Source organism: Mastigoproctus giganteus, chromosome 8 (assembly GCF_048544385.1).
Source record: "Mastigoproctus giganteus isolate SK-2022 chromosome 8, ASM4854438v1, whole genome shotgun sequence".
In the NCBI taxonomy this organism is placed as follows: domain Eukaryota; kingdom Metazoa; phylum Arthropoda; class Arachnida; order Uropygi; family Thelyphonidae; genus Mastigoproctus; species Mastigoproctus giganteus.
Genome location: NC_143582.1, coordinates 165,400,489 through 165,859,416, shown reverse-complemented (window position 1 = coordinate 165,859,416; position 458,928 = coordinate 165,400,489). Strand labels below are relative to the sequence as shown.

The 458,928-nt window shown below is 37.9% G+C and overlaps 2 protein-coding genes across 4 annotated transcripts; one reads left to right on the top strand and one right to left on the bottom strand.

Moving 5' to 3' along the window:
• The first annotated feature begins 30,087 nt into the window (after nucleotides 1–30,087).
• On the top strand, nucleotides 30,088–281,431 carry mesh (sushi domain containing 2 mesh). Its single transcript, XM_090380389.1, has 20 exons — nucleotides 30,088–30,099; nucleotides 30,640–30,799; nucleotides 54,660–54,844; nucleotides 59,671–59,796; nucleotides 61,299–61,464; nucleotides 74,083–74,358; nucleotides 75,778–75,925; nucleotides 79,649–79,855; nucleotides 87,437–87,715; nucleotides 101,255–101,387; nucleotides 120,020–120,170; nucleotides 143,161–143,316; nucleotides 149,371–149,547; nucleotides 166,244–166,380; nucleotides 174,250–174,376; nucleotides 181,363–181,523; nucleotides 199,940–200,063; nucleotides 226,604–226,780; nucleotides 253,710–253,839; nucleotides 281,280–281,431. The coding sequence occupies exons 1-20, from the start codon at nucleotides 30,088–30,090 to the stop codon at nucleotides 281,365–281,367; spliced, it is 3,120 nt and encodes a 1,039-aa protein (XP_090236515.1). The 3' UTR covers nucleotides 281,368–281,431.
• Nucleotides 281,432–344,072: 62,641 nt separating this feature from the next.
• LOC150081980 (GTP-binding protein 8-like) lies at nucleotides 344,073–455,984 on the bottom strand. Of its 3 annotated transcripts, none has more exons than XM_090379877.1 (7): nucleotides 455,675–455,984; nucleotides 421,836–422,165; nucleotides 387,390–387,485; nucleotides 377,042–377,172; nucleotides 370,151–370,250; nucleotides 355,194–355,315; nucleotides 344,073–344,169 (listed from the first exon to the last, which is right to left on the bottom strand). In XM_090379877.1, the coding sequence occupies exons 2-7, from the start codon at nucleotides 422,028–422,030 to the stop codon at nucleotides 344,085–344,087; spliced, it is 729 nt and encodes a 242-aa protein (XP_090236003.1). In that variant the 5' UTR covers nucleotides 422,031–422,165; nucleotides 455,675–455,984; the 3' UTR covers nucleotides 344,073–344,084. The 3 variants fall into 3 exon arrangements, with proteins under 3 accessions (XP_090236003.1, XP_090236004.1, XP_090236002.1); XM_090379878.1 differs by having other exon boundaries at nucleotides 455,795–455,835; XM_090379876.1 differs by lacking the exon at nucleotides 455,675–455,984 and adding an exon at nucleotides 444,002–444,073.
• Nucleotides 455,985–458,928: the final 2,944 nt, after the last annotated feature.

Here is a 458,928-nt window from a genome sequence, read left to right as displayed (position 1 = left end):
TGTAAAAGACTTCAGACCAATCGCTGTCGGATGCTCTTTGCAAAAAATCTTTGAAAAAACAATCCTGCACACCATTATGGAGCACTACTTTAAGCACGGGCTAGAATACCTGCACTCAGTACTTCCACAGAGATCAACGATCACCAACCTCATGGGGACACTGCTAAGGATCCAGCAAGCAGCAGTTGGACGTAGTCTTTTTAGATGTGGCAACCGCGTATGATAACATATCCATCCCAGCTCTCATTACAGGAAATGCCCTCCATTTATTAAAGAGCACTCTTCGGCGCAGACAAATTACGGTGACAAACGAAAACATGTGCGCAACGTATGAGGTTGATAAAGGTGTCCCGCAAGGCGGAGTCTTGTCTGCCACAATTTTTGCCATAGCCCTCGAACCCTTCTTAGCCCAGAACAAGAAGCACTTCATCACATACGCTGATGATATAAAATTTTTTATTGCCTCAGAAGATCAGAAATCAGGTGACTACCACAACCAAGTGGCTAATACTAAAATAAAAGAACTTCAAGAGTATCTAGATTGTATCGGGCTGCAGTTGAATGAAAAAAGACGGCACAAATGACTTTCACAAATAAAATAAAGCCAAACAAAATGGAAATATTTGTGAACGGCATCCTCGTCCAAAAGGCGCAGTCACACGTTGACCTTGGTCTCAAGTGGGACGAAGGCCTGACCTTCCGCCCGCACTTCACATACATCCGTAACAAAACATACGCGGCGCTTTGGGCAACCAGGCAGGAGCTCACCAGTATTATTATTATTATTTTTATTTTTTTTTATGAAAACCCCAAACACGAAAGGTATCAAAACCTATAGTACTTAGTACCGTGACATCTACCACCTAGACGGTTAGAGATCCCGGTCTGATGAAGCAATACATCAACAGATTGTTACTCCTATTCCTAACGCGGCACAAATCTGGTCTTCAGCTCCCGAAAGCAGTATCAAAGAATTCCTAGGACTCGAATACTGGCTCTTGAGATGGCTGAACAGAATTTCAGCTAAGCCTTTTACCATCTCAAGAGATGTAAAAAGTAAAGTGTAGCCATTATCAACCCACTGCAGGATGGAAGCCTCCTCAGCAATTCATGCTGAGGGAAATGGACCATAATCTGCCAAGCTGATCCAGTGCGGGTTGGCAGATCGACCGTATTCAGCAGTCAGGGGCTTGAACCCCGGTCTACTCAAAGAGCGTGTGATACTGCACTCCCGGTGGCGCCTCCGTAGCCAGGTGGGAAGGAGCAGCAGTGCGTAGCACACGCTTCTTGATTAGACCGGGGTTCGAGCCCGTCACCACCAAATACGGAGGATGCGGTCAGGGAATGACCACCGCATATTCCGGAGCAATATGGCCTTAGTTGCTAATGCTCCTAAAAACCAAACAACAACAAACAACAGCACTCCCGCTCCTGCCCACTCGGCTACGGAGGCCGTCAAGAGCTATACTATACTCCAATTTAGAGGTCACACCCTGGAGACAAATAGTCACGCCAAGAAACATAATGACCCTCGCTCAGCTTTTAACGGGACGACTGGATGCACCGAAAGCCCGAGAGTGGATAATAATACCCGGCGAAAAACCAAGACGAGTTGCAGATAAAGAACCGCAACTCAAAGCGGCATTTACGCAGTTGGATAGCCTCGGAAGATTCTTTCCAGCTATTCAACAACCTTAATATCAATCCTGGAAAGCTCTGAAATTGCAAATCCTACAGAAAGGAAGTTCTCAGAAACTCTTACTTGAAAATACAGATGTAAGGATACAGTTTCAGCACCTTGTTCGGCCAGGCACGAGCCACTGGGCTTTAGGAAACCCGACCTCATCAAGAAATAAGTGTCAGAATTGTTCTACCCACCCCACCCAACTGTAATCTCCACAGAAGAAGACGACTGCTGGAAAACTGAACTTTCAAATTTTTATTTTACTGTATCGCGGTCATTCCTGTTGTCATGTTGTTTCATATGCTGTACGCTGTTCGGCTGTAAATATTACTTATGTTTATGTAAATATGGTGAAACTCCCACTTGTGTGTGTTTAAGCAGAAGGTATGCTTCAATAGTCACGGTATTATGTTTTTACCAGTTTACAGTAGTAAAGCCTTTGCGAGTAATTAATAACTCAAATATTTTATATTCCAGATAAAATGTACTTATAAATCAGATATCATGTATTTCATGTTTTTTATATTGTTATTTTGTTATTTGATTTTTTTTTTTTAGGAGCATTAGCAACTAAGGCCATATTGCTCCGGGAGATGCGGTGGTCATTCCCTGACCTTTCCGCATCCTCCGTATTTGGTGGTGACGGACTCGAACCCCGGTCTAATCAAGAAGCGTGTGCTACGCACTGCTGCTCCTTCCCACCTGGCTACGGAGGCGCATGTTTTTTATAATTGAATGACATTTTGTAACATAGTTGTATATGTATGACCACCCCCTAGCCAGTGGCTGTAACCGGGTGTTCTCCTAAGAGAAATAAACTGATGATAATAATAATAATAATAAATAATGAGATATACTTAATGATGCCAATTTATAACTACTTAAGCAATTGGCTATGTACTGAAATGGTGCAGTTGCACTAACTTGTACATTAGTTAACTCTTTCCATTCTGTTCTTACGTTTGATATGAACGTTAACGCAATAATCGTCATCTATTCTCCGAGGCAAATAATCGATCATCGAATTAACATTTACAGGAACATTTATAATTTGGCACAAAATTTCGTATTGGCCGAAACCATGTCTTAGACCTAATTTGCATGAATGGTATACGAGGAGAAATGAGCCCCTCTGTCACTAAATCCAATCGAGCAGATGAGGTAGAATAGCTGGATAAACGAAACCGTTGCTGTTCGAAAATGTTGGAATGGAATCATCTGTGAGAAATGATCGACAAGTATTACAGTCTTCACAGTCGTTACGTCTGCATTTGGAAATTCTAAAAGTAACTGGCTCCAAATGTATTTTTCAGAGTTAAAAAAACTCTGAAAAAAACTGTCCCAAATTCCAGACATCAATGCCCACTGCAACCCAAACTCTACACACAAATAGCCTCAACCTGGACAAACACCAAGCTGCCATCGTCAGGTTCGTAACTGAAGCGGCAAACAACTCCATCAGGTACAGGAAACCAGCCCCATGGGTCCGTCCCCTTGTGGTGCCTGGAGCTGCAACAGCTCCGAAGAGAGGTTCAAAGCATATGGAAAACTTTTCAACGAGCACGACCCTCCTGGCCGGTTCCTGAGGTCTACCATATACCATACTTTTATTAATACTTTTTAATAAAAAGCATCAAAAAGTTAAATGCAACCCTACGAAAAGACAAACTGTTTTATGATTGTCAGCACACAGGAACTGCTAAAAACTGGACCCTGAACTATGGATTTTCATTATTCATTATGTATGTACTTGTCTTAGGTGGCACCCAGACTAACGTCCATCTCCACCTGTATATTCTGTGTTTAAGTAGAACTTCCACAAATGGGCCTGCAGTGTAAAGTGTGTGTTAAAGTGTGTGTAATACGCTATACAGGGTGTTTCAAAAATGATGGTCAATAATTTAAAGGTAAAAATTACAAACTAAAATAAGCAAAAATAGTCCCAGTGAACATCAGGCCGCAAATGAATCGTTTTGGAGATAATGCACATTTTTTGTTAAGATCGGCCACTGACTATGGGAGCACTCTGGGAGGACAGTCTGTATTGCTGAGACCTTGTACACGCTGGATATGGTAGTGGTATAGTAATTGTCGATGTAAAATTCGCCACACACTGCTATGATTCAGTACACGCTCTTGCAGAGCAACCCTTCTTGTCGAAATTCCTGGATTTTATTCTATTCTTTCTAACATCCCGTCGATGACGCGAGGAACTTTAATGGGCTTTTTTTACACCGTGGCTGAGTTAGTTGGTCTCAGGTGTAGATAGCAAGGTTTTTTCCACAAGAAACTGGGGGTTTTCGTCCAGTAAGCAGACAAATCGACCATAGAACACAAACACACGCAATTAACAGATATAAGACACAGCACGGAAGATGAATTTAATTATTCGGGTGGCCTAAATAAAATAGTTTGGGTTTTTTTTTTTTTTTTATTCTTTCTAACAGTCTGCCCCTTTATGAAGACCTGGCCTTGTGACTCAACTACAGTACTCACCTAGGACCCAGGAATACTTAATCCTGAAAATGAAGACAACTACAAAGCGTTCGCGCTTTTTGCCCAGGATCTCTCCACTCGAAGAAGGACCTACCCGCAACCATAATACTGCCAACAACCATCGGACCAACAGCCTCTCTCGTGCCTACACCTGAGAATACTACTGCCACTCTCCAACTGACAGAGACTCCGATGAATACAACTAGTGCGCTCTGGTAAACCTGGATGAGATCACACTCCAAGTAGGACTAAAAATTTCGGACGGTACAAACCCCCATGTCATGTAGGACAATAACCGGATAGTTCCTGAACTGGAGCGGTTTGTCCAGAGTGACTGACAGCCTATACCCCAAAAGGAAGCAAATAAAACCGGACAAAACTAAGGACATGAACTAGGACCCGAACGACAACTAATAAACTGATCCAACATAAATCAGACAACCAAACCACGAAAGGAATCGTGGGCCTGAAACAGGCCGCCACATACTCTAGACTAACCACTACTGTCAACGACCCGACAAATGAGTGGAAACTACCACCAAGACAACACGCTACATACAAATGGCCGGTTTTGGCGTAAGCTTCAACACAAGAAGTATAATAGCGGCTAAGGGGGGAAACCCTGGGGTTCGCCACAACACATGAATATCCCTGAATAACCCCCTGTCTAAACCCCCACCGAGCATCGCGTTTTTTTAGGCTCTAGCCACTGAAATCTCAGGAAACTAGGTGGCAGGGGCTGCCAAAGTAAACACTTCAAACTAGTGAGTACCTGGTCTGTCTCCACGGGGCAAATTGTTGAGCCTCAGCAGGGGGTCCCGCGGCTAAATGGCCAGATGATACACAACAGTACACATTTACAAAATCCACACACTTTTTAAATCTCTGGCATTCCCAGTGAAATGGTGCACCAACAATGAAAACAACGTGGAGATGAGGGAAATCCCTGGTGCCACTAGACATCAATACACTTTACACTTATAGCAATACATAATTATGTATTACTATAGTTGAGCAAGAGCTGATTATAATCAGCTCTTTCGCGTAGAGAAATAGTGTCACTAAGCGCATACACACTAAGTAAGTTTCAGCATATATCTTTATATGAAGCCTCTTAATAGTCATAAGACGCTAAAATTCAGTTGGAAAAGTGATATGACATCAGAAACAAATTAATACTTCATATGAATTTGACTATTTATAAAATTAAGAACATGCGGATCTAGAAAACATTGTTTTAAGTGAATATTTTATATATTCAAAAAAAGAGGAAAAAATAAAAAAAAAAAAACGCGTTTTTGAATTCTACTCGAGCAAGACAAAATGAATCATGTTTATAATGTCAATGTCGTTCGCTATTCACGTCATCAAATTACAACACTGAAACCCAGAGTACAATAGATTTCCTGCCAACTTTTCAAAGTGTCTCATAAAATCAATAAGAAGAAGAAACACACTTTGTAAAAGTGTATGACACAGTAAATAAAAGGTTGGTTGCGCATAGTTCTTATAAATGGTAATGTGACTATTTCTAAATCTGCTCTCAGTGACTTATCATCCCATTTCTTTTTTTCTTTATAACGAGATGGAAAAATTCGTAGTAAGGCGAACAAAGATCTCCAAGTAGGTGCTTCAAAAATATAGACAATAAAGTCCACTGAATGGCGTTATCACCCACTTCATGAATACCAGTGCACGTTTGTAATCAGTACATGAAGAAGTGCTACTGTTATCTTTTTTTTTTTTCGTTTTTTTTCTCATGTCGGAAATTGCTTATGACGAAAGAATTTCTCCTTTACAGAAAAAGATTACAAGCGCCTATTTTCTTTTTACGTCAGATTTTAAGTAAAAAGAAAATCTGAGAGTTTAGTAACCACTTCATAGAAAAGCGTGTTTCATTACAACGCCTGGTACCCAGCTCACGGCCAACGTTACTCTTTTCTGAACCCTTTACTATGAATTTTAAATAAAATGTGTATCATTAAAATAATTTTGAAATATAACTAACATAGCTGAAATCACCAACACACACATAATACACACAAACCTACGTCACACACATATCTGGCCCATTTGTAGTGATACTGTTCTTCACAGAGATACGAGGCGGAGTTGAACAAATGTTCTAGGTGCCGCCCTTACATATAGACATGTTCATGTCCATAGCTGAAATCACTGATCAAGTATCGGGGGCAGTCTATTAAGTATAATTCCGCAACTAAGTATTAAGTATTAAGTTTTCTGCCCCATGTAAGGTACATAAAAGAAAGATGTAAATCAAATCCATTCTAGCAAGATTACGATTAGTAACCAGAAAGGAGTGGGATCTGAGAGGTCACTCTCTCAGACTAATTACAATTGTGTCATTTTGTCTATTATTACCTATGGTGCCGGTGCATGGGGCTATAGAGCTACTAAGTTTGCTGTGATTAAACAGTTGTTACAGGCCCAGCATGGTGCCCTCCTGATGATGTCTAGAACATGTAGGACTACATCTACTGTGGCTTTACAGGTTCTGTTCGGAAAACTACCAGTACATTATGAGATCCAATATAGATACATGAATTATCATTTGAAGAAAGCACACCCTGTTTCCTTGGAAGATGTGCAGCTTGATTTGAGTGCTCCTTTGGCTTCTGAAAGGAAAAGACTGCATTCCATCTACATTGAAAAGTGGCAAAGAGATTGGAATACCTCAGATCTTGGTAGTGTAACGAGAGAATTTTTACCATTAGTTAGAGAGTTTAAGAAAAAAGAATTTTTAAGGTTTTCTCCAGGATTGCACGGCACATTCCTGCTGTCGGGTCATGGCAGAATTAACAATAAACTGTTTAAACTAGGACTGTCTCCTACTACACTTTGTGTGGGCTGAAGAGAACGTGATCATATCTTATTTGATTGCCACTACTATTTGAACTATAGATAATAACTTCAATAATAACTTGTAGGACACTTCACTAGTAAAAATAAACCTTTACTTATTCGATCTCAGGTTGTATTTAATGCTCTTAATGCATTTGGTACACGTGTTTTCAAAAGGAGAGATGAACTTCGACGATCAGTTAACTCAAGATAGCTGTTCTTGTGACTCTTTGTACTTCAGGTGTGGTGTATAGAAAAGTGATTTCTAACTAAGAGTGCTCAGTGATTACAGTACTTGTATTAGATGATAACAATATTATTGTTATAAATTAGAACTACTGTATTTCTACTACCTCTGAAGATTCTTCTTTTTGATCCTTGGAAATGCTACTCCAGTAGATTATCCTTTGGACTTGTATTGTTTGGTGAACTGTTGAAACCAACTTGGACTTGCTACTGATTGTACATATATTTGTTAATGATGAATCTTTCCCTATTAATGTAGTTTAATGGGGTAAAAATTGGTCCATGATATTTGGACTCTTTCCTCAAAGAAGACAGGAATGTCCTTGAGGAGCTTCCTCTGTTTGCTGATCCTGATGCTAGGATGGGACTTTTCGTAAAATGCCAGGCTCCAGTCACACAACTTAACAGCAGAATAGAGCACAAATTTACACACAAAACACTACAAGCACGTTACCGGTTATGGCGCAAGCCTCACCCCGAGATGTATAAAAGCGGCTAAATGGGGAAACCCTGGGGTCTGCAACAATTACACTTAAATACTTATATAGCTGAAATCACGTATTATGACCTGCACTTTAAAACTATTACTTTTGAATTAATACGCCAAAAGCATGCGTAGACAGTGATTAAAATCTAAACTCTTCGACATGACGTGAAAAAACCTGAATTCGAATTCTGTCAAGAGTGGAAATATTGAGGTTTTTTTCTTTTTTTCCCTTCCATGGCAATGTTTGGGTAGTTGGTCTTGGCGAGGGCTGCACCCTTTTCGCGGATTTTTCATCCAGCAAAACAGGAAAACCGTCCATTCTACGGTTGGTGTACCTGCTCTGCTGAAATGAAAATTTCCAATTGAAGTGCATAAGGTACGAGATCTACTTTAGGTATGTAAGGCACTCAAGGACTTGAGTAAAATGAACGAGGAAGGTTTATTCTCCCTTATAGGTGAAATACGAACCAGGGGACACAAATATAAAATTTCAGGGAATAATAGAAGACTGAATCTCATAAAGTTCAACAGTGGGCAGCTGGTTGTCGAACACTAAATTTCCTCGCAGAATGGTAGAGGCAGTAAATCTGGCTGAATTCACAGTAGAATTGGATGATCCCCGTGTGGGATGGGAGTAATATGAGTATTCTGTTTTATTTTAATAATACTAATTATTCTCTTTATTGATTTATTTTTTTAGCTGATGCAAACAAGTTCGCTTCTTTGCGTCGTTTGCCTTATTATTAACTCTTGTATTAGAATACACACAATGTATAGTCATAATACATTGACACCTCCGGGCCTGAAATTTTTTTTTTCGCCAAAAAAAGCTATCAAACCAAGCTGTCGTGAACATTTCGAAGTCAACTGCCTCGTCTCGCTATATAGAGATGTACAAATCATAGACATGTACAAATTATATACAAATATATGAAGATGTACAAATTATATACAAATATATAATGATGTACAAATTATATACTGATATGTTATCACAGTTAAAGTGCCGAGCAATTCGGTGTCTCATATTGTGTAAACAAACAAACCGCGGAGTTCATTTATCCTACACAGGCAAATTTGTGAGCATTTGTTTTATCCCGAAAAGATAGAAAAGTTTTTCCTTAATGAAAATTATTCAACACAGAACATGGCATTGCTGTTCATGTTCGAGCTATCAAAACTAGATTTCCATCATACTCTTTTCCCCCCATTATATCATGCCCTATATTTTCATTTTTTTTTTTATTTACACATATGTAAATATATACAAATATATACATGCAACTGTTCAAATGTAGCGGCGGCGCCTGAAACAGAGTTCAACTCCGCCAGTTAACATCGTAATGTTTACAGAATGATGTAGTTTGGCCAAATGTAGATCACAATGTGATTTGTGTGTGCCATCTGCGCGGTTAGCACAGTCCTCCCACACCGGGTGGAAAAGACCCGGATTCGAATTCCGTCGATGACGCGAGGAACTTTAATGGGCTTTTTTCACTCCGTAGCTGAGTTAATCGGTCTCAGGCAAGGATAGCAAGGTTTTCTTCCCCAGAAACTGGGGATTTTTGTCCAGTTAAACAGACAAATCGATCATAGAACACACGCAATTAACAAACATAAGATACACAGCACGACAGATGAACTTAATTATTCGGGTGGCCTAAAAATAATAGGGTTTTTTTTTTTTTTTTTAATGTGCCATGTTAACCGAGCACCAGCAAAGCAGTACCCATCCTCAGCATGAAGAGGTGAGCCTGTATTGACTTAATTGCCCAAAATGGAGCAGATCTCGCACCCACCGAAGGCAGCGCTAAATCGGTGGGTGCCAATAGATTTCTCTAGTTGCCCATACTAGAGAAAAAAATGAAAAGAAAGGAAGAAATAAGTCATTGAAGGCTTCGTGAATTTCAGTATTACTATGGATAATCCTGAAAGGCGAGCAGAATGCAAGAAGAAAGCATCCATTCACAATGATTAGTCGTTGGAACTCGTCGCGGAAGTTGTCAGTAACTGCCTACTTCTGTTGCAAACGTCAACAGAAAACTATTGAAAATGGAGCAATCAAAACTTTTACATTGTCAGGCGAAAATGTTTCCTATTGGAAACATTTTCCAATAGGAAATTTCTAAAGTCACAATAATAAGGGCAGTGGAAGACAACGTGTGCCTAGTCTTCTCGCTGCTGACAAAGGCAAGTGTCATTATTTTCTAAACCGAACTGAACAAATTTCGATTTGATGGAACCGTGCCCAGTGATTGGAAATGACGTGTAGATATTAGGAGAGAACCAAGATGAAATTTGCCGATCACAAGTAAACAGTGCATTATCGATGAACTTGTATGTGATTCTGCCCTTGACTGACGCGGTCCAACAATCTTGCCCGATGTTATGTTCCGACCAGATACGCTTCCTTTCCTGCTTAAAATCATTTGAAGTTTGCAGTAATATCAGCAAATTCCATCAGCAGTGCGTGCTTGAGATGAAAACAGAACGATCTAAATATAAGATGAAGATCTAACGGCAATCTGCCACCTATTACTTGTAGGGCATCCGTAGGAACTGTCCTACAGATACGTACCATACAAAGCAGCATTGGGCGCTGAAGAGAGTACAGTTTAAATCAAACTTCGCAGCTTTGTAGTAGAGCAAGAGCGTTTTCCTGCCAAGACACCAGTCAGATTCAGAGATTCTCACTCTGGCCATAGTAAATTTCTATACGTTCTCAAGAAGATTGTTGATGTGTAAGGTGAAGCTAGTCGGCCATCTATAATGACAGCAAGATATTTCAAATTGCGGACGTAGGGTATTTTATTTGCCATCAATCTTAATATTAGGAGGGTGATTCGGATGAAACTGATGGTTAAGTGACATCATCTTCATTTTCGCCTGAGATATTGTTAGCTTGTTTTGTTTAGTCCAAGCAATTAGGTCCAGAAAGACTGACGATCCCCTGGTTTCAAGCTTGAGTTCTTGAACATCCACACAATAAGAACCAAGTCGTCTGTGGGCGCCTCCGTAGCCAGGTGGGAAGGAGCAGCGGTGCATAGCACACGCTTCTTGATTAGACCGGGGTTCGAGCCCGTCACCACCAAATACGGAGAATGCGGAAAGGTCAGGGAATGACCACCGCATATCCCGGAGCAATATGGCCTTAGTTGCTAATGCTCCAAAAAACCAAACAACAACAACAACAACAACAAGTCGTCTGTATAGGCAATTGGGTGAGTGAACTCAAATTTCCTGATAAGCCATGTATTTAAAGCAATGTTCCAAAACAAAGGTGCCAGGACAGCTTCTTGAGGGCATCGACGCGAGAGAGAGAGACCCACTAACTGTCTGATTTTTAGATGATACTTGGATAAACCTGTTTCTAAAGTAATTCTGGATGACCTGATAAAACTGCAAAGAACACTTAACACCACGCAGAGCTTCGAATACGGTTTCCCACCAGATGGAATCGAAAGTACATTCGAAATCAATGAAGATGGCTAAATGGTAATTCGAGCCCAAGTTCTTAACATGTTTCTTTGGTTTAATAAAGCGTCCTCAAACATTTTCCCTTGATAAACCCGAATTGGTGAGTCGAAAATGGGAAGACACCAATTAGCAAACATTTCGCGGGACAAACATTTAGAAGACACCATTTAGCAAGCATTTGTTAAACAAAATTAACAGAACGTTAGGGAACATTGTTGTAATAAAGAAGTTCACCAAACTTCCTTTATTACATTTTCGACCAAATTCAGCCCAGGACACTTAGATAAGCTGAGTTTTTTTTTTTTTTTTTTTTTCAGTGTTGCTTGCAACTCAGGTAATGTAAAAAGGTCTGTTTCCAGGCTGGTAGAATATCCAGAATTAATTTTGTGAACAGATGACTGAAAGTGGTTATCAGAGGAACAGTCATCGACAGGAAAGAAGCCGTCAAGAATACATTAACAGTGTCAGTCGAAGTCAAAGTGTCCGAGTTATCACATATTACAGATAGATCGCGGTTGTAACTAGTTTATCTCTAGATATTTTATATGGAAGACCCCATGGCTTTTGTGCCAACAAAAGCGTGCCACGTTAGAACATTTTGCTTATTGATTTCTTTATTATACTCCTGTTTCAGTGCATGATAATCCCTCTTTAGTCTGGCAACAATGGTCTCCAGCCAGTACCAATATCATGCCATATAGCCAAGAATCAATTAGTTCTGAATACCAGATCATTGCTTCCTGGTGCACTTGTAAATTTTACTGAACGTCCTCCTAAACAACCCCCCCCCCTCCAAAAAAAAAAAAAAAAACCAACAGAAACCAATGTAGTATGGTTTTATCAACAACCAAAACTGAAGTCCTTCAGTTTTCATTTTCGTAATTGTAGAAGTACTACAATACGATCTAAGTCAGAAGGCCAAGTAGCGATACTGTAAAGTACTGACAAGAATTTACACAAATTTAAGCCCGCAATCGATGCAAATAATTTTGTAGATGTATATCGTTATATATATATATAACGATATACATCTACTGCGAGAGAGAGAGAGAGAGAGAGAGAGAGAGAGAGAGAGAGAGAGAGAGAGAGAGAGAGAGAGAGAGACTGTATCGCCGAATTATCCATACATGCCCTCGCGGTTGGCACAGTTGATATAATCACTGTCCTCATAACGACGTACGTTTCAATGCCGACGTACGTCGGTATATAGTGTGTTCGTGTCTAACGGCACCAGGGGTTTCCCCCATCTCCGCGTTGCTTTCATTGTAGGTGTAACAGTTCACTGTAAAGGCCAGAGATTTAAAAGTGTATGGATATTGTATGAGTGTAGTGTTGTGTATCGTTGTTCTTCAGGCCATTTAGCCGCTAGACCCCTGCTGGGGGCCCAACGTTGTCCACACTATGCCTCGTGAAGGCAGACCGGGTACACTAGTATTGAAATATTTACTCTGGCAGGTCCTGCCACCTAATTTCCTGAGATTTCAGTAGCTAGGACCTTAAAAAAAAAAAAAAAAAAAAATATATATATATATATATATATATATATATATACAAATATATATAAAATAAAATTAAATTTTTGCTCAGTGCGGGTTAAGAAAATTGTGTAGAAAGGCCAAATGAGTTTACTGTGAACGCCATTAAATTTAGTCATTATTAAATTTTAAGTTATGTGGGGTATACACTTGCGTATTAGGTAGAGTGGGGGAGACAGAAGGGTGGGAGGAAAAGACAGAAATATGGGGACGATAGAGAAGGCGACCCCAGATAATCAGTGGGGCAGGCCCATGCCCCAACAGGCAAAGAGGGGAGTGGCAAGGAGGTGAGGGGATGGAAGATACCATCCCTTCCCCCTGCCGGGGGAGAGAGGAAAAGATAGGACCATGCAAGGGAGCATGGTTTGAGAGCCAAGATGGCGAGCAGCAAGCTGCAGTTGGTCTTCAGTGGCATTGGTGTTCCCATTTGGGATATCACTCATGGGACCAGGTCCCGTCCAGTTTAGTCAAGTCAGTTCTTGTCCTTTATTAAGTTGGTTCAGTTGTTATTCCTGGTTGTCATGTATAGGGTTCAGTTGTGCTCCATTGCAGCGAGCACAAGTCTTCTTGCGAAGAGCTCTTGGGCGTAGCAGGAGAAAGCCAGGTACTCTTGTTTTGTATCCAGTATGTTGTGGTCCCGTCCTCTAGGACAATATAGGATCTTTGTTATTAAGATGTTGCGGAGGTCGTCATAAACCTGGCAATCATACATTAGATGTTGCCAGCTCTCCAGACCACCACAAACACAGGTAGGGTCCTCTTCAATTCCCAAAAGGAAAAGTTTGGCATTGATGGCACCATGTCCGGTAAGAAAGTATGCCGCATGGAGTCCAGGTGAGAACCATGTTGGGAACTTAGGGTAGACCCTGCCGACGTCAGGTATAAACTTCCTGGTTATCTCCCCTGTATGGGAGTTTGTCCATCTCTCTTGCCACACCTGCAGCAGGTGAGCGTAGAGCCTCTTCTTTTCAGCGGTGCGGTTATTTTCTGGGTCAGTTGTATGTCCGAGACAGGTCCTTGAGGTGCCCTTTGCCAGATGGTAAAGTAAACCTTTGCCCACAATCTCCAGGTCAAGGGGGAGAACTCCGGTCAGGACCTGTAAAGCGTGGGTGCTTACCGTGCTGCAGGCACGAGAAGTAAAGAGTAGAATCGATCTTTGGGTTGAGTTGATGATACGTCGGTTGACTGCGGTAGTAGCCTTGTGATACCATACGCCAGAGGCATATGTGATGATAGGTATGAATATGGCTTTGTAGAAGATATGTAGCGTCCGCCGGCCAAGGCCCCAGTCCCTTCGAGCCACTCTAGCAACGAGGGCAGCATATTTCCTAACCTTGGTTCGGATGTTTTGTAGGTGGTCTTTGAAGGATAGGTTGTGGTCAAGAATGACCCCTAGATACTTGAGTTGTTTGGAGAATTTTATTGTCGTCTGGTTTATCTTAATTTGAGGAGGCCGTCGTAGGTCCAAGTCCCCTTTCAGAAAGGCTGAGTTGGTTTTTTCTGGTACGTCGGTATTGAAACATACGTCGCAGTGTGTGTTGTGACGCGCAGTGTATGACGTAACGCGCAGTGTAACGCGCGCAGTGTGTGTTGTGGTACGCTGAATTTCAATACCGACGTACGTCGGTATTGAAATTCACCGTACCACAACACACACTGCGCTTTCTGTTGCACGGCCGTCTTACTGACTCTGACTGACGCGGTGCGCGTCGAAGTCAATCTGCGCACACTGAGATGTCAAATAAAACTTAGTGAGTTACCACACTGTTTTCTGCTACGGTCACAGCAATCGATCAAATATTTCTGAAGATAATTCAAAGGGAAATCACGGACACCTTTTTCGATGACCCTGTATATCGATAATCGCACATTAAAATATACTGAAAATGTATTTCCACATTGGAGGCTGCTACACATTATTAAAGTTATTTTGACGCCAAGGCATTCATTAGTACAGTATAAAGAATTTCGGGAAAGAATATATCCTCATTTGGGGCGTAGCGCCAGGAGATGTTTTGTCATCTCTTCACCGCGGCCCTGGAATCTTTTCTAGTACACAGAACATAATTTTATTTCTTTCACTGACCACATAAAAATGTTCTCTAATGAAAGGGCTTTCGTGCCTGATGTTTGGGCGCCTCCGTAGCCAGGTGGGAAGGAGCAGCAGTGCGTAGCACACGCTTCTTGATTAGACCGGGGTTCGAGCCCGTCACCACCAAATACGGAGGATGTGGAAAAAGTCAAGGGAATGACCACTGCATATTCCCGGAGCAATATGGCCTTAGTTGCTAATGCTCCTAAAAACCAAATAACAAACATAACATAACCTGATGTTAATATACATGCAACGCCCAACTTTGATCTACAATCGTACTTATCTGAAATAAGTTTAGAGATAAATGCTGACAAGTCAGTACACACCCGACCATTACTAATAAGAAGAGAAAGAATCAAATAAATTTACTTATTAATGGATCACAGATTAAGAAAGCCAAATCTTACACTGAGCTGAAAACTTAACATTTAATGAGATGATTAAGGCTGAATATTTTCAGATAATTGTTCAAAATTTTTGACGCAAATTCTCAATACAGAATGAAGATGCTCGTCTGTTATTCTGTTTCTTTTTAAATATTTATTTGATTTCATGCATGAAAAAACTTTCTCGCAAACATACGTCGATCCGAACAAAGTAGCCATTTTAATAGCATTTTATTTTATTAGGGGAAAAATCTTCAGATGGGAGAGCCTTGTAGAATTAGCATTAGCATTAGCATTAGTAGAGGCATTTGATGCAAGAAAGCAAGCTTATGCAGCATCAGCCAAAAAAAAAAAAAAAAAAAAACCACTTCCACTTCACCCCTCTGTTCGTTCAAAATATCTGTCCAGCTGAGCCTTAAACTTATTTAGGCTATCAACCTCCACCACAAGGGATGGAAGTCTGTTCCACCAACCAACCACCCGCTGGCTAAAGGCAAATTTCCGCACGTCTATCCTACATCTGTCTTTCCTCAATTTGAATTTATGCCCTCTCAGGTGATTATTCTGAGCTAGAGGAAGAATCCCATCAGCATTGAGCATGCTTAAACCATTCAAGGCTTTATACACCTCTATCAGATCACCTCGCTGGTGCCTAGTCTCCAGACACTGTAATTTGCAAAACTTAAGCCTTTCTTCGTAAGAGCACCCCTTTGTTCCATTCACTAATCTTGTTGCCCTTCTCTGTACTCGTTCCAGCAGCTCTACATCCTTCTTGAAATGAGGCCTCCAGACCTGTATACAGTACTCTAGGTGTGGCCTGACCATCGCCTTATACAATGGAATAATCACCTCCTTATCCCTGCTGGAAAAATTCCTGTATATCATTGACAATACTCCATGAGCTACTCTTGCAGCCCGTCTGCACTGCTCAGAGAACTTCATATCTGCCTGCACAACCACCCCCAAGTCCCTTTCATTCTCTACCACTGTCAGTGTTGTACCATAGAGTTGATACGTTGCTCTGGGGTTGCTGTTTCCCATGTGTAGTACTTTACATTTGTCAATGTTAAACTTCATTTGCCACCTCTCAGCCCATCTGCTCAACCTTTCCAGATCCTGTTGCAGAAGCATAGTGTCAGTAGTGTCCTTGACAACCCTGCCAACCTTTGTATCGTCTGCAAACTTGGACATTAATCCCGATATACCATCATCAATATCATTTATAAATACAGAAAACAATAATGGACCCAACACTGAGCCCTGAGGGACTCCACTAATAACATCAGTCCACGATGAGCAGTGTCCATTGATTACCACTCTCTGTCTTCTCCCCCTCAACCACCCCTTTATCCATAGCAGCAATTTGCCTCCAATGTCACACTGCTTCAATTTGTGTAGCAGTCTTGCATGTGCACCAGTATCAAAAGCCTTTCTAAGATCCAAGTATATAATATCAAAGTTATTCCCTGCATCCAGTTCTTTTGTGACTGCATCATAGTATCCAATCAAGTTGGTCAGGCAAAACTTCCCCTTAACAAAACCATGCTGTGTCTGAGCTATAACTGAAGTCTTGTCTAAATGATCCTGCAGTGCGTCTTTAACCAGTGCCTCCATTAATTTTCCTGGAACAGAAGTTAAGCTCACAGGTCTATAATTACTTGTGTCAGCCTTTGATCCTCCTTTGTGAATTGGGGTCACATTTGCACATTTCCAGTCTATGGGTACCTCCCCTGAGTCCAAGGGGAGGTACCCATAATTAAAGCACTGTAGTTTATTTCGCAGTCAATATACAGGTACCCCTCGTATAACAGGGTAGTCAGGTTCCAATAAAATCTCGTGATCACAAGGACGTAATGACAAAAAGGATGATTTCGTTCCCAACGCTAAATATAACAATGTTAACAAAACTAACAAAAATATGCCATTCTAGATTTCGTGTATTTTCTGCTCTCTTTAAAAAATCATTAATCTGGATTGTTTTTGCTTTTGCTTGATAGATCTTTGTAAATTTCATTGTATGGAACTAACAATTTTTGAAGCTCCCTTTTGAACTTTGTGTACCTTTCAGTCGAAGAATCTGCATTCAAAAAATAAGATTCCAATTGCTCGGCTAACTTTCTGCCTTCCCGTAAACTGTTTAGTGGAAAATTTGGTATTTGGTATGTCGAGGGGTGTAACGGGTCCTGGGATTTCTCCCATCTCCGCGTATGTTCTCTGTATCGGACAAGCCAGAGATTTAAAAGTGTTTGGGAATGTAGTGTGTTGTGCCCATTGTTCATCCGGCCTGTTAACCGCCGGGCCCCTAGTGGGGCCCGACGGTACCAATACCAGCCACGGGTAGGCCGGCCGGGTATTACTAGTGATTGAATCAGTACTCTGACAGGTCCTGCCACCTACTTTCGTGGGATTTCAGTGGCTAGGACCAAAATAAATAAAATAAAAATTAGAAAAATAAATAGTCGCGAGGATGTTTTATTGCGAATTTGGGGTTTTGCTTTAGGAGCACTGTTTGGGGTTTTACGCGGAAGGGTTTGATAAAGCCTAAGTGGGTCGGGCAAGAATTTTGGTGTGGCTTAAAATTTTTGATGTAGGGCTATTCGCTGTGTGAGATGACAGATTTAGGTGGGGAGGCAGAAGGCTGGGAGGAAATAGGAAGCAGAGGTTCGATAGGGAAGGTGACCCCCCCACCCGTTTTTGAGTGGGGCATGCCCATGCCCCACTCAAAAACTCTCTCTCTCCTCCCCCGCCGAGGATTAGGGTTTTAAAGGGATCTCGCAGGTGCGAGATTTGATAGCCAGATGGCACTCTAGTTCTGATGTCATTCCAGGTTTTCTCATTTTCAGGAACTACATCGTTGTGGCGCGTTTGTATCAAGTCCGCGGTGGTCGGTCCGCAGGATTCTTGCTTTGGTCTCTCCCAAGGGGGAGAGACCAGAGTAGCCCTGCATAAGTCTCTTGAGGCTCAAACGTCGTGTCTATTTCCTCATGCTGAGATTTTATTCTTTTGCTCTTACTTTGACTGTTTTGTGTCTCTCGTTTATTTTTAGCTTGTCCATGACATTTGGTTTGTGATATATCTATTGGGTGTTATTGTTCTCTCCAGGATCAGGTTGCATTGCTATAATTGTTTTCCTTCTGGTGAATAATTGTATTGTGAAGTTAATTAGTGCTGTGTACTCTTCCTGAGTGTCCAATAGTCGGGACTCTTGGTGGATTGGGTTATACTGAATTCTTACAATAAGACTTGCTCTTATATCTTCATAGTTGTCGCAGTCATGCATGACGTGATTCCAAGTCTCTGGTTCTCCACATGGACAATTCCTGTCTTCTATTATGCCCATTGTGTTTAGTTTATCTTTGAACGGGCCGTGGCCTGTTAATGAGTAGATGGTGTTGAGGCCCGGGTAGATCCATGCTGATGCTTTTGGGTACATTTTTGTTACTAGGGGAAGAAATTTGTGTGTTATTGCTCCTTTGGTGGTGTCATTCTTTCTGTCATTTTGTCAAAAAAGGTCCTCTTGTTTAGTCCCCAGTCCTTTCGCGTTATTCTTAGTAGGAGTCCTGTGTATTTGCGTATTTTCTTCCTGAGGTAATTCAGATGAGGTTTAAATAAGAAATTGCTATCTATAATTATCCCTAGGTACTTTATCTGGTTAGTTAGTCTGACAGTGGTACCTACTATTTTGATTTGTGGCGGCCTGTTTAATTTAAGCTTTCCTCTAAGAAGGACGGAGCTGTTCTTTTCCGGTGCTATTTTTAGATTGTAGGTTTTCATCTTCAAAATTTTCATCTACGCTATCATCCTCTGAATTTATTTGATTTGCCCCTCCAATACCATTTTCATCAAATTCGCTTCGCCAGCCTCTTTTTCTACCAGTAATTCTTGAACGTCTTCAGTAATCATACCTTTTTTTTTTTTTTTTTTTTTTTTTTTTTAAGGAGCATCGGCGACTAAGTCCATGTTGCTCTGTGTACATTGTATATAAATTGTGTGTGTTCCGGGGTCGATTTTCTATTTTGCTGGACGAAAAACCCGAGTTTCCGGGAGAAGAAACCATGCTAACCTCGCCTGAGACCGAGTAACTCAGCCACGTTGTGAAAAAGACCCATAAAAATTCCTCCATCATCGACGGGATTCGAACTTAGGTCGTTTCCACCCGGTGTGGGGAGGATGGCGATTCTACCAACTGTGCTACCGACGAGGGCTTCCGTAGTCATATCATCAAAATCTTCCCTTCCTACCGACTTAGCAATTTCTACTATTGCACTGATTCCGTTTTCTGCCATTTCGATCATATTTCCTGAATGAACTGAATCTGGCCATACATTTTTCCAACACGGATTTAATGTTTTGACGGTTTTACTTCTTTTAGCGATAAAGCTGTGATTCCGATACAGTACACAATTGAAAAATGTTTCCATGCTTTCATCACTTCAATTTTTCATCAGTCAATTCGGAGTAAATTTTTTTTCCAAAATCTATTGTAACGATTTTCTGATGTAATGACTTTCAAAGGTGAATATGGTGTCTTGATCTAATGGCTCAATTAAAGAAGTTGTACTAGGTGGTAGGAACATTACTTAAACGTTTGGATGACTTAAATCTTTTGGATATATATATATATATATATATATATATATATATATATATATATATATATTTGCATAACGATTAGCGAGCCAAAAGCGGGGATTCACACAAAAAAAATGGAAATGTCTAAAAATTACAGCCAACATAATAGCAGAGTTTTCCCCGCACAAAAGCTTAAAAATACCATATTATGCGAGGTTTGCCCAATTCTCTAACCGTGTTGTGGAGGATTTCCGTACTTCATCAATCGTGTTAGAGCGAAACCGTGTTATTGAAGTACCGTGTTATACGAGGGTTGCCTGTGCTTGTTTTGGAACCATGGCCTGAAGATCAATTATTTCAAGTTGCAAGCTGGGATTGTATTTTTCATGGAAATAAATGGGTTCTCAAACAAGCTGATGTCTTTTTAATAGGATCTTATATCAGCAAATCGACTTTTAGCATTAGCATTAGTAGAGGCATTTGATGCAAGAAAGCAAGCTTATGCAGCATCAGCCGAAAAAAAAAAAAAAAAAAAAAAAAAACCCACTTCCACTTCACCCCTCTGTTCGTTCAAAATACCTGTCCAGCTGAGCCTTAAACTTATTTAGGCTATCAACCTCCACGACAAGGAATGGAAGTCTGTTCCACCAACCAAACACCCGCTGGCTAAAGGCAAATTTCCGCGCGTCTATCCTACATCTGTCTTTCCTCAATTTGAATTTATGTCCTCTCAGGTGATTATTCTGAGCAAGAGGAAGAATCCCATCAGCATTGAGCACGCTCAAACCATTCAAGGCTTTATACACCTCTATCAGATCACCTCGCTGGTGCCTAGTCTCCACACACTGTAATTTGCAAAACTTAAGCCTTTCTTCGTAAGTGCACCCCTTTGTTCCATTCACTAAGTTCCGGTCAACCCTTCCCTATCTCTTCCATCATGCAATATGATTGATGACTTTTGAGGTTATGATGAACGTCGTGGCATGATCCAATATTCCTTACATTTCGAGGGTACAGCTCTAAAACGGTGTTCGCAGGCCGGCCGATATTTAGTACACCGGACCGAACCTATTGGTAACTCTCTAGGAGGCTTCCGGATCAGCTAGTGTATAATCTTGCTACCTCTACTCTGCCAGATAGTGACTGGAGGGAGTCCGAGTAGTGCGTATGCGGGGAGCATTGTCGAGGCCACGTTATGTCAAGGATCTGGGTATATTCTTACCACGTGTACGCCCTATCCAAAAGTTTCATTACTTCATACAGCATGTCCCACCCACTTTTTCTTACTATTGAATACACCAAGAATTGTCAAAATAATAGAGCAAGCTTATCTGCGAAAAAATCTAAACCTCCCAAGCACTTCCTAATTCATTTCACAAATATACGTGGTCTCAATTCTAATCTCAACGATGTCCATTTCCACTTGCAGTCTGCCAAACCCCATGTACTTTTTCTGACAGAATCTCAGTTATCGGTTTATTCAACTACTGCTCATCTCAGATGCCCAAATTATTCGCTGTATGATGCCTTTCGCCTCAAAGGTGTTACTTGTGCATATGTCCGTTCTGATATTCCCTGTCAGAGACTTGGAAATTTGGAATCTCCTCTCTTTGATCTTCTCTGGCTTAAAATCTCTCTATCTCATTGTCAAATTCATCTGTTGCCTCTACCGTTCTCCCAACTCCACTAATCACTTGGAGCTCTTTGACTTCCTCTCTTTGCAACTCGACTTTCTCCAGTCCAACTTTCCTAACAGTGAGGTAATTTTGCTTGGTGATTTTAATGTTCACAACTCCAACTGGCTTCTGTTTTCTAGTCACACCGACCCAGCAGGTCGAGATGTTGAGGCTTTTGCAATTACTAATGACCTAGCACAGATTGTTCATTTACCTACAAGAATTCCGGACAATCCTAATCATACAGCCAATACGCTTGATCTTTTTCTCACAAACAACTTTGAGACTCGTCAAAAATATTGTAATAACGAGAGACAACGATTCTTTGGAAATGTATTTCTCCTTTAGCTCGGTACAACATTCAAAGTGAACTAAATTGTCTTGCTCAATTTGGGATTAAAATTATAACTTATTCTGAAATGATTCGATGTCACCAAATAAATCCGACTAATTTTCCTTTCCCTTGTAGTTTTAAATTAAGAGCATTTAAATGACTAAAAATGTCTATATGAATTTCAAGATCAAGCAGCCACTCCATATTTGATAGTTGTTTTATTGGTTTCCCTTTTTCTGTTATAAAAATATCAATTTCACGACGTAGTTTAAAGAACCAATGTAATACTTTGCCACGAATAAGGCACCTCACTGCACAATATAAAATTACATCTTCGAATTCAGCTTCAATTTCTGAAAGAAACTGTAAAACATTCGGTGATTAAGGCCATAAGATCTTATAAAATTTACAGTTGAAATAACACATTCGTAACGTGTTGGAGGTACAATACTTTCCCACAAAGAACTTCTTGATGCACAATGCAGTGAATTCCAATCGGAGTTTCAGCTCCGATATCTATCATTGTCTTGGTTATTCTACCCATAAGCCCAATGTTTTTACCAATCATATTTTTTGCACCGCCAGTTGTGACTCCTACCGGGTTTTTAATATTTAATCCTAACTTTTCAATAGATGCAAAAATTTTAAAAAAGATAAAAGATTCTCGCCTACAGTTGTACCGTACATACTCTGTAGGTCAGCTAAACCTTCAATTGGTACAAAATTATCATTAATTCCAGATATGAAGATAAGGAGTTGGGCTGTGTAATTTGCACCTGTACTGTCATCCAGTGCCACACCATTTCATTTGTTTTATGTTTTCCAAAAGTTATTCGAACAAATTCTTTCCAATATCTTCTACTCTTCGCATAATTGTTTGTCGAGGCAAATGTCTTGTATTATTGTTCATTTCTCCGTACACATTTTTCCCCAACTTTTAACAAATTCACCATCACTGAACGGTTTACTTTCAAAAGCGATCAAATGTGCAACTTGATAATTGGCACTTACAGCAGATAAATTTCTTGACTGATACGTTTTCAGTGCGTTTTGTTGTTTTCTTAATTCGTTTTGTAACTCTGAACACTTTGCTCTTCGCAACACTCCTTTATGTTGATAATAAGATTTATGCTTGGAATCATAGTGTCGTTTTAAAGTATATTCTTTGAAAACTCACACAGTCTCCTTAGGTACCAAACACTGCTTTTTCGTGGTAATCAATGAAGAAATAGTCTTCAGTCCACCTTCGATCAAAAACACGATACTTCAAATCGATTTACCTCTCTTGGAACATTTTTAAGGATGATTTTTTTTAATTCAATACAAATTAATAATAATTGAATACAATGAAAAAGTTATATCAAAATAGTAGAATTTCACGATATGAAAAGATTGATACGCACGTAACTGTATTTAGCGTACATATGACAGCACTGAACCACATGCACACGTTTGATACAGTAGAGCTCCACCAAACTATTAGTTTTAGGCCACCCGAATAATTAAATTCATCTTCCGTACATTGTGTATTCTGTCTGTATTTTGCGTGTGTTCTCTGGTCGATTTGCCTATTTTGCTGGACGAAAAACCCCAGTTACTGGGGAAAAAACCTTGTTATCTACGCCTGAGTCCGACTAACTCAGATACCGAGTGAAAGTCGAGCTCGACGCTTGCATGGTTGTACACGCAGTGAGGTGACTCTCTAAAATGTTGTTTTAGTTCACTTTCCGCGCGGGCTGTATAAAAATTAACCGAGAGCCGAAGGTTGGACACCACTGCTCTACTGTGTAAGGAATCAAGGTACTGCTAGTTGATACTTGCAGATGTGAGTGGTTGTGCTTGGGGGGACATCTGTAATGATCTGTAGGGACTGCTAACTTGAAGCGCTTCAAGTACATTTCCAAGTTGGCTAGCTTATGACTGGTGAAAATACTGATCTGGATGAGGTAGGCCCAATGTAAGCACTCTGTTGTCGTCGTGGCAACTATTATCTTCTTTGTTCATAAAAGTTGTTGTTTGTTTGTTATTTGTTTTTTAGGAACATTAGCAATTAAGGCCATATTGCTCTGAGGATATGCTGTGGTCATTCCATGACCTTTCCGCATCCTCCGTATTTGGTGGGCATGGGCTCGAACCCCTGTCTAATCAAGAAGCGTGTGCTACGCACTGCTGCTCCTGCCCACCTGGCTAGAGGCGCCTGTTCATAAAAGAGGGCAAAGACTGTTGTGAACGAAATTTCAAATAATACCCCCACCCTGTGGAACATCAGCAGCAATTCTACAGGTCTTGGTGGTCTGACTCTAAGAAATCTTGATGGTTTTTTAAGTAAGGTGGTCAGGAACCAAAGAATGTTTCCTCGATGCAAAAGTAGGAAGGTGGATCCACATCCATGGTATGGACAAGGCGTACTGATGCTGGTAGTGGTGTTCTGGTGTGGGGAACTTTTTTGTTCCGATATCATACATCTTCTGAAAGGGTAATTTTCAAAAATTATTTTTGAAAATATCCTTTGTGTGTGTGTGCAAGGATGTTTGACGGCGGAAACCTGTCGCACTCTCATTGGCAACCATGTAAACAAATCGATATTCACTCTGTTCCATGACGATGAGGCAGTGTTCCAATATGATAATGTACCGTGTCAGACCAGATGTGTGCATGTGGTTTACAGAAAGTTTGACCACTGGTCTCTCAATTCCCCTGACACTAATCTCATCGAATATATGTCAGAGAAGGTCAATCGGGCTGTTAGACGCGCGAGCGTGTGTGTGTGTTAAACACTAAAGCAGGTAAGGCCATGAGGCGGCAGTATATTGTGTCTGAAACTGCGTGTATTCTTCGATTGGTTTGATGTTTCCTGGACGACAAACCCTCGTTGGAACTATGAAAAGCCCATAAAAATTCTTCATGTCTTTAATGGGATTCGAACTCAGACCTTTGAAGGATAGCGATTAGGACTACTGTGCCACCTGAGGAAAGCATTAGACGTGTAGATCTACCAAACTCAAATGTGGGACGCTATACAGATGCTATCTTAGATGCTGTCAAGCACTCTGTAACTATGGCCCATTATCACCGCCAGTTTCAGTACCACCACAAATAACAAAAGTGTGTGTCCATTTGGCATCACTTCCCCTATGCTGTGTTTGTTTGTTTCTAATAAGAGTCTAAAATTCATATCTTTCGCGGATGCCTATTGAGTGATTTTATTCTTTAATCTGAAAAGTTGTCTAAACAAAAGTAAATTAAACTTAATTAACTTTTTTTTTTTTTCTGAGAGCAACTCTTAAGTTATTCAGGAAAAGTAACTTCCATTTATTTATTCAATTTTTTTAAAAATCTTACACTGTCCAAGACAATTTAGAGAAAACATCTTTTGATGCACTACCGAAAATAACTGCTCATTGTACACAATTTACTTGAAATGGGGAATGACATGCATTTTAAAAAATAGCAATAGCTGCTAGAAAAAAATTCCTTGTATCTATCCACTGATCATTCATTTTCAAGAATAAATAAATACATAAAGTTGAATATTCTAAAAAAAAAATCCAATGATTTGAAAGAGCACTGTAGCCTAACTACATTGTCCTACTGTACTTAAAAAACTGAAAGCGCAAAGGCAGGTGTGTTTCAGCCGAAGGGTCGAGATCAAACTTACTCGGACCTGGGTACGATGAAAAAATTAGTTTCTGTCAGTGCACTGTTTATTTGTAGAATTTTCCAAATTTTGAAGCTCGAATTATGCTTCCCCTATGCTGGTAACAAATGACAAAAAAACTAGCGCTTTACATAAGCAGTACTGTATTTGTAAATTATGTCTTCATTATAGCAAAAGTCCAATTCAGAAAAATTAAATATAAATACTGTATTTTAATGTAGGAATGAATGAAATCACAAGAAAGAGTTCCATGAAAATGAATAACATGAAGGCACAGGACTTGTTGTTGGACGGTTTTATTTGTGTTTATAAATATTTTTGATTTTTTTTTAAATTTCCATATTTATAACTAGTGACTTTAAAGGCTATTTTTAGCATTGCAAAAATATTTCTTTTATAATTATTGGATTCCACATTTCCAGAAGCTATGCTTATTTGAATTTTTAAAAAAATAGCTATGTAGGTTTCATAGCCATTTTTTAAGCAGACACATACCTAGTATTGTATATTCTGCTTTATTAATTTATTTTGCCTGAAAATGAATAAATAAAAAATAGACACATTCAAAGAAGTTTTTCAAGCAGCTTTATTTATTAATTGTTATTTATTTGAAATGCATGAAATTCCCCATTTTAAATAAATTATGTACAATGTACAATTAATGTTCAATAGCACTAGTTTCATAAGCCTTTTACCCTAAAGTTCCTTGAGTGACGTAAGATTTAAAAAAAAAATTATCATAATGACAAAAAAATAAAATAATTTCTCTCTCTCTCTAATCGATATTATACTAATACTGTACTTTGAAACTATTACAGAATCTCCTCTACCTCGCCCACCACCTCTTTCGCAAATTAGAAGCAATTTACAACCCAGAGAGCCAATAGACATTGACATGCATGAATTTCGAACCGAAAGGCTGTACCCATTTGATATATGGGACTGGAGAGATATAAAGCAAGCAAACTCTCTTATTGAAATTGGGCTCACGTACAGGCTTCCATTTTTTGGTTTCGCCTACTCCTACGTCTGGGTAAGTAGAACATTTTAGTGAATAAGAAAAACTTTCAGCAGATCAAAGCGCTTCTCATGACAGAGTATGAAATCCTTAAAAGAAAACATTTCTACTCAGAAGACAAATCTAATAGTTAGCATAATAAGTTTATTAATTTCTGAAAGGGAAAAGTACAATACTTTGAGCTAAGCATCATTTCAGTTCGTCAGCCTTTAAAATGAAACATAAATAAATTAAATAAACTAAAAGGGCATAAAACAAAATATTGGAGAATCAAAATCTGAAATCATAAAATTTAAGGGAAACTCATGATTTTAAGCATAGATGCTTTCTTCATATTTAGATAAAAGTGATGCTATTTAAACAGCATCACTGATATCTTTGTGCAGATTTTGGTTAAGAAATATATTGGAAACAAATTATATGACAATTTAATATAATAACAATTAAATTTTCTCTGCAATATACAAGTTTCAACCCAGAGAGCCAATAGATATTGACATACATGAATTTCGAACTCAAAGGTTGTACCCATTGCAGAGGAAAGTTGTGGGTACTCTGGGGAAATACGCGAAAAACAGTGTTTATCCCATTAAAAAACAAAATATTAACTGCAAGTCTAAAAAAATAAAACAAAAATTAAAAAAAAAAGGTTGAATTCTAGGAATAACTTTTAGGAAAAAAAAAATCAACAAAAATAGCTTCTGTTAATTTTCCTGTATTGTGCCTATACACTGTTACCAAAAGTATTGGTATATAACAAATATTCACAAATTACGCAAATTTTTGGGGTTGCAAATATTATGAGGGACACAGTCGTGTAATAGCACAGAGGAGCAGGTGTTATTTTTATGATCGACAGCGCTATTCAGAATGGAACTCAAAATTTAAACGTCAAGAAATGATGAAATGTCATGTGCAGGACGTTATGTACGATGGATTTGGACACTTTCCAATATTCTGAAGACTACAACATCGTACTCAAGTGGAGAGGAGTTGGCCATTTCAAAGTTGAAAATTAATATGGGTGACCAGGCATGTTAAATACAAGAGATCTCTGAAGAGCTGTTCATACTGTGTTATAAAAAAAAAAAAAAAGAGGAAATCGAATGCATCGTTATGTATCTTTAACGGTGTGCATAGGCGCCAACAGACCTTCAGAAGTTGAGTTGATCGCTTTCTTATAACACTGACAATCCAAGCCAGAAAATCGGCAGACCTTATCAAAGGTTACCTGGCCGTGCTTCATTCGAAGCCAAGTCATTTTAATAAAGTTACTCAGATGCTACTTCGATGCTTCGGAGCGAAACCCAAAAGTTTCATCTTTGAGTAATCATTACTCTTTGGCTTCCATCCTCACCTCCTGCATCTAACCCATCCACAGTAATTACTCTTATCAGAATTATATTCAGCACTATATCCACAATACCAATTTTTTCCTTCCTTCATCGCAAGCTGCACGAGTTACACGTTTTCTATGTCTTCTGTTAATTTTTTAGAGCAGTGTATAGTATTGGCAATTTGCTACGGTGCTTAGAAGAGAACCTACATAACTTTCATTTCCTCGTATTCAATGCCGAAGAATCACTTGGAGTCACTTCGAAATTCTTTCTAAAAGAGACTGCATCAGCAGATTGAGTAGTACCTACTATACTGCTCGATAAATTAACAGAAGTAGAAAAATGTGATGTAACTCGAGCAGCTTGTGATGAAGTGGAAAAAATTTCGTATGGTGATGTCAACAACGTAGAACAACGATCAAATGAGAAGATAAAAAATTTGGTATGGTGATGTCACATAGAACAACAATCAAATGAGAAGACAGCGAAAAACTTCGGAAGGTATAAGGGACATTCATAAGGGTTGTGTAAGAATTACCAAAACGTTCACATTACAGAAGTCGATACAAGATGCTCAAAAAGATGGTCACATGACATCAGTCCTGCGTATGATCCCCTCCAATGGCTAAACTGCCCTGACAGCGGTGAACCATGCTCGATATACTGTAAGGGTCTCTATAAGATTCTATGGCAACAAATCCCATTCTTACCCAGAGCAGACATTAGATTAGCAAGTGACCGAGGAGTTGACTGTTGACATGCAATGTGGCGCCCAAGAGCGTCCCACATATATCCATTCAGATTTAAATTGTTGTTATTGGGTTTTTAGGAGCATCGGCGACTAATGCCATGTTGCTCCGTGTATATTATCTGTAAATCGAGGTGTGCTCTGATGTCGATTTTCTGTTTGCTGGACGAAAAAATCGAATTTCCGTGAGAAAAAAAGCCATGCTATCCTCTCCCGAGTCAGACTAATTCACCCACATTTAAGACCCATAAAAATTCGTACCATCATCGACGGGATTCGAACTCAGATCTTTTCCACCCGGTGTGGGGAGGACGGTGATCCTTCATCTGTACTACCCACGAGGGCTCGGATTTATGTCTGCTGATCGTGCTGGCCACGGCAATTGTTGGATCCCTTCCATTTAAACATATTCCTCCACCACTTGAGCTCTATTGTGCAGTGGCATAGTCGTGCATGAAAAGAAAACATAGGTCAACCGTACCCCTAAAAAGTTGCACATAGGGTTCGTGGATCTGCTCTCGGTATGGCTGCGCAGTTACAGCAGCCCTATCAAAAACATGAAAAGGGGTGCGGCCGTTGATCATTATTCCGCTCCACATTAGAAACCGCTTCCACCGTAAGTGTCCCTTTCTCTGATGTTGGAGAGATGGTATTGCATTCCTCGATGTCTTCAGATGAAATAACTAGAATCTGTTTGCAGGCTAAAGCGAGATTCATCAGAAAACAGAACTGTACCTCTTTTGTCAGGGCTCCAAGTCACATGTTCATGGCACCAGTTTCGACGGGTTCTGCGGTGTTTTGGGGTTAATAGGATACAAATCACTGGCTTCCTTGCGTAGAGTCCACTTGAACTGAGCCTTCTTAACACGGTCCGGTTCGAAATTTTTTCACCTGTGGTCGCAGAATCCTCAAGAGACAGTTGATGACAGGACATCGTAGGATTCCAGCTTGCTGTTAGAACCAGATAGCGATCTGTTCTGGTTAACGTAGCCCTGGGCGACCTTAGCCAGCTCTTCTTGTAATTGTTCCTGTCTCCTGAATTTAATCTGCTTCTGTAGTGCCGAGACGAGACTGCGTGGCATATTAAGCCAACGTGTCACCTCCGCCTGCGACAGCCCGGCTTCAAGTCGTCCAACGGCCCGCCATTTCAAAGAATCATCTAAACCACAAGGACTTGCCATTCTGAGTACTGGAGATGTGATTATCCCACTGAGCCAACCAAAAAACGGGAATGCAGTGATGTGGTCGCAACCCGTATTTTAGCCATACTAAGGTGGCTAAAATATGGGTTGCGACCACAAAATACTAAAATAATAGCCATACCAAGATGGCTATTATTTCAAATATTCGCTGTCGGCGATACCGTTTACCATAAAATATTCATGAAAACCATTTTTTTTTTTTTTTTTTTTTTTTTTTTGTTAATTTTATTGAGCAGTGTATTAAGTACAGCGTTCGAAGTGCGATGGTGCGGGTATGCTATTAATGGTAAGCGTTGAACCACTGGCCATACTCGTTTCGGTAGTACAATGCCCCCCCCCCCTACTAAAAAGGCATGATGCTCTGGTTTGAAGGGAACAACGTACTACTCCTGGAATGACCAACTCTGAGCGCCAATCTTAACCAACTCCTGAGATTGGTGGGATAAATTGGAAGGGCGTATGCGAAATGAAATTCAAGCTACATTTAGATTTTCTGTGTGAGGAATGGAGAAACCTGAAACACTTAATCTTCCAAATATTGGTGGAAAGTTTTCCGCGCCTATGTTCAAAATTAAAAGTGGCCTATAGCATATCAAGGTTGTTTTAGTCAGTTATGTACGTCTATTAGTGTTTCAGTATTTTTGATAACAAATATACCGGTTTTTTATTTTATTTGTACAGAAAAAAAAATAATAAATGCTTTACTGTTGACACTTCAAAAAACAGTAACATAAAACGAACGTTTGCTTCTTTAATACTACTGTAGCTTAGTTGAGAAGACAGATCACATAAAATGTATTACATATTTCGGAATTTTTAATTCCAGGTCCAAAGGGATGGTTACATTCTTTTCAATAAAGGGAAAATAGACTATCAGTATCCACTTCATTTTCCATCGAAATCACTTGATGTCCACAGAGGTGAAGAAGATCCCTCCTTTATTGCACCATGGTTTAGTCAGCAAAATATTGCTTCCGAAATTTTTGGTAAGTGAATTAAATGAAATCTTCATTGTAGAAAAACATAAGTACAACAACCCTTCTCAGCAATACACCGGAGATTTTACATGATTTGAAAACAATATCTACTAATATGCACAACAGACAAGAATTAAACAAGACATATAAAACTTGAAATTAACTAATAATTTTAAATGATACATGTGAATTAAAAAATAGTGCTTATAAGAAGATGAAAGAATAAAGAATTAAAGCATTACAAGAGATGTTTCTCGCTCTTACAGGGACGCTTCGTCTCAGTATGTAGTTATATATGATTCCTCAGAGTTCGAAGGCTCGTAACTTACAGTTTTTAAAGGAATTTTGGATCAAATCTGCCTTTGTTCACTTAGAAGTTTATAAAACATTTCATGTGAATGATGAATCACAATACTGCAATAGAATTGCGATTGGACGAGACTCACTAGAAACAGATTCTGATCCTCAAGAGGGGTGTGATCGCTGTGATCATCAATTATATTAGTTAAAAGAGGAAAGGTGTGATCGGGACTTCCCATGATTTATTCGAAGTTTTTCAGCCGCATATCGTTCAAATAGGTCCGACAGATCACACACTTGTACAGACATAATGTTCTGAAGCAATTTTATAACTAGAGTATTTTAAATACTAGAGAATTTTAAAAAGCAAGAAAAACAACAAGGAGTTAGCTGGCGATTTATCAGGTTGCTGTCACTGGGAATTGGGAATATCTAGAAAATATTTAGTCTAATCGATTTCGAAGCTTTGTAGCATATTTATAAAAGTTGAAATAGTTTCGAAACTCTGCTGACTGATACTAGGCTGCAAAACCACTCTGGATGAACTCCTTACAGAGGATGGACCACTCTGGATGACCTCTTTCCAGAGTATAGCAAGTCATTTTGAAATAACACTTGTAAATTTTAATTTTTCTTCTCTCTATTTCTTAAACGCAGGTCGAAATATACAACTTTGCTGGACTATTTATTGATTGCGCACAGGTTATCAAATTTATCCGTTGCTTAAATTGCAACGCATACGGATTATAATTGTATACCACTGCTCTACACAACACACGAAAGAGCTTAATGACTTCAGAATTACGAGAATCTGAAAATATCCGTACAGGCGTACACGAATAAATCCGGCTCAATATAAAAGTTAAATTAGAAATTACTTTGCGAATAAGCATAGACAAGACATAGACTTACACAGGATGTGCATACAAATTATCCTTCCATTCATATTGCAATAAAAAAAAGAAATAAACAGACATGAGGTGCTACTCAAAAGTTATGAGAACGGTCACTCAAAAAATTGTCCTGAGCAAGCATAGCGGAAGTTCAGCGAAACTTCTTTAGGCGAATATTTATCACTTGACCGAGAATCCCGTATTGACCGTATGAATGCCGCAGACGACGAATTTTCATGAATGGGAGCCTCGCAGATATGAGACGTTCCGTTAGCAAATCTAGTTTTGGCAGTGCTGTGGCATCCGATGATATTTAAAACCATTTGACTTCGACAGAGCCGGAAATCACTTTGTTCTTGAGAGAGCCACGACAGCTGTTACACGCCGACATTTGACTTACATCCTCATTTGGAAATGCTGTTTGAAGAAGAGCATGTTCTCGAGCTGCTACAATCTTCACATCGTTCTTGAACCAAAGCCGATCACACACGGAACAGACTGAACCGAAATCATTATCCAGAAATGTATGTTTAAACGAGCTCTATACGCCTTACAACGCTGACTATTAGTCTTCGGCATGATGAATTATAATTTTTTTTTTTTTCTCCATCGAAATCTTGTATGAAATACGGTAAAGAATGACGAAAGAAATATTTGGGCTTTAAAATTTTTAAAATCGGACTAGAAGCTGCTGAGATACAGCGATTTAAAACGTAAACACGACAAGCATGCGAGTTACACAGTGGCCGCGCTGTAGGGGTACTGATTGCGTCATGCGTCGCACCTCGCAATTGTACCACTCCATACCAGGCACGGCGCCGCGTCGCTCGTGCCTGGTACAAAGAGGTACAATGGTGAAGAGCGATGAATTATTTCGTGGCGATCTTTGTCAATCCACGGAGGCAAGTTACTCCCAAGTGAAGACTGCCTGGGTTGCGTCTAAAGAACTTTCACTTGAAAAATCTTCCAATAATAATACGAACTTTTCCAGATAGGTAGTGACATAGTATAACTTTTGTGGTAGTTTTCACACCGTCCTATATTGTGCTAGTAACGCACGTAAAGTTGTTCAGCGACTTTCTTGAAATAAGAAATTTACAGGAACAAGGAATTTGCATAATTTTGCCAAAAACTTGTAAAAGTTCCACAAACACGACTTATTACGAACAGCCTTTAGAGAAGATGCTTCATAAAAAAATAAAATAATAAAAAAAAACATATCTATCTAACAGGCTCTGGCCAAAAATCAAATAACTGTGTTCCCTCCCTTTTAACTACCCCAACCTGACTTGCGACTACCTTCTATTTCCAAAGATAAAATTAATGCTGAAATAAATCTTTAAAGATATCTTGGAGATTTAGGAAAATTCAAAGGATGTATTTTACAGTACTGCGAGAAAAAAGGAATTTCAGACATGCTTCCAACGATAGCATAAAGTCTGGGATGGGTATAAATCTGAAGGGGAATATGTTAAACTGGATATGATTAAAATGAGCTAAGTCAAAAAAGAATCTTTATTTTTAAATACATTCTTGTAACTTTTGGGTAGCACCTCATACAATGATGCTCTTGTTGCATATGAAACAACACTAATTCATAGCTTTGGCATTTCATCTGTTTCCTACAATCGCATGCATATCGTTTATTGAAATTTTATATACTCACATATTAAATGTATTCGAACACCATAAAATCGAATAACAAAAGTCTACTTTTAATAAACAAACTGATTAAATTTATAACCTACCTTTGGTAGCAACGACAGCAGAAATCCATCATGAAACACTTTCGACCAATATCTCGTAGCAGGAATTTATGTTCATTCCTCCTTCAATCGGTCCGAGTCTGATCCACGAGAAACAACTCTACATAACGAATCCACTATTCCTGAACTTCATTATGGACACAATATACTACGGTAGATGAGGAACACGACTGGTCGCTTCACTGTTCCATAATCAAGGGCTGCTCTGCATGCAGCCCCCAACGGACAGGCTTGTGGACATCCGGAGTTCATATATAACATTTTTCAAAGCCGTCGCTCGGTTCGCTTTTTTCAGGAAACAGCAATTCCTAACTTTCATTTTTTTTTTTTTTTTTTTTACTGCCTATATACCCATTTCTGTAAGCCTACACTGTACTCATTCTTTCCACGTTTTCGATAAGCAGCTACAGTTTAATCTGCGAGCTTCAAACGTATGGCTGTTGCCGCAGAAAATCCAAACTGGCGACATGGTATCCGACGATTAAGTCTATTTTTAACTCAGCAAGAGCCTTACTATTACTAATTTCTATACACTTTTAAACCTGTTCCTGCTTTGTTTACACCTCGTTTATGCTGCTCAATACGCTTTGGGGGAGGGGGTGACTTTTTTTTTTTTTTTGTTAGGGTGTGGTGGTAATGTAATGTATTTACATTACCACCACAAGCTGCCTTATTCTCTATAAGCAAACTATAAATTCTCTATACTCAAACTATAAGCTGCCTTATTCTCTTGAACATGCAAACAAGCACTCGAAATAAAAATTTAAGGTAAACATTTGGTCAAGACTTCAGAGAAAATATCAACTAATATAAAAATTATAGCTCTAGTTCTGAAACATTCGTATCATAGCTAAACTCAAGGATAAATATAAGAGATCAGCTACTCGCCTTCACTAAAATTTTTTGTCTTCTTTTTCAAAAACGGAAATGGGCTCACATATGAAAAAAAAAAAAGTTCCTGCCTGAAACGAAAAAAAATCGTCATAAGCAGTTTAATTAGTAAAGTTTTAATTTGGCTTAATTATGAAAGTTAAAAAACTGGTGTACAAAATAATTTGTTAGAAAATGGCAAAATAAATTATGTATAGTAATCAAAGGAACATTTATAATTGAAATAAGAGATTAAATACTGCATTCCACGTAAATTTTAAAGGCAAAGGGAAAAAAATGGACTTCATTGGAAACAAGCTGAAAAGAAAACTTTACAGAAAACAGTCCAATAACCCAGAGCCAATTTTTTTAGAGCCAATTTTGACAAAAATCTATTTCGATATCGTTTTCAAGTCAAAACACGGAGGCGACAGCCCGTTATCAGCGTCTATGTAGTATCGCGGAACTGGCAAAAGATAAAATTAAATGCAGCGTTCTTGTTCAGTGAGTAAACAAGCAGTTATTTTATTCTGAACTGGTCTCTTATTTTTATTTTTTTATTTTTTTGTAATAGTTCAGATTCCAGAGTACAACGTTCCTGTTCGTTTGTGTAATCGCTAAATTATTTTATGTGCAGTCACTTACAGTAATCCTTTTACAGTAGCCATACATTACCACGCAACAGTTTAAAAAGAATCAGTGCAGGGTAATTTTAGTGCTGAAAGCGAAACACAACTGTTGCAGTTTACGACTGAATGTACAGATTATAAATCTAAACAGCGGCATTGAGGCGGTAGAGGTGGATAGGTAAGTCAGCTACCCTGGTCCTGAACATTGAAATGAGGTTCAGACCACGGCCATGCGTTAACAGAAAAGAGAGATTGGAGAAGAAAGACAAGCTCAGTGAGACACTTTTTCGTAGAGCCCATGCTGGATTTTGACCCTCCTGAAACCAAATAATTCGGGATAGAGACAACAATGCCCAAGCTGACTATTAATGTAGTGACCATGAATCTGCTACAACTAGATGACACTGGAAAAGGTTTTTAGTGAATTTTCTCTAATTATGCTAATGACGTGGTGGAACATCTGAAATTATTTTTATATATAACCTCAAGAAATTAAAGAGAAGTTAAAGATGACAGATCTCTCTCTCTCTCTCTACTCAGGTTGAAGATTTTTAATATTTTCCATTTCGATTTATCTGCACACCATTACCGCTAAATGAATAACTCAAGTATTACTTTTGTTAGTTTTTAGTAGATGAAAAAAAAACCCTAGTTTCAAGGAAGAAAAACCACGCAATGAACTCTAGAGAATAACCGACTCGGCCAAAGTGTGCAAAAATGTCCATAAAAATTTCTCTCATCTTGACGGGATTCGAACAAAGGTTTCTTACACACGGTTTTCAAGGACTTTGATCTCAAGGCCCCATTATGACGGCAAATGTATGGTGAAAAGTCGATGAAAGTAGCCACGTATACCGTATACGAGAAATTCGTAACGGACAGGAACAAAACCACAGTGACGTTTATTTTTTCCCCACCATGAAGGGCAGAAGTACTTGAAGAATAAATCTTTTTCGCATTATAAGACACCAGCACACGGCTCAGTTTTGTTTAAACACAGAATGAAGGCTGACAGAACCACAAAACATAACTAATAGTTTTAAAAACGCATATCAAGACACTAATTAATAAGGAAATTGAACTGAATAAGAGATAAACACCATCTGTACACATACTCCTTTTTACAAAATTAAAGGCGCATGAATATCAACTCAGATATTGTAACCAAGGTAAAATTAATGCTGAAAATGCAGAATGTTATCTGAGTTGATAATAAATAATATTATCTGAGTTGAAAAATAAATAAAATGTCTCAGCCCATTCCTTGTGGGATACTTCAAGAAACACCTGGAAATACATTGGAAGGCATCACGTTAAGAATCATTAGTAGGGAGCACTGGTTATCAAATTAAGTTTTGTGCGATTTTAATAACAGAAAGATGACTATGTGATATTTATTGTTTCTTTTTTAATGAAAGGGGGGCATACGAGTATAACGTATAAAAAGAAATCTGATGAGGATTTTTGAGATACATGCGATTAGAATGTTATTATCATGTAGTAACATTGAAAATCTTTTCAACAGAAATATGATGGACCTACAGTATCTGACCGTTGATTTCGATAGTGCAGCCGTTTTTATCTAGCATCCTCAATTCATAAGGTATTGCGAATTCGTTTTATTTAGTTTTCACATACTTAGATTTTTGGTCTCTGTTCATATTATTGGACTGCTGATTGAGAAGTTCTGGAGTCAGCAGTTTTCTAAATCTTGCTGCAAGTGGGCAGGTTCCGACAGTTTCAATACTATTCTGCTTTCATCTACTTTACCTGAATGTCAGATGGATATATGTATAATGAAAATCTACCAGACAAGTTAATCAAGCGGAGTTATTAGTATGTGTGATCAAGTCGTTACTTAAATGTAAACTTGCGTTCCTTTTTATAGTTTTTGCTGTAAATTGCAGTTGAACGTGCTTTTAAAATGTCACATCAGTGTGTTAATTCACCAGGTAGCTTTTGGTATCTGTGCAGCTATTACAAATTTAAAACTCACAGATAGTCTATAACGCCCCTATTAAAGAAAACATACGAACTTTATTTTCGCTGCAAATCAGGTGATCAGGACAAAAAGTTGGCCTCTCACATATACTGCACTGAACGTTCTTCGCCTCTAGAAGCTGGTTAAGAAATAGACGTAAATAATTACTACCATTCGGTGTTCGCGCGGTGGGGAAGGAGCTAACTAATCATGTTACAACTATGATTTTTGCATATCGAAAATTAAGGAAGACGGAAAAGGAAGCCAGGAAAAAAATTATTATCCGAATTTCACATTAACTATTAGACCACTTAGTAAGAGTGACGAACTACCTATTCCTATTCTTCCAGAAACCTAATCATTAGAAAAGAAAAACATTGATGATCCATGGAAATTTCTGATTCGGAGCTCACATGTATCATTGATGATTCGTGTGAGCTCAGAATCAGAAATACAACACCAAATCAGCCTCATCTTATACATTAATGAGCCAAAACATTATGACCACCTACTAATAGCGTGTTGGGCCGCATTTCGCCGTAATAACTGCTTACACCCAGTGTGGCAGTGACTCCAACGAACCGCGGAAGGTGTCCTCAGGTATCCTGCTCAGCTGGACAGAAGGACGCCCCCGAGTTCTGCAATGGAACGAGGCAGTGGCATGGACTGGCGAATGCTATGTTCCACTGCATCCTACAAATGTTCGATGGGATTCATGATGTAGGGGGAATTTAGTGGCAAGAAGAACACGAAATGCTTGGACATGATTCTCGAACCATTCCTACACAATGTGGGCCTTGTGACACGAGGCGTTGTCTTGTTGAAAGGGTCCAGTGCCATCTGGGCAAACGGTCACCATGCAGGGCCAAACTCTAGATTCTAGACTAAGTTTGGCCCTGCATGGTGACCTAGTTCACAATGTTCTAGACTCTAAAACGTTGTGAAGTTGGGATCTCTGGCGGTGAGGGTGCATTTAATGTTAATGGGGACGATGGGACCCAGTGATGTGTGTGGGGACCTGAGTTGTCTTATGTACAGCGGCATCTAAACATTAGTTCAACTCCGCCATGGTACACTGTAATGAATACACAGCTCTGTAAAATGGCCAGACATGATATATGCCTGTCCTGCTTTTTTTTTTTTTTTTTTTCCCTGCTAGCTCCCTGGTATGGGCAACCCGGAGAGCGGGATTGCTGGCACTCACTGGTATTGCACTACCTCCAGTGGGTGCGGGTTTTCATGCGCGAATTGCGCTACAGTAAAATCAGACTAAGGTAATTTAACATACTTTTTCAGGACTGCTTTGTAAAGACTACATATTCCCAAGTTCTCAAGGTAGATTTGAGCTTATGCCTGGGAGCTACCCTGATTAAAGAACACACTTACACACACACACACATACGACAGTTTAATGTTATGTCAGCGCATATAATTATATGTAAATATATCTTGTATATAAATCATGTATATACTTTTATGTACATAATCTTGAGACTATATTGTGTGTAATTAATAAATGATAATAAATAATGTCCTGCCTACGAGCCCCAGGGGCTTTTCTGGGGTATATTGTGAGTGTAAGTTTGCTTTGCAGTGATCGCTACTTAGCAGGTATTATTGATAGTTCAATTTTTACTTTATCTTATTACTTGAGTTGCCTGGATTGGCTGCCCTACTTCCACGTAGTCTGGGGTGGGCGAGTGGGGCGAATCCCTGCTCGGCTAAACGGGCGTTAATTGTAGTGGTGATTTTGGGAAATTTCGTTAAAAGCATTTCCGTGCCCTCGGGTAACTGCCCCTGGGAACGTCATCTGTTAAACTTGGTTGGTTTAGCTGTTTTAAAATTCCATTTGAGTTAAACTTTGGATTAACGGCTGCTTGCTCTTCGAATATTGTAAATATTTGTATATAGTTACTCTTGCCATTGTTGGCACTTGTTTTTTAATTGTATATATAGTGGTTTTATTTATACAATATCTTCCAGTTCATCCAGTGAACTAGATCCAATGGGAGATGAGGTGGTAATGGCAGCCTCAGAGTTGATTGAAGAAGAGAGTGAAGAAATTAACCAAGATGTCTTCACACAAGTGCAGGAGATGACAGAGATTGAGGTCTTCTCGGGGCGTACACTGACCAGAACTCCAGTGAAGGGCCGATCATTGTCACTCCCTGGATTTTTAGAAATGACTCAAGATCTTAGTGCTTCACAAATTGCTCAAGCACAGAATTCAAGAAAAAAGAACAGGTCTAAAGGTGGAGAATCTGACATAAGTGTATCCAAGAAATCACAGTCTAGGAAAAAGCAAAAAAAGATGATAGTGCAAGTATAAGATCTGATTATGAAGGATTCCAAGATGTCCAAAATATAAGAAATAGACTAAAATCTTTTTTGTGGGATAAGTTAAGCAAAGTACCATCGGCATCAATACGTATTATATTAGACATGTGGGATCAGTTGGAAATGAAGGCACACAATGTCTATATAGAAAATATCTTATTAAAAGAAAAATTAAAGAAAAAGGAAAAAAGGATACGTATGTTAATGTGGTAAAAAAGCACATAGAAGAACAAGACAAACCACCTAAAGTTGTGATACTGAAGGCAACAACTGAAAAATTTAAAACAAGTGAAGAAGTAAAAGAAGGAATTCTAAAGGAAATTAGACCTATGTTGAAAGATGTTAAAGTTGAAAATATAAGACCAATAAGAGATCGAGGAGTCATTCTGGAGGCAGCGACTGAAAATGATATTGCAAAGATCAAGGGATGTTCTGGGCTGGATGTGTTAGGCCTTAAATGCACAGTTTCAAAGTCCATCTTGCCTAAAGTAGTTGTTTTCGATGTATAGAAAAGAATAAAGAAGGAAGAGTTACCTAAAAAATAACTGTGGGTTAAAACTTTAAAGATATGGGGATGAATGAGAATAAATGTTTAGAAGGAATAGAAGTTTTATCTGTAAATAAAACTAGAGGATTGGACACAGAGAACTGGATACTCCAATTTAGCACAAGTGAATGGAAAAGGGTAAAAATTAGAAATAGGCTTTTAATTGGTTGGTCTGCTTGCAGATATAAAGAAATATTCCCTACAACACAATGCTATAAATGTCTTATGTATGGCCATGTAGTAGCAAAATATTGTAAGAAAGAGACGCATTGTGGACACTTTGGAGAGGTAGGACACAACTTCAAAAATTGTATGAATAAAAATAAGCAGCATGTTTGTTGCAGTTGTGAGAAGAATCGAGTGGAGGCGGGCCATGTTCTTGTGAGTAGGAATTGTCCTGAATATAAAAAAGCATTGGAAATATACAAGAAAAAAATAAATTATGCGTGAAGGCATTAAAGTGCTACAACTAAATGCCCAAAGAGCAAAAAGTGTAGCTTCTCAAGTGAATTTTCTAATGGAAAAAGACGATGTTGCGGTAGCACTCCTACAGGAGCCTTATGCAGTCCAGGAACAAGTAAGATGTTATCCACAAAGATATAGAGTGTTGTCCGAGGAGGATTCGCCGAGTGCAGCCATTATAATTCGGGCACAAGACATAGTAGTAACAAAGATTTTACCGCTATGCAACAAGAATGCTGTGAGCTAGTGGGTGCATTTGGTAGGATCTACCTTGTGACATTGTATTGTCAGCACTCTGGTAACATAGAACATGAAATAAATTACTTGGAAAAAGTAAAAAGACTGCTGGGATCTGAGGGAGTTGTCATTGCACTCGATTCTAACGCTAATTCTCCACTCTGGGGTGGAATGAATTCTGATGAGAGGCTTTTTACTTGAGGAATTTATTGTAACTTCTAGATTGGAGATATTGAATATTACAGGACATCCTCCAACCTATGATACGGTGCATGGCCAATCCTATATTGATTTAACTCTCGCAACTGGGACTGCAAGAAATAAGATTGAAAATTGGAGGGTTGTGGAGGACTACACCACAAGTGACCATAATGCAATTCTATTTACAATAAGATGTAAAGACCAAATTAGGAATTGGTATAATTTGGATCGATTCTCTGTTAAAACTACTGCATGGCAAAAGATTTGAAGAAAAGTATGTACAATTAGTTAATAGTATTGAGTGGTTAGAATTAAATATGGATGACCATGTTAAAATGTTAACTGAAGTGATAATACATTCATGTAATGTAAGCATGAAAACGATGTATATAGCAAGAAGACCAGTCTTTTGGTGGTCCACAAGGTTGACTAATCTAAGGAAAGAAGTTAATAAACTAAGAAGACAATGTCAGAGGCATCGAAGACTGAGTAACATGGATATGGTGACAAACTATGTGCAAGTGTATCAAAGAAAAAGGCGGGAATATGTTAAAGCCATAAATGAGTCCAAGAATAACCATTGGAAACTGTATGTCGAGGAGCAAGGAGCCAGAGATCCATGGGGAACTATTTATAAAGTATTAATCACCAAGAAAAATTTAGCGAATATAACTACTACCGTTGGAACTGAGGGCAATCAAACCTTAAATTGGAAAGATACGGTGAACAGGATACTTGATGATCTTTTCCCGGGATTAGATGGAGAAGAAGAAGAAACGCCAATGCAACAACACATTAAATTGGACATAGTTTTAGGGTCAGGCGCCACCTGTGATTTCTCACATCTGCGCCATATGTACGCTGTGAAGAAATACAGAACTACTGTAAATGCCAGAAAAGTGTTGTGTTGTATATGACATATTGCGTTGGGTTCTGTTGGGTGTCCTGGCATTTGGCCGCAGGGCCCCTGGTGGGACCTCATGTTGCCCGCACACACCACTAGGAGGTAGCCAGGCTGCCCTTTATTCTCTGGCTGGTCTCCGCCAAGGTCGCCTGAGCGTCCTGGATGAAGACCAAGTTAAAAAAAAAAAAAAAAAGAGGAAGAGAAGGCCTGGGGAACAAGAGGAAGGAGGTCTTAATGTGAGGAACAGACAGAGAAGGCAGTCCACCCGAGTAAGGAGAAATAGGGGATGGAGAGAGGAATCAAAAGTCACAGGGGCAGGCGCCACTGTGTGAGTGTCAAAGGCCAAGCACTCTCTGGGAAATTGGACATAGAGTGCATAGTGTTAGGGTCAGGCGCTAACTGTGATTTCTCACATCTGCGCCATATGTACCGTGTGAAGAAATACAGAACGACTGTAAATGCCAGAAAAGTGTTGTCTGTTGTATATGACATATTCCGTTAGGTTCTGTTGGGTGTCCTGACATTTGGCCTCAGGGCCCCTGGTTGGACCTCACGTTGCCCCACACACAGCTAGGAGGTAGCCAGGCTGCCCTTTATTCTCTAGCCGGTCTCCATCAGGGTCGCCTGAGCGTCCTGGACGAAGACCAAGTTAAAAAAAAAAAAAAAGAGGAACAGAAGAGAAGGCCTGGGGGGGGTCTAAATGTGAGGAACACGCTAAAGTGGACAGATAGAGAAGGCAGTCCACCCGAGTAAGGAGAAATAGGGGATGGGGAGAGGGATCAAAAGTCACAGGGGCAGGCGCCACTGTGCGAGTGCCAAAGGCCAAGCACTCTCTGCGAGTCAGCTTTTCAAGGAGTGCCAACCATGATGATGCCAGCATAGTATTTTAATCTTCAGTCTTACTCTTTTATCAGTTGAGAAAATGCTATCCGACCCCAGTTTGTGTTTGCACTTGAGGGTCGTTGTTCTGAGCAACTCTAAGTTCAGCAAACTTTGCCCGTCTGATGGTAAAGACAGCTTGTGCGTAACTCGTTAAAGCTTTGTATGTTGTTTCATTCTGAAGCAGGTATGTTTCATGGTTACGAGGGTTCCCCTGGATTTCAGTAAAAAATTTGAGCCTACAATCATCGTAAGCAGGGCACTTATACATGAGATGCCCCCATGTGTCCTCTTTGTCACAGTGGCAGAATGGATTGCTTTCAATTCTCATTGCTGTCAATTTCTGTTGAAAGGGCCCATGTCCTGTGATCAGGAATGTAACTTGCAGACCAGGTGAAAACCAGGAAGGAGACTTTGGGAAAGTCATGTCAATGGATGGAAGGAATCTTTAATCGATGGGGAGAAATTGGATAAAAAAATTAAATTACTATATTAGGATTACCCGTAAATGATTACATTAATCCGTATTCGTGTCTGTAAATTGCGTGTGTTCTCTGGTCGATTTGCCTGTTTTGCTGGGCGAAAATACCCCAGTTTCTGAGGGAAAAAACCTTGCTATCTACGCCTGAGAGCAACTAACTCAGTCACGGGGTGAAAAAAGGGGGAAATTGGACATTTTTTTAATTATTTTTTTAGGGTTGCCCGTAATTAAATACATTAACCCGTATTTGTGTCTGTACATTGCGTATGTTCTATGGTTGATTTTCCTGTTTTTCGTGTATGTTGTTTCATTCTGAAGCAGGTATGTTTCAGGGGAAATTGGACAATATGCAATATGCAATATTCGTCTCAAAATGAGGAAAGTGATTTTACGTTAGAAGTGAGTCGTGCTGTGGACCAGGCAAGGGATGGTACGTCGCCGGGCTTAGACAAAATAGAGGTATCTGTGATAAAGAAAGCGTTTTCGCTGACTCCGCAGATATTCTTAGACCTGTATAATAAATGCTTTAGAGCGTATGCTTTTCCTAGGAGTTGGAAGGAGGCATAAGTGCAGCTATTTATAAAAGGAAAGGATAGACTTTTAAATGAAACTGGTGCATATCGACCAATTGCCCTCCTTTCAGTAATGGGAAAAACTTATGAAAGGCTATGTATAAGCCAGTTAATGATATTATATGAAAATAAGTCTATGTCCTCAGAAAACCAAATTGGTTTTAAAAAGGGGCGAGGTACTGAGGATGCTGTATACAGACTTACCAGAGCTGTTCAGGAGAGTGATGCTAGGTATGTCTAGTCTAGCTGTATTTGTCGATTTTCACGGTGCTTTTGACCGATTCTGGTGGGAGAGCATCCTATCTAGAGTAAGACAAACAGAATGTGCAATAAAGTTATACAGTGTTGTGCAGGATTATTTTAATGATAGATCTCTATACTTGTTAAAACAAGATACGAACAAATAGCAAGGAAGATTTATAGGGGATGTCCGCAAGGCTCGGTGATGGGCCCCTTTGTCTGGAACATACTGCTAGATACCTTCTTCCAAAAAAGAATTGATGGGATTGAATGTATAGCATATGCGGATGACTTGGCAATCCTAGTTCATGGAGGATCTCGATTGCAATTAGAAGCTAGGGCTGGAGTAGCTCTAAGAGAATTAGAACAATGGAGTGATCTTAATAAGTTGAAAATCTCTTTTGGTAAGACAGTACAAATGCTATTAAAAGGTAAGCTTAGCATGAACCGACCTCCCACTTTGCGGCTGGAAGGGGTTACAGTTAGATATGTAAAAGTGACCAGGTACTTGGGCTTGAAATTGGAAGAAAGGTTATTCTTTACTGAACACGCAAAATATTTGAAGAATAAAATAAGGCTCTTATACGCCAAGCTCCGAAGGGTTATACGGACCGATTGGGAGATTAAAGGCAGAGCACTGAACCTATTACATCAATGTCTATTTGTACCAATCGTGACTTCGGGGGCTTGGTACATAGAGTCGAAACAGTGATGGTTCAGACGTACCTAGTTCAGGTTCAAAGATTTGCACTACTTGGAGTCACTAGAGCTTGTCGTACTGTTTCCTCGGAGGCATTGCAGGTGGTTGCAGGGAGGATGCCAGCTTACTATGAAGTTTTATTTAAAGGCCTAATTTTCTTTACAAAGAACGATGTGAAGAAAACTATAATAGATATAACGTCTTGTCCCGATCTGGAGTACACATGGATATGTGTACTCCAGATCGGATGTTAAAGGGGAGAAAAAACGAATAACAACCGAGATACAAGTCCAGTGGCAGGAGTTATGGAGTGAAACGAACAAAGGCCGGAAAATGTTTTTATTCCTCCCAAATGTGGGAATTATTAATAGTAGACAGAGGCCTTGGCTACAATTTAGGTTAGAGACCACTTTTATTTTAACCGGCCTTTGATTAAATCAAAAATTGTTTGAGCTTGGATTGCGGGAGAATGGTCTATGCATATGCAGTGAAAGTGAGACATCCAAACATATTATGTTAGATTGTGACCATTATGTGTATATAAGAGCAAGGCTAGAAAGACAAGTTCAGGTCTTGGATGAAGATTGCCTGGGTGTCCTGTTCACTAGTAGGGAAACACTATTATATTTTAATGAATTTGTAAAAAATGTTTTTAATAGGAGGAAAAGATTGCTGCAGGATATTAGAAGCTCGCCTCCACGAGGCAGGGATGGAAACTGCCCTGATTAAAAATATGTGGATAAATCAAGGTATATTGTTTCTCACAGCAGGCTAAGTAGCTCGAAAAAATTGTTAAAATAATAGTTATTACTAATTTATTATTATAAAATTTTATATTAACTTAAGTTCTGTTGCCGTAGAAAAAAGATCTCAGCCACGGATGTGCTATGGCACAGGAAGTGGTGGGTTATGGCACCTTAAATGGAATGTCCTGCCTACGATGACCCACAACTAAGACTACTCACGGAAATACAAGGATCTCCACAGAACCAGGAACACATCCTACTAGCTGATGAATCCACATATGCTACTTTTGCACGATTTTCCCAGGCTGTACTCACAGTCAGACGGACCACACGCCCCAATACTAGAATTGGAAGGGCACCACGCTAACCCCCTAGTGTGGTAGAAATATGCTAACCCCCTGAAGGGGATAGGGTCATGCTAGCACTTCACGTGCAGGATCTGCAGGGTTACTGTCAGCAATGCGAACCCCTGGCCAGGATAGGATGTTGGTACCTCATGCAGGGAGCATGATCACTGTTGACACTCAATTGAGTTTGGGATCTTCATACTGGGCACGTGACTATTAGCGCTCGCACAGGCACACCTGCTTCTGTGACTTTCTCTCCCCTTTTCCAACCCCCACTTTGCCTTTACTGCTTAGTGGACCATCTTTCCTGTTGGTCCATCCTGTTGTATGGTGGCAGCAGGGGGAGTCGCAGGGACACCTGACCCTGTGACATTTCCTCCCTCCCACCATCCCTGCAGACCTCACTTTATCTGCATGCTGTCTTCCTTTTCCTGGCCTTCAGTAGGCTCCCGGATCAGGGGGTGATTCCTACTTCTCCCTTCCCACCTCTTCTCTCCGTTGGAAGATGCCTTCTTCCCTCATCCTCCTTCTATTGCCTACTTTGATTCCACCAATTGTACTATCTTCTCCACTCTTTTTCCTTTTTTCCCCCTCTCTTTTTTATTTATTTATTTATTGATTTTATAATTTATTTTATTTTATTTTTATATCTTGGTCTCTGTCCAGAAAGCTCAGGCAACCCTGGCACCAGAGTATGATGGGTAGCCTGGCTCACCTCCTAGTTGTGGGCAACGTAGGGTCGATCGCACTAGGGGCCCTACGGCCAAGCAGCCAGAGACACAACACAACAGAACAAAACACAGTATTGTATAAACTAGACACTCCACTTTTTTCTGGCTTTTGCAGTAGTTATGCAATCCAACACAGAGTACATATGGTACATATGATAGGAAACCACCAGTGGCGCTTGACCCTAAATACCAATCCATTATACTAGGCCATTATGTCTGCGTCTTGTGTCTTGTTCTGTTGTATCTGGCCACTTAGCTAATAGGGAGCAGCGATCACTAGGATGGCTGCTCCGTAGTAGCCGTCCACGCCACGAGGAGGCGGGCCACAACAATACACGTACTATCAAACGAAAGTGAGAAGGTAATAATCCCGTATCCACTGGAGAAAAAATCAATTCCAGTGGATGCCAGCAAATCCCGTACCACGGGAGCCCAAGCCGGCAAATAAATACAGTAAAATAACAATAATAATAAATAAAATAAAAAAGGTAAAAAAAATAAATAAATAAAATAAATATATACAGTATATACAAAATATATATATAATAAAAATTTAAAAAAGCAATGAACGTAAGAAAAAAAAATCATTGTCAACCAAAAAAAATAAATAAATAGATTGTAAAAAAGGAAAAAAAAATGCCACCAGGAATAATGAATTCAACAGTCGCCATGCAGCTTAGCGATGAGGTGGCAATCAGCAGTAGTCGAGTTGTTAGAGAAATCAGTAGGTAAAGTCTGGTAGCCCTTGTTACATAATAAAATTTCAAGTAGACTTGGCCAGAGCGACACATGGCAAAACGTAACTCAGTGAAATTGATGCCAAAATCGCATGAAGAGAGGAAAAACATATACAATCAATGATGGTAGGTGAAAGCACAATTCAGTTATAAGCCGGTTAGTTGGCGCCGTCTGGTAAAGATTTATTTTGCAAATTCTTGGAAGATTTCAACAGTTTCCTCATTTGCAATTAAATCGTGTTCATTTCCAGGAGCAAAGTGATGAGATGTAGTTGAGATCTGTCACCGAACTGGGCAGGAATAAATTACGTGGTGCCAGTCTTCGATGCCACAGCATAGGCTAGAATCTGTAGAGGTGAGATTAAACTGTAAGCGCTTCGCATTCAATGATCCATGACCTGTGTGATGACTATGATGTGTAGAGACTGGGGAAGAACCATTTCTGTACAATGATGGAAGAGGTAAATGAAATGACATGTAGACAGTAGACATGTATAGTATCTTATGTAGGACGGCACTTGAACGAAAGTTCAACTCCGCTTTTGTACACTGTGATGGTTACAGAGCACTGTAACAGGCCAGAAATGTGTGTAATATTATGTTCGTGCAGTGTGTGTGTGTGTTGTATGTCAAGTATAAACGACTTGGTTACAATACCTTTAGTATACAAAGAGCGATGTCTATGAAAACACCCCCCCAAACAATGATACCACCGCCCCCGGCTTGTTTTCGTCCAACCCTGCAATCTTGTTGCAGTGATTCACCTGCTCGCCGTCGAATGCACACCCATCCATCAGCATGATGGCGCTGGAACCTTGATTCATCAGACTAGGCGACTCTTTTCCACTCGTCCAATGTCCACGAACGGTGCTCACCGCAGGCGGAGGATCGATGACGGTCGGTCAACATGGGCACATCAACAAGTTGCCTACTCCGCAGGCCTATCCACAAGGGCATCCGCTGGATGGTGTGCTCAGAAACGTTTCTTTGTGCGCTATGGTTGTAATCTGCGGCTAACTGAGGGATCGAGACATCGGTTGTCCAGAATACCACGTACCAACCGCTGTTCACCTCGACTGTTAACCAGTGGTGGTCTCCCCCTCCCGGCACGATGGGTGATCGTGTTTCCCTCTTCAGATCATTTCTGCTACCGTGACTCTCAAACATCTGACAATGCTTGCGGTTGCTGAGATTCTGGCCCCCGCCTTCCTAGTGCAGCAAATCATTCCCCGTTCCAACTCCGTTCTCTTTCCCCATTGCACAAGCTTCGTGCTGACAGCTACCACACGTGCCATCACTATGTACGCTTCACTGAAATGCGTCCATTCGAGAAGACAGTGGTGGTCATAATATTTCGGCACATGAGTGTATCCCAAAGTGAATTAAACTATCTTATGTGTAATTTAAATGTAAGGCACAGACAGAGTTTGAAATCTAAGATGAAGGAATTACTGCAAAAAAGGTATCTGTATATCGCAAACGACAAAGACAACGTTCTTCATATTTTCCTACGAAATGCACTTTGCTAGTGCAATTACGTTAATGCCCTTCAATAAGAATATAAACCAAAAAAAAAAAAAATGGAGGCTTTTATCAGCTCTTCGAAATTAAGTCTAAAAGCTATGCTGCCACATAAACGAATCCTATGAGAACGTGGAACTTCTCTAAAAGGGATCCTTTTAGGTCTACAATCTAACTATACAAAAGATTGCTTTATGTGTGTGAATGGAACAAAACAAAATTATCATATTAGAGTTACATGAGAAAAATCTCATCTACCCATGTGTATTATGTCTATAAATTTCGTGTTCTCTGGTCGGTTTGCCTGTTGTACTGGACGAAAAACCCGAACATCCCGGAGAAAAAATTCCTCGCGTCGTTGACAGGATTCGAATCCAGACCTTTTCCACGCGGTGTGTGCGGAGGACAGTGTTATAATCACTGTGCTACTCGACTGTAGAGAGAAAACTAATCATTGCGGAACAAGATTTGAGTCCCTTGAATGAACCTTATACCCAGAAAGAAAAATTTCACTCATATAAGCCACTATTTGATCGAGCAAACATTTTTACCACCGCTTCACACGAAGTTAGTTCCAATAAAGAATTTTGTAAAAACTATGGACAAGAATGGAGATGGCTTTCAATGTTTAAAGCTGTTTTCTCGCATTACCGATACCAAAATAAAAATAGGCACATTCCTCGATCCGCCGTGGAAAGCACTTTACGGTATTTAAGAATAGTTCAATCGTAGGATGCTGTATCATGAGTTTGGCACTGCGTGCAAAAACCATACGTTTAAACCGCAAAAATCAAAGAACTGACGTAATGATAAGATGAAAGAATGAGGGCTATGTAGGAGTTTGCAAAGAGCCAAGTAGGGAAAAAAAAAAAACTCACTACGTGAGATCCCTGAAGCGACGAAAGAAAACCGAACAATACCCATGGAAAACGTTACGCTGCAGATATCCACTATACTCAGCAGCGGTTCCCAACCAGTTTTGACTCGCGAACCACTTTCAACAATATTATCGCGAACCACTTTCAACAATATTATCGCGAACCACTTTCAACAATATACACTTAAGTTAGTTATAAACCAGTTACTGGGGTCCATAGTTTTTAAACTATGGAGTACTGGGGTCCATAGTTATTAAACTATGGACCCCAGTACTCCAGGCCCATTCGTTACTACTTTCAACAGTATTATCGCGAACCACTTTCAACAATATTATCGCGAACCACTAAGCCTATATTCTCTGAAATCGTATAATATTTCTGAATTTTTATTATAAACTACGCTTTTTCATAAGCGATATTGCTTAATAATATAAAATTATTATTAAATGTCTATATATAACAATGGTCGTTGAGAAAGAAAAAAAAAATAGTATGGAAAACATATTTATTTAAAACGATATACTGTAAAATAGTAAACTAATTCTAAGGAATTGTGGGAGATGTCATTTCTTTCGTTGGAAATTCTTTACTTTATATTAAATTTTATTTTACTTTATTCTATCTTTGTTTATAATGCTCGATATGTAAGGGCGCGTGACCCAAACCACAACTAAGTATAGGGAGCAATATGGCCTTAGTTGCTAATGCTCCTAAAAACCATATAACAACAACTAAATATAAATTTTGAACCGAACCGCATACTTCCCTGGCAATTACTGCCGTGAAGGGAATTTGTCACTCATCAATGTAACACTTAGAGGGGGCGGCTTAGAGGGAAACAGGCATTCTGTGTGTTATCAGACATTCAGTCTAAAACACTGATGGATTCAATATCTTTCTATCTCAGAAGTTTAGGAGCAGTCCGGTTGGCCTGCCTCCCTAAAATCCACTCATGCACACCTTCTCGATGGTAAGCCCTGTTATGTCACTTAGGTGGCAACGAACGTGTAGAGTGGTTCCCTTCAAGACGCCTGGTCAGCGTGAAGAGGAAAAGACCATACCCTCCAGCACATGACAGTACAACGAAACAAATGGCCCTCAGTCGCCAGCGGCTTTCACTCCCCCTCTTACGGCAGCGAGAGAATCACAGTGGAAGCAGAGGGTGCTAAGAATTTCTGGGTACGACCAGGCTGCCATGCACCGAAACTGAACTTGGCCTGTTACAACGTAAGATCGCTCATCGGTGAAGACAGGATATTAGAGCTGGAAAAGGAATTAGAAAATGTGAATTGGAATATCGTCGGTTTGGCTGAAACAAGAAGAAGAAATGAATCACTTATAAGTTTATCAAGTGGAAATATGCTGAACACCAATGGAAACAGTGAAAGGAGCGAAGGTGGAGTTGGCTTTCTAGTCCATAAAGATATAAAAAACAACATTTTGGAATTTGGATGCCATTTTTTTCAAGAAAAGTGTGAACAGAAAGTGGACATGGAAGAGCCCAAATGGATTAACAACAAATGAAATCGACTTCATCTTCACTAACAGAAGATATTTCGTGAATGATGTTAGTGTCCTGAACAAGGTAAATGTTGGAAGTGATCACAGAATGGTAAGATGCACACTTGATATAGATGTAAGAAAAGAAAGGAAAAAACTGACTCGAATAAATAATACAAACGTTTTTAAGATAACAGAAGATGAGAAAAAGCAGTATGTACTGAAACTTAATAACAAGTTTGAGCTTCTGCAGACGGTTCAGGACCAAGATGTTGATAAGGAATATTACAACTTTCTGAAAGTGATAAAGCCCAAGAAACCTATAGGTAAAAAGAAATCCAAAGAAGAAAAATTATTCAAGAAACACTTCGGTCATGATGAACCGAAGACGGCAAATGAAGAGCAAGATAAACACTGACAAGGACAAATTTGAGTATACTGAGTTATGCAAAGCCATTAGAAAGAGAATCAGAGAGGACATAAGAAGATTTAACACAAGAAAAGTAGAACAGAGCATTAGGGGAAAACAAAGGACTTGAATCAGCAGCCATGAGCTGTAATACAGAAAGACAAATGATACTGAAACTGAAGAATAGCGATGGTGTACTTATAAATAGCAGAGAAAGCATAATTCAAATGGCAGAAGACTATTACAGAGAATTATACAAGGAGCGAGGGAATGATGCCAGCAGTGGGGAAGATGGATCGCAAATTAGTAACACATACGACATACCCGATATCCTTCCTGAGGGGGTAGAACATGCGTTGAAGAAAATGAAGAATCAGAAAGCCCCGGAGGAAGATGAATTTACTGTAGAGTTGTTAAAATTGGGAGGAAGAAACATGGCACAAAAACTGTCACAACTCTTCACAAAATGCATTAGAAAAGGTGTGATGCCCAAGGAGTGGAATAATGCAACCATAGTTTTGCTGCATAAGAAAGGAGATAAATAGAAATTGGAAATTATAGACCAATTGGCTTGTTATCCCACATCTACAAGTTGTTCACAAGGGTCATTACTAACAGATTAGAAAGAATACTTGATGAGAATCAATCGAAAGAGCAAGCTGGCTTTAGGACATGAATCTCAACTATGGATCATCTTCACGTAATGTCACAGCTAATGGAGAAAGCAAATGAATATAAAACACCATTATGCCTGGCATTTGTGGATTATGAAAAGGCATTTGACTCCATACAGCATAAGGCAATGTTTCGGGCACTGGAAAGACAAAGCATAGGTATCCCATATATTATGATTTTGAAGAAAATATATGAAAACGCTACCTCTTTTATTAGACTAGACAAAGACAAAAGCAAATTTAAAATTGAGAAAGGAGTTCGACGAGGAGACAAAATATCTCCAAAGTTGTTTACTGCTACCCTTGAGGAAGCTTTCACAAGATTAGACTGGTCGCAGAAAGGAGTCAAAGTGAATGGAGAGTACCTAAACCATTTACGATTTGCAGATGACATTGTGGTCATAAGCCATGATCCCAAAGAATTTGAGGAAAATCTTAATCATTTATGCACTGTTAGTAAGGATTTTGGACTAAAGATGAATATGGCTAAAACAAAAGTAATGATGAACAAGTATACCATAGAAAGGGATATAATGATTGAAGCAGCAGTAATTAAAAACGTGGAGTCATATACTTATCTAGGACAGGTCATTAGCTGTAATAATGATAAATGGCTGGAAGTCAAGATAAGAATAACTTTTGGATGGATAGCATTCAGGAAATATAGTCACATACTGAGGAGCAATATCCCAATTTGTCTGAAACGTAAAATAATGAACCAATATATCCAACCAACCATGACTTATGGAAGTGAAACTTGAGCACCAAAAGAATGGAAGAGAAGCTGAGAACGACAGAGCGAAGAATGGAACGAATTATATTGGGAATCAGACTGTTAGTTAAGAAGAGAAACACATGGATTAGGCAGAAAACTCAAGTAAAGGACATTCTTATCAAAACTAAAGAACTAAAATGGTCTTGGGCAGGACACATAGCTCAAAGACATGATGACAGATGGGCTCGATGACAGATGGACTTCTAGCTCTTCTTGGATGCCAAGAAGAGCTAGAAGCAAACCTGGAAAACAACGACGGAGATGGACAGATGAAATACATGAGTTTGTGGGTAGTAAATGGATGGCCATTGCACAAAACAGAAGGAACTGGAAAGTTGCTGGAGAAGCCTTCATCCTGTAGTGGATTGATAGCGGCTGATGATGATGAATGTAACAGTTTATTTATTTAGGTAGGATAAATAAAGATAAACTATTTTGTAGTTTACAAAAATATACCTATGTAAATCTAAGCAGAATCCATTACAGAATTTTTAGTGCGAAACCCCTGGAACGCTGTTGCGAACCCATGGGAATTCTCGAACCACCGGTTAGGAACCGCTGCACTAGACTAGAGCATCCAGACTAGAGCATAAATAGGTTACCATCGTCCATAGGGAGCTGTACTTCATGGATTTTATGATAGAGCTGCTGCTCACGAGCCCTACATCACACCAACGAATACCAGATGCCGTTTACAGTGGTGCGTAATCATCATTCTTTGACTATAGAATTGAAGAAACAGATAGTTATGAAGCGACGAATCAGGTCATATAGCGAAAATAAGACGGTCGAGTGTAGGGGTGCGAAGAATGCAGAGACAACTATTGTGAATTATATATACGAGTATGTATAAACATTACAATAAATAACATAAAACCGTTTATGACAATTTTTTCATTATAAACCATTTTAATAATCCTAAAAATCGTGGAAAGCTAAAAAAAAATTTGGCCAGCGTGTACCTCCCAGGCATTTTATTTGGCCCGCCATTTAAAAAGGTTGGCCACCCTTGCTTTATGCCATGCAGCAAGTTATATAAAAACCTGGTTTGAACTCTCCCGTTCAACACACAGTCCAGACTTCCACTTCGATCGAATACATCCCTTATTTTTTTTTTATAGCTGGCAACTGCACTGATAGAGGAATGGACAGAAAGTCCTCTGCCCTCCACAAAAACGTAATCAAAAGTGACCCACGACAAATCGATTGTGATATGAAGCGATGGCGTCTGCATAGTTTTAGTATGGGAGGGGGGTGTACCTAAACTGCCGAACTCAACTTTCTATGTCTCACAGTGACCCTGTATATCACAGAAAACAATCACTCTACAAGAGAAAATCACAGTAAGTTAGCATTTGTCCGATTTTACGAATATTAGCCGGTCTTGGCTACACAAGTTGCCTGTTCAACACGTCTAGAAAATAATCACTGTGCGATTTTTCATAATTTTCATCGCAGCTATTCAATATACAGTATCAATTTAATTATATATCGTAGAAATATGTAGCAATGCACAAATAAATTAATGCATTTCTGTAATATTTTATGGCAGATTCTGGAGTGTATGTTCGTGAGGTAGATCTTCAAAATAGAGAAGATCCAGTGCTTGTTGACAGGATTATCTTGGACTTTCAAGAAGGAATGATTGGTGCAAGTGATTTCAAACCTACTTATGCACTCATTGTCACATGGAAAAACGTCACAATGGCAGGCATGAGAAGAGACAAACAGCTGTTGGTAAGTCTACATAATAAAATAACCGAAATAAGTTTTTAAATACGTATAAAATACTTTGACACAGACTAGCTGTTGACATGCTAAGTTTACCCCTATCAGCTTCTATCATAGACAGTTCGATAGAATTAGCCTTGTGTGATACTCTACGTTGCCTTCCATCATGACTATTATAACAAATTTTGCTTTTAATTCTTTAAGCACACACACACACATGGTGTTTCATAATATTTGGGCCTTACTTTCAGCGTCAATTCAGGATGCGAAAACAATAAAAAATTAAATTCCAGTAAGAGGTCTTTATTTCTCGCTTGCAACAATGAGTCAATTTCTCATTTACTCATCTTCGATGACACTCAGATTTCTAGACACAGTCACATATCTCTATTGAGATTACCCTTTCTTCTTCTTCTTCTTCTCCTCTCTCTCTCTCTCTCTCTCTCTCTCTCTCTCTCTCTCTCTCTCTCTCTCTCTCTCTCTCTCTCTCTCTCTCTCTCTCTCTATGCATATCACAAATATTGCTTCCTCTGCATCAAAAAAACTTGGTTTTCTTTTTCGCGTCCGGCGTTACTTTCCTTCTAAGCAAATACTCGCTCTGTACAAATCTTAAATACGCCCAGACATGAAATATTGTTCCCAGATCTGTGGTGGTGCCCCAAGACCCTTCTCGGGCTTCTAGAATCCATTCAGATGACCTATCTCTCACAAAATATCCACAACTACTTACAGGGGCACTGTTCTTCTGAATTGGCTTCTATAATCCTCCCCCCTCTCTCTCTCTCTCTCTCTCTCTCTCTCTCTCTCTCTCTCTCTCTCTCTCTCTCTCTCTCTCTCTGTCTCTTCCAAACCATTCTGAAAGCGTGTCGCAACCGGTCAGCATCCATTCACTGTTCAGCTCGAAATTCACAGATATGGCCATGTGTTTTTGTAATGGGCGGCTCCTAGAACGTCAGTTCAACTCCGCCTCGTATCTCTCTGTGACGAACAGTATCACAGTATAAGGGCCAGGTGTGTGTGTGTGTGTGTGTGTGTGTGTGTGTGTGTGTGTGTGTGTGTGTGTGTGTGTGTGTGTGTGTGTGTGTTCTGGCCACTTGGCTACCCAGAAGCATCAGTCACCTGGAGAGATGATTCTGGGTACTCGTCCACACCACGGGATGATGGGCCAGTCTCGAATTGAGACGGTCGTACCGTCTGAATTCGAGGCTCTGACTCACCTGAACCAACTTTTCTTCTTCCTCGTTTACCCCTCTACTTCTACTTTTTTTTTCTCTCGTGCATAGCACAGTTGGCATAAACGCCGTCCTCCCCATGGGTGGAAAAGATTTAAGTTCGAGTCCCGTTGATGATATGGGGAAGTTTTACGACAAACTCATCCAAGTTCAACTTGGATGAGTTTGTCGATCTCAGTTGAGGGTAGCGTGTATTTAATCCCAAAAACTTGTTTTACGTACAGCAAACAGGCAAATCAACCACAGACTGTATTGCGCCATATATATATTATGGTGCAATACGGTCTAAGTCGCTAATGTGCCCAAAAAATACACTACAACAAAAACTTCTGTTTTCTGAAACAGCCTTCCTTCATATGTATTTTACATAAATTGTACTCTACAGAAATTCATGGGTCTAATGACAACAACCATCTTCTGTAGTCTCAGCTTTCAACAGTACTGAGTGATATAGGTTCTAATACCTTTCGTGTGGTTTTCATTTAAAATAAATCGATTCAGGACCTAAACACAATAAAAAAAAGTTCATATAAATGTGTATAGGATTATGGATGGTTCCAGAACTATGACTGTGGAAATTTCAGTGGCAAAAGTAATAAATAAATAAATAAGAAGAAGCAAACATGTAACTACACTGCTCGCCAAAATTAACAAAACATGTAGAAAACGCGGTGTAACTCGTGCAACGCGATGAAGCGAAAGAAAATTTGGTATGATGGTGCCCCATAGAATAATGATGGAATGAGGAGACAGCGGGAAACTTCGGACACGTATAAAGCACATTTATAGGGGTTGTACAAGAATTATCAAAAAGTCGATAAACATACTCGAAAATATGCTCTCATGTCATCAGTACGGCGTATGATGCCCTCCAACGGCTAAACAAGCCTGGCAGCAGCGATCCATGTTCAATATAAGTCTATAAGGTGTCTATAAGAGTCTGTGGCAACAAATCTCGACGTTAACTCACCAAGTGACTGAGAAGTTGGCTGTTGGTGTGCAGTGCGACGCCCAAGGACGTCCCACACATGTTCGATCGGATTTAAGACTGGTGATTGTACTAGCCACGCAGTCGTTGATATTCCTCAACTTTCAAGATTTCAAGAGCTCTATGAGTAGTGGCGTTGTTGTGCATGAAAAGAAAATCTAGGCCAACCGCACCACTAAAAAGTCGTACATAAGGTTCAAGGATATGTCCTTGGTACCTCTTTGCAGTTACTGTGCCTCGATCAAAAACATGAAGAGGCGTACGACCGTTGATCATTATTCCGTCCCACACGAGAACACCGCCTCCACCGTAACGTCCCTTTCTCTGATGTTGGAGGGATGGTACCGCATTCGTAGTTGTGTCCAGACGAAATAACGTTTAGTAGTCTGTTTGTAGGCTAAAACGGGACTCATCAGAGAACATAACCGTACCTTTGTCATGGCTCCAAGTTACATGTTCATGGCACCAGTTCTGGCGATAGGATGCCAAACAAGTGCTCCATGTTAGGGATTTGACAGTAACACAATGGTATGTATATAATAATAATAATAATAATAAATCCCTCTTTATTAGGGTCACCCAGAAAGTTACTTCATCTACCCATGTGTACTGTGTCCGTAAATTGCGTGTTCTCTCTGGTCGATTTGCCTGCTTTGCTGAACGAAAAACCCCTGGTTCCGGGGGAAAACACGCCTGAGACCGAATAACTCAGCCATAGAGTAAAAAAACCCATAAAAGTTCCGCGCATCGTCGACGGGATTCGAACCCCGTCCTTTTCCACCCGATGCAGGAAAGATAGTGACGATACCACTGTGCTACCGTGCATACGACGGTATGTATGTATGTGAACGTGTGTATATGTATACGACGACACCTAGAACGTCTGTTCAACTCCGCCTCGTGTCTCTGTGAAGAGCAGAATCAACTGTAAATGGGCTAGAAATGTGTTGTTGGTGTAGTTTTGTGTGCATTCTGTGTGTGTTCTGTTGTTATGTTCTGGCCGCTTCGCTACCTATAAGGATCAGTCACCTGGACAGATGATTCTGGGTGCTCGTGGACACCACGGGAAGGTGGGCCAGTTCAAGTAGAGCACGTAATGTCTCAAAAAAGACTCTGACCAACCTAGTGATGCCAAAAGGTAGGCCAGGGTCCTCTGGGGCCCATTCCACAGCAAAAGAAAGGATAGAGAGAAGGAAAAAAAAAACCCGTGGTGCTGGTTGAAAGAAAATAAAATATAATAAAAAAGAAAAAACATTAATGCAAAAAAAAGACACATTGGTGATGGGATAAAAAAATAATAATAATAAATAAATAAATTAATTAATTAATTAATAATAATAAATAAATATTAATAATAAAAAATAATAAAAAAACAAATAATAAAAAAAGAAGCTGGTGCTGGTAAAAAAAGAATAAAGAAAAAAAAGAGAGGAGAGACTGGTGCTGGTAAAAAAAAAAAAAACAAAAAAAAACGGTGCTGGTTGACAAAAAGAAGAAAAGTAGCCTTCAATAAGTACTCTTGTATCCAGGATAATTCAGATGTGGAACTGGTGACCTTTAGGATAAGTGCAATGGCAATTCTTGCGTACATGAACCACAGAAGAAAATATATCGAATTTTGACACAATTATGCTTAATTCATGAGCAGCCCAGCACCGCACAGAAATTTCTGAGCGTTCCCTGAAAGTACGTTTTGTCATCCAGGATAGCGGTATGTATACACTTCTGTATACTTTGTTTACGTATATGCCTTAAAAATTTAGGCATCTAAAGCCCCACAAACATATCAAACCTGTGTACTCCGCCGAGTAATGACTCTTACGCTGTATTATGCACAAATATTGGCATCCTCCCCATGAAAGAACAACTAGGATGGCAACCTCATCAAACTTTGCCCGACTGCCGTCCCTAGTAATGTAAAGGTGCCTCGTCCTAACCGCTAAAATGGCCGTCAGAATACAGAATAATTTCGGAGCCGAACATCTTTGAGCTGTGGAAAATCCGTCAATCTGAACGGACATCGGTTCCCACGTTAACGGCCCGCTCCAACAGAATTTCCCTCTCTGATAGCTCTCTCTCCAAACAGATATTACGACAATTTCCACACGTTTGTGAAAGACTAAATATGAACGAATTGGAGACCTGCCACCAATTCGTTCTTAATCTTTGATACGATACTCAAGCTGTACTATGCACTGTAAAGCACATTTTCAATAATCAAACATGAGACATCTGCTCTTATTACTTGTCCCTGTAATAATCCAAGCAACTAAAAGAAATATAAGCAATGTAAATAGTGTATAAAATACATATAACGTATAGTGTATGTATGCATATATTTATATAATATCTGAAATTTATCTTGTATCTATATTTCTTCGGGAGCAAACCGAAATTCTAAATGCTGTATCCTCCAAAAACGTTTTCAATTCCCAACCATATGCAGCATGGCTGGCATCGTTGCTGTCAATCACAGAAAGAACGATGAAAATTGTGCATCATTTTTTTGTGTAAAATAAAGATTATATAGGTGGCGCATTAATAATATATATTATTTAATTTTATATGCTCTGATTCTCTCTTTACAAGATTTATTTTCTTTCTTATTGCAGACTAATACTTATCAGCTGGTCCTGGCCACAAATGAAATCCGAACTTATGTCATGTTCAATTATGACCAAATACAGTGGATCACTCACGAAGACACCCAATCAGGAAAAACTGGAAAACCTGTCTTTGTAAGTAATTAATTACACAGGTAGGTGAAAGAACAGGGTGAATACATGTCCCGGTTTCAAATGTTTTGTTCCAGTGTCCCGAAAATCTCTTTTCGGGACGTATACTGTCCTGGTTTTTTGAAATTTTAAACGTAATGCTTTTCCTAGAAGTTTTTATCATCTGCATTTGTACAAATTCATTTTCATCCACCACATACCACTTTATAAAAAGCATTCGCATTTCTAGTGTTTGTAAACTTACGAGCGTTAGTTCATCAAGAGATGATTCTAAGAAAATAAAATTAAAGCAGGGCATACATTTATACACCGTTCTCTCATATGATTTTTTCAGAAATCTATTCTTGAAATAATTAAATAAATAAAATTTTCTGTTTATACTCCGGGACGACCAAACGGTCAGAGGAGCTCACAAGATAGATAGAATACAAGAAACAGCGCCGTATTTAGCAATCACGGTTCTTAACTGGCTTGGGTTTGCCATTCCGGCACACAATTAAAATACTGAAAGAATATTTTCGGAAATTCATGAATCATTATTCAAAATTATTACAATTGGCCACATCCCAGCTCGGCCCGAAGTCTCAAACTATATTAAAAAAAAAAAAAAAAAAAAAAAACACAATCTATAATTCATTTAAAATATTTTGTAACTTATTTTCTATTAACGGTCACACTAAAAATATTTATGTTCTTGGAAAATTTATTTTCCTAGAAATAATTTTAACACCTTACATTAACTGAAGCATGCGACATCGTTAGTGCAATTGTGTCATTGTCATTGCAGCATAGTTGAATTTTTAAGACAAAAATTTGTACATTAGGCATTATCATAACTTCTCATATTTTGTGAAATCCTTCACAAAGAGTTGCCTTCCTCTTAAACTTCGAATAACACTTCCTCATTACAGAAGTCTGCTGTTACTTATTTTCAAGGCGCAGTATGACCCACGTAGTCCATGCCCCACTAAACCCCAATACAAACCAAACCAAACTTATTTTCAGCTGAATACCACCACCCATATATTAAAGCATGTGTTTAAAATGCTAACTCGTCTTGTCAATGTCCATTGGATTGGTTAGATGGACGAAACCGTCTGGATATAAAAACCATTAATGATATTATGTAATGTAAATTTAATAAAAATTAAACGTGTAAAGATTTTTTTTATTTATCAAAATACTTTTAGTGCATAAGAGAAATTCAATAAAATATGATTTAGTAAAGCATTTTGCTCCTGATTTATTTTATTATAATATTGCTTAATTATTCCTCGAATACATCAATGTAATTATTTTACGATATATTAAACTATATATTGTCTTTTATAAATATATCACATTCACAAAAGAGATTACATACATATAATGAAATTGAATATCAACTATTTAGTTATTTCAATAATTCTGTTAATAAAAGGAAATTTCTATTATAATTGGTTTATATGAAAGAAATTACAGTGGAAATTCTTTTGTAATTTAATTATTTTCTCATTTTTAATTAGGTTGGTTTCAATGCTGGAAACAGAACAAGGGCATGGGAGTTTAGACCATACTCCCAAAACGCACGACTGACTCTTCTCACTGATGGAGGTTATGGTAATGGCATAAATGGAAGATACTTCTTTCAAATAGATGAAGAAATCTGGCCAGGTTGCTGCATTAGAAGAGGTACAACTGTCTTATTTTGGTTTCGAAACTTTAATATTCCTAATCCAATTTACAGGTTTTTCATACAGACAGTTTGCACTTTACGTAACACTGGGTCCTACTTGCATTCATTCACAATATTCTTTATATCAAGCGGCATACATGGAGGTGAAGGCGATTTATGAGAAAAAACTTCTGAACTCATTAAATGTTAACTGTCTTGAAATCATTCGAGAAGTACTACGGAAACTTTAATAAAGGGATTGAGGGACAGATATCCTTACCACTGCATTTAACTTAAACTATCCTTAAACTAATCATTGCATTCCAATCCTCACACCTTTTGAATTCGGACAAGGCATCATTCAAACACATAAAAAGCTTCCTCTCCCCTTTTCAACCGTATTGCGCCCTGTATAATTAGACATGTATATATGTACAGTTTCTTATGTAGAGTGGCCCATAACTTTAGTTCAATTCCGCCGTGGAACACTGTAATGATACGAATCTGTAAAGATCCGAAAGGTGTGTAATGTTGTGTTTGGGCAGTGTAAGTATTTGTTTAGTTGTTTCTGGTCACTTAGTTACCTGGAAAGCCTGCCCAGCATCCGTCTACAACGAGGAAAGGCGGGCCACAAGTTATGTACCGACCGAAGCCCACCTTTACAATCTCGTGCCGATCATTCAAATCGTCACGAGATTGTAGGATCATTCAAAAAAAAAAAAAAAAAAAAAAAACGTAATCCGGAAGCCGGCACACTCACTCACGCAACTCAACTATCCTCTAGCACATACCTGAAAAGATTTACGAAAATAAAATGAAATCATGTATGAAAAGTAACAGCAGTGGAATCTTTCCTAAATAGAAAAATCTTTAATTAGGAACTGTTAGGCCCTCCTGGGTAGCACAGTCGATATAATTGCTGTCTTCCCCACACCGGGTGGAAAAGTCCTGAGTTCGAATTTCGTCGATGAGGTACAGAATTTTTATGGACCTTATTTTATAACGCGGCTGAGTTAGTCGTCCCAGGCGAAGGTAGCAGTTCTTTTCTTCTGGAAACTCCAGTTTTTCATCCAGCAAGCAGAAAATCAACCACAGAACACGCAATTTACAATGCTAAAATGCTGTTTCAAAAGTGATGGTCAATAATTTAAAGGTACAGACTACAATATGCAAAAAAAGCCTAGTAAACATGGGTCCTTAAGTGAATCGTTTTCGAGATATTGTACATTTCTAGTTGGAATCCACCACTAACAAAGTGAACTGTACAGAGTTTTGATCCACCACTGACTTGTTTGTTTAAGTTAGGTTATGCTCATTCTCTCCCTTTCCCCCTCTCTCAATGCTCTGAGACGTAGCAGGCATACTAGTACTTGTCAAAGGATAGTCAACATGAAAAGAGGTTACAGCAACGAAGAGTACTTAAATCCTATGGATTTTTGTATCTGGGGTCATGTAAAAAGCTTGGTGTACACTTCTGACATTAACATAGTCGAGGAATTGCAGCGTCGGGTTGGACCCTTTCAGCAAATCAGAAAAAACCCAGGAATGCCAGAGAGGATTCGCAACTCAATGCAGAGAAGACTACAAAGCTGCGTACGGATCCAAGAACAGCATTTTGAACACCTTTTGTAACATCATGTAACATCTGTAAAATCCTGTGGTGCTGAAACCAAAAATTAAAAATGTATTATCTTATGTTTAATAAAACCACCCTTAGCAAAGGATTCACAGCATTTTGCTAAACTAGTGCTCCCATAGTCAGTGGCGGATCTTAACAGAAAATGTTCATTATCTCGAAAACTGTTCATTTTCGGCCCGACGTTCACTGGGCCTTTTTTGATTATTTTAGTTTGTACTTTTCACCTTTAAATTATTGACCATCATTTTTGAAACGCCCTGTAGTATACGGCGCGATATTGTTTGTGACTAATGAGCCTAAACACCCTACAATTTGTACCGTGCAGGAATGGCGAACCCATGGCACGGTACAAATTTTTTTGGGCACGTAGAATTCAGAGCGTCCCAAAAAAATTTCAAACTTCATGCAGTGATTTGTTTGAAGTCGGGGTGGTGAGACGTACTGACGAAATTGTGAAACGAAATTAAGAAGAAAATTTGTATATTTCGCATATTGATTCAGAACAAAACTTATTGGTAAAGTCATGTGAGATATATTATCCACATTCAGTATTTAGTGTAGCCACCTTCATTGTCAATTACGGTTTGTATGTGGCGTGGAGATTGGAGATTATTCTTCATTAATTCCCATGAATATTTAATTGCTATTTGCCCTTTACAGATTGTTTAGAATGTCAGTTCAACCAGAGCCGACCGGGCTAGCCGGGTGGGTAAAGTGCCTGCCTGGCAACCCAAAGGTCGCGGGTTCGAATCCCGCTTCGGGCTTGGATCAAAGTACTGCAAAAACCTTGGGAGGTGCATTATGGCCACAGAAGCCGATGCGCCAACAACTATCAAAAAAAAAAAAAAAGTTCAACCAGAAAAAAAAAAAAAAAAGTTCAAATGAAGAGGGGAGTAGCATAGAATTTCAAGAACCTTGGAGTGAAAGATTTGATATGATTAAGAACGATAATAAAGCATTATGTATTTTGTGTTCTGAAACGAGAGGGTAGTTTTTTTAAAAGATTTAACCAATTTTGGCACGTATCCTTAAAAACGTTTGCCACCCCTACCCTACAACAAACAAACAAACAACTTAACATTTATTGGTATTTAAAGGGTAAAAATGTTTATTTCCATTTTTTTTATTTTAATTATTTTTTTAAAATTTACAACTAATTTCATGTATTTTGGTTTCAATCACATTTCAGTTTTTAGGCTTGATGACAAAATTCAACATGGAATCCAGAAACACCACCAATTATTAAATAGTACATATAATAAGTGTTATATTTCAGGCGCGTTCGATTTTTTAGCTTAAAATAATTGATTTTTTTTCTCTTTATGTGATTAATAAAAGTAAAAAGTAAATATAGTTATCTTTTTATTAATTACTAAAATTAAAACTTTATTTAATAAAAATCTTTTATCTTATTAATACCTAATAAAAATAAAACACTTATTAAAAATTTATAGTTTTTGTTTTCTAAACTTAGCGGTTCAGTTCAGTTATAATAGTATAATCTGAGTTCGAATTATATATATATATATATATATATATATATATAAAGAGGAAAAGGAAAGGAGGATAGAGGGGCATTCACCATGCCCCCCTCTATCTGCTTTGATTTATGTGGGTTGATTGACAGGGTGAAAGAGGAGAAAGAAAATTAGCCAGCTTTTGGTTGGATGTTGATCAGAACTTGAAGAGTGTCATCATGTGGGCGGATTAAAGTGATTTGGCATCTTAGGAATAACGTCCCATTAATCACAAACTGTCTGTTTGTGATAAATGGGACGAGGACACTCATAAAAACAACCGGCGAGGGGACGCTCCTTTGCGCGACACCTTCGTAAATGCCCCTAACTTTGGTGAAATTTTGTTTTCGGAGTAACAACTCAATTCTTGAGAATTGCTGGTGTAACCAGAGAAAATCGCCGCGAATTTCGAAGTAAAATTCCTCCGCACTTGGATGGCATAGTGAATCGACAGAGGTTGGTCCTGCTGAATCTGTGTTGACAGTACTGAAGTACTTTCTCCAATAACATCAGCAGGCACGAGCCATGGGAGGTGGTCTAAAGTCTGTGGGATAATATGCTATTTGGTTCTTTGGAAGTGAATGAATCAAGTATTGTGACCAGGTGGGTGGAAAGCAGTCGTCATCAATCATGAGATTGCAATTGTGAAGGAAAGGGTCGGGACTTATGAAGGGACTCAAAGCCTTCAACAGAAATTTCGAAACCCCATCCTCCCCAGTAGTGTTTTTTTTTTTTTTTCAGGGAGAGCGTTCATAGCCTTAATTGGCTGATCTTTGGTTATCTTGATTGTGGTGAGAGTTTGACTGCAGTAGAGATGTTGAAGCGCCAGAAGAATATCTGGAGTGCAGATGTGATCTAACCATGCATCCAGGTCCAGATGGTTCTTTAAATTGGAAGCTTGCGAGTGATTGAAATGCCTTCCCTTTTCAAGAGTTGCCTGAGTACTCTTAATAACCGATGATTCAACGGGATTGAACACTGCTCTGGCTAGTGAGAAAGCTAATCTATCTGTGACTTCCCAGAGGCCTTCCATATCCGGAAGAGGTTTGCTTCACGGAGAACACTTCACCTAGAGTTGGCGATGACCAGTTCTTCGAGAGTGTGGTGGGTTTCACGATTTTAGGCACAGTGAAATCGGCGACTGAGACCAGCCAATGGGTGAGAAGGTTAATTTTCAATGGAAAGTAACAGAAGCACAAAGATTTCCAGGTAATGGCTAACACAGCCTAACCTGTCCACATGCATTGCGGAGTATACGCATTTGGAGTTGGTCTTCTTGGTGCTTTCAAGAACTGCTAATGGAGGGTGATGTTGAATAAAACTGGCTCGTGGTTCTCAGGCAAATAGTTGCACTATCCTGTTATAAATCACACGAAGTTGACACAGACCAAGTTGATTCCTCTTGATGCCCTATCGTTAATGACCCACATATTCACACAGTGGTAGAAGGTGGTGAGGAAATTGGCCAGATTCTGTAGAAGAGGGTTAAAATCCCTGTAGACAATTCTGACTAAGGAGTGATGTAGTTGGTTGAAGGACCAGTTAGAAATGGCAGTCTTGGTTTGGGCTGGTAGGGAAGTAGACAGATGCAACGTCAAGATGCTGGGAGACGATATTCAAGGTGACCAATCCGCCTCGCAATTGATCAGTTACAATTTTGAGGATGAATTTTTCACAGTAAATACAACTGTTGAAGAGGATTGCTACTCCTCCACCACGCTGCCGCTCCCGGGAAGCAGAGTGCTGTTGTTGTAGTAGGGTTTTAGGAGCATCAGCAACTAAGGCTATACTGCTCCGTATATACTGTCTCTAAATTGTGTGTGTTCTGTGGTCGATTGTCAGTTTCCTGGACAAAAAACCTGAGTTTCCGAGAGAGAAAAAACCATGATACACTCGTCTGAGACCGGCTAACTCAGCACGTTGTGAAAAGGGCCCATAAAAAGTCCTCGCGTTATCGACCCGAACTCAGGTCTTTTATTCCATCCAGTGTGGAGAGGAGGGCGATCCTACCAACTGTGCTACTCACGAGAGCGGGGAAGCGAGAAGAGCTGGTACTCCGGAGCAGATGCACACTCTGCAATGTGTCCTGATTAGGGTTGAGCCAAGTTTCAGCAATGCCAATCGGGTAAAATTATTCCGAGAGAAAGCTGCTCCAGCGTATCGAGTTTATCGCGTAAGGACCGGACTTCTGCAAATCAGACTTGAGAACAGTGTATCTTGACAACCGGGAAAACCACGATATATGTGAACGCGCCTAACAATCACTTGATACACAATACCTCTAATTAAAGCACGATATTTGCAGCAACTTCATTTACGTTAGAAAAAATCTTAAATTAATTGAATAAGATTAAGGGTAGATCCAAGGGAAGTAACGGGGTAAGTACTCCTCCCCCGCAAGATTATTCCAAAAGCATGTTCCGCGTTTTCTGAAAACAAAACAAATTTCAACGTTTTCATCCCTCCCTCTCAAAAAAAAAAAAAAAAAAAAAAATCATTTTACCTTGGCTGTTACTCTCTAAAAATAAAAAATAAAATAAAAAATTAAAAAACACAAATGAACGTACAAAGGCTGGATCACTTTGAATTAAGTAATTTTTAAAAGGTTCAGTTACATAAACATTAAGTCATCTTTTCTCTTACTGGTGTGATCCTTACACGAAAAATTTTATTAGATGAACAAATAAAAAGTGACAAAGATGACAAACTTTAAATAGTACTTTTTGTTAATTAAATCTTAATCAGACCTCCTGGGTCACTAATTATTGACCCAGATTCTCACATTGGAATAAGAAAAACGGTCATTATATCGAAAGGATGTAAAATAAGCAAAAGAACAAAAAAAAAAAAAAAAAAAAAGGTTTAAACATTTAATGTAATTCTGCTAATACATTATAATATAATCTAATTCCGAATAGCTACAGTATTAAAGAAGAAAATGAAGATTGTACATTTTGCATTGATTTCACGGTGTAATAAGATTAATTTGTAAATTATGTATATATATACAGTAATTACTCTGTACGGTAGTACATATGCACAGTATCTAAGCATATACAGGGTGATTCACTACCAGTGCGACAAACTTTCAGGAGGTGTAGGGGGCACAAAGACGAATCGGAATCACACAGCATTGCAGGATCCGAAATGCCTTCGTCATGCGATAAAGGACGTTGAACGGGAGGTCGCGTGAACAGCGATCCCGCTGGAAGTCAGCATTTGCGAACCGGTTCCCGAGTCAGTAGGATGGACGAGTCAAACGTTGAACTGGCCGATATGCACCTCGCGTATGGAGCTGCGGACCGTAACGGGCGCGCCGCTCTGCGCTTGTACCAGGAACGTTTCCCGCACAGGCGTGCTCCTCATCATACGATTTTCGCACGTGTGCACAGAAGGTTACGTGAGACTGATTGTTTCACGAGAGGTACCATGAATCGAGAGCGAACGACGAGGACGCCAGACAATGAGGTCCTACGTCTTGCAAAAGGCAATCGGAGTACGAGTACTCGAGCGATAGGCCAACGATTGGGTATTTCCCAATCCACTGTATGGAGGATATTGTCAACAAACCAAATGAGTTCATACCATCTGCAATGTGTCCAATCATTGGAGCCTGCGGATTATCCACTCCGGAGGACTTTTGCTACTTGGTTTCTTCAACAGAGTGCGGCAGACATCGCATTTGCTGCGTCCGTATTGTTCACGGATGAGGCAAGTTTCACAAGAGAGGGAACCTTCAATCAACATAACGCCCATTTGTGGGCTTTGGAGAACCCCCATGGTACGCGAACACGTGCAACTCAACGCTGTTTCTCTGTCAATGTTTGGGCCGGCATTGTTGGAGACCACCTCATCGGACCGTACCTTCTGCCCCGTCATCTGGACGGTAGGGCATACTTGATCTTTCTACAGCAAGTCCTGCCCGAACTTATTGAAGAAGCACATGTTCCTCAGTCGTTGCGCTGCTCAATGTGGTTCCAGCATGATGGGGGCTCCCCCACATTACACCAATGACGTCCGCCAACACCTAAACGTTACATTTGGACAGCATTGGATAGGTCGTGGTGGTCCGGTTCATTGGCCTGCTAGATCGCCGGACCTATGATGCCTCGACTTCTTCTGCTGGGGTAAAATGAAGACATTGGTGTACGAGACCCCCGTTGATTCAGTTGAAGACCTCGTCGCTCGCATCTCTGTAGCTGCCGGGGAGATTCGAGACACGCCAGGAATCTTCCAGAACGTTAGGGATTCCATGCGGCGGCGCTATGAAGCCTGTGACTGCTTCTGGTCGAACTTTCGAACACCTTCTGTAGCATGGCTTTTTGCCAATGTAAAACTTGTCATTAAAATGATTTCTGTTACACTAACGAGTTGCTGTTGCTGTTCTTTTTCTTTGCTTCTTTGTTCACGCGACCTCCCGCATGACGAAGGCATTTCGGACCCTGCAATGATATGTGATTCCGATTCGTCTTTGTGCCCCCTATACCTCCTGCAAGTTTGTAGCACTGGTAGTGAATCACCCTGTATATATAAGTATATTGGGGAAGAAATGGAGAAAATCTGACAAAACCGGAAGTAGTAGCGATGGAAAAAATCATAGGTACCTGAAAAATAACAGTAGTACTTAATGCTATAGATCCGATGATTTTAACTTCTTCATCAAAGGTCAGCAGCAAAAACAAAGGAAATATATCAAGAATTAAGACCTCTGTTTCTGATATGAAATATACATTGCATATGGTTAAAGTAATCAAACCAAGTTTAAAAAGCTATTGGGTAGTTTGAACCAAACTCTGTTTTTTATACTATACTGACTGCTCAACCTTGTCTTGTGACTATGGATTAAATCCTTTCTTTATTTCTTTTCTTTCCCTGACATATTCCCATAATACTCCGCTTGTACTCTTATTATTATCTAACGTTAAGTCGGCTTTGCTAATTATTTTCATATTTTTTGCATTTTATCATTATTATTATTTTTATGCAGTTAGTATTGTATTTATTATGTTTTTTGCTTCATATTTCTTTTTTTTTTTTTTTTTGTTTACTTGCTTTTTATGGATTGTCAACATTCTAGAAACATACTAGATGGGCAGAGTAGTATAAATTTGACCACGGGGGCTTATGCTCTGTGTAGCTCCTCGATACATTCCTTAAATTCAGAATATCCACCATTTTAACACACACCACACAGAGCAAACCAGTATCTAATGCTTCCAGCCTAAATAATGTTGAGGTTACAGCCTCCTATTCCAATCACCAACAAACTTAGTCTTAAAGGTCCCTACATGAATCCTCAGCATGGTACTAATAATACTGATGAACCTATATTCTGCAAAAGCAGCAATGTGGTTTACCTCATTACATGCCTTACCTGCAACATGAAATGTGGGCCAAATTAGCATAAATTGCACCTTAGACTAAACCACCATAGGTCTGATATTAAAAACTACAGTAGCCGTAATAACATTAATAACTCTGACCAGGAAATTGAATAGAGTAAAAGCATTTCCAGTCACATTGCTTTACCAACATCTACATCTCTATCCTAGCTCATGTACCTAACCTCTGATCTAGAAATAGAGAGGAAAAATTTTTCATGCTTAAATTAAAAACCCTTAAAAACCTTTAATTTAAAAAATTAAATTAAAAACCCACTTATTGTGGATTCAACAATAAGTTTAATCACAAAATCATCACTAACAATATATCAGATGTGCAGTGGCGTAGCTACTATGTAGGCAGGCAAGGCGCCTCTGGGATATCCTAGGATCAGGTAGGATATTATGGATATCCTACCTGACAGCAGAATTATTAATAACAATTTACCTGTAATAGAAATACTGAAAAATATCAATATTTCTCACATTCAAACTTTTGACTTTAATAGTCTTTTTACAAGTATAGATGTAACCAACTTGAAATCAGCTTTGAATAAAATATACAATGCCTATAAGCACATTATAAATTGCAAAACCTGGATATTGGAACAATCTAACCAACCTCTGTATTTCCAATAACTACATCTTTGATGGCAATACAGTCTACCTACAAACCAAAGGTACGCCTATGGGAAGCCTTGCTAGCTGTGTCATAGCTAACCTCTATTTGTACTGGTTAGAAACCACCCTACCCGCAGATATATGTATGTACAGATACATAGACGACTTGTTGGTTATAAACTACCTCACCTTTATACAGGACTTTGCTAGTATTTATCCACCAGAACTCACTCTGGAAAGAACAAATAACAATAACCTTTCTGCTAATTACTTAGCCTTGGACATTGACATAAATAACTCACATACTACTATTAACATATATAACAAACGTGATGCCTTTAATTTTAATGTGGTCAGCTTCACCCACTGGCACTCCAACATAGCAAAAATGGTGCATTCAAATAGCATCCTCTCTCGATGTAGCAGGATAGCCACTATATGTAACAGCAATAGCCTGATCTTACACAATTTCAAAATTCTCTATAATAAACTTTTGGGCAACAATTTCCCTCCGGCCTTCCTTTACTATCACTTTAAGAAACCACTCCATATCATAAAATATAAAAAGATGCGTGACCACCAAACTGATATTAGCAACATTATAGTTGGTTGATATCCTATTACATTCAGGCTTGTACATATTGTACAGACAATACCTGTTAGCCTCTTTGGTGTCTCGCGATCTGGAAAACCTGTGTCCACCGATTGGCTATCCAAGAGGATATTAAGTTTTACAGTCATTTAAGTTTGTTGCATTTATTTCTATTTTAATTTTTATTTGTATATTTTGTACATATTATAAATATAAAATATAATATAATATAATAACATTACTGACTTAAACACATGAAACCAGACCTATGTCCAGGGTCCTACTATAGAAACGGGTTCACAACCCCAGACTACCCGAGTACGCCTATATTCCCCTTCTTCCAATTACTTTTTACTGTTCTTACCCTCTTAAGTTTTTATTTCTCGTGCGCAATCAGGTTGCCCGAAGGCAATATCGAGATGCTATCTTTCTGCTATCACTCACTTTTTTCGTCTCCAACAAAGTCTAGCGTCTTTTTACGCTACTTTGTCAGTTTAATATTTCTTCACTATCCCGGGTTTGCATTGTTTCATTGGTTTAATTGTCGATCTTCCCATCACACTTGGTAACTTTAACCAATTTGCTAATTTTTCTATACATCGACACAGCTCAACTTGGACAGTTATTCCCATCCGTCCATGTCCCCGACACCTGCTCGGCACCACAGTAAATTGTCTTTCTTTGTTTTGGTCCTTCATTCTAAATTCCTCTTGCTTAGTTTGCAATATTTTCTTTTTTCCTTTTTGTTTTTCGGTCCCTGTTGGCCGAGTACGAAATATACATCAACTTCTTACTTATCGCTACATTTCATTTGGCTTCCGCACACTTTTTCAACTTGGTTTCATTATTTTAACCACGTGCTACGTATATTTCATATCAGACACAGAGGCCTTACTTCTTTCTATATTTCCTTTGTTTTTGGCTGCTGATCCTTGACGAAGAAGTTAAAATCATCGGATCTATAGCATTAAGTACTACTATTAATATATTACTTTTATTTTTCAGGTACCTATGATTTTTTTCATTGTTACTACTTCCGGTTTTGTCAGATTTTCTCCATTTTTTCCCTAATCTATTTATCTACATTCCATTATGGTCGTAGTGTATTTCTAGTAGTGCCCCTAGTCCATTAACCATCCTAATATATCGCTAAATATCATTCTTTATTTTGCTGTAAACATTTGCTACAACCTCTTATTATTAACACATAGTGTGTGTGTGTATATATATACTGGCCTTAATATATACACACGATATATTAAGGCCAAATCAGTCAAAATGCGTTGTTTAAGTGTTAGAGCATGTTTTAAAAGAGAAATATGACTGTGCATGATGGTGATTAATCCACTTTTGCAGTCAGGCTGCACTTCAACGTACAAGTTCTAATTCTTGATGAGCGTCTTTCAATGAAACTTCTTGCTCAAGCACATTAGGTTCCCTGACTTCATCATTACAAATTTCAGGTTCTATTACGTCTGCAATGAACTATTAATCTTCATCCGTGCATATACCAAAATATATAATTTAAAATATATAAGAGATTACCTCATAGCTTCATAGGATGTATTCTACACTATACTTTCCAAATAATATCAATTAAAAATAGTTAAAAAAAAAACAATTTAAAATTAAATGTGTTCCTTACTCTTCGCTCATGGATGAACGGACACCTTCCCGGGATCGAAGCCGAAGGCCCAACCCGACCCCAGACATATCAAACCCCCCACGAAACTCAGAGTGACTGAAGACATGACATTATGTCAGATATGCTATAATGTAATATATCTTTGTTATATATTAAGAAATATCTAATGTACACATTGACTTCGGCGTCGTCTTCAGAACACCTGCTTCTCCTCTAGGTAAGGCGAAGGCGCCCATAATCAAACATTGCTTTGCGATTAATAGAGGAAGAAACATACGAAGATTCATTCCTTGCATCATTCAAGGAGACAAATCGAGCATGTTTGAAGAAGTTGACGACCACTTTATAGTTAGCCTCATCTCATGCTGAAACTCGTAAATATGTTGCCTACAGAACGATCGTATTTTTCTTTTGAGGAACAGCACAAATTTGTTTAATCGCATTCTTGGATAGTTTTCCTCAATGTATTGAATTATAGTTTGATCAAGTGACTGAAGAATTGATATCATATTAGCTGGCAAGTACTCAACCGTGAATGCACTGATGCCATTCACTTGTCAATATGGCAACACATTTTAATTCAACTATGAATTCTATTTACGGACCAGAATAGAGGTTCGTCATTAATCGAAGACTACTGCCCTTGCTTATTGTCAAAGATTATAGTGGTAATGTTATGGTGTGTGGTGAGCATTTTGCACTACAGTTTAGGATCCTTTGCGTGAAGTTGATGAACGCTTTAACTGATATTCCTATAAGAAGTAACAATGCGTCCGACAGAAATATCATATGTTTTAAACTGTCCCAGGAGCGCAGTAGTTTTTTTTTTTTTTTTATGATGATATTCTTACTCACCCTTCCAACAAAACGATATACTCTGTCGTGCAAAGCAAATAGTTAAGCGATAGTTCGACAGGCAAAGCAATCATACCATGTTCAGTCGAGATCTGCGCTAAGGGCTGATCTCGATCACACGGGCATTTCTAATGTTTACACTACAATTAGCAACAATTCAGTGATTGGTAATAAATGGGATTTTAGTGGCATTGGACTAATCTCAATTGGAGTTAGTTAGCAGTGGGCAGAGAGTACGTCTCAATAATTCAAGGTTACAGAGTGAAAAGTAAATTAATCTAGATGATGTTGAATACAAAAAATCACTTAATAGTCAATGTTTTCAAACTTGAATATTTTTAAAATTTTATATATTATAATATATCATTTTTTTTTAATTCGACAGAACTGGATCCAAACTGGCCCGACCGACCACGTCTCACTTTTTTCCCACGGTATAGCAACATGCTAGGAGGTACGCTGGTCAACATTACTGGTCCCTGTATCGACAATCCTAAAAGTAATATCCGTTGCCGATTTGACACTCAAGAGACAGAAGGCTTTCGTCGGGATATTAATCATATAACATGCATTACTCCAGCAGTTATGTATCATGGTTACGTAGATATGTCTGTGGAAGTGGATGATGGAGGATTTCTGTTTTTAGGAAGATTTTACATTCGTAAGTACTGCTTTCACCATAAAAATCCAAATTTCAAAAAAACAAAACCTGTATTTCGATATTGTGTGTGTGTGTGCGTGTGTGTGTGTGTGTGGTACTTAATACCGTGCATGGATTGAGAAGATGAAAGAATATACTTGCTGATATTAGCCTTCAATTAATGTAGACGGTTATTTTCAAGAAATACGTATAAAGGGAGGTTGTTTCAGGAAACGGGAGCTGAAGGAATGAATGAGGATGACGAAGAGTTTTGAAAAGGCTGCATGCCTTTTCTGTAGAAAAGGCATGCAGCAGAAACAGAATGTCTACGAGACAGAGAGCAGAGAGAATCTGTTAGAGATGGGTCATTAATTAACCTAACTGCCCTCCTCTGAATGGAATCTAGAAGAGAGAGAGAGGTTTGGGGTACCACCCCAGATATGGGAACAATATTCCAATGGTAGGGACTATCTCTTTCTAAAAATTATATAGTTTTTAGATGCAGAGGAAGCAAACAACATTTTCAACGCTATAAAATCTCCTATCAAAAAGTTCAGTATAAGACGCCTTGATATGGGGAGAACAGTGTAACTTTGTCACACTGTTTGTTCTGTGTGTGTGTGTGTGCGCCAAAACAACTAAGGCTATGAAGCATCAGCATGCGTTTATGCCTAATCGGTTTTCCGGCTTCGCAGAAAATAAAACTGTGAGGAAATAAAATCTAAAGAAAAAGACCGTGCAATCCTAGTCCGAGACAGACTAACTCAACCACGATGTGAAGGAAACCAATAAAAGTTCCTGAAGTCAACACGGGATTGGAAGAAAAGTTTTCCGTGATGGACTAGCCTGCTCAGATATCAGCACAACAGAACCATTGTGGGAAAAATTCAAGAACGTGCAAGCTCGCCTGGGATGTGAAGATAACTTTCCCAACTGAAAACTGTGCCAGAGGAATGGAGAAATATATCCGTCAATATATTTCAAAAACAGGAAGCAAATTCCGTGTTATAATCCAAAGAAAATCCCGATCCGTAACAAAACCTCATAACTAAACCACCGTATTTTTTTAAGTATATCAATACTTTTACTATGCGAAATGGCAAATCTTAGTTCCGCTGTTCAAATCAGTGAATCATGGAGTGTTTTCCTCTATAAAGGAATATATGTTTGCGTCCGCTATAAAATGCGATATAATACTAATGAAGTAAAATTTCTTAAAGTTTATTTAATTAACAGGTATCTCAATGGACAATTTAATTAACAGTTTCTCGATTAATCTGCCGTATTTGAATATGAACAAGCTTCATCGTCAATTTCAATTGGTTTTCCAAAGCTCAGTAGCCTAATCCGTTCCTGAATACAACACAGTAAAATAATTAAATTTAATATAATTAATTAAAAACTTGTTCAAAACTTCACCTTTAATGTATATACTTTCAGAACCTCCTGAGTTTGCTCGAGAAGACATAACAGTCTTAAAAGGAAATGATCGATTAGAAAGGCCAAAAAATCTAACTATTACATGGAAAAAGAATGCACTCTTTTGGGACAGCAGGGCAACTGTTTCAGTCCATCTATGGGGCTATAGGTAAGTAGTAGGTTTTCACATCAGTACAGAAAGAATAAAAATCTAATAGTTTTCTCCTGAGGTCAGTCTTCAATACGAGACTATATAAGAAAATAAGGAGGAAGTATAGGCAGATTTATACAGCAAATAGAACAATAAACCTAACAGACGATACCGTCATATAGCAAACAGAACGACGAGCCTAAAACAAATTCAGTGAAGTTTCTTCAAGTAACATAAATACAATCTTTATTGTGAGGTGCACAGGTACCATGACTTTACAAAACCCTTCACGGTGTAAGAACAAAATTCTTACACTTATCCTAGCGAAGGTTATGTTATAAATATTATAAATATTATAACATAACAAGAAAAAAATGTATATATTAAATAATATTATGTACATAGGATGATTTCAGCTTAGATTGCGATCGCTCTGTACCATACAGTCAAGTAGGGGAGGATTAACGTAACAACGGGGGGTAGCAGGACGGTACACAAGACAATGGGAGCACTGGAACACTAGTACAAAGGGAGCACCGTAAGGCCAGTTCATGGTCGCATAAACAGAAAGTGAGCAGCTCTTTGGAAGGAAAGAACAAGGGAACCGACTCCCCCTTGTGGAGAGGAAGATTTTGAGAACTAAGAGGGTGAAGGAGACCCTGGATGTGGCATACACCTGTGGTAATGGCTAGCCGCTAGATGAAACAGACCGACTCCTTGAGCACTTATTAATTTCAAGGAGCGGTAGAGAAAAAACAGAGTGGACTAATAGCGGTAAGTGAATCGGGAATGATCACAAGGAAATATCTAGAAATTTCTAGACGCCCAGTAGTTCATCGAAGTTGATGGAAATTTTGTAAACAGGAAGTTACCCCAGGAGAGGGAAGGGCCAAGAAAAACGGAAGAAGTGGGAGAGAGCGAATGAGAATAATGAGATGATGGAGAACGAACGACGATTGGATCAAAATAGAATGAGCGCCTGAAACAAAGAAGAGATGCAAGACAGGAAAGAGGAGGAAGAGGTTTTTTGTGGGAGAGTTGGGAGTTTTGGCAGTGTGGAAGTTTAGAGAGTTCCCGTGGAGATGCCTGAGTGATGTGCGGCTGGAAGGAAATCCTGAGAAGTGCCGGGAGAATCGCCAGGAGGTAGCGGACAGAGTAATGAGTTGTGGGAGTTGCTGTTTAAGAGTTGTTGGAATAGGAAGGAGATAACCGTTGAAAGATGGAAACACCTATGCTGGAGCTGAGAAAAAAGGATCGAAAGCCTCGGTATAGCAAGATAAGGAAGAGCTACATAGCCAGGCTTCTTAATAAAGTAGTAAGAAGAGTCCTGATAATTCTATTATGCTTCCCAGTTTCGTCGAACTGATCAGACGCCCAAAAAAAGCAGGCCGGAGCAACTTATTTAATAGCCGTATGTAAAGAAGAGCGAGTTCCTGAACGTAGGAGAATCCCTGTAGATGAACAGCAGTACTTTGCCGATGAAAAATTCCAGTTGGAGCCTGATGATGCCCTATGCTGTTGATGATGAGTCGCCCCTGAACTGAGAAAAGGTTGTGTAAAGAGTGATTCCCTAAGTTAATATGTAAGTACGAGATAATAATTTTAAGCTAGATTTGAAGAGCAGGACTTTAGAAAAATGTTTATTTAGTTGATAGTAGATTTGAAGAGAAGGACTTTAGAAAAATGTTTATTTAGTTAATAGTATATTTGAAGAGAAGGACTTTAGAAAAATGTTTATTTAGTTGATAGTAGATTTGGTATTGATTAGTATAAAAGGAAGAAAAGGGTTCATAGATGTATGTACTTCATCTCAAGGGTAAGTTAAAGCAAGGAAGATTTAGATACATGTACTTGAGACTGGTATGTTCTAAGTTAAGAAGTAAAGGTGTTCTATGTACTTGAAACGTTACAAGATATTAAGATTGAATTATTTTGGAAGGGATAAATTAATGAAAGATTATAGCGGGGATTTATAAATCTAGGACAATATCCATAGAGGTGTTAAGCCCACTGAGGTAATTCCAGTTGGGAAGTTTAACTGTTAGAAAGAAAAAATAATGTTATGAGATGTAACCTAAACGAGAAGGAGAAAAAGCAGAAAGACACGAAGAGACATATTATATCATTTGCTACTAATTTTACATCTTAACACACACATATAATGCCAGTTATTAACATTATACCAATTGATGTTGTATGATACAATTCTTTAATGTATATACTGTGAAATAAACAAATTGGTATATGTTTATCATGTGTAGTATTGAGTCATTCTGAATACTCAGCCAGTCCAGAGGAGACATACACGAAATATTATTCCCCCAGAATCTGTGATCTTCTGTGCAGTATACAAGTCAGGTGTTAACGTGGAGGGGAGGTAAATTAAGGGGGAAATTTAATTGAGAAATACAAAGTTAAAAGAGGTGGGTCTGGAAGGTAACGTGATTTAATAATAAATAAATAAATAATAAAAAAATAAAAAAAATAAAAATAACTATAAGGTACTAACATCTTTTACCACCCCCCCACAACGGTATCATGCCAGGGGTTACATACAATGTGTTGGGAGAAACACGTTCACTTGTTCACAACTGGGAGATAATTAATAACTTGATATGCAGGATGTAGAACAGGTCTAAATTACACGTTTATATAAAAGTGATTGAATTTTTTAAATTAAACTTAAATTTTGAATATGAAAGCAATGCATATGCATGAAATGAATTGGAGCGTTCTTTTTGAACTTCACAAGTAATAGACTTGGGCTTTATTCCTTATGCTAGGCTACCATAGGTAAAAAGGCTTTGACCGAGTTTAATACTCGGGCAACGGCAAAACAATGTTGATTGATATGCCGAGCAATATTCAAAAATATATCAGCTAACAGAAGTTGCTGCCTCTCCATCCGATACTTGATTAGCCTACTGATATATATTCCTATTGTATATTGCGTAAGTGTCCACATTATACAGAAATCGTCAATAATCTTAATATGGTCGGTAGAAGTGGAGAAGGCATTTTAAGTTGGTAGACTGGCAATTACTTTTTCAAAACCACCACTTTGCTTATTGGAGGCTTGAAGTGATGAAACCCATGTTTAGTCTGTAGAGCAAAGTTTTCGGCATCCCCTTGCCCCATACTTCTCCTTCAACCCATGCACGGTATTAAGTACTATAGGTTTTGATACCTTTCGTGTTTGGGGTTTTCATAAAAAAAAAAAAAAAAAAATGCCTGGACTCTAGGAAGAGAGCACCGACTATTTTACATAGTCCGGGTTAGCAGGGATGTCATGGGCGAAGATAAATAAATCAGAACTTCACATAGAAAATCATGAAGATAGGCAATTAAGTTATGATATATACTAAGCAGGGCCTCCGTAGCCGAGTGGTCAGGAGCAGGATAATACACGCTCTTTGTAGTAGACCGGGGTTCAAGCCCCTGAGTGCTAAATACGGTCGATCTGCCAACCCGCACTGGGCCAGCGTGGCAGATTATGGTCCATTTCCCTCAGCATGAATTGTTGAGGAGGCTTCCAGCCTGCAGTGGGTTGATAATGGCTGCAGTTTACTCCTTTTTTTTTTTTTTTTTTGTATATATATACTAGCAGTATAAAGACTTCAGCCTGTGCACTATGGTAAAGTCATAAAAGTGGTACTTAAAATAAAATAAATGCTAATTGCTATTACGTGCATACAATGATACAATGTCTAATTCAAGAATATATGTTTTTTTTTTCTGTAGGGAGACAAGTGAAACATATCCAAAATTGACGTATATCGATACGCTATCAGAAAGTGACACTATTCCTCTTTCAAGAGGAAATTACACCATATTTACAGAAAATTTCAAGGACAACTGGAATAAAGATCTGTGGGATATAACATTTGGGTTTATTAGTGTGATTCTAACTAGACCTACGCTTCTGCATAGCAAACTTGAAACCTCACCGTAAGTGATATAATACCTCTTCCTAACATTTTAATAAAATGGATAATTATTATTATCATTACTAAAGTTACAAATTCAGAAAGCAGTTTCTTATATGGAATTTAATAATATTAACATGATTTTCTTGTAGTTACTTCCTATATAGGTCCGACAGTCGAATGATTTAAAAGAAAGAAAGCAGCAGATATACGTTTAGGCGGACAGTGGTTCAAGCTTGCGTGACTAAAGTATTCATTACAAATTGCAAACTACTCTCATCTAGCAGTCGCGTGGGAGCCACTTTTTTCCTTTTTTTTTTTTTTTTTTAATCTATACACCTAAGTTTTGCTATGCAAGACGACATAAAGCCCTTCTGGAATCTGGTGAAACAAGCTAAGAAACGGCGAACTGACTACTGAAGTTCTTAGCTAATTTGGGACACCATAACGCAGCCCTCGGGAAAAGGCGGTTCGGTTTCCGGAATTTTGGAGTCTTTAGCTACTGGCGCCTGCCAATCTCACAATGCCGGTTGTGACTGCAAGGTAGTAAAGAGGAGTATTGAAAGTTACAGAGGTGATGGTAATTACGCTCTTAACAAACTTAAAAATGCCTAATACATTGAGCCAATACAAGACTTCAATTATATTCTTGAAAAAAAAAAAATGTATCTCTCATATTATTATTAATTTATTCAATCTTTCTATTGAAACTGGTGCCTATATGGAACATTTTAAGAAGGCAAAAGTTATATCTGTTCATAAATAAATAAGTACAAAGTAGAGAATTACGCAGATCCGTTAGCCTTCAGAAATCTCTTGCAAAAATATTGGATACCATCTTTCAGAAACATTTATCTGACTACTTTATTCTTATTACTTTAACCACTCAACATCACCAGAATTTGTTCCAATGTCGATAATGGATATCAGGTGGACGTTATTTACACACATGTAACTTACATGCCATTGACAGCATTTTACACGAGCTGCTCGAAGATAAATTGAAGCGCACTGTAGTATTTGATCAATAAGATCTCGTGCTCGGCAATAGAAAATCCTATTAATTTTTACTAGGGAAAATACAGAAGAAAATACAGAAGATTTCGACACTGTGTGTCTCTTCCTCAGCTATGAATACATAAATACAGTACGTTACGACATCGATATAATATCTGTAAGATGTAAAATCTTACAAGTATAATATTTTATAGAAAAGTGAGATTAATTTAAAGTAAAACTTATAATATAGCAATATGGGGGAGCGAAACCTTACAAGTCAAGAATATTACTGAGGTCACTCGCAAGGGATTAAATTAGACAACGTTATAGAAGGGGAGCGGTAGCTGAAAGGCTATTAGCAATCTGGGTACACTTCGACTCCCAGCACACAGAAACAAACCAAAACAATGGAAACGAGTAGCAACTGCTGTTGGTAATAGGTGTTAACTCTGGAAAACAATGGTGCAGTGGACCATGTACTGTCGGGACATTTCTTTGATCGGTGACATCTGGAGAAGAGACAGGAAGTAAATACGGGACAAATGCTGGAATTAGAGTTAAGACTGGCGTCTGGCTGTCGGTGACAGCAAGTTTTGTAGATCTTGTGAAATAAGTCTGCTAAAGTATAACTATAAGCGGCTGACTTCAAAGGTACAGACAGCCTGAGAAATTTTACAAATTTCTTAAAATAAGAAGTTAGATCGAGCAATAAGGAGACAGCTTGGGAAAAGATAACACGGGCAAATTGAACAGAGTGAAAGTTGATAAAATGAGAAAGATTGGTTAAGACTCAGAACAAGGGTTGACACATAGGGGCGGTACTTAATTCAGATGAAAAAAGAAAGTGAACAGGGGGAGAGAGACACAGAACCCTGAGTTGAGTTTAAGTGGGTGTTTATGGAAATGAGTTAGGGGAAACACAGTTGAGGTTTTTTTGTCGTGCAAAAAAATGTGAGTTAACACAGAACCCTGAGTGGAGTTTTATGTGGGCGTTTATGGAAATGAGTTAAGGGGAGACAAAGTTTAGATTCTTGTCGGCGTTTGGGAAAATGAGTTAGGACAGACAGTTGAGTTTTTTCGTCGGTGTAAGCAAAAATGAGTTAGTAACATGGACAGTTGAGTGTTTGGTCGGGGTAGAAAATATGAGTTGGTAACAGTTGAGTTTTTTGTTGTGTTAGAAATTATGGAGTGTAAGGAGAATAAGCCTGTCCGTCAATGGAAGGCAAGAGCATTGGCCATTTTGCAATTAGTCTAATCCATTATCGGAAGAAAGGCAAGGGTAGTGACCCGTACACAAACGAGCGCTGTGAAATATTTCTTAATTTAATAAGAAGTTTTTAAAAGGTGGAGTGTAGAAGCGAGGGTGGCACCCTATGAGCTATCTCCTTGTGGATGAGCTGTAAAACGTGGAGTAGAGAAGGAGTTAGTGTGAGATGCCCTGTGTGTTTTCTTTTTGTGAATAAGTTTTAATAAGGTGGAGAGAGAGAAGGAGCGAAATCCGCAAAATTAGTAGCTCGATGAGAAGGAAGGAAGCAGCGAATGGAAGGTAGCCCGAATAAGACGGAGAAAGGACGCCAGACCCATGCAGCCATAATTTTTCAGAACTCTTGGCTGCATGGGTCTGGCGTCCTGAATCTGCTTCACCTGAATCTGGCGTAGCAGATTCAGGTGAAGCAGATGAAGGAGATCCTCAGAGAGCCAAAAATGGAAGTTTGAAACCTCCCCGGAAAGGAAAGATAGAAGTAGGTGAGCAATATAGTAAGTACTGTGAGTTAACAAGGACTGTTAGTGAAACAGTATAGTAATAAAAAAGGGGGTAGCACTAGAAAGTAAAATGATAGATAAATTATCTCTGAAGTAAATCATATATACTAACAGAGTTTAATTAATTAAAAAAGGTTATTGTAAAATGCAAGGGAAACGAAGGATGAGTAATAGATTAAACTGTTGTTCAAATAATTGTAATGTGTTAGAAGAGTAGTCAAGTTTATAAAGAGAAACTTTGAATATGTTTTAATGATAGATAATTGAGTTATATGAGAAACTCTGAATATAGTGTTTGTATTGATGAAGAATTGTTGGTTTATCTGAAAGACTAATAACAAATAGAGACTTTAGGAAAGTTAAGATTGGTCTTCAGTATATTGTAAGAGAATGGTGAGAACACAGAGTATAATGATGAAAGTAGCATATTGATTGTTAATATATGAAACAGAATTGTATCCAGGGGTAAGTGAAATAGATATGGTGAATGTGTATAAGTGTTAGGAGTTAGTTAAGGCAAGAAGAATGAATCAAGTGTTTTCATATAATGGTCAACTCAGATTAGCTAGTGAAGGGAAACAGGAATAAGAATAATATATGCAAGGTAGCTTTGATTTAACTTTGTATGTCATATTACATGTTTTTTTTAATTCAATTGTATATTATGTTGTATATACAGGGTGTTTCAGTTAAACGTTTCAGAACTTCTAAGAGGGGTAGGGTACATCCTGACAACTCGAAATCATATAGCAATGTGGGGTCGGAAATGCTTTCCTGAAGCGGTGTTGTACACAGAAGCACCATAAAGAAAAGAGACCGTAAGTGAGAAATCGTTTTAATAATACATGAAAAGAAGCAAAAGGTACATGGATTAAAGTAAGTGTTCGAAGTTTCTTCCACGGGCTACAATGCACGCCTCACATCTCCGACGCATGGACATCCGAACATTCTGGAATACTCCAGGCGAATTTCGAATCTCTTCGGCAGCTACTGCGATTCTTGCAACCAGCTCCTCAGCATTGTCAACAGGGGTGTTATAAACTAGCGATTTCATATGACCCCAGAAATAAAAATCAAGACATGATAGGTCGGGTGACCGAGCAGGCCAACGCACGGGACCACCACGTCCGATCCACTGTTGACCAAATGTGACATCCAGGTAGTTACGAACATCTCCGCTATAATGGGCAGGGGCTCCATCGTGTTGGAACCACATTGTCTGTTGCGTCGATGCAGAAATCTGTTCATCTCTCAAAAGTTGTGGCAATACTTGCTGCAGAAAGATCAAGTAGATAGGTCCGGTTAGACGACACGGTAACAGGTAAGGTCCGATGAGGTGATCTCCAATAATACCGGCCCATACATTGACCGAAAATCGAATCTGTGCTGCACGACGTCGTATTGCATGCGGGTTCTCGACCACCCAGATATGGTCGTTATGCGTGTTGAAAATTCCTTCCCTTGTGAAGGATGCCTCATCGGAAAACAACACTTCAACAGGAAAAAGGGGATTTGTAGCACATTTTCCAAGGTACCACTGTGCGAAAGCAATACGAGGTTGAAGAAACTTCGAACACTTACTTTAATCCATGTACCTTTTGCTTCTTTTCATGTATTATTAAAACGATTTCTCACTTACGGTCTCTTTTCTTTATGGTGCTTCTGTGTACAACACCGCTTCAGGAAAGCATTTCCGACCCCACATTGCTATATGATTTCGAGTTGTCAGGATGTACCCTACCCCTCTTAGAAGTTCTGAAACGTTTAACTGAAACACCCTGTATATATGTAAATAAACTTTGTTGTTTATTAATTTGTGAGTTTGTTATTCCTGAACACTCAGCCTTTCCAAAGGGAATTATACATAATTGAGAAGTTCCCTTGAATCTGGAATTCTCCTGTGAAGCAAAGTCAGATGTGTATGTAGGGGCCTAAGAAATAGAGGTCTATATAGTTATAAGGGAACAGAACAAATAAGGAATATTTAATAAAGAATTATTATTATTAATATTCAAAATAAAATTAAAGAAGAGTAAAAAGGGGTCTATACAGTATATAAAGAAACACCAACCTTATCCCCCCCCCCACAATCGGTGTAGATATATCGTAGACAACTCTTAAAGAAAAACTACGATCGTAGTGTGAAAGGCATCATTTCATCTGTATCTCATATTGTGCTCATCCTTCACAACGAGTTATCAAGTATTGCACTACCCCGAATAAGTAACGCTTCGCTAATAGAGAAGACTATTTTCACTTATTCTCGGTGGGCACCAACACCCCAGACAGCACCGTTTTAAAGCTAGTTGGCTTTTCATCGGTGGGAGCCTTTCACACTACTTTAAGGGTTATCTATGGTGTATCTACACCGATATTATATAGATATAGAATCTTAAAATGTTATGCCTTGTTGCATTTAGTTTATTTAAATAAATAAGTTGCATAGGAAATCAAGAATGGTACCGCGTAGTCGCGTTAGATAAACATAACGCGTGACCACGCTTAAAGAGAAGCTTGTTTTACCACAGTTTTTTTTTTTTTTTGGTAGTTATTGGCGCATCGGCTTCTGTGGCCATAGTGCACCTCCCAAGGTTTTTTTGCAGTACTTTGATCCAAGCCCGAGGCGGGATTCGAACCTGCGACCTTTGGGTTGGCAGGCAGGCACTTTACCCACCCGGCTAGCCCGGTCGGCCATTTTCCCACATGTAAAACAAGCTTCTGTTGCGTATTTTTGTATTTGTTACGTATTAGACGTAACTCGCATCCCTCTTCTCCCATTGGCTGAATAAATATAATTAGGAGGAAAATTATTTTAATGTATAGAAAGATACTTCTTATTGCTGATTTTATTAATGTTAATATTTCATACTTCTTGTTGCTATCTTAAGTGAATTTTCTTAAAAAAAAAAAAAAAAAAAAAGAGTAGGCAAAAAATCTGGAATGAGACTATGGCTTCTTTTAAATGTTTCAACTAAACCAATCCTTTACGTATAATTAACCCAGATCAGCTAGTGTATAATCTTGCTACCTCTACTCTGCCAGATAGTGACTAGAGGGAGTTCGAGTAGTGTGCATGTGTGTGTGAGGGGGGGTATTATTGGGGCCACTTTATGTCAAGGATCTGGGTATATTCTTACCATGTGTAAGCCATATCCAAAAATTTCATTACTTCATACAGCATGTCCTCCCACTTTTTCTTACTGTTGAATACACCATGAATTGTCAAACTAATAGAGTAAGTTTATCTGCGAAAAGATCTGCTCTCGGCCTGAGAGCAGATGCAAACCTCGGCCTGAAACCATGGAAAACCATCATCAAGGAGAGGAACCTGCACACATTGGCTCAACTCCTTTGTGGCCGAATGGATTCACCCGACATCTGGGAAGTGACGACAATCTCTCGGATTATCCAAGATAAACCCGGTGCAGTGTAACACCTTGTCCACGATCTTCACTACAAAACCTGCGATATCTAGGATCAGTGTTTCCGGCTAATACGGTCGGACCGTATAACTCCCTCGGAATCGATACCTCAGCTTTCTGCAGCTCGAAGCGATAAGACAGGACACCCTGAAAGAACTGTACAAAGTAGAACTATTGGCCGTAGAACTATTTAAGTGTTTTTACTGTTGTAAAAAACACTTAAATTTCTTTCAGTTAATCACAAAAAAGGAAAAAAATGCAATTAATGATACAATACACTATACAGGGAGAGAGAGAGAGGAGAAAGAAAAGAAACTAAAAAAAAAAAAAAAAAAAAGAATACACCCGAAAAGAGTAATAAATATTACACAGTTGAGATTAAACTGTACGGCTAAGTTTAGAGAAAATGAAACTACAGTATAGTATTTTCTTGTTTTAACTCCAGTTAATCGCAAAAAAAAAAATAATAATAATAATAATAATTAGTTTTAAGAACAAATCAGATTAATTTTAAGAACATTTTCGGCATATTTCGATGATCCCTGGAAAGCCTTTAAGGTCAATCATAGCCTCCCCGGGCCAGCCCCCCCCCCCCCCGCACTCCCCGAGCACAGAAATCTATTCATATAAATGAAAGTATTTTCGCGAATTACTCTAGAATGAAAAGTCAGATCAAGGCAAAATTTCTGTTCGGTCCAAAGAAAAATTTCAAGTTCAGTTAAGATCTCACAGACCTCCTTCCCTCTCCCCTACCAAAAAAATCAGCATAAATGAAATTATTTTTGCATTAATCGACAAGGAAAACGCGGACGTCTACCAATTTTCAACATATATTCTGTTGGCCCCCTGGGATGGTTCTAAATTCAATTTCGATTTCATCACGTTCTCTCTCCAGTTTCCATACAAAAATTTTAGTACAGTGCAGTACTGTATAAATTTGCAACGGGGACTCTATTGCATTTTAAAATTTCAATGCTTACTCCGAAAATTAGGATTCTTTGTAACAAATTTTCATGTCGATGGGTTGACTTTTGTTACAAATCATGAATTTTTATTATTTGCTAACGCGACTGAAATGTAATGCACCGTGTACATAAACTACCTTGTTATTTAATAATTGTTGTATATTAATTATCATTTAATTATTAATTGTTTTAATTATCATGTATGAATTAATATTATTTATTTATTAACTATTATTAATTAATAATTATTGAACAATAATAAAATTAATAATTATTAATTAACAAACCATTAATAATTATTCATTAAAATGAATCTTCAGATTTAATAATTCATTCTCAGTAAAGTATTCAAAAAGCGGTAACATACCTAAAGTATTCTTATTTTTATAATACTGTATTATACAATTTAATTAGGATGTATTTTGATAATTGATTATGTGTAATTTCTTCCAGAATATTATGGAGTCGACCAATGCCTTTGGCTTGGTACTTCTGGCCACAGTGGGAACGCAAATACAAAGACTGGAAAACACGTTTCTGCCAGGACTGGTATACCAAAGAAAAATATGCTGATAGGTTCGCCATTACACTCTTCCGTTGTCCCTGCACGCTCAAACAAGCTGAAATTGATAGGGGTCGCTTCTCGCCAGATCAACAGTGTAACGTAATCGATAAGAAGTGTGAAACGTTTCATAAGGCGGCTCAACATTGTGTCCGTATTGGTCGTCCGGCGTAAGCTACTAATTTCTTAATTAAAGGAAATTGAAATTTATAATTTTATGTAAATATATAATGCATAGATTCACACGACGATCTCCACTCTACTCTTATTTATATAAGCGCGTTCGACCGCGAGTTGTGATCCTGAAATTGAGGCGTCGTAGCGATTTACGACTAGTAGAAACATGTTCGTGACTCATTAAGATACACTTATCTACAATCAGTCGGAATTAGCGAACGTTGAGTAGAAAGTATTTTACGTGTTTCATGGCATTTTAAATCGTTGAAGACGGTCGTACTCGCCCAATACGATCTTCGCTTTGGCTGCCCTTCAACTTCAAAAACCAATGTTTAAATCATTAGGATTATCAGCCATATGGCGCAAGGGAGCCCGAGGATTTTGCTGAACCAGGCAAAAAAATTCTGAGTTACCCTGAGAGAGAGAGAGAGAGAGAGAGAGAGAGAGAGAGAGAGAGAGAGAGAGAGAGAGAGAGAGAAGGAAATCACCAAGAAAGAGAGAGGTATGATAATATCCAGCTCAGGACCCTGGGTGTGCCAAGCCCATACTCACCAGATGTGTTCGCAAGTGTTCTGTGATGTGATCAGAAGTAACTGGCGTTTAATTATCCACAAGATTGCTGGAGAAAGTGCTATTACTTATGAGAAATGTCAATAAATTTTTAAGCAAGATTTGGGAGTGCGACGCCAGTGCCGTACCTAGACTTCTGTCGACCAGGGCAAAATATTCATCTGGAGCCCCAACCCCCACATTGCAAAAATTAAAGGTGGAATTCGTAAAATTGATAAAAGAAAAAAAGGAACACCCAAAAATGATTCAAATCATAATTATTTATTTAAACTTTAACGATTAGCACCTTATTTATATAAACTTAAAAGGTTTCACATCATTACCTTACATCTTAACGATATTTACTTGATATCTATAACGCCTGATGTTTTTATATTAGCATTAGCATTAGTAGAGGCATTTGATGCAAGAAAGCAAGCTTATGCAGCATCAGCCAAAAAATAATAAATAAAATAAATAAAAAATAGCCACTTCCACTTCACCCCTCTATTCGTTCGAAATACCTGTCCAGCTGAGCCTTAAACTTATTTAGGCTATCAACTTCCACGACAAGGGATGGAAGTCTGTTCCACCAACCAACCACCCGCTGGTTAAAGGCAAATTTCCGCACGTCTATCCTACATCTGTATTTCCTCAATTTGAATTTATGCCCTCTCAGGTGATTATTCTGAGCAAGAGGAAGAATCCCATCAGCATTGAGCATGCTCAAACCATTCAAGGCTTTATACACCTCTATCAGATCACCTCGCGGGTGCCTAGTCTCCAGACACTGTAATTTGCAAAACTTAAGCCTTTCTTCGTAAGAAAGGCACCCTTTGTTCCATTCACTAATCTTGTTGCCCTTCTCTGTACTCGTTCCAGCAGCTCTACATCCTTCTTGAAAATATCTTTTAGTATATCTTATTCTATTGACATAATGGCCGATCCATTAATGCTTTCTTGGCCAACTGTTGCTTGTGATTATGTTTTAATCATTTTGAGTCTTGAAAACTCCTCTCTGCAGACGCAACCGTAATAGACAATGTTAATAATATCTGAAAAGATATGATGTTGGGATATAATTGAACTAATAAAATAATAAACAATTCAACTAAAAAATAAATGCCAATAATTCTAAACAACCAGACTTTTTTTCCATTTTAAAACATGTTGCAAACATTGGATTTCTTGACGAAACTCTTTGGCATCGATACCGTTGCTGCCGTCTTCGCCAGTGAGAATTCCTTCAAGGTGTTGACATTTCGTTTCTATTGCACTTTCAAATAAATTCATGAAGTTTTCTGAGTTTAGAATAAGATGAAAACCCGAGGATATTTCATTCACCTGATCAAATCTTTCTTGTAAGCTAAGGATAACTACCTCGATCATTATATTAAAAAAAAATTCCGTTTCAAACATTTTGGTTTGATCAAGTTTCATAGGTAATGGTAAACTCGGGTTTTTTCCTAGAAACTCGCACTTCTGGTAACACTGACAGTTTTAAAAGCAAAACAGAGCAAAACAGTTTTAAATGTGAATTTGCGTTATTGTGGGTTTTTGTTGAATTAAAACTAGGTTTAAATAATAAAAATATGGAAAATTGATTTCTTTTTAATACCTGATTATGTTGTTGTTATTTGGTTTTTAGGAGCATTAGCAACTAAGGCCATATTGCTCCGGGTATATGCGGTGGTCATTCCCTGACCTTTCCGCATCCTCCGTATTTGGTGGCTCACGGGCTCGAACCCCGGTCTAATCAAGAAGCGTGTGCTACGCACTGCTGCTCCTGCCCACCTGGCTACGGAGGCGTCACCTGATTATAAAATAAATAAATTTACTGCAATATAAATAAGGCAATATTGAACTGTTTTAAAAAGGGAAGTGGGAGAAGACAGAGAATGGTAATCAATGGACACTGCTCTTCGTGCAATAATGTTATTAGTGGAGTCCCCAAGGGTTCAATGTTGGGTCCATTGTTGTTTTCTGCATTCATTAATGATACTGATGATGGTATATCAGGCTTAATGTCCAAGTTTGCTGACTATACGAAGGTCGGCAGGGTTGTTAATAACACTAATGACAGTACGCTGCTACAACAGGGTCTAGAAAAGTTGAGCAGATGGGCTGAGAGGTGGCAACTGAAGTTTAACATTGAAAAATGTAAGGTAATGCATATGGGAAGCAGTAACCCCATAGTAACGTATCAACTGTGTGGTACTACACTGACAGTGGTGGAGAGTGAAAAGGACCTCAGGGTGGTTGTGCAGGCAGATATGAGGTATTCTGAGCAGTGCAGACGGTCTGCAAGAGTAGCTCATGGTGTCTTGTCAATGATATACAGGAATTTTTCTAGCAGGAATAAGGAGGTGATTATCCCATTGTATAGAATGATGTAGAGCTGTTGGAACGAGTACAGAGAGGGGCAACAAGATTAGTGAATGGAACAAAAGGTTGCTCTTACGAAGAAAGGCTTCGGTTTTGCAAATTAGTGTCTGGAGACTAGGCACCTGCGAGGTGATCTGATCGAGGTGTATAAAGCCTTGAATGGTTTGAGCATGATCAATGCTGATGGGATTTTTCCTCTTGCTCAGAATAATCGCCTGAGAGGGCATAAATTCAAATTGAGGAAAGACAGTTGGAGGATAGATGTATGGAAGTTTGCCTTTAGCCAGCAGGTGGTTGCTGGAACAAACTTCCATCTGTCGCTATAGAAGTTGATAGCTTAAACAGATTCAAGGCAGAACTAGACAAGCATTTGGAGCGAGTGGATGAGTGAAATGAGAAGGGTGTGTGTGTGTGTGTGTGTGTGTGTGTGTGTTTTTTTTTTTTTTTGGCTGACGCTATATAAGCTTGCTTTCTTGCATCATGTGCCCTTGCTAATCCTAATTGGAGTATTATATTAAGAAACTACTATTTTTTTATATTTAAAAAAATTAAAATATTATCGGAATTCGGGCCCCCTACATTCCCTGGCGACCGCCCGGTCCGCTCGTACCTAGGTACAGCACTATGCGATGCGTGTCAGCCAAGTTTGTGCCTCTCATCCTGACTGATCTGATTACAGACAGCGGCGAATTCTCGCATGTCAGGATCATTGTCAATATCCAATATTAACCCTCACTTTTGTTTCTCCCGTCATTGCTGGTAACAAAGTATGGATGTATGGCTATGATGACCCGGAATAAAAGCCCCGTCTGCTACTGAACGTTACTTTGTTTTTTTTCTGTCATTACAGATGACAAATTGTGGATGTTTGGCTATGAGATGAAAATAAAGGCCCAATCCTACTCAATGAAAGACTCCGTCTTCCCCCAGAGCCCAAATAAAGCAAAGACAATCCCGATCAAATGTGAAGGTCATGCTTGAAGATCAATGCCAACTCACAAAGCATTTATCATTATAAATTTGCTCTGCATAGTAAAACAGTGAACTAGGATTATTATAAAACAGTCCTACGGAAATTGCTCGACGCTGTTCGGAGAAAACGATCGGAAAGTTGGCTTTCGGAGACTCTGGGTTTGCATCATGACAAAGCCCCTGCCCATTTGGCATTTCCCCACCTTGTAAAGTTCTCATTGGTTCTCCACATTCCACGCTGAATGGATTTACAGGTTGTAGATTTGCAATGTCAGGAAATTATTCAGAAAACGACATAGTAACTTTAGCAATTCCGAAAGAAGCCAATCAGAATGCTTCTAGACGTTGCAGAAGCATTAGAATAGGTGTATTGTGTAAAGGAGACACGTTGAAGGAATCCATCAAAATGGCAAGTAACTTTCATCATTTCGCAAATATCAGTTTAGTTTCAAACTTCTTGATTATAGTTCATATAGAAATTCTCTTATGAATTATATTTTGTAATGTGCTCTTCTTGTTGTCTCTTTGCAAATACTGTACCTTCAGCCAGACATGATACAGCCAAAGGGGGTGACTTTGTATTCGTTTACAATGAATACACTCAAGGGTTTCACAAATATACGTGGTCTCAATTCTAATCTCAACGATGTCCATTTCCACTTGCAGTCTGCCAAACCTCATGTACTTTTTCTGACAGAATCTCAATTATCGGTTGATTCATCTATTGCACATAGCTGATTGAGCAGCTATCACTGAAAAACGTACTACACAAAACCAATACCCAAAACCAGCAGACCTAAAACCTGGAAAGACTACAGCCCTATCTCCATAGGATGCAACCTATTAAATTTTTTTGAGAAATCCATAATCAAACAAATAAATAATCAATGTTTTGGCCATCGTCCATCCTATCACTCAGTCATTGAAAACAGGTCTACAATTACTAACCTCCTAGAGACAAGTTGCAGGATCTAAACCGCCCTGAACAGTAAAAGCCAGATGGATATCCGATTCCTGGACATCAAAGCCGCTTATGACAGGATAGCGATCTAACCCCCCTCCACTTCCTGGAATCTCACTATTGCAGTACAGGAAACTTACTCACACTATTGCGAGATTTACTTGCAGAGAGGATCATAATAGTAAAGAATGAAGATTTTAGCATCAATTACACAGTAAATAGAGGAGTTCCCCAAGGAGGGGTGCTCTCTGCGAAACTATTGGCCACAGTCCTCGGTCCTTTCCTCCCAACCTGCAATAACGTCATAACCTATGTGGACGACCTGAAAATATTCTTCTCATCCAGCAGTAATGACAGTGAGCATAACGTTGCTCTACAAGCTACACAGCAGTTAACTAATCTGGCCAACTTCCTTGCCTCGATTGGGCTTGAAATTCACCCTCTCCAAACTGCCCAGATGTCCTTCTCCAGAAAGCATATAATACATAGCATGACTATACTCTTAAATGGCCAACCCATCCAAAAATTCGATCATCACAAGGATCTGGGAATTACCTCGGGCAACAAGTTATCCTTCACTGAGCATTTCACTACCACCGGAAAGTAAACACTAACCGCCATCTGGCGCTCAAGACAAGAATTAGTTGGGGTTCGAAATGCTCAACTGGTGAAGAAATACATTGTTAGGTGCATTGGCCCGGTAGCCTTATACACTTCGATCACCTGGTCCTCAGCTCCTGAAACGTAAATTAAAACTTTGAATATTGGCTACTCGGGTGTCTAAACAAGATCTTCCAATTCCCCTTCACTGTCTCCAGAGGCATTTTGTATGCAAATATGAAGTGGACACCGTGGATGTTTATTGTTATTTGGACAAATATTCATATACTGGCCAAACTAATGACAGGAAGATATAATGCGCCAGTACTTACAGGCATCATCTCACACCCACGAAGTCAGAGGCAATCGTGCAGCCTGAAAATTAAGCCACTTCGCTCTAATCTAAACTCCTTTTCAAGGAGTTTGGATTAGAGCGAAGTATTTAGTGGGAACATCTGCCCAGGATGTTCCCACTAAATACCACAGAAACCCTAAACCGGTTTCAGGTTAACTGTGAAAAACTGTGCTCCAATAAGGCCTACAGAAAGACTATCTGCCAACAAACAACTGAGTTGCAACACTACTAGCTGGAACCCATAGTCTTTTAGTTCTCTGATTTATGCTGTCATCACGACATTCGAGTACGAAGTTAATAAATTTTAGTGTTGTGAATGCTCCTCTACGAAGACATCCAGAAATGAAGAACAAAATTTTTATATTAATACACATTTCCTTTATTACTAAACTGTAAACATTTTTGTAAATTTATCCTCTGCATTGTAAATATACCCCTCTGGCTTGCACAACGTACAAGGGGCGATTGTATCTTACAATCAACTGAAAAAAAATAATAATAAATAAATATTAAGAATAGGAGATCTGTGAATTTACTCAACAAGTATAGGGCAATGTAGAGAAAAAGTTAAGAGTTAAGAATAAATTTGAAAGTTTCTGCAGTTCTGCCCAGCCACGATAGGAAGGAGCAGACGATGAGAGAGAGAGCCTTGTTAATCGATTAAACTTTGGAGAAACAGTGCAAGGCTCGTAGAGTACAAGTTTTCTGGGTGTGGTCTGTGCTTTTCAACAGGAAAGACTGTTTTTACAACTGTCTTTCCTGTTTACAAGGATGGAATACACTTAAATAGAAGAGATGCAAGAATTTCTGCTGATGTCATCGAGGCAGCGTGAGGTGGGTCAAAAAGTGCTAACCTGAGTGGATACACAGACTAATAGTTTAACAGCAGAGGTGATAGTGATTCTTTCACTGTTTCTATTGGGACGAAGAGCAACCCGAAAAGCGAGGTATCAGAGATTAAAGTCCTGCTAGGGGTCATCATGGGACAAGCAAATACATAGATTGTGTTATAGTTACCAAAAACAAAAGCAGTTGCATGTACACTACTGCTAAGGCCGACCGGGCTAGCCGGGTGGGTAAAGTGCCTGCCTGGCAACCCAAAGGTCGCGGGTTCGAATCCCGCCTCGGGCTTGGATCAAAGTACTGCAAAAACCTTGAGAGGTGCATTATGGCCACAGAAGCCGATGCGCCAACAACTACCAAAAAAAAACTACTTCTAAGATGCTATACTGCTATAGTAAACAAATCTGATGAATGTAAAATACTGGTAAATCAATGCGAACATGGTAGGAATATAATCAACATGGCGCCATTCAGATATAAGCGACGTGGAATATTTAATTTGGTGAGTACAATGTCTATAGGAAGGAGAGACAAAGAGAACGGAAGGGAAAGGAGCTATGCTCTTCAATAACCAGCACATAAAATCTAAGGCGATGCACCCAAATGAAATGTGTGGCCATGCAATGCTGTATCAGTCAAATGTGATATACGTTTTCTGTTTATACTGCGGGACAACCGCACGGTCAGAGGAGTTCACAAGATAGGGAGTATACAAAAATCAGCACCGATTTAGCAGCCACGGGCTTGAACCGCGGTCAGTCAAAGTAGGTGTATAAAACTGGAAAAACTAAAAGGAGAATAATAATCTGCTGTAGGCCAAATGACTGTGACGAGTACATATAACGTGTTTTATTGGGACTGGCCCACCTTCCCGTGGTGTGGACGAGTACCCAGAATCATCTGTCCAGGTGACTGATGCTTCTGAGTAGCCAAGCGGCCAGAACAGAACAACAGAACACACACACACACAAACCGACGTCACACACATCTGGCCCATTTGTAGTGATACTGTTCTTCACAGAGATACGAGGCGGAGTTGAACAAACGTTCTAGGTGCCGCCCTTACATATACACATGTCCACATATAATGAATAACTAAAACGGCAATTAGAGTGGGCCAGTAGATCGTTCTCTTCCTCTACTTCCTAGTCTTTCCATTCCTCTATTTTCTAGATCCTTCCTTTCCATCATTTCCACTCCCCCCCTTATCCATCTATTACCTTTCGGTACTTACAATGTTAATCTCCTCCCCTCATCCATACTTCGTGTTTGCACACGTGTTGAACACATCATTCTAACACATAAGCCACTGTTAGCCACAATCTAATTTAACTGATAAAGGCCGCATGCAGTAGTCGAAAGTTCCTATGCATGTGTTTTAGCTTATAATACTTTATAATTATAAAATTATAAATAATTATAAAAGTAGAATTTTTATTGTATAGTTACAATAGTATATCCAATGTACAAATACAATATCCCATCACGGCTATGGTTCTACAAATATAATGTTCTACATGTTTTATGATGAATACCTAATAATTACATAAATGAATATGTGTTTTAGCTTTATTATAATAAACCTCTAATGCTTTTATTCTGTATATTTTAATTGATTTTATGAGCATTAACTATAGTTATTTTACGGTATAGTTTAGGGCTAAAGCCTCAGGTTACGTAAATAGCTTAACTAATGTACAAGTTAGTGCATTTGCATCATTTCTATACATAGCCAACTACATAAGTAGCTATAAATTGGCATCATTAAGTATTATCACATATTGTGAATACCTTCACAACGAGTTGCCATGAATTGCACTACCTAGAATAAGTAACGCTTCACCATAGGAGAAGACTATTGTTACTTATTCTCAGCGGATACCATCACCCATACGGCACCGTTTCGGAGCTTATTGACTCAGTGGGTGGGCAAGAACACTGGTGTTGCAATGATGACAACCCAGTTGCGAAGTATAAATCCACAATATGAGAGATGCCTGATGGTGTGGAGTAATTAAGATTACGGTATACGAGATATACTTAATGATGCCAATTTATAACTACTTATGTAGTTGGCTATGTACAGAAATGATGCAAATGCATTAACTTGTACTATAGTTATTTTGTAAACTTTTATTTTATACTAAAATTTCTTTTGAATTGGCCGGTTTTTGAAAGAAGTCATATATAATTCCCAATTTCAGGGGATTCTTCAATTACGCCAGGACTTGAAGTTAGTGTCCCTGAGCATAAGATATGTGTTATCTACATGACGATAAATCTTTGTAAGGGCCTTGATATGGTCGTCTCCCCCTCTGATCTGAACAGGTGCCTCGACTTAGAAAAGTGCTACACAATCCTTTATGTCGAAGGTTACACTGGGGTTTTGTGAGACTCCATAAACCGTATAAACAAAGGGTCGGCTCAACTTCATACTCATTTTAACTCGGTAAAAGCTAATGAAGACGCATGACCGATGGATTTAAAGAATGATTATGCAGAAGATAGGCAATACTCATGAGAGCAATTGAAAATTCAATATTACATCCAAGATAAAAATAATAAATAAATAATATTATTATTTTAAAGGCCCTGGGGCTTTTTTCGCTGGCCGATTTTCCTGTCGTGCAGACTGAAAAAAAACCAAAAAAAAAAAAAAAACTGAATAACTCACGACGAAAATCCTACTCCCTCACTAAATTCGTCCATCTACCCTGAACAGGACTTCAGAAATTCTCCAGTCATTCACGAATCGATGCAATCCTCTCCAAAATGAGTGGTAGACGCGGTATATCGTCTCGATTTAGTTGCCGTGGAATTTACCTACACAAATATGTATTTGTGTAGGGCGACACCTGGAACGTTAGTTCATCTCCGCCTCGTTTCCCTTTTAAGCTACACGACTCTGTAGAAATGGCCAGAAATGAACTGGCTTGGCTGTTTGGCTACCCGGAATCAGCAGGTCGGAAACGCGGCGCCGCCGACCACGGACTTAACCATTCGAAAATTTAAGTAGAAAATATTAATTGTCAAAATTTCGTCCGACGCACCGTTTCCTCAGAAACCCGTTTAAAGTTGATATGATGCGTTAACGCTGAACGGAGAGAAGGCTAAAGTAATACCATATTCTTTTTGCTCTACTTAAGTACAATATTTGTAAAGTTTTTAATCGGTTTTCTTTGCACTGTATTTGTTGTTAAATGTTTTCTACTGACGTTATTTATAATTCCTCAGTACAATGATTTTTTATTCAGATTTTTTATTCAGAAGCACAAATTACATATGTATATTTTGTACGTATTGTAGGTACGAATATATTTATTAAGACAAATAGCCGAATGATCATCCCAAAGGGTGAAGTAGCACGTGCTCTGAGTGGACTGTAGTTCAAGCCTGGGTGAATACGATCAACGACTGCATTCGTGATTTATTGTAAACTCCTCTGACCTAATGGCATGCTGGTATAAACAAGAACATTGATTTATATTAAACGCATTTCTAAGGAAATAGTCTCACCAGATATTTTGACAAACAATATTTTCCACTTAAAATCTCCCAAAGACTCGCGTGGTTCAGTCCAGAAGGCTCCAAAGTGGGGTGCGCGCACCCCTAGGGTTGCTCGAGATAATCCACAATAAATCAATATTTATTAATTATGAAAACTTTCGTTTTTCGAAACGTAATTGAAAATAAAAATTATAAATGTTTTTTTTAATACTGCAATATGCGGCTTTGTTTGATCATGCCATCATGATCAAACAAACATGCATTCACAGACATGCATTTTGTACTTGAACTTCAATTTAATTTTGTTTTGTATTTTTTTATTTGTGATCTTTTAAAATTATATGTGATTTTAGATATAATGTCTTCCATGTAAATGATTTATAAAAAATATATATTAAAGTTATATATTTAATTTTTTTGTTCCGGGGTGCGCGCTACTCCTTTTAAGTACAAAAAGGGTGCACGACCAAAAAGGTTTGGAGACCACTGGTTAATCTCTTTATTACACTATCATACTCTCGCATGAGTGTATCTCCAACATCGGAACTAGACGAGTCTTTGTTTTCTTCTAAAAGAACAGTTCGTTTATTTTCAGTTTCTTCATTCAACGCTAAGACTCTTTCGGAATGTTTTGCAAATAATCTCTGATAAATCTCTTCAGCATGCTTTTTCAAAACTTGCTTACTTGGAACATCAAAAGTTCTTGAACCTGAATCTTCTTTCCTAAACTTTTTGGGGTTGTGTAGATAGCTCAGCAAAGCCACAGTTGAGCAATTTCGTCTTGCATTGTAACACTGCAAAAGGCTTTGGTGAAACTTTAAAGCAAATGGGTTTTCTGCTGTATCAAGCTTAGCAAGCAGAAATTTTATTGAAGACTCTGCTTTAAGTAAGTCTGTATCTTCTGAGATTATAGCCTTCAGGATAGTTTCAACTGGTCGCAAAGTTTCACATAGCAATTCAAGTGTTTTCCAGTCATCGTCAGACACAGCTTCAGTTGACAGTACTGCACATAGAGCATTTGGAATGCAATTTTTCAATTTCAAAAATCTCTCAATCATATAGAATGTGCTATCCCATCTAGTCTCGCAATCTAATATAAGTTTATATTCTTTCCCATTAAATTTTGCTTTAACAAAATTTTGTAATATGTCATTTTTGGTAGGCGATTTTCCAAAAAGCTTGCAAATTTTTCTGACTTTGTTAATAGTTTGTGCAATATTAGCCACTGGATTGAAGAAACAAATGAGCTCATCGGTAAAGTCGGTTTGATAAAGCATGCCTTGCTGTCTTTCTTCACTCATCACTACTTTCTTCATTATTTTCATTTTCTTCATTGTCTTTGGGAGACTCAGAGACTGTGGCACCATAATTGATTGCTTTTTCATAAAGTATATCTATAACTGACAGATGTATACAATGGGCTATACATTGTTGATGATTAGGCGTAATTTTCTTGACAAACTTAATCATCATTGCTGCTCCATCGGTGGTGAAGGCAACAATATCCTCATCCAAGTTCAAACCAAATTCCTTCAAGTGTCCATTCACAATTTGCTCAGTTCTTCTGCTATCAAGTGAACCATTAATCTCAATAAGACCTAACGACCAATGATTGTCTTTTGAATGCACATTTATATTCATATACCTTTTATTTTGTATAGACGTATCTTCGTCTAGAGTCAATGAATACCGTGCACCCAAACCAATGAATTTTTGAAATGCTGAATGAGTTCTTCTTTCTTAGTTTTATAATAATTCAGAACCATATTTTTAATTCCATTCACTGAGGCTGGTGGTAATTTGTCGTATTTATTTCTCTGAAGGTGAAGGCTTGATTGTATAAACTCACTCTTGGCAACTGAATTAAAAGAAAACCCATCTAAAGAAGCTAATTTTGAAATCTCTTCTTCCATAGATTTTTTAACGATAAAGTTTTCTAATGTTCTTACCATTTTTACGGGAGGTTCACTGTTATCTTGTTTAATGTCAATGTGATGCATTTTCTTTAAATGCAACATCAAAGATGATGTAGATCCTCCAGACGACTTCATTATCTTCTGACATTTTGAACATTGTGCTTCATCTTTGCTTTTTCGAGCAAAATAATTCCATATATTTGATTTCATCTTAGACATATTAAGAGTAATAAATATTAATTAGTAGGAATTTATATCACCGACAAATTTAAATAAAAATATTGAAGATAACAAAGGCACAATACTATGAGTCACTCCCGCAAGCACTGAATGAAGAGTCTAAACGAGGCAAGTTTCAAAATTTTCACGAAAGAAATTTTTTATTTATTTACTTGCAATTTTTTCCCCAATTAAATCTATTGTATTTTAAAAATTACATAAAAGCTAAATTTGGTGAAGCTGCTTTTTGAAGAACATTTGATCGCAAATTTAATAGGAATAAAGAAGCAAAAAACTTTCTACGCTTGTAATTTGATGCAATATTCAACGAATCTGTTTCTAGTGGGTAACCATCAATAAGGCGCGTTTCATAACTTGCCTGGCGAACAAGATAGATGGAACGGAGAAATGTTGAGCATTTTCTTTTACGCTATCGCTCCGACTCGCTCAGTGGTAAATGAGTACACCTGCATCGTGTACTCATTTACCCCTCCTAGATTTGGGCCACCCCTCCTAGATTTGGGCCACTTGCCTATGAGATTCGTACCTAAACATAAAATAAAATAAAAAAACATGTTTAAAACGTAAAGCAGTTGAACGATCCAGACAAACGAACAAACAAAAGAAAATGTGCCTAACAAAAAATTATATTCGAGGGCTAACTAAAAAAAATATTAGAATCCGGTTTTAGAAGCTCGGTTTCGGTTTTAACAACTCAATATGAAAACCGGATTTAACCGGTTTATAAAACCGGTTTGCAAGCCCTAGTTCACACATCAATGGGCATCACTTTGAACATTAGCATCTGTCACTGGTACCGTTTGCGGTATGGATAAACCTGTTGCATTGCTGTCCACTCCATCAAATTTTCCTGGTAGCAGTTAACGGAACTTTTTTTTTGTGTTATCTGTCCAGCCAATTACAACTCTGTGCGATTAGCCGTTTTCTGTCTACAGGTTTGCAAAGTTATCTAGTTTAATTCTAACCGTCCTGTATATTCTCAGTCAAGAAATCGAACTATTATAATATATATACAGTATATATATACAAAATTTGTATATATATTTTATAGAGATATATGAGAATTGCAGATATAAATACAATGAAGAGCATTTATTTTTTTAATCTGTTAAAAAAATTTTGATAAATATTTATTTTGTGAAATTGCTTTTTAATGCACTGTGTTCATTATGTTTCTCCCATATTTTATTTTTTCCCCTCATAGCATCGGAGGTGCAGGCCAGCTATGCTGCTACGATGATTATGGAGAATTAATGAGAACAGGTGATACCATGTTCTCCGGACGACCATCCCGTGCTTTTAAATACGGAAAACACCCTTTCAAACAACGAACAATGGTAAGAGTTCACTTACTTTTAAACAAAAAGATTTTACTGGTAAATATTTAATTCATTCACATATTTAATCAAAAGTCATAAGAGTAAGTAGATACTACTTCTAATATGTAAAAAATACTGTTATACAAAAATCTACAATCTAAATATCAATGACACAACGAATAGTAATCCAATAGTCTCATTGGAACGAGCATAAGTCAAACAGTGGATAGGTATATAAGTTTATCATCCAGTTTGCAATGTAAAAAACATATATATATATTACAAACGAATGCACTATTTAATTACAAATGAAAGCGAAAATTTAATTAAAACTGCTACAATTATTCTGGAGGCTTCTGCCTTGCTAATAGACATGCATTCATTCTTTTTAATGTTTGATGCAACTTTATAAAAAATATTCATCAATAGCGCAAATGTGGTTCTCAATGTTTTATTTCAATTCACACAGAATATGTGCGGTGTTTGCATAAGCTTTATTCTTGAGTGCACTTCATTGATAAAAACCAGAAGGCGATAAAATAAATACAAGTTCTTTTCAGAAACGATCAAAGCTGTACTGCTCCTTAAATACCACTACTGTCACTATGAAACTGCATTTTGCTACTTGCCTTGGAATATCTCACTTTATATCCGATGACATGAAGTATTTGTTGTTTGATTTGTTTTTTGTATGGCCCAAGACGCTTCAGCGACTTGGACCATACTGCGCCGTACATATTAAGTCTGTAAACTGCTTTTATTCTGTGGTCGATTTGCCCTTTTCTGGACGAAAAACCCGAGTTTACGGGAGGGAAAAACCATGCAAACCTCGCTTGAGACCAACTAACTCAGCCACATTGTGAAACAAGGCTCATAAAAATCCCTCGAGTCTTTCCCACCCGGTGTGGGGAGGACGGCTATTCATGACAATTTTTCAAACGTCATTTTTGAAGCAGAGTTTCACCTCGTGTTAACTGATTAAACGCATAAATATATTTAATTAAATAGACGCATTAAACGCATAAAGTTGTTTAATTAAACAGAGAACTCGACACCACATAAGTCATACGAAGCGATGGTAAAAAGAAAAGTCAAATGACATGTAGAATTTCTTCAAATATTATGAATAAAATAACTATCTTGCTTATAACGTAATCCCAACGGAGAAAAAAAAAAAAAACTGAAAACAAAAGAACTGTAATCCATACAATGGAATTCAGTACGATTCTTGTAGCATAAGTAATAATGAATAAATTTAAATTGACGTCGCTCATCATAATCCGAAAGGTATTCTTAAGATGGTTTGTTTGTTTGGTTTGGATTTTATTGGGTCATTAGCAACTAAGGCTATAATGCGCCAAGACCAGGTAATTTCTAAAAATTCTTCTTAAGATGGAGACCAGATAATATCACAGTACAGTAATCAATGATACGCGCAGGTGAGACAGTATTTTTTTTTTTTTTTTTTTTTTTTGACCAGTGCCTTTTTTTTTTTTTTTTTGAAAAAGGCCCGATTTTGAATCACATCAAGGTGAAAACACAGGGCGTGAAAAAACCGTAGCCGGATTACTGTCTCGAGCAAAGATTACATGGTTTTTTGCTCGGAACTCAGGTTTTTCATTCAAAAAAAAAGGCAACCCGATTGTATAATATATAATACACATAGTTTATAGGCAATACGCCAATGCCTTAACAGCCTTAGTTGATTTTGCACAAAAATAACACCAAAACAGTACTGAGATTTGCATATCTATTTAATCATCAACTAGCATAATCAATATCTAATGTGCAATGTAATCTGCACATCAGGGTATCTACAAACAAAATGTTTTTCATTAATATTTTATTTTGAACGGTGTCGCTTAAGGCGAATATTTGATATAATCGGCATCTTGGCATGCAAATTCCAAGTATCCAATAGAAATTGTTCTGCCAATCCGCACTGGACCAGCGTGGCATTATGGTCCATTTCCCTCAGCATGAATTGTTGAGGAGGCTTCCATCCTGTAGTGGGTTGATAATGGCTGCACTTTACTTTTTTTTTTACCTTACAGAGAGGCACATTATGCAAATTATCATGCCTATAAAATCACAGGTTGCGACCACATTCACTTCACTCTGGTATTTTGGCTTGTTCAGTGGGATAGCCACATCTCCAGTACTTAGGATGGCAAGTCATCGTCATTTAGATGATTCTTTGAGATGGCAGGCCTTTAGACGACTTGAAGCCGGGCAGTCGCAGGAGGAGGTGGCACATTGACTTATTGTGTCACGTAGTGTCGTCTCGGCACTGTGGAAGCAGTTTCAGGAACCATTACAAGAAGAGTTGGCCAAGATCGCCCGAGAGCCACGTCTATCAGAACAGACTGTTATCTGGCTCTAACAGCAAGAAAGAACCCTACGATGTCCTGTCATCAATTGTCTCTTCAAGTTGCTGTGCCCACCACAAGGGAAAACATTTCCAACCGGACTGTTAAGAAGACTCAATTAACGTAGACTACTCAAGGAAGCCAGTGGTTTGTATCCTATTAACCCGAAACCACCGCACAGCTCGTCGAAACTGGTGCCATGAACATATGACTTGGGACCCTGACATATGGAGTACAGTTCTGGTCTCTGTTGAGTCCCGTTTTGCCTACAAACAGATTCTACACGTTATTTGATCTAGAGACAACGAGGAATGCGGAACAATCCCACCAACATCACAGAAAGGGATCTGACAGTGAAGGCGGTGTTCTCGTGTAGGGCGGAGTAATGATAAACGGCCGCAATCCTTCATGTTTTTGAAAAGGGTACCGTAACTGCGCAGAGGTATCGAGAACACTATGCGCGACTTTTTAGGAGTTCAGTTGGCCCAGATTTTCTTTTAATGCACGACAATGCCACTGCACAAAGAGCTCAAGTGGTGGAGGAATAGCTTGAAACTGAAGATATCCAACGCCCATTGGGCGTCGCATTGCACGGTCACTTGGTGAGCTAAGGTCTACGCTGGTGGTGCTCAAGCATGTTTAATCGTTGGAGGGAATCATACGCCGTACTGATGTCATGTTGCCATATTTTCGAGCATCTTGTATTTACTTCTGTAATATGACGTTTTTGTTAATTCATATACAACCCTCTATAAATATCCCTTATACCTCTCCGAAATTTCTTGCTGCCTCCTCATTTTATCGTTATTCTATGGTACACCACCATACGAAATTTCGTCACGCTTCATCATAAGCTGCACGAGTTACACCACGTTTTCTCCGTGTTCTGTTAATATTGTCGAGCAGTGTATTTATGCAGTGCAGATTACATTGCACATATCTATTTAATGGTTAATTACCATAATCGATACCTCATGTGCAATGTAATCAAATAATATTAAAGACTGCAGATAACGTTTAGGATGAAATCTATACCATCCTACCAAAAGTCTTGGGGCATTTGTAGTTAAGAAAAACAAGCAATTATTCAAAGAAATGAACAGCTGTAAGATGTAAAATCTTACAAGTATAATATTTTATAGAAAAGTAAGATTAATTTAAAGTAAAACTTATAATATAGCAATATGGGGGAGCGAAACCTTACAAGTCAAGAATATTACTAAGATCACTCGCAAGGGATTAAATTAGACAACGTCTATACAAGAGGAGCGGTAAGCTGAAAGGCTATTAGCAACCTGGGTACACTTCGACTCCCAGCACACAGGCAAACCAAAACAATAGAAACGAGTAGCAACTGCTGTTAGTAATAGGTGTTAACTCTGGAAAACAATGGTGCGGTGGACCATGGTACTGTTGGGACATTTCTTTGATCGGTGACACCTGGAGAAGAGACAGGAAGTAAATACAGGAGAAATGCTGGAATTAGAGTTAAGACTGGCGTCTGGCTGTCGGTGATGGCACGTTTTGTAGATCGTGTGAAATTAGTCTGCTAGAGTATAACTATAAGCGGCTAACTTCAAAAGGTACAGACAGCCTGAGAAATTTTACAAATTTCCTAATATAAGAAGTTAAATCGAGCAATAAGGAATGAGCTTAAGAAAATAAAACGAGCAAATAAGAACAGAGTGAAAGTTGATAAAATGAGAAAGATTGGTTAAGACTCAGAACAAGGGTGAGCCTGACACATAGGGGCGGTACGTAATTCAAATGAAAAAGGTGGGTGAAAGGGGAGAGATGATGACAAAGTTGGGATTCTTGTCGGTGTTTGTGAAATGGGATAGTCAAGAACACAGTTGAGTTTTGTCGGTGTTTGTCGAAATGGGTTAAAAAAGTGACTGAGTAGGAAACACACAGAACCCCGAGTTGAGTTTATGTGGGTGTTTATGGAAATGAGTTAGGGAGAGACAAAGTGGAGATTCTTGTCGGCGTTTGGAAAAATGAGTTAGGACAGACAGTTGAGTTTTTTGTCATGTTAGAAATTATGGAGACACAGAACCCCGAGTTGAGTTTATGTGGGTGTTTATGGAAATGAGTTAGGGGAGACACAGTTGAGGTTTTTTGTTGTGCTAGAAGATGTGAGTTAACACAGAACCCTGAGTTGAGTTTTATGTGGGTGTTTATGGAAATGAGTTAGGGGGAGACAAAGTTGAGATTCTTGTCGGCGTTTGGAAAAATGAGTTAGGACAGACAGTTGAGTTTTTTCGTCGGTGTAAGTAAAAATGAGTTAGTAACATGGACAGTTGAGTGTTTGGTCGTGGTGGAAAATATGAGTTGGTAACAGTTGAGTTTTTTGTCGTGTTAGAAATTATGGAGTGTAAGGAGAATAAGCCTGTCCGTCATTGGAAGGCAAGAGCAGTGGCCGTATGCTATAGTCTAATCCACATCGGAAGAAAGGCAAGGGTAGTGACCCGAATGCAACGAGCGCTGTGAAATATTTCTTAATTTAATAAGAAGTTCTGAATAGGTGGAGTCGAGTAGCGAGGGTGGCACCCTATGAGCTATCTCCTTGTGGATGAGCTGTAAAAAGTTTAGTAGAGAAGGAGTTAGTGTGAGATGCCCTGTGAATTTTCTTTTTGTGAATAAGTTTAATAAGGTGGAGCGAGAAGGAGCGAAAATGCGGAATTAGTAGCTTGGTGAGAAGGAAGGAAGCAGCGAATGGAAGGTAGACCGAATAAGGTGGAGAAAGGACGCCAGTCCCATGCAGCCAAGAGTTCCTGAAAATTATCTGTAGCAGATTCAGGTGAAGCAGATGAAGGAGATCCTCAGAGGGCCAAAAATGGAAGGTTGAAACCTCCCCGGAAAGGAAAGAAAAAAAGATAAAAGTAGGCGAGAATATAGTAAGTACTGTAAGTTAACAAGGACTGTTAGTGAAACAGTATAGTGATTAATTAAAAAAAAAGGGGTAGCACTAGAAGTAAAATGATAGATAAATTATCTCTGAAGTAAATTATATATACTAACAGAGTTATTATGTTAAAAAAGGTTATTGTAAAATGCAAGGGAAACGAAGGATGAGTAATAGATTAAATTGTTGTTCAAATGATTATAATGTGTTAGAAGGGTAGTAAGGTTTATATGAGAAATTTTGATTATGTTTTAAGGATAGATAATTGAATTATATAAAAAACTTTGAATGTTCTAAGGATAGATAATTGAATATAGTGTTTGTATTGATGAAGAATTGTTGGTTCATCTGAAAGACTAATAACAAATAGAGACTTTAGGAAAGTTAAGATTGGTCTTCAGTGTATTGTAACAGAATGGTGAGAACACAGAGTATAATGATGAAAGTAGCATATTGATTGTTAATATAAGTGTTAGTCAGTTAGTTAGGGCAAGAAGAATGAATCAGTGTTTTCATATAATGGTCAACTCAGATCAGTTAGTGAAGGGAAACAGGAATAAGAATAATTTATGCGAGTTATCCTTGATTTAACTTTGTATGCATATTACATGTTTTTTATTCAATTGTATATTATGTTGTATATATATATAATGTATAAGGCGGGAAACCCCCTTTTTACTCAACGGCCTCCACCGAAGTACAACACTAAGTAAGTAGTAGTAGCATTACAATATTGAATACTTACTCGTTGGGCTTTGTGTACCCTATCACAGTTTGCTGAAGAGATCGATAAAAAATAAACTAGTAATATTTAAATAAATAAAAATCAAGTATTAATTTAAAAAAATTAATATAAAATAATATTAAGAAAATGAACCTGAATATATAAACTAAAATAGCAAAACTGGTATAAGTACAGACAGAAACGAGTAAGTATGAAGCATTACATCGAAAAGGGCTGTCAATCCACTCAAAGCCCCCGATGAAGTACGGGGATTGACGGCCACGTGATGTAATCGCAATACGTTATATCATTTTATATATTTGTACAGTCTTTAAGATGTAGTATTATTATTTAAATTTATACAGAATTTAGGATTTATCTTGCTACAGATAAAAATGTTTTCATTAGCAAAATGCTATGAAAAATCATTATCGTTTAGCGTTATACTTAAAATGTATAGGCCACATGAAATGAAGATAACCTAATCTAGGCTAACTTGATTACAAAATTGAACAATACTTATATTTAAATACCATTAATCGATAACAATCTACAATTAAACGTGTGTGTGTATATATATATATATATATATGAATATGAGTTAAGTTAATAATGGTAAGAGTTTTTTAAAAAGGTAAAATATGATATACTAGCTTATCAGGTAAACCATAAACCATGGCGGGTACCCAACGTGACCTTTTTCCAGGTCACGTTGGGTACCCGCCATGGTTTATGGTTTACCTGATAAGCTAGTATATCATACTTTACCTTTTTAAAAAACTCTTATCTTACCTTTTTCCAGGTCACGTTGGGTACCCGCCATGGTTTATGGTTTACCTGATAAGCTAGTATATCATACTTTACCTTTTTAAAAAACTCTTATCTTACCTTTTTCCAGGTCACGTTGGGTACCCGCCATGGTTTATGGTTTACCTGATAAGCTAGTATATCATATTTTACCTTTTTAAAAAACTCTTACCATTATTAACTTAACTCATATTCATATTTATACAGACCGATGTAATGTTTAATCGTCCTAGATGGCACTAATTGGTTATGTGACTACTTAGTAGTTATTATAATATTTATATTTATTATAACATTTAATATTTGCTTTGTCATACTTGGAAATATATATATGTAAACAAACTCTGTTGTTTATTAATTTGTGAGTTTGTTATTCCTGAACACTCAGCCTTTCCGAAGGGAATTATACATAAATGAGAAGTTCCCTTGAATCTGGAATTCTCCTGTGAAGCAAAGTCAGATGTGTACGTGGGGGGTATAAGGAATAGAGGTCTATATAGTTATAAGAGAACAGAACACAAATAAGGAATATTTAATAAAGAATTATTATTATCAATATTCAAAAATAAAATTAAGCCAAATTCTTTTTTTTATCATCCCCCCCCCCCCACACACACAGTATATAGTTATTGAGATCTTTGGTCGCAATAACTGTTCCAATGCGTCACAGAAAAATAAAGCATTCGTTAGCACCACTAACAAAAATGGCCGTCTTGCCTTAGTTCTGCAGCCCAATACACCCCAGAGCTGGTCAAATGAGTTAATCAACTTCTCTGTGCGATATCACTGCAATGTTCTGATCTCTCTCTCACTGTATGGTCGTAGCGTTTAAACAGAAAATTTATTTTAAACCTGCAAAAAGGATTCGGCAACATTTATCACAATACGAGCTATTTTAAAAATAAACAAGGACTCAAATCGACCTATTATATATATTTTTTTAAAAGAGTATCTTAAATAAAATATTCTGATTGTACAATTATTATAGTTCTTTATTATAAAAACTCTTTAAGTAAACTCAGTCAAATAATAACTGAGCTGAAGCATTTTCTGGCAGCTAGTGTAGAGCATATAGTCGAAGACTGTTCAGTGGTCGAATCACTACTGGTTCAAAATAGATAAATAAATAAATTCCGATTCAACTTATGTAGTAACTTTGTCAACGATGAGATTTTTTGGAAGTCTTTTTTTTTATTATTTTTTTTATTTCATAATAAATGTGATATATTAAATTTTATTTATTTTTTAAAAACGTTTATGTAAAAATTAGAAATTAATACGGTGTTTGATATAATATTGTTTTATTACAGTGATAATTTGCATTAATTATTTAAAACTATGCTAATTAAAATGTTTATTTAAAGTTTAGCCAAAATTTGTGGGTTTCAAGGCAACTCCGCACTTCGTTCCCCAGATGCATTTGCAAGACCGTTTCCTAGAACACTGCTTTAGCTCCTTCTCAAAACATTCTAGGAACACTGCTGCTGCTGCTGCTGCGAACAATGTGCAACCAGATATGAAGTTTTCTGAGCAGTGCAGAAGGTCTGCAAGAGTCGCTCTTGGTGTCTTGTCATTGATATACAGGAATTTTGCTAGCAGGGATAAGGAGGTGATTGACCCGTTGTATAAGGTAATGGTCAGGCCACACCTTGAGTTCTGTATACAGATCTGGAGGCCTCATTTTAAGAAGGATGTAGAGCTGCTGGAGTGAGTGCAGAGAAGAGCAACAAGATTAGTGAATGGAACAAAGGTTTGCTCTTATGAAGAAAGGCTTAATTCTGCAAATTGCTGTGTCTAGACTAGGCACCTGCGAGATGATCTGATTGAGGTGTATAAAGCCTTGAATGGTTTGAGCATGCTCAATGCTGATGGGATTGCTCAGAATAATCGATTGGGAGGATATAAATTCAAATTGAGGGAACACAGTTGTAGGATAGATGTGCGGAAGTTTGCCTTTAGCCAGCGTGTGGTTGATTGCTGGAACAAACTTCCATCTGTCGTTGTAGAAGTTCATAGCTTAAACAGATTCAAGACAAACTAGACAAACGTTTGGAGCGAGTGGATGGGTGAAATTAGACGATTTGTTTTTCTTTTCTTTTTTTTTTTTTTTTTGTTGACTGATTGATGCTATATAAACTTGCTTTCTTGCATCATGTGCCTATGCTAATTATAATTTAATTTAACGTCATAAAACACAATATTTCTTCCAAGTTAATCAGGCTAAGGGTGGGCTATCTCTTGATTCATATATCCACCAGTGGTAGCAGATACATAGTGGACAAAGTACAGCAATCAGTTTTAGCATTAGTAGTGGCAAATGATGCAAGAAAGCAAGCTTATACAGCATCAGCCAAAAGAAACGCTCTCTCTCTCTCTCTCTCTCTCTCTCTCTCTCTCTCTCTCTCTCTCTCTCTCTCTCTCTCTCTCTCTCATTTCACCTATTCATTCCCTCCAATAGTTTGTCTACTTCTTTTTTGAATTTATTTAAACTATCAAATTCCACAACAACAGATAAAAGTTTGTTCCAACGATCAACCACCTGTTGGCTACAGGCAAACTTCCGCACATCTATTCTGCAACCGTCTTTCCTCAATTTGATTTTTTGCCCCCTCAAGAGCGTAATCTGGGCAAGAGGAAGAATTCCATAAAAACTGATCATGCTCAACCCATTCAAGACCTTATACACCTCAATCAGATCACCTCGCAGGTGCCTAGTCTCCAAACGCTGCAATCTGCAGAACCGGAGCCTTTCTTGGTAAGAGCACCCCCCCCCCCCCTTTGCTCCACTCACCGATCTCGTTGATCTTCTCTGTACTCATTCCAGCAGCTCTACATCCTTCCTAAAATGAGGCCTCCAGACCTGTACGCAGTTGCTCAAAGTGTAGTCTGCCCATGTAGAGATAATCACCTCCTTATCCCTACTAGTAAAATTCCTGTATATCATCGACAAACCCCCATGAGCTGTCTTGGCAGCCTACCTGCACTACTCAGAGAACTTCATATCTGACTGCACACTTACCCCCAGGTCTTTTCCATTTTCCTGAGTGTACGTTATTCTGTGGTTACTGCTACCCACATGCAGTACAGTTTCTGGCGATAAAACGCCAGAAATAGATGGAAATGGAAAATTCAGTTTTATTCTTAATTCTTTTCCACTTTGTGGGGAGGACGGCGATTCTATTATTATAATCATTATTCCAGTAAAATGTTAGGCCAAATACCAATAACCAAAGTATAAAATCTACATACTTTTATTTTATTTTTAATTTTTTTTTATTTCAGCTATGAACAGTTCCTAGTCAGAGGATTAAAAACCGCATATTTGAAACTACTCGTACCTATTCCAAAGTCAATTGTAAAGGCTGTTGGCGAGTCTCAGAATCATTCTCGCAGTATAATATGTTAACTTTGTTACAAAAACAAGATAAATTTAAATTTTAAAGTTACTGGGAAGCGTTTATTAATTTAAGTTTTTTAAAAAACGTTATACAGTTTACCCCTATATAATATTATATTGATATAATTTTTATCACCAAATATAAAATCTGTAAATGGCCAAATGCCATCCGTATAAAGTGCCATCTCAGATGCTTTTCAAGTTGGCCCCACAACCCTGTGTTTTGATATATCCTTTTTTTTTTTTTTTTTTTTTTTTACAAAATTCGTGATTTGTTTGCTTTTACACGTTATTATTATATTTTAATGTAACACAGTAACGATTTCTTTATCTGAATTTTTAATTTTTTTCTTTACGAAGCATGCCACCCGTTGAAACTATTACAAAACCACCTTGAAAAATACTGTGCATAAAAAATAATTGTGTGTGTGTGTGTGTGTGTATGTGTGTGTGTGTGTGTGCGCGCGCGCGCGCGAATTTTTTAAAATAAAATTTAAATAAAAATCCATTGGATAACTAGCTTATAATTCCGCAAATGGCATCACTTTACAACAAACACAAACTTGGAACAAGTTTGATTATGATGATTATTAGCTATATGGTGCAAGGAAGCCCGAGGCTTATGCTGCACCAGCCAAAAAAAAAAAAAAATTCCCGAATTACCCTGAGAGAGAGAGAGAGAGAGAGAGAGAGAGAGAGAGAGAGAGAGAGCTCATATATGTCAACTAGTATATATGTCATAAGTGCTTACCCAATGTCAGCTAATTGTAAATAATCCTTACCACACACAAATGTGCATAAAAAAATCAAATTGTGTGCGCGGGCGCGCGCGTGAATTTTTTAAATAAAAATTCACTGGATAACCAGCCTACAATTTCACAAAGAGCATTACACTTTACAACAAACACATAAACTTGGAACAAGTTCTAAAAGAAAAAAAAAACTAAACATAAATCGAATTTTGTACAAAAGATATTAGCAGCATACTCACTAGAACAGCATATATGACATCAGGTACTTACCCAATGTCAGCTAATAAGAAAAAATCCACACGCCAATGAAAATCAATAAAAATATCTTTTACGCTTAACTTCGTCTTGGTCTTCCATACACTTCATATACTTTTCCATAACTTCATTGTACATATTAATGCATAATTCCCGAACTCGACTAAAGTTAATAGAAAATGAAGAAAAGCAGACGACTCTTCATCAACTCTGTCAGCACCAGTTCCGAAGAAACTCAAACACACAATCCGTTTATTACAACGCCACCTGAATAAATATATTACTGAATTAATTTTTAGTATTTACAAAAATTAGGAACTATTCACAAAATACAGTGTGAATCTTATTACACTGTATATATATATATAATCCAGTTGATATTATTTCAGTTCATTTTCGAACGAACTGCGAATTAATAGTTCTGTTTAGATGTTAAATTTATTAGATCCTAAAATAATCTGAATCCATTTTTACCATACAATATGTTTTTTTTTTTTTAATAATTAAATACGTTATGTAAAATATCAGTAATATAAAAAAATACATTAATTTACATTTAACAGCGATTTCACTGATTAAAAAAAAACCTATTGTATGGTAAAAATGGATTCAGATTATTAGGATCTAATAAATTTAACATCTAAATAGGACTATTAATCCGTAGTTCGTTCAAAAATCAACTGAAATAATTTTTGCGCTCTTAAAATTTTGTGGAGGATTTTGTAAGAAATGTAAGGAAAAAATTCGCTATTTAAAATAGTATTATTAAATAGTATTAAAATAGTAATCCATCATAATTCTTCACTGTTTTAAGGAATGCAGATACGGTTCATGTAAATAATTATAGCAATTTGATTTTTAATATCCAAAAGTATTATCTCTTAAAGTAATCACATTTTTAATGTATACTTTATAAAGACGCCCCTAATGTCTGGACAAAATAGTGGATGTACCGAATATTTTTGCATAATATTTCGCTTATTATAAGGAGAAAAGCGCACGTGGCATGACTACATAGGACAGACGAGTTTACAACTAATCAATTTGATAAGAACATGATCGTTAACTAAATTTAGTCGCAGTAACATAGGCAATAGCGCTGCATTCCTATGTGCCACCAGTAAGCAAATTAAAAATTTGCCGCCTTAAATGTTGAATACTATAAGCGTTAACCAATCAGAAAACAATATAAAAAGAAATTTCGGGGCCCACTTGAACTGCCGCTCGTAAACGACGCTTACTTCGCCAACCCACTTGCGGCGGCTCTGAGCATGGATCTGAACCATAGGTTACGTACTGCTACTTCACGCCCGTATTGATTATTTAGGTTTCGTCAGACCGCAGTAATAGCAGACAACTCTCACACTAAGAGGAGAGGTAAACATCGCTAGATTACCTAATTAGAAATAAATGAAGAAAAAGAATAGATGAATGAATAAAATGTAAACTGTAAGGAAAAAATTTAATAACTAAATAATGTAATGTAAATATTTTAATAAAATATAAACACTTCGGTCTGAGCTTAATATTCATATACGGTCAATATATGTTTACCCCAGGGGCTCACATCTGGTGAGTATGAGCTTGGCAAACCCAGGGTCCTGAGCTGGATATCATAATTTTTCTCTTTCTTGCTTTCTTGGTGATTCCCCATCTACTTTTCTTTCTCTCTCTCTCTCAGGGTAACGCCGGATTTTTTTTTTTTTTTTTTTTTTTTGGCTGGTGTAGCATAAGCCACAGACTTCCTTGCACCATGTGGATAATAATAATTTATTTTCACTCACAGTGCGCCAATTTTATTCGTATGTTGCGGGTGAATAGATGATTCTTGTTTCGTTGTGGTATATCTTTCTTTTCGGTAGTATTTTAACTGCAGCCAATCAAATAGGTAACAGGTTGAGGGGCTAACAAAATCGAGCAGTTTTTTGAGGAGTTTAGATTCATGAGTAACATTCCCTCATATTTTTATTATTTTCTCGATGTAAAACCCCTGGCTATTAGCTGTGAAGGGTCGTATTATTGCAGTGCAATAAAAGATTTATTAATTTTACTTTTATATAAGGGATCTAAAGGTTGTGAGGATGGAAGCATAAAATAATCTGCCGCGCTGAGCCCTGATCTTGGCAAGGCTTGAGATGTTTACAGTAAATCCATTTCTACTTTTTAACTTCCTAATTTTTTTAATTAGCTTAATTATTTCTGCTATTTTATTCAAATGTTTTACTCCCAGGTCCAACTGTTTCTTTATTTTAAATTGTTTTTATGATTTTCCAGTATTTTTAGCCCTGGAAGTAAGATTTATCATCACATACAACCCTAGGGCTCACATCTGGTGAGTATGGGCTTGGCACACCTAGGGTCCTCAGCTGGATATCATCATTCTTCTCTTTACTTCGAGTAATTACAGACCAGTTAGTTTAACTTCTGTTCCGGGTAAAATAATGGAGTCGCTGGTTAAGGATGCATTGCAGGATCATCTAGACAAGACTGCTGCAATAATTCAGACACAGCATGGGTTTGTTAAGGGAAAGTCTTGTCTGACCAATTTGATAGGATATTATGATGTGGTTACAAAGGAACTGGATGCAAAAAATAATTTTGATATCATATATTTGGATTTCAGGAAAGCTTTTGACACTGTTGCGCATGGAAGACTATTGTACAAATTGGAGCAGAATGGTATTAAGGGTAAGTTGCTACAATGGATAAAAGGATGGTTAAGTACTAGAAGACAGAGGGTGGTAATCAATGGGTGCTGCTCTTCTTGGACTAATGTTATTAGTGGAGTCCCACAGGGTTCGGTGTTAGGTCCACTGTTGTTTTCTATATTTATCAATGATATTGATGAAGGTATATCAGGCTTAATGTCGAAGTTTGCAGATGATACAAAGGTTGGCAGGGTTGTTAATGACAGTAATGGCAGTGTGCTACTGCAACAGGATCTAGATAATTTGGGCAGATGGGCTAAGAAGTGGCAACTGAAGTTTAACCTTGACAAATGCAAAGTACTACATATGGGTAGAAGTAACCCCAGAGAAACGTACCAACTGTGTGGTACTACACTTAAGGTGGTAGAAAATGAAAAAGACCTGGGAGTAATTGTGCAGGCAGATATGAAGTTTTCTGGGGAATGCAGACAGGCTGCCAGGGCAGGTCATGGGGTTTTGTCAATGATATATAGGAATTTTGCTAGCAGGGAAAAGGAGGTGATTATCCCTCTGTATAAGGCAATGGTCAGGCCACGGCTTGAGTACTGCGTACAGGTCTGGAGGCCTCATTTTAGGAAGGATGTAGATTTACTTGAGCGTGTACAGAGAAGGGCAACAAGATTGGTGAGGGGAATGAAGGGATCCTCTTACCAAGAGAGGCTTAAGTTCTGCAAATTGCAGTGGCTGGAGACTAGGCACCTGCGCCGTGATCTGATTGAGGTATATAAGGCCTTGAATGGGTTGAGCACGCTGAATTCTGGTGGGATCCTTCCACTTGTTCAGATTACGAATCTAAGGGGTCATAAATTCAAATTAAGAAAAGACAGATGTAGAATAGATGTGCGGAAATTTTCCTTTAGCCAGCGGGTGGTTAATTGCTGGAACAAACTTCCATCTGTCGTTGTGGAAGTTGATAGGTTGAATAAATTTAAGGAGGAACTGGACAGGCATTTGGAGGGAATGGTGTGATTTTTTTTTTTTTTTTTGGCTGATGCTGCATAAGCTCATACATTTGCTTTCTTGCATCACGTGCCACTACTACTACTACTGATGATTCCCTTCTACTTCTCTCTCTCTCTTGGGGTAATTCAGAATTTTTTTTTTGGCTGGTGCAGCAAAAGCTTCAGGCTTCCTTGCACCATATGGCTAATAATAATAATAATATTTTCATTCTGCCCATGGTGCTGTCATGAATTTAATGTTTATCTAGCTTTCGTGTGTGTTTGATTGAATTTTTTTTTTTTATATATATATTTTTTAAAATTCATGCAAAGCAGTGTAAACTTCAGTCACTCTGTATGAGATTATTTGCAAATACAATTGATCCAATTAAATATTGCAATTTACAAAAACATTTTTGTTGCCACATATCAAGTAATTATATTAAACTCTTAAACTTCTAATACTGGAAATCATGAGAACAGCATTACATTATTAAATTTCCAAAAAAAAAAAAAAAAAAAAGATCCAAAATGTTAAAATTATCAAGTACATTCATTTGTTCAGTTGCTTTAATATTTTGTACCTTCTTGAACTTGTATTTTTTTCCATTTTATTGGTTGTGTCCTTGTTTTTTTTGTTATCATTCATTTTTAATATTTATTTATAATAATAAAAAATTGCGTGCATAAAAAAAATTCAAATACTGACTAAACTAACTGTTCATAAAACTGAAGGCACCTCCGTAGCCAGGTAGGCAAGAGCAGCAGTGCGTAGCATACACTTCTTGATTAGACCGGGGTTTGAGCTCGTAACCACCAAATACAGAGGATGCGGAAAGGTCAGGGAATGACCACCGCATATCCCCGGAGCAACATGGCCTTAGTTGCTAATGCTCCTAAAAACCAAATAACAAAAACATAAAACTGAAATGCATCCATCCCTTCACTTTGCAGCTGTGCTCCGAAAGTGTATTACTGATTCATTTATTGTGTGTTATGCATGGAGATTAGAATATTGGTTCTGTGGTATATATCTATATACAAGTGTATGTCTGCAGACCACTCACATTTTCAGTTGTGCTACATGACCATAGTCTCATACTGTAGTAGTAGTAGAGGCATGTGATGCAAGAAAGCAAGGTTATGTAGCATCGGTCAAAAAAAAACATTTCACACATTCATTCCCCCCCCCTAAAAATTTTGTCCACTTCCTCCTTGAATTTATTTGAGCTATCAACTTCCACAACAGATGGAAGTTTGTTCCAGCAATCAAATATCCGCTAGCTAAAGACAAATTTCGGCACATCTATTTTGCAACTGTCTTTCCTCAATTTGAATTTATGTCCCTCAGGTTCATAATCTGAGCAAGAGGAAGAATCTCATCAGAATTGAGCCTGCTCAACCCATTCAAGGCCTTATACACCTCAATCAGATCACCTCACAGGTGCCTAGTCTCCAAATGCTGCAATTTGCTGCAGAACTTCAGCCTTTATTGGTAAGAGGATGCCTTTGTTCCCCTCACCAATTTTGTAGCCCTCCCCTATACTCACTCAAGCAACTCTACATCCTTCCTAAAATGAGGCCTCCACACCTGTGTGTAGTACTCAAGTCATGGCCTGACCATTGCCTTATAAAAAAGGATAATCATCTCCTTTTCCCTAGCAAAATTCCTGTATATCATGACCTGCTCTGGCAGCCTGTCTGCACTGCTCAGAAAACTTCATATCTGAATACACAATTACTCCCAGGTCTTTTAATTTTATTATTATTATTATTAGCCATATGGTGCAAGGAAGCCCGAGGCTTATGCTGTACCAGCCAAAAAAAAAAATTTCACAAGTTACCCTGAGAGAGAGAGAGAGAAGTAGAAAGGAATCACTAAGAAAGAGAAGAATGATGATTTTTCTACCACCCTAAGTGTAGTAACACACAGTTGGTACGTTTCTCTGGTGTTACTTCTACCCATACGGAGTACTTTGCGTTTCCGAGTAGTTTTGAGCCAGTAACAAAAAATTTAAATGAATATAATATTTTTAAGTAATATTAGAAATATGTGTACAAAATACCTTTGAAACTCTTTAAAAATAATAATATTAATTTGTGAAATTAATTAAAACTGAAATTATTTTCTTACACTTTTTTTGAGGGGAGAGGGGGAGTCTTAGCCAGCATGATTAGATGTTTAGTGCTGAGATCCAGCAGAAAACAAACCTTGAAAAACAGAACCAGGATCCAAATAGAAAAGCCACGGCAAAGTAATATTTTGCACTTTGATTTGTTACATAGATATTCAATATTAACTTTACTGTGTTTGTCCATGTTTTTGAAAATTTGGTCTCAATTTTCAAGTATGCATCCAAGACAATTTCTAAATTTATACGAAATGAAAGGGTCTGGTCATAACCAAGTAGTCAGATGGAAGTATAGACTAAAGCAGGTTTGAATTATTGTGATACCTCAAATTATAGTAATATTCTTTCAGTCTATCATATGCATTCCTTTGGTGTTATGTAACTGTCTTGGACTGCAAATGCTAAATACAAATGTTTTTTTTTTTTAATTTGGAAAGGATTTCTGGCTTACTTTTTATCACTGCTTTCTAAAATCCCTTTCAAAATTAAAAACATGGTGCAATATAAAATACTAACATTTACCAAATTATTATTGTAATCTAGTCTATAAAAAAATTGTTTTATTCTGTAGTATGCTGAAGTTAAATCAATGTCACTTATTTTTAATTCTTCGTTAGAGTATTAGTATTGACAAATGATGTAAGGAAACAAACTTATACAGCATCTGCTAAAAAAAAATATATATATATATATATTTTTTTTTTTTTTTTTCATAAATTGAAGCCCATGTCAGAGTATGAAAAGAAGAGATTACATTATGTGAGCACACAAAAGGTAGATTGGACCACTGAGAAATTCCTCAGTAAGCTTTCACGAAGATAGGTGTTCACAAAGTTAAAAAATTTCTTTATAGAATTTGTCAATAGCTCCTAAGTCAGTTAAAATACAGTCACATTTTTCATTACGTTGGCAGAAAATCTTTAGTAATTTAAAAAAAAAAAAAACTTTATAGAATATGAAAATATGGAAAGGAAATATGAGTGATATCTAGCCATTTTGCTGCTGATTATGTCTTGAAAATAAATAAAATCAAAAAAGTCTTCTCAGTTTTAGATATTACTTTTATACTTTTCATTCTTAAATTTACTTATATAAATATGTCTGAGGCAATAGTAGCCCTTCAGTCCTACTCTCAGGTACTTGGTAATTGAAACAAATGAAATCCATCCAAGTAGTGAATTTCTAGAAGAGTACAGCACTAGAGGTTTTTGACTGTTCACACTTCCTAAGGCCTGACCAAAGAATCTACAGATTTATCCACAAGAATGAGGCACTGAATGTCCCTCAGTTATTAAATTTTTTGTCAGTTTGTATGACTTCAGCTCAGATAGTATAACCTAAATTATAATTAACATCTAATGATTAACATTTATTTAAAACAGTTGTTTTAATGTGCTAAATATATTATTACAAGTCATTGCATGCATTCTGAAAATTGGTTGATAAGGTAAGATAATCTTTCATCAGTAGTGTAGTCAAGCTAGACAAACCCATGGCTCTTTTAATTAAGTAACTACAGGGACACACTGCTAACTTTTTACCCCCTTTTCTGGGAGAGGAGGGGATGAATGGCAGTGGTGACATAAGTAATCAGATTCATTTCTGCATTTTCTTGTTGAATGTCTTAAGTATAATTCATATACTTTCTTTTTTCTTTTAGATTCCTACTTTATCTCACTGGCTCCATGATGTTATGCCTTTTTTTTACTGCTGCCGTTGGAATCCTTTTAATGATGACTCTGAGAACTGTGCTCTCTTCAAGTATTGGAGAACTTCTCAGGACTGCTCACTGTATCAACCACCTGGTGTTGGTGAGTATATAAGAACAAATAATGACTGAAACCCTGAGCTTAGTAATTGTCTGTAAATGAAGTATTAAAAAAAAATGTAGGTAATAATGTAAGTTAGCTTCACAAATGGCATTATCAAACTTAATTGGTTATAATCTTGCCAGTGCTAACCAGAGTTTTGTTTGTCCTGAGTTAGATGTTGTCTAAAGTGTTGTTGATGTTCAAAGGTACCTTATAAGTATCACTCTGTCACATCTGCTCCTCTAGCAGTTATCTGGCTTGTTTATCCTTACCATGGCTATGGTTGCAACCTCTCTCTTAATTAATCCACTGTTGATATGTCCCTTAAGATTTCCAGTTATACTGATACTTATATAAGAAGAGGTTGTCACGATGACTAAGAAATTTGGATTCACAACTAGCATTTTGCAGGTCAGCATTGAAGCTGTTAGGTTGAACTGGCAGTTCTTTGTTTTATGATTGTTGCTGTCCTTTGTGTTATGATTGCTGCTGATACCATTTTATCTTGCAATGATTGGCACAACTTTTGGCAGTGGTATTGACACAGGTTCTTAGTATGGATACTAAACTATCAACAGCATCATTTCATGGAATGAATTTTATTGGTTTGAAGGAACATGAAGAGTAATAGCCAAATCAGTCGTACCCACCTTTTGTTAAGAGAGCACAAAAATGAAAGTTATCTGGAGTGCATTTTATAATTAGTTTCTAATTTAACATTGTTACAGCAAATTTTATTCTTTTTGTTTAATTCGGGAAAAAATAAATAAATTTTCACAGGTTGAATAAGAAACTAATTATAAAATGCTCTCCAGGTAACTTTCATTTTTGTTACTTCAGAATGCTTGTAATAGTTAATATATATCATTATATATCATTTATTGGATGGAATTAAATGATTACTTGCCAGTGAAACTGAATGGAGGTAGCAAGCTGCTTTTAACTTTCTACCTGTATATAATTAATTATATACAGGTAGAAAGTTAATTTCATAGTTTCAGCTAGAGTTCACAGAATTTAATTATGAACAGACTAAACAATATATAGTGTTATTAAATTTTACAGATATCAGCTGCTTTGGGAAGCTGGAATTATATGAATTGAACCTTCTATTAAACTAACAAGCACCGCTATTTTCACCTTATCACATGATTTCAGCTCACTGAACCCCCTCACCACACACACATACATAGTTATTTGGTGCAAGGGTTTAGAATTCTGTTACACCAGCCAAAAATATATATATATTCTACTACCTATATTTTTATCTTTCCATGGATTACTGATGCAGTTACCCTTTGAATCTTCCAAAGTTGTCAGCCCCAACAGAGAATTTATTTCAATGATTAACAGCTGACTGGTTAAAGGAAAATTTCTTAGTTTTAATTTATGCTTTTCTGACTCTATCATCATTTAACACTGTGCAAATTTCACCTCCATTTATTTTTTTTTATCATTCCTCCCTTCCCCCCTCTCTCTTATGAACCTCAATCAGATCACTTCTATGATACTTAGTTAGTAATCTCTGTAGCCCACATTTTTTATTCAATAGACTAGTCTTTACTAGTATTGGCAGCCTTTTGTCAATTTCACTCTGTGTGAGGGCATGCGTGTATGTGTGTGTGTGTGTGTGTGTGCACCGTTCAAAGAAAGTCAGTTTTTTTTGTTTTTTTTATGTGGTCTCTATACCCAAATGCAGTATTTAAAATTCCATTCCACAATTCCCTTTTACAATGAAATTATAACTTCCTTATCTCTTCAAGTAGTTGTAAAATAAGACACAAATCATCAACAAGGCACCATAGACCATCCATGTGACTAGCATGAGCTATGCAAAGCACGTTGTGCCTATCAGTATTCTAATCCTGCATCCTTTTATTGCCTTACCATTTTAAATTCAATCATTCTAATTGTATAAGTTATGTTGCAGTTGTTATTTCCCAGTACAGATTGTTCCTCTAATGCAAGGTCTAATGCATTTTGCAGCATTAAAATTTAATTTTTATCCCACTTATTTGATTATCTCTGGTGTGTTCTAGGATTCTCTAAAGTAGTGTGCAATTTGTGATATTTTTACAGGGAGAAGGAAGAATATGATCAAGCATCCCTGCTGTGATGTCTCATTCTAAAACATAAGTACAGTTGAGTTTTAGCAGTGGGAGAAAAATAATCCCAGCTATCCTCCTGTAAAATCAATCAGTCGGCTGAAGAATGAAAAGAGGAAAATGAAGTTTATAACCAAAACGAGATTATCAATCATGCATTTATTTATTTATTTATTATTATTTTTTTTTTTATGCGAACCCCAAACACGAGAGGTATTAGAACCTATAGTACTTAGTACCTTGCTTGGGTTGGAGGTTGAGAAGATGAAAGAAGATATTTGTTGACATTGAACTTGAACTTCTGTAGATTGTAATTTTCAGGAAATACCTATGAAGGAAGGTTGTTCCAGAAAACGGCAGTTGAATGAATAAATGAGGAAGATGAAAATTTGGTTCTGTGGGTTTGAAGTTGGACAGTAAATGGATGTTGGCTGGTGGTGGCACGTGTTCGGACTGTTTTGAAAGAGAGAGTGGGAATTATAGAAGCCAATTCACAAGAACAGTGCCCATGGAAGTATCTGTAGAAGAGGCATGCAGCAGAAACAGTGCATCTATGAGAAAGTGAGTGGAGAGACTCTGTTAGAGATGAATCATTAATTAACCTAACTGCCCTCTTCTGAATGGAATCAAGAAACCTGAAAGAGGTTTTGGGGGCACCACCCCAGATGTGGGAACAATATTCCATGGCAGGGCGGATTTGTGATTTATACAGAGTGAGCAGCTGTTTGGAAGAAAAGTAACGCCGAGAGCGAAATAGAAAACCAAGTTTTTTAGATGCAGAGGAAGCAATATTTGTAATGTGCTTGTGCCAAGAGAGATTAGAAGTCAGGGTAATCCCCAAAGGGATATATCAGAAATAGAAAGGGTGCAAGAATATTTGCTGATGCTATCGAGGCAGTGTTAGGTGGGTCGGAAAACTGCTAGCTTGGGGGGAGACAAAGACCAATAGATTGACAGTAGCCACTGGCAGAGGTGAAAGAGATTCTTGCACTGCTTCTATTAGAATGAGCAGAAGCCTGAAAAACAAGATGCTTGATATTTCAGAGACTGCTGGGAGTCATTGCGGTACAAGTAAACACATGGGTTGTGTTAGGGTAGCTAAGAATAGAAACAGGTGCAGGTATACTTGCGTGTACACCAATGCTAGGAGTTTAGTAAACAAATTTGATGAATTTGAGGTATTGCTTAAAACATCAAAGGCAGATATTGTTGGGATATCAGAGACGTGGTGTCACACAGATATAAGGGATGCAGAACTAGAATTTGGGGAGTACAACGTCTACAGAAAGGATAGACAGGATAGGAAGGGGGAGGGGTTATGCTATTAGTTAAGAAACATATAAAAACCAAGGAAGTGAAGCCAGTCGACATCGCTGGACAGTGCAGTGTTGAGTCAGTTTGGTGTGACATAAGCATTGGGAGATCAAAATTGAGAGTAGGAGTGTGCTATAGGCCTAATGACTCTGATGAGTATAATAAGAAACTGTACAGGGAAATAGAGTGGGCCAGTAAATCAGAGAGTCTTATAATGGGAGATTTTAATTTCCCAGATATTGACTGGAATTTGGGGGCTGGTCACTCACACACTAGCAGGGCTTTTGTGGATTTATTGGATGATTGTTTTCTACATCAGCATGTTCGGGAGGCAACAAGAGGGAGTAATACTCTTGATTTGATTATCAGCAGTGATTCTTCATGCATTAAGAATCTGCAGATAAATAAACCACTAGGTGGCAGTGATCACAGTGTGCTGAAGTGGGATTTATTCAAAGAGGTATTAGCATTAGCATTAGTAGAGGCATTTGATGCAAGAAAGCAAGCTTATGCAGCATCAGCCAAAAAAAAAAAAAAAAACCCACTTCACCCCCCTATTCGTTCAAAATACCTGTCCAGCTGAGCCTTAAACTTATTTAGGCTATCAACCTCCACTACAAGGGATGGAAGTCTGTTCCACCAACCAACCACCCGCTGGCTAAAGGCAAATTTCCGCACATCTATCCTACATCTGTCTTTCCTCGATTTGAATTTATGCCCTCTCAGGTGATTATTCTGAGCTAGAGTAAGAATCCCATCAGCATTGAGCATGCTCAAACCATTCAAGGCTTTATACACCTTTATCAGATCACCTCGCTGGTGCCTAGTCTCCAGACACTGTAATTTGCAAAACTTAAGCCTTTCTTCGTAAGAGCACCCCTTTGTTCCATTCACTAATCTTGTTGCCCTTCTCTGTACTCGTTCCAGCAGCTCTACATCCTTCTTGAAATGAGGCCTCCAGACCTGTATACAGTACTCTAGGTGTGGCCTGACCATTGCCTTATACAAGGGAATAATCACCTCCTTATCCCTGCTGGAAAAATTCCTGTATATCATTGACAATACTCCACGATCTACTCTTGCAGCCCATCTGCACTGCTCAGAGAACTTCATATCTGCCTGCACAACCACCCCCAAGGCCCTTTCATTCTCTACCACTGTCAGTGTAGTACCACAGAGTTGATACGTTGCTCTGGGGTTGCTGTTTCCCATGTGTAGTACTTTACATTTGTCAATGTTAAACTTCATTTGCCACCTCTCAGCCCATCTGCTCAACCTTTCCAGATCCTGTTGCAGCAGCATAGTGTCAGTAGTGTCCTTGACAACCCTGCCAACCTTTGTATCGTCTGCAAACTTAGACATTAAGCTTGATATACCATCATCAATATCATTTATAAATACAGAAAACAATAATGGACCCAACACTGAGCCCTGAGGGACTCCACTAACTAATGTTATTAGTGGAGTCCCTCAGGGCTCAGTGTTGGGTCCATTATTGTTTTCTCACGATGAGCAGTGTCCATTGATTACCACTCTCTGTCTTCTCCCCCTCAACCGCCCCTTTATCCATAGCAGCAATTTGCCTCCAATGCCACACTGTTCCAATAGGTAACCAATAGGTACAAATGGTAGGTAACTACCATTAGGGGTAAAGGGAAGGGTTATTGCTTCCGTAAAGGCGACTACGATGGACTGAGACAGTATTTAAATTCTATACAGTGGGACCAATTGATGATGTTACCAACAGCAAATTCAAAATGGGAAGCATTCAAAGAACTTATCTTGGAAGCTACTAGGCTTTACATACCAACTAAGAAATATTGTTCAAGGTTTAGGCCAAAATGGATGTCAGATGAACTAATGAGGCATATGGCAGAGAAGAAAAATGCATGTGATACTTAAAAATTAACACATGACACTGAAGCCTATGATAGATACAAGTTGATATGCAACCAAGTTACAAAGGAGGTTATTCAGGCGAAGGCAGATTACGAGAAATCCTTGGCAAGGGATGCAAAGAAAAACAGCAAAGAGTTCTTTACTTATGTAAACTCTAGAAGGAAGGGGATGAATCAGATTGGTCCACTTGATATTGATGGGTCAACTGTTGATGATCCTGCTCAGGTAGCTAACAAACTAAATGAATATTTTGCATCGACATTCACACATGAGGAGTTATTCGGCGAGGGGAATGCCAGAGGTGTATTCAACTCTAGTAGTAAGCTACAGAATCTTGAAATAACTGGGAGTACTGTATCAAGAACCCCCCCCCCCTTTACAATTGGTTCACTGTACTATCAAATCACGTTACGACGAATTCAACATAGTCAAGTACCGTTCACTATACGATGTGCAGTAAATGCCAGTCATTGTGATCACGTTTGTGAATTAAATTTTAATTCTATTAAAATTTCTAATTAGCAAAAATAGGAGGAATATTATCCAAAGCCTATAAAAGCAAAGATATATTAAGCACAAATTTACCCTTTATTACCTTACCAATTAAAAAATTAAATGATACCTGAAAATCGGAAGAATATACATGATAATCGGAATAATTAATACGTACTGTAATATGTACATACGAACTAGTTGACATTTCTGTTCACTGACATTTGTGGGTGGGGGTTAAAATTTAAAACAGTAAAAAGATAAGCAATCAGTAACACACAAATTGCAAGTAACATGATACGTGCAAGTGAGAACAGAGTAACGAGTTACAAAGCTTTAAAAATAGGAATGAAGAGATCTGAAAATTAATTTTTTTATATGATTGAAGATTTCATGGAAGTGTAAACACATTTCCCCATAATAACACACAGAATTCCAGCTGTCAGTATTATCGCACATTCAGTAAGATCGAGTTTACTGTCCGTTTCTGATAGATTTCACTAACAGGAAAGCCCAGTAAACAGGTGACTGCTAATTGTTTTTATTGTTTTATGGTTGTGACCTCCAGAATTTCAACCAACCAATGTGGTACCGTCGGAGACAATCGTAGGGTAATCTCCAGTGCTGCAGTCTCCTGCCCCGATTAAATGGCATGCTGTCCCAATTAAGCGAAGTAAACCCTGGCTATTTTCTCGATTGGTTTCTGTTTTTTAAGATTTGCCCCAAATAAACGGCTGCCCCGATTAACTGGTGGCCCAAATAACCGGAATCCACTGTACTTGGATATCAGGAAGGCTTTTGATACTGTTGCACCTAAAAGACTGCTGTATAAACTGGAGCAATGTGGCATTAAGGGCAAATTACTGCTATGAATAAAGAGATGTTTAAGTGGAAGAGGACAGAGAGCAGTTATCAGTGGGCAGTACTCTTCGTGGACTAATGTTATTAGTGGAGTTCCTCATGGTTCAGTGCTGGGCCCATTGTTGTTTTCAATATTTATTAATGATATTGATGAAGGTATGTTAAGTTTAATGTCAAATTTTGCCGATGACACAACAGTAATGACAGTATTCTACTGCAACAAAATTTAAAAAAACTAGATCAATGGGCTGAGAAATGACAGTTGAAGTTTAAAATTGACAAATGCAAGGTACAGATAACCTGTGCCTCCGTAGCCAGGTGGGAAGGAGCAGCAGTGCGTAGCACACGCTTCTTGATTAGACCGGGGTTCGAGCCCATCACCACCAAATACAGAGGATGCAGAAAGGTCAGGGAATGACTACCGCATATCCCGGAGCAATATGGCCTTAGTTGCTAATGCTCCTAAAAACCAAACAACAACAAACAAACATATAACCTACAATAAGTAATCTGAGAGTAACTTATCAACTGTGTGGAACTAAACTCAAGGTATTAGTAAATGAAAAAGATCTGCAGGTAATTGTGCAGTAAGATATGAAATTCTCTGAGCAGTAAATGCTCATGAAGTTTGGTCAGCTCATGAAGGACAGCTCATGAAGTTTGGTCAATGATATACAGAAACTTTTCTAGTAGGGATAAGGAAGTGATTATTCCTTTATACAAGGCCATGGTTAGGCTGCATCTAGAGTACTGTATACAGATCTGGAGGCCTCACTTTAGGAAAGATGCAGATCTGCTGGGATGGGTGCAGAGAAGGGCATCCAGTTTGGTGAAGAGAACAAAAGGATGCTCTTATCTAGGATATCTTCAATTCTGCAAATTGCGGTATCTGGAAACTGCACTTACTGGGTGATCTGATTGAGGTGTAAGCTGAATATGAATGGTATTCTTCCTCTTGCTGAGATTACACATATGAAGGGGCATAAATTCAAGCTGAGGAAGGATGGTTGCATGCTAGATTCCAAAGCGCAGCACAGTCTACTTACTGGAGAATTACCACCCCATAATGCCTTCTGAACTCGCTGGCAAGAATTCTGGACACCATCATTCACAACTGATTAATGGAATATATTCAGCACTTCATCTGTGACAGCCAACATGGCTTTACTAGTGACTGCTGAACTACCACTAATCTTCTCACTGTCTGGCAGCAGGTTCTAGATGCCATCGATCTGGGTGGTCAAATTGATATGATCTACACTGACTTAACTATGGCTTTTGACAGTGTCCCTCACTATCATCTTGCTACAAAAAGTTGGTATGGAATACTAGACCCTCTAGTCTCATGATTAATTAGTTATATATTGTATCAAAAACATAAGGTTATCATTGGACAGGAAATCGCACGAGAATTTTTTTTCCATAAAATGGAGTACCACAAGGATCATCTCTTGGGCCTCATTTATTCACCATCTTTGTCAGTGATCTACCACATTTTGTAGAGGGAGGTAGTATTAAGATTTTGATGTTTGCCAACATGTTCAAGAGGCAACCAGAGGGAGTAATACTCTTGATCTGATCATCAGCAGTGATTATTCATTCATTAAGAATGTAATTTTTTCTACTTATTTGATCATCCCTGGTGGTCCCAGGATTCTCTAAAGCAGTGTGCAATTTGTGATATTTTCACAGGGAGGAAAAGGAGGGATATGACTGTGCGAGTCATACACTCACACAGTATATTCCATCATAAGACATTCTGATTTATGGCCAACTCTATTGGTCTGCATTTTTTCATTATATTCCTCACAGTCATTTGATCTAAAACTTACAAAACTCATATTTCATTTCCTGCACTTATACATCACACCTAACTGATTCAGTGTTATCCTGGCAGCTCATGGTAACTGGGGGCACTGCCCTAGATTTTATGTGCTTTTTAGCATGTCTCCCCCTCCTATTCTTTCTCTACACACTGTACTCTCCATATTAAACTTCTGCACCCCTATGTCTAAGTGATAATGTGTTACTTATATCCTTTTAATGTTTGAATTTGATGATTTAACCAATACTTCTTGTTCCATGAGGACTCCCCTGTAAGCTTTGTAATCTCCTAAACCTTGCTTTTAGGATTCTGAATATTCCAATAGCAGAAGTGCATGAATCAATTTCATCTTTGCTTGTAGCTTAAATGTATGTGTATCCTCCAAACTATCAGTTTTCTGAACCACCTAAACCTGCCTCGATAACAACAGCAAATATTCTTGCACCACCTTCTATTTAAGTGTATCCCTTCCCTGTAAAAAAAAAGTATCACCTCTTAACAAGAATAGATCATATTGAGAAAAATTCTATCCCTTGAGCCTTGCACAATCTCCCCAGGTTGAACTGACTGCAAGACAGTTCATCACATACTCCCACCTACCACGACTGGAAAAAATTCAAGACACTCTGCAAGTGGCCAGCTTATATAACATTGGACTTGAAAATTTAACTCCATGGAAGCTACCATGGAAAAACCATTGGGAATTACAGACAGATGACAGAAAACAAAGTTTTGCAAAAGAAGCACTAATCCATTGCAACATAAACATTTTGCTAAACCTAAGATTGGTGCTTCAATTACTTGCTACACGTCCTGTTTGAATTCTACTGCAGAATGTTCATTTTCAACTCTCAGAGATTAATAACTTATTTATTGAATACTATAGTAAGGAGAGACTTAATGGTCCTTCCTTATTGTGGTCTGGTTTTAGCAAATATAAAGACAAGATGATTAATGCTGAAAATGTTATAAACAAGCTTTGAAGAATGAAGCCAAGAAAAGTAGAAAGAAGGAGTGGTGGTGGTGGTGGCGGCGGCGGCAAATGATGCAAGAAAGGAAACTTATATAGCATCAGCAAAAAAAAACACGCATACACTTCACCCGTCCTTACCCTCCAAGAATTTGTCTAATTCTTTGAATTTATTCAAACCATCCTCTTCCACAACAACAAAATCTTTAACCCAATTCCAATAATCAATCACTTGCTGGCTGAAGACAGACTTTCACACATCTATTTATTTATTATTAACATAAAATATACAGTTAAAGTGTGTAACAGAGCAGAAAATACACAGGAAGATACAAAGGTTGTACATTAACATATAAATAAATAGCAGAATAACAAACAAAGAAGTACAATAACAGTTAATTTCCAATGGGATAAGTCGAATTCAAGGAAATAAAAATAAAGTGTACATGGCATTCTTAGTTCAGTATCTTGAAGAATCAATCACAGAGAGCAGGCAATAGAAGGAGACATTATCGCACACACACACACACATAATGGATGAGGGCATCTTTAATCTTTAGCTCATCCATCAACCAGCCAATCTGCTCCAGATAGTTCTGTGCAACTTTCCTATCCACAGCCAAATCCAGATTATAATTGTTCATGAGTGACATAGTTCTTTTAAAGGAGTTCTTGGATGTCTCTAACCTAGATTTACTCATGTGGAAAGTAGTCTTCTGTCTAATAGCCACCACTGGAAGTGCAGATAAACGTGACATTGAAGATCTGGCAGGTAGGTAGAACCAGAGAAGGTGCACTACAACTGTTTTAGATTCAGTACAGTTTGCTGAGTTTCCAGAGATTGATGTAGGAACAGAGATTCAGGTAGAAAATTCAGTAGTAAAACATAGGATTGTGTCTGGCAAGATAATGGATGCAATTCAGTTGCAGTGATTCTATTTGCTGTATCAAATATGTGTAATGGGTTCCATATAGGAGCAGAGAACTCCAGTAAAGGGAGTACCATTGTTTTGAATAGGAGCGCAGAGAACTGGGCATCATTAAATGTGTGTCTGCCATTTGATGAAGCTAATTTGTCTTTTCACTTAGTTTAATATATTCCTAATATGTTTAGCAAACCGACAGCTGGCAGTAAACGTAACTCACAGATCTTTAACTTCAGAAACTCTGGTAATTGGAATATCCTTGATGTAGTAATGGTTAACTAGAATCTTAGTTTTCCTCAAACCTGCAAAAGAAATTGAGCTGCATTTTCTAGGATTAACCTCCAGACTACTTAAAGAAACCCAATTGGCAAAAGAGTTGAGAGCAGCTTGTAGGTTATCTGTAAGTTTCACATCATCGGCAAACATTAAAATCTTAATACCACCTCCCTCTACAAAATGTGGTAGATCACTGACAAAGATGGTGAATAAACGAGGCCCAAGAGATGATCCTTGTGGTACTCCATTCACTAAATCCACAGAAGTCTTACTAGTGTGCGAGTGACCAATCCACAAGTTCCAGTCAATATCTAGAAAATTAAAATCCCCCATTATAAGACATTCTGATTTACTGGCCCACTCTGTTTCTCTGCACAATTGCTCATTATACTCATCAGATTCATTAGGCCTATAACACACACCTACTCTCATTTTTCCTTTCCCAGTGCTTATGTCACACCAAACATTGCATTGTCACCAACATTAATTGGATGCACTTCCATAAATTTTATGTTTCTTAACTAACAGCATAACCCCCTCCTCCCTTCCTGTCCTGTCTATCCTTTCTGCACAAATTGTGCTCCCCAAATTCCAATTCTGCACTACTTATGTCTGTGTGACACCACATCTCTGATATCCCAACAATATTTGCCTTTGATGCCTTGACTAGCACTTCAAGCTCATCAAATTTATTAACTATACTCCTAGCATTGGTGTACATGCAAGTATACATGCATCTGTTTCTACTCTTAGTTACCCTAACACAGCCCATCCATTTATTTGTTCCACTATGACTCCCAGCAGTCCTGGAAATCTCCATTGCCTTAATTTCCAGGCTGCTGCTCATTCTAATAGAAGCAGTGCAAGAATCACTTTTGCCTCTGCCTGCGGCCACTGTTAACCTTTTAGTCTGTGTATCCCCCCCCAAACTAGCAGTTTTCCAACACACCTAACACTGCCTCGATAGCATCAGCAAATATTCTTGCACCCTTTCTATTTAAGTGTACCCCATCCCTGTAGAAGCAGTCTCTCCTGTCAGCAAGCACGGACCAGGCTGAAAAAAAATTCTACCCCTTGAGTCTTGCACAATCTCTCCAGGGCTGAATTGATCGACAAGGCTCTCATTATATACTCCTTCCTACCATGTCTGGGCAGAATTGCAGACACTTTCACATTCACCCCTAACTCGTGACTTTTCTTTCAACATTGACCTGTACTTGTTGAGGAAATCTGCAGATCTCTTACTCTTCATGTCATTAGTTCCAACATGTACAACAATATCACCTTTTGTGCCCTTAAAAGATGATATCTGATCTATAACATCATCAACTTTTGCCCCTGGCAGACATATCTTGGTCCTATTTCACCTATCCTTCTTGCATAGTATATTCCCCATCTCCCTGACAATAGAGTCACTAACAATAACTAGTTCCTTTGGGACCAGTGCATTCTGTCTTGGAGATTGCCTCTATGTTGCCTGATGCACAGGTGTGAGCTCTGCCATTGAGCAGCTGAGAGCTGGATGGGCTGAGTTGGGGCCTAATTTCTTGACACTCTAGACACCTAGCACATACAAAGGCATCCTCCTTGGCTAGAGGCTATATAGCTCCTCTTATGATTTAGGGGAATATTGGTGAATACCAGGGAATTTTGGAGTCTAGAGAATAGATAGGTTAGTAACACTGAAACAAGAACCGATATGCCATTTTTTTTTTGTATTTTTGTATTTCTGTGTATCATTTACCTTGGAAGTGATGTTATGAGAGATGTTCATTTCTTTTTTCTTCTTTTTTTCAGGTGTATGGACAAAAATTACATAAAAAGCCAGGATGCCATGTAAATGTGTTAGCATTGTTGACAATTTTTATGTTGTGTGATGTGACATTTTCCACTCAGAAACTCCAATTGATTCCACTTGTGAAGACAGTCTACTACCATTATTTTGACTCTAAGGTAGGGGATGAAGACAAACCCTGGGCACCTCATATTTGCTGCAACACATGTGCTGTAAATCTCTGTGGATGGTTGAATAACAAAGGATGTTCAATGCCTTTTGCCATCCCAGTGATTTGGAGGGAGTCTTCAAATCATGTAAATGACTTATTTCTGCATGGTGCTTTCTCTTCAGCATGGCATGCCAAAAAAAGGAAGTGGACTGTGGAATACCCCAACATCCTGTCAACTATCCAACCAGTGGCACATAGGGATGGTCTGCCTGTACTTCACCCTCCAGAAGAGTACACTTTGGAGTGTGATGAAGATGGGGACAGTGTGAGGAATGATGGTCAACCTGGGCCTTCAACATCACAGGATTCTGATTTTGTGCCAGAACCTGAGTTGCCGAGTGAGTCGCACAGAATCACTCAAGGTGAACTAAATGATCTAATTCAGGACCTAGATCTATCAAAAGATAAAGCAGAGCTTCTGAGATCAAGGCTCCAACAGTGGAATCTTCTGCAACCAAATGTTAAGCTGTCCATGTACAGGAGCAGGCAGATTGCTTTGACTCCATACTTTAAAAGTGAAAACAACCTTGTTGCCTGCTGTGATGTCAATGGTTTGATGACAGCTTTGAATGTGGAGCACAACCCACAGGACTGGAGGCTATTCATAGACTCACCAAAGTTAAGTTTAAAAGCTGTTTTGTTCCACAATGGCAATGCTCTTCCTTCAATTCCTCTAGGCCATGCTGTCCACATGAGATGGGAGAAATCCCAGGTGCCATCTGACACGAACATGTCCACATGAAGGACAGCATGGCCTAGAGGAATTGAAGGAAGTTAAATAAAAAACCCTTAGATTGTATTATAAGGCTGTATTCCTCCAATTGTTTCATATGCTACTGATATTTGGTATAGGATGGCAAATATTGTTAGATTAAAAAATAAATTAAATTCCATACAGAGGGTGATGTTATTAGCAATTAATCAAGTATGTAGGACAGTTTTAACGAATGCTCTTCAGGTGATAGCTGGGATGTTACCCCTGGATTTGCATGTGATATATAGAGGAGTGGTGTATCATTTAAAGAAGGGTAGGGAAGTTAGCTTTATGGGAATAACTTCTAATACATCTGTTAATATGAAAATTGAGACAAAAAGAATTTTAAATGAATTATATAATATATGGCAATGTAGGTGGAACGACAGTACGACTGGTCTAGTCACCAAATACTTTTGCCAGATGTTCACTATTTGTCATTAAACAAAAAATTAGATTGGTTTTTCCTAGCTGTTGATGGCTTCTTTTATATTTACAGTGCATGGATCATTAAATGCAAAACTGTTTCAGTTTGGTATAGCGACAGATAATTTTTGTATTTGTGGGATTGAAGAAGATTGGAAACATGTATTATTAGATTGTAATCTGTATACTGAAGAAAGGTCTCCGTTGTTTCAAACAGTTTTAATAAGTAATGTTAATGAATTACACTCGTTTGTCTCAGATAGAGATAGATTTAATGTTTTTCAACATTTTTGTCTTAGTGTCTTTAGAGAAAGAAGACAATTGCTGCAAGCCACTCTAATATCTCTCCTTTTTTTTTTTTTTACTCGTACCCATATTTTGGGTTTTTAATTTTTTTTTCTTCTCACCCATAGTATTTTTTTTTTAACCCATAATTTGCAGTTTTATTTTAATTTTAGTTATTTCTAATATTATCATTTTATTTTATTTTTTTATATATATTTTTAATTAATTAATTTATTTATTATTTTATTTATATATATATATATATATATTTTTTTTTTTTTTTTTTGCTGGTGTTCAGACAGAATTGGGCACCCTGAGTACGGAATTTGCTGGCATCCACTGGTATGGCACACCCACTGGTGGTTGCAGAGCTTTGTGCTATAGCACAGACTATTGGAACAGGCCCAGCTCCACATGCCACTGAACAGGCACCGGGAATCGGCTGTCCAGGAGACAGCTGCTCCCCGATGGCAAAATGGCCTGACACGGATAACACATACTACAGTATTGTAGTATGTGTTAATACTGTCAGGCCCATTGTACAGAGATTCTTCCTTCGTAGAGACATTAGGTGGAGATAGGCACGTGCCTAGGGGGCCACCATAAACAGGGAACATACACATACATACATACATACATGTCCACATAAAGGAGACGTGAGAATATGAAATTAATTCTGGAAGCAATGAAGTACAAAGACCACCAATGACAGATCTGTGGAGTCCTGAAGATGATTGCAATACTGCTGGGTATGCAGTTGGGATACATGAAGTACTGCTGTTTCCTGTGTGAGTGGGATAGTCGAGCTAGGTCCTCACACTACAAGAGAAAAGTCTGGCCTATAAGGGAAAATCTGTGCCCTGGAGAAAAAAATGTCCAGCACAATCCTCTGGCTGATCGAAGCAAAATTCTTCTGCCCTCTTTACACATCAAACTGGGACTCATGAAGAACTTTGTTAAGAGGATGAACCAGGATGGAGAAGCTTTCAAGTACCTGAGAGGACAATTTCCACTGTTGAGTGATGCTAAGGTTAAGGAAGGAATCTTTCTTGGTCCACAAATTTGTGAACTTTTAAAGAATGAAAACTTTGAGCAAGTCCTCCAGGATAATGAGAACGCAGCTTGGGAAGCCTTTAAAAGTGTTGTGCATGACTTCCTGGGAAACCGAAGAGCTGGAAACTATGTTGAGACTGTGAACAACCTTCTAGAAAGGTATCATCAATTAAGCTGCAACATGTCACTGAAAATCCACTTTCTCGACTCTCATCTGGACTTCTCCCTGACAACTGTAGTGCAGTGAGTGACGAGCATGATGAACGATTCCACTAAGACATTTCAGCAATGGAAAGAAGATATCAGGGTAGGCGGAATGCTTCTATGCTTGCCGACGATTGTTGAACAGTAACAAGAGATGCCCTGGAAGTGGAATACGAGCGACAAGCAAAAAGAAGGCGTTGTTGAATAGGCCACATTTTGAAAAAGTACTTTCGGTTCCCGTGCAGTTTTCTTGTGTTCTTGTTTTTTTTTACATTTTAATTAAAAACAACTGTGATTATGTTGTATCAAGGAAATGTAAATATGAGATTGTTTTAATATTACTTTTCACTCCGACTACTACTGAAATTATTATATTCATAGACAATAGCGAAAGTACTATATCTCAAAAACTAGAGCTAATAAAAAATTTCTGTAGTCATATTAGTTTTTCTTGACCCAAAATTAGTAAAGTTTGCCTATTTTAAGAAAGGAAACAAATTCAAAGAATTTTTTTGTTGAACAGTGTATTAGAACAGACATCAACAATACTGAGTGGGTGACTTGTGCTGTTATCAAGAATAAGTAAGATGTTGAATGGAATTCTTTCTGCCTTGCAGTACACTTCCCGTTCTGGTCGTAATGGAGATCCAAGATAACTTTTTAAAATAATAGTAATCATACACCTTTAGGGTTTGAGTACCAGTACACAGGCATGTTTGACATGTCATAACCTTTAAGAGCACATGGGTTTTGAGAGTGGTAAATGCACACAGGTTTCAGTTTATTAACCTCCATATTGGCACCAAACAGAAGTGTTAGCTGATCTTTTTCTGCCTCAAAGCCAGGTGCAGTCTTTTCAGCAATGGAAATATAAGTGCCATCAGACATTTTTTTTCCAGTATAAACCTGTTTCGTCAAGGCTGAATATCTGTTTGGATATGTACTCTCCCTCCTCTCTGATCACCTTCAGTTTCACAGGGAACACATCTGCAGCATTTTTATTGGCTGATGCAGCTTCTCCACACATTTTCACATTATGAAAACAATACCATTGACGAAAATTCCTGAACTGTCCTGAACTTGCCAAAACGGGCTTAGCATCCCCATCTTCACATTCTTTTAAATCATCACAAAGGCTACAAGCTTTTTCTTGCACTAGCCTAATGTTAGCATGTTTTTTATTTTAGTCACTCATCCATGTAGAAAGCATTTTTTCCATGCGTTCCATCAAACTTGACTGAGCATACAAGGACTTTTTTGCATTTAAGGGCACACCACTCTTAACTCATTCTTGAACTTTATCAGCACTGTTGCAAATAGTACGTAATGTACTCTCAACTTGGACTTAGCACATGTTTAATGCAGGCCTTGCTCTCACCTCGTTCGCAGCGCTTAAACACTTGTTTCATTTCAAGTGAAATCGATTTTCTTGAGCACTTACCATCACTTCCACTAGAACTACGAGGATGCTGACTAGCCATAAGGGTAATAATAAAAACAAAATAAGTAAAAATAAAATTATGCACTTCCAATAGATGACCAATCGACAATCTTCAGCAAAACAAAATGAGAAAATCGTGGGCTACTATGCTGGCCTCTCGTAATGTTTTCCATAAATATGGTTGCCACATGTTATTTTAAATTTGCATAATTTAAACATCCATAAAGTAAGAAGTCACTGTATATATATATATATATATATATATATATATATATATATATATATATATATATGTTTTCCCTCCAGTCTTCAGTCTCCCTCCCTCTCTCACTAAATCGACCGAGTACACCCTTAACAATGCTGCCAAATTCTAATCAACGTCTAAATTCTGCTGGTTTCCTGTAAATCTCTAAGACAACTAACACTATTAGCTTTTATCTAGCATATAGCCTCACATGTATAAATTTAATAACATCAAAATTTTGCCCGACCTATTTGGCCTTTAACACATCTCTTTAGCATTCAATCCCAACCAGCGATTTCCTAACAGCAATCCCATTAAGCATTAATGTCAAACGCATTTTTTTTTTTTTTTTTAATAGGTCCTAGCCACTGAAATCCCAGGAAACTAGGTGGTAGGATCTGCCAGAGCAATTTGTTGTGATACTGGATACACCCGGCTATCCTCCACGTGGCACGGTATGGGCAACATTGGGCCCCACTAGGGGCCTGGCGGCCAATAAGCCGGATAAACAATGGGCACAACATATCACACTGCACAGACACGGCCCACACACTTTCAAGTCTCTGGCTTGACAGTGTACTCTCCTCGATACAGCGAAACACACGCGGAGATGGGAGAAATCCCAGGTGCCGTCTGACACGAACATACCTAATACCTTGTGTATATATATATATATATATATACTGATGAGCCAAAACATTATGACCACCTACCTAATATGATGTTGGTCCTCGACGTGCAGCAAAAACAGCTCGTACCTGATGAGGCATGGATGCTACAAGATTTCTAAATGTGTCTTGTGGTATCTGGTACCAGCATGTAACCAGCAGATCCTTCAACTCCTGTAAGGTCCATGGATGAGACGCTGTGGATCGGAGTTGCTGTTCCAACACAAACCACAGATGCTCAATGGGGTTGATGTCTGGGAAATTTGGAGGCCAGGGCAATACCTGGAAGTCTTCCTCATGATCCACAAACCAGTCTCGAACAATCCAGGTAGTGTGGCATGGCGCATTATCCTGCTGAAAGATGGCACCACCAGAGGGGAGGACTGTTGCCATGAAAGGGTATACCTGGTCAGCAATGATGTTTAGGTAGGTGGTAGACATCAGAATACCTGGCACATGGATGACTGGACCCAGGGTATCCCAGCAGAACATCACCCAAAGCATGACACTGCCGCCACCTGCTTGTTTTCATTGTTGTTATTTGGTTTTTAGGAGCATTAGCAACTAAGGCCATATTGCTCTGGGGGTTATGCAGTCGTCATTTCCTGACCTCTCCGCATCCTCCGTATTTGGTGGTCATGGGCTCAAACCCCGGTCTGATCAAGAAGCGTGTGCTATGCACTGCTGCTCCTGGCTACAGAGGCGCCACTTGTTTTCGTCCCAAGGTGCATCCAGGTGCCATCACTTCCCCAAGTAAACGACGCACACGTACCCGGCAGTCCACATGGTGCAACAAGAAACGTGATTCATCAGACCAGACGACCTTCTTCCAATCACTCAAGGTCCAGTTTCAATGCTCGCATGCCCATTATAGGTACTGTTGCCAGTGACAGTACCTACAATGGGCACTTGGAGCGGCCTGCAGCTAAGCAGCCCCATTTTCAGCAGGGTTCGATGTACTGTGTTGTGACGCATTACTCCTGTCATCAGCATTCCAATTACCGGCAAGTCGCACCACATTCGCTCTTCTGTTGCCATGTACCATCCAGGAGAGCCTTCGCTAACCTCGAGCATCAATGAGCCATGGTCGTCCAACACCTCGCCGGCAGTTTGTGGGTTTCCCCTCCTCGGACTACTTCCAGTAGGTACTAACCATGGCTGACCGTGAAACACCCCACCAGCCATACTGTTTCAGATATGCTCTGATCCAGTCATCTGGCCATTACAATTTGGTCTTTGTCAGACTCACTTAAGTCTGCTGCCTTTCCCATCTGAAGAACAAGAGTAACACTGATTAACGGAGCTCAGTATCAGGTGTTTTGTATACCGTGTCCCGACTACATAAGTAACATAAGTAAATTTAAATGAATTTAACTATATGTATTAAAAAAAAAAAAAAAAAAAAAAAAATGATACGCTGTAATTTGCAAGCCGGTGGGTACAAGTTTTCTACGCCGTAAGACGTTTTTTGCCTTTATTCTGGGTGGCTGGCCCCAGTTGTAATGTCTTTAAACTGTCCTACTTTATTTTTATTTCTCCGAAATTATTAGGGCAATCCGAGGACGTAGGAGAAACTATTTCTTATCTATACTACTATTTTTCGCCTTTGTGGAGTTCAGGTTCTATTATTCCTACTCCTTTAGTTTTTCTTCTTACTATCTGCATGTTTCTCTATGCGTTAATTTAATTATTTATTTTTACCGTATCCATCACATAGGGGGCACCACATATTATTTTGACGACTATTACATTATGTCCTAGATACGGTCAATATGTAGTATGTATTATATATTTTATCTTATTTTAATCATTAAATTACGTTCTCTGTCAGGTCAACGATGATTAATATATGCTTACTTTTATATTTTACTTATATTTCTTACCTTTGATTCTAATATTTCTAAATTTTCTTAACTTTTATTATCATCTTTCGATTTATTTATATTCGATTTACATTCGGCCTATACTGGTTTATATTTGGTTTAGATTTAAATTACTTAGCATATATTGATCATCACAGAAACAGAGAACCTCTTGTCATTTTTTGCCTTCATTCTGGGTGGTTGGCCCCAGTTGAAGTCATCTAGATTGTCGGTAAAAAGCGATAATATATATATATATTTTTTTTTTTTTTTTTTTGCATTTTCTTAGGTCCCTGATGGTATCATTATTGGATTGATTTGCTTATTCTAATGGTTCTTTATATTACCCTTAATATATATATATATATATCCAGCTTTCTTCCAATATTCATTTGTTCTTCTCTTTTGAAGTTTCTGGATAATTGAATTATTTTAAAGTTGAAGGTTGGATTTTCTCATGCAAATTTCCTTCTGTTTGCAGATTTTCTTTAAGCATATACAATGTGCGGAACAACAAGCTTCGTTTGTATTCTCTCCTTTTTGATATTTTCATAGCTTTCAGTGCAGTGCTTATTTCTCTTCTCTTAAACCATTTGGATCAGATTTTTGTAATTCAGGGTTCTATATTTAAGTTTGTGTTGTTAATCTTATTTGACAGGAGGTGTGTGCTTTCTTGAACAACATGGATGCTAAGCTTTATTCTCTGTCATTTGTTATTCCTCAAGAAAGCTTATGTCAACATTTTGCATGTTTGTGGAGTTTAGTGAGCTAATCTAGTGTCAGATTAATTACTTCTTTCATATTTAAATGTGTTTGCTTAAGCATTGTTATTGTTATTATTGTTATCATTTGGTTTTTAGGAGCATTAGCAACTAAGGCCATATTGCTCCGGGGATATGCGGTGGTCATACCTTTCTGACCTTTCTGCATCCTCCGTATTTGGTGACTCACGGGCTCGAACCCCAGTCTAATCAAGAAGCATGTGCTACGCACTGCTGCTCCTGCCCACCTGGCTACGTAGGTGCCTGCTTAAACATTAAGCCACTTAAAACTAAATATCTTGTCACTTGCTGTTCCGAGATTTGTTTCAGATTTATGCAAGGCTCCTCTGTCTTCTTCATTATTGGTTTAGTTTCTGGAAATTTATTTTGATACTGAACTGACTTTGAGGGTTAAATTTCTTCAAGCTTACCTGGGACTTTAAAGCTGATATGGCCATGGTCTCAGAGTTTAAAGTTATTCATAAATACTTTTGCTTGTTTTGAATTTCCATTCTTACATATGGAGCAATTGTTTGGTTATCCACCACTCCTTCAAATAGAAGATCCCATTAAATGCTGAATACTGGGTAATACATTGGTTGGCAATCAAGTTCAAGTGGTGCTGATCATCATCAAGAACTGACTTGATGAAGGACTTCTGCCTTTCAGCAGTACAGCATGTGTGAGGTTTACTTCATTTGAAGTGCCTAATGAATTTGATGTATGGGACTAAAGATAGTCTTGACTTGTGTTGCTTCTTGGTCTGATGCATCCTGAGCTCGTGCTTTAATACACTTGCTCATTGTGCCATCCTGAGTTTGTCTTGTAATATACTGTCTCATTGTGCCATTCTGCTGTGCCCTCATCTTTGAGCAGTAGTTGCAGCTCATTAAAACGTGGGACAAAGGGACTATCAGAGATCGGCTCCTCATGCCATGTTGGGTGCTGCTGTCATCAGTGTGTTGTGCACAGCAATCTTGCAGCCCAGTGTTCTCTGCTCCTTGCTCATGTCAGGTGCTCTCACCACTTATGCTCCATTGAATGCTGATATCTTCAACTTGCATTATCAGTTGGTGTAGCTGCACTGATACTTGGGGTTCTAGCTCAGTGATAGAAGATTGCTCTGGTTCAACGTCAAGATTAGAGCAATTCCTGGTGCTCTGATCATGTTCCTAACCATGTAATACACTATGGACTTGACTCATAATCTCAACTTTGGTCTGTGCTTTGGATTTAACTGACGTTCTCAACTGTGGACTATAATTATGGACTTGATTTACAATCTGAACTGTGGACAATATCATGGACCTGACTTTTTCTTTTTTTTTTTTTTTTTTTGCTGTAGCCATGGGAGACGGGCTGGGATTCCTCTGTCAGTACTGAAATGCTTAGAATAATAGTAGTAGACAGTCTGCCTCTACAGAGCAGGAGTGAAAACCAGTGGGGTATATATGCTTGCCACAATGGGCTAAGCGGCCAATCATTTAACAAAGACAACACAACCCAACACCACACTACACAGGCACATTCACTGCTTTGCTGGGTACAATACCTTCACATATACATGGTGGGATTGCCATAGTCTGGCTCTGGGCAGCCTTCCCACAAGAAATAATAAAAAAAAAAAAAAAAAAAAAAAGTGTACTGCATTGACCGTGTTTAACTCATTAATTCTCTACACTAATTTATAGAATTCTGACTTTCTGTTATGCCCTTATTTATAGCAACTTTAACTTTGCCTTTTTTTATTGATCATAAACCTTTTGAAATTACTTGTACCAGGTGTATTTATGCATTTTTTATTTGGTAATATATATATATATATATATATATTAGTGTGTAAACAAATAAATACATCAGCTTGTAAAATTGCTAATTCCATGTGGATCCCCATAAGGCCTTGTAAGCCCCCACTTCTGCTTTTAAAGCTAATGTGTGTCACAATAGAAGCAATGCAAAAAATCAGTTTTCCCTGTTTATGGGCTGTCATTAAACTATTAATTTGTGTAAACTCCAAACTAACAGTTTTCTAAACTACATGATGCTACCTTCATGGAATTAGCAAATATTTCTGCACCCTTCTATTCAAGTATATCCCATCTCTAAAAAAATAGGCCCTTCCATTAGCAAATAGTGGCCATGCTGAGAAAAATTTTGTCCCACAACTTTTCACAAAATCTCCAGTGCCAAATTGATTGACAAGGCTGTCATTATAAACTCCCTCCTGTTATACCTTGGCAAACTTGCAGACCCTTTCAAATTCAGCCCTAACTCATGTCCTTTTCTCAGCATCACTCACACTTGTTAAGTAAAGCCTTAGATTGTCTGTGCTTGACATCATTAGTACCAAGTTTGCTTAAATTAAGCAAAAGTTCACATTTGCTCAGTTTGAATTTGTAAATATAAAATTTTGAATTGAGTTGAATTTGGAAATAGAATTGAGGTGTCGAAATTGTAGTTCATAAGACTGATGTTTGTTAATGCGATGTTGCAAAATTAAGAGATTATTATATTAATTTCTAAATCAGAAATTAATTTCACTTTCATTTGCACATGCAAATATTCTAATATTTAACTATAAAATAAGTTATTTATGAAAGTTAATGTTTTTAATATAGCGTCTGTGTTTGGTGATCCACATTTATTAACCTTTGATGGAGTTAATTATACCTTTAATGGGAAAGGGGAATTTGCCCTTGTTCATGTAAATGATCCAGTCCATAAGTTTGCTGTACATTCCAGATTTCAAGAGATGCCAAGAAAATCAATGCTAGGTGAGTTTTATGATGTAAGAGGTGTCACTTTTAATCATTACTATTATTATTTCTGTAAATAGGGGGAACTGCTGGTTGAAAAGCAGCAGTTGCTCCTATTTGCAGTTAGCTGTCAATCATGATTATAAACATTCTATGAGAGACATCACTCAATTTAATTACACTGGCCAAACTTTATTACCGCTACTAATATATCAGCTGTTTGCAGTCAATTTTTATATAAATAAAATATAAATGCTCAAGGCATAATATATTATGAGTTTAAAATACACTATAAAATACAAGAATCAAATTGATGTCTTTACACTACGTATGTAGTTTTTCATTATGAGTTCACTATGGTGTATTTACACCAATATTTTATAGTAAATTGTTATGCATAAATTTCAAAAATAATTCTTAAAATTTCACATAATGTCACAATTTCTATACAAACAAGTTTTTATGTTTACCCATGATATGAAACATATCTTCTTACAATTTAGAGAAGTAGATATGACCCTTTCAGTGTCATATCTACTTCCAAGTAATACAGCATTTATTTTCATATTTATTTTAATAATGCATTTATTTATTTGCATTTGCTCATAGATGGCAATAATGTTGCAGATGGTTAACATGTTCACATTGTCTGTCTGCCTCCCATTTCTCTGTCTGTCTCTCATTCCCAATTTATCTATTTGGCATATCTATTGCATATTGTTTGTTTCTTCTGTGTCTTGCTTAGCATTGTATTTTTAAAATGTTTAAGCAGAAACAAAATAAGCATGTGAATCAACCCCCAAAAATTTTTGCTATGTGTGTGGACAGTTTACTACAAACACTCAGAGAAAGAAAATCTGTAGTATTACTAAACATGCTTACCCTTTGTAATTTGGTTGCAAGATTGGTAATCAGGACAAGACTTGGGTTCCACAAATCTGAAGATGTGGCTAACTAAGAAAATTAAAAGTATGCCTTTTGCTTTTCCTATGGTGTGACAAGAACCATGAGCCACATTGACAATTGCTATTTCTACATAACAGAAATATCATGTATGTGCAGAAAGAGCAAGCACAGCATCAAATATCCTAACATATCATCTGCACTAAGGCCTGCCAATACCTTATTACCTTCTCTTATTACCTTTCTAACCTACTGTAGAAAATAGCAATCCAGCAAATGTAGAAAAATTCTGCTACTATGTGAGTGACCAACCTACAAGTTCGTGTAGTCAATATCAGGAAATTTGGAATCCCTCATTATAAGACATTCCGATTTGCTAGCCTACTCTATTTGTATGCATAGTTGTTTGTTATATGCATCAAATTCTATAACATACTCCTGTTCCCATTTTTGTTTACCCTGTGCTATATATATTCCTTGTGATATAATGTCACACCAAAGTGATTTAACATTGCACTGTACAGCCACATCATTTGGGTACTCTGTTTTAGATTCTATGTGCTATTTATTAAAGAGTATAACTTCTCCCCCCTCCCCTCCTGCCTTGTTTGGCCCATCTATATCCATCATAGTCATCATACTCAGATTCTGCATCCCACATATCTGAGTGACACAATGTTTCTGATATCCCTAAAATATCCATTATGATAATGTAACCATTCTCTAAATGGGCCTGCAAGGCTGGAACAATTCATATTGAACAATTAGACTTTACACCAGCCGGTATTCAAATAAACAAATTCCAATCCTGCAACTAAAACACTTTATTTACAATAAAATGATATTGAATGAAATAAAATAAAATATATAGTAGTCTAAAACTGATGTGATTTAATTTACAATAAAATACAAAAATATAAAATATGATGATAAAAGCGATAAAAACAATTAATAAAATACCGTAACAACTGTAGCTTTCGGAGATAGCGATCTCCTTTCTCAACAGCATATTTCTGCTGTGTGGCACATCCTTAAATAGCAGATCCACGGCACTCGTCACATGGTTCCTCGGGAGTAAGGCCGGAATTTCCCATTTATGCACCGGAACTGGAAATGGCTCGGGACCATGCTAGCTGAAACCATTCATCTCGCCAAAGAACCACGGTTTCCAAGAGGGGATGTAATTGACCCTTGTCTCTATTAATGGAATTGCTAGCTGCCCCAATACGTAAACTTTCAAGCCATTTACGGTCCCAGAACCCCTGTGCATGATCCGTGATGACAGCATCCTCCGGGGAGATTTGATGTTGCTTCTCCCAAAAATGTTCTGCCACAGCAGACTTCCCATAATTTGCGGACTTTATTGCATTCATATGCTCCCCCAGACGGTCTTTCAGTCGTCGCCCCGTCTCACCTACATAACACACCCCACAATCCGGGCATTTAATCTCGTATACCACCCCACTGTTGGCTTCTTTTGTTATGGGGTCTTTGACACGAGTATGCAGTGCTCACAGGGGCAAACGGCTCAGTACGGGTGGACTCCGCTCCTCTAATAATTCTGCCCAACACCCTCTGGGGGTAGCCGCATTCTTGAGGTCTGCAGTGACACGAATAATTTCTTTATCTCTGTCCTCGGAAGTGCTACAGTGGGACCACACCCTATCTACTAAAGCCTTGACAACACTACCCTTGTGTTGGCTGGCTTGTGCCGAGGTATAATGAGTATATTGACCTCGGCACATGGGCTTTCTGAACGCCTTGGTCTTGAGCCTACAACCATCCCTAATAACCAACACGTCAAGGAATGGTAGGGTTCCCTCTGCTTCCACCTCCGAAGTAAATTTAATAAAAGGGGAGAAGCTATTAAGTACATCAAGTATCTGATCCTCCCTCCCCTTTTGTATAATTGCGAATGTGTCATCAACAAATCTTTTCCATTTATGCATGAGAAATTCCAAACCCTCAAAAATTCTAACTTCCAACTCTTCCATAGCTAAGTTAGCCACTAAGTTAGCCATAGTGGCTAACTTAGCTACCCGTACTGAGCCGTTCGCCCCTGTGAGCACTGCATACATTCCCTACTATCCGGGCCTTTCAGACCACATTGCACGAGTAATTCAGAGGTGCCAGATACACTGTGTGCAACTCCCGGAACGGAGGTTGTACACAGTGATATCTCATGTCAAAGACCCCATAACAAAAGAAGCCAACAGTGGGGTGGTGTATACGAGATTAAATGCCCGGATTGTGGGGTGTGTTATGTAGGTGAGACGGGGCGACGACTGAAAGACCATCTGGGGGAGCATATGAATGCAATAAAGTCCGCAAATTATGGGAAGTCTGCTGTGGCAGAACATTTTTGGGAGAAGCAACATCAAATCTCCCCGGAGGATGCTGTCATCACGGATCATGCACAGGGGTTCTGGGACCGTAAATGGCTTGAGAGTTTACGTATTGGGGCCTAGCAATTCCATTAATAGAGACAAGGGTCAATTACATTCCCTCTTGGAAACCGTGGTTCTTTGGCGAGATGAACTGTTTCTCGCTAGCATGATCCCGAGCCATTTCCGGTTCCGGTGCATAAATGGGAAATTCCGGCCTTACTCCCGAGGAACCATGTGATGAGTGCCATGGATCTGCTATTTAAGGATGTGCCACACAGCAGAAATATGCTGTTGAGAAAGGAGATCGCTATCTCCGAAAGCTACAGTTGTTACGGTATTTTATTAATTGTTTTTATCGCTTTTATCATCATATTTTATGTATTTTATATTTTTGTATTTTATTGAAAATTAAATCACATCAGTTTTAGACTACTATATATTTTATTTTATTGTAAATAAAGTGTTTTAGTTGCAGCATTGGAATTTGTTTATTTGAATACCGGCTGGTGTAAAGTCTAATTGTTCAATGTAACCATTACTTGAAATTCAGTAAATTTGTTTACTATACACCTAGAATTGGGGTACAAGCAAGTATCCCAATTCTAGGAGTATAAGAAGTACTCTCTTCTGTCGTGTCTGAGCAGAATTGTTTATATTTATTTACCTTTAATTTATCACAGATGGTTTGGGGTGGAATTTCTACTCCTCTCTTCCCCTAGAAATATACCATATAGAAAAAAAAAATTCCAGTCCTGCTGCACTCTTTAGTACCTTTCAAGGAAACTCCAAATTATGGGTCCCTGAAATGAATTCTGATTTAAGTTTGGCAACCTGTGGACGGATCTCTCTAAATGGATCTGCCCTCCACCTCAAAAATTGATGTAAATTTTGGTCAAAAGGCTTAACTATGCATGTTTACAGCTGTCATTTGATTGAGTTTATTTAAAGCAAAATAAAAAAAAAAACATGGGACAGTTGCAGGCCATCAGAAGACACTGATTTATTTGATTATTAAATAAATTTTCTGTTTGTATTCTGGGAAAGCAACAGAGTCAGAGAAAAGAGAGAGATACAAAATAGGACGAATACAAAAATATCAATGTATTTAACAGTCATATGGACTAGAACCACAGTCAATTCATATGCATATATATATATAACAAAACCATTGATGTAGTAAGAGCAAAATTTGAATACAAGAATTCACTAGCAAATAGAGCTAAAATTGAAGAAAATGGAGCTCCAGTATATGAACACAAAAGAGAAGAGAGTGAAGCAGATAGGCCCTTTACTCGATCAAATTTGAAGAATCATATAAAACCCAGCACAAATGGCAGTTTGAACTTTGCAATGATATTTACAGTTGAAAGAACACTTAAGCCACACAAGAACAGAGAAAAGGAGTCAGCTGCTGTAAATGAAGCAATATAATAATCTAAAAGAAGAGTATTAGAAAAGATACTGAGACAGATTGAAGCTAATGTTCAAGGAGTTCATAATATGCATCTTATCATGCTAAAAAGGATGTGTGCTAATGTGAGTGTTAATGCACCCACATTAGCATGTTGAGGATGTTAAGATCATTTTTAGACTTCAGGATGACCTCCCTCAATTGGAAAAGAACTAATATCCCCCCACTTCCTGCAAAAAGGAGATACAAAAGGCATGACGGGTAACTATAGTCCAGTGAGTTTGACATCAGTGGAAGATAAGAACATGGAATCTGTCATTAAGGATATGATTCAGGACTCTCAATAAGAATAATATCCTTAATGGTTCAGTTTAGGTTTGTGAAGGGGAGACCTTTCTCAACTAATTTACTGTGAAGTGCAAACAGATGGTTAGGCAGGCATAGTGTCCTGTCTATGATTTATAGGACCTTTGCTAGTAGGTTGAAGGATGTCATTGTCTCTCAGTATAAGACAATGGTGAGATTGCATTTAGAATATTATCATGTTCCAGTCTGGAGGCCACACCTGAAGAAAGACATACAGCTTCTAGAGAGGGTTTAGAAAAGGGCAGCTAGATTGGTGAGAGGTGCTAATCAATTTCCATGGTTTAGAAGGTGCAGACTTCAAAGCTTGGCAGTGAGGCTTCTTGATCTAATTGCTAAGCTCCTGAAAGGGATTTGTAAAATGGACAAAAGTGGTTTATTTTAAATGTTATGGGTCACAAATATGAAATCTTAGAGAGTAACAGAAGGATGGATCCCATAAAGTTTTCCTTCAGTCAGTGTGTTGTAGATCATTAGAATATGTAAAAAAACTGCTGATGTAAGCCAAGTGAAAGCTGAATATAAGAAATCACTAGTAAAGAGCACAAATAATGGAAACTAGGAGATGTTGTATGTGAGCAAAAAAACAGAAGGGAGTGAATGAGATAGGCTCCTTACTTTGAAAAATTTGAAGAATTATAGAAAACGCAGCAAAAATGGCAAACAAATTTTCAATTACCTACCAGGAGGTTGAGGTGGAGAGTTTCGTCAAATTCAAAGTAGAATTAGATAGTCACTGTTATGGGAAGGTATGTTTGATTGTTTTTTTTTTTTTTTTTTTTTGCCAGAGGCAGAAAAAATCTTGCGGAATTTAGCCCACAACATCACTCATGTTTTAACTACTTTTAGTCAGTTTAGTAAATGTAGTGAAAATTAAGCAGCATCCATTTTTGCCAGTTAATAAGTTGTTGTGTGTCAAATACACTTCTAGTTTTTAGTTATTTAACCTGAAGTGAATAAATAAATATATTACTAACTAAATGACTGATAACATTTCTGTCTTTTCAGTGGCACCTGTGAATGCTACTCAGCTGATAGCAATTGCAGTAAAGGACAATCAGTCTGCAATTGTAGAGTTCAGAATTCGGCCTCATGCAGCAAGATGGCGATACCATATGTATGTCATTGTTGACAAAGAGTATGTTTTTTTTTGGGATGACACCCTACGCATACAGAACTTCAAAGGTTTGTATTTTTATAAACTTATAAATCAGTTCAGTAACTTCCCAGTTTAAAAACTTTGTCCAAAATATCATAACTATTTTGGACACCACAAATTCGATTTTTGAATTCAAAGGTTCAATCTTAAAAAACTTTTGCTCAACTTCAGCAACTGCACAGTACATTCCCTTTTGAAAGTAAGTAAGTGAGTGAGAATGAAATGCTTTAATGCATATGTATTTAACTTGATAGAGAAATTTACAATACAATGCAGTAGAGTATTTGTTTTGTAAAATTAGCATTGATTACTACAATATTTTCATTTTCTTTTTGATCTGGCATCAAGCTCGCATAAAATTTTTTGAGATGAGAGCATAAAAATTAATGATGTCCCAAATAATAATAATAATAATAACAATAATAATTAAAGTGCTTATTTGTTATTATTTAACAATGTATGTATAATTATTTTAATAAGAGGCCAGGGCCCCCTCTTTGTTACATCAGTCTGCTGTCTCTAGCATAGAAAAAGGTTTTTCGTGATATCTTGCAATACAATACAATATGTCATTGTTATAACTGAGAACTCTCTGAAATTAAATTAATTTAAAATTAATAGATAAACACAGCATAAACTCATAAATTTGACAACCTTGTGTCCTGAACAGTGCCAGATTTCAGGAATGAAACTTTATAGACACTTATAGTGTCATATCTAACATAGCACAACATAATACACAGTCTGCCAATTAAATAACAGGACTGATTTTTTCCTGTCTGCACCATGAACGCTACATTAAAAATATAGTGCATCATTCAAACCACTAGAGTATTCTCTTTCAATAGAGCACATGCACACGAGCATCACTTTAGTAGTTCTCAAATCATGGCAGTTGTAATTGAGCTGTATCAAAAATTTGAGGATGGAGCAACATTCAACAATTAAATTTTATTTTAAGTTGGGTAAAAGTGTAATGGAGGCATTCAAAGACCTGAAAAGGTAGTTATGAAAATGAGTTTCTATCCCATACTTGTGTGTTCAAGTGGTTTGTGCACTTTCATGATGAGTGTGAGTCAATTGAGGATGACAACAGACCAGAAGGGTCAAGTTTCCATTCAAACTGAAGAAAACATCAAGAGAGTCTGCAACCTTGTGACTAAAGAATCACAACTGTATGATCACTCACATATGAACATTAATAAAGAAACTGGTCGCAAAATTTTAAAAAATGATTTAGGGAAAAAAAGATTTCTTCACAATTTGTGCTATACAGCTTAGATCCAGAGCAATAGCAAAAAAAGAATTGACTGTTGTCATGATTTCTTGAACCTGATGAAGATGACCCTGACATTTTGAAGCAAATCATGATGGATGATGAGAGGTGTTGCTTCCGATACCACTGGAGACAAAAAAGACAAAGCATGGAGTGGCGATCACTGAGCTCACCCAGGCAAAAGAAGATTCGACTTCGACTCGCGAAATGTCACATAAAGATGATAATGATCATTTTCTTTGCCATCAGAGAAATCAATTACAAAGAATTTGTCCCTCAGGGCACTACAGTCAACAGTTATTTGGATGTCATGCAATATCTTTATGAGGCATGCATCAAGATGCAACATATTAGCATTAGTAGAGGCATTTAATGCAAGAAAGCAAGCTTATGCAGCATCAGCCAAAAAAATAAATAAATAAAAAATAATCACTTCCACTTCGCCCCTCTGTTCGTTCGAAATACCTGTCCAGCTGAGACTTAAACTTATTTAGGCTATCAACTTCCACGACAAGGGATGGAAGTCTGTTCCACCAGCCAACCACCTGCTGACTAAAGGCAAATTTCCACACATCTATCCTACATCTGTCTTTCCTCAATTTGAACTTATGCCCTATCAGGTGATTATTCTGAGCAAGAGGAAGAATCCCATCAGCATTGAGCATGCTCAAACCATTCAAGGCTTTATACACCTTTATCAGATCACCTCGCTGGTGCCTAGTCTCCAGACACTGTAATTTGCAAAACTTAAGCCTTTCTTCATAAGAGCACCCCTTTGTTCCATTCACTAATCTTGTTGCCCTTCTCTGTACTCGTTCCAGCAGCTCTACATCCTGCTTGAAATGAGGCCTCCAGCCTGTATACAGTACTCTAGGTGTGGCCTGACCATTGCCTTATACAAGGGAATAATCACCTCCTTATCCCTGCTAGAAAAATTCCTATATATCATTGACAATACACCATGAGCTACTCTTGCAGCCCGTCTGCACTGCTCAGAGAACTTCATATCTCCCTGCACAACCACCCCCAGGTCCCTTTCATTCTCTACCACTGTCAGTGTAGTACCACAGAGTTGATACGTTGCTCTGGGGTTGCTGTTTCCCATATGTATTACTTTACATTTGTCAATGTTAAACTTCATTTGCCACCTCTATGCCCATCTGCTCAACCTTTCCAGATCCTGTTGCAGCAGCATAGTGTCAGTGGTGTCCTTGACAACCCTGCCAACCTTCGTATCGTCTGCAAACTAGGACATTAAGCTTGATATACCATCATCAATGTCATTAATAAATACAGAAAACAATAATGGACCCAATACTGAGCCCTGAGGGACTCCACTAGTAACATTAGTCCACGATGAGCAGTGTCCATTGATTACCACTCTCTGTCTTCTCCCCCTCAACCACCCCTTTATCCATAGCAACTATTTGCCTCCAATGCCACACTGCTCCAATTTGTGCAGCAGTCTTCCATGTACAACAGTCTCAAAAGCCTTTCTAAGGTCCAAGTATATAATATCAAAGTTATTCCCTGCATCCAGTTCTTTTGTGACTGCATCATAGTATCCAATCAAACTGGTCAGGCAAGACTTACCCTTAACAAAACCATGCTATGTCCGAGCTATAACTGAAGTCTTGTCTAGATGATCCTGCAATGCTTCTTTAACCAGTGCCTCCATTAATTTTCGGGAACAGAAGTTAAACTCACAGGTCTATAATTCCTTGTGTCAGCCTTTGATCCTCCTTTGTGAATTGGGGTCACATTTGCACATCTCCAGTCCATGGGTACCTCCCCTGAGTCCAAGGAAGCTCTCATAATTATGGCTAAGGGTTTGCTTACTTCCTTTGCTGCCTCCTTTAATATAACTGGATAGATCCCATCCACCCCATGTGCCTTTCTTGTGTTTATCTTCAACAATTTCTCCTTCACTTTACTCTCAGTTATTACAAGATTCTCTAGCTTACTGCTAGAGTTGAATACACCTCTGGCATTCCCCTCGCTGAATAACTCCTCATGTGTGAATGTCAATGCAAAATATTCATTTAGTTTGTTAGCTACCTGAGCAGGATCATCAACAGTTGACCCATCGATATCAAGTGGACCAATCTGATTCATCCCCTTCCTTCTAGAGGGGCGCCTCCGTAGCCAGGTGGGAAGGAGCAGCAGTGCATAGCACACGCTTCTTGATTAGACCGGGGTTCGAGCCCGTCACCACCAAATACGGAGAATGCGGAAAGGTCAGGGAATGACCACCGCATTCCAGTGACCAGCCCTCAAATTTTAATATCTGGGAAATTAAAATCCCCCATTATAAGACTCTCTGATTTACTGGCCCACTCTATTTTCCTGTACAGTTCCTTATTATACTCATCAGAGTCATTAGGCCTATAGCACACTCCTACTCTCAATTTTGATCTCTCAATGCTTATGTCACACCAAACTGACTCGACACTGCACTGTCCAGCGATGTCGACTGGCTTCACTTCCTTGGATTTTATGTATTTCTTAACTAATAGCATAACCCCTCCTCCCTTCCTACCCTGTCTATCCTTTCTGTAGATGTTGTACTCCACAAATTCCAGTTCTGCATTCCTTATATCTGTGTGACACCACATCTCTGAAATCCCAACAATATCTGCCTTTGATGTTTTGAGCAATACCTCAAATTCATCAAATTTATTTACTAAACTCCTAGCACTGGTGTACACGCAAGTATACATGCACCTGTTCTTTTTCTTAGCTACCCTAACACAACCCATGTGTTTACTTGTACCCCAATGATTCCCAGCAGTCTCTGAAATATCCTGAATCTTATTTTCCAGGCTGCTGCTCATTCCAATAGAAGCAGTGCAAGAATCACTTTCACCTCTGCCAATGGCTACTGTTAATCTATTAGTCCTTGTATCCCCCCAATCTAGCAGTTTTCTGACCCACCTAACACTGCCTCGATAGCATCAGCAAACATTCTTGCACCCTATCTATTTAAATGTATCCCATTCCTGTAGAAGCAGTCTCTCCTGTTAACAAGTAGAGATCAGGCTGAAAAAAATTCTACCCCTTGAGCCTTGCACAATCTTTCCAGGGCCGAATTGATCGACAAGGCTCTCATCATATACTCCCTCCTATCGTGTCTGCGCAGAATTGCAGACACTTTCAAATTCAACCCTAATTCACGGCTTTTTTTCAACAGTGACCTGTACTTGTTAAGTAATTCCGCCGGTCTCCTACTCTTAATATCATTAGTGCCAACGTGTACAACTATATCACCTTTCGTGCCCTTGAAAGATGATATCCGCTCTACAATGTCATCAACCTTTGCCCCTGGCAGACATACCCTGGTCCTGTTCCACCTATCCTTTTTACAAAGCATGTTTCCCGTTTCCCTGACAATAGAGTCATCAACAACTACTAGTTCCTTTGGGACCATCGCATTCTGCCTTGGGGACTGTCGCTGTGTTGTGCGATGACCAAGTGCAAGCTCTGGCATTGGTGTGGGCAGCTGAGAGCTTGATGGGCCCCTCACTTTTAATCCTTCGAGGGCATCCACCCTGTCCTTCAAGCTCTCATATAGGCCCATAACAATACCTATTAAAATGCACTACTTGCTTGATGTTTGTGGAGCCACAAACATCAAGCAAGTAGTGCATTTTAATAGGCTGTGATTCAGAAGGCAACTGCCTCCTTCAGTTCTCCCCTGAGCACCCCGCACTCCGATTAGCTTGAGCCTTTTGCTTTGCTGCTCTGGTCAGAGTCATGATTTCGATTTAATTTCAATAAAATTTCAATTTCAGTACAAAATTAAAACCCTAAACTTATATCTCAACACAGTTATAACGCTATATTTATGTTTCAGTATCAAGTGTTATCTACGAAATCCCTTTATATAACTTCTGTATCAAGTTAAGTATTAATTATTTATTTGTTACTAATTATTTATGTTACATCACTCAAGTCGTTATATGTATAGTTAAAAGTACAATTTAATTGACAATGAAGTTCAAGATTAATTATCTGATTAATTGACAATATTATGTACTATACTATACTATATTAAGCTTATGCTATCTATTTCAAGATATTTTGTATCGCGTAACAATGGCGGCTATTTAAGAAAGGTAAACACGTGGATTTGATACCCTTTCCGATACTAAGTAATACCTACAAAATCTCTATCTAAGTATCGTAAATAAGAATATAAAAATACTCTAGAAAATAAGTTAATATGCCAATTCAAACTAATAAAACAGAAAATAAATCAGAAAAAACTTCTCTGTTCCAGGAGCGGCAAAAATGTACGTCCGCACAGGATACTCTCGTTCTCGATATGGGTAGCAGTAACCCCAGAGTAACATATCAACTGTGTTACTACACTCAGGGTGGTAGAGAATGAAAAAGACCTGGGGTTATTGTGCAGTCAGCTGTGAAGTTTTCTGAGCACTGGAGACAGTCTGCAAGCATAGCTAATGGTGTCTTGTCAATGATATACAGGATTATTTCTTGCAGGGATAAGGAGGTGATTATCCCCATGTATAAGGCAATGGTCAGGCCACACCTTGAGTACTGTGTACAGGTCTGGAGACTTCATTTTAGGAAGGATGTAGAGCTGCTGGAACAAGTAAGGGGAAGGGCAATGAGTTTGATGAATGGAACAAAGGGTTGCTCTTATGAAGAAAGGCTTAAGTTCAGTCTGAAGACTAGACACCTGTGAGGTGATCTGATTGAGCTGTATAAGGCCTTGAATGGTTTGATCAAGCTCATGGCTGATGGGATTTCTTCTTTTTGCCCAGATTAATTGCTTGATGAGACATAAATTCAAATTGAGGAATGGCAGTTATAGTAGTAGTAGTAGTAGTAGTGGCATATGATGCAAGAAAGCAAATGTATGAGCTTATGCAGCATCAGCCAAAAAAAAAAAAAAAAAAAAAAAAAAAAAATCACACCATTCCTACCTGTCCAGTTCCTCCTTAAATTTATTTAACCTTTCAACTTCCACAACGACAGATGGAAGCTTGTTCCAGCAATTAACCACCCGCTGGCTAAAGGCAAATTTCCGCACATCTATTCTACATCTGTCTTTTCTTAATTTGAATTTATGCCCCCTTAGGTTCGTAATCTGAACAAGTGGAAGGATCCCATCAGAATTCAGCGTGCTCAACCCATTCAAAGCCTTATATACCTCAATCAGATCACCGCGCAGGTGCCTAGTCTCCAGCCACTGCAATTTGCAGAACTTAAGCCTCTCTTGGTAAGGGGATCCCTTCATTCCCCTCACCAATCTTGTTGCCCTTCTCTGTACACGCTCAAGTAAATCTACATCCTTCCTAAAATGAGGCCTCCAGACCTGCACGCAGTAATCAAGGCGTGGCCTGACCATTGCCTTGTACAGAGGGATAATCACCTCCTTTTCCCTGCTAGCAAAATTCCTATATATCATTGACAAAACCCTATGACCTGCCCTGGCTGCCTGTCTACATTCCTCAGAGAACTTCATATCTGACTGCACAATTACTCCCAGGTCTTTTTCATTTTCTACCACCTTAAGTGTAGTACCACACAGTTGGTACGTTTCTCTGGGGTTACTTCTACCCATATGCAGTACTTTGCATTTGTCAAGGTAAAACTTCAGTTGCCACTTCTTAGCCCATCTGCCCAAATTATCTAGATCCTGTTGCAGTAGCACACTGCCATTACTGTCATTAACAACCCTGACAACCTTTGTATCATCTGCAAACTTCGACATTAAGCCTGATATACCTTCATCAATATCATTGATAAATATACAAAACCATAGTGGACCTAACACCGAACCCTGTGGGACTCCACTAATAACATTAGTCCAAGAAGAACAGCACCCATTGATTACCACCCTCTGTCTTCTAGTACTTAACCATCCTTTTATCCATTGTAGCAACTTACCCTTAATACCATTCTGCTCCAATTTGTACAATAGTCTTCCATGCGCAACAGTGTCAAAAGCTTTCCTGAAATCCAAATATATGATATCAAAATTATTTTTTGCATCCAGTTCCTTTGTGACCACATCATAATATCCTATTAAATTTGTCAGACAAGACTTTCCCTTAACAAACCCATGCTGTGTCTTAATTATTGCTGCAGTATTGTCTGGATGATCCTGCAATGCTTCTTTAACCAGCGACTCCATTATTTTACCCGGAACAGAAGTTAAACTAACTGGTCTGTAATTACTCGTGTCACCCTTTGATCCCCCTTTGTGAATTGGGGATACATTTGCACATCTCCAGTCCGTGGGAACCTCCCCTGAGTCCAAGGATGCTCTTATAATTATGGCTAAGGGTTTGCTTAGTTGCTTTGCAACCTCCTTTAATATAACTGGATAGATCCCATCCACCCCAGGTGCTTTTCTTACGTTTAACTTCAACAATTTCTCTTCCACTTTGCTCTCAGTTATTACAAGATCATTAAGCACCCTGCTACAATTTCATAACCTTCTGCCATTTTCAAACCTTAATAATTCCTCACGTGTGAATGTAGATGCAAAATACTCATTCAGTTTGTTTGCTATCTGAGCAGGATCATCTACAGTCGAACCATCGATGTCAAGTGGACCAATCAGATTCATCCTCTTCCTTTTAGAGTTTATATAAGTAAAGAAATCCTTGCTGTTTTTCTTAGCATCTTTTGCCAAGGTATTTCCATCCATGCTTGCTGCACCGCTGTCCATAATTCTGTCACATTCCTGGGTGGAGTATCCTAAGCTCATATGAACCTTTTCACAGCATCTCAAAGATGCTCCACAGGGGTTCATGTCTGGTGAACAGGGAGGCCATTCCTGGTGGTAAAATCTGTGGAATGCTCTTCAAACCATGTTCTAGTTGCCACCGCTCTGTGAGGTAGTGCATTGTCCTGCTGGAAGAGTCCACTGCCCTGTGGGTTCATGGTGACCATGAAGGAATGCAGATAGTCTGCAAGGATGGACACATAACCTAGATCATTCGGAGATTCTAGACATACCAGAAGTCCCATGTGCCAGTTGAACGTGTCCCAGACCATTACCAACCGTCCACCTGCCTGAACAGTTCCTTGTTGACATGATGGGTACAAAGCTTTGTGTGGTTTCTGCCAGATACACACCCTCCCATCTGCTCAAAATAACTGGAAATAGGACTCGTCAGACCAGGAGACCTCATCTCCAATCATCCAAGGTCCAGTGCTGCCGGCGTTCTTTCACCCAGTTGAGTCGTTGTGTCATGGTGTTAGCAATGGGGCTCTGGTGGGTTAGCTGCTCCCATAACCTATTATGGCTAATGATCATCTGATGGTCTTGGTGGAGATGTTTCTGGCACCTCCCTCGTTGAAGTCGTTGGTGATTTTTGCCACTGTCTCTCTACAGTTTGCTGAAACAATGCGAGACAAATGTCAACTGCCACTTTCATGCATCACCTTTCTCTGTCCACGATGAGATGTTATTCCAGGAATGGCGTATTCCCGATACACTCTTGATACTGTTGAACGGGGATAGTGCAATTTCTGTACCACCTCCACAATAGAGTGACCCATTTATCAGGAACCCACTATCGTCTGTCTTTCAAAGTCGGTTACTGCACGACGTTTATCCATACTAACATCAAATTGCCATCTATGTGGATGCAGTATACCTGTCTACCTGCCAAGCAGTGGGTTCATTCACTAACAAAAATGAACATTGTCCAGGAACCAGATATTCCATGAATTCTGTCCTTTCAGTGCATAAACTTAAGAATTGCATCAATTGACAGATTACTGTTACACATATCCATACCTATGCATTTAGATAATGAATGCAGTAGCCTTTTTCAATAATTGTAATGGCTGATAATCTTTATGATTTTGTCTTGATGTGAATTATAAGATTGAAGTTTCAATCTGCTTTAGTATTCTGAGTTGCTTCATATCAGTCTCACATGAAGTTTTCTGAGCAATGCAGACAGGCTGCCAGGGCAGGTCATGGGGTTTTGTCAATGATTTATAGGAATTTTGCTAGCAGGGAAAAGGAGGTGATTGTCCCTCTGTATAAGGCAGGGTCAGGCCACGCCTTGAGTACTGCATACAGGTCTGGAGGCCTCATTTTAGGTTTGGATGTAGATTTGCTTGAGCATGCACAGAGAAGGACAACAAGATTGGTGAGGGGAATGAAGGGATCCTCTTACCAAGAGAGGCTTAAGTTCTGCAAATTGCAGTGGCTTGAGACTAGGCACCCCTAGCGCGGTCATCTGATTAAGGTGTATAAGGCCTTGAATGGGTTGAGCATGCTGAATTCTGATGGTATCCTTCCACTTGTTCAGATTATGAACCTAAGGGGCCATAAATTCAAATTAAGAAAGGACAGGTATAGAATAGATGTGCAGAAATTTGCCTTTAGCCAGCGGGTGGTTAATTGCTGGAACAAACTTCCATCTGTCGTTGTGGAAGTTGATAGGTTGAATAAATTTAACGAGAAACTGGACAGGCATTTGGAGGGAATGGTGTGATTTATTTTTTTATTTATTTTTTTTTTTGGCTGATGCTGCATAAGCTCATACACTTGCTTTCTTACATCACATGCCACTATACTACATCATAAACAGTGAGGGTAGCACTTAGCTCAGCTGAGTGTCTTGCTTTTGCAAATATGAAATTGCACTCTACTCCATCCAAATTGAACAATAAAACTGTGATTCAATATCATCAATGCCTTGGGAGGGGTTACAGGAATAGCCTATCTAGTAGCAGGTAAAAATTAATAGGTCACACCATATCAATAAAACAGTGCTTTATTTGTCATAATCTAGTATTGTGACAAATTAATTTTTGTGAATAAAAAACATTTACCTGCAAGAAACACATTATGCCACACCACACAAACATATTGTACTTATGCTTAAGGTGAAAGATTCCTTTAGGTCTGTTAATTCCTGTTCTTGCAAATTTTTGGTGCTTCAACTTCTCAGTACTAGTTCATATGTTCTCCAGATTCTATAATTTGTTTTGTGTTTTCACTCTATGTTTGTGTATTGATTTTCATTGCTGTGTGGGCTGAAAACAGAATAACACACAGGAAATACCCTATTCCCTGTGACCTACTCTGCTCTACTCTCTACAGTCCAATTGTAGAGAACTTTAAGAATTTTTGCAATTTCTGTAGGGAGTTCAATTGGACCTTTCCAAATCAGTGGAAAGTGGTGAAATCCACTTTCTTACAGAGGATAGTCTGTTATCCTATGTCTTTCAAGACAGAGGATAATGCCTTAGCATTAGCATTAGCAGAGGCATATGATGCAAGAAAGCAAGCTTATTCAGCATCAGCCAAAAAAAAAAAAAAAAAAACCCACTCCCATTTCACCCCTCCGTTCGTTCGAAATACCTGTCCAGTTGAGCTTTAAATTTGTTTAGGCTATCAACTTCAACAACAAGTGATGGAAGTCGGTTCCACCAACCAACCACCCGCTGGCCAAAGGCAAATTTCCGCACATCTATCCGACATCCGTCCTTCCTCAATTTGAATTTATGCCCTCTGAGGTGATTATTCTGAGAAAGATGAAGAATCCCATTGGCATTGAGCATGCTCAAACCATTCAAAGCCTTATACACCTCTATCAGATCACCTCGCCGGTGCCTAGTCTCCAGACTCTGTAATTTGCAAAACTTAAGCCTTTCTTCGTAAGAGCAACCCTTTGTTCCATTTACTAATCTTGTTGCCCTTCTCTGTACCCGTTCCAGCAGCTCTACATCCTTCTTGAAATGAGGCCTCCAGACCTGTATACAGTACTCAAGATGTGGCCTTACCATTGCCTTATACAAGGGAATAATCACCTCCTTATCCCTGCTAGAAAAATTCCTGTATATCATTGACAAGACACCATGAGCTACTCTTGCAGCTCGTCTGCACTGCTCAGAGACCTTCATATCTGCCTGCACAATTACCCCCAGGTCCTTTTCATTCTCCACCACTGTCAGTGTAGTACCGCAGAGTTGATACGTTGCTCTGGGGTTACTGTTTCCCATATGCAGCACTTTACATTTGTCGATGTTAAACCTCATTTGCCACCTCTCAGCCCATCTGTTCAACCTTTCCAGATCCTGTTGCAGCAGCATAGCGTCAGTATTGTCCTTAACGACCCTGCCAACCTTTGTATCATCTGCAAACTTGGACATTAAACTTGATATCCCATCATCAATATCATTCATAAACACCGAAAACAACAACGGACCCAACACTGAACCTTGAGGAACTCCACTAATAACATTAGTCCACGTTGAGCAGTGTCCATTGATTACCACTCTCTGTCTTCTGACACTCAACCATCCCCTTATCCATAGCAGCAATTTGCCTCCAATGCCACACTGCTCCAATTTGTGCAGCAGTCTTCCATGTGCAACAGTATCAAAAGCCTTTCTAAGATCCAAATATATAATATCAAAGTTATTCCCTGCATCCAGTTCTTTTGTGACTACATCATAGTATCCAATCAAATTGGTCAGGCAAGACCTGCCCTTAACAAAACCATGCTGCGTCTGAGCTATAACTGAATTCTTGTCTAGATGATCCTGCAGTGCTTCTTTAACCAGTGCCTCCATTAATTTACCTGGAACAGAAGTTAAACTAACAGGTCTATAATTACATTTGTCAGCCTTTGAACCTCCTTTGTGAATTGGGGTCACATTTGCACATCTCCAGTCCATAGGTACCTCCCCTGAGTCCAAGGAAGCTCTCATAATTATGGCTAAGGGTTTGCTTACTTCCTTTGCTGCCTCCTTTAATATAACTGGATAGATCCCATCCACCCCAGGTGCCTTTTTTATGTTTATCCTCAACAATCTCTCCTCCACTTTCCTCTCAGTTATTACAAAATCATCCAGCTCACTGCCAATGTTTACTTTACCTACATCATTCTCCTTCCTGAATAACTCCTCATGCGTGAATGTAGATGCAAAATACTCGTTTAGATTGTTAGCCACCTGAGCAGGATCCTCAACTGTTGAACCATCAATATCCAGTGGACCAATCTGATTCATCCCTTTCCTTTTCGAGTTCAAGTATGTAAAGAACTCTTTTCTGTTTTTCTTGGCATCCTTGGCATCCTTTGCCAAGGATTTTTCATAGTCTGCCTTTGCCTGCCTAATCTCCTTTGTGACTTGGTTACAGACCAACTTATATCTATCATAGGCTTCCATGTCACCCATTAATTTGTATGTATCCCATGCATTTTTCTTCTCTGCCACATGTCTCATTAGTTCATCTGACAACCATTTAGGCCTAAACCTTGAACAATATTTCTTAGTTGGTATGTAAAGCCTGGTAGCCTCCAAGATTAGTTCCTTGAATGCTTCCCATTTTGAGTTTGCTGTTGGTAACATCATCAGTTGGTCCCACTGTATAGAATTTAAATACTGTCTCAGACCATCATAGTCGCCTTTACGAAAACAAAAACCCTTCCCTTTACCTCTGATGGTAGTTACCTCCTTGAGTAAATCCCACTTCAACACACTGTGATCACTGCCACCTAGTGGTTCATTTATCTGCAGGTTCTTAATGCATGAAGAATCACTACTGATAATCAGATCAAGAGTATTGCTCCCTCTTGTTGCCTCACGAACATGCTGATGTAGAAAACAATCATCCAATAAATCCACAAAAGCCTTGCTAGTGTGCGAGTGACCAACCCACAAATTCCAGTCAATATCCGGAAAATTAAAGTCCCCCATTATAAGACTCTCTGATTTACTGGCCCACTCTATTTCCCTGTACAATATCTTATTATACTCATCAGAGTCATTAGGCCTATAGCACACTCCTACTCTCAATTTTGATTTCCCTATGCTTATGTCACACCAAACTGACTCGACGCTGCCCTGTCCATCGATGTCGACTGGCTTCACTTCCTTGGACTTTATGTGTTTCTTAATTAATAGCATAACCCCTCCTCCCCTCCTGTCCTGTCTATCCTTTCTATACACATTGTATTCCCCAAATTCCAGTTCCGCATTACTTATATCTGTGTGACACCACGTCTCTGATATCCCAACAATATCTGCCTTTGATGTTTTGAGCAATACCTCAAATTCATCAAATTTATTTACCAAACTCCTAGCATTGGTGTACACGCAGGTATACATGCACCTGTTTCTATTCTTAGCTACCCTAACACAACCCATGTGTTTACTTGTACCGCAATGACTACCAGCAGTCTCTGAAATATCCTGCATCTTGTTTTTCAGACTTCTGCTCATTTCAATAGAAACAGTGCAAGAATCACTTCCACCTCTGCCACTGGCTACTGTTAATCTATTAGTCCTTGTATCCCCCCCAACTAGCAGTTTTCCGACCCACCTAACACTGCCTCGACAGCATCAGCAAAAATTCTTGCACCCTTTCTATTTAAGTGTATCCCATCCCTGTAGAAGCAATCTCTCCTGTTAACAAGTACAGTCCAGGCTGAAAAAAATTCTACCCCTTGAGCCTTGCACAATCCCTCCAGGGCCGAATTGATCGACAAGGCTCTCATCATATACTCCCTCCTATCGTGTCTGGGCAGAATTGCAGACACTTTCAAGTTCAACCCTAATTCACGGCTTTTTTTCAACAGTGACCTGTACTTGCTAAGTAATTCCGCCGGTCTCCTACTCTTAATATCATTAGTGCCAACGTGTACAACTATAAGTTATAAAGCCTTTTAAGTTATAATTTAAGATTTAATCTATAAGTACTCAAGACAAAAGTATGACTCCAAATTCTGGTTTCTCTGCTATTTAAAAAATGATATCAATCCATTCTTCTCTCTCTCTCTCAGAAGTTTTCATCACCTAGATTAGATGTTGGATGATACAATGAATTGAATTTATTTATTTTTTTTTGTGTGTGTGAATGAAAAACATTTACCTGCAAGATATTGGGAAACATTTATTAAAATATAGTACTGTTGGAGGTAATCATAGAAATCTCATGTGTTACTGTAAATGCAAAATACCCATTCAGTTTGTCTGCAGCAACCTTGGCAAGAGCATCAACAGTTAATCCATTCATATCAGTGACCAATGTGATTCAGCCCCTTCCTTGTAGTGTTTGCATTAAGTCAAGAAGTCTTGCTGCTTTTCTTTGCCAAAGATTTCTGCCCTAGCTTGCTTAACCTCCTTTATGATTTGATTGCAGACTAGTTTATATCTACTGTGGGCATCTGTATCACCTGATAATTTATGTACATCCATGCATTTTTCTTCACTGTCACAAATCTCATCAGTTCATTTGACATCCATTTAGATCATATACCTTGAACTGTATCTCTTAGTTGGTATAAAAATCATAGTAGCTGCTACAATAATATCTCTCTGAATCCTTCCCTTTTAGAATTTACCGCTGGTAACTCAGTTGGTCCCACTCCATAGAATTTAAAAACTGTCTGAGATGGCTGTAGTCACCTTTATGACAGCAAAAGCTCTTTCCTTGCCTCTGGCAGTAGTTACATATTTAAAGTAAATTCCACATTAATACATTGTGATCACTGCCTCCTAGTAGGTTACTTATTATGCAGATTCTTAATGCACGAAGAGACACTGCTGATAACCACATCAAGTGGCTTTCTCTTGTTTTCGCTCTAATATACTGTGAAAGAAACTAAGATTAGGCTAGCTTGAATCTATATTGGAAACTAGTTAACTGACTGCTAATTTTTTTGTTGAGAGTTTTTGCAGAAATCTTTTCTAAGAATATAGCTAAGTGATAGATGTTACATGCAGAACCCTTCAGGATATATTTTGGTCTTTCATACCCAAGATGTGCATAATACTTTTTATTTATTTATTTTTTATTTATTTTTTTTTTTGTACCTGTATCTCTAAATCCAAAAACAGAACATTTTTTTATTGAATGAATTGGCATTTAATCACTTATTTGATTGTTGGTTTTCTTAATCACAGGACATTAACCTAGAGCATTATTAAGATACCTGTATACATTAAGATTATTACAGAGTCAAACTCTAAATTTGTGTATAAAGAAGTGAGAAACCCCAAATACAGTTACAGATTAAAAGACATAATTATATGCCAATTGCATTCGGGTTTGTAAACGAGATGAGATTTTTTTTGAATTGGAATAACTTTAAACTTCAACTGTCCCTTGACATAAATAGATAACAACTGTAACTAATAGTCCTTCATACAATTCCTGGCCTGCAGAAAGAGGTTTTCATTGGAAGGACAGTCTTTGTACATAGTCTCATTAATCATGGAAGATCATGAGAACTTATTACCCATACGATACTGTGGGAAAAACTTTTGTCTTGTCAAAGAAAATTTAAGTTTGTGGGCCAGAAATAGTTAAAAAGAACAAAATTATATAACAGTTTTTTATTCATAAAAACTTTTACTTTGGACTATTCTCAAAAATTGCAAATTTATTGGTATAACATATGTAGTTTTCTCATTATTAAAAAAGTCAACATTTCTCTTTTGTTTCCAGCAAATTTTTTTTCCTATATAACTTCTGTCTCTATTTATTTCCCATATCTATGGATATCACAGCAATTATGATCACTATCCTTCTGTACTGTGTAAAAACGATCTAGACTTAAATCCCATGAAGACAGGAGAAATTGTTATTATTATTATTTTTTTTTTGTGCACCATTGTTGAGTTTGTCTCTAGTGAGAGTTGCACAGTTTGTTCTAAAAACACTGGTTTTTAACTAGCAGATTGACTATAGAATACATGTAATATACAAGCACAATACACTGATGCCTCATAACCTTGTTGCCTTAGCAAACACAAAATAATAAAGAACAACAAAAGAGTATAAGTGGATCAAGCAGTGACCACTATCTTACTAATTTACTCCTCTCCCCATTGCATATCTGTGGACTATTGGGAGTGCATTATAAGTTCTAAACCTATTAGAAAATGTACACTGCTGGCCACCATCAGTTCATAGTCAAGCTTCAAACTTACTAAACTAATTTTCCTTTCTCTTGGTTTGTTCCCCTTTCTTGCTTTATTCTATATTGAAAGTAAGAGGAGTATGCATTTCTTCATATGTATTTCCTGAAAATTTTAATAATGGTTATAACCTTAAGTGGCAATTAAAATAATTAAATTTCTACGCATAGTAAAGCAACTGTAATTTTATAGCATGTGCCTCTTTATTTTTTTTTCCAAACCATATATTGAGACTTACAAAAAATATGTTATCAAAATTAAGATATTTCTTAACTTAACAAATGAACAAGAAGCCAACAGCCATTTTTCTTTTGGGGATCTTTTTAAACTTTAATTTTAAATTCATTTTTATCATTTTATTTTCACTTTCAGTCACATTTACAAGCCCCAACACACAGGAGGGAAAAAAAGAAAGAAAACAAATTCCTTTTTGCTTTTTTTCAAAAGTTGAAAAGTTTATTAATGAAAGCCAGTATAACTAAATATTGATATTTCATATTTATCTTTTTTATTTCCAGGAGTCACATTGTATCAGCCTTCAGGAACATGGAATGTGTCTCATGTGGTAGCCATGTTTGATTCTGGAGCTGGGGTAGAAGTCATAGCAGCAGGTGACCATATGTCGGCTCATGTTTACCTTCCACTCACATTTATGGTAAGTTGCCAGTGTAATTTTTTTTTATAAAATTAGAAGAGTTCAATCAAAAGAGTAAAATATATAAGAGATAATTCAGATGAAACATAATCAGTTGGAATATGAGTAAAGGCACCTCCGTAGCCAGGTAGGAAGGAGCAGCAGTGCATAGCACATGCTTCTTGATTAGACCGGGGTTCGACTCTGTCACCACCAAATACAGAGGATGCGGAAAGGAGGAATGACCACCGCATATTCTCAGAGCAATATGGCCTTAGTTGCTAATGCTCCTAAAAACCAAATAACTAACTAACCAACTAATATGTGTAAAACAAACAGCTGCTTTTATACAACAGAAAATAGTATCCTTTAGGACTACTGTATAAGTAGAGGTGTCAGATACCCAACAGTGAGACAGAAATAATTTACATGCATTGGACATTTCCAAATGCACCAGAAACATTTGGAAATGACCAAATGTTTCCAGGTGATATGATTTTTGGCTTCAGAGGGTGAACATTCAGAGAACATTTGTTGCTGGTTGGTTGGTTTGTAGGATTTTATAAAGTTTTAGATGCATCAGCAACTTTGGCCATATTGCCTTGTATATAATGTCTGTAAACTGCATCTGTTCAGTGGGCAATTTGCTGTTTGTTGGATGAAAAAACAGGATTTCCTGATGTTTTTTTTTTGAAAGAAAAAACTGTGCTACTTCACCCAAGACTGACTACCTCAGCCATGTTTCAAAAAAAAAAAATACCTTTAAAAATTCCTTGCATAATTGACAGGATTTGAATTCAGGTCTTTTCCACCTGGTGTGGGGAGGATAGCAATTCTACTAACTGTGCTATCCATGCACAACAACATTATGCATGGGTTTCTACATGGAACATCTGGTGTGTACTATCATGAGGAAAGTGAATATTTCCTGGATCAAAAGTCATGAATTTTGGTGACGCCACAGTGACCCAAAGACCAAACACACAAATCAGCAGTAGAACCATTTCAACCCCACTCCCCTCCTAAAAAAAATTACCTCTATAATTCCTTTTTAACCAACATATAACACTGCTGATTACTTGATTTCCTGATGTCATCACAGTTAGTACCTGTCAATACAGCAAAATAACTGAGTAGCTATGGTGGACAATAGCCTCAAATTCATTAAATAAATTTGATGAATTTGAGGTATTGCTCAAAACATCAAAGGCAGATATTATTCGGATATCAGAGACATGGTGTCACACACAGATATAAGGAATGAAGAACTGGAATTTGGGGAGTACAATGTGTACAGGAAGGATAGACAGGATAGGAAGGGAGAAGGGGGTTATGCTATTAGTTAAGAAACATAAAATCCAAGGAAGTGAAGCCAGTCAACATCGCTGGACAGTGCAGTGTCGAGTCAGTTTGGTGTGACATAAACATTGGGAGATCAAAATTGAGAGTAGGAGTATGTTATAGGCCTAATGACTCTGATGAGTATAATAAGAAATAGAGTGGGAAATATTATGTACAGGAAAATAGTGGGCCAGTAAATCAAAGAATTTTATAATGGGGGATTTTAATTTCCCAGATATTGACTGGAATTTCTGGGTTGGTCACTCACACACTAGCAAGGCTTTTGTGGATTTATTGGATGATTGTTTACTACATCAGCATGTTTGGAAGGCAGCTAGAGGGAGTAATACTCTTGATCTGATTATTGGTAGTGATTCCTCGTGCATTAAGAATCTGCAGACAAAGGAACCACTAGGTGGTAGTGATCACAGTGTGCTGAAAAGGGATTTACTCAAAGAGGTAACTACCATCAGGGGTAAGGGAAGGGGGTTTTTGCTTTCATAAAGGTGACTACAGTGGTCTGAGACAGTATTTAAATTCTATATGGGGGGGGGACTAACTGATGATGTTACCAACAGCAAATTCAAAATAGGAAGCATTTAAAGAAGTAATCTTGGAAGCTACTAGGCTTTACATACCAACTAAAAAATATTGTTCAAGGTTTAGGCTTAAATGGATGTCAGATGAACTAATGAGACATATGGCAGATATGAAAAATGCATGGGATACATATAGATTAATGGGTGACATGGAAGCCTAAGAAAGATATAAGCTGATCTGTAACCAAGTCACTAAGGAGATTAGGCATGCAAAGGCAGATTATGAGAAATCTTTGGCAAAAGATGCAAAGAAAAACAGCAAAGAGTTCTTTACCTATGTAAACTCTAGAAGGAAAGGGACGAATCAGATTGGTCCACTAGATATTGATGGTTCAACTGTTGATGATCCTGCTCAGGTGGCTAACAAACTAAATGAGTATACTGCATCTACATTCACACATGAGGAGAAATTCCGGGAGGGGAATGCCAGAGGTGAATTAAACTCTGGCAGTGAGATAGATGATTTTGTAATAACTGAGAGAAAAGTGGAGGAGAAATTGTTGAAGATAAACATAAAAAAGGCACCCGGAATTAGAATTAGCATTAGTAGAGGCATATGATGCAAGAAAGCAAGCTTATTCAGCATCAGCCAAAAAAAAAAAAAAAAAAAACCACTCCCATTTCACCCCTACGTTCGTTCGAAATACCTGTCCAGTTGAGCTTTAAATTTGTTTAGGCTATCAACTTCAACAACAAGTGATGGAAGTCGGTTCCACCAACCAACCACCCGCTGGCCAAAGGCAAATTTCCGCACATCTACCCGACATCCGTCCTTCCTCAATTTGAATTTATGCCCTCTGAGGTGATTATTCTGAGCAACATGAAGAATCCCATTGGCATTGAGCATGCTCAAACCATTCAAAGCCTTATACACCTCTATCAGATCACCTCGCCGGTGCCTAGTCTCCAGACTCTGTAATTTGCAAAACTTAAGCCTTTCTTCGTAAGAGCAACCCTTTGTTCCATTCACTAATCTTGTTGCCCTTCTCTGTACCCGTTCCAGCAGCTCTACATCCTTCTTGAAATGAGGCCTCTAGACCTGTATACAGTACTCAAGATGTGGCCTAACCATTGCCTTATACACGGGAATAATCACCTCCTTATCCCTGCTAGAAAAATTCCTGTATATCATTGACAAGACACCATGAGCTACTCTTGCAGCTCGTCTGCACTGCTCAGAGAACTTCATATCTGCCTGCACAATAACCCCCAGGTCCTTTTCATTCTCCACCACTGTCAGTGTAGTACCGCAGAGTTGATACGTTGCTCTGGGGTTACTGTTTCCCATATGTAGTGCTTTACATTTGTCAATGTTAAACTTCATTTGCCACCTCTCAGCCCATCTGTTCAACCTTTCCAGATCCTGTTGCAGCAGCATAGCGTCAGTAGTGTCCTTAACAACCCTGCCAACCTTTGTATCATCTGCAAACTTGGACATTAAACTTGATATCCCATCATCAATATCATTCATAAACACCGAAAACAACAACGGACCCAACACTGAACCCTGAGGAACTCCACTAATAACATTAGTCCACGTTGAGCAGTGTCCATTGATTACCACTCTCTGCTTCTGCCACTCAACCATCCCCTTATCCATAGCAGCAATTTGCCTCCAATGCCACACTACTCCAATTTGTGCAGCAGTCTTCCATGTGCAACAGTATCAAAAGCCTTTCTAAGATCCAAATATATAATATCAAAGTTATTCCCTGCATCCAGTTCTTTTGTGACTACATCATAGTATCCAATCAAATTGGTCAGGCAAGACCTGCCCTTAACAAAACCATGCTGCGTCTGAGCTATAACTGAATTCTTGTCTAGATGATCCTGCAGTGCTTCTTTAACCAGTGCCTCCATTAATTTACCTGGAACAGAAGTTAAACTAACAGGTCTATAATTACTTGTGTCAGCCTTTGATCCTCCTTTGTGAATTGGGGTCACATTTGCACATCTCCAGTCTATGGGTACCTCCCCTGAGTCCAAAGAAGCTCTCATAATTATGGCTAGGGGTTTGCTTACTTCCTTTGCTGCCTCCTTTAATATAACTGGATAGATCCCATCCACCCCAGGTGCCTTTTTTATGTTTATCCTCAACAATCTCTCCTCCACTTTCCTCTCAGTTATTACAAAATCATCCAGCTCACTGCCAATGTTTACTTTACCTACATCATTCTCCTTCCTGAATAACTCCTCATGTGTGAATGTAGATGCAAAATACTCGTTTAGATTGTTAGCCACCTGAGCAGGATCCTCAACTGTTGAACCATCAATATCCAGTGGACCAATCTGATTCATCCCTTTCCTTCTTGAGTTTAAATATGTAAAGAACTCTTTTCTGTTTTTCTTTGCATCCTTTGCCAAGGATTTTTCGTAGTCTGCCTTTGCCTGCCTAATCTCCTTTGTGACTTGGTTACAGACCAACTTATATCTATCATAGGCTTCCATGTCACCCATTAATTTGTATGTATCCCATGCATATTTCTTCTCTGCCACATGTTTCATTAGTTCATCTGATGAGATGAACTAATGAGACATGTGGCAGAATGAGACATGTGTGAGAATGGATGGGATCTATCCAGTTATATTAAAGGAGGCAGGAAAGAAAGTAAGCAAACCATTAGCCATAATTATGAGAGCTTCTTTGGAGTCAGGGGAGCTACCCATGGACTGGAGATGTTCAAATGTGACCCCAATTCACAAAGGAGGATCAAAGAGCGACACAATAATTATAGACCTGTTAGTTTAACTTCTGTTCCAGGAAAATTAATGGAGGCACTGGTTAAAGAAGCACTGCAGGATCATCTAGACAAGACTTCAGTTATAGCTCGGACACAACATGGTTTTGTTAAGGCAAAGTCTTGCCTGACCAATTTGATTGGATACTATGACGTGGTCACAAAGGAACTGGATGCATGGAATAACTTTGATATCATATATTTGGATCTTAGAAAGGCTTTTGATACTGTTGCACATGGAAGACTGCTGAACAAATTGGAGCAGTGTGGCATTGGAGGCAAATTGCTGCTATGGATAAAGGAATGGTTAAATGGGAGAAGAGAGAGAGTGGTAATCAATGGACACTGCTCATCGTGGTCTAATGTTATTAGTGTAGTTCCTCAGGGTTCAGTGTTGGGTCCATTGTTGTTTTCTGTATTTATAAATGATATTGATGATGGTGTATCAAGCTAAATGTCAAAGTTTGCAGATGATATGAAGGTTGGCAGGGTTGTTAAGGACACTAATGACAGTACGCTGCTGCAACAGGATCTAGAAAAGTTGAGCAGATGGGCTGATAGGTGGCAAATGAAGTTTAACATTGACAAATGTAAAGTACTACATATGGGAAGCAATAACCCCAGAGTAATGTGTCAACTCTGTGGTACTACACTGACAGTGGTAGAGAACGAAAAGGACCTGGGGTAATTGTGCAGGCAGATATGAAGTTTTCTGAGCAGTGCAGATGGTCTGCAAGAGTATCTCATGGTGTATTGTCAATGATATACAGGAATTTTTCTAGCAGGGATAAGGAGGTAATTATCCCCTTGTATAAAGCAATGGTCAGGCCACACCTTGAGTACTGTATACAGGTCTGGAGGCCTCATTTTAAGAAGGATGTAGAGCTGTTGGAACGAGTGCAGAGAAGGGCAACGAGATTAGTGAATGGAACAATGAGTTGCTCTTATGAAGAAAGGCTTAAGTTTTGCAAATTACAGTGTCTGGAGACTAGGCACCTGCGAGGTGACCTGATTGAGTCGATCTGATATAAAGCCTTGAATGGTTTGAGCATGGTCAATGCTGATGGGATTCCTCGTCTTGCTCAGAATAATCACCTGAGAGGGCATAAATTCAAATTGAGGAAAGACAGATGTAGGATAGATGTGCAGAAGTTTGCCTTTAGCCAGTGGGTAGTTAGTTGATGGAACAGACTTTCATGAATGGAGGGGTGAAATGGGAGCTTTTTTTTTTTTTTTTTTTTTTTTTTTTAGCTGATGCTGCATAAGCTGCTTTCTTGCATCATATGCCTCTACTAATACTAATAAGCAACAGAAAACCACTGATGCATGATATAAAGTATACAGTGTTGCTCCACAGCAGTGCTTATCTTCACACAGTCCTTGATATCCAGACTCAGCCATATGTACACTGTGGCTCAGTGTCACAACACCCACGACCCAGAAGCAGCATATTTTCACACCTTTCCCAAAGAAGGCACCCGAATGTCATTACATTCATTCAGACTATGAAGTGGAGACCATCACACATAAGACATATCAAGTACTTTCACTAACATTGAAACTTGCTGACAGATCGAAAACTGTAAATGCTGTAGGCACTGCATCAGTTTTCCTGTCATTTACCTTTACAGCTTATTCCCAACCACATACAGTATCTTTACTGCTGAGCTGTATGCTGTAAAGCTTGCACTTGAACAGCTTGTTGAATGCTCCATTTCACCAGTCCTAATGTGTACTGACTCTCTCAGTGCAGTCTTTGCCATAAGTGAGAATCTCTCTGCCTGTCATCCTACATTGAAAACTATTCACTGTCAGTTACTCTTGTGCAAAGAGTCCAATCAATTAGTAACATTTTGTTGGGTACTGGGACATTCTGGAATTCCGGGAAATGAATCTTCTGATCTTGCCACTAAAAAATCTCTTACCACATTCTCACATCGCTTTTGGGTTCCATGTACGGATTACAAGCCTGTAATTCACAAGGCATGTTATGAAAACTGGTCACAAATCTGGTGAAGTAATACCGACAACAAACTTTACGAGATCAAACAAAAACCAGAGGTGTGGCTGTCTGGATTCAGACAAAATAGACAAGATGAAGTGGTATTGGCAAGACTCAGAATTGGGGCGCATTATAGCCTTAGTAGCTAATGCGCCAATAAAACCAAACAAAACAAAACAAACTCAGAATTGGGCATACTTATATTACACACCTGTTTTTATTATTGGGAGAAGATCCACTCCAGTGCACTTCCTGTCAGACACAACTTACAGTTCACCACTTTCTTGTAGACTGTCCTCTTTACTCATTAATGCGTTCCAGCACCTTTTGGTCATTCAGAAAATTAAATGAACCCTAGATTTTATCTAATTTTCTTGGAACCCATGCAGACATAGCAGAACTGTTAACATAGTTAAATTGTTAAAAGCTATGTGGATATAAGAAATAAACTATGAACTGACACAATTTGGCCTTAGGAGCCCTTGTGTCATTAAACTTAATAACAACAACAACATTGAAACTTATTCAGGACTCAAGTTACTTCAGTATTCATTATTACTATTACTATTACACTAAGTTACAAAGTATACAGAATAAACAAAAGTACTAAAATAAGAATTTTGTTTTGCAAGTATTACAACAGCAAATAATAGCCCAGGATATGAATACTCTGTCTCTTTAACAGATATATACAATTATACATAATAAAGAATGTATTTCTTATTTTAATGTACGACTCATCAGCTGCATGACTAGTAATAATGGTGAAAAAAAAAAAAAAATGAAACTTAGCAATCTTTGTTATTACATACAAGAAATTGATCAAATTTCTCCACAATACATTATTAAAAACAAAATGTCGTTAAAATTGATAGAGATTGTGCATACTTTGTCATAAATTATTCCTTGATATTCATGGAATATGCTTCTCTAAAACTGCTCAGCCACTGGGTATACCTCTCTGAAATTCAAAATATTTTAAAATCTGGCACCTTTCAATTCCTAATACTGTATATTATTATTATAACTCTGCTTTTTCATAGCATCAAAAATATGATACACGTAAAGAAGCCTTTATTGTATAATTAAATATTAGTAATAATAATTGAAGACTTCTGATATGAGATTGTTAATTGGATATAAGAAGTTCTACTTAATTTTTTAAAATCTTAATTTTTGTTTTCATTTCATTTTTGGAAACTTTTATCAGAATAAAACAAGAGGCCTCTTAGGAAATTGGTCAAGGATAACAGAGGATGATCTGGTCATACCAGATAGTAATTATATTCAGATTAATAAAGATTCCAGATATATTTATGAGAAGTTTGGTATGCAATGTAAGTATATGTTAATTCAAATATTAATAATACATTAGTTAATAATACAGCGATAATAAAAACATGGTGAAAATGGTTGAACCAAGTGTACTAGATTAAGTCTGTGTTAAAATTAGCACATTTGAACAATTTTTTACAGTTAGTTTTTAATATAATGTTCCAAAGTTGTAATAAACACTCAGTAATTACTATTACAGAGTAACACCTGATGATAAATTATTATCATTATTAAACTTTCTTTGTAGGTTTATTTCTATTAGCCCTTAGAAAAACTATGATTTAGTAAATCGGTTTCAGACTAACCCGAAATAAGAACTGAAATAGCAAGGAAAAGAAATAGTGTAGAAAGTGATCAGGAATATATTTGGAGAAATTATATCAGACATTTCAAAGACCAAAGGATTAGAAAAGTATAAGTCAAATTTCCTGTAATATTGGAGAGGTCTGTATAAGAGAATCACCAAAATGTAGAAAAAAAATGTATGAAAATATTTTGAAGTGCCCACTCAAATTTTTAGCTCTAATATAATAATTTTAACATCTCTTTCCTCAATCATAGAGATAAAAAAAAAAAAAAAAAACAGACCCACAATGGTTGGGAAAAAATTTGTTGCACAAATGCTACACAAAATGGCAGTCCTATATTTTTCTAAAGAGTGGGGGAGAGGGTCTAGGTCTATGTTTCTCTAGGACAATATACAGTAGCTGTGACAGTTGCAACATATGAGAAAGATGTGTTAAGGTCTACTTCCATCTCTTCTCTATAGTAAAAACTTGTCCTCATGTGTCTATCACTTTTTTTTCTGTCCTCAAATGATACCTTAGAATATAATGCCCATGCTCATACAGTAACACGTGCTGTGAGCCATGATCCTGCTGATGTTATTTAAGGATATGCCATGACAGTTAAGTTTTACTGTCAGGAGGTGGTTGCCTTTGAACGCTATGGTTGTTTTATCACTTTTAATTTGTAATATTTAGTATATTTTATTTTTGCAATAAAATTTTATCCTGTCTTATTTTATCTTATTGTTATTTTAATAAAGTTTCAGTCATTGAATGTTGGTGTATTGAATTGCAGTTATTATGAGTCAGAACTTTCCCAACTCCAGAGGCCTATATGAAGAATTAGAATATGGAAGTTCTGCACCAGATAAAGTAAAAAAAATTCATAGGTGGCTTTAATGCCATTCTATAGAATTTTTTGAGACTAACATCAAGAAATATCTACATTATGAAACGGCTTTGTATGAAAAAAGAAGGGATCTATGTTGAACATTGAATGCAGCATCATGTGGCTCTGTACACTATCAATTTTTTTTTTTTTTTTTTTTTATGAAAACCAAAAACATGGGCAGTATTAGAACCTACAGTACTTAGTACTGTGCATGGATTGGAGAATGAGAAGATGAAAGAATTTATTTTTTGGCATTAGACTTTAACTTCTGAAGATTGTAATTTTCAGGAAATACGTATGAAGGAAGATTGTTCCAGAAAACGGCAGTTAAATGAATAAATGAGGAAGAAGAAAAGTTGGTTCTGTGAGTTTGAAGTTGGACAGTAAAAGAATTTGACCAGTTGTGACACATGTTCGGACTTGTTTGGAAGAGAAAGCAGGAATTATAGAAGCCAATTCAGAAGAACAGTGCCCGTGGACATATCTATAGAAAAGGCATGCAGCAGAAACAAACTTCTATGAGACAGAGAGTGGAGAGACTCTGTTAGAGGTGAGTCATTAATTAACCTAACTGCTCTCTTTTGAATGGAATCTAGTCTGAGGAGGTTTGGGGGGGGGACATATTGTTCCCACATCTGGGGTGCTGCCCCAGAAGTGGGAATAATATTCCATGGTAGGACGGATTTGCGATTTGTAGAGAGTGAACAGCTGTTTGGAAAAAAATAAATGCTGACAAGTGAAAGAGAAAACCAAGTTTTTAAACATAGAGGAAGCAATATCTATAAAAATGTGCTTATGCCAAGAGAGAGATTAGAAGTCAAGGTAATCCCCATAGAGATACATGATCTTGCCTAGAAATCAGAATGTCATTGAAGATAAGCATAGGATTATAATAATCATTTTTTGAGAGATATAAGACAGGACTGAGTTTTAAAAGGATTAAAATCGACTAAGTTATCTTTGCCCCCACTGGAGATCAGTATTTGAGGAATTGGTAGTGGATATTTGATAAGTTGAAGCTGTTTAAGCAGGGCAAGGTTTCTCAAACTGGAATGCAATGTGCTATCATCAATGAAACTGTGGATAGGATTTCCGGTCAATGGAAGAAGCTCATTAATATACAAGAGGAAAAGAGTGGGAGAAAAAATTTAACCTTGGGGAAGCATTAATGGAGAAGTTAGAAGACAGAAAGCCATCTACCATTATCTGAAGTGAGTGGTCAGAGAGAAAACTGGATACCTAATTACAAAAACAATTGGGAAATCATTAGATGAAAGCTTATTTCTTAGAGGACCTTTATGCCAAACACAATCAAAAGCCTTTGAATTATCAAGAGCAACTGCTTGAGTTTCACCAAACTTTTCCATTGAATTTGTCCATAGATGAGTAACATAAGCCAGAATATCATCAGTGGATCAACATTAACAGAATCCATACTGGCCATCATTGATAAGATGGAAGGTTTCTAGATAGTTTAAGAGTTGGTGGCTAATTGATTTCTCCATTACTGTAGAAAGAGTAGAAGTAATTGCAATGGGACATAATTGGATGGGAGTGATTTATCATCCTTTTTAAGAATTGGCTAGATATGAGCAAATTTCCAAACAGAATGAAACACACCTTTGGAATAAAAAAGTGAAAAAAGGCGACACAAAACAGGAGTAAGTTGAGGAGCACAGGTTTTTGAGAACAAGTGGAGAAATACTATCATGACCTGGAACTTTCTGATATCAAGATTCATCAAAATCCTTCTGACATCCTTTTGACAGAAGACCATAGGAGGCATTGAATAGAGCATACTGGGATTGGTATGAAGTGGTTTACCAAGATCATTAATACATGAGTTTGAAGAGAAATGGGATGCTAGTAGGTCAGCTTTATCCTTGACTTGAAGTGGCAATAGAACCATCTGGTTTTGACAGAAGTGGGAACAGAGACGGGCAAATCTGTCGGAATTTGAATGTAGTCATTTAATTTAAATCATTCTCATACTTGGATATAACCTCCATGCACAAGTACATGGTGGGTGACCACCCAAGTGTGAACCAATGTAAGCAGGGGTCGAGGTGTGGCACCCACACCACATGGAGGAACGCCACCCCTCTATGTTACCAGGCAATACTAGGTGGTAGATGACTCTCATCAACCAGTGCAATACCACCACTTTGCTTATTGGAGGCTTGAAGTGGTGGAACCCATGTTTAGTCTCTAGAGCTAAGTTCTGGTCAACCCTTCCCTATCTCTTCCATCATGCAGTATGATTGATGACTTTTGAGGTTATGATGAACATCGTGGCGAGATCCAATATTCCTTACATTTCGAGGGTACAGCTCTAAAACGGTGTTCACAGGCTGGCCGCTAGTTAGTACACCGGACCGAACCTATTGGTAACTCTCTAGGAGGCTTCCGGATCAGCTAGTGTATAATCTTGCTACCTCTACTCTGCCAGATAGTGACTGGAGGGAGTCCGAGTAGTGTGTATGAGGGGAGCATTGTCGAGGCCACGTTATGTCCAGGATCTGGGTATATTCTTACCATGTGTACGCGATATCCAAAAATTTCATTACTTCATACAGCATGTCCCACTCACTTTTTCTTACTATTGAATACACCATGAATTGTCAAACTAATAGAGCAAGCTTATCTGCGAAAAGATCTAAACCTCCCAAGCACTTCCTAATTCATTTCACAAATATACGTGGTCTCAATTCTAATCTCAACGATGTCCATTTCCACTTGCAGTCTGCCAAACCCCATGTACGTTTTCTGACAGAATCTCAGTTATCGGTTGATTCAACTACTGCTCATCTCAGATGCCCAAATTATTCACTGTATTATTCCTTTCACCTCAAAGGTAGTACTTGTGCATATGTCCGTTCTGATATTCCCTGTCAGAGACTTGGCAATTTGGAATCTCCTCTCTTTGATCTTCTCTGGCTTAAAATCTCTCTACCTCATTGTGTCAAATTCATCTGTTGTCTCTACCGTTCTCCCAACTCCACTAATCACTTGGAGCTCTTTGACTTCCTCTCTTTGCAACTTGACTTTCTCCAGTCCAATTTTCCTTGGTGATTTTAATGTTCACAACTCCAGCTGGCTTCCATTTTCTAGTCACACCGACCCAGCTGGTCGAGATGCTGAGGCTTTTGCAATTATTAATGACCTTGCACAGATTGTTCATTTACCTACAAGAATACCGGACAATCCTAATCATACAGCCAATACGCTTGATCTTTTTCTCACAAACAACCCTTCTAAATACATGGTCGAAGTGAGAGGTCCTTTAGGCACTTCAGATCAAAACTTAGTGATTGTCTCTTCTCCAATGGAACCTTTATCTCATGGCTATTTCCAACCTCATGTTTTTTGGCATTACACGAATGCAAAATGGGATGACCTGCGAGACTTCTTTTCTTCTTTTCCTTGGTCAGATTACTGTTTCAAAACTTCTAATGTCAACGTTTGCTCAGATCGTGTGAGTGAAATTATTCTTGCAGGAATGGAATCCTTTATCCCACACTCCACTTTAAAATCTCGTCCTTTATCAAAACCTTGGTTTTCCAATAAATGTGCTAAGGCTGTTCAAGAGAAGAATGTTGCATATCTTAATTGGCTTGTTTCTAATTGTTCAGTTTCATTTTCTGCGTACACCAAAGCTCGCAACAATTGTAAAGCAGTTATTAATCGGCCCAAACTAGAGTTTGAACAGGCTAAGAGTAGAAAACTTGCTTCTTACCCTACCCACCTACAATATAAAGCTATTGGCCGCAACTTTTGCCCATCTCTGCTCCCACCTCTGTCGAAACCAGATGGTTCTGTTGTCACTTCAGCCAAGGATAAAGCTGACCTGCTAGCATCCCATTTTTCTTCCAACTCATGTATTAATGATCTTGGTAAAACACCTCCCACCATTCCCAACACACTCCATTCAATGCCTCCTGTGGTCTTCCGTCAGAAGGATTTTGACGAATCTTGATGCTAAGAAAGCTCAAAGTCCCGATGGTATTTCTCCACGTTCTCAAAATCTGTGCTCCTGAACTTACTCTTATTCTTTGCCGCCTTTTTTCACTTTCTTATTCCAAAGGTGTTTTTCCTTCTGCTTGGAAATTTGCTCATATCCAACCAGTTCCTAAAAAGGGTGACAAATCCCTCCCATACAATTATCGTCCCATTGCAATTACTTCTACTCTTTCTAATGTAATGTTGAAATTAATTAACTGCCAACTCTTAAACTACCTAGAAACCTTCCATCTGATCAACGATCGCGAGTATGGATTCTGTCAGTGTCAATCCACTGGTGATATTCTGGCTTATGTTACCCATTTATGGACTAATTCAATGGAAAGGTTCGGTGAAACACAAGTAGTTGCTCTTGACACCTCAAAGCCTTTCGGTCGTGTTTCGCATAAAGGTCTTCTAAACAATCTTCCATCTTATGGTTTGCCAACTGTTTTTAGTAATTGTTTATCCAGTTTTCTCTCTGATCGCTCACCGAGGGTGATGGTAGATGGCTCTCTGTCTTCTAACTTCTCCACTAATGCCGGTGTCCCCCAAGGTTCAGTTCTTTACCCCACTCTTTTCCTTTTGTATATTAATGACCTTCTTCCATTGACTGGAAATCCTATCCATAGTTTTGCTGATGATAGCACATTGCATTCCACTTTCCATTTTGAGAAACCTTGTCCTGCTCAATCAGCTTCAACTTCTTGAAAATCTGCTACCAATTCCTTAAATGCCGATCTTCAGGTAATTCTTCAGTGGGGCAAAGACAACTTAGTTGATTTCAACCCTTCTAAAACTCAGTCTTGTCTTATATCTTGCAAAAAGAACTCTTCTGCTCCTATGCTTACCTTTAGTGACACTTCGATTTCTAGGCAAAATGATATATCTCTTTTGAGGATTACCCTGACTTGTAATCTCTCTTGGCACAAGCACATAACAAATATTGCTTCCTCTGCATCAAAAAACTTGGTTTTCTCTTTCGCTCTCAGCATTACATTTCTTCCAAACAGCTGCTCACTCTGTATAAATCGCGAATCCGCCCTACCATGGAATATTGTTCCCACATCTGGGGTGGTGCCCTCAAAACCTCTCTCAGGCTTCTTGATTCCATTCAGAAGAGGGCAGTTAGGTTAATTAATGATTCATCTTTAACAAAGTCTCTCCATTTGCTGTCTCATAGACGTACTGTTTCTGCTGCATGCCTCTTCTACAGATACTTCCATGGGCACTGTTCTTCTGAATTGGCTTCTATAATTCCCACTTTCTCTTTCAAAACAGTCCGAACACTTGCAGCCACCAGCCAACATCCATTTACTGTCCAACTTCAAACTCACAGAACCAACTTTTTATCTTCCTCATTTATTCATTCTACTACCATTTTCTGGAACAACCTTCCTTCATACGTATTTCCTGAAAATTACAGTCTACAGAAGTTCAAGTCCAACGTCAACAAATATCTTCTTTCATCTCAACCTCCAATTCAAGCACGGTACTAAGTACTATAGGTTCTAATACCTCTCGTGTTTGGAGTTTACATTAAAAAAAAAAAAAAACCTTTAAACTACTGTGTTTTGTTACACCCTGTAGCATTATAATGAATAAAGTTCATTAATTCAAATTTCATTGCTCATAAGTTGCTAATAATTTGACACTACTTGTGCATTGGTTCTATAAGATAACAGTAATCAATAATAGCTATGAAGCATTTGTGTCATCTACTGTTTAGATTGCCAAACACTTTAGCATGTATTTAAAAATCATTCAATTACTTCAGTGTAATGGATCTAATATAAATGTTTGATTCTAGGGAGATTAACAGAAATGGACCAGCCTGGGATTGGTGCATCATTATTTTATCATGATGCAATACAATATTCAGAATATGATGACAGATCTTTTGAGCCTGAGTTTGGTAGTCCACCACCGATTACAACAAAATTTAATTACAGTGAAAATGAACTAAACAAGGTAAATATATTATATTCTTAAAATTCTGTTACTTTTGAAATCATAGTTATACTGAATTTTCTTCATTTATTGTTCCAATAATTAAAACAACTTTAATGACAGTTTCAAAAGTAGAAAAGTACAGGGAAATTTGTTGAGGGTTGTTTTCTGTTAATTCAAGATTACCAGTCTTTTACTGAATGGTGAAAAGATCACTACAGGCATGCCTCACTTTAAGGCACTTTGCTAATACGGTTCTTTTCAATTATATTCATATTTATTATTTTTGGCGCTTGCTTGCTGTTAAGGGGGTTTTCACTGGCCACGTGCACATCAGCTAAATCGAGTGAGTTGACCGGCGCCGTTTTGTTACCCACGCTCACTGTTTACAGCATTTGTGCACTTCGTGTCTCAGTGTCGTATCCTGGAAATTTTCAAAATTTTTCAAACTTTTTACTTGTTATTGTTATTATTGTAATTATTAATTACGGTACACAGTACAGTGGTCCCTAAGTGTAGTGCTAGTGAAAAGAATAGTTTCAAGTCATTTACTTTAAATCAAAAGCTGGAAATGATTAAGCTTAGTGAGAAAGGCATGTCGAATTCCGAGATAGGCTGTGACCTAAGTTTGGTGTGCCAAACAGTTAGCACAGTATTGAACTCAAAGGAGAAGTTCTTGAAATAAATTAAAAGTGCTACTCCAGTGAACATGAAAGTGATAAGAAAGCTAGACAGCCTTATTGCCGATATGGGGAAAGTTTTAGTGGTCTGGATAGAAGATCAAACCAGCCACAACATTCCTTTAAGCCAAGGCCTAATCCATAGCAAGGTCCTAACTCTCTTCAATTCTATGAAGACTCAGAGGCGAGGCAGCTGCAGAAGAGAGGTTTGAAGCTAGCAGAGGTTGGTTGATGAGATTTAAGGAAAGAAACTATCTCCACAACATAAAAGTGAAGGTGAAGCAGCTAGTGCTGATGTAGAAGCTGCAGAATGAGCTAGCTAAGGCTATCCAAATTAGCTAGCTAAGGTAACTGATGAAGGTAGCTACACTAAGTATCAGATTTTCAATGTCAACAAAACAGTCCTATATTGGAAGAAAATGCCGTCTAGGACTTTCATAGCTAGAGAGAAGTGAATGCCTGGCTTCAAAGCTGCAAGGGAAAGGCTGACTCTCTTGTTAGGGGCTAATGCAGCTGGTGACTGCAAGTTGAAGCCAATGCTCATCTACCATTCTGAAAATCCTAAGGCCCTCAAGACTTATGCTAAAGCTAGCCTACCTGTGTATTATAAATCAAACAACAAAGCCTGGATGACAGCAGATCTGTTTACTATGCGGTTTACTGAATATTTCAAGCCACTGTCGAGGCCTACTGCTTTATAAAAAAATTCCTTTCAAGATATTACTGATTAGTGAGAATGCACCTGGTCACCCAAGAGCTCTGGTGGAGATGTACAAGGAGATTAATGTTGTTTTCCTGCCTGCTAACACAACATCTGTTCTGCAGTCCATGGATCAAGGAGTAATTGCTGCTTTCAAGTCCTATTATTTAAGATGGACATTTGTTAAGGCTATAGCTGCCTTAGATAGTGATACCTCTGATGGGCCTAGAAAAAATAAATTGAAAGCCTTCTGGAAAGGATTTACCCTTCTAGATGCCATTAAGAACATTCATGATTCATGGGAAGAGGTCAAAATATCAACCTTAAAAGGAATTTGGAAGAATTTGATTGCCACCCACATGGATGACTTTGAAGGGTTCGAGACTTTAGTGGAGGAAGTGACTGCAAATGTTGTGGAAATGGCAAGAGAACTGGAAGTGGAGTCTGAAGATGCGGCTGAATTCCTGGCATCTCATGATTAGCTTTAACAGATGAGGACTTGTTTTTGGTAGATTAGCAAAGAAGGTTACTTTTTGAGATGGAATCTACTCCTGATGAAGGTCCGGTGAGCATTGTTGAAATGACAATGAAGGATTTAATACACTACATTGACTTACTTAATAGAGTAGTTTCAGGCTTTGAGAGGACTGATGCCAATTTTGTAAACAGTTCTACAGTGAGTAAAATACTATCAAATGGTACAGCATGCTACAAAGCAATCCTTCATGAAAGGAAGCATTAGTCAATAAGGCAAACTTATTTGTTGTCTTATTTGAAGAAAGTGTCACAGCTACCCCAACCTTCAACAACACATAGCCTTACCATTCAACAGCCATCAATGTCAAGGCAAGACTCTCCACGAGCAAAGAGAATAAGATTCATCTAAGACTCAGATGATGAAGCTCCACTGTCTCCTTCAGCCTTCCTTCCATAATTACTTCTAAAATGTTCATTTGTCAGTCACCATAAGCAAAGGACGGAAATATTTTAAGGTTAGCAATACAGTACTGTAGTATTTTATTATTTTTTTTATTTATTTATTATTTTTACTTTTGCATCATTTTTTTAGGCCTAGCACTATTGTGCACTTAATAAATGATAGTGTAAATATGTTTTTAGGCTTTTATATGCACTGGCAAACCCTTAAAAAAGGCTGTGATTCGCTTTAAGGAGATATTTGCTTTACGGCGGCGGTGTGGAACCTAACCTGCTGTATTAGTGAGATATGCCTGTACTATACTACAGATCTCATGCAATTGGTAATATGAGGTCTCTGGATGAAGTTAGCTCTCATTGGCTTTCACCAATCATGATTAATGGCTGGGCATCTCCTATTCTAGTTGCATATTCAAAAAGAACATGATACACTTTGCCATGAATTTAAAAGTTTGGGGGGAAGAGTTAACTGTGTGCTGTTAATTGCTCTTAGAACATTTTCAAAACTCTTACCAAAATAATATACAGTCAGTTCTGCTATAATGCGGTACATGTGTTCCTAAAAATCTCAGCATTATCGTATTTCATGCATTAAAAGCAACAGGACTTATGGGAAAAAACAGGGATAGGGACAGAGCACTCAAATAAAAATGTTTAGTCTGGTAAGTAAAACACTAAAAAAAGTTAGAAAACCCAATTAAATTGCTAACAGAGGTTTAAACATCTTAAATTTCTAATAAATAAATAAATATTGCTGTAAATATAGCACTTTACCTTGACAAGATATGAAGTTTGCTTGATTGATATTTCTGTTAACTCACATTTTCTTCTTTTTTTTATTATAAAAATTAAAATAGTAAAAAAGATAAGCATTCAATAACAACAAACACGGGACACAAATTGCACAAGTGTGGCAAGTTTACGAAGAGAAGTTTCTGAAAATTTATTTATGTTTTTATACGATTGAAGATTTCATGGAGGGGGATACACATTTCACCATAATAACGGAAAAGCCCACAGAATTCCAGCTATCAGTATTTTGGTATTTGGTATGTTGAAGGTCTTGCGGCTCCTGGGATTTCTCCCATCTCCGCGGTGTTCTCTGTATCGAGTGACAGTACCCTGTCAAGCCAGAGATTTAAAGTGTGTGGATCGTGTATAGTGTAGTCTGTTGTGCCCATTGTTCATCTGGCTTATTGGCCATCAGGCTCCTGATGGGACCCGACGTTGCCCATACCGCGCCACGTGGAGGCTAGCCAGGTGTTACCAATAAGGAATCAGTACTCTGGCAGGTCCTGCCACCTACTTTCCTCAGATTTCAATGGCTAGGACCTATATAAAAAAAAAAAAAGAGAGATTGCTTTAATCGCTGTTGGTGCTTTGTTTGGTCAAGCTATCAGTATTATCAGAAATGCAGTAAGATTGAGTTTACTACCCATTTATAACTTTTCAGTTAGTGCTAATTTATAATTAGCACTAACTGAAAAGGGCAATAAACCAGGAACTGCAAATTGTTTTTTTGTTTTATGGTAGTGATGTCCAGGAATGTGCTCCTCTGCTCACGCTATCACTCCTCACAAAATTTCTGTTTGAACAGAAAAATGTGAGCTCCAGAAAACACGAGTCCGCCTACAATATCACATTATCTTGTGAATATAGCAAATGACAACAGTGTATCTCCGACCAATACAATTACACTAAATGGGAAATATAGCTCTCACACATTTGACGTTTGACATTTTTTAAGCTTCGTAAACTCGTATGTATTGCTGTGCTTGGTGCCAGGTTTTGCATTTACCTGGTGTTACTCGCAGACAAAATTGCACATGAGCCAACTCAAAATTGCGTTATACTTGCATTGTTCCCTAATATATCAGTCGCATTGGAGCAAATTCGCGTTGCAAAATTGCACATTATAGGAGAACTGACCGTTCTCCTAAACATTATAGGAGAACTGAAAGTCAAACCCTTTATGAAGGTCTGGAATGCTGAGTTTAACAATAACAGAAAAACTAGCAGTAAAAGGCTGGCTGCCACTCAAGTTTAAAGATTGATGGTTACAATGGGAACTATATGATACACTCTGCCAAGAATTTATATGTTTGCTGATATATTTTAATAAAAAAAAAATAATAACAGTAAAAAATGCTAAACTCTATATTAAAGTTCAGGGTTTAAATATCCAAAGGAGCTGGCTTCTGCATTTGCCCCTATGTATGTCCTGATGCTGTATAAGTTTGCTTTCTTGCATCATATGCTTCATATACTTTCTCATATTTCTCATATATAGTTTCTCATATACCTCATATATTTCTTGCATCATATACTAATGCTAAGTTGTCTGTTTTCTTTTGTTTTTTACTTTCCTTCACTTATCGTAATGAAATTGTTGTGTTTGATTCGTTAAGAAAAATGGGGATAAATAAATCAAGTTTTTATTTCTAATTTGCCATTAAAAGGAGATAAATGCTATACCTGTGTCATGCTGTTGCAGAAGCTGGCTGTGGAATGACAAGCTGTTAGCCTGCCATTGCACAGCTGTCTCTTTGCACTCCTCAAAATTTTTCCTGTATAAGTAAGACTATCTCTATCTAATCTGTACTGGAGCACATAGAAATTCTTCAGGTGTACTGATTTTAATTCAAAGTCAAAACTTGGATAACTTTTGGATAAGATAGTCTCCTGAAATGGCAAGCAGAGCTATAGTGCTAAACACAAGTGTTTAGCACTATGCCAGTTGGAATTTTCCTGAAGATTTGGCACCAGGAATGGATCATCAAGTGCTGATTTCTTTGGTTTCAAACAAGGTAATTTTAATTGAAGATGTGATTTTGAGGGGAACTGAGTATATTTTCTGTAATAGAGACATATGGAATACAACCAAAGTATATGTTCAAGGCACAATAATTGATGACACTAATGACCAGTTGTCAATTCTTAAGGAACTAAAACGTATATGAATATCCATGTGGGAATGACTGATTGAAAGAAAAATCAAACTGAGGGCCTGGTCACAAAATGTTATGCTGAAAAAATGGTGAATGGTAGGTAAAAATGTTATTTAGACTGCAGTTCCAGCCTAGACACAATAGGGATTAACTATGAATAGGATTGAATTTGAAAGTGTCTGCAATTCTGCCCAGACACAATAGGAGGGAGTATATGATGAGAGCCTTGTCGATCAATTCGGCCCTGGAAAGATTGTGCAAGGCTCAAGGGGTAGAATTTTTTTCAGCCTGGACTGTACTTGTTAACAGGAGAGATTGCTTCTACAGGGATGGGATACACTTAAATAGAAAGGGTGCAAGAATATTTGCTGATGCTATCAAAGCAGTGTTAGGTGGGTCGGAAAACTGCTAGCTTGGGGGGGAGACAAAGACTAATAGATTAACAGTAGCCAGTGGCAGAGGTGAAAGAGATTCTTGCACTGCTTCTATTGGAATGAGCAGAAGCCTGAAAAACAAGACGCAGGATATTTCAGAGACTGCTGGAAGCCATTGCGGTACAAGTAAACACATGGGTTGTGTTAGGGTAGCTAAGAATAGAAACAGCTGCATGTATACTTGCGTGTACACCAATGCTAGGAGTTTAGTAAATAAATTTGATGAATTTGAGGTATTGCTCAAAACATCAAAGGCAGATATTGTTGGGATATCAGAGACGTGGTGTCACACAGATATAAGGAAAGAAGAACTGGAATTTGGGGAGTACAATGTCTACAGAAAGGATAGACAGGATAGGAAGGGAAGAGGGGTTATGCTATTAGTTAAGAAACACATAAAATCCAAGGAAGTGAAGCCAGTCGACATCGATGCACAGGGCAGTGTCGAGTCAGTTTGGTGTGACATAAGCATAGGTAAATCAAAATTGAGAGTAGGAGTGTGCTATAGGCCTAATCACTCTGATGAGTATAATAAGATACTGTACAGGGAAATAGAATGGGCCAGTAAATCAGAGAGTCTTATAATGGGGGATTTTAATTTCCCAGATATTGACTGGAATTTGTGGGTTGGTCACTCACACACTAGCAAGGCTTTTGTGGATTTATTGGATGATTGTTTTCTACACCAGCATGTTCGGGAGGCAACTAGAGGGAGTAATACTCTTGATCTGATTATCAGTAGTGATTCTTCATGCATTAAGAATCTACAGATAAAGGAACCACTAGATGGCAATGATCACAGTGTGCTGAAGTGGGATTTACTCAAGGAGGTAACTACCATCAGAGGTAAAGGGAAGGGTTTTTGCTTTCGTAAAGGCAACTATGATGGTCTGAGACAGTATTTAAATTCTATACAGTGGGACCAACTGATGATGTTACAAACAGCAAATTCAAAATGGGAAGCATTCAAGGAACTAATCTTGGAAGCTACCAGGCTTTACATACCAACTAAGAAATATTGTTCAAGGTTCAGGCCTAAATGGTTGTCAGATGAACTAATGAGACATATGGCAGAGAAGAAAAATGCATGGGATACATACAAATTAACTTATATGATAGATATAAGTTGGTCTGTAACCAAGTTACAAAGGAGATTAGGCAGGCAAAGGCAGATTATGAGAAATCCTTGGCAAAGGATGCAAAGAAAAACAGAAAAGAGTTCTTTACCTATTTAAACTCAAGAAGGAAAGAGATGAATCAGATTGGTCCACTGGATGTTAATGGTTCAACAGTTGAGGATCCTGCTCAGGTGGCTAACAATCTAAACAAGTATTTTGCATCTACATTCACACATGAGGAGTTATTCAGGAAGGGGAATGTCGAAGGTGAAGTAAACATTAGCAGTGAGCTACATGATTTTCTAATAACTGAGAGGAAAGTGGAGGAGAAATTGTTGAGGATAAACATAAAAAAGGCACCCGGGGTGGATGGGATCTATCCAGTTATATTAAAGGGGGCAGCAAAGGAAGTAAGCAAACCCCTAGCCATAATTATGAGAGCTTCTTTGGACTCAGGTGTGGTACCCATAGACTGGAGATTTGCAAATGTACCCCCAATTCACAAAGGAGGATCAAAGGCTGACACAAGTAATTATAGACCTGTTAGTTTAACTTCGGTTCCAGGAAAATTAATGGAGGCACTGGTTAAAGAAGCACTGCAGGATCATCTAGACAAGAATTCAGTTATAGCTCAGACACAGCATAGTTTTGTTAATGGCAGGTCTTGTCTGACCAATTTGATTGGATACTATGATGTAGTCACAAAAGAACTGGATGCAGGGAATAACTTTGATATTATATATTTGGATCTTAGAAAGGCTTTTGATACTGTTGCGCATGGAAGACTGCTGCACAAATTGGATCAGTGTGGCATTGGAGGCAAATTGCTGCTATGGATAAAGGGATGGTTGAGTGGCAGAAGACAGAGAGTGGTAATCAGTGGACACTGCTCAACGTGGACTAATGTTATTAGTGGAGTTCCTCAGGGTTCAGTGTTGGGTCCATTGTTGTTTTCTGTATTTATAAATGATATTGATGATGGTATATCAAGCTTAATGTCCAAGTTTGCAGGCGATACAAAGGTTGGCAGGGTTGTTAAGGACACTACTGATGCTATGCTGCTGCAACAGGATCTGGAAAGATTGAGCAGATGGGCTGAGAGGTGGCAGATGAAGTTTAACATTGACAAATGTAAAGTACTACATATGGGAAACAGTAACCCCAGATCAATGTATCAACTCTGTGATACTACGCTGACAGTGGTAGAGAATGAAAAGGACCTGGGGGTAATTGTGCAGGCAGATATGAAGTTCTCTGAGCAGTGCAGACAAGCTGCAAGAGTAGCTCATGGTGTCTTGTCAATGATATACAGGAATTTTTCTAGCAGGGATAGGGATGTGATTATTCCCTTGTATAAGGCATTGGTCAGGCCACACCTTGAGTACTGTATACAGGTCTGGAGGCCTCATTTCAAGAAGGATGTAGAGCTGCTGGAACGAGTCCAGAGAAGGGCAACAAGATTAGTGAATGGAACAAAGGGTTGCTCTTATGAAGAGAGGCTTAAGTTTTGCAAATTACAGAGTCTGGAGACTAGGCATCGGTGAGGTGATCTGATAGAGGCATATAAGGCTTTGAATGGCTTGAGCATGCTCAATGCCGATGGGATTCTTCCTCTTGCTCAGAATAATCACCTGAGAGGGCATAAATTCAAATTGAGGAAGGACGGATATCGGATAGATGTGGGCATAAATTCAAATTGAGGAAGGACGGATATCGGATAGATGTGCGGAAATTTGCCTTTAGCCAGCGGGCAGTTGGTTTGTGGAATAGACTTCCATCACTTGTTGTTTAAGTTGATAGCCTAAACAAATGTAATGCTCAGCTGGACAGGTATTTCGAACGAACGGAGGGATGAAATGGGAGTAGTGGTTGTGTTTTTTTTTTTTTTTTTTTTTTGGCTGATGCTGAATAAGCTTGCTTTCTTGCATCATATGCCTCTACTAATGCTAGCTAATGCTAATGCTAATGAACATAAGGGACTTTGCAGAACTTGACGGTAACTTTCTGCTAGTTGATAGAGGGAATTTTTTAGTAAAGGTAGAAGTTTCTTGAGCAAAAGAGATGCAAGGGTCTTTGCTGATACCAAAGCAGAAGCCTGAAGGGTTCAGATAAATTGCCATTAAGGAAATTAATGTAGTCACTGGAAAAATTCAGATTAGCAGTATTGAACAAGGTTACACTTGCTCCTCCTTGCAAATACTTGTTTTCAACCTTAGATTAATACATTCATGAAAAGATGCTATGAAATAGATGTACAAATCACCAGCAAACACAAATCAAGGGGAAAAACTTGTTCAAATAGATAAAAGAGCTGTATCAAAATAGTATACAATAATAAAATTTTGCCAAAAAATAGAAATGTTTTTGGTAACACAGTATTCCAAATGCAATCTTACAATTGCCTTATGCAGTGGGATCATGAACTCCCTATCTCTACAAGAGATACTGAAAACCATGGGCTTTCCTGGCTGCCTGTTTACTGTTCAGAAAACATTATGTCTACTCATATCATAACTCCCAGATCTCTTTCTTCCTCTACTGATTTTAATTCAATCCTGCACACTTTATCACTAGAGTGTGCAGGACAGTGTCTACCGATGCTCTCCAGGTGAGTTTAGGTAGATTACCTGCTGATCTGCAGATAGTTTTATCTGCATTGATATATTATACAAGGCATAACGTAAGGAAGATTGCCTTGGGTGTGAATTCATGTCCGGAGGACGGGAGGTTTGTATACTGGACAGGATGTTAAAGTTGAGAAAAAGAGAATATTATCAGAACTGAGGCAAGTATGGCAGATGAGGTGGGAAACATCCAAAAAAGTAAAAGTTACTTATATGTTTCTGCCTAAACTGAATATTATAGAAGAAAGAAAAAGTCTGGCAACAGTTTGGAGTATATGCGGCCTTCCTTCTTACTGGGCATGCGCTCACAAAGAGACTGTATGAGTTGGGTCTTGTGAGAGATCAGAACTGCACTTGTCAAGAGCAGGAAACATCAGAACATATTCTGTTTTATTGCAGCCAGTATGTTGATCTTAGGAATCAACTAGAATTATTATTGGATGGCCTTGAGCAGAGTATGTTATGGACCATGTTTGTGGAGAAGTACAGATTTTGTTATTTTAATGAGTTTATACTGCTGTGTTTAAAAGAAGAGAGCATATCAAAGCTGGATAGTAGAGCCCGCCTCCCAGTGGCAGGAATGGAAACCAGGTCCACTGGGATAGGTGAGGTTAGCAATGAACCTAACGTCTATCTCACTTGGCTTGGGCCAAGCAGCATAAGAGCTCTCGTAGTTTATATTTTGAGTTATTTTAGTTGTGTTGAATAGTTAAATTGAAAGTTCAGAGTTTTAACGGCCAAGTTTAAGTGACGTTAAGCACTATGCCACATAAGTCTAGGCTTGGGCGGTGGTACTTAATAGCACTTTGAATGAATGAAAAACCCCACCAAGTGTATAATTTATTTTGGGGTTGCAGTTCCCCAAGTGTTCATCTTGTTGTATTTTTCCACATTAAAACAGAGCTGCCACTTTTCTGACCATTCCAAAGTCTGTTCAGTTCATCCTGAAGGAGTGCTGTTTGGCACTGATCATTAATGACGCTATCAATCTATACATCTTCTGCAAATTTTTACCTCATACCTTGTATTTCTTTGTCAATGTTGTTTATGAAAATCAAAAATGAAAGCAGCCCAAGAACTAATCCTTGGGGAACCCCACTCCTGATGTTACACTAATCTGAAGAATATCTGTTAATCGGTACCCTCTGCCTTCTGCCTTGCAGCCACCCAGTAATCTATTTTAGAATCTTTTCAGTAATCCTAACATGTTCCAGCTCACATGGTAACCTTTCATACCTGCCTAAAGTGAATTCTACCTAAAGGTAGGAGGGACTGAATCAAATGCTTTGCTAAAATAGAAATCAACTATGTTGAAATTGTTCCCTACATCCAATATGCATGCATTTAAAATAGCAATTACAGTAAATGATGTTTTTTATTGTAATTTGTTTACATTTAACAAATTTAACCATTATTTACATTTTTAACCACTAGCACTACCTTGTAGTTGTGATGAGTGTTTAGAGATGTAAATAACATTGCTGCTTGGGTTTACAATAGGAAAATTTATCTTTCTTACTTGATTTGACCCTTCGCTACTTCATTGTCAGTCGTAATATGTTCCAGCTCACATGGTAACCTTTCATACCTGCCTAAAGTGAATTCTACCTAAAGGTAGGAGGGACTGAATCAAATGCTTTGCTAAAATAGAAATCAGCTATGTTGAAATTGTTCCCTAGGTGGTGACAAAGGGTTTCTCTATCATGTAAAAAATAATAATAAAAAAAAAACTCTGTTTTTCTTTTCAAAAAAAAAAAAAATCCTATTTTTAAAATTGGATTTTTTTTTAATTTTTTGAATTTCTGATATTTTCATTAATGAATTGGCTGTCAACTGTGCTGTGTAGTTTGTTGAAAAACATAAACATGCAATAATCGTGTTTGTCTCTCTTACGTGCAATAATTTCATTACACATTATACTTGTGTAGTGCAAAATTGATTGTTGAATTAATTAACACTGTCTTTCAGTAAGATGCCAAAGAAATAGACATAAAATTTCAGAAAATATATACAGGATGTAACATTCTGGAATCATAGGTTTATTCCAATAGGTGTTCAAATTGTCATTCATGGAGTGCCAACAGTTATAAACTTGCGCCAACAACTACCAAAAAAAAAAAAAAAAAACAGAGAAATAGAGTGGGCTAGTAAATCGGAATGTCTCATAATGGGCGATTTTAACTTCCCAGATATTGACTGGAACTTGTGGGTTGGTCACTCACACACTAGTCAGATTTTTGGGGATTTATTGGATGATTGTTTTCTGTAGAAGCATGTTCAAGAGGCAACCAGAGAAAGTAATACTCTTGATCTGGTTATCAGCAGTGATCATTCGTGTATTAAGAATTTGCAGATAAAGGAACCACAAGGTGGCAGTGATCACAGTGTACTGATGTGGGATTTACTTAAAAATTTAATTACCATCAGGGGTAAAGGAAAGGGTTTTTGCTTCCGTAAAAGTGAGTACAGTGGTCTCAGACAGTTTTTAAATTCTGTACAGTGGGATCAACTGACGATGTTACCAACAGTAAACTCTAATTGGGAAGCATTAAGAAATTAATCATGGATGCTACTAAACGTTTCATACCTATTAAGAAGTATTATTCAAGGTTTAGGCCTAAATGATTATCTAATGAACTAATGAGACTTGTAACAGAGAAGAAAAATGCATGGGATGCATATAAATTATCAAGCGACTCAGAAGCCTATGTCAGATATAAGCTAGTCTGTAATCAGGTCACAAAGGAGGTTAGGCAGGCGAAGGCAGATTACGAGAAATCCTTGGCAAAAGATGCTAAGAAAAACAGCAAAGATTTCTTTACTTATATAAACTCTAAAAGGAAGGGGATAAATCTGATTGGTCCACTTGACATCGATGGTTTGACTGTTTATGATCCTGCTCAGAGAGCAAACAAACTGAATGAGTATTTTACATCTACATTCACACATGAGGAATTATTAAGGTTTGAAAATGGCAGAAGGTTATTAAATTGTAGCAGGATACTTAATGATTTTGTAATAACTGAAAGCAAAGTGGAGGAGAAATTGTTGAAGTTAAACATAAGAAAAGCACCCGGGGTGGATGGGATCTATCCAGTTATATTAAAGGAGGTTGCAAAGCAACTAAGCAAACCCTTAGCCATAATTAGAGAGCATCCTTGGACTCAGGGGAGGTTCCCACGGACTGGAGATGTGCAAATGTATCCCCAATTCACAAAGGGGGATCAAAGGGTAACACGAGTAATTACAGACCAGTTAGTTTAACTTCTGTTCCGGGTAAAATAATGGAGTCACTGGTTAAAGATGCATTGCCGGATCATCTAGACAAGACTGCAGCAATAATTCAGACACAGCATGGGTTTGTTAAGGGAAAGTCTTGTCTGACAAATTTGATAGGATATTATGATGTGGTTACAAAGGAACTGGATGCAAAAAATAATTTTGATATCATATATTTGGATTTCAGGAAAGCTTTTGACACTGTTGCGCATGGAAGACTATTGTACAAATTGGAGCAGAATAGTATTAAGGGTAAGTTGCTAAAATGGATAAAAGGATGGTTAAGTGGGAGAAGACAGAGGGCAGTAATCAATGGGTGCTGCTCTTCGTGGACTAATGTTATTAGTGGAGTCCCACAGGGTTCGGTGTTAGGTCCACTGTTGTTTTGTCTATTTATCAATGATATTGATGAAGGTATATTAGGCTTAATGTCGAAGTTTGCAGATGCTACAAAGGTTGGCAGGGTTGTTAATGACAGTAATGGTAGTCTGCTACTGCAACACGATCTAGATAATTTGGGCAGATGGGCTAAGAAGTGGCAACTGAAGTTTTACCTTGACAAATGCAAAGTACTGCATATGGGTAGAAGTAACCCCAGAGAAACGTACCAACTGTGTGGTACTACACTTAAGGTTGAATTACCACCACTTTGCTTATTGGAGGCTTGAAGTGGTGAAACCCATGTTTAGTCTCTAGAGCAAAGTTTCCGGCATCCCCCTCTCCCCATACTTCTCCTTCAACTCATGCACGGTACTAAGTACTATAGGTTTTGATACCTTTCGTGTTTGGGGTTTTCATAAAAAAAAAAAAAAAAAAAAGTGATGCAAGAAAGCAAGTGTATGAGCATATGCAGCATTAGCCAAAAAAAAAAAAAAAAAAAATCACACCATTCTCTCCAAATGCCTGTCCAGTTCCTCCTTAAATTTATTTAACCTGTCAACTTCCACAACGACAGATGGAAGTGTGTTCCAGCAATTAACCACCCGCTGGCTAAAGGCAAATTTCCGCACATCTATTCTACATCTGTCTTTTCTTAATTTGAATTTATGCCCCCTTAGGTTCGTAATCTGAACAAGGGGAAGGATTCCATCAGAATTCAGTGTGCTCAATCCATTCATGCCACTATTACTACTACTACTACCCAAGTCAACCTATCTATTTTCCTGGTACTCCACCAAATTGTGCAAATTATTTGACTGAGAATCGAAGTGCAAATTATTCAGTACAAAGCCATCTTTGTCCATCATTTCAGAAGACTCTATGATCTATCATGGGCAATATGAAAAGTGGATCTTCTTGAAGCTTGGACTTAGTTGGGTAAGATGGTGTAGATAGGAACTTTGTTTTCTGTTTTATTTTCCTCTTCTTATGTTCCCTCTGTTTTCTTTCCTTTCTTGCTTTGTACTGGTCTTTCTCTTCTCTTCCTTTCTTTAATTCTGCATACATCATGCTACTATAGTGTTTTGGATTAGTATGTTGAGTTGATATATATATATATATATACAATGGTTTCAGTGTTGGTTGGTAGATCTCTGACCTGGCACGTGGGTGGGAACTAGCTTGCAGCAGTGTGCTGCAACAGGCTAGGCTAAGAGGCCAGTCACTCAACACTACATTACAATACACTTACCCCACTACACTGATTGGCCTTTATTTGTATGGTAACTACACATATTAAATGTGGAGTTGCCATAGTTTTGCTGGGCCGCATGAACACACATACACTCACGCACACGTGCGCTCACACACACCAGAAAATAAATTTTAAAAAATAAAATACCTTGGAATCTAACCATTCACAAGTTATCAAGGCAAAATGTGTAGCAATCCCATCCTGCTGAAAAAACCAGACATGCTGACATGTTCCAAGTGGCATATCATCTAAGGCTCTAAGACTTCATTCAAAATTGCAACATATGTTTCCCCTGACATATTAGCATTAAAGTATGGTGTTGAGTAATTTGATTCCACAAATGCCCATGCTGTTGTCTTCAGGTCGTTTTAAACATGAGTCTCTTCTGCCTTGAAGTTATGGCGAACATTGGTTTCTCAATTTGCCCAGTAACAATAGTGAAGTGATGAGGCAATTTTCAGATGGAAAATAGCCTTATCACGAAGCAAGGTATCACTCTCACAGTGTTATCTACTCGCCCCAAACTGTTGATATCTGTTGCAATCATCCCCAAGAAGTTCTTTCATGCATGTGACTTTATAAGGATGGAATTTGTTTTCTGCAAAATCTGTTGAAGAGATGTGTGACTTATTCTCTCTTCTCAGGCACTTTTTTATGTTTTTTATCTATGAGGGCTTGTTGCAACTTTTTCCAGTGGTACAAATTGATGCACACAAAGTTCTTGCAAAAAAAGAAATCAAAATGATAAAAATTCTAAATACTATTAAGTACAGTACAAAAGATTTTTATTGCAGAATGTACATACCAAAAGAATATAAGTGAAGTATGTACTGTATTTTTATTTTGAAAAATAACTGATCAGCTTAGTTTGCACAGTTCTTTTCTTTTTTTTATCTGCATACATCTCTTTATAACATCAAATGCCATTTTTAAACGCCTGCCTTACTTTCATACCTTGTTCGATGTTTGGATCAAGAAGAACTCTCAGTGCCATTACATTTCTTCTTTCCACTTATATTTGCGTATAAAGGTGTAGCATTAGAAAACAGGCCTTGTGCATCGGGCATTATATCATTAAAGTTTCTTGTGACTACCGACTAACTGGTTAAAATAAATTTATTAAAATAAAAAAATAAAAATATAATATATACATAAGATAAAACAGAAATAAAATAAAAGCGTTAAAATACAATAAGATAAAAGAGTTAAAATATATATAATAAAAGCATTAAAATATATAGTAGCTTTCGAAGTGAAGTGCCTCTTCATCAGCTAGTCTGTGACTGGTATACATCAGTATATATTAATGGTTACAATAGCACAAGTCAGCTGGGCGTGATCATGTATCATGAGTCTGGTGTCGGTAAAGGTGTAATGAATCCATAAAGGTGTAACATTTTTAAAAATAATTTTTAATAAAAATACACAGCAAAAAATATTTGTACAGCATACACACAGTGAACGACCTCACCGCTCGGAATCTAGACTGTTTACTAATGTATGAATGCTAGCAGAGTCCATATATAATGGGAGTTGTGACAACAGTCAGTGTGGCCTTGAATCCATAATGCATTGGCCTACGTGCTGGCATTATAATATGTACATACATATCAAATGTATTGGTGCGTAACGCAGTTAATTTTTTTTCAATTTGTAAACCACGCTGTTCAAAACCGCGCTGTGCGAGGTATTCCTGTATTATCTTGATCCATACTTCTACATAAATGACCACTTTTATGCCACACCTTTTGTTTTAAAAAATCATTTCATTAACTTTAACACTGTGGCTTTGTTGAATGTCTTCCACAGTTTCTTTCTTTCTGGCTTAGGTTCTCCTGCATGTAAAATATTCAGTTCAGCTTTTTCTTGTAAGGTATAAAATTGTACCCCAGGGGCTCACATCTGGTGAGTATTGGATTGGCAAACCTGGGGTTCTGAGCTGGATGTCATCATTCTTTTTCTTAGTGATTCCCTTTTACTTCTGACTTTTTCTCTCTCTCTCTCTCTCTCTCTCTCTCTCTCTCTCTCTCTCTCTCTCTCAGGGTAAATGCAGGAATTTTTTTCTTTTTGGCTGGTGCAGTATAAGCCTCAGGTTTCTTGCACCATATGGCTAATATTAAATAATAATAATTAAAAGAAAAGATTGAGATTAACTTGAGATTGAGCACCTGTATTTTGATAGTGAAATTTAGTTTATAGTGTAGCTAGCATGGACTTTAAAAAACCTGCTTTTTTCGAAAAATCTCCTGTGGTAATGGGCTTCTTTTGGGTGGTAATGGGTTTTTTGTTGATGATGGGCTTCTTTTTCATTTTATTAATTTTTATACTGAAAAGGAATCTGCATGGCTTCCTGTGAAAGTAAAGGAAAGATAAATGTAAACAATATCAATTGATGCATGCCAGTGAAGTAAAAAAAAAAATTGGCAAACTGACAAATGTGTTCAAAGAGTTGATTAGAAGTGGTGAGAAAAGTGATATGAGCACGTTTCAGAATTACCAGATTGAAAAGTGCAGCAAGCAATCACTAGTGAATGACTACCTCGTGTTCAAATCCACTTCATTATCCAAAAGTTTTGAAATGAGACAAATTGAAGAACTTCTGATTTGCAAGCTTCTGGTAAAAGCAATCCTAAACAGGCCAAGAAAGCTGATAATTCTAGGCATGTTATCCTCACTCATGCAGAAAATCTGTTAATGTTTTTCTCTTCTGGCCTGAATAAAGCAGTTTGCTTGTTTATTTTAAATGTTATGCAAACATTAGAAAATCCAGACATAACTCTTCAATCCAGTGTTCTTCACATCCATTACTCCTAGATATATTGAAGAATATTAATGGGCAAATTTATTTTAGCAACACTTTTAAAATCTTCCACTTCCATTTTGGAAATTGATTACCATAGCAGACTAAACCAAAAGGATGATTCTGACATAGGCATTTCACTACCAAGGTTATGTAGATCTAAAACAAGAAGAGAAGATTCTGTTCTTTTGTTCACAAGGAAGTATTTATGAATGCAAGTTGTTATGTAATGCCTTACATTCCCATTGAAAAATTGATGTTCTTACAAATGCTGGGGTAGCACAAATTTTATCAATTGGCAGTGCATAATTTTTGAATATTAAATTTTTTGTGAATAAATTTTCATGCTGCTCCTTGTTCCAATACAAGCAGTGTGAGAATCACTTTCACCTCTGCCTGCAGTTCTAATTAATTTTTTAGTCTCTGTATCCTCTCAAGCTAGCAATTTTTCAACCTGCCTAACATTGCCTTGATAGCATCAGCAAATATTCTTGCACCCATTCTATTTAAGCATTATTGCACATTCTATTGTTGCATCCTTTCTATTTCCTTCTCTGCAAAAATAATCTCTCCTATTACAAGCAGACAGAGAGAGAAAGAGAAGGTAATAAATATTACACGGTTGTAATTAAATTGAATGGCTAAGTTAAGAGAACATAACATTATAGTTTGTTAAGTGTTTCATAAAGAAGATAAATATATTTACTTTTTGTTTATTTTAATTACAGAAAAGGAAAAAAAAATCAATTAATTTAAGATAAAACCAAACTCACCAGAAATATAATGCACTTGCATTATATTTCTGGTGAGTTTACATTACTTAATTTGTTACAATTTAGAATTGGTATTGTTTTTTAAATTCTTTTGCTTATTTTTCTGCATTTGGCCATCAGAATTTAAGCCTGGATTTATTACCTTTTATCTAATAGCTCTTCGTTTACTTCCCCCAATGCCCATATTCCAATTTGCTTTCATCTGCCTACTTGGCATACTACAAAGATTGACCCTTGGATAATCTTTATTATTTTCTTTAAAAATTTGGTAACATAGTGTGATAATCTGATTGTTAAAATTTTGTTATATGTAGACAATATAAAAATTTTAAGGAAATTATGTGTATTCACTATTTAACATTAAAGCTGCATAAGATTTGTCAGAAATAGGGGTTCACAACAACCTTAATATGGATAAATTTTAACTAATTATTAGAAAATCTTTTCCAGATGAATATTTCAAAACATCCCTGGTATCACTTTTTAATTAATTTACTGATTTTGTATAACAGATTTGTAGTGATTCTGTGGCCTGCAGATATGATTTCATTCTCACCAATGATAAGGATTATGCTGCCACTACTAAAAATAGAGAAGCCGTTGCTCGAAAGCTGTCATCTGATGTCAGAGAGGATGGTGATTATCAAAATTTTGAGTCTTTCACTGTCTTAATTAACTATAATTTTTTTTCCTTAAAGTTTCCAACTCTATTTTTATGGTTATTAAATTGCAGATTTTATATTAATGAAATACTTTTTATTACAGAAGCACAACATAAATAATAATGTAAAGTGCTACATTTATTTGCAGAAGCTATGTAGTCAAATGCTTAATAATTTAAATATCTCTTACATAATAATAACACCAGCCAACACAATTTTTGCCTCCAAGAACTTAAATGCTGTTTTTAACCAATTTTTATGCATAGATTTCAAAAATCACCATGATAATTTCACATCACATCACAGTTATTAAATAAAGAGGGAGTTAAATTTTACCAAAATATGTCAATTTCTCATAATCTAGCCAGTAATGTATAACGTACTGATGTATTTTAACAGATTTAAGCTAATTCTCTTAATTTCAGCAATCAATTCTGGCCTCGGTTTTCTTGTGATAAACAATCAGATTTCTACCTGTGGTTCATGGGTTCAAATTCCAATGCAATAATTTACAATTTGAAGAGAGCAACCAGCATTTTTAGTGAGGATTTTTGTAGGCTGTCCCAAGGTTTTCCAAGTATTAACTGATCGTGGCATATTCTCAGGATAGTAAATCTATTCTGTGAACATAAACAGCTCCTTGAGAGTAGGAGGATTCAGCCCGCAACCCTTGCAGTAGAAAAAAATTTTTAAATATTTTGCTACAGAGGACAGTATGTGTTTTTGCAAGGACATTATTGGACTTATGAAAGAACTAGGTGTCATGCATAAGTCAGATGAATGGCATTTATTTGTAGATGCCTCAAAATTAAGATTAAAAGCAGTTTTGCTTGCTTCATAATTAGTATTAGCATTAGCATTAGTAGAGGCATATGATGCAAGAAAGCAAGCTTATGCAACATCAGCCAAAAAAAAAAAAAAAAAAAATGCCCCTATTTCACCCCCTCCATTCATTCCAAATACCTGTCCAGCTCAGCCTTAAATTTATTTAGGCTATCAACTTCCACAACAAGGGATGGAAGTCTGTTCCACCAACCAACTACCCGCTGGCTAAAGGCAAACTTCCACACATCTATCCTAGATCTGTCTTTCCTCAATTTTAATTTATGCCCTCTCAGGTGATTATTCTGAGCAAGAGGAAGAATCCCATCAGCATTGACCATGCTCAAACCATTCAAGGCTTTATACACCTCAATCAGATCACCTCGCAGGTGCCTAGTCTCCAGACACTGTAATTTGCAAAACTTAAGCCTTTCTTCGTAAGAGCAACCCTTTGTTCCATTCAATAATCTTGTTGCCCTTCTCTGTACTCATTCCAACACCTCAACATCCTTCTTGAAATGAGGCCTCCAGACCTATATACAGTACTCAAGGTGTAGCCTTACCATTGCTTATACAAGGGGATAATCACTTCCTTATCCCTGCTAGAAAAATTCCTGTATATCAATGACAAGACACCATGAGCTACTCTCGCAGACCATCTGCACTGTTCAGAAAACTTCATATCTGACTGCACAATTACCCCCAGGGCCTTTTTGTTCTCTACCACTGTCAGTGTAGTACCACAGAGTTGATACTTTACTCTGGGGTTACTGCTTCGCATATGTAGTACTTTACATTTGTCAATGTTAAATTTCATTTGCCACCTCTCAGCCCATCTGCTCAACTTTTCTAGATCCTGTTGCAGCATTGTACTGTCATTAGTGTCCTTAACAAACCTGCTAACTTTCATATCATCTGCAAACTTTGACATTAAGTTTGATATACCATCATCAGTATCATTTATAAATACAGAAAACAACAATGGACCCAACACTGAACCCTGAGGGACTTCACTAATAACATTAGTCCACGATGAGCAGTGTCCATTGATTACCGCTCTCTGTCTTCTCCCCCTCAACCATCCCTTTATCCAAAGCAGCAATTTGCCTCCAATGCCACGCTGCTCCAATTTGTTCAGCAGTCTTCCATGTGCAACAGTATCAAAAGCCTTTCTAAGATCCAAATATATGATATTAAAGTTATTCTTTGCATCCAGTTCCTTTGCGACTACATCATAGTATTCAATCAAATTGGTCAGACAAAATGTCCCCTTAATAAACTCATGCTGTGTCCGAGCTATAACTGAAGTCTTGTCTAGATGATCCTGCAGTGCTTCTTTAACCAGTGCCTCCATTAATTTTCCTGGAACAGAAGTTAAACTAACAGGTCTATAATTACTTGTGTTGCCCTTTGATCCTCCTTTGTGAATCGGGGTGACATTTGCACATCTCCAGTCCATGGGCAGCTTCCCTGAGTCCAAAGAAGCTCTCATAATTATGGCTAAGTGTTTGCTTACTTCCTTTGCTGCCTCCTTTAATATGACTGGATAGGTCCCATCCACACTGGGTACCTTTTTTTTTGTTTATCTTCAATAATTTCCCCTCCCCTTTCCTCTCAGTTAGTTATTACAAAATCATCTAGCTCACTGCCGGAGTTTAACTCACCTCTGGCATTCGCCTCCCTGAATAACTCCTCATGTGTGAATGTAGTTGCAAAATACTCATTTAGTTTGTTAGCCACCTGAGCAGGATCATCAACAATTGAACCATCAATATCCAGTGGACCAATCTGATTCATCCCTTTCCTTCTAGAGTTTACATAGGTAAAGAACTCTTTGTTGTTTTTCTTGGCATCCTTTGCCAAAGATTTCTCATAATCTGTCTTTGCCTGCTTAATATCCTTAGTGACTTGGTTACAGACAAGCTTATATCTATCATAGGCTTCCATGTCTCCCATTAATTTATATGTATCCCATGCATTTTTCTTCTCTTCCATATGTCTCATTAGTTCATCTGACATCCATTTAGGCCTAATCCTTGAACAATATTTCTTAGTTGGTATGTAAAGCCTAGTAGCTTCCAAGATTATTTCTTTAAATGCTACCTATTTTGAATTTGCTGTTGGTAACATCATCAGTTAGTCCCCCCATATAGAATTTAAATACTGTCTCAGACCACCGTAGTCACCTTTATGAAAGCAAAAACCCTTCCCTTTATACCCCTGATGGTAGTTACCTCTTTGAGTAAATTCCACATCAGCACACTGTGATGAGTGGTTCCTTTGTCTGCAGATTCTTAATGCATGAAGAATCACTACTGATAATCAGATCAAGAGTATTACTCCCTCTTGTTGCCTTCCGAACATGCTGATGTAGAAAACAATCATCCAATAAATCCACAAAAGCCTTGCTAGTGTGCGAGTGACGAACCCACAAATTCCAGTCAATATCTGGGAAATTAAAATCCCCCATTATAAGACACTTTGAGTTACTGACCCACTCTATTTTCCTGTACATTCTATTTCCCACTCTATTTCTTATTATACTCATCAGAGTCATTAGGCCTATAACATACTCCTACTCTCAATTTTGATCTCCCAATGCTTGTCACACCAAACTGACTGGACACTGCACTGTCCAGCAATGTCGACTGGCTTCACTTCTTTGGATTTTATGTGTTTCTTAACTAATAGCATAACCCTGCTCCCTTCGTATCCTGTCTTTCCTTCATGTACACATTGTACTTCCCAAATTCCAGTTCTGCATTCCTTATATCTGTGTGACACCATGTCTCTGATATCCTAACAATATCCTGCCTTTGATGTTTTGAGCAATACCTCAAATACATCAAATTTATTTACTAAACTCCTAGCATTGGTATACACGCAAGTATACATGCAGCTGTTTCTATTCTTAGCTACCCTAACACAACCCATGTGTTTACTTGTACCACAATGACTCCCAGTAGTCTCAGAAATACCCTGCATCTTGTTTTCCAGGCTGCTGCTCATTCCAATAGAAGCAGTGTAAGAATCACTTTCACCTCTGCCAGTGGCTACTGTTAATCTATTAGTCCTTGTATACCCTCTAAGCTAGCAGTTTTTCTACCCCTCTAACACTGCCTCGATAGCATCATCAAATATTCTTGCACCTTTTCTATTTAAGTGTATGCCATCCCTGTAGAAGCAGTCTCTCCTGTTAACAAGTACAGACCAGGCTGAAGAAAATTCTACCCCGTGAGCCTTGCACAATCTTTCCAGGGCCGAATTGATTGACAATAATGAAGCAGTTTTGCTTCAAATTTCCATCAGTTCCTTGTTTCATTCAGTTGGACTTAAAGAAAGTCTAAGATTCTTATGCTATAAAATGCCAGGATTATGGTTGGAACATGTGGAGTGATCTTAAGGTTATTGGTTTGCTTGTTGTTTGCAATGGGGTTCACAATATATTGTTGTTTTTTGGGGCAGCCATGCAACAGAAGAACGTTATGTTGTTCAACATTGGGACAAGCAAGACAAGTTCATACCAGGACAATGTAATGTAAAATATATTCATTTAGTGCAATCAAACAAGGTTCTTCTTCTAGTGGGATGTGATGTAGTTTGTTTCCTAATTTAACATATTCCAAACTGAAGGAAGGAATTTTTGTAGGTCCACCCCCAAATTAGGAAACTCCTGAAAGATGATGTGTTTGAAACCCAGTTAAAGGAGGTTGAATTGGCATCTTGGCGATCATTTAAGGCAGTAGTACACTCAGTCCTCGTATAACACGTGTTTACATTACACGAATTCGATCATGCACGATTTATAAATAGGGGAACGATATCTTATATAACACGAACCGAATTCGCTTATGCACGATTCGCCTTTGTGTTTACAAGAAATGGCAGTCGAACGCAGAATCACTCCAACCGAATGCAACACGATAGGAATGAAGAGAAAATTCTGAAAATGTATTTATGTTTCTTATATCAGTGAAGGGGAAACACATTTCACCATAATAACGTAAAAACCCACACAATTCCAGCTATCGGTATTATCGCAAATACAATTAGATCGAGTTTACTACCAGTTTATAACAGATTCCACTAGCACAAACGCAACTGGAAATTGTTTTTATTGTTTTATGATAGTAACTCCTAGAAATGTGCTTTAGTAAAATGTGAGGTGTTAATAGTGTATCTCTGCCTTTACGGTGTTGTTTATTCAGTTGCTACATGCACGCAGCTTTGTTTATGTGTATCAAGCATGCCTCCTCATTTTGTAATTTTGCTTTATTCCCTAAAAATGAGTAAAATACTTAAAAGGTGTGAAAAGGAAGTGTCCTGGTGAAAGACACTACAGATTCAGACAGTAAAAGAAAAGCAATATCGATAAACAGAGGCGGACTGGATCAAAATTCTTATCCGGGAAAATTTATAGTGGCCTCATACTAGCGTTTATGGCCAAAATCACACCGGCCTCCGGCCAACCGGGGTTTCCCCGGTAAGGCTTATGGCCAGTCCACCTCTGTCGATAGAGAAAAAATATGAAATTGTTAAATGCTTTGAGCGAAATGAAAGACCATGTGATATTGCATGTGCTACAGACCTAAATGAGGCAACGCCGAGAATTACAAAGAATGCAGAGAAAATAAAAACAACTTTCATAGCAGGAACAACTCAAAATGTAATTAAAATCCATTAGATTAAGACACAAGAATTGGAACAGATGGAACGGCTGTCATCTGTTTGGATAGAAAAACCAAACAAAAAAATTTTTGCTTACGATAGAAGCAAAAGAATTGGCAATATTTTATTACAATTATTTATTGTGTTTGGTAACGTTTTGGTTACAAATGTGTGTTCAATCTTGGGTGGTCGGCACCTAACCCTATTTTTCCCATAGGGCCTGTTGTTCATATTGCATGATTTTAAATTGCATTTTAAATTGAATATCGTGCTATACGAGGACTGACTGTACATGGTTTTTTGGGTAACAGGAAAGAAGAAAACTATGAAATGTTAGTGTCTTATTTACTTAGAGTGCTACAAAAACATGTGCTGCCAGATGTCATTAAAAATTCATTTTTCTCCATTCCCATCTCGAATTTTTCCTATAAAATCTGGGAGATGTGAGTAATGAATAAGAGGAGCAGTTTCATCAAGATATTTCCACGATGGAAAAGTGGTATCAAGGTCGCTGGGATCCTGTAATGATGGAAGATTACTGCTGGTTTCTTGTGAGGGAGAGTAAGTAGGAATACAAGAGAAAATCCTTTAGTAGCAAACATTTTAAAGGACAATTACAGGTATGCTGATTATATATTTTTGAAATATAACTATTTTGCTATGATTTATGATATTTTTTCCGAAATTAAATGAGTTATAGAGAAAGTATAATATATATTTTTTTTTATGCTTGTATTACAAACTTGAATTATACATATATATATCCCTTTATTTTAACATTAAACGTTGGTAGATCTTTTGATGTAGATGTGATAGAGACTTTTTTATGGCAATTTTCAGAATTGCCACATTTATTTCCTCCTGAATCACATATTTTCATTGCGGAGGTATGATAAAAAAATATTTTTATTGGCTAGTGTAATCATTCATTTCTACGTGATTGGTCTGCATTGACTAATTCATACACATTTGATCTTTCTATGCATTAAAGTTTAAGGGTCAAAAACTTTTGAATCCATGAAAAAGCTTTTAAAGTACATATGAACAGATAGTCATGATTAGAGTCAACTCTAGGATGTATGGCCTTCTGTGTAATAGCTCTTCTTCCATATCCCCTCATGCTGATATTCCAGTCTGCTTTGATCTGCTTAGATGGCATACTACTGAGATTGACTCTTCGAGAAACTTTAATATTTTCTCAAAAGATTTGAAAACTAAGTTTTGATAACCTGGATGTTAAAATATGAAAATATAAAGATTTTTAAGGAAATTTTTAAGGAAATTTAAAAATATAAAGATTTTTAAGGAAATTATATCTGCATTCACTATTTAACATTAAAGTTACATAAATAACAGTTCAAAAGTCAAAATATAAAAGAGTTTATGGAGTTAAAACTCCTGTCGCTGTTGCCATGAAAGACATATTATACATCACTGTGTACAATAAAGATTATTTATCATATCATTTTGTGGCAGCAAAAAGAAAAAGATCATTATACATAATTACTATGTTAATTCTTTGGTTAAAATATGAATAATACTGACATCTACTGCCACTTAACGTATTTAGTAATGTTATTTGTACTACTACTTTAAAACTGAATTATTTTTTTTAAAAGCTATTTAAAAATTTTCACAGTGACCAATTGACTTACTTAACAAGTACTGGACAAGGTTGGAGAAAAGTTACCAGTTAGAATTAAATTTGAAAAGTGTCTTCTGCAATTCTACCCAGACACATTTGAAGCAAGTACACGTTGAGAGCCTTGTCAGTTAGTTCAGCCCTGGGGAGATTCTGCAAAGCTCATGGGATAGATCTGATATAGTTGAAGAAGAACATTACATGGTGGTTTACCACGAAATCTAGATTTCTGTAGTGACCACTCTTATGCCATGTGAATATTAATATTAACATGGTATAAGAGTGGTTATTATAGATATCTAGATTTTGTGGAATAGAATTTTTCTCAGCATGTTCTGTGCTAATGAACAGGAGACTGTTTTTACAGGGATGGGATACAATTAAATAGAAGAAGTGCAAGAATATTTCCTGATACTATTGGGGCAGTATTAGGTTAGCCAAAAAACTCTTAGTTTTTGGAGAAATACAGACTAATAGATTAACTAGACCTGCAGGTGGAGGTGAAAATGATTCTTGTATTGCTTCTATTGGAACATGCAGCAGCCCGAAAGCAAAGTATCAGAGATTTCAAGGCATGCTCTGGTTTTTCATTGAACAAGTAAATATATAGGCTGTGATAGAGTAAGAACAGGAGCATAGTAAATAAATGTGATGAATTTTAAGTACTGATTAAGTCATCAAACACAAACATTGTAGGGATATCGGAAACATGATGTCACTCAGACATAAGGATGTGGAATTTGAATATAGGAAGTATATTGTGTAAAGAAAGGACAGACAGGACAGAAGGGGGGGTTATGCTCTTAGTTAAGAAGTATATTAAACCTGACTGTGCATCTAGTCAACATGGGTGCCCAGTAGGCACCTCCGTAGCCAGGTGGGCAGGAGCGGCAGTGCATAGCACACACTTCTTGATTCGACTGGGGTTCGAGCCCATGACCACCAAATACGGAGGATGCGTAAAGGTCAAGGAATGACCACCACATATTCTCGGAGCAATATGGCCTTAGTTGCTAATGCTCCAAATAACAACAACCAAAAGGTGGCCAGTTTGGTGTGACATAAGCAGTGGGAAAACAGAAATGAGAGTAGGGGTGTGTTATGGGCCTAATGACTGTGATACTTATAACAAACAACTATACAGTCTGTCCTCGTATAGCACGATAGTTGCGTTCCTAGAAATCCTCGTGCAATGCAAAATCGTGCAATATAAACAACAGGCCCTATGGGAAAAGTAGGGTTAGGTGCCGACCACCCAAGATTGAACACACATTTGGAACCAAAACATTACCAAAAACAATAAATAATCGGGTAATTTTAATCGTTATAAAATACGTAAGTATTTTATAACGATTAAAATACGTAATAAAAATAATATTATATTATAATAAAGTATTTTTAGTATTTTTTAATACTAAAAAAGTATTTTTTACGAATAAAATACGTATTTTATTCGTAAAATACGTATTTTTACGAATAAAATAGTCGTAATAAAATACTTACGTATTTTATAATACGTAAGTCGTAATAAAATATTGCTAATACTTTTGCTTCTATCGTAAGCAAACTTGCTTTTTGTTTGATTTTCTATCCAAAGAGATGACAGCCGTTCCATCTCTTCCAATTCTTTGTGTCTTAATCTAATGGATTTTAATTACACTTTGAGTTGTTTCCGCTATGAAAGTTGTTTTTATTTTCTCTGCATTCTTTGTAATTCTCGGCGTTGCCTCATTTAGTTCTGTAGCACGTGCAATATCACATGGTCTTTCATTTCGCTCAAAGCGTTTCACAATTTCATATTTTTTCTCTATTGACAGAAGCGGAATGGCCGTAAGCCTTACGGGGGAAACCACGGTGGGCCAGAGGCCGGTGTGATTTTGGCCATAAACCGTAGTATGAGGCCACTATCAATTTTCCCGGGTAACAATTTTTGACCCAGTCCGCCTCTGTTTATCGTTATTGCTTTTTTTTTTTTTTTTTTTCTCTCTCTGAATCTGCAGTGTCTTAGCCAGGACGCTTCCTTTTCACACCTTTTAAGTATTTTACTAATTTTTAGGGAATAAAGCACAATTACAAAATGAGGAGGCACGCTTGATACACATAAACAAAGCTGCGCGCATGTAGCAACTGAATAAAGAACACCGTAAAGGCCGAGATACACTATTAATTAACACCTCGCATTTTACTAAAGCACATTTTTGGAGGTTACTACCATAAAACAATAAAAACAATTTCTATTTGCATTTCTGCTAGTGGAACCTGTTATAAACTGGTAGTAAACTTTCAAGTAAACTTGAAATCTCCATCTAATTGCATTTGCGATTATATCGATAGCTGGAATTGTGTTGGTTTTTACGTTATTACGGTGAAATGTGTTTCCCCTTCACTGATATAAAACACATAAATACATTTTCAGAATCTTCTTCATTCCTATCGTGTTGCGTTCGGTTGGGGTGATTCCGCGTTCGACTGCCATTTCTTGTAAACACAAAGGCGAATCGTGCATAAGCGAATTCGGTTCGTGTTATACAAGATAACGTTACCCCTATTTATAAATCGTGTATTATCGAATTCGTGTACTGCAAACACGTGTTATACGAGGACCGACTGTACAAAGAAATAAAGTGGGCCAATAAATTGGAATGTCTTATAATGAAGAGAGTAAATTTCTCGATATTAACTGGAACTCATGTGTTAGTCACTCACACACTAGCAAGATATGTTGTTGTTGTTGTTGTTTGGTTTTTAGGAGCATTAGCAACTAAGGCCATATTGCTCCGGGAATATGCGGTGGTCATTCCCTGACCTTTCCGCATCATCCGTATTTGGTGGTGACGGGCTCGAACCCCGGTCTAATCAAGAAGTGTGTGCTACACACTGCTGCTCCTTCCCACCTGGCTACGGAGGTGCCTTAGCAAGATATTTGTGGATTTATTGGATGACTGGTTTTCTATAATAACATGTTAGAGAGAACAAGAGGAAGCAATACGCTTGATCAGATTATCAGTAGCAGATCCTTCTTGCAATAAGAATCTGCAGGTAAAAGACCCACTGGATCGTAGTGATGACAGTGTACTGACATGGGATTTATTTAAAGATATAACTACTGTCAAGGGTTAAGGGAAGGGCTTTTGCTTTGGTAAAGGTGACTATAGTGATCTGAACCAGTTTTTAAATTCTATTCAGTGGGATCAACTAATATGTCACCAATAGCAAATTCTAAATGGGAAGCATCAGGGAAGTAATTGTAGAAGCTACTAGGCTTTTCGTACCAGGTAAGAAATACTGTTTAAGGCTTAGACCTAAATGGATGTCAGCTGAACTAATGAGACTTGTGGTAGTGGAAAAAAAAATTCATGGGATGCATATAAATTATAATTATTAGGCAATACAGAAGCCTATGATAGATATAAATTAGTCTGCAGTCAAGTCATAAAGGAGGTTAGACAAGCTAAGGCAGATTATGAGAAGTCTTTGGAAAATAATGCAAAGAAAAGCAGCAGACTTCTGTACTTATAATAACAGTGGAAGGAAGGGGATGAATCATGTTTGTTCACTTAATGTCAATTGTTTAACTGTTAATGATCCTGCTCAGATTGCTGACAAACTAAATAAGTATTTTTATCTACATTCACACATAAGGAATTCTTTTGGGAAGGGGATGCCAGAAGTTTACCAAACTCTAACAGGGAGATAAATGTTTTGTGATAACTGAGTGGAAAGTGAAAGAGAAACTGTTGAAGCTTAACATGAAAAAGGTGCCTAGTGTGGATTAGATTTATCCTTTTATATCGGGGTTGGGAGGCAGTAAAGGAGGTAAGCAAACCCTTAACCATAATTATGAGAGCATCTTTGGAATCAGGGAAGGTCGCTGTTGCTTGGAGATGTGCAAATCTATCCCCAGTTCACGAAGGGGATTCAAAAGGTGACATAAGTGATTACAGATCTGTTACTTCTGTTCAATGGAAAATAATGGAGTCCCTGGTTAAAGAAGTAATTCAGGACCATCTAGACAGGAATGCAATTACACTGCAGTCACAGCATGGATTTGTTTAGGGGTGATCGTGTGTGACCAATCTAATTGGATACTGTGATGCAGTAACAAAGGAACTGGATGCAAAAAATAATTTTGATATCATATACTTGGATCAAGAAAGCTTTTCATAGTGTTGTACAAAAAAGACCACTGTACAAACTGGAGCAATGTGGCGTTAAAGGCAAGTTACTGCTATGGATAAAGGGATGGTGAAGTGGAAGAAGACAGAGAGCAGTTGTCAATGGGCACTACTCTTCATGGACTACTGTTATCAGTGGAGTTCTCCAGAGTTCAGTGCTGGTCCATTTTTGTTTCTATATTTAATAATGATATTGATGAAGATATATTTTTAAGGGCACAAAAGGTGATATAGTTGTACACGTTGGCACTAATAATATTAAGAGTAGGAGACCGGCAGAATTACTTAACAAGTACAGGTCACTGTTGAACAAAAGCCGAGAATTAGGGTTGAATTTGAAAGTGTCTGCAATTCTGCCCAGACACGATAGGAGGGAGTATATGATGAGAGCCTTGTCGATCAATTCGGCCGTGGAAAGATTGTGCAAGGCTCAAGGGGTAGAATTTTTTCAGCCTGGACTGTACTTGTTAACAGGAGAGATTGCTTCTACAGGGATGGGATACACTTAAATAGAAAGGGTGCAAGAATATTTGCTGATGCTATCGAGGCAGTGTTAGGTGGGTCGGAAAACTGCTAGCTTGGGGGGAGACAAAGACCAATAGATTGACAGTAGCCACTGGCAGAGGTGAAAGAGATTCTTGCACTGCTTCTATTAGAATGAGCAGAAGCCTGAAAAACAAGATTCATGGTATTTCAGAGACTGCTGGGAGCCATTGCGGTACAAGTAAACACATGGGTTGTGTTAGGGTAGCTAAGAATAGAAACAGGTGCAGGTATACTTGCGTGTACACCAATGCTAGGAGTTTAGTAAATAAATTTGATGAATTTGAGGTATTGCTCAAAACATCAAAGGCAGATATTGTTGGGATATCAGAGATGTGGTGTCACACAGATATAAGGGATGCAGAAATGCAATTTGGGGAGTACAACGTCTACAGAAAGGATAGACAGGATAGGAAGGGGGGAGGGGTTATGTTACTAGTTAAGAGACACATAAAAACCAAGGAAGTGAAGCCAGTCGACATCGCCGGACAGTGCAGTGTTGAGTCAGTTTGGTGTGACATAAGCATTGGGAGATCAAAATTGAGAGTAGGAGTGTGCTATAGGCCTAATGACTCTGATGAGTATAATAAGGAACTGTACAGGGAAATAGAGTGGGCCAGTAAATCAGAGAGTCTTATAATGGGAGATTTTAATTTCCCAGATATTGACTGGAATTTGGGGGCTGGTTACTCACACACTAGCAAGGCTTTTGTGGATTTATTGGATGATTGTTTTCTACATCAGCATGTTCGGGAGGCAACTAGAGGGAGTAATACTCTTGATTTGATTATCAGCAGTGATTCTTCATGCATTAAGAATCTGCAGATAAATGAACCACTAGGTGGCAGTGATCACAGTGTGCTGAAGTGGGATTTACTCCAAGAGGTAACTACCATTAGGGGTAAAGGGAAGGGTTATTGCTTCCGTAAAGGCGACTACGATGGACTGAGACAGTATTTAAATTCTGTACAGTGGGAGCAACTGATGATGTCAACAGCAAATTCAAAATGGGAAGCATTCAAAGGACTTATCTTGGAAGCTACTAGGCTTTACATACCAACTAAGAAATATTGTTCAAGGTTTAGGCCAAAATGGATGTCAGATGAACTAAAGAGGTATATGGCAGAGAAGAAAAATGCATGGGATACTTACAAATTAACACATGACACAGAAGCCTATGATAGATACAAGTTGATATGCAACCAAGTTACAAAGGAGGTTAGGCAGGCGAAGGCAGATTACGAGAAATCCTTGGCAAGGGATGCAAAGAAAAACAGCAAAGAGTTCTTTACTTATGTAAACTCTAGAAGGAAGGGGATGAATCAGATTGGTCGACTTGATATTGATGGGTCAACTGTTGATGATCCTGCTCAGGTAGCTAACAAACTAAATGAATATTTTGCATCGACATTCACACATGAGGAGTTATTCAGCAAGGGGAATGCCAGAGGTGTATTCCACTCTAGCAGTAAGCTACAGAATCTAGAAATAACTGGGAGTAAAGTGGAGGAGAAACTGTTGAAGATAAACACAAGAAAGGCATCCGGGGTGGATGGGATCTATCCAGTTATATTAAAGGAGGCAGCAAAGGAAGTAAGCAAACCCTTAGCCATAATTATGAGAGCATCCTTGGACTCAGGGGAGGTACCCATAGACTGGAAATGTGCAAACGTGACCCCAATTCACAAAGGAGGATCAAAGGCTGACACAAGTAATTATAGACCTGTGAGCTTAACTTCTGTTCCAGGAAAATTAATGGAGGCACTGGTTAAAGAAGCACTGCAGGATCATTTAGACAAGACTTCAGTTACAGCTCAGACACAGCATGGTTTTGTTAAGGGGAAGTCTTGCCTGACCAACTTGATTGGATACTATGATGCAGTCACAAAAGAACTGGATGCAGGGAATAACTTTGATATTATATACTTGGATCTTAGAAAGGCTTTTGATACTGTTGCACATGGAAGACTGCTACACAAATTGGAGCAGTGTGACATTGGAGGCAAATTGCTGCTATGGATAAAGGGGTGGTTGAGGGGGAGAAGACAGAGAGTGGTAATCAATGGACACTGCTCATCGTGGACTAATGTTATTAGTGGAGTCCCTCAGAGCTCAGTGTTGGGTCCATTATTGTTTTCTGTATTTATAAATGATATTGATGATGGTATATCAAGCTTAATGTCCAAGTTTGCAGATGATACAAAGGTTGGCAGGGTTGTCAAGGACACTACTGACACTATGCTGCTGCAACAGGATCTGGAAAGGTTGAGCAGATGGGCTGAGAGGTGGCAAATGAAGTTTAACATTGACAAATGTAAAGTACTACACATGGGAAACAGCAACCCCAGAGCAACGTATCAACTCTGTGGTACTACACTGACAGTGGTAGAGAATGAAAGGGACTTGGGGGTGGTTGTGCAGGCAGATATGAAGTTCTCTGAGCAGTGCAGACGGGCTGCAAGAGTAGCTCTTGGAGTATTGTCAATGATATACAGGAATTTTTCCAGCAGGGATAAGGAGGTGATTATTCCATTGTATAAGGCAATGGTCAGGCCACACCTAGAGTACTGTATACAGGTCTGGAGGCCTCATTTCAAGAAGGATGTAGAGCTGCTGGAACGAGTACAGAGAAGGGCAACAAGATTAGTGAATGGAACAAAGGGGTGCTCTTACGAAGAAAGGCTTAAGTTTTGCAAATTACAGTGTCTGGAGACTAGGCACCAGCGAGGTGATCTGATAGAGGTGTATAAAGCCTTGAATGGTTTAAGCATGCTCAATGCTGATGGGATTCTTCCTCTAGCTCAGAAAAATCACCTGAGAGGGCATAAATTCAAATTGAGGAAAGACAGATGTAGGATAGACGTGCGGAAATTTGCCTTTAGCCAGCGGGTGGTTGGTTGGTGGAACAGACTTCCATCCCTTGTGGTGGAGGTTGATAGCCTAAATAAGTTTAAGGCTCAGCTGGACAGGTATTTTGAACGAACAGAGGGGTGAAGTGGAAGTGGGTTTTTTTTTTTTGGCTGATGCTGCATAAGCTTGCTTTCTTGCATCAAATGCCTCTACTAATGCTAATGCTAATATCAAACTTAATGTCTAACTTTGCAGTTATATGAAAGATATAACATATAACTATGAGGACCATTAGTTACAGTTTTTTTTTTTTTTTTTTTTCGAGAACTTTTTCCTGTGGGGACAAATTATTCATTGATGCACTGCACCAACCTGGCTGCTCTTGAACTTTGAAAAAAACATCTAATTTCTTCTTTGGATATTAGGTATTAGGTATTAGGTATGTTCGGGGTCTGACGGCACCTGGGATTTCTCCAATCTCCGCGTATGTTCTCTGTATCGGACAAGCCAGAGATTTAAAAGTGTGTGGGATATGTACTGTGTAGTTTGTTGTGCCCATTGTTCGTCCGGCCTGTTAGCCGCCGGGCCCCTAGTGAGACCCGACGTTACCAATACCTGCCACAGGGAGGCCGGCCGGGTGTTACCAATATTTGTACTCTGGCTGGTCTTGCCACTTACTTTCCTGGGATTTTAGTGGCTAGGACCAAAAAAAAAAATCGAGGTTGATATTAGTGATACTTTACAAGTTAGTATTAATATTGCGCGACGTGGGGCTGTGCGGTGAAAGTGAGTTTTAAAAACCAAATAGGTTCGGGCAAGAATTTTGATGTTCTCTTTTGATTTTGACATGTAGGGCTAAACGCTGTGCAAGACAAAAGTTTGGGGGGAGGATGAAGACTGGGGGGAAGAAATTGGAAATAAGGGGCCGACAGAGTAGATGGCCCCTGCAGGTAGTGAGGCATGCCCGTGCCCCACCAGAGTGAAAAAATTGGGGAGGCAAGCCTCTCCTCCCCAGGAGTTTGGAAAGAAAGATCCGCTCAAGAGAGTGCGGATTTGGGTCGCCAATAGGCTGTTCCAGCGGGAGAGTGCCACGTATGTCTCCATCAGTTTGCAGGCCCTAAAAATTGGCCGTTGAGTCTCATCTAGGTGGGACACTAATAGGGGGTTAAATCTGGATGTCATCCTTCCAGACTGCATGTGGTCTGGGGCTTATTTTCTGGTCATTATCTTGGGGTCATAATCAAGTCTACTGGCTGTCATTATGGGGTTTTATCCCTTCCGTGATGTTTGCTAGTCCTTACACTACCTTTTGTCATTATGTAGTGGGTCTATGCTGCAAGGTCTTGGGGCAGTGTCCCTTTGTTCTGATGTCACGACTATTTAAAGGTGTTTTTTCGCTTCTATTGGCGGTAATCATGACTCTTGTAGTTCGACAATCTATTGTCACTTGTCTTTTCCTAGTGCATTTTGTAGTCAGTCCAAGGTCTGTATAGTCGGTTCCTCTGTGTCGTCTCGCTGCTATTTGCAGTTTTGTTTTGTCTCATTCCGTTAAGGTCTTCGGTATATGGCGGCTAGTGTTTGGCGCCTGCTAAATAATCCCTGGGCAAAATCAGTTAAGGCTAAATATTCTTCTTGTGTATCTAGTAGATGTGACTCGAGATCCCTCGGTAAATAGTGAACTCTAGTTATTAGTCTGCATCTAAGGTCTTCGTATTGGACACACTCAAACATAATGTGCACCCAGCTTTCTTGTTCCCCGCAAGTACAACGCGGATCCTCCACTATTCCCAATGCTGTAAGCTTTGCATTGAAAGCCCCATGACCCGTAAGGAGGTAGGTCGTATAAAGTCCGGGTTGTAGCCAGGTTGGAAGAATGGGGTATACTCTGTCTACGTCCGGGATGAACTTTTTGGTGATGTTCCATTTTGTTGTGTTTGTCCAGCGGTATTGCCAGGTTTCTTTTAGGTATTTCTGCAGCCTGTTCTTTTCAGCCTTGTGAGTTGCATTGTTATCCACTGTGTAGTCTTGGTGGGTGAAAGGCATTCCTTTGGTTATATAATAGGCTATTCCAGTACGTATGATGTCCAGGTCAAGGGGAAGGGCTCCGGCCAAGACCTGTAGGGCAACAGTGCTAGTGGTGCTACAGGCTCTGGTAATGGTTAACAGGATAGTTCTATGGATTGAGTCGATTATGCGTCTATTTACGGCGGTTGATGCCTTGTGATACCAAACCGCAGAGGCGTATGTTATAGCTGGTAGGAATGTCGTTTTATAATATAAGGAGAGCACGCGACGTTTAAGTCCCCAGTCCCGACGAACCACACGTGCTAACAGTGCAGAGTACTTCCTTATCTTTGTTCTTAAATGTGTGAGATGCTGCTTGAAGGAAAGATTACAATCTAATATCACCCCCAGGTACTTAAGCTGGCTTTGGAGTTTCACTGTGGTGTTGTTCACCTTTATTTGAGGTGGCCTGTGCAGGTCAAGGAAGCCTTTCAGTAAGATTGAGGATGTCTTAGTTGGTGAGATTTTTAGGCAGTGTAAGATGGTCCAGTCCTGTAGTATCCTGATGGCATGGTTTGCTTTTACCTCCAACTGGGTTCTATTGTCGGCAGCAATTTTCAAGATTAAGTCGTCGGCAAAAGCTTGGGTTTGGACGTCACCAAGGTCCATGGCCAGGAACTCATCCAAGACAATGTTCCACAACAGCGGCCCCAGGACAGAACCCTGGGGGCAACCCCTGCAGACACGGCGGTTTACCCTACCATAGGGTGCCACGACAATAATACTCCTGTCGGTAAGGTAAGACTTGATAGTGAGATACAAATTGCAGGGAAGGTTGGCCCGCCTTAGCCTTGCCAGGACACTTGGCCACCAAATGGTGTCGAAAGCCCCGGCAAAATCTATGGAGATGATTAGGTAGTATTTACTGTTGCAACTGGCCACACCGTGCAGCAGATGTCTAAGTGCCTCTACTGTCGAAGACTCAGGCTTAAAGTCGAACTGGGTAGACATGTGCAGTTCAGCACTCTTGTAATGTGTGTCAATTTGGGCATATAGCATTCTCTCAAATAGTTTGCTGATCACTGGTAGCAAAGCTATCGGTCTGTAAGTGGTTGGCTGTTGTGGAGGCTTCGTGGGTGTTTTTGGGATCAGCTTCAGTCCCGCAGTCTTCCAGTTTCTTGGGAAGATGCCTTGATGCAAACAGTTGTTAAACAGATTTAGAAGGAGTTCGGGGGTCAGATCCTTTACTTTTTTGACAATTTCCGGTTCGAGATAATCGAGGCCAGGGCACTTATTATTTCTTACGTGATTTGCCGCGGATTTGATGTCATCTAGTGTGAACGGTGGTTCACGGGAGTCAGTGGTGTATATGTCATTTTCTTGGCATATTCTATGCTGTTCAGGTGAAGTAGGCATGGCAGTCTCCGGGAAAACAGTGCCCAGAATATTTGTGATTGACTGTTGCCATGTGGTGGTTTGGCTCCCCTGTGGTGTCAATGTGGTAGAAATAACTTCCCCCTTGGGGAGTTTGTTTGTGATTATCCTATAGACTACCCCCCATGGCTCATTATTTCCTGTTATGCCTGCCAAGCTTTCCCAGGCTCTTTGTTTGCTCTTGTTTATCGCATCCGTATATCTGTTTCTTGCTTCTCTATAGTGCTCCTTTAGTATCTGGACCTCAGCAGCAGGCCATGTGCGTCTTGCCCGTTGAAAGAGTTTTCTTCTTCTCATGGTCTCCCTTCTGAGTTGCTGGATCTCGTGAGTCCACCACGGGACTGCTCCCGGTTTGGGATTTCTCCTCTTCATTGATGCTTCACTCGCCGCAAGTATTATTTCCGTTACCCTCTTTTGATTCTCGTCTGGATCCCCATTCTGGTTTGTTGTTTCCAGGTGTAGGGCTGCAGCGGGCATTAAAACCTCTCTGAACCTTTCCCAGTTCGCCCAGCGGATGGCGAAGCGGTTTAGTGTTTGTTTAGGTATCAGTAGCCTGTTTAATGATCTTCTGATTTGGCAGGTAATCACCCTGTGGTCGGAAGTCGTCCACGAGTCTCTGACGATCCAATCATCAACGTAACCTGCAAGGTTTCTCGTGGACAATGTGACATCAATAGTCGCCTCCCACAGGGTATTACAAAATGTAGGCATCTGGTGTGGTCTGTTCAGGATAGTGAACCGGGAGTTCGAGAGAAAGTCCTCTAAAATCTGTCCATTTCTGGTACCTCTCCTGTCTGGGGTCAGACTGTGCCAGGCTGGTGAGCGGCAGTTTACATCTGCCCCAATTATGATCCTTTGATCAGGGAGCATGTCGGTCAAGGCCTGCAAGTACCTGGTGATGGGTGCGATGTCCTCGCCCGGCCTGCTGTAAAGGGCCACAGCATAGATTTGGCCCAATGGCGTTAAGATGTGGGCACACGCCGCCCAGGGTGCACAAAGCTGTGTTACTTTAGTCACAGTATAATTGGGATTATGTTTGGTTCTGTTTCTGTTTGGTTCTTGGGATTGCGCACCACAACTGCAGCCCAAGGGGTGTCACTCTCGTCATGGACTATTTTGTATGCAGCCGGATATCCGCACACTCGTTTTGAGTGGGTATATGGTTCCTGTAGTAGTAAGACGTCAGCTGCTTCCTCGTCCGCTATGACCCTAAGTTGCTGGGCCACTGCTCTAGCTCTCTGCGCATTATGCTGTATTATTGCAATTTTGAATCTATTGTACTCTTTAGGGCATCTCTCCATAGTCGGTTCGTGACTGGTATAACCCTTTTACTTTAAGATAAACTGGACAGTTCGGGTCTCTGATAGAATGCGAATGGTCCATTTTCCCTGCCTTGCAGTTTGTACAGATTGGATCTTGCTCCTTGTTTGGACATGTTTTATATTCATGTCCCCTGCCAGAGCAGTGACCGCAGGTTGATTCTGTTTGTGTACATGTATGAGTTGTGTGGCCGTATTTACAACACCGGAAGCATTTCGGGACTGCCACATGCTCCCGGAATCGGTGGGATCCCCATTCAATGTAGATTCTCTCTTGATTCTTTAATTGCTGCCAGACAGTCGGGGCCAGCTCTAGAACCCAGTTTCTGTTTGGTCCTGCCCTAGATCTGGTGGAGTACCTAGGCTGCACCAGGGTTCGCTGTTCCTGTAGTTGCTAGGGGGTCGGTCTCAGATTTCTGTTTATTATCTCTGTGGCTAACTGTTCCGGGGTTAGGTCTTTGTCAATGTCAAAGACAATGATAGCAGGTCCTCTCTTTTTTGGCAATTCTGCAGTCAAACCCAAGGTGGCAATTTTTGGGTTATCCATTATCGTCTGTATGTCTTCGTTTCCCTCCGTTTCAATAACGAGTCCTACATTCCTCGTTTTCCGAATGGACTTTATCTTAGTAGCTTTGAGGTCATCCCTTAGTTCCTTCATCACAGTTGTCTTTATTTCTTCACTAGTTCTCTTTTCCTGGGGGCCATCTGTGGTCACAGGTCTAAGCACAATCAAGTTGGGTGTCATCAAGAGAGGTTGCTTCCTTTTTGGGGGCCCGGGCTGAGTTTGTTTTCCCTGATTTTGATTACTCCTCAGCGTTTCAGCAAAAGTGGGAGCACGCTGTTGCATTTTATTTGTCCCACATTCTTTATAGGCCTGCAGCCTCGCGGTGACTTTTTCATTTTCAACATATGTCTTGAAAAGGATAGTCTCCATCTTGTTAAAGATTGTGACGATTTGCGACCTCACAAGGGTGGTTATTCTATTATTCGGTTCTTTAAATATTGATTCCAGTGCTATTTTGAGTGCCAGTGACTTTTCATAGACAGTACCCACCGGTAGGGAGGGATCTATGGGGGGAGATTCCTGCTGCTTTTCATTGTTTGTTTCTTCGTTCGCATTGACATTTTCCTGAGTGTCCTTATTCTCAGTTTGGGAGCGTGTTCCCCGCTCTATTTTCGCTGTTAACAGCTTTTTGTTTTTACGCTTGCTTTGTGTTTGGGGGGTCCCAGGACAGGCGTCTTCTGTGTCCTCTTGTTGTTCTAGGGGGGGTTATCTCGTCGTCCTGCCCTTTTGGCTGGGTTTCTTTCAGTTTGTGATTTTTGCTATCCATATCAGCAAAGGTTCCGGATATTCGGACGTGCGGATTATCGGGGTTGTCAATCTTTATATCAGTTTGTGGCTGTAATATGCTGGTGAACAATACCCGCTGCACGCATACAGGTCAAAGAGATTATTTTGTAGGTTTTTAGGGCTTCCAAAGTTTGGTCCGCTCTAATCAAAACGATTATTCTAAACATATACTGCCAGCATATTGCTGTACTGGTTTACATAGGAAAATTTCTTAAAAACGTTCATATCTCTAAATATAGTTAACGAAAAGTCACAAAAGGTCACCTGTACATCCAGTCCAATTTCCTCTTTCTTCCAACACCATCTGTATGCTTCAGTCTTCTGTTGGTACTTGTTTCAGAAGCTGGAGAAGAGAGCTACCCACTGATACCAAAACTTTATGTACTGTACGTATCGTATTCCCAGCAATATCCACTAGGCCTAACTGCCAACAATGCGTGTTTGACTACAGCAAAGCGTTAGCAGAATGCTAAGCCTAAAGGGATTTGGTCTATGACGAGAGAGTACAGACCAGATAACCCTCGTAATAACAAAAATTTTTTACCCACTTAATCCACTTGCGAAGTTCTTTTAGCTGGCACACTTTTCCAGTGGAAGAAAATACTTTAAACACATTAATATAACTCAACATTCAGGAGCTCCAGAACACGTGGCTACACTGAATGAGCCATGGATATGGAACCTTGAAAAATCTGCATAGCTCTGTTGCTGAATGCTTCGTTGATACCAATTTTAGTTTTATATGGCGAATTCCAGTATGGCCAGCATTAATTTTCTTTTGAAACACATTTCTAAAATATTGTTTTCTTTTTGTGGAGTTTTTCATTGAAGATGAAAAAGTGATTGAGACCTTCATTTTCATGATTCCATATAAGTAGAACATCACTGTGTATCTCATTCAGAGTTTGAATTTTACAGTAAAAATGTCTAACATTTGGTTTCTACACTGGACATAAAGATTTCATCTGCAATGGGTTGCAGTCTCTCTGTTCTGAGACTTCTGTGTGTTATAGAAACTCTATACAGGTAAAGCAGATTTTACTTAAGAAAGTTCCAGAGAGAGGAGCTGCTGTTCCTTATGCAGTTATAGAAGTTAGTACATTTGTATGGCTGTTTTGGTCTGATATTTGCCAGCAGTGGGATGCTGGTGAATATGAAGTCAGTATTGACTAGTATTAAAGTTTCCACATGTCTTCTTGTTCTAATTGTATTACTTTGATTTTTCCTTTTGAAATCTATATGTTCTGGGAAGTACTGGGGCACAGAAAATTTTATTACCTGAAAAAAGAAAATGAAATAGTGCATAAGACAATTAAATGCTGCCCTAAAAGTGGCTAAATGTTATCAGAAAAGCTCTGCCTGAGGCAAGTCACTTATTTAAATTTTCCATGCCATGGAGTTTAAGAGGTATGTGAATAGGATGGCAACTCCTTTCCTAACAGAAAAAATATTCTGACAGTACAGGTCAGTGTTGAAAAAAAGCACCAAGTTAAGGTTAAAAGTATCTGCAGTTCTGCCCAGACATGATAGGAGGCAGTATATGATGAGTCAATCAATTCGGCTCTAGAGAGATTGTGCAAGGCTCATGGGGTAGAAGTTTTCTCAGCATGGTCTGTGCTTGTTAACAGGAGAGACTGCTTCTACAGGGATAGGAAACACTTAACTGGGAAACTGCTAGGTTGGGGGGATATACAAACTAATAGTTTAACAGTAGTTGCTGGCAAAGGTGAAAGCAATTCTTGCACTGCTTCTATTGGAATGACCAGAAGCCTGGAAAACAAGATGCTGGGGATTTCAGAGACTGCTGGGAGTCATCGAGGAACAAGTAAATACGCGGTCTGTGTTAGGGTAGCCAAGAATAAGAACAGGTGCATGTATACTTGCGTGTACACTAATGCTAGGAGTTCAGTAAATAGATTTGATGAATTTGAGGTGCTGGTCAAAACGTCAAAGGCAGATATTGTTGGGATATCAGAGATGTGGTGTCACATAGATATAAGGGATGCAGAATTGGAATTTCCAGAGTATAATGTGTACAGAAAGGATAGACAGCATAAGAAGAGAGGAGGGATTATGCTGTTAGTTAAGAAAAATAAAATCTAAGGAAGTGCATCCAGTTGACAGAGCAATGTTGAGTCAGTTTGGAGTGACATAACCACTGGGAAAGCAAAATTGAGAGTAGGAGTGTGTTATGGCCTAATGACTGATGAATATAATGAACAACTGTACAGAGAAATAGAGTGGGCCAGTAAATCAGATTGCCGACGCCTCCATAGCCAGGTGGGCGAAAGCAGCAGTGCGTAGCACACGCTTCTTGATTATACCGGGGTTCGAGCCCGTGACCACCAAATACGGAGGATGTGGAACAGTCAGGGAATGACCACCGCATATCCCCCAGAGCAATATGGCCTTAGTTGCTAATGCCCCTAAAAACCAAACAACACAACAACAGTAAATCAGATTGCCTTAAAATTGGGGATTTTAACACTACAGATATTGACTGGGACTTGTGGGTTGGTGACTTGCACACTAACAAGGCTTTTGTGGATTTATTGGATGATTGTTTTCTACAGCAGCATGTTCCAGAAGCAACCAGAGGGAGTAATACTCTTGATCTGATTATCAGTAGTGATTCTTCATGCATTAAGAATCTACAGATAAAGGAACCACTAGGTGGCAGTGAACACAGTGTGCTGATATGGAATTTACTCAAAGATGTAACTACCATTAGCAGTAAAGAGAAGGGTTTTTGATTTCATAAAGTTGATTAAAGTGGTCTGAGACAGTTTTTAAATTCTGTATAGTGGGACCAACTGATAATATTGGTCCCACTGCTGAAGTGCTGTTTAAGACATCAAAAGCGGATAATGTTGGAATATCAGAGACGTGGTGCCACACAGATATAAGCAGTGCAGAATTGGAATTTGGGGAGTAATATGTGTACAAGAAGGACAGACAGGGTAGAAGGGGAGGAGGGACGATGCTGTTAGTTAAGAAACAAATAAAATCTAAGGAAGTGCATCAAGTTGACATGGGTGGACAGTGAAATGTTGAGTCGGTTTGGTGTGGCATAAGCACTGGAAAAACGAAGTTGAGAGTAGGAGTGTGTTATAGACCTAATAACTCTGATGAGTACTATCAACAATGTACAAGAAAATACAGCGGGACAATAAATTAGATTGGGAATTTATAATTCCCAATCTAATTCCTCATTATATTGGGTATAATTGGGTTAAAATTCCCCATTATATTGGGTATAATGGGGAATTTTAACTTCCCAGATATAGACTGGAACTTGTGGGGTGGACACTCACATACCAACAAGACTTTTGTGGATTTATTTGATGAATATTCTCTATAGCAACATGTTCGAGAGACACCCAGAGGGAGTAATATTCTTGATCTGAATATCAGAGTGATTCTTCATGCGTTAAGAATCTGCAGATAAAGGAACCACTAGGTGGCAGTGATCACAGTGTACTGATGTGAGATTTACTTAAAGATGTAACTACCATCAGGAGTAAGGGGAAGGGTTTTTGCTTTCATAAAAGTGACTACAGTGGTTTCAGAGAGTTTTTAAATTCTATACAGTGGGACTAACTAATGATGTTACCAACAGCAAATTCTAAATGGGAAGCATTGAAAGAATTAATCTTGAAAGCTACTATGCTTTTTATACCAACTAAGAAATAGTGTTCAATGTTTAGGTCTATATGGATATCAGATGTACTAATGAGACTCGTGGCAGAGAAGAAAAGTGCATGGGATGCAAGTAAATTATCAGGCAACACAGAGCCTATGGTAGATATAAGTTGCTCTGTAATCAAGTTACAAAGGAGGTTAGGCAGGCCAAGGCAGATTACAAGAAATATTTGGCAAAAAATGCAAAGAAAAACAGCAAAGAGTTCTTTACTTATGTAAACTCTAGAAGGAAGGGGATGAATCAGATTGGTCCACGATATCGATGGTTCGAATGTTGTTGATCCTGCTCAGGTAACTGACAAACTGAATGAGTATTATGAATGTAGATTCACACATGAGGAGTTATTCAAGGAGGGGAATGCCAGAGGTTTTTCAAACTCTGGCAGTGAGCTAAATGATTTTTTTTACAACATAAGAAGGGCACCTGGGGTGGATGGGATCTATCTAGTTATACTGAATGAGGCAGCAAAGAAAGTAAGCAAACCCCTTGCCATAATTATGAGAGCTTCCTTGGACTCAGGGAATGCACATCTTCAGTCCATGGAGGACTCCATGGACTGAAGATGTGCAAAAATGTGACCCTAATTCAGAAAGGAGGATCAAAGAGTGACACAAGTAATTATAAACCTGTTAGTTTAACTTCTGTTCCAGGAAAATTAATGGAGACAGTGGTTAAAGAAGCACTGCAGGATCATCTAGACAAGACTGCAATTATAATTCAGACAAGCCAATGATTTGTTAAGGGGAAGTCTTGTCTGACCAATTTGATTGGATATTACGATGTGATCACAAATAAACTGGATAGAAAAATAATTCTGATATCATATACTTGGATTTTAAGAAAGCTTTTGATACTTTTGCACATGGAAGACTACTATACAGATTGGAGCAGTATGGCATTAAGGGCAAATTTCTGCTATGGATAAAGGGATGGTTGAGTGGGAGAAGACAGAGTGGTAATCAATGGACACTGCTCTTCATGGACTAATGTTATTAATGGAGTACCCCAGGGTTCAGTGTTGGGTCCTTTGTTGTTTATGTATTTATTAATGATATTGATGAAGGTATATCAGGCTTAATGTCCAGTGACAGTGCACTACTGCAACAGAACTAGATGGGCCGAATGAGGGATGGCAACTGAATTTTAACATCGACAAATGCAAAGTACTGCATATGAGTAGCAGTAATCCCAGAATAACGTATCAACTGTGTGACATATTAACTTAGGGTGGAAGAGAATGAAAAAGACTTGGGGGTAATTTTCCAGTCAGATATGAAGTTTTCTGAGCTATGCAGACAGTCTCGGAAGAGTAGCTCATGGTGTCTTTTAAATGATATAAGGAATATTTTTAGCAGTAATAAGGAAGTGATTATCCCTGTGTATAAGGTAATGGTCAGGCCATACCTTGAGTACTGTATACAGGTCCAGAGGCCTCATTTTAGGAAGGATGTAGAGCTGTTGTAACAAGTACAGAGAAGGGCAATGAGATTAGTGAATGGAACAAACAGTTGCTCTTATGACGAAAGGCTGAAGTTCTGCAAATTGCTGTGTCTGGAGACTAGGCACCTGCAAAGTGATCTGGCTGAGGTGCATAAGGTCTTGAATGGTTTGAGCAATGCTGATGGGACTTCCTCTTGCCCAGATTAATCATCTGAGGGGACATAAATTCAAATTGAGGAAAAACAGTTGTAGAATAGATGTGCAGAAATTTGCCTTTAGCCAGCAGGTGGTTGATTGCTGGAATAAACTTCCATCTGTCATTGTTGAGAAACATTTGTAGTGAATGGCAAGTGAAATGGGAATGTTTTTTTTTTATTTTGCCTGATGTTGTATAAGCTTATTTTCTTGCATCATATGCCTCTACTAATGCTAAACATTATTTTTCTTTAAACAGAACATTATATTTTTCAGTATAGTTTATTTCATTTAATTGATTACCCAATAAAAGCTATTTTTGGTTAATTTTATTAATTTTTATATTTTCTTTCTCTATCAAACGGTAGTGGTTCGATGTCCAGACTTGACCAGGCCATTGCATGGAAGGAAAAGTGAAATCCGTTATTATATTGGAACAGTGGTACGATTCTCATGTGATGATGGGTTTCGTCTAGTAGGATATGAGTTTCGACGATGCCGATCAACTGGACTCTGGAGCTGGGGTATTGATGCTGAATGTGTCAGTAAGTATTTAATTTAATGGCAATCCATTAAATATTTTTCTAATCTTGTGTTTTTTGTGGTTTTCAATAATCACTACAGTATATTAATACAATACAATGGTTTCTTCTAATAATGTTTTCGACTGCTTAAAGGGGTCATAACTATCCTGAAATGTATCAAGCAAAAACTAATTGTATATATTTTACCAAAAGTTGCAAAACTTACCAAAGCTAAAACTAGAACCTTACAATCAAAGCTCAACACATTTGCTGCCCGAATGCAAACTTGCATCAAAATGAACTGCAATTTTTGTGCCTCAAAGCAAATATGCATCTATTGAATTGTGATCATTAAATGGAAAAGGAAAAAAGTGTGGCATTGGAGGCAAATTGCTGCTATGGATAAGGGGTTGGTTGAGTGGCAGAAGACAGAGAGTGGTAATCAATGGACACTGCTCAACGTGGACTAATGTAATTAGTGGAGTTCCTCAAGGTTCAGTGTTGGGTCCGTTGTTGTTTTCGGTGTTTATGAATGATATTGATGATGGGATATCAAGTTTAATGTCCAAGTTTGCAGATGATACAAAGGTTGGCAGGGTCGTTAAGGACACTACTGATGCTATGCTGCTGCAACAGGATCTGGAAAGGTTGAACAGATGGGCTGAGAGGTGGCAAATGAAGTTTAACATTGACAAATGTAAAGTACTACATATGGGAAACAGTAACCCCAGAGCAACGTATCAACTCTGCGGTACTACACTGACAGTGGTGGAGAATGAAAAGGACCTGGGGGTAATTGTGCAGGCAGATATGAAGTTCTCTGAGCAGTGCAGACGAGCTGCAAGAGTAGCTCATGGTGTCTTGTCAATGATATACAGGAATTTTTCTAGCAGGGATAAGGAGGTGATTATTCCCTTGTATAAGGCAATGGTTAGGCCACATCTTGAGTACTGTATACAGGTCTGGTGGCCTCATTTCAAGAAGGATGTAGAACTGCTGGAACGGGTACAGAGAAGGGCAACTAGATTAGTGAATGGAACAAAGGGTTGCTCTTACGAAGAAAGGCTTAAGTTTTGCAAATTACAGAGTCTGGAGACTAGACACCGGCGAGGTGATCTGATAGAGGTGTATAAGGCTTTGAATGGTTTGAGCATGCTCAATGCCAATGGGATTCTTCATCTTGCTCGGAATAATCACCTCAGAGGGCATAAATTCAAATTGAGGAAGGACGGATGTCGGATAGATGTGCGGAAATTTGCCTTTGGCCAGCGGGTGGATGGTTGGTGGAACCGACTTCCATCACTTGTTGTAGAAGTTGATAGCCTAAACAAATTTAAAGCTCAACTGGACAGGTATTTCGAACGAACAGATGGGTGAAATGGGAGTGGGGTTTTTTTTTTTTTTTTTTGGCTGATGCTGAATAAGCTTGCTTTCTTGCATCATATGCCTCTACTAATGCTAATGCTAAAGTACATTAGTCCACGAAGAGCAGTGTCCGTTGATAACCACTCTCTGTCTTCTCCCACTCAACCATTCTTTTATTCATTGTAGCAACTTGCCCTTAATGCCATGCTCTCCAATTTGTACAGCACTCCTCCATGTGCCACAGTATCAAAAGCTTTCCTAAAATCCAAGTATATGATATCAAAATTATTCCTTGCATCCAGTTCCTTTGTGACCACATCATAGTATCCAATCAAATTTGTCAGACAAGACTTCCCCTTAACAAACCCATGCAGCGTCTGAACTATAATTGCAGTCTTGTCTAGAAAAAAAAAAAAGATAGACTAACAGGTCTGTAATAACCTGTGTCACCCTTTGATCCCCTTTGTGAATTGGGTCACATTTGCACATCTCCAGTCCATGGGGACTTCCCCTGAATCCAAGGAAGCTTTCATAATTATGGCTATTGGTTTGCTTTAATATAACTGGATAGAGCTCATCCACCCCAAGTACCTTTCTTATATTCAATTTCAACAATTTCTCCTCCACTTTGCTCCCAGTTATTACAAAATCATTTAGCTCCTTGCCAGAGTTTGATAAGCTTCTGGCCTCCATTCCCTACAGACCTCCTCATGTGTGAGTGTAGATGCAAAATAGTCATCCAGTTTGTCAGCTACCTCAGCAGGTTAATCAACAATTGAACTGTCGATGCCAAGTGGACCAATCTGTTTCATCCCCTTTCTTCTAGAATTTACATAAGTAAAGAAGTCTTTACTGTTTTTCTTTCCATTGTTTTCCAAAGATTTCTCGTAATCCGCCTTTGCTTGCCTAATATCCTTTGTGACCTGATTACAGACTATCTTATATCTACCATAGGAATCTGTTTCCTGATAATTTATATGCATCCCATGCATTTTTCTTTTCTGCCACAAGTCTCATTAGGTCATCTGCCATCCATTTAGGCCTAAACTTGAACAGTATTTCTTAGTTGGTATGAAAAGCCTAATAGCTTTCAAGATTAATTCCTTGCACGCTTCCCATTTAAAATTTACTTTTGGTAACATTATCAATTAGTCCCATTGTATAGAATTTAAAAACTCTCTGAGACCACTGTAGTAAATTTTAGGAATGCAAAACCTCTTTCCCTTATCCCTGATGGTAGTTACATCTTTAATTACAGGAACTCCCCGACTTACGTAAGGGTTGCATTCTACGGAACGCTACGTAAGTCGGGGAATTTCCCCATGCCTCTGCAGCACTCGCAACCGTGCTCGCTGAATTGATTGAATCAAAAAAGAAATGTTCAACGACACGTAAATAGAATTATTTATTATATTTTTATCTCATGCGCAGGAAAAATTACAAAAGCGTGCAATTTAAAAAAATTTCAAAATTATAAAATTACAAAAAAAAGAGAGGAGACAGGCATAACACCAGAAAGTTTTCCTCTCAAGCATTGTTGCCAAAATAGACATCTTCAGCTGATAAGTACGCCGCTGCAGAGGTTGAGGGCTGTGGCGATAGAAGGGGTCGGCTGCTCAGCCTTACGAAAGAATATATTAATGAATGACTGGATGATGGCTTCTTTCTTTTCATCGTAGATTTCTTTGTAGCAAGCAAGCATATCATTCACCCTTCTGTTAACTTTCAAGAATCATTTGCTGTCAGGATCCATTTTCTCAAACCTCCCTAATGACGATGCAATTTCACGAAATGCCACTGCCATCTCTCTCTGGTGATGAAGCATCTCCACTCCTCATTTGGTTCATCTTGAGCTTCATCAGCATTTTCTTCTTTCACTATTGCTGCCTGCAAGTCAATAAGTCCTTTGTTAGATAATTCCTTCTCTTCTTCCTCTATTAACTCCTCCACATCTTTGGCATCAACCTCCAACTGAAGTAGCTCTGCAACCTTTACAATCTTATCTGTAACCTCTTCATATGATTTGTCTTTTTCAATCCTTCAAAGCCTTTCACGTGCTGTGGGCATATTTTCTTCCATGCGCCATTTAAACAACTTTTAGTAATTCTGCCCAGGCCTTATTAATGTTTAAGATGGCGTGTTAAAAATTGTAAGATTTCCAAAAGTCTCTTAACGTAAACTTTTTCTCATCGTCTACTGCAGACAATGCCTGAACAAATGTTGTGCATAAATAGTATGCTTTTAAATTCGAAATAACACCCTGATCCATAGGTTGGATGAGTGAAGTCATGTTTGCTGGTAGAAATATGACTCTCACGTTCGAATTGAAATCATCTAGATGCGTAGGATGTCCAGGAGCATTATCTAATAGAAGCAAAACCTTGAAAAGAATGTTGTTGTCTTTATAATATTTTTCAATCTTGGGCAGCATTTAAACCAATCCTCAAAGAGAAAGATATTTTTATCCATGCTCCCTGATTCGATTGATGCCCTTAAATGCACAAGGATTTCCAGAATGGTACACAAGCAGTGGTTTTAATCTGTAATCTCCACAGTATTTTCCTCTTTGGCAGTGTATGTTTGATGCTGCATTTTTTTCCAATGCAGTGCAGTGTTGTCAACGTTAAAAATTTGCTGCGTTGAATAGCCGCCTTCATCAATAATTTTTTCCAACACATCACAAAATGTCTCTGCAGCTGCTGAACCAGCACTGGCAACTTCACCACATACTTTAATGTTTTGGAAACCAGCACAATGCTTGAACCTATTGAACCACTCGTTGCTTGCCATGAACTTGGTTTGGAATTCACCGTACTTATCCTTAATATCTTTATAAATACTTGCTGCTTTTGCTTGAATGGTCATTAGACTCAGGGGTCTGAATCTGATTTTCAGATTCTGAATCTGATTTTCCATTCAAATTATTAATAGCTGTTCCATCTTCGATATAGCACCTGAACACTGTTTTGTGATCACTGTTGATCTTAAGTGCATTGATCCTTTGACATGTTCTTTTATTCGCACACTGTCCTTTAAAATAGTATTCATTGTTGAAGCAGTGAGACCTAATTCCCTTGCAATAGATGACAAACTTTGTCCTGCTTCATACTTAATCATTTTCATCTTCATTTCTAAATCAATTTTGTTTTAGTCTCTAAATCAATTTCTAAATCATTCCCTAGCACTACCACAACTTGCACATTTTGTTGGCTGCTTTCATCATTGTAATATGAAAATAGTAATGGAAAGAAGTTTCTGAAAATTTGTTTTTTATATGATTGAAAATTTCAGTAAAGGGGAACACATTTCACCATAATACCGTAACCTAAAAACCCACATGATTGCAGTTATCGAGACCAGAATACCACATGATTGCAGTTTGGCAAGAGACCAGATGGTAGCTGAGTATTCTGGTCTCTTGCCAAAGCTATTGGCCGTAACTTTTGCCCATCTCTGCTCCCACCTCTGTCAAAACCAGATAGTTCTATTGTCACTTCAGCCAAGGATAAAGCTGACCTGCTAGCATCTCATATATCTTCCAACTCGCGTGTTAATGATCTTAATAAAACAACTCCCACAATTCCCAACATACTCCATTCAATGCCTCCTGTGGTCTTCCGTCAAAAGGATATCAGAAGGATTTTGGCATATCTTGATATTAAGAAAGCTCCAGGTGCAGATGGTATTTCTCCATTTCTTCTCGAAACCTGTGCTCCTGAACTTACTCCTATTCTTTGCTGCCTTTTTTCACTTTCTTATTATTAAGGTTTCTTTCCTTCTGCTTGGAAATTTGCTCATATCCAGCCAGTTCCTGAAAAGGGTGACAAATCCCTCCTATCCAATTATCATTCTATTGAAATTACTTCTACTCTTTCTAAAATAATGGAGAAATCAATTAACCACCAATTCTTAAACTGTCTAGAAACCTTACATCTGATCAACTATCGCCAATATGGATTCCATCAGAGTCGATCCACTGGTGATATTCTGGCTTATGTTACCCATTTATGGACAAATTCAATGGAAAATTTTGGTGAAACACAAGCAGTTGCTCTTGGCATCTCAAAGGATTTTGATCATCTTATGGTTTTCCTACTGTTTTTTTGTAATTGGTTATCCAGTTTTCTCTCTGACTGCTCACTGAGGATGATGGTAGATGGCTCTCTGTCTTCTAACTTCTCCACTAATGCTGGTGTCCACAAGGTTCAGTCCTTCCTCCACTCTTTTAGCATTAGCATTAGTTGAGGCATATGATGCAAGAAAGCAAGCTTATACAGCATCAGCCAAAAAAAAAACCTTTCCCATTTCACCCCTCCAGTCACTCCAAATGTTTGTCTAGTTCAGCCTTAAATTTATTTAAGCTATCAACTTCCACAACAACAGATGGAAATCTGTTCGAGCAATCAACTACCCGTTGGCTAAAGGGTTTGCTTACTTCCCTTGCTGCCTCCTTCATTATAACTGGATAGATTCATCTGCTCCAGTTGCCTTTTTTATGTTTAACTTCAACAATTTCTCCTCCACTTTGCTCTCAGTTTTCACAAAATCACTTAGCTCTGTTAGAGTTATTGTTCAAGGTTCAGGCCTAAATGGATGTCGGATGAATTAATGAGGCTCATGGTAGAGAAGAAAAATGCATTGGATGCATATAAATTATCAGGCAACACAGAAGCCTATGACAGATATAAACTAGTCTGTAATCAAGTCACAAAGGAGGTTAGGCAGGCGAAGGCAGATTACGAGAAATCTTTGGCAAAGGACGCAAATTCAGCCTTAAATTTATTTAAGCTATCAACTTCCACAACAGATGGAAGTCTGTTCCAGCAATCAACTACCCGTTGGCTAAAAGCAAACTTCCACACATCTTTTCTACAACTTTTCCTCTTGTATATTAATGACCTTCTTCCAATGAGTGCTGATCAAAGCAGATCAGCACTCATTGGTTTGATTCAGTTTTTCATGCTGAATGGCAAGAAAACTAGAAGTTAATAACAGAATATTAGTTATATACGGTGAAAGTTTCTACTCATAAACTTCCATAATGGAGGAGTTAAGAAATTAGTGGAATGTATCGAAAGCATCCTCACTATCTGTTAACTGAGTAATGTTGATCCCACATTTTTGCATGAAAAGTTATGGCTACCATTTTCTACAGCAACAGTAATCTTTTGCTGCTAGACATTAAAGAACTTTATAGTAACATTAATTCAGGATAATACGGTTAAACTTTTGAGCTGCATGTGCCTCAATATTAAATTCAAGCACTGCTACAAAAATGCACTGGAGTATTCAAACATACTGAATACAGTCCACATTTGTTGTCATGTGACATACATATTAGTACAGTTGACTTTCAAAATAGTGGCACCCCAAATAATGGAACATTCAAGTTAATGGCACATTGAGATCGGATGTTTAGTTCAGTGCAGATGTCTTGCAGTGACGAAAGAAAACGGCAAGTCACGTAATTACTGTATTTGTTTAAGTTCACCATTTTGAAAGTACTGCTATCACAGATTATACCGCCGCTTTACATTTATTTTAAATTAAGGAGCTGTTATTCTGAAAGTGTACTGTATTAGTATTGGCAAATGATGCAAGGAAGTAAGCTTATAAAGCATTGGCCAAAAAAAAAAAAAAGCTCTTCCCACATTACCTATCCATCTCCTCTAATAAATTTTACCTCCTTAAATTTTTCAAACTGCACAACACCACACAGTTGACAAATACTAAGTACTGCCTATGAGTAGAAGTAACCCCAGAAAACATACCAACTGTGTGGTACTACACTTGCGTGGTAGAAAATAAAAAAGACCTGGGGGTAATTGTGCAGTCAGATATGAAGTTTTCTGAGCAATGCAGACAGGCTGCCAGAGCAGGTCATGGGGTATTCTCAATGAAAGACAGGAATCTTGCTAGTAGGGAAAAGGAGGTGATTATCCCTTTGTATAAGGTAATGGTCAGGTAGTGTGTCCAGGTATGCAGATTATCATCTGCATACTTGGACATTAAGCCTGATATACCTTAATCAATATCACTGATAAATATACAAAACAACAGTGGGCCCAACACAAAACACTAGAGGACTCCACTAATAACATTAGTCCATGAAGAGCAGAGATCCATTAATTACCACTCTCTGTCATCTCCCACACCTTTTATCCATTGTAACAACTTGTCCTTAATACCATACTGCTCCAATTTGTACAGTAGTCTTTCATGAGCAACAATATCAAAAGCTTTCCTGAAATCCAAGTATATGATATCAAAATTATTTTTTGCATCCATTCCTTTGTAACCACATCATAGTATCTAATAACATTTGTCAGACAAAACTTTCCCTTAACAAACCCATCCTGACTACTGTCATTAACCACCCTGCCAACCTTCATATCATCTGCAAACACAGACATTAAACCTATTATGCCATCATCAATATCGTTAATAAATATTGAAAACAACAATGGGCCCAGCACTGAACCCTGGCATACTCCAATAATAACATTTAGTCCGAGGAGAGCAATATCAATTGAAAACCACTCTGTCTTCTCCTACTCAAACATATCTTTATCCATAGCAGTAATCTGTCCTAATTCCACAATGCCCCATTTTGTACAGAAGTCTTTCATGTGGAACAATTTCAAAAGCTTTTTCTAAAATCTAAGTATATGATGATATGATGACGGGGGGGGGGGGGGGGGGTTTGCATACAGTTCCTTTGTTACTGTGTCATAATATCCAATCAGATTGGTCAGAAAACATCTCCCCTTAAAAATCGATGGTGAAATTGCTGTAGCATACTCCAGTAATAACATTTAGTCCAAGGAGAGCAATATCAATTGAAAACCACTCTCTGTCTTCTCCTACTCAAACATACCTTTATCTATAGCAGTGATCTGTCCTAATGCCACACTGCCCCATTTTGTACAGAATTCTTTCACGTGGAACAATGTCAAAAGCTTTTCTGAAATCTAAGTATATGGTGACAGGTTTTTTGTTTTTTTCTTGCATGCAGTTCCTTTGTTACTGTGTCATAATATCCAATCAGATTGATCAGAAAACATCTCCCCTAAAAATCGATGGTAAAATTGCTGTATAATAGCATTTTTGTCTGAATAGTTTTGCATTTCTCCTTGTACTAATGACTCCATGGTAAACAATGGAGCCATTGGCTAAAAATGGTCTTATAATTATGGCTAAAGATTTTCTTAACTCTTTTTCTACTTCTTTTTAATATAATTAGATAAATTCCATCAGTCCCAGGTGTCTTATTTCTTTTAGCTTCAACAATTTCTCTTTCACTTTCTTCTCAGTTATCACAAAATCATTTAGTTCCAATTACACTTTAATGTACTTCTAGTATTCCCATCCCTAAAAACTTCTTCACAGGAGAATGTAGATGCAATATATTTATTTAGCTTGTCCAGCAACCCAAACGAGATCATCAATAGTTATTCCATTCTTATACACCGTACCAATTTGTTTCATCCCTTCCTTCTAGCTTAAAAGAAGCAAAGAATTCTTTACTATTTTTTTTTTTGCATTCTTAGCAAAAGACCTCATAATCAGCCCTAGCTTATCTAACTCCCTTAGTAACTTGATTGCAGACTTGTTAGATTTCTGTATACCCTGCTAATTTATAAACATTCAATGCATTTTCTTCTCTGCCACTAATGTCATCAGTTCATCCAACATCAGTGTAGGTCAAAATCTGGAACAGTATCTCTTAGTTGGTATAAAAAGCTTAGTAGTTTCTACAATTGCTTTGCTAATGTTTCCCATTTAGAATTTGCAGTTGGTAACTCATCAGGTGTTTAGAAAGGAATGTAAAAATTAAATTCCACTGAGTTGCAAGGGAATTTAATAAATGTATTTTAATCGATTTAAAAAAGAAAAGAAAAAAATTCAAAGGATATTGTTTCAGTTCAGATGTTGAAGTCAAAATAGCCATTGAAGATGGTTCCATCAACAGCCAAAAGAATTTTTTGAAGAAGAAATGTATAGATTATTGAAGAAATGAAACATGTCTAAATGTGAAAGTAACCATTTTTTTAATTTTTAAACAGTAAAACCTTTTAAAACCTTAATGCATTTTAATTGATCAACTTTTATTAATAATTATTATTGTTTTACATTTATAATCATATATAAATTAAATTAGTAATAGTCATAATCAAATAAGTAAAAATTAAGTTAAGAATAAAATCATATATATATATATATATATATATATATATATAACTTAAGTGAAGAGTCACCATAATGTGAAGACTAGACTATGGTAATCTAGGTCTGTAGTGAATAGTCTCCCACTCATGGTCATTCCACTATTCATATAGTAAGATATTTGTCTATTTGCTGGTATAGTAGTAGTAGTAGTAGTAGTAGTGGCACATGATGCAAGAAAGCAAGTGTAGGAGCTTATGCAGCATCAGCCAAAAAAAAAAAAAAAAAAAAATCACACCATTCCCTCCAAATGCCTGCCCAGTTCCTTCTTATATTTATTCAACCTATCAACTTCCACAACAACAGATAGAAATTTGTTCCAGCAATTAACCACCCGCTGGCTAAAGGCAAATTTCCGCACATCTATTCTACATCTGTCCTTTCTTAATTTGAACTTATGTCCCCGTAGGTTGGTAATCTGAACAAGTGGAAGGATCCCATCAGAATTCAGCGTGCTCAACCCATTCAAGGCCTTATAGACCTCAATCAGATCACCACGCAGGTGCCTAGTCTCCAGCCACTGCAATTTGCAGACCTTAAGCCTCTCTTGGTAAGAGGATCCCTTCATTCCCCTCACCAATCGTGTTGCTCTTCTCTGTACACGCTCAAGCAAATCTACATCCTTCCTAAAATGAGGCCTCCAGACCTGTACGCAGTACTCAAGGCGTGGCCTGACCATTGCCTTATACAGAGAGACAATCACCTCCTTTTCCCTGCTAGCAAAATTCCTATATATCATTGACAAAACCCCATGACCCGCCCTAGCAGCCTGTCTGCACTGCTCAGAAAACTTCATATCTGACTGCACAATTACTCCCAGGTCTTTTTCATTTTCTACCACCTTAAGTGTAGTACCACACAGTTGGTACGTTTCTCTGGGGTTACTTCTACCCATATGCAGTACTTTGCATTTGTCAAGGTTAAACTTCAGTTGCCACTTCTTAGCCCATCTGCCCAAATTATCTAGATCCTGTTGCAGTAGCACACTGCCATTACTGTCATTAACAACCCTGCCAACCTTTGTGTCATCTGCAAACTTCGACATTAAGCCTGATATACCTTCATCAATATCATTGATAAATACACAAAACAACAGTGGACCCAACACCAAACCCTGTTGGACTCCACTAATAACATTAGTCCGCGAAGAGCAGCAACCATTGATTACCACCCTCTGTCTTCTCCCACTTAACCATCCTTTTATCCATTGTAACAACTTACCCTTAATACCATTCTGCTCCAATTTGTACAGTAGTCTTCCATGCGCAACAGTGTCAAAAGCTTTCCTGAAATCCAAGTATATGATATCAAAATTATTTTTTGCATCCAGTTCCTTTGTGACCACATCATAATAACCAATCAAATTTGTCAGACAAGACTTTCCCTTAACAAACCCATGCTGTGTTTGAATTATTGCTGCAGTCTTGTCTAGATGATCCTGCAATGCATCTTTAACCAGCGATCCATTATTTTACCCGGAACAGAAGTTAAACTAACTGGTCTGTAATTACTCATGTCACCCTTCGATCCACCTTTGTGAATTGGGGACACATTTGCACATCTCCAGTCCGTGGGAACCTCCCCTGAGTCCAAGGATGCTCTCATAATTATGGTTAAGGGTTTGCTTAGTTGCTTTGCCGCCTCCTTTAAAATAACTGGATAGATCCCATCCACCCCAGGTGCCTTTCTTATGTTTAACTTCAACAATTTCTCCTCCACTTTGCTCTCAGTTATTACAAAATCATTAAGCACACTGCTACAATTTGATAACCTTCTTCCATTTTCAAATTGTAATAATTCCTCACGTGTGAATGTAGATGCAAAATACTCATTCAGTTTGTTTGCTATCTGAGCAGGATCATCAACAGTCGAACCATCGATGTCAAGTGGACCAATCAGATTCATCCCCTTCCTTTTAGAGTTTATATAAGTAAAGAAATCCTTGCTGTTTTTCTTAGCATCTTTTGCCAAAGATTTCTCGTAATCCGCCTTTGCCTGCCGAACCTCCTTTGTGACCTGATTACAGACTAGCTTATATCTGCCACAGGCTTCTGCGTCACCTGATAATTTATATGCATCCCATGCATTTTTCTTCTCTGTCACGAGTCTCATTAGTTCATTTGATAACCATTTAGGCCTAAACCTTGAACGATATTTCTTAATCGGTATATAAAGTCTAGTCGCTTCCACGATTAATTCTTTGAATGCTTCCCACTTAGAATTTACTGTTTGTAACATCGTCAGTTGATCCCACTGTACAGAATTTAAAAACTGTCTGAGACCACTGTACTCCCCTTTACGGAAGCAAAAACCCTTTCCTTTACCCCTGACGGTAGTTACCTCTTTAAGTAAATCCCACTTCAGCACACTGTGATCACTGCCACCTAGTGGTTCCTTTATCTGCAAATTCTTAATACACGAATGATCACTGCTGATAACCAGATCAAGAGTGTTACTTTCTCTGGTTGCCTCTCGAACATGCTGCTGCAGAAAACAATCATCCAATAACTCCACAAAAGTCTGACTAGTGTGTGAGTGACCAACCCACAAGTTTCAGTCAATATCTGGGAAGTTAAAATCCCCCATTATAAGACATTCTGATTTACTGGCCCACTCTATTTCTCTGTACAATTGTTCATTGTACTCATTCAAGTCATTAGGCCTATAACACACTCCTACTCTTATTTTTCCTTTCGCAGTGCTTATCTCACACCAAACCGACTCAACAGAGCACTGTTCATCTATATTAACTGGGTGCACTTCCTTTGATTTTATGTTTTTCTTAATTAACAGCATAACACCCCCTCCCTTTCTGTCCTGTCTATCCTTTCTGTACACATTGTACTCCCAAATTCCAGTTCTGCATTCCTTATATCTTTGTGACACCACGTCTCTGCTATCCCAACAATATCCGCCTTTGATGTCTTGACCAACACTTCAAATTCATCAAATTTATTTACTATATTTCTAGCATTGGTATACATGCAAGCATACATGCTCCTATGCCTATTCCTTGTTACCCTAACACATCCCATATACCCAACTATTCCATGATGACTGCCATCCGTCCCTGAAACCCCCAACACCCCTCGCTCCAGGTCGCTTCTTATTCTAATAGAAGTTGTGCAAGAATCACCTTCACCTCTGCCTGCGGTTACTGTTAAACTATTAGTCTTTGTATCCCCCCAAACTAGCAGTTTTCCGACCCACCTAACACTGCCTCGATAGCATCAGCAAATATTCTTGCACCCTTTCTATTTAAGTTTATCCCATCCCTGTAGAAGCAATCTCTCCTGTTAACAAGTACAGTCCAGGCTGAAAAAAATTCTGCCCCTTGAGCCTTGCACAATCTTTCCAGGGCCGAATTGATCGACAAGGCTCTCATCATATACTCCCTCCTATCGTGTCTGGGCAGAATTGCAGACACTTTCAAATTCAACCCTATTTCACGGCTTTTTTTCAACAGTGTCCTGTACTTGTTGAGTAATTCCGCCGGTCTCCTACTCTTAATATCATTAGTGCCAACGTGTACAACTATATCACCTTTTGTGCCCTTGAAAGATGATATCCGCTCTACAACGTCATCAACCTTTGCCCCTGGCAGACATACCCTGGTCCTGTATAATGGGCTGCCATGTGCAAAACTATTTACCTAATGAAAAAACACTAAATCCTTATAGGCTGGTCCTTCTATTCAGGTCCTTGTAACAAGTTGCTCAATACAAATAAATGGCATCTCACTTCAAATAAACAGCACCATAAAAGTAATAAAGATGATCTTTATTGTGGAAATTATAGGTGTACAGCTTACAGTTCTGACTTCCCAGTAGAACTACTAGGGGGTCTGACAATATTTACAATTTTGTTTCTAGGAAGAACAGTGAGGGAAATTCTCCAAAAACTGCAGGGAGAGTAGAAACTAGTCCAGTGAGAGATAACGACAACTACATGGTAGTAATAGACACACAATGGTCACTTGTCAGTTAGCAGTAATAACTAATAGTAATATTTACTGTTAAGAACAGTAATAGAATAAAAGATCAGATAAAAGATTAATTATATTTACAGTGACAAAAGAGGTTTTATATTGTTGAAAATAACAGATTAAGGTATTCAGACTTTTTATAATTGTATTTAATAAATTGCTAGAAGCAAAGACGAAAAAGGACGACAAGTAAGCACAAGTAAGGCCGGATTTGAGATGTTGGTGCCCTTGGACGCCAAAATAAGTGTGTCAACCATTTCTCTATAAAACTGTATAATAAACTAGATTTTTTTTCTGTGTATATATGTATACATATGTATAATTTGTCACTAGGTAATAGATTAATTTGCAGAATCATAGGATGACTAAATTTATGAGGTGCACTTTCTTACCTCAATGTGCTGCTTTACTGCTACTCTTGGCTTGTCTAGGCAAGCTCATGGATAGTGTAGAACATATTTCATACTTTCAAGCTGCAAGGGAATATCCATTGAAGAAGTAAGTGTGTTTCCATCCCAGTGTATTAATATATTTTTCCCTTAAAATAAAGATATTACTAACACATATGTACCTCAAAAGTGCAAGTGTGTTAGTAATTTTGTACATAGCAAAGCAAAATAGCAAATTACATGTGTTACAAATACAAATGAATTAAATGAATTTCATGAAGAAAATCACCACAAGGTCCTCTTTTTAGACTACAAATAAACAGCTGCTGCTTAAGGAGAAGTAGATTGCTATTTATATGTAATGTGCCACTACTTTACAGCAATTTCTAAGGTTCCTTCCCCAGAAATTGAGCTATCAGTGGATACCTAGGCACCCATCATTGTAGGAATTTGACACCTCATGAATGCTATACTCCTTCAATATGAGAGATGCCAAAAGTATGGATTTATCATTGTTGAATTATTTAGAGCTTCAGCTGTAGGCTGTGAGATTATATAACACTACTTTGTATATGATGCAAAAGCATCATCTTTGTTACATTTTTTTTTTGTAGCAAACTTAGTTTGCTCTTTGCTATGTACAAAATTATGCTTTTGCACTACATGTACATTTGTGTTATATAATGCTTGTAGTTTGAAACTTACTAGCTCGTAATTATTCAAAGGAGAATAAAGACAAACTCCTGCTTGTTCAAGTGGCAGATAAAACACTGTTTGGAGGAGCATTTAGTAATCATGTAATAGCTTATTAATTTGATTAATATATTATATTGTTTTTCACAAAAAGGGCATAAGGAATTAATAAACAAGAAAGAGTGAAATTAATTTAATTTAATGATTAAACGGTAGCTGGATGCTCACACAGCTTGATCCTTGAAAGACATAAGAAGTGTGCCAATAAAGTTCCTGGACTGGTGCAGTAAAAAGACACAAAGTGAAGGAGCTCAAAAACAGTTTTTATTTATATTCAAAGTAATCACCATCTGATTAAATGCACTTATTATACCATTCTAAATGTTTCTGAAAAGAGTCAGCAAAGATGCCCAAAGATATGACGTTCAGTTTGGCAGTTACATTTTCTCTTATGTTCTTAGCATCCTGAAATCTCTTTCCTTTGGGAGCAGTTTTCACCTTGGGAAAGAAGACATTTTCTGGTGCTAGATCATGATAGTAGGGTGGATGGTTGATCTGTACAATGCCATGTTTCATCAGAAATGTCTCTTCACAACAATGTGAAATGGGCAGGGCTGTTGTCGTTAACAATAACCAGCTGCCTTTCCCTTGAAATTGCTACCTCACCCAGAAATTATGCTTCAATATTCTTTGAGGCACCTGTACATAGGACACAGAATTGATTATCTCCTCTTCAGTACAAATTCCAGATGAATTACACTCTATTTGTCAAAAAACACGATCAATATTGTTTTGATCCTGGACTTCTAAGATGAAATATTTTGGGCCTTGATGTTGATTTTGAAGTCCACTGTATGCTCTTACTGCTTCATCTCTGGATTGTACTGAAACACCCAACACTCATCTCCAGTGACAATACAGTCAAGGAAATTAGGATTGTCTTTGATGACACACTTCATTGCTTCTGCTCATCTGAAGGCTATGCAGCATAAATTTTGCAGAGATCTTCCTTTTCATCATACAGAATTTGATGAATCATCTCCTTATTCATATCCAACTCATCAGCTATCATTCTGAGGGTCAAACAATGATTTCTTTCTTGGCTCAGTTACCCAAACATTTGTTCACTGCGAACTTCCTCATGTCTGTCTTTGAACCACCTATACCATTCATATTAGCATTAGCAAAGGCACATGATGCAAGAAAGCAAGCTTATATGGCATCAGCCAAAAAAAAAAAAAAAAAAAACACCCTTATTTCACCCATCCACTCGCTTCAAATGTTTGTCAAGTTCTGCCTTCAATCTATTTAAGTATCAGCTTCTACAAGGACAGATGGAAGTTTGTTCCAGCAATCAACCACCCGCTGGCTAAAGGCAAACTTCCGCACATCTATCCTACAACTGTCTTTCCTCAACTTGAATTTATGCCCTCTTAGGCGATTACTCTGAGCAAGAGGAAGAATCCCATCAGCATTAGCATTAGTAGAGGCATTTGATGCAAGAAAGCAAGCTTATGCAGCATCAGCCAAAAAAAAAAAAAAAAACCCACTTCCACTTCCCCCCTCTGTTCGTTCAAAATACCTGTCCAGCTGAGCCTTAAACTTATTTAGGCTATCAACTTCCACGACAAGGGATGGAAGTCTGTTCCACCAACCAACCAACCACCTGCTGGCTAAAGGCAAATTTCCACACGTCTATCCTACATCTGTCTTTCCTCAATTTGAATTTATGCCCTCTTAGGCGATTATTCTGAGCAAGAGGAAGAATCCCATCAGCATTAGCATTAGTAGAGGCATTTGATGCAAGAAAGCAAGCTTATGCAGCATCAGCCAAAAAAAAAAAAAAAAAAACCCACTTCCACTTCACCCCTCTGTTCATTCAAAATACCTGTCCAGCTGAGCCTTAAACTTACTTAAGCTATCAACTTCCACGACAAGCGATGGAAGTCTGTTCCACCAACCAACCACCCGCTGGCTAAAGGCAAATTTCCACACGTCTATCCTACATCTGTCTTTCCTCAATTTGAATTTATGCCCTCTCAGGTGATTATTCTGAGAGCATTGAGCATGCTCAAACCATTCAAGGCTTTATACACCTCAATCAGATCACCTCGCAGGTGCCTAGTCTCCAGACACTGTAATTTGCAAAACTTAAGCCTTTCTTCATAAGAGCAACCCTTTGTTCCATTCACTGATCTTGTTGCCCTTCTCTGTACTCGTTCCACCAGCTCTACATCCTTCTTAAAATGAGGCCTCCAGACCTGTATACAGTACTTGAGGTGTGGCCTGACCCTTGCTTTATACAAGGGGATAATCACCTCCTTATCCCTGCTAGAAATATTCCTGTATATCATTGACAAGACACCATGAGCTACTCTTGCAGACCATTTGCACTGCTCAGAAAACTTCATATCTGCCTGCACAATTACCCCCAGGTCCTTTTCATTCTCTACCACTGTCAGTGTAGTACCACAGAGTTGATATGTTACTCTGAGGTGACTGCTTCCCATATATAATACTTTACATTTGTCAATGTTAAACTTCATTTGCCACCTCTCAGCCCATCTGCTCAACATTTCTAGATCCTGTTGCAGCAGCGTACTGTCATTAGTGTCATTAACAACCCTGCCAACCTTCGTATCGTCTGAAAACGTGGTCATTAAGTCTACTATACCATTATTAATATCATTTATAAATACAGAAAACAACAATGGGCCCAACACTGAACCCTGAGGGACTCCGCTAATAACATTAGTCCACGAAAAGCAGAGTCCATTGATTACCACTCTGTCTTCTCCCACTCAACCATCCCTTTATCCATAGCAGCAATTTGCCTCCAATACCACACTGCTCCAATTTGTGCAACAGTATTAAAGGCCTTTCTAAGATCCAAATATATGATATCAAAGTTATTCTTTGCATCCAGTTCCTTTGCGACTACATCATAGTATCCAATCAAATTGGTCAGACAAAATGTCCCCTTAATAAACCCATTCTGTGTCCGAGCTATAACTGAACTCTTGTCTATATGATCCTGCAGTGTTTTGTTAACCAGTGCCTCCATTAATTTCCCTGGAACAGAAGTTAAACTAACAGGTCTGTAATTACCTGTGTCTTCCTTTGATCCTCCTTTGTGGATTGGGGTCACATCTACATATCTCCAGTCCATGGGTACCTCCTCTGAGTCCAGGGAAGCTCTCATAATTATGGCCAAATTGCCACCTCCTTTAATATAACTGAATAGATTCCATCCACCCCAGGTGTCTTTCTTATGTTTATCTTCAACAATTTCTCCTCCACTTTACTCTCAGTTATTACAAGATATCTAGCTTACTGCCAGAGTTTAATACACTTCTGGCATTCCCCTCCCTGAAATATATGCTGATATGACTTAGTGTTTCTTCACCATAAACAGTTTTTAACATTTCATATGTTTCTGTTGTTGATTTTCTCAATTTAAAGCAAAATTTGATATTTGTTTCTTGCTCCATTGCAATATCATGACATGGAACTTTAACACTACTAATGAAACTGGTTGTTACTTGCGTTCCTGTCAGCCTACTGGACAATTTCTGTACTACAATCTGTTGGAGGAAGTTTTAACTAAAGCATACCTCTTCCATTTATTTTCAAACTCAATGAACACAACCGCAGTAGTACCAGTCCTGAACTTTGTTGCCAAACCTTGTAATTCATGATGGATACAACTAAGAAAAATAAACACACAAACAGAGTGAAGATAAATAATTGGACTTAGTTTTGAGATATGAAAACACTGCAATGTACTCTAGATTACTGAATTTACTGGCACAGAATAGCAGCAGTAAGAGGAGCCCAGAAAGGACTCCGCCTTGGGGAACACCTGCACTGACTTTACCAGTGAAGGATTTTTTATTCGCAATCAGGTGAAGAACCCTGGTCGTAACAAACAACTTTAAGAATTCAAGGATATTGCCTTTGATCTGACATCCCTCCTCGCATAGCTGAAGGAGAGGCCAGACATCAATGCAATTGAAGGCAGACTGGATATCTGGTTAATCACCAAGGTTACTAAAATTTTCTGAAAATGTGCTGTATTATGAAATAAAAATCATTAAATATCTGTATAACTGAATTAAATAACTGTATTTTACTGCACTTACTCTGTGAAGAAGATCTTGAAATTTTGCAACCATGTACAGTTGCAGTGAAAACTCAGACTACTGCTTATTCTGAGTCTGAAGAGCTCTTGTGTACCATTGCTTGGAGATTCATTTGACTTCTTGCTGACATCTGACAAACCAAGCATGTAGATGGAAAGTGATGGTGAGGAAAATCCTGGTTCTTTGGCACGTTATTGTGAAAATATTTTATCTGATGGCAAATACCATCAGACAGAAGCAGTTATGTAAATGGTTCCTTACAAATAAAAAATTGAGTGGATTAAGTGTCCATTAAATAGAGATCTGTTAAAGTGAAGGTTAGTATTTGTATTAGTAGTAGCATATGATGCAAGGGGAAGCAAGCTTATACAGCATTAGCCAAAAAAATTTAAAAAAAACTACCCACGTCATTTGTCATCCTCTAAAATAATTTGTCTAAACCTTCCTTAAATTTATTCAAACTACCCACTTCCTCAACCCAACACCAGATGGAAGTTTGTCCCAACAATCAGTTACTGACTGAAAACAACTTTTTGCACATCTATCCTGCAACTATGGCCATATTTGCCGATGCACCTAATAAATCCCTAAGCCAACAACAACAAATCCTGCAACATCCTTTTTCAGTTTAAATTTGCTATGGCATGGTCTGAGAAAGAGTAAGCCTACTATCAGCATTTGGTTTACTCAGTCCATTTAAAATCTTAAACAGTTCATTCAGGGCTCCTTGCAGGTGCCTAGTTTATAGCACTGTAATTTCACAACTGAAGTCTTTTTTGTTAAGTGTACCCTTATGTGCCATGATTACTCTTCTTTGCACCCATTCAAACAGATCTTCCTAAAATCAGGTCTACAGATGTGTATACTTGTATACCAAGATGTGACCCTAGCTGTTGCTGTTCCTGCTGGCAAAATTCTTGTATATTATTGACAGAATCCCATGAGCTGGCCTCTCAGCCTGTCTGCACCACTCAGGGAACTTCAGTTTGGACTGCACAGTTCCCCTTATGTGTTTTTCATTGTCTACTACCTTGAGTGTGGTAGCACTGAATTATTCTGCACTGGTATATTATTCTGGGGTTCATCTTCACCAGTTCTCTGCCAAGAGCAGCTCCCGGCACACACACAGTAACATCTCCATATCTCCTTATCCTCAGCCTTCCTCTTTATCTGTGCTTATCTGCCTTCCCCCTCTTGATTACACTAGCCACACGATTTTTGCCTCCAAGAACTTAAATGCTGTTTTTAACCAATTTTTATGCATAGATTTTGAAAATCACCATGATAGTTTCACTTCATGTCACAGTTATTAAATATAAAGGGAGTTACATTTTACAAAAATATGCCAATGTCGCATAATCTGGCCAGTAACCTATGACATACTGATTTATTTTAACAGATATAAGCTAATTTTCTTAATTTTAGCAATCGATTCTGGCCTCGGTTTTCTTGTGATAAACATAATCAGAACCAATGGTTCTTAGGTTCAAATTCCAATGCAGCAATTTACAATTTGAAGAGAGCACACTTAGCATTTTTGGTGAGGAGTTTTCCAAGTGTTAACTGATCGCAACATGTTCTCAGGGTTGTAAATCTATCCTCCAACCATATAATAGAATGTATAATATTTTTTTACACTTGTATTACAAACTTGAATTATACGTATATATCCCTTTATTTTGACATTACACATTGGTACATCTTTTGATGTAGGCGTGATAGACTTTTTATGTTGATTTTTGGAATCACACATTTATTTCCTCCAGAATTATATATTTTAATTGCAGAGGTATGACAAAAAATATTTTTTGTTGGCTAGTGTTATCAACCCTTCACCTCACAACACATATCCAGTCCAGTTTTTCTTCCACTTTCTGATTATTTCGGTCAGACATCTCTTTTCATTCACCCTTCTCCATATCCACATCTCAGAACTTTCCCATCTTTAACATCTTCCATTCTCAGTGTCCATGTCTGCTTTCCATAAAGTACCACACTCCATACCAGACATCTTACCAACTCTGCAGGCGAAGGCAGATTACGAGAAATCTTTGGCAAAGGATGCTAAGAAAAACAGCAAGGATTTCTTCACTTATATAAACTCTAAAAGGAAGGGGATGAATCTGATTGGTCCACTTGATATCGATGGATCGTCTGTTGATGATCCTGCCCAGATAGCAAACAAACTGAATGAGTATTTGCATCTACATTCACACATGAGGAGTTATTAAGGTTTGGAAATGGCAGAAGGTTATCAAATTGTAGCAGGATACTTAATGATTTTGTAATAACTGAGAGCAAAGTGGAGGAGAAATTTTTGAAGTTAAACATAAGAAAAGCACCTGGGGTGGATGGGATCTATCCAGTTATATTAAAGGAGGCGGCAAAGCAACTAAGCAAACCCTTGGCCATAATTATAAGAGCATCCTTGGACTCAGGGGAGGTTCCCACGGACTGGAGATGTGCAAATGTATCCCCAATTCACAAAGGGGGATCGAAGGGTGACACGAGTAATTACAGACCAGTTAGTTTAACTTCTGTTCCGGGTAAAATAATGGAGTCACTGGTTAAAGATGCATTGCAGGATCATCTAGACAAGACTGCTGCAATAATTCAGACACAGCATGGGTTTGTTAAGGGAAAGTCTTGTCTGACAAATTTGATAGGATATTATGATGTGGTTACAAAGGAACTGGATGCAAAAAATAATTTTGATATCATCTATTTGGATTTCAGGTAAGCTTTTGACACTGTTGCGCATGAAAGACTATTGTACAAATTGGAGTAGAATGGTATTAAGGGTAAGTTGCTACAATGGATAAAAGAATGGTTAAGTGGGAGAAGACAGAGGGTGGTAATCAATGGGTACTGCTCTTTGTGGACTAATGTTATTAGTGGAGTCCCACAGGTTTCGGTGTTGGGTCCACTGTTGTTTTGTATATTTATCAATGACATTGATGAAGGTATATCAGGCTTAATGTCGAAGTTTGCATTAACAACCCTGCCAACAAAGGTTGGCAGGGTTGTTAATGACAGTAATGGCAGTGTGCTACTGCAACAGGATCTAGATAATTTGGGCAGATGGGCTAAGAAGTGGCAACTGAAGTTTAACCTTGACAAATGCAAAGTACTGCATATGGGTAGAAGTCACCCCAGAGAAATGTACCAACTGTCTGGTACTACACTTAAGGTGGTAGAAAATGAAAAAGACCTGGGAGTAATTGTGCAGGCAGATATGAAGTTTTCTGAGCAATGCAGACAGGCTGCCAGGACAGGTCATGGGGTTTTGTCAATGATATATAGGAAGTTTGCTAGCAGGGAAAAGGTGATTATCCTTCTGTATAAGGCAATGGTCAGGCCACGCCTTGAGTACTGCGTACAGGTCTGCAGGCCTCATTTTAGGAAGGATGTAGATTTACTTGAGTGTGTACAGAGAAGGGCAACAAGATTGGTGAGGGGAATGAAGGGATCCTCTTACCAAGAGAGGCTTAAGTTCTGCAAATTGCAGTGGCTGGAGACTAGGCACCTGCGCGGTGATCTGATTGAGGTATATAAGGCTTTGAATGGGTTGAGCACGCTGAATTCTGATGGGATCCTTCCACTTGTTCAGATTATGAACCTAAGGGGGCATAAATTTAAATTAAGAAAAGACAGATGTAGAATAGATGTGCGGAAATTTGCCTTTAGCCAGCGGGTGGTTAATTGCTGGAACAAATTTCTATCTGTTGTTGTGGAAGTTGATAGGTTGAATAAATATAAGAAGGAACTGGGCAGGCATTTGGAGGGAATGTTGTGATATTTTTTTTTTTTTTTGTCTGATGCTGCATAAGCTCATACACTTGCTTTCTTGCATCACATCCCACTACTACTACTACTACCACCAAAATGCAATACTTTTTGTTGAATAATGCACCTTATATCACTAGGATTTTGTTTATATATTATATCACTAGTTTTAAACAAATCATTATATTTATAAGAAATGAAGTGAATAAAACAAGTTGGTAATAAATCAAAAAAATATTGCCTGCAACTCAAATTTCCAGAAATAAAAAGTTTATTGTAATGTGTAATCTGGAGAATTAAAATGAATTCAAAATATAAAAATAGACTCAAATGCGATTTATATAGTTAAAATAATAAAACTGTGCTGAGTGGGCTAGCCAGGTAGGTAAAGTGCCTGCATGACAACCCAAAGGTCACGTGTTCGAATCCCACCTCGGGCTTGGATCAGAGTACAATGCAAAAACTTTGGGAAGTGCATTATGTCCACAGAAGCCGATGTGCCAACAACTAACAAAAAAAAAAATAATAATAATAAAACTGTCAATTATAAAACCTAGATAAAATAAATATGGGAAGTTTCTGTCTGTAAATGAGATTTATAAACACTTACCACTTAAGTGGTTATAAATAATGGGTTAAAATTTAGTTTAAATAAAATTAAATGTCAGCCATTTATGAATGTTGATTACAGGTAAGTATTTATTTTATATATGAAAATCCAAAAATAAAATTCAAGCTAGAAATAAATTCAGAATATTATAGACATGGGAACATAAACTTCTCTTTTTAGATATACAGTATCTTAGCAAATAAAATGAGAACTCAGTTTCCTGTAATCAAGATTGCAAATAGTGGTATCGCTATAACATTTAGCTTTATCATAACAAAATTTTAGTCAGTTATCACTCTTGACTGTTTTTTAATTTGCAAATAGCAAAATTACAGTTGGTCACTCTATACACATACCTCATAATATTCTCAGAATAATTTAACCTAATTAAATTTAGTTTTAATTCATCAAATAATTAAAATTAGATGATGAACAGACAAAACTTCAGGTGTTTATTTTATTCTGATAGGGCATGGCAGATAAATTCCCAAACTATTTAGGGGAATGTGACCTTCTCTTTTCACCTCCTTTCCCCCACATTAAAATAAAGACGAAAAGGTGGGAAGGGATCACATTCCCCTGAAGACCTTGAGATTTTTATATGTAGTTTATATTTTATAATTTGGTTTTATTATTTTTCCTGTATACATTATATGTATACATTTTTAATATTTTTATGCCCTATAATATTATAATAAATTTGCTATATTTTGAAATTTGAGTTGTAGGTAATATTTTGCTGACCTACAATCAAGTATTTTTTACTCAGAATATGTGTAGATCCCAAGAACATTGCAGATTTCTCATATTAGAAACTCTTCCTGTGTTTCAGTAAGAGGTGAAAACAGCATTTCTAAAGTTTTATGATATATAAAGTAAATGATGATGCTGCAATAATTAAAGACCAACACCAGCCAGGAATTAATTTTACTATAAAAATAAAATATACATAATATAATGAAATACTGTGATACACTATCAGAAGACTAAAATATTATAATAAAATAAACTACGATAAAACGTTAAAAATGTAGTTAGCAATAAAATTATCTAAAATAAACTGGATTAAAAGTGATAAAACCTGAATCTTTCGGAGACTGCTGTATCCTTCTTCAACAGTGTGCTATTAGTGCAATGACACATCCTTAAGTAGCAGGCCCATGGCACTCATGCACGTGGTCCATCAGACACATGGTCGGCATTCCCCACGCGTGCATCAGAAACGGAAGTGGCTCGGGAGCGTGTCAAACAGAACCAGTAATCCCGTCTGAGGACAACCGCCTCCAACAGGGAATGTAAACGCATCTATAAAGGGGAAGGAAGATGAGGTGCTCAATTTACTTGACAGCTTCTCCCCATTTATACAATTCACCTCGGAGGTGGAAAAAGCTGGGTCCCTCCCGTGTCTGGATGTCCTGGTTAGCAGAGATGGGTCTAGAATAAAGACAACGATTTATAGAAAGCCTATGTGCCATGGCCAGTGTTCATTACAGCTTGGCACAGGCTTATCATCATAAGAATAGTGTAGCCAGGGTGTTGTTGAATAGGGTGGGGACCCACTGTAGTATCCCCTTATACCTTATGTAGTATCCCCAAGGATAAGAAAATGGAAATTTGCAGAGTCACAGCAGACCTCAGGAAGTGTGGGTACCCCCAGAGGGTCTTGGACAAATATATTTATAGGTTAGAGTCCAATCGTAGGGAGTCGCCTGCCCCTGTGGCTACTGCATACATTCCTTACTATCCGGGCCTTTCAGAAAGCATTGTACGGGCAGTACGGGAGTGTGACCCGCTGTGTGCAACTTCCAGGACGGAGATTGCACGCAGTGGTGTCTCAAGTTAGATCCCGTAGCCCAAGACTATACTAGTAGTGTGGTCTATGAGATTAAGTGCCCGGATTGTGAGAAGTGTTATGTGGAGGAGATGGGGCGATGTTTAAAAGACTGTCTGGGGGAGCACATGACTGCTATTAAGACTGCTAATTATGCGAGGTCTGCTGTGGCAGAGCATTTCTGGGAGAAGCAACATCGGATCTCCCCTGAAGATGCGGTCATTACGGACCGTGCCCATGGATTTTGGGAACGCAAGTGGCTCGAGAGCTTGCGAATCGGTTCATCCAGTCGTAATACTATTAACAGGGACAGGGGGATACATTTACACTCCCTGTTTGAGGTGGTTGTCCTCAGACGGGATGACCGGTTCTTTTTTGACACGCTCCCGAGCCACTTTCGTTTCTGAATGTCGACCACGTGTCTGATGGACCACGTGCATGAGTGCCATGGGCCTGCTACTTAAGGATGTGTCATTGCACTAATAGTACACTGTTGAAGAAGGATACAGCAGTCTCCAAAAGCTTCAGGTTTTATCGCTTTTAATCCAGTTTATTTTAGATAATTTTATTGCTAACTACATTTTTAACGTTTTATCGTAGTTTATTTTATTGTAATATTTTAGTCTTCCGATAATGTATCACAGTATTTCATTATATTCTGTATATTTTATTTTTATAGTAAAATTTTTAATTCCTGGCTGGTGTTGGTCTTTAATTATTGCAGCAGCATGGAATTTCCCAGCCCCATAGGCCTGTTTGAAGATAAATGATGATGATAGGATGATTGTTATCCTATCAAGCAGTGGTTCTTACATATTTTTACTGATGGAACCACTTTCTCTTTTAAATAAAATTTCTTGGAACATTAGCAATTAAGTTAATTAACTGAGGTCTACCTCGTAATAATTAATAATAATCTGCTGCAATAATCATAATTATTATCATTAGTATTATCTCATAAGCCACTTACACAATTAAAATTTAAATTCCTTGTAAAACATAATTAACCCATTTAACAGTTATTCCTTAATCTAGTTATGCTGGATGTAAAATTAAAATTGTCAAGTGTAATTTTATGTAAAAATTAACAATGATTTACGTTTCATTAATTTTAAAGCTCATATAAATTACTTACTGGCAGGTCAATAAGGAAAAGAAATAACATGATAGGCAATGCCTTCATTGTTCACTAGAACCAGATATAGCTAAGTTTATAGGAATATCATTACAACACATTTTAATCATTTCAAAATCTTAATAAAAAATTATATTCTTTATGAACATGCTATATGCTTCTAAAGACTGGTTTCCACTGTAGTGACCTGAAATCACTGATGATCTGAAATCAATGAGTTTATCTTTAAAGAGAATAAAAAATTGTATCATAAAGCTTATTCACAGAAATAAAATGAGTTTTAAAAAAAGCACATTTTATTGTGAATGCAATATTCTTTTTTTAACCCTTCAGCAGGTCACTGCTCTAGCTTAGAATTTTAGCCAGCTTCCAAAAAAAAAAAAAAAAAATATGCTAAGAATAAATGATAAATTATTAACTTATAATAGAAAGTCTTGATTGACTTATTTCAATTTGTGACATGCTATATAATCAGTTCAAAGTCATTCATATCAGTAGTTATATGTGGTCTCATTTAATAGAAAGTAATGAAAGGTTTGAATAAGCTAGTTATGTGATTTTATATCTCATACATTAACAGTATCTGGTTACATGAATAATCAGGAGTGTACTAAATAAACTTGAATAACATTAAATATGACTGTATTTTGTTCAAAATTTCAAGTGTAGCAATATTATGATCAGATATCTGTTATTTAGCTTTAAAACTATATTGATATAATCAATTGTAATAATTGACAGTTTTTTAAGTTGCCAGAGTTTTTGCTAATCTCTTATATCACCTCTAGGTAACAAAAGTTATGCAGGAAAAATAATAGGGATAACCTTAGGCCTCGTTCTTCCTATCCTAATTATCATCATCTGTGTTTGCTGCTGTTTAATCATTCGTCGGCATAAACAGAAAGGAAGCACTTTGGAGTAAGTACTTCACTGAAAACATTATTAGTAGCTAGTCGTTATCATTCTTTTAGTTAAATTTTTCCTTTTTTTTAGTTATTTTTCTTAATCATTTGGCTTCTATCTGGTTTTAAGCTGTATATGTGACATTCTTGATTTTTCTTCAATGAATAAATGGCTATATACAATTAATTCAACCATGCATATTATTTTAATCCCTTTAAATAGAATCAGAATTACTCTATCTCAAGAAATATATTACAAAACAGATACAGAACTGTTTGAAGACTGGTTTTGTTATAGAGCCACTCAGAGACCAGAGGAATTTACAGCTTCAATAACTGCTTTTGACAGCTGACAAGGCAGCATCACAGTTACACTTGTAATTTTTCATGGTTATCATGGTCTATAACATACTCCTACAATAACTTTCCAGAAGGCCATTGCCATAATAAATTTAAAACAAAAAAAAAAAACAATCTCAAATAAGGATGGGAACTAAGTTTGTTATAACCAGTAACCTGGTCAACTTTAATTACTTTAAAAATACATTTGCATACAACGGTTGAGAAACACTGGATTAAAACTTTGCACAAGGTGAATTCAGTTATACATGGTACCCTATGCATAAGCCTAATGTTTGATGAACTTTGAACAAGGCAAACTGAATCACTTGTTTTTTATTCAACAGTCATCCAGTAGATCCAGAAATGTTTTGCTATTGTGTGTGTGACCAACCCACAAATTAATATTAATATCTGGAAAGTTAAAATCCCCCATTATAAGACATACTGGTTCACTCTATTTTTCTGTATAGCTGTTCGTTATACTCCTTACAGCAGTTTATAATGGTTATCGCAGTCTATAACATACTCCTACTCACATTTTTGTTTTTCCAGTGCTTATTATTATTATTATTATTGTTATTATTAATGGCCATATGGTACAAGGAAGCCTGAGGCTTATGCTGCACCAGCCAAAAAAAAAAAAAAAAAAAAAAAATTCCCAAGTTACAAAATTATTATTGTCACAAAGATGGACAATATTACACTGGCAACCCGTAGTAATTGGGTGTTCTTCTTTACTAAGAGTACAACCCTTCTCTTTCCCTTCTATCCTGTCTGCACACCTTGTATTCCCCATATTTAAATTTTGCATCCCCTTTATCTGAATTGATCATGTTTCTGATGTTCATAATGTCTGCATATGATGAATGCAAATGGTCTGTGGTACTAGATTCCATGACTTAAAGAAGATATAATACAGTATATATTCAGTAATTAGAATTTTAATGACAAAGAATGAAGCTTTCAGGGTAAATGGGCCTCTTCCTCAGCAAATGTATACAGATTATAACAGATGGACATTATAGATAAAATTTTTTCAATAGATATAAGAGCTCTTATATCTATTGAAAAAAATTTATCTATAACATCCATATTCTGTTATAATCTGTATACATTTGCTGAGGAAGGGGCCCATTTGCCCTGAAAGCTTCATTCTTTGTCATTAAAATTCTAATTACTGGATATATACTGTATTATGTCTTCTTTAATGCCTATGATGACTTAACCAATGCCCTATCGATTATTTATTGAACAATATATAGCCTGTAGAAATAAGGAAGTCATAATCCTACTGTATGAGATAATTTTAAGAGTGCACTTAGAATACTGTGTCTAAGTATGGAGGCCTCATCTAATAAAATATTGAGCTTCTTGAAAGGGTCCAAAGATGGGCAGCTCACATGGTGAGTTTGCAAGAGGGTGATTGTATAAGGAAAGACTTCAATTATGTGGGCTACAGAGTTTGGTAATCAGCCATCTTAAAAGAGGACCTAATGGATGTTTATAAGGCTCTGAGAGAGGTTAGTAAATTGAATGGAGGCAGAATATTCACTGTTATAAAGAATTCCAGAACTAGAAGATATAAATTCAAATTACAGGGGATGCAGTTTAGACTTGATTGTTTTCTTTTAGTCAGAAAGTTGATTATTGGAACAAATTTTACACTTAAATAGAAAGGGTGCAAGAATATTTGCTGATGCTATCGAGGCAGTGTTAGGTGGGTCGGAAAACTGCTAGCTTGGGGGGAGACAAAGACCAATAGATTGACAGTAGCCACTGGCAGAGGTGAAAGAGATTCTTGCACTGCTTCTATTAGAATGAGCAGAAGCCTGAAAAACAAGATGCTTGATATTTCAGAGACTGCTGGGAGCCATTGCGGTACAAGTAAACACATGGGTTGTGTTAGGGTAGCTAAGAATAGAAACAGGTGCAGGTATACTTGCGTGTACACCAATGCTAGGAGTTTAGTAAATAAATTTGATGAATTTGAGGTATTGCCCAAAACATCAAAGGCAGATATTGTTGGGATATCATAGACGTGGTGTCACACAGATATAAGGGATGCAGAACTGGAATTTGGGGAGTACAATGTCTACAGAAAGGATAGACAGGATAGGAAGGGGGGAGGGGTTATGCTACTAGTTAAGAGACACATAAAAACCAAGGAAGTGAAGCCAGTCGACATTGCCGGACAGTGCACTGTTGAGTCAGTTTGGTGTGACATAAGCATTGGGAGATCAAAATTGAGAGTAGGAGTGTGCTATAGGACTAATGACTCTGATGAGTATAATAAGAAACTGTACAGGAAAATAGAGTGGGCCAGTAAATCAGAGAGTCTTATAATGGGAGATTTTAATTTCCCAGATATTGACTGGAATTTGGGAGCTGGTCACTCACACACTAGCAGGGCTTTTGTGGATTTATTGGATGATTGTTTTTTACATCAGCATGTTCGGGAGGCAACTAGAGGGAGTAATACTCTTGATTTGATTATCAGCAGTGATTCTTCATGCATTAAGAATCTGCAGATAAATGAACCACTAGGTGGCAGTGATCACAGTGTGCTGAAGTGGGATTTACTCAAAGAGGTAACTACCATTAGGGGTAAAGGGAAGGGTTATTGCTTCCGTAAAGGCGACTATGATGGACTGAGACAGTATTTAAATTCTATACAGTGGGACCAACTGATGATGTTACCAACAGCAAATTCAAAATGGGAAGCATTCAAAGAACTTATCTTGGAAGCTACTAGGCTTTACATACCAACTAAGAAATATTGTTCAAGGTTTAGGCCAAAATGGATATCAGATGAACTAATGAGGCTTATGGCAGAGAAGAAAAATGCATGGGATACTTACAAATTAACACATGACACAGAAGACTATGATAGATACAAGTTGATATGCAACCAAGTTACAAAGGAGGTTAGGCAGGCGAAAGCAGATTACGAGAAATCCTTGGCAAGGGATGTAAAGAAAAACAGCAAAGAGTTCTTTACTTATGTAAACTCTAGAAGGAAGGGGATGAATCAGATTGGTCCACTTGATATTGATGGGTCAACTGTTGATGATCCTGCTCAGGTAGCTAACAAACTAAATGAATATTTTGCATCGACATTCACACGTGAGGAGTTATTCAGCGAGGGGAATGCCAGAGGTGTATTCAACTCTAGCAGTAAGCTACAGAATCTTGAAATAACTGGGAGTAAAGTGGAGGAGAAACTGTTGAAGATAAACACAAGAAAGGCACCCGGGGTGGATGGGATCTATCCAGTTATATTAAAGGAGGCAGCAAAGGAAGTAAGCAAACCCTTAGCCATAATTATGAGAGCTTCCTTGGACTCAGGGGAGGTACCTATAGACTGGAAATGTGCAAATGTGACCCCAATTCACAAAGGAGGATCAAAGGCTGACACAAATAATTATAGACCTGTGAGCTTAACTTCTGTTCCAGGAAAATTAATGGAGGCACTGGTTAAAGAAGCACTGCAGGATCATTTAGACAAGACTTCAGTTATAGCTCGGACACAGCATGGTTTTGTTACGGGGAAGTCTTGCCTGACCAATTTGATTGGATACTATGATGCAGTCACAAAAGAACTGGATGCAAGGAATAACTTTGTTATTATATACTTGGATCTTAGAAAGGCTTTTGATACTGTTGCACATGGAAGACTGCTACACAAATTGGAGCAGTGTGACATTGGAGGCAAATTGCTGCAATGGATAAAGGGGTGGTTGAGGGGGAGAAGACAGAGAGTGGTAATCAATGGACACTGCTCATCGTGGACTAATGTTATTAGTGGAGTTCCTCAGGGCTCAGTGTTGGGTCCATTATTGTTTTCTGTATTTATAAATGATATTGAAGATGGTATATCAAGCTTAATGTCCAAGTTTGCAGACGATACAAAGGTTGGCAGGGTTGTCAAGGACACTACTGACACTATGCTGCTGCAACAGGATCTGGAAAGGTTGAGCAGATGGGCTGAGAGGTGGCAAATGAAGTTTACCATTGACAAATGTAAAGTATTATATATGGGAAGCAGTCACCTCAGAGTAACATATCAACTCTGTGGTACTACACTGACAGTGGTAGAGAATGAAAAGCACCTGGGGGTAATTGCGCAGGCAGATATGAAGTTTTCTGAGCAGTGCAGATGGTCTGCAAGAGTAGCTCATGGTGTCTTGTCAATGATATACAGGAATATTTCTAGCAGGGATAAGGAGGTGATTATCCCCTTGTATAAAGCAAGGGTCAGGCCACACCTCAAGTACTGTATACAGGTCTGGAGGCCTCATTTTAAGAAGGATGTAGAGCTGGTGGAACGAGTAGAGAGAAGGGCAACAAGATTAGTGAATGGAACAAAGGGGTGCTCTTACGAAGAAAGGCTTAAGTTTTGCAAATTACAGTGTCTGGAGACTAGGCACCAGCGAGGTGATCTGATAGAGGTGTATAAAGCCTTGAATGGTTTGAGCATGCTCAATGCTGATGGGATTCTTCCTCTAGCTCAGAATAATCACCTGAGAGGGCATAAATTCAAATTGAGGAAAGACAGATGTAGGATAGACGTGCGGAAATTTGCCTTTAGCCAGCGGGTGGTTGGTTGGTGGAACAGACTTCCATCCCTTGTCATGGAGGTTGATAGCCTAAATAAGTTTAAGGCTCAGCTGGACAGGTATTTTGAACGAACAGAGGGATGAAGTGGAAGTGGATTTTTTTTTTTTTTTTTTGGCTGATGCTGCATAAGCTTGCTTTCTTGCATCAAATGCCTCTACTAATGCTAAATGCTAATGCTAATTGCTTCTGCAGGTAATCAAGGCTGAAAGTTTGAAGAAATTCAAAGGCCAACTTGATAACCTATGCCTATATGAGAAGTGAAGTGCAAAATTTGTCTATTTTCTTTCTACTTTCTGTTTTTTTGGCCAGTGCAGCAAAAGCCCATGGCTTCCCTTACACTATATGACTAATACTATTCAAATTCTTGATCTGCTATGTCTGAATTGAATCATGTTTCTGATATTCCCATAATGCTTGCATTTCGTGACAACCAGTGTTCAAATTCATCAAACTTGAAACACTGGTTGTCACAAGTGTTTTTCAAATTTATCAAGCTTTTTTGCTGGTGTAAGTGTACAAGCAAATATGTGTGTCTGATTTTGCTCTCAGTAATCCTTCATACCTTGCTTTTCCTGCTGCAAAAATCAATTCACCTCTGCTTGTGGCTGCAGTTAAACTATTAGTGAGTGTATTCCTCCCTGCTTGTTGTTTGTTTGTTTGTTTGTTATTTGGTTTTTAGGAGCATTAGCAACTAAGGCCATATTGCTCCTGGATATGCGGTGGTCATTCCCTGATCTTTCCGCATCCTCCGCATTTGGTGGTGATGGGCTCGAACCCCGGTCTAATCAAGAAGCATGTGCTACCCACTGCTGCTCCTTCCCACCTGGCTATGGAGGCGCCATTCCTCCCTGCCCCAATTTAGCAATCTTCTAGCTCACCTAACACTACTTCCATCAGAAAATATTTCTGCACACCTTCTATTTAAGTGTATTCATCCCTGTAAAACATTCTCTCTTGTTAACAAGGGCATGCTATGCTAATAAAAAGTCAACCTCGTGAGTCATGTGCAATCAACCTCTCTAGGACCAAATTGATTCACAAGGCCCTCATGTATGCCCCCATATCATGTCTGGACAAAATTCCAAATGCTCAAATTTAATCCTCACTTGCTGGTTTTTCTCAACATTGCTCAGTGTCTGTTAATTAAATCCTCAGATCACCTATTTTTTATATTATTAATACATGTGTACAACAGGTTGGTACTAATGATTATTTGCCTTAAAAGATAACTGTTCTAGGTGAGTAGCACCTGGCAGACATACCCTGGTCCTAGTCCAGCAATCTGTTTCTCACAATATTTCCCATTTCCTTGACAACAGCTACTTCTCTGACTTGGTGCTTTCTGCCCTTGGTGATTCTGCTGTGCTGATTGATGCATGAATATAGGCCGAACCGGAAAGTTCCGGTGCATAACTGGAAAGCTTGAGTGCTTGATGCTCCCCCATTTTAATTCTTTCAGAGCATCATCCCTTTTCTTTTATTCAAATCTTTCATATTCACACATCATAACATGTAATTTTCCCCTAATCTTTTCACTCTCTGCATTGAAAACTCACAAACATCTCCTTTGGCTTTATCATGTCCCACTTCAAACAACCCTCAAACATGCCAAAAGTAATGCACATTATAAAATCCTGATTCTTAAGAGAATTGCCCTTGGTAGTTCTCCCCCAACCCAAAGTATTCCCACTGCTTTGAGTTTTTTGCTTTACTGCTCTAGTTTGAGACATGATTTTAGTTTAAATAAAAATGTAGCATTGCAGAATGAGAAACATAGAATTACAGACAAAGAATTATAACATTATGATATTAAAAAATAATAATAATTTTATTTATGCAATGAAACTTCATTTGGCATGTGATTTGAAATATTGGATTGGTATTCAATCTTTCAGGTATTTGTCAGATGAAGATTGTTGTTTGAAGACATGCATGCACTTCTAAAACCCAGTCCTATCTGATTATATACATAATCAGATAGGACTGGGTTTTAGAAGTTTTTATTGTAGTTCATTCAAATAAAGCTTTATCAAACTGGGAAGTAGGATATTATCATCAGCAAAACTGTGGATGGGGTTTCCAGTCAGTGGAAGGAATTCATTGTACAACCTTTGTTAATGCGAGGCTGTGCATCTCGTAATACAATGGCTGATATAACTGTCTGTCATTATTACCAAAAATGTAAATGTATACCTTTTTTTATTTGTGTGGGGTAGCTACTTTTTTTTTTTTTTTTTTTTGCAGAGTGGCAAAACCATTGAATTAACATTGCAAGCATTAATGATGATTTTTTGGACCTGGATCTAGGGGATTAGAGAATTATTTTCTGTACTGAAGTGATACCAGGTGTCTTTGTAAACCACACTAATAATATAGAAGCAAGTGGAAAAATAAGCACTTGAACCTGTGTGGAGTAAACTCTGTCTTTAATTTCCACATAATTCTCAGATGGTTCATGTTATTTCTTGTACTTCTTCTGGAGAATTGGCTCAAAGGGTTGTGGTTCCCTGAGCCAACTTTAGTTTGCACCTGTCTCCATCCCTTTCATAAGGAGAAAAATATTTTTTAGTTCAAAAATAAAATATAAATTTTTGTACAATTTTAATGGATCAGAACTGTCTCCACATTATACTCTTCTGTTCTCTCAAAGAGTGTCCTTCTACTTTTCCCAATATAAGATTTTTGACATTTGCATTGTAACTTACAACAGACATGATGCAGCCAAGTGGTTAGGAGTGTGAATGCACTGGCACATGTTCTTTGAGTGGACTGTGGTACAAGGCCAAGATGGCTAAATGCGATTAACGATTTTAATCATGATTTATTGTAAACTTTTCTGACCTGCTGGTTATGCCATAGCATAAACAAGAATTTTATTATTTTTTTTTTTACATGGAATATTTTGTGAATAGTACTTTGGTGGGTGAGTGAGATAATGACATGTTTAATGATCTACCTTGCATGTGATCAAATAAGTTTAGGGACTGGTGTGTATCTTAATTGCAGAAAGTTGTGATTTGCCACATGTATAGCAACTCTTCTAGACAGTAGTGAATGTTGTATAAGAAGGTGTTCTATGTCTCATCATTTTTTTACTGAGCAGCAAATTTGCATAAAATTTTTGTTTAAAATTATGGGAAAATACAACAGAAATCCATGGAATGTTAAAAGGAGCTATTGGAGAAGGTGCCATGTGTCTTTCAAAGGCATTTTAATGGTTTGTCAAGTTTAAAGAGGGCCACTTGTGCATTGAAGGTAATCCGTGCACTGGCTGCTCTTCAACTTCAAAACCAATTATTCAGTTGCCATGTTAGTGATCTGATGAGGAATGTTTAAACTCTCTGTGAAGTTGCTAGTGAAATTGGTATTTCTTATCAGATGTGTCAGCCAATTTTAACACAGCCAAATTTGAAGTGATTCAGCCAAATTTGTGACTCACATCCTCAGTGATGATCACAGAGAGTGGCAAGTTCTTGCATGTCAGGATCTTTGTTAACATGCTGTCACTGGCCCACACTATATTTCTTCTGCTGGTTACAAATTTGGATGCATGGCTCATTCCTCTCAATAAAACACCCTTCTTTAAGGTTCAAAAAAACAAGACAACTTGATCAAATTCAAAGATTATGTAGATGCTTATCATATTTTTTGACTCGTAGAGCATCATTCATTATGAATTTGTCCCTCATTGTCAAATAGTGAATGAGGAATACCAAAAAGCAGTTCTATGCTATTTAGAGAAAATGGCTGCAAAAAAGGACTTTAGGAACTGTCACTTACATCACGCCAACACTCCTACACACCCAGTGCTTTCTTTCCATTCAAGAAATTCTTGAGTAATACTCTACCATTGTGGTCCACCATATTCACTGAATATAGCTTGCTATTTTTTTTTTTTTTTTTTTTCTTCTCAAGCTTAAAGCCCTTTTCGGAAGATCACAGATTTGCAGTGACTGAAAAAATTATTTAGAATACAACACAGGGACTATTAGCATTTCACAAATATTACCTCAATCTCTAAACTTTTTGATTATACTTCATATATCCTTTATTTCTCTGCAGTGCAGTTTCTACTAACTGTTCACTACATGGAAAGGGAGTGAGAGAATGGTAATAGTGGCATATATTATTTAGGGTTAAGCTCCGCCTGTTGTTTCCCACATCTGCACCGTATGTACTCTGTGATGGAATGCAGAACTGCTGCATAAGCCAGAAAAAAATGTAGTGTCTGGTTTATGCAGTATAGTGTTATGTTCTGTTGTTGGGTTTCTGGCTACTTGGCGGCAGAACCCCTAGTAGAACCTTAAATTGTCCATCACCACCACTGGGAGGTGAGCCAGGCTGCCCTCAAACTCTGGCTGATAGACTGTAATTTTCAGGAAATATGTATGAAGGAAGATTGTTCTAGAAAACGGCAGTTGAATGAATGAACGAGGAAGATGAAAAGTTGGTTCGGTTCTATAAGTTCAAAGTTGAACAGTAAATGGATGTCGGCTGGTGGCGGCACATATTCAGACTGTTTTGAAAGAGAGAGTGGGAATTATAGAAGCCGATTCAGAAGAACATTAACCATGGAAGTATCTATTAGAAAAAGCTTGCAGCAGACACAGTACGTCTATGAGACAGAGAGTGGAGAGACTCTGTTAGAGATGAGTCATTAATTAACCTAACTGCCATCTTCTAAATGGGATCTAGAAACCTGAGAGAGGTTTTGGGGGCACCGCCCCAGATGTGTGAACAATATTCCATGGTAGGGCAGATTTGCGATTTGTACAGAGCAAACAGCTGTTTGGAAGAAAAGTAACGCCAAGAGTGAAAGAGCAAACTAAATTTATTAGATGCAGAGGAAGCAATATTTGTAATGTGCTTGTGCCAAGAGAGATTAGAAGTAAGGGTAATCCCCAAAAGAGAAATATCATCTTGCCTAGAAATCGGAGTGTTACCAAAGATAAGCATAGGAGCAGAAGAATCCTTTTTGCAAGATATAAGGCAGGACTGAGTTTTAGAAGGATTGAAATCAACTAAGTTGTCTTTGCCCCCACTGGAAAATTACCTGGAGATTGGCATTTAAGGAATTGGTAGCAGATTTTCTAGAAGTTGGAGCTGATTGAGCAGGACAAAGTTTCTCAAAATGGAAAGTGGAATGCAATGTGCTATCATCAACAAAACTCTGGATAGGATTTCCAGTCAATGGAAGATAGTCATTAATATATGAGAGGGAAAGAGTGGGGGGAAAGAACTGAACCTTGGGGGACACCAGCATTAGCGGAGAAGTTAGAAGACAGAGAGCCATCTACCATCACCTTCAGTGAGTGGTCAGAGAGAAAACTGGATAATCAATTACAAAAAACAATTGAAAACCATAAGATGGAAGCTAATATAGAAGACCTTTATGCCAAACACGGTCAAAAGCCTTTGAGATGTTAAAAGCAACTGCTTATGTTTCACCGAACTTTTCCATTGAATTTATCCATAAATTAATAACATCAGCCAGAATATCGCCAGTGGATCAACGCTGATGGAATCCATACTGGCGATCATTGATCGGACGAAAAGTTTCTAAATAGTTTGAGTTCGCGGTTAATTGATTTCTCCATTACTTTAGAAAGAGTAAAAGTAATTGCAATGGAATGATAATTGGATGGGAGGGATTTGTCACCCTTTTAGGAACTGGCTGGACATGAGCAAATTTCCAAGCAGAAGGAAAAACACCTTTGGAATAGGAAAGTGAAAAAAAGGCGGCAAAGAACAGGAGTAAGTTCAGGAGCACAGGTTTTGAGAACAAGTGGAGAAATATCATCATGACCTGGAGCTTTCTTAGCATCAAGATTCGTCAAAATCCTTCTGACATCCTTTTGAAAAGACCACAGGAGGAATTGAATGGAGCACGTTAAGAATGGTGGGTGGTGTTTTACCAAGATCATTAATACATGATTTGGAAGAAAAATGGGATGCTAGCAGGTCAGCTTTATCCTTGGCTGAAGTGACAATAGAACCATCTGGTTTTGTCAGCGGTGGGAGCAGAGATGGGCAAAATTTGCAGTCAATAGCTTTGGCAAGAGACCAGAATGCTCGGCTAACATTAGGGCAAGAAGCAAGTTTTCTACTCTTAGCCTGTTCAAAATCTAGTTTGGACTGACTAATCACTGCTTTACAATTGTTGCAAGCTTTGGTGTAGGCAGAAAATAAAACTGAAGAGTTGGAAACAAGCCATTTACGATATGCAACATTCTTCTCTTGAACATCCTTAGCAAATTTATTAGAAAACCAAGGATTAGATAAAGGAAGAGATTTTAAAGTGGAGTGTGGAATAAAGGATTCCATTCCTACAAGAATAATTTCACTGACACGATCTGAGCAAACATTGATATCAGAAGTTTTGAAACAGTAATCCAACCAAGGAAAAGAAATCTCACAGGTCATCCCATTTTGCATTCTTGTAATGCCAAACAACCCGAGATTGGGAATAGCCATGAAATAAAGGCTCCATTGGAGAAGAGACAATCACCAAGTTGTGATCTGAGGTGCCTAAAGGACCACTCACTTCAACTGTGTACTTAGAAGGGTTGTTTGTGAGAAAAAGATCAAGCATGTTGGTTGTATGGTTTGGATTGCCCAGTATTCTGGTAAGTAAATGAACAATCTGTGGGAGGTCATTAGTAATTGCAAACGCTTTGACATCTCGACCAGCTGAGTCTGTGTGACTAGAAAAACAGAAGCCAGCTGGAGTTGTGAACATTAAAATCACCAAGGAAAATTACCTCACTGTTAGGAAAGTTGGACTGAAAAAGTCAAGTTGCAAAGAGAGGAAGTCAGAATTCCAAGTGATTAGTGGAGTTTGAAGAATGGTAGAGACAACAGATGAATTTGACAGAATGAGGTGAGGTAGAGAGAATTTTAGCCAGAGAAGATCAAAAAGAGGAGGTTCCAAATTACCAAGTCTCTGACAAGGAATATCGGAACAGACATATGCATGAGTACCGCCTTTGAGGCGAAAGGAATCACACAGCGAATAATTTGGGCAACGGAGATGAGCAGTGATTGAGTAAACCAATAACTGGGATTCTGTCAGAAAAAGTACAGGGATTTAGCAGACTGTAAGTGGAAAAGGACATCACTGAGATTAGAACTGAGACCATGTATATTTTTGAAATGAACTAGGAAGTGTTTGGGAGGTTTAGATCATTAGTTTGACAATTCATGGTGTATTCAATTATAAGAAAAAGTGGAGCGGGGACATGCCATGTAATGAAATTTTTGGATATGGCATACACATGGTAAGAATATACCCATATTCTTGACATTACGTAGCCTCGACAATGTCCCCCCCCGCTGCATACACACTACTCGGACTACCTCCACTCACTGTAATCTGTAAGATTACAGCAATTCACTCCAATCTGTAAGACATTGGAGTGAATTGCTTTGAGATCTGTAAGACATTGGAGTGAATTGGAGTGAAGATGTTGAAGGAGCAGCCAGATATTCTGGCTTGCCACAGGATCACTGGCCACCAGATGGTGTCAGAAGCTCCCTTAAAATCTATACAAAGTGCCAGTACATAACGGGCATCAGAATTATCTGCTAGCTAAGTGGTTTTCAGTAGTATATCAATAGTTGAGCACCCCTGCTTAAAGGCAGACTGGAGTGTGGAGGCAAGTCCTTTGGTTTCATAGAATGAAGAAGGGTGAGAAGTAACCTCTCAAATACCTTTCCTAATATTGGTAATAGAGCAATTGAATGGTATGCTTTGGCTGTACCAGTGGGATGATTTGGATCTTTGGGTAAAAGCCTGAGGTTTTCATGTTTCCAACGTGTAGAAAAAGAGACTTCATTAAGACACGTGTTGAATAGTTGTACCAGAACATCGGGTGCAACAGACCAAAGGTCTTCGATGCCTCCCCGGCCATGAGGTCCAATTTGGGAGCTTTTCCATTTTTGATTTTATTTATGGCTAATTCTACCTTTTCCATGAATGGTTCTTCTGTGGCCAAGTGCAAGTAGCCCTGATTCTCAGTGATGACGTTTCTGATCAGGATTGTCTTGGTAGATTATTCCATCTATAATCTTGTTCATTGTCTTTTCCCAGGAAAGTGTCTCCACGGAGTCCTCAGAACGGATAGAATTTATATCCATGGAGCCTACTTTGTTCCTTATGAGCTTGTGAACCAAACACAAGGGTTTTTATTGCCGTCTATCTCTACCAGGGCACACCAGGAAGTTTGTTTAGTAAGATAAATTTTGTTCATGTATTCTGTCCGTATTGCACTGTATCTTTCCTAGTACTGTGCTGCTGTTTGTGGTGGGTGTGTTCTTCATTTTCTTTGTAACTCTTTCCTTGCAAGCTGGAGAGAGGAGCAGAGATCTGTTAATTCTTTTGACCACCAGGGAACTGATTTTGGATGTTGGGTACATTTTTTCATTGAAGCACGTGATGCTCTATGGGGTAAGTCTTGCAGGAAATTAGTTTTCTGGCAGCTATTCATGGTTCGAAAGCACTCAGAATGGTCGTGAAGAGCATATCGGATAATGTTCTCAAAGGTATCCCATTTGGTAGTTCTAGTGGAGAATCTGATGGTATCGTGAACATACATCAAACGAGTAGAGGTACTGTTTTCAATTTTATATGTTATTAGTCAATGATCACTTGATCACTAGTGGTCATTGTACTTGCCAGCGCCTTAGTCTTTTGACAAGAGAGAGGGGGGATAAAAGCATTAGCATTAGTAGAGGCATATGATGCAAGAAAGCAAGCTTATGCAGCATCAGCCAAAAAAAAAACACTCCCATTTCACCCCTCCGATCGTTCGAAATACTTGTCCAGCTGAGCCTTAAATTTATTTAGGCTATCAACTTCCACAACAAGGGATGGAAGTCTGTTCCACCAACCAGCCAACTACCCGCTGGCTAAAGGCAAATTTCCGCACATCTATCCTACATCTGTCTTTCCCCAATTTGAATTTATGCCCTCTCAGGTGATTATTCTGAGCAAGAGGAAGAATCCCATCGGCATTGAGCATGCTCAAACCATTCAAGGCTTTATACACCTCTATCAGATCACCTCGCCGATGCCGAGTGTCCAGACACACACTGTAATTTGCAAAACTTAAGCCTTTCTTCGTAAGAGCAACCCTTTGTTCCATTCACTAATCTTGTTGCCCTTCTCTGTATTCGTTCCAGCAGCTCTACATCCTTCTTGAAATGAGGCCTCCAGACCTGTATACAGTACTCACGGTGTGGCCTGACCATTGCCTTATACAAGGGAATAATCACCTCCTTATTCCTGCCAGAAAAATTCCTGTATATCATTGACAAGACATCATGAGCTACTCTTGCAGCCCGTCTGCACTGCTCAGAGAATTTCATATCTGCCTGCACAGGCCTTTTCCCAGGTCCTTTTCATTCTCTACCACTGTCAATGTAGTACCACAGAATTGATACGTTGCTCTGAGGTTACTGTTTCCCATATGTAGTACTTTACATTTGTCAATGTTAAACTTCATTTGCCATCTCTCAGCCCATCTGCTCGACCTTTCCAGATCCTGTTGCAGCAGCATAGCATCAATAGTGTCCTTAATAATCCTGCCAACCTTTGTATCGTCTGCAAACTTGGACATTAAGCTTGATATACCATCATCAATATCATTTTTAAATACAGAAAACAACAATGGACCCAACACTGAACTCTGAGGAACTCCACTAATAACATTAGTCCACGATGAGCAGTGTCCATTGATTAACACTCTCTGTCTTCTCTCCCTCAATCATCTCTTTATCCATAGCAGCAATTTGCTTCCAATGCCACACTGCTCCAATTTGTGCAGCAGTCTTCCATGTGCAACAGTATCAAAAGCCTTTCTAAGATCCAAATATATAATATCAAATTATTCCTTGCATCCAGTTCTTTTGTGACTGCATCATAGTGTCCAATCAAATTGGTCAGGCAAGACTTTCCCTTAACAAAACCATGCTGTGTCCGAGCTATAACTGAAGTCTTGTCTAGATGATCCTGCAGTGCTTCTTTAACCAGTGCCTCCATTAATTTTCCTGGAACAGAAGTTAAACTCACACGTCTATAATTACTTGTGTCAGCCTTTGATCCTCCTTTGTGAATTGGGGTCACATTTGCACATCTCCAGTCTATGGGTACCTCCCCTGAGTCCAAAGAAGCTTTCATAATTATGGCTAAGGGTTTGCTTACTCCCTTTGCTGCCTCCTTTAATATAACTGGATAGATCCCATCCACCCCAGGTGCCTTTTTTATGTTTATCCTCAACAATTTCTCCTCCCCTTTCCTCTCAGTTATTAAAAGATCATCTAGATCACTGCCAGAGTTTACTTCACCTCTGGCTGGCATTTCCCCTTCCTGAATAACTTCTCATGTGTGAATGTAGATATAAAATAATTGTTTTGTTTGTTAGCCACCTGAGCAGGACCCTCAACTGTTGAACCATCAATATCCAGTGGACCAATCTGATACATCCCTTTCCTTGTAGAGTTTACATAGGTAAAGAACTCTTTTCTGTTGTTCTTTGCATCCTTTGCCAAGGATTTCTCATAATCTGTCTTTGCCTGCCTAATCTCCTTTGTGACTTGGTTATAGATCAACTTATATCTGTCATAGGCTTCCATGTCACCCATTCATTTATATGTATCCCATGCATTTTTCTTCTCTGCCATATGTCTCATTAGTTCATCTGACATCTATTTAGGCCTAAACCTTGAACAATATTTCTTAGTTGGTATGTCAAGCCTAGTAGCTTGCATGATAAGTTCTTTGATAATAGCATAATATCCAGATTAGATTCCCCATTTCACAAGCTCTACGTAGTTGGCTGTCCCGTTAAGTTGGCTATTACAAGTCCACGAGAGGCGATGAATTCCTCTAGTAGGTCTCCTCTGGCATTGATGATGGCATTATGCATTATGGTGGTGGCAGTGTCGTGTACTTGCCAGTGCCTTAGTCTTTTGACAGGAGAGAGGGAGGTTAATAGCATAATATTCAGATTAAATTCCCCATTTCACAAGCTGTACGCAGTTGGCTGTCCCGTTAAATTGGCTATTACAAGTCCACGAGAGGCGATGAATTCCTCCAGTAGGTCTCCTCTGGCATCAGTAATGGCATTATGCCATTGAGTTGATTTGAGCATTTGAGTAAACAGCTACGATAACATCTGCATTTCCAAGGAGATCAAGGGCTTCCTTAAGACAAGCAATGTGTGGCCGTATATCTGTGCCAAATTGGAAATACGCTGTGAAAAATGTGATGTGGCCAAAGTTGTCCTGGTCAGATATGGGCAGCATAGGGAATCAGTTCTAGTGATGAGTAGATCCAGATTGTGGACAATGATGGCTGTGAGACAGTGCTGTTGTCTAGTTTGAATTTTTCTGTACATTAGGGGATAACCAGAGACCCTACTACAGATGCAGTAGGGCTTTTGAAGATGATCAAGATTTAATTCCTCCATGAGGAGATGAAGCCGAGATGCCACTGAAGTTGATTTTTGTGCGTTTATTTGGCCTATGGAAAGTATGGATGATGGTAAGTACACTGTCCTACTTTTCATAATTGGTGCTATTGCATATTATTTCAGCTGCTCTCTTGTAAACAAGGCATGATCCATCTCTCACAGAGTGGTCACTAGGTTTGTTGATGGCTTTACAATTGGTGCATTTTGGTGGCAAAGTATTATTGGAGCATTCTTTGTAAAGGTTGCTGATTTCTGCAAAGTAGCCGCATACCAGTTTTTGCTTCAGACATTTGGCTGATATGTGTGTGTGTGTGTGTCCATATGCTAAACAGTTATAACATTTCAACACTGGTACAAAATCCCTTATCCTATGTAAGGGCCAGCCTCGAAAGACTCTTGAATAATTAATTGTTTTCAGATTCTGGAAGATTTTCTGTGATCCAATTTCAGCGATCATATGCCCTGGTTTTAGTGTAGTATTTGATCTTAATTTCACTGTAAGCATCCTCCTTCTCCATGGTCTCATAAAGATTCCTGTGTAGATTTCATTAATTAAGTCATCCTTCTGAATGGAGCTTTCTATGTCAAATACTATCAAGCTGCCCCCCTATCAAGAAGTGGTATAGTTTGTTTTTCTGATTTTGAGCGAGGGCTTTAAAGCAATTCATTACAACTACTAGCAGATATATACCAGCTTGTAGGTTTTAGCAACAGGTCACTATGGAGTTGATTATTTAAGTAAATAAGGGATTTAAACGACCCTCTTAAGTGCGAACCTTGACCTTGAAAGGTTTCCGACTGGCTAGCTTTAGCATTGCTGGGGTGGTAGATAATTTATTTTTACTATTTCATGTTTATATATTCAATACATATACAGGGTGATTCACTACCAGTGCGACAAACTTGCAGGAGGTGTAGGGGGCACAAAGACGAATCGGAATCACATAGCATTGCAGGGTCCAAAATGCCTTCGTCATGCGGTAGAGGATATTGAATGGGAGGTCGTGTGAACAGCGATCCCGCTGGAAGTCAGCATTTGCGAACCATTTCTGTTGAAGAAACCAAGTAGCATAAGTCCTCCGGAGAAGATAATCTGCAGGCTCCAATGATTGGACGCGTTGCAGATGGTATGAACTCATTTGGTTTGTTGACAGTATCCTCCATACAGTGGATTGGGAAATTCCCAATCGTTGGCCTATCGCTCAAGTACTCGTACTCGGATTGCCTTCTGCAAGACGTAGGACATTCTCCTCGTTGTCTGGCGTCCTCATCATTCGCTCTCGATTCATGGACCTCTCGTGAAACAACCAGTCTCACGTAACCTTCTGTGCACACGTGCAAAAATCATATGATGAGGAGTATGCCTGTGTTGGAAACGTTCCTGGTACAAGCGCAGAGTGGTGCGCCCGTTACAGTCCGCAGCTCCATACACTAGGTGCATGTTGGCCAGTTCAACGTTTGAATACTCGTCCATCCTACTGCCTCAGGAACCGGTTCGCAAATGCTGACTTCCAGCGGGATCGCTGTTCACGCGACCTCCCGTTCAACGTCCTCTACCACATGATGAAGGCATTTCAGATCCTACAATGCTATGTGATTCCGATTCGTCTTTGTGCCCCGTACACCTCCTGCAAGTTTGTCGCACTGGTAGTGAATCACTCTGTATAGGAATTAATAGCAACTTTTTTTTTTCTCACTGAAATACCAGGTGACTATAAAATAAGTTTCCCTATATAAGTAAGTTTTCCTAAATAAGTGTCAAAATGGTTAGAGTTAGCGCTGTGAAAATTGGTGGGTGTCATTTAAGGTATGGGGAAGCGATTTGTAGAAGAAAAAAATTGGTTAAAATTTCTGCCACTGGTTGAAAATGGCGCTGCGCATATGTAAAATGTAAAAGTTGTAATTTACTTCAAGGACATGCTGCTTACGCAAATGACATCCTGTAAGATAAAAGCAGATAGGCCAACGCCACCATTGGTAACCATATGGCTCTTACAAAAAAGGAACGTGCTCTTTTAGTAAAACTGTTCTACCAGAATAATAGTAATGCTAATGCAGCACTATGTGAATGTTGGAAACTTAAAGGTTTGCGTAAAAGATCTTTGACGTCAGTAGGGCTTTGGAAACTAATACAGAAATTTGATGCGAGTTAAGTTTAATTCCAGGCAGGGGATGACCATGTATCGGAATGGAGGTAGTGGATGAAGTGGCAGTTGCAATGGCCTCCAGATCAAATGCGAAACCCTACCAGTCAGTAGTGCCAGAGGTGTGTCAAGAGACTTGAACCTTCCTTGGTCTACTGTACATAAAGTGCTTCAAATAATTTTACAATCATTCCCGTACAAAATTCATGTAGTGCAAGAACTAAAGGCTTGTGATCAGCAACAATGAATAGACTGGGGGCTATGATTTCTGGCTCATATGGAACTTGACAATACATGGGCTCGAATGATCTTGTGGTCTGATGAAGCACATTTCAATCTTCATGGGGCTGTAAAGTCCCGTGAAGAGTAAAATTTGTGCATTTAAATGCACAAAACGATGAATATGAGGAACTTCTCCTCCATCTGCTCTGCACAAAAGACCACTACAAAGGCTATACATTACAGTACAGTGTGGATTCACAGCAGAGTTTATAATTGGACCATTTTTCTTTGAAGAGTCTACACCTCATGGCCCCGTAAAGTGTACAGTAACTAGCGCACTGTACTGCACTCTTCTAAGAGATCACATTATTCCCACTCTGCAAGAAAGGCAATGCTTGGAGACCGTAGTGTTCATGCAAGATGTTGCCCCTCCACGCATTTGTCAACAAATGAAGGAAATACTCCAATCAACATTTGGAAATGATCGCATCATTTCTAGACTTTCCGCAATTCTGGCCAGCCTGATTGCCAGCTCTCAATCCCTGTGATTTCTGGCTATGGGGATATCTGAAAGACAGAGTTTACTGTGGCGGCATACAGATGCTTGTCAATTTTAAAGCAAGCATTAAACAGTATGTAGCCAACATCCCCAATGAGATGCTATGCAAAACTGTTACACAGAGTCCTCCATTTTCAGAATGTCATCTCAAGTGAAGGAAAGCACATAGAACAATATCTGTAGATTTCTAAGTTCTGATATTAAAATCTAATCCTAAATTAAGTATTCCATCTCATGTTTACAGTGCCAATTCATCCCCTGGTGTCAGAAATTCGAACTAATTTTTTTTATTCTACACATTGCTTCCCCATACCTTAAATGACATACCACCGATTTTCACAGTGCTGTCTCTAACCATTTTGACAGTAGGGTCTCCTGAATAGGGAAACTTATTTTATAACCACCTGGTACATTAATTTTAAAGTATTTAGGTTCATCAAACGGGGAACATACTTTGTAAAAAGGATAGGTGGAATAGGACCAGGGTATGTCTGCCAGGGGCAAAGGTTGATGACGTTGTAGAGCGGATATCATCTTTTAAGGGCACAAAAGGTGATATAGTTGTACACATTGGCACTAATGATATTAAGAGTAGGAGACCGGCGGAATTACTTAGCAAGTACAGGTCACTGTTGAAAAAAAGCCGTGAATTAGGGTTGAACTTGAAAGTGTCTGCAATTCTGCCCAGACACGATAGGAGGGAGTATATGATGAGAGCCTTGTCGATCAATTCGGCCCTGGAGGGATTGTGCAAGGCTCAAGGGGTAGAATTTTTTTCAGCCTGGACTGTACTTGTTAACAGGAGAGATTGCTTCTACAGGGATGGGATACACTTAAATAGAAAGGGTGCAAGAATTTTTGCTGATGCTGTCGAGGCAGTGTTAGGTGGGTCGGAAAACTGCTAGTTGGGGGGGGGATACAAGGACTAATAGATTAATAGTAGCCAGTGGCAGAGGTGGAAGTGATTCTTGCACTGCTTCTATTGAAATGAGCAGAAGTCTGAAAAACAAGATGCAGGATATTTCAGAGACTGCTGGTAGTCATTGCGGTACAAGTAAACACATGGGTTGTGTTAGAGTAGCTAAGAATAGAAACAGGTGCATGTATACCTGCGTGTACACCAATGCTAGGAGTTTGGTAAATAAATTTGATGAATTTGAGGTATTGCTCAAAACATCAAAGGCAGATATTGTTGGGATATCAGAGACGTGGTGTCACACAGATATAAGTAATGCGGAACTGGAATTTGGGGAATACAATGTGTATAGAAAGGATAGACAGGACAGGAGGGGAGGAGGGGTTATGCTATTAATTAAGAAAAACATAAAGTCCAAGGAAGTGAAGCCAGTCGACATCGATGGACAGGGCAGTGTCGAGTCAGTTTGGTGTGACATAAGCATAGGGAAATCAAAATTGAGAGTAGGAGTGTGCTATAGGCCTAATGACTCTGATGAGTATAATAAGATATTGTACAGGGAAATAGAGTGGGCCAGTAAATCAGAGAGTCTTATAATGGGGGACTTTAATTTCCCAGATATTGACTGGAATTTGTGGGTTGGTCACTCGCACACTAGCAAGGCTTTTGTGGATTTATTGGATGATTGTTTTCTACATCAGCATGTTCGTGAGGCAACAAGAGGGAGCAATACTCTTGATCTGATTATCAGTAGTGATTCTTCATGCATTAAGAACTTGCAGATAAATGAACCACTAGGTGGCAGTGATCACAGTGTGTTGAAGTGGGATTTACTCAAGGAGGTAACTACCATCAGAGGTAAAGGGAAGGGTTTTTGTTTTCGTAAAGGTGACTATGATGGTCTGAGACAGTATTTAAATTCTATACAGTGGGACCAACTGATGATGTTACCAACAGCAAACTCAAAATGGGAAGCATTCAAGGAACTAATCTTGGAGGCTACCAGGCTTTACATACCAACTAAGAAATATTGTTCAAGGTTTAGGCCTAAATGGTTGTCAGATGAACTAATGAGACATGTGGCAGAGAAGAAAAATGCATGGGATACATACAAATTAATGGGTGACATGGAAGCCTATGATAGATATAACTTGGTCTGTAACCAAGTCACAAAGGAGATTAGGCAGGCAAAGGCAGACTATGAAAAATCCTTGGCAAAGGATGCAAAGAAAAACAGAAAAGAGTTCTTTACATACTTGAACTCGAAAAGGAAGGGGATGAATCAGATTGGTCCACTGGATATTGATGGTTCAACAGTTGAGGATCCTGCTCAGGTGGCTAACAATCTAAATGAGTATTTTTCATCTACATTCACGCATGAGGAGTTATTCAGGAAGGAGAATGATGTAGGTAAAGTAAACATTGGCAGTGAGCTGGATGATTTTGTAATAACTGAGAGGAAAGTGGAGGGATTGTTGAGGATAAACATAAAAAAGGCACCTGGGGTGGATGGGATCTATCCAGTTATATTAAAGGAGGCAGCAAAGGAAGTATGCAAACCCCTAGCCATAATTATGAGAGCTTCTTTGGACTCAGGGGAGGTACCCATAGACTGGAGATGTGCAAATGTAACCCCAATTCACAAAGGAGGATCAAAGGCTGACACAAGTAATTATAGACCTGTTAGTTTAACTTCTGTTCCAGGAAAATTAATGGAGGCACTGGTTAAAGAAGCACTGCAGGATCATCTAGACAAGAATTCAGTTATAGCTCAGACGCAGCATGGTTTTGTTAAGGGCAGGTCTTGCCTGACCAATTTGATTGGATACTATGATGTAGTCACAAAAGAACTGGATGCAGGGAATAACTTTGATATTATATATTTGGATCTTAGAAAGGCTTTTGATACTGTTGCACATGGAAGACTGCTGCACAAATTGGAGCAGTGTGGCATTGGAGGCAAATTGCTGCTATGGATAAGGGGATGGTTGAGTGGCAGAAGACAGAGAGTGGTAATCAATGGACACTGCTCAACGTGGACTAATGTTATTAGTGGAGTTCCTCAAGGTTCAGTGTTGGGTCCGTTGTTGTTTTCGGTGTTTATGAATGATATTGATGATGGGATATAAAGTTTAATGTCCAAGTTTGCAGATGATACAAAGGTTGGCAGGGTCGTTAAGGACAATACTGACGCTATGCTGCTGCAACAGGATCTGGAAAGGTTGAACAGATGGGCTGAGAGGTGGCAATTGAGGTTTAACATCGACAAATGTAAAGTTCTGCATATGGGAAACAGTAACCCCAGAGCAACGTATCAACTCTGCGGTACTAGACTGACAGTGGTGGAGAATGAAAAGGACCTGGGGGTAATTGTGCAGGCAGATATGAAGTTCTCTGAGCAGTGCAGACGAGCTGCAAGAGTAGCTCATGGTGTCTTGTCAATGATATACAGGAATTTTTCTAGCGGGGATAAGGAGGTGATTATTCCCTTGTATAAGGCAATGGTAAGGCCACATCTTGAGTACTGTATACAGGTCTGGAGGCCTCATTTCAAGAAGGATGTAGAGCTGCTGGAACGGGTACAGAGAAGGGCAACAAGATTAGTAAATGGAACAAAGGGTTGCTCTTACGAAGAAAGGCTTAAGTTTTGCAAATTACAGAGTTTGGAGACTAGGCACCGGCGAGGTGATCTGATAGAGGTGTATAAGGCTTTGAATGGTTTGAGTATGCTCAATGCCAATGGGATTCTTCATCTTTCTCAGAATAATCACCTCAGAGGGCATAAATTCAAATTGAGGAAGGACGGATGTCGGATAGATGTGTGGAAATTTGCCTTTGGCCAGCGGGTGGTTGGTTGGTGGAACCGACTTCCATCACTTGTTGTTGAAGTTGATAGCCTAAACAAATTTAAAGCTCAACTAGACAGGTTGAGCTTTAAACGAACGGAGGGGTGAAATGGGAGTGGGTTTTTTTTTTTTTTTTTTTGGCTGATGCTGAATAAGCTTGCTTTCTTGCATCATATGCCTCTGCTAATGCTAATGCTAAATGTTCAAAAACCTAAATTTGGCAGATGTTAATTATCTTGTGTTTTTATTTTATGCTACCAACATTTTTTGAAATTTTAAATAGAATTAATAAACGTTTTTATTTTTCATTATAACTAGTATTTTTAGTGGACAAAAAATAACATTTGCAAAATTTTCAATTATTATTAAAATAAAATAATAAAATAAAATAAAATTAATAGAAATTGCATTTTACCAATAAAAAAGGTCATGCAGCATTAGTATACTTTTTTGAAATATTTAAGTTAAAATCTGGAGCCTGTCCGACTATGCAATACCAGTCATGTTACAAAATAAGGAAACTATTGTTTTTAAGATCTGTAAATTCTACCCGTTTAATTGCTGAAAATCTGGCTTGTCATAATCTGGAAACCTTCTTTTGATATTCTTTAAAATGCTTACTTTTGTGTTCATGGGATGGCTATTGATGTACTTTAAGATCACTCCAATATCTGGTGATACAGAATTAAGAAATGGTAGACTAATGATTTTTTCCGTTGCCATTGGGTATTATATTGGCTACATATGTACTTCTCTATTTCTAAAAAATTATACGTATACGTTTAAAAAAAAGGAACTAAAATTGGCTAATTTTTGGTGTATTAACACCTCATTTTCAATTAATAGAAAGAAAAGGTAGTCGGTTTAGTAAAATTTTCATAAAATCAAGCAAATTTATTCCCAAATCCAGCAATATGTGTTAATTTAGATGATATTAGGACATGGATATGATGAAAATTTTATGAAAATCTATTCAATTTTCTTTTGAATATAAAGAGTTCAAAGCAAATTTTGATATTTAAACAATGAACTTTATATATTAAATATTAATAACTAAATTAAACAAATTAATTTCATTCCTTCCCACTTGTATTGTTTCTGTTGAGTAAAGATTCTGTCGTATTGCTGTTTCATAACAGTATTCATTTCTGTTAGGGAATAAAAATAATTTTTTGAATTCCTTTCAGAATTAGCAGATATAATAACAGTATTGAGGTGGCTTCTGGTTTTGTAATTTAACTTTTTTCTTTTTGTTCACTTCATACTTTGCTTACAAATTTTTCCCTTGAAATGCTGTTAATATTTCTTCTTCTGTTGCCATAGTATATCCAACTTCATCTTCTTTGTTTGTTTGGCATTGTTACCCTTACTGTTTTTAATATTTATGATTGATATTGATGGAAGTATTTCAAGTTTGATGAATAAGTTTGCTGATGATGAAAATGTGAAAAGGATGGTTAAACCTACTAGAGGGCACAAATACTTTGTAACGATATTAAGCATGTGAGAAGTTGAGTAAATCCCCAAATTTTAAACTCTTATATTGCAGCCATTTTTCAATATTTCTTATTTGTTTTTTCCTCCTCACTGATTAATAAAACTAAAAAAAAAGTATGATCATTCTTTTTAATAAAATCTTTAAATATGCAACTCTTAAAAACAACTGACACAGCAGCATATAGATATTAATTTTTACAACAAATGTCAAGGATACTGTTCTCATTGAAAATATAAAATTTCAGATTCATTAGTTATTTTTAAGAATGTTTGTAAAATGTCTCATTTAATTTTTTTATAAAATTAATGTACTCTTTCAACAAAATAATGCCTTGTGAAAGACAAACTGTTACTTAAATGAATGAAAAGTTTTTCTAAATTGTTTACTAATGCTCCCTTGCTCTCCAAATGAACACAAAAAGTAAATAGTGTTCAATATTGGTAAAATAGATTTTATAATAGAATGGTCGGATATTTGTCACTTGAAGCTGTAAATGGAGACAGCTGCATTCAACAAACGACTCTAGATGAATGGCAAAGTTGCTTTTCCTGCATGGCTTGTCACAGTTATTGTGCCAAGACAACTGTTGGAGTTTCAAAATAATGACAATTGGCTCCTAAACAACTGTTGGAGTTCCAAAATAATGACTTCTTTCAAAGCTGCTAGGACTTAAAAAAAAATAGTGCTGATTATTTTTGACTGCATTTTGCAGCGTAGTCACAGCAAATAAAGAGGTGACATTATTTAACAAGAAATTTAATATAGTTTTGTTTGAAGGCAATGACTTTTTCAGAAAGTCAGAAATATTCTTTCTTTGTTTTCAAATGCTCTGAAAATCCTTGGATTGATTCAATCCACAGTCGCTGGCAGGTTAATGACATATCAGGGTATGCTTCTTCAACAAGATCTATGAGGGCTGTTCAATAAAGAATGATCTGGTTTCATGAACAACCATACTGCTTGCTATTTTTGGCTGAGCTATGGAATTTAAGACCAAACCAAGCTGCATCACACAGCAACAGTGCAGTTTACTTGTGCGCATGGGGACCTTGGCAGTCAGTCAAGTTTATGCCTGTTCAATTTCACCTATGTAACAACGAATGGGGCATATGAGGAACAGCATACTGCACTCTCAAAGTTTGTTTTGTCTCAAGAAAACATCAGTTGAAGCATATAAAATGTTAAAAGAGGCTTATGGTTCTACACTTGCATATAGCATTTAAACATACTCTTGTATTACATCTTTAAACACTCTAAATGCAGACAGGCTGCCAGGGCAGGTCATGGGGTTTTGTCAATGATATATAGGAATTTTGCTAGCAGGGAAAAGGAGGTGATTGTCTCTCTGTATAAGGCAATGGTCAGGCCACGCCTTGAACTGCGTACAGGTCTGGAGGCCTCTTTTTAGGAAGGATGTAGATTTGCTTGAGCATGTACAGAGAAGGGCAACAAGATTGGTGAGGGGAATGAAGGGATCCTCTTACCAAGAAAGGCTTAAGTTCTGAAAACTGCAGTGGCTGGAGACTAGGCACCTGCGTGGTGATCTGATTGAGGTGTATAAGGCCTTGAATGGGTTGAGCACACTGAATTCTGATGGGATCCTTCCACTTGTTCAGATTATGAACCTAAGGAGGCATAAATTCAAATTAAGAAAAGACAGATGTAGAATAGATGTGTGGAAATTTGCCTTTAGCCAGCGGGTGGTTAATTGCTGGAGCAAACTTCCATCTGTCGTTGTGGAAGTTGATAGGTTAAATAAATTTAAGGAGGAACTGGACAGGCATTTGGAGGGAATGGTGTGTTTTTTTTTTTTTTTTTTGGCTGATGCTGCATAAGCTCATACACTTGCTTGCTTGCATCACATACCACTACTATTACTACTAAATCAGCTGCGAGCTGTTTTAGAATGTTTAAAGAGGGACATGATTCAATCAAAAAATCAGCGGTCCTGGAGCTCCAACCACTGCTGTCACCACAGAAACCATAAACACCACTTCTGTAATTGTAAGAACAGATTATCATATGACAGTAATGCAACTGAGCAAAGATGTCGAGATTATCAGTAGGTAGAAGGCACAGTATTGTCCATGACCATTTGCAAGTATGACATATGTTTGTGCATACTGGATTCCAAGACTACTCATAGCTGAGTGACAGTAAGTTTGCATGGAGGTTTGTCAGGAGCTGCAATGGATGGTTAGTTAAGATGGTGAGGTTTTGCACAAGGTGATAATGGCAGACCATCAAAAAAAAAAGCAAACGTTGTGACTTCTGCAGGAAAGGTTATGGTCATCTCTTTTTTTTTGCTATTCAAGGAATGGTTTACTAGCATGTTGTGCCACGTCATACAACTATTACAGGACTTTACTACAAAACTGTGCTGCACAGTTTGCAGGATCACATTCATCACAAACAACCATGACTGCACGCAGGTGCAGTTATGGTTGTTTAATGACCCTGGCATGCATTTGTTTAATGACCCTAACATGCAGTTGTTCTAATGATAACTAATATATTCAGAAAACCATTAGACCAGCTAAATGCAGAATTGTGTTAAAAATGGTTATGGAATCAGAACAGATAAGCATAGTTAAAAGAAAATTAAGAAATTGCTTATTCATAAAATCTAAAATAAATGTTATATAAAATTTGAGTCCATTCAAATTAATAAGTTTCAAAATTGTGAGCAAGCTATTTCTTAAAATATTTTCAGTCCATCACTGACTACAGATATGTTAAGTACATATTTATGAAATGTCACACTTATACTAAATTGTATAAAATACACTCTATGACAGTAAATAAAAAATGTATTTATTAAAACCAGCTTTATCTTTTTAGGAATACTTCTCGTGCTGTACTAGAAATTAATACTGCATCCGAGAAAAGTCCTGCAAAGAAACCCATGATTGACAGTCACGATGTTTAACAATTACATATTTATAATGAACCCTGTACAAATTACGATAAACAAAAGAGACTGACTAGAACAATAAGCCCTGCAAGGTGAAGATTAAACACTGGTTACCAGCTGAAACATGACAATGTTTTCATCTATTATGTGACATTTCCATCACTCAGTCACTTCATTTTATCTTGTATTATTGAAATTACTTATGGACTTTGCTGCATTTCAGTTGTGTTGTTCCTTTGTTGTTTTAAATTTATTCTGGTGAAAATTGTACAAAGTTTATTCATCAAAGTTTTGTAATATTAATTGTATAATAAAAGTATTGTGGAAACTTTGTGGCCTGTAACACTCTTTATTGTATGCTAATTTTATATTATAGTATACATAAAATGTTACATTGTATATACTAAATATTTTGAACTGAAGTAAAACCGATTGGTAACGAAAATGCAAGACAGAAATGACGTCACTTCCTAAATGACGGTAACTCAGTCACTAACACTGATTAGGTAGAGTAAGTAGTGGGCATGATAAGCATAATATGTTACATTGTTCATAACTTCGGTTCTAGCTGTTCGATTTTAAAAATTTAAATTATTTTTCTCAAAGATGTTTTCATATAAAATAAAACATCTTTCGTGCATACATGGTACACACATTTTTTTTTATTCCTTTTTTTTCTTTCATCCCCATTTTGTATTTAAGAGCTTTTTATTTCTTGTTCATAGAAAGTATAGTGATAAAGGTCATATTTTGAAGTGCTGTTTTACTTTTGCTTATAACAATATTTGAATAAAAATGTAAAAAATATTTGATAACTTGAATGACTGATGCTTTGTTAGAATGCCATAGTAATAATAACTAAATTTAGAATGTTGTATACTAGTACAAATCAAAATGCATAATAAAATAACTGATTAAAATGTCTCTTACAGGAATAAACAGGACATATGTTATACTATAGTAAATGAATCTTAACAAATGATAAAAAATATTTGTTATTCTATGTTAAAATCTGTCAGTGTGTCTAGCCATCTATCTATGTTGTATCTCCGAAATTCATCCATCTTTGGTGTTTTACATTTTCCAAAAATCAAAGAAATAGTCATCAAACATAAATAGAGCCCTTTTTTAAATGAAACATTTTCAGTTTCATTATTTATTATTGCCACACTTCACTGAGTTCACCAGTCCTTGACAATGGTAAGCATGCACAATAAGACTATGATTAACATTAAGAAAACTTTTTAACAGTATGATACTTTTTGATATTTCAAAAAAACTTTGGTATTTGCAAAAAAAATTTTTAATGATTATATACTGTTTGCAGTAATAGCTGATCCTGCTAAAAAACCTATGCTTCAATTTCACAAAAAATTTATTATTACTATAGGTGTAGAGCTATATTAAATAAGTAAGGCTATATTTTAATATCAATGTAAAACACTGATTTTTATGTTTAGCTCTGAATTGTTTATTGGCATGTGACAGATGCCATTTTTTAAAATTCTCTAAACTGATATATTTTCATTTTGCTGTGCTATAAATTAGGAGAAATCAATTTTCTATTTGATTTCTCATAATTGATATGATAGCATCTGTTTCTTGTAATTGGGTTCCATACTCATGTGGTATCTGTGAGATACCAGCAAGAGCTGTCTAATCTTGCTGTAGAGATCTGGATTTGCCAACTTCACAGAAACAAAATATGAGCAGCTGACAAAACCATAGACTGTTCACTTGACATCTGGTAGATGCTACATGAGCAGCTCCATTTCAATTCAAAGGATGAGTCATGATAAATTCTAAGAAATACAATAACATTGTTATTATTAGTTTCTCTCATTTATTTTTGTTAATTTGTAATTAAGTTTAGCAAATCATAAGTAGTAGAACGTTGTTTTCAATTCAGTAAAAAGCTAAAAATTATTTTTTTATAATTAAAACAAAAAAAGGTCTTGCAGATACCACAAAAGTTTATATCTTCCAATTAGAGGATGGATGTTGAAGGGTAATGTAACTGTTACCCTTCAACATCAGAGGGTCAGAGGTTCTCAACCTTTTTTCATTAACCTACTACTTAAAAATAAAAAAAAATTACTGTACCACTACAATAATAAAGCATAAATTATGTCAGTATCTCAACACATAGGTATACCTACGTGTTGAGAATCTGTTAAGTGATTATCACATATTTGTATATGCTGTTTATGAAAATGGCATATATATTGTTCCTCACATACCATTTTTGAGAATACCATCATTTGTTCCAAACAGAATGGCAGTGTTGCTATGTGCAGTATCAATTTTCAGCATGCTTGCCACTTAGTAGCCCATAATTTTTAGGTATCACATAATAAATGCAAAAAATAATTTTATCACTTCTTGTATTTTACATATGTGCTTTATAATATAGCAATTTTGTGAGTATAGTTACTTCTTTGCCTGCTGCTTGAGCATTGTTTTATATTTAAATTTGGTTTTGATGATTTTTATCTTTGTTTAATTGTGAGTTTAACTGTGTGACATGTTAACATACAAGGATGCCTTGTATGTTAACATGTCTGACTCATTTTGTTATGTGCTTGGAAAATCAACATTAAAATCCCCAAAACAAATGTTGTTCCTCTAATCACAAAAGTGTATGAATTGTACCCAAATGCAAAGTGGGAAATCAGAACAGAAGCTGGTCTATATTGCAGCAGGTTTACACAGTACTCAAGAGGCAGATATACACTGAGTGGACAGAAATCACAGGATACCTACCTACCTAGTAATGGGTAGGCCTGCCTTTTTGCCTGGATAAGAGCAGTCACATGGTAAGTCATTGAGTCCACTAGTTCACGAAAGTTTTCCACAGATATTTCCATCCATGCTCTGCACTGCTGTCCATAATTCCACACTTCACTGAGTACACCAGTCCTTGACAAGGGTAAGCATGCACAGTAAGACTAGGATTAACATCAAGAACTTTGCATTCCTGGGTGGAGGATCCAAGACTCAAATGGACCTTTCCACAGGATCTCAAAGATGCTCCACAGGGTTCATATCCGGTGAACGGGGAGGCCATTCCATGGTGGTAAAATCTGCAGAATGCTCTTTGAACCATGTTCTAGTTACCACAGCTCTGTGGTGAGGCACTTTGTCCTGCTAAAGAGTCCATTGCCCTGTTAGTGAATGATGACCACAAAGGGATGCAGATGGTCTGCAAGGATGTACACGTAACCTGGACAGTTCAGAGATGCGTCTTGATGTACCAGAGATTCCAACTTGTGCCAGTTGAACACACCCGAGACCATTACTGACTTTCCACCTTCCTGAAAAGTTCCTTGTTGACATGACAGATGTATAGCTTCATGTAGTTTCTGCCAGATACACACCCTCCTGTCCACTCAAAATAACTAGAAATGGGACTCATCAGACCAGGGGACCCATCTCCAATCATCCAAGATCCAGTGCCCAGTTGAGGCATAGAGTCCTGTGTCGGGGTGTTAGCAATGGGACTCTTTTGGGTCGGCGGCTCCCATAACCTATTTTTTTTTTTTTGATTTGGTAGTTGTTGGCGCATCGGCTTCTGTGGCCATATTGCACCTCCCAAGGTTTTTGCAGTACTTTGATCCAAGCCCGAGGCGGGAATCGAACCCGCGACCTTTGGGTTGCCGAGCAGGTACTTTACCCACTTGGCTAGCCCGGTCGGCGCCATAACCTATTGCCTCTGATGATCACCTGACAACCTTGGTGGAGATGTTTCTTGCACCTCCCTCATTGAAGCTGGCAGTGATTTGTGCCACTCACTCTCCGGTTGGCTCAAGCAATGCAAGACAGACGATGATGGCCACATTCACCTACCACCTTTCAACACCCACAGCGCTGTCCACAATGAGATATTATTCTGGAAATGACGTATTCTCGATACACTCTTGATACTATCGAATGGGGATAGTGCAATTTCTGTACCACCTCCGCGATAGAGTGACCCATGTGTCAAGTACCGACTAGCATCCTTCTTTCAAACTGTTAATTCACAACGTTTTTCACACTGATATTGAATTACCATCTATTTGAATTCTCTATGCAGTGTACCTGCCAAGTGGTGGATACGTCCATTAGCGAGAGGGCCCAGGAACCCCATGAATTCTGTCTTTTTAGTGCACTACTAATGGTAATAATGCATGCATTTGTTAATGGCATCCCAATGGTATAGAAAGAGCCAAAATATCATGTTAGCGGTCGTTACTGCTGTTTAAAAAAAATATATATATCCAGTTTTTCTTTTAAGTCAAACAAGTTATTAAATACTTCAGCTTGCCATTACAAGCAGAGTTGAATTACCTCTAACAGTCTTGAACGGTATGACTTGCAAGATGTCTTTGAAATAAGATAAGATAATCAACGCTAAATTTTGTCTCACTGGCAGTTGTGAAGGGAAACGTATCAAAGGATAGAAGTCACTGAAGAAATAGAGGAGAAGTCTATGAAACATCTGATACATAAAGGTTATTTATAATAAATATATCAGAATTTTCATCCAGTCCTAGTTGAATGATTACAGTCTCTGAAAGAAACAATCCAAACTATTATGCTCTAGATTGCAAAGGTCTTCTTGAAAAGGGTTTGAAGATAACTTTCATTTAACATCAGAAGACATGATATTACTTTTTTCTGAGTGGTGGTGTTGTTCATTGTACTGACATAAATGCACTAATGGAGGCACTATAGTGTGTGAATCATTAGTGCATTCGTGTAAGATGTCATTCATCTTAAATATAGTTAAGATGAATGACATATTCATGAGAGCTTAGTTAAAAATATAATAATACTCACTCATTTGGTGTCATTATGATCACAATAAGTTTTTTGTAACTTTGTTCAGTTACAATTTTTTTTAATTTTTGGATTACTGGAAGGATATGCAGTAAACTAAATGCATCTATAATTACTGAAATATTTATTTAAAATTTAAAATTAATTTTTAATAAAATTAATAATTATAGCAAATATTTAAAATATTTGCTATAATTATTTAAAAACTGTATATTTAATTTTTAAAAACTGTATATTCAATATTTAAAAACTACTTTGATTCAAACATTAAACGTGTTTATTATCTTATAATGTATACAAGCAGAGTTCAATGCATTATACTTTCATATACAGTTTGAAGACAGATTCTGTACACTTCAAAACAGCTTGGAGTTTTTTTGTTATATTCTTTTTCTTGCACCTTCCTCTGGAAATGGTGTCAGTTGTTCTATTGCTCTGTATGTAAGCAGCTCCTTTTCTTCAGATTTACTGATAGGTACACTGGTTTTGACACAGGATCTTTGATGAATTTTCACCAAATCTATTGCAAGAATTTTCAAAAGTTAACAACTTTATGTGTATGCCGTTTGATACATTTTGTTTGTACAAGACCATGGCACTGATGACAGACATTCATGAAGTTGAAAAGATAGCCAAAGGCCATCTTATGCTTCTTCTTGCATAACTTCTTGTACATTTATGTTCATATGTAACATCAAGCTTGTCAAAAGGGCCATATTATTAGTGAAACCAAACTGCTGTGAATTGCTCTGCTGTTTTGTAGTAAGAACACTGAGATTTTCTTTTGTATTTTCTCAGAGTTCCAACCAGTGATAAATTTTGGTTTGCAAGATGTGCCTTAACAATAGGAACTAATATAGCAGTTACCTGTATTTATGTTTCTACTGGTCCCTTTTTTTGGAATTCTGCTATATAAAACCTTCAAGGTGCATTTTAGCCTCAGTAGCTCTTGCACCAAGGCCCCCCTCAATAAACCAACAAACCAACCCTTTTCTTGGTACAGTCAACCTTTGAACAACTTCTTCAGGTTTACTCTCAGTAAAGTAGAGTTCTTCTGATTCCTTTCCAATAGAGATTTCAAATTTCACCATGCAAAATGTCTGTGAATCCACTTTGATCCCACACCTCCAAAAGAACAGCAACCTCAGAATGGATAGCTGAACTGAAAGTTCTTTGAAACTTTACTGATAGGAGAGCTATTAGTTCTCTAATGGGAGAAAGCTGGTTAGTCTGTTTTCTTGCATCTCCGGCCAAAACATTTCCAATCATAAACATCTCAACAGGAAAAGTAAACTCTGATGACACAGTAAGTGGGAATGTTTCCATCCCTGTTCCATCACTTGCTCGCAGATCTTAATGCAACTGGTATGAAAAGGGTGCTCACAAAATGCTTGAATTTCCTCATTTGATACAGCCCATGCCTCTCTCTCTCTCTCCCAAAATGTAGCCTCCTTGCTACATAAATATTAGTATGGTCTATATGCATATCTACAACTTGTTTTTCAAAACAAAAAAAAAAGGTATCAGTGGATGTTATTTTTTTTTTAGCACCAATCTTAATTCCAGGCAAACAAGTAATTATATATTATGATGTCTCATTCTCACATTTTCTTTGAAGATACTCTTTTTCCCATTTTATTTTTTATCTGTACTTGTATAAAACTCTCATTCTTCCTTTTCTTCTCTTGCATCATTGGAACTAATGCTTTGTTCACCATGGGTTATGCTCACTATTACTATTTTGTTCATTATAATTTCAACACCCAGAAATGTATACAATTTTCATTGTATAAATATCTGGGTGTTCAACTTCACTTTCATCTCCTCTCTCAGTTTCTTCTTTCTCTTCATCAAAAGTTGGTACACACAATATATTCCAGCATATAGTCAACCTTTTCAGCACTAAAATTTTAAGGTTGACTTCTATGCCAAATATGAAATCTTAAGCTTGAATTAAAAGGACTTGCTTGTGGTTAGAAAGGAATAAATTATTAATTAATACCGATATATTTACAATTTATTACATATATATTTTTCAAAAATAAAAATTGTTTGTTCACCTTTTAAAACCGAATAATTTGTTCATCTTCTGAAGTAAACAGGTCATGGAATTCATCAGATGTTATGCTTTTGGGTTTACTTTGAGTTCTCAAAAAGTAAACTTGAGAGACTCAATTTATAATAACAAATTCACTTTCATAACTGAGGTGCTGTTTACAGAGAAACTAATTAGCAGTACAGTACCTTGCAGGCAGTGGATTAGTTACATAATCAGAATCTCCAATGTATACACCGCTTCAATGGGCAATGTCACATTGTCACTGTGCCTATAGATATGGTTTCACGTCCTGTTATGTTGTTATGTAAGGGAGTACTGTATATGCTTATCACTGTACAGTAAATATTGAGTATACGTAAATGGTACTTAGATGGTCACAAACCCAAAACCTAGTGACATACATGATGACTTAACATTGTAAACAGATAAAACCTCATGGTACCTCTTATTGATGCTACATGTGTACATGGGAGGCTCTGATTATGTAACTGAGCTATTCCTTGTTGTCTGTTTAGCACTGTACTACAAATTGGTTTCTCTGCAAATAGTGCTTCAATATGGAAGTGCATTTGCTATAAGAAAAAAAAAAGAAAGTAACTTCCAAACAATTCAATGAACTGTTTTTGCTTGATGAAATTGAACAAAATCCTTGAGGTTTTAAAGACGAACAGATGATTCTTGGGTTTTAATGTGGTTATTAGATATATATATATCTAATAAATTCTTGTTTTTTCAAAATTAAAGTTGTTAATAAATTATATCAATAGTTATTTGAGACCTAGAATTATGAATGATACAGTTAAGGAACTGTAACACTCTGGTGTATCTACAGCATAATCCATATAAACATGAAGAACATTTTCTTCAAGAAACAGTAATGCTCATATTCAGGAGAAATTTAATAATCTTACATTTTGGAAATAAGTAAGTAGTTTCAATGAACAAAGCAGAGCCTTGCTTAGAAACAACCAGGTATAATGCTAGCCATACTGTCTAACTGTTAACATGTCTACAATTCTCCATGAAAGTATAGTGGTTTCACAATTTGTCACTAGTATAGAAATATCTGGTTCCTTAAGAATTCTTCCAGTCTCTCATCAGCCAAAGCAATAACACCACTTTGCTTATTGAAGGCTTGAAACCCATGTTTTAGTCTCTAGAGCAAAGTTTCCAGCAACCCCCACCCTTCTTCTTCAACCCATGCATGGTACTAATACTAACTATACCACTACTAATATAAAATGTAACTAATAATACAATACTATAATATAATATGTACTAATACTAACATTAGGTGGTAGATGACTCATTAACCAGTGCAATACCACCATTTTGCTTATTCCAGGCTTGAGGTGGTGAAACCCATATTTAGTCACACCAGAGCAAAGTTTCCAGCATCCTCTCCATTTCATTCAACCCATGCACAGTGCTGAGTACTATAGGTTTTGATACCTTTCGTGTTTGTTAAAAAAAAAGTCTCTGACTGAAGGAATTCTTAAAAGCTTTTCAGTTGGAGTTACAGTTAGCCAATCTCAAGCAGAGTGAATAGAGCTTTCTCCATAAGTTATGCTGAGTTTTTCAATCTGAACAACATGCAAATTGGCCCATGACCACACTTTTCCCATTCCTGACCACTCGTACTAAAATAATACACTGAAAACAGAAATAAAGTAAGTATACTGATAGGTAAGCTATCAATATAAAAAAATTACTTTCTTCAAATATAATTGGCTTTCAGATTTGAAATAATATGTACATTGTTCAACAAATGCACTAAATTTGGATATAATTGCTGATGCATTGCTGACTAAATTTGGATATAATTGCTAATTTGCTGATGCTATCGAGGCAGTGTTAGGTGGGTCGGAAAACTGCTAGCTTGGGGGGAGACAAAGACCAATAGATTGACAGTAGCCACTGGCAGAGGTGAAAGAGATTCTTGCACTGCTTCTATTAGAATGAGCAGAAGCCTGAAAAACAAGATGCATGGTATTTCAGAGACTGCTGGGAGCCATTGTGGTACAAGTAAACACATGGGTTGTGTTAGGGTAGCTAAGAATAGAAACAGGTGCAGGTATACTTGCGTGTACACCAATGCTAGGAGTTTAGTAAATAAATTTGATGAATTTGAGGTATTGCTCAAAACATCGAAGGCAGATATTGTTGGGATATCAGAGACGTCGTGTCACACAGATATAAGGGATGCGGAACTGCAATTTGGGGAGTACAACGTCTACAGAAAGGATAGACAGGATAGGAAGGGGGGAGGGGTTATGCTATTAGTTAAGAAACACATAAAAACCAAGGAAGTGAAGCCAGTCGACATCGCTGGACAGTGCAGTGTGGAGTCAGTTTGGTGTGACATAAACATTGGGAGATCAAAATTGAGAGTAGGAGTGTGCTATAGGCCTAATGACTCTGATGAGTATAATAAGGAACTGTACAGGGAAATAGAGTGGGCCAGTAAATCAGAGTGTCTTATAATGGGAGATTTTAATTTCCCAGATATTGACTGGAATTTGGGGGCTGGATACTCACACACTAGCAGGGCTTTTGTGGATTTATTGGATGATTGTTTTCTACATCAGCATGTTCGGGAGGCAACTAGAGGGAGTAATACTCTTGATTTGATTATCAGCAGTGATTCTTCATGCATTAAGAATCTGCAGATAAATGAACCACTAGGTGGCAGTGATCACAGTGTGCTGAAGTTGGATTTACTCAAAGAGGTAACTACCATTACGGGTAAAGGGAAGGGATATTGCTTCCGTAAAGGCGACTACGATGGACTGAGACAGTATTTAAATTCTATACAGTGGGACCAACTGATGATGTTACCAACAGCAAATTCAAAATGGGAAGCATTCAAAGAACTTATCTTGGAAGCTACTAGGCTTTACATACCAACTAAGAAATATTGTTCAAGGTTTAGGCCAAAATGGATGTCAGATGAACTAATGAGGCATATGGCAGAGAAGAAAAATGCATGGGATACTTACAAATTAACACATGACACAGAAGCCTATGATAGATACAAGTTGATATGCAACCAAGTTACAAAGGAGGTTAGGCAGGCGAAGGCAGATTACGAGAAATCCTTGGCAAGGGATGCAAAGAAAAACAGCAAAGAGTTCTTTACTTATGTAAACTCTAGAAGGAAAGGGATGAATCAGATTGGTCCACTTGATATTGATGGGTCAAGTGTTGATGATCCTGCTCAGGTAGCTAACAAACTAAATGAATATTTTGCATCGACATTCACACATGAGGAGTTATTCAGCGAGGGGAATGCCAGAGGTGTATTCAACTCTAGCAGTAAGTTACAGAATCTTGATATAACTGGGAGTAAAGTGGAGGAGAAACTGTTGAAGATAAACACAAGAAAGGCACCCGGGGTGGATGGGATCTATCCAATTATATTAAAGGAGGCAGCAAAGGAAGTAAGCAAACCCTTAGCCATAATTATGAGAGCTTCCTTGGACTCAGTGGAGGTACCCATAGACTGGAAATGTGCAAATGTGACCCCAATTCACAAAGGAGGATCAAAGGCTGACACAAGTAATTATAGACCTGTGAGCTTAACTTCTGTTCCAGGAAAATTAATGGAGGCACTGGTTAAAGAAGCACTGCAGGATCATTTAGACAAGACTTCAGTTATAGCTCAGACACAGCATGGTTTTGTTAAGGGGAAGTCTTGCCTGACCAACTTGATTGGATACTATGATGCAGTCACAAAAGAACTGGATGCAGGGAATAACTTTGATATTATATACTTGGATCTTAGAAAGGCTTTTGATACTATTGCACATGGAAGACTGCTACACAAATTGGAGCAGTGTGACATTGGAGGCAAATTGCTGCTATGGATAAAGGGGTGGTTGAGGGGGAGAAGACAGAGAGTGGTAATCAATGGACACTGCTCATCGTGGACTGATGTTATTAGTGGAGTCCCTCAGGGCTCAGTGTTGGGTCCATTATTGTTTTCTGTATTTATAAATGATATTGATGATGGTATATCGGGATTAATGTCCAAGTTTGCAGACGATACAAAGGTTGGCAGGGTTGTCAAGGACACTACTGACACTATGCTGCTGCAACAGGATCTGGAAAGGTTGAGCAGATGGGCTGAGAGGTGGCAAATGAAGTTTAACATTGACAAATGTAAAGTACTACACATGGGAAACAGCAACCCCAGAGCAACGTATCAACTCTGTGGTACAACACTGACAGTGGTAGAGAATGAAAGGGACTTGGGGGTGGTTGTGCAGGCAGATATGAAGTTCTCTGAGCAGTGCAGACGGGCTGCAAGAGTAGCTCATGGAGTATTGTCAATGATATACAGGAATTTTTCCAGCAGGGATAAGGAGGTGATTATTCCATTGTATAAGGCGATGGTCAGGCCACACCTAGAGTACTGTATACAGGTCTGGAGGCCTCATTTCAAGAAGGATGTAGAGCTGCTGGAACGAGTACAGAGAAGGGCAACAAGATTAGTGAATGGAACAAAGGGGTGCTCTTACGAAGAAAGGCTTAAGTTTTGCAAATTACAGTGTCTGGAGACTAGGCACCAGCGAGGTGATCTGATAGAGGTGTATAAAGCCTTGAATGGTTTAAGCATGCTCAATGCTGATGGGATTCTTCCTCTAGCTCAGAATAATCACCTGAGAGGGCATAAATTCAAATTGAGGAAAGACAGATATAGGATAGACGTGCGGAAATTTGCCTTTAGCCAGCGGGTGGTTGGTTGGTGGAACAGACTTCCATCCCTTGTGGTGGAGGTTGATAGCCTAAATAAGTTTAAGGCTCAGCTGGACAGGTATTTTGAATGAACAGAGGGGTGAAGTGGAAGTGGTTTTTTTTTTTTTTTTTTTTTGGCTGATGCTGCATAAGCTTGCTTTCTTGCATCAAATGCCTCTACTAATGCTAATGCTAATGCTAATAACTTGGAAGTTGTTTGGTGTAATTTAAGTTCTCTTTAATCCTCAAGTCACAGTTGGATTGTATTCAGCTTAACCAATATATGCAAATTTCCATTCAGGTTTTTAATTTATAGCAAATTTTCTTTACTATTTATCTTTTATTTCACTAAGAATATGCATAAGAATGAGTCTAGTTCATTTGCACATAGTTCTTAAGAGTATTAGATGTGAAAATACCATTTTCATGAAAATTTCGCCAGAAAAAAAAAAAAATTCTTTTCCAGACAACTTCCTTTAACCTGGCAGTTGCAGCATCCCTAATGAAAACAATTTGTCACTAGTTGGTGCTACACTTAAGAAGGTGTAAACTTTCCTTTTAATTTTTGGAATAAGTTTATGGATTTAAAAAAAAAAAAATTTTTATGAAAACCCCATTTTCAAGCTCTGTAGCCCATATAATGAAAGGCTTTCCTCATACAGTCGCAATTTTGCCGATATCACCATGTGATTTGCAATTCTTTGGACCTTTCAAGAAACTCTATCTTTTTTTAGATGAGGTCTCTATACTTGGACACAGTATTCCAAATTTGGTCTTACAACTGCCATATACAGTGGGATAATGACTTCCCTATCTCTACAGGTTAATCACTGATAAGACACCATGGAGTTTCCTGGCTGCCAGTTACATTGCTCAGAAAATTTCATATCTGCCTGTAACTCCCAGATTCTTCTTGTATTATTTTTAATGCAACCATACCAAGTGTATAATTTATTTTTGGGTTACTATTCCCCAAATGTAAGACCCTGCATTTTGCTGCATTAAAACATAGCTGCCACTTTTCTGACCATCCTTGAAGCCTCTTCATCATTCTGAAGGAGCACTGCTTGGTAATGATCATTAATGACTCTCCCAACCTTAAAAGAAAAAATAAATCTCATTATCCCTTCATCAATGTCATTCATGAAAAATCAGAAACAACAGTGGTCCGAGAACCAATCCCTGGGAGGCTACACTTCTGATGTTACACCAATCTGAAGAATATCCACTGATCACAACCCTCTGCTTTCTGCCCTGCATCCATCTTGGGATCTTTCCAGTAATACCAAAATGATCTGACTCATACAGTAACCTCTCAACAGGGACTGAGTCAAATGCTTTCTTAAAATCCAAATAAACTATGCCAAAATTGTTCCCTGCATCCAGTTCATGAGTGAGTATGTCAAAATAGTTTCTGGGTTAGTTAAACATGATTTCCCCTTAACAAAACTATGTTTAATTTTTAATTAAAAAATTGTATATTTAAAAAATGCAGTTTTTTACATCTCTTACTTTCAAAAAGAGAAAAATACAGGCACTCCCCAACTTATGTAATACTCGACTTCCGTAAATTCGACTTTAAATTTTTTTTAGCTGGCCGGTGCAAAATAAAAAAAAAAATAGTGGAAATGTATTTTGCATCCCGTAGGAATAAATGGAGGTATTATTAAAATATCACAATTTGAACCCAATAACATTTTTTTTTTTTTTTTTTATAATTTGTTCCAAGACCTTGGAAGTTGAAATTTTCGCTATATAACTAAGCTATTTATTTCTCTAAAAGGTCATTTTTATAATGGAGTGCTACCCTTTCATCGTTATCATATGTTCCGTTATAAGAATCAATTTTGGATGCCTTCGTTAATATTTTTCTCAAGAATATTTCTGGAGGTCACGACCATAAAACAATAAAAACAATTTGCACTTTCCACTTTATTGGTCTTTTTTAATGCAATCTATTATAAATGGGTAGTAAACTCTATCTTATTGCATTTGTGATAATCCCAATAACTGGAATTGTGTGAGTTTTTATGTTATGGTGAAATATGTTCACCTTCACTAAAATCTTCAATCATATAAAAAACAAATAAATTTTCAGAATCTTCTCTTCATTCCTATTTACTTAGTATAATGATAAAGGGAAAGCAACCAATGGAAAGTGCAAGTGGTGGCAATGATAGGAAATGAAACAAATTTGATTTAGAAATGAATATGAAAATGATTAAGAAGTACGAAGCAGGACAAAGTTTGTCATCTATTGCACGGGAATTAGGTTTCGCTGCTTTAACAGTGAATACTATTTTAAAGGACAGTCAGCATATAAAGGAACATGTTAAAGGATCATGGCATTTAGCATTATCATTAGTAGAGGCATATGATGCAAGAAAGCAAGCTTATGCAGCATCAGCCAAAAAAAAAAAAAAAAAAAACCCACTTCCACTTCACCCCCTCTGTTTGTTCGAAATACCTGTCCAGCTGAGCCTTAAATTTATTTTGGCTATAAACTTCCACGACAAGGGATGGAAGTCTGTTCCTCCAACCAACTACCAGCTGGCTAAAGGCAAATTTCCGCACATCTATCCTACATCTATCTTTCTTCAATTTGAATTTATGCCCTCTCAGGTGATTATTCTGAGCAAGAGGAAGAATACCATCGGCATTGAGCATGCTCAAACCATTCGAGGCCTTATACACCTCTGTCAGATCACCTCGCCGGTGCCTAGTCTCCAGACTGTAATTTGCAAAACTTAAGCCTTTCTTCATAAGAGCAACCCTTTGTTCCATTCACTAATCTTGTTGCCCTTCTCTGCTCGTTCCAGCAGCTCTACATCCTTCTTGAAATGAGGCCTCCAGACCTGTATACAGTACTCACGGTGTGGCCTGACCATTGCCTTATACAAGGGAATAATCACCTCCCTATCCCTGCTAGAAAAATTCCTGTATATCATTGACAAGACACCATGAGCTACTCTTGCAGCTCGTCTGCATTGCTCAGAGAACTTCATATCTCCTTGCACAATTACCCCCAGGTCCTTTTCATTCTCTACCACTGTCAGTGTAGTACCGCAGAATTGATATGTTGCTCTGGGGTTACTGTTTCCCATATGTAGTACTTTACATTTGTCAATGTTAAACTTCATTTGCCTTCTTGAAATGAGGCAAATGAAGTGTCAGTAGTGTCCTTAACAAACCGGCCAACCTTTGTATCGTCTACAAACTTGGACGTTAAGCTTGATATACCATCATCAATATCATTTATAAATACAGAAAACAACAATGGACCCAACACTGAAGCCTGAGGAACCCCACTAATAACATTAGTCCACGTTGAGCAGTGTCCATTGATTACCACCCTCTGTCTTCTGCCACTCAACCATCCCTTTATCCATAGCAGCAATTTGCCTCCAATGCCACACTGCTCCAATTTGTGCAGCAGTCTTCCATGTGCAACAGTATCAAAAGCCTTTCTAAGATCCAAATATATAATATCAAATTATTCCCTGCATCCAGTTCTTTTGTGACTACATCATAGTATCCAATCAAATTGTTCAGGCAAGACCTTCCCCTAACAAAACCATTCTGTGTCTGAGCTATAACTGAATTCTTGTCTAGATGATCCTACAGTGCTTCTTTAACCAGTGCCCCCATTACCTTTCCTGGCACAGAAGTTAAACTAACAGGTCTATAATTACTTGTATCAGCCTTTGTTCCTCCTTTATGAATTGAGGTTACATTTACACATATCCAGTCTATGGGTACCACCCCTGAGCCAAAGAAGCTCTCATAATTATGGCTAGGGGTTTGCTTACTTCCTTTGCTGCCTCCTTTAATATAACTGGATAGATCCCATCCACCCCAGGTGCCTTTTTTATGTTTATCCTCAACAATTTCTCCTCCACTTTTCTCTCATTTATTACAAAATCATCTAGCTCACTGCCAATGTTTACTTCACCTATGACATTCCCCTTCCTGAATAACTCCTCATGTGTGAATGTAGATGCAAAATACTCATTTAGTTTGTTAGCCACCTGAGCAGGATCCTCAACTGTTGAACCATCAATATCCAGTGGACCAATCTGATTTATCCCTTTCCTTCTTGAGTTTAAATAGGTAAAGAGCTCTTTTCTATTTTTCTTTGAATCCTTTGCCAAGGATTTCTCATACTCTGCCTTTGCCTGCCTAATCTCCTTTGTGACTTGGTTACAGACCAACTTATATCTATCATAGGCTTCCATGTCACCCATTAATTTGTATGTATCCCATGCATTTTTCTTCTCTGCCATATGTCTCATTAGTTCATCTGACATCCATTTAGGCCTGAACCTTGAACAATATTTCTTAGTTGGTATGTAAAGCCTGGTAGCTTCCAAGATAAATTCTTTGAATGCTTCCCATTTTGAATTTGCTGTTGGTAACATCATCAGTTGGCCCCACTGTATAGAATTTAAATACTGTCTCAGATCTTCATAGTCACCTTTATCCTGTATCTGCAGATTCTTAATGCATGAAGAATCACTACTGATAATCAAATCAAGAGTATTGCTCCCTCTAGTGGCCTCCCGAACATGCTGATGTAGAAAACAATTATCCAATAAATCCACAAAAGCCTTGCTAGTGTGTGAGTGACCAACCCACAAATTCCAGTCAATATCTGGAAAATCCCCCATTATAAGACTCTCTGATTTACCGGTCCACTCTATTTCCCTGTACAGTATCTTGTTATACTCATCAGAGTCATTAGGCCTATAGCACACTCCTACTCTCAATTTTGATTTCCATATGCTTATGTCACACAAAACTGACTCGACACTGCCCTGTCCAGCAATGTCGACTGGCTTCACTTCCTTGGATTTTATGTGTTTCTTAACAAATAGCATAACCCCTCCTCTCCTGTCCTGTCTATCCCTTCTATACACATTGTATTCCCCAAATTCCAGTTCTGCATTCCTTATATCTGTGTGACACCACATCTCTGATATCCCACATCTCTGATATCTCTGATATCTGCCTTTGATGTTTTGAGCAATACCAGAAATTCATCAAATTTATTTACCAAACTCCTAGCATTGGTGTACATGCAAGTATACATGCACCTGTTCTTATTCTTAGCTGCCCTAACATTGTTCTGCGATGACTCCCAGCAGTCTCTGAAATATCCTGTATCTTGTTTTCCAGGCTGGTGTTCATTTCAATAGAAGCAGTGCAAGAATCACTTTCACCTCTGCCAGTGGCTACTGTTAATCTATTAGTACTTGTATCCCCCTAAACTAGCAGTTTTCCGACCCACCTAACACTGCCTCGACAGCATCAGCAAATATTCTTGCACCCTTTCTATTTACGTGTATCCCGTCCCTGTAGAAGCAGTTTCTTCTGTTAACAAGTACAGTCCAGGCTGAAAAAAATTCTACCCCTTGAGCCTTGCACAAACTTTCCAGGGCCGAATTGATCGACAAGGCTCTCATTATATTACTCCCTCTTATTGTGTCTGGGCAGAATTGCAGACACTTTCAAATTCAACCCTACTTCACTGCTATTTTTCAACAGTGACCTGTACTTGTTAAGTAATTCTGCCGGCCTCATACTCTTATCATTAGTGCCAACGTGTACAACTATATCACCTTTTGATATCACCTTAGTTGGTATGTAAAGCCTAGTAGCTTCCAAGATAAGTTCTTTGAATGCTTCCCATTTTAAATTTGCTGTTTGTAACATCATCAGTTGGGCCCACTGTATAGAATTTAAGTACTGTCTCAGACCATCGTAGTTGCCTTTACGAAAGCAATAACCCTTCCCTTTTCCCGTAATGGTAGCTACCGTTTTGGGTAAGTCCCACTTCAGCACACTGTGATCACTGTCACCTAGTGGTTCGGTTATCTGCAGATTCTTAATACATGAAGAATCACTACTAATAATCAAATCAAGAGTATTACTCCCTCTAGTTGCCTCCCGAACATGCTGATGTAGAAAACAATCATCCAATAAATCCACAAAAGCCTTGCTAGTGTGTGAGTGACCAGCCCACAAATTCCAGTCAATATCTGGGAAATTAAAATCCCCCATTATAAGACTCTCTGATGTACTGACCCACTCTATTTCCCTGTACAGTTTCTTATTATACTCATCAGAATCATTAGGCCTAAAGCACACTCCTACTCTCAATTTTGATCACCCAATGCTTATGTCACACCAAACTGACTCGACACTGCACTGTCCAGTGATGTCGATTGGCTTCACTTCCTTGGATTTTATGTGTTTCTTAACTAGTAGCATAAACCCTCCTCCCTTCCAATCCTTTCCTTAGACGTTGTACTCCCCAAATTCCAGTTCTGCATTCCTTATATCTGTGTGACCCCACGTCTCTGATATCCCAACAATATCTGCCTTTGATGTTTTGAGCAATACCTGAAATTCATCAAATTTATTTACTAAACTCCTAGCATTGGTGTATATGCAAGTATACATGCACCTGTTCTTATTTTTAGCTGCCCTAACACAACCCATGTGTTTACTTGTTCCGCGATGACTCCCAGCAGTCTCTGAAATATGCTGTATGTTGTTTTCCAGGCTGCTGCTCATTTCAATAGAAGCAGTGCAAGAATCACTTTCACCTCTGCCAGTGGCTACTGTTAATCTATTAGTCCTTGTATCCCCCTAAACTAGCAGTTTTCCGACCCACCTAACACTGCCTCGACAGCATCAGCAAATATTCTTGCACCCTTTCTATTTACGTGTATCCCATCCCTGTAGAAGCAGTCTCTCCTGTTAACAAGTACAGTCCAGGCTGAAAAAAGTTCTACCTCTTGATTCTTGCATAATCTTTCCAGGGCCGAATTGATTGACAAGGCTCTCATCATATACTCCCTCCTATTGTGTCTGGGCAGAATTGCATACACTTTCAAATTCTACCCTGATTCACAGCTTTTTTTCAACAGTGACCTGTACTTGTTAAGTAATTCTGCCAGTCTCCTACTCGTGATATCATTAGTGCCAACGTGTACAACTATATCACCTTTTGTGCCCTTAAAAGATGATATCCGCTTTACAACGTCATCAACCTTTGCCCCTGGCAGACATACCCTGGTCCTGTTCCACCTATCCTTTTTACAAAACATGTTCCCTGTTTCCCTGACAATAGAGTCACCAACAACTACTAGTTCCTGTGGGACCAGTGCATTCTGCCTTAGGGGTTGCCACTGTGTTGCATGATGACCAAGTGCGAGCTCTGCCGTTGATGTGGGCAGCTTAGAGCTTGATGTTCCCCTCAATTTACTTCCTTCGAGGGCATCCACCCTGTCCTTCAAGCTCTCATATAGGCCCATAACAACACTGAGTTGTTGCCTTATTTCGTTACACTCCTTGCATCGCGCACACACAAAGACATCCCCCATGGCAATATCATGTCCCGTAACTGACTTCTCCACAAACATCATGCAAGCAGTGCATTTTAAAAGGCTGTGATTCAGAAAGCAACCCCCCCCTCAGTTCTCCTCTGAGCCACAGCACTTCCATTAGCTTGAGCCTTTTGCTTTGCTGCTCTGAGTCATGATTTTGATTAATTGCAATAAAATTTCAATTTCAGTACAAAATTATAACCCTAAACTTGTATTCCAACACAGTTATAATGGTATATATATTTTTCAGTGTCAAGTGTTAATTATCTACGAGTTCTCTTTATATAACTTCCATATCAGTTATGTATTAATTAATTATGTTACATTTGTAAATCTAAATTGTTATATGTATTTAGTTAAAAGTACAATTTAATTGACAACGAAGTTCAACAAGTTTAATAGATTCTACCGATCAACTGACAATATTATACTATACTAACGCTATGTAGTTCGGTATATAACGTATCGTACGACAAAGGCGGCAAGTTACGAATGCTAAATATACAGACACTTAAGTATTAATTAACTTTCAAATCTCGCTGTCTCAATTCAGAATAAACCAACGATCCTGACTAGGTCTATGAGCTGCTTATAGAAAATAATTTGATGTAAAAAATGGTCAGTAAGGCGGCTAAATATTGCTAAAAAAACTTCTTATTCAGCGGAGCTGCAACTTGTAACACGTGGATTTGATACCCTTACCGATACTTTTATGCAGTTACAAGGCCAAGTAAAGAATAAATACACCAGATTAATCAGAAAATCACAAAATAATGCTATATTACTAAATTTAAATCAAAAGTTTTAGGAAAACAATAATTTCAAATCAATAAATAAGAAAAATCCACTTAGCGGCTTTGAACCCGTCTGGCTCCCACTAGCACAAGTAAAAAAATAAAGTATAGTACCATATGGTTGGTATATTAATCTGTGATTACTGCTACCCATATTCAGTTTTTTTTTCAGTTTAGCCCCGGGGGTGACGCTGGCTCCCACTAGCACAAGTAAAAAAATAAAGTATAGTACCATATGGTTGGTATATTAATCTGTGATTACTGCTACCCATATTCAGTTTTTTTTTTCAGTTTAGCCCCGGGGGTGACACTGGGGTGACTAGGATATTTATTCTTGCTGTTTGTAAGAGTGTTTAATATTTTCTGTGCGAAGACATAGGAGTTGTTATCCTAGTTGCTGGCCGACGGCCATAGTATCACTGCTCATACCTCCGCAAGGTCCGGGGTGGGCAGGCAGGGGGTGTATCCCCTTGCCTGGCGAAATTGAGCTAAACGTAGATAGGACAAGGTGCTCGTTAATTGAGTTAATTCCAAGAGAGAGAGTGAATATTATCTCTCGGGAGTTTATTTGAGCATTACTGTGCCCTTGTGAATTGGCTTAGGCCTACGTGAGTTATCTCCGGGACCACCACCCGTTTAACTTGGGTGGAGGAGATTTTAGATTACATTTGAGAACAGTTTTCTCGTGTATTTTAGAAATCCATTTTGAACTGAGCTGGGATCTGGCTCCTTGCTCACTTACAATTGTTGTAAATAGTTGGTTCTTATTGACTAATTTTAATTGTATTTAAAGTTTATAAATTAATGTCTTCCTCTGATGATTTAAGTGAGGAGGAGCTGCTGGCGGCGTCGAGTGAAGTGACTGATGAAGAACGAGATGATATAGCACGTGGGGTCTTAGTACAGGCTGCAGAGTTGGCTGAGATAGAAGTATCTAGTGGACGAGCATCACAAAGAACCTCAAGTAAAGTTCGATCTAAAGTAGTTCAGAAAGATAAAGATTCAAAAAAGAAAAAGAGGAAGCAGGGTGATGACTTTTCTGATGGTGGACAAAGTAGTAAAGAAAAAAAGAGAAGGAAAAAGAAGAATGACGAGAAGAAAACTAATGAGAATAAGGATTTTGAATAAGTTTTTCAGATAAGAAGAAGATTGAATGAGTTCCTATTTGATGCTAGTAGTAAAGTGCCGCATAATTCTATTTCAGTAATAATGAGTATGTGGGAAGTTGTAGAGAAAAAAGCGTTAGAAACTTATACAGAGAATGTGTTATTGAAAGAAAGACTTGAAAAGAAGGAAGATAAAGTCAGAGAGATAAATTATGCTGCAATAGTTAAAAGTTCTGAGAGTGTAGTTAATGTACCTAAAGTAATGATAATTAAGGCATCAACAACAAGACATAAAACAAGTGATGAAGTGAAGACAGATGTTATGAAGGAAGTTAGACCCTTGCTATCCTCAGTGAAAGTTAGAAATGTTAGATCAATTAAGAGATCGAGCGGTGTTGATTGAGGCAGAAAGAGAAGAAGACATAGTGAAATTAAAAGCATGTAAAAGAATCCAGGAATTGGGTCTAAGTTATTCTATCCCTAAGCCAATTCTACCGCGTATTGTGATATTTGATGTAGAAAAGGACATTGAGCGTGAAGAACTATTGGAACAATTGTGGTTAAGAAATTTTAAGGATAATAAGATAAGTGAAAAAAAGTTTAAGGAGAAGGTGGAGATATTAACTGTGAATAATAATAAGGTAACTCATCTAAATAATTGGGTGATTCAATTGGATTCAGAAATATGGAAGATGATTAAAATAAAAAGTAGATTGTTTTTAAGGTGGACGGCTTGTAAATTCAAGGAAATTTATTCTGTTACGCAATGTTTTAAATGTATGACTTATGGTCACATAGCGAAGTATTGTAAAAGAGAGGTGCTGTGTGGTCACTGTGGAGAATTAAATCATTCTTATAGGGATTGTAAGAATAAGGATAAGAGGGTACATTGTTACATATGTGGAAAGAAAGGTATGCCGGCAGATCATTCGGCAGTAGACAAGAAGTGCCCCGAATATGCAAGAGCACTAGAAATTTATAAGAGAAAAGTAGATTATAGTTGAAGTTGTTATTGTCTTGGATATGATCATAAGTCCTGCTGAGAGTATTAGAATTAGGAAGGATTGGCCACAGTGACCATGACAGCATTTCCCTTGGAATAAATTTACCTTGGAATAAGTTAGATTGAATTAGTTATGTTGTGTAATATGTGAGGTGGTTATATATTTATAGATGTAAGGAAATGTGAGAGTTGAGGAGTAAGTCGTCCTGTTAGATGAAAAACAGTTGAATATCTCAGAAATGAATATTTTTTGATACTACATGTAGTAGTTAGAAACTAGATAGTAAGAAATTTTATGTAATTGAGTAAGAGTAGTATTGTGAAATAAGAACTCGAGCTGTTAGTGGCATTAAGGTTGTTTTAAGATTGTTTATTTTATAGATTTTGTGAGTGAGCAAGGATCCAGAAATCCCTGGAATTCTAGTTTTAAAATTATAGAAATTGAAAGATAAAGCAAATGTCTAGATTAATATGAAATGGTTAGACGATGAAGAAACCCTGTCGCGCGGAGAAGAGTGGGTCTTAAAAGAAGTTAGTTGGATAGTAGAAGCCTACCTCCACGCGGTAGGGATGGTAACTCTCCTCATTAAAATCAAAAAAGGTGGATTTTTCTTGGGAGAGGCTGAGTGGCTTTGTTGTGTTATAGTTTGTTATACTGTTACAAAAATTTTCTTTATAATTGAATTCTAAAAGACTCTGATACAAGTTCCTTTCAAGAATTAGCCATGGATGGGCTACTGGCCCAGGGAATGGCCTTCCTTGAAAGAGGTTTAAAATGGAAATGGAATACCCATATTCAGTACTCTGCATTTGTCAATGTTAAACTTCAATTGCCATTTCTCAGCCCAACTGCCTAATTTTTCTAGATCTTGCTGCAGTAGCATACCTTAATTACTGTCATTAACCACCCTGCCAACCTTCGTATCATCTGCAAACTTACACGTTAAGCCTGATATACCCTCATCAATATCATTAATAAATACAGAAAACAACAATGGGACTAGACCAAACCATGAGGGAATCTGCTAATAACATTAGTCCAAGAAGAGCAGTGTTCACTGATAACAACCCTGTGCTGTGCTGTGTCTTTTCCCACTCAACCATTCCTTTATCCATAGCAGTAACTTGCCCTTAATGCCACAATGCTCCAATTTGTATAGCAGTTTATTATGTGCAACAATATAAAAAGCCTTCCTAAAATCCAAGTATATGATATGAAAATTATTTTTTGCATCGAGTTCCTTTGTTATTGCATCATTGTATTCAATCAGACTGGCGAGACAAAATCACCCCGTGACAAACCCATGCTGTGACTGAGTATAACTGCGCTCCTGTCTAGATAGTCCTGCATTACTTCTTTAACCAGACTCCATTATTTTCCCTGGAACAGAAGTTAAGCTAACTGGTCCGTAATTACTCATGTCGTTCTTTGGTCCCCCCCCCCCTTCATGAATTGTGGATATATTCCCTCCTGAATCCAAGGATGCTCTCATAATTGCAACAAAGGTTTGCTTTACCTCCTTTGCTGCCTCTCTTAATATAATTGGATAAATTCCATCCACCTCAGGTGCCTTTCTTACATTTAACTTCAGCTATTTCTCTTCCCCTTTCCTCTCAGATTGATAAACTTCTAGTATCCCCCACAAACTTCCCTGTGGGTAGATGCGAAATATTTATTAAGCTTGTTAGCAACCTGAGCAGGATCATCAACAGTTGACCCCTTGATATCAAGTGGACCAATATGATTCATCCCCTTCCTTCTAGTGTTTACATAAGAAAAGAAGTCGGCTATTTTTCTTTACATCCTTTGCCAAAGATTTCTTGTAATATGCCTTAGCTTGCCTAACATTCTCTCTCTCTCTCCGTGTGTGTGTGTGTGTGTGTGTGTGTGTGTGTGTGTGTGTGTGTGTGTGTGTGTGTGTGTGTGTGTGTGTGTGTGTGTGTGTGTGTGACCACAAGTTCCAGTTAATATCCAGAAAGTTAAAATACCCCATTATTTCTATGTATAGTTGCTCATTGTGCTCCTCAGAGTCATTAAGCCTATAACACACTCATACCCTCATTTTTGCTTTCCCAATACTTATATCACACCAAAATGACTCAACATTGCACTGGCCACCCATGTCAACTGGATGTTCTGCCATAGATTTCATGTGCTTCTTAACTAAATGCATAACCCCTCCCCCATCAATCCTGTCTGTAAGTTACAATAAATTGCCTTGGTTATAATAATAATAAGCAAATTAAAAATACTACAATACATTAACTAGACATTTACCATTAACAGACTTGAACTTTTATTTAAAAACAAAATCCATTCTTCGGTTTTCACTTGTTGAAAATAGATTAATAACTTTTTCATTCAAGTTTGGTGCACTCTTGACCAAGCTTTACCCTATTGAAAGCATTGCTTGAGCATTTAGCCTTTCCTAAGTCATAGTGCTCCTTAAAAATGTTTTTATTCTTTTTAATGTCGAATTGCAGCGTTCGGGCTCTGAAGTAGTCATTGGAATGGTCAAAAGAACTTTTGAGTTTTGTAAGTTCACCAAGAACTTCAGCTAGATTATTTTCTGAGATAAATTTCAGCAAATAGGTTAATTTGCAATAATTGTGTAGATCATGTCTGCTATAGAAAACTTGTGTGTGTGTGTGTAATTACTTGTGGAATTCCGTAAGAAGTTTTTCTCTTTCAATCATGGGATATGCCTCAGTAGTCTCCTGTACCTCTTCCATGGGCATTTTCGTACGAAAAATACCAAAGTTCTCCTTTTTAAACAATTTAGAAGCATTTTAGCTTTAATTTAGCTAAACAATTTAGCTTTAATATTGCTTTGTAAAAGAATATCTCTCACCTATGTCAACCCTTATATAGTTGCATACTTCCTTTGCTTCAATCATGAGTGTTTTTGAAGGATTTTCACAGTACATTGAATTCCTGATTTTTAGAATGGCATTCTTCAAGTTTCCTATATATTCATGTATTTTAACTGCCTCAATTTCTCAAGATTGCATTTGATTATAAATAACTTCCACGTGCGTGAGGCATTATCTGATGGAAAAGTTCTAACCAGAACTCAAATTTTTCATTACTCAAGATGTGCAAAATTCGTCACTTCTGGAATCATCTTATCTGCATTTTCTGTTGCTTGTAGTTCCTCCATGCACTTTTTTAAGGATTCAAAATTTTCATAAACGCTGTTCATGGTGCATATATTGGAGTTCCATCTTGTAGGGGAAGGTCAGGCAACACGGCTGTCCATATGCTTTCTGAGAACAGAGAGATGCTGTGGTGATCTTGAGAAAAATGTTGGTATTGACATGAGGTTCAAAAAGAATATTCTTGAATCTGGGGTACTACTTGCTGAATTTCTCATCATCAGATTCAGTTGGCGTGCATAGCAGTGAATAAAATGTGCATTTTTGTACCTTCACTTCTTTTATTTTAACCTGAACTCTCCCCCTTTCTTGCCTTTCATCACACTTGCACCATCAAATGTCTGAGCAATCAGTTTTTGAGTACAGTCAGTCCTCGTACAACACGTGTTTACATTACTCGAATTCGATCGTGCACGATTTATAAATAGGGGAACGATATCTTATATAACATGAACCGAATTCGCTTATGCACGATTCGCCTTTGTGTTTACAAGAAATGGCAGTCGAAAGCAGAATAACCCCCAACCGAACGCAACACGACAGGAATGAAGCGAAGATTCTGAAAATGTATTAATGTTTTTTTTTATCAGTGAAGGGGAAACACATTTCACCATAATAACGTAAAAACCAACACAATTCCAGCTATCGGTATAATCGCAAATGCAGTTTGATCGAGTTTACTACCAGTTTATAACAGATTCCACTAGCACAAACACAACTGGAAATTGTTTTTATTGTTTTATGGTAGTAACCCCCAGAAATGTGCTTTAGTAAAATGTGAGGTGTTAATAGTGTGTCTCTGCCTTTACGGTGTTGTTTATTCAGTTGCTACACGCGCGCAGCTTTGTTTATGTGTATCAAGCGTGCCTCCTCTTTTTGTAATTGTGTTTTATTCCCTAAAAATGAGCAAAATACTTAAAAGGTGTGAAAAGGAGGCGTCCTGGTGAAGACACTGCAGATTTAGAGAGAAAAAGAAAAGCAATATCGATAAACAGGCGGACTGGGTCAAAAATTCTTACCCAGGGAAATTTATAGTGGCCTCATACTATGGTTTATGGCCAAAATCACAGCGGCCTCCGGCCCACCGGGGTTTCCCAGGTAAGGCTTATGGCCAGTCCGCCTCTGTCAATAGAAAAAATATGAAATTGTGAAACGCTTTGAGCGAAATGAAAGACCATATGATATTGCACATGCTACAGACCTAAATGAGGCAACGCCAGAATTACAAAGAATGCAGAGAAAATAAAAACAACTTTCATAGCAGGAACAACTCAAAGTGTAATTAAAATCCATTAGATTAAGACACGAAGAATTGGAAGAGATGGAACAGCTGTCATCTGTTTCAAAAGAAAATCAAACAAAAAACAAGTTTGCTTATGAAAGAAGCAAAAGCATTAGCAATATTTTATTACGTAATTGTCGTAATAAAATACATATTTTATTACAATTTTATTTATTGTGTTTGGTAATGTTTTGGTTACAAATGTGTGTTCAAAATTTGGTGGTCGGCACCTAATCCTATTTTTCCCATAGTGCCTGTTGTTTATATTGCACGATTTTGCATTGCACGAGGTGCAATTTGTATAGCACAACTATCGTGCTATACGAGGACTGACTGTATTTCCTTTGAGGATTATGTCTAACTGATCTAGAATGGACTTTGATAATCCGTCTGCCATTTGATTTTCTGGAGTGAAAAAACCACAAACACACTCAAAAATGTCCCCATTCAGTTCATATCTCAGAACAATTACCATTTGTATATGTTCTGAAACATCTGTTGTGTCATCAGCCATGACATCTACGAATGAAGCTTCTTTAATTTCTCTTTTAATTTCATCCTGGCATATTTGCAGAAACAGTCAAGAATATCATTCTGAATAGTTTTTGAAATGCCTTTAAATGCTGCATTACTTTCTAAATGGTTCTTTAATTGGAATCTAATGTACAGGCAAAATTTATTAATCCTCTGAATACCACTGGATTTTTAGAATCGTCTTTTTCATCATGTCCACATAAAGGAATTTCAAACTGTCCACAAAATTTAATGCAGTCCATTATTTTAGATAATACCTCATGATTCTTGGTAACTTTTCTGTTATGTTTGCAGATCGAAAGTCTGTAGGCCTCACTAAGCTATTCTTTAATATTTACGCTTCCTAAAAGCAATAGTGAAATCACATTATCAATATGTTTCTTCAAACTCTCATGTTTTAGAGTTTTTTCTTTCATTCTGTTTGTTTGTAAAGCCACTTTATGTCCACATTGTCACCTCCGAATAGTAAACATGGAAAACAAAACAATGCATTTTTAACTTCACAACCATAAAGCCAACTTTTTCCTTTGCTACCATTCAGTTTTAAAACTGCGAATATATTTCTTATTACTTATTCCCCGCTGAGAAATCTGAATCTTTGGTGTGGGGCGGCCTTTTTTTAATCGCCTTTTTTTCTTGGAGAGATAATTGTGAAAAACTAAGTTGCTGAAGTTTATTCACTGTCACACAATTTCACTTCATGGGGAAGCATGGAGGCCACGATCGAATCAAATTTCACAAAATCGTGTGAGAAATAGTTTTACTTACACATCACCTGATAATATAACTTCAACTTACCAAGTTCAAGCTCAATTTGCAATTAGGCTGCAATCACATAATTACATAATATTGACATAACACTGATATTATTTAGTTACTTAATGGGAATTTGGGCGGATAACAAAAAGACACCCATCATGGTCAACGATGAAATCTGCACTGTGCACTTTACGGTGACTTTGATTCGTTTCCCCTATAAAAAATGTATATGGGCAAGTTGCCAATATGCTGGTTGCTAATGGGAACCAACTACCAGATATTCACTGGAATGCAAAACGTGTCACTGCCTGGCACACAGTAAGGCCTGTGGTTAATTAAACTTCAAAGTTGGAAACAATTTTGTGTTTTTATTCGTTTATTATTGAAATGATTACTGGAAATAGAGGATGTGCATACTATATGCCGGTCCTGTTAATAAAAATATTCATTGCGTTGCATTGTTCTTCACAAAATTTCATAACTCCGTTCGCTATATATATATATATATAGATTTAAATATCTGGGGGTGCTGCAGTGCCTATGGAAGAGCTGCCCCTGACAAGTACCTATTTTTACTCTTAGTTACCCTGATACAACAAACACTGAAAATTCAAGGTAAAATTTAAATGGACATCATAAATATGACCAAGGAAGTAATGTAGAATGTATACAGTATTCACTTGGGGAAAAAAAAAAAAAATGGAAGTTTTGAAAAATTTATTCAGTATCACACCCTGTACGTTTACCACATCCCTGAATGAGCATGCTCAATTATAGCCCCCCCTTCCACAACACGCACAAATATGTATTGGCTACTTTTTATTTAAAAAAAATTAGCATGACACCAGTAATTTTTTTAGGGAAAAATATATACTTCTCAAATCAAAGAAAATACAAAGCAAAACAGTCAATCAACTTAAGAAAAAAAAAAAAAAAAACATTAAAATTAGTAATCTTATTCAATTTCTGTGGGATCTGAAATCATACATTTTGATTGAACTAAAATTGTATTTTATATAAGCCGTGAAAAAAAAAAGTTAAGCATATATGAAAATTACTGATACGTTATATCTACATACTGTGTTTCTAAATATAATGGCTAATTAATTTTTTTATACTGTTTATAGGTCCTCTTAAAGTAACAGCTGTTCAATATGAGCTCTGTGGATCACCATACAGACAGCCATCATGACTCACATTGATACTTGAGTTCCCACAAGTACCTTGGCTGACATGTCTCTGTCAATACATGAAATGAGTGACATACATAGTTCTCAAGTTAATTCACTTTTTTTGGTAAAAGTGGCATGTATATAAAAGTCTTTTACAACCTCATAAAAGGAGTCTAGTGAAGTAAAGTTAGGAGGCTTTGGGCTATTCTGTGGACCCACTCAGCTGAGGAGAAACTGTATCATGGAGCCCGCTTCAATCTATGGCATGAGCACTGCTCTAATATAATGAGATACACTAGCCCATTGACAGTCATTACTGTGATAATACAGTTTTTAACATATGAGGAGAACTTAAGGGTTGAGTAGAATCATTCTGTGATTCTATCTAACCTAACTTCAATGTCCATTCATCTGCTGGTTTGGGGAATGTAAACCTCTTAATGGCAGTGTGGAGGATGTTATCCTGCTGGGATAAAAAAATTATTATGGAGGCCTTTAAGTGGCATGAGCACTAGTTTGTTCACAGTGAATGGCCTTCACACATTTTGTTTCAAAAAGCAAAAACACATTAGCCTTTGGGTTACGTCTGATATGTTCTGTAATACAATGTAGTTGTATAATTTTCTATGACCAGATTTTGTCAGTGTAATAATTTACTTTGATACAGTATAAATGACAAGCCTTTTCACTGAACACAAACTTTTGGGGTTGAGGGGTGGGTTTCACTCAAGACATTTTTGACTTCTTGACATGCCATCATGTCAACAAGCCATCTACATGACATGAAGATGAACTATCAAATCAATGAATATCAAAAAAAAATTTAAGGCATCACATTTTGTATTACACAATGAATTAATGTGAATAATTTCACTCAATTTTTAAAGTTTTTATCACTGGTAGCAGTCCCGTATAAGCATAACTCTATAGAGCATGATGTAAAGCTTTTTTGTCTCTAAGGATTTTAATGCATAAAGATAATTGTTTCCGTAATTCATTTGATTCACTTTATTTTCTTCTTTCAGGTGATTCCATTTACTCAAAAAAAGTGGCAGGAATAGCAGTAGGAATAATTGCACCAATAGTTTTGATAGTAGCAGTTATTATAGGTTGCATTGTTATTAGAAGGATGAAGATGCATGTACATTATACAGGTGAAAGAGGACTGTAAGTTTTCATTTAATTGTATTCTTCCCAAATTATTTATGTGATATTATTGGTGTAATAACTGATTTGTGAAATCATTACCAACAGTCAATGTAATAAGGCTTAAAATATGCACATTTTTATTATGCAAAAAAAAAAAATGAATAAACATGTACAATGCGCACACACACACACACTTTAGATCAGGATCTCATTAAGATGAAAGCCTGAAAGTCTGACTGAACACTTCCAAGCTCTCAAATCAGAAAAATGAATAGTAATAATGGGACCATTTTGTGACAGGGAAGATTTTAATTTTACAAATATTAACTGGACTACTTTCTACATTATGATATTAGAGATGCCTCAAGAAAAAACAATATTCTTTTTATATCGTTATTACTAGTGATTAACTGGATGCAGGGAATATTCAAATAAAGGAATCACTAGTGAACAGTAATCTATTAATATTGAGTATAGTAAAAGAAATAACTGTTACCAAGGTAGACCAAAATGGATGACAAAGAAATGATGTACTTAGTGACAGAAAAAAAAAAATTGTATGGAATAATTATGAATTATCAGATTAGCACATAATGAAATGAAATGATTTCAAGAAATCTTTAACAAAAAATGTTAACACAGCAGGAAAGAATACTTTGCATATGTGAACAGTAGAAGGAATGGATTGAACCATAATGTCCCACTATACTATAGGATAACAGCAAACAAATATCTGATGTTTAAATATTTGGTTTTAATATTCATACTAGAGCAAGTTTTTAAACGGGTACTACTATGTTGTCTAGCTATAGTGACTGGGAGCTGCATGATTTTGTAATAATTGGAAAAGTAACTGGAAGAGAAAGTTTGAGATCAAAAACTCTTTAGCTAAAAGAATGGAAGAGTACTCTGATTTAGGTAAAATCTCTATAATGTGAAAATGATAAACATATATCCAGTTTACAAAGCTGGTTCTGAGGATGAAACAGCTAATTAATCATACAATCACACACGGCTTCTGTGGTATGGAATCCATATTTAAGATTTAGCACATATTAAGGATGCACAGTTATGCAGACAGCAATGGAATTATAAAATAATTACTTTGTGGCTCTGTTATTCTGATAAGCTGTTACGTAGTGATGAGCATAATTGATTATATAATATGAATGATATAATCAAATGATCAGTATTTAGTAACTACTAATCATTTGATTATGGAAGTCATTCAATTATGCACATCACTACTATTATGTAAAAAGGCCTTTAGTTCTGGGTTCCATCATTGTATAAAAATATTTTTCACAACCGAAACCACAAATACAAAAATAGAAAACACCAATCCCTCCTTCTTATGCAGCGGTTCTGTATACCATATTACATTCCCTGATTGCAGTAGTTGTTTACAAAGGTGAAGCTGCTAGAAGGCTACAAGATTGAGTCTCACATGAAAGGGCTCTCGGATCCACTGTTGCCAAACACTATTGGTCTGAACAACGCGACCTCGATCCCTGACATGATGTCGAGATTGTTGATCACTTACGTAACTACCACCAACGGTCATGACTTGAAGCACGACACGTAGCCGAATATAGTAGTATCTTCAACCATAACAGGGGTGTACACATGCATCCAATTATGGAGGCAGTTGTTTTACAATACGACAAAGCACACGCTTCTTGATTAGACTGGGGTTCGAGCCCGTGATCACCAAATACGGAGGATGCGGAAAGGTCAGGGAATGACCACCGCATATGCCCGGAGCAATATGGCCTTAGTTGCTAATGCTCCTAAAAAAACCAAAAAAAAAAAAACAATACGACGAGCACTGGCATACATCTCGCGTACATATCTTACATTCTCAGCACCAAGTGTCTTATTCTGCCCAGTGACTCATTCATTGTTCCTTTCCATACAACATTCATCAACCGTGTGCATGCACCTTACTCTGTCTAATACATAATTACGCCCAGTCTTATATTGATATTCCATAAGTAACATATTTGTTTATATAAAGTCCAGCTGAAGAAGGGGCACATCGTCCCAAAAGCTCCTGTTTGTTTCACGTGGGCTCCTTAGAGAATGACTCATGCACCCGATCCACAGTCTCATCAGTCACATGCTTTTTCAGGTGTTTCCCAGTTTGTGAAACCAAACTTCCCATCTCTTTTAGAGTCTTATCCCACTGAAGAATGGATTTGGATGTGGGCGGATCCACATTCCATTCCCTTCGTACACACCACCGAACACGCGTAACTGAGTGAAATTCAGATAACCAAAGCATGCACTGTACTGTGGCATCCACATCTCATAACTGAGGCAATAGCCGTGAACCATTATGCCATTTTTGCACGTGCGCAACTACTGGTGACACACACACACCTGTGCTAGTGACTTTGACAGTGTGATGAAACAAATCTTGGAGAGATTTCCTATCGACTGCGCTTTCGTTTGAGAAAATATAATGAGTGGTTCTCGCATTATAAGCCATTATTTTTGGATACCTCTAGCCCGGACAATGTATTGCACTTAATGAGTCTGTAAAAATTATACTTTTTTCCAAGAGAAGTTTTGACAATGTGATCTAGTGCGAAACTTATTGCAAACAGTTCAGCACTATAGATACTACACTCTACTGGAAGTGACTGAAAAATTATGCTATTTGTCAGGACCAGAGCAGCACCAACATGTGTAGTCATTTTGGAGCCATTGGTATACAGATGTGAGTAATCAGAGAATTGCATTACATAAGAGGAATGTAGCTGTTTCACATATTGGTTTGGGATGTTATTTTTGTTTACATTTTGTGAGGTCCATGTCACAGTCAGCTGAAATGATTTCCCACGGGGGAAAGATATGTGAGGGTATCTTGGTAGATTTTATCCATATTTAGATTCCATTGTGAAAGTATTTCTTTTAGTTGTATGCCGGCAGGTTTGCATATGCTAGGTTTGTTCTCATATAGTTTCCCATTTTGAAGTATACAGATTTTGCCAAGTTGGATGTCTGGGATGGCTTTGAATTTTTGCAGCATAGTTCAGAAGAAGTTGTCTTCAAAGGCTGAGTGGGAGTTCATAAATCTTTGTGTATAGACTGTACACAGGTGAGGTATGGAATGCTCCAGAAACAACACGTAATGCACTGTGAGGGATGAGGATCTAACCAATTTAGAACACTTTTCCTCACTGAGTTTTAGATGGAAGAACCATAATCTAATTTAGATCTTATCATTGCTTGATAAATGTGCAAAAGTGAATAATGGTCAGCTCCCCATGTCATGGCAAATATAGCTCGTAGAATGTTTAATTTGTTTATGCACACCGTACGTAGATATTTTATATGGTCTAGGAAATTTAATTTGTGATCCATGATTAGGCATCTTTCATCTTCTGCAGAAGTGTATTGCCGCTGTCTTTTGTACTGTGAGTCGATATCCATTATAAGTGGACCAGGACTCTATTTTGTTTATAGCGCATTAAAGCTGTATCTCGATTGTCCGCATTTTCTGAGTGACATGAAATAGTGAGATCGTCTGCATATAGATATGTTTCTACCAGTGTTGATCTGTTTTCCGAAAACCATATTGGCTCAAACTAAGGAGATTGTGCAAGTCAAGAAACCATGTTAACCGATCATTCGCCATTCTTTCTAAAGTTTTACTAAGACAGCCAGTGAGGGAAATAGGGCCATAATTCGAGTGGTCCTTCCCTGATTTTGGAAAGGCCAGCACAAACAAATGACACCAAGAGTCTAGATATGTGGGCTCAAGATATATCCTATATGAAGCATTAGGATCATGCATAAGAAATTTTCAATGAGATGCTTAATCATTTGATAGTGGATTCCATCCGGACCTGCTGCACTTTGTTTTGATTTGGCTAAGGCTTTATATAGCTCATTTATAGTGAAGAGTTGATTGTATGGAATCTCATGAGTTATGCAGAAATTAATTTTGTATTGTTAAATTTGAGCTTTACATTTATGAAAGACTGGTCTGTATGATGATGTAGCTGATAATTCCTCAAAGGTTTCTCCTAATAGGTTTGCAATTTTTCGGTTTAGGGATTTGTCTAATTTTATTCCAGATAATTCTAGTGTCGGTATTTCTATTAATTTTATTAGCAAAAGATATCCAGGATTCTTTTTGAGATTTCCGATATATATAACATGCTTTTTCTCTGGCTTTCTTATATTTATGAGATTAGTGGTGGTGGGGAACTTTCTCAATTGATTCCAAACTTTATTTTTTCTTTCTTTGATTCCGGGCATTCTTCATTCCACCACTGCTTGTAATGTTTATGGTACTGATTAGTAGTCTTTGGTATTGAAATATTAGCTGCAAAGATGATTTGGTGTTGTAACATAAGTAACAGCACTATTGATATCACAATGTCTTATAGTTTGCTCATCTAAAGAAGCAGCACATTGGTATTTTTCCCAGTTTGCTTTGCAGATTTTCCACTTTTACCTCTTATAAATTGCTGTACATCATTTGTTAATAGGTGGCAAACAACTGGGTAATGATCACAAGGGGTACCGCATATTTCAGACAAAATATTATGGTAGCGGACTTGGAAAGTTCTTTTATATATGAAGTTCTGCAGGAACTTTGGTAGATGGCCTTGCAGTCCTAATTTGTGCAATTCAAGGATCATAGGGATCATTTGAAACAGACCAGACAAGAAGAGGATAGAGAGCTGGGAACAGAAGATCAATTGCAGAAGTATTCCCTGTAGGTAAATGTACATGGGTGAGTACCTGTGTTTAAGAGTGTTAAGTTCCTGCTATCTAGAAGTTTTTCTATCATCTGCTCTCTTTTGTCTATATGAAGAGAGCTCCAAATGGTATTATGCCCATTAAGGTCTTCCATCAAACAGAATGGAGATGGTAATTGGTTAACTAAATCCTCGAAGCCTTGCAATGTATATGTATGGTTAGGTGGAAGATAGAGTGAAACCATAGTAAACGTAATTCCAATCACAATGCAGACTGTGACTGCTTCAAGGGATGTTTGCAGCTGAATATGGCTGGATGAAATATTAGTGTAGACCAAAATGGTGACTCCTCCATGGGCGGTTGTTGTAGTTTTACAAGCTTGCCTATATACAGGGTGTCTCAAAAATACACAGCATAACTTCAGGAATGAGTTCCTCATATGTAGACAATAAAAATATTTTATATCAACATAGTTCTGGAAATGCTTGGCTTCCGAGTTATTAACTGGAATGTCTTATCTTCCACAGGTGATTTCCTTCATCACAAGGTACTGTGTCGGGGTGGTTCCCAGGCTTATGCCCATCTCCACTTAAATCATTCAAGTAACAGAAAAACTGTAAAATGGGCCTGATATTTAGCTAAGAAATTGAAAATCCAAAACAAGAAAAATTTTGAGATGGTTACTAATTTTAAACAAAATATTGAAAAATAATAATTGAAATTTTGTATAGGAAAGATTAAAATGTATTATAGAAATGTTTATGTGTGTAGTGTGTTGTTTATGTCAGGTCACTTTGCCATCAGGAAGCAGCTGACATCTACAGCTGCTAACTGATGCCCATCCTTGGCACATGGAGCCGGACCTGCTTCGCCTAATATAAGCTGTAGTGACTAAGTACAAACCTGCACCCAAGAGAGGGAGTACAAAACTCCTGGGTGCCAGCTTTCCTGGTCTTAGGCCACCCAAACCCAAGAGCCAAGGGAAAAAAAACCACCGTAGCGGTACATGTTGAGGAACCACAGATCAGACGTATAGCTTCCTGATCTGAAGCTCCCAACCCAGATGCATTTATGCATTATTCATATATGCTGCCAATTCCACTTCTGATAAATTTCTCAAGATCGTCCTTCTGGCAAATACAGCAGCTGCAAACCTCTGCAAGGCCTAAAAACTGGATGCATCGTTCAGAAGAATCTGCACATTATCCTCAGTAATATTAGAAAGTTCATCAAAAAGTCGATTTCGCTCAGCCGTAGAAAGGGCAAAGAAACAATACATGTGACCAAGCCTCCGCTTCGCCGCAGGAGCACCACGGGTCAGGCTCCAGTCCTCTAGAATGTAGTTTTTCATAAAAGGACCCATGTCCTGTCAATATATAATTGGTAAACATCGAAGGATCAAACCATGACGACACTGTTTTTGACATTGCAAAGTCTGCTAATGGAATTATCTTTCTCGTTACCTCTCCAGCCTCAGAAGAGCTCCACCGATTTCTCCGTATTTCCACTAAAGAATTCCAAGTTCTATGTTTTTCTTCATCAATACTATTTATAAGGTCGATGGAAATGCCCAAATATTCAGTTAGAGCATTCCCCGATACATTATGTATAAGTCCACAGGAATAGATTCAGCAATCACCTGCAATGGCGCTGTTGACACAGTCCTGGGAGCATGTAACAAAGCCAATAACATTGATCGCTGCAACGACATAAGCTTGTTTCTAATTCGGACTTTGACCACGGCTCCCATCCGCACTCCAGCTGCATAAGCTACAATTGGTAGAAAAATGGTCTTGTAGTACAATGTCATAGTTCTTTTATTAAGTCCCCATTCTTTCTTAGAAATCCGTATCACTGAGGAAGTGAATTTCTTAATTTTTTCATTTAGGTGCGACACATGCAAATGAAAACCCATCCTATCATCCAAAATCACTCCTAAATATTTGATACATGACACTAGAGGAATTTGTTTTCCATTCAACAGTACTCTGGGCGGACAGTTGTAAGCAAAGTGATTTTTAAACACCATGAAGTTGGTTTTCTTGGATGAAATTTTCAGTTTGTTCAAGGAGGCCCACGCAGACAAGCCATCTAAAATATTCTGTATTTTTTGCTCCAGTATCGTTCTAGATTCTCCAGAAACTCCCACAACTAAGTCATCCGCATACGCCACCTGCAGAATATGTGAAGCATAAGATCTGTTCAACCACTGATCCAGAACAGCGTTCCAAAACATCGGACCCAACACCGATCCCTGCGGACATCCTCGATTAATATATTTGTGAAACATCAAATGCTTTGCACAAACCTTCACCATCCGGTCACTAAAATAAGAACGTATAACTTCATATATATATTTGTCACATCCAGACATTCTTAAGGATCTCAACACGCTCTCCCACCACACAGAATCAAAAGCACCCTTAAAATCCACGAACACTGCCAAAACGTACTTTTCAGGGGAGGATTTTATATAATTTATCAATGTCAGAATGGCCTCCTCAGTCGAGTGATCCTTCTTAAACCCAAATTGACTATCTGATATAGCATGATTTTCTATTAACACTTCAACAATCCTAGGAAGCAACAGCCGTTCAAACAACTTGCCTAGATTTGCCAAAAGAGAATCACAAGGTACTGACAGAATCTGGTGGTTTTCCATCCCGACCATGTACTCAAATCACAAGCAAGCGGATATGCACTTTATGTATGGTTTGGCGGACAGCAATGCTCTGGAGGCTCGTCGTTTGTACCACAAAAGGTTCCCAGAACAAAGATGTCCAGACAGGAAAATGTTTGAAGGTATCCATCGCCACCTTTGTGAAAATGGGACCTTTACACCTGTGCTGCTGACAGAGGACGACCAAGATCTACGACTCCTGAAGTAGAGGGGTGGACCAACTGCCTGGCCTCCACACTCAGCTGATTTAAACCCACTAGATTTCTTCTTGTGGAGCCATTTAAAGTCATTGGTGTATTCGACTCCAGTAGCTGATGTGAAAACTCTCTGCAACCAAATTGTGGCAGGTTGTGAGACAATACGAAACATGCCAGGAATTTGGCATTGTCTTCGTGAGTCCATGAGACATCGATGTGAGGCCTGTATTCAGGCAGAAGGTGGACATTTTGATCAATTACTATAAGGTGATGTGAACAGTTAAGTGTCATAGACAGACCTTCAAAACTCGGAAACCAAGCATTTCCAGAACTATGTTGATATAAAATATTTTTATTGTCTACATATGAGGAACTCATTCCTGAAGTTATGCCGTGTATTTTTGAGACACTCTGTATATGGTAGTGCTTGATTGAAATATTTATGTGCAGAGGTAGGTTTGTTTCTTATAAACAAACACTTGCAGGATTATAGATGGAAAGCAGATCTTTGAAATCATTAATGTTACTCTGAATCCCATGACAATTCCACTGAAAAAGTGTGTGCATTATTTGGACCTAGTTATTAATTCAGATGATTTACGATGTGCTGCCTGTTTCAACCGCTCTAGTTTGACTTTTTTCCTAGGGAAAGTTGGTCAACCACCACTCTCCAAATCATCAATTGCGTAAAGTTTCAGAACTGGTTCATCTTGCTCCTTTTCATCAATTTCCATAGAAAAAAATTTTATGGTCTTTTGAGCCACAAGTAGCACATATAGTTTGGTGGGATTTGCACTACTTGTTGGTGTTGGATCTTCAGTATCTGGTAAGATTATAATGAGTGTATTAATTGCATGGTCAACTTTTGGTTTTGTTTTAGGAGATTATGTGCCCAGTCCGCTATTGAGATGTTAGGCAGGACTGAGATGTCAGTCTGCATTACAGTTACTTTTGTTTTCTGCATTGCAGTTGCTGCTGCATATGATCTTACTGCTGGAGGTAATAGTATCTGCTTTTTGGTTTCTTGGTATGTGACCTTACATTCAGTTTTATATTTCAGAATTTGCTTCTCTCTCTTCCATATATCACAGTCTCTGGAATAGGCAATGTGGTCTCCTTTGAGTTTGGACAGCGAGGAGACTGTGTATGGTATTCTTTATAATTATGGTCTTTTGAGCCACAAGTAGCACATATAGCTTTTCCTCTGCATACTGTTTGGAACTGGCCATACTTTTGACACTTGAAGCATCTTATGGGATTGGGGATGTATGGCTTTACCTGGCAATTAAGGTATCCTGCTTTGACTGATGTTGGTAGAGTAGGAGTATTGAAAGTATGATAGTGTGGGTTGGTATCAGGTTTCCATCCTTTTTTATAAGGATTCTTTTTGCATGTATGACATTCTGGTTTTGTAACTCCTGTACAGTTTCTTCTTCAGAGCTGTTTAGGAGGTCCCACTCCACGATAACCCCTTTTTATGTATTTAAAGTGGCATGTGGAGTGACTTGAATGGGAATCCATTGAAAGCTGTGGTTTTAAGAAGAAGCCCTGAATGTCGGTGATTTGTCGTTTCTATCAGTAGGTCACCAGATTTTAAGCTGTGAACCATTTTCAGTGGACCAGCTATATGTTCTAAACACCTTTGTATTACAAAGGGAGAAAGTTTATTATCAGGCTAATCTGTTAGGGAGTGGAAAATTAGAAAGAGTGGAGAGATGGTTTGAGTCACATCTTTCTTTTGTCTCTTGGCAGTAGATGAATTAGGATCATCTTGCTGCCAATTATGACCAGTTTGATCCACAGATCCAGGTAAAACCTGGTTTCTCGAGTCCATTGTTGCTCCTTTTATCCCTGAAATGATTATTTTTCCTTTCAGGTTACTGGCCCTGCCATGGGGAGGCAGGAGCAGTAACCAAGTGACCAAGCGGCTGGAGAATTAGTTTGTTAGTGAGAAAATAAATAAATATCCTAATAAAAGAAAGGTGATTTTCCTTCCTGGGTTCTAACAAAGTCTGCTAAGTACAGAACCACTTACAGTGAACTGAGTATAAGAAAGCAGCTAGAAATGAAACAGAACAAAATCATTTGGAAGGATCACTTTATATGTTGCTTAAGAAAAATCACTTGATTTCTATTGCTTGGCAATCGGGGCCTCAAAACTATCTGGAAACCTTCCATCTGATCAGTTAAAGAAGTATAGATTCCGTTAGTGCCAATCCACTGGTTATATTCTGGCTTATGTTACTGATCTATATACAAATTCAATGGAAAAGTTTGGTGAAACTCAAGCAGTTTCTCTTGAAATTTCAAAGGTTTTTGATCGTGTTTGGCATAAAGGTCTTCTAAATAAGCTTCCATCTTATGCTTTTCCAACTGTATTTGGTAATTGCATATCCAGTTTACTCTCTGGCAGCTCTCTGCATGTGATGCTAGACGATTCTCAGTTTTCTAAATTCTCCACTAATACTGGTATTTCTCAAGGTTCAGTTCTTTTTTCCAATCTTTTCCTCTTGTATATTAATGACCTTCTTCCATTGACTGGAAATCCTCTCCATAGTTTTGCTGATGGTAGTACACTGCATTCCATGCTTAGGTTTGAGAAACCTTGCCCTGAACAAACAACTTCAACTTTTCAAATACCCACCACCACTTCTTTAAATGCTGATCTCCAGGTAATTCTCCAGTGGGGCAAAGATAACTTAATTGACTTCAATCCTTCTAAAACTCAGTCCTAAAGTGAAAGAATGGGCCTTGGGTAATCCCAAGGCCAATTCTTTCACTTTCTTCACTCACACGATTGAGGAATATCTGTAAGTCCTGCATATTAGTTGTACAAAGTACAATGTCATCTACATAGCATAGGTTGTTAATCACTCTACCATTGACAGATATTCCTTCATTTCTTCCACGATAATCCCTTTTGATGTATTTAAAGTGGCATGTGGAGTGACTTGAATGGGAATCCATTGAAAGCTGTGGTTTTAAGAAGCCCTGAATGTCGGTGATTTGTCGTTTCTATCAGTAGGTCACCAGATTTTAAGCTGTGAACCATTTTCAGTGGACCAGCTATATGTTCTCTTGAAAATGAATTCCAAGTAAATATTAAACAGGAGGGAGGAAGAGTACACAACCTTGCCTCACTCCACATTCAATGTTGATGTTTTCTGTCTTTCTGCCATCAACTACAACAGATGCCATAAAGGAAACATTTCCAAAATTAACTGGTACAAAACTCATAGGGAAAGAATTTTTGTTGGATCGCAAATCATAAACAGTATTGTACAGTAGTAGCTTCAAATAAAAAAATAAACTCATTTGGTTAGTGGTTAGCTCATTTGCATAGCTGCCTTTTAAATCCTTTTCTTAGTTTACTGATAAATAAAAAGAAGAAAACTATATAAACTAGTGGAAGAACTATTACAGAAATAATAAAAATTTTGGTTTCAAGATGTCTCTCAAAATATACTGTTACATTTGCATCTGGATGTTCTTCCCCAATAGCTGAGTTGCTATTGATGATGAACAAGGTTCCACAAGGGTGTAATGGAATGTGGTATTAAGGAAGGTGCGTATGCCCATGATGAGCAACAATTATTGGTTTTTTGCAAAGAGAAGATGGAACCATATAAAAGCTTTTGCCTTTGTTAGGCAATCAACACAATAAAATACAGCTTTAAATTAAGAGAGGATAACCGAAGACTAATAAAAAAAAAAAAATTGCTTTCAGCTAAATTAATCAACCACCTGGATAAATGCCACCCAATTCCTCTTTTAAGTTCTTGCAGAACTTAATAAGCAAATAAACAAAACTAGTTGTACCCAGCTTAACATAAGCCATCTTTCTGATTATGGCATAATTAGTTTAATCTAGATCCTTCAGTCTTCACCATTCTTGTTTAGCAGTGATATAATTCTACAGCAGTCACCTGTGGGATATATGCATATGTCTCTATTTTCAGGTGGTTCCCTCTCTTCTCCAACAAATATTGCAGCAACCTCTGTTTTGGATGTAGATGCATTATATCATCTCTTATCTAAGTCCAGGTCTTCTATAATTGCCATGTGCACATTCATTGTTGGATTGGCCTGGGTTATTTGATGCATTTGTTTATATGACTCAACAAATGGGTTAACTTGTTGCAGCATCTCATCCAATTGTTGCATTACTTCGGCCATATACCCTGATGGTAGTACACTGCATTCCATGCTTAGGTTTGAGAAACCTTGCCCTGAACAAACAACTTCAACTTTTCAAATACCCACCACCACTTCTTTAAATGCTGATCTCCAGATACTGGTCTGATTGATTTTCAAGCTGTTTTGTTATTGCTTCACTTGAATCAAAAATATAAAGTGTCCATATCCTGGCTTATTTGCCTCATTTGGATATAGCGATGAGACCAAATGGTAAATCTGGCCATGTATTCTAAAACAATATGGACCATTTCGAGGCAGTGATTTAATCTCTGCACCCACTGATGCAAAAGCCATTGCTGGGTTGTACTCTCGTATACGTTCTCTGTAGTTATTTGCTTCACATGTATCCCCTGTTAGCAGCTCTAGTAATAGAGTAGTTGTCTCAGGGTCAAGTCAAACCTTTCCATCATGACAGCATTTAGTGTATTTATTCAATGTGTTTAACTCATGTCCCCAATATCTTGCATTGCAATACTAACAGTGGTAACACATTTCCTATGTCCTGCTCTTCCACATTGATTACAGCTTTTTGATTATTTGCATCTGGTACTTCTATTTGATTAGTCCTACAGCATTTTGCCCATCTTCTCATTTCCAATCTTGCTTCTCTTTCTTCAATGTTATCTGTCCATCTTTGTAGTTGTAGAGTCTTGTTTCGGTCTCTTAGATGTCTCCTCTAATGTTTCATTAGCATTTCTTCCATGTTTTCTCAAAGTTCTTACACACAATTCAGCCATTTTTACACTTTTATTAAAATTGAAGACAAATAAAATAAACATACATCTATAGCTTTCAGGCATAGGTTGCCTTTTTTCAGTCGAAAAATGTAGTACAAAAATTAATAAACAATGCCCGGTATGGTGGTCATGCGAAGTGAACCGCGTAAACAGGTGTTGGCAACAATTAGCATTTGGAAAGTTTGGGTAGCATACCTGTGCATTTTTTATATATATATATATATATATATATATATATATATATATATCAATGAAGTTGTCTTTTACCTGTCATCTATTTTACATTTATTTAATTTTTTTTTACTATTGTGCTTTGCTTCCTTCATCATTTTAGCAATACTAATGCTCTTATATAACAATCATTATCTTTCCTGTTTTTTTCCAGTCCGCCACACATTTATATGTCAGAGATTAAAGGAAAGGAAGAAAATGGAGAAAAAGTAGAAATTAAGCAAAAATTGAAAACAGATGTTTAATTTTTCCTCTCTATATGCAATAAAATTATAGAATACAAGTTAAGACCTATTAATTTTCATGCAGAAATCCTTATACACATGCAAACATTTGTTTTAATATAGCTGGTACAATTTAAAATTTGAAAACATATATCTACCATATTTTAATAATGGTATGGTATTTATTTGTTTTAAATTTATGCTTATTTTGGAACATTTATATATATATATATATGTATAATCAAATTAATCCAAAAATTAAAAATTAAATAGAAAAATAAAAATTACTGAAAAATAAGCAAGAAAAATAACAGAAAAGTATAGCCTAATTTGTTTCTATATATTTTCAGTTCAACTATTGTTTTGTCAGTGGTGTGGTTTTGCCATGTGAGTTACTAGGCTTTCTGTTTTATTATTTTTCGCTGCATAAGGACCATCGCTATGCAAATCTATTGCATCGGCGGTTTTATCTTAGTATCATTCCGTCGTTGCATGGATTTGTTTAGCGTTCAAAATGCAGCGATTCCCTGACTATTATTGGCCTCGTGGTGCTCTGTCGAGATGGGACATAGTGGTCAGTCTATTTATTTTATTTTCAGTTTATTTGGTCATGTAATGTTGTTAGTTTACGTTTCCCCCTTAGTAAGATTTCACATAATTTGGAAACGGGTGCTTACTAGGGACACCACTAAATTTCTTTTAATTGGCTTTATTTCTAAATTATTTTAGGCACATTGCTTCAACACTACCCTTTTCTTCTTTATCCCCCCCCTATATTTTTCCGTTATTGTTATTGGTAGTTGTTGGCGCATAGGCTTCTGTGGCCATAATGCACCTCACAAGGTTTTTGCAGTACTTTGATCCAAGCCCAAGGCGGGAATCGAACCTGCAACCTTTGGGTTGCCAGGCAGGCACTTTACCCACCCGGCTAGCCTGGTCGGCCCCGTTATTGTTATTTTATTTGGTTGAGTTCATTTTCACTCTATCGGTTTGCCATGCTGCTGGCAATATCCTATTTTAATTTAGCTTATATATATTTATATATACTGTGCTTTTTTTTTGTAAAAAAATAGGTGCTGGTACTCATTCTTTGCTATCAGGAAAAACTGCAAATTAAAAGGATATGAAAAGTACTCTGAAATTTTTTTTTCTCCTGATATTGTTACTTTAGTAATAATGTTTTCAGAATAAGAACACCGAATTAAGTGTATTAACACACAGTTTATTAAGCATAAATTTATTATTCAAGTATATAAAAAAATAAGTAAAATAAGCAAAAAATAATAACATAAGTAAAAATAACTTCATAATAAAGTTTTTGTAGAATATTCCAAATTTTTATTAAGTTCTCATCTGACACCCTATGCCAGGGGTCAGCAACCTTTTTTGAGTGAAGAGCTATTTTTGATCTAATTAAAAAGAGAGAGAGAGAATCCGAAGAGCCGCACCTCAGCTCAAGCTGGGAGGCGAGAGTTGTTTAACAAATGGAATAGAGTAGGAAGGTGTTCATTAAAAAATATATATTTTGAAATATTATTTATTAATACTGAAAAAATGTAACAAACATCCAATTAGGTACAAATTAATGACTTTTGCTGATGAACGTCTTGAGCAAGTGTCTTCCAACATCATGCGAGTATGTTGTAATTAAACATGCTGAGCGTTAAACATGCTCACATTGTTCAGACGATGGTTTCTTGATTTATTTTTAATATAGTTAATGTTCAAAAATATTTGCTCGCAGAAATATGTTGAACCAAAAATTGAGAGAAGTCCAAATGCAAATATTTTCAAATATATATATGGGTTCGGCAAGTTACACCACATTGAACACAATTTGGTCTGCATTTTAAACTCATCTATCGCCATCCATTTGTGTAGAATTGCATGGGCAGGCTTTTGCCTCTCCAAATCCCCAATTTTAGTTTTAAGGCATTTTAGTCTTTCACTCCACATGTCCTTGATTTTTCAGTCCTCTAACTCCATTTCATTTGGGCTGTTAAGTTAGAGCCGAAGTTACATGTTAAAAGAGCTGCATGCAGCTTGCTAGCCGCAGGTTGCCGACTTCTTTTCTTTCTCTTTGTGTGTCGGTTGCTGAATGACATTTTTGAAGCAGCCACGAATCGACCTATTTTGCTGGATCGAAGTGGGTCAGCGGTGGGCCTCCAATTTTAAGAAACAGTAGTGAAGAAATTGTTTTTGTCATCGACGAAGCACTGGTTGGGCTGGCAATCAGATTCATTTGTGAAAATCCTCGTTCACATTCACTCGATGAAATTGGTATCGTACTCAGAGCATATGATACCAATCAAATACCATCAAATGCTTCAATTCTCCTGAAACCTTCTTATTAATTAGGTATCACCGAAATCCACGAATTGCATCTCTTTCGTTTAACTGTAACCTAATTGACAATTTTCTAACTTCACTTTCACCATATGCCAACAATTCATGTTTAGAAGGTTTAATACCGTTGTCCTCGTTTTCCTTCTCTCCTCATCGGTATTGTCACAAGTTCTTAAATTTGAATTTTTTTTCTTTTTTTTTTTTTTTTTGAAACTGTCCAAAATATCGGTGTCATTCAGATATTCAGGTACTGTGCACATGTAAACAGAGATAGGGAAAATTTATGGAAAAATGTGGATAACCCACTTCCGCGAAACAACAGATGGTTATTTTTCGGGGTAAAAGAAAATCATTTTTCTAATTCTCGAACGGGGCACTTACAGTTGATTCACAAAGGTGTCCACCCTACAGCTCGTGAGGAAGGTGAACTAAAACAGCATTTTAAATTTTGTTAATTATCAAAAAAATTTTCTCATTAAATGTAATGTTCAGTAAATGTAATTGTACTTAATAAAATTTTCGAATATTTCAGTTTTACTTTTACATGCAACAAGATATGGAAAATATAACACACTAAAGAAATCTAACTGAATTTTTTTGAATATGGCCCCCTGTATGGGAAAAGGTTGGACACCACTGCAGTAGAAGGTGAGCCAGAGCGCATTAGGAATACACGGTCTGCTCACTCTTGACTAGCACAACTCCTCCGTATGTGGGACAGGTGGTCGGATAGGTTTTACCAGGTAACACTAAGTTGTAGAATGCATTAGCTCTCTTAATTCACGCAACAGCACTAATTGCCTGAAGGCCAGAAATGCGAACATGCGTACCAAGTTAATTCTCTCTTAATTTGTTCGCTATATGAAAATTTTCTTCACTCAGCGGAAACTATTTTAAATGTAACTTCCAAGGGGAATTCAAAATAATTCGCTATAAAATAACTTAGTTAAACAGAGGCCCAACTGAGTAATTTAGAATTATAAAAATGGTTAGACAGTTTTATATAGAAAATATCTTAAAAATAGACAGTAAAAAATGCAAATTTAGTTAAATAATTTTAAGCTTATTTGAATAGTAGGTTAAACATATGAAAAAAAAAATTATGGAATATTACAAATTTCGAAGTGTACTACATCCAAATGTCACATATCACTGTTAATAAAGGTGCCAGTACGTCGTACCATCCCAAAAAAAGCACTGTGTATATATATGTATATATATTTAACCGGAAATGTCATGGGAAAGTAGTAGCAGAGGCACAAGAAGCAGAAATGACACAGGACAGTAATTAGTGGCAAACATTTATTTGACATATTAACAATGGAGTATGACATGGATGCATTTCATGATGTTACAACAGATGCTCGAAGGTTCCACCATGAGACGCAATGCATGCGCGACACCGATGCAGCATGGATTGGCAGACACGGTCGAACACACCTGGAGTTTCTTTGACAGTAGCAGCAGCGCAGACGAGTCTCGCAACGAGATCCATTTCCGTCTCCACATGCGATTCATACACGATAGATTTAAGGGCCCCCATAGAAAGAAATCAAGGCTCAATAAATCAGGTGAGTGTGGGGGCAAGGCAACGGGTTCACCACGGCCAATCCATCGACGCCCAAAACGCCTTTTCAAATGGTCACCAACACACCTTCCATAATGGGCAGACGCCCCATCATGTTGAAACCAAATGTTGCATCTCACATTTGCTGGAACATCGTCAAGTAATCCTGGTAGAACTTGTTCAAGAAAGATCCGATATTTAGTGGAGTTCATGCAGGATGGTAACAGGTATTGGCCGACTAAGCAGTCACCGACCATACCTGCCCACACATTTATTGCGAAATGATATTGTGCTGCATGGGGACGCACACCGTGTGGGTTGTCGTGAACCCACACATGAGCATTGTGCTGATTGAATAAGCCTTCCCGAGTGAAATAAGCCTCATCCGTGAACAAAACATAGGCTGGAAAATTCAAGTCTTGAACACTTTCTTGGAGAAACCACTGCGCAAAAACCACACTTGTAGGATGATCTTGGGGGAGCAGTAACTGAACCCTTTGGAGATGAAAGGGGTGTAAAGAATCATCGTGCCAGACACACTGTACACTGCAACGAGACACTCCTAAGGCAGAGGCAATGGCACGTGTGCTGGTAGTATGATTATTCTGGACAGCATTCAACACACTTTCTTCTATGACGGGAGTTCACGTCAAACGTGGTCTGCCTGCACTACTCCTGTTACCTATAAATGACCATAATCGCACAAATTTTGATGCACATGTGCAAACAAACGGTGGTCCGGTACATGTCTGTCTGGGAGACGTTCTCCATTAATTCATTGAGCGGCTCGTCCATTGCCCTCTGCTAATCCATACACTAGGTGCATGTCTGTCAGCTCACAGTTCGTATATCGATGCATGCCCTTCGTGCAGCGACTACTGCTTGAATGAGTAAACCAGAAATTTTCCCTCTCGCGAACTGATGAACAGTGCCGTGTACTGACTTACAGCGACGTTTCCGGTTATGGGTTCCTATGCCATTCACATTCCTTTAGGTGTTACCTACCTCCCCTAAACATTTGTACCAATATTTTTGAACACCCTGTATATATAATGGGAAAAGGTTAATTTTAATCAATATTCCCTGTATGCATTTATCTCAGGATTCTTGGTGAATTTTAATATGTATGCTATCAAAGTGTGAAAAACAAATATATAAAATATTTATATCTTTAATTCATAGAATACTTTTTTTTTTTTTTTTTGTTAGTTGTTGGCGCATCGGCTTCTGTGGCCATAATGCACCTCCCAAAGTTTTTGCATTTTTTTACTCTGATCCAAGCCCGAGGCAGGATTCGAACCTGCGACCTTTGGGTTGCCAGGCAAGCACTTTACCCACCTGGCTAGCCTGGTCGGCCATAGAATACTAAATTAATCGCTAACTGGTTGCATGTATTGTCTGTTTGTTTTTTTATTTTTCTTAAAAAACATGAAAGGTAATTGGAACATGGTATTCTGGTATTGCATATATATTGAAATCTTTATTGCAATAATAATACAATGTATACATCAGGCCACAAGGCCAGGGGTAAGTGTTGAGAAAACAAAAGTGCTTCTTAACGCTGGACTTCAGTTTCTGCAGATTGTAATTGTCAGAAAATATACAAGAAAGGAAACTGTTCCAAAATAGAAAGAATAAATCAAGAGAAAAAATTAAAGTGGTGAGTTTTTAAACATGTTTGTACTGGGTTGGAAGAAAGACAGCAGAAACCGAAGATTGGTATTATGCGAAATGGTAGGGTTTGAGTCCATGTGAAGGCTCATTTTAACTAATCTATCTGCTCTGTCTTTTTTCAATGCAGTCTAGTATTAGTATTACAGTTGCCAAAGGAGCCAAGGAAGTGAACTTATTCTACATCAGCCAGAAAAAAATAAAAAATTCCGGTCGCTTATATTATTCCTAAGTATCTATAGGAATAACATTCAAAATTCTTGTTAACTCAAACTGCATTTAATGCAATTTTTAAAAATCAAATGTTTTTGTGATTGGGTCTCATAAAACTAGAACAACATAAAATGTTTCTGGGCTAAAATCAGAGCAGAAGTGAACAGAGTGCACTGGCATGGTCATTACATTAATTCACAAAATGTTCACATTTCTCTTTCAATAAACCGCTTTAACAAAATCATCTGATCTTGTCCTGCAAGTCAAAAAGTCTAACATGAAACAAACATACAGCTGCAATTTCTGTTTCAGCATTTTACGTATTTATGCAATGTAAAACATTACCATACTGTAAGAGTGATTTTGCATAAATTATAATACACACAGGAGAAGATCACATGTTTTTCATGTGAATTGGTGCAACAAATGCTGCCAGCCCAATTTGATTTGAATTTTGCTTTCAGAGTGTACACACACACACTTTAGTGAATGTTTATATACAAATGTACTATTCAAGATAGCACCAAAGAGGAAAATAAATATGCTCTTAATTTCAGATAAAATTAAAGTCATTCAGCCTATTATAAATGATGACAAGGTCTCATGTGGAACCATGTCACTTTCCTACCACTATAATTATCTGCCTCCTCCTCAGCTCCTTCCTTTTGTGTACTGGCAAGATAGCAGAACTTCTTCAATGCTGCTGCTGAATTTAGATTCTTCTAATCTGCTCTCAATTTAATTAACAAATACAGATATCCGACTGGTTTTATCAGTGTTAAAGAAAAAGAACATTCCTTTAAGTAGGACAATTAGCATTAGCATTAGTAGAGGCATTTGATGCAAGAAAGCAAGCTTATGCAGCATCAGCCAAAAAAAAAAAAAAAAAAACCACTTCCACTTCACCCCTCTGTTCTTTCAAAATACCTGTCCAGCTGAGCCTTAAATTTATTCAGGCTATCAACTTCCACAATAAGGGATGGAAGTCTGTTCCACCAACTAACTACCCACTGGCTACAGGCAAATTTCCACACATCTATCCTACATCTGCCTTTCCTCAATTTGAATTTATGCCCTCTCAGTTGATTATTCTGAGCAAGAGGAAGAATCCCATCAGCATTGAGCATGCACTCAAACCATTCAAGGCTTTATACACCTCTATCAGATCACCTCGCAGGTACCTAGTCTCCAGACACTGTAATTTGCAAAACTTAAGCCTTTCTTTGTAAGAGCAACCCTTTGTTCCATTCACTAATCTTGTTGCCCTTCTTTGTACTCATTCCAGCAGCTCTACATCCTTCTTGAAATGAGGCCTCCAGACCTGTATACAGTACTCAAGGTGTGGCCTGACCATTGCCTTATACAAGGGAATAATCACCTCCTTATCCCTGCTAGAAAAATTCCTGTATATCATTGACAAGACACCATGAGCTACTCTTGCATCCTGTGTGCACTGCTCTTCCATGTCACCCATAAATTTATATGCATCCCATGCATTTTTCTTCTCTGCCATATGTCTCATTAGTTCATCTGACATCCATTTAGGCCTAAACCTTGAACAATATTTCTTAGTTGGTATGTAAAGCCTGGTAGCTTCCAAGATTAGTTCCTTGAATGCTTCCCATTTTGAATTTGCTGTTTGTAACATCATCAGTTGGTCCCACTGTATAGAATTTAAATACTGTCTCAGACCATCATAGTTGCCTTTACGAAAGCAAAAACCCTTCCCTTTACCTCTGATGGTAGTTACCTCCTTGAGTAAATCCCACTTCAGCACACTGTGACCACTGCCACCTGGTGGTTCCTTTATCTGCAGATTTTTAATGCATGAAGAATCACTACTAATAATCAGATCAAGAGTATTACTCCCTCTAGTTGCCTTCCGAACATGCTGATGTAGAAAACAATCATCTAATAAATCCACAAAAGCCTTGCTAGTGTGTGAGTGACCAACCCACAAATTCCAATCAATATCTGGGAAATTAAAATCCTCCATTATAAGACTCTCTGATTTACTGGCCCACTCTATTTCCCTGTACAGTTTCTTATTATACTAATCAGAGTCATTAGGCCAAAGCACACTCCTACTCTCAATTTTGATTTCCCAATGCTTATGTCACACCAAACTGACTTGACACTGCACTGTCTAGTGATGTCAACTGGCTTCACTTCCTTGGATTTTATGTGTTTCTTAACTAATAGCATAACTCCTCCTACCTTCCTATCCTGTCTGTACACATTGTACTCCCCAGATTCCAGTTCTGCATTCCTTATATCTGTGTGACACCACATCTCTGATATCCCAACAATATCTGCCTTTGATGTTTTGAGCAATACCTCAAATTCATCAAATTTATTTACCCAACTCCTAGCATTGGTGTACACGCAAGTATACATTCACCTGTTCCTATTCTTAGCTATCCTAACACAACCCATGTGTTTACTTGTGCCGCGATGACTCCCAGCAGTCTCTGAAATACCCTGCATCTTGTTTTCCAGGCTGCTGCACATTCCAATGGAAGCAGTGCAAGAATCACTTTCACCTCTGCCAGTGGCTACTGTTAATCTGTTAGTCCTTGTATCCCCCCCCAAGCTAGCAGTTTTTCAACCCACCTAACACTGCCTCGATAGCATCAGCAAATATTCTTGCACCCTTTCTATTTAAGCGTATCCCATCCCTGTAGAAACAGTCTCTCCTGTTAACAAGTACAGACCAGGCTGCAAAAAATTCTATCCCTTCAGCCTTGCACAATCTTTCCAGGGCCGAATTGATCGACAAGGCTCTGATCATATACTCCCTCCTATCGTGTCTGGGCAGAATTGCAGACACTTTCAAATTCAGCCTTAATTCACGGCTTTTTTTCAACAGTGAACTGTACTTGTTAAGTAATTCCGCCAGTATCCTACTCTTAATATCATTAGTGCCAACGTGTACAACAATATCACCTTTTGTACCCTTAAAAGATGATATCCACTCTACAACATCAACCTTTGCCCTTAGCAGACATATCCTGGTCCTGTTCCACCTATCCTTTTTACATACCATGTTCCCCGTTCCCCTGACAATAGAGTCACCAACAACTACTAGTTCCTGTGGGACCAGCACATTCTGCCTTGGGGGTTGCCACTGTGTTCGTGATGATCAAGTGCAAGTGCACTTGTAGAGAAAGTTCCTATGTTAGTGATGAAGTCTGTAGTAAACAGGTCAAAAATTAATTTGAAATTCTAAAAGATTAAGCCCTAACAATATATTCAATATAGACAAAACAGGTTTGTCTTGTCTTGTCTGTATTGTGCTGTGTTAGTAAAAAATAAATTTTAAATATAATGTATTTTACAGTCCTTATTGTGTGGATAAAAGAGCTTGAAATTTGCAGTGCTATATAGTGACAATGGAAACTGACTAAACTTATTCATCAGTGTCCAAAGATCTCACATGTATCCTTACTGGGCCTTCAGATCATGCATATTGATGCCTGACACTCTCAAGACGGTGATGGGAAGTGTGATTAGGAGAATCCTAGTTCTCTATCACTCTGTTTTACCATGAAAATATTTTAGCTGATGATATATATTTCTAACAGGGATAAGGAGGTGATTATCCTCTTGTATAAGGCAGTGGTCAGGCCACACCTTGAGAACTGTATACAGATCTGGAGGCCTCATTTTAGGAAGGATGTAGAGCTGCTCGAACGAGTACAGAGAAGGGCAACGAGATTGATGAATGGAACAAAGGGTTGCTCTTACAAAGAAAGACTTAAATTCTGCAAATTGCAGTGTCTGGAGACTATGCCCTCAATCAGATCACCTTGCAGATGATCTGATCGAGGTGTATAAGGCCTTGAATGGTTTGAGCAAGCTCAATACTGATGGGATTCTTCGTCTTGCTCAGATTAGTCTCCTGAGAGGACATAAATTCAAATTTAGGAAAGACAGTTGTAGAATAGATATGCAGAAATTTGCCTTGAACCAGCAGGTGGTTGATTGCTGGAACAAACTTCCATCTGTCATTGTAGAAATGGACAGGTTAAATAAATTCAAAGCAGAACTAGACAAACATTTGGAGTTAATGGATGGGTGAAATGGTAAGGGTTTTTTTTTTTTTTTTTTTTGCTGATGCTATATACGCTTGCTTTCTTGCATCATATGCCTCTACTAATGCTAAGGCTAAATATCAACAGAGTGAGGCAACATCACTTAGTCCTGTATGGATGAAGAGCCTGGTTTAGTGGACCTGCCTGTTATTTCTGAAATCTGTTAAATTGGGTTCCATAAAAGTGAGGATTTACATTAATCCAATCTTAAATGCTCTTTTAATTAAATTCTTGCCACATCATAGCTTCAGCCTTTGGATCATAGAATTAATCAAAATGTAAGAAAAAATATTGAAATAAAGTTGGACAGAGGTTTATCTAGGACATATGGGATGGGAATGCTCTTGGAATCAATTAATTGCAGGCTATGAGAAGCAAGCATAGCATGGCACACTTTTACCAAAAATACAATTGCAATTTGTTTCAGGATAGCTGGATTTTCCAATAACAAGTTCCATTTCACAAGATGAGGAGATGTAAATTCCATATTCTAACTGGAATGTTGGAACTGTGCATTCCTTGTAGGAATTTCTGCTTCGGACATAAATGAAGCAGATTCACATGATGATTTCACAAATATTCACTAGGATACTGATTATGTAGAAAAAACAAAAAAAAAAAGAATTAATGTAGCTACCTGCTAGGAAGCTTGGAAGGGAAGAGTTGTATTGTGTAGGTTTATTAAAAATCTTACAACTGCAAAAAAAAAATAATTCCTCCTGAATAAATTGTATTTTGGATATTTTGAAATGGGAATCTAAGTAAATAAACCCGATCCTTCGTACTGAATATTAAAAAAAAAAAGTGTGTGTGTGTGTGTATATATACAGGTGACCCCGCTTAACGCTGATAATTCGTTCTGGAAAAACAGAGCGCTAAGTGAATCAGTGCTAAGCGAGCGCCGCATTCCCATAAGGTAACATATGAATTTGTGAGTTGTGGTCGGTGCCATAGGATATTTCCTAATCAATAATAAACGGTAGTGAAAAGATGCACAAATGTCGTTCAAAATATTTAATATTCAAATATTTGTACGTATAAAATATTCTGCATTACATACGTATATAATTATGTGGTAACTACTTACGTATCAAAAGTAAACTTAAAATTCCAATTAAAATAATGAATTTAATTGATTTTAATTGATTTAATTTAATTGATGAATTTAATCATGAAAAATGTGTCGATTTTGGGTTGAACTTTGGCCCTCTTCCAAATAAACTAAAAGGGGTATTAATTTTAAATCCCCCGCAGCGTTACCACCCAACAATAAAGTCAACCGATCCTTCACCGCTTTGAAACCTGGCACATTTTTTCTTCTTTCAATATGAAACTTCTTTCAGGCATTCGTTTCCACAAAAGTCCTGCTTCACCTATGTTAAAAACTTGTTGAGAAGTATAACACATAATACCCCTCTTCAATAATTTTAACATGTTCTTTTTTGAAAGTTTCGGCTCCTTGATATACACTAGCCACTTCTCCCTGGATTTTAAATCTATTCAACCAGCCCTTACCAGTTTTAAATGGTTCCACATTTTTTTTAGGCAAGTTTTCTTCAGATCATCATATTTGCTAATCTCTTTCACTCTTTTTTTTTTTTTAATATTTAACTTAACTGAATTCTGCATTGGATTATTATCTTCAATAAAATTAAAGTCTTTCCATTTCAATCCTAATAGCCGTCCTAGTTGCTTGCAGTGGAACAGCTATCTTTCCCCCCGCTAAAATTAATTCTTTATTTTTTTATAATTGTTCTTACAGTTAAAGTTGCAAGTCCTAAATTATGGCACACATCCATTTGTCGTTGACCGGAATCAATTCGCTTCAAAACGTCTAATTTAATTTTCAAATTCAGTCTTTTTCTTACATTTATAGTCTTCGTACTGCACCCAGACGTTGCTCTTTCATTCCTATCGGTCATTATTAGCTCTTCGAAAATGTAACTGCGTTGATTGCATTAATTACGATACAATGTTCAAGTAAACTGTCCGTTATGCACGATGTCTAATACTGTACAGAGTGATGACTAGACTTCAGATAAATGCATATAACGCAAATATTACAAGAAATATACTTGATCATTTTTTAAAATGTTGATCTCGGAACTACGTAACAAGTCACTGTACTGAAATTAAATTAGCGTGCGAGAAAATTTTGCCGAGCATGGGAAAATTTTGCAAATCAGCGTTGGAAACGTTTTAATGCTGTTTTGTTTTCATTTTCAAGCTATCGACTCCATCAAATGAAACGAATTCATTAAATATGCCAAAAAGGCAATCTGTAAAAGAGCGTTATAGTGATGTGTGACGGCATTATAGTCAAATATGGGTTATAATATAAGAACAGCGTTATAGCAAATCAGCGTAAAGCTGAACCGCGTTATAATGGGGGCGTGCTGTATATATATATTTAAATTGTTTTAGAAGAGATAAAACAATGCAATGAAGCTAGCTTTTGCTACGTTGGTAAGGGTGAGAGAGACCTATACAACCTTTATCGTACTCTTCCTGCTATCAGAATGTACTGATTCAGCTGCCCCTTAAATTTCAACAGGCCCTCACAATCCAACAGGAAGAATATTGTAGGTTTTTTTTTTAATGGTTAAAAACACACTGACCAAATGTCAGTGTGTTGTTAACTGCACTCTTCCACTGGTGCTGAAAAGCATATACTGGGGACTCGTTGGATGATTTTCCTCCATTGTGTTCCTGGCACCAATGTGCAGCGACATTTTCTGGTTGGTGTACAAGACCAGTGGCTTCCATGAAAGTTTCTTTCTTCCACAGTGCATTCCTTGTAAGGTTAAATCTGATTCTTCATTTATATCATTCAGATAGTGTATAAGTTATTCTTATACACTATATGAATGATGATTATTATTATTATTTATTACTTTTCTAAATATAGCCCCTTGTATGATTAAAGAGGCCTATGTGCTCTGGATTCATTATCAAAATTAAAATTACTGTAACGCAGAGCAAAAACAGATACAAAAATAGATTGTGACAAGTTTAATAATAGGAAATATACATATATTAGATTAGATACATACAAACAAAAAGCTTTCGGTTGTTTTGTCAACCTTCCTCAGTTGGATGGGAGGAACGGTTAAGGGGTTGGTAAACAGAAGTGTCCTCCAAAAGCAACAAGGCTTTTGTCTCGTAATCTGTGCGATTCCTTACGACTGTTCGACATCCTTTATCTGCCGGTAGGATGACGATGGATGAGTCTTGTTTCAGTGTCTTAAGGGCAGAAATTTGTTTGTGGTTGAGACTGGAAGAAGCAGGGCGAGCATGGTGCAAAATTGCTGCAGTTTTTAGGCGAATTGTGTTTGCCACATCTTCAGGGAAACGTGTTAAACACGCTTCTATGCCTAAGGCAACATCAGTGATTGGTACGCATGCGATGCATGCGCACCAATTAACTGCACCCGGTTAGTTCGGTCATGGCAAACATCGCGATGGAGGAATTAGAGGGTCGTGCATTTTATGTACCAGATCCCATTACCTTTTGGTGTTGCTACGTGGACGATGTGTTCGTGGTTATCCCCAGAAATTCAGGTGACCGAATCTTAGCCACCTCAATTCTCTGTCACCTTTCATAAAATTCACCATCGAGCTAGAGTCGGACAACACCATACCATCCATTCTTCCGCATGCATGACAGCCACAGGCTTCAACATCCAACAATTAATCACGCACTTCACGTACAAGATTGGCAGAACACGCCCTCATGCTCCATTCTTAACTGTCAGTTTAACTGAGTAAGGTTGACAAAACAACTGAAAGTTATTTGTTTGTATGTATCTAACTAATATATGTATATTTCCTATTATTAAACTTGTCACAATCTATTTTTGTATCCATTTTCGCTCTGTGTTACAGTAATTTTAGTTTTGATATTGAATCCAGAGCACACAGGCCTCTTTAATCATATTCAAACTGTTCTTGGCCAACAAACATACGACATAGTCGTGGAACTGCAAAAGAATTTCATCTTTATAGTCCGTGGCAAATAACATCTCAGATTTTCTCACAAGTGCAAATCAAGCAGTCATCCCAAAAGGATTTCTCTACAAACCACCGTTTCCTAACAAATGTATTCGACATGCCTGTCAAAACTTCAGCTACAAGACCCTGAACATATGGATTGGCTGCTTTCATCGAGACTTACAAAATGCTTCAACGAGTAAAGCAGCTGTGCTGATCGAACTTAGAAGTCTAGTTCCCGATCCTGTTTACACCGATATAATCCATACCTTGTGCTACCAAACCATCAGAGAATCTGAACACTATTGTACACGTCAAAAACGTAAGTTCAATGCTTTAATTGGTGAATTCCGACAATTTTGTCATCAGCATAATACCCCTTCCACCAGTTGCACAGATTTTGTATTGAACTTGAGTAACAAACAGTTATCTATAGAACAAGTAGATCTGTTGACTCTGGGTATGAAATTTGCTGTTCTCCCAAGAAACCCACCTATCACTGATATTGCGTTAGGCATAGAAGCGTGTTTAACACGTTTCCCTGACGATGTGGAAACACAATTCACCTAAAAACTGCAGAAATTTTGCACTCGTCCTGCTTCTTTCAATCTTAACCACAAACAAATTTCTGCCCTTAAGACACTGAAACAAAACTCCTCCATCGTCATTCTACCGGCAGATAACGGACGTTGAACAGTCGTAATGAATCGAACAGATTACGAGACAAAAGCCTTGTTGCTTTTGGAGGACACTTCTGTTTACCAACCCTTAACTGTTCCTCCCATCAAAGCTTTGGAATGATGGAGTCGAAAGTGAACATCCTCATCAACAGTTGGCTTAAACAGCAGAAAATAACAGAATCAACACATAATTGCCTCCGGCTACCGAATTCCACAATTCTACGGACTACCGAAAGTTCACAAAGAAGGTACACCGTTAAGACCCATTGTCTCCTGTTGTAGCTCACCGGGTTATGAATTAGCTAAATTTGTCTCGGGGCTCCTTTCTTCCCTAGTAGGCAGGACCACCAACACCGTCTCCAACAGTAGTGAATTCATAGAATGGATCCGAACCATATCCATCTCACAAGATCAAATCGTGGCATAAATTTGATGCACTTTTCACCTCCATCCCAGTAGAACTTGCCATCACATGTGCAAAGCAACTCTTAGATAACGACCAAACCCTTGGCAGCAGAGCCAAACTAACACCAGACGATATCTCCACCGCCCTCAGTTTGTGCTTAACAGGCAGTGCAATCATGTTTAACAACTCCAGTTACCAACAAGTACACAGCACGCCACAGCATGGGTTCCCCGGTTAGTTCGGTCACGGCAAACATCGCAATGGAGGAATTAGAGGGTCGTGCATTTTACAAATGTACCAGATCCCATTGCCTTTTGGTGTTGCTACTTGGACGATGTGTTCGTGGTTATTCACAGAAAATCAGGTGACTGAATTTTAGACCACCTCAATTTTCTGTCGCCTTTCATAAAATTCACCATCAAGCTAGAGTCGGACAACACCAAACTATACTTAGACACCCTTGTCCGGCGCAAGGGCACGCGCTTGAAGAAAACTGTCCATCGTAAACCAATGTGTGCTGGCCAATTTACCAACTTCCAGTCAGCACATGCACGTCACCATCTTCTTGCCACTGTACGAACCTTGCTAACTCATTTGTTTGTTTGTTTGTTATTTGGTTTTTAGGAGCATTAGCAACTAATGCCATATTGCTCCGGGATATGCGGTGGTCATTCCCTGACCTTTCCGCATCCTCCGTATTTGGTAGTGACGGGCTCGAACCCCGGTCTAATCAAGAAGCATGTGCTAAGCACTGCTGCTCCTTCCCACCTGGCTACGAAGGCACCTCTGCTAACTCGTGCCTGGACACACTCTAGCTCTGTAAATGAGAGGCGCACCGAAATTGCTAAAGTCAAGGCAGATCTTACGAGGTGTGGCTATCCCATCAATACCCTTGTCAGGTATGACCTACAGACACATGGCCACGTAGCAACCAACAGAAACATCCAAGGAATGACTCAGCCACCAGCGCCTTTATCCCATACTACCCAAACCTATCACAACAGGTTTGTAGTCTTAAAATCACATGGGATAAAATGCGTACAACTCCCAGGCAGAAAATTACGATCCCTCATCTCTAAGGTAAAAACACCGGCCCCCACCTTACTACAAAGCGGATTGATCTACCGCATCTCTTGCCTTGGCTGCACTAGCTGCTACAACAGGGAAACTGGGAGACGGCTTGAAAAACGCCTTTCCGAACACAAAAGAGCAATCTGCTTAGCGGACGTGGAGCACTCAGCTATTGCCGAACACGTTTCGGCAACCCACCATGACATTGACCCACACCGCGATGTCGTGATTGTAAATAAGTCCCACCACTATCGACGACGAGCCTGGTTGGAGTCGTTAAACATCAAATGCTCCAATACTTCGGTCAACAGGAACAGTGGATGTCAAGTCCCTATCATCGAAACAGCAATCCTGACTATTGACAAATGCTGGCAACGTCCGCATGCATCACAGCCACAAGTTTCAACATCCAACAATTAATCACACACTTCACGTACAAGATTGGCAGGCAGTACACACCCTCATGCTCCATTCTTAACTGTTAGTTTAACTGAGGAAGGTTGACAAAACAACTGAAAGCTTTTTATTTGTATGTATCTAATCTATGTATATTTCCTATTATTAAACTTGTCACAATCTATTTTTCTATCCATTTTCGCTCTGTGCTACAGTAGGTTTGATAGTTTTGATAGCCCCTTATATCTGGCAACATTACCACGTAAGTACTATTTCTCTGGCCATCCATGAAGCCAGTCCCAATTTTTTTGAAGTAGCTCAGCCTGACTTGCATCACTTTCCATCCTCCCAACCTTTATAGTATCTACAAATTTCAAAATATACTCTTTATTCCCTTATTGATACCACAAGATCAGAAACAAAAGTGGTCCTAGCACAGAATGTTGAAGAATCCTGCTTTAAAACCTTGGTCTTGAATGAAGAATGACCATTTATAACAATCACCTACCACCTGTCTTTTAGACATGCATCAGTCCATCTCAGGACCTTGCCAATACATTGCAGCTTGTGCAACAACCTCTCGTGCGGAACCACATCACGTTTCCTACACTAAGTTAAACTGAACAGCCTATAGTTATCTGCCTCTTCCTCAGCTCCCTTTTATGTAGTTGCAAGATACAAAAAATTCTTAAATTCAAAACTTCTTTTCATTTTCTCTCTTTGTTTTTCCTCTATCTCATATACTACTGTCGTTATAAAACTATTTTTATTTAAATTGTTTAAAAATTTTGAGTGGTAAAACAATGAATCAAAAAGAGGCCTACTGTATTTTTTGCAGTTTTGTTTAAATAATAATTTATTTTTATTAGAAAAGCAGTAAAATAGCATATAATCAAATATGAGTCAAATTTTGAAGCATTAAAAATCATCTAATATTTTAAAGTTGACTTTATATGCAAAGTGTAAAATCCTAAATTTGGATTAAAGTGCTAAGAATTAGAAAGGCAAGGATTAATATAAATATACTGAAAATTATTGCATATATAATTTTACACAAATATACACTGTTCCTCATCTTTTAAAACCCAAGAATTTGTTTTTATCTTCTTCAGATAAAAGCAATTCGGGGAATTCATCAAGAACCAAGGATTTTCTGAGTTACTTTTCAAGTGCTCAAAAAATAAACTTTTGAGATTGTCAATTTCGTTTAGCAAATATATTTCCACATTGAGTGATCACTGAATTATGACAACCTTCCTAATATTTCGTAGGTCCTCCTTTTGCCCTCAGTACAGCAGCTATCCGACGTGGCATTGATTCAACAAAACGTTGGAAGTATTTGGGAAGAATGGCCAACCAAGCTGTGTGTAATGCAGTCAGCAATGCAGGTATGGATGTGATTGGTGTATCCAGATGCCTGATATGCCTTTCCACAGTGTCCCACAAGTGCTCTATGAAATTGATATCGGAGGAATTCAGAGGCCAATCGATATGCTGGAAGTCAGAACTGTGTTCCTCAAACCATTCCTGCACAATACAAGTGCCTGATGGCTCGGTGCATTGCCATCTTGGAAGACACCATCGCTGTTCGGGAAAAAGTGTAACATAGCAGGGTGTACACAGTCAGCAAGCAGTTGACGATAGTGAAGACCACTGATACTTTGTTCCATATGCACCATGGGGTCCAAGTTCCTGCCAGTGAAACATGCCCCACACCATACAACCGCCTCCACCGACCTGCACTTTTGATACTATGCATGATGGATCGAGAGCCTCATGTTGTTGACACCAAATCCGTACACAACAATCCACGGTGTGGAGGAAATAACGTGACTCATCCAACCAACACACCTTCCAGTCTTCTAACATCCAACTTGCATGCTCTTTGCACCAGGTGAGTCTTTTATGCCGATGAACCTTGGTTAGGAGAGGATGCCGTATGGGTTATCTACTGGTATAGCCCATAAGTGCAACGCATGGTCATGCCAGATATTGTTCTGGGTTAGCCCATCTTGTATTGGGTAATCAACTCTTCAAGAGTGTTGCGCCTGTTTGCCTGTATGAGTCGTCGGACCCGGCGCTCACCTCTAACATCAGCCTTTCGCTGTTGGGTCATTATTTGACCATTTGGTGCCATTCCTGGTACACTTTAACTACGGCGGCTCTCTGACACCTCAGCAGTTTGGGAAATCGAGGCACCAGCTCTTCGAGAACCCACAATCTGTCCTTTATCAAAGTCCAATAAATTCTTCCTTTTACCCATCACGCTCGAAATTTTACTACCTACTGAACCAGTGGCACCTTATCTATGCTACATGGGTCAATTGACTCCGCACTCTCATACCTCACGTGGTCAATGGGTCGTATTCAGTTTTCATAGAGGTGGTCATAATTCTGTGATCACTCAGTGTATATGAGACTGTGTTTACAGAGAAACCAATTTGAGGTACAGTACAGTAATGAACAGATAACAAGGAACAGCTGTTATATAATCAAAGTCTTCCATGTACCCATACAGCATCAATAACAGCAATGTCATGGGTCACCTACACCTGTAGGTTTTGGTTTCATGATCCTACATAAGGAGGTACTGTATGCACATGCAGCTTTCTTCACAGTTTATTGTGCATCAGAATAAAATACCACAATGTGAACTTTTAAAAGAGCAGAAATAATTGAATTAAAAAGTAGATAGTAGTTCTAATGCAGATTTTACTGTAAAACATCACTCCATAAGATACAAACAATACCTATAAGATAGAGGGTCAAAGCTGACATATGCTGGAATATACAATAAATCATTTTTTAAATAATTTAAAGGTTTTTTTTTTAATTTCTCTTTCTCTTTGGGTTTGAACTGTACAATAAAATTATTTATTTATATAAAAAACCTAATTTTACCTACATGTAAAGAACAGCTGAAGTTTAAAAAAAGGCATTAAGACATTACAAAAAAAAAAAAAAAAAAAAATTATGAATATATTTTAAAGCTTATTATTACAAAAAATAATTTTAAACTTTATTTTTTAAAGTTTAAGTTTAAAATTTTAAACTTATTAAAAATATTTTTACAAAAAAAGCTGCTTCAGGAAAACAGTATTTTAACAATAGTGGTCATTATTTTACATTACAGTTCTATCTGAAAAATTCATATTGTAATTTTAAATGCACCCAATCACTGTACTTACATAGCATTTCAAATCTTTATCAGGAAGATGTGAATAAAAATTTAAGAAGTCTTTATTTATAGAGTGGCAGAACAATTATTGTTACAATGAGCAGAGAATTTTTAATTATTATATATTTATGTTTTAAATTTCAGATGCCACATCATATTTTTAGTAATAAATACTTCATATGTTCTGGTGCAATTTAAGATTGCCTGTGATGTATGCAATGAAGGCCTGAAAGCAACCAATCCCTTCCATTGTCATTGCACTAAAAATTTAAAAAAGAAAAAGAAATAAAGCAATCATTTATCATTTTTAATATAAAAACTAAAATCAAACACTACTAAATATAATTTGACAAAAGCAGCTCTAAACTAAGAAATATACCTAGAGACTACCTCCAGCTGATCATTATAAAGGCATACATCATAACTGAAAAAACAGCATATATTTGGAAATACACCTAATGTTCAGTTAACGTATATTCCATATTGATACTCTGTACCTGATATATGTACAGTTTCGCATCTTTGGCATTCTATGATGTTATCATTGAAACTACTATAATTATATGTTCCTCTGATCCCTGTAATTGTCCTGGAGCATACACAGAAAATTCATTTACGAGATTAGAAGCAGATATGCCTTATAAATCCAAAAATGAAACTGAAACAAAGATTTTATTTCACTATCAGTATTGTTTTGCAGTCTCGAGTATTCCTGTTGTAGCTATGCATTCTCAGTTTCACAGTTTTAGTCTAACAGTAATTCCTGAAGGAGTATTTTTTTACCATATGGTTGAGATGAGTGAAAAGAGAAAAAGTAGAGTATTGGTGCTCTTGGAACTGCTGGGTGAAAAAGAAAAGACATACAATTACAGTCAGTCCTCGTATAGCACGATAGTTGTGTTCCTAGAAACCCTCGTGCAATGCAAAATCGTGCAATATAAACAACAGGCCCTATGGGAAAAATAGGGTTAGGTGCCATCCACCCAAGATTGAACACACATTTGTAACCAAAACATTACCAAACACAATAAATAATCTTATTAAAATACGTAAGTATTTTATTACAATTATTTATTATTATACATAATAAAATACGTAATACGCAAGCATTTTAATTACTTAAATATTTTAAGTAATACGTAAGTATTTTATTACGACTATTACGTAATAAAATATTGCTAATGCTTTTGCTTCTATTGTAAGCAAACTTTTTTGTTTGATTTTCTATCCAAACAGATGACAGCCGTTCCATCTCTTCCAATTCTTTGTGTCTTAATCTAATGGATTTTAATTACACTGAGTTGTTCCTGCTATCAAAGTTTTTATTTTCTCTGCATTCTTTATAATTCTCGGCGTTGCCTCATTTAGGTCTGTAGCACGTGCAATATCACATGGTCTTTCATTTCGCTCAAAGCGTTTCACAATTTCATATTTTTTCTCTATCGGCAGAAGCGGACTGGCCATAAGCCTTACCGGGGAAACCCCGTGGGCCAGAGGCCGGTGTGATTTTGGTCATAAACCATAGTATGAGGCCACTATAAATTTTCCTGGGTAAGAATTTTTGACCCAGTCCGCCTCTGTTTATCGATATTGCTTTTCTTTTTCTCTCTGAATCTGCAGTGTCTTCACCAGGTCGTTTCCTTTTCACACCTTTTAAGTATTTTACTCATTTTTAGGGAATAAAGCACAATTACAAAAAGAGGAGGCACGCTTGATAAACAAAGCTGCGTGCGTGTAGCAACTGAATAAACAATACCGTAAAGGCAGAGATACACTATTAACACCTCACATTTTACTAAAGCACATTTCTAGGGGTTACTACCATAAAACAATAAAAACAATTTCCAGTTGCGTTTCTGCGAGTGGAATCTGTTATAAACTGGTAGTAAACTCGATCTATTGCATTTGTGATTATACCGATAGCTGGAATTGTGTTCGTTTTTACGTTATTATGGTGAAATGTGTTTCCCCTTCACTGATATAAAAAACATAAATACATTTTCAGAATCTTCTCTTCATTCCTATCGTGTTGTGTTCAGTTGGGGTGATTCCGCGTTCGACTGCCATTTCTTGTAAACACAAAGGCAAATCGTGCATAAGCGAATTCGGTTCGTGTTATATAAGATATCGTTCCCCTATTTATAAATCGTGTATGATCGAATTCGTGTAGTGTAAACACGTACTATACGAGGACTGACTGTACATCTAAAGAGAAAACGAAAACAACAAGTGAAGGAGCCACGGTGTCTATCAACTGTGAGTTAACTCGATCAACAATAAGTACAACAGTAAATTATGAAAATGTGAAAATAGGTTGACCAGTCAGTGAATTACTTCCACTTGCACAGAAGTAATTTGCTCACTGACTACTCATGATTGATAAAATACATATCAATGAAAAATGTATAAATAAAAAATTAAATTATTTGCAAATCTTTGGGAACGTATTTGGGAAACTTCTATTTATATATATAAGAAATTAATGTTCAGTTAGCTTACATTTCATTAACATATGGTTTTCCATGAACACACTGCATATATTAATCAAATGTAATACAACAGGGTATATCTTCCATGGGCAAAAGTTGATGGAATAGAGCAGATATTATCTTTTAAGGGCACAAAAGGTGATATTGTTGTACACATTGGCACTAATGACATTAAGCATAGTAGGAGACATTCAGACTTACTTAAGTACAGGCAATATTGAAAATAAGTCATGAGTTAAATTTGAAAGTGTCTGCAATTCTGCCCAGACACAACAGGTGAGAATACATGAGAGAGCCTTGTCAGTCAGTTCAGCCCTGGAAAGATTGTGCAAGGCTCGTGGGGTAGAATTTTTCTCAGCTTGGTCTGCCCTTCTTAACAGGCGTGACTATTTCTACAGGGATGGGATACACTTAAATAGAAAGGATGCAAGAATATATGCTAATGTTATCAAGATAGTATTAGGTGGGGGTGAAAACTGCTAACAGACTGCTAATAGAAAACTGCTAATAGATTAACAATAGCTGCAGGCAGAGATGAAAGTGATTCTTGCACTATTTCTGCTAGAACAAGTTGCAGCCTTGAAAGCAAGGTGCTGGGAATTTCAGAGACTGCTGGGAATCAACATGAAACAAATAAATACATCAGCTGTGTTAAGGTAACTAAGAGTAAGAACAGGTGCATGTATACTTGTAGCAACCATGTAGCATGTAATGACCCTGCCGTCGGATAGCTGAGCACTTCTGGTCCAACCGACACAACATTGATCACGCCGCGATGTCATGGTTGTTGATCGGTCCCACCATTACCAATGCCACACCTGGTTGGAGTCACTGCACATCAAGTGCTCTAATACTTCCGTCAACAGAAACCGAGGATATCATGTTCATCCTATTACTGAAGCAACCATTCTCATGACTGATAAACAGTGGCAATGTTCCCATACGTCACAACCACAGACTTCAACTTCCAACAGTTAGTTGTTGCATCACGCAATTCACTGACATTGAACGTTCTTAAGTTCTATGTTCCCAAAACTTTCAATCCAATGATTAACTGATGAAGGACAACAAAAAGCCCAAAAGCTTTTTGTATTACTGATTACTGTATGTATCTAACATATTCCATTTTTACTGTTTACCATATGTATTTAACATTAAACCTAGTTTAACTACAACTCATAATTTTATTTTACCTCCCATTCCACTATGTGCTACATAATATAGAATTTTGATATCATATACTTCAATTTCTGGAAAGCTTTTGATACTGCTGCACATAAAAGACTCCTGTACAAATTGGAGCAGTATGTAATTAAGGGCAAGTTGAGTGGGAGAAGACAGACTGGTAATCAATGAACTGCTTTTTGTGTACTAAAGTTAACAGTGGAGGGCCTCAGGGTTTGGTGTTGGCCCTGTTGTTTTCTATATTTATCAATGATACTGATGAAGTTATATCAGGTTTAATATCCAAGTTTGCAGATGGCAGACAATACAGAGGTTGGCAAGTTGGTTAATGACAAAAGTGACAATATGCTACTGCAACAGGATCTAAAAAAGTTAAGCAGATGGGCTGAGAAATAGCAATTGAAGTTTAACATTAAAAAATGCAGAGTACTGCATATAGGTAGTAGTAACCCCAGAGTAACATACCAACTGTGCTACACTCAGGGTAGTGGAAAATGAAAAACACCTGCAGTCAGATGTAAAGTTCTCTGAGTAATGCAGACAGAGTTTTGTCAATGATATACAGGAATTTTGCTAGCAGGGATAAGGAGGTGATTATCCTATTGTAAGGCAATGATCAGGCCACATCTTGAGCACTGGAGTCTTGAGTCTGGAGGCCTCACTTTAGGAAGGATGTAGAGCTGCTGGCTTGAGCACAGAGAAGGGAAATGCGATTGATGAGGGGAACAAGGGGTGTTCTTACCAAGAAAGGCTTCAGTTCTGCAAATTGCAGCATCTGGAGACTCAGCACCTGCTAGGTGTTCTGAATGAAGTATTTAAGGCTTTGAACAAGTTCATTCTGATGGGATTCTTCCTCTAGCTCAGACTACACACACACATGATGGGGCACAGATTCAAATTGAGGAAGGAAGGTTGCAGAATACATGTGCAGAAGTTTGCCTTTAGCCAGCAGGTGATTGATATTGCTGGAAGAAACTTACATCTGTTGTTGAAGTTGACAGCTTAAATAAATTTGAGGAAGAACTAGACAGACAAACTATTGGAGGGAATGAATAAATAAAATGGAAGGTGTCGGGATGATTTTTTTTTTTTTTTTTGGCTGATGCTGTATAAGCTTGCTTTCATGCATCATTTCACTAATGCTAAATGTCAGTAGTTGTTATTCTTTTGCATATTTCAGCATGTTGAGATAACAACTATATCTGACATTTAGCATAAGTATTAGTATATAAAAAGGAGCTCACTTTTTTAAAAGTGCTGCAATTTTTAAATATTATATAAAATTGAAATATGAAGGAAATAAAATACAGAATACGTGAAATATACCAAGATTAACTTTTCAAAAGTGTAAACAGCATTTCTCCCCATCCCTAAATATAAACTCTAAACCAGAAAATGTTAATTAAGAATTAGATTAATATAATGATTAAATGTAGAAAAATTGTCCATTACCATAATTGTTAAGGATTTTTTCTAAAATTTCAATAGAAATGTATATTTAGGATCTGTTTGAGCCTCAAAATACCCACTAACCCCTCTAACGAAATTATTAGTTCCTTGTTTTCTAAGAAAACCACTAATAGGTTTCTCTGTTCTTTAGCTTGTTTGGTGATACAAAATACAGATAGATAGACATAACAGTAATCTTCAACTATTCTGATTACAAGAAAAAAAATTAGTTGGAATATTAAAAAATGCTAATAATGATTAGTTTGATAACACAAAGCAAAAGTGATGTTGAAAATAATGAACAAAAGACAGGAAAAGAAAGGAGGGTATAACAAGAAAGGACTAGTATACACTCATGAGTCAAAACATTATGATCACCTACCTAATAGCGTGTTGGGCTGCCTTTCACTATGATAATCACTTGCACCCAGTACGACATAGGCTCCAGGAGACCATGGAAGGTGTCTATCCTGAATCACCTGGACAAAAGGAAGTGCCAAAATTCAGCAAAAGAGCAAGGCACTAGAAAAAGCTGCGTTTCATCGCATCCCACAAATGTTCAATGGGATTGATGTTGGGAATTCAGCGGCCCGTGGAGCACATGAAACGCCTGGGCATGATCCTTAAACCATTCCTATTCAATACAGTCCTTGTGACATGGGGCATATGAAAGAGTCCAGTGCCATCTGGATACACGGTCCCCACATAGTGCAAAACTTAATCCTAAAATGCTGAAGTAGGATCTGGCAGTGAGGGTATGTTCAATGGGGATGAGAGGACTCGGCAATTCACAGAAACATCACCTAAACCATGATACCATTGCTACTGGTCTGTTTTCATCCAACCATGCAGTCTGGTTGCAGCTGTTCATCTGCTCACCATCAAATATGCACCCATCCATCGGCATGATGGAGCTGAAACCTTGATTCATCAGACCAGGTTTCTCTTTTTCCGGTTATCCAATATCTGAGGATTGTGCTCATTGCAGGTAGAGGTGTCAATGATTTGGTCGTCAGCATTAGCAGTGGCATACGATGCAAGAAGCAAACCTATACAGCATCAGCCAAAAAAAAAAAAAAAAAAAAAAAAAGAGCACATAAACAGGTTTCCTACTTTGTAGGCCTATCTGCAAGCACATCCACTGCATGATGTGCTTGGAATCTTTTCTATGTGCATCCTAGTTATAACCTGTTGTTACTTGAGGTATTGTGAGCTATCTGTAGTCCCGAACATCATGTGCCAACCACTGTTCACCTAGACTGTCCATCAGTGGTGGCTCCCCCATCCTGGTATGCTGGGTGCTTGTGTGTCCATCTTCAGACCATTCCCACCACACCTTCACTACGACCGCCCTAGAATAGTCAACAAATGCCTGCATGTCATGGGGCATATATGGAACAGTGAACTCACCAAGCCCGGTGATTTCACTGTTCAAACTCCATTGGGTTCTCTTTCCCCACTGCACTGGCTTCATACTGATGACCTCACGTGCACTACCTGTGCCATCATTATACATGCTGCACCGGACGGTGACATCACTCTTACGTACTGTGGGCTGCATCCACTAATGGAGAGAGAGAGAGAGAGAGAGAGATGGTCAATGTTTTGGCTTGTGAGTGTAGGTTCAGTAAAGGGACAGAAATGAGGTATCCAATACAAATTATTGAGGGCCCATCAGGCTCTCAGCTGCCCACTCAATGCCAGAGCTTGCACTTGGACATCGCGCAACACAGCGGCAACCCCCAAGGCAGAATGCGTTGGTCCCAAAGGAACTAGTAGTTGTTGGTGACTCTATTGTCAGGGAAACAGGGAACATGCTTTGTAAAAAGGATAGGTGGAACAGGACCAGGGTATGTCTGCCAGGGGCAAGGGTTGATGACGTTGTAGAGCAGATATCAAGAGTAGGAGACCAGCAGAATTGCTTAACAAGTACAGGTCACTGTTGAAAAAAAGCTGTGAAATAGAGTTGAATTTGAAAGTGTCTGCAATTCTGCCCAGACACGATAGGAGGGAGTATATGATGAGAGCCTTGTCGATCAATTCGGCCCTGGAAAGATTGTACAAGGCTCAAGGGGTAGAATTTTTTTCAGCCTGGACTGTACTTGTTAACAGGAGAGATTGCTTCTATAGGGATGGGATACACTTAAATAGAAAGGGTGCAAGAATATTTGTTGATGATATTGAGGCAGTGTTAGGTGGGTCGGAAAACTGCTAGCTTGGGGGGAGACAAAGACTAATAGATTAACAGTAGCCACTGGCAGAGGTGAAAGAGATTCTTGCACTGCTTCTATTGGAATGAGCAGAAGCCTGAAAAACAAGATGCAGGATATTTCAGAGAATGCTGGGAGTCATTGCTGTACAAGTAAACACATGGGTTGTTTTAGGGTAGCTAAGAATAGAAATAGGTGCATGTATACTTGAGTGTACACCAATGCTAGGAGTTTAGTAAAAAAATTTGATGAATTTGAGGTATTGCTCAAAACATCAAAGGCAGATATTGTTGGAATATCAGAGACGTGGTGTCACACAGATATAAGGAATGCAGAACTGGAATTTGGGGAGCAACGTCTACAGACAGAATAGACTGGATAGGAAGGGAGGAGGGGTTATGCTATTAGTTAAGAAATACATAAAATCCAAGGAAGTGAAGCCAGTGGACATCGCTGGACAGTGCAGTGTCGAGTCAGTTTGGTGTGACATAAGCATTGGGAGATCAAAATTGAGAGTTGGAGCGTGCTATAGGCCTACTGATGAGTATAATAAGAAACTGTACAGGGAAATAGAGTGGGCCAGTAAATCAGAGAGTCTTATAATGGGAGATTTAAATTTCCCAGATATTGACTGGAATTTGGGGGCTGGTCACTCACACACTAGCACGCTTTTGTGGATTTATTGGATGATTGTATTCTACATCAGCATGTTTGGGAGGCAACTAGAGGGAGGAATACTCTTGATTAGATTATCAGCAGCGATTCGTCATGCATTAAGAATCTGCAGATAAATGAACCACTACGTGGCAGTGATCACAGTGTGCTGAAGTGGGATTTACTCAAAGAGGTAACTACCATCAGGGGTAAAGGGAAGGGTTATTGCTTTCGTAAAGGACACTACGATGGTCTGAGACAGTATTTAAATCTATACAGTGGGACCAACTGACGATGTTACCAACAGCAAATTCAAAATGGGAAGCATTCAAAGAACTTATCTTGCAAGCTACTAGGCTTTACATACCAACTAAGAAATATTGTTCAAGGTTTAAGCCTAAATGGATGTCAGATGAACTGATGAGGCATATGGCAGAGAAGAAACATGCATGGGATACATGCAAATTAACACATGACACAGAAGCCTATGATAGATACAACTTGATCTGTAACCAAGTTACAAAGGAGGTTAGGCAGGCAAAGGCAGATTACGAGAAATCTTTGGCAAGGGATGCAAAGAAAAACAGCAAAGAGTTCTTTACTTATGTAAACTCTAGAAGGAAGGGGATGAATCAGATTGGTCCACTTGATATCGATGGGTCAACTGTTGATGATCCTGCTCAGGTAGCTAACAAACTAAATGAATATTTTGCATCGACATTCACACATGAGGAGTTATTTAGCGCGGGGAAAGCCAGAGGTGTATTCAACTCTAGCAGTAAGCTAGAGAATCTTGAAATAACTTGGAGTAAAGTGGAGGACAAATTGTTGAAGATAAACACAAGAAAGGCACCCGGGGTGGATGGGATCTATCCAGTTATATTAAAGGAGGCAGCAGAGGAAGTAAGCGAACCCTTAGCCATAATTATGAGAGCTTCCTTGGACTCAGGGGAGGTACCCACAGACTGGAGATGTGCAAATGTGACCCCAATTCACAAAGGAGGATCAAAGGCTGACAAAGTAATTATAGACCTGTGAGTTGAACTTCTGTCCTAGGAAAATTAGTGTGTATCATTTAGACAAGACTTCAGTTATAGCTCGGACACAGCATGGTTTTGTTAAGGGGAAGTCTTGCCTGACCAATTTGATTAGATACTATGATGCAGTCACAAAAGAACTGGATGCAGGGAATAACTTTGATATTATATACTTGGATCTTAGAAAGGCTTTTGATGCTGTTGCACATGGAAGACTGCTGCACAAATTGGAGCAGTGTGACATTGGAGGCAAATTGCTGCTGTGGATAAAGGGGTGGCTGAGGGGGAGAATACAGAGAGTGGTAATCAATGGACACTGCTCGTCGTGGACTAATGTTATTAGTAGAGTCCCTCAGGGCTCAGTGTTGGGTCCTTTATTGTTTTCTGTATTCATAAATGATATTGATGATGGTATATCAAGCTTAATGTCGAAGTTTGCAGATGATGCAAAGGTAGGCAGGGTTGTCAAGGACACTACTGACACTATGCTGCTGCAACAGAATCTGGAAAGGTTGAACAGATGGGCTGAGAGGTGGCGAATGAAGTTTAACATTGACAAATGTAAAGTACTACACGTGGGTAACAGCAAGCCCAGAGCAACGTATCAACTCTGTGGTACTACACTGACAGTGGTAGAGAATGAAAGGGACCTGGGGGTGGTTGTGCAGGCAGATATGAAGTTCTCTGAGCCGTGCCGACGGGCTGCAAGAGTAGCTCATGGTGTATTGTCAATGATATATAGGAATTTTTCTAGCAGGGATAAGGAGGTGATTATTCCCTTGTATAAGGCAATGGTCAGGCCACACCTAGAGTACTGTATACAGGTCTGGAGCCTCATTTCAAGAAGGATGTAGAGCTGCTGGAACGAGTACAGAGAAGGGCAACAAAATTAGTGAATGGAACAAAGGGGTGCTCTTACGAAGAAAGGCTTAAGTTTTGCAAATTACAGTGTCTGGAGACTAGGCACCAGCGAGGTGATCTGATAGAGGTGTATAAAGCCTTGAATGGTTTGAGCATGCTCAATGCTGATGGGATTCTTCCTCTCGCTCAGAATAATCACCTGAGAGGGCATAAATTCAAATTGAGGAAAGGCAGATGTAAGATAGATGTGTGGAAATTTGCCTGTAGCCAATGGGTAGTTAGTTGGTGGAACAAACTTCCATCCCTTGTCGTGGAAGTTGATAGCCTAAATAAGTTTAAGGCTCAGCTGGACAGGTATTTTGAACGAACAGAGGGGTGAAGTGGAAGTGGTTTTTTTTTTTTTTTTTTTTTTTGGCTGATGCTGCATAAGCTTGCTTTCTTGCATCAAATGCTTCTACTAATGCTAATGGTAAAATAATGAGAATTTTGATGAGAAGAAATATGGAGATTTTCTCTGGAACAAAGTCAAGCTAACAGGTCTGTAATCACTCACATCTCCTTTTGATCACCCCTTTGTGAACTGGAGATACATTTGCACATCTGTACTCCACAGGGATCCTGCTGAATCCAGGAATTCTCTCATAATCGTGACTGAAGGTTTGCTTACCTCTTTTTCTACCTCCTTTAATATAACTGGATAAATTGCATCCGACCCAGATGCCTTTTTTTTATGTTTAGCTTTAACAATTTCTCCTCCACCTTTAACAATTTCTCCTTCATCTCCCTGCCAGAATTTGACTCACTTTTGGTATATCCATCCCTAAAAAATGCCTTATGTGTGAATGTAGATACAAAATACCCATTCAGTGTCTGCAATCTGAGCAGGATCAACAAGTAATCCAGTCATATCTAGTGGACCAATGTGATTCAACTCCTTCCTTCTAATGTTTACGTAAATAAAGAAATCTTTGCTACTTTTCTTTGATTGAAACGACAAGTGATAGAGAATCACAGAATGAGTGAAATGTGAGTGGTATAGAACTGCAGTTATCATGGGCTGAAGGATAGCTAGGCAGAATGTGAGTGAATTCTGCCTGTTGTGAATGTGCAATGTAACAGAGAACATATAATGACCACCATTATAGTAAAAAATACAGAAAAGGACACCAAAATGAAGATATCCCCCTTTTATAATTTCATTCTGACAAATTTCTATTTTGGTAGAGCATGTGGGTATAAACATGAACAATAATATTTATAATTTTACAAAAATACAAAGTAAGAACTGGTTTTGTTTAAAACAATAAATGAAAACTAACTTGATTTTTAATAATGCTAAAACTTTTTTTCTTTTTGTTTTAGAACAAATAAATAAATAAATACTAAAGACAATACTTACCTTACCATGAAAGGTTGAGGAAAACAACAAGTTGACTTAAAATTATTTCTAAGCTTTTGCAAAGAAAATATGTTATGTAACCGTCGGGATGTAATTGCTTTGTCTATTTTTGTCAAAACTACCTAAAAAATAAATTATTTATTTAATTTGTGCAAGTATTATTATTTCTAGAACAAAACTTACGAATGACATTTTTTATTCTTGTTAATGAACTGTTAGGAAATCCAATAACAATGAAGCATTCTCATCATCAGTACAGTTTATAAAATTTTCCAATTACAGTGGACAACTGTTTATTGTGATCACTTTTGGAACACTGCTTAAATGATAACAATAACTGATGAAAAAAGAATGCAACTGTTCAGCACTATTTACTGATGCAGAGCAGAAATGTGTACATTAAAAGGTGGGAGTAGACAGAAAGAAAACATAAAAATCATCACATAATATAAAATGCTTTAATTTGACTGTCCACTATTTTTTTGAGAAAATCATCAATAAAAATTAAACTATCATAATGTTTCTGGAAATCCATGCAAACTATACAAAACAAATAAAGAAAATATTAAAAGAAAGAATTAGAAAAGGAAAAATGCTCCACTGTAACACAATCAGATTGGTAGGAGTATAAGAAGTAAGAAGAACTCTTTATTATACAGGGTGACTCAAAAATATTGGTACAAACGTTTATGGGAGGTAGGTAACATCTAAAGGAATGTGAATCACATAGGAACCTATAACCAGAAATGTCACGGGAAAGTAGTAGCAGAGGCACAAGAAGCAGAAACAACACAAGACAGTAATTAGTGGCAAACATTTATTTGACATAATATTAACAATGGAGTACGAGATGGATGCATTTCATGATGTTATAACAGATGCTCGAAAGTTCCACCATGAGACGCAATGCATGCGTGACACTGACGCAGCATGGATTGGAAGACACGGTCGAACACACCTGAAGTTTCTTTGACAGTAGCAGCAGCGCAGACGAGTCTCGCCACGAGATCCATTTCCGTCTCCACAGGCGATTCATACACAATAGATTTGAGGGCCCCCACAGAAAGAAATCAAGGGTCATTAAATCAGGTGAGCATGGGGGCCATGGGTCCACCATGGCCAATCCACTGACGCCCAAAATGCCTGTTCAAATGGTCACAAACACACCTTCCATAATGGGCATGTTGTGCCGCATGGGAGCACACACCATGTGGGTTGTCTTGAGCCCACACATGAGCATTGTGCTGACTGAATAAGCCCCATCCGTGACCAAAACATAGGCTGGAAAATTCAGTCTTGAACACTTTCTTGGAGAAACCACTGAGCAAAAGCCACATGTGCAGGATGATCATGGGGGAGCAGTAACTGAACCCTTTGGAGATGAAAGGAGTGTAAGGAATCGTCGTGCCAGACACGCTGTACACTGCAACAAGACACTCCTAAGGCAGAGGCAATGGCACATGTGCTGGTAGTAGGATTATTCTGGAAGGCATTCAACACTTTCTTCCATGGTGGAAGTTCACGTCGAACGTGGTCTGCCCCCACTACTCCTGTTACCTCTAAATGACCCATAATTGCACAAATTTAGATGCACATGTTCAAACAAACGGTGGTCCAGTACATGTCTGTCTGGGAAGCGTTCTCCATAAATTCATTGAGCAGCTCGTCCATTGCCCTCTGCTAATCCATACACTAGGTGCATGTCTGCCAGCTCACAGTTTGTATATCAATGCACGCTCTTCGTGCGGCGACTACTGCTTGAATGAGTAAACCAGAAATTTTCCCTCTCGCAAACTGATGAACAGTGCCATGTACCGACTTACGGTGACGTTTCCGGTTATGGGTTCCTATGCAATTCACATTTCTTTAGATGTTACCTACCTCCCCAAAATATTTGTACCAATATTTTTGAGATACTCTGTATATATATTGTCGTGAGCCCACACATGAGCATTGTGCTGATTGAATAAGCCTTCCCGAGTGAAATAAGCCTCATCCGTGAACAAAACATAGGCTAGAAAATTCAAGTCTTGAACACTTTCTTGGAGAAACCACTGCGCAAAAACCACACGTGTAGGATGATCTTGGGGGAGCAGTAACTGAACCCTTTGGAGATGAAAGGGGTGTAAAGAAACATCGTGCCAGACACACTGTACACTGCAACGAGACACTCCTAAGGCAGAGGCAACGGCATGTGTGCTGGTAGTAGGATTATTCTGGACGGCATTCAACACTTTCTTCCATGGCGGGAGTTCGCATCGAACGTGGTCTGCCCGCACTACTCCTGTTACCTCTAAATGACCCATAATTGCACAAATTTTGATGCACACGCGCAAACAAACGGTGGTCCGGTACATGTCTGTCTGGGAAGCGTTCTCCATAAATTCGTTGGGCGGCTTGTCCATTGCCCTCTGCTAATCTATACACTAGGTGCATGTTTGCCAGCTCACAGTTCGTATATCAATGCATGCTCTTCGTGCAGTGACTACTGCTTGAATGAGTAAACCAGAAATTTTCCCTCTCGCGAATTGATGAACAGCACAGTCTACCGACTTACGATGACGTTTCCGGTTATGGGTTCCTATACGATTCATGTTCCTTTAGATGTTACCTACCTCCCCTAATGCCGACCGGGCTAGCCAGGTGGGTAAAGTGCCTGCCTGGCAACCCAAAGGTCGCGGGTTCGATTCCCGCCTCGGGCTTGGATCAAAGTACTGCAAAAACCTTGGGAGGTGCACTATGGCCACAGAAGCCGATGCGCCAACAACTACCAAACCAAACCAAACCTCCCCTAAACGTTTGTACCAATATTTTTGAGACACCCTGTATACAGAAGGCACATTGCTGTATACAACTCTCTTCATGGCTACAAGACAGGGGTTTACATAAAAGAAATTACACAACATAATAAACACAAAAAAAAAAAAAAAAAAAAGCATTATAACTCCAGAAAGGTTTGAACACTGGGGTGATGGATCCATGGCAGTGATGAATAGGTCCCCGGGAGCAGGTTCTAATGTCCTCTGACATGGCCTTGGGAAGGAAGTCGACAAAGTACTTTCTGCCTATATTCCTTATCGACTGTGAATTTGTAGACGTCGCCATACAAGGACTGTATGTCTTGCAGCATTTGCATGGGTAGGAACTGATCAGATAGCTTTATCCAGTTCGGAATGGCCTGTCGGATTGGATTAGCCCTAAGGCTGGAACTGGGATCCTCCAACCACAATTAGCCCAGAAATCTGGTACTGAAATAATGCCGACCATCATTTTGATGGCAAAGATGAGTCATCTCTCATGAATGATGGCAGGAAGGCATCTAATGTTAAGAGCTGCTGCCATCTGGGGTCCTTGGTGTAGGGAGAAGCTGAAATTTCCATATGGCCTACTTCAGTAGCCAGAATTCCCCCACAAAAATCTGTCTAAGATGGGTCATAGCAGTTGAAGTCCAGACTTTGGCGCCATAGAATACGACCGGATAAACATGTCTTAATATAACTGGGCCCAACAGCCTGGTCATGGACGTGCATAAGTTGTTGTTTAACCAACCACCGGAGTCGACAGAACTTTATTTGCAAGTGGTCTATGTACAGTAGAAAGGAGAGCTTTCGATAAAAAATAACGCCTAGATCTGTATGTTGTTGAACGGCAGAAATTGCAGATCCTCTTAAAGTGGGTTGCACTATTGTTGGGCTCCGTTTGAGAGAGCAAGTCAACTGTTTTGACTTCTCAGGATTGATGTGAAGTCTGAAACCAGAGAGGAAGGAAGGACTCAAGGTTCCGGATTTTCTGAAGGATTAAGGCATTGATGTATTCAGCAGTGTCTCCAGGGCTGATGGGAGTAAGCAGTTTTATGTCATCGGCAAAGGTGATGATACCAGTTCGGCTCATCATGAATGGCACGAGAACAGCTGAGAACAAGATTCTGGACAGGACCCCACCTTGTGGGACTCCAGCTGTGATAGTCCTGGTGTAGCACAGATTGCCATCACGAACAATAATGGTCCTGTTCTCCAGCATTGTCTGAATAAACCAGAGCATGTCCCCATCAATGAGGTAATACTCACGTAGTAGCCTTGCCAACGCGTAAACGGATATGGAATCAAATGGTGCCTGGACATCGATATACATAAGGGTGATTTCCGAACAGTGCTCAAATGCCTCGAGGATCTTAGTAGTGGTGGTGACTAGATTTGTAGTGGTGGATCTTGACCGGTAGCATAGTGGATCTGCGGTAGCTGTTGTGGCATAATTTGGATGGTTAATGTTCTCAGAAGAGATTTCTCAAAGAGCTTTAATAGGCATGATGCAGAGGAAATTGGACAGAAGTGACTGGGCTGAGAAGCAGAGAGTGTTTTCAGCAGCGGTCTTACTAGATAGACATGCCATATAGGAGGAAAAAATTTTTGATTAAGGATCTTGTTAAATAAGGACAGGATAGGATCAACAACAAATGTACCGAGGCATTTCAGCATAAACTGAGGAATTCCTTCGGCACCGGATGTGGCCATAGGTGATAAGCTATTTGTTGCGTCGATCAGCTGGTATTTGGTGAGATGAACTGAATTTAAGGGGTCTGTCGAAATCGGATTGATTGAGAATTGCATTGGTGTAGTGGATTCTGGCTGAGCAGCGAACCTAGTTATATGGTCGAGCCAACTGCCCATATTGAGTGAGTCAATGGTGTCCTTGATTGGATTTTATGGAAGGGCTTCCCCTTATTTATGGTATTCTCTAGGTGAAGTTTTATCGCCTCCCTCTTGTTCTGAATAAAAAGCGCCCTAGCTCTGGAATAGGCAGTTCTGTCCGAGGGTGAGCTGGAGTTTTTCCACTTTTTGTGCAAATTCTGTTTAACGTGGAAACTTTCAGAAAATTTTGGATTTCACCAGGCCTTTGAATGCTCTGTGATGGTTAGGTTCTTTGTTGCAGCATAGAAAAACAGTGACTATCCATCTTGTCATCAGGCCAATCCTGAGTTCGGGGTCACATTCCTGAATGGCATCCCCATGGGATTGCTTGAGCCACATTAACACACTTTTCAGGATTAAGGTAATTGGGCACTGTAATTGTTTTAGTTGTGACTTTCCTTCTTCCAGAAGTGATAGGCATTTCTATTTGCAGAGAGAATGATGGGGTTATGATCAGACTGTATGTTGCTCATAGGGTTTTGATTAGCCACACAATTTGCTGACACAAACACAAGGTCTAATGTGCTTTCACCCCTCGTGGGTGGTGTGCTAACCAGTTTGAGACCTAATTTACCTAGACGCTGACTCAGTCTCCTCTTGAGGTTTCCCTGAGTATTCGGGAGATTGAAATCCCCACACACAACGTGTTTCAGTGATGAATGAATGAATGGCGATGGTTAAGCAGCCAATTGAGGAGTTCATCGACTACTTGTGCGTCTGAAACCGGGGGAGGATATACACTGCGACAATGTCGAGAGAATTGTTCTGGCTGTTATTGTTTTTAGTGTAACTAGAACTGCCTCAAAAGAGTCAGACTGGCTCGATACTCAGTGGAGGATAGAAAATACCTGCTCATTGAAAAAAACTGCAACTCCTCCTCCCCTCTGGTTTTCTCTAGATGTGCACACCATCTGATACCTTGCAGGCCAAGTAGAGGAAAGTGTTTCTTCTTTGGGTCAAGCCAGGTTTCTGCAAAGCAAACCACGTCCATTGAACTGGACAGCAAGAGATCCTCAACTTCATTCAGTTTATTCCTCATGGATCGCACATTTTGGAATAGGAGTTGGAATGAAGCTGTTCTCTTTACCGTGGTAAGGGATGTACGCAGTCTGATCCATCTGTGATGCGTCCCTGGTCTTCAATATGTTGAAACCATGACAGGGATCATAAAATTCGGAGAGAGAGAAAGAGAGAGAGAGAGAGATTACAGAGATTTTGGGCAATTTTCAATGACCATTGGGAGCCCCTTTTCCATGGGTATGTTAAGGGCGAAGCATGGATTTACCTTGTTTTTTCTACGGCTATTCCCATGTAGAGCAGTTGGGTTGTTAGTGAAATATAGAGATACATCATCTAGTCAGAGTCTGGACTGTTGTGGATACATCTTAGGAACGCTTAAGGATATCATTTCTTTTCTACTTCGTGCTTCATAAAATGGGGCGCCTCCGTAGCCAGGTGGGAAGGAGCAACAGTGCGTAGCACACGCTTCTTGATTAGACCGGGGTTCGGGCCAATCACCATCAAATACGGAGGATGCGGAAAGGTCAGGGAATGACCACCGCATATCTCAGAGCAATATGGCCTTAGTTGCTAATGCTCCTAAAAACCAAATAATAACAACAACAACAATCATAAAATGGCCTAATGATGGTGCCGAAGGGCCATTTGGTGCACGTTTCAATCATTTCAAACTGCCTTCTATCTCAATAGATGCAAAAAGAAGCATATGGCATGCTTTGAGTGTTCAATCTCAATCTTTAAGTCTAACTGAAGTTCCTCAATCAGTATATCTGTGACGAGTTGTACTGACGTGTCTGGGACAAAACACGAGGCAAACAAACCGCTGGGGGGGGGGAATCTGGGTGATGAACCATCCTGTTTGAAAGGCCGAAGCTTCGAGACTAGTGTGGCACCCATCCAAGTGGTTTCCTTCCTGTTCAAACTGTTTCTACTGGCCGCCTTGCACTTGGTAGTGTGGTTATTTCTCAGTTTGGCACTCAACACCAAGTGGGTTGCAGGCCTGGCACTGGTTCGGGCTTGTTTAGGGGTAACTGACGATGACTTCCTAAGTGCAGTTCAAGAGCATTTGATGTGGTATTTTTATTTATGTACTGATCGTAGCTAACTTCGTAGGGTGGCACATGACCACCATTTGTTTCCTTGGGCAGGTTTAGCTTGAGTGCATTTAGATATGGTTTATTTCTCTCAGAAGGGTGTTCAATGAAATCTTTTGTTTCTCTATTACATTCATAAACAGTAATGGGCAGTGTGTTCATGACTGCGTGTTTTGGTCAGTTATCAGCCTTAACACGAGAGCTAGTCGTCGAGAAGGATGCACGGTCAACACAACCTTTTTCAAATTGAGAAGATACGGTGTCCAGATTTCTGCAAGCTGGCTTTGAGGTCTGAGGACCCCATAGAGACGATTTATATGCAGATCTCTCTGATAGCATAATACTGCTCTTCAGGTCTATCATCTGGTTTTTCAACAAGCTCATTTCCTTTCTAATTTCCTCATTCTGTGCACGAAGTTCTTGGTTTATACTGAGTAGAGCAGATAAGCATTCATAAATTTTTGGAAATTTCTCCTCTAAATTGTGCATATACTCTTCAGCCTGCATAGCAACAGGGTAAACAAATTGTGTAAATGCTTCCGCTATTATGCTGCTAAGGCTATTAGTGAGGTTGCTGAGATGTGGGGTGTAGACTGTTCACCCACAGAGCTGCAACGACTGGCATTTTGGCAGTTGTCAGGAGAGATACAACAACACGATTTGTTTTCAGTGATTGTATTGGGCGGCGTTTGTGAACTCCCAGCATTTCCCTTAACACCGTTAGGTGGGTCATTTGTCCGGTCTCGCTCATATTCCAAATGATGTCTAACTTCTTTATCAAAATTGCTTTCTTTATTCTCTAAGTCATTGTTTTGCATATCTGTGCAGTGGTGAGGGGTTACAGAATTGCCCTGTTCCAAAGTATGAAGTACTTCTACCGATGCATTTTCTTCTTTCCGTGGAAGGAGGGGTATTATCTTTCCTAATGGCCATTGCTGTGGTGCCTTTTTGTTTACTCTTTAGACACCATTTCATCAAGAACCCTTTCCTTTTGCTCGGTGACAAGCGAGAGAGGCTTGAATACCCCAAGCATAACAGGCATATTCTGTGCTTCGATTTGCTACAGATTAAGGTTTCGTCTGCCGAGGTGTGGCAAAGGTCACATGTTCTAGAGTTACTGCAAGTGCTGTGTTCTTTGTCTGAATCATTATTACCGTTAGCAAGCAGCTTTGTATTTTTGCTGAATTAAGAGATTAGAGTTCCAAGAGGTGGGGCAGTGGCCGTTTTCGACTCCTGAGGCTATCCAGTCAAATAGCTCTCTTCAGTGGAGATTAACAATCACCTTGAAACAAGGTCAGGTGGTATTATGGCCCACATCCATAGCTCAATTATTATTAATAAATGATTAACGCATAGGTCAAAGATGAATTTCACCATGTACCTGGTATCCTTAGGATCATATAAATACTATACACAGAACAGTTCGTAGGGAATATCATTCGCTATTAAACACATACACGGAGCACATAGAATTTGTGTCCGCACCGATGCAAGGGAAAACGGACTTCCTCTAGTACTTTCTTTCACAGAGTAATGACAACCACACAAACTGAAAGAAACAACAACAGTAACTGAACACACAATGTGTTGGACTTCAAGAACAAAATGGAATGTTATATAATCGCCTCCACTGCATATGCATGAACTGTAATAAGGCAAAAAAGTGACAACAAAACCAAAGCACCGATTGCAATAAACATTGTTTTTTCTATATGTTAGTATACGTCTGATTGGGATTTCATAAAAGTGATAACATTATCCATGATCATAATAAGCAGTGTACATTGTGTGCTGTAAATTATTTTCTCTTATTTATATACTTTATCTGTTTGTCTTACTAATAAAGAAAACTATATAGACAACAATATAGATAAACATAATATACAGACAAAACAGAATAGGCCAGCAAATCGAGTCCTATTATGGGATATTTTAACTAGTCCAGATAATTGACTGGAATTCATGGGTTGGCAGCTCACTCAGTAGCAAGCACTTCTGAATTTGCTTGACAACTGCTTTGTATACCAACAAACAAGAGAGGCTAAAAGAGAAAACAATAATCATCTTATTATTAGCAGTGATTCATCATGTATTAATGATCTTAAATTAAATGAGCCACTAAGCAACAGTAGTGGCATAGTATTTAGGGTTAGGTGCCACCTATGGTTTCCACCATCTGCGAAGTATATACTCTGTGATGGAATGCAGAACTACTGCATAAGCCAGAAAAAAGTGTAGTGTCTGGTTTATGCAGTACAGCAGGCCCCCGTTATAACGCGGTTCGCTTTACGCTGATTCACTATAACGCTGTTCTTATATTATAACCCGTATCTGACTATAACACTCTTTTACAGATTGCATTTTTGGCATATTTAATGAAATTGTTTCATTTGATGGAGTCAATAGCTTGAAAATGAATAGCAAAACAGCATTAAAACATTTCCCATGCCGATTTGAGAAATTTTCCCATGCTCAGTGAAATTTTCTCGCACGCTAATTTAATTGCAGTACAGTGACTTGTTACGTAGTTCTGAGATCAACATTTTAAAAAATGATCAAGTATATTGATGTAATATTTGTGTTATATGCATTTATCTGAGGTCTAGCCATCACTCAGTACAGTATTAGATATCGTGCGTAATGGACAGTTTACTTGAATGTTGTATCGTAATTAATGCAACCAACACAGTTACATTTTCGAAGAGCTAATAATGGCTGATAAGAATGAAAAAGCAACAACATCTGGGCGCAGTACGAAGACTATAAATGTAAAAAAAAGACTGAATTTGAAAATTAAATTAGACATTTTGAAGCGAATCGATTCTGGTCAGCGATAAGCGGATGTGTGCCATAATTTAGGACTTGCAACTTTAACTGTAAGAACAATTATAAAAAAATAAAGAATTAATTTTAGTAGCAGGAAAAATAGCTGTTCCACTGAAAGCAACTAGGACTACGCCAGCTATTAGGATTGAAATGGAAAGACTTTAGCTAATTTTATTGAAGATAATATTGCAATGCAGAATTCAGTTGTTAAATATTAAAAAAAAAAAAAAAAAAGAGAGAGAGAAAAAGAGATTAGCCAATATGATAATCTGAAGAAAACTCGCCTAAAAAAAAAAAAAATGTGGAACCATTTAAAACTGTTACCTTATCCGCTAGTGGAGATCAAGGAGCCGAAACTTTCAAAAATGAACTTGTTAAAATTATTGAAGAGGAGTATTATGTGTTATACTTCTCAACAAGTTTTTAACATAGATGAAGCACAACTTTTGTGCAAATGAATGCCTAAAAGAAGTTTCATATTGAAAGAAGAAAAAACATGCCAGGTTTCAAAGCGGCGAAGGATCGGTTGACTTTATTGTTGGGTGGTAATGCTGTGGGGGATTTAAAATTAATACCCCTTTTAGTTTATTTGGAAGAGGGCCAAAGTTCAACCCAAAATCGACACATTTTTCATGATTAAATTCATCAATTAAATTAGATCAATTAAAATCAATTAAATTCATTATTTTAATTGGAATTTTAAGTTTACTTTTGATACGTAAGTAGTTACCACATAATTATATATGTATGTAATGCAGAATATTTTATATGTACAAATATTGGAATATTAAATATTTTACCCGACGTTTGTGCATTTTTTCACTACCATTTATTATTGATTAGGAAATATCCTATGGCACCGACCACAACTCACAAATACATATGTTACCTTATGGGAATGCGGCGCTCACTTAGCGCCGATTCACTTAGCGCTCTGTTTTTCCAGAACGAATTATCAGCGTTAAGCGGGGGTCACCTGTATTATGTTATGTTCTGTTGTGTTTCTGGCTACTTAGCTACAGGGTCCCTACGTTGCCTGCCACCACCAATGGGAGGTGAGCCAGGCTGCCTTCGTATTCTGGCTGATCTCCGTCAGCATTGCCTGAGCTTTCTGGATAGAGACCAAATATTTAAAAAAAAGGGGGGGGGGGGATAATACAAGTGGTGGAGTCAAAGTAGGCAAAAGCAGGCGGATAGGGAAAGAAGGCATCCCTAGTGCAAAGAAGAGGTGGGAAGGGAGAAGTAGGAATTACCCTTGGTCTGGGAGCCCAACGAAGACCAGGGAAAGGAAGACAGCTTGCAGAACAAGGGAGGTCTGCAAAGTTAGGTAGGTACAATGGGAAGTGGACTGAGTTGATTGCTATCAGTTCAGTGCCATCATTGTTATGAGGAAGATGTCCAGTTGGGTATTCATTCAGTTCTGATAGTGGCCGGTGATGAGGGAAGAGTAGAGATCATAGCGGTTTCTGGAACGTCCGGTCTAGATGTCTACATTGTGGAGTCAGACATGGAGAGATGATACCAATGCCTTTTGAAGACTGCTGAGGTATAGCTGCTAAAAGCAAAAAATGCTTCTTTTGATTTTAACAAGTTGCTTTCCAGATGGATTGTGGTTAAATTTAGATCAAGTAACAGTTGATTACGTAGTTCCAGGTAGATGTTACAAGAGTGCATTACATGGTGGCAGTCCAGTTCTCCACATACACAACGGGAATTGTTTACAAGCCCAAAGTCCTGAAGTCGCTTTTTGAATGACCTATGTCCTGTCAGAAGAAAGGTAGTATGTAAATTAGGGAAGAACAAGCCAAGTCTTTGTTTGTTGAGGTAAGAGAAATAGCTTGGTAGTACTGCCTTTGGTGGAATCATCTCAATGGATTTGCCAGAGGGAAACAAGTTGCTGCCAAGTATGCCGGAGTTCTTGTATCGGGTCTGTATCGGCAATAGTTTTTATCCTCAGGAATTCAGTTTCTTTGTTCTTTCTGATAGCATGTGAAAGCCCTGTGAAGGCCACTTGGAGGTCAAGGGGGATACAGCCTGTTAATACTTGTAGTGCTGCTGTTGAAGTCGTTCAGCCCGAGTCATTTTTAATAACATCAACTGTTGTATCTGCAGGATAACATTCCTAGTGCTGATGATGGACAAAAAAAAAGAACCATATGGCAGCGCTGTATGTTACGAATGGTACAAAAACAGCTGAGTAAAGAAGGTAGAGTGCAGGTCCCTTAAGACCCCAGTCTTTGTGGGTGAAGTGAGTAAGCATATTGATATAATTTTTAGCCTTCTCTTTCATGGACTTTATTAGCATTAGTAGAGGCATATGATGCAAGAAAGCAAGCTTATGCAACATCAGCAAAAAAAAAAAAAAAAAACCCTTCATTTAACCCCTCCATTTGTTCCAAATGTTTGTCCAGCTCAACCTTAAATTTATTTAGGCTATCAACTTCCACAACAAAAGATGAAAGTCTGTTCCACCAATCAACTACCCACTCACTAAGGGCAAATTTCCACCAATCAACTACCCGCTGGCTAAGGGCAAAACATCGATTCTACAACTGTCTTTCCTCAATTTGAATCTATGTCCCTTCAAGTTCTTAATCTGAGCAAGAGGAAGAATCCAATCAGCATTTAGCTTGCTCATCCCATTCAAGGCCTTATACACCTCAATCAGATAATCAGATCACCTTGCAGGTGCCTTCTCTCCACGTGGTGCAATTTGAATAACTGAAGCCTTTCTTGGTAAGCATACCACTTTATTCCCCTCATCAATCTTGTTGCCCTTCTTTGTACTCTTTCTAGCAACTCTACATCCTTCCTAAAACGAGGCCTCCAGACCTTTACACAGTACTCTGCATGTGACCTGACCATTGCCTTGTACAATGGGATAATCACCTCCCTGTAACTGCTAGCAAAATTCCTATATATATCATTGACAAGACTCCATGACCTACCCTGACTGCCCGTCTACACTGCTCAGCAAACTTCATATTTGACTGCACAATTATCTGCAGGTCTTTTTAAATTTTCGCTTCCCTGAGTGTAGTACCACACAGTTGGTACGTTTCTCTTGGGTTATTGCTACCCATATGCAGTACTTTGCATTTGTCAATGTTAAACTTCAGTTGCCACTTCTCAGCCCATTTGCCCAACTTATTTAGATCCAGTTAGAGTAGCATACTGTCTTTACTGTCATTAACAACCCTGCCAACCTTTGTATCATCTGCAAACTTCGACATTAAACCTGATATACCTTCATCAATATCATTAATAAATATACAAAACAACAATGGACCTAACACCAAACCCTGGGGAACTCCACTAATAACATTTGTCCACGAAGAGCAGTGTCCATTGATTACCACTCTCTGTCGTCTCCCACTCAACCATCCCTTTATCCATTGTAGCAGCTTACCCTTGATGCCATACCTCTCCAATTCGTACAGCAGTCTTCCATTTGGAACAGTATCAAAAACTTTCTTGAAATCAAGTATATGATATCAAAATTATTTTTGGCATTCAGTTCCTTTGTGACCACATCATAGTAAGCAATCAAATTGGTCAGACAAGACCTCCCTTTGACAAATGAATGCTGTCTTAACTATTACTGCACTCTTGTCTAGATGATCCTGCAATGCTTCTTTAACCAGCAATTCCATTATTTTCCCCAGAACACAAGTTAAACTAACAGGTCTGTAGTTACTTGTGTCACCTTTTGAACCTCCTTTGTGAATTGATGATACATTTCCACACCTCCAGTCCATGGGAACCTCCCCTGAGTCCAAGGAAGCTCTCGTAATTATGGCTAACGATTTGCTTACTTTCTTTGCTGCCTCCTTTAATATAACTGGATAGATCCCGTCCACCCCAGGTGCCTTCCTTATGTTTAACTTCAACAATTTCTCCTCTACTCTGCCCTTATTACAAAATCACTTAGCTCCCTGTTAGCATTTGATAAACTTCTGGCACTCCCATCATTGAATAACTCCTCATGTGTGAATGCAGATGCAGAATACTCATTCAGTTTATCAGCTACCTGAGCATGATCATCAATAGTCAACCCATCTATGTTAAGTGGTCCAATCTGATTCATCCCTTTCCTTCTACAGTTTGCATAAGTAAAGAACTCCTTGCTGTTTTTCTTTGCATTCTTTGCCAAAGATTTCTCATAATCTGCCTTCGCCTGCCTAACCTCCTTTGTGACTTGATTACAGACTAGTTTATACCTGCCATAGGCTTCTGTATCGCCTGATACTTTATATGCATCCCATACATTCTTCGTCTCTGCCATTAGCCTCATTAATTCATCTGACATCCATTTAGGCCTAAACCTTGAACAGTATTTCTTAGTTGGAATGAAAAGCCTAGTAGCCTCCAAAATTAAGTCACTGAAGGCTTCCCATTCAGAATTCAATATTGATAACATCCTCAGTTGATCCCACTGTACAGAATTTAAAAACTGTCTGAGTCACCTTTACAAAAGCAAAACCCTTCCCTTTAGCTTGATGGTAGTTACATCTTTAAATAATTCCCACACGAGTACATTGTGATTACTGTCACCCCGTGGTTCCTTTATCTGCAAATTATAAATGCATGAATAATCACTGCTGATAATCAGATCAAGAGTATTACTCCTTCTGGTTGCCTCTCGAATATGTTTCTGTAGAAAACAGTCATCCAATAAATCCATAAAAGAGTCAGTATCAGGAAAGTTAAAATCCCCCAATTATAAGACATTCTGATTTACTGGCCCACTATATTTTTCTGCACAATTGCTCATTATACTCATCACACTCATTAGGCCTATAACACACACCTACTCTCATTTTTCCTTTCCCAGTGTTTATGTCACACCAAACAGACTCAACATTGCATTGTTCACCAACATCAACTGGATGCACTTCCTTAGATTGTATGTGTTTCTTAACCAAAAATACCCAATGTTTTTTGGGTAATTTTGGAAGTGTAGTTTCTAATTTTGGAAACTACCCATCTGATGACATTGTGGTTGCTGCTGACTATCACATAAGGGTTAATAGTATAATAACACGGTCTACACAGTTCCACATTACAGCATAGATATAAATGGTTCAAAAATTAAAATTAACACAATTCTGCAAGGGGCAATTAAGATGGGCACAATTGAGTAATGTAGGCAGAAGAAAAACACACTTTCTTATTAAGGTCAGAAGATTAGTTCATTACTCAAGCTGATTTTTTTTTAAAAGCATTCTCTTATTCTTAATTTACATGCTTTAGGTGGAGGATGGCAATATAAATAACTGAAACGTCTAAAATCACTAATTTTAATAAAAGATAACAGAATAAAGCTTACTCCATAGGGAACTTCTAAGTCCTCCAACATTCCAAAAGTAGCCTTATCCAAATCTAGAATTCCCACCTTTCCATCAATTAGGACAAACACTTTTTGAAGGCTGAAATAATAAATACAACTAAGCCATAATAAACAGAATGACTAGTAAGAACTTGATATCAACAAACTGAAAATTATGCAAGTCAATTGCCACTTTCATATTGAATGGCAGTTAAAAAATATTCTTGTTGATCATTTAAGAATTCAGTATTCTCTCAATTTACTGAATTTCAGAAAACAGTAAAAATTATGAATACAAATGACCATACTAAATATTAACTAAAATAGAAAAATAATGGTTTCCCATGTAAAAATGCAAATAAAATTTTCAAATTATCATTATTTAATGAAATGGCTACGTAAAAAAAATTCTTGCAACAGACAACCAGAGAAGAAAAATTTTAAAATAACTGTTTTTAGTAAATGAATATATAAAAATAAAAATACAAAAACTAGACTTACTTTAAAATTTTCTTGTCTAGTTGGCTGTTATAATGATTTTTATGTAATATATTCCCTGACATCTAAGGGCTTTTTGCAAGTGGTGCTAATTATAGATATTCCTCCTATAAGAGCCTAGCACATTTTCAAGATATCTAACTACTTAAAAATCCTATCCATCTTTTTGCTGAAGTGATATGTCATCTGAATAGTATCAGGCTCTAAAATATTTTGAAATACAGTGGACGACAATTATTGTTATCACTTCGGGACACAACTTACTTGATAACAATAATTTATGGGGGAAAAATGCAAATGTTCAGTGTCGTTTATTTATACAGAGTGGAAATTTGTACATAAAAAGGTAGAAGATGACAGAAAGAGAACATTAAAATAAAGCAATAGAAAATACTTCAATTAGACTGTCCACTATTTCATCAAGAAATTATTAATAAAAACAAAAGTATCATAATTTTTCTGGAAATCCATACAACCATTAAACAAATAAAGAAAATATTAAAATCAAAAATTAGAAAATGGTTAATGTTGTTCTACTATAAAACAGTAAGACTGGTATGAATACAGATACATTCTTTCAATTAGTAACGAAACTCACTATCATACAAACAGTATGAAGCAATAATGTGATGGTGTTCAAGAACAAATCGGGACATTATGTAATCCCTTTGGCTGCACATGTGTAAACCACAACAAGGCTAAAAAGCAATAACAAAAATCAAAGTGCTAATTACAATAAACAACGTGTTTTTTTATAAGTATTAGCATGTGTCTGATTGGGACATCATAATATTGCACAAAGGATAACATTATCCATGAACAAAATACACTGTATTTTGATCATGGATAATGATCAAAATACACTGTATTTTGATCATTTGACCTTAATACAGCAGCATACACTGTATGTATTTCAAATCTAAAACATTTTGAAATACATAAATCACAATTACCGACAACAATAAAAAGTAATCATAAATAACTCAGTTATCTGTAATAAAAAGAAAAAAAATCATATATAATTTTAATCTCCCTACATGTCAGAACTTTTGAAAAAGGATCCTATGCACAGTTAAGTATTCATTTCAAGCTTCTTACAGCAGGTGCAGGGGGTATGAACACTGTTCCTTCTACGCTGTATAGGTAAGGGCAGATTAAGTTTCTATTAAGGAGAATCTTTGGTGGACATTTTTTTTTAATCTATGGTCAGGTGCATAATTAAATGAGGGATGGATGCTCCCCCACTTCCTGCAAACTGGTTTTCCATCCTACAGCAGAAAGCAGCTGACCACAGAAATAACATCCAATTCACAAATACAACATACACATTATCCAATTAAAACATTATGACCACCCCCATGTTTTAGCAATCAGCCATTCCTCCCCACCAGGTGGCATACTTGTTGCAATGAGAACCAGTAAATGTGATACTAAAGGTTTGTGGCATGTGGTCCATACGAAGCTCGATTGATACAGGCAAAAGACATTATCTGGATGATTTCGAAAAAAGGATAATTGTCAGGCACTGGTCAAAGGGTGGCAGCATTACAGAAACAAAATCTTGTGGGCTGTTTGCAGAATGGTGTAGTTAAGGTGTTCAAAGAGTGGACAGACAGTTGACAGAGCAGCAGTTGCTGGGCCAACAGTGGTCACCCATGCCTCCTAGTTGATATGAACATAGGCTATCTCACCTTTACAATAACCCTATAAGTCTAATGCTTGGCTTCTTTCACTCTCTTCCTAGTAGAAAATTTAACCTTTTTTTTTTTTTTTTTTTTTTTTTTATCAAAAGACAGGTTTGTATACTACAATACATCCATTCTATATTATTTAAATTGCAAATGTATTAAATGTCAAGTGCTAAAGAACTAGTTCCAAAATGCTCTCCAACTAACACACAGGTCCTTCTGATCAGTCCTCCTTTCTGTTCTACATATATTCTATGTAATGGCTGTGGAATATATCAACCTGGTGATATATTCCCATCTGCATCATGACAATCAAATATACTAGGCAGTGTATAACCAGCAGAGATAATTGTGAATATAAATCATAGCTCAAGTAACAGTAGATGCTTTTATAGCTTCATTGTATTATGAGTCTTGCAGAAGGCACCACTAAGATTCCAAAAACATTTTCAAGAAATCATCATGCTCAACATATTATATAATTTAAAATTTTTTGCTAAGAATTCTTAAAATAATAACTAGAGAAACAGTCTGATGGCATTTTCTTCCAAGGTAAATGGAAAAATACAAATGGGTTTCTTTTGTTCTTTTAGGAAGTGCAGCTGATTGGAGTATACAAAATAAATTTTTCAACAATTTTTCATACAGTGACATACATTCGAAGAGCCTTCCACTGGAGATTCTGCCATAAATTCCAGCTTTATGAAAATCCCAAACACGAAAGGTGTCAGAACCTATAGTACTTAGTTCCATGCATCAGTTGGAGGTTGAGAAGACTGAAGACACTTGCTGACATTAGACTTAAATTTCTGTATACTGTAATTTTTAGGAAACACATGTGAGAAAGGTTAATCCAGAAAGCAGAAGTTAGCTAGTAAATGGATGCTGACTGGTTGCAGCACATATTTAGACTGGTTTGGAAGAGAATGGGGGAATAAGAATGGAGCCAGTTCAGAAGAACAGTGCCCATTGAAGTATCTATAAAAAAGGCATGTAATAGAACATCTATAAGGCAGAAAGTGGAGAGACTGTCCTCTTTTGAATGAAGTCTAGAAGCCTGAGAGAGGTTTTGGGAGCACTACCCCAAATGTGGGAACAATATTCCATGGTAGGCCAGATTTCAGATTTGTACAAAGTGAGCAGCTGTTTAGAAGGAAAATGACACTGAAAGTGAAAGAGAAAACCCAATTTTATAGAAGGAGAGGAAGCAATAATCGTGATGTGCTTATGGTAAGAGAGATTAGAAGTCAGGGGTAATCCCTAACAGATGTATGGTGATCTTATCTAGAAATCAGTGTCATTGAAGGGAAGCATAGGAGCAGTAGACTTTGTTGCAAGATATAACACATGCCTGAGTTTTAGAAGGATTAAAATTAATTAAGTTATCTTTTTCCTCATTGCAAAATTACCTGCAGATCACAATTTAAGGAATTGGTGGTGAGTATTTGAAAAGTTGAAGCTGTTTGTGCAGGACAAGGTTTCTCAAAATTGAAGGCAGAATGCAGTGCACTACCATCAGAAAAACTATGGAAAGGATTTCCAGTCAGTTGAAGGTCATTAATATACAAGAGGAAAAGAGTGGGAGAAATAAATGAACCTTGTGGAACACCAACACTGGAGATGGGGGGAGTTAGAAGACAGACTTCAAAAAACATAGTCACAGAGCAGTCCAAAAAGATGGCGGTAATGTTATTTTGTCATTTGCTGTTAATAATCACTCAGATTCATTTTGTGTAAGCTTGAATGAAGAAATAAAGAAAATATTGTTCAACAAATTTAATATTTATCACAGTGTAAACCATATTAAAACAATTTTCACTTTCTTTTCCATTTCAGACCTCCGCCGAGAGCAAACAACATTCTGATTATCCTGAGGAGGTTCAACCTACTTATGAAACTTAACTCAGACACAGCATTCATCTGAAATGAATAGGATTAAGACAACTTCACACTGAATTGATGCAAACCTCTCAAAGTCAATTTCATACTAATTACAGAAAACATCAAAAACAAGATTGTATAGAAAATATTGTGGAAAATATGAAAATAGTTGGTGAGAGTATGGCCAAATGATGAACGAGGGATGAATTTAGTGTATATGGCGAGAACATTACAAATTAATTGCATGTTTTAAAAGATATAAAATATCGCTTAATATTAGCTGAAACAAAATAAAAACTTAATACCACCTTCTACAAAGCAGAAATCAATTAATTCAAACTGATTACATAAATTGCTCACCTCCTATTTCCCGCAATTCTAATCCACCAACTTCCTTACTACCTATTCTGATTTCTAATGTACTACACATACATATGCAATCATTGGGTCCTGGCATGCCAAAATTAGTCTGATGTGGCAGACTTTCTTTCTTTCAGGCTTTTCCATGGAATGATGATATTGTTAATTTGTAATTTGTTGAGATAAAAAAAAAATATTTATTTTAATTTCATCAGACGATGTTGTTATAATATATAGTGTAGCAATTTGAAAATGACTGACACCAGAAAAAAATAATGATCCCATGTATGAGTAAATTAACTTTGGTTTATTCAAAGTAACTTCCATCCACACACTGCATGTAACGATTGTGAAGCAACTGGAATGACGGGTGGTATACTGTTCAATAGTCTCTTCACAGCTCTTCGAATGGTGTTGACATCATGAAAATAGCAGCCTTTCAGTGGTGCCTTTAGCTTTGGAAAAAAAAAAGAAAAAGTGACACGGGGCTAAGTCTAGTGATTACATTGGGTGCAACAGTATGCAGACATTTTTGTTAGCCAAAAACTCCTGAACAATGAGAGCCTTGTGGCTTGGTGCACTGCCATTCAAGAGAAACCAACTGCCACCTTCTCCATACTGAGGCCACACACAACAGATTCTCTGCAATAAACATTTCAAAATGTCCAAATAGTGGGCAGCAGTAACACTTTGGCCAATGAGCACAAACTCTGTGCACAATTCCCTTGCTATCATAGAAAGTGATGAGCATGGTTTTGATTTTTTACCTTTCTTGACAAACTTTTTCGGCTTTGAGAGAGTTTGCTGACTTCCATTCTGCATGCACTTTGTCAATTTGTTGCAAGGTCAGTACTGAAACAATCAAATTCAGGAAGTTGGGTTTGCTTTCGGCAGCCTCAATGAGTTCTCTGCAGTGTTCAACTTGTTGACCATATGTTAATGAATGTGGAACAAACTGTGAACAGACCTTCATTTTCTTCAAATTCTGGGTTATTATTTGTCAAATGGTTTCCTTATTAATGCACAGATCTTCTGAACTCATTCAAAGTGTTGCACATCGGTCATTGGTAATGATTTCCTGTACCTTTTCAATCAACTCCCATGTTCAAACCATTTTTGCTGGGCCCAGACATTCATTGTCTTCCAGTGATTCTCTTCCATGGGTGAAATGCTTATGCCACTCAAACACACACATACACGAGATAGAGATTTTTCTCCATACACTTGCTTCATCATTTGAAATGTTTCCATAGCACCTTTGCTCGGTTGAACACACTTTGCTCTTTGTTTCATCGTTCCTCCACAACAGATACAGAAGAGACGTGCAGTTCAACTCAATATAAGTTCTGAAATGGTGGCAATTTCCACTGACCTTGACTGCAGTGCTCAAGAAACAATCACTCTTTCATTTCATGTTTACTTCTAGTAGATGGCTAAACAGCACTCATCTCATAACATCAATCTCATTTTGCAATTGCTGCACTGCATAGCTTCACATAAATTTAAATGTTACAGATGCTACTTCTTCTGGAAAGCAAATGAATATGCATTAGTGTGGCAAAGGAGTCAACAATCACTGAAAATTTCAAGGTTACTGCTAACTGACCACTGTGATGTCAATTCTCTAAATTTAGTATTCTCTTTTAAAATATGTGGCATCAACTAAAGAAAATTTCAAAACTAGCAATACCCATTCTAACATAATTTTTAAAGCAAACTCTTCTGCCTTCTAATGGAGGTTTGTCATTAATATAACATATGAAATGTGTTTCTCTTCTCCTCAAAAACTCACACTGCCAGCATCTACATATTCTTTCCATGTGATTTTGCCAAAAGTAATATGTATCCACTTAAAAATAGAAAATTTTCCACATCTGATGGCATTTGTCAACTTAGTTTGTGACATTTTTGTTCCAGACTGAGATCTGTATTAGCACTTGTATCTACAAATATAATCAAGTTCATAAATTACATATCGACACAAATCACGCAACTTATATACAAGTTCTGTTGAAATTATGGTACAAGTATCGATACATTTGTTCAGAATACAAAAGTAGCATAAGGTTCACCTGCAAGAGCTAAATAGTGACATGTATGTTTTATTAATTAATATTTCAAATATTTTGAAGTTTTCTGATTTACACTGTTATTGTTTAATTTCTGTTTTACATTGTTATTGTTTAATTATCTCTATTATTGTTATTGTTTAAAGTTGGTATCCATCTCATCACTTGAACTTCAACTACAATGCAATTAAAGTGATTGTTATATCAACAAACATTTAAATCTATCTTACAAATTTTTTTCCTTCTTCCCTGCTAGCTGGTCTAGAATATTAGAGTGCTCTGGGTTTAATAACCTTTCACATTTGGGATTACCATAAAAAATAACAAAAAAAAAAAAAAATGAATTTAAGTAAACAGTTATCTCTATAAAATAGAAATTGAAGTTCTTATATTACTTTTTTCTTTTCTTCAAATATTCACCTACACTGTGGCTATAGTACTCAGGTTGGCGAAAGCCATAGCCAGGCATATCTATAAGACATAAAGAATGTCCTACCAGAAAAAAATTCAATGTCTTGGTATGGCCCTAGGGAGGAAAAAAAAAAACAATAGCTGTTTTTATGAAAAAACAGAACAAAAACTTTTTATGGTACTGGCTAACAAGTGAAATTTATACACTTTATAATGCATTTTATAATGTAATTATTAATAATATTAATATTTTATAATATAACAGTGAGGCACAGCTTCTCACATGGTAACAGTGGAAGATAAGGATATATACATGGGAAAAAAATCAAAAATGTGTTCTAAATATTCATAGTATGATAATAATATCATTGTACTTCAAAGCTTGCATGATCTAACACTAGCAGTAGATCATGCAACATCACAAACAGCAGTAGATCATGCAACATCACAAACAGCAGTATCATCACAGTGTTAATATGTGCAAACATATATCAAAATTACACACCACAGGGCATAAAGTAAAGCATGAAACAGTTAAAATATTTGCAAAAGTAAGGTGCACACAAGGTTCAGTTCCAAAATGTTATTTTTAACAGATTCCTGTAAAACCCAAAGATTATTAATTTCACTATGCTCAGTTTACTTCCACTATGAATATATTCAGAATATATGAATATATTTGATATATTCAGAGTATATAGTTCACTAATACACTGAACAGCCACTTTATTACTTACTCCTCTAATAGCAAGTAAATCTCCATTTAACTCTTGGAAAAAGCTGAATTCATCGTAGCATGGGTATCCACATATGTGTGGGGGTTCTTGGAGTACCAAAATGTCTATATCATTTAAATCTAGCATGATCTGATCAACAACAACACTGAGCCTTCAATTGTACAAAGTTTAGAGCCCTAGTTATTTCCATGTTCTCAATCTGACTCATAATTGGTTCTACATTGGATAAGTTTAATCAACTTTTGATAACAGGGGCATTTTACATCCCTAACACTATGTAAATAGTCAGACAACCTTGCTGACAACACGTAGCACACTTTGGCTGCTGATTCTTATTGTTACAATTTTTAGAGTCGTGGCCAGTGAAAGTGACTGTGCAGTGGCCACAAACGGGAATTTTCTGACTGCAGTCCCTGGCAGTATGACCATACTTATGGCAATTATACCACTTATGAACAGGGAAATGCTCCCAGAATCTATGGCTGGTCCAGCCAGCATAGATTCTCTGTTGTCCTTATAATGACTTCCAAACTCTGGGTGAGATTTCTACTATTACACTGAGTTGTCCATTTTTTTTGTTTTGGTGCCGCTTTTTAGGTTCAATTCACTTGCAAATTCATCAATTGTCATGGTGTCTTTAAAGTTCTTGTAATATAAGTCAATCATTAGCTCCCTTTCAGGGGTAGACTCCACAATATCAAAAACTATTATGTTGGGATTTCTCCCATTAGATTCCTCTGGTTCCCATTCCAGGTTTTTAACTTCTGGGTGATTTTCTCTCTTTTTCTTGTCTTCCTTGGTGACTACTTCAATCAGTATTCAATTATTTTTTGTGTTTCTCATAGTATTTACCTTCACTTCTTTTGAGTGAGGTTTCAATTTTGCAATTACTGTTTCTTTTACAGCCTCACTAGACTTATGGGTAGAATCATTTTTTCATTTTTAGCCTTCAAGATTATGATATTAGTTTCCTTAATTCTACTCGGTTCCTTAGTTTAGGTGGGTTGTCTGGGTTGAGTAATCTCATTTCTGGTGTTCGCCTTTGCTGTTTGTGCATAGATTTCTCAGTGACTGTTCCTAGTTTAGATTTAAGCACTTTGTTCTTTGGTATTTAGTTCAAGCAATTTTTCTTCCAAAACAGCTCCGTATGTCACAATCTGCAGTCTGTTTGCTACAGTAATCCAGTTTGTTTGTTTAAACATGCAGTCTTCAAGACACATTTGTTTCTTTCACCAATTTTATTGGATCAGATATTTTATCCAGGACTTCCAACTTGCTTTCTTCTTCAGTTTTCTGTGTTTCATTTTCAGTACTTTCTGTCTGTACCTTTCCTTTCCTGGCTCTTTTTGCCCTCGGGGGTCCCGGTGGACAACTAGCTAGTTCATCATTTTCTTCATTTGGCGATCACTTCTGAGAACTCAATTAATCTCGTTCTCAGAAAGGGGTCGTCCAACTCAACGTCTTGATCACTGTTTGCACTTTTGAGTCCTTTTTCTAATAAATTTTGGTCTTGTTTTGCCATAGTTATACAATTTTCCTTTAGCAGAGCTCCTAAGGAGTATTTTGATATAAATTTTGTGAATATAGACCTAACAGAACCCAAGTTTAAGCAGTTCAAAGTTTGGGAAGGGAGGAAACAATTTTTGCAGTGAGGAAATATACACTGAACAACAAATATAAGTCTAAACTATGAATATGATGATTTTCCCCATACTTTAAAATATAAGAACACTTATTTTTAATCACTAATAATCGAATATTCTGTGATTCTTGAACAGTTTGAAAACTGTTGTTGGACTCAATATCCTTGCCGTCCCGACCATTGGTGTCAGCATATTGTGGCAGGGAACATTAAAAAAAAATTGAAAATAAACTACAACTAATTAACAAAAATGCACTTACCTTATTAATTATGCCCTCCATCTGTGTCTGCACTCAGAAATCCAAAATCCACAATGATAAAGTACAGAAAATCCAAAGTTTGCAGCGATCATGATCCACTAGCCTCCGCCGTATACTAATCAAGCAGACACCTGCTCGTGCACATACACTCGCTACCACATCTACTCTCCCACCTCACTGGTCAATGGGATATTACAGATCATCATCTGTAATAACCCATCCATGACAAGGAATGATGATTTGTACATTTTGAAATGCCTCTTTAGTTACCAATGTTATGTGTGCAGTTATTTGACTGACTTACTGTTAGCCTCATTGACCTCTCATATGAAAAGGTAATCCTGTGGTCAGAAACAACAAGCTGCTTCCAACCACAGGATCACCTATGTGGATGTTATGTAGGTATTGGACTAATCTCAATACACTATATGAAAATCCCATCAGAGTTGCAGTTTTCTAGATACTCATACCGATATGTCTGACACCAATTACAATACCAAGTTCAGATTCACTGAAATTTTTCATCTTGCCCATTTTTGCACTGAGTTGCACACATTACACCATCCTTACTTATCTGCCAATCTGTTTTACATCTCATAGAACTAAAACATGATGCTGTTACTGAAGTAGAGCTCTATTTCATGGAAAAAGTAGGTGTACCTAATAAAGCAGCTATTCAGTGTATATACACAGCATTGCTACAGTATTACAAATAACACAGAAATATTACAAATTACAGAAAATCTTAAAAGAAAATTACCATGTACCAGTTGACATAGAAATATTAATATTTGCATAAAAGAACAAAATTATACACTATACACATTCACAGATGTACTAAATACCTTTTCAAGTACAAGTACTAAGTACAAGTACTAAATACCTTTTCACTAATGTCAAAGGTGACAGTAGTAGTGAACTTCAGTTTCACCTCATAAATTACTTTTCTTTCAGTGCATGCCACCTATAGGATACATCGGCAGAGAACATTTTATAGTCTGCATTGCCTGGACTCTTTGCAGCTGCTGATTTGGCAGAAATCCATCTACTCAGTGGAGCCTTGATTTCACTGCTGAAGAAAACATGGGGAATATGTCAATCACACACACGTGTTCCTATGGTGGTATTAGTCACATTCTGCATTTTTTTTGGGGGGGGGGGGCATCTTACTGTCTCGAGTGCAGTTAAAAGTCTGAAGTGCTATGGTGTAATATAATGAAGTGTAATCTTCTGTAAAACCTATATCATACCATACCTAGGAGACATGCAATTTGTGTCCTACATTAAATAAAAATCAATTTTAAGCTCCAGTTACAGTTCCAGGATCAAATTCAAGCTCCAGTTGAACTACAACATTTTGTAATACCTAGAAATCACAAATCTTACATGTGACTTTGAACTGAAGTTACAAGCTCAGTAAAAGCATCTATCTTCACTAGACCTCTCTAAATGTTGCCAGCAACAATCAAAGGTGAAACAAATGGTCGCTATGACCTACAATTATGAGAATATCATTACCACTGATCGTGTGCTATCTAGAAGATCAATAACTGGAGACTAGTGCAACATTTCTTTATCAGAAAATTACACCCAAAAATATATCAGAAGCAGCCACAGATATTGGTAGCTGGTGTGCTTGTACTACAGAACAATGAAAGGCTTCATATCACACACTTTTTCTCACCAAATACAAGTAGAAAAGCACTACCTGACGTCCCACTACCCCAATGGTTCTGATATGAGTCCTTGTAATTATAATCTATTCCCCAAGCTCAAGGAACCATTGTATGGACAAATATAGAAGTGCTGAGTGGCCAAACACATCAGACAGCTTAACTTCAGCAGGCGATTAAACAGCATTCAAAAATTACCAATGTGTTGAGAAGAATTTATATGGTGTGAAGGGGACTAGACTACATTGAAGGCTTTTAATGGAAATTATATCATAAAATAAATTCATTTAAATTAACCACTGATTACTTTTGGGATAATCCTCACATCATAGACAGGCCACCGCATGCCTTCCTAGCCAACTGTTTACACTGCACAGAAAATTTCACATCTGACTGACTTGTTACAAAAGTGATTCTTGGAACTTGACCTGCAGATAATGTCACCACTTGCAAGAAGAATGTTTATCCCATGATCTTTTTCTTTTGGCGGCACAGGGTAAACCTTTCTCTTACCACCAGTGAGGCAGGTCTAAAAATACAAAACAAACACAATACAACTAAATATAACCTAAAATAGGTACTGACCAAAACAAAACAAAAAAGAGGCAGATGGTAGTTTATAGAGATTACTCCAGTATTTTAATTGATAAACAAAAATTCCTATGTATTTCAAAACATATTTGGAATTTTTTTTGCGTTATTTCAAAATGTCTCCTACAGAAGTCAGTTGTTGATGACTCAATTATCAGTGAAACGAGAAGTATTTTGCGCAAAAAGGATAGGTGGAATAGGACTAGAATATGTCTGCCAGGGGCAAAAGTTGATGATGTTGTAGAGCAGATATCATCTTTATAGGGCATAAAGGAGATATTGTTGTGCACGTTTGCACCAATGATATTAAGAGTAGGAGACATGCAGACTTACTTAAGTACAGGGCAACATTGAAAATAAGTCGTGAATAAGTCTATATGAGAGTCTTGACATTCAATTCAGCCATGGAGAGATTGCGCAAGGCTCATGGGGTAGAATTTTTCACAGGAGACTGTTTCGAAAGGGATGGAATACACATAAATAGAAATGTTGTGAGAACATATGCTAATATTATCAAGAGAGTATCAGGTGGGGCAGAAAACTGCTAGCTTGGAGGGAAGGAAATACATAGACTAACAGATTAACAATAGCTGCAGGCAGGGGTGAAAGTGATTCTTGCACTGCTTCTATTAAAACAAGTTGAAGCCTTGAAAACAAAGAGCTGGGGATTTCAGGGACTGTGGGGAGTCAACATAAACCAAGAAAATACATCAGCTGTGTTAGGGTTACTAAGAGTAAGAAAAGGTGCATGTATACTTTCATGTACACCAATGCTAAGAGCATACAAAATTTGATTAATTTGAAGTGCTGGTCAAGGAATGAAATGCACAAAATGTTGGGATAACAGAGACAAAATGTCACTCAGATATAAGGGATGCAGAATATGAATATGGAAAGTACAATGTACACAGAAAGGACAGACAAGATAGGAGGGGAGGGGTCGTGCTCTTAGTTAAGAAGTACATAAAATCTAAGGCAGTGCATACAGCTGACATGCGTGAGGAGTGTAATTTGAGTCAGTTTGGTGTAACATAACTATGAGAACAGAAGTGTGTTGTGTAGGAAGCCTAATGACTCTGGTGAGCATAACAAACAACTGTACAGAAAAAGAGAGTGGACCAGTAAATCAGAATGTCTTATAATGGGGTATTTTAACTTTCCAGATATTGACTGGAACTTGTGGATGGTCACTCACAGACAAGCAAAAGTTTTGTGGATTTATTTTATGACTGCTTTTACAGAAGCACATTAGAGAGAGACAACAAGAGAGAATGATACTCTTGATCTCATTATCAGCAGTGATTATTCATGCATTAAGAACCACCAATCATATTCTGCATCCCTTATATGCGACAGTGATCAGGGTATTAATTTCGGATATAACTACTATCAAGGATAAAGGGAAGGGTTTTTGCTTTCATAAAAGTAACTATAGTGGTTTCAGGCAGTTTTTAAATTCTATACGGTGGGACGAACTGATGATGTTACCATCAGCAAATTTTAAATGGGAAGCATTCAAGGAATTAATCATAGAAACTACTAGGTTTTTCATACCAACTAATAAATACTCTTCAAGGTATAGACCTAAATGGATGCCAAATGAACTGATGAAATTTGTGGCATAGAAGAAAAATGCATAGGATGCATACAAATTATCAGGTGGCACAGAAGCCTATGGTAGATATAAACTAGTCTGTTATCAATCACAAAGGATGGCAAGTAAAAGCAGACTAGGAGAAATTTTTGGCATAGGATGCAAAGACTTCTTTACTTAAGTACACACGAGAAAGAAAGGAATGAATCAAATTGGTTCACTTTATATCTAAGAACGTTGAAAATCCTGCTCAGATTTCTGACAAACTGAATGAGTATTTTACATCCTACATTTGCACATGAGGAATTCTTTAGAAAAAGTATGCCAGAAGTTTATGAAACTCTAACAGCGAGCTAAATGATATTGTAATAACTGAGAGGAAAGTTAAATTTAAGGAAGGTACCTGGGTTGAATAGGATCACTCCAATTATATTAAGGAAAGCAGCAAAGGAAGTAAGCAAACCCTTAGCCATAATTATGAGAGCATCCTTGGATTCAAGTGAGGTCCCTGCAGACTGGATAGGCATGAATGTATCCCCAATTCACATAAGAGGATCAGAGGGTGAAACGAGTAATTACAGACCTGTTTTTAACTTCTGTTCCAGAAAAAATAATGGAGTCACTTATAAAAGAAGTAATACAAGATAATCTAGACAAGGCTGCAGTTATAGATCAGACACAGCATGGGTTTGTTATGGGGGAATCTTGCCTGACCAATTTGATTGGATACTACAATGTGGTCACAAAGGAACTGGATGCAAATAATAATTCTGATATCGTATACAGTAGACTCTCGATTTTTCGGGATAGATGGTAAAAAACAAATCCCGGATAATCCAAAAATACAGAGGTCCTCGACATACGTAATAGTAACATAAGACGCAACTTCTTACTTCGTCGAGTTTAAGTAACTCAGGAATGACTAATAACATATTGCTACTATATATTATTGACAAATCTGAATTCAGCACAATACTTGTTAATCTTTGACCATTTCCGTACAGTCCTATTAGTTTAATTTTCTGATCCAAATCAATCGCTTTCCTTTTCTTGGTAGATTTACTAGTACCGCTGTAATTATTCTCTTAGTCAGCACCATGATAACTGTCAAAATGAAATTTTCTGTAAAGAACTTCACAGGGTTAAGGCGAAAACTCACTACAGCATTACTGTATCACCCCGCACGAGCTCACATTTTACTAAAGCACATTTCTGGTGGTCACTACCATAAAACAATAAAAACAATTTGCACTTTCCGTGTTATTGGGCTTTTCTGTTTGTGCATCTAATTATAAATGGGTAGTAAGCTCGATCTAATTGCATTTGCGAAAATACCGATAGCTGGGATTCTGTGGGTGGTTTTTACGTTATTATGGTGAAGTGTGTGACCCCTTCACTGAAATCTTGTCCTATAAAAAAAAGACCATTAATAAATTGTAAGAATCTTCTCTTCTCTCCTTTTCAATTTTTTTGAATGTTACTCCATATCTCACTTGTGCAATTTGTGTGTGCCGTGATTGTCGTTATTGATTGCTTATTATTATTATTTTTTTCGTTTTAAATTTTACAATTCTAAAAAAAAAAAATCGAGTGAAAAAAAATTTACTTAAACCCATAGTTGCATAAGTCGGGGACTTACTGTATCGAAAAATGTTTGGCAACCTATGTAAAAAATATGGCGATAGAAAAAAATTCAAAAAACTTACAACGTACCACTCACGTGTCCAATACAATGCTTCCCTTTATTTTTTGCGATGTCGATTTTAAATCTAATAGCTTCCCTTTAATTTTTTAAGATGTTGCGTATGGTTTTGGACACCAACATTATAATGGCTCATTAAAGATTTAATGGATGCACCATTTTGAATGATTTCAAGTCTTTGTTTAACCATATTCCTGTTGCGCAAAAGAGCGCAACTCTTGCATTTACCCATCATTTTTGCAATTTCTAAACAAAAAAATATATATTTACAAAAAAAAAATTTACATCTCTGACATTAATAACGAAATAAAATTTGTCTTTTTACAGTGCAACGGAACACAACAATTGACACGACGCACTAAACAAACTAAACATTTGGTCTCTTTTTTTCTTTTCTTTTTTTTGAGCAGCAGGTGTAAAGACAGAGGGGTTGCAAGATAATAGGCACATTAATCTCCCAATGACGACTTCTAACGCTGCTTCTTTTCACTTATATTCGACTTGCAAAAAGTCTATTTATACCCATTCTAGTTATTACTTGAATTTTATGATTTTTGGTTGATTTTTTTTTTTTTTTTTTAATTTGGAGTCATGAAGTGTCCCAGTTAATCTGATTCTAGTAAATCAAGAGTCTGCTGTACTTGGATTTCAGGAAAACTTTGATACTGTTGCACATAAAAGGCTGCTGTACAAATTGCAGCAATATGGCATTAAGGGCAAGTTGCTGCTTTGGATAAAGGGCTGGTTGAGTGGGAGAAGGCAGAGAGTGGTAATCAATGAACACTCCTCTTCATGGACTAATATTATTAGTGGAGTCACCCAGGGTTCGGTGTTGGGACCATTATTTTGTGTTTATATTTATCAATGATATTGATGAAGATATATCAGTTTTAATGTCCTAGTTTGCAGATGATACAAAGGTTGTCAAGGGTTGGTAAAGACAGTAATTACAGTACACTACTGCAATAGGATCTATAAAAGTTAGGCAATGGGCTGAGAAATGGCATTTGAAGTTTTACATTGAGAAATGCAAAGTACGCATATGAATTCGTTCGTTATTTGGTTTTTAGGAGCATTAGCAACTAAGGCCATATTGCTCTGGGAATATGCGGTGGTCATTCCCTGACCTTTCCGCATCCTCCGTATTTGGTGGTGACGGGCTCGAACCCCGGTCTAATCAAGAAGCGTGTGCTATGCACTGCTGCTCCTTCCCACCTGGCTACGGAGACGCCACGCATATGAATAGCAGTAACCCGAGAGTAATGTAAGAACTGTGTGGTACTACACTTAGGGTAGTGGAAAATAAAGAAGACCTGGGAGTAATTGTACAGTCAGATATAAAGTTCTCCAGACAATGCAGACAGGCTGTCAGGGCAACTCAAAGGGTTTTGATAATGTTATATAGGAATTTTGCTAGTAGGAATAAGGATGTGATGATTCCATTGTTTAAGGCAATTGTTGGTCCCACAATTTGAGTACTGCAGAAAGGTGTGGCAGTCTCATTTAAGAAAGATGTAGAGCTGCTGGAACAAGTGCAGTCACTCACCAATCTCAGAGAATCTTGGACCAATCTCATTGCTCTTACCAAGAAAGGCTTCAGTTCTGCAAATTGCAGTGTCTGTTGACTGCACCAATGTTCTGATTGAGGTGTTTAAAGCTTTGAATGGATTGAGCAAGCTCAATGCTGATGGGATTCTTCCTCTTGCTCGGACTACACACATGAGGGGACACAAATTCAAATTGAGGATGGTTGCAGAATAGATGTGCGGAAGTTTGCCTTTAGCCAATGGGTGGCTGATTGCTGGAATAAACGTTCATCTGAGGAGTCTTCTTTTCTTTCTTTCTTTCTTTCTTTTTTTTTTTTTTTTTTTGGGCTGAGCTGTATAAGCTTGTTTTCTTGCATCATTTGCTGCTACAAACTAACGCCTGACAATGTTCCGCAGAACCCTGGTTAGGGAAAACACTATTAACTAATAAATATAAGTGAAACAAAAAATAGTTGTTCTTAAGAACTATATGCATTTATTTCCAGTTCTGCTAAATAAAAAATGCTGATGTACTAATAATTAAAAGTTTGAATACAATATACACAATATATAGAAAAAAAAATTCGATATAATTATATATACATACTGGTTTTTTTGAAGTTCGAATAAGGTTGGGTTCATTAATAAATATAGCTCTAAGTAAAGATGACTTTCCAACATTACTTCTTCCCATAAAAGCTACCTATTTTAATGAAAAATAAAAATGAATCAGTAGACTTTAATTAATAAATAAAGAAAAAATTAAGTGACAGAGTACAGAAAGTGCATCCACTCTAACATATCACAATATACCAATATTTATCATGTATTACTACAAGCATTAACCCTTGAACAGGCATGTCTCCCCACTCATCTGGTGAGGCACTATCCCCTAAAATTAAAATATTTATCAGAGTATCATGTCAATTTTATTATTCCTAAAGTTTTATTCCTCAAATATTTTTTTTATTATTACTTAAGTAATGTTTTTACTTTTGATATACATCACTAAGAAAGAAATGAAGAAAGTTAACCATAAAAAATTAAATAAAATATCTCACATTTTGGTATACTTTATGTAAGGGCTTGGCTGATTGTGTAACTATGATTAACTCATGTGCTGTGCTAAAAAATAACAGCATTTCTTTTTCATTCATTTATTGAATTGTACTTTTTCCATTAGTATTCTCACAGTGCAACAGTGTAATTATTACCAAGAACAGTTACAATAATTGATTTTTAAGGTGATCATTTATTAACTATATGTAAAAAAAAGTGTCATTCAGTAGTATCATAAGCAGGTGAAGGGTGATATAAGAAAACTTCCATGTGTGATTGCACTTAACTTATGTTACAAAATAATAAAAACTAATACTGTACCATTCTAGCTAACATTTTAATATTAATAATATTTAAAAAATTCAGTGAAAAATGAATTAGTATCAGATGGCAACACTGGAATCACAGAGGTGCATTAGAAAATAAGCTGAACAGGTGCCTTGCAACAATCTTTACAAATGACTGCACTTGAACTAGGAGGAAACAGTGAAGAGGAATCCACTTGCAAAATTGGTGGTATAACAGTCTCTAAGCATTTGAAGATATAAAAATTTCAGAGGGAAATCAATGCAGAAACAATCCTTGCTGTTAGTTTGCTTTCATTTATACTTGTATACAGCATTATATTCATTCTCCATGATATTAAAGAAATAATTCTTAACATTAGCATTAGTAGCAGAAAATCATGCAAGAAAATAAGCTTATACAGCATCAGCCAAAAAAAAAAACCAAAAAAAAACCTCCCATTTCATCTATTCCTTCGCTCCAATAGTTCGTATAGTTCTGCCTTGAATTTATTTAAGCCTCCACAACAGCAGATGGAAGCTCTTGTTCCAGCAATCACCCACCCACTGGCTAAGGGCAAACTTCTGGACATCTATTTTGCAACTGCCCTTACTTAATTTGAATTTGTGGCCCTTAATGTGTGGTCTGAGCAAGAGGAAGAATCCCATCAGCACTGAGCTTGCTCAATCCAATTCAAAGCCTTAAACACCGCAATCAGATCATCTCAAAAGTGCCTCATCTCCAGACACTACAATTTGCAGAACCGAAGCCTTTCTTGGTAAGTTGTTGTTGTTTGGTTTTTAGGAGCATTAGCAACTAAGACCATATTGCTCCGGGATATGCGGTGGTCATTCCCTGACCTTTCTGCATCCTCCGTATTTGGTGGTGACGGGCTCGAACCCCGGTCTAATCAAGAAGCGTGTGCTACGCACTGCTGCTCCTTCCCACCTGGCTACGGAGGCGCCCTCTTCTTGGTACGAGCATCCTTTGTTCCACTCACCAATCTAGCTGCTCAGAGAACTTCATATCTGACAGAAGAATTACCCTCGGGTCTTTTTTGTTTTCCACACCCTGAGTATAGTACCACACAGTTGGTACGTTAATCTGGGGTTACTACTAACAGTGGCATATCCAGGTATCATTTTAAGGGAGGCATGGCAACCAGGGTTTTTTTTTTTTTTTTTTCAGATAGATCTGAGGAACCCTTATATGCACATAAATGTTTGATTATATTTATGTGTATATAAGTGTTCCTCAGATCTATAATGACAGTATGCTGCTGCAACAGGATCTAGAAAAGTTGAGCAGATGGGCTAAGAGGTGGCAACTGAACTTTAACATTGACGAATGTAAAATACTGCATATGGGAAGCAGTAACCCCAGAGTAACATATCAGCTGTGTGGTACTACACTGACAGTGGTAGAGAGTGGAAAGGACCTGGGGGTAATTGTGCAGGCAGATATGAAGTTTTCTGAGCAGTGCAGATGGTCTGCAAGAGTAGCTCATGGTGTCTTGTCAATGACATACAGGATTTTTTCTAGCAGAGATAAGGAGGTGATTATCCCCTTGTATAAGGCAGTGGTCAGGCCACACCTTGAGTACTGTATACAGGTCTGGAGGCCTCATTTTAAGAAGAATGTAGAGCTGTTGCATAGTGATGATACTAAGAATTTTATGTATTAAGAAAGTGGTATTCTTGACCAGATTATTAGTGATGATACTAAGAATTTTAAAGTTAAGGAATCTCTGACAAGCAGCAGATATAAAATTTGGTTCCTACAAAATCATAGCATACTGATTTTTGATTTATATTATGAAGGTTAAAGGGAAAGAATTTTGTTTTTGCAAAGCATTATCACATTGAGGTAATATGCATCCTGGGGAAATTCTAATTTAAGTGCTTCTACCATTGCAGTTGGTATAGTAGTAGAAAAGTGGGTATAGGATAAATACCACTGTAAAAATATTTTTTTCTTGATTTTATATTGGCAAATTTCTTAACTGCACATGACATACCCATATTTTGTACTAATTCACTTTCTATTGACAAAATAGCCAATGAATTCCTTAAGACATAGGGGAAAAAAGGAAGGTCTGAATATCACTATTCCAGTTATGACTGAGTGTGTTTCAGTTGATTTATAAGAAAGATAAAAAAATAATAATAAATAGAAAATAAATAAGAGAAATGAGCAGTGCAGACAGGCTGCAAGAGTAGCTGATGGTATCTTGTCAATGATATACAGAAATTGCTAGCAGGGATAAGGAGGTGATGGTCCCTTTGTATAAGGCACGGGTCAGGCCACATCTTGAGTACTGAATACAGGTCTGGAAGTCTCATTTTAGGAAGGATGTAGAACTGCTGGAATGAGTACAGAGAAGGGCAACGAGATTGGTAATGAAAAAAGGGTTGCTCTTACTAAGTTCTGCAAATTGCAATGCCTGGAGACTAGGCACCTGCGAGGTGATCTGACTGAGGTGTATAAGGCTTTGAATGGTTTGAGCAGGTTCAATGCTGATGGAATACTTCACTTGCTCAGATTAAGAACCTGCGGGGACATAAATTCAAATTGAGGAAAGACAGTTGTAGAATAGATGTGTGGAAGTTTGCCTTTAGCCAGGGGGTAGTTAATTGGCGGAACAGACTTCAGTGTTGTTATTGAAGTTGACAGCTTAAATAAATTTACGGCTGAACTAAACAAACATTTGGAGTGACTGGATGGGTGAAATGGGAAGTGTTTTTTTTTTTTTTTTTTGGCTGATGCTATATAAGCTTGCTTTCTTGCACCATATGCCTCAACTAATGCTAATGGTTTGATCAAGTTTAATGCTGATGGGATTCTTCCTCTTGCTCAGATTATTCACCTGAGAGGACATAAATTCAAACTGAGGAAAGACAATTGTGGAATAGATGTGTGGAAATTTGTCTTTAGCCAGCGGGTAGTTAATTGCTGGAACAGACTTCCATGTGTTATAGTTCTGCTTTAAACTTATTTGAACTTAAATAAGTTCAAAGCAGAACTAGACAAGCATTTGGAGTGAATGGATGGGTGAAATGGGAAGGGTTTTTTTTTTTTTTTCCCCCTTTTTTTTTTTTTTTTTTTTTTGGCTGATGCTATATAAGCTTGCTTTCTTGCACCATATACCTCAACTAATGCTAATGGTTTGATCAAGCTTAATGCTGATGGGATTCTTCTTCTTCCCAGATTACTCACCTGAGAGGACATAAATTCAAACTGAGGAAAGACAATTGTGGAATATATGTGTGGAAATTTGTCTTTAGCTAGCGGGTAGTTAATCGCTGGAACAGACTTCCATCTGCTGTAGTGGAAGTCAAAAACTTAAGTTCAAAGCAGAACTAGACAAGCATTTGGAGTGAATGGATGGGTGAAATGGGAAGGTTTTTTATTTATTTATTTATTTTTTGGCTGATGCTATATAATCTTGCTTTCTTGCATCCTATGCCTCTACTAATGCTAAAACATCAATCTATTAGTTTTCTCCATTTTCCTAATTAAAAGACTGTTAAGTGTGCAAAATCTTAACGTACAGTTTCTTATTATGTATATAAATATTAAAACTTAATAAAAAACATATTACACATATTCAATATTATTACTTCCATTTTCAGATTTATTTCAAAATTTATTTCAAATTTGGCATGATTCACAGTGCACAAAATCTGAAACTATGTACAGATAACCGTCATATAACAAGGTAGTTTGGTTCCTACAAAATCTCGTGCAATGCGAAACCGTGTTAAACAGGACTAAGAACCAGTATAAAAAGGGGAATTAAGTTCAAAAAGCTAACAAAAATACACCATTTTTGTTTTTATAACTATGGGAAACTTAATTTAGCAATAACTTAATATTTTAACTTTATTTTTAGAATAGTAGTAACTTAAATAGTAATAACTGAACAAACGTCTTACCTTACAAACTGTGATACTTATATGTAAGATAATGTACATTCGTTTAATTTTATTCCTCTTCGTCACTGCTAAGCTGTTTGTTTGTTTGTTATTTGGTGTTTAGGAACATTAGCAACTAAGACCATATTGCTCTGGGGATATGCGGTGGTCATTCCCTGACCTTTCCGCATCCTCCGCACTGCTAAGCACAATCTCTTCTGCAGCATCTAGATTTCGTGCTTTCTGCTCTCTTTAAGTCATGAACTGCCCTCTTCGAAGTCACAATTTTTTATCGTCTCAAACAAGCACAAGTTCAATAGCACAGAACCTAACCCAGGAATCTTCCAATAACAAAATATGGTGGACCCAGACTTTAAATGATACGTGAAAATCAGAAGAATATTTTCCAGTTATCAAAATAAATTTACACTTACATACATAGCTTAATTAATACATACTGCAATATGTATGTACTAATTGATATTTCTGTTCACTGACTTTTTTTGTTGTTGTGAAATTTAAAACATTAAAAATAATAAGCAATTAAAACAAAGAACAGCACGCATAAGTAGCAACAAACACGATATGCACGAGTGAGATACGGAGTAACGAGTTTCTGAAAATTTATTTATGTTTTTTATATGATCGAATATTTCATGGAAGGGGAAACACATTTCACACTAATAACATGAAACCCACAGAATTCCAGCTATCGTTACTATCACAAATGCAAGAAAATAGAGTTTCTTACCTGTTTATAATTGATTACACTAACAGAAAAGCCCAATAAACCGGAAATTGAATTGTTTCTATTATCTTATGGTAGTGACCACCAGAAATGTGCTATAGAAAATACCACGAGTGCAATAACAACTAGCGAGTCAACAGCAGAGATTCACAAAAAGGAATGCAAATGTTTCAAATTACATCTAACATGATAGCTGGGTTTTCCCAGCACAAAAGCTCAAAAATACCATGTTATGCGAGATTTCCCAAAATTCTTGAACCATGTTAGAGAGAAACCTTGTTATACAAGTACCATGTTGTGCGAGGATTGCCACAATTTATCAATCGTGTTAGAGCAAAACCGTGTTGCGTGTTATACGGGTGTTGCCTGTATCTTTCTTCCACAGCACAGTAGACAGGAGAGTACATCAGATTTCATGTTACTGTCTTTACTCTGTGAAAACACTAATAAATCTTTCAAAAACAACTAGAGTAAGATGGTGGATATTTAATGAACAAGTGGAAGATGGAAACAGGTAACCTGAAACTTTAAACAAACACAGTTTATTTTTGTTGACACTTGTTTGGTACCAACACTACAAGCAAAAGCAAAATACAGTCAGTCCTCATAAAACACGTGTTTACACTACACGAATTCGAGCATACATGATTTATAAATATGGGAACGATATCGTGTATAACACGAACCGAATTCGCTTATGCACGATTCGCCTGAACACTACATGAATTCAATCATACACTATTTATAAATAGGGGAACGATATCGTGTATAACAAGAACCGAATTCGCTTACGCACAATTTGCCTGTGTTTACAAGAAATGGCAGTTGAATGCAGAATCACCCCAACTGAATGTAACTGAATGTAAGGAATGAAGAGAAGATTCTGAAATTGTATTTGTTTTTTATATGAGTGAAGGGGAAACACATTTCGACATAATGTAAAAACCCACACAATTCCAGCTATCGGTATTATCGCAAATGCAATTAGATCGAGTTTACTACCGTTTATAACAGATTCCACTAGCAGGAATGCAACTAGAAATTGTTTTTATTGTTTTATGGTAGTAACCCCCAGAAATGTGTTTTAGTAAAATGTGAGCTAGTAAGATGTCAATAGTGTGTCTCTGACTTTACTGTTTATTCAGTTGCTACACATGCGCAACTTTGTTTATGTGTATCAAGCGTGCCTCCTCATTTTGTAACTGTGCTTTATTCCCTAAAAATAAATAAAATACTTAAAAGTTGTGAAAAATAAGCATCCTGGTGAAGACACTACAGATTCAGAGAGAAAAAAAAAAAGCAATATCGATAGACAGAGGCAGACTGGGTCAAAAATTCTTACCAAGGAAAATTTGTAGTGGCCTCATACTAGCATTTATGGCCAAAATCACACTGGCCTCCGGCCCACCGGGATTTCCCCAGTAAGGCTTATGGCCAGTCCGCCTCTGTCGATAGAGAAAAAATATGAAATTGTGAAACACTCTGAGCGAAATGAAAGACCATGTGATATTGCACGTACTACAGGCCTAAATGAGGCAACACTGAGAATTAGAAAGTATGCAGAGAAAATAAAAACAACTTTCATGGCAGGAACAACTCAAAGTGTAATAAAATCCGTTAGATCAAAACACAAAGAATTGGAAGAGATGGAACCACTGTCATCTGTTTGGATAGAAAATCAAACAAAGAACAAGTCTGCTTACAATAGAAGCAAAAGCATTAGCAATATTTTATTACGTATTTTATTATGATTATTTATTGTTTTTGGTAATGTTTTGGTTACAAATGTGTGTTCAATCTTGGGTGGTTGGCACCTAACCCTATTTTTTCCCATAGGGCCTATAATTTGTATTGCACGATTTTGCATTGCACAAGGGTTTCTAGGAACACAGCTATCGTGCTATACGAGGACTGACTGTAATTGCAAAGATGTTGCCACATCACCTGAGAGATTCTCAGGCAATTTCTGTACAAACTGTAAAAAAATTACTTCAGAAACTATTGCAGTAAAAGTTTGACTATATTTAGGAATGAAGGAAGGAAGCAAGAAAAGATTTCAGATTTTTAATCATCAATTAACAATTAATGCGAGAAAATTATTCTTTATTTACAAGGATCACCTGTCAGGTCACCCGATTAATTATATTGTTTTATATTAGCTTATTAAATTTTATAGGGAGAACACACTTTCTGCATTCCTCTAACTAAACTCTATCAGCACCACACACACACACCTCTTTTTTGTTCTTATCGGATCTCTCCTTAAATGGCTAGCTGTTGAGCTTTCAGTCCACACCTTTTAGGCCATTTTTTTTTTTTTTTTTATATGTGCATCAATTTTCACTCATCACTAACTAATCTGGGTACCCTCCTTTTAACCCCTCTCTAGAAGCACTCTTTCTCTACAATGCTTGTCATTTTTTTTTTTTTTTTTTTATGAATACAGTCTGTACATCTGATTATGTTTCAAAAGTGGTCTAACCAGTCTTGTACAGAAGTATAATAATGTCTTTCTTCCTAATAGCAAAGGTCCAATAAATCATGAACAAGACAAGCATCTTCCTAACCACCTGTTTATATTGCATGGAAAATTTCATCTCTGACTAAATCATAATCTATTTTGTTTTCAATCTGAACTACCTTCAGTTTTGCCCTCAATTCCTCCCTAGCTTATAAGGAACTCCAGGATTTCTGTTTCCCAAATGCAAAGAACTTTGGTTGGCATTTTTCAGACCATACATGCAACTGACTTGAATCTTTTTGAAACAAGATCACCTGGCTTGAATTAAGCACTCTTTTCACCTTTAACACATTTGCTGCAGGAACACAAACTTGCATCAAAATGAACTGCAATTTTCATGTAATGCAAATAAACATCCGTGTTCAATTGCGGTCATGAGTGCTGTAGTAGTAGCGGCATGAGATGCAAGAAAGCAAGCGTATGAGCTTATGCAGCATCAGCCAAAAAATAAAAAAATAAAAATAAATTACAAAACAATCCCCTCTAAATATTTGTCCAGTTCCTCCTTAAATTTATTTAACCTATCAACTTCCACAACGACAGATGGAAGTTTGTTCCAGCAATTAACCACCCGCTGGCTAAAGGCAAATTTCTGCACATCTATTCTACATCTATCGTTCCTCAATTTCAATTTATGCCCCCTTAGGTTCGTAATCTGAACAAATGGAAGAATCCCATCAGAATTCAGCATGCTCAACCCATTCAACCCTGTAAAAGAAAAAGCAGGTGAAATGAACAACTGAGCGATATTGGCACACTGAATAACCCATGGGCTATTGCATTACAGCTGGATTTTGCTTAGCATAAATTTCACTGTCTAGAGAGTGCTGTAAGAGCTATATACTTGGTTCACAGTTTAATATATTCTTTGCTTGTGTTGAAATTATTTTATCTAGTTCAGCATTTTCCACAAGAAGAAAAAGTAAACTTTTTTTGAAGATTATGCTTGTTGAATTTTAATTCTTTATTTTGTGAAAAACAAAACATCATCCTTAGTGCATGTCTACTGATAAAATTTGTGTAAAAAGTGCTTTACAATAATCTTGTTCAAATGCACCTGTTAATGTTAGAACACTACAAACAGCAGATGCCAGCATCACTCCATGTATTGAGTCTTCACAGATGAAATCCATTTACTAAAAAAACTGCCTACTTGTTCAGTGTCCCAAGGCACACATTGAGAACCCTCACAAATAGAAGCAGGTAGCAAACGTTTAAATCATCAGCAAACTTGAGCAGCTGTTCTTGGATATCCACATCAATATCAGTTATAATGATTAGAAAGAGAAGGGGACACAACACAATCCCTGAAGGACCCAATCTGTTACATTGGTCCACCCAGAAGACTGACCATTTATATCCCCTATCTTCTAGCCAACCCACAGTACTTCTTCATAGGATCCTACCAATAATTTCAATTTGTCCTGTTTATATAGCAGCCTTTCATATGGGAAAAATATCAAAAACTTAACTAAAGTCAAAATATATAATTCAGAATTGTTTCTTATATACAACTGTTCTCACAATAATTTACTTCCTCGTAGTAATTAACTAGATTGGTCAGGCATGACTGCTTCTTCATAAACCCAAACTGGGATCTAATGAGGATACCATTCTTCTTGAGATGGGGTTCTTCTTTCCCACCTCAAAAGTCAAAACTTATTACCTCATAGTTATCCAACTTCTCTTCAGCATCTCCTTTGTGCATTGAGGAAATACGAGTGCTTCTCCAGTTCCAGGAGAGCTTCAAAATATACACTCACTCATTCTTGGCTGAAGACTTGCTCTTCTTTAACCTTTCTTTAAGTGACTTTTCTAACAAACGCTTCTCTGAGATTATTACACCACTTCTTTTTCAGCAATCTGACTCCTTGAAATTCTCCAGAGATTCAAGCTGGGTTCTGATGAAATATCACTGAGAGGTATCTGTTAAACTCATATGCCAATTTCTGCCTAGCTTTCAATTATCCTACCTCTGCAACCATTTAAGGGCCCTATTTAATTTATTCTCTTTTTTTTTTATTCACAACTCCCTATTCTCCTTCTTAGCTCTCTTTGCTTACTGCTGTCTCATGATGCTTTCCACCATCTTACCTGAAGCATAAGCCAATCCTTCAAGTACAGGAACTCTGACCTACGTAATACTCAACTTACGGAAATTTGACTTTACTTAAGCTTTTGCCAGCCGGTGCAAACTTAAAAAATTTGTGGAAACGTATTCTGCATTCCGTAGGAATAAATGGAGGTATCACGAAAATATTGTAATGCAAACCCAATAACTCTGTTTTTTTTTCATATCTCTCTAAAAGGCCATATTTATAATGGAAATTGCCCTACCCTTTCATCGGTATCATATGTTCCCGTTATAAGAACAAATTTTGAAAGCCTTTGTGATATTTTTCAAAAGCATGTTTCTGGCGGTCATGACCAAAAAAAATTTGCACTTTCCAATTTATTGGGCTTTTCTGTTAGTGCATCTAATTATAAATGGGTTGTAAACTCAATCTTATTGCTGTTGTTGTTGTTTTGGTTTTTAGGAGCATTAGCAACTTAGGCCATACTGCTCCGGGAATATGCAGTGGTCATTCCCTGACCTTTCCGCATCCTCCGTATTTGGTGGTGATGGGCTCAAATCCCGGTCTAATCAAGAAGCATGTGCTACGCACTGCTGCTCCTTCCCACCTGGCTACGAAGGCGCCAACAATCTTATTGCATTTGCGATAATAGCGATAACTGCAATTGTGTGGGTTTTTACACTATTATGGTGAAATGTGTTCCCTTTCACTGAAATCTTCAATCATATAAAAAACAAATTTTCAGAAACTTCTCTTCATTCCTATTTACGTATTACAGTGATGAAGAGAAAGCGACCAACGAAAAGAACAAGTGGTGGTAGCACCAGGAAATGAAACAAAATTGATTTAGAAATGAAGACGAAAATGATTAAGAACAAAGCAGGGCAAAGTTTGTCATCTAATTGCAAGGGAATTAGGTCTCGCTGCTTCAACAGTGAATACTATTATATAGGACAGTGCACGTATAAAAGAACATGCCAAAGGATCAACGCACTTAAGATCAACAGTGATCACAAAACAGCATTCAGGTGCTATATCAAAGATGGAACAGCTGTTAATAATATGGATGGAAAATCAGATTCAGAAGTGAATGCCCTGAGTCTAATGACCATTCAAGCAAAAGCAATTTATTGTAATAGCAAGAGTATTTATAAAGATATTAAGGATATGTACGGCAACCAGTCATCCATTAATATGTTCTTTCGTGAGGTTGAGTGGCCGACCCCTTCTAAATCTCCACAGCCCTCAACCTCCAGTGGCGTACTTATCAGCTGAAGATGTCAATTCTGGCAATGATGCTCGAGAGGTAAAACTTAATGACATTATGCCTGTCTCCTCTCTTTTTTTTTGTAATTTTATAATTTTGAAATTTTTTTTAAATTGCATGCTTTTGTAATTTTTCCTGCACATGAGATAAAAAATTGAATAAATACAATAAATAATTCTATTTACATGTTCGTTGAACATTTCTTTTTTGATTCAATCAATTCAGTGAGTGCAGTTTCAAGTGCTGCAAAAGCATGGAGGAAATTCCCCGACTTACGTAGTGTCCCGTGGAACGCAACCCTTACATAAGTCGAGGAGTTCCTGTATAACTAAATAAGAAGTTTCCACAAGATTTCATGGTCCTTCCTTTGAAAAAAAAATATGGACCAAACAAATTATAGATTATAGCTGCCCACAGCATATGATTGTACATCATAATGAAGCCTTATTTTGCATAACAGCAGTAATATTACTACACCTGAGGCAACTATTCAGAAAATGAAGCAGAAGTTGAAAATTATGTACATCTCTGGTAACAACAATAGCCAACATTCTTTCACAATGGTTTCCAAAATTTGATGTGATAGGAAACATATTAATGATGTTGGTGATTATTTTAAAAATAAATGCTATGTTCAGGTCAGTTTCCTGTGTACTTCTTATTTCTCCTCACTTTGTGACTTACTAATTCACTCCTGCATAATTCAGAATCTCATTACACCAGGTTGTCATAAAGTAACTAAGCATAAAAATAAATAAAACTGAAATTACAGTAAAAGTCCAGCCATTCAGCACCCATCCATTCAGAAAGCTTATGTAACTAGATCATTTTAAAAAATAACAATCAGCACCTAAATAAAGTAATTAAACATCATAAATAGAAGACTAGAAATTGGTAAAAATCATAATTTATCTATAATGTGCTTTACTCTTCAAGAATTTATGATATATAACAACTGATGATATATAAGAACAGCTCATTAAGAAAAATTTTTTTTTAATTTTCCTGTTTTTTTTTTTTTTTGCTCAGTGGGAAAACTGTTCTTGCCTAGACTAAAAATATTATAGGCATACTTCTGAAATGAACATAAACTGACTTTATCTGAAGAAAATACTAACAAGCAGAATGAGAGTAAATGGGCCTGTTGTACTGGAATCCATTGTACATAAGAAATAATAATAACATATATATCCAGTAAAATATAACTTCAATTAAATAGTTTGGAGCTTTTGAGGCTGATGATCGTGTATCCAGATGGCATTGGACTCTCAATAAGACAAATGCCCTATGTCACAAGGCCAGCATTGTGCAGGAATAATTCAAGGATCATGTCTAAGCATTTTGTGTGCTCTCCTGTCCGCCAAATTTTTTCAGCATCAATCCCATCAAACATTTGTGGGATGCAGTATTTGCCAGTCCACACCAGTGCCTCACTCCACTGCTGAACTCTGGGATGCCCTTCTGTCCAGCTGGTCCAAGAAAAATGAGGACACCTGTAGTTTCATGTAGTCAATGTCACACCAGGTGCAAGTGGTTATCACAGTGAAAGGCAGTCCAACATGCTATTAGGTAGGTAGTCATAATGTTTCAGCTCATGGGTGTATATCATCTTTCTTCATTTCTACTTATATCGCACAACATGTGCTACTCCAGGAAGAAAAAGATTTTTGCAGACTCATAAGATGTGCTGCTGTAAGTCCATGGTTTCATCTCCATTCAAACAGAGAAATCTCCATTCAAACTGTTTGAATGGAGACATCTCCATTCAAACAGTTTTCCATACCAATTTTTTAAAACTTTCATGTTACTAGGCTTTTCATACCAACAAAGAAATACTGTTCAAGACTTAGACCTAAATGGATATCAAATGAACTACTGAGACATGAGGCAGAGAATAAAATTGCATGGAATGCATATAAATCATCAGGTGATACGGAAGTCTCTGGTAGATATAAATTAGTCTGTAATCAAGTCACAAAGGAGTTTATGCAAGTTAAAGCAGATTATGAGAAGTCTCTGGCAAAGAATGCAAATAAGAACAGCTAAGACTTCAATGCTTATATAACAGTAGAAGGAAGGGTTTGAATCACATTGGGCCACTTGATGTTCATGAGTTAACTGTTGACACCCTGCTCAGGTTGCAGACAAACTGAATAGGTATTTTTGCATTTACGTTCATGCATGAGGAATTCTTTAGGATAGTGGATGCCAAAAGTTTATAAAACTCTAACAAGAAGCTAAATAACCGTGTGATAACTGAAAGGAAAGAGGAGGAGAATTTATTGAGGATGTACATAAAAAAGACACCTGGGGCAGATGGAATCTATCCAATTATATTAAGGGAAACAGCAAAGGAGGTAAGCAAACCCTTAGCCATAATGGTGAGAGCATCCTTGGATTCAGGGGAGGTCTCGATGGACTGAAGAAGTGCAAATATATCCCAAATTCATAAAGGGGGATCAAAAGGCAACATGAGTAATTACAGATGGGTTAACTTAACATCTAGTCTAAAGAAAATAATGGCATCACTGGTTAAAAGAAGTAATGCAAGTCCATTTGGCAGGCATGCAATTATACTGCAATCACGGCATGGATTTTTCAAAGGACTGTCTTTTCTAACCAAGGTTACTATGATGCAGTGACCAAGGAACTGGATGCAAAAAATAATTTTAACATCATATGCTTAGATCTCAGGAAGGCTTTTCATACTGTTGTACATAAAATTCTGTTATACAAACTGGAGAAATGTGGGCACGTTACTGTTTATGGATAAAAGGATGGTTAAGTGGAAGAAGACGGAGAGTGGTTATCAATGGGCACTGCTCTTTGTGAACTAATGTTATAAGTGGAGTTCCGCAAGGTTCAGTGCTGGGTCCATCAATTCCATTGATAAATGTTTTCAATATTTATCAATGGTATTGAATGAAGGTATATCACAGACTTAACGTCTAGGTTTGCAGATGATACAAAGGTTGGCAGGATGGTTAATCACAGTCATCAGGACGAGCTACTACAAGGTCTAGGAAAACTGGGTCAATGGGCTGAGAAATGGCAGTTGAAGTTTAACACTGACAAATGCATGGTACTACACATGGGTAGCAGTAACCAGAGTAACTTTTCAACTGTGTGATACTATACTCAGAGTAGAGGAGAATGAAAAAGACCTGGGGTAATTATTCAATTAGACATGAAGTTCTCTGAGCAGGGAAAACATGCTGCCAGGACAGCTCATGAGATTTTGTCAATGATATACAGAAACTTTCCTAGCAGGAATAAGGAGAGAATTATCCCTTTTATAAGGCCATGGTTAGGCTACATCTTGAGTACTATATACATGTCTGGAGGCGTCACTTTAAGGATGTAGATCTGCTGGAACTGGGTGCAGAGAAGGGTAACCAGATTGGATAAAAGGATGGTTAAACTGAAGGGAACTCTTACCTAAAAAGAGTTTCAGTTCTGCAAATTCCAGTGTCTTCAGATCAGGCACCTGTGAGAAGATCTGATTGAGGTGTTTAAAGCCTTGACTGGATTGATTAAGTTGATTGTTAATGGTATTCTTCCACTTGCTGAGACTACACACCAGGGGGCATAAATTCAAGTTGAGGAAGGATGTGCAAGAATTTGTTTAGTTTGAATTTATTCAACCCATTCACTTCCACAACAGATAGTAACCTGTTCCATCAATTTCTTGGAGGGGTACAGAGGTGAAGTGTCTTTTTTTTTTTTTTTTTTTTTGGCTGATACTATATAAGCTTGCTTACTTGCATCATTTGCCATTACTACTATATAAGCAAAATCTAGCTTCAAAAGTTAATATTCTGACAGAGTTTTATTTATTAATTTAAAATTTTCTTTGAAAATAATTTTATTCTTCTATCTAAAAATAAGCAGCATGCAGTTTTGTTTTTAAAATCAATATCTGTAAGATTTCTATTTTAATCTGTATTAATAACAGCTTTTTAACAATGCAATAATGAGTTTATTTAATTAACACCAAGATTTCAATTTGCAACTAAGATACAGGGACATTAGTATATTGTATGTGTAAACTGTATCTATAGCGCCTCTGTAGCCAGGTGGGCAGGGGCAGCAGTGCGTAGCACATGCTTCCAGATTAGACCGGGGTTCGAGCCCGTGACCACCAAATACAGAGGATGCGGAAAGGTCAGGGAATGACCACCGCATATCCCTGGAGCAATATGGCCTTAGTTGCTAATGCTCCTAAAAACCAAATAATAACAACAACAACAACTGTATATATATCCTATAGTTGGTTAAAAGATTTAAAAAAAAATAAATTCTGGGTGGAGGGAGCATTAAATCTTTATACCTGGCTGTGGTATGAAACGAGCATGCATCAAAGTTGAAAATTTTACAAAATGGAATATGATTAATAAAATATTTTATCAATGATATTCTGTTAGGTATGCACAAGAAGTATTTTAAATATGAGAAGGAACTTACGTTCGTTATTTTTTCAAAATACTGCTTATGTATTACAAATATTTCATTGTGTGTCATACATAAGCAGTACTGCTTATGTATGACACAAACAATGAAACTGTTTACAATCATGAATTTTAGCACTCAAAAACCGGTTAAGTCCCAAATTCACCAGTTTAAACAACAAATGGGCTGCGATTGCTGCCAATCCCAGAATAAAAAAATGCAAAGTCAATTTCAAATGTGATGTTAAAAGATCGTACTTATATTAAAATGGCTAAGCCCATAATCATACATAAGTTGTTGGTGACTCGATTGTCAGGGAAACGGGGAACAACATTATTTGTAAAAAGGATAGTTGGAATAGGACCAGGGTATGTCTGCCAGGGGCAAAGGTTGATGACGTTGTAGAGCGGATATCATCTTTTAAGGGCACAAAAGGTGATATAGTTGTACACGGTGGCACTAATGATATTAAGAGTAGGAGACCGGCGGAATTACTTAGCAAGTACAGGTCACTGTTGAAAAAAAGCCGTGAATTAGGGTTGAATTTGAAAGTGTCTGCAATACTGCCCAGACACGATAGGAGGGAGTATATGATGAGAGCCTTGTCGATCAATTTGGCCCTGGAGAGATTGTGCAAGGCTCAAGGGTTAGAATTTTTTTCAGGCTGGTCTGTACTTGTTAACAGGAGAGACTGCTTCTACAGGGATGGGATACACTTAAATAGAAATGGTTCAAGAATATTTGCTGATGCTGTCGAGGCAGTGTTAGGTGGGTCGGAAAACTGCTAGTTGGGGTGGATACAAGGACTAATAGATTAACAGTAGCCACTGGCAGAGGTGGAAGTGATTCTTGCACTGCTTCTATTGAAATGAGCAGAAGCCTGAAAAACAAGATGCAGGATATTTCAGAGACTGCTGGGAGTCATTGCAGTACAAGTAAACACATGGGTTGTGTTAGGGTAGCTAAGAATAGAAACAGGTGCATGCATACTTGCGAGTACACCAATGCTAGGAGTTTGGTAAATAAATTTGATGAATTTGAGGTTTTGCTCAAAACATCAAAGGCAGATATTGTTGGGATATCAGAGACGTGGTGTCACACAGATATAAGGAATGCGGAACTGGAATTTGGAGAATACAATGTGTATAGAAAGGATAGACAGGACAGGAGGGGAGGAGGGGTTATGCTATTAGTTAAGAAACACATAAAATCCAAGGAAGTGAAGCCAGTCGACATCGATGGACAGGGCAGTGTTGAGTCAGTTTGGTAAGACATAAGCATAGGGAAATCAAAATTGAGAGTAGAAGTGTGCTATAGGCCTAATGACTCTGATGAGTATAATAAGATATTGTACAGGGAAATGGAGTGGGCCAGTAAATCAGAGAATCTTATAATGGGGGATTTTAATTTCCCAGATATTGACTGGAATTTGTGGGTTGGTCACTCACACACTAGCCAAGCTTTTGTGGATTTATTGGATGATTGTTTTCTACATCAGCATGTTCGTGAGGCAACAAGAGGGAGCAATACTCTTGATCTGATTATCAGTAGTGATTCTTCATGCATTAAGAATCTGCAGATCAATGAACCACTAGGTGGCAGTGATCACAGTGTGTTGAAGTGGGATTTACTCAAGGAGGTAACTACCATCAGAGGTAAAGGGAAGGGTTTTTGTTTTTGTAAAGGCGACTATGATGGTCTGAGACAGTATTTAAATTCTATACAGTGGGACCAACTGATGTGTTACCAACAGCAAACTCAAAATGGGAAGCATTCAAGGAACTAATCCTGGAAGCTACCAGGCTTTACATACCAACTAAGAAATATTGTTCACGTTTAGGCCTAAATTGTCAGATGAACTAATGAGACATGTGGCACAGAAGAAAAATGCATGGAATACATACAAATTAATGGGCAACATGGAAGCCTATGATAGATATAAGTTGGTCTGTAACCAAGTCACAAAGGAGATTAGGCAGGCAAAGGCAGACTACGAAAAATCTTTGGCAAAGGATGCAAAGAAAAACAGAAAAGAGTTCTTTACCTATTTAAACTCAAGAAGGAAAGGGATGAATCAGATTGGTCCACTGGATATTGATGGTTCAACAGTTGAGGATCCTGCTCAGGTGGCTAACAATCTAAACGAGTATTTTGCATCTACATTCACGCATGAGGAGTTATTCAGGAAGGAGAATGACGTAGGTAAAGTAGACATTGGCAGTGAGCTAGATGATTTTGTAATAACTGAGAGGAAAGTGGAGGGATTGTTGAGGATAAACATAAAAAAGGCACCTGGGGTGGATGGGATCTATCCAGTTATATTAAAGGAGGCAGCAAAGGAAGTAAGCAAACCCCTAGCCATAATTATGAGCTTCTTTGGACTCAGGGGAGGTACCCATAGACTGGAGATGCGCAAATGTAACCCCAATTCACAAAGGAGGATCAAAGGCTGACACAAGTAATTATAGACCTGTTAGTTTAACTTCTGTTCCAGGAAAATTAATGGAGGCACTGGTTAAAGAAGCACTGCAGGATCATCTAGACAAGAATTCAGTTATAGCTCAGACGCAGCATGGTTTTGTTAAGGGCAGGTCTTGCCTGACCAATTTGATTGGATACTATGATGTAGTCACAAAAGAACTGGATGCAGGGAATAACTTTGATATTATATATTTGGATCTTAGAAAGGCTTTTGATACTGTTGCACATGGAAGACTGCTGCACAAATTGGAGCAGTGTGGCATTGGAGGCAAATTGCTGCTATGGATAAGGGGATGGTTGAGTGGCAGAAGACAGAGAGTGGTAATCAATGGACACTGCTCAACGTGGACTAATGTTATTAGTGGAGTTCCTCAGGGTTCAGTGTTGGGTCCGTTGTTGTTTTCGGTGTTTATGAATGATATTGATGATGGTATATCAAGTTTAATGTCCAAGTTTGCAGATGATACAAAGGTTGGCAGGGTTGTTAAGGACACTACTGATGCTATGCTGCTGCAACGGGATCTGGAAAGGTTGAACAGATGGGCTGAGAGGTGGCAAATGAAGTTTAACATTGACAAATGTAAAGTACTACATATGGGAAACAGTAACCCCAGAGCAACGTATCAACTCTGCGGTACTACACTGACAGTGGTGGAGAATGAAAAGGACCTGGGGGTAATTGTGCAGGCAGATATGAAGTTCTCTGAGCAGTGCAGACGAGCTGCAAGAGTAGCTCACGGTGTCTTGTCAATGATATACAGGAATTTTTCTAGCAGGGATAAAGAAGTGATTATTCCCTTGTATAAGGCAATGGTTAGGCCACATCTTGAGTACTGTATACAGGTCTGGAAGCCTCATTTCAAGAAGGATGTAGAGCTGCTGGAACGGGTACAGAGAAGGGCAACAAGATTAGTGAATGGAAAAAAGGGTTGCTCTTACGAAGAAAGGCTCAAGTTTTGCAAATTACAGTCTGGAGACTAGGCACCGGCAAGGTGATCTGATAAGAGGTGTATAAGGCTTTGAATGGTTTGAGCATGCTCAATGCCAACGGGATTCTTCCTCTTGCTCAGAATAATCACCTCAGAGGGCATAAATTCAAATTGAGGAAGGACGGATGTCGGATAGATGTGCGGAAATTTGCCTTTGGCCAGCGGGTGGTTGGTTGGTGGAACCGACTTCCATCATTTGTTGTTGAAGTTGATAGCCTAAACAAATTTAAGGCTCAACTGGACAGGTATTTCGAACGAACGGAGGGGTGAAATGGGAATGGTGTTTTTTTTTTTTTTTTTTTTTTTTTTGGCTGATGCTGAATAAGCTTGCTTTCTTGCATCATATGCCTCTACTAATGCTAATGCTAATAAGACTTGGAAAAAAATAAATAAATAACAAAGTAAGTTCCTTCTCATATTTAAATGAAAGTACACTCAACCTCACAGTCTCTTTATTAACATATGTATATGACATTACTGATGCATGTGATCAACTGGAGAAGTTGGTTTGAAGTAACAATCACCAAGGCTTGAAATGGACTACATTTCAATCCATTCCAAGTGCTGGAAAACTGCCCATAAAAGTTCCTCCCACTGACACAGGATACAAACCCAAGCCTAAATTCGGTTATAATTGTTGGGTTAGAGTTATAATCGACTTTAATAAAATGGCATTAATCAACCCAAGTTGTTTCTAATTTGATTCATAATATATAGGGACTTATATGAAAGTTACACAGACAGCATTATATTACACTGAGGTTTACAGTGAGTAACAGTTCTATTTGTCTAAACCAAGCTACAAAAAGAAGAGTCAGATATTGAGGGATGGCATGAATGTGCAATTCAGTGTGACCTTATGCATAGTACAAGCCTTATGCACAGTCAGACAGGCTTACAAAGGGCTCTGTTTTTTTTTATTATTATATTAGGTGTTCCTTGCAAAAAAACTGGCTTCCCCATCATATCATACAATAACATACATAGAGATATATACATGAATCTACTTATACAATATACATAAATACACATATTTAAAACACATATCCAGTTAGACCAGTAAAATACACCACAACCCCATTAGACAGGAAGCTCACTAAAATGCCATCAGTCCATCAATTATAAAATTTGCACACTGATGAAGTTCAGACTTAACAAAGATGTCACCAGGAATAAGAATCCACATTAGGTGACTTACATCAATGAAGTCCAAAAGAAGTAATGGGTTCATGAAAGACGTGCTCGCCACATGGTGTACATCTTAGCAGACTGTAAACACTGTTGGGAGCAAATCTAGATAAACCAAATTAAATCTACCCATCATCAGTTGTCCATCAAGTACATATGATCACTAAATCGGGATATAGTCCAAGTTTTTCTCTTGGCAGCACACAACTCAACACAGGAGATGCAACTAGGTGAACAGCAGACATTGGGAATTGAGTACGGTAGAGCAGACTCCTACTCACCAGTAATCAGAGCAGTACCCGCATCCTACATCTACTCTGCTAATAAATATCAATCTGTTCTGATGCACAGCCCCTGTGAGACCTGAACAGATTACAAGTCAATGTGCTGCTCCAATTGGAGTTTTTTTTTTTTTTTTTTTATCAGGCAGTCCCTGCCAAATTTGAGCAATCTCACGGTATACTTACAATACCACAGATATAATTCATAGTATTGTAGAGAGAATGAAGTCCATCCGCACAAGAACCCTACAAGATGTCTTTCTCAATGAAACGATTTGGGGGTTATTGCCCACACAGGAAAAGCTCCCATCTATAATTAGAATGGTATCACACATCCTGCACCCATCCTGTTGAAATAGTGAAATCCGTTCTAATGATCAGCCACAAGACCTCATTACATGATGCAACAATTAATTTTCTTGCTGCACTATTTATAATAAGATTAACCATCTGAAGTACGTGGACAGCAAACTCTTGGAAGGATTTGAATTCCACCTCCATTCCTACCAGAAGTTGTTCACATCCAGGATTCAACCCATGTAAATTTGGAACATCAGAACAAATATGTCCCCAAGTTTCATCTTTGCCAAAGATACAAGCAGAATGGTCCACAATAACTAACTCATGTAACTCTGAAAAAAATTATCCATATCCTGTCAAGAAGGTTGCGTGTAAATTTGGACTAAACCATCTGTACCAAGATTTAATATTAATATTTACACGTGGAAGGAATTTATTTGTAATGTGACCCTTAGTACTATCATTCCATCTCTCCTGCCATTGACCAACCAAGAGAGTCAAGATATGGCTCTTTCCTTCTTTGTACACACCAGTGCAATTAATTACAATCGATAAACGGCTGAATGGTACTCTATGCCTTAATTGAAAACACACTGACTTGAAAACCAAATGTAGTCTAGAGTCAGCAATCCAGTCACGACCTGCAATGGATCATTCAAAACAATTCTGCAGGCTGCACCTAGCTCCAATAACAATTCAGGATGTATTGCAAACAGCTTCCTGACATTTGCCTTTTGCAACCCACAGGTCTAACTGTATATGTACACTATAGCTGGCCCTTCTACTCTGCTGAGGTGTTCATGCTTAACAGTGTCTAGAGTAGCAAGAATTGTGCAACCAGAAAACATTCAGCCAACGACAGTTTGTTGGCCTGAGACAGTTCATGTGAGAGGTTTTGTATACTGTGTTATCTGTGCTGCATGACTGACCATTTAGCAAGAAAAAAGAGGCAACACAAAGAAGCCTTTTCCTGGTTCTCATCGCTATCCATAAGGAAAGAAGCCATTTCTAATATTTTGTTACAGAACTATCTTCAGCCATGACAAAATAACAATCCGTAGAATGGTCTTTTGATTCCCTTTAAACACAGGATATGGCATACATTGATGAAATCCACTTAAGCAGGCAGCAAATAATTTAACATAACTGATACAGAGAAATGAGGGGCCCAAGAATTACCTTGATCACACACTTTACATCTGAAATAAAGTTCATAAACTTTTTAGCTAGAGGAGTGAAGTTTCGGCTCTGATTTAAAAGTCAGCTCACCATGCACATAACAAACACTTTTAGGATGATTGATAGATTCCTGAGGCATCTTAGGTTGTAAATGCACAGAAACATTTAAAAAGTATAAGCAACATTTAAATTCACAAAAAATTGTGCAATAGAGAAATTCTGTTTGCATTTTTGAATTCAGCAAATTAGCAGAAATATTCATGTGACTGACAAAATGTGAGTTGACCAGTCATAAGCAGTGATTCTTCATGCATTAAGAATCTTCAGATAGGAACAGTTAAGAACAGAAAAGCATAGGGGAAGGGAGATAATCATAAAGGTCTACCAGAAGGTTAAGGACAGTTTCAAGACAGCTCTATAAAAAAAAAAACGTCATAGAATGCAGTTGCTGCCTCATTGCCAAACTGACAGGAAATCCATGAGGGCAGAAAACAAAGTAATCAAATTACAATTATCATATAGCACAGTGAATACTGGTCAAAACTGAGGTAATCAGTGTCCAAAAGTTCCTCACAAAACACCATCCCCTATATAATTTGGATCCCAGGATGGAAAGAGCAATGGGACAGCCACCATGCCAATGTTATGTCTACAGTGATAGTACTGAAGTATCCCACAGAACTCACAGATTTACTCTACATCATCTATATCAACTGGCATAAAATTTGAATCACAAACTCACTAATTTCTTCTATACAGTGGTATGCTTCCAGTCATTCAAAGTTCCAAAAATTCAAAGATATAAGCCATGCTAAAGTTATGCCTACAGTGATATACTGAAGTATCCCACAGAACAGCACAAACTTATACCTGCAGATTCCTTCAAGATATCTGTACTGACTGACATAAAATTTGACACACTCCCTCTCCAGTTTCTTTAGCATTAGTAGAGGCATTTGATGCAAGAAAGCAAGCTTATGCAGCATCAGCCAAAAAAAAAAAAAAACCCACTTCCACTTCACCCCTCTGTTCGTTCAAAATACATGTCCAGCTGAGCCTTAAACTTATTTAGGCTATCAACCTCCACCACAAGGGATGGAAGTCTGTTCCACCAACCAACCACCCGCTGGCTAAAGGCAAATTTCCGCACGTCTATCCTACATCTGTCTTTCCTCAATTTGAATTTATGCCCTCTCAGGTGATTTTTCTGAGCTAGAGGAAGAATCCCATCAGCATTGAGCATGCTTAAACCATTCAAGGCTTTATACACCTCTATCAGATCACCTCGCTGGTGCCTAGTCTCCAGACACTGTAATTTGCAAAACTTAAGCCTTTCTTCGTAAGAGCACCCCTTTGTTCCATTCACTAATCTTGTTGCCTTTCTCTGTACTCGTTCCAGCAGCTCTACATCCTTCTTGAAATGAGGCCTCCAGACCTGTATACAGTACTCTAGGTGTGGCCTGACCATTGCCTTATACAATGGAATAATCCTTCCAATGGCATGCTTCCAATCATCCAAGTTATAAAAATTCAGAGATATACACCAATTTTGCAGATCACAAAAATAAGCAGATGAATAAATTTACACTAACAAAATCCCCCACAGGTACATTTATGATAATTATTATTTTAATAGCAAAACTGAGCCTGATGTCCAATATCCATATGTATAGTTGTCTGTGGCAGTTTGTTTGTTTGTTATTTGGTTTTTAGGAGCATTAGCAACTAAGGCCATATTGCTCCGGGAATATGCGGTGGTCATTCCCTTGACCTTTCTGCATCCTCCGTATTTGGTGGTAACAGGCTCGAACCCCGGTCTAATCAAGAAGCGTGTGCTACGCACTGCTGCTCCTTCCCACATGGCTACGGAGGCGCCCTGGCAGTTTGTGTTCTTGAGCCAATTTGCATGACGTGTGTGTGTGGGGGGAAACCTGGAATATCTCATGTTGTGCCACCACCCTAACCACCTAAGATCAGCTAACTTGAAGAGGATTTGAGAAATTCCTCCAGTCATAAATGGGAATTTATGATTGAAACCCAGCCCTTACCAAACAATGGCACTAGGGCTTGCATAAAACCGAGAAATTTCAAAACCGAGTTTAACCGAAGTTCACTCTTAAAACCGTTTTTAAAACCGATTTTCTCAGACTTAGGGAAAATAATTAAAAGTTTATAACACAGGTATTTATTTTATCTTGGGTAGACTGTACAAATCGTAATCAAATCTTTTAAACAAAATCTATCACCTCTTATAGTAAAAAAAATAAAAAAATTAAAATGCTCCAAAAAAGTAACCAGCTTGAGATTATACAAAATTACAAATTGTATTCAAATCCTTTGAATAAAAACTATCTTCTCGTATAGTAAACAAAAAAAATAATAATAATAATGAGCCCTATAATAATAAATAAATAAAAATAATGTGAAAAAAAACAGCTTGGGGAAATTACTTTACTATTTATTGCTCAGCTTTTTTCTGAAAATGATCCCTTAAAAAATGCTGTATATTTAGCATTTTTCCTGATAGACTTGACCTTATTTTTGTGTTAAAGAGACCAGTGATCGAAAACAGTCTCTCAGATTGGACACTTGTTGGTTTAATGGTCAGCAGTGCTCTATAAATTTTCTCCAACTTTTCACTTCTACTGCTAGTTGCCTCCAAATTTTTAAATTCTTTGCTGATTTCCAATTCACTCGGATATTATTTTTTTATTTATTTTTTTTTTATGTGAACCCCAAACACGAGAGGTATTAGAACCTATAGTACTTAGTACCGTGCTTGGGTTGGAGGTTGAGAAGACGAAAGAAGATATTTGTTGACATTGGACTTGAACTTCTGTAGATTGTAATTTTCAGGAAATACGTATGAAGGATGATTGTTCCAGAAAACGGCAGTTGAATGAATAAATGAGGAAGATGAAAAGTTGGTTCTGTGGGTTTGAAGTTGGACAGTAAATGGATGTTGGCTGGTGGCGGCACGTGTTCAGACTGTTTTGAAAGAGAGAGCGGGAATTATAGAAGCCAATTCAGAAGAACAGTGCCCATGGAAGTATCTGTAGAAGAGGCATGCAGCAGAAACAGTACGTCTATGAGAAAGCGAGTGGAGAGACTCTGTTAGAGATGAATCATTAATTAACCTAACTGCCCTCTTCTGAATGGAATCAAGAAGCCTGAGAGAGGTTTTGGAGGCACCACCCCAAATGTGGGAACAATACTCCATGGCAGGGCGGATTTGCGATTTATACAGAGTGAGCAGCTGTTTGGAAGAAAAGTAACGCCGAGAGCGAAAGAGAAAACCAAGTTTTTTAGATGCAGAGGAAGCAATATTTGTAATGTGCTTGTGCCAAGAGAGATTAGAAGTCAGGGTAATCCCCAAAAGAGATATATCCTTTTGCCTGGAAATTGGAGTGTCACTAAAGATAAGCATAGGAGCAGAAGAATCCTTTTTGCGAGATATAAGACAAGACTGAGTTTTAGAAGGGGTGAAATCAACTAAGTTGTCTTTGCCTCACTTGAGAATTACCTGAAGATCGGCATTTAAGGAATTGGTAGCAGATTTTCGAGAAGTTGAAGCTGATTGAGCAGGACAAGATTTCTCAAAACGGAAAGTTGAATGCAATGTGCTATCATCGGCAAAACTATGGATAGGATTTCCAGTCAATGGAAGAAGGTCATTGATATACAAGAGGAAAAGAGTGGGGGAAAGAACTGAACCTTGGGGGACACCGGCATTAGTGGAGAAGTTAGAAGACAGAGAGCCATCTACCATCACCCTCAGTGAGCGATCAGAGAGAAAACAGGATAACCAATTACTAAAAACAGTTGGCAAACCATAAGATGGAAGCTTGTTTAGAAGACCTTTATGCCAAACACGATCGAAAGCCTTTGAGATGTCAAGAGCAACTACTTGTGTTTCGCCGAACCTTTCCATTGAAGTAGTCCATAAATGGGTAACATAAGCCAGGATATCACCAGTGGATCGACACTGACGGAATCCATACTGGTGATCGTTGATCAGACGGAAGGTTTCTAGGTAGTTTAAGAGTTGGCGGTTAATTGATTTCTCCATTACTTTAGAAAGAGTAGAAGTAATTGCAATGGGACGATAATTGGATGGGAGGGATTTGTCACCCTTTTTAGGAACTGGCTGGATATGAGCAAATTTCCAAGCAGAAGGAAAAACACCTTTGGAATAAGAAAGTGAAAAAAGGCGGCAAAGAATAGGAGTAAGTTCAGGAGCACGGATTTTGAGAACAAGTGGAGAAATACCATCAGGACCTGGAGCTTTCTTAGCATCAAGATTCATCAAAATCCTTCTGATATCCTTTTGACAGAAGATCACAGGAGGCATTGAATGGACCGTGTTGGGAATGGTGGAAGGTGTTTTACCAAGTTCATTAATACATGAGCTGGAAGAAAAATGGGATGCTAGCAGGTCAGCTTTATCCTTGGCTGAAGTGACAACAGAACCATCTGGTTTGGACAGAGGTGGAAGCAGAGATGGGCAAAAGTTGCGGCCAATAGCTTTGGCAAGAGACCAGAATGCTCGGCTACCATTAGGGCAAGAAGCAAGTTTTCTACTCTTAGCCTGTTCAAACTCTAGTTTGGACTGATTAATAACTGCTTTACAATTGTTGCGAGCTTTGGTGTAGGCAGAAAATGAAACTGAAGAATTAGAAACAAGCCAATTACGATATGCAACATTCTTCGCTTGAACAGCCTTAGCACATTTATTGGAAAACCAAGGTTTAGATAAAGGACGAGATTTTAAAGTGGAGTGTGGGATAAAGGATTCCATTCCTGCAAGAATAATTTCACTGACACGATCTGAGCAAACGTTGACATCAGGAGTTTTGAAACAGTAATCTGACCAAGGAAAAGAAGAAAAGAAGTCTCTCAGGTCATCCCATTTTGCATTCTTGTAATGCCAAACAACACGAGGTTGGGAATAGCCATGAGATAAAGGTTCCATTGGAGAAGAGACAATCACCAAGTTGTGATCTGAAGTGCCTAAAGGACCTCTCACTTCGACCGTGTACTTAGAAGGGTTGTTTGTGAGAAAAAGATCAAGCGTATTGGCTGTATGATTCGGATTGTCCGGTATTCTTGTAGGTAAATGAACAATCTGTGCTAGGTCATTAGTAATTGCAAAAACCTCAGCATCTCGACCTGCTGGGTCGGTGTGACTAGAAAACGGAAGCCAGCTGGAGTTGTGAACATTAAAATCACCAAGGAAAATTACCTCACTGTTAGGAAAGTTGCAAAGAGAAGGAAGTCAAAGTTGCAAAGAGAGGAAGTCAAAGAGCTCCAAGTGATTAGTGGAGTTGGGAGAACGGTAGAGACAACAGATGAATTTGATACAATGAGGTAGAGAGATTTTAAGCCAGAGAAGATCAAAGAGAGGAGATTCCAAATTGCCAAGTCTCTGACAGGGAATATCAGAACGGACATATGCACAAGTACCACCTTTGAGGCGAAAGGAATCATACAGCGAATAATTTGGGCATCTGAGATGAGCAGTAGTTGAATCAACCGATAACTGAGATTCTGTCAGAAAAAGTACATGTGGTTTGGCAGACTGCAAGTGGAAATGGGCATCGTTGAGATTAGAATTGAGACCACGTATATTTGTGAAATGAATTAGGAAGTCCTTGGGAGGTTTAGATCTTTTCGCAGATAAGCTTGTTCTATTAGTTTGACAATTCATGGTGTATTCAATAGTAAGAAAAAGTGGGTGGGACATGCTGTATGAAGTAATGAAATTTTTGGATATGGCGTACATGTGGTAAGAATATACCCAGATCCTTGACATAACGTGGCCTCGACAATGCTCCCCGCATACACACTACTCGGACTCCCTCCAGTCACTATCTGGCAGAGTAGAGGTAGCAAGATTATACACTAGCTGATCCGGAAGCCTCCTAGAGAGTTACCAATAGGTTCGGTCCGGTGTACTAACTAGCGGCCGGCCTGCAAAAACCGTTTTAGAGCTGTACCCTCGAAATGTAAGGAATATTGGATCTCGCCACGACGTTCATCATAACCTCAAAAGTCATCACTCATACTGCATGATGGAAGAGATAGGGAAGGGTTGACCGGAACTTAGCTCTAGAGACTAAACATGGGTTCCACCACTTCAAGCCTCCAATAAGCAAAGTGGTGGTATTTCACCGGTTGATGAGAGTCATCTACCACCTAGTACTGCCTGGTAACATAGAGGGGCGGCATTCCTCCATGTGGTGTGGGCGCCACACCTCGACCCCTGCTTACGTTGGTTCACACCTGGGTGGTCACCCACCATGTGCTTGTGCATGGAGGTTATACCCAGGATTACTAACAGTCCCACCATCGTGAAGGTGCAAGCAGAGGATTTGGCTGTCACAGACTGTCCGGACTTCGCCGAAATTGGGTCCACTTCACTTGAGTGTCACCCGAATATCAGTTCCATCAGCGTTTTAGACTCCCAGGTAGCAAGTACAGCTTGTCTGGCATATCTGAGAGAATGTCTGTGACAACCTCAAGGACCCTTATTTTGAAGAACCTTATTTTGAAGGCTCTTCAGTTAATCTCTTTATATTACATTATCATTGAGCTTGGAAAGTTATCTCCACAATAGGGCTGCATTTGAGCCCTTCCAAATCAGCACAACTGACGATAACCAATAAGAAAGTCAAAAATGATATCCAAATCTTTATTAGTGGGGAACCAGTGCAAAAGGTGACCTCTCATACCGATCTTGGCCTCACCTGGGACGTTGGGCTCACATTTCAGCCTCACTTTGCCAGGATGAGGCTGAAGACGTACGCTGCTCTTTGGGCAGAGCGTCAAGAGCTCGTTGGTGTGCATCAGCCAGCGCTGCTTGTTCAACACATCCTGGGGTGTTACACCGATTCCTCTCTATGTCTCAGAAATTTGGTCATCTGCCCCTGCCTCATACCTTCAGAAGTATCTCAGTTTAGAGTACTGGTTGCTTAGATGGATGAACAGGGTGGTAGGCCACCCCCTATCTCCAGATTTATCCTACAAGCAAATCTGGGCACCACTCCCTGGAGACATATCATCATAACAAAAAATGTCCTCACGCTTGCACGGCTTATAACGAGGCGAATTGATGCTTCATCGGTATCCACATTAATCTCTGGCCCTAGGAGGGCAAGAGGGAAGCATCCCGACTCCTGTCTCCCTCTACATCTTACGCTGTCAAGCATTGATTCCCTGAGGAACATGTTTCCAGGGCGCCTCTGTGGCCAGGTGGGAAAGAGCAGCAGTGCGTAGCACACGTTTCTTGATTAGACTGAGGTTCGAGCCCGTTACCACCAAATACGGAGGATGCGGAAATGTCAGCGAATGACCACCGCATATCCCGGAGCAATATGGCCTTAGTTGCTATTGCTCCTAAAAAAAAAAAAAAAACCAAATAACATGTTTCCAGCCAATTGTCTTCGGATCTTCAATAAATTTAGAATCCACCCTGATAGGGTTCTGTGAAGACAAGCTCTACAGCAAGGAAATCCTCAAGAACTGCTACCAGATTATGAACTTATAATACTCACCTGCTCCTGGACATGAGACTTTTTTTTTTTTTTTTAAACTTGCCTATTTGTATATGACAAAAACTTTTTGTCTTCATGCAATCATATATTTTGTATATTACTGTATATTTTGTACATTATTGTATATTTAATCCTGTAAAAGTCTCGGGTCGAGCATGCATGTACTCTTGTTTATTGTACATTGTGTTCCTCGCACCTCAGTCTGTAAATATTCACACCCTTCTGGCACAGAGCCGTCCCGGGGTGACCCAAGGTTTCTTGGGAAATAAACTGATTTTAATAATAATACTCTCCCATGAGTGTATCTCCAACCTCGGAACTAGATGAGTCTTTTTCTTCTAAAAGAACAGTTCGTTTATTTTCAGTTTCTTCATTCAAAGATAAGACTCCTTCGGAATGTTTTGCAAATAATCTCGGATAAATCTCTTCAGCATGCCCTTTCAAAACTTGCTTACTTGGAAAATCAAAAGTTATTGAACCTGAATCTTCTTTCCTAAACTTTTTGGGGTTGTGTAGATAGTTCAGCAAAGCTACAGTTTGGCAATTTTGTCTTGCATTGTAACGCTGCAAAAGGCTTTGTCGAAACTTTAAAGCAAATGGGTTTTCTGCTGTATCAAGCTTAGCAAGCAGAAATTCTATTAAAGACTCTGCTTTAAGTAAGTCTGTATCTTCTGAGGTTATAGCCTTCAAGAATCATTTCAACTGGTCGCAAAGTTTCACATAGCAATTCAAGTGTTTTCCAGTCATCGTCAGACACAGCTTCAGTTGACAGTACTGCACAGAGCATTCGGAATGCAATTTTTCAATTTCAAAAATCTCTCAATCATATAGAATGTGCTATCCCATCTAGTCTTGCAATCTAATATAAGTTTATATTCTTTCCCATTAAATTTTGCTTTAACAAAATTTTGTAATATGTCATTTTTGGTAGGTGATTTTCGAAAAAGCTTGCAAATTTTTCTGACTTTCTGATTGGCCATTGGATTGAAGAAATAAATGAGCTCATCGGTAAAGTCGGTTTGATAAAGCATGCCTTGCTGTCTTTCTTCAACTTCTTTATCGTCACTACTTTCTTCATTATTTTCATTTTCATCATTATCTTTGGGAGACTCAGAGACTGTGGCACCATAATTGATTGCTTTTTCATAAAGTACATCTATAACTGACAGATGTATACAATGGGCTATACATCGTTGATTATTAGGCATAATTTGCTTACCAAACTTAATCATCATTGCTGCTCCATCAGTGGTGCAAGCAACAACATCCTCATCCAAGTTCAAACCAAATTCCTTCAAGTGTCCATTCACAATTTGCTCAGTTCTTCTGCTATCGAGTGAACCATTAATCTCAATAAGACTTAACGACCAACGATTGCCTTTTGAAAGCACATTTATATTCATATACCTTTTATTTTGTATATGCCGTATATTCATCTAGAGTCAATGTATATCGTGCACCCAAAACCAATGAATTTTTGAAATGCTGAATGAGTTCTTCTTTCTTAGTTTTATAATAATTCAGAACCATATTTTTAATTCCATTCACTGAGGCTGGTGGTAATTTATCGTATTTATTTCTCTGAAGGTGAAGGCTTGATTGTATAAACTCACTCTTGGCAATTGAATTAAAAGAAAATCCATCTAAAGCAGCTAATTTTGAAATCTCATCTTCCCTAGATTTTTTAACGATAAAGTTTTCTAATGTTCTTACTATTTTTATGGGAGGTTCACTGTTATCTTGTTTAATGTCAATCTGATGCATTTTCTTTAAATGCAACATAAAAGATGATGTAGATCCTCCAGACGACTTCATTATCTTCTGACATTTCGAACGTTGTGCTTCATCTTTGCTTTTTTGAGCAAAATAATTCCATACATTTGATTTCATCTTACACACATTAAGAGTAATAAATATTAATTAGTAGGAATTTATATCACCGACAATTTTAAATAAAAATATTGAAGATAACAAAGGCACAATACTATGCGTCGCTCCCGCAAGCAATGAACGAAGAGTCTAAACGAGGCAAGTTTAAAAATTTTCACGAAAGAAATTTTTTATTTATTTACTTGCAATTTTTTTTTCCCCAATTAAATTTATTGTATTTTCAAAATTACATAAAAGCTAAATTTGGTGAAATTTAGCTTTTAAATCTGCTTTTTGGAGAACATTTGATCACAAATTTAATAGGAATAAAGAAGCAAAAAACTTTCTACGATTGAAATTTGACGCAATATTCAATGAATCTGTTTCTAGTGGGTAACCAGCCGACCTGGCTAGCCAGGTGGGTAAAGTACCTGCCTCGCAACCCAAAGGTCACGGGTTCGAATCCCGCCTCGGGCTTGGATCAGAGTAAATTTCAAAAAAAATTTGGTAGGTGCATTATGGCCACAGAAGCGGATGCCCGAAAAAAAAAAAAAAAAAAAAGTGGGTAACCATCAATAAGGCGCGTTCCATAACTTGCCTGGCGAACAAGATAGATGGAACAGAGAAATGTTGAGCATTTTCTTTTACGCTATCGCTCCGACTCACTCAGTCGTAAATGAGTACACCTACATCGTGCCATGATACAGGTGGGAAGATAAAAGGTAGCCCTCCTAGATTTGGGCCACTTGCCCATGAGATTCGTACCTAAACATAAAATAAAATAAAAAACATGTTTAAAACATAAAGCAGTTCAACGATCCAGACAAACGAACAAACAAAATAAAATGTGCGTAACAAAAAACTATATTCGAGGGCTAACTAAGAAAATATTCGAATCCGGTTTTAGAAGCTCGGTTTCGGTTTTAACAACTCAATATGAAAACCGATTTAACCGGTTTTATAAAACCGGTTTGCAAGCCCTAAATGGCACAGTAACTTATCATGCCAATTAAGCTGCTATGAAGGATAGTGGGCACTGGAAAAATGACACCAGATAACCGAGGAGTGAAAAAGAATTATCTGGTTTGATAGATCCCAGTTCCAATTGTTCCATTATGATAGCAGGACCAAGGTACAGTGATGACAATATGCATCAATGGACCCAATGTGATAGGTATCAATAATGGTGTGGAAGTGTTTTCACAGCACATATTTGCCACCCCAATACTGGTGGATCAACATCTGACATGCCACAACTTACTTGAATATTGTTGTTAATCAAGTGCCACCCTTCATGCTCATGGTTAATCCATCTAGTAATAATTACTTCCCACAAGATAATGCATCAACTGATACATGCAGATCATTTCAAAATGGTTCCAGGAGCATGACAATGATTTCTAAAGTAAATTGGCCTACACAGTCACTGGTTCTCAAATGATTGAGCATCTGTGAGATGAGGAAGAAAGCTGTTTGTGGCAGGAATTTGCACTACCATCCAATTTGAGGAAACTGCAAGGTGCAATCTAGTTTGCATGGGTCAGCATCTGTATAGAATGCTTTCAGCACTTTGTGGAATCAATGCCCTGATGACAAGAGGTGCTACTCATTACAGGTCAGTATATTTAACAAATTAGTCACTCAGTGCATGTTGCACTGTACAACAGAATCAAACACAGGACTAGAAAAATTTAGTTACAAGTTACAAGTATTTGCCCCATCTCTCTCTCTCTCTCTCTCTCTCTCTCTCTCTCTCTCATATATATATATATATATATATATATATATATATATATATATGTTGAAAGTGTATAGAAGGCTGTTGTAATTGAAACTATGGTATACACAAGAAATTAATGAGCTAAAAGTAATAAATATGAAGTGGGGTGAAATAAAATATGAAAATGAGGTAAAAAAATAAAAATAAAATAGAATAAAGTGGATAACATATCGTCGTATAACTTATAATTTCAATGTCTTCATCAGAGGTCATCCATCGAAATTATATACTTAATGGGATAGTATGAAACAGAGCTGTAATACTCAATATGTTCTACGTTGATAATAATATTAGTAAAGCCTTTCATGCCATTAACGAAAAACATACTTTTTTATTTAACGAGGCCAAAATACTTAACATTCAACGTAATTATACGCGACTATTAATTGCAGAAACCGTTGAAATTAAATTACACGAGAACTCTGTTAATGTTCGGCGGCCATATTTGATCTCCGATGCGTGGACCTTTACACGCATGCGCGAAGACATATAATCACTATTTAAGTTGCAGGTTTAGCCTGATTAGGTAATTTTCATTCCTGTGATCACGACAGTCGGTCAAAAAGCATTGTCAGCTTCAGGAAGGAAAATCGTTTTGAATATTTTCGTTAGATTCTTTTAATTGCGTTAATTTGAATTTTAATTGTTTTATATTGATTTTGAATTGTGTTAAATTGATTATTTAATTATTATTTATATTTTACTTTAATGTACCGGTAAGTTGTCGATTTTTTCGTTTTTTCCGTTTTAATTTCTGGAGGGTATCATACGGAAGTGTTCCACGTACTATATTGAGGTATACTCCTCTTATTAATTTACTAATACTTAATGAGAATATGTAAGCCCCTGTTTCTGACATGGTCTGTATGCTCAGAAACACATGGTATGAAATAATTTCGAAAATAAAATAGGCCAAGAATACATTATTATATGTAGAGAATACAGATCATGGATGACCTTACAGAGGTGAGAAAAGAACAGAATTTGATTTCTTTCTTTTTTACTCCAATCTAGTTCCCTTCACTGTTTATTTATTTTATCTTATCATAGTTATTATATATATATATATCTGTGTGTATATTTAATTGTCCCAGTGTGTTTTCCTCAAAACATACTTCTGGTAGGTCATGGTCAGGAAACTTGTCAGGTTCCACAACAGATGTCAAGAATTTAATGCAATGATATGTATTATCAGGCCTTCTGTATGTTGTAAACAGTTTCTGTGCAATTTTCATTTCTTCTACAGTAGGCATGAAGGCCATTTCATTCTCTTTAAATAATGGTATCACTACATGCTGTTGTAATTCCATACATGGGTTTCTAAAATAATCATCCTGATATGTTACAAAGGAATTCACTTGCAGCAACCAAGGAACAGAAGAATCATGCAATAATTTTTGTGTTTTCAATCCAATCCTTAAACAGCTGACAATGCATACAAAATGCTATAAAAAAAAAGAAGAAAAAAAAAAGGAATTAATAATAATGCCTTGTGTATATTTTATTATTAGTCATTTTAACTATTTTTTACCAATAACATTTTTAGTTTTAGTTTAAAATAGCAAAAAACTTAATTCACAGTACTCACCTTGTATAATCCGTTTTGGTGTAATGAAAATTAAGGAAGAAGCATGGTTGTGTGAATTAGAAACTTAAATTATAGAAATGGAACATAACTATTGCGTGGTTGTAATTATGATTACAATTTAAAATAATTACTCAAGAGAAGTGAACATCTCGTTTCTTGGTTGTCATACATAGGACCTGTGTGTTAACACTGATAGCTGAGTAGTTAATGAGAAAAAACTAATAGTCTTGAACGGGCGACTTTCGAACTTTGTCTCCAGTTTGATTGTGTGGTAGAGAATGCTAAGTATTTAAAGAAAGTTTATTTCCCATAATGCAGTTCAGTACATGCGGAAATTTCACATGTGTTATGTTCCAAATGGGGGACAAGTTTATGGAGAGTTTAATATTTAATACATTTAATGAAGTGTATCACCAAAACCATTCGATAACGAGAGCTTCATATTGAAGGATTTTGTAATTAGAGTTCAATTTAATAACTGTAATTGCTGAATCAATTAATGGGTCGTGATTACAGGAATGGACATGTGTAAGTTCTGTATGTTTCTGGTTGGTTTTGAAACTGTTGAAGTGATAATACGCGTGTGTATTACATGTCTTGGAGGTGCCGAATTTTACGTAGTACTTCCTGTGTAACATGCTGTAACAGTCCGATTGGCATCTTATCAAGTATATGATATTATTAAAGTGTTGCGTCAAATATGTGTGTGTCTCTTTATATGTATTGAACTTAGAAACCAGTTTGTTGTATGATGAAAACGTCAGCGTTATATCTGTATTCATGAAAACTTGATGAAGGCATTTAGCGTATTGATTATGAAAGGTAAGAACAACGTGAGTTCCTGGTTTCTTATCATGGTTTGTATTATTTGGGTCGTTAATTCTGTATTCAGCTTTGGAGATGGTTTCTCTAATTAATTGTGGTGGGTATTTCCTGGTTATGAATTTCTCTGTGAGATATTGTAACTCTATGGATAAATCCTCATGTGTGGAACTGTGTTTAATGGCATTATGAATTTGATTGTAGAGAACTGCTCTTTTGATGCTTAATGGATGGTGTGAATAAAAATGTAAATATTTACCTGTATGTATGCTTTTCCTATAGATTTTAGTGGCCAACCTTGTTCCTGTTTTGTGTATGGTACCATAAACAAAACAGGAATATATATACGGTATTTTGTATATAGTACCATATACAAAACAGGAACAAGGTTAGCCACTAAAATCTATAGGAAAAGCACACATATGGGTAAATATTTACATTTTTAACTCTCTTATTATTCGTGTTTAAAAATGACAGAACACTTCAAATATGTTGAGTAATTGCAGCCTGACAATGAAAAATCATTTTTTTAAGATTTCCCATGCTCTTTTCTCGTAGTGCAATAATCAAATGAATATCAGCTAGAAGTCAGTTACAGTTTATGTTTATTGGTATGATTCCAAGAAAACAGACAGCCTTGCCAATCACAGAAAATTAGGATTTTTCAAGCTGTAGATAATGGTGTGCATTACAAGACTGACATCACCAAACAGTTCTGCATTCCTAAGAGTACTCTGTAGAAATCTGCTGCTGCACCAGGTAGAATTCGAGCACAAAAAGCAATGTATCCGAATCTTGAAAAAGTAATTTTGGAAAGACTAATGATGATGCGTGCAAAAAAAAATTCCAGTAGATGGTAACCTTTTAAAAGCTAAGGCTGAATCATTTGCACATTGAACAGATATTGAAGAATTTAAAAGTTCAGATGGATAGTTCCAGAAATTTAAGACATGTCTTGGACTGTTGTAGAGTTAGCTGTCCCTTTCAAAAAATGTGTGGTGAAAGTGCAGCCGCAGACAGTGATGATACAAAGGAAAGGAAGGATGATACAAAGGATAAAAAGGAAAATCATTTAAAAAATGTTTTTCTGACATACGACCACAATGACATCTCAATGCTGATGAAAACTGGACTCTTTTTTAAATTGCTACCAGATAAAACACTTACATTTAAAGGCGAGAAATGTAGTGCGGGGAAAAAAGGCCAAATGACGGATTACCATTCTCCTAGTAGCAAACATGACTGGCACAGGGAAGCTTCCTCCCAGAAAGCTTAAAAGGGTTGATGTTTTAAAAATTTGAAGAGTTTTTAGACTGTTGTTGAGTTAGCGATCTCAAAGATAGTTGAAAGGGGTGGGAAAAAAAGTTGTTTGTAATTTAAAAGCAGAAATAGTTTTGAAAAGAACTACATTTTACTCACTGATTAGGAATGTGGGTAAAAATGCAGTTACACATACGGGCGGACAACTAAACTTGAAACTACATGACTTACCTTTTGTGGAGATGTGTAGGAGTGCCGCCAACATTGATTGGCAGAAACAAGCCATATCCAGCTTTCCTCTCCACTTGCACATGACGCTATTCTGTTGTTCAATAAGATCTATTTCATTTCCTCTTCTCTGGGCTGAAGTCAATCTTTGTACACATTCGACAAACAGTGATACCGTACACAAAAGCAAGCTGTAATTATAGAAAATGGTTGGCCAGTGATATCTAGAATTCCTAATTAAACGGTTCCCCCCCCCCTCGGTGCTGGTTTAAAATCAGGAAAGAGACTTTCATTTTAATTGATCAGTTTTACACGTATATGGTACAGGCAAACTATAAAATTAGGAATTTATGACATATCTAGGTATTCTAGATATCACTGGCCATCCATTTTCTATAATTACAGCTTGCTTCTAGCCATAGCGTTTCTATAATTACAGCTTGCTTTAGTGTACAGTATCACTGTTCATCGAATGCCGTACAAAGATTGACTTCAACTCAGAAGAGAAAACATTAGACTTATTGAACAACAGAATAGCATCATGCTCAAATGGAGAGGAAAGCGGGATGTGGCTTGTTTCTGCCAATCAATGTTGGTACCACTCCTACCCGCCTTCACAAAAGTTAAGTCACATAGTTTCACATTTAGTCATCCGACCGTACACTTAACTGCATTTTTACCGAAGACATTAACAGACTGTGTATCGAGCAAACCAAAATGCATGGATGTTATCTCAGATCTATGAAGAATGGATCAGAGACTACTACCATCAGTTCTTCAGCCACTTGATCAAGGTGTAATCCAGTTTAAGAAAAACCAACCAAAGAATGCTATTAAATAGAATTGTGCTATGTCTTGAAGACAAAATTCAATGCGAAATCGACATCCTGCAGGCAATGTATTTAAGCATGGAATGAAGCTGATAAAAAATTGATTACCAACTGCTTCAAACATGCAGGATTTACCGCTTTGAATGACGCAATATGTGAAGTTTCGAATGCTTCTTCCACTACTAATTTAATATTGTAATAAATATTATAAATAAGATTATTCTACATTGTATTAGTAGATTATATTCAAGCTTTTACTTGTTTTGTTGGGAATTTTATGAAGATCGATATAGCGATCGTTTTTCTCATTGACGTGGAGGGTCATTATATAGAGCTTTGACTGTATATTATTCTGTATATTATATAAATAAAATAAAATATAAAATTAATAAATAAAATAAAACGTAAATAAAAAAAAAATAAAATTATTAAGAAAATAAAACATAAAATTAATAAATAAAATAAATCCTGAATACTTCTATCAGGTGCCAAAGATTTCCAGAGTTACAATTTACAGAACTGAAGTCTCTCTCTCAAGAGTACCCTGTTTTTCTGACCCTGACTAATCTTGTTGCACTTCTCTGTACCCGTTCCAACATATCCACATCCTTTTTAAAAAAAGGAAGGCTTCCAGCCTTGCACAGAACAATAATCACCTCCTTATCTCTGCTGGAAAAAGTTTCTCTCTATCATTGACAGAATTCCATGAGCTAGCCCAGCAACTTGTCTGCACTATTCAAACAACTTCATGTCATTCTGTACAATGGTTATTCCTAGGCCTTTTTCATTCTCCACTAATTTGAGTGGAGAAGCACTCAATGGTATATTGTTCTGGAGTTACTGCTACCCAAATGCACTGTCTGGCATTCATCTATGTTAAACTTCAAATTACAACTTCTCAGCATCTGCCCAGCTTCCTAGATCTCTTGCAATAGCATAACCTGATTATATTATATAAATAAAATAGAGCCTAAATACTTCTATCAAGTCTCCTTGCAGGTGCTAAGGATTTCCAGAGTTACAATTTACAGAACTGGAGTCTCTCTTGGTTATAGAGACTCCAGTTCTGTAAAGTTCAGGTATTTCAATATTATTGATATTGAAAAGAATTTTTCAATATCAAGGTGTATTGAAAAAAGTATTGAAAAGAATTTTTCAATATCACTAAAAAATATTGAAAACAATAAGGGACCTAGCACAAAAACTTGAGGGACTCCACTGATGATATTAGTCCACAAAGAGCAGTGGTCATTAATAACCATTCTCTGTCTCCTGCTACTCAACCATCTATCTATGGCAGTAACTTGCCATTAACTCCAATCTGTACAGTGGTCTTCCATGGGAAACAAGTCAAAAGTTTGCTGAAATCTAAGTAGATGCCAAAATTACTTTTTGCATCCAGTTCATTTGTCACTGCATCATAATAACTCATCAGACTGGTCAGGTAAGCTCTCCCCTTAACAAATCCATGCTATGGCTGCTGTATAAATGAATACTGTATTACATCTGTAACCACTAACTACATTATTTTTCTTGGAAAGAAGTCAAGCAAGCAGGGTCTATAATCAATCAGTTTGTCCTTCGATCCCCTCTGTGAATAGTAGACACAATTTGCACATCTTTAGTTTCTAGGAATTTCTCCTCAATCCAAAGAGATGTTCTTATAATGATGGATAGAGGTTTGCTTACCTCTTCTGCAGCTTATTTTAATATATGTGAATACATAATAACAGCCTCAAGTGCCTCATGTGCTTTCAGCCTCAATAATTTCTCTTCCACGTTCTTCTCAATTAGCACAAAATCAATCAGCTACTGGTTAGAATTTAATAGGCTTCAGCACACATGAATACAGATAAAAAATATTTATTTTGTTCAACAGAAACAAACAGGATTATCAACAGTTATGCCATTCACATCTAGTGAATGACCAATATAGTTCAATAATTTCTTTCAAGTGTTGCAAAGCATTCCCTGCTACTTTTATTTGCATTTTTAGCCAGAGATTTCTCAGAATCTGCCTTAGCTTGCCTAATTGCCTGAATTTTTTTTTTTTTTTTTTTTTTATGAAAACCCCCAAACACAAAAGGTATGTCCTCTCTGAGTCTCATTCTAATGGCTTTGCTGTTGTTATTTGGTTTTTAGGAGCATTAGCGACGAAGGCCATATTGCTCCGGAGATATGCGGAAAGGTCACTCCCTGACCTTTCCGCATCCTCCGTATTTGGTGGTCACGGGCTCGAACCCCGGTCTAATCAAGAAGCGTGTGCTATGCACTGCTGCTCCTGCCCACCTGGCTACGGAGGTGCCTATGGCTTTGCATAACTTAGTATACTCAATTTTGTCCTTGTCAGTGTTTATCTTGCTCTTCATTTGTCGTCTTCGGTTCATTATGACAAGTGTTTCTTGACTAATTTTTTCTTCTTTGGATTTCTTTTTACCTATAGGTTTCTCGAGTGTTCGCTTTCAGAAAGTTGTTGTATTCCTCATCGATATCTTGGTCCTGAAAGGTCTTCAGAAGCTCAAACTTGTTCTGAAGTTACAGTACATACTGCTTTTTCTCCTCTTCTGTTATCTCAAAAATTTTTTTATTACTTATTGAAGTTTTTTCCTTTCTTTTCTTACATCTCTATCAAGTGTGGATCTTACCATTCTGTGATCACTTCCAACATTTACCTTGTTCAGGATGGTAACATCATTCACAATATATCTTCTGGATCATTCCATGTCAAGTGGCCTAGGGGTCCCTACTCGATCATCTTCAATTTTGTTGAAACTTGGTGTAGATGTTTAAACAGGTTTCCAAAGAAGCTGTGCAAAATTTCAATTCAAAATATAGTATACTTGAGTCGCCAGCACCTTTTTTGTGGAGGTCTCTTGTGTTATGTGGAATAAATCACAAAACATTTTCAAAGTTTTAAGTGTTACTGTTGCACAACTGTGAGAGGTAATGCTCTGAAATTTTGTATACTAGTTATCTTTTGGCAGAGAATGCAAAACTTTTGTGTCCAGACTCAAAAACCTTCATATTTTTTACAATACAGTCTAAAACTGGCACCAAAAATTTGTTGCGACAAATTTAAGCAAGACCTTTGAAAGTCATAACTTTGAAATAAAAACCTTCTTTGGACATTTCACTTACCAACTGCATGAATTCAGCCTAACTAAATATCAGCTCTTATAAATGTTTTCTGGCTGAGATATTTTCCTTCAAAGATTGACTCAAAATTTGAAAGTCAAATTTGACCTATCTTAAGGGGTAAATATCTTAATGTGGGACAATTCTTCAATTCTCTCATTTTTGCCACCACTGGAAAGAGCAGAGTTTGAGCTACGAGGATCATGGTTTATCTGTTTTGTGTCTTTGCACTTAAGGCCTTAAATTTAAGCCTGAACATCAAGTAATTTTATGTGCCATATTGTTATTTTGTGAGATCCTTTTTGTTGCAGAACACTTCCTTAATCCTGCCTAATGTTTAGAATAATCTAGAAACAGAGTATATTCTAGAATTCTAGAACATTCTAGAACTCTGGAATATTCTAGAAAAAAGTATAAATAGCTGAAATTTGAACCATGCTGTTATTCATGTGTTTTATCCTCATGATGAACAGTTTGTTTATTTGGTTCTGCTATTTTTTATTTTTTGACTGTGTAATAAAGTTAATTAAGTTTTCATTGCTTGCAGAAACGTCCACTTATTTGTCAGCATGAAAGCCATGGAATCAGAACATTCCATGTCTTTCATGCTGACATGAATCAGAAGATTTTGCTGAAGATAAGCTGGACCCATGCACCATCAATCATATGGATAATTCTAAATGTCATGTGCTATCCTATACATGCAAAACTGGGTGAAAATTATTTAAAGAATTTTAATTTCAAGAACAACAGTTGATAGCTCAATGTTGTGGATAAAACTGGGTGAAGAAGACACAATTTGTCTACATCGTGATGCTTCGCTCTTGACAAAATTTGAATTTTTGTAGCATTCATGTTGTAATCCTTTCCAGAAGAAATATCATATAGTGAAGAAAAGTTTACAACCAATTGATTTGTCAATGGTAGACTACCTGTAAGACCCATCAAGCCAAAAAGAGTCTAACAGCTGAAAAGCAGCAACAGGAACATCAACTTCATCTGGATCAGACCATGATGACAAAATGCATGTGACTGAAAGCTTGAACACAAGTTTGATGGCTATTGGTATTTCTTCTGTGAAATCTCAGTGAATGGTTAAGAGAGATTCACAAGACTATGCCAAAAGGAAGCATGTTTGATTTTTTTTTTCTTAAATTAAATCATTTTTTCCATTTTCTGTGATTAATTGAAATGAAAAGGTCAAAGGCTGACACAAGTAATTATAGACCTGTGAGTTTAACTTCTGTTCCAGGAAAATTAATGGAGGCACTAGTTAAAGAAGCACTGCAGGATCATCTAGACAAAACTTCAGTTATAGCTCGGACACAGCATGGTTTTGTTAAGGGGAAGTCTTGCCTGATCAATTTGATTAGATACTATGATGCAGTCACAAAAGAACTGGATGCAGGGAATAACTCTGATATTATATACTTGAATCTTAGAAAGGCTTTTGATACTGTTGCACATGGAAGACTGCTGCACAAATTGGAGCAGGTGGCATTGGAGGCAAATTGCTGCTATGGATAAAGAGGTGGTTGAGGGGTAGAAGACTGAGAGTGGTAATCAATGGACACTGCTCATCGTGGACTAATGTTATTAGTGGAGTCCCTCAGGGTTCAGTGTTGGACCCATTATTGTTTTCTGTATTTATAAATAATATTGATGGTATATCAAGCTCAATGTCCAAGTTTGCAGACAAAACAAAGGTTGGCAGGGTTGTTAGGACACTACTGACACTATGCTGCTGCAACAGGATCTGGAAAGGTTGAGCAGATGGGCTGAGAGGTGGCAAATGAAGTTTAACATTAACAAATGTAAAGTACTACATATGGGAAACAGGAACCCCAGTGCAACATATCAACTGTGTGGCACTACATTGACCAGTGGTCGAGAATGAAAAGGACCTGGGGATAATTGTACAGACAGATATGAAGTTCTCTGAGCAGTGCAGACGGGCTGCAAGAGTAGCTCATGTCTTGTCAATGATATACAGGAATTTTTCTAGCAGGGATAAGAAGTTGATTATTCCCTTGTATAAGGCAATGGTCAGGCCACACCTTGAGTACTGTATACAGATCTGGAGGGCTCATTTCAAAAAGGATGTAGAGCTGCTGGAACGAGTACAGAGAAGGGCAACAAAATTAGTGAATGGAACAAAGGGTTGCGCTTACGAAGAAAGGCTTAAGTTTGCAAATTACAGTGTCTGGAGACTAGGCACCGGCGAGGTGATCTGATAGAGGTGTATAAAGCCTTGAATGGTTTGAGCATGCTCAATGCTGATGGGATTCTTCCTCTCGCTCAGAATAATCACCTGAGAGGGCATAAATTCAAATTGAGGAAAGACAGACGTAGGATATATGTGCAGAAATTTGCCTTTAGCCAGCGGGTAGTTGGTTGGTGGAACAGACTTCCATTCCTTGTTGTGGAAGTTGATAGCCTAAATAAATTTAAGGCTCAGCTGGACAGGTATTTCAAACGAATGGAGGGATGAAGTGGAATTTTTTTTTTTTTTTTTTTTTTTGGCTGATGCTGCATAAGCTTGCTTTCTTGCATCATATGCCTCTACTAATGGTATTCTTTCCTGTCATCACTACATTACTAAACAAAAAACTACCATCTGAAGTCAACAAAGGAAAGCTTAATGACAGGAGAACTGGTCATCTTGATGGATTTTGCAGAAAATTATTCATTTGTTGTGCAAGATGCTGTTCAAGGGTTCCACTGGGAGAATAGACAGGCCACATCACATCCATTTATCACACGGATGTTGAACTTCAGGATATTTTGAAGTTTCAAGTTTCATGACACAATTTCAGTGCATGTTTTTCTAACCAACTTAATTGAATATTTGAAGAGTTAAGACAGAAATCAGGCACATTTACTACTTCAGTTATGGTTCTGCAGCTCAATACAAGAATTTCAAGAATTTTATTAACCTGTGTCATCATCAGAAGGATTTTGATATCAGTGCTGAATGGAATTTCTTTGGCAATAGCCATGGCAAGTCACCATGTGACTGAACTGGTGGAACAATAAAACGATTGGCAGCACGTGCAAGTCTCCAACACCTAATTGAAAACCAAACCCTGACACCAAGAAACATGTTTGAATTTTGTGACAAGCATGTGACTGGAATAAAATTCTGTTTTGTTTCTAAAGAGCAAATTGAGTAAGTAAGGCCATTTCAACAGAAAAGATTCATAGACGGTCATACTATAGCTGGAACAAGAGAAAATCATAACTTCATTCCTATTCTTGCAAGACAGATTCGTGTTTGTAGCTCATGTAGATCAGACTAGTGAAATCAATGTGCCTATTGTTAATTTACAAACTGGCCAATGCATTGCCTGTATTTATGACAATAATTGGTGGATTGGAAATATTTGTGAAATTTCATTTGAAGAACATGATGTATTGGTAAATTTCATGCATCCTCATGGAGCAGCTTGCTCATTTCACTGGCCTGCTAGAAAGATGTCTGCTGGATTCCTGAACAATAAATTATTGCCAATCTTCCAGCTCCAAAAACAACAACAATGGGACAACAGTATAGCTTGCCTGAAGTAGTAATATACCATCAATGAAAAATTCCAGTCCATAACGAAGCAGTGATTCAATATCTTCACACTCACTTGCTTATTTCAAATTGTATTGTGTTTTAAATAAATTTTTTTGAAGTTAACTTCTTTCAAGCTTAGAAACCAATAGAACATCATCTTCATGCTTGGAATCCTGAATAAAGACCACTTTTCAGGCTTGAGAACTTGCACTAAAGAAACCCATGCAATTTCTTTTCTTGCCATTTGCAGCCCCATTGTAAAAAATACAGATCTTTTTGTGCATTAGCAATACATTCTTTCTCCTTAAACCAAAGGGCAGAGTAATTGCAGAAAATTTCACTCTTCTAAATGCAATAGTTCTGTCCTTATTGGGATGTGAAACTTCACCATCAAATAAGTATGCAAATATTATGTGGAAAATATAAAATGTTTAAGGTCATTTTTTAAGCCTCAAGTAGAAAGACACAAAATTTAAAATCCATGATTCTTGTTGCTTAAAACCTGCTCTTTCCAATGGTGGCAAAAACGAGAGAATTGAAGGTTCCCACATTAAGATATTTGCCCCTAAAAAAGGTCAAATTTTGAGTCTATCTTTGAAGGAAAATATCTCAGCCAGCAAACAAGTATGAGAGCTCATATTTAGTTAGAATTAATTCATGCAGATGTTAAATGGAATGACCAAAGAAGAAGGTACCAAAGGTTTTTATTTCAAAGTTATGACTTTCAAAAGTCTTGCTTAAATTTGTCGCAACAAATTTTTGGTGCCAGTTTTAGACCACATATTGTAAAAAAATGTGAAGGTTTCTAAGCCTGGACACCAAAAGTTTTGCATTCTCTGCCAATAGTTAACTAGATATACCAAGTTTCAGAGCTCTACCTCTCAATGTTGTGCAACAGTAACACTTAAATCTTTTAAAATTTTTTGTGATTTGTTCCGCGTAACACAAGTGACCTCCGCAAGAAAGGTGGTGGTGCCTCAAGCATACTATATTTTGAACTGAATTTTTATACAGCTTCTTTGGAAACCTGTTTAAAAATCTACACCAAGTTTCAAAAAAACTGAAGATGGTCAAGCAGGGACCAACTTCAAAATTTAGTTCACTTGACATGGAATCACCCTTCTGTTAGGGAGGATGAAGTCTATTTCATTAGTTGTACTCTTTCGTATTCTTTCATACTCTTTCTCTCATTTAATTCATTCATGCTTCTTTCATTCTACATTGCATCCCCTTACTACTAACTTACTAATATTTTTCAGCTAAGTTGCTTCCCTGGCTGCCTGTACATATCCTTCCCCTATATGATTACATAGTGGTTGTGGGGGCCTCAGATGTTCTTCAGGCAGGGCAGGGTGTTCTTGAGGGGAACCCCAGTCAATCCGGTTTTGTCGAGCCAAGTCTGTCAGGGAGCTGGAAACAGCTGACCTGTCATGTTAAAATGTCATCATCTGGGTGTGATGAGAGACATGGGCATTTTTTGGTTATTGATTATTGTTTGGCTGCAGGGGGGGGGGGGCTGATTGTCCTTCTTTGGATATTCCTTCGCATTTCAAATATTTTTTATGTGAAATTTGTGAAAGCTTTATAATTATCTTCTTCTATTATAAGCAAGTGTTCTTATCCCCTGGGGAGAGGGCAATTTCTGCTATTAATTGGTTTCTTGGTGTGTCATAAATTATACATTCATAGAGAATGTGGGCCAAGCGTTCACTCTCACCGGAGATACAAATTGGTTCATCAGTCATCCCCTTTAGGGAGCCGTGACCTATCAGTATAAAGGTAGTAAAGAGTCCAGGAACATACCACTTTGGTGGCTTTGGGCTAACCATTGCCACCCATGGCAGAAACCTTTTGGTGACCCGACCTCTGGTTTCCTGCTACCAATTTGTTTGCCATAGTTCATGGAGCTTTGTGGCTATTCTTTTCCTTTCAGCCTTGATGTTGTTGGCTGTGTCAAGGGCTATCCCCAGGAATTCTGTGCGCATGCCCTTTGCAAGTATATATAGTATAAGCCTCTTTTTGGCTACTTCCAAGTAAAGTGGGAGAGTGCTAGCCAGCACTCTCCCACGATGTACTGTAAGCACGCCTGCACTGCAGGCGTGCTTACAGTATAGCATACTCTAGTAATAGTGAGAAGTATTGTTCTCTGAATTGTCTATAATTTGTTCCTGTTACTGACTATGGCCATCCCGGTAAACCACGCATTGGCTCCATACGTGATGACAGGCAAGAACACTGCTCGGTATACGATTGCCAGGGTCCTTCTTTTGAGCCAATTGTTTAGAACAGTGATAATTCCATCTCCATGCATTTTATTAATCCCTCTGAGAGCCTTATAAACCTAAACCAGGTCACACCTTAGGTGCCTGGATGCCAAGCTCTGCTGTCTACATAATCGGAGTCTTTCCTTATGCAGTCATCCTTCTGCTGAGCTCACCATTTGAGCTGCCTGTCTTTGGCCCCTTTCAAGAAGCTGTCTTTTTTCAGATGAGGTCTCCATACTTGAACACAGAATTCCAAATGTGGTCTTAAAATTGCCTTATACCAGTGGCATTATGACCTCCCATCTCTACAGGACAGCATTTGAAAAATCATTGATAGGACACCATGGGCTTTCCTGGCTGTCTGTTTACACTGTTAAGAAAACTTCACATCTGCTGATTTTGTAATTCCCAGATCCCTTTCCTCCTCCACTGTTTTTAATTCAACCTGCCCAAGTGTATAATTTATTTATGGATCTTGTGTATAATTTATTTATAAGACCTTGCATTTAGCAGAGAAGTGGCAGCTATGTTTTAATGCTCATTAAAACATAGCTGCCACTTCTCTGACGATCTTTAAAGTCTGTTAAAATCATCCTGAAGGAGTGCTGCTCAGAACTGATCAATAACAACTCTGCCAATCTTTGCGTCATCTGCAAATTTTGACATCATGCCTTCTGTCCCCTCATCAATGTCATTTATGAAAATGAGAAACCATAGTGGTCCAAGAATCGATCCTTGAGGGACCCCACTCCCAACCTTACACTAATCTGAAGAATATCCATTAATCACAACCTCTGCCTTCTACCCTGCAGCCATCCATTGCAGAATCTTACCAGTAATCCCAACCAGTTCAAGCTTATACAGTAACCTCTGATGAGGGACCAAGTAAAATGCTTTGCTAAAATCCAAATAAACTATGTCAAAATTATTTCCTAAATCCAGCTCATGAATAACTGTCTCAAAATAGCCAACTAAGCTAGTTAAGAATAATTTACCTTAACAAGCCATGTTATGTGCCCTTTAAAATGCAATATCTATCTAAAATGTCCCTGGTTTGTACTCTTAATCACTACCTCTAAGGTTTTTCCTGCCACTGAAGTCAGACTAAACAGTCTGTAGTTCCCAACTTCACTCTTAGAACTTGTTTTATGCACTGGTGATACATTGGCACTTCAATTCAAAGAAATCTTCCCTGAGTCCAAAGATGCTTCATAATTAACCCCAATACACTCCCTCGTGCTCTCGCTCAAAACTACAGGGTATATGCCATCAACTTCGGGAGCCTCACTTGCCTTTATGCTCAAAAGTTTTTCTAATAAACAATCATCTGTAATTACGACATCACAATTTCATAACTCAGCCTCACTCGCACAGCCTCTTCTCAGCATAAAGGGTCTTTTCATCAGTAAAGATAGATGCAAAGTACCTGTTCAATTCATCCATATCATCAGCTGGGTTGTCTATGACTTTCCCACACCCAGTGCACAAGGGTACCAATCTGACTCGCTTTTTTTTTTCTTTCTTGTATTCCACATACACAAAAAATTCCTTGTTCCCATTCTTTGCTCCCTTAGCAATACTTCCTCATATGCAGCCTTGGCCTCCCTGACCTTATTTGTGGTATTATTACAGATCAACTTGTACCTGTTGTAGGCTTCAGTACTCTGTAATTGTCCTATGCTATCTTTTTCTGCTGTATTTGACCAGACAGCGCTGCAGTCGTCCATTTTATCATCCTAAAATTTTTGCTTTAAAAGTATTCGATAATTAAACGTATTTACATCCCTCGGCAATTTTCCCAGTTCCCAGATGCCATAAAGCACCTTACTGTCAAAGTCCCGTCTTCTGAAGTTAGAACCTGTGCCTTTACCTCTAACTACTGCAACATCTCTCTCTTCACCTTCCAGATGACTATTGCATGATTACCTCCTAACAATGTTCCTGTACTTTGAGCTTTGCGATGTCATTTGAATGATTAGTAATGATGCGATCAAGAATATTCTCACTAGTACTTTCTCCAACATGCTGGTACAAATAACAATCTAGTTTATTTTAAAATGTTTTTCTCCATTGTGAGTTTTCCCTCCCACTTATTTCAATCAATCTAGGGCAGATTAAAGTGACCCATAATAAGACATTCATGCTTGCTTGCACATTCCATCTGCATCTAAAGACTCTAATCATATTCTTCACAATCTTCTGGGCTTTAGATTACTCTCACTTTCATTGTTACTTTGCTTCCGACTAACTCACATCACACAGATTCCTTGCTGGCAGACTCAGCAAAAGCTCTTTTCATGTTCAGGCTGCTTTTGATAAGAAGCCTGACCCCGCCACCCCAAAGATGTTGAGAGATATTCTAAACATCTCTCTGCCAGTTGATTTACTGTTATATGACAATCTTCTCTCACAATTAAAGAAGCAGTGTTTATGGTTTCTGCAGTGACAGCAGTGGGTGGAGCTCCAGGACTGCCAATTTTTGCAATTAATTCACACCATTTTTAAACAATCTAAATCACCTCTAAGCTGTGCTATATGTAATCACATATTCACCATAAGCCTCTTTTAACATTTCATACACTTCTGCTGATGTTTTTATGAGAAAACAAATTTTGAGAGCAGCATACTGTTTTCGCATGTCACGTCCATTGTTACATAGGTGAAACTCAACAGGCATAAACTTGACCAACCACCAAGGTCACACTGCACGTATGAGTTAATTATGCAGTTGCTATGTGATGGAACTTGGTTTGGTATTAAATTCCACAGCTCAGGTAGAAATAGCAAACAATACAGTTGTTCATGAAAAATTACGATCATTCTTTATTGAATAGCCCTTGTATATACTGTAGGCTTGAATTCTGTTCCAGGGAAAATAATGGAGTCACTGGTTAAAGAAGTATTGCAGAATCATCTTAACAAGAAATGAATTATATGGAAACCACGGCTTGGGTTTGTTTAGGGGTGATCCAATTAGCTTGTTATGCTGCAGTGACAATTGCTCCACCATGCATAATCCTTTATAGTTCGGTCAGCAGAAGGTGGTTTGACTCATTCAACACCATTCTTTGTACATCTTAACCACAGTGGGCCGTGAGCAACCAACAAGATGTGCTGTTTCCAATATAATTACACCCGGTACACAAATTCCCACTATCATGCCCTTTTGAAACTGTGATATCTTTACCATTTCCCCATAACTGCCACTCTCACTTTGACTTGCACAACCAGATGTAAATTACCACTGCTGTAGCATATGAAGCTGTTTAGATTTTTATACTGCAAGCTTTGTGGAATAGGCCATTATGGATGGGGCGGTCACAGTTAAGTGATCACTGAGTGTATATAATTATTACTGACAGAGAGAGAGGGTGATGCACTCTCACCAATACCCTTTAACCTAACCCTCGAAAATATAATTAGAGAGACTAAAGAAGAGATGAGAGGAAATCTCAGGATTCACATATGATATCACAACCATAGGGAAAAAACAATGAGGATCATCAACACAATGAAAATATTGAAGAAAGAAGTGAGTAAGACTGCAGCTTAATAAAGGAAACAAAAAAAATTCATGAAAATGAAAAGGAGCAATAGGCAGGGGAAACATAGGAACATATAGAAGAATACAAGCAACTGAGACAATACAAATATCTGAGCACAATCACGAAAAACAACAGTAGGAACAAATTCAAGCAAGAATCCTGGCAGGGAACACAACCTCCCACTTTATCCAAAAACTTTTCTCATTCAAGAATTCTATTCCACAAATTAAAAGAAACAATGTACGTAATCATCAGACCAGAAGTGATGTATGGATTGAAAACTTTTTTCACAGCAAAAGCAGACAAGATGTAGATACAGTATTTAAAAATTAAGTCCTATGAAAAATTTATGAGCTGATTATTCATAGAGACACAGGGGAACAGCAAAGGAGAGATAAGCATGAAATACAGGAACTCCCCCCCCCCTTTCGTGTCAGAATTTCCCCCAAGCTTGTGCAGCACTCGCAACTGTGCTCACTGAATTGATTGAATCAAAAAAGAAATGTTCGACAAACATGTAAATAGAATTATTTACTGTATTTATTCAATTTTTTATCTCATGCGCAGGAAAAATTACAAAAGCATGCAATTTAAAAAATTTTCAAAATGATAAAATTACAAAAAAAGAGAGGAGACTGGCATAAATAACATCAGTAAGTTTTACCTCTCGAGCGTCGTTGCCAGAATCAATGTCTTCAGCTGATAAGCATGCTGTTGCGGAGGTTGACAGCTGTGGTGATTTAGAAGGGGTCGGCCACTCAATCTTACGAAAGAACATATTAATGGATGACTGGACGGTGGCTTTTTTCTTTTCATCGTAGATTTCTTTGTAGCAAGCAAGCATATAATTCACCCCTCTGTTAACTTTTAAGAATCGTTCGCTGTCAGGATCCATCTTCTCAAACCTCGCCATTGCCATCTCTGGTGATGAAGTGTCTTGGCTCCTCATCTGGTTCATCTTGACCTTTGTCAGAATTTTCTTCCTTCTCTTCTTCCTCTATTAACTCTTCCATGTCTTTGACATCAACTTCCAACTGAAGTAGTTCTGCAACCTTTACAATCTTATCTGTAACCTCTTCATATGATTAGTCTTTTTCGAAGCCTTTTAAATGCCATGGACATATTTTCTTCCATGCGCCATTTAAACAACTTTTAATAATTTCTGCCCAGGCCTTATTAATGTTTAAGATGGCTTGGCAAATATTGTAAGATTTCCAAAAGTCTCTTAACGTAAAATTTTTCACATCGTCTACTGCAGACAATGCCTGAGCAAATTTTGTGCGTAAATAGTATGCTTTTAAATTCGAAATAACACCATGATCCATAGGTTGGATGAGTGAAGTCGTGTTTGGCAGTAGAAATATGACTCATGTTCAAATTAAAATCAACTAGATGCGTAGAATGTCCAGGAGCATTATCTAATAGAAGAAAAATCTTGAAAGGAACGTTGTTGTCTTTACAATATTTTTCAACCTCGGGAATGAAGCAGCATTTAAACCAATCCTTGAAGAGAGATATTGTTATCCATTCTCTCTCTCTCTCTCTCTCTCTCTGGTTCGATCAGAAATCCACGGGTAGGGTGGCTTTATTGATGCCCTTAAATGCACCAGGATTTCCAGAATGCAGATTAAAACAGCGGTTTTAATCTGCAATCTCTTGCTGCATTAGCCCCAAGCAAGAGCGTGGTCCTATCGTTTTGTAATTTTGTGAAGTGTTGTAAAAAATTATTGATGAAGGCGGCTATTCAATGCAACAAATTTTTAACATTGATGAGACTGCTCTGTATTGTAAAAAAATGCTGGATAGAACAAACATTGCCAAAGAGGAAAATACAATGCCAGGTTAAATATACATACAACAACAATAACATGAATAAGGAAACCACCTTATGGGTCCTTAGCTAGTGATGTGAGTTAGTAACATGTTTATGTTCTTCGTGTGATTACTCTATGGCATCTTGTTCATCCCTAGTCTGCAATCCACATCTTGGAGGAGTATAGAGGTATGTACATGTAAGCACAGACACTATACTAAAACCTTAAGTAACAATTGGGTTTTGCGTAGTGGCATTAATAATATTGTATTAACTAACCAAGTTAAACTCTAATTTATAGACAATGTGTCATGATGTGTTATAATAACAATTATACTAACAAGGAGGAATGGTTATGTACAGCGCTTTTTTTTGGGATGGTACGCAACAGTATGGCGTACCCGCACCTTTATTAACAGTGGTTGTGACATCTGGATGCAGTACATTTCGAAATTTGTAATATTCCATAAAATTTTTCACCAGTTTACCTACTATTCAAATAAGCTTAAAGTTATTTAACTAAATTTGCATTTTTCACTGTCTATTGTTAAGATATTTTCTATATAAAACTTTATAACCATTTTTAGAATTCTAAATTACTCAGTCGGACTTCTGTTTAATGAACTCCTTTTACAGCATTTTTTTTTTTTTTTAATTCCCCTTGGAAATTACATTTAAAATAGTTTCCGATGAGTGAAGAAAATTTTCGTATAACAACGGCTTAGGAGAGACTTAACTGGGTATGCACCGTTCGCACTTCTGGCTTTCAGGCAATTTAGGAAATTAGTGTTGCTAAACGAGAATTGAGAGTTAAAGAGATTACGATTCTACAACTTAGGGGTACCTGGTAAAAGCTATCCGACCACCTGTCCCACAGACAAAGAAGTCGCACTGGTCAACAGTGAGCAGATCAAGGGGTATTCCCAATGGGCTCTGGCCCACTTTGTACTGCAGTGGTGTCCAACTTTTTCCCGTATAGGAGCCATATTCAAATTTAGATTTCTTTCGGGGGTCGCACTGAGTGATTCGAGAAAAATTAGTGCATTACATTTTCCATATCTTGTTACACAAAAAAGGAAGTTTCTGTTTTCATGTTACTGTTTTTTATTTTCAGGCTATATATAAAAAATGCAAATTCCCAACATTTTTATGTGTAACAAATCTATGTCACTAATTTATTTTTTAGATTTTATTAAAATTATAAAATATGACTTTCTTTTATTTTTCAAAAAATACTTTACTTTTGCCTTTAAATGCTGATTTTAGAAAATTTACAATGTGAAAGGATCACTGCTTAAGATGAATATAAGGTAAATAAATAAAAATAATGATACACCTAAAACTGAAAATATTCGAAAATTTTATTAAGTACAATATACGATTACATTTACAAACAAAACATTTAATCAGAAATTATTTTTTGATAATTAGCAAAATTTAAAATGCTGTTTTAGTTCACTTTCTGAGCGGGCCATAGGTTAGACACCGCTGTGAATCAACTGTAAGTGCCCCGTTCAAGAGAGGGATTTACTTTTACCCCGACAAATAATTCTATTGTTTCGCAGAAGTGCATTATCCACATTTTTCCATAAATTTTCCCTCTCTGTTTACCTGGTCACAGTAGCTGAATACCCGAATGACAATGGCATTTTGAACAGTTAAAAAAAATAATAAAAAAAAAAGAAAAGAAAAAATTCCAAATTTAAGAAATAGTGACAATATCTATGACGAATGAAGGTAAATTAAGACTATGAAGGTATTAAAACCTTCTAAACATCAAATGTCGGCATTTGATAAGAATGAAGTTAGAAAACTGTCAATTAGGCTTCAGTTAAATGAAAGAGATGCAATTCATGGATTTCGAGAATACCTAATTGAAAATACAGTTTCAGAAAAACTGAAGAGCATTTGATAAAGGCTCTGGGTACAATATCAATTTCATCAAGTGAATGTGAACGAGGATTTTCACAAATGAATCTGATCATCAGCCCAACCTCATGGCTGCTTCGGAAACGTCATTCAGACACAAACAAGAAAAGAAGTCGGGCATAGTGTGTTGGATGGAAACTCAAAAATTTGGAATATTTTATAAAAATTTTATAAAATTTTTTTTACTAATTTTTACTTATTACTTATTTTTTTATATTTATATACATTAAAAATTTTTCCTCCAGTGATATTTATTCAGCCAATGGGAAAAGAGGGATGTGGGTTACGTGCAAATACACAACAAATACTAAAATACGTAACAGAAGCTTGTTTTACTGTAGTAAAACTAGTTTTGTTTAAGCATGTTCATGCTAGATAAACCTCATGCATGCACTTTGTTTATCTAATACGACCACACAGTACCATCCTTGATTTCCTTTGTATATATTCATAGCTGAGGAAGACACACAGTGTCGAAAGCTTCTGTAAGTATTTTATTTCATCAAAAGAAGCGAATGCAGCCAGCAAGGGGCAAAGCCCCCTAGTATACTTGAATAATAAATTTATGCTTAATAAACTGTATGTTAATATACTTAATTTGTTGTTCTTATTCCAAAAACATTACTACTAAAGTAACAATATCAGAAAATAATTTTCTAGAGTACTGTACTTTTCATGTCCTTTTAATTTAAAATTTTTTCCTAATAGCAAAGAATGAGTACCGGCACCTTATCTTTGACAGAAAAAAGCACTGGTTATGTATTAAAAACGGGTAAAAGTAAGGTAAAACTTACCAATATAAGGAATGTCTCGGTTCACTGGGACATTCCGTAACAATCAGCTCTGATGGAACTCTCAACTAAAAACTCTTTGCTCTCAGCTTCTAAAACTCTGCAAAAATAAAAAACTCTACAGATAGCTCTCTCAAAGACTTTCTCTCTCAACTAAAACCCTGTTTTTTTTTCTAACTTCTTTTTCTCCACTTCTGAAACGCTGTCCTCTCGAACAACTTCTCCCTAAAACTCTGTCTTTCTAAAAACTCTCTCTTCTTGTTCTGAACTTCTAAAACTGCTCTAACACTTTCCTTTGTTCTCACTTGCGTATATATAGGTCCCTCCCCCTTTATACGCTTTCCATGCTCCCGTTGGTTCAGAGCTCATTTTTGTGGGGGAACTAATATCCAGGGCTGATATCTGGGGATCAAAAACAGTAAAAAAAGGGAGTTATAACCATCTGAAAATGAAACTCATATTTGTTCAGGGTGAGTTCTTGATCTTTGAACTCAGGAATCCAATTCCTGCAAAAGGAACTTATTGATACAATCTACTCTGCAGTTATTAGATTCAGATTTCCCATATATATCTGTTTCCTATATATCTGTTTTCAATAGTCATAACTTCTTTCTATGCGAAAAAATAATCAAACACTTCTTTGTTAACTGCACTTCTATCTCCCGTATTGGTCAGAAGCTGATCAAGTAATTTTTGCGATACGATGGTAACGGATTAATATCGGTAAAGCAGGGTATACTGTATTGTATGGCTACATGTGTGGTTTGAAAATGTGGTATTGTAAAATGCCTGCATTTTTACCTACCATCTGCCACCAAGCTACCCCCTATACTTTTGTCCCTCTACTGTACTTTTGGGAATGCAAAACCCAACCCCATACTTCTCAGCGTTTCCTTGCCTGTTCTCCCCACTAGAACGCACGCCTCTCTGGCATCATATTAAGTGAGGTCAGTAATTATGATGCCATGACCCAGCTAATACAGGTGGGATTGCAGATGATGAAGAATAAACATTCTTTTAGCATTTGTAAGTCATAAATAATTTCTCTATTATTATAATTTGCTTGATTTTACAGGCTACGTTTTCATTTCTTTGGATAAATCAATCATTGTTTAATCATAAACTAATTAGCTAACTAATTGCATTGTTGATAACGTAACCGCTATTTTTAATATTACGACTATGGGAAATAAATTCCTGCTTTACAAGTTTTCGCTTTACAAGCACATGCTAGGAACGAATTAACTCGTAAAGTCAAGAACTACTTGTATATTGCATACACACTATACAATATATTTCTTAATATATTGTATAGTGTGTATACAATATATTATAAATATTAGGGATTCACATGCTGAGCACACATGATATACTCAACTTGGATAACCACCAAGAAACATTCCAAATTTCAGCAGAATTATACCATTAAAAGTTAAAATATAATGCCTGGAATTCTGAAACGTTTTTAATAATGATCCTGTATACTTATGAACAGAATTTTGCCAATACTATCTTACCTTAATGGGATAGCACATTGCAAGCTTTCTCATTCCAAAAAAAGAAGCCACGCTGTTTGACTATGTTTGCTGAAATCAATAAATTACCAGATTAGTCTAAAATATTTTCAATTATAAGTAAAATAGTTTCACTCTGTTTACACAGAATATCCCAAACATCTGTCTTGGCGAGGTTTTATTCGGCTATAGCTTCCCCCCTCCAACTTTCTCAAATGCAGTACTAATTCTTCAATTATTGAAAACGCAATACTGGATTACAGTCTTGGATTGTACAACAGAGAATGAGTGTTGTGAAACTGTATTTCACACAGAACTGTTTCACTATTTGCACTAAGAAAACTTTTAAACTGAAAACAATACATGTTCTGCTCCTTCTGATTGAGCTATTTCAGTGTCAACAAATTTCATTCCATAACAGATTTGGGGGCATCCTCAGTGAACCCAAAGTCTAACTTGAGTTGAAATGGCTTGTGATAGCACTGAACAAAGTCCTACTACAGCAGGTCCAATAACACAGCCAACAATTACAAATTCCCAAAGGTGCCTTACATCAAATTTTAAGAAATGATATCCATGTGTACCTGTACACCAGGGGTCCACAAGTTAATTTGGTTTTTTTTTTTTTTTTAGGAGTATTAGCAACTAAGACCATATTGCTCCAGGGATATGCAGTGGTCATTCCCTGACTTTTCTGCATCCTCCGTATTTGGTGGTCACAGGCTCGAACCCCGGTCTAATCAAGAAGCATGTGCTATGCACTGCTGTTCCTGCCCACTTGGCTACGGAGGTGTCCCACAAGTTGAGCATAATTACTCAATAGTATTATATCTCAGAGTTGGCCAAAACTTAAAACTACAAGGTCAGAGTTGGATAACATATACTAGCATGATTTAGGATTTTCACAATTAAAATAAGGATTTCTGTTAGAAATGAATGAGATTCATTTTTATCTGTTTGATCAGTGAGCAAACAAAATTTTGTGTATGGAACTTTGAAAAACCAAACCAAGCCAAGCCATTCAGGAATCTCTATACCATCAATCACTGGAGAAACACCATAGAAATTTGAACAAGATTTTCACACCAGACATAACTGGGAACATATAGTTTTAGCAAAGTGAATACATGTCACATCCATTGAGGGCAGCTCCATTAATTTTGTGGGAATTATTCCCTTAGCATCCTCATTTCCTGTTTGTTAACATTACCTGACTAGCAAGGTTAATCAAAGTGCCTCGGATTTCTTCCTTTGAGATTATTTAAAAGATAAGGCATTTGAAAACAAATAAGATATGGAATTTTTAAACATTTAAAAAAATTGATCTAACATTTTTCATGTTTAAAAAAATCATCCAGAGCAAACTGCAAACATTGGTGAGGTTACACATTGGCCCTGGTTATGTTCATCAGTTCAGAGAAATGTTTACTGCAGTATCTTAGCAACATCATTTTTCCACACACAACTTGCAATTAATAAATTTAAGTTTTAAAAAACTTTTTTTCATTTGATCCACAAACACAAGTTACAGCCAATAAAAACTCCTCCAAAACTTTGAATCATCCTTCTTTATTAAGAAAAGAGAAGCACTATAAAGCAATTAAAAAATAGCTTATTCAAGGAATATCTAACATACTAAATATGAAGGCATTTCAAAAATAAAGGTACCAAGAACCAGTACCATCAATGCATGGGCACACAGGGCACTTTCCCAGGGGCCCCACAATTCTAAGGGCTCATGGTGAATTTATCACCAACTGTTGATTAATGTTGATTATCAGTTCGAACTTACTCATAAAATAATTGAAAAAAAGGGGGCTAGAAAAAAGTTGTCACGGAAAAGAAGAACCTTTGAGATATACCATCATTATTTTATTACAAATTGTTAATGTTCCAACTTCCAAACAGCAATACACTCTGTAAAAAAACTTAAACTTATAAAGAATCATCTTCACAGAACAATGAGGCAGCAACGTTTGAACTGGCTTTCACTCATGTGCATGGAAAATAATATCTTGAAGTCTATTGACTTCGATCCAACTGTAAAACAATTCTTAACAAAGAAATTTCGCAAACATTTGTGTTGATTAATAATAAAAAATTCATTAATTCATACTGTAAGGTTTACCAATTAATTATCATTTATATGTTGAAATGTTTGTGTTTTTCAAGGCTGATAATGTTCAAAAGTTTTGATTAATCCTCGCTTCACATCATGTTTTTTTTTTATGTTTAAACATTGATTTTGTTGAAAGTAGCAATAAATCTAAAGGTTTAATTTTATTGACCGTTTACATTTTTATTCCTTTGAATGAGGGGACCCAGTGCATTGCTTTGTCCAGGGCCTAAAATGCTGTTAAGATGACCCTGCCAAGAACTTCATTCTTAACACATATTTGAATGCCACATAAAAATTTAGCACATCACTTTCCCACACATATTTAAGAATTTGTTCAACTATAAACCAAGGCAACTACCCTAACATGAAAGAAATCAGTATGAAACAACTTTATCCAGAAAAATTAACATCACTATCAGTTTCAAACCACTTATCAGCCAGTCACTCTTGCAGGAATATAAGGAGATTGAAATGACTTATTAGTATTTAATGCACAAAAACAAGCTTATACGGCATCATCGAAAAAAAAAAAAAAAAAAAAACTTTCAGTATCACCTGTCCATCAGTTTGCCTAGTTCTACACCAGATGGAAGTTTATTCCAACAATCAACTGGAAATTTTTCTTCAACCACAGACTGATGACAAATTTCTACACATCTATCCTGAAGCTATTCTTCCTCAATTTGAATTTATGCCCCTCATGTGCATAGTCTGAGTATGAGGAAGGAGTGCATCATAAATTAATTTACTCAATCCATTCATAGCCTTAAAACATCTCAATCAGATCTCACAGAACACTCCTTAACAAATCCAAGCTGTGACTGCAGTATAAATGCAATCTGTCTAAATGGTCCTCCATTACTTCTTTAACCAGTGACTCTTAATCATGTCACCTGATCCCCCATTGAGAATTGGGGATACATTTGCATATTTCCAGTATGTCGTGATCTCCCCTGAATCCAAGGATGCTCTCATAATTATGATTAAAGGTTTGCTGGCCTCTTTTGCTGGCTCCTTTAATATAACTGGATACATCTCAACCACCATAGGTGCCTTTTTTACAGTCAGCTTCATCAATACCTCTTCCACTTTCCTGAGAGGAAAGTGGAAGAGGTATTGTTGATCACAATCATTCAGCTCCTTGTCAGAATTTGATATATTTTGGCATCCGAATTCCTAAAATATACCTCATGTGTAAATGTAGTTTGTCAGCAAGACTTGGTAAAAGATTAAAACTGTGACACGTGGTCCAGAACTTCCCAATCATAACACTATAACTTTTGGGTGTGGCAGTTGGCAATGTGTGACTTGGGCATCATCTTGCAACATGATGATAATTTCATGATTCTGTATCAACTTCCCAATCAATGCTATAACTTTTGGGTGCAGCAGTTAGCAATGTGTGGCTTGGGCATCATCTTGTAGCATGATGATAATTTCATAATGCTGTATGACATTACGGCAAAGGTAAAGAAAGCCTGCACGAGAAGCATGCAAAAGTTCGATGAAATTTACCGGTAAAAGTACTTTGCCGTAACAGCATTTGTATTGTTGCTCACTCAGTAAACATACAGTGGGTGTTATCGATCAGGTGTAGAAAGTGAATCCCATGGGAGATTGAAACCCTCCCAAAGTGGAGGGGGTAACCTGACCTTTTTTCTTTAGAATCACTGGTGGACTAGTGGATAAATTGTTTATTAAGAAAAAAAAAAAAGGAAGGCAGAGGAAGCCCACACAAGAAAGCTCACACAAGAAAGCATAGCAAACTTTGAAAAAGTTTACTGGTGAAACTACGTTATGAACATTTTTTACAACGCCAGAACTTCTAATATGACTCTGTTTGTGATTCAGTTAGTTAATTCAATTAGTGATTCTAAAGAAAAAAGGTCAGGTTACCCCCCCCCCACTTCGGAAGGATTTCAAGCTCCCGTGGAATTCAACTTCTACTCCAGACCGATAACACCCATCGTCTGTTTATCGAGCATGCAACAATACAAATGGCGTTACAGCAAAGTACTTTTACCGGTAAATTTCATCGAACTTTTGCATGCTTCTCGTGCAGGCTTTCTTTACCTTAGCCGAAATTACTAATCAGATGGTCATTAGATAGTCCTTTGTGAAAAATGACCACCTGTAACTGATCAAGTGTGTTACAGTAGCACTCAATATCCACAGTGTAATCCTATTTAATGAAACAAATAAGAAGCATAGCAACCCTTACAGTTTCAAAGCATTGCTCTCATGATCCTCATTGCTTTGAATTTCTTTGCAAGGAGAGATAATGAATGTTTCCATATTGTGGATGCTATCTTCACTTCTAGCATCATATGATACATCTGTTCAATTCCCTCTTAACAAGTGCCACATGAACTGCACTCCTACATACTGGCAATACTTCAAATGCATAAAAGAGAATCCCATTCAAAGAGCTTTGTAATCATCTGCAATTTGCTATGAAACTTGGTGTACTCTGAATTTTTTTTAGTTCAGATCATGAACAGTGCTATGCACACTACCCAGTGAGATGTTTAGTTCTTCAACAGTGTTGAGGGAAGTGACTGGGCACCTATAATGCCACTTATTTGTACATCTGTCATGTCCCTTTAGCAAGGGCACTGTATTATGCCCAAAATTGTTTCCGTGATGTCTGGCCTATACATCTCAACCAGTTGGCGATGTCTGGCCTATACATCTCAACCAGTTGGCGATGTCTGTAACACATACCCTTAACGTGCAAAAATTTGATCACACTGCACAATTTTGACCACACCTTCAGCAGTTTTCATCTTGCAACTGATAGTGTGATGATAATAGCATTAGTAGAGGCATATAATGCAAGAAAGCAATCTTATACAGCATCAGCATTCCCATTTCACCTATCCATTCACTCCAAATGTTTGTCTGGTTCTGCCTTGAATTTATTAAAGCTGTCAACTACTTCTACGACAGATGGAAGTTTGTTCCAGCAATCAACCGATAGCATCAGCAAATATTCTTGCACCCTTTCTATTTAAGTGTATCCCATCCCTGTAGAAGCAGCCTCTCCTGTTAACAAGTACAGACCAGGCTGAAAAAAATTCTACCCCTTGAGCCTTGCACAATCTCTCCAGAGCCGAATTGATTGACAAGGCTCTCATCATATACTCCCTCTTATTGTGTCTGGGCAGAATTGCAGACACTTTTAAATATAAAAATTTAACCCTAACTCGCAACTTTTTTTCAACAGTCACCTGTACTTGTTAAGTAATTCTGCCATTCTCCTACTCTTAATATCATTTGTGCCAACATGTACAACAATATCACCTTTTGTGCCCTTAAAAGATGATATCTGCTATACGACGTCATCAACATTTTCCCCGGGCTGACATAACCTGGTCCTGTTCCACCTATCCTTTTTGCACAATATATTCCCTGTTTCTCTGACAATACAGTCACCAACAACTGTGGGACCAGTGCATTCTGCCTTGAGGATTGCTGCTGTGTTGCCTGATGTTCAAGTGCAAGCTCTGCCATTAATGTGGGCAGCTGAGAAATTAATAGGCCCCCTCAATATAAATCCTTCAAGGGCATCTACCCTGTTGTTCAAGCTCTCATAAAGGCCCATAACACTGAGTTGGCACCTGATTTACTCACACTCCTTACATTGAGCACACACTGACACAATCCCTTGTCATGTCCCTTTCTGATAGATCTACAAACATAAAACAAGCAGTACATTTCAAAAGGCTGTGATTTAGAGGATAACCCCCCTCAGTTCTCCCCAGTGCCAAGCACTCCCACTACCTTCAGTATTTTGCTTTGCTGCTCTGGTCTGATTTCGATTCAATTTCAATACAATTAAAAGGTAAAACTCCAGAACACGGTGCCCCTTTGACAATTACGTCGAGAAGAAGAGGGGGAAAGCAGTAAACAGAAACGAAAGTCAATTAACACGTGCAACGAACAATAAAATTGCTCTTTGCATAAGCACTAAACGGCAACATAGAATTTTTTTTTTTTTTAAACGCAACGGACACAATACTACGTTAATAATACGTGAAAATACCACAGAAATACAAGACAAACTAAACTCACCTCACAGCAGCAAAGAAACAGTTTACCAGCAGGATTGAACGGGATAACGACAAACTAAAAACCACGAGGCAATAACCAGAAAAGCAAGAAATAACAGCTCAGCACCGTACGCACTAAAAACCAGCATTCAAAAGAAAGAATACGCAACGAATTTTGTATTTAGTGCTCCAGTGACGTCGTGTCACGTGACATCCACATGAAACGAAGAGGGGACACAGTCAGTAGGCGCAATCAAAATCTGTCAATCACTGCTTTCCCCCGTTCTGACAGCCAATTACAAGGGGGCACCGTATATTGGAGTATGGCCCAAAAGATAACACTAAACTTATATCACAATTCAGTAATAACACTATATATATATATATATATATATATATATATATATATCAGTATCTAGTTTTATCTCCTACCGAGTTACATTATAAGAATTTCGTATCTCCTATCAAGTTTAAGTTATATGTAGTAAGTTATAACGTTACGTTTGTAAAATCTAAGTAGTTGCGAGGTTAGCCTGTGCAGACATTGCTCCTTAAAGCTCTTCAAACAGAGAAGTTTTTCCTGATTTATTTTCTGCTTTATTAGTTTAAATTGTCATATTAACTTTTTTCTAGAGTAGCTTTATATTCCTAGTTACGATACTTAGTTTAAAGTTTAACTTAGACAGAGATTTCGTAGATATTACTTAGTATCAGTAACGGTATCAAATCCACGTGTCACAAATTGAACGAGAGGTCTTTTAACCAAATTTAGTCGATTTATTAACCAATTGTTATATCAAATTATCTTCTATACGTAGATTATAGACCTAGGCAGGATCCTTAGTTTAGTCTAAATTGAGATAGCGAGATTTCGAAGCTAATCAATACTTACGAGTCCGTAGAAATACCGTTCGTGAATTCCCGCCATTTTTACACGATAGCATAAGCTTAGTGTAGTATACTGCATAATATAATATTGTCAATTAATCAGTAAATCTATTAATCTTGATAAACTTTATTGTCAATTAAATTGTATTTTTAACTCTATAAATATATATAAAGATTTAATCGTAACAAATAATTAATACATAACTATAGTGGTACACGTGATACGGAAGTTGTATAAAGGGAACACTAGATACCGAAAAAAAAAAAAAAAAAAATATATATATATATATATATATATATAACATAACTGTTTTGGGATATAACTTAAGGATTTAATTTTTGTTTTAAATTTTATTGAATTAAATTGGAATCATGACTCTGACCAGAGCAGCAAAGCAAAAGGCTCAAGCTAATGGGAGTGCTGTGGTTCAGGGGAGAACTGAGGGGGGCAGTTGCCCTCTGAATCACAGTCTATTAAAATGCACTGTTTGCTTGATGTTTGCGGAGCAGTCGGGTACGGGACATGATACTGCCAAGGGGGATGTCTTTGTGTGTGCACGATGTAAGGAGTGCAAGGAAATCAGGCGACAACTCAGCGTTGTTATGGGCCTTTATGAGACCTTGAAGGACAGGGTGGATGCCCTCGAAGGAAATAAATTGAGGGGCCCATCAAGCTCTCAGCTGCCCACATCAACGCCAGAGCTTGCACTTGGTCATCAGGCAACACAGGGGCAGCCCCCTAGGCAGAATGCGCTGGTCCCACAGGAACTAGTAGTTGTTGGTGACTCTATTGTCAGGGAAACGGGGAACATACTTTGTAAAAAGGATAGGTGGAATAGGACCAGGGTATGTCTGCCAGGGGCAAAGGTTGATGACGTTGTAGAGCAGATATCATCTTTTAAGGGCACAAAGGGTGATATAGTTGTACACGTTGGCACTAATGATATTAAGAGTAGGAGACTGGCGGAATTACTTAGCAAGTACAGGTCACTGTTGAAAAAAAGCCGTGAATTAGGGTTGAACTTGAAAGTGTCTGCAATTCTGCCCAGACACGATAGGAGGGAGTATATGATGAGAGCCTTGTCGATCAATTCGGCCCTGGAGGGATTGTGCAAGGCTCAAGAGGTAGAATTTTTTTCAGCCTGGACTGTACTTGTTAACAGGAGAGATTGCTTCTACAGGGATGGGATACACTTAAATAGAAAGGGTGCAAGAATTTTTGCTGATGCTGTCGAGGCAGTGTTAGGTGGGTCGGAAAACTGCTAGTTGGGGGGGATACAAGGACTAATAGATTAACAGTAGCCACTGGCAGAGGTGGAAGTGATTCTTGCACTGCTTCTATTCAAATGAGCAGAAGTCTGAAAAACAAGATGCAGGATATTTCAGAGACTGCTGGTAGTCATTGCGTTACAAGTAAACACATGGGTTGTGTTAGGGTAGCTAAGAATAGAAACAGGTGCATGTATACCTGCGTGTACACCAATGCTAGGAGTTTGGTAAATAAATTTGATGAATTTGAGGTATTGCTCAAAACATCAAAGGCAGATATTGCTGGGATATCAGAGACGTGGTGTCACACAGATATAAGTAATGCGGAACTGGAATTTGGGGAATACAATGTATATAGAAAGGATAGACAGGACAGGAGGGGAGGAGGGGTTATGCTATTAATTAAGAAACACATAAAGTCAAAGGAAGTGAAGCCAGTTGACATCGATGGACAGGGCAGTGTCGAGTCAGTTTGGTGTGACATAAGCATAGGGAAATCAAAATTGAGAGTAGGAGTGTGCTATAGGCCTAATGACTCTGATGAGTATAATAATATATTGTACAGGGAAATAGAGTGGGCCAGTAAATCAGAGAGTCTTATAATGGGGGATTTTAATTTCCCAGATATTGACTGGAATTTGTGGGTTGGTCACTCGCACACTAGCAAGGCTTTTGTGGATTTATTGGATGATTGTTTTCTACATCAGCATGTTCGTGAGGCAACAAGAGGGAGCAATACTCTTGATCTGATTATCAGTAGTGATTCTTCATGCATTAAGAACCTGCAGATAAATGAACCACTAGGTGGCAGTGATCACAGTGTGTTGAAGTGGGATTTACTCAAGGAGGTAACTACCATCAGAGGTAAAGGGAAGGGTTTTTGTTTTCGTAAAGGCGACTATGATGGTCTGAGACAGTATTTAAATTCTATACAGTAGGACGAACTGATGATGTTACCAACAGCAAACTCAAAATGGGAAGCATTCAAGGAACTAATATTGGTGGCTACCAGGCTTTACATACCAACTAAGAAATATTGTTCAAGGTTTAGGCCTAAATGGTTGTCAGATGGACTAATGAGACATGTGGCAGAGAAGAAAAATGCATGGGATACATACAAATTAATGGGTGACATGGAAGCCTATGATAGATATAAGTTGGTCTGTAACCATGTCACAAAGGAGATTAGGCAGGCAAAGGCAGACTACGAAAAATCCTTGGCAAAGGATGCAAAGAAAAACAGAAAGGAGTTCTTTACATACTTGAACTCGAGAAGGAAAGGGATGAATCAGATTGGTCCACTGGATATTGATGGTTCAACAGTTGAGGATCCTGCTCAGGTGGCTAACAATCTAAACGAGTATTTTGCATCTACATTCACGCATGAGGAGTTATTCAGGAAGGAGAATGATGTAGGTAAAGTAAACATTGGCAGTGAGCTGGATGATTTTGTAATAACTGAGAGGAAAGTGGAGGAGAGATTGTTGAGGATAAACATAAAAAAGGCACCTGGGGTGGATGGGATCTATCCAGTTATATTAAAGGAGGCAGCAAAGGAAGTATGCAAACCCCTAGCCATAATTATGAGAGCTTCTTTGGACTCAGGGGAGGTACCCATAGACTGGAGATGTGCAAATGTAACCCCAATTCACAAAGGAGGATCAAAGGCTGACACAAGTAATTATAGACCTGTTAGTTTAACTTCTGTTCCAGGTAAATTAATGGAGGCACTGGTTAAAGAAGCACTGCAGGATCATCTAGACAAGAATTCAGTTATAGCTCAGACGCAGCATGGTTTTGTTAAGGGCAGGTCTTGCCTGACCAATTTGATTGGATACTATGATGTAGTCACAAAAGAACTGGATGCAGGGAATAACTTTGATATTATATATTTGGATCTTAGAAAGGCTTTTGATACTGTTGCACATGGAAGACTGCTGCACAAATTGGAGCAGTGTGGCATTGGAGGCAAATTGCTGCTATGGATAAGGGGATGGTTGAGTGGCAGAAGACAGAGAGTGGTAATCAATGGACGCTGCTCAACGTGGACTAATGTTATTAGTGGAGTTCCTCAAGGTTCAGTGTTGGGTCCATTGTTGTTTTCGGTGTTTATGAATGATATTGATGATGGGATATCAAGTTTAATGTCTAAGTTTGCAGATGATACAAAGGTTGGCAGGGTCGTTAAGGACACTACTGACGCTATGCTGCTGCAACAGGATCTGGAAAGGTTGAACAGATGGGCTGAGAGGTGGCAAATGAAGTTTAACATTGACAAATGTAAAGTACTACATATGGGTAACAGTAACCCCAGAGCAATGTATCAACTCTGCGGTACTACACTGACAGTGGTGGAGAATGAAAAGGACCTGGGGGTAATTGTGCAGGCAGATATGAAGTTCTCTGAGCAGTGCAGACGAGCTGCAAGAGTAGCTCATGGTGTCTTGTCAATGATATACAGGAATTTTTCTAGCAGGGATAAGGAGGTGATTATTCCCTTGTATAAGGCAATGGTTAGGCCACATCTTGAGTACTGTATACAGGTCTGGAGGCCTCATTTCAAGAAGGATGTAGAGCTGCTGGAACGGGTACAGAGAAGGGCAACAAGATTAGTAAATGGAACAAAGGGTTGCTCTTACGAAGAAAGGCTTAAGTTTTGCAAATTACAGAGTCTGGAGACTAGGCACCGGCGAGGTGATCTGATAGAGGTGTATAAGGCTTTGAATGGTTTGAGCATGCTCAATGCCAATGGGATTCTTCATCTTTCTCAGAATAATCACCTCAGAGGGCATAAATTCAAATTGAGGAAGGACGGATGTCGGATAGATGTGCGGAAATTTGCCTTTGGCCAGCGGGTGGTTGGTTGGTGGAACCAACTTCCATCACTTGTTGTTGAAGTTGATAGCCTAAACAAATTTAAAGCTCAACTGGACAGGTATTTCGAACGAACGGAGGGGTGAAATGGGAGAGGGTTGTTTTTTTTTTTTTTTTTGGCTGATGCTGAATAAGCTTGCTTTCTTGCATCATATGCCTCTACTAATGCTAATATCTATTTCCACCCACGTGGATCGAACTCCCGATTCTACAAGCTCTACGAATATTACTGTCGTACGTTAAGATCCACGTAACAAGTTAATTAAAACACGTAATTAGTGCTATAATTTATAGTTTAAAATCCTCTGCTGATACTGATTACACTGCTACAAGTTACGTAGAAACTTCCAGTATCTGCTATATCGATACAGATATATGATGTACGTGGTGCAATCACTTGGTCATATTAGGAAATAACAATAGTTTCAATATAACATAACAGTATAATAGCTTCAATATAGGGGCTTCCTTTACCTAGTCAACTTGCCTATGAAACATGCTTGTACTCTTAGAAACCTGTCTTGAAAAAAGCTGTTTTTTTCCAAGTCAACTCAAATTATTATTTTGAAATATTCATAACACGAATGTACTCACAGTTATTATATTTCTATATCATATTTCCTCGATCAATCAATTTGTTTCTTCAAATTAAATTTCACTTCTATCAAACTGCGAACCTCTAGAATTTATTAGCTAGAGAGTCATTTCAAAGGCTGTGAAACTTTAAAATGCCGGCAGAAAGAATTCGGTAATCCTGCTCTTTAGTGTCGTGAGTCACGGTCAGCCATCCAGTCACCGAAGCTCGGAACTGTCGTGAATCGTATTATGACAGGCAGTTCCGGCTTTACTGAGCATGCGCATATCTCCCGATTGCTGCTGAAAGTGGCTGCCAGTCTACGTGCTGGGAATTGTTACGGATCATGCGCGACACTCTCCGTATCTGCCGGTCTATATACAGTATTCTGGTCCATGTATTCTGACGGAGAAGTTCCGACTTCACTGAGCATGCGCAACACTAACTATATCTGCTTGGCTATGTGCTGCGAATTGTCACGGAGCATACGCGCCACTCACTATACACTTGATAATGTACTACGTACGCGCAGTATTTTATTTTTATTTTTTTCGTTTTCAGAAAGAATAAAAAACAATTTTCTGACTACGTAAAAGAATTTGATTTTAAAAATGAAAGTAGACAGCTGTAAAACTATAAAGGAAATAAGTAATTATTGTTAGTTTTTAATTATTATTTTCAGGGCCCCAGTGGAACACCACTTTGTCCGCCACTCCCGCTGGGAGATGAGCCAGGCTCTCCACGATATTCTGGCTCTCCGTCAGGGATCGCATGAGCTTACAATGGAGAACAAAAAAATAAATAAAGATCATTGAGAAAGATGTGAGTAAAAAAGGCGTCAACTGCAAGCACTGTCTTTCTTCGTTTTAAACGTTTGAATTAACTCAATGCTTATGCTGCACCAGCCAAAACAAAAATTTCTGAATTACCCTGAGAGAGAGAGAGAGAGAGAGAAGGAAATCACCAATAAAGCAAAAAAAGAAAAGAATGATGATATCCAGCTCAGGACCCTGGGTTTGCCAAGTCCATACTCACAAGATGTGAGCCCTGGGTCTTATTTGGCTCCCACTAAACTTGTGTGTCATAAGTGTTTTGTAAAAGAAATGAAAGTGAAATGAAAAAGAAAAAAATCGAGACGAAAAGTGTTCTGTGACTAAAAAAGTTTGGGAAACGTTGCCCTAATCAGTTCCATAAGCTCTGGATCAAGTGAAATATTTTGAAGGGCTTGGCATAATTCCTTTCTTGGAACGGAGCCTTTTCTAAATTGATGAATGCTTTTCTCTTTTCTCCGCTAGGGAAAAACAGCATTGCGTTAATTCAAACGTTTAAAGCGAAGGAAAAACAGTGCTTGCAATTGACGCCTCTTTTACCAACATCTTTCAGCTATCTTCCTCAATAATGCTCTTTTTTTTTTTTCTTTTTTTTTTTTTGTTCTCCATCAGGAAGCTCATGCGATCCCTGACGGAGAGCAGCCAGAGTATCCTGGACAGCCTGGCTCATCACCCAGCGGGGGATGGCGGCCAAGATGATATTCCACTGGGGCTCTGAAAATGATAATTAAAAATTAAAAATAATTACTTCTTATTTCCTTTATAGTTTTATAGCTGTCTACTTTCATTTTTAAAATCAAATTCTTTTTTTTATGTAGTCAGAAAATTGTTTTTTATTCTTTCTGAAAACGAAAAAAATAAAAATAAAATACTACGCGTATGTAGTACATTGCCAGCGTATAGTGAGTGGCGCGCATGCTCCGTGACAATTCGCAGCAGATATAGTTAGTGTCGCGCATGCTCAGTGAAGTCGGAACTTCTCTGTCAGAATATATGGACCGGCAGATACGGAGAGTGTCGCGCATGCTCCGTAACAATTCCCAGCACGTAGACCGGCACACTTTCAGCGGCAATCGGGAGTTAGAGTGAGTGTTGCGCATGCTCAGTCAAGTGGGAACTGCCCGTCATAATACGATTCACGACAGTTCCGAGCTGCGGTGACTGACCGTGACTCACGACACTAAAGTGCAGGATTACCAAAAATTACAACTTCCAGTCACTTAATTAAGAAACTAGGTAATCATCGCCGTAATATTCATTAGTTTCGACACCTATTCATTTTATTTTATAATATAATTAAGGAAAACAATACTGATATTACTTCCTACTTCCCTGATTAACCAGTCAGTACAAACCGGTTTTAACTTAATTGCGGATTTTTCCTAATGGTGCGATAATTAACAGATTTTTCTATTGAGAATTCAAATAAAACATGTTCAAAAACAGGTAATAAGAGTTTCAGCTGTGTGGACGGAGTTGTTGTTGAAGATTTTTGCCGCAACAATATGCTACTACTCTGGGAACTACAGCAACCAAACTGTGCCTTTCAAATATAATACAGTAGTTTCAAGTTTGTAAGCCTTGCATTATTATTATTAGCCATATGGTGCAAGGAAACCCGAGGCTTATGCTTCACCAGCCAAAAAAAAAATTGAATACCCTGAGAGAAAGAGAGAGAAGTAGGAGGGAATCACCAAAAAAAGAAGAATGATGATATCCAGCTCAGGACCCTGGGTGTGCCAAGCCCATAAGGAAAACCAAATGGTATTATCAATAGCATCACAGAGTAGTAAGATAATACTCCATATCTTATTACTTTGTGAATAGAATGTAAGAAATTTAAATTTTGATAAAATTATTGATGTTGCTGAAAGAAAAAAAAATTTCTTTATAATTACAGCTTTGTTGGTTAAAATCCATTACATGAGAGATATTATTTAACAGTGATTTATTTTTGTGTGCTTCACCGTTATTGGGCTAGGTTAGATTTGAGTGGAGTCTAGGATTTTGAAATACCATGTCGAGTTAATTGTAACATAACTTTGTAATGCATTTAGTTTTATCAAAATCTACTCCAGGGATTCACATCTGGTGAGTATGGGCTTGGCATACCCAGGGTCAGTAGCGTAGCTAACCTTTTTCGGCCCAGAGGCAAAGAACATGTCCAGGCTCCTACTTAATTAATGAAAATTGTAAAAAGAGAAGACAGCCAAAGATGCTGGGCTCCTGAAGGGCCCGGGCCAGAAGGCAATTGCCTTGCCTGCCTACATGGTAGCTATGCCACTGCCCAGGGTCCTCAGCTGGATATCATCATTCTTCTCTTT

Bases quoted from the DNA above. Each gene is read 5' to 3' on its own strand.
- mesh (XM_090380389.1), top strand. The intron at 79,856-87,436 runs GTAAGTGATATA...AATTTCTTCCAG, and splicing joins AGCAAACTTGAAACCTCACC to AATATTATGGAGTCGACCAA. The intron at 253,840-281,279 runs GTAAGTACTTCA...TTATCTTTTTAG, and splicing joins CAGAAAGGAAGCACTTTGGA to GAATACTTCTCGTGCTGTAC.
- LOC150081980 (XM_090379876.1), bottom strand. From the start codon at position 444,034: ATGAGAAAGCTTGCAATGTGCTATCCCATTAAG. The intron at 355,316-370,150 runs GTAAGCTTTATT...TTTATTTTTTAG, and splicing joins ACTTAGAAGTTCCCTATGGA to GTAGTTTTGACAAAAATAGA. The intron at 344,170-355,193 runs GTAAGTATTGTC...TTAAATTTTTAG, and splicing joins CCTCAACCTTTCATGGTAAG to TGCAATGACAATGGAAGGGA.